This window comes from Rhinatrema bivittatum, chromosome 9 (assembly GCF_901001135.1).
Source record: "Rhinatrema bivittatum chromosome 9, aRhiBiv1.1, whole genome shotgun sequence".
Classification (NCBI taxonomy): Eukaryota; Metazoa; Chordata; class Amphibia; order Gymnophiona; family Rhinatrematidae; genus Rhinatrema; species Rhinatrema bivittatum.
In genome coordinates, this window is record NC_042623.1 from 18,977,433 (window position 1) to 19,554,148 (window position 576,716).

At 44.7% G+C, this 576,716-nt stretch overlaps 2 protein-coding genes across 7 annotated transcripts; one reads left to right on the top strand and one right to left on the bottom strand.

The window, feature by feature from the left end:
- Nucleotides 1-37,520: 37,520 nt before the first annotated feature.
- Nucleotides 37,521-353,364, top strand: MKLN1 (muskelin 1). 6 transcript variants are annotated; one of them, XM_029616983.1, is made up of 18 exons: nucleotides 37,521-37,662; nucleotides 112,509-112,578; nucleotides 138,643-138,785; nucleotides 142,556-142,644; nucleotides 195,630-195,739; nucleotides 200,795-200,987; nucleotides 240,059-240,136; nucleotides 248,870-248,935; nucleotides 267,430-267,542; nucleotides 273,924-274,136; nucleotides 275,802-276,023; nucleotides 285,392-285,521; nucleotides 313,371-313,518; nucleotides 315,273-315,387; nucleotides 328,286-328,425; nucleotides 333,346-333,448; nucleotides 335,685-335,739; nucleotides 351,984-353,364. In XM_029616983.1, the coding sequence occupies exons 1-18, from the start codon at nucleotides 37,577-37,579 to the stop codon at nucleotides 352,103-352,105; spliced, it is 2,196 nt and encodes a 731-aa protein (XP_029472843.1). In that variant the 5' UTR covers nucleotides 37,521-37,576; the 3' UTR covers nucleotides 352,106-353,364. The 6 variants fall into 6 exon arrangements, with proteins under 6 accessions (XP_029472843.1, XP_029472846.1, XP_029472844.1 ...); XM_029616984.1 differs by lacking the exon at nucleotides 37,521-37,662 and adding an exon at nucleotides 69,779-69,858; XM_029616986.1 differs by lacking the exon at nucleotides 112,509-112,578 and having other exon boundaries at nucleotides 37,563-37,662.
- Nucleotides 353,365-393,990: 40,626 nt separating this feature from the next.
- Nucleotides 393,991-492,600, bottom strand: PODXL (podocalyxin like). Its single transcript, XM_029616200.1, has 8 exons — nucleotides 491,341-492,600; nucleotides 440,998-441,574; nucleotides 437,480-437,709; nucleotides 424,230-424,301; nucleotides 406,588-406,744; nucleotides 399,525-399,586; nucleotides 398,550-398,717; nucleotides 393,991-394,246 (listed from the first exon to the last, which is right to left on the bottom strand). Exons 2-8 carry the CDS (start codon nucleotides 441,170-441,172, stop codon nucleotides 394,049-394,051), a joined length of 1,062 nt encoding a protein of 353 aa, XP_029472060.1. The 5' UTR covers nucleotides 441,173-441,574; nucleotides 491,341-492,600; the 3' UTR covers nucleotides 393,991-394,048.
- Between the last annotated feature and the right edge of the window lie 84,116 nt (nucleotides 492,601-576,716).

Here is a 576,716-nt window from a genome sequence, read left to right on the forward strand (position 1 = left end):
CTTCGGGCCGTAATTCAGAGGCCACAAACCAGGTTACTATCGAGTACAGAGTCCCACTACTGGCAACGGGAGGACGTCTCGAAGCAATCCCGTTTTGCTGGCAGAAAGGTTCCCTTAATATTGTGTCAAACATGGCTGGTAAATAGCAATATGTGACACCCATATGGTTCTTGTATATTATGAAAATTTCAATAAAATATTAATTACATATGGTTCTTGGAAGATGTGACGACCTAGAACCTTCCAAGAACATCTGGCCTGTTTTAGTGACCAGGTCTCGATGGGATCTGTGCCAAAGCGGGTTAGCGTGCCCATTGCCCTTCGTGGTGGAGCTCAGAAGGACGAGTCGACGGCGAAGACGTAGGCTGTCGTTGGTAGGTGTTGCAACGAGGCGGTGCCACAATGGTGGGAATGTCGATGGCTTCGGTGTTAGAAGATTCCGGGAGGCATCGAGGACAGCCTGAGGGACATAAACGTCCAGCTCCACCCTGTAAGCTGGTATGGGTAGTGCAGCTACAGGGGAGATAGGCTAGGCATTACTGGCACTTCCACATTAATTTGTGGTTGCTCAGTACCCGGCACAGATGTCGATGGGGAACGCCTCAGTGCAACTCAGTGTGCCAGTGCCAGTGCCAGTCAACCACAGTGTGCCAGTGCCAGTCAAAGTTCCTAGAAACTTTGACAAAAACTCCAATGACGTCACCCATATGTGAGGACTACCATCCTGCTTGTCCTGGGACAAGTGCTCAAACTCACAATTGGATGCATTTTCAAAATAGTGCTGAGCACCCAAATTAGCCAGCTATGTTTTAACCGGCCAAGTTATGCTCATTTTTTGCCGTAACCTAGCTGGCTAGTCTGCAGCTGAAAATTGTTCTAAATCTTGGTGGCCATGTTTTAGCCTCTTAAATTTAAAGCAGCTATAACTGGAATTTTGGTCTTGGCTGGCCAAGGTTTTTCCTCCTGCCCTAACCCCCTCTTCCCAGAACCATTTATTGAACATCCTGATCTAGCCAACTACACTTAACAGCTCAGTGGAGTAAAATTTCACCCAAGGGATCTATCTGCTTAACTCCATAGTTAGTTGGCTAGATCCCTTTAAAAAGTGTGACCCAAAGTGAGTGGTAATGGGAGTAACTGAACAGCTCAATCTCTGGCGTCCACCTTGAAACCTTAAATCGGGGAGACAACAGCTGCATGAAAACTAAACAGAAAGGAAGACAGATACACACACTGGCCCTTAAGTTATTTCTTTACTCTGTTCTGCCTAACCGAATACATTGCAGCAGATTTAAATTATTTCAGCTAAATATTGTTCAGGTTGCCTAGTAACCATCAGATGATAACTTCAAACCACAAAACTGAATAAATAAAGTTTGGCATAAATGTTGGATGCTGTGGAGTGGACAGCAGGAAATGACTTCAGCAGACAACCGATCTATGAGTGAATGAGCACCACTGTTAAAGAGCATCTCAGTTCCCATTTCATGGATGCTTTACTCGTCTCAGGCAGGACCTCTTTCTCCTATCCAGTAAGTCATAGGCATGTACCACCTTCCACAAACACACATATAAGGCTTTGATGATGATGCAGTTGGTGGTGAACCACTACTTATGGTAAGTAGTTTTTCAAAAAGTGCAGGGGTTTTTTTTGTTGTTGCTTTTTTTAGAATCTGGCACTTTCCTCCTGCTACTTCTAGGCTTCCAGCTCAGTCACAACTAGGGCTGGGATCCAGCAACATAAGCCTTGATTCGCAACTACCCTGGAGATTTTTTTTTTCCCCTTTTTTATATCCCCCTCCCAATTCACCTAGTCCAGACCTTATATCAGCACTCCTCAGCTAGGGGCCGTGTACCAGGGCTTCTTCTGGAACCCCCCCAAATCCAGCCATTATGTGAAGATTGGGACTCCCTCCCCAGGGGCTGCGAGAGGCGGGCCCAAGGAGCAGAAAACCTGACAGAGGAGAAGAAAAAAAAGTGCAGCTCTGGTAGCCATATTGGTCCTGGAGAAAAAAACTAGTCTTAGGGGGCTGAGCCTTTAAAATCAGCGATCACTAATAGCACTAGTCACAAGGACAGTAACTTTCAAGGGGGTGTGTGGGCGCATAATGATGCGTGTGTGTGAGCGTGCACCCGGGGGTGTGGCTATTTTATAACATATGTGCACATATGCGCGTACATTATAAAATAAGCTAGGAGCGTATATGCGCGCACCCTATTTTGAAGCTCGGCACGCACAACTGCGCACATCCGGGTATGAGCGTGCGTCCATGCCACGACCAGTTTCACCAGTTTGTCCACCAGCACATCCAGTCTAGAGCTCAGTCCTCAAAAGCCCCCTAGTTCTGTAGCCTGCACTCCCCAGTTACCCGAGCTCACTTAAAACCACTCAGAGATGCCTGGTTTGGGGTTTGTTTTACCTTACACTCCTCCCTAGCAGAAGTAAATTTATGTGGGCACTGGACCTGGGCATTTGCATAGACTTCTCTCGGCCCGCCCCAGAACGTCCATGCCCCGCCCACACCATGTCCCTTTTTTTGTTCCAGGTGAGCTGTTCTCATATTGGGAAATGCGCGCACATGCAGGAGGCTTTTTTTTTTTTTAATTCTTTATTTATACAATTTTCAAACAATACAGACAGCAATATCCGCTTGCCATAGATTGGGTATAAGAATTAACAAATACAAAGTATACATATAATGAATACCTTCCTATATGTAACATTTATCCCCGTTATAAAGCAAAAGAGATCTAGGATGTATTAGTAAATTGAGCAAAAACAAGTAATACAATAAAAGGAAATGTTGTGGTTCTGATTATTATTAACTCGGACTAGGATTCAGTAACAGGTAATCTAGCATCAAGAAACTTACGTAACTCTGAGGGTTCAAAGAACACATACCTTTCCTGCTGGTATTTACCACACAATTACTGGGGTAGTACAACGTATACAGAGCCCCTATTGATTTTAATTTGGAATTCATTTGAAGGAAATTGCTTTCTTCGAATTTGGGTCACCGTAGTTATGTCAGGATAAGTCCAAATTTTTTGACTTAAATATAATTTCTCCCTATTCATCAATGCAAGTTTTAATATTCTATCTCTATCTCCGCTGTTCAAAAATGTTACACATAATGTGCCACGATATTCTATTTGTTCAGACATTGACTGTTCCAAGAAGGCAGTCAAATTACCTGCTTCACTTTGTTGTATATTTGTTGAGTTACTTCATTTTTCTTTTTTCCATCACTACGAAAAATATTTTTTCAATAGGCGGAATTTCTCCCATTTTTTAGTAACAACTTTTCCATTAGGTATCGTTTATACTGCTCATATGGGGAGATTAATTTCACCTTAGGAAAATTTAAAATTCTCAGATTATTATATCTAATATGGTTTTCAATGTTCTCAATTCTTTTTGTATTTATAGACTCTCCCTGGATCAGACCTAGCTGTACTTTCTCAACCTGTTCTATCCTAGTACTCAAACTAGCTATTTTCTCTTCATGTTGTGACACCAAAGGTTCAACTTTAGATACCTGATCTTTTGTACCCATCACAGATGCATTCAAGGACAAAATTATTGTTTCAAATCAGTCAAGGTGGACCAAATAGTCTCCAGCGTTATTGGATGTGATTGTAAGCCCAAAGAGTTAAGACTTACTGATCCTTGAGGGCAGAATTAATTTCTCTTATCAGAGAAATCTGTCCTCCCTTCACTCGCCAAAGATGGTAGATTTGTGGGGATTTCATTCGTATTCCCCCACTTTTAGGCCTTGCTCCCTCTCTCTCCGTTTTCCCTCCAACAGGGGTAGTTTCTCCTGGCCCATTGGGTCAGAAAGCTACCTCCCAAAACAGGAGCTTGTGCAAGGCAAGGCAGTGGAGAAGTCACGGGTTCTCCAGGACTCAGTGAGGTGTTTAAATCCAGTGGTGTTCGTAGTTGCTCTATACTCACACCAAGGCCTGGAATCTCTCCTGGATTTATATAACCACTTCGTGAGAAAAAGTTTCCTATGGTAAGTTGCGAGGGGGTACTGGTCTGGGGATTTGGGGGATCTCTCCTGACTTTTCCCTTTCTCTTTGTATGTGGCATTAAAGTCAAAATTATTTTCCCAGGTAGACTTTTCCCACGTATTACAACTCACACCTTTGATCTCTGGCAGCTAGAAGGCCCCAGGTTCTCTGCTTCCACTCCGTCCACGCCCGGACTAAGCCGGACAAAGCTGCGCACCGCAGCCCCGCCGATTTTATAGGCGGTCTCCTCCTCGGAGCGTCACGGGGTCCAGGGACCAAGGCAAAAGTTCTTTACTCTGATTCCACAGGCAAGCAAAAGTTCTTTTCTCTGGTTTCACAGGAATTCTGGGTCCATACAACTGTTGCAGGAGGCTTTTAAAATCGGGTGGAGACGTGCATGTCCTACATGCGTGCACATATCCTGATTATGGCATGCACTTGGCTTTTAAAATTCACCTTTAAGGGCATAATTCTCAAACTGCTCACATTGCAAAACCCAGAGGTACTTTTTACCCATGTTCTTTTCACCGGTTTTCAAAAGGAAGGTACACAGCACTCTTACTTTGAAAACTGCCCCAGGGAAAAGTACTCGTAGAGATTTGCATCTGCTTTTCCTCTGGATACTTTTTTTTCAACCAAGCTGCGCAGATAGTTTTGAAAATCCCAAACAATGCGCGCCATTTTCTTTCCCAACCTAACCCCACCCCGGAACGCTTCTACTACAATGCGGGTTGTGGAATTGCGGGTGCATTTTTAACGACATACGGGATGGGCCATTCTCTCTGCCAGGCAATTTATGGGGGCCCAAATTCTTTTCTATCCACGGATATCTCTTTAAAAATTACGCTTTAATGACCAGGTCACTGATGCCAATTTTAGTGTGCACTCTGAAAAAACTAAAATAAAATTCTAGCATGGCTCAGCTACAAAGCAGATTGTGATAGCTTAGTGAATGAGTTTTGAGACTACACAAGCCACTTCTTTACGTACTAATCCATTTAGAGAACCAACAAAAGAGATATATCAGCCTACTGAGGCCCTATTGTACCCATAGATTATAGGCCTAATTTTCGGAACTGACTTGTGAACACAATTCTGCCTTTGAAAACCTGCTGGTTGCCCTGGTATGCGCTTCTGAGCAGGTTTAATTTCTGTGTGAATAAGCAAGTTTGCTTACCATAAATGGTGTTTTCTGTCGATAGCAGTTCTCTGAGTGATGCATATTTGTCTGGGCCATGCTGGAGCAACCAGAATCATGTGAGCCTTGCCTCTGATCTGTTTTTGAAGTGTCCTGGTAATCAGTGGAAAAGCGTTCTTGAGATTTGACACCTCCCCCAATTAGAAATGCATCTTGCGCGATTCTCTGTGGGCTCCATTGGATCAATCAAAATCAATCTAGTTTCCAATTTGTTTCCGAAGAGACACGGATATCATCAAGAATCATGAATCGATCATGGAATTGGTTGTGAGATATGGTCAAGTTGTGGATTCATCTCGAGTGGGATAATGGGTCTGGATGGAGCCTTTCATTGCATAAATTTTGGAATTATCTTATGAAATTGAAGAATTTTTCGATCGAGGGGTGAAATCACATGGTCAAAAAGTATTAGGAGTTGGTGTACATTGAAATTTCTTCTCTCTATGCGAAGTAAAAGTCCGTCCCTGAAGAAGCCCTTTAAATAAAAAAAAGGGGGCGAAACAAAGATCTTTGTATGTGTTTATAATTATCATAAATTAATGCATTTATATGTTAATGATAGATATTGTAAAACATTTGGTGAAAATTATATAAATATGCAGCTCTGATTTTAGAGTGATGTGTGAGTGGGATAGTATGTGTGAGTTAGAGAGATTTTAAGTGTTAGTTAGGTTGTTAGCATGTGTGAAGTTAAATAAATATAAAAAGAACAGTAAACGCATTCCTGAGTCCATCAGGGCAGGAGACTGAACCGTAGCCAGTTCACAGATCATGGAGACTGGAAGAGAAGGCGGAGGAGAAAACGCAGTATGGCCCAAGAACAGTCCTCACGCGGGACTTAGGCCCGTCCGTTTCCCGAACGAATGGGGCATGTAGAGACATCATGGCCGGGCTGACCACAGTACATGCACAGGCCACGTTTCTTCCGAATTCTTCTCTCCTTGGAGGTCAAGTGTCCATGATCAAGTTGCATCGGTTCATCTTTATCAGCAGCAGAAGTTACTGGAACCATGCGAGGTGCAGTGGTAGTACAAGCCTGTTTCAACCCAGGTAACATCTTAGGCCGGAGTTCCTTAACCTTGTCTTGGAGCCAGTGATCAATCCGAGTGGCCAAGGCTATTAATTCGTCCAGCGAGTCAGGTGTCTGGTGAGTGGCCAGCTCGTCCTTTAAGTGGGTATCCAGGCCTCTGCAGAAGAGAATCTTGAGACATTTGGGGTCCCAGTGAAGTTCCGCTGCAAGAGTCTTGAATTCTATGGCGAAGGCCTGATGGAGCGCTGGAATACAAGACTTCCAGGAGCAAGTGACTCCAATGCAAGGCAAGGCAGGATTGAAGGTGAAGCCCTCTTATAGGGCTGAGACAGGAAACAGTCATCAAGTGGGGCCGGGGCATATCCGGCTGCGGGCCCTTTAAATCTCGTGAAGAGGCGCGGCCCGTGCCCTAGGAACAGAAAGCAGGAAGTTGTGCAGGACCATGGCCAGCAGCCATGCTGCTGCTAACCCCGAAGAGCAGGGCGGGGCAGAGGGCAGACTGAGGAGCAGCTCCAGCTGCAAGAAAGACCGGGGACTGTGGCCTCCAGGCCGCGGGGCAGGCAGAGAGAAGGTAAGAGGCTGCCCAAGAGGGCAGAATCATAACACAAGCTATTTTTAATTATTTTACTTGACTGTTTTTGTATTCAGTTTTATATTATGTATTTGTTTTTAATGAGTGTATTTTATTTAATTATGTTCTTTGTCTTTTACTGTGTATGTCATTATTGTTCATCGCCTAGACCTTTTTGCGATTAGGCGATTCATAAATTTAAATACATCGAAATCCAAACTATCTATGAGATCATCAGATGGTATCACCCAGAGATCATAGCTAATTCAGATGGGAAAATGTGCATACTTTCGAAAACTGAAAAGATGCATGTCAATGCTCCCCCTACCCCACCTCCACCTCTTCCTAGCATGGATACAAAGAGGCATGGCATGGGGTTTTGCGCATCTTTTTACACACACAACTTCCTAATTGATTTTCAAACCCCTACTTATGCTCATAAAACAGCATTTTATATCCTTAAGCCACTTTGAAAATAATCCAAGATGATTATTTTTGTACTGGATCTTGGAAAGTACTACTGTTTACTTCTATAGGGCTACTAGATGGAAGATACCTTGCTTCTCTGGTACTAGAAACTCAAATAATGAAATGCATTGGTTCTTCTGACCTATAAACTGTTTTATTTCTTTTATATTATTAGTAAAACAGCTTTCACTAAAAGTCATAGGCAGTTGCTACTTTATAGCCTCTTGGTTAACCTTGTTCAAAAGTTCGTTTATGATCCCCTAGCAAATATTTATATTGAACAATATAAATTTAAAAAATGTTGCCATGCCACAGAGTTTATATTTGTAACTTTTGCATACAAGCCTTATCTGTGTAATGTTTGCCAGCTCACTCAACACTGGTCCCCTAAATGCGGCAGGACACCACTACCTCATCAATGCGTGGCAGGACGCTGCCACTCCTGCTGTTTTCCAATGTGATCCTAGGCGCACGTGCGCCAAACCCGGTCAGACTTGAAGGGCCAGCGGCAGGAAAAGGCCCGCAGTGCCCTCAGATGACTTCACACGCTTAGCCCTATAAAGGACCTCCGTTATTCCTCTCTCATTGCCTCAGCAACGGGTCAACTACCCCTAGGTAGTGTGAATTGCTGTTTCAGGAGTCCTTGCCTTCATCCTCGTACAGCCTTCTGGTCTTCAGCTTTGCTTTGCCTTTCTTCCTATTGCCCTCTCATATCAACCATAGCCTGTGACCTGACCATCCTTGTCTGCTACCAGCCTCAACCATAGCCTGTGACCACTATTCATCCTTGCTTGCCGTCAGCCCTGACCACAGCTAGACTTCGGAACCTCTCTTTAGCAATCACCAGAGACTACTAGCTAAGACCTGCTTGCCCTCAGACCCAAAGGCTCAACCCATGGGGAAAGAGGCTGCAGCTCGGTCTCTGCATCATCTTCTGTCAGCTGGCAGTGAGGACCTACTGAGCGTCAACCTCACTCCAGTAGAAGTGTCCACAACTCTAACAGTTTGCTGAGGCCATGGACCTGGTGAACCAGGCTTCACTCCAAGCAATTCTGGGCTTGGATCACACTGTACTGTTCCACTCACCCTCCACACCAGTGTCCTGGGCCTCCTGTGGCTGCAAAGGCACCAACCCATTATCAATTGGTCCACACTCGAACTGGCCTGCTGGGGACCATACTGATAATATTTGGATGTATTCGCCAAAACAACAGTTTGAGATATTGCCTCCTCACCACTCCTACGACTGCAAGATTGAGCTCCTCCCAGGCAAAGACCCTCTGAGAAGCAGAGTGTATCCAGTCTCAGGAACGGAAATCAAGATTATGAGTGACTACATCCAGGAAAATATTGCTAGAGGCTTTATTTATCCATCATCCTCACCTGCTGGAGCAGGTTTCTTCTTTGCAGCAAAAAAGGATGGGATGCTGCGACCCTGCATAGACTACAGAGGCCTGAATGCTATCACTAAAAAGGATTGCTACCCCATGTAATTAATATCTGAGCTGTTTGATCATCTACAGAGAGCTCGAGTCTTCATTAAGTTGGATCTCTGGGGTGCATACAACCTCATCTGAATCAAGTATTGGGATGAATGGAAAACCAATTTTTAATACCAGGGTGTGAGGCAGCGCCTCTAGTGTCCCCTTGTGAGCATGTGCAGGACCAGGAGTCTGGTGCCCTTGGAACACCTGAAGGGGGAGTGTCTATGGGCAGGACCCTGCAGAGTGAGAGGTATTTGGAGGGCATGCCCAGTACAGTAGAGGATGAGTTGCTGAGCCAGCAGGAGAGGATAGGCCCCATGGATCTGGGATCAAGAGCTCCAGGTCCTGTCTGAGAGTGGGAGCTCCAGACCTCACTCTGGGAGAGAATAGGCAGACTTCTGGGAAGTACCTAATGATCTGTGAAGGTAGGCAGAAGATCTGTGAAGGTAGGATCTCTGAAGGTAGGCAGACTTCTGGGAAGTACCTAAGAGATATGGAGGAGACAAGCAGACAGGAAACAGGCAGACATGCAGTCTTCCAAAAAATGGTGAATTAAATTTTCCAGGACCTCTTATACTCTTCTGTTGTGGTATGCCTCGATGACATCCTCATCTTTTCCCGCCCTAGCTAAAACAGGTACTCCAGCGCTTATGCAAAAATCATCTGTTTACCAAATTGGAAAAATGACTTTTTGAAACAAAAGAGCCTGTCCTTCCTGGTGTACAAAGATTTCTCAGATTCACCAATTTCTATCAGCAATTTATCCATGCCGGCTATGCAACTCACAGCCTGAACCCAAAAGGGAGAGAATACTAGAAGCTGGCCACCAGAAGAGGTCGAATTCTTCCAGAAGCTCAAACAAGCCTTCACCCAAGGACCCTGTCTCTGGCATCCGGACACTTCCTGTGTTTTTGTGCTCAAGGTACAGTAAATGCCTCTTCTCTTGGAGTTGGAGCTGTCCTCAGTAAATACAGCCCAGAAGGTAAACTTCTTCCTTGTTCATTTTTCTCTTGAAAATTTTCTCCGGCTGAGAAACTATACTATCGGAGACAGAGAACTTCTAGCTGTCAAACTCGCCCTGGAAGAGTGGTGGCATCTCCTGGAGGGCTCTCAACACAAAATCACCATCTACACAGATCATAGAAACCTAGAATACCTTCCACTGGCTCAACGCCTCAATCCTTGGTAGGCCTGCTGGTCTCTCTTCTTTTCTCGATTTGATTTCGAGCTTCACTACCTTCCGAGAAGAACCACAGAGCAGATGCATTATCCCATTCCTTCTTAACCTAGAATACCACTGAAGCACTATGACATATTATCGAGCCGGCAAGGATCCTCCTGGCCTCCACCACCTCTGTTCAGGCAGGGAAGACAGTTCTCCTCAAGAGATTCTAGGAAAAAGTGTTGAAATGGATGCACGACTCCCATATAGCAGGGCACCCAGGAATGTCCAGAACCCTCAAACTTCTGCAGTGTCACTACTAGTGGCCGAGCATCAAGGAAGATATAAAAGACTACATAAGATCCTGTGCACAGAACAAAACTGATCGTGCTGGACCGTGAGGCTGTTACAGCCTTTGCCAGCCCCCAGGGAATCCTGGACTTCATGGTGGACCTCCCCCTCTCATATGGCTCCATGATAATATGGGTCATAGTGGACAGGTTCTCCAAGATGGCTCACTTTGTGGCTGTGATAGAAAGACATGATTGGTGGCTCCCTCTGGAACAATAATGTACTCTTGAATCATTTACTGTTGAGCACTAATTGGATCTCCCTTCCAGAGTTCACTCTGGGTTTGAGACTGAAACAAGTGTCTCTCAAACAGCAGTGCCCCTGGGCCAGCCCACTGATAGCTTTTTTTTTTTTTTTTTACAACAAATGCTATGACCACTTGCTAAACACACCCTGGAGCAGGCCAGTAAAATCACTCAAGAACATTTTTTTTACCCTACCTTCTGCATGTTGCCTATCCCAGCACCTGGACACATGGGAGTCTTAAAGCAGCCACACCATCAAATTCAATTTTTCAATTATTAAAATCAGTAGATTAAATAGAAATAGTAAGATTCTTTTTCTTTTCCGTCTTTTATTTAAATCCTGCATGGAGCCTGATGTTTTTACCATGCTCCTACCTAGCCAGTCTCACTCTTTCAGAACTAATTAAATGGAGGGGCTGATTTGCCTAATCTTTGTCAGAAACCCCTGCCAGAGCTACCTTGATACACAAAGCATGACAGCACAAGCAGCTGAAGTCAAGGGGAGGAGAAGGGGAGGAGAAGTACGCAAATGGAGGAAAGAGGGATAGTTGCAGTGCAAAGTGCATATGCTGTATTCACAATAAATATAAAAATAGGGGTCCCTGGGTGGCTCAGTGTGAAAGACCCAAGTTTGACTTCTTCTGTTCTCTGAGCTGGACAGGATTATGGGTGCTGAGAGCATTCTCAAACCTAGGGCGGGTGGAGAGGTTGTTCCCGTCAATGCACAACAGTGACAGACGTAGCCAGACGTAGCCAGACGTAGGACCCGTAACTACAGGAGTCTGGAAGGAGCTCGTTGCCTCTGGTTGAGGACGCTTGCCACACTGACTGGACTGAGTTAGAAGTGGGGCTGTAAAACAGAGAGCAACCCATTCCCACCCCCAATACTTGCAAATGAAGGCTCATGGTGCCATAGCCACCCGGAGTCCGGTTCCAATTCAGCCAAAGGCACAAAGGAGCAAAAAGGAAACTGCTGGACAAAAAATAAATAAATTGTATATATGAGGGAAAAAGGTTTGAAAAAATAGAAGGGTAACCACTGAATAAGACCAAGAGAGAGAAAGTGAGCCATATATGACTTGCAAATTGATATTTTGAGACCTGTAGGCAGAGCAGAATTCCCGCTTTCAGATGGTTATGGGAAAACAACATGAGAGTCAAGTAGAAAGCACTGACCACTTGGGCCACCAGCCTCGCCGCTGGGGTCATCATTTGCCTCTCTGAACTCGCACAGTGCGTTTTCCTTCCATTCGATGGCTCACACCATTGTTTTTGCACTTAGGTCCATGGAGATAGTGTGAGAAAGGCTGCAATAGGAAGGCACTATAGAAGACAGGGCACTGGTAAAAAAGGAAGGATGTGAGAAAGTTAATGGGATTTTGAAAAGGGGGAATAAAAAAAACGTGCTCAGGGGTCTTGGGAAAGAGAAAAGCATCAAAGGCTCCCTTGGCCCCCTACCCCACCTTACAGACACACACAATTTCCTTCTATGAATGCAAAGGAAGGGAAAATTGCAACCAGATTTGCATAAATTGCTAAAGGAAAGGGAGGAGCGACATTTTTGAGCGCTCTACCTGATTATGTGCCATTAAGCCTGTTTGTGACACAGTTATTGAAACAGGCTGAGATGTTTACAGCATGACAAAATATTGCAATAAAAGTTAGAAATTGCTGCTGCTCATCACTCAGAATGGCGATCTTAAAAATACCAGCACCGCCGGGAATGATTCATTATTCATTGCAGTAACGTCAGGGTTGCTTCACGTGCGGCAGAAAGAGGTCACGGGTGGTTATGTAAATGTACTTTGTGGATGTCAGAGGACATTTTTTCTCTAGTAAGTCATTTGCATTGCTGGAATGTAATGCGATGCCTTAAATCATCGGTACATTTGCTACATGACCCACACCATTTTTCTTGCTTGTTTTTCTGAGTTTTCCCCCTGATGCATTAGTAGCTGTTTTGTGACCTACCTTCCGCAGGGTAGAAGGATGGAGGGGGTTTCGAAAGCTCACAGACATTTGATAAAGCCAAATTGCTGAGCTGATTCCCTTCTGTGGAAGAAGGCTTCACCGTACTCTGCTGCTCTAGAAAGATAAAAACAATACACCAGTACGGTTTCAGACTCACAGATTATTTGGATAAGCCCTTCCCCAATCCTGCTAGAGGCGTTCCCTGTTATTACCTGGGCTCAAAAAGCAGAAGCCATGTGATTCTGCGCTGTTCTCCTACTGTAATTTGCGGCCTGCCTCAGCCAAAAATGCTGCTGGAAAAAGCTCTCATTCCTGTGTTGGTTTATCAGCTGCAGGCAGCAACAAGGAACTTGTTCAAATAGATCCCACATCAATCCTGTTCCTTTCTCAAATTCCACCTGCAATCGCCCCGTTGGTGGCAAAAGGAGCTGAATGGTGATAAATTTACTTACTATTAAGAAGGTTTGCTGGAGCATACTTTGACTTATACCAGTAATGTACAAGACTAACTGGGAGCGTTGAGGAGGAGGGAAGCAGGGCTGACCTGGGGGAGCGTGGAGAGTGCAGAGTCCGAGGCACATCAGCTGGTGACATTTGTGTCTCTAGTCTTTTTCCTTCACCCTACTGGTGCCTCTTTCTCATCTCCCCCTCTCATGATGCTTTTCTCTCTCTCTCCCCTTCCCCACTGGTGCTTTTTTTTCTCTCTCTCTCTCTCCCTTTCCTCCCCCCTACTGATGCTTTCCGTTTTCGCTTTGTCCCCTCACCATACCTGGAAACTCTCCAGATTTCTTCTGGAGACTCCAAGAGTTTGTATCAATTGCCGGGTCTCCAGGGGAAACAACAGAAAGCTATATATAGGCCTCTCTTTTTTACTGATCCCTTTCAGGAAGCCTGCAGGGAACAGAGGCAGGAGCTGGGAAAGGGAGCAGAGCAATTGTTTTCTCCTCTGCTCCAACTTCACCTCCTCCCCTTCCTTAGGAAAGAGTACAGAAGGTGAGGGGGGTGAAACTGCAGCACATACTGCAGGCAACACAAGGGAAGAAAGTGGCGAGGGGCTGCATTAGACCTGGCTCAGTCTGCAGCTGTGATTCCAGTTCATGGACCCAGCTGAGTGAGAATGCACAAGTCAGGGAGTGCTGGGGTCTGTGAGGAAGGAAATAGAAGCTGCTGGGGCCATCCTTGTAGGGGGAAGTGGTGATGGAGGAGAGTGTGGATTATCAGAGGATGGGAGGTGGACGAGAGAAAGCAGATGCACTTATTCTCCCCCCCCCCTAATAAATAGCAGTCTCCAGGTGACCATATCTTTTCCAATTCACGGTGGGATGGGGGCGGTGTTACATTGGTCTGCCTGGGTTGCTACACACCCTCGCTAAGGCCTAGATTCATCATTCCGCTATAAATATAGCTCATCATTCCGCTATAAATATAGCGGAATGATGAGCCGCAGCCAGAAAAGGGGCAGGTGGGGGGCGGGGGGTGATAGTGTGCAGCCGACCGCATTGCAGCGATGCATTTTCGCCTGCCACAATTGCGGCCACGCTGCACACTATTGCCCCCATAGCACCACTGCAAAAGGTGGTGTTATTTCTGGCGCTGATGTCTAAAACATTATCATCCGCAGCACTACCGAAATAAACATGTTTTCTAACCCTGCCCTAACCCCTCCCCTTTCCCTAATTTACATGTTTAAGTCGTGAAGTGGTCATTATCGCATGCGTTAGGGCGTTATCGCACGCAATAAGGCCACATCGAGAATTGATGAATGACCCCCCCTTAGTGAGAAAAATGTAAAGGCTCTTTGTTTTCTGCACTATTATTTAAATGAAAATACTGGATTGCACTGAAATGCAGAATGATAATATGCAAGAAATATTGTGTTATTTTGACAAATAAATTTGCAGAATTTTGCAGAATTTAGAAAATGTGTGTGCAGAATTTTTAATCTTTTGGTGCAGAATTTTCCATTTTTTTGCACAGAATTCCTCCAGGAGTACCAGCAGAGGAGGCAGCCATGAGTAAGAGCATTACTCTCTTGTGCTTCCTGCCAGCAGGAGATAGGAGAGGGTGGAGGATTGCATCATGGCTGACTTCTGCGGTCACACAGAGTGGGAACTTTGCTGCTGGGGAGTCATTTTGTTTACTAGTGATGTCGTCAATAACATGCATCATGTTTCATTTTAGTCCTAAGTGCAATTGAACTGTAATGTTTTACTTACAATTTGCTACTCTGCTTATCTACTGAAAATTTACATTTCAGGAAAACAAAATGCTGCTGTTATACTGGGCATATATGGATGTAGGTCATCAAAATCAGTAATAAATGGAATGGCTCTTCCCAGGTTAGCTGCAGTATATATTAAAGTGTTACATGAAATGTAGGAAATAGAAAATCAATTTTAATTTGTTGGCTTAGTAGCATTGCAATTTACTTTCCACGGTCTACTAATCTGTTACACTGTATCATGTCATTATAAGGCTTGCCTTAGACATCATGTTGTATGTAAACGGATGTGATATGTCAAATCGAATGTCGGTATAGAAAAATAAATAAATAAATACTTGGTTACAATCCGAATTAAAACAATTTTTTTTTTTTTAAATAAATAAATTTCTAGTCCCAAACCCCTAAATAATTGATAAATATGGATGGAAACAAGAATAAGGCAGCCAATCTAGTCTGTTCAAATTTCTTCCTAGTGCAATGCCAGAAACGTCAGCTGATCTCCGGTCTTCCCCTTCCCAACTAGGGATCCTTTGTGTTTATCCCTGGCTTTCTTGAATCCTGATAACTGGAAAGTACCAAACATTTTCCATGTTGTAACAAGATTTATGCATTAATGAATACAGCCATGGAGCAAAATGGTAATTTAGGAGAGGAAATCATAGGTGGGTCCCATAAAACATGATTTTTGTATCAGTTGGGAGGTTATATACTTGAAACATGCTGTGAAATTAAAAAAAAAATGCCTCTGGAACCAACTTTAAAAAGGTTCATGGTTATGAAACTATCATGTAGGCACGTTATACAGTCTCACTTGAGGCATCAAAGCTGAAAGGTAAATGTTTCTATTGTGTATGAAATAAACATTTGTCATAAGTGTTCTCAATCAATTCTTATTCCCCCTGCCTTTATTTTGAGCTCCACCGGTTCAATGTATTTCTTTTCCTTTGTTATTTCCGTTCCGTGTAAACCGATGTGATGTGAAAACGAATACCGGTATATAAAAACGTGTAGTAATAAAATAAAATAAATAAATCCCTGGAAATCAAAGGTCACAGCTGTAACAGAAAAGAGAAAGGCAATCTAGAAAAAAGTCAAATGACGTCCTAGTCACAGTGACTCTGGACTTGATTTACTAAGGCTTTTCTCTCATTCAATGTCTATGGACCCTGGGATATTTGCTCTCTCTTTTGTTTTCTAAGTCTGCTCCAATACAGATTCTTGCCTATGTGAGGATGTGGCTAGGTCAAGCTCATTTCCACTGATGGTACAATATTTAAGCCAGGACAAGTACAGTAGAAAACCCTAGACCAAACGCATTCTTAACAATATCAATAGACAAAACAAAACCCAGGGCTTGTACCTTGGAGCAGTCTGAGAATGTAGAAAACAGGAAAAGCAAGAAGAGTCATAGTCAAACACTAAGCCCAGTCAAAAAAACAAAGAGACAGTTCAACAAGGGTCCAGCAAAGAGAAGCAGAAAACAGGAAGGAACAAAATGGGTCTGGATAAAGCACAACAGGCATCAAGACACAGGGAAAGAAGACTTGGATGGAAGCAAACAGCAGAACAGGCGCAGCTCAGCTGCTGTTCCAGCAACACACATCCCGTGATATAGTCCCTCCTGATGGGTTTACTGATACCAGTAAACCCATCAGGATCCTGACAGGAGGGGATGTTCAGGATTCAGCAAAACATGACTACCTGATGCAGATATTTTCAAAACAAACTGAAGAGATTACTCCCAGGAGAGAAAACATGCACAAAAGATCAAACTCCTGTCCTCAGTTACCACACAAGGATGGTGACTGAAGCAGCCACATGGGCACACATTGGCCGGCTCGCGTCCAGAGATGCCTCTATTTTATAGCATTACAGGCGTATACGTGTGCATTGTTATAAAATAGCCAGGATGCACATACATGTGCGCACAATTTTAAATGTCTGATAATGCAAAAAAAAAAAAAAAAAGATATGCACTATCAAATTGCCTGAGAAAAACTTTCACAGAAGGTAAGAAAAGTGATTCCACATTATGACCCTCTCGGGGTCACAATGTGAAAATCATCCAGCAGATTACAATCATCAGTAAACCATTTTAAGCAGTTTTTAAATTTTTCAAATTAATTCTGAAACTTGATATCTGTAGGCATAGGGGACCTCACAGATTCACATTTTGTGATAAAATCAGTAGCTTGTGTGTGTCAAATATGTGTGTAAAAATGTTTGTTCAGAATTAGCCCAAAAAAGTATTCATTCTGTAGAAAATCCCCTATTAATGATATTAATAATGCCACATGTTCAGAATATTGGACCCCAAAAAATCCTAATCACCATAAGTGAATGAAGGAAAATAATAAACATGAGGCAAGAAAACAGTTGATTTGGGCTGGCCTAGTGACCCAGCGGCAATACTGTGCCCTGCTATGCTGTGGGCTTGGGTTCAGTTCCCAGGTCAACTCTTCGACTCCTTGGGCTAAGGCTAAGGATGCTCTGAAGGCAACATTTTTCGCCCCTGGAGGGAGGAAGCCCCAGTCATCATGCAATAGCGACACTTACTGACAGGATTTAGGTCCCAGAAGGAGCCCTGGTGCACGGCCCCTGACTGAGAACTGTTGCTTTGATGACTGGGCCATGTGGGTTGGAAGGGGATATAAAATGAGGAAAGGAATCAGGCTCAGACTGTCCTTTAAATATACCCTAGTGCTTTCTGAGGGAGGAAAAAATCCCTGGGTAGTTGCAAATGTAGTCCTTACTTCACAGTAACTGAAAACATAGTCCCTACAGGATTTTCGCTGAAATGTGCTGCCTCTCTTTCTTGCTGTCCGGGTGTACTGAATTGCTGCAATGTTTTGGTGCCAGTAACCACACTGGATACTCAAATGGGATGTTTCATCCCAAACTTTACTGAAACAAATCTCCAGGGGTTAGCATGAGGCACCAGTACGTGTTCTCAATGTTATATCCAACCTCCATCCACAGTCTCACTCCTGGTTCTCTGGGTGAGGGTCCCTCCAGGTGGCTGGCACCAAGTTAACCTCCAGGGTTTGGAAACAAAGCAGGGTAAGGGGGTCATCTATCCACAATGGCTCCCGAAATGAAGAAAAAATACCTAAGGACCCAGGTGCTCTTCCAGACTCTGATGGGGGTCTCCACATGAACTCCTCTTCCACTCCCTCTCTCCTCTCAGATACCGAAAATGGATCTCTCAGTTTGAAAGTCCAAAATGCAGCAAACAGGTGTCAGCCTCAATCCCCTCTTTTGGAGGGGCAGGGTAGCCAAAACTTCCTTCCAACAGAAAGACACAAAAATCTTCTCAGTCACCAGAATACTTCTCTTGTGCTGAGTTCCTCCACGTTATAGGACGTGAACCCCCAGGTCTTCTCTCCTCTGACCTTCTCCGGGTAGGGGAAATAATCCTCCTGAAGCTGGGCACCGAGGTTCATAATTAGAAGCATTCAGCCAGATAACTCAGAAGTTACCCAGCCAAATTAATATTTGGGCACTTATCCAGCTGAATTTTAGCTGCCTAACTTATTATCTGGTTAAAATTTGTCCGGATAAGTTAGGGCTGTTCCAGGGGCATAACTGGGAGGAACTGAGTTAGCTGGATATATTCTACGGCATGTCCATGCCACTGAATATACAGCCTAAGTTAGCCAGATAGTTTTATCCAGCTAACTAGCCAAGCTGTATATGAACTCATGAGATTCTCCACAGTCCAAATGTAACTCTCCAAAATAATTGCTCACACAAGCCAGACAACCCCTTCTAGAGCGGGTGGGCACCTGCATCTAGGTATCAAATTATGGGGCAGAAACCTGAAACATTCCTCCTTCTTCAACATCCAACTCAAAATGCTACATTACTCTTATACACCCTCCTGCTGTTATGCGGATGAGAAACACCACACTCAGCATTCTTGGAGAAGGTGCTGGTTGGGAATAGTCTGTACCTTCCTTATTCCCTCCCAAGACTGAGCTAAGGGCATCTAGTATAGACGTGGAGTCGTGTGTGTGTGTGTGGAGAGGATGTCTCGACACAAATAAAGGCTCCTGGTACCTGATCCCACTAGCCTTCTCTCACTCCTCAACTGAGGCTTTCTTGATTGAGAGAGGTAGTTACAGGGAGAAGGGGAAAAACCTAGCCTTAAACAGCAACCTCTGCACTTTTACCAGGGTTTTTCAAGATGGAATTTTGGCTGCAAATTCCTGCAGTTTTCAACAGGAGAACAAATCCAATATATGTATATCTCCTGTGTGCTTGCTCCACCTGAGAATGCAATGATTAAGACATTCAGTAACAATAAAAATTAAGCACAGTAAAAGAATTGCAACAGATGAGATTTTACTGAGTCAGTTAGATAAGAAAAGAAAATGTCCACATCATTATAAATATGCATGGATTAACCCAACCACTTCTACAAAATATAGGGCCCAGTATTCAAAGATGTCCAGTTATCTACGTTATCTGGTTATAACTTATCCAGCTAACTTAGAAGGGGTATGCAGCTGAATATAACCAGATAAGTTCTAGTTAGCCGGATGTTATTTCTGGATAACTTTAGACTTGCTATTGAACAGGTCTATTTATTTATTTATTTAACACTTTTATATACCGATATTCATGTAGAAGATTACATATCACTTCGGTTTACAGTATAACAATAACTGGCATGTAAGAATGCTTTACATTTAACAGGGATAAAATAACTTGGAGCAATGAAACAAGGGCAAAACAACAATAAATAATAGGCTCTATTAAGGGGCCAGAGAAAAACTGACTAAAGTTGTAAGAGCATAATGAATTTTGACAAAACAATACTGCACTATGCATCACATAGCATCAAACTTGCTACACTGACTCTTTAAAACTAATTTAAGCTTACAGGAAACAATTCACTTCCAATTCGTAAATCAGCTACTGCAGATTAAATGTTTAACAAAACAGTCTGGGGTTTTTTTTGTTTTTTTTAAGCTTTATAACATGGCACCTGCCACAAACATTCTGGCAATAAAGTCCACATAAGAGCACTAGCTATGGAAAGTAGCCTATCTTGGCACTTTCCAGATAACTTGGCACTTTCCAGATAACCAGATAAGCGACCCTGCCTCCATCAGCCGCCCCCAGTATAATCCGGCTATCTGTTTAGCTGGATAAATATTTATCCGGCTAAGCAGCGGCTGCTAAACATAGCCAGATATTAAGCGGTTGCCACTCAGCTAGATCAGTCCCTATTTATCCGGCTAAGTAGCACTAAATATTGGCCTTATAATATAGAATACTCTGCCTACATTGGATTATTTCAACTTGCAATCATGTAATGTTGCTGAGCTCAGTTCCTTGGTTAAGTAGGTGAATACTAAGTATAGTTTGTTTTTGTGTGTGTGTGCACAAGTTTTGCAAATGCAGTTCTACTGTCTCCATGTGGAATTGCTTTCTGCAGGATTGAAATATCAAACGGCAGGAGGAATGGGTAGTTACTTAGTCTTTCAGCTGGCTTCCTTCTTAGCAAATTCCAGGATACCTTTTCCCCCCACACAAATGATAATGTTATGATGCCTTCACAGATTTTTATTCAGAACTTGATTAGCTCAAGAAATGGATTCCACTGTGCCGGGGGATGCTGAGGCGGCGTGCGTATCTTCTAAAGTCGCGCTTGGTGCGCGAACAAAAGTCCGCACGCGCGCTGTGTTTTAAAATGTACCCCATTATGTATTTCAGTCCATATTTTTGTACAGAACAATGCAGGGTAATATAAATAAAGAACTGACATAATGTTTCAAACTAGGAGTTTTACAACAGATTCATGTTACTTCAATGAAAATACAGAAATGGAAAGAAACTCTTTTCCACTGAAACCTATTCACCATATGTGCACTTATATCACCAGTTTAAGCAAGTACCATCAAATTTTAATTTACGGTATAGCATATAGATAAGCTGTTCATCTTTGTTTTTTCAGACAAATAATAATATTAGTGTCCCTCCACAGGCTGTGATTCAGAAACGGCTTCCTCTGCTTGTCTGCTGTAGCAACAAACTCAGGCAGACAAGAGACTCGCTAGTGATAACTGCAATATGTATGGAAGTCTTAAAGGGACCTTGCTTTTATTAGCATGTCAGAGAGGAAATTCACAGTACGGGTTACACCAGCCATGGCGGGAAGCCCAAACGAACAAAATGAAAATGCCGGGCTTCCTTCCCCTTCCAAAAGGAATACAGTTGAATTTTAGGTGGTATTAGTTCCAATGAATTCTTAAACATTGGGACTGTCCAGTATTGTTGTCTACCAGGGCGTTAGAACTCCTGGTGCCCAGCTGCTCTCTCCCAGCTGAGGGACTTACCAGTATCCTGCTCTGTCTTCGCGGCAGAACGCCGCCATTACGTGCACACAGCAGGGACCTGGCAATGGATGTCCTAAGCGCCCGCACGCCGAAGTACACACATAATATATGCGCTAAGGTGGGAAAATGCAGGAGTCGCTCTCGGATGATGTCACTGGCCTCTATCCTACATGCCTTGCTTCAGCAACAGGTCTCCTGAGTGATATGCTCCTCAGTGCATGATGCTTGTCCCTGCGTTGTCTTCCCATGCTCCTGTTCACTTGTGTTCCTGCCTCCTGCTGTAGTTCTGTGTTATGGCCTGTCTTCCCTGCCTGCCCCTGGTCCTCTCTGTTGTGGTTTGTCCCTGTCCTTGCCCTTGTCTTGCCCTATCCCCCTTTGCTTGAGTTCCTGGTTTGACCTCGGCTTGTTCTATGACCTTCCTGATTGCTTCCTGGACCTGACCCTTCACTTTGGACCTGATCTACACTCGTCTGCTGTCTGCTTTGATCTTTGGCCTGCTTACTGGATCTCATGGTCTGCTGCCTGCCCTGATTATTGCCTGGACCTGAACTCTCTCACTCTTGTTATTACCCCAGGGTCCCTTCTAAGACTTGCCAGCTGTCAGAACCCAAGTGCACAACCTGCACGGAAGATGGTTGGTATAGGTAAAGCTCCAGCTAGTCCTACTCGGGATATATCCACCAGCTATTGGTGTGGGCTGTACAGGCTTGCTCATCCAGCTGCACCAACCACACCACAGTCCAAGGGTTCACTTCCCTAACACAGGGGTAGGCAGCTCCAATCCTTAGTGCTGCAAACTGATCAGGTTGTCAGGATATGCACAGTGGCTATGCATGAGATGAATTTGCATGAATATTGAAAATCCGAACGGCTTGTGGTAATTGAGGACTGGAGTTGCCTTTCTCTGGACTACACTGAGCCAGATAAATGACAAAACAATAAAACAATGTGAATGTGACAAAAGTCATGTTGGCCTTTCCGGTTTGCCAGGATTCCTTCTCCCTTAAGTCACTCTGACACCTTTATAAATGTATACTTTTTATCCTCTATTACCTCTTTAAGGGTGTTTCCAGATACGCAAAGCTACTTACATCAAGAATGTAGCTACTCCTCTGCAGCCTGTTAAGCCCAGTACCGGAGTCTGAACTTTTATTACACCTTGTACTTGGAAATAAGTTCCACTAACTCTGGTGGCTTTGCCCTCCCAGTCCTATCAGCCTGCCTCGGGACATGCCTCGCCTCACCAAGGGTATTCCTGACAGGGACCCAGACGCCGCGGACGACAACGGGGATTCGTTGAAGGACAGATAAATCCCTCCAGGCCTGGAGCCATACCGGACCATGCTTCGATTTTCCCACAGAGATGGATTACCGGCCCTAGTCTCCCAGACCCTAAAGATTATGGGATCTCCAGGCACGGACCCTATGTCGGAGCCAAAGAGGAACCCGATCCTGGTGTCTCTACGGAAAGCTTCTTGCTATTTCCCGATGTTGGAAGCCATCCAGGAGTTGATTTCCCTGGAATGGGACACCCCGGAGGAAAGTTTTAAAAGGAGGTCAGGTCTTGGAGGTCTTGTATCCTCTGGACCCAGTGGACAAGGAACGCCTGCGTTTCCCGAAAGTGGTTGCCCTGGTCTGCGCTGTCTTGAAGCAAACAATTATCCTTGTAGAGCGAGAGGTAGCCTTGAAGGATGCTCATGATAGGTAGTTAGAATCCATCCTTAAGCAAGCCTTCGACGCGACAGTAATGACACTGCAGATCGCTTCCTGTTGTGCCCTGGTGGCTCGCTCATGTCTGCTCCTCGAGAGAGAGACAGATAGCTCTGGGGCGCACGCCAGAGATGCGATCGAACCTGCCGCAGCCTTCCTGGCGGACGCAAACACTGAGAAGGCTGTTTTTCTACTCTTCTTAGCAGGGATATTCATGTATTCATTTATTTTTTTGGCAATAATCATTACAGCATCATGTCTCCAATGGGGATGGGTGGCAGGGCATTAAGGTCCCCCTATTGAACAGCTTTTCAATCTCAGCCAAAAAGGAGCCATCCGTACCTCATAGTTCATACCTTGTGTTCATTCTACACTTGATCTAAGTCACCTAGCACTTTAATCCTGAACTCCATCACCTGCCAGCTGATTTCCACTCTTGAGAGCCAGAGCTCCTTCCATCCCCACAATGTCATTGACGGCATGCCAAAAGGCTTGCCCAGCTATAAGAATTTTGTAAAGCTGCTATAGCGCCTAGCACTTTAATTCTGCTCTCCGTTACCTGCCAGCTGATTTCCAGTGCCGAAAGTCAGAGCCAGATAACTTTGCCCATCCCCACATCATCGATGGCAGGCACTTGGGCTACTAAAATGAGTGGCTTGGTGGTAGGCCTGCTGGTGAAGGACCATAGCAAAGGGCCCTGTCCTTTGCATGTCCTTCACTTGGATTCATTTTGTGCCTCATGATAACTTCCTTCCTACAAGATATTTATGTTGCCTGTGGAAGAGCTCACTATAGTTTGCTAACAGTTTTGAGTAAAACTATTCCTCGACCTCAAGTTCTAGTAGTTCCCTCTCATATTTCTAGTTACAGGAATCATGTACCTACTTATTATAAAATACCTTTGTCTCTAGCTTATGGTAATGTTTGTTCCTTAAAAAGCTAAAATTGATGTTCTTTTTCAGTTATTAGATCGAGATTTCTTATTTCTTACCGAAAGTTGGCACACAGATGCTGTTTCATTGTTACAACTGTCCTGTCCAAATAGATATATTTTTTTGCATAAAGTGAGAGAAAATAGAAGAGGTGGAGTAGTTTTAATATATAAGGAATGTATTCCTTTAAAGCATATTTCCTTTGACTTAGCCAGTATTTGTGATAGAATCGTGGTGAAGTTTGAAGATTGGCTCATCTGTTTGCTTTATTGCCCACCAAATACACTGAGCAAGTATCTTTCTTTAATAGCAGATTTTTTTTATGTGCAGTAGAGGCTTGTTCTGCAAAATTACTCATATTGAATTTACACCGTGACAGTCATCCTAAAGATATATTTCAGGATTATTTTTTTTTTAACACTTCTATCTTTTTTTACAGATTTCTCAATATCAATTCCTACCCATAATGATGGACACATCTTGGATTGTGTATTATTGTTTAATGCTATGTGTTGAACAAAGTGTTATTGCCAAACTTGATTACATTTACCCTTCATTTTGAACAGTAACAAAAAGAAAATATAATTCAAAAGATATCCAAAGAGGTTCATGATCCTATAGATATTGAGAAATTTAAGACAAAATGGAATTTATTTAAATTCTTTTATATACCGTCATTAAGCTGGGAGCTGTCACAACGGTTAACAACGAGGCACATAAATTAATGTTGCTAAATGCGTTTATTATACCAACTAGACAGGGGAAACTTAATATCAAACATGACTCAGTGTAGTCTTTAGCTTCTTCTCTTACCAACACCCTAAGATCTGTAATTGAATCTGTTGCCCCTAAAAAGAAAAGAAAATTAGATCTTTTAAAGATGGTAAAATGCTATGGTACACCCAAGATCTTAAAACTAAGGAAAGAAGTGTGCGTAAAGCAGACAGAAAATGGCAGCGATTTTCCTCAGGTGAAAATTTGGCACTATATTGCAGTGCCCTCTGAATATAGAGAGCTCTTTGTGATAACTAGAAGAGCCTATTTCACATCACAATTAAATTACTCTTTGAATTAACCTTATAAGCTCTTTAATGTTGTTAATAGTATTTTAAACCCTTTCTCTCAAAGCTCTGTCTTTAAGGAACCTGCACCTCAAGAATTTGCAGACTTTTTTCAAAGCAAAGTTAACGCTCTTATGGCTAAGAATTCAGTGTTCAATCAATGTATTTTGGACCTAGTTAATACGCCTTTGCCTCTGGAATTCTTTTGAATATGTTTCCACATTTGAAATCAAGCATTTTCCATTGAAGCTGAAAAATTCTTATTATTTGCTTGACACCTGTCCATTCTGGATATTCATTGCTCTAAAAGATGATTTTATTAATCTCCTTACAGAGTTAGTTAATTCATCACTCTCAGAAGGTCTAGTTCCTGATATCTTCAAAAGATCTCTAGTTTGGCCAATTAAAAAGAAAGGAAATTTGTCCAGTGATGAACCCTCAAGTTATAGGCCCATTACAAACTTGTTGACTTTGGTTAAGTTAATTGAGAAGGTGATATTTGTTCAGTTAAAGGAATTGTTGCAGACAGCAAATCCTGCATGTTAATCAGTGTGGCTTCTGTTCCAACCATAGTATGGAGATGTTATTGGTCTCTGTACTATCTCTTATGAGCCCTTGATAAAGGAAAAGTGGTTGTTGCTGTTTATTTGGATATAGCCTCTACTTTTGACTCTCTAACTCATATTATCTTGCTCACTAGATTCAGAGAATTAGGCATTGATGGTAGGGTCCTTCAGTGGTTTCAGTCCTATCACTCTTGCCATCAGCAACAAAAGAGAGTAGGAGCTCGCTTTTCTAGGTAGTATTCTGCAAATACAAGGGTTGCTCTAGGATCTATTTTATCATCTGTACTTTTTAATATTTATGTTCTGTCACTGTGAAATTTACTTGAATCTTTTAATATTTATATTAAGTTTTATACAAATTTCATTGTTATAGTTTCCATTGACATTTCTAATACAAAGCAACTGATTTTGATTTGTTTATTAGCAGTCAATGATTGGATGGCTAGCAATGCTTTAGTTTTAAATTTAGCTAAAACTGAGATCCTTTGAATCTCACAGAAATCAAGACCCACAGAGTCTGCAGATTTATCTAGTTAGGGGGCTAGACATTAAGTTTGCTGATCATATTCATAATTAGGAATTTCAGTTTGATTCAAGTTTGAATTATAATTCTTAAATTAGATCTGTTTTATTAGTTGGTTATTTCAAGCTGAAACAACTTCGAAATTTAAGACCATTTTAGATCAGGAGGATTTTCGTACAATTGACCAAGCATTTATATTAACAGCTATTGATTTTTGTAACTCTTTACATACGAGACTTCCAAAAACTCACCTATGATCATTACAATATCTTCAAACTCTGCGTCCTGGAAGATGCTGAATATAGAACATATTACACCACTATTGCAGAGTTTATATTGCTTGCTGGTAGTTTAGTGGATAAAGCTCACAATCATAATTTTAGTGTTTAAATCTGTTTAAAAAGAGGCACCAGAATATTTACCCAAGTTAATCAGAAAATGTATCGCCTCAGTCTTTACGTTCTGCTACTGAACATTTTTTGGAGATTCCTAATATTAAGGTCATGCATCTTTCAGAGAATTGCAATGTGCCATTTTAATAACTGGCTCTGCGTTTTGGAATAAGTTACCAGAAGAGCTTAGGACAAAGTCTGATCTTAAACTATTTTGGAAAAAGTTAAGGCGATACTATTTCAAGAGGCCTTCTCTGTTGTTCCAGTCTGAACTCTGTACTAACTTTTAAGGATGCTGTCTCTGCTAAAGTAATATGTATATTATTGACTTGTTTTTATGATATAATTTATATTGAAAACTGTACTCTGCTTAGTATGATTTATTACTATAAACAAAATATAGATGTTTTAAACAAATAAATAAGTTAAAAAGCTGAGGACAATCAGGGATCTCTTGTAGCTTTACTCTTCTGCCTACCTGTATGCAGGTAGCTTGGAGTTTGCTCCTAAATTGTTTTGACCCTTCCCTACACTTTGAAATGTGATTACCTGCCCTATGATAGTGAGGAAATGATTAAGGATCAGATTTACTGAGGCTTTTCTGCCATTCTGGGCTATGGGAAAAAAAAGTTTAGTAAATCAGCCCCTAAGGCAAATAGATTTATTTTGTATGCATTGGTGCACAGTCTGAGGGTACCTTTTACTAATTAAAGTGAAAGTTTGCGTAAATTTTCCCTTTGAAAAATATCTTAGAAAAAAACTAGCTGCACACATTTACATCTGCTAATTTGTATGGTAGTTTTTCCAAGAAAAATGACATGCATACTTTTGAAAATTCCAAAGTCTGCATGTAAGTTCAACCCTCTTCTGGGAATGCCTCCCCCTCTACTGCAAGTAAAATCACATGCATAGAGGCCTCACGCTTACCTGCATATAAGGTGGGCAATTTTCTGAAAGCCCATTTCTATGGCTAAAGTGCTGTTTTGTTTGCAGAAATGGCTTTGAGAATAACCCTCTCTATGAATGGAAGTTTGCTTGTCTCTCTTTCTGTGAACTGAACAATAGTTTAGTTCTTTTGTTTAGGATGCTAAGTTATGAACAGTACTTTTTCCTTGGATCTCATCACAGTTCTGATCTTTCAGTGACAAGAGACTTGATTTCCTCTTTACATTTCCTAATTAGAATTACTGCAATGACTGCTGTCATCAAAATTCCTTGATTTTATTTACTGGTCAATGCTGGGCCTCTGCCAATCATGTGGTGAGTGGGTGGGTGACTACAGATTTAACGGGATCTTCTACCAATAAACTGGCATTAGGAGACAACAGGTATTATTTGTTTTTCACACTGATGTAAATGCCCTAGATTGTTCCATGATCATATCAGCTCTTCTGCTTTCCTCAAAGCAACATTTCAACACAGCTGACCATTTCTCATGAATACTTTATGTGCACTGCATTCATGCTGCTAAAAAAAACACCTATTTGCATAAAAGTCCCATTTATATAAAAAATTCTTAAATACTGTATGAAGACAAATACATATAGGGAGGGTAATTTTATAAGAGCCTGTATAGCTAAAGTCTGCGTGTATACCTAAAGTCTGTATGCACCCATATACTTTTCTGAGTATTTTCAAAGCAAACTTACGTGTACTTGTTTGCTTTGAAATCCTCAGGCAATTGGCTGAGTACATATAAAAATTACCTCGCACAGTTACACCTGCTCCAAGTAGGGTGCAACTTGTGTGCAGACATTTTACAATCAAAAAATACTCATGCAAGTCCCAACTCCAATCCAAACTGCCTCCTGGAACCAGGTTGAGCCCTTGGGTGCTGGGACCGGCTGGACTTAGGTGGGCGCCTGAGGCGTGGTGTAGGTACCGGGTCCGGAACTGGAGCGGAGTGAGGTTGGAGATGGATGGCTGGCAGGCTAGACGAGGCAGGCAAGGCTCAGGAGCCAGCAGCAGAGAAGGAGGCGGGTGCCTGCCAGAGTCAGAGGACCGGCAGGTCAGGGATGGCCAAGAGCCCCAATCCCGCCTCAGGGTAAACGAGCAAAGCCGGCGCCATTTTGCGCAAAATGGCGCCGGCCGTATGGCAACACGATTCAACTGCAGGAGGTCGTTCCGGACCCCCGCTGGACTTTTGGCAAGTCTTGTGGGGGTCCGGAGGCCCCCCCAAGCTGGCCAAAAGTCCCTGGGGGTCCAGCGGGGGTCCGGGAGCGATCTCCTATGCTCCTGCCATCGGGGGACAAAAAAACAAAATGGCGCCGGCACTACCTTTGACCTGTCATATGACAGGTCAAAGGTAGCGCCGGCGCCATTTCTACAACGCATGGAGGTCCGAGAGTAAAAGATCACACCGGGACCCTTCCTCTGGACCCCAGGTAATTTAAGACATTTTGGGGGGGTTCGGGAGGGTGGGGGATTTATTTTAAAGGGTCGGGGTGGGTTTTAGGGTTGTTTTAGTGTGCCGGTTTTCCCGCCCTCCCCCTTCCCCTCCCCCCGATTTATGATTTTTTGACGATAAATCGGGGGAATTGTTATTGTATCGCGGCTCTAATGATTTTTGACGATTTAAAATATATTGGACGATATTTTAAATCGTCAAAAAACGATTCACATCCCTACTGGCCAGTTTCTCCAACTTGCTCCCAAACAAGAGCGAGCCTTTGAAGGGCATCTTGATAAGATTAGCTTTGGAGGCTGTGTCAGCTGTCCAATTTCACAACCAGAGTTGATGCCTGGTCGCTATCACCAAAGCCACTTCTCTGGCCAAGGTATGGACCAAATCACAGCTTGTGCTAAAAAGAGGGCAGCAGGCTCCATAACACTATGGAATTCCCTCCAGACTCAACTTCCTGTGAGAGAAGCAGAAAAGATCACGCCACTAAGGCACAACAAGAAGCAATATGTAAAGTCATCGCCACTGCCTCAAAGACTTGCTTAAGAATAGCCTCAATCATTCTATCATGTACAGCCTTCAAGGCCACGCCTCCCTCTATGGGGATAGAGAGACGGCACATGCCAGTGCATCAACTTTGGGAAAACACAAACGTTCTCTCATAGCCGGATGCAGGGGGCACAGTCCAATGTCCGACCCCCTTTAAAATTTGCCTCTGGGGCAGCCCATTCCAGATCAATCAATTCCTGAATGGCATCCATCACAGGGAAAACCAAAATGGGATTCTTCCTCGGCTCCGACATGGCATCCGAACCAGGGACACCCAGCTGTTTCAAGGTCTGGGAAATCAGGGCCAGCAGCTCATCTCTATGAAAGAACCACAACATGGCTCGATATGGTTCCAGTCATGGAAAAATTTCCCCATCTTCCAGGGAATCAGGATCAACCTCATCATCAATGCCATCCGGATTCCTGTCGGGAACTCCTGCAGGGAGCGGGAAGGTCTGGAGACAATTCTCTCAAGAAGCGCACGCAGGCCCCCGAGGAGCGGGTACCCGAGTCAGAGTCCAGGAACCGTGGTAGAGATCCAGGTCAGGAATAAACGTCCGGGCAGACAGGCACAAGCACTAGTAGCAAAGGAACTCGTTGCCAAGTCGATTAGTGCAGGCTCCAGGTGGTGCTTATGAATCCCAGCTAGTGATGTCATCAATAGGAGACGTCCCTGAGGTTTCCACCATAGTGTCCTTAAAGGTAGACTCAATGGTGCACACGCGTGCCTACGAAGGCCCAGAGAAGGCATGGAGGTCGGCGGCGTCCCAGGCGCCATGAGAAGTCTCTGGAGATAGACGGCATGCGTCGGCAGCGGCTAGCCACAGCTGCGAGTTCGCCGGGAGAGGAGAGCAGGGTCGCACATGACGTGAGTTGGGTCGGCTGCGGCCGATGGTCATAAAAGGCTGCGCTCGAAACTGAAAATGGCATCCCAGAACTGCAAACAGCAGAAAGCATTAATGTTTTAGTCCAGAGAGGTCAGAAATTCCCCCAACTGCATGGCCATCATCACCAAGCATAAGGTTTCCATGCAAAAATGCTTCACTCGCGATGATGGTTGACACCTTTGAGATCCAGGATGGGACGAAAGGAGCCCTCTTTCTTGGGCACAATGAAATAAATGGAATATCACCCTGTACTTTCTTGAGATGTGGGCAGTGGAACCACAGGCCTCAAACTGAGGAACCCCACCAATGTACCCTCCACTGCCTGCTTCTTCTGTGGGGAGCGGCAGGGAGACTCCATGAACACATCCTGAAGAACATTGTGAAACTCCAACTCATTTCTTTCTCGTATCACTTCCAGGACCCATTGATCCAATGTGATTTCTTACCCACCTCTGATAAAAGAGAGAGAGGTGTCCCCCTATCTCCTGTTCCCGAGGGTAGGTTGGCAAATCTTCATTGGAAGGCTCAGGAGGCTTTACTACCCAAGCCTGCACCTCTTCTGGGTTGTCTGGGACAAAAGAACAGAGAGTCCTCTGAAAGGTCGCTCCTTTAAAGGGCAATTTGGTGAGGTAAGCCTTGGAGATTGCATCGGCCGACCAATTTCTCAGTCATTACTGATATCTGGCCTCTACTACCAAAGCCACCCCTCTGGCTGAAGTGTGGACAAATCACAGCCCGCAGCTGCCAAAAAAGCAGCAGCTGGTTCCATAACAGCCTTGGAGTTCACCCCAGAGTCATCGACCTCCTGGATGAGAAGCAAACAAGAGTGAGCCACCAAGGAACAACAAGAAGCAATCTGCAAGGTCATTGCCACTGACTCAAATGCTTGCTTAAATATAGTTTTAATCCTTCTATCATGACCATCCTTCAAGGCCGCTCATCCTTCCACAGGAATAGTGATCCGTTTGGAGACTGCACACAGAAGTGCATCCACTTTCGGAAAACGTAAACACTCTCTTATCATTGGATCCAAGGGGAACAGGCCTTCCAAAAACTGACCCTCTTTGAAACTAGCCTTTGGGGCATCCCACTCAAGATCAATGAATTCTTGACTAGCCTCCATCATAGGGAAAAAACAAGAGGCTTTACGCAAGGAAATCAAAATGGGATTTCTCTTTGGCTCGGACACAGAATCTGTCCTAGGAACCCCGAGCATTTTCAAGGTCTGGGACATCAGAGCTGTAGTTCATTTCTATGAAAGAACCATAGCTTATGGTTCTAATCCTGGAGGAATCTCACCATCCTCAAGAGTCAGGATCGGCGTCATCATCTGTGCCATCTGGATCTTTATCGGGAAGTCCCGCTGCAGCTCTAGTACTCCGGCGCTTAACAATAGGTTCAGGTAAGGTTCTCACCTGCAACTCTGCCCCGGAAGCATGGGACAGGGCTGATGACTGCGCCTGCGGAAAAGATTGCAATCCCTGGAAAAATTCTACCAACAAAAATGTAGAAGTATCCAGACCAGGAGGTACCTGAAGGGTACTCACCGAGCTACCTTCCCCTGCTGAAGAACTGGTTAGGGGAGTTCCAAATTCTGGCACCCCACCTGAAACATCTTTACCCAGCTTAGATCTGGCTGGGAAGAATGAGGCTTAGTAAAATCAGAGGAAGATAATTCTCCCTGAACCTCCAAACAGTGCTGGCACAAATCAGCAGGCACTCCTGGCTGAGATGCCTGAATATGACAGGCAGTACAAAGAGAAAAGTGTTTAGGTTTCTTAGATATAGGCGCCATTAGGTTGCTAGCGCACTGATCAGGGACCAAAGGCGTGCGTCTAGCTTTTTTTATTTAAGGCATCCAAAAAATAGGTGTCCAACACTTAGGCGTCTCACACCTAGGTGTCCCAATGCCTAGGCATCCCTAGGATAGCCACCATAAAATCAAGCGCACAGCAATGCTCAACTTGTGAACACAGGTAAGCGGATGGCCACTAAGATGCCACTTAGCTCGGACGCACTGACTACTGGGCCCGCCTAAGCATCCAAAAACTGGACGCAAAATCTGGATGTATAACTAGACACATACACTGAACCGACAATCCTGCAGAGGGCAGCCTAAAGAAAGTACGTGAAATACCATTAAGGCCCACAATGCGGCGTGCAGTGAAAAAGCCTTAGAGCGGGGCCTAGCCTACAGAGGTTGCTTAACCTGCCAGGCTGCCCACTTGCCTCAACCTCCCATGGAGCGGGACGAACGTCGGAACGGCACGCCAAGCACAGAGACCGAGGGAAGGAGGAAGCCATACACCAAAAAACCCTCCTTCTCTGTCTCTGTATTTTAAAACATTTATTTTAAACTTACTCGAGCTCAGCCTTACCTGGTTGAGTACAGAAACCGTCTCCGGCTGCGGGAGAAGAGGGCATATGCAGTCACCGCCGTGCTCGGCTTCCTGCAGCTGTTGCCTTTCAGCTGCTTAACAGCTAAGTCCATGCCTGCTGAAAAAACATCTACCTGACCAAGTCAATCATCTGAGGGACCACGAAAATCACCTCAGGAATTCTTAACTGGGGGAGGGACCTTTTGGGATCACCGCAAGAGAGTGGGGTGAATTTAATTTTCATTTCTCCTTTATTCAAACTGAAGCAATCTCCAGTAGGGAGATGCACATCCACCATCTGCTGGAGACAGAGAATACTGGCAGGCTGATGTCACTGCAGGAGTAAATATACTGTGACATCAATTTGCTCCGACTCCATCTGCTGGTAGAGGTGCATAACCCACTTTTTCTGGATTTATCTGACTGAACGCTAAGAAAATGACAGAATAATTATCTCAGTTTTAATAAATTTAATGTTAACTTATTGTTGTGTAGCCAGCTGTGGATGCTTGAAAGGCATAATGAAACAAATTGTACAGTAAGAGCCCATGTAGAGTAAGTATAGTGGGAAAAAGAATTGTTTGTCATCTGCATATAGTTTGAAATGTACTCCAAGACTATCTAACAAACAGCATAATGGTGTAAGGTATATATTGAACAAGGTGGCTGACAGTGCTGAGCCTTCAGGACATCAGTTTTCATGGAATGCCAAGAGGAAGTACTGTTGTTAATCTCACTGTTCGCCCTGTTGAGGGCGAACAGTGAGGTAAGAATTGAACCATGCTAATACTGTTCCTGAAATTCCCAGCACAGATAGCTGATGTAACAGGATGTTATGATTTGCAGCATCAAACACTGATAAAATGTCTAACAGAATAAGCATGAGATCCTTGCCTGTGTCAAAACCTCGTCTGATTGTGTCAAAACTAGAGAAAAGTAATGATTCTGTGTTGTGAAGTTTATGAAAACCAAATTGGGACTGATTGAGAACATTATTGTCTTCAAAGAATTCAGATAATGCTAATGAAGGTATTAGCTATTAGCCCCCAATGCAGAGAGGTGTACTAGCTTAATTCATGTTTTCTTGGTGCTGGAAACTTTACTCCTGGTCAAAGGTGGAGTAAGGTATCTATCGCTAGTGTTAGGCTATGAGCAGAAACTGGAATTCCAATGCTTTTTGTGCACATAAATCATGTCTGACAGACTCCCCCGCATTTAAAATGTGCCTTCAGCCTGTGCTGAAGGCATATTTTAACTTCAGTTTGTATGCACATTTTCCAGTCTGTGCACTTTTCTAATTCCCGATTTAATTCCCCTGATCAGTGGTTACATTTTTTTAAATGACTTTCAGTGCACAGTTTTAACGCACACCTTATTACATTGGGCTCAATATTAGATGCTTTTGATTTTTTTTTAAATTTATTGTTTATTAACTTTTCAATATTTACATCAAGTAAACATTATACAATGCGTAGATTAACATATTAAATTTTACCACAATTGAAAAAACTTTTCATTTCTTACTCAGTTTAAATATTCATAGTTCTCATCTACTATTCCAAGCAATCCTATAGGGGATTTACATTGACGGTTTACAAGAAATCAGATCACTCTCACTTACAAAATATTGGACCGTCGCATGAATGTAGCAAGACTCTACATAACTGCTACGATTTACTCCAGATTCTGGGGGTTGTTTGGTTCAAGAAACTTCTGCAGCTGAACAGGTTCAAAGAAAATATACTTTGCTTTCAGATGTTTTACAATGCATTTACTAGGATACCTCAGGCTGAAACTGGCATTCCTCGCAACTACGTCAGGCCTGAAAGACAAACATTTCTTGCGTCTTTCCTGAGTAATACGGGAAAGGTCTGGATAAATCCAGATCTTTTTCCCATAATAAACTTCTACCCTATTTCGCATGAATCTCTTCAAAATCAAATCTCTATCCGCTGAGAAAACACATGAAAAAAATAATGTCAATCGGTTTTTAACTTCAGAGTCCAATGATAATTCCAAAATCTGAGTCAAATTTAAAGGGTTCTCTTCATCCTGGACCGTTTTCTTTAACTTTTTCTCCTTTATTCGGAAGATAATATACTCTTGATATCACCGGAAGCCCTTCCACAGGTATTTTCAATATTTTTATCATGTAATCCTTTAACATTTCATAAGCAGAGATCTCTTTTATGAACGGAAAGTTCAATGCACGCAAATTTAGATATTTTATTTGATTTTCAACATTCTCTAACTTTTTCACATTTACATCTTCCACTCTCAAAATGTTTGAATATTCTCCACTTTATCCATACGTTGTTCCAACGCTTGCATCTTGGTAGTCTGCTCATTCATATCTCTTTCAATTTTTATAAACCTATTATTTGAATCCAGTGTGATTTTGGTCAAATTCATAACGGCACTTTCCAGACCCTTCACAGCATGCCACAAGGACTCCATAGTTATTACCTTCGGTATTTCCATAGGTATGTAAGTTTCCAAAATCTGCTTCTGAGCCAATTCTCCCCCACCTGTCGTAATCCCTCTCACAACTTCCTGGATAGCTCTCTTTTCCTCATCTTCACTGCTTCTGGGTAAGTCACTCAAATTTAATTTATCCAAGTCAGTATTTTTCCCAGTTAATATACATAGTTCTTGAGGACTTACCCCAGCTATCGCAGCATCAGATGGAACTGGGGAAGGGGGGTCATCGGAGCGCCGGGACTCAGTGTGATCTCGTCAGTGCAAACGCTGACATCCGCCCTATGTCAGCGTTTGCAGCGGCCTCCTCTACCGGCAATCCTCTTGCTACACCAGTAGCGAAAAACGACTCACTCCTCATTTGGCCACCTTCAGAGATCGGCGATGATGAGGCCAAAACATCTCTGAGCTTGGCTTTTTTCTTTTTGAATGCGGCATGTTTCAGGAGAAAGGTTTTCAAAGAAATCGGGGAGAGAGCGTTTCACCAACTGTTTCACGTGGCGGCCATCTTGAAATCCCCCTAGATGCTTTTGATTTTGAATTTAAAACATTTATAATAGTGTTCAGAAGAGAGTTGCAATCTGTGGCCTAGTCTCTGATCAAAGTACTACTTTTGCAATGATTGGGCATGGTGGAAAGTTAGGGGTGATTAAAAATAAGAGAAAAATAAATAAAATATTAGCTCTTTTATTTTCCCTAATGACTATTGCTTCTAACAACACATAATATAAACATAGATTGTAAAATGTATCCAGGACTTACTATACAGGGATGAAATGCACTTGCCACATGCTCTCACATTCCGCCTTCTCAGTATTTTATTTTGGAGGTGTAATGATGGGAGTACATGGCAACTGCTCAGTCTCCCATCCCATTCTGGTGTATCTCTCTCTCTTTTCCTCCAGCTCCCCCTGCAGCCCTCTCACTCTCCTCCCAAGTGCCAACACCTTCACCTCTTCTGTCACTCCCTGCCCTCCTGACCCCATTCAAGGCTGAGGTCATTCTCGGTCCCCTGGCTGCCTTGCCAGCTGAGAAAATGCACTCCCTCCTGGTGAGCAGGTGAGTACATTTTTGAAACCCTGAATATATATACATCAGTGGACTATATAGCCTGTTAGAAACCACGATCATGGTACTGCATACATCACTAGGTGTCCATGGCCCAAACATATACAAATCATGCTTGCCAATATTTGAAATCTCTTCAGAAACACATATTTGGGGGGGGGAAGAGGAAGAGAAGCAAGCTTTTTTTTTTTTTTTTTAACTAGAGTAAATGTGCTTTTGTGAGATTCAAAGAAAACTAGAATTTGGGGTCAATCATGAGAGAGAGCTGGCAGTTCTAGAGACTGCGGCTCACCTGTATCAGGTAAGCTGGTTGGTTCTGTCAACGCTTGACACAGTTTGCATACCTTTTTTTTACCTGCTTGTGTTCTGTTGGACCTAATTCCCCAACATAATGGGGCCTGACCTCTCAAACATATTCAGCACCGAACATGTCAGCTGGTGGCGTACTTCATGGTCTCGGGAAAAATGGAAGGAACTTCACCCAAGCGAACCTAGAAAACTTCTTCTCTTAAAAGGCCCCGCAGAACCCAAGCATGGCTGACAGAGAGTTATAATATTTATTTGAAGGTGTTGACCAGAAAGGCCAGGTAAAGACAAAAACTTTTGGTTTTCCACGCAATACCCCGCCAAAGGTGGCAAGGAGCATTGGCACAGAGCAAAACAGCGGAACATTTGCAGCATCTCAGTCCCATAAGGGGCTAATCTAAAGGTTTACAGATACGTTCAGCTCTTCATCTGGAACAGGAGGTGGAAACTCAGCCTGACCTGGTATCACCTCATGAGGTGGGGCAAGGAGGAAGGAGAGAAGAGGAGCTCCTGCTCTATAAAGGTCTTTTTTTTCCTTTCAAGAAATTCTGCCCTGTATGTTTTTCCCCCAATGGATTTTGAAATGGGGGGAGGGCAGGTGGTACCGCATCATCCCTCCACCCTCCCTTCTGCTCCTTCCAGCGAGGTTCCTCGCCACCCCTTCCTTCTCACCCCTATCAATTCTCCCCTCCCCCCTTCCACTTTCTTCTCTACCTCTCCATCTCCCAACTCCTTAAAAATCATAATCGGTTTAACTTCCTTTCCAGCTCCAGCTCCCCCTTCCTTCCTTTGTTGAATTAAGGCACGGGGAGGGGAGAGGAGAGGTGTCAGGTTTTTAAACGTGGTCTCCTTTGACCCGGCTTTTACTAGGAGATGGGCTGGGGGGGGGGGGGTGAGCCCGCTATTCTGAGGCTGCGTCCGTCGTGTGACAGGACCAGGATCCAAAGCTCGGGCCGAGGGCAAGAGGCCCGAGGCCAGCGCTCCCCCCACTGACCTTGGCCTGCCCTCTAAGGCGGCGGCCTCGATGTCACTGCCCGCTCTTATCTGCCAACAGTCAGTGAGAGCGCGCGCGCGCCCGGAGGCCTCCCGCCTCGGGGACAACGGAGGAGGGGGGAGGAGAGGCGGTCCTCCCGCCCATTTCCCCGCCCCTTCCATTCTGGCCCCACCTCCTCCGAGCCGCCCCCCCTCTTTTAAGAGGTGGGGCCCCGCCCCCTTCCCCTCCCTCTCCCGCCTCGGCGCGGCGGCGCGCTTCCTGCTGACAAGATGGCGGCGGCAGCGTTGTCAGAGAGCAGGGCCCTGGCCTACACGGTGCATAAGTGGAGCTCCTTCTCCTCCACCTACCTGCCCGAGTGAGTAAGGCAGCCCGGGGCTGCGCGTCCTGCTCGTCTCTCTGCCCGTTCGCGGGCCCGCCGCACGCCCACCTGGTCCTGAAGCGTTTAGCGGTGCATTTCTTCTGGCTGTGCTTGCGTGTGTTTACCTTTGCGGTTCCTTCGGCATTGTCCTCTAGGACGGTGGCTTTACCCCTCTCTTATCCGGATCGGTTCAGCCTAGCCGTGCTTACAGGGCTCCACTTACCTGCAAGTGCCTGCCCTTTATTGCATCTCTACTTTTCCATTGCTCCGGTGTTGGCCCTGGCTGCTCAGACACAGACACATCTGTGCAGACCAGGGTATGAAAATGACCTCACGATGAGAAGGGGGCAGCTGAGGGATTGCAAAAAAATAAAAATGATGTGCAAGTAGTAGTAATCGTGTAGGGGTGCTTCATAGAGGTTTTATGATAAATACACCTGTAAAAGGTACCCATCCCTGAGTGGTGAAGTGACCGAGAGGCAGCTTAAAGGCAAGACACAGTATAAGTCATTATTCTTAAGTATTGTATTACGTTTTTGCTTGGTATGGAATGTATTCTTTAAGACAAATGCAGTATGAGAAAAAGAATGTTCTGGAAAAGACTAGTGCTGTAGAATAAGCACTTAAACAATATAGAAGCATGCATGTACCAAGGGGTTAGTGCCTGCATCCCATTTTAGCTCTATCATCTTACACACTGACAGGCAGATGCAATAAAGTGCTCTCAGCCTAGTGCACAGGTTAACACTGTTGGATGTGCTAGACTAATGCCTGATGCAATGGGATTAGTGAGTCCAAACAAACACATGGCTAATAGCACTCATCACATCTAAATTCCATGTTGTTGAGGCTATTACACCCAGATGCAAAAAATTGCTGGGTGACCAATGCACTCTTTTTAACTTGGCAAATTTAATGCCAGCCACAGAGCTGGTGTTGTCATATTTTGTCAAAAGCACATGAAAAAAAATACTGGGCTCTGTGGTTCCTCTGACTTAGTATCATTGGGATGCTAAGTTCTGTTGCTTGCTGGGCTAAAAATTAAGGGAAAAATGAAAGGGCTAGATAAAAAAAAAATAATTTCTGGGTGCACAATATACATGCTGCAGGCGTGCGTGTATATTGTGCTTGTGAGTTATTTGTGGTGGGATAAAATGGACATTTGTATTGCATGCCAGTTTTCCTAACCTGCGCACAGCCATATCTCCTGGGCACCCAATGCTTCTGAGTGGTAGAGCTGCACAATGTTTACCTAGTGTGTCCTTTTTAAACACCGTAACTCATTAGAATAAAGTATTGCATGCCCAGGAGAGGTGGGCATTTTAACTAATTACTTACGTCTCCACTAATTAAAGATTTGGAAAAGACCCTTGGGCATCTATTCTTTGTTTCCTCACGGCGTTGTTTGATTGCCTACCTTGCTGTTTTCTGAGCCTGTGTGTGCATTAAGAAAATGAGTGCGTGATATTCATTGGCCACTAAGACTATTTGCATATTACACTGATTAGATTTGTAAGAAAAGCTAAGGATGCTGAAATACTTTTTCTCCTTTTATATACATTCTAGTATGTTAAAAGTTGAACACTGAGTTTTGTTTTGCTATCTGGGCTCAATTTACAAGATTGCCATGACTTAAAAGAATCCTTCCTTATTAACATATGAGAAAATCATATTGCAAACCAGTTAGGAAATTGTTATGCAAACAAACTCATTGGTTTGTAAGTTAGAAGCAGTGGTGATTTAACTTAAGTGTAATAATTCAGAAGAACTGAAGGTTTACTCTTCCTTGTTTCTTAAGCACTGCACCTTTTTATAAGATATCTTCTAATAAAAGACTAAAGATTTTTCTCTTACTGGTTGTTGGAATTCAGTGTTTACTAGCATCCAGGGCAGTAAATTATTTTAGAGTTGACAAGCACATGGTAGTTTTTGAGTTGATGTTGACACTCTGACACTGCAGGGCAGAATCCAGTGTTTGATCACCTGTGGCACTTCATATGAGGGTGCAGCACTGATGCTCACTGACCTTGCTCATTTTCCTCCTGATGAGCAGGCTGCCAGAGATCAATATTTAGTTGAGTATATGGATACTTTTGGCTGATTTGTAAATATTTACGGAGGGATTGGGCCAATTAAAAGATTGCGTAACTAACATAGTATTGAGCAGAAAAAGAAAAGCTTGCCCAGCAATTTTCTTATGGAAGAAACTGCCCTTCATGCAGGTAAACCCCAAGCCTTATGTTAAGGGTAATAATATTAATAATCAAAACCAAGTACTGTCAAAACCATATCAAAATTACTCATCAACATTTTTACAGGGTGAGCAGCTGCCTTGATAATTCAGATAGTGCTGTTGAATGTGCTAACCTTTTGGACTTACTCTAAAAGCAATCCTGCACTTTTTCCATAATGTCTGCGTATCAGTACCTTGGCCCTCACATTTTCTCCCCACCGTCAAAGCGGAGAGCAATGTTGCAGTTGCATCAAAATCATGAAAGCTAATTGGTTAAGGGTAGTAATCTCCAGGCCTTCTGTTTGGGGTAGTAGCTCCCGTTCCATGCAGGATCCCCGTATGCATCTTTTTCTTCATTTACACCTTTAGGGATCCACAGTGTTTATCCTTTGCCTTTTTGAATTGGTTTACTGTTTTCGTCTCCACCACATCTTCTAGAAGGGCATTCCAGACATCCACTCCTCTCTCTGTGAAGAAATATTTCCTAACATTGGTTCTGAGTTTCATTTCATGACCCCTTGTTCTACTAATTTATTTCCAATGGAGAAGGTTTGTTGATTGTGCATCAGTAAGATCTTTCAGGTATCTGAAGATCTGTATCATATGCCCCCTACACCTCCTCTCCTCCAGGGTATACATATTTAGGGCCTTCACCCGCTCCTCATAAGTCATTTGATAGAGACCCCCACACCATTTTTGTTGCCCTTTTCTGGACCGCCTCCATCCTGTCTCTGTCCCTTTTGAGATAAGGTCTCCAGAACTGAACACAATACTCCAGGTGAAGCCTCACAAAAGACTTTGTACAAGAGCATTATTACCTACTTTCTCTTACTGGTTATTCCTCTCTCTATGCAGCCCAGCATTCTTCTGGCTTTAGCTATTGCCTTGTCACTTTGCTTCACCATCTTCAGATCACTAGACACTATCACTCCAAGATATCTCTCTTATTCCGTTCACCCCCCATCACATACATCATACATGCATGACTGGACTTCTTGGCATTGAATTCCAGTTGCCATGTCTTCGACCACTGTTCAAGCTTCCTGAAATCACATTTTATTCTCTCCACTCCTTCCGGCATGTCCACTCAGTTGCAGATCTAAGTATCACCTGCAAATAGACAAACTTTATGTTCTATCCCTTCCGCAATGTTGCTCACAAAGATATTGAATAGAACCGGTCCTAATACCGAACCTTGTGGCACTCCGCTTAACACCATTCTCTCTTCAGAGTAGGTTCCATTTACCATCACAAGCTGCCTTCTATCTGTCAACCAGTTTGTAATCCAGCTGAAAGAGGTTATTTTAGCCAAAAGAAATCCTTCAAAAATTGGAAGAAGGATCCATCAGAAGAAAATAGGAAAAAGCATAAGCATTGTCAAGTTAAGTGTAAAACATTGATAAGACAGGCAAAGAGAGAATTTGAAATGAAGTTGGCTATAGAGGCAAAAACTCGTAATAAAAACTTTTAAAAATATGTTTGAAGCAAAAATCTGTAAGGGAGTCAATTGAACCGTTAGGTGACCGAGGGGTTAAAGGGGCTCTTAAGGAAGATAAGGCCATTGCAGAAAGACTAAATGAATTCTTTGCTTCCATGTTTACTAATGAGGATGTTGGAGAGATACCAGTTCCGGAGATGGTTCTTAAGGGTGATGAGTCAGATGAACTGAAACAAATCACTGTGAACATGGAAGATGTAGTAGGCCAGATTGACAAACTAAAGAGTTGTTAATCACCTGGACCAGATGGTATGCATCCTAGGCTACTGAAGGAACTAAAAAATGACATTTCTGATCTATTAGTTACAATTTGTAACCTATTATTAAAATCATCCATTGTACCTGAAGACTGGATGGTGGCCAATGTAACCCCAATATTTAAAAAGGACTCCAGGGGCGATCCGGGAAACTATAGAACAGTGAGCTTGACTTCAGGGCCAGGAAAAATAGTGGAAACTATTCTCAAGAACAAAATCATAGAGCATATAGAAAGACATGGTTTAATGGATCACAGTCAACATGGATTTACCTAAGGGAAGTTTTACCTAACAAATCTGCTTCAATTTTTGAAGGGGTTAATAAACAAGTGGATAAAGGTGAATTGGTAGATGTAGTGAATTTGGATTTTCAGAAGGCATTTGACACAGTCCCTCATGAGAGGCTTCTGCAAAAACTAAAAAGTCATGGGATAGGAGGCAATGTACTTTCGTGGATTACAAACTGGTTAAAAGACAGGAAACAGAGAGTAGGATTAAATGGTCAATTTTCTCAGTGAAAAAGGGTAAACAGTGGAATGCCTCAGGGATCTGTACTTGGACCGGTGCTTTTCAATATATATATAAATGATCTGGAAAGGAATATGACGAGTGAGATTATCAAATTTGTGGATGATACAAAATTATTCAGAGTAGTTTAAATCACAAGCAGATTGTAATACATTGCAGGAGGACCTTGCAAGACTGGCAGATTGGGCATCCAAATGGCAGATGAAATTTAATGTGGACAAGTGCAAGGTGTTGCATATAGGGAAAAATAACCCTTGCTGTAGTTACACGATGTTAGGTTCCATATTAGGAGCTACCACCCAGGAAAAAGATCTAGGCATCAAAGTGGATAATACATTGAAATCGTCTGCTCAGTGTGCTCCAGCAGTCAAAAAAGCAAACAGAATGTTAGGAATTATTAGGAAGGGAATGATTAATAAAATGTCATAATGCCTCTCTATTGCTCCATGGTGAGACCCCACCTTGAATATGGTGTACAATTCTGGTCGCCGCATCTCAAAAAAGATATAGTTGCGATGGAGAAGGTACAGAGAAGGGCAACCAAAATGATAAAGGGGATGGAACAGCTCCCCTTATACTGTAAGGGGTAATAGCGCGTGGAAAACGCACGGCAAACCCCTCTGGAACTAATAGCGCTCATCACATGCAAATGCATGTTGATGAGCCAATTGGTTACCGAAATTACAGAAAGTAAATTGTGCGGTCTCACCATGGAGCAATAGAGGCAGGCATTAATTTCAGATGGCACTGGGCAAGTGTGCAGAAAAAACTGCTTTTCTGTACATTCTCCGACTTAATATCATAACGATATTAAGTCGGAGGCCCCAAAAATTTAAAAAAAATAATCTGCCTGCAGGTTGGAAAACAGGCGCTCAATTTTGCCGGCGTCTGTTTCCGAGCCTGTGGCTGTCAGTGGGTTTGACAACCGACGCTGGTAAAATTGAACGTAGGCTGTCAGACCCGCAGACAGCTGCCACTTCCGCCAATATGGAGGTGCTAGGGATGCGCTAGTGTCCCTAGAGCCTCCTTATTAGCGCGGGCCCTAATTTAAATAAAGAATCGCGCGCCCAGGAGAGGTGCCTGGCGTGTGTCGGGAGAGCGGGCGCTCGCCTTGGAGCGCCGTCTCTCCCACGGACTTTATTGAATCGTCCTCCTGATACCCTCCCATATAATGCACACAGCAAGGAAGTTTGTTTTCACGCACCATTGGCAATACAATCTACTCCCTAAAATCCTGTTCACATAAGTGTTTTAAGTCATAAAAATTTAATTGTGAAGTGATCATAAATGTTATGTCATTTACTGAAATGTTTTCTATCATATGTTGTCTTTTATTGTGTAGAGAGTAGATTGGACAGCAGTTTTTCTTTTCTTTTGATTGTTTTGTGTTAATGAACATTGGTCATTCTAGTGGAAGACATGAGGGCATTCACCCTAGATAGTCTTTGGCTCAAGTTAATTTTTGATTGCTAGTTCAGTGTTTGCTAACCAGTGTGTCTTCAGACCTGATCATATGTGCCACAGAAAAGTTAGTATTGCCTGATGCTCAGATCCAGGCCGCAAGAGATAGCAGTGGTGACTCTTAGATGCGTAGGAGTTTCTAAGAGCGAGTGTAAGCATGCATGTCTCTTCCTAGCTGCAGTATGCACCCTGGAGTGTGGTAATTAATGGGCAGCATGCAGGGCATAAATAGTAGTGGCTGCTCTTTGTTCAGCATACACATTGCACACATTTTCCCTTTCCTGACCTTCCAGTCTCTGTCTGAGTGAGATAAGGGAGAGTGTGCACTGAGCACTGGATGTGCGTGGTTAGGGAGTGTTGGGAGCAGCAGTGGTGGAGGAGTTTTGACAGCCAAGGTAACTACCACAAAAAATATAGTGGATCGGTGTGCAGAAAACACAAGAAATGAAGAAAATGTAAAAAAAAAAAAAAAAAAAAAAAAAATACAAATTGTGTGCTGCATTAACACTCAGTGGTTGCATACAAGCAGACAAATTTCAGCAAACTAAATAAAATGGAAGTATCTCCTAACTCAGTTATATATTCTGATAATAGCTTAATCATACGTTTGTAAAATTTGGACCCCCGACATGGGACTGTGTTTCGGGAGGGACAGACGCACAGATTGAAAGGTGTCCCATCAAGTCAAATATCCAGTAAGTTATATAAATCAGCAATGACAGATCCTTCTGTGGAGTTGCAAATCCCTGATAAAAGGAGGAATGTGAAAATGCCAGGACCATGAGCTTACAGCAGTTGGTCTGCTCAGGCAGGAGAAAGTAATTCGGTGCATAATAGCAAGAATTATTTTGTGTTTTTTATCAGACAAGTTTCAAGTCCTGCCGAATTGGGTGCGTGATGGGACTTTCAGTGCTTCCCTAGCTCTTCTTTTGACATATATATGAGTCCTCTCCATGTCTGCCTTGCCTGTCCTTTGGAGGTTTGGCATGCCACACACTTTTTTGTTAATATTGCTTTGCCTTGGTCTTGAAAAGTTTGGGACAAGCTGCATGCTACAAGAATCTGTTTACATAAGGCGAAAAGTCATACACATTTCTGAGTAGAGCTCTGAATGATTAGTGAGGCTATAGTATCCTCAAACTTGTTAATACAAACAGATTTATATTGGGACCAGAGAACTTTTTGTGTAAATACATTTATTAACCAATAAATGACAATTTCATTTTACTATCTTTTGCTGCAAATAACAGAATCATAGCTACAATAACACCGCCATTGCTATAAAGATATTCACCAGCTACACCACCAATGCATTACGGGTAATAAGAATTACTTTAAAAAAAAAAAGTTAGGCAGTTGCAAAGCAACTAAGAACCATCACAAAAATCACACCAGGCCAATCTTCCTAGCAGTGTTTGCTCTGTTGCCTGATGTAGCTCATATTTTCAAACAATGCTGTATGCCCAGCAACCATGTACTTCCACCACAACACAGTCCAGCTCTTACCCTGCAGGCTTTTCCAGTCCAGTGCTCCTAGCTATGCTTCATTCAGTGACTTGCCTAAAAAAGGCCTCTTTAACTCAATGGGCCGGATTTTAAAAGGCCCGGCAACGCGTGTAAGTCCTGGGGCTTTAGTAAAGGGACAGTCCGGGGGCGGGGCCAGAGGCCTCTGACACAGCGGCCATTGCTGTTCTGTCGAAGGATCGCGTTGGCAGGCGCAAAAGGTAAGATAAAAATTTGGGGGGAGGGGTTATAGTAGGGCTGGGGGGGAAAGGTGTGGGAAGGTTAGGTTAGGGGGAAGGGAACGGGGGAAGGCAGCACGGCTCGGCACGTGCAAGGTCCACAATCGTGCACCCCCCTTGCGCGCACCGACCCCGATTTTACAACTTGCGCGTGCACTCCTTTTAAAATCTACCCGAATAGTTCTAGTTTGTTATGCTATATGATTAAAAAGTATGCTTCACTTTCAAGAGGTTTCTTGTCCAGAAAACTCAGCCCAGCAGTTATGAACACTCTATGAAAACTTAATTATAAACATAAGTTAGCAATGAAACTAGTCATTTTGGTCATGCTTGGTAACACATTAACTTGCTTGGTACTCCGATTTAGAAGACATAAAAGATCATCTTTGGAGAAATTAGTCCAGAGATGTAAAGGTCTATAATGTTATAATTGCTACTTTGTGGATGTACTTTAACAGACATGTAATTGAAAATATTAAAATGTATACATTTTTGTTCAAACTATTTATTTTTGTGTGTGAAACATTTGCGGCCCGATTTTAAAACCTGTGCATGTATAAAATCCGGGGGTTACATGCGTGGCCAGGGCCTTGCACGCACCATACGCATTTTAGATCGGGCCTGGCCATGCACGTAGCCCTCGGTTCGCCCAGAAGTGCCAGGGCCTTTTAAAAGGGTGGGCCGGGGGTGTGGTCTGAGAGGGGCGGGGGCCAGTCGGGACAGCAGCCATTAGGCTCTGTCCCGGGGAAGCGTGCACCAGCAACTGGCTGGCATGTGGAAAATACTTCTGCTTTGGAGGAGCAGTAAGTATTGAAACAAATTTGGGGTAGATAGGGGCCGGAGTGGAGAGAGGAAAGGGGTGGAAGATTAGGTGGGGGGGGAGGGAAATTCCCTCCCAGTCCGCTCCTTAATGATTTATTGTTTGTTATTGTTAAGTTTTGTTTTGACTTTTTGTTCTGTAATCCGCTAGAACGGAACCTGGCAATTAAAACATTTATATTCCACCCCCCCCCCATCAGATATAATGTTCAAGGTGGATAACAACATAAAAAAAACAGTTATGCATACACAATAAAACACAATATTATTAACTATAAAATCAAATAAGCATAATCAATCAAAAACCTCCCTGAACAAATATGCCTTTAATGCCTCCATAAAACCTTTATAATCTGTTTGTAGCCACAAACTCACTGGAAGACCATTCCAAAGGGAGGGGGCCACAGTAGAAAAAGCCCATTGACGTGTACACTGTAATCATGTGCTGGAGATCAGAGGAACGCATGGGAATAAGATGGAATATAAATAAATCTTATGGAATGCCCTCCTGCCTGAGTTTTGTGCTGAACCTGATTTATAAAGTTTTTATATAAAAAAAAAAAAGTAAAGGCTTTACTTTTCAAGTAGGCCTTTGAACTACCAGTGCCATTTACATTACCCTTTTGGTTTATTTTCTGTGCCTAGACTAGTTATATTGGTTTATCCCAGGACAAGCAGGATGCTAGTCCTCACATATGGGTGACGTCATCCACGGAGCCCTTAAGCGGGAAAAACTTCTGGCAAGTTTCTAGAAGCTTTTAACTGGCTGCCTGAGGCTACTGAGCATGCCCGGCATGCCATGATATTCCTTGCCACAGGGGTCTCACTCCAGTCTTCTTTTTTCCGCGCTGCTATCCGCATCGCGGCTTCCAGGAGCCCTGTGAGTTACCTCACAACGACAAACTTAAATTACAAATTTTTACCCCTTTCGGGTCTTACTCGGTTTGTCACCGGCTGGTGACAAACATCACATAATTTTTTGTGAAAAAGGAATCCGGAATCATCGACGGATGTCGACGGAAAAAACTTCCGGATTCAAAAAATGTCCAGCCTGCAACCGGACTATGTCAATCACGGACCCGCACGTCGACTGCGTCCGCTGCCTGGGAGGAGACCATGACATCGCCTCCTGTGCCCAGTGTCAAGAAATGACGGTGAAGGGTAGGAAACTTCGCCAGGAAAAAATGGCCCAGATTTTTCAAATCCGGCCATCGCCGTCGCCCTCGTCATCGACAAAATCTTCACCGGTAGGTTTATCGAAGAAGATACTTCTCAAGACGAGAATTCCAGAGGGTTCAGGAGACGCTTCATCGCCAACACCGTCAGTGGCATCGTCAAAATCTGTTTCTGAGGTGCGTACAAAGCACAAACACCGCAGACATCATTCTATCCCTCCGTTACCACCGCCGGAGGAACCGGTATCTAAGCAGCGGAAATTGTCATCGACCTCCGCAGCACCGACAGAGGAATCGATTCCATCGACTTCCGTGACAGATTTAACGGCGTTAATTAAGAAAATTGTCACCGATGCCCTCAAGGAAAACATGCCGGCGACATCGCCGATGCCGACCCTAGGGCCGATGCCGACCTCCGGGTCGATGCCGGCCATCGGGCCGATGCCGATGACTCAATCGATGCCGACTATCGAGTCGATGCCCTCCTCGATGCCGGTGCCATCGTCGATATCGATGCCACTACCGGTGCCATCATCGATCTCGATGCCGAGGACGACTGCAGCATCTCCGCAAACAGCACTTTCTGTGCCGATGGATGCGGCCAGCTGCTCTTCAGCGATACCTGCTACTCCGATGATCTCTGCAGCTTCATCATCGATACAGCTGTCAGATCCATCGATGGAATCGGTGTCCGCAATGGCCCCTAGGCCTATCTCCTCCTTGATTCCCATTTCTATGTTCTCCTTCCTGACTACAGCACTGCCTACTGCTGCACAGGTAGCACCTCGGTACACCCTAGCCCCGTCCAAACCAGGACAAGGGAAAAAGGCATCAGGGAAATCTAAACATACATCCCTGCAAACTACAGAAGTTTCTTCGGACAGAAGACTGCATGCACTGCTAACAAAAAGATACCAGGATCTATTAGCTTCCTTGCCTGCACAGCCTGAGGGACAGAGTGATACCAGTGAGGATGAGCCGGACACTCAAGATCCTCTACAAGGACCGTCTGGGATGGCACCATCTCCAAAGCTAGCCCATCGTTCACACCAGGTCCCAACAGATTCATGGTCTGATACACAGTCAGAGCACTCTTCGGAGGATTTTTTATCTGAAGGTACTCCGCCTCAGGCCAAGAAGCAATCCCCTCCCGAGGATTTATCCTTTGCTTCCTTCGTGCAGGAAATGTCAGAATCCATTCCCTTTCAACTTCAAGCAGAGAAGGATGAAAGGCAGCAGACACTGGAGATACTACAGTTTGTAGATCCCCCAAAACATAACTTGGCTATCCCAGTGCATGAAGTGCTGCTGCAACTTCAGCAAAGGATTTGGGAGCACCCGTGTACAACACCTGGAGTAAATCGTAGAGTGGACTCTACATATTTAGTCCAAGCAGCCCCAGGGTTCGAGAAACCACAACTGCCACACAACTCATTAGTTGTAGAATCTGCGCAGAAAAAGTCACGCAGATCTAGGACGCACGCCTCTATCCCTCCAGGGAAAGATAACAGATTCCTGGACCTGATGGGGCGAAAAATTTACCAGGGAGCGATGCTAAATGGCAAAATTGCTGCGTACCAACTATATATGACACAGCATCAAAGAAATCTGTGGAAGCAGATAGAGGAATTTCTCCCATCTCTCCCTCAACAACACCAAGAGGCAGCACAACAGATTGTGCAGAAGGGACTGGATGCGGGCAAACATGAGGTGCGAGCGGCGTATGATGCCTTTGAGACTTCCTCCAGAACGGCAGCATCTGGTATCAGTGCCCGTAGATGGGCCTGGTTGAAGGCTTCGGACTTACGTCCAGAAATCCAGGATAAGCTGGTAGACTTGCCTTGCCAAGGTGACAACTTGTTTGGAACAAAGGTACAAGACGCCGTGGCACAGCTTAGAGAGCACTCTGAAACTTTAAAGCAGCTCTCCACTTTGTCCCATGATCCTGCAACTCATCCTGCCCGCAAGCCTCCGCGTAGGGATACAAGACGACCTTTCTACAGGCCGAGGAGATATTACCCTCAGGCTTCTAGACCACGCTCTACAAGGCCTCAACAACGGCCTCAACAAAGACAGCAGAGAGCGGCAAGACCTCAGCCTCCGCCCCAAACTGCTTCCACCTCTGGCTTTTGAAAGCAGTACCAGAGAACGGAGCCAACCAAACCCCTTTCCACAGTTACCAGTAGGGGGAAGGATTTCCCAATTTTACAACGAATGGGAAAACATCACCACAGATCAATGGGTCTTATCCATAGTCCAACAAGGTTACCATCTGGACTTCACAACTTCCCCGCAGGAGTTTCCTCCACAAAACTCCTATCTCGAACACATTCCTCAATTACAAATGGAATTATCTACTCTTCTGAAAGCAAAGGCTGTGGAACACGTGCCCCACTCCCAGAAGGGAAGAGGATTCTATTCCCGATATTTCCTCATTCCAAAGAAAACAGGAGGACTTCGTCCCATTCTAGATCTCAGAAATCTCAACAAATTTCTAAGAAAAGAAAAATTCAGGATGGTATCATTAGGCACCATACTTCCCCTCATACAAAGGGGGGATTGGCTTTGTTCTCTGGATCTTCAAGATGCTTATACTCATATACCTATATTCCCACCTCATCGCAAGTACCTAAGATTCAAGGTGGGACACCAGCATTTTCAATACAGAGTCCTACCATTCGGCCTCGCCTCAGCTCCCAGAGTATTCACAAAATGTCTAGCAGTAATAGCAGGACATTTACACAAGCAAGGTGTTCATGTCTTCCCTTACCTAGACGATTGGCTAATAAAAAGCCAGTCGCATCAAGGAGCACTAACGTCTCTCCGTTACACAATACAGTTGCTTCACAGGTTGGGTTTTCTAATAAACTATCAAAAATCCCACCTTCAGCCGTCTCATCTGCTACAGTACATAGGAGCAGAACTAGACACAAACCTTGCACAAGCTTTTCTTCCAGAAGATCGTGCTCAAACACTGTCCCGGTTGGCGTACTCCATGTCCATACAACCGCAAGCAACAGCGCATCAGTTTCTAATCTTACTAGGCCACATGGCGTCAACGGTTCACGTCACTCCTATGGCAAGACTTGCCATGCGACTAACCCAATGGACTCTTCGATCACAATGGATCCAAGCCATTCAGCCACTTCACTCTCGCATCCAAGTAACCCACCATCTGCGCTCATCGCTACGATGGTGGACACTCAAGGACAATTTGCGCAAGGGCCTGCCCTTCCAAAAACCGATCCCTCAGATAACAGTAACTACAGATGCATCCACCTTGGGATGGGGAGCTCATGTGAACTCTTTCCAAACACAAGGGACTTGGACAAAACTCGAGGCCACTTACCAAATCAATTTTCTGGAACTTCGAGCTATACATTATGCGCTGCATGCGTTCAAGGACTGCCTTTCACACAAGACTGTGCTAATCCAAACAGACAATACTGTAGCCATGTGGTACATCAACAAACAGGGAGGTACGGGCTCGTATCTCCTTTGTCAGGAAGCGGCACAAATTTGGGACTGGGCCTTGAACCACTCAATGTTCCTACAGGCCACTTATCTAGCAGGGATTCACAATGTACTAGCAGACCGACTCAGTCGCCAGTTCCAACCACACAAATGGTCTCTAAATCCCTCTGTTGCGACCGACATATTCCAACGTTGGGGACAACCAACAATAGACCTCTTTGCATCGCATCTGAACCACAAGGTGGACAGCTTCTGTTCTCGACACAACCAGACGCACCAACCAGCCAAGGACGCCTTTGCTCGCCCTTGGAACTCAGGCCTACTGTATGCATATCCTCCAATACCGCTTATCACCAAGACGCTGGTGAAGCTACAACAGGACAAGGGGTCCATGATTCTCATAGCCCCATATTGGCCTCGACAAGTATGGTTTCCCACACTGCTAGACCTGTCAATCAAGGATCCAATACGCCTGGGAGTAGCTCCCACTCTCATCACTCAGGATCAGGGCCGGTTGCGCCATCCCAACCTTCAATCCCTATCCTTGACAGCATGGATGTTGAAAGCTTGATCTTACAATCACTTAACCTCTCAACTAATGTTTCTCAGGTGCTTATAGCTTCCCGCAAACCTTCCACAAGAAAGAATTATTCTTTCAAGTGGAAACGATTTACTTCCTGGTGCAAGCAAAACAATACAGATCCTTTCACTTGCCCCACAGCTACTCTACTAGATTATCTGTACTATCTTTCAGACTCTGGTCTTCAGACATCGTCAATCAGAGTACATTTAAGTGCAATCTCAGCTTATCATAACAAGATAGGAGATGCACCAATTTCAACACAACCTCTCGTCAGTAGATTCATGAGAGGTCTAACTCAACTTAAACCACCAATTCGGCCCCCAGCTACGCAATGGGACCTGAATCTGGTCTTAACAGGATTAATGCGTTCTCCCTTCGAACCCATAGATACCTGTGAACTTAAATTTCTTACATGGAAAACTATTTTCCTCATAGCCATTACATCAGCTAGGAGGGTTAGTGAATTACAAGCACTTGTCACATATGAACCTTATACAAAGTTTCTCCATGACAGAGTGGTTCTCCGAACACATCCAAAATTCCTTCCCAAGGTAGTTACGGAATTCCACTTAAATCAAACTATAGTTCTACCCACATTCTTTCCAAAGCCTCACTCTCATCAAGGCGAAAGAGCTTTACACACTTTGGACTGTAAACGTGCATTGTCCTATTACTTGAATCGCACTACGTCCCTCAGACAATCCAATCAGCTTTTCGTCTCTTATGACCCAAATAAGCCAGGTAAAGCAGTGGGAAAGCATACTCTATCCAATTGGTTAGCAGACTGCATACAATTTTGCTATACAAAAGCAGGCCTTCCTCTCCAAGGGCGAGTAAAGGCACATTCAGTAAGAGCAATGTCAACTTCAGTAGCGCATTTTCGTTCAGTACCAATCATTGACATTTGTAAAGCAGCAACATGGACTTCTCTCCACACCTTTGCAGCTCACTACTGTTTAGACAAGGAAGGACGACAGGATTCAGCCTATGGACAATCTGTCTTAAAGAACTTGTTTCCAGTTTAATCCCAACTCCTTCTACAGCCAACCTGCTGTAAACTCCGGCTGCATCATTTCCTCAACAAAGCATCACTGCTACCTACACGGACAATGACTCAGCCTCTAGCTTGCTAATCACCCATATGTGAGGACTAGCATCCTGCTTGTCCTGGGATAAAGCAAAATTGCTTACCTTGTAATAGATGTTATCCCAGGACAGCAGGATGTAGTCCTCACGGACCCACCCGCCACCCCGCGGAGTTGGGCCTCAGACTTTATTATTTTAATTTTGCTTATGCTTATTGCTACATACAAGACTGGAGTGAGACCCCTGTGGCAAGGAATATCATGGCATGCCGGGCATGCTCAGTAGCCTCAGGCAGCCAGTTAAAAGCTTCTAGAAACTTGCCAGAAGTTTTTCCCGCTTAAGGGCTCCGTGGATGACGTCACCCATATGTGAGGACTACATCCTGCTGTCCTGGGATAACACCTATTACAAGGTAAGCAATTTTGCTTTACTATCTGTCTTTTTTTGGCTTTGTGCTTTTGTTTAATTGTCTATGGTTTCTATAGATGTATGTCCTTGTTTTGTGTTTTAATTTATTCTCCATTGTGTATATTGATGTATTTATATTGTAGGTTTGTTTCGGGTAATCTTACTTTGTACCCTTTCCACAGCAAGCAGTAAGGATGGGTAGGTAATAATTGGACTAAATTAAATAAAAAAAAATGTGATCTGTAGAGTAGTGGCTGAATGTTCCGTTACTATGTTGCTTTAACACAACTGGATGTATTTGTTTTCAAGGTATGCAGACCATCATCTATACTTCCTATTTGCACTCTGAACTTCAAATTGAAGGAACTGTGGGGAATCAAAGTTTCTTCCATTTCAGTCAGAACTGGCTTCTGCTGGGTCATGGCATCCTTGAGCTTTTATTTGCAGCTACTCCAGGGCTTTCCCTCATTTTATAACTCTCATCTAGTCTAGCCATCATAGCCACAGCCCTTGGCTGGAGCCACAGACCTCCGTTCCTTCCAGAGCCTGGTACACGTGCACATTGAGTGACCATGAGGTGTTTGCTTTTGAGGGATGACTGGCTTAATTTGCACTAATCCTCACCAGCTATGAACAGAGCCTCCTCAGCATCCTGGGCCAGGAGCCAAACTGAGGTGTCCCATATGTCTGTTGCCAGCATAGCCCCCGAGCAGCTAGCTTGTCCCATTTTACAGTTAACTAGCTAATAGTCTGATATTGCATGTTATAAATTTTGTAGTCTACTTTTTAACATTTTCTTACTTTTATCAGCTGCACTGGCTTGTCACTTTGGGGAAAATAGGTTTCAGTTCCATGTGTGCATGCTTAGACAAGATGGGGCCGTTTGGACCCTTTTCTGCTGCTGTTTTTCTGTGTAGGTGAGATCTGTTCAGTTTTTCCTAAATAAAATACATTTTGCCACTTAAGTTTCCAGGTATTGAAAGTGGAGTTTTGTACCAAGCTTTGATTTCTCTGACCATGACATCTTTGGACAATAGGCTGGTCATTATCTTATATCAGAGCAATGAGAACATAGCCTGAGCCAAACAAACCATTTTAATAAGTGATAAACTGCATGGGTGGAAAAGTGCTTGATTTTGTATTATATACATGCCTAATTTATTGAAAACTGTCAAAACAAGTATTCTATCAATCATGTACAGAGTATAATAGAGCAAAAATATCTATGTAGTCATTTTTAATCTAGAAACAAAATATTAATGAACTAAATAAAATAAGTGAGAGCTATCCATCGGTGGAAAAGCGGCCTCGGTGACCTGGTTGCAAAAAGGGTCGGTGCCTTTTCTGGACGGGGTTTCTTCGCTGGCGGCTTGGACAATGGCGAGATTGAAGATTTTACTTCCTCGATGGTCTGAGACTTGCGGTGTCGATACCGATGTTTCTCTCTACGATCCCCTCTGTCCTGAGGGGGAGTAAAGGTAGTTGAAGGCTGAGAAGTTGTCGACGCCGGATGGTCACCGACCGGTGACCGATACCGGCGCGAAGTGGATGGTGCTGGTTCAGACAATGTCGATGCAATGGATGGCGTCGGAGTTTGAGAACGGAAGAGAAGTTCCATTTTCTCCATTCTGGCCTTGCGACCTTTTGGTGTCATTAAGGTGCAAGTCAGGACTCATGCTCGCACCCAAGACACATTACACAGACTTTATGCGGGTCTGTAATGGACATGGTACGAGTACAGTCCGGGCACAGACGGAACCCAGATGCCATGGCCTTTGAAAAATTTAGCCGCGGTACAGTCAACGGCCAGTAGGCCGTGAGAGCCAAACTCGACGGGAATCGACCGAAAACCGGTAAAAACTTACCGGAGTACTACGGAGTAAAAAAATTCGAAGGAGGGGACCCCTGTGGGGTATGAAAAGTTTTAGTAATTCCGTGAGGAAAATTCCTGTCAGGAATCTCTGTGTAGCTCCTTAACCTGCGTGGCTAATGCTGCGTGGAAAAAAGAAGAATGAAGGGGGACCCCTGCTGGCTGCAGGTTTAGTACCATGCTGGGCATGCCCAGTAGGTGCCAGTCAAAGTTCTAGAAACTTTGACAAAAGTGTTCCGTGATTGGGCTCCATCCTGTGATGTCACCCATATGTGAGGACTAACATCCTGCTGTCCTGTGAGAACACCTGTTACAGGTAAGCAACATTTACTAATCTGCTAGAGTTGTATACAAGCTATCAAAGTTTGTATAAACCCACAGGAAGTATACCAATATCCAGTGCCTTGTAAAAGTCTTCACACCTTTGCACATTTTTCGCATTCTGCTTTCTAAAAAAAAATGCAAATCAAAATCCATTAAAGAAGGAGTTTGGTTTACTGATCTTCCCAGCATATGTTGTGATTCTGCTCTCTTGGGCAGCCTCTTACCTTCTCTCTGCCTGCCCCATGACCTGGAGGCCGCAGTCCCCAGTCTTCCTTGTGGCTGGAGCCACTCCTCAGTCTGCCCTCTGCGGCTTGAGAGCTGCTGACAACGCTGGGCCTGTTCCTCGGCCCCACCCTGCTCTTCCGGGTTAGCAGCAGCATGGCCGCTGGCCATGGTCCTGCACAACTTCCTGCTTCCATTTCCTAAGGCGCAGGCTACATCTCTTCACAAGATTTAAAGGGCCCACGGCCGGATATGCCCTGGGCCCCACTTGATGACTGTTTCCTGTCTCAGCCCTATAAAAGGGCTTCTCCGACACTTCTGCCTTGCCTTGCATTGGAGTTTCCTGCTCCTGGAAGTCTAGTTTTCCAGTGCTCCGTCAGGTCTTCGTTGGAGCTCCATGTCTCGTCTGCTTCCTGTGTTCGTGGCTCCCTGATGTTCCATGTCTTCATGTTCCGAGGTTCCCAGTCCAGGCTTCCTGATGTTTCATTTCCTGATGTTCCGAGGTTCCGCTCCTCCTTCGCTCGTTCAGAGTCCTCCTGACCCTCCAGCTCCTTTGGTTCTCCAGATGACACCTTGTTGGGGTAAATCCGTCCTGTTGGTTTCTGTTGCCGTCATTGGAGTTTCATCTCAGCTGGATTCCCTTCCTGCGCTTGTCCCGCTCTCCGCGTGGTCCGTGACCAGCCTTTCTAGGTTGTGTAGGGCGCACAGTGGGACAGGGTGGTCCGTGACCAGTCCCGTGGGTGGACTGTGTAGGGTGCCCCGAGAGACAGTGCCAATGTCCGCACCCCCCAGCTTCTCGTCTCGTCCAAGAATCTTCCAATTTCCTTGTCTCGTCGAGAGTCTTCCGAGACCCTCATCCACTTCCAGAGTCTTCTCGTCTCATCTTGAGTCTTCTGTGTCACAAGGCCTCCGTCTGCCTTCATCCTCAGTTTGGCCTACTGCTTCTTGCCGATACCTAGCAGCAGGTCCGAAAGGGCTGGGAATGGTGGGAGGACTGTTCACTAACCAACATAATGTTGTTGGCTTCCAGAAGATGCAGATCTGGCAGAGGGTCAGACTTAGTCTTCGCCCATGCTGGGACACGCCTCGCCAACCCTCTGTGCTGTCTTGGATTCGTCCGGGAGCGTGCCGAGGCTTAAGGGCACACAATCCCCTTAAGTTGGGATTGCTCTCCTAGTGTTCCCATAACATAACAGAATACAAGGCCTCTCAAGGCCTCCCTTAACATAACAGCATATACTATATTTTCATCATGAAAGAAAAATTATAGAAATATTTGAAAAGTGACTAAGAATAAAAGCACAATGTCTAGATTATTTAAATCTTCACATCCTTTGTTATACCAAACCCAGATTTAGGTAAAAAAATTGCCGTAACGGGGCCCATAATAAGTTAAAGAACCTACCTGTGTCCAGTCACAGTAGTTGAACTAATTGAAATTCTCATGGATGAAGGATCAAGCCTTTTCTGTTGTATGAAGTGAATTTGAAGCAAAGTTCAAAAAATTCCAAACAAGTAGCCCCCAAAAGAACTCTAGGATAACATTATTCAAAGGTACAGATTGGGGGGAGACTTTAAGAACATTTCAATGTGTTTGAATATCTCTTGGGGCACTGTCAGGTCCATCAGTTTGACACTACCAGCAATCAGACTTCCCTACAAAGTAGGTGTGGGTTAAGGAAAATGCTACAGAAGGTCATTGAGGCCTAAGAGTTCTTGAAAACATCTAGTACAGAGGTCATTAGCTGAGACTGGGAAAAAATTTTCCCTGTTTTAATATTTTTTTTTCAAGATTACTCCACAAACTTGGCCTCTAGGGTGAGTGGCAAGCAAGGAGCCATTGCTGAAGAAAGGCCGTATGATGGGTCACATAGTATTTGCAAAAACAAAAAACAGGGGACGCTGCATGCATGTGAGAGAAGGTTTTGTGGTCTGATGAGACCAAAGTGGAACTTTTTGGTGTTGATGCTAAGTGATGTGTATGGCCCACAGCTGTGCTAACACCATCCCAACAGTAAAGCATAATTTTGTTAGGATGCTTTGCAGCAGTGGGGAAAGGCAGCCTTGTGAAGATTCGGGGACAGACGGATGGTGCAAAGTACAGTCTGATCCAGGAAAAAACCTCTTCCAGTGTTCCATCCTCCCGGACCTGGGGCGAAGATCCACCTTTCAGCAGTATAATGATCCTCAGCACAAAGTAAGAGCAATACTCCTCACCTGGAGTACTGTGTTCAGTTCTGGAGACCGTATCTACAAAGAGACAAAGACAAGATGGAAGCGGTACAGAGAAGGGCGACCAGGAAGGTGGAGGGTCTTCATCGGATGACATACGAGGAGAGATTGAAGAATCTAAATATGTACTCCCTGGAGGAAAGGAGGAGCAGGGGTGATATGATACAGACTTTCAGATACTTGAAAGGTTTTAATGATCCAAAGACTACGAAAAACCTTTTCCGTCAGAAAAAAATCAGCGGAACCAGAGGTCACGAGCTGAGGCTCCAGGGAGGAAGACTAAGAACCAATGTCAGGAAGTATTTCTTCACGGAAAGGGTGGTGGATGCCTGGAGGAGGAAGTGGTGAAGTCTAAAACTGTGAAGGACTTCAAAGGGGCGTGGGATAAACACTGTGGGTCCATCAAGTCTAGAGGACGTGAATAAGGAGGAGGCAGCAAAACACTGCACGGAGCGGCAGTAGCTACAGAGGCATTCACGGAGCGGGATGCCAGTGGTTGGTGTTCTACCTTCATGGAGCGGAAGGATGGAGGGCTGTTACCTAGAAACACTTTCTTAATACTTACCTAATTATCTTGTTCCTAATTTAGTTTCAAATGCAGCCAGAAGGCCTAGAACTGGACACAGGTATTTGAGACCTTCTTTAGGTTTCGGTGCTGTGGAAACAAATCATACCTGGATTTGTTGCTGGAAAGGTGTTCTTGACCTCCAGCACTTACCTACTGGGGATGAAATGCATTGGCCCTGTATTCCCACCACAGGCACTCCCCAAATAATATGATTTTGAGGGTAATAGGTGGCAGGAATGCAGTGCAAGCTCTAACCTTGAAATTGCATCCTTCCACACCACAATGGTCGCCCTTCTCTGGACCGCCTCCATTCTGTGTCTATCCTTTTTGAGATACGGGATCCAGAACTGAATGCAGCACTCCAGGTGAGACCTCACCAAGGACCTGTATAAAGGGGATTATCACCTCCTTTTTCTTACTGGTTATTCCTCTCTCTATGCAGCCCAGCGTTCTTCTAGCTTTAGCTATCGCCTTGTCATATTTATTTATAAATTGAATGAATCACTTTCCAGTTTTCAAAATAGAATCTTTCAAAGTGATGTATATGTTTATAAACAAAATAAAATTACATAATATTAAAACAGATTTAAATGGTAAACAAATTCAAAAAGGCATGAGGTAAACACTGGATCCCTAAAGGTGGAATTAAAGAAAAAGCAGCATGGTGCTAACCTGCAAGAACTGGCAGTTTGTACCATAAGAAACTTGCTGGGCAGACTGGATTGGACCATTTTGGTCTTTTTGTGCTCGTTAGCATGTAAATCTCTTTTAAAGTAGATTCTTTCAAAAAAAAAATTCACCTGAGAGGATCTTAACTTCTGTTTTTGACAGTACCAGGAAATTCAGTCTTTAAGGGAGGCTGCTCCCATGCCTTGCAAGGCTTTAAAAAATTCAAACCAAGCACTTTGAACTCATTTCTGTAAAATACTGGGAGCTTATGATACTTGGCTATAATATCTGGGAAAGAAGGTTTCCAATTTTAGCCTTCTGTAAGTCAGGCTGTTGAGTTTTGCTCCACCTGTAGGCTATATATATATTTTTTAGAAGCCCATCATCTAGTCTCATTACCAAAGCAACTACAAGTTCATACCTCATAGTCCACCCTGTTGCGAGTTTCTCTGTGTAGAGGATAATATGACTTAAAAATGTACTTCTGTTAAATCACAGAGAACCCAATGGGAAACTTCCCTCCACTGGTCCGTTCCAAGAGCTCGTACGGGAGCCAGGGATGGCTGGAGTTCAGCTGGGAGAGGAAAAGTGTAACCTTTTAAAACTGAGACATGCAGTCATGCAATTCTTTTTAACATTTCTTTCAAAATGTGTAGAGTTTTTTGCATAGTAATTCATTAATGCTGATGGGGCGGTGATCTTGACTTCCTGTTCAAATTCTGATTTAAAATCCAGTCTTTAAATTCATTCATCTCTCCACTCCCACTCCTAACTTCCGTAGATTTCTCTGTCAAGGAGCAGAGAGAGAGCAGGTATTCATCATCTTGTTTTGGGGGCCAGAAGCTGAAATGCCAAAAGTGTAATTGAACTGATGGCAATAAAAATGTGGTTTCAAACGAAATAGAAACTAATAAAAATTAAAAAAAAATAATGCCAGTAGGCATGAGCTTTTCAGAAGGACGAAGTCGGAAGAGTTTTCCCACGAGTTACCCCGCATTGTAAAAAGCAGGCAGAGGGAATTTTTACTTCATGATTGCTTTAATACACTTTGTCTCTAAGGGATTCAGCTAGCACTGCATGACCTCAGAAATGTAGACCAAATGCAATCAGACTAGAAGCATTTTTTGCAATTTTTGTAAAGATCAAAATTAACTTGCCAGTGAGTCTGTTAGAAATTTGTTTTGCGTTTATTAACCACCTGTACAAAAAAGGCCCAAAGACCCCAGTGGCAAATTTTATTTATTTATTTATTTATTTATTTATTTATTTATTTAAGGTTTTTATATACCGGCATTCATGATAAAATCACATCATGCTGGTTTACATTAAAACAGTGGTGCACAGAAAGAAAAAACAAACTGGAACTGTAGTGTGGAAGAAAGCAGTTACAAAAAACAGGGATGCTTAAACTGGGAGAGGAAGGAAAAAGAAAAGGTTAATAGCATTTTAAATATTTACAACGAACAGTTAAATGAGCTGGTTGTGTTATAGAACTTGAAGTTGAAGGACATTAGCTGGAGTCCAGGAAAGCTTGTTTGAAGAGCCAAGTCTTAAGTCTCTTCCTGAAGGTTGGGAGGCAGGGTTCCTGTCTTAGGTCTGGGGGGATGGAATTCCATAAAGGGGGACCGGCGGTAGAGAGGGCCCGATCTCTCAAGGTAATATGTCTAGTGGCTTTGGTTGGAGGAATCTGGAGTGAACCTCTATATGCGTCTCTGGTAGGTCTTGAAGAATTGTGTAAGAGGAGAGGAATTTGCAGGTCGATAGAAGTATGTTGATGAATGATTTTGTAGATAACGGGGATGGATTTGTAGAGAATTCTGAAGTGCACTGGCAGCCAATGAAGGCTTTTTAGGATAGGGGAGATGTGATCTCTTCTTCTGGTGTTTGTTAATATTCGTGCTGCCGCATTTTGTACCATCTGAAGCGGTTTGGTATAGGAGGAAGGGAGACCTAGTAGGATAGAATTGCAATAGTCTAACTTTGAGAAGACTAATGCCTGAAGGATTGTTCTAAAGTCCTGCAAGTGAAAGAGAGGTCTTATCCTTTTCAAGACTTGGAGTTTGTGAAAACAGTCTTTGGTAGTTTTGTTGATAGAAGCTTTCAAATTCATCCGATTGTCAATTAAAACTCCAAGCTCTCTCAGTTGCGTGGATTGTGGGATGCCAGGGTGAGTGGAAGTGATGTTACTGTTCTCGGGAGAGATGAGCAGGAGTTCGGTTTTGGAGGAATTTAATACTAAGTTTAGACTAGTGAGGAGGAGTTTGATTTGTTGGTGGCAGTTTTCCCAGTGATCTAGTGTTTTCAAGTATGTGTCTTTAACAGGGATTATTATCTGAATATCGTCCGCATATAGAAAATGTTTTAGATTGAGGCTGGAGAGGAGCTGGCATAGCGGTAAGAGATAGATGTTAAAGAGCGTAGGGGACAGAGAGGAACCCTGTGGGACTCCTACGGTTGAATTGTAACGTGATGATTCTTTGTTTTGGATTTTAACCTTGTAGCCTCTGTTGTTGAGAAGTTTTGAACCAATTAAGTGCGGCGCCAGTAATTCCTATTGCCGCCAACTGATTTATGAGGATGGAGTGATTAACAGTGTCAAACGCTGCCGAGAGGTCCAGTAGAATCAGTAGAAATGATTGTCCTTTGTCGAGGCCCATGATGAGGTAGTCTGTCAGGGAAATGGGGAGTGATTCTGTGCTAAAGGCTTTGCGGAACCCATGTTGGGAGGGGAACAGGAGATTATTATCTTCTAAGTAGTCTGAAAGTTGAGTGAAAATTGTCCTAGTTCCTGTGGCATGTCTAGGAACTTTTTTCCCCAAACGGCATGTCCTGATGAGTACTTACAAATTAAACTGCACCAACAAACTAGTCCCTTTTATAAAGGTTGTACGTATATGAAAACCAAGAAAAACAAAATGGTATTTCATTAACTATGTGGCACTTTTATGATGATCATAACTCTCCACTGATCTTGATATTCTCAATTCATTGAGACCTTCATAACAATCTGCTATAATTTTTCAGCGAATATATTCACTTTATTTAGCAGTAAATATAATCTTTGGTCTCATAATCACAAAATATAATTTTCCTTGGTTTTTTTTTTTTTACATATTGCAGTTAAAAACTGAGGGGTAGATTTTTAAAAAACTGCACCCGCACGTACTTTTGTTCACGCGACTGGCGCAAACAAAAGTACGCCGGATTTTAATAGATACATGCAAAGCCGCGCGTATCTTTTAAAATCTGGGGTCGGCGCGCGCAAGGCTGCGCAAAATCGGAAGCCTGCGCGCACAGAGCCACGCAGCCCGCCTCCGTTCCCTCCACCCCCCCCCCACCTTTGGAAAAGTTACGCCTGCCGGGCCGGCTGCCGGTGCACCATGTTCTGGTTCCGGGGGCTGGTCCGGAGGCCGCGGCAACGCCCTGGAACACCCCCGGGCAGGCACCACGCCCCCCGAACGTCGGGCCGCCCCCGACACGCCCCTCAAGCAAAGCCCCGGGACTTACGTGCGCCGCCGAGCCTATTCAACATAGGTTCGGCACGCGCAGGGGGAGGTTGGGGCAGGTTTTCGGGGGGGGGGGGGGGGGGGTACGTGCATATCTTACGTGCGTACCCCTTTGAAAATCTGCCCCTGAGGACATAAATCTTGATTTTTCTTAGTATTTAACAATCCATCTCTTCAGTCTTCGTTCAAACATTTATGTAAATACTCTTTAGAAAATAAAAAAATAAAAATCCATGTGTATAAATGTAAAGAGAGAAAATAATATAAGAACATAAGACTTGCCATACTGGGTCAAACCTAAGGTCCATCAAGCTCAGTATCCTGTTTCCAACAGTGGCCAATCCAAGTCACAAGAACCTGGCAGGATCCCAAAGGGAAGATAAATTCGAAGCTGCTTAACCGAAAAATAGGCAGTGGATTTCTGCAGCTCTACCTTTAATAATGGTTAATGGACTTTTCCTCCAGGAACCTGTCCAAACCTTTTTTGAATTCAGCTACACATCCTCTGGCAATGAATTCCAGAGCTTAATTATGTGTTGAGAAGAGAAAATATATATATTTTTAATTAGTTTTAAATGTATTACCTAGTGTCGTCATTGCATGTCCTCTGATCTTTGCTCTTTTAGAAAGAGTAAACCGATTAGCGTTTTATTTGTTCCACTACAGATTATTTTATAGGCCTCTATCCTATCTCCCCTCGGCCGTCTCTTCTCCTGGCTGAAGAGTCCTAACCTCTTTAGCCTTTCCTCATAGGGGAATCGTTCCATTCCCTTTATCATCTTGGTTGCCCTTCTCTGTACCTTTTCTAATTCTGCTATATCTTGTTTTGAGATGTGGTGACCAGAACAGCACACAATAATCAAAATGTAAGGAAGTGTGGTCATTTGTATATAGCGAACAAGTATTGGAAGTGAGACCTGTACAACATCCGGGGACAGAACGCTTGGTACTTGTATCATATCTCAGCCTTAGTGTCTCTGAGGAAGTCACTTGGCATCCTTTTGTGCAACCCTTATTCCTGACAGATTGGAGAAAATTCTTGTTTAATTTATGAAGAGAGCAATAGAATACCTGGCCTTTCATTATCTTTATTCTTTTGAATTCTTAATTCTTTGGGGCATATTGTTAAATGGTGCAGTGCAAGGAGCCTTCTGTCTTGTATCTTTTTTTAAGTATTTTGTTGTAGTAAGTAAAGCAATATTCTAACTTTTTTTAATTCTAGCAAGCAGGGAACTAACTGCTACTGTCACTTTTTTTTTTTTTTTTTAACTTCCATTTCAGTTTGGGCTGTGTTTTAAATTCTGTGGTGTCCTCAAACTATATTGTGCGCCTTGAGCTTGGCTCTAGATTAGTCAAGTTACACTTTTGGATGTAGGTCATATTTGGCTAAGTAGTGATTTCTTACGCGACATTCAGTAGCATTGCTGTGCTGCAGAATGTCCCATGAAAGTTAGTCAGATAAATATTGAATATTGAGGCCATAGTGTTTAATTTAGTCTTGTGTATGTGGGCTGTTTCTCTTTCATATATTCACTGTGACTTCTTGGGTTTTAAAGAGGATTTTCAACTTCAGTGACACAGAAGTAAGCTAAATTGAGATGCACCTTCTCCCTTGTCACTTTCTATTGCTAAATGATAGGCTATCCATTCACACAAGAAAATAAGCTTATCACATATTTTTGTACGTAATTTGGAGCCTTCATTCTTACATGGGACACCTGGCTGTTTCTACCGGTTGAGTGTATCCTATAGTGACAGTAGGAGTATACATTTCAGCAAGTTGCTGCAGCAGTTTATTACTCCTGGGGGAATTCTGCGCACAAAAACTTAAAATTCTGCAAACTTTATATTGGTCAAAATAACACAATTTACATGACAGTCTTTAAGTAATTACATTTTAAATTAATACAGAAAATAGTTATTACTTATAGATGCAGAATTTTAAATATTTTGTGCAGAATTTCCCTAGAAATTCACGGTAAGAGAGTCCCTTCCATTCGCTCTCCCTACTCCCCTGGCCACTTTGCCCTCTGAGGCCCCAACTCCTCCACCTGCCAGTATCTCTCCCCTCCACCTCTAGGCTCAACCCCTTCCACTCTATCGCCAGTCCCAGAGTTTGACCCCGTTCTCAGTACTGCCCCTCACACAGGCTTCCTCTGTCCCTCCCTCTCTCACACACATGCTCCCTCTCTCTAGTGCACATACACACCCCCTCATACAGGCTCCCTCACTCTCTCACACACACATCCCCTCATACAGGGCCCTCTCTCTTGCATACACACCCACACAAGCTCCCTTTCTCTCTCACACATACATCCTCACACAGGCTCCCTCTGTCCCTCCCTCTCTCTAGTGCACATACACACCCCCTCATACAGGCTCCCTCACTCTCTCGCACACACACATCCCCTCATACAGGGCCCTCTCTCTTGCATACACACCCACACAAGCTCCCTTTCTCTCTCACACAGGCTACCTATGTCTCTCTCTCACGCAGCCCTTCACACAGGCTCTGCCTCACGCATACACAATCCCTTCACACAGGCTGGCACCCTCACATACACACGATCTCCCAGTCTCTCACGCACATACACACTCCTTCACAATCTCCTCATATAGGCTCCCTCTCTCTGGCACCCACACTCAAGCATCCCTGCCCCTGCTCTCTCTCACACCCTCCTGCTCACCCCTCTGCTCTCTCTCACTCTTCCCTCTCCTCTTTCACACCCCCTCCTATTTCTCACACCTCTCTCCCTCTCCTCCCTCACACACACATTCACTCTCACCGGGGCCTTCATCTTCGCACGCTCCGTTTGCGGCATGCCGGGGTGGTCTCTGCCATTTTCTTTTGGGGGTATAATACTCTCTCTCTTTAGAATTGTGTACCTATGGGAAGAGGGTAGCAAGAGTCTGCCAAGTTTGCATGACCCTGTGCTAAAATCTTGTACTAATAATAAGTTTGGTTGGAAAAATCCTAGGTGTCTTAAAATTTAGCACAGGATGTTTGCCATTACCCTGGGTCCAAGAAAAGCCAATGCCTGCTACCCCCTGTGCCTATTTCCTCCCCCCCCCCCCCAACTATAAAGCTGAATAGAAGATGAGAAGGATGGGAGGGTCAGAAAAGTCTGTAGGGAAGGAAGGGTAAGCAAAGAAAATTAAAAATCAAACTCTCCCTTCAAAATGAAAAACTAGATGAAGCAAAAAGTTTTACAATTTTTTAAAGTTTTTTCTAAATATTTTTCCCACCCCCTGAGTATGACAGAATGGATGAGAATACAGTACTTTGAATTTATGTTGGGTGTATGAATATCTGAATGAGCAAAAAGGAAAATTGGATCAGTCTCAAACCTGGTTGCCCGTGGCACTCGAAGACCCCATCTTGAATTTGGCTTCTCCTCTCCCCTTCCCTGCCACGGACTTTCCCCTGCGTTCCTCTCCCCGGCCTGTTGCTCTTCCCTCGCCTTTTCGCTCCTTTGGTTTTCGGTTTTGTGTTTGATTGTTATTTGACACACTGTTGTGGTTGCTCTTGTTGTTTCAGTCAATCTTAATGCTATTTTGACGCAGCGGATGCAAACTTTATTTGATTTGGCCTTGCTTGGAGTGGTATTGTGATGTGTAGGGGTCTGGGTTCAGCCCTGCGGGTGTCTGGCTCCTTGCTGGCTGTGGCGGGGGCCTGTGGTCCAGGTGACCTGGGGGTAGCGCCAATTTGCTGGGCTGTGGCGGTTGCCCTCCCAGAGCCGGTTTGATGGAATGGTTTTCAGCAAATTGTACATGATTATGTTGTTCGGCTCCCAAAGTGGTGCTTTGTATAGTTATTTATATGCCTGAGAAGAAGGGGTGTGAAAGTGAGGTGAGTCCAGGCTGTGATCATATTAAAGCTCAAATATTTTATTGCTTAATGTATTTTCTTGAGCATTGGATTGTTGATTGTAACAGAACCTCCTTTCAGCTGGGTCCTGTCCTACTTAGCAGAAAAAGATTGTTCCAGAAATGTTTTCCCTAGTACAGAATCATTAGATTTAATCCAGTGTTCATATAGTTGCAATATCGTGTCTGGCTTACCTGCATTATTCATACCACAGCCCAATCATTTTTACCCATTCCAGCCCAGTACGGTCTCTTTCTATACCTCCAGGGGTAGTAGGTCACCCAGAGCCTCAGCGTAGGCCTTTCTCTTCGTTTAGGCTTCCTATGTATGTATGTAGGTGTCTCAGGGGAATACATTTGCTAGTTCTACAGTACTTTTCAGGATCTTTAGCTGCTTCTAATGCATATATTTTAGCCAGGTGATCTGCCCAATTTGTGTTTGGCACTTTATGGAGTGAGGAAAGATTTATGGCACTTTCTCCAGGCAGATGCCTAGCACTGATTTGTTAGCTTGGGTGAATTTGGCTCGCTAAAGGAAATCTGAACCTTTTATGCTTATGTCTATAAACGCAGGAAAGTTTATATTTCACACTGTTGAATTGTTTTTCCAATACTGCTGAATTCTAATAGCTTCGTATGTCTTGAAAAAATCTGAATACTCTGCAGGTTGTGACAACTTTATTTTGGACAAACGGTTATCCACACAGGAGCTTTTGAAACTCCATTTATAGAAAGAGAAATTCCCAGAGGTGTCACTGGGGAAGCCTGGTGTGTGTGTGTGGGGGTAACCTCTGCAGAGTTGCAGTTATTACCCTTAACAGAAGGCATGGGGTAAATGCAAGGAGCAGCAGTTACAATCATGGGCAGCTTGCTGGGCAGACTGGATGGACCATTTGACCTTTATCTGCCGTCTATTCAATGTTACTATGATTATGTCAAAGGTTTTAAGATGGGAGGTGGGAAGGGGAGTCGTTTTCTTAGGCAGCCCTCTCTCTGGTATGGCAGCATCTAGTCGGACCTGCCACCTTAACCCATTATGTCCCATGTTCTATTTAGACGATAGCGTCTTAAAAACTTTGGGACGTGTTAAAGGCACAGGCAGATCATAGGCTTGTACAAGGACAACAGTACTTCTGGGCCCATGGCTAGCCACACCCCTGGGACTTCTGTATGCCAGATAGTATATGGTGTAAAGAATACAGGTGAATTTTCCAGAGCTATGGGGCACTGTTTTAGGTTTCTGTAAGAGTCCTGAGCTTTGTTGTGATGTTCACTGTGAAGCTAGAGAACTCCAAGGCAGGTTTGTATCTTTTCCAATCCTTATAGCAAGTTTGATGACTGTTGTGTTTGGCATACTTATTGACTATATCTCTAACTTGTGCTTGTCACGTTTAATTGTAATTCCTGAATCTTCCTTGTGATCTTGTGGAGATTCGTACTTTTAGGATTTGGTCTCACAGCATAACTTTTCAGGTTTTGTGTTATCTCACTGCAGTCTTTTAAAATGGAGGCCTATAGCAGAGACTACTACTACTACTACTAATCACTTCTATAGCGCTACTCGATGTGCATAGCTGTGTATACAGACTGTCCCTTCTCAGTAGAACTTAAGAGCATCGGCCAAAATACAGTATTTGTGTCCTAAATGCATCTGTACCAGAGAAGCTAAGCTGATTTTAATCGGGGTTATTGGTGCCTTTTTGTGCTAATTGGTGCAGTGCAGAGCTGTTCAGTAACCCTCCAGCCTCTCATGAATGTTTGTACAGGACCACTTTATTGACCATAGAGCAGTTCAGTTACACTTAAGCTGACTTAGTAATGTTTAGATGTTAACAGCAAAGACCCAATGAACCACAGAAAATGGTGGGGCTACTGTTTCTTAGATTCTGTTAATTCTAAGATTCAGAGACTGCTTTCTTTGCTTATCTTAACTTGGGTCCAGTCAATTCATTTTTCTTTGAGTTATACTGCCGTAAGAGCCCTAACAGACATTGGACCTTTGATTCAGTAGTTCAGAGTACTTAACCCAGTGACAGAAGCAAGGGACTTGCTTCTCTGAGAGCCATTAGCTGTAGCAAACGCACTGATATGACTTTAAGTGAACATGATCAGATGTTCCTCTAAAGCTGCATCAGGGATATTTTATTTATTTTGAATTTTTAGATAGCAATATCTTAAAAAAAAAAACCCCTCAAAGTTCACAAGAGTAAAACAATAAAATCAGAATTAAACAAAACCACAATACATGAAGAATAAAACAAAGCAATCTAACTTATAATAAACAGGAAAGTTGCCCCGTACCAGCATTGCCAGTATGCAAACTGAGCCCTGCCCCCTGCTTCCCTGTACTCTCCAGGCCCTCTCCTCTCTGTTCGGGGGATTGAGCCCCTCTCTCTGGCTGTACTCTCCTGCTTCGTCCCCCTCTTTCTCAGAATTATCCAACCCACTCTCTACCAGGTCTCTCGCTTCTATGCGGTTGCGGCAAGAAGCTGCAAAATTTGACCCTTGCCAAGGAATTGGCCAGGACTGGGCAAACTGCTTCAGGAGACCAGGGACCCTCAGAGACCAAAAGCATTAGAGGTGTAGTGGAAGTGTGCGTTTGCCCTCTCCCACCCACCCCAGAAGAGACATACTGATGGCAGTGGACAGCACAATCCCCTCCCCACCCCCGACCCTCTCGCTCACTGATTCCTATCAGCCAAACAGGAGGAGGAGGATGGTGGCCTTGCATTGCCTCCGGCGTGTCCTCCCTTGCCGGGGGCGTGAATGGCTCCCATGGTTCAAAGCACGGTACTTGGAGCCGGCAGAGGAGGAGGCAGGATGCTGAGGAGGCACTGTGAGACCTCCGTTCTCCTCCTCCTGTTTTGCCAATGATAGCCCATTAGTTTCAGGGTGGGGAGTGGGAGAGAGTAAACTAGGGATTGCGGGGGGGGGGGGGGGGGGGGGGAGGAGGAGGAGAACAAATCAACCAGGGATTGGGGTGGGGGGAGTGAGCGAATTGGGAATGGGTGTGGAGTGAATCAGGGTAAATGAGGGGTTTGTGGGGTGGGGAAGGGAGAGAACCAGAGTCAATGAAGGGTTTGGGGGGGGGGGGGAGAGAGGGAAGTGAATTAGTGTAAATGAGGGGTTTGTAGGTGGGGGATAGTGAACCAGAATGGGTGAAGGGTTTTGGGAGGGGGCACTAAGCTAGGATAACTGAGATGTTTGTGGGGGAACCAGGGTGAGTGAGGGGTTCGTGGGGAGCGGAAGGGGGGTAGGAGGGAGCCAGAGTAGGTCGGGATCAGGTGGGGGAGGAAATGAGAAGGGAGAGTGAAGGGATCAAGGGGGCTTTGGAAGGGGAGATAATGGTAAGAGGGGATGGGGTGTGGCTTTACTGTCCCACATCTAAATTACGCATGCCTACCCTTCACAGTACTTCCCCATCCTTGGATGGGCTTTTACTAATAGTACAATTGTATATTTTTTTGCTCTGATTCATGTTCGGGTTAGAAAGAAATAGCTATCTAATTCAGGAGTGCCTAACCTTTTTTGGGAACGGACTGATGCAAGTGCTTTGTATCTGATTGAAGCCACACTCCTATTCAGGTTTTGCTCAAGGTCAGCGAGGAAAATCATACGTATATGATGGCATCAGAATTTGCCGAGTATGCACCAGGAAACCTTTTGTACAGGTACGTGCCATCCTCAAGATAAGCAGAAGAAAATGGGAGGAGACCCGACTGATCTCACTTACTTGCAGAAAAGGCACGTAGGCATCTATATTTTTATTTTCTGGCGCTGTTATGTACCAGAAACTGCTGAGTAATGCCTGGCTCCGTTGCCTACACTTTTCCCTCCTGCTTCTCTTCCCCCACCACTCAATTCATTTCTCTTTTACACTCTGCATCTTCTCTTAAGGTACGCCAGACTTGTTTGTGCATTTCTCCATCCCTCCCTCCCCTCCCCAGAAATTCTGCCCTGCGCAATCTCAAATCCTTCTCCTTGCAGCAGTGCTGTCTGCCATGCTACACCTCTCCTCCCCCCCCACCAACCCAGACTTTGCATCTCTCTCCTCCTCTCCCTCTTTTTTCCCTCGCTTCCCTTTCTTTTCTCTCCTCTCCCATGGCAGATTCGAAAATCATGCCGTACAGTGTGAATGCCAGAAGTGCTTCTTTTTCTGAGCTTATTGCTTTCACCCTCTCCTGCCACCGATTAGGCTGAGAAGCGCCGCCTGCTGCTAACATGAAAATGCTGGGTTTTGGTACAAAGGGCACATAAGCATCACTGAGGGCAGTTTGGTTCATGGGCTGCATGAGATATCATTGTGGATCTCAGCTTTGACACTTCCGCTTTAAACATTATGCAGATAAAATTACTGTGGTGGTTGCATCATTAAATGCATAATTTGCAAAGCAGTGTTGTCATGAAGTAATGTCTTTGCCTCAGCTCCAAGTTAACAGATTGTTACCTTTGCAATTCCATTTAGCAATAGTTTCAGACTTTTGCTGCATTGTCCTTTCGCACCAAGGATGTGTCTCCAAGGCCTACTGCCCAGGAGGGAAGGGTTAGGTCGGCCGTCATAGTTGGTGATTCGATTATTAGGAATGTAGATAGCTGGGTGGCTGGTGGGCGTGAGGATCGCCTGGTAACTTGCCTACCTGGTGCGAAGGTGGCGGACCTCACGCGTCACCTAGATAAGATTTTAGACAGTGCTGGGGAGGAGCCGGCTGTCATGGTACAGGTGGGCAACAACGACATAGGAAAATGTGGGAGGGAGGTTCTGGAAGCCAAATTTAGGCTCTTAGGTAGAAAGCTTAAATCCAGAACCTCCAGGGTAGCATTCTCTGAAATGCTCCCTGTTCCACGCGCAGGTCACCAGAGGCAGGCAGAGCGCCAGAGTCTCAATCCGTGGATGAGACGATGGTGCAGGGAAGAGGGATTCAGTTTTGTAAGGAACTGGGGAACCTTATGGGGAAGGGGGAGTCTCTTCCGAAGGGATGGGCTCCACCTTAACCAGGGTGGAACCAGACTGCTGGCGCTAACCTTTAAAAAGGAGATGGAGCAGCTTTTAAACTAGAACAAAGGGGAAAGCTGACAGTCGCTCAGCAGCGCATGGTTTGGAGGGAGGTATCTTCAAAGGATACTAATGATGCATTAGAATTAGGGCATCCCGACAGTGAGGTTCCAATAATAATAAAATGTAGTCCAAGTGCCTGTAACTAAAAAAAAAAAAAACTCACCTGAGCTAAAAGAAAATTCTAACTTATCCCTATCAATTAAAAAGCAGAATGAAAATACAAACAAAAAACAAATTTTGAAATGTTTGTATGCTAATGCCAGAAGACTAAGAATAAGAAGGGAGAATTAGAATGTATAGCAGTGAATGATGACGTAGACATAATTGGCATCTCAGAGACATGGTGGAAAGAGAATAACCAATGGGACAGTGCTATACTGGGGTACAAATTATATCGCAATGACAGAGAGGAGCCACCCGGGAGGCGGTGAGGCGCTTTTATGTCCGGGATGGCATAGAGTCCAACAGGATAAACGTCCTGCATGAGACTAAATGCAAAATTGAATCATTATGGGTAGAAATCCCTTGTGTGTTGGGGAAGACTATAGTGATAGGAGTAAACTACCGTCCACCTGGTCAAGATGATGAGATGGACAGTGAAATGCTAAGAGAAATTAGGGAAGCTAACCAAATTGGTAGTGCAGTAATAATGGGAGACTTCAATTACCCCAATATTGACTGGGTAAATGTATCATTGGGACATGCTAGAGAGATAAAGTTACTGGATGGAATAAATGAAAACTTTATGGAGCAATTGGTTCAGGAACCAACAAGAGAGGGAGCAATTTTAGATCTAATTCTCAGTGGAACACAGGATTTGGTGAGAGAGGTAACGGTGGTGGGGCCGCTTGGCAATAGTGATCATAATATGATCAAATTTGAATTAATGACTCGAAGGGGGACAGTATGAAAATCCACGGCTCTCGTGCTAAACTTTCAAAAGGGAAACTTTGATAAAATGAGAAAAATAGAAAAAAAACTGAAAGGAGCAGCTACAAAGGTAAAAAGTGTGCAAGAGGTGTTATTTATTTATTTATTTTAACAATATCATCCTTGAAGCACAGTCCAGATGTATTCCACACATTAAGAAAGGTGGAAAGAAGGCAAAATGATCATGGGCATGGTTAAAAGGGGAGGTGAAAGAAGCTATTTTAGCCAAAAGATCTTCATTCAAAAATTGGAAGAAGGATCCAACAGAAGAAAATAGGATAATTCATAAACGTTGGCAAGTTAAATGTAAGACATTGATAAGACAGGCTAAAAGAGAATTTGAAAGGAAGTTGGCCGTAGAGGTAAAAACCTTTTTAAAATATATCCGAAGCAGAAAGCCTGTGAAGGGAGTCAGTTGGACCGTTAGATGATTGAGGGGTTAAAGGGGCAATTAGAGAAGATAAGGCCATCGCGGAAAGATTAAATTATTTTTTTGCTTCAGTGATTACAGAAGAGGATGATGGAGAGGTACCCGTATCAGAGAAGGCTTTCATGGGTAATGATTCAGATGGACTGAACCAAATCACGGTGAACCTAGAAGATGTGGTAGGCCTGATTGACAAACTGAAGAGTAGTAAATCACCTGGACCCCGGATGGTTCTGGGTTCTGAAGGAACTAAAAAATAAAATTTTAGACCTATTAGTAAAAATTTGTAACCTATCATTAAAATCATCCATTGTACCTGAAGACTGGAGGGTGGCTAATGTAACCCCAATATTTAAAAAGGGTTCCAGGTGCAATCCGGAAAACTACAGACCAGTTAGACTGAGTTCAGTGCCAGGAAAAATAGTGGAAAGTGTTCTAAATATATGTGAGGACATATAGAAAGACATGGTTTAATGGAACAAAGTCAGCATGGCTTTACCCAAGGCAAGTCTTCCCTCACAAATCTGCTTCACTTTTTTGAAGGAGTTAATAAACATGTAGATAAAGGTGATCCGGTAGATATAGTATATATGGATTTTCAGAAGGCATTTGACAAAGTTCCTCATGAGAGGCTTCTAGGAAAAGTAAAAAGTCATGGGATAGATGGTGATGTCCTTTCGTGGATTAAAAACTTGCTAAAAGACAGGAAACAGAAAATAGGATTAAATGGTCAATTTTCTCAGTGGAAAAGGGTAAACAGTGGAGTGCCTCAGGGATCTGTATTGGGACCTTTACTTTTCAATATATTTATAAATGATCTGGAAAGAAATACAACAAGTGAGGTAATCAAATTTGCAGATGATACAAATTGTTCAGAGTAGTTAAATCACAAGCAGTTTGTGATAAATTGCAGGAAGATCTTCTGAGACTGGAAAATTGGGCATCCAAATGGCAGATGAAATTTAATGTGGATAAGTGCAAGGTGATGCATATAGGGAAAAATAACTCTTGCTGTAGTTACACGATGTTAGGTTCCATATTAGGAGCTACCACCCAAGAAAGAGATCTAGGCATCATAGTGGATAACACATTGAAATCGTCGGTTCAGTGTGCTGTGGCAGTCAAAAAAGCAAACAGAATGTTGGGAATTATTAGGAAGGGAATGGTGAATAAAACGGAAAATGTCATAATGCCTCTGTATCGCTCCATGGTGAGACCGCACCTTTAATACTGTGTACAATTCTGGTCGCCACATCTCAAGAAAGATATAGTTGCGATGGAGAAGGTACAGAGAAGGGCGACCAAAATGATAAAGGGAATGGGACAGCTCCCCTATGAGGAAAGACTAAAGAGGTTAGGACTTTTCAGCTTGGAGAAGAGACGACTGAGGGGGGATATGATAGAGATGTTTAAAATCATGAGAGGTCTAGAACGGGTAGATGTGAATCGGTTATTTACTCTTTCAGATAATAGACTAGGGGGCACTCCATGAAGTTAGCATGTGGCACATTTAAAACTAATTGGAGAAAGTTCTTTTTCACTCAACGCACAATTAAACTCTGGAATTTGTTGCCAGTGGATGTGGTTAGTGCAGTTAGTGTAGCTGGGTTCAAAAAAGGATTGGATCACACAGATAAAGCATTGTTTCTCACATAACACTGTTCACACCTTTGATAATGTGCAATCCTTGTACCATATACCTCCTATTGAATACTTCTCTTATATGAGACAAGGACTCCTATCTCGGGAGAGGACTCTTTTTGAAGGATTTTGCTCGGAATCCCGGCCTCATCAGGGATTGATATAAAAAATATATGAACTACTTAACACTCGACTACCCAACAAACCCCCACATATCTGGGCATGGGAGCAGGATTTAGAGTACAGTTTCATGGCTGATGAGTGGTCTCAAATTTATTCGAGGATCTCCGCCGGCTCCGTTTCTACATAGATTGTGGAATCGAACTATAAACCTCTCTTCAGATGACATCTCACTCCCCTCTATCTTCACAAATTTTGTTCCGCTTCCAGCTGTATGTGTTGGCGGCAGTGTCTACAGCAGGGTTCATATATGCATATGTGGTGGGACTGCCCACTCATCAAACCGGTTTGGCAAGCTATTTCGGATATTCTTACAATTATCTTAAAGGCTCCCTGTCAGCTTGCCAACGCCACTGCGCTTCTCAATGTACTGGATGATTCTTTTTCTTCTCCTTTGCAAACTCTTATACACGAGTTCTGTACTGCCACAAAAATGGAAATTGCTTTCGCCTGGAAACGCCTTAGACCACCGACCCTCTTTGAGATATTGATTCGCCTTGACAAAATATGCACGCTTCACAGACTCATGGCGCTCAAATACCACAAGCTGAGGCAGTATGATCTCATTCGGGATCCCTATTTGGCATGGAGACAACTCCCTTTCAACGATGGCCATCGATGATCGGCTGTTCCCCATTACTGTCTTGGACCATTGTTCTCATACATTCTTTTTCCTTTTCTTATTTTTCATACAGATCTCTGATTGACTTCTTTCAATCCTTGGTCTTGCAAGGCTGATATCTACTGCTTCTGTGTAGCATGGCGGGAGGGTGGGAGGGGGGAATTAACTTTGGTTATAGAAAAAAGTATTGCTGTACAGTTCATAATATTTGCTGTGATGATTTGCAAGTACTTGTTATCAGCAATTAAAAAAAAATTATAAATAAAAAAAAAAAAGATTGGATAAGTTCTTAGAGGAGAAGTCCATTACCTGCTATTACTAGCAACTGCAGCATGGAATAGACTTAGTTTTTGGGTACTTGCCAGGTTCTTATGGCCTGGATTGGCCTCTGTTGGAAACAGGATGCTGGGCTTGATGGACCCTTGGTCTGACCCAGTATGGCATGTTCTAATGTTCTTATGAGACTACTTTAGTGCATTACTGTTTTGTACCCACAGTTCTCTGATTATGAAATGACGAGAGAACTTAAGTCTATAGTAAGTATTAAACAATGGAAGCACTTGTCTTTAAACTAGAAAATGGCTGCTTTAAAAAGATGATCTTTGGGAGCTTGACAGCGTGCTAAGGAATGCACCCCCATCATGAAGAGCTATTTCAGTCCTGCTGTGAAATAAGGATATTTGTGTGTTATCGCAGGTCTGTGTGTGGTTATATCACTGCAGTCATTATACACACATTTCAGGGTCACTCCAAATATTGCTACTCAACAAGCATCACCACTGACTTTTCCATTCCTTCAGGAACCTTCAGCACAAAATAACCTCTCTCTGCCTTTTTCCAGGGCCTGAGGCCTTGGTACTGTTGAGATGCAAATTAGAGGTTAAGAAATTAATGGTTATTGGATTTCGTTTTCTGTCTCCTCATAATGTATCTACATGAATATAATTTTAAGAGTCGTCTCAGTTGACTAGTTTGACACACTGCTTTTATGTTGGGCTTAATTAGGAGCAAATGAAGCTCCAGACAGTAAACCAATGAAAAAACTTCCTAGTGACTATATATCCAGTAATTGGATGATATTTCTATCCATTGAGCAGCTGAGAGCATTTGAGTATATAATATCACTTTACACTAGGAAATTTTATTTTAAAACATTGCATAAAAGTGCAACAAATCCTAACGCCTAACCAAGGGCCTTACAACCTGAATAAGTACCTGAGGCAGCAGGAGATAGTGATAAAGGTCACAAAACTATCGGTGGAGGAAACAGGATTTGAACTCTGTTCATCATATATGTTATATTTCTTGTTGCTTATTTGAAATATATAACACTATTTCCTAGCACTTAACCGTACGTAAGACGATCAGTTGATGAGTACAGTTTTAGAACATCCCTTTCTCTGTGCTAATGCAGATCGGCTGAACATTTCATTGTCCCTCCCAAACGATCAGTGATTTCTCCATACTATGCAAGAGTCTGTCCGTCCTCCTTAAGGCTGGCATTCATCACCTCTGCATCACAGCTGTACTCCAACCCACTGTATGGCCGCTGATTTGCCACAAGCCCAGGCCCAATACCCAAGTGTCTAAATTCAGAGAGTAAGATGGCTAACAATCTTAAACAATCTTAAGATGCTGAGTCTTTGTCTTCTGACTTCATTTTCTGAATCCATGGTTCTTAAAGACAGAAGCTCTCTGCCCATCTAGCCAGAAATGAATAGTTACCAACGTTTATATGCTCAAAAATTAGCTGAAGGATTCGTGCTTAGGGAAGAGTGTATGTATGTTGTTTAGCGCTATAGAGGTGTTTAGTTGTAGCAGTAATAGGTGAGCTCTGAACATCTCTAGCTTTCAGCTGCGGTAGATGGATGGTTTTCCTATTTCTGTCTTTTTAGAATGCCACCTAGTGGCGAGTGCGTTCTAAAAGTCTGCATTATTTACTGGGATTATTTCCAGTAGCAGATACTAGCAAACCAAGCCATGAACCATGATGTCTTACAGTCACTCACTTTAGCCCTCTCACCTTTAAAGCACTTTAAGATAATTCTGTTTGCTTTTGGTGCCAGTTGAATTACGATAATCTTACCTTGTTTGGAGTTTAGTTTTATTTCTGAAGAGATACTTGGATTCTAAAGATTTTGAAATTCTTTCTTCACCACTGCTATCATTATGAATATAATTAAGTCCTGGTCAGTCCTTATTCAACATGAACATAGGACAAGCTTCATGAAAACAAGGTCTGTGTCCGTGGCATGCTCATCTTTATTATGAAAAGTGTGAAAATTATGAGAAATTGCATCTGGCCCTTGGGAGAGGGGAGTCTGGCAGATTTTTGCTTGCAGAATTTTTTTTTCTGTGCATTTTGTCCCTTTCAAAAGTTGCAGAACATATAAGCGAAATTGTCCAAGCAAACTGACTTCTGTAGGGCTTCTGGCCGATCCTGAAATCTGGCCTTTATTCTTTAAAACAGAAAGTGATTGTAATTTAATTACCTTTGTGTAAAAAAAAAAAAAAAAAGATTGTATAATATGTCCCTTTCGTGAAGCCTGGAGTTTAGCAAGATTTCTCAGAGCAAGTTTTTTTTTCTGGGGCGGGGAATAGGGGAACCAGTAGTTTCATCCCGCCATGAGCCTGAATTTGTAAAATGTTTTGAAACTTATCTTAATTATTACTGTAATACACTACTATTCTCTGCCTTGATCTTGAACTGGAAATATATACCGGTATATAAAAAAAATCTGTAGACAAATTTACAAGTACCCAGTGAAATTGTCTGCTGTTCTATATCCCTTCCCATCTATAGTCCAGCCATCACAGTGACATCCTGGGCCAGGGACCATGCACCAGGGCTCATTTTAGAACCCGGAAATTGTGATTCCTAAATCTGGCCCCCAGGCATCACTACTGTGTAATGACTGGGGCTTCCTTTCCCCAGGAGCTGTGAATGCTGCCTCCATAGCAAACCCAGCCCTGGCTGACCCGGGGAGTGAGCCCAGGATCTGAGCCTGGAGTCTCACCCAGGTCCACCAAGCAGTTTTCTACGCTGTGGGAGTTGAACCTTTCTAGATTAGACTAGGAACCAGGACCAGTGGTTCTCAAGCAAGGGAAAGGCTAGAGACTCCTCCTGGGAGAAGATATTCTAAAGAAGGGAGGATGGTATTGCTCCAAGAAGGGGCTTCACTATGGTTAATCACTAGCAAGTGACAGGGATTTCATAGTTGGCTAATACTGTCCCCCTCTAGCTTTTCTGGTTCAAAGAGATCACTGTCTGTGGTGCTCCCTGGGTGTTGGGCTCCACAGACCACGCTCTTGTGCTTATTGGTGAAGTTTGCATAATGAGCCATCTTGGATTAACAGAAAATGTGAAATGCTTTGAGCTCTCATTGTAAAACAAAAAAAGCTTATTTAGTTATGACCTTCAGTATTCCTGCTTGCTTGGTTTCATAAAGCAGGTTGGATCTTGTTGCCATCAATGCTACCTATTCAGTCCCAGGATTCTGCAAAATGCAATTTGCTTTATTTAGCTGCAAGGTTTATTGTCATTCTTAACTTTGATTTAACAAATGTTTTTGTTGAGTGGCTACAGAGCATTTGAAAAAAATGGCATATATCTGATTTTTCAGTGAATTGCTACTTTTATTGTATTGAGAGGCTGTGTAATGTAAAGCATTGACAATCCTTTCTTTAAAGACTTTGTGACAGGGTAGATGAATACAATGTGATGGCAAGGAAATCATTTTTTTGTTTCCATGCCTATGGGTGATGTCCCTATTACTTAACCAATAGATTGATATTTTCTTAGAATAGCATAGAATGTTGCTTTTCCAAATAACAAAGGATTCCCCTGTTAAAATATTTGTATGTGGATTTTGATGGTATGTTGTCTTTGATATGTAATTTGAACTCATCTGGTTTTTTTTTTTTGCTTATGATACTTTGAATATGGGTTTAGGTTTGGTTTGTTTATCTTATTGCTATATATCTCTGTAGGTCAATGTCAGTTTTTAAATTAAGTTAATCACAGCATGAGGGCCAAAATGGCAGCAGCATGTGTGGACTGCTTAGAGCAAGGGTGCCCAATTCTGGTTCTTGAGGGCTATAAACAGGCCAGCTTTTCAGGATATCCACAATGAATATGTATGAGATGGCTTTGCATACAGTGGAGGCAGTGCATGCAAGTATCTCTCATGCATATTCAGTGTGGATATCCAGAATACCTGGCCTGTTTGTGGCTCTCAAAGACCGGAGTTGGCCACCCCTGGCTTAGAGAGAGCCCTTGTTTCTCCCGCTACTTTTATTTCTTCTTAGCTGTCTGAGGGGGAAGGAAAGAGAAGGAAAGGTTGAGTATCCCTTCCTTACCTCAGTTGTTTTTCCCCTAGCCAGTTCCATATTGACTCCTTCGTGTTTTGGGCCCCTGGGGTCTCATTGGGTGTAGGCTCCACTTGGGGTGCTGGAAGAGATAGCAACCTGCTCAGTGGTGGAGGAATTGCTAGGGGGAATACAGCCTAGCAGCTTTGTGGAGAAGTGGGGAGATAAGTTGCAGATCTCCTGATCCACAGCTTCCAATGGCAGTTCAGCAGTGCTGAGCAGGAGCAGAGAGAAGTGCAGGGAAGGCTCTGTCGGGCCGATACAGTAAAATCGCGGGAGAGCGGGCGAGCGCTCAGGCCACTCTCCTGTGCGCGCGATGCAGTATTTTAATTTATTTAAATTAGGGCCGGCGGCAGAAAGAGGTGCTAGAGACACTAGTGTGTTCCTAGCATCTCTTTTTTTGACAGGAGCGGCGGCTGTCAGCGGGTTTGACAGCCGACGCTCAATTTTGCTGGCGTCTGTTGTCTAGCCCGCTGACAGCCATGGGCTCGGAAACTGGACGCCGGCAAAATTGAGCATCCAGTTTTCGAGCTGCGGGCCTATTTTCAAATTTTTTTTTCTATTTTTTTCTACTTTTTAAAACTTTTTTTACTGCTTTTCTGTGCACTTTCCCGGTGCCCAGAGAAATTAGCGCCTACCTTTGGGTAGGCGCTAATTTCTGAAAGTAAAATGTGCGGCTTGGCTGCACATTTTACTTTCTGTATCGCGTGGGAATACCTAATAGGGCCATCAACCTGCATTTGCATGTTGCGGGCGCTATTAGGTTCGGGGGGGGGGGGGGGGGGGGGGTTGGATGCGCGTTTTGGACACGCTATTACCCCTTATTGAATAAGGGGTAAAGCTACACATTTTATTTTCAGAAATTAGCGCCTACCCAAAGGTAGGCGCTGATTTCTCCGGGCACCGGGAAAGTGCACAGAAAAGCAGTAAAAAAAAAAAAAAAAAGCTTTACCCCTTACTGAATAAGGGGTAAATCTAGTGCGTCCAACCCCCCCCCCCCCCCCCCCGAACCTAATAGCGCTCGCAACATGCAAATGCAGGTTGATGGCCCTATTAGGTATCCCCGCGTGATACAGAAAGTAAAATGTGCAGCCAAGCCCTTACTTAATAAGGGGTAAAGCTAGCGCGTCCAAAACACGCGTCCAGTCGCGGGTTAACAGTGCGCTCCGCCGGTGCGCACTGTACTGTATCGGCCTGTGTGTGTGTGTACTATGGGAGGGGCAAGCAACCTAATTTTGTCTATCAGTTTGTGGGGGAATTGCTTCCCAAAAGGATCTTGAGGTTGAAGGAGGCCTGTTGTGGCGAGACTGGACTATATTTGGTCGGCTTTGGAGAAGCTGAATATCTCTGTACTCCAACGTTCCCAGGGCATAAATTAATTGTTTAGCGAGGTAGGGAATCTGTTCCAAACACATGAAATAGCCATACAAGAGTTAAGTGGGGAAAGAGGAAGGTTTCAAACAATCGGGCCGATTCAGTAAACTGCGCGGGAGAGCCGGCGCTCCAAGGCGAGCGCCCGCTCTCCCAACACGCGCCCAGGCCACTCTTCTGGGCGCACGATTCGGTATTCAAATGAGCACCCGCGCTAATAAGGAGGCGGCAGCTGTCAGCGGGTTTGACAGTCGATGCTTAATTTTACCGGCGTCAGTTGTCGAACCCGCTGACAGCCACGGGTTTGGAACATAGACACCGGCAAAATTGAACGTTTGTTTTCCAACCCACAGGCCGCGGGCAGATTTTCTATTTTTTTATTTTTGGGGGCCTCTGACTTAATATCGCTATGATATTAAGTCGGAGGGTGTACAGAAAATAGTTTTTTCTGCCTTTCTGTATACTTTCCCGGCAGAAATTAACTCCTGCCTTTGGCTTGGCCGTACATTTTACTTTCTGTATCGCGCGGGAATAACTAATAGGCTCATCAACGTGCATATGCATGTGATGCGCGCTATTAGTTTCGGGGGGGGGGGGGGGTGTTTGGCCGCGCGTTTTCCACACGCTATCACCCCTTACTGTATAAGGGGTAATAATAGCGTGTCAAACGCGGGGATGAACGGTGCGCTCGGCCTGATTGAGCATGGGATTACACAGTCCTTACATACAGCCTTGACATGGGATAATGTTGTGATATATCATAAGTTGGAAAATATGGAGAATAATGGAAGGTGTGTGAATATGAGAATTTTAAACTTTCCTATGGTCACTCTGCAGGCCCCCTTTGCCAATAACCTCAAATTCTTTGAGAGGCTATTCCATCTATCGGCAAAGTTTCTTTTTTGCTATCTAACTCTCAAGCATTGGGATGAGGATGGAGAATAGAAGGATCCTAATATTCTTAGTGATAGCTTAGATCTAATTGCTATATTTGAAGAGTCTGACAATGAGACAACTAGATCAACTCTCTTGCTTGCCTTTTCTTTGAGCAAGATAAAGAGTTGGTTCTTCATTTTATATATCTCTACTAAACATATTCCTTCTCTGGGCCAGAAGCTCTGGATTTGCCTTGGTCTATATAAAGTAACACAGAATAGATGAAATAAAGTTCTTTCTCTGCACAGTGATGCTTCTGTGATTGGTGCAGAAAATTGTGTTCATTTTCCTTGGAATTATCTTGTGAAAGTACAGTATTTATATTTTGTGCCCATCAGTCTTTTCTAACTTCAGAGGTTCTCCTACTTGAAAAATGGGTTGGTTCATAATATCTGGGTGGCACTGTGTAAGTTTCCTTTTGCAGATTTCTTGCCTTACTCTCCCTTATCCAATTTGTGGTTTAAAAATCTGCATAAGAATATTGGATATTTATGCTTATATTTGGTTTGATTTAAATTTCTTTTTTGCACACTCTAATTTTCTGTAATCTGTTATCTTTAATATATATTATGAAAAAAAAAAGATATAGTTGCGATGGAGAAGGTACAGAGAAGAGCGACCAAAATGATAAAGGGAATGGAATGGCTCCCCTATGAGGAAAGGCTGAAGAGGTTGGGGCTGTTCAGCTTGGAGAAGAGATGGCTGAGGAGGGGATATGATAGAGGTGTTTAAAATCACGAGAGGTTTAGAATGGGTAAATGTGAATCGGTTATTTACATTTTCGGATAATAGAAAGACTAGGGGGCACTCCATGAAGTTAGCCTGTAGCACATTTAAAACTAATCAGAGAAAGTTCTTTTTCACTCAACGGACAATTAAACTCTGGAGTTTGTTGCCAGAGGATGTGGTTAGTGCAGTTAGTGTAGCTGTATTTAAAAAAGGTTTGGATAAGTTCTTGGAGAAGTCCATTAACTGCTATTAATTACCGTAAGTTGACTTAGAAAATAGACATTGCTATTACTAGCAATGGTAACATGGGATACACTTAGTGTTTGGGTACTTGCCAGGTACTTGTAGCCTGGATTGGCCACTGTTGGAAACAGGATGCTGGGCTTGATGGACCCTTAGTCTGACCCAGTATGGCATGTTCATAAAAAATTAAGATATTTGGGGAATAGTTTTCATTTGATTCCACCAATACTCATTTTAGGTTGCATTCCATGACTGGTGGTAACAACTATGACTTTTGCATAACTCTCTGTCAGAAGCAAGGGCTGTCTTTAACCTCTGTCTGTTCTCTAATTCTGTTTTAAACAAGAGTGTGGGTCCTTCCTATTTTTTGATAGCTACAGAAGTCGCAGCTGTTTCATTTTGACAAGAGTGGGAAGTCTGTCTTTCTCAGTGCACTTATTTCCTTTGCCTTGTTTTGTTTTTAAATCTGAGCACTCATTTGAGAAATTGTACAAGTATCAGTTCAAACTAGTTGTAGGGAGCTAAATATCAGTTTTTTTAAATGTTATAGCCGGATGGCACTGCCCTTAATTTTGAGACGTCATGGGTTTATAATTGGTTCTGCACAGAATTTGCTTGATCACTGACCATAGAGCCCAGCCTACCATGGCTGAATGTTTTATTGGTGTTTTCATAACTAGAACATAACATAAGCAGGGATCTGACCTTGGGAACTTCAGGCCATGTGTTGGTAAATTGTAGGGTGGGGAGAAGCAAATGTGCTGGGAGCATTCGTTTTAACCTACCAGCTTGCTATGGTTATTCAACGTCCAAACGACAGGTTTCTATTCTGTTATTTCTTTTGAGGATGTAGAAGTATGACTTTCCTCATATTACAAGCTTTGGAATATGGTTGGATACTAACTAGCCTTACCTTTTATTTCTCACATTCAAAACTGTGGTTCAATCGGGATTTTTTTTTTTTTTTTATTATTATTAAATTATGGTTACTGTGTGGTTTAAAACCTTTCCTCAATCACTCCGATTTTCGATCAGTAGCGCAAGCATTGGTCCTTCCTCTCATTAACTATCGTACTGCTGTGTACCTGGGTCTTCCTGAAAGCTTTACAGCTTTTACAAAATTCAGCAGTTTGCCTGATTTAGGAAAATCCAGCAGAGCGCACGTTACGCTAGTTCTCTTTGAGTTACATTGGCTTCCAGCGTATTTTCATGTGCAGTATAAAGTCATGATGCTTGTATATTTACTGTTAAGACTGGACTCATTTCCTTGGGTCAACCAATGTTAAAAATGCAGTATATAATCCCACTCAGTCGCTGCGCTTCTTTGCAGAGAGGTTTGCTGAGTGTTCCATAAATTAATCAACCTGGGTGGGTGGAAACTAGGGACGCAATCATTTTCCCTGTCATTAATTAGTTTTTAGCTACAAAAACTTGTGTTGAGAATAGCAAACCCTTTTTGCTTTGGGCACCCGCTTATTTAAATGAATTGGATTAACCAGACAGCTGAGTGCTGCAGTGTGACCTCTTAGACTCCCCTTTCTGGAACAGAAACGTGGTTGGATTTTCTGCAGGATCCATTTATCTGCCACAATCCGTAGTTGAGCACAAAGAAAGGAGCCATATCATAGCGTCACCCTTTTATTTTCTTATTTCAACGCCTACATTATATCTTTCAGTTTTTGCTATTGCTCTTACCAGCTTGTCTATCTCATGTTCCTGAGTTCCTGAGTGTCTTTTTCTAATTCAGGGCAAGCTTCTGGTATCTCTACTCTTCTTATAACCACCCAACTCCCACCTGTTTCTTATTGAATCTTTTCACCTTTAGGCACTTTTGTGTTCCGGCTTCCTTATTTTTTTATCAAATTTATTTTTTAACCTCCTGCAATGATGGGTCTTTCATTCTGCAAGAGCAGTGAAAGTGCCAAAAAAAAATCACCAGTATGAGAACGATTTGATGGGAAAAGGACAAACGAGAAGCTGTAGGAAGGGCTTCCAGGGTTTTACGGGTCTAACTTCACAGTGGGGCTTTACTATAATTAGGGCTTCTATCCTTGGGTGTTTATAAATTGTTAGTGTAGATGTTTATTTTCCAGTTAATAGGGAGCTCTTTGAATTAAAAAAAAAAAAAAAAAAAAGGGTATTTGCTCTGTTGTGGTTTGTTGGGTCCCTTTTCCAGTTGAGTTAAAGGGAACATACAGCTGGCAAAACATCACAAAATTCCCTGTAAAAAGAATATATAATTAGGACTTCTAGCCTTGGGGGTGCTTAGAAATTCTAAATTTAGGTGCTTGTTTTAATAGTTCTTGGAGTGTACAAAAATTAATCAGTGTTATCTATTTTTTTGCGGTGTAGATATTGTGCTAGGTCCCTTCTTTCCGGTTGAATTAAACACACACGTGTGTGCAGCTGAGGAGTCAGCGCGGAAAGGGCATAAAAACCAGAGTGGAGGATCCAAGGCGCAAGCAAGGGGAGGGGTGAGAGAGTATGTGAGGAAGTGGTGTTTTCCAGTGTTTATCCAATAAACATCAGTTTTATTTATTTTTTTGTATTATCTGTGTCTAATCAGGTAAAACCTAAAATTGGAAGTCCTATCTAATGAAAGGTTTGCCACGTTTACCCTGCATTTGGTGGATGGAGTTATTGCTACCAGTCACTGTGATCTGATAAACCTTGCTGCGGAAAGTTCCTGAATTTGGGACAATGTTTTGGATCTTGATGCAGGCTTTTTTTTTTTTTTACCCATCTCCAGTTGTAATTAGGGCTTCTGAATTTAGGCTTTAACGGATTTAAACATCAATAAAACATTCCAATGCCAAAAACAAATAAAATCCAATGAATACTGGAAAAGCACTCCTTAGTACTTTCTCACTCCTTCCCTTAACTTCCCTTTAAGACTAATCGGAGAAAGTTCTTTTTCACTCAACGCACAATAAAGCTCTGGAATTTGTTGCCAGAGGATGTGGTTAGTGCAGTTAGTGTAGCTGGGTTCAAAAAAGGATTGGATAAGTTCTTGGAGGAGAAGTCCATTAACTGCTGTTAATCAAGTTTACTTAGGGAATAGCCACTGCTATTAATTGCATCAGTGGATTGGGATCTTCTTGGTGTTTGGGTAATTGCCAGGTTCTTGTGGCCTGGTTTTGGCCTCTGTTGGAAACAGGATGCTGGGCTTGATGGACCCTTGGTCTGACCCAGCATGGCAAATTCTTATGTTCTTTGGATCCTGCACTCTGTTTTTGTGACTTTTTTCTATGCTGACTCCTCAGCTGCACAAATGTGTGTACTTAATTCAGCTGTAAAAGGCTCCCAGTAATAGTATCTGTATCACGAAAACAGCGGTAAACACTGAGTTTTTTTGTTTCCACTCAGAGAACTCCTTATTGAAATAAACACCTAAATTTTACAGTTTATTAAACACCCAAGGATAGAAGCCCTAAATATATTCTTTAAAATGGGAACTTTCTGATGTTTTGCCAGCGGTATGTTCACTTTTGAGGCGGAAGGCCTGGGGAACTGGAAATATTTCCTAAAATGTGATGTTTTCATTTAGTAGCACAATACACAACTGTGTTGCTATTACTGAGTCTAGTTGTGTAAATAAAATATTGCGTATTGAGTGGGGACCCAAGCAAGTTTCTGGCCAAGCTTTTTTATTTATTTATTTATTTATTTATTTTTTAAGAGGCCTCCAGGGCAAAAGCATCTGCGTCACAGTTTGTAATATTGCTCTTGAATAGCGGTTACAGGTAACTAATTATTTTTCCTGGAAAGTAATGTAGGAGTGACTGCATTTATATTACTTCAGGGCCTCGCATGGCTAAGCCTTCTTGAATTATAAGCAAAAATACATCATCACATTACATTTCTAGATTCACAGTTAGCTCTGTTTTCAAAGAAATCTTGTCACAGGCCCAGAATGAAGGCGGCCTTTGATAGTCAAACTTGCTGGACTTACCTCTCTCTGCTGGAGAGTAGGGAATGTCAGGTTCCAGCAGGGTGAATTGATTTAAATCACCAAGAGAAAGCCATGATTTAAATAGTTTCCCACTGACTTATTAATTTATTTCTTGAATAATTGTGCAAATTTGATCACGAATACATGTTTGGAATATTTTAAATCAATTACACTGGGAAGGCATGGAGAGAGTCTTGAAGAGTTATGCACTGCAAAATGAACTCTTTAGTTTACTAACCAGTTGATTCACATCTTCATCCACATCATTTTCTCCCAACAAGCAGTTGTCCTGATGTTTCATTCTTGTAGCTAGGCCCTGCATCTCCTTCTTGTACTGCTTACACACACACATTTTCCGTGTTTACTCAGGGAAGGAATTTCTTCACACTATTCCCAGATATTGTCTCTTATACCCAAAAGCCATGACACTTTTCCATGACTGTGTGAAATATAGGAAGTGGTCTGTGTACTTAATCATGTCTTCCCTTTTCCTTTCCAAATCACTGTACTGTTCTTTTTACTTTGCCTCCATCCTTCCTTGGCACAGCACCAACAACAATCTTCAGCCTTATGTCTTTGCACATCTAACTTGTTTGCTGAGAAACAAACTGAAAGCCCACAGCTTTCTTTTTTTTTTTTTTTTTGTCATCACTTCCCTCCAGCTCTTTGGGCTTCCTTTTCAGAGGGAACCAACCTCTGAGCTACATCATGAATCTTCATTTGCAGCTATCCAAAGCTTCCCCCCCCCCCCTATTTTATATTCCTCCCTTAATTCATTCTAGTCATTACTGTGACAGTTCTTGATGGAGCCACAAACAATGGTTTCTTAGCGTCCAATCGGATGAATCCAGAACCAAATGGGTTATGCACTCCTACCAGAAGATGGAGACAGAGCAAGCTGACATCACAGTATATATACCCCTGCAGTGACCTCGGCCCGCCAGTATTCTCTGTCTCCAGTAGATAGTGGACTTGCATCTCCCCACTGGGGATTGCTTCAATTTTAAGGAGAATTTTGGATATAAAATTAATGCCCCGCTCTCTTGCAGTGATACCAAATGGTCCCTCCCCCACTTGAGAATTCCTGGGGTGAATTCCGTGGTCCCTCAGAGGTGTGCCTTGGTCTGGTAGCTGGTTTTACTGGCGTGGACTTAGCTGCTTGAGCAGCTGAAAGGTGGCGGGTGCAGGAAGCTAAGCACAGCGGTGATGCCACATAGTCTCTGGCTACAGGGAGAGGATATCTGTGTGCTCAGCCAGGTAAGGCTGAGCTCCAGTAAGTTTAAAAAAAAAAAATTATACAGAGGCTTAGCGGGAGGTTTTATTGTGCAGGGCTTACTCCCATTTGGTCTCCGAGCTCGGTGTACCTTTTCGACGTAAGTCCCGCTCAGTGGGGGGTTGAACTCCTCTGTTGGCTAGGTCCTGCTCCGAGACTTTTCGCTGTGAGCAGTGTGGTAAGCTGCAACAGCTTTTCATGCATTTTCTGAGGCTGCTCTCTACAGGCTTGTCGGTCCGGCATGTGCTTCTCACTGTGCTTCCAGTTGTGCGCCTAGTTGTTGGGAGCACAGTAAAGCCTTGAATTCTGAGCGTACATGTTCAGTGCTGTCTATTGGCTGCACACTTATGTCCGCACATAAGTAGCCCTATATGCTTAAGTTCTTTGTGCGCTGTCCTTTTGGCCACCTGGGTGAGCGCCTAGGTGTGCGCGCTTACATCCTGGATGCACAATTTTTGAGTGCCTATTTGAGCACATAGTAAAAAAAATAAAAATAAAAGGCAGTTTGCATACCTCCAGCCGCCGCTCAGCGCATTGTCGGCTATAATAGCACCTGTGCCTAAGTATTTATTTATTTATTTAACAGTTTTTTATACCGACCTTCATAGTAAATTACCATATCGGATCGGTTTACAGATTAACAAAAGGGAAAAACAACAAGAGTAACAAATCCACGTAAACGAAAGATAACAATAAGTAGGAATAAGTCAAAAATTACAATCAACAAGGGGAGAGAACTTGGAAGCTTGCAACAAGCTGGAAGGAAGATAGGCTGGTAAAAGAAATTTTACCATAGAAAGTACAAGTTAAAAACTTAGACGGTGTTTTAACCTTAATGACTCAGAGTCCATTTATTCCTTCATTGAAAAATGGAGTGCCAGACCGAGTAGCAATGAAGGCCAACTATTGATTGTCTGGTTCAGGGAAGGCTTGTTGAAAGAGCCAGGTCTTAAGTCCTTTTCTGAAAGTTAAAAGGCATGGCTCCAGTCTGAGGTTTGATGGGATACTGTTCCAGATCGATGGGCCTGCTATTGAAAAGGCTCTGTCTTTGGTCATAGCGAGGCGTGAGGCTTTAGTGGGGGGGAACATTCAGAGTGCCTTTGTACATGTCTCTAGTTGGTCTGATAGAAGAATAGAGTTTAAGAGGTATTTCCAGGTCAAGTTGAAGTTGATGATGGATAGTTTTATGGATTAAGGTGATTGATTTGTAAAGAATTCTGTAATTTACTGGTAACCAATGTAGATTCCTGAGAATGGGTGATATGTGATCGTGGCGGCTGGTACTGGTTAACAATCTTGCTGCCGCATTTTGAATCATCTGCAGCGGTTTAGTAGAGGATTTGGGAAGTCCTAGTAGCAGGGCGCTGCAGTAGTCTATTTTGGAGAACAGTAACGCTTGGAGGACTGTCCTGAAGTCGTGGAAGAATAAGAGAGGTTTAAGTCGTTTTAGGACCTGTAATCTGTAAAAGCAATCTTTCGTTGTTGTGTTGACCATTTTCCTGAGGTTTAGTCGGTTGTCTAGAATCACCCCAAGATCTCTCACCTGTTTACATGTGATGTGAGCGTTGAATGATGTTGGTTGATGGATATTATCATTTGAGGAGATGAGGAGAAGCTCTGTCTTAGAAGCGTTAAGGACCAAGTTTAAGCTATTGAGTAGATTGGTGATGGAAAGTAGGCAGTTATTCCAATGGGTGAGCGCTTTTGCTATTGAATCTGTTATGGGGATTAGAATCTGTACGTCGTCTGCGTACAGATAATGAATTAGATTGAGATCTGTTAACATTTGGCAGAGGGGGAGGAGGTATATGTTGAAGAGGGTTGGGGATAAAGAAGATCCTTGTGGTACGCCAAGATTAGATTTTGTTAGGGGAGACTCTTTATTATTGATTTTGACTTTGTAAGTCCTATTACTGAGGAAGGACTTGAACCAGTTGTATGCAGATCCCGAGATGCCGATATCTGCTAGACGATCCAACAGGATGGTGTGATTGACGGTGTCGAAAGCCGCCGAAATGTCTAACAAGACTAGTAAAAAGGAATGTCCTTTATCTAACCCCATAATAATATGGTCTGTTAGTGAGATGAGGAGGGTTTCCGTGTTGCGTGATTTCCGGAAACCATATTGCGAAGGGTGTAGGATCTTGTGGTCTTCCAGGTAGTCAGAAAGCTGTGTGTTTACCAATTTCTCCGTTAATTTAGCGACGAAAGGGAGGTTAGAGATGGGTCTGAAATTTGCTGGAACATTTGGGTCTAAATTGTGTTTCTTGAGGAGGGGCTTGAGTGAAGCGGTTTTTAGGATGTCTGGGTAGCTTCCTTGGGATAGGAGGCTATTTATTATACTGGTCAGAGGTCCTGAGATCAAGTTAGGGATTAGAAGCAGGAGTCTCGATGGGATGTTGTCAACTGGATGGCTAGCAGGTTTCAGTTTATTTAGAAGGGATTCAATCTCTTTGGTGGAGATTGATTCGAAACAGTCAAATTTGGGTCTATTTAGAGAATTGGAATTCTCACCTGACTTTAGGGGGGTTGTATTTGTAGGAAGGAGGGCGAGGGTATTTAAGATCTTCTGTTGGAAGTAAGAAGCGAGTTCTATAGCTTTTGAGAGAGCTTGTTCATCTGGAATAGGTGGTGAGGTTGATTTAGTGATTTGTGATACGTAGGCGAATAAGGCCTGGGCATCGTATTGAAAATGGTGAATTTTGTTTGCGTAGTATTCCTTCTTTTTCTGTAGAATGGCGATCTTGTATTGATTTAAGAGTCCCTTGTATGATGAGAGGGTTGTTTTATTTGGGGTTTTGCGCCATCTATTTTCTTTCTGGCGTAAATCCTGTTTCATTCGTTTCAGTTCCGAGCAGAACCAAGGTTGGTTTCCCTTTTTTATTGGGTTGAGTGATTTGGAGATTATTGGACACCATTTATTTGCGACTATTTCCGTAATCTTTTGCCAAGAAGATAGTGCTGAGTCCGGATTAGCTAGGTCTAGGTTGGAGAGTTCTTTGGATAGCTGATCGCCGAGTATGTCAGAAGGACATGTTTTCCTGAATTGAATGGTAGAAGTGTATGGAGAAGTGTGTGTCTGTCTGTGTGTGGAAAAGGAAGATTCTATTAGGAAATGATCTGACCAAGGGATTGGTGTACAGGACGGTTCTATTGTGCAAGTGAAATTAGAATTGATGAATATTTGATCCAGGGTGTGTAGCCTCAGCGCCTCTCTTTGCACTGCTTGTCGTATTCTGGCGTCTCAGCCAGGAGTGCCTGCAGAATTGTGCTATGCTGTTTGGAGGCTCAAGGTGAATTATCTTCCTCTGATTTCGCTAAGCCTAGTTCTTCCTAGCTGGATGTGGGTCTAGGTAAAGATGTCTCAGGTGAACTTGGAACTTCCCTAACTGGTTCCTTAGCAGGGGAAGGTAGGTCAGTGAGTATTCCTCAGGTACTTCCCGGTCTGGATGCGTCTACTTTTTCATGGGTAGAATCTTTCCAGGGGTTACAATCTTTTCTACAGGCGCAGTCCTCTGTTCTGTCCCATGCTTCTAAAGCAGAGGCAAAGGTGGGAACCTTGCCTAGACCTTCTGTTCTATGCCGGAGTACTCCCCAAGTGACAGTGGCTTCGCTGCCTGGAGATCCAGATGGTACGGATGATGCTGATCTTGCCTTTCTTGAGGATGGGGAAATCCCCTCCGGATTGGAACCATATAGAACTATATTGTGGTTCTTTCTCAGGAATGAACTGCCATCCTTGATTTCCTAGACCTTGATTATGCTTGGCGTTCCTGGGGCAGATCCCATTTCAGAGCCGAAGAAAACAAATCCTATTTTGGTTTCCTTGCATAAAGCCTTTTGTCTTTTCCCAGTGATGGAAGGTATTCAAGAATTGATTGATCTTGAGTGGGGTGCCCCAGAGGCTAATTTCAAAGGGGTCAGATTTTGGAAGGCCTATAGTCTCTGGACCCAGTGACTAGAGAGTGCTTACATTTTCCCAAGGTAGATGCACTTGTGTGTGCAGTCTCCAAGCAGACCACTATTCCCATGAAAGGAGGAGTGGCCTTGAAGGATGCTATGATAGAAAGATTGAGACTATCCTTAAACAGGCATTTGAAGCTATGGCAATGTCCTTGCAGATCGCTTCTTGTTCCTTGGTGGCTTGCCCTTGTTTGCTTCTCTCCCAGGAGGATGGTGACTCTATAGTAAATCCCAGGTCTGTTATCAAAACAGCTGCCTTTTTGGCTGATGCTAGTTGTGATTTGGTCCGCACTTCGGCCAGAGGGGTGGCTTCGATTGTAGCGGCCAAATGCCAGTTAAAGTTGAGAAATTTGTTGGCCGATTGCCCTTCAAGGCCAATCTCATCAAAATTCCTTTTCATGGATCGCTATTGATTGGCAGCAAGTTGGAGAAAATGACCAGTAAGTGGGGCGACTCTCCGGTTCCTCGTTTTCCGGAAGATAAGAGACAGGCGCAGTGCTCCCTTGTCATGAGAGGTCGTTTTAGAGGGTCCAGGCATTTTTGTTCCTACAGAGGACTGACTTTTCAGAGGATTCAGCCCTTCGATATGATACTGTCCTTTTGTACCTGAAAGCCCAGATGAGGTGCAGGCTTGGATGGTGGTCCCTCCCAACCCTCTCAATAAAGGTTTGCCAACTCACCCCCGGGAAGAGGAGATAGGCGACCCCCTCTCTCTTTTATTAGAGGCGGGTCGAGATCACATCAGATCAGTAAGTCCTAGAGGTGATAAGGTTATGTGATGGAGTTTCACAGTATTCCTCAGGACGTGTTCATGGCGTCTCCCTGCCACTCCCGGCAGAAGAAGCAGGTGATGGAGGTTGCATTGACAAGGCTCCTCAGTCTGAGAGCTGTGGACCCAGTGCCTGCATCTCAAGAAACTACAGGGCAATATTCCACTTGTTTCATTGTGTCAAAGAAGGAAGACTCCTTTTGTCCCATTCTGGACCTCAAAGGCATCAACTGTCACCTGCAAGTGAGGCATTTTCGCATGGAAACATTGTACTCGGTGATGACTGTGCAGTCGGGGGAATTTCTGATCCCTCTGGATCTGTCCGAAGCGTATTTTCACATTCCCTTCAGACTAGAGCATCAATGCTTCCTGCGGTTCGCAGTTCTGGGATGCCACTTTCAATTTTGGGTGCTGCCCTTGGTCTGGCCACCATTCCCAAGACCTTTTCCAAGGTAATGGTGGTGGTAATTGCTGAATCGTTAAGAGAGGATGGAATCTTGATACACCCATATTTGGATGACTGGAAGAGAGCCGCCTTTTAACTCGCAAGGTGATTTCCCTGTTGTGGGAGCTCGACTGGGTGGTGAACCTAGCCAAGAGCAGCCTTCAGCCTACTCAATCGCTGGAATACCTGGAAGTTCAGTTCAAAATGCTGCAAGGCAAGTAGTTCCTGATGGAAGCTCCAATTTGGAAGTTGCTAGCTCAAATCCATCTGTTGAACATTCTGTATCCAACTATATGGTCTTACCTGCAGGTCCTTGGCTTAATGGCAGCCACCTTGGAAGTGGTATCGTGGGCAACGGCACATATGCCTCCTCTTCAGCGCCCCCTACTGTCTCAGAGGAATCCGCAATCTCAGGACTATTCGGTTCGGCTCCACCTGCCAATGGAGATCTCTACCCAACACAGTGGTGGCTGCAGGTGAATCATCTACAGAAGGGAATTTGCCTGTCCCCACTTGTCTGACAAAGGATGCAAGTCTCCTAGGTTGTGTAGGTCACTGTCAGGAGCTGACAGCGCAAGGGTGCTGGAGTGCAGAAGAGACTCTCTAGAACATCAATTGGTGTTATGGTTAATGGTGTTTGGGTGGATCCTTGGACACTGTGGCAGCTGACCACGCCCACAGGGGGCAGTCCCGTGAGGGATCACGGTGTCAGGCTAGACTCCGGACAGACAAACACAGATTTGAATCTTTTATTAAACAGTTTGAGTAGCTACCAAAGGTGGCAGTAGTGAGTAGTGGTTGTAGAGCCCGGCTGGGCGCATCTCATGCAGAATGCTAGAACAGTGGATCCTCGGCAAGGCAGTGCTGTAGTGGAAAGAGACTGAGAGTTATGAGCACACAATAAGATTAGCATTCAGAGTCCCAATGTAAAGATAGGAGAAGCTCGGAGACAGGTAGAGCAGGCCCTCGAGGAGCGAGTACCTGATCCCTTAGAGCAGAGAGACTCGGTAGCGTTGTACTCACTTAGCAGTAACAAAGATTCCATTAGATGAGAGGTCTGGCACTGGAGCAGAAAGCAGGCCCTCGAGGAGCGAGTACCTGATTCCAGTGAAGCAGTACTGTGGAGAGAGATGGTTTCTGTACTCACTAATGGTAACTGTAAGCTAGTTCTTCCAAGCAGAAGGGTAGAGGTTGCAGGCAGCGACACAGGGAACATGGGCCCTCGAGGAGCGAGTACAGGTTTACTGATATCACCTGAAAGAAGCAGAGGCGCCCCGAGGAGCGGGTACCCCGTTAGAAACCCTGAAGGGTAGTAAGAGTTCCAGATAGCGCTGGAGTGGCAGAGTAGCTTAGGAACGGAGAGTGAATCCCATCTGTACAAATCCTGGTGCTAACTCAACGAGCTAGCAAATTACTGTAGGCAGATTTACCCAGAAGTTGTGACGTCCGAACAGGGGGACACCCCTGAGGTTCGTACCAACGTGGAGTTAAAGATGAGGGTGGCGTGTGCGTGCGCGCCCTAGAGGTACCTTGAAGGAGAATGGCGGGAGGCAGCACCAAAGCCGGTCTGGGGATGCCGGAGAGAACGGCAAGCGGATGCCGTGGCAGTCATCAGTTCAAGGTGAGCGGGAGGAGCCGAGAGTAGAGAGGTAGGCGGGGCGAAGCAGTCGAAGACCGATGGATGCAACAATCGGCTAAAAGCCAGGGCTGTCCGGTAACATGTTTGCAGTTTGGCGACAGGCTGCAAGATCGATCAGTCTGAATAATGTCAGACAATGCAATGACCGTGGCTTACATCAGTCGGCAGGAACGTACCAAGAGCCAGCAGGTGTCGCTGGAAATAGATCAGTTTATGGAATGGGCGGAGGTGCATCTCCAGATGATCTCAGCCTTGCACATTCCAGGCAAAGACAATGTCAGAGCAGACTTTCTCAGTAGAGAGGGTCTGGACCCAGGAGAGTGGACATTGTCAGGCTAGGTGCTTCAGCTGATTTGGTATCACTGGGGTCACCTGTTCCTGGACCTGTTGGTGACTCTGTGCAACGCGAAAGTTCTATGGTTCTTCAGCCGCAGAAGAGAACCAAAATCATTGGCGATCAATGCCCTGGTGCAGAGTGGCTGGAAGACAAGTTGCTGTATACCTTTCCTCCATGGCCCATGTTGGGCAGATTGATTTGAAGGATCGAACACCACAGGGGGATGGTGCTCTTGATCGCTCCAGATTGGCCCAGGAGACCGTCATATGCAGATCTACAGAGGTTTCTGGTAGATTCACTTCTTAGATTTTCAGTGCACCTGTTGCAGCAGGGCCCTGTCCTTCACGAAAACCTGACACAATTTTGTCTTATAGTATGGCCCTTGAAAGGGCTTGCTTGCTGAAACATGGATACTTTGCGGCAGTGATTTCTACCTTGCTAAGAGCTAAAACGTTCTCCACTTCCTTGGCCTGTGTGGAAACGGGATGCTGGACTTGATGGATCCTTGATCTGACCCAGAAGGGCATGTTCTTATGTGTCAAAGGCCTTACTGAAATCCAACATGCCCTTCTGGGTCAGATCAAGGATCCATCAATTCCAGCATCCCGTTTCCAACAGTGGCCAATTCAGACTATAAGTACCTGGCAAGTACCCAAAAACTAAGTCTAACTCAGTTCTGCACAGGAAATTTGAGTACCCTTGGTATGGAACCTAGAGTGACTGACTGGATTAGAAACTGGTTGAGTGGGAATCGACAAAGGATAATGATAAATGCAGTTTACTTGGATGAGGTGAATATTATTAGCAATGTGCCTTAGTGATCAGTCCTAAGACTGGTTCTTTATAACATTTTCGTGAGCAACATAGAGGAAGGATTGTCAGGAAAGGTTTCTTTTTTGCCAGTGATACCAAAATCAACAACAGGGTAGGCCAGAAGGTGTGGAAAACATGGGGAGGGATCTAACGAAGCTTGAATTGTCTAGAGACAGGCAGCTTAGATTTAATGCTAAAAAAATGCAGAGTAATGCATTTAGGCTGCAAAACCCCAAGAAAGAGGGATAGTATTGGAGGTGAAATTCTTCTAAGCACAAAAGAAGAGCAGGAACTTGGGGTAATTCTATCTGATGATCTTAAGGTGGTGAAACAGGTGGATAAAGCAACAGTAGAAGCTAGAAAGATGCTTGGCTACATAGGGAGAGGAATGGTCAGCAGAAAAAGGGAGGTGATATTGCTCCCTCCAAATGGTAACACAGTAATGACAGCAGAAAAAGACCAAAATGGTCCATGTAGTCTGCCCAGCAAGCTTCCCAAGGTTGTAACTGCCGCTCCGTGCAGGTTACTCCCATGTTTCTCTTAAGGGTAGTAACTGCTGCTCCGTGCCGGTTAAGCTATTTTATTCATTCCCATCCTCTAGCTTTTTAGGGATCCACAGTGTTTATCCCATGCCCCTTTGAAATCCTTCACAGTTTTAGTCTTCACCACTTCCTCCGGAAGGGCATTCCAGGCATCCACCACCCTCTTAGTGAATAAATATTTCCTGACACTGGTTCTAAGTCTCCCTCCCTGGAGTTTCAAATCGTGACCCCTAATCCTTCTAAATTGTTTCCAATGGAAAAGGTTTGTTGACGACCATGGATCATTAAAACCTTTCAAGTATCTGAAGGTCTGTATCATATCACCCCTGCTCCTCCTCTCCTCCAGGATGTACATATTCAGGTTCTTCAACCTCTCCTCATAAGTCATTCGATGGAGACCACCCACCACTTTGGTCGCCCTTCTCTTGACCGCCTCCATCCTGTCTCTGGTGAGACAAAAGGATATAAATCAGTTGGAGTCTGTCCAGAGGGTGGCTACTATAATGATCAGTGGGCTTCGTTCAGTAGCATATAGGGATAGACTTAAAGATCTAAACATAAATACCCTAGAGGAAAGGCAAGATGGGAGTTATGATATACATTTAAATATCTCAAACGTTTTCCATGCACAGGAGGTAAGTCTTTTTCAACAGAAAGGGGACTCTAGAATGAAGGTTCATGGGATTAGGGTGAAAGAGAGTAGACTCAGGAGTAATCTTAGGAAATATTTCTTTACAAAGAGAGTAGTGAATGCATAGAACAACTCATGGTGGAGGCAAAATGGTATCTGAATTCAAGAAAGCAATGCATAAATTCAGGGGATCTCTGAGGGAATGATGGCTATTGTAAGGGCTGCAATAATTGGACAGATGGACCAACTAGATCGGCCATATGGTCTCTTTCTGTTGTCATGTTTATAGACAGCCCCCACAATTGCCTTTTATTTATTTTTAAATTTCATTTTTATTGATACTGAGAATACATCCATAGAAATAGATTGAGATAAGAAATAACATGTCATGTTTCAAAAAATATAAGAGGGAGAAAAGAAATTACCCTAAGCATGTTTTCCAGCCCACAAGATGAGGGAAATGCAAGAGAAAGATGACAGATCAAGAAAAAGGAAAGCAAACATTTAAATAATGACTGATAACCAGCATCGGATTTTGTTATGCTAACATTAGATCATCAAACCCTGGTAACAAACAAGAGCAGCACCTGGACACAAGGTCAGTTGCTACCAGAAGGTTCATCTTTAAGGAAATGTTCTAAATGAACTGGGAGGGAAAACAAAAGCGGATCCTCTTATATTTAACGATATGTTTAAATATGAATTTGACACGATTATTTGCCCCGGTAGATGATAAATATCTATGCTATGTTATGTTGTTGGTTACCTTCACCTTAGATTCAGCATGATGTTCAAATGTTTTTCATAACAGGGATTTCTTGGTTTTGGGACAGAAGATAAAAGTATTTCCCTACAGTTTGCAGTCTGCTCAATACAAGAGGAGAGTTTTCCTACAATCATGTAACATATTCTTGGGAGGTCGCCAGTATAGCTGAGTTGTCAAAGCTCTAGAGTAGAATCAATGTCTCCTTCATTTGGACTCCCTTGACTTCTGTAATTGGGAAGAAAATATATCCTAGATGTGGTAGGTACCCGGGGTGGTGGTGGTGGTAGAGGAATTCAGTATCTCCATCAAATACTTGAACATTTCTTGGGGATAATCGTAAATTTTGTATGTCATTCTCTGAAAGCTCAGCTTTGCTTTGGCGAATAAGATTCTTTAATAACTGCCACATTTGTTGCTTGTAAAGTAGAACTCTGGTGTCCCATGAAAAGTATCTTAGGGTTATGGTGTCAGAACATCACATCCTAATTTTTTTTGTTTGTTTGTTTGAGCACTGCGTCCTTAAAAAGAAATAAAAAAAAAATCACATAGTTGAGAAATACCTTCAGTATCTGTGACATCTCACCTGTTTTCATACAGTGAGATTTATTTATATATTTGAGAGATATTCTGTTTTTCAGGTATTACATTCAGGTACTGTAGGTATTTCCCTGACCCCAGTGGACTTGCAATCTGTTTGTACCTGAGGCAATGGAAGATCACAGGTGTTGTCTCAGACAATGCTAAGACTAATCTAGGGGCCACAACTGGTGTCAGTGTCTGAAAATGCCAGGGATCAGAGTACATATTTGCCCCACCTGATTCTTCTGTTGAAGTTATTTACCTCAGACCTAGCTGTCTACCTGGCCTCATGTACTCCTCCCATCTTAGCCACTCATCCCAGAAGAGATGCTCAATTCGGCTTCCATCTCTGGCTCCATGCCCTCACCTCAGATAATGCTAAAACCTTAGCCACTTGGGATTGTGGAACATACAGGGTCCTCCAGAGGCCTCAGCTGAAAGCCAGACAGAAGAGCTGGGAGTCTTACCCCTGGAGCTTAGAGAAGCTTCTGAGCTTGGAAGAGCTGCCAGATACTGATATCGATATGGTTCTTCAGTGCTTATGCTGGATTTCTTCAGCTGCATTTGAAAAAAACCTCCTAATTATAAACACATATATACTTATTTCTCAGTGAATGTGGGACGTATGGAACAGATTTACTGTATTAATCCCACAACCATCATACTGCACTAGGTTCCTGGAAATGTACCAGATAACCCTTAAGAGCTGGAAGCTTCTATGTGCAAAAGGGCGTAATCATCGGTTGCTTTGGAGTATATTGTCTCTTATTAAACTAGAAACTTACTTAGCTTATAAGTTAGGATAGTACTTAACTTAATCCTCATTATTGAGTGCCGCTGGACGCCACGTTCTCAGTATGAAATGCTGCTGAATGCCACTTCAATATGAAATGCCGCATTTCATATTGAGAACGCGGCATCCACTCAATATTGAAGATTAAGTACTATCCTAATTTATAAGCTACCGTATTTTTCGCTCCATAAGATGCACCTGACCATAAGACGCACCTAGGATTCAGAGGGGGAAAATTAAAAAAAAATAAAAAAAATCGTGTGCTAAACCTGCTGTCCCCCGGGCGCCTGTGCGTCTTATGGAGCAAATTATGGGAGTGCATAACATTTTTTTTTTTGTCTCCATTTTGTTTTCGGGTCTGGGGAGGGCCATTTCGGTCCACTCCCAGATCAGAAAATTTTTATCTTTCTCTTTCTGTGGGAACCCTCCCTCCCCCCAAAAAAATCCCCATCCCACCCCTTTAAATTAATTAAAAACCCCTCCCCCCCCTGACCCCCCCCCCCCCCCCAAAACCTGCCAAACGTCCCTGGTGGTCCAGCAGGGATCCGGGAGTGATCTCCTGCACTTGGACTGTCGGCTGCCAGTAATCAAAATGGCGCCGGCGGCCCTTTGCCCTTACTATGTCACAGGGGCCGACCAATGCACCAGTAGCCTCTGTGACATAGTAAGGGCAAAGGGCCGCCGGCGCCATTTTGATTACTGGCAGCCGCCGGCCCAAGTGCAGGAGATCGCTCCTGGACCGCTCCTGGACCCCCACTGGACCACCAGGGACTTTTGGCAGGTCTTGGGGGGGGGGGTGGTCAGGAGGGTGGGGGGGTTGTAGTAAATTAACTTGGCAGGTCTGGGTGGGGGGGGGGGTCAGGAGGGTTGGGGGGTTGAAGTTAGATTTTTAGTTTGTTTTTTTTGTTTTTTTTAAATATTCGCTCCATAAGACGCACAGACATTTTCCCCCCTACTTTTGGGGGAAAAAAGTGCGTCTTATGGAGCAATAAATATGGTAAGTAAGTTTCTAGCTTAATAAGAGACAATATACTCCAAAGCAACCGATGATTATGCCCTTTTGCACGTAGAAGCTTTCAGCTCTTAAGGGTTACCTGGTACATTTCCAGGAACCTAGTGCAGTATGATGGTTGCTGGATTAATACAGTAAATCTGTTCCATACGTCCCACATTCAGTGAGAAATAAGTATATATGGGTTTCTTCAGCTGCATCTAAGCTGCCCAGAGGAGGCATCCATGGGACCTTGGGCTGATGTCAAAGGCTCCATAGAGAATGTCCTAACCTTACCCTTTCATTTTACCAAATCAAAGGGAAATCTTCTCAGAACTGAGGAAAGTAAACAGACTGAACCATGTTAGGTCTGGGAGCTCAGGAAGCGGTCATCTGCAGGGTGGCACTCATATCGGTTCTCCCCAATGTCAACTACCATTTCTTGACTAGGCAAAGAGAGTGAACCCTTTTGATCTTCAATTAAATGTAAAAGAATTCAGAAAAATCAAAATATATTTGAGCAAGATAAAAAATTTAAGGAGGTGCGAAATAAAGGTTTTATCATGTGCTCAAGGAAGCAACAGCAAAGTGGGTGTTTCAGTATTTTGTGCATTGTTTTAAATGTTATGGGCACTTGAAAAGCTTTTGGTCACTTGTAGTTTTTTTGGGAGAAGGTTAACTACTTGTGGCTGTGAAAGGAACAGTGATCTGTGGCTCCTCTACTGAGGATTGTCACTGTGATGCCTGGGTTATAAAAGGAGGCGGGAACCCTATGGGTGGAGGGGATGAGGCTGCTGTGCAAACTGAGCGCACCCTAGCTCATTCCTGTGTTCCTGCCAGCTCTAATCAACAGCGTAACATGCATCTCTGCTGGGAGGGGAAGCAGGGAGGAGGAGCATGAGGCCTACAAAATGGGATGGTCTATAATTCTCAAATTTAGCTGAGAAGCTTAGATTGCAAAACAGGTTTTATTAGATGTAGTAATTTAGTGCGTTAACATTGTTTAAAACTAATAAATGTTTGGTCTCAACAGTTTTTGTATATGCACTGCTTAAATTCAGTTATACTCTAATTGTTGAGCTCTGTCTCATATCTTTTTTGATAATTACAATCTGAAGGTGTGTGATTCCCTTATGGCAACTTTTTTTTTTTTTTTAATATTATGTACCCAGTCAAACTTTTATTACATTTGAAATGTTTTGTGGGGGGAAAGAGAGAGTCTTAAGTATGACATTCTGTAAGAGATTGAATGAGAGATCCTAGATATGGAATTGGAGAAATGCACAACCTTTTTATTTATTTAATTTGCTAGTTAGCCTGTGCTTCCAAAACTGCTCGGGACAGATTACAATAAACTGCACACAATCTAATATACATAACAAATTAGGCACTTTTTGTAATGTTATGTTTTAATCATAGTATTAATAGTAATCGAGGATCCAATAAAAAGCAGAAGGATATTCCTAAATTGTTCCCTACTAACCTTCAGTAAATAAAACAATTTTTGGTGAAAGGTGCACCATTTGTGTTGGCTTATTTCACTGTCAGTATCGCACATAATTTGTTTGGTACATTGCCAAACTTGCCACTTTTATAGGTAGAATCACTAAAAAAAAAAGTTTTTCCCTTGAGAGCACAGTAGGTAAAAAGGCACATAACATATTAATTAGTTCATCAGATAGGCAGGTCCCAAGCCATGAAAGTTTTTAAGCCATAATCAAGGATTTAAATGTAATCTGCTGGACAAATCTGTAAACAGTAAAGCATGGTTAGAACTGGTGCAACAAGATCCCCCAATCTTAGCTTGAACCAGCAATTTAGCAATAGCATTTTGCATTAACTGTAAACATCTTGATTGTTTTGAAGGTAACCCAGAGTATAAGACATTGCGGTAACCAATACGTGCCATAATAATCGCATACACAATTTTCACAATGTTTGACTGGGTAAACAGATGAATCCCTTTTAGCTGATTTAAGTAATAAAAGCCTGCCTTCAGTACAGAGGAAATGTGAACCTCTGAAGTCAAAGGGGAATCTATTTTCACGCTGAGGCTGTGCACGAGATCCTTGGCTTGGAATCTTGATGACAGTCTCATTCCTGCATACAAGTAGATGGATTGCTAGACAGTCATGCATGCTGCTTTGTGGGGATTTAAGTTGTAATCTTCCATCCATCTATAAACCTCCCCGACGCATCTAACCGACTCGCCCCAGAAGGGGATATAAAGCTGTAGTATCATCTGCTGGAAATTTAACAGTTTCCCTTGAAAATGGCTCCATAAGGATGCTAAAAAGGAGTAGTGAAAGCAGCGTGCCTCTTGGGGAGAGACACCACAGGTGAACAGATACAACGTTTAGAATGAAGTCTCTAGGCTTGTGAATTGGGTCCTGTCTGCAAGGAATAGGGGAATAAAAGCATACACAACAGCTCTCGGTCCCTTTGCACTTGGCCCTTCCAATACTGAATGATCCACTGTGAACACTGAATCGTGATCTAATAGAACCAATATAGAGAAATTAGTCTCTGTACTAATGGAACCATCTAAATGCAGATTGATAGCAGTTCAGGACAATATTTTCTTACAGAGTCCTGCCTTTGAAGGAGCACTACCTTTTCCTTCAATTTGGACATTAATTTGACACATGCAAACAGTTTCCTAATAAGTGGGTTTCAGTGCCACTACCTTCAAAGCGTGACGGAAAATATGAGGATATTTTCCTCAGTTGTTCTGTGGATAATTCTCACATTAATCTCTTTATATACAATAAACAGATATTTAAATCTGTCATCTTCCTCAATCAACCCTCTCTGTTTGTCAGTGCTGTTTGTGGCTTTTGATACTAAAATGATTGACTCTTCTATTTCATATTTTGACTTATTTTGAAGCATGCATGGTCACCATGAACTAATTAGGCCTCCGCTTTCTAAAACAGTGCATAAACCATTTTTTAATAATTGGCAATTTTCTCCTCTTCCTTTGGGCCTCCAGCTGAATCAGAACTGGTGCTGTGATCTTCGTGCCCATCAGCTTTCATTCACAACTATCTGAGGAGTTTTCTTCTGTTTTAACATCCACCCACTCTAAGGTATCTAGGCTGGTCATTGCAGCGACAGTACGTAGCTGGGGACCAGGCATCATGGCTTCCTCCAAAACGCTGCGATCACGATCCCTGAATACAGTCACTAGGTGTCGCCCTTGAGCAATGACAGTGACTCCCCAAGCCTTTCCCCAGGAGCTGTGAATGTCGCCTCTGCGGCATCCCCAGCTGACCCAGTGAGCGGAAGCCCCTGTACAGGGTCTGAACGGGGAACCTTCCATATGGCACTGAGCTGCCGGGCCGACCCCTAAACTTGGTTTAGAAATCTGTTGTGATTTTACATGGTATGGTTGGGATCCAGCAATCTTCATTTTAGTTATTTTTCCCAGACTCACTGAGCTGGGAATAGCTGGTAATTGTACTGTTCACACAGTAAACTCAGTAAGCAGTGTTTCAGTAATGCCGAAAAGGGGTGTGTGTGTGTGTGGGGGGGGGGGGGGGGGGGGGGGGGTCTGTGCATTTTTGTCTGTCTTGCAGTGTTAGCTTGACCAAAGTGATGTGTTGGATGGGTCGTTAGTTAATTTAAGGGCCTTGCTTGAAACAGCTACATTCCTTCTTCACATTTCCCAACTACAAATATCAATTAAATCTTAATTTGTTGGTGCAGAAAATTGCCACCAGACTCAATGTCAGCAGCAGCTGAATTTGGAGAGAGTAACATTTGGAAGAACCTGTAACTCAAATAACAGCATCCCTTGTCCTCTACATATGCCCTGAGTTTATAGACTTGTAACCTAATGAATCCCAAAGGTAATGTTCTCTTCTCTTATATTTCCTTAGTCCTATGAGTGTAAAGAAACGAATAGAATCTGATTAGGGAAAATGGTTGCTTGAATGTATATTGTAAGTGTAATTTGACTTGCAAAGCTTGTGCTAGAGTCGAGCAGCCAATTCTGTTTGTCTCCTGGGACCAGCCGGCTCACAGCTCGGTAAATTTCCATGCCTGTGAATTAAGCTGAGTAATGCTTCGGAGCCAGTTTGTTTTGTTCTGCTATCAGCTGATGCCTCCTTCCCTCCTCCCTGGCACTTGAAGAATATAATTGCTGCTATGTAGAGAACATTCCACTCCCGTAACAGTGTGAAGCCAAGGCTGTGTGTTTCTTTTCTCTTCCTTGTGCCTAGCTGTTGGCACAGAAGTCATTAGCTTGAAGGCGGCAGTTAAATAGGAATTCTTCTTGCAGGGGTAGGGAGCAGAGACCACAGTGCAGGTCACACTGTGTTTCAGATGCGGGCAGGTTAGTTTATGCTACAGCTAGCATGTTAATGCTCCATTTGAGTTTGGAGAGTTAACTGCGCAGAGCCTAAATGCAAACTGGAATAGGAATGGCAGGCAAATGGTGTATTTCAAACAATGCTCTTAATAGGATGTGTCTTTGGGTGCATGCTGAACACTTTTGCACCCTTAGTTGAAAGAAGATTATCCATCATTTGTCGTCTTATTAAGCTGCTTCCTATATTATCATTGATAGAGTGCAGGAGCAGGCAAATCCAGTCCTTGAATGCTGGAAACAAGTTTTCAGGATATTCATAATAAATATGCATGACATACATTTACATGCACTGCCCCTTCTGTATGTAAATGTACCTCATGCATATTCATTGTGGCTAGCCTGAATACCAGACCTGTTCGCAGCACTCAAGGACTAGAGTTGCCTACCACTGGTATAGTGCACTACAGGATGTATGCAGCGCTGTAGAGCAACATATAAAGGACAGTCCCTGCTCCTAGGAGCTTATAGTCTAGTCAAAATTGACATTTGGACAAATAAGAGACCATGACTGAGAAGGTTAAATGTAGGCGGTGGTAAATGTTTTATCTGATACTAAAGAGAAGCTCCTCTTCAGTTTGAGTCTGAAAACATTTCTAACTCTGGCATTGTAAATTGTTGCTAATTGGCCTTTTCATGCATAATATAAAGTAGGTATAGAATATCGGCCACAGTTCTGTCTGAGAAATGCACTCCCCAGTCTGACTCAATCTGTTACATGAGCAGAAAGAATTGGGGTTCATGTATTAAAAAGCAGCCTTAAAGAGGTGAGTGTTCTGGCTGAATTTGAATGAGGTAAGAAGGAGCCTGGAGCATCCATTCAGGAAGGCTCTTCCAGGCATTTGATGCTGCCAGGTGGAAGGGAGCCAATATAATATCATGCGTGGTAAAACGGGTGCTCATATTGAGCGCCCGTTTTCCTAACGCGCTCACAACCACCTTTCCTGGGCGCCCGATGCTATAATATAATAAGCTACTGCACTAAAAAGGATAGGCAAGGGAGCAATTGTGTATCCCTAGCACCCAAATGCATCTGGGCCCCCTGGAGACTGGCGGGGAGGGGGGACGTGTACATGGTGTCTGGATTTTGTGTAGCTATGGAGTTTGGGGCAAAATTGCCTGGCACAAAGTTAGGCTTGCCATTTGTCTACACATCAGGAAACCATTTTCAATTTATAAACTCAGTTCCGTAAACTTGCACCCAGGTTTATCCAACTGGAGACTAGGACTTTTTCTATGTAGTGATTTTTTAAAATATGGTTTTCATAACCTGGAGGATCAGACTGTTGCTTTCGCATGATGTGTGTATGTCTCATGACTGGGGGGAAGTAGCAGTTAACCAAATATGCCAGAGTGGACCTATAAAACCGAAATGCACGTGCCGGGTCACCGAGATGCCTGCTGAATGCTGTCCCAAGTGGAAACCCCAGGCTCCCCCTTTTGCTGTGTGACAGACTTGACTCACAGCATGGCCTAACGCCAACTCCCGGGCTGGCATTAAATTTGCTGCGTTAAAAAGGGTGCATTGGACAACCGGCGATTTTTCTGCATCTGGGGTAATAGCTAATAATCTCATCTATATGGAATTTACATATGATGAGCACTATTAGCTATGCTTTTGTTTGGGCCCAAGTTTTGGATGTGTTAATCTCCTTATTGCATCGGGAGTTATTTATTTAATAATGCTTATATTCTGCTACTTCTGAGATTCTGTTCAGCGTGGATTATAATAAAACAATCATAAAATCAACATAATACAAAAATATTACATATACAATAGACAACATACAGAACATTACATCTATGTGAATACACCTAAAAATAGCAATTAAATTGCTTGAAATTAAGTCATGCTTCTTCATCCAAATGCCTCCTCAAGGAGCACCGTCTTTAATGCCTTTCTCAACACTTTACCGTCCATTGCTTCAGGTACAAAGCTTAGATAGTAAGCTCCTCTGGGGATAGGGAAATACCTACAGTACCTGAATGTAAACCGGTGTGATATCTCAGATCGAATGTCGGTATATAAATAAATAAATAAATCAATAAATCAGGGTTTAAAATCCTGCTACTGTCTGAGCTCAACAGGCAATTTATTCTACTTGTTAGCTGCTACTGAAGAAAAAATTCACACTCTAGTTTGGGCCCATTTAACTTTCAGAAATTAACTCCTGCCAAAGGCAGGAGTTAATTTCAGACAGCACTAGGCAAGTTTACAGAAAAGCAGAAAAAACTGCTTTTCTGTAACACCCTCCGACTTAATATCAAGAGGGTTTTAAGTCGGAGGCCCCAAAAAAAAAAAAATCTGCCCGCGGGTTGGAAAACGGACGCTCAATTTTGCTGGCGTCCTTGTTCCGAAACCATGGCTGTCAGCGGGTTCGACAACTGACGCCGGTAAAATTAAGCGTTTGCTGTCAAACCCACTGACAGCTGCCACTTCCGCCAATAAGGCAGTGCTAGGGACGCGCTAGTGTCCATAGCGTCTACTTATTAGCACGGGCCCTAATTTAAATACTGAATCGCGCGCCCAGGAGAGGTGCCTCGGAGCGCGCGTTGAGAGAGCGGGCGCTCGCCTCGGAGCGCTGGCTCTCCCACGCGGTTTATTGTATGGGCCTGTTTGGGAGGGAGTGGGGGGAAGGGAGGAAGGGGAAATTCTCTGAAAGGGTTACCATGAATAAGAACATTTGGTTATGTTTATCTTTGTATATTTTGTGATTTGTAATTGGCATATTTAAAATCAGTAAACACATTTATGCAAAAAAAAATAAAATATATATATATATTCTGTTCAGTGACTCCTACGGAAGCTGAATTGATTCGCATCCAAAAATTGCCTATCATACTTAATCTTCCAGCTGTTCCTACACAATTTTTTCCAAAACGTTTTGCAATAGTTGGTAAGTTTGATATTGCTCAGTAATTTGCTAACTCGGTGGATGCCAAAACACACGCTAACCTGTGCGCTGGGCTGGGCACACGTTATTGCATCGGCCTGTAGATTTGGTAATGGAGGAAAAGGATACAGATAGTTAATTTCCTGTTTTGTGCTTTTTCCTTGCCCGCCCAGAGTACTGCAGATATAGTGCAGACACAATAGAATGTATTCAAAGATTTCTTTTGTATTATAGGCTTCTATTGACAGTGGGTTGGTGTTTAGCCACAGGGCTTCAAAGTCCTTGGTGTAATTTTTACCAAGCTTTTGCTCTTTGACTTGTCCATTGTGGGGGTAGTTTTTATCCTGTCCGTGTTTTACCCGTGGGTTTTGCACCAGTTCTCAAAGTGAAGGTATGTGCGTGCTGCTACTTAGAAATTTTTGCAGATAGAGTTTTGTTGAAAAAGCAATCTATGCATGTCCCTTTCCTTCCACTGACCTAAACATGGCCCTGGAAGCACCTCCTTTTGATGCGCCATTGTTGAATAGTGTTTAGATTTTGGCCACATCAAGGGGAGGACAAGTGTATAGTGCAGAGGACAATTTTAAAAGGGTTTACCCATGTTAATTGCCTTCCCCTCAATGTGCTAAATAGTCTAGACCAGTGTTTCTCAACCACTAACATTTATATATATTTTTAGGGGTGGAAAGATTAGAAAACTTGAGCGCCAGCTAAAATGTTTTAGAAGTTGTTGGTAAAATATATTTTGGTCACTTTATTTCAGGTTTTTTGGGGTTTTTTTGCTTAGAATTTGTTTTTTCTTTTTGCATTTTTGGCTTTATTTTATTTAATTTTGTTTTGCTTGTTTTATATTTTAGATTGTTTTGTGTAATATTTGAGATTTGTGTCCATTTATAACCTCCCTTTCAATAACAATGGCCTGTTAAATTTTTCATGCTGGTATGAATGGAGTTTGGAGCATGGTATCTGTTTTCATTTATTGTTTAGGCAAAAAAAGTTCAATGATTTGTGTGCGTTCATCAGAGCATATTCTGATGGCATTAAACTGCCCTCTCCTTGGTTAATGTCTATAAGTTCCTGCTAGCACCATGCCAAGCAAGTCAACATACTCTAAAGAAGAAAAGAGAAGTTGCAATTGGGGAGCGGTTAGTGCTCATTGTGATGATGTTGACCTTTCTTAAGGGTGCACTGCCTTTGGTTGACACTGAGCATTTTGGTTGACACCATTCATTAGTCATATCCATGTGTACCATGAAATGTTCACACATCTCCATGCTTTTCTTAGCAAATAAAAAGTAACCTGAAGAATAGTGTTTAGTGGAATTGAGAACCCAGGTACCTTATAAGGGTGGCCAAGGTACCAGTATAGCTATCCTTGGGTGGCATTATATGCTTTTTGGATAAAACTAACTGGATAATGTCATGCAAGACCAACTGTTGGATTAGTCAATAAGCCCTTCATGTATATTTTTCATGCCATCACAGATTCCATGCCATCACATGCCATCACAGATTTCATGCCATCACAGATTCCATAGCCGACAAGCTATGTCCGCTAGCAACCAAAAAATCACTCCCAAACGCCTCCAAAAGACAACCATGGTTCACGGAAGAACTAAGAAAGCTAAAACAAAATCTAAGACAGAAAGAGAGCGACTGGCGCAAATCCCCAAGCACCAATACATGATCCATCTACAAAGCCACCCTCCATCAATACAAGTCAACTACCTCTAAATCCAAAAGGGACTACTATGCATCCAAGATTCACCACTTAATCTTCGACGCAAAAGCCCTCTTCGCCTATGTCTCCAATCTCACCCAAATCATCCCACAGGAGATTCCCAACGACCTAGCACAACCCAAAGCTGAAGAACTTGCTCTTCATTTTCACAACAAAGTCAACAGCCTTCTAACTCATCTGCCTTCTAATCCCACCGACCCTGCTCTTTACCAGTCTCTTCAACAATCATCCCCCAACAACAATGGTCTGGAAACACTTGAACCCATCTCTATCTTAGAGATACAAACTCTTATAAGAAGAATGAAACCTTCCTCCCATCCTTTGGATACTATCCCCACCAAACTGCTCCTGGCCATCCCTGACTCCATCGCTAAAACATTGTCGGACATCATAAACTGCTCACTCTCCCAAGGACTATATCCTGACGACCTCAAATTGGCCTCCATCAAACCTCTACTCAAGAAACCCAACTTGGATCCTAAAGACCCCAACAACTTCCGTCCTATCGCCAATCTCCCATTCATAGCCAAGATTCTAGAAAAAGTTGTCAATACTCAACTCTCCGAATACATAGAAGAAAACAAAATCATATTCCAATCACAATACGGATTTCGCAAATCACTGAACACAGAATCCCTCCTCATCTCCATGTCTGACTTCATATTAATGGGCCTTGACAAAGGCCAATCCTTCCTCTTAATTCTACTGGACCTATCAGCCGCCTTTGATACGGTCAATCATTCCATTCTCACTTCCATTCTGGCTTCTATAGGTATCTCAGGCACCGCTCTCTCATGGTTTAAATCTTTTCTCTCCAACAGAGGCTTCAAGGTTAAGATACAGAACAAAGAATCTTCACGAATGGACGCATCCATAGGAGTCCCTCAGGGCTCCTCACTGTCACCTACACTCTTTAACATTTATCTTTTACCTATCTGCCAACTCCTCTCCAACCTTAACCTCAAACATTTTCTCTACGCCGACGACATCCAGATCGTGATACCCATTAAAGAATCTTACACAAAAACATTGGTTCACTGGGAAAACTGTCTCTTCGAAATTAAACATCTCCTGGCTAACCTAAACCTAGTTTTAAACTCCTCTAAAACAGAACTGCTTCTCATCTCCCCGGATAACAATGCCATCTCTAATCCTCCAACTATCCCAACTACTACACAGGTGAGAGATCTAGGAGTATTAATTGATAACCGGATGAACCTTAAAGCTTACATCAACAGAACCACCAAGGACTGTTTCCACAAACTCCAAGTTCTGAAAAGAATTAGACCACTCTTCCACACTCAGGACTTCAGAACCATTCTACAAGCTATCATTTTTTCTAAGATCGATTACTGTAACTCTATCCTACTGGGCCTACCTTCCTCCTATACTAGACCCCTCCAGATGTTACAAAACGCTGCGGCAAGATTACTGACAAACTCCAGGAGGAGGGACCATATATCTCCAATCCTAAAAGATCTCCACTGGTTGCCTGTTCACTTTAGAATCCTCTACAAATCTCTTTCCATAATATACAAAACCATCCATCAACACACCCCACTCGACTTACAATTCCCATTCCAAATTTATAACTCCTCCAGACCAACAAGAGACACACTCAGAGGATCTCTTCAAGTGCCCCCAGCCAGAACTACCAAACACATTACCTTGAGAGATCGGGCCTTTTCAACAGCCGGCCCCCTTCTATGGAACTCCATCCCACCGGACCTTAGACAGGAGCCCAGCCTCCCAACCTTCAGGAAGAGACTTAAGACCTGGCTGTTTAAAAAAGCTTTCCCGGACACCGATTAATTCTATTCAGCCAGATTCTACCACTTCCACATGTAAAAATGTTATTACTAATGTAAATATCTATACCTAATGTTATTCTCTCCCTTTTCTTCTCTCCTCCCAGTTCTTTTACCTTGTTATTTGTAACTGCTTCCTTCTACACAAATAGGTTATTGAATTGTTCACTGTACACCCCTGTTATATGTAAACCGGCATGATGTGTTTGCAACATGAATGCCGGTATATAAAAATTTTAAATAAATAAATAAAAATAAATATTTCATACATGAACAGCAAATTTGCAAGAAACAATGCTTTCTAGCTGAGCTTCAGGTGAGGGTGTTTTATTAAAGAATCTGATTATCTGTAATGAGTTTTATTATATCTGAGTTTATGTATGAACTGCCCCTTGTCTTCACTTACAGGGTCATTCTTTATTGTGTGACGTGCCGGTATCGAGTGCGATAGGGCCTTATCGCAGGTGATATAAATATAGCAGAACGATGAATCTAGGGGTTAGCTTGTAAGGACTTCAGCACATGTTCTCAAACTTTGTGCTTATTTATGTTGTGAAGATTGTTTAGTTAACGGTTGTCCTGCACTATTTGCAGATATGTATTGCAGCGCATATTAATGGTGTTTGAGAAATAATGTTGTCATGTGATCTGTGATGATTGAATTCTACTTTTTCCTGGAATTTCATTTCCCTGTTCTGTTGATCTTGATCAATTTTGAAAACCTAGACTACGATGGTAATTTCAAACAACTCCATGCAGCCTCACATACATGAGTATATGGTCACTGAAGATCTACTACAGTCTTTTATAACCTGCGCATGACAGGTATGCACACACCATAAAATATGTGCATGTCTACCCTCTGCATACATGGATATGTTTCCTTGTGTGTGAATATCAGCATTGCATTGAAAGGGCATACTGTTCCTACGTATTTTAAAAACCATAGTGCATCTATTTTTGTGTGAAAAAAATTGACGTGCTCTTGTAAAAACCATGTTTACATGCGGAACGCAGTATATTTTAAAATGTGCGCATAATTTTAATCACCAGTTTGCCAAAACCTCCACCAGTTCACTCTGTCCTTCTCTAGGCTGAGACCCTTCTAATTCTTTACACTGATCTCCCACCAGTTCACCCAGACCTCCCACTCAACAAATAGTAAATAAAAGCTGGGTCTGTTATCAGTTGTGCAAGATAAGTAGCAGATGTAAAGTTATGTGAATAAGTTTTCAAAATGTATGTGCATAAGTCTCTTATAAAGTAACAACTTGCATGCTTACCTCTTGGCCCTGCTCTAGAATGCGCCAAACCACTCCATTTTTTTCATGCATAAATGTAGTATGCATGAGACAGAAAATACATGCATACTTTTGATGATTATAAAATAGTATCTGTGCAAGTACAAGCTACTTGTGCACGTATATGCTAATTGTGTGTGCATAAATGTTTTGAAAAATCACCCTGTGAGTGGCATTCACTTTTTTTTCCCCCCCAAATTTTTGCTTTTCAGAAATATTTTAGTTGACAAGCCTAATGACCAGTCATCACGTTGGTCTTCGGAAAGCAATTACCCTCCCCAGGTAAGTGTCATTCCTTCTGAAGAATTCTTATAGATATGGTGACTTAAGTAATCGAAGTCTGATGTTCAAGACTTGCAGTTAGTCTTGGTTTCATGGGAACCTACCAGAATAGGTATGCTTTTTTTGTGGTATAAATATATGTATTGTGTGTGTGTGTGTGTACATATTATAGGTGTGTGTATAAAATGGAGAGAGGTTTTGTATGTATGTATGTTTGTTGGGTTGCATGTGCCCCTGTTTTTATTATGTGATTCCCAACTTGATGCAGTAAATTCAGAACTGAAACACTTTAAAGATTTAGCAAACATTTTCAATTTTCTGTTGCAAAAGAGCTGAAAGCCAGGAATCGTCCTTTTTGTAAAGGCAATTCAAGAAAGTAAAATTTATGAGGCATAAAATCTGTCCTGTATCATAGCCTCAGGTTAATAATTATGGTCATTGGTTATATGTGAATAGAAATTGCTGTGCTTTCTATGGCATACCTTCCAAACACACTGATTTATAAACCTATAAAATAAGCCTCCCAAATTATATTGTTGGTGTGATTATTGATGAATCAATCTTCAACAAAAGCATTTAGTTTTCTGGCACAAATACATTTTCCAGGGTTAAATATTAGCTGTCTAGACATATTTGTAGGTATAGCTGCTTCTGTTAGCCTTGCTCTGACAAGACTACATGGTAGACTTACAGTAATGTTGCTGGGCAGTCTTCAGTTAAATGTAAAAATTAAAAACAAATATTTGCCTTAAATGGATGAATGTAATTTACTTAAGTGCAGACATATCTTTCATATAACCACAAAAATGTAGAAAGAGATTGTAGATAAAGACGACTCAGTCCATCCATTTTTCCATTTTCCCTGCCAGCGGCAGTACAACAGATCCTGCTTGATCTCTGGCTTTACCCTTACTTTTCCATTGTTAAGGATGTTCTCTGCTTGTCCTGTGTCTGTTTTGAATTATGCTATTTTTATTCTCACCATGTCTACTGAAGAATGATACAATGCATGCACCACCTTTCTTGTTGAAAAAAATACTGCCTTATGTCACCTTGTGGGTCTACCTGTGTTCTACCTCATAACATGATCCTGTGTGCAAGGACTTTTTTTTTTTCCCACTGAAAACTGCTTCCTTATTGTGTGTATTTTATATCTGTGAGATGCTTGAATTTCTTACACCCGTCTGCCTCCAGCATATATGGTCCTTCAACCTCACATCCTAGAGCTCATGGTGCAAACACAGCGCCAGTTCTGTTTTTCTGATTGTTTCTAATCTGTGTTCCTCTGGAGAATTGTCTTCTAGGTCTGGACATAATACTCTACATAAGGACTTTACAATTTTTTGTACATAAAATTCCAGCATCCCCACTGGTTTTCATCACTATTTGGCCACCATGAGATCATTAGATATGAGTCACCATCAGCGTCTTCTCCTGTTTGGTGGCTGTCAGGACCTCAAGCTCCATTATGTATTGCTTCCCTGTGTTTTTTCTCAAATGCATGACGTTGTACTTTTCTTCACTAAATGGTATCTGCCACTCTTGATCACCCTTTGAGCTTTCTTAAACCCGTCCTCACCTTTCTGCTGCCTGGAATATGACACCTGTTTACAGATCTTGGTGTCATTTTTAAAAAGTTATGCCTTCCTTTTGAGCCACTTTGCAATTTCACTTATAAAAAGGTTGGCTAGAACAGTTCTTGAGATTGATCCCTGTATGTTGTGTGCTTCTTTCTATGGAGTGAACTGTTTTTGCCATCTTCCTATATTGCCTATCATTCAGCCACTTTCTAACCTGCTTTATCATGGTAAGTTCTGCCTTCTGGCTGCCCCAACGTGATATACTTTTGAAACAGGGGATAAAGAGAGAGGACAGGAAGTACTTAAACTAGTTTGGTGTGATTCTTTCAGCTTACAGATTGTCTAAAGAAACTACCATTTAAATAAACAAGATCATTTGTAGCTCTTCATTGGATAGATATTTAAACTTTGTCAGAGGACTTCCAAAAATGATGGCCTTAGGCTACCAAACTCTATTAACACCCTTTTAGAGGTCTTTGTAAACATTTCTTGGAAAAGGGAAATGAGTTCTTTATTAAAGAGAGAGGTTAATACATCTTTCTGGAGAGCTGCAACAAGGGATGTTTGTGCTAGACTCGTTGACTGCACGATTTTACATAGAATCTAGGAAAAAATGAACAAAATGGTTCTAATTCAACCAAGTGTTGGAGAGGGTTTAAACAGATGGTATTATTCTAGGAGTTTGCCTGCTAATTCATCTATTATGGTAACTGAATGTATGAAATCTGTAGTCACTTTTTTTTTTTGTTTGACACATCTAGCGTGGGCTGACCCAAGATGTAAATTTGCATGTACTAAGAATTCGTAAAGATAAAAAGCAATGGTTAGATCAGGATATATTAGCTGGTTACAAAATTGTTTTGTATGAGAGAGATGGTGACATCACTGTCTTATGGCTGCCTAGATGGTGATCTCTCTGCGGGTGTAAGGCCTACAACAGAATTAAATAAGGAAAACTAACAATAAACCTTATTGAGAACCAGAGACTCTCTCTGATCTGAACTGCATGCCCCCCCCCCCCCAGGGAAACTGGATTTAAGGTTAAGCAAAACTACAATTAAAGAAAAAAAATGGCAGCCACAGCATGTGAGGAGCATCTTGATGAGGAAGTACGCTAGGGGGGTGCAAGATACATTTGGAGCAGTAATTGAGGACACAGAAAAAGTAGAGGAGCAGGCTCAAAGCTTGGTGGAACTGCAGATGTGCATTCAACAACTGGAAATAAGTAGAGAGGAGCTGCTGGATAAATTTGAAGACTTGGGAAAACTGATCCAGGCAAAACACCCTGCAGGAAAGAGGGTCCCAGAGACACTTGAGTGTAATGACTATATGGAGGAGGTGTTGAAAATATACCAGGTAATCCTTAACATAGAAACATGGAAAAGTGATTGTAGAAAAAGAACATATGGACTAACTAATCTGCTGATCCACTCCAGCAACTCAGCGCTACAATTCCTATTAAAGATCGCCTGAACGTAATCCACACTTTTCTTGAATTCAGATATTGTCCTTGTCTCTACCACTTTCAGTAGAAGGCTGTTGCATACATCCACCACCCTTTCTGTAAAGAAATATTTCCTTAGATTTCTTCTGAGTCTACTTTATTTTATGCTAATCCCATGACCCCCTAATTCTAGAGCCTCCTTTCCCTCTTGTGCATTGATGCTTTAGAGGTATTTAAATGTCTATCATCTTTCTAATCCTGCCTTACCTCTCGAGATAGGGGGAAACAATCATATGTCTATAAAAATGGAGCAGGCCCATAGATGTCTGAGGTCAGAGTAATTTATCTAAATACTAGCCGTTAAGTCCGTAACAATGGGCTACATTAACATTTTTTTTTTCGGTCCATTTCCTTACCCCTCATTCTCCCCTGCCCCCTCATTCTCCCTCACCCTCTAGTCTCCTTCCCTTCACTTCCTCCTCCCCTCTCCCCTCACTCTCCTCTCCCCTCCCCCTCCCCTCAGTCACTCTCTCCTCCCTCCCCTCAGTCACTCCCCCTCTCTCAATCCCCTCCCCCTCCCCTCATTCTCTCCTCCCTCCCCTCAGTCACTCTCTCCTCCCTCCTCCCTCCCCTCAGTCACTCCCCCTCTCTCAATCCCCTCCCCTCCCCTCTCAGCTCATTCATAACCCCTTCGGCTGGCGCAGATGGAAGATCTCCGTGGGAGGTCCCTCCCTCCCTCGTGTGTGCCACCGCTACTGCTCCTGCTCCTCGCCGCCGCCGCTACTGCTCCTGCTCCTGGCCGCGCCATTTTTGTTACAGGCAAGCTCTGACCGACGTGCTGCCCACGCATGCATGGTAGAGTTGCTCTCTACTGCGTATTTGCGGCACGTCGGTCAAGCTTCATTTATCTAGTAGATATTATTATAGTAGATATTATCTAGTAGATATTCCGCACCGTCGTCCAAGCCACCCTTTCCTCAAAGCTGGACTACTGTAATGCCCTCTTCCTCGGCCTACCCTCCTCCACCACCAAGCCCTTACAAATGCTCCAGAATGCCATCGCCAGGGTCATCACCAACGCAAGGAAAGCTGATCACATTACCCCTATACTCAAAGAACTCCACTGGCTCCCCATCGCATCCCGAATTCTCTTCAAAATTCTAACCATAGTGCACAAGTCCATCCACTCGCACAATTCCAATTGGTTGGATGAACCCTTTCGTCCTATACGCACTGAACGACCCACTCGCACTGTCAACAAAGGCACCCTCTCCATTCCCCCTTTGAAAAAAGCCCACCTCTCCTCTACTAGGGACCGTGCACTATCCATTGCAGGCCCTAAACAATGGAACGCCCTCCCTACCACTCTCAGGCTAGAGCCATGTTACGCCAAGTTCAGAAAAAAACTTAAAACATGGCTCTTCCGACAAGCCTACCCTGATTAAGTACACTGACTTCCGCAAGTATCTTGCCTACGCCTTGTATATTCCTGTAAATAGTCCGTTGCAGTTTTATTTATTGCTTTAATTCCTCCACCTCCTGCTCTTTGTATACTCCTCCTTGTTCGCCCTCCCTGTTCATTGTAATTTCTGCCTTTTAAGTTACATTGTAAACCGGTATGATGTATGCATACTAATACCGGTATATAAAAGTTTTTAAATAAATAAATATTATGTGCCTTTATGATTTTCCCATTAAAGAAAACTTAATTAAAGCCAGGGGCCTTTGCAGTATTATGTGGGAAGTCTCTAAGATTGGGATATACAATATTATCTTCCCATCTCTTTGAAGAAGAGCTGGGAACTTAAAGAAGTCACATGATTCATTAGTAAAGAGAACATCAGATATAAATGGCTGTATCCCTTTGCCTCCAACTCTCTATGAGTGGGACATCTTCACATATTAAGCTTTTTGAAGAGATTTGGTGTGCCCTTTGAAAGTTAGGTTTGACTGTCCTGGAAAAGAAGACAATAGTCATAGCTTCAAAACATGATTTTTCCAAGTGGCAGCAGGGGAGGAAAAAGCTGAAAAGGAGTCCATGGGAACAGTGGACCAAGAGGAGTAACCTGGAGAATGTTTATCTTTTGACTTCTCACTTTGAAGGATCTACAAGTCCCATCTCTGAGGAACTTAACGCTTGTCTTTGAAGAACTTCATGAATGCCTTTGAGAAGAAGGAAAACGTTTTTTTTTTTTTTGCTGAAGATGGTTGCTTGCAGTTCATTTATGTTTGTTTATGCCATTTAGGTGGAGAAGTTGTCCCTCCTTTTCTTATTTTCTGCAAGAGTTGGCGATATTCTAGGAGTCTTGTTTGAGGCTGGTGAGGTGAGAAGGTGGAAGTGGGTGTTCTCAAGGGGTGCAGGGTCATGTTACTGGAATTGGGTGAAATTTAAAACTTCAAAATGCTTGGAGAGCAGTTGGGTGAAGGTTTGTATGAGTCGTCTTTGCAAGGGTGGCATTGCTGGACTAAAATTAGCATGGGTAGATAGATGGTAGCATTAAAGATTCCAGTGTCTTTGAGAGCGACATTGCTAAATATACTAATTAAGAGGCAGCTATTGCATAGAGAGGCATATAGACTGGGTACCACAGTTTATTTAGTAAAAAAAAATGCACTTGCGAAGAAATAATGAACATTTGGTAAAGTGGAGTGATGGTGAGGCAATACTCAACTCAGAGGAACTGCAAACTGAGGTGGAGCCAGTGCTAAAAGATAGAGGGGTCTGTTTTTTTTTTAATGCAGTTAAAATTGATAATAGATATTTCATGAGTGCCAATATCTGTGCACCAGTTTCAAATCAAAATATATTTTATGATTTGATCTGCTCTGAACTAGCAGCTTTTCAAGGAGGCCTCCCTTATTTTAGGAGAAGATTTCAATTTGACAACAAAGCTTGGTCTAGATAACTCTACAGGAAGGGAAGGCTATTTGGAAAAACATAGGGCTAGTTTGAGAAGGATGACTGTTGATCTGGGCTTGCTGGATGGTTGGTGGATCATTTTTCCCTAAAATTGTATTTAATTCAGTATTTTAGAATTTCCTTTCAAGAACCACCCAGAAGAGGTTACAACATAATTTCATAATACACATATACCCTTAAAAACCCACATTAAAACAATTGCAAGTTAGAGATTCTTTATACTACTCCAACCCCCATAATTCATATTTGCACATTCTTCTCGTACTTTGACAAAGCAAATCCCTCCATATGATACAGCTTTTATAGCAGGGTAATTTCATGATCAAACCATGCCCCGATTTGGGTTGATTTATGATTATCCAAAAGCCAGACAGGTAGGAAGCTCTGGAGGCTTAATGATAGATTAATAACTATGTTCAATTGAACACAACTGATATTAGCCCACAAATATTCTAGGATTGCATGAAAGCAGTGATTAAAGGCAAAATGATTGTACTTTCTGTAAGGAAGAAGGAGGGGGATAAGGAGATTGATGCATATTGTTAATATATCGAGGGTCTTGAATAACAGTATAAAAGTCCCAAAAATATGTTATTGAAGTTAAAATCAATGAAGCTGAAAACTCATTATATTGATGAAATTGAATTTAAATTACAAAAATCTCAACTATATTATGAGCAGGGAAATAGGATGAGAAAGTTTTTGACCTTGAGATTGAAGTCCAGAGATTCCAATAGTTTAATTATGAAGATAAAAGACCAGAATGAAGGACAGGGAAATACGTAATGGATTCTCTTTATTCAATGAAGAATTGTATGCAGCAGACAAAGACAGGGAATATCTGAATTCTGTGGAACTTCTATCTCCCACTAGAGGGGAAGCAGAGACTTGAGGAAATTACAGAATTGAAGTTGTTAAGGGCTATTAAAGCTTAGAAAAATAAGTTCTCAGGCTTGGATGGTTTTACTGCCTGGTTTTATAAATAATTTAGGCACTTGCTGGTGGGGTGAGTGGTAAATTTGTTTAAATCACTATTAGAAGATGGTACCCCTCTCTCTGTCAACTTGCTTAGTTGGAATCAAAGTAATTTCTAAAGAAAGTTAAGACTAAACCGAGGTGATGTGCATTACGTACCGCGGTATATAAAAAATTGATAAACAAATAAATAAATAATTGCTATGTGGGTTTTACAAGCCTATATACCTTCTTAATACCGATATGAAAATTTTCACAAATGTACTGATTACAAGGCTTTCCAATATTGCTTCTCCATTAGTACACCCAGGACAATCTGTTTTTATTTTCAATAGAAGAGCTTCAGACAACATACAAGGCTTCGTAGCCTGATGTGGACAGCTAAACATGAAGGGATTCAATCTTTTATCTCAGCTATTCAACTTAAAAAGCTTTTGTTAGAGTCCATTGGGACTTCATGTTTCATACTTTACAGAAAATGGGCTCTGGCAGCAAATTTATTCAGTGGATTAGAGAAATGTGTGCAGCTTTAGAGGCCTGTAATAAATGGCAGCCACTTGGAAATATTCCAGTTGGGACAAGGAACAATGCAGGGCTGTCCCTATTGCCCTTATTGTTTGCATTGCTCATGGAGCCACTTGCAGAAGGAACTCAGAGAAATTGAGATATTAAAGGGATAATGGTAGGTTGGGACGATTATAAAACTTCCTTGTTTGTAGCTCCATTCTTCTGTGAAGGTAGCAGATTTTAAAGTGAATATAGACAAATCCAAGTTGTTTGTTTTTTTTGTTGTCAGCCTTCCTGATAATATGGTGGAATCTTTGAAAACATAGTTCCCTTTATAAATGAGCAAAGAATTCCCTTGGGTACTTGGGGATCAATATATCAATAGATCGCTCTAAATCATGTACCTCCAATTCTGCTTATCTCTAATTTAAATAGAGACCTACAAATCTGAAATCGATACAATGTATCCTGACTGGGATGAATAGCCTGTGTAAAGATGGTGTTAACCTAGATTTTATCTCTTCCTTAAGGAGTTATTTAGTAATGTGAAGAACTTAGTAATGCGATAGGAATTAGTGGAACAATGGTAATCACTAATATAGCTAATGTAGTTCTTGACATAAAGGCCTATAAGTTCTTAGAATAATTATGCCATTTTTCTTAGCTTGCTTGTAACAAGAAACAAGTCATGAGATCAGATATATAAATGAGCAGTTACTCATGAGGCTAACACTGCAGATATCAGGGAAAACAGAACATCAGCTACCTAACCATACCTAACTATTGCTGATACGATTATCACAGGCAGTTGAAGCCTCAACAAATAACAAGAACACATGGAAGTAGCCCAGAGAAGAAACTGGGACATAGGTTAAGAAAATTAGCATAAAAGACCAAAATCAAGACAGACTGGATAGATCAGAAGAAAGAACAGCTCAGAAGAAAAGCTTTTTGGTTATTAAAATGACTGATGACTTGTTCCTGATTTCCAACAGTATTTCTAATTTTCCAAAATATGACTCACCCTGCAAACTGTGAGGGGAAGTATCTTTGTATATATTCTTAATGCAAAATCTAATCTTGTATGCTTTCTCATTGCTTATTTTCAGAACTATAAGTAAAACTTCTATACTTAACAAATAAGTGTGTTGTGTATTCTATGACATAACCACCATTCAGCCTATCCACGACAGACCCTGCTTATAGAGATATCCAATAAGATCTTCATATCTTTGCAAAGGAAGGTTTTCAAATATATTCAAAGTATTGAATATATATCAGTTGTGGGTTCAAGGAAGCTTGGGTGTCTATAATTTTAAAAGATGATATTTGACTGTTTAAGAGCATTGGTACAGTGACAAATAGGTCCTCTGGTTAAGCATTGGATGCATATTGAGCAAATTAATATAGGGACTCCCGCACTTAAGCATTATATTTGGTTGTTGGAGTCCTGCAGATCACATAGGTACCGCTCCAACCTTTTCATTTACACAAGTGTTAGAATATGGCATTGACTACAGAATATTCCTATTATCTCACAAGCTGTAATTTGGCTTTGACTCTAGGGTTAAACTCTAGGATATTTAAGGGATGGGAGTCAGTGGGCCTCTAATGTTTAGGCTGATAGTTGTTTATAGGGTGTATAATTATTTGCAAAACTACAGGAAACGTCCAGATTACTACTGAGCATATACAGTGGCTTGCAAAAATATTAGACCTCCCTAAAAAAATCAATTTGTGTGGGTTACAAATTAATCTTACACAGATTGTTCCAGACAGTATGTTTGTTGTAAACCAGTATGCTCTTAAAGTAAAATTTGAAAGTCACAATTCATTATTTCTCTGTATTTTTGTAAAATAAAATTAAAAACTGAATAATGCTGCTTGCATAAGTACTTGCCCCCTTCAGATAAATACTTGGTTGAACCACCTTTTGCTGCAATAACGGCTTTAAGGCTGTTGGAGTAATTTTTTACCAGCTTTGCACAAGATTTGGGAGTTATTTTTGCCTGTTCTTCCTGGAAGATTTGCTCCTGGTTGTTCAGGTTGGTTGGATGACGCTTATGGACTATAATTTTCAAATAATGCCACAGATTCTCAATTGGATTGAGATCTGGACTTTGACTTGGACATTGTAGAACATTCACTTTTGTGTTGTTCAACCACTCCTGTGTTGCTTTGGCCTTGTGATTGGGATTATTGTTCTGCTGAAAGGTGAACTTTCTCTCTAAGTTTTAGATTATTAGCAGACTGTCTTGCACTATCTCCTTGTATGTTGTACAATCCATCCATCCATCCTTCAGTTTTAACAAAATGTCCAGTCTTTGCTGATGAAAAGCATCCCCACAACATGATGCTGCCACCCCTATACTTTACTGTTGGGATGGTGTTTGCTGAGGAATGGGCAGTTAGGTTGGCGCCATACACAGCATTTTGAATTTTGGCCAGACAGCCCAATTTTTTCTCATCTGACCACAAAACCTTCTCACATTTTAGCTGGGTCAGTCTGATGCTTTCTGGCAAACTCCAGATGTGCTTTGATGTGGTTTTTCTTCAATAATGGCTTCTTTTTAGCCACCCTCCCATGCAGGCCTATTGTATGCAGAGCTCTTGATATGGTTGACTGGTGCACCTCCACTGAACTCTGTAGGTCCTTCAAAGTGATTGTTGGCCTCTCTGTGGCTTCCCTCACAAGTCTCCTCCTTGCTCTGATGCTGAGTTTTGAGGGATGGCAGGGTCTGGGTTCCTCACAATTCATCCAATAGTGCTCCCTGGATATTTAAGCACTTGGATATTATTTTGTAGCCTTTTCCTATCTTGTGCATGTCTATAACTTTATCTTTAATGTCTTTAGAATGCTCTTTGGTCTTCATTTCACAGCTTTCCTTCAGATTCACAGTCTGACCAATAGTACTGGAATTAGGGGGGTCATTGATCCAGAAAAGCTGACTTTTTTTTTTTTTTTTTTAATTATTCACAGGTGGAGTCCGATTGCAAGCCAATTATTAGAGCAATATCTTTTATCTGTGTAAACTTGAAGCTCCCACAGCACAGGGATTGAATACTTATGGAAGCAGCATTTTTTGGTTTTTAATTTTATTTTACAAAAAGTGCAGAGAAATAATGAATTGTCGCCTTCTTTGTCATCGGGGTCATGGTTTAGAGTTCCCCCATGGCCAGAAGATTGGGAGGATTCCATCTGATCCCCCCACCAGACTTGCTTCAGCAAGATCTCTGGTACACCAATTTTTTTGACAAGCTATTGAAGGCTGTCCATTGTTAGAAAAGTAAAAGACCCCAGCATGAATGTCTTTGAGCTTCTTCAGTTCCTTCATTCCCTAGCATATTCTGCAGCTATCAAGGACTATTTCAGATCCTTCAGATGAGAATGTAGCAGATGCCTTCATTTGGCCTTTTGGTAGCTTGAAAACTAGACCTCAAATATAGAGTTGGGATAGTTCATGGTGGTAGAATTGGTGTTGATGTGCACTCATATTCATTCTAACACGCCCAGTAGGAGGAACCACGTTTCGGCAGAAGGTCTTTCAGGGTTCCATGCTGAGTGCTTGTATTATGGTTCACCGCAGTCCAGAAGACAAAATCACTGGACCAAGAACAGATGGACTTTTGTTGAGCAGTTGAAGATGTGGAAGAATGTGAGAAGCCTTTTCTCTGTCCCATATATGAAACTGTTGATACAGCGGCCAGGATTTCAGCTGCTTCCATAGGCACGTGAAGGCTTGTGTGGCTGCAGGTGAGTGACCTCAGAGGATATACATGATAGTATTGTGAATGTTGCCTTTTTAGAGGACATTTTGTTTGGAGATAAGGTGAAGGAGATGGTGTAGTTGATTAAGGTATATCAATCTACATTTCAGTCATTATCAGTTGGCTTCTGCCCAGTGCCAGTATTTATCTTACAAGTGACCTGTTCTTCCAAAGATGTCCCATCTACCCTTTTCATTGTCATCAAGTTCCTCCCACTCTTCAGCTATATCAACTGCCTGCTTGAGGTTGACAGAAAGTCATGAGCCCAAGGTTCAGCAGCAGGTGCAGCCTAAGCTGGGCCCTAGTGTTTGACGCTGAGACCTGTTGGGGTTCAGGCTTTCCTTCCAGAATGTCTTTTAGATTAGCATGGACTGCTGATCCCTTCTTAGCCCAGATGCTGCTTTCACATGGCGCACTTTACAGGCTCTGCTGCACTTTACTTTTCCAAAGCTGCTGTTGCCTACTCTGATTTATTGCTGGCTGGAATGATGGAGTGCTAGTCAAGTGCTTGTGAGATTGCTGCCTGACTTCGCCAGAGCTCTTAAAAAAGGGAGCTCGCAATGCAGGCACTCTCCAAAAGACCTGCCAAAAAGCCTGCCCCTTTGTGGACCCCTAGTGGGAACCAGGACCGTGGACCAGTTCTGGTTTATTGTACAGGTGGACTGGTATTATAAATCTAATAACTTCTTGGTATGAAGTTGCTTTCTGTGCTATTACTTATTATGCTATTTGTAATAGTTGGGAGGGGTTATGTGGGTCTTCCCAAGAAAAGAGAGAAGTTTTACCTGTTACCTGTCATATTCTTAACTGAGTAAATTTAAAGCAGAAACTTCTTTGAATCCACCTAGTGAATTACTTCAGGTGGGATATATTAGTGCACGGTCTATAAGAAATAAGGGAGAGTATCTGGTAGATAAAATATCAAATTTATTATTTATATTATGTGTAATGGAGACCTGGCACTATGAAAGTGAAATTGTTTGCTAAATAGTGCGTGCCCAGTTGGATATGTGTACTATCAACAGTTTTTGTGGCTGCAAGCAAGGTGGAGGTGTAACGATTATTTTTAAGAAAGCTCTTCAGTTGAGGAAAATAGCCCTGGAAATAGAACCACCAATAGAAGTGTTATTAGCATACATAAATGGACAACATCTGTATTATATTGTCACTCCAGAACTATGGATAGCTGACTTAAAAATTCTCTGCGAATTTATGTAATTTATCCTTGAGATTTAAAAACGTTATTAGTAGTAGGTGATTTTAAATCTACATTTTGATGATTGCCGTTCACTGGAATGCAGGAATTTTTATGTTAACAGCTGTTTCCTGTGCACAGCTTATGCAGGGGGAAATGCATATGGCAGGACACACTCTAGATTTAATATGGGGCGGGGAGAATATGGCACATCGGATTTTGTGATGTCCATTATCCTAGGTCGCGTGATCTGACTTATCTGTTTTAAAATACAGATCATGTTGAAAGAACTGACAAATAATACATTAGTAAACAAAAAATGAAACAGGCGGCCAGTAGTAGATACTGATCAGTTTAAATCGTGTTGGTCAGCAAGGACTGAATCAGAAAATTGGGACACGCTGTCTCTGAATGAGATGGCAAATAAGTGGCATTTCAGCTGTTTTGCAAAGATGTAATCAGCCCCAGCTTACGAGGTAAAAGTCAGAGAAATATGCTCCATGGTATTCTGCAGCTATTGCATATGCAGAGAATTAAGAAAAGCTGAGAGAAATGGAGAAAATCAAAAGATGACTTTAACAGCTTATAAGAAATCATTACAGGATTATCGTACTTGCTGTGCAAGAGCAAAAAAAGTTGAATGCTTAACATCTTGTTTAGGAGAAGCCATAAATAAGCCTTTAGAATTAACCACTATTGTCGAACAATTGACCTCTAGATCATCTGTATTTGATACTTCTATGCCTGATTGTGAGGTTCTGACTAATTATTTTGATGATAAAATTCATAATCTTAAGAAACAGATAAGTAATATCAGGCCCTCTAGGGCTGCAACTTAGGTATTTTGCAAGAAAACTGGACTCAGTTTGAGTTGCCAACAGTTGAGGTTAGTACGATTGCCTCAGGACTAAAGTCAATTTATTCAGTCCTAGATCCATGTCCATTTGCAATTGTAAAAGATTTGTATGAAATGTCCTATAGAATTGTTAAACTATGATAAACAGATATTTGATTGAGGGCTGCATTCCATTGGAATGGAAGTATGCCACTGAGACCTATCCAAAAGGATATTAATCTTCCTATGTCAGATTTAACAAATTATCGCTCGGTTTTAAATTTATCTACAGTGGCCAAAATACTTGAGAAAGTGGTGCTAACTCAGTTAGATGTTTTCAGGCGTGAAGCTGTGATTCTTGATCTAAACCAGTATGGTTTTCGAAAGAAGAACAATATGGAGCTTTTGTTATTGTCCTTAATGGACACTTTGCTATGTAGTTTGGACCAGGGCCATTCAGGTATTCTGGTACAACTTGATTTGTCCACTATGTTTGACACGATACATCACGATATATTAGACTGTTTACGAAGGTATGATATCTCAGGAACCTTATTGGGTGGTTCTGGTCTGTGTCCAGGTAGGCGACCAATGTTCTATGTGGTATGCCATATGTTGAGTGCCACCAGGATTAGCTTTATCTTCGGTCCTCTTCAACATATTCCTCTCTTCTTTGAGAGTCCTTTTTCAGAGTCTAAAAGTTGCATACTTCATGTATGCTGATGATCTGTTTTTCTTGCCATGTGAAGCTAATGAAAAATTACCTGAAACAAGGGTGTAGAATATAATTGAAAAAGGCTCACCGCCTGTGCATGGATACCTTTGAGATGTTTGAATGTCTGTCTTATCTCCCCTATCTTGCCTTTCCTCTAGGGTAAAGATCTAACCATGTATATATACCCTTGGGCAGTGATGGTGAACACCAATCCTCGAGTGCCACAAACAGGCCAGGTTTTCAGGATATCGACAATGAATATGCATATGAGAGATTTTAATGCATTGCTTCCATTGTATGTAAATTTATCTCATGCATATTCATTGTAGATATCCGGAAAACCTGGCTTGTTTGTGGCACTTGAGGACTGGGGTTCGCCATCACTACCCTAGAGGGAAAGGCGAGATAGGGGGAGATATGATAAAGACATTCAAATATCTCAAAAGTTTCCATGCAGAGGAGGTGAACCTAATTCAATGGAAAGGAGGCACTAGAATGAGGAGTCATGAAATGAGGTTGAAAGGGTGTAGACTCAGGAGTAATCTAAGGAAATATTTCTGTATAGAGAAGGGTGGTGCATATGTGGAACAACCTTCCGGTGTAAATGGTGGAGACAAAACTAGTATCTGAATTCAAGAAATCATGAGGTAAGTACAGGAGATTTCTAAGGAAGTGATGAGAATTATAATGCTAAATTAATTGGATGGATGGGCAGACTAGATGGGCCTTATGGTCTTTTTCTGCTGTCAAGCTTTTATGTAATTTCCTCTGTAAAAGCTTAGCTAACTGACCATCATTTTGTTCTTGAAACAAAAAAAACCTCACAAAGATTGAATGATTGGATAAATACTCAGCTGAAAAATATCAGTCGCTGAAATATATTTGGGTGGATCGATGATTCTCATCCAGTCAGAAATAGTCTGGGGATCTTTTTGGACTCTCAACTAACAGTAAAACAGCAAGTCTGCTATGTAGCCAAAGTAGCTTTTTATAAGCTCAAGTTGGTTAGGCTTTTAAAAGATTTTTTGCCCCAAGATCTGTTTCATACTGTTATAATCATTAGTATTAAGTCATTTGGACTACTGCAGTTCATTGTATGTGGAGTTGCCAGACAAATGAATACATGCTCTGCAGCTTGTACAGCATGTTACGGCCTGTGTTCTAACAGGATTCCCTAGAAGAGAGCATATTACACAAACCTTGAGAGACCTTCGTTGGCTACCTTCGTTGGAGGACAAGATTTAGGTTACTGGCGATTGTTCTTAAACTTTTTTTAATATAATTTTTTATTTATGCATTATCTCAATTACATATCAAGAATAAACTTGATTGAAGAATATGTTCAGAGATTCTAAATAATATTACAAAACCATTACTTATTTTTCAGTGCCAGGAAAAATAGTGGAAAGTGTTGTAAGCATCAAAATCACAGAACATATAGAAAGACATGGTTTAATGGAACAAAGTCAGCATGGCTTTACCCAAGGCAAGTCTTGCCTCACAAATCTGCTTCACTGTTTTGAAGGCGTTAATAAACATGTGGATAAAGGTGAACCGGTAGATGTAGTGTACTTGGATTTTCAGAAGGCATTTGACAAAGTTCCTCATGAGAGGCTTCTAGGAAAAATAAAAAGTCATGGGATAGGTGGCGATGTCCTTTCGTGAATTACAAACTGGCTAAAAGACAGGAAACAGAGAGTAGGATTAAATGGACAATTTTCTCAGTGGAAGGGAGTGGGCAGTGGAATGCCTCAGGGATCTGTATTGGGACCCTTAACTGGAAAGAAATACGACGAGTGAGGTAATCAAATTTGCAGATGATACAAAATTGTTTAGAGTAGTTAAACCAGAAGCAGATTGATAAATTGCAGGAAGACCTTGTGAGACTGGAAAATTGGGCATCGAAATGGCAGATGAAATTTAATGTGGATAAGTGCAAGGTGATGCATATAGGGAAAAATAACCCATGCTATTTTTATTTATTTATTTATTTATTTATTTTTAATTTTTATATACCGATGTTCCTGTAAAGAATACATATCGCACCGGTTTACAAGGAACTGAACAGTCGCCTCCAGGGCGGAAATACATTAAAACAGTCGCCTCAAGGCAGAATACATTAACACAAGTAAACAGGAAAACTATTAAAAGAGAACTTTCATAAACTCAATTAAATGTAACTGTGAACCATAAATCAGGAACCATAAATCAGGAACATATGTACAGAGGTAGGTATATCGTCTGTCGCTTCACCAGATTTTAGCTCTCAGGGAAAGCTTGAGAGAATAGCCAAGTCTTTAGCTTCTTTTTGAATGTCGGAAGGCATGGTTCTTGGCGGAGAATATGTACCCAATATGGAACCTAACACAATGTTAGGTTCCATATTGGGTACTACTACCCAAGAAAGAGATCTAGGCGTCATAGTGGATAACACATTGAAATCGTCGGTTCAGTGTGCTGCGGCAGTCAAAAAAGCAAACAGAATGTTGGGAATTATTAGGAAGGGAATGGTGAATAAAACGGAAAATGTCATGCCTCTGTATCGCTCCATGGGGAGACCCCACCTTGAATACTGTGTACAGTTCTGGTCACCGCATCTCAAAAAAGATATAATTGCAATGGAGAAGGTACAGAGAAGGGCGACCAAAATGATAAGGGGAATGGAATAGCTCCCCTATGAGGAAAGACTAAAGAGGTTAGGACTTTTCAGCTTGGAGAAGAGATGGTTGAGGGGGGATATGATAGAGGTGTTTAAAATCTTGAGAGGTCTAGAATGGGTAGATGTGAATTGGTTTTTTACTCTTTCAGATAATAGAAAGACTAGGGGGCACTCCATGAAGTTAGCATGTGGCACATTTATAACTAATCGGAGAAAGTTCTCCTTCACTCAACACACAATTAAACTCTGGAATTTGTTGCCAGAGGACGTGGTTAGTTCAGTTAGTATAGCTGTGTTTAAAAAAGGATTGGATAAGTTCTTGGAGGAGAAGTAGATTACCTGCTATTAATTAAGTTGACTTAGAAAATAGCCACTGCTATTACTAGCAACTGTAACATGAAATAGTCTTAGTTTTTGGGTACCTGCCAGGTTCTTATGGCCTGGATTGGCCACTATTGGAAAGAGGATGCTGGGCTTGATGGACCCTTGGTCTGACCCAGTATGGCATGTTCTTATGTTCTTATCAAGGTAAATCATACTCCGAATTTTTAAGTCCACAAAATAGGAGGCTCCAATACCACAATTACAATACAAACTAGAAGTTCAATAGGAAATATTATGTCTGCACCTCTTCAGGAGTTTTCCGTAATAATGAGGAGAGATGACTTAACCAGTTACATAATGTTGTTAATTAACCTCTATCTTAGATGGAGACGTTTTCTACTTTATCACTCAAGAATTGTACCAATTGGGATGGCATAAAAAAGAGATAGGAAGCTTGGTCTGACCCAGCATGGCAATTTCTTATGTTCTCTGTACTTTATGTAACACTTGCAGGGAAATTTTTATAAGAAAAAGGCCCCTATTTGCTGGAACTTAGGTCTGAGAAGTAATAATTGCTTCCTCTTCTTCTGTGTCATCTTAGATACGTCAGGAAATATCCTAACCTACAAGTTCAAGAACAATTCTAATCTATGTTTATAGAATAATTTCAATACCCAGTCCATGTCAAGTTCTAATACAAATGTCACTATTAATGTCGCCGGATTAACTTGAGTCGTATCCGATGTCTCAAAAAATTCTGAGACATTTAAAGCTGGTAAAACAGACTCCTCCACATGCACAGGTTGATTTTCCTTAATAGACTCCGTTTTGTTTTGTCCCAAATTATTTTTATAGGATGGTAAATTAAATACTTGCGTCAAAGGTGGGACAGCATTTTCAGGAATTTTAAGTATTTCGATAACATATCCTTTGGTGTTATATATGATATCTTTGGAAGGTTCACAAAGTGGAAATTTTTACCCTTCACTACATTCTCCAAATTTTCAATTTTACTTGATAACAGTGTATTTTCTTTTACTAAAGATTCCTGCAACAACTTTCCAGATAGCAATTTTGTATTAACCTCTGTGATCTGCTGAGTATTTAATTTTACAGTTTTTTCCATATGTTGTATTCGTGTTTCATGATCCTTATTTCTGTCTACCAGAGAGTTTAGTTGACTTGATAGCAGAATCCCCAGGCCTTCTATAGCTTCCCACAAAGAGTCTAACGTTACCAACTGGGGTTTAACCACGGGGAATCGCAATCTTGGCTGTACTGAAGTAGAAAAACTTCCCATATTAACCAGGAGAGAGGATGATAAGATTAAGTTACCGACAATCTCGTCTGGCGTTGCTGCTCAGACGTCCACGCCGTCTCCTCTTGGCACAGGGCTCCCTGACCAGCGATCTCTGACATTTGCGACTTCAGTAGACGTCATCACCAGATTTCCTTCCGAGTTTCGGCAAGTGGCAGGGTTCGCCGGTGCCTCTCTCCAGATCGGGGACAAAGATGTTTGAGTCAGGTAGGGAAACCTGCATCTCCTCAGTGGCTCCCAACCGTTGCAACTCCTCTCCCGACCTCAAGCCCCCTCGAACCAAGTGGCTATCCATCGGGCCAATCACAGACTCCTCCGGGGGAAGCCCAGGGTAAGCTTTCTCCCTTGCTCGTCTTTTTCTGGCTGAATGAGGCATCTAAGGCAATAATTTTGCAGGAAATTCTGAAAAAAGAAGAGCCACGGCGTTCAGCGCGAGTGTGCAGGTGCCATCTTGGGTCCTCAACCTGTTCTTAAACATTTGATGGCCACTCAGCCTTATGTTTTGAGAAATTCTATTAACTGGTTTGTTCCAAATGGAGCATTGCGCTCAGAGGCAGCTCGTTTGCTAGAAACGCCATTAGTTGGTAGGCATAGACTTGTGCGAACTTGATCAAGAACCTTTTTCTTATGCCGCAATAGCAGTATGGAATAAATTGCCAATAAGCCCGAGGGAGCAGCAGGAATTAAAGTTTGTTAGAAAGTGTGCTGTGTCTGAATGAATGTTTGTGTGGTTTTTGTTGGAAAAATATTTTATTAAAAAGAATGTTTCTTCCCTTAATTGATTGAATAAACATTTGAACAGAATCATTTTTTATTATTTCCTTTATTGATATGATTTGTTTAATGATTGTGCTATTCTGTGATGCATAAAATAGTTTAATTTGAAACACCCCCTTAAAAATAAGATGTTTGTCTGATCACTCATATTTTCTTAAAATGCAACACATCTTAAAAATTCTGCTAGGGGTATGTAAACTCATGAGCATAACTGTAGCTCAGTATTAAGTTCTGAAAGGATATTTTAGTTTTATTTATTTATGATATTGCATTTTATGCTATATTTGTACAATTTCTTTTGACTTCTGTAATCTGCACTAGACGGATATGTGGAAGTAGCGGACAATAAAAGATCCCCCCTTCTCTGATCCAAAAGAGTTCAGGCTGGAGTTGTGACTTTTTTCAGTCTACCCAACTACAGCTGGAAGTTGGGTAGACTGATTTGGTTTAGTGAATGTGGAACTGTGTGCATTCAGAATGGCCAGAGAAAGTTATTCAGAAGTATACATCATTTTTGTCTTTCATTCAACTGTTTGCCATGCCACTCTGTATGTCAACTATTGAGGTTATGTGTGAAATTATGGTCTATGTTCATCTATTATCATTCTTGCATTGTTATGCTGTTAGATGATGTGACACATCTTATTTCTGACTGACAATAAAAATGATTAAGAAACAAAAAGAGAGGGAAAAGGATCAACAGTCCAATCCACAAACCTTCAACTAAATAAAAGCAAATGACAATATCATAAACGATCTTTGCTTTGAAATTTCAATCCGCGGCCTCTCGCCTCGCAATGGGCCGCAAGCCTTAATCAGCTTACAAAGCAGAGTGATATATAATCATCTATCGTCATTTGCTCATATTGGTATTAACCTTTATTGCGATCTCTTACTTTTTACCACTATATCTTTACCAAACTACCCTAAAAAAGGTTTAAATGTGAAAACAAAGAATATACTTCCCACCACACTTAAAAATTGAAAAACATTTTTAGAAAAATTTTTTGAGAGGAATACTTAGCCCATGCTTTGTCAAATCTCAATTAATAGAATCCCGACATGAATCATGTTTCGATTGTAGATAATTTCAAAAATGGCGCCATTTTTGAAATTATAGGTGGAGACAGAGTTTGTCCGGTGATTGAAGAATGTTGGCCGTTTGATGCAAAAGAATTATAGAAAAAACATCCCCTGAAGAAGATTGTTTTCTACAATCGAAACATGATTCATGTCGGGATTCTATTAATTGAGATTTGACAAAGCATGGGCTAAGTATTCCTCTCTCAAAAATTTTTTCTAAAAATTTTTTTCAATTTTTAAGTGTGGTGGGAAGTATATTCTTTGTTTTCACATTTAAACCTTTTTTAGGGTAGTTTGGTAAAGATATAGTGGTAAAAAGTAAGAGATCGCAATAAAGGTTAATACCAATATGAGCAAATGACGATAGATGATTATATATCACTCTGCTTTGTAAGCTGATTAAGGCTTGCGGCCCATTGCGAGGCGAGAGGCCGCGGATTGAAATTTCAAAGCAAAGATCGTTTATGATATTGTCATTTGCTTTTATTTAGTTGAAGGTTTGTGGATTGGACTGTTGATCCTTTTCCCTCTCTTTTTGTTTCTGGATTATATTAGAGAGGTGGTCTGCTTCTTTGTTTGTTGATTATTTATTGAATAAAAATGATTAAACATAAAAAAAAAAAAGAAAAAAAAGAATGGCCAGAGAATAGACACAGGCTAGGCTCTGGCTGTATTTTCCTGAACTTTTATTAATACAGAAACTAAAAAGAAACAGCTCTGCACATCTTTGCAGTTTACAAAACAAGTACATTTTCGAAGAGCTGCCCGCGTAAAAAAAAAAGGTTACATGCGAGGCCGGGCCTTGTGCATTCCGAGTGCATTTTAGAATAGGCCCAGCCATGCATTGTAACCCCTGTTACACGCAGAAGGCTGGGCCTTGAAAAAGGGGCGGGCCGCGGGCGTGGTCTGGACGGGATGGAGGCCAGCCGGGACAGCACACTCTGGCAGCTGGCCAGCACATGGGAAGTACTTATGCTCCAGAGGAGCAGTAAATAGTGAAATAAAATAAATTTTGGATAGCTAGGTAGGGGTTAGGGGTCAGGGTGGAGAGGGGAAAGGGAAAGAAGGTTAAGCAGGAGAATAGGCAAGTTTCCTCCTAGTCTGCTATTTAATTGGAGCAGACTGGGAGGGAACTGGAAAAAAGGCTGATCACGTTGCTGCACATAATTTGAAAATTCCCCCCCGTCTGTGTGCGTCGCAGTCTGCCTGCACATGCAGCCGGACATCGGATTTTATAACATGCGCGTGCCGACACACGCATGTTATAAAATTGGTGTGCGGTTTTGAAAATCGACCCCTTAGTCTCTTGATCTGGGCCTTCTCTAAGTTCCTTCATTCCCCAGGGGCTGCCTATTCTTTCCTGGTCCCAGCTAGATGTATCCCTTCCCAGCAGGCTCCACCTGGACCATGATTCCCTGTTGTCTGAGGCTTAAGTTGGACCGAGCCAGTTCTCTAGATTTGTTACTCATTCACAGTGAGATTTAACTCAAGCTTGTGGTGGGTAAGCCACGGTCTTTCAGCAGAAAGGCAAATTGAAACCATGTAGAATGTATCAGTCCAAGATAATGACACAGGGATAAAGAACTGTGTGGTTTGCATATGATCTATATTCCGTACAAAGCCCAGATAGTAACCTGCAAATTGGGGATGCTGGTCATGCTGAGTCCTGAGGGACCTTGGTGGTAACAGCATACCATGCTGGGCTACTTCCACCAGTTCTCACCTGATGAGATCTCTGAGAGATACAACATGAACCAGTTGAGAACTGTACCTGAGATCCCACGCTCTTAAGCGACAGAGTGGAATTTGATGGTCAAGCATCTCAAATGCAACAGCGATATCTATCAATAGTACAAACACATATCTTTAACTATTATCAAACCCTCTTCTAATTGCATCTAAGCTAGAGAGTAAAAGGGTCTCATTGCTGAGAGGATTTCTAAAACCAAATTGAAATTGATCCAAGACCTGATGGTCTTGAAGACCCACCCACCCATCAGATGTTCCTAGGTTTGTGGTGAGGGAAATGTGCTTCCAAGGCAAGGTGCTCCCCTATGACCTCAAAGTGGCCCCGAGGGTATAGTGGCATGGCTGCCTCAGCAGGGAGTCTGAGTATTAGCATACCTTGATGGCAGGTTCTTCTTCATCAGGCATTCTGGCATCCTTCAAAGTTCATACAGCTCATTTAGTTCCTGGGTTTCCTGATCAACTTTGTCAAGTGAAACCTGGAGCTTGGATAGACTTTCTTCAGGAAAAGATGTTTCTTCCTATTTGAGAGGTACTACATTTATGGTGGACCTAGTAAGGGCCTTCCTTCAAGACTGAGCGTCAGACCTGGTTCTTCTCACACACCTACCAGCTGTGGTACATATGTCTGCACATGTGGAGCATTCAGTGGGGTTTCTAAAGCCAGGGGGATCAGCTCTATCAACGATTATCCCACCAAATTTCGATAACCTTCAGAATGAGAGCATTCCTACAGTGGTGGAAGAAGTTCTAAAGGTGGGATCATTATGTATTTCACTGCACCAAGTTACTTTGTGTACTGATGTCCCCATCAAGGAATATGGGGGGCAAGCATTGGTGTGATGTGGCCCTGAGGCTTATGACCCCCAGTGGAGAGTCATCTGCAAATCAACCATCTGGAACTGCAAGCCATTCACTATGCTTGGAGGGCTTTCTTGCCTCTTGTGAAAAAGAATTGTAATCAAGGTGTACAATCAAATGCTCTTGTTCTATATAAACAAGCAGGGAGATGTGGGCTCTTTCACCTTCTGCCAGGAGGCCATCTGAATCTGGTCATGAGTAAGAAATCACAATACCCATCTTCAGGTGACCTACCTTTCAGGAATCCAGAATACGTTGTTAGACTGCCTCAGCAGAGTATTGCGACTGCGTGAGTGGTCCTTGGATCAAGAAGTAGTGGATGATTTGTTCTGTCACTGGGGGAAGATGGTAATCAACCTGTTCACTTCAGAAGTCAACAGAAAAGTTGAAAATCTGTTTCATGCAGCCAAGTAGATACAGATCAGCTTACACTTTTTTTCTGCTAACCTGGAATGTCTGTCTAATCTGTGTAGCCACAGATTCCTCTAATTGCTGGGACTGTCAAGAAGGTCTTTTGGGACAAGGTGAAGATAATCCTCATAGCAGCAGCCAGGCTACAGCAATTGTAGTATCCATATCTTATCCATCTGTCAGTTCAGGTTTTGGTTCCATTGGGAATATCTGACATTCATCACTCAGGAGAACGACAGGTTCCCATCATTGGCCCTCATGATGTGGATGTTGAATGTGCATCAGTGACCTTACGCCTTCTGAAAGAGGTAGAGGATGTTCTGATTTCTGCCAGGAAACCTTCAAACAGAAGATCCTACAGCTTTAAATAGAAGAGATTCTCGACATGGTTTGGGACCAGTCAACTGGATCCCTTCGCCTGTCAAATGAGGGACTTGCTTCCGAATCTATCCTGCCTCTTGTCCTCAGGCTTTAGCACTTCTTCTGTCGAGGTTCATCTCTATGCCATTGTGACATATCACCAGCAGGTGGAAGGGATTCTGATCTCTTTCCACCCATTGCTATCAAAATTTGTGGAAGAACTCTGGCATTCCAAACTTCCAGTACCTTGGGACCTCAATGTAGTCTTAGATGAACTCATGAAAGCTTCTTTCAAATCTCTTGAGTCGGTGAACTTGAAGTTTCTCACCTGGAAAGTGTTTCTCGTGGCAGTTGCTTCAACCTAAAGAGTGAGTGAATTATAGGCTCTGGTTTCATATTCACCCTGTGTGAGTTTTTTTCATAATAAGGTGGTTGTATTAACTTCAAGTTACTTCTGAAAGTGATATCTGCATTTTACGTTAATCAAACTTTTTTTTTTTCCCCAAGACCATATGCCCACAAGAGGAGGATGGGTTCTTCACTATTTGAACTCTTGGCATATGATCTGAAGAGAACATAACCTCACCATCCAGCTTCTCAACTGTTTGTATCCTTTCATCCCAATAAATTGGGAAGGGCAGTTGCTAAACTAATGCTGTCCAGTTGGGTAGTGGACTGTATTGCCAACAGTTATGTGCTGGCTGGTTTATGTAATTACAGACTGTTAAGGCTCATCAAATGAGAGCCAAGGTGACTTCAGTGGCTCATCTCAGGGCGACTTCTGTTGAAGACATTTGCAAAGCTACTTGGTCATTGCTTCACATTTTTAGATTCCATTAGTGTCTAGACAATATGTCCCAAGGAAACAATTTTGAACAGGCAATTCTGTGCAGCCTGTTCATCCAATAGACCGATCTCCACTGGTGAGGGCTGGGTTGTCTGTTTCAGTTTTTACTTTGCAGTACAACCTTTGGAGAGGTGGGTCTGTGTTTGATGCTGTTGGATGATATCACTCGTATTATAGTCCATTCTTTCTACTGTCTATGGAGAAACCTGTTTACAGGTAATCTAAACTTGCTTTTTCTAGTTTTATTTTATTTTTATTTTATATTTATTTATTTTTATTTTATATTTATTTATTTTTATTTTATATATATTTTATTTAATTTATATTTTATGTAAACCCAAAAGTTTTGTTTTGCTGGGATGTAGTTGGTGATGGATGGGGGGAGGAGGGTGGGAACACACCTTATGATTTGAGCATTCTATTTTGTGGATAATGTCACGAATCCTTAGTATACAAAAGAATGCTATCGCATGTATTCAGTGGGGTGTTATTGGAATTGAAAATCTTAAATTTAAAACATTGTTTGGGGATTTCAGAAGTCCAAACAATCTCTGTAATGGATAATATGAACTGTTATCTTAAGTATTAGCTTTTGAAAAGATTCTTGGCATTAGAAAATAGAAACTGATGAATTTGACAAGGTCTGTGGCTTCCATTTGAGAAAAGAAAAATGACCTGGATGTTACTTTATAGTAATCTTATGAAAGAAAATATTGATGTGTATTTCATTGACACCAGAGAAGGAAAAAGGTATATACAACTGACATATTTTATACAACAAAAACTAGGAAGTGGAAGTTTAACGATATGGAAATATTTACTGTTTTCATATCATTACAGTGCTTGGGAACTTGTCCCATAGAACATAGTCTCATTTCTGAAAACTAGAAAATTACCACTTAAGGATTTTTTTGGACCCAGGAATTTCTTCTTGCTGCATTGGACTTCCAGAGTGATTGGCCCTTTGGTGCTATGAGCCTTCCTCCTCTGCAATAGCCCTGCTATTGCAGTGTCAGTCCTGAGCCCCTCCATGCAGCCCTCCTAACTTGGAGCCTGTCTTCTAGGCATCACAGTTGAGCGATGGCTGAAATTCCTTTCTACCCAGGCGATGGGAATGCTGTGGACTTAATGTTCACAGCCAGCCCCAGGGAGGGCGGGTGGCAGGACAGAAGCCTGGCCTAGGAACCGAACTCAGGTCGTCTTCCACATGGCAAAACTGCAGCTGAGCCACTGGGCCAGCCGAAAGATGAACAAAAATCCCACAACTAGAGATTTTGTTGTTTTTAGTTCAGAGGTTTCGTAGCAAAGAAATTTGTATGAAAACAGGACCAAAGGCCCTGACTCGGAAATTGAACTACGGTATGTGCAGCCTACCTTCCAAATGTCCCTACTTTTAAGTAAGGCAGTGCTTGTGGGACAGTCTCATTTCTGTCCATGTCCTTGTATTACACACTTCAGTAAGTATTCCTTATGTACACTGGAAATCTATATATTTTTTTCTTTTGGTCTGAAACCTCCTGATAGATTCAAGGATACAAAGCATTCCTTAAAAGGAGCGCACACAGTTCTTATAGTACGATAACCTCAAACTTAAGTAAGTCTTTGCTTTCCTTGTAAGAGTTATTTTCTGCTCTGCATGTCTAATGTTGTTTTTTAGTGCCACCGATCTGTGGGAAGCATTTCAGCAGCTGAAATGCCACTTTAATGGTTATTTTTGTACATGTATTTTCTTCCTGCAGTATCTGATATTGAAGCTAGAGAGACCTGCCATAGTTCAGAGCATCACATTTGGCAAATATGAGAAGACCCATGTTTGTAACTTGAAGAAATTTAAAGTCTTTGGTGGAATGAATGAAGAGAACATGACAGAGCTGTTATCCAGGTAAACAATGTCTCAGGAGCTATTTGTCAGTCATTATAACCCTTTGGAACCCTGTAGGGTTCAGTCTTCTGGCTTTTATGTGATTCGGAAAGGCTATATTTCTATCTACAGGCACCACAAAGATGATGATGATTCTCTTTTCTGTAGTGCTTTGAATCCATATTGAATCTCTAAATACTGTTCAGACACTGTCCATCCCATGACCCTGTTGTGACTTCTAGCATAGAAGGAATTATTAGGAAGGAAATGGTGAATAAAATGGAAAATGTCATAATGCCTCTGTATCGCTCCATGGTGAGACCCCACCTTGAATACTGTGTACAATTCTGGTCACCGCATCTCAAAAAAGATATAATTGCGATGGAGAAAGTACAGAGAAGGGTGACCAAAATGATAAGGGGAATGGAACAGCTTCCCTATGAGGAAAGACTAAAGAGGTTAGGACTTTTCAGCTTGGAGAAGAGACGACTGAGGGGGGGATATGATAGAGGTGTTTAAAATCATGAGAGGTCTAGAACGGATAGATGTGAATAGGTTATTTACTCTTTTGGATAATAGACTAGGGGGCACTCCATGAAGTTAGCATGGGGCACCTTTAAGACTAATCGGAGAAAGTTCTTTTTTACTCAACGCACAATTAAACTCTGGAATTTGTTGCCAGAGGACATGGTTAGTTCAGTTAGTATAGCTGTGTTTAAAAAAGGATTGGATAAGTTCTTGGAGGAGAAGTCGATTACCTGCTATTAATTAAGTTGACTTAGAAAATAGCCACTGCTATTACTAGCAACGGTAACATGGAATAGACTTAGTTTTTGGGTACTTGCCAGGTTCTTATGGCCTGGATTGGCCACTGTTGGAAACAGGATGCTGGGCTTGATGGACCCTTGGTCTGACCCAGTATGGCACGTTCTTATGTTCATGTTGTAATTGTTGGCCCATGATCTGGCTATTTTTGTGTGTGTGATAACACTTTTTTGATTATCTGAGGTGGGTAGTAACATACCATTTTTATTATTATGGGTGAACCGTAACTCAAGACGGGAAGAGTCGCAGGTGAGTTATGCAGTTCCTTCCCCATCAGGCATGACCCTTTGAGGATAAAATGGTCCTGCGCTGCCCAGCCTTACAAATATTTAGTCTAGAAGAGAGTAATTAAAAAAAAAATAAAAAATAAAGTCAAATCATCTAATCTGGTAGTTCATTGCGGTTTCCTTTAAGCTGTTTGCTTCTCTGCTTTTGTTAGAAAGAAAATCCTCTTTTTGACTTTCAGCTCATTCTTGTCCATGTTGCCAATCTTGTCCATGTTGCCAACCTGCTGACTTTCTCCCTTTTCCTGAGGGGGGGGGGGGGGATACAATGGCCCATATCCCCTGGGCTGCATAAAAAAGGGCGTGCTAGGGGAGAATTATGCATCCGTAGCGCTCAAATGCATCGGGCGTCCACAGTTGCAACAGGCGACTCAATTCAAGCGTCTGTTTTTAATCCCGCGTCTTCAGGCTGATTTTTTTGTTCTGCTGAGGTTGCTGAAGTGTCTTAGATTAAGCACCCCTTGCTACGGGCATCTAAATTGTGTGGCCTTAAGACTTTTTTTTTTTTTTTTTATCGAGCCAATCATTTTTTTCCCCACTGCAGGCAGTAAACTAAAATGTCACAAGGAGGAGAAACTCATCGTAATACAAAGGGCCGTATTTTTAAAAATTTCTCATGAGCCCTTGAGTTGGAAATTGATTGTACGCCACCTCTGGGGGCTGGAGCTAAATTTGCCACGTTAAAAAGAGTGCGTTGGGCGCCCAGCGATTTTTCTCCTTCAGGGAGTAATAGCTAATGGCCTCATCTGCATGGAATTTATATATGACGGATGCTATTGGCTACACATTTGTTTGAGCACGTATTTTGGATGCACCGATCTGCTTACTGCATTGGATGCTAGTCTAGCTGGCCTAAAATGCGAAGACCTACGCACTAGGCTGAGCTCACTTTATTGCATCATCGGCCCCTGTAACTGTATAACTGGTGGTCTGCTTTCACACCGTTCATCATTTGTGAGCCCCCAAGTGGGTGCTTGTGCTTGATCAGGCAAACAAGTGAAGTGAAATCCTCAGGTGGGGGGTAGGTAGAATCTGGATAACAACAGTACAGTTTTATGCACTGACGAAATACAGTTTCAGGAGCAATTTTGGGGTAGCAGGGGAAGGGGGGTTGTAGAGGGGCCAAATAAAAACAGCAGAAGAGAATTGCTTACTTCCGGGGAAGTCTGTGTGTAGCCTGACATCCGCTTTCTAATAGCAATTCTACAGCACTCTGCTTTCAGTTATGTAGCGCCATCTACCTGGAGTTGTCTCCTTTTAGTATTAGTCAGGAAGGAAAAAAATATCTCAAATTGTATAAGTCTTTGAAGATTTGACTGTTTTTTTTATCAAGCTTTAGATGTCTGTTTTTCTTTTTTTAACATTAAGAAATGTATGTATTGATTTTATCAGTTTTTTACATTTATTCTGTTTTTTTATTTCTTTGACTGTATTGCATATTTTATTTTTGTAAACTGCATTGACAGTACTGTATTGATTAGTGGTTAATCAAATAATGTGGTCAGCCTAGCTATTAATGACACAGAGAACATGGGTGAGACTCCGTATATGCAAATTTATTTCATGCATATTCATGGTGGATATCCTGAAAATCCGACTGGCTGTGGGGTCCCCAGGACGGGTTTGGGAAGCCCTGTTCTTAGGCCCTAGAGCTCTGTCCGGGAGCCTTGCGGTCATGGACTCTTGGTTAAGCCACCAGGTGTCACTGTTGCACGATAACGGACTCCCTCCCACCTAGGGCCGTTAATTTACATTTCTAGACTGCCATCTTTATACCTAAATACAACACACTGATTTGAAAGAAAAAAATAGTACAGTCATAAACATGCATCAATACGTCATTAATTTACTATATCGATAAACTAATACATCAGTAAAATAAAGTAATATAAAACCATCCCTGGCCAGCCCAGGGTGTGGAGACTTAACTTGTAAATCAAACCCAGATCCCTCTACGTGGCAGTGACACTAAGCAACGACGCCAGTCCTCCAAGGTACTCTAAACAGATTTATTTGGGTTTTTTCCATAAGATTTTTAGCACCAGAGGTAAAACACTTTTTTTATTGTAACAAAATATGTTTGAGATACTGAGCCTCAGGAAATTTAGTAAAATAGAAGTGGGTGCTTAAGGCATGTTTGTTTTTTTTGGGAGGAAGGAGGACAACAGGACTCTTAACTGTGACTGAAGTCCTCCAAAGCTGTTGGTTTAATTTTTAAAGATTAAACACAGCAGAAACCACTGGTACGTAAACTTCAAAAATTAAGAAAGCCCAAAAGTACTCCAGTCACACTGCACACAATATATGTATGCAGAAGAAATCCGCAGACAGCTCACACTGAGATCCTGTGATTCATCAGTGATAAAAAAAAAAGAAAAACTTAGCGCTTCCACTTGTCATCACAGGAAAAATCCCTTTCCAGATTTTTATAATGAAAAATTTATACCATGAATAATACTCAACATTTGCAGTCTTTAGAAACCCCCAAAATCTGATACAATACTTATCTGGAAAAAAAAAAATGCTGACGTGGACGACACTTGGCTTCACTACAGCTGCGTCAGGGCCAATAGTCACTTTATATACAATGAGGAAAATCTCAACAGTATCCCGTTTCATTAGCAGTGAGAAGAAGCAATTTGAAGAAACAGATTGTTACTTTATTCTTTTTCTCTTCCACAGTGGCTTAAAGAATGATTACAACAAAGAAACATTCACCTTGAAGCATAAAATTGACGAACAGATGTTTCCTTGTCGTTTCATTAAGATAGGTAAAATCTTTTTTTTTTTTTTTGTTTTGTTTCTCTTTAACATGGTAGAGTTTCAGAATTTTTTCTGTTCTGCCTTGGCACTTGGCACCTACTGTACATTGTGTTCAAGATAAGCGCTGCTGTCTCCATTTCATCTGGTGGGAGGAAACCATGTCCGTGGCTTCGTGCTGTGTCCGGTCCTTGTTCTAGACAGACTCTCAAATGAACCTGGTTCTGTAGCCCATTGCTGTCCATCTATTCCTGGAATTCTCTCAAGATCTCTGACAAACTACAGGGCCACTGTAAATACAACAGCATAGCTTCAGAACAGGTTTAATAGCTGTGTTTTGCCCATAGGTGTGTAGGTTTTGACAACTTAAAAGCAGATCCCCATGATGTGCTGAGGATGACACTGTCTCTAGTTGACAGTTCACTTTGAGTAGCAGTACTGGCTGTATTGCTGAAAATATCAACTTGGTCTGTATCTTGGCTTGCTTGCTTGTCCTTTCGTCTCCCTTCTTTATTGTTCTCATGTGTTTTCTGTTTTTTAAAGGACTTCTTAAGAATTGGCATGCAGCTTTTATTAAGGCCACATGGCTAGTTTTTAATCTCCCTTCCTGGATCTGTGCTTAAGCTGTTTATGTGATCTTATGTGCATCAGTTTGATGCCTGCAGGGGGGGTCCTGAGCGTCAGAAGAGTCAGCACGGAAGTGCCGGCTTTACTTGGAGTCGTCATAGTGAAAGTAGTGATGTGGAAACAGCTTTCCAAAGCTTTAAGTGCTGTTATAAGATGGGATGCTTTTGCCAGGAACCAGGTTCACCTGATGTGGTCTGACTGTACAAGGCTGCTGAATTTCATTGCTTGCATATTGGTATAAAAATGTGGTAGTTGCTTCATGTTCTTTTGGGCTTCCCTTTGGAATTGGCTACATTTATGCCTAAGGGCTTCAGGAAAGGTGTAAAGGCATTTTTATTCAGCAAGGTGTTGTGTTTTGTATAATTATTTTTATAATTTTAATTTTTGTTTTAATTAATTATCTACCTTGAACAAATATTTGGTAATAAAGCGAGGTATAAAGATTTGTAAGTAAAAAGTGTCCCTCCTGGGTTTTTTATTATTCTCCCTCTGCCCGCATAGCAACATCTAGAGGACCCTGATATGCCACTGGACTTAGTCTGACCACTAGATGCTATCTTTGTTCAATGGCTAGGGCTCTCTTCCAGCCAGGGACTCTTAGGCTTACTTCCGTGTCTCTTCCTGAGTGGCAGAGGAGCAGATGCCAGACTCGGGAATGCTACCCTTATCTCCTGCATGGCAGCTGACAGAGCTGCCACTTAGCCATCACAATGCTTCTCCTAGGACAAGCAGGATGCTAATCCTCACACATGGGTGACATCAGATGGAGCCCGGCACGGAAAACTTCTGTCAAAGTTTCTAGAAACTTTGGCTTGCACACTGAGCATGCCCAGCATGCCACTGTTCCTGCATCCATGCGGGGTCTCTCTTCAGTCCTTTCTTTTCTGCGGAGCTGTCGTCTCATGGAGGTGGAGCTCATGCTATTTTTGTCGGAAAAAGTGAGTTTTTTTGCTTCACGATTTTTGCACATACTTTCCTGCACTGGGTCTCTCTTCAGTTCCCCTTGGGTTCTTTTCGGTCGGTGAATTTTTCGCTTCTTCCATATCCGCCAGTCGTCATGCCCTTGTAGTCTCTGTGCACCTCATGGCTGCCTCGGGCTTTTGCCGATGCCCCCAGAATATGGCTCTAACTGATCCACGTAAGTGTGTATCCTCTGCCTGGGAGCATTGCATGATGTCCACGGCTGCGACTTGTGTGCTCAGATGATGCCGAGGGGCCATCAGGCCAGGCTGGACAAAATGGATAAAGCATTTGACTCGGGCAATTCCAAGCCCTCTACTCTGGCGTCGGCGCCTAAGGACTGAGGGGAGCCGATTGCTCTCTGTCACCAACCCTCCCCTGAAGGTCTCAGGGCAGGGGGGCTCTGGGGATCAGCCAGTCTCTGCTTCCTCAAAGTCCCGGACTTCAGGATTGTCGTCTTCATCCTCTGTACCTGGGAAAGACCGGGCTGAGCACTGTGGGAGATTCTGCAAACATTGGCACCGGTCCCTGTCTGAACACGGGACTGGGCACATGAGGACCATGGCGCTTGTTGCCCTGCCACCTAAGCGGCCTCGACACGAGGAGGCCCCATCCTCCCTCAATGTCTGTGGTCCAGGGCCGTCTGCACCAATTCCGGTGCCGACATCGACCCTCCTCAGGACTCTGAGGAGGAGTTGGGCCCGATCCTGCCTTTTCAGCCTGCCCTCTCATTGGAGGGCGGAGTTGGAGCATCGGGTGTGGATCGTGCTTTGCATGAATGGGAGCTGGCGCCCCCACCACCGATACCGGTGCCATCATCGATGCCTTCGAAGCTGGAAAACTGATGCCTGCTTTGATGCCGACTGCGGTGACTGGGCTGGAACCGTTGCTGGATCACCTCAATGTCCTCCTCGGTGTCCTCACAACGCAGTTGAGGCCAGCGCCTTGCGATCCCTCTGTGACCCATCAGGTACCAAAACGCAAGACGTCTGAGTTGGTCCTCGTGGGGGATTCCTCGGGAGATGAAGGCCCGTCGGTGCCATCTGCACCTTGAGGTCCTTTGGGGCCTGTGGTTTCCCCGGGCCTCCCGGCGCTTGTGCCTAAGGATATGCCCGGGGTTCCACGACCTTCCTCTCCGGGTGATCTCGAAGAGCCCGAGGGCCCTTACGACCCCTGGGTCAGGATACCTCCTCCCCTTTGTCGGTGGACTCTGATGACCTTCCGTCAGATCCTTTCCCTTCAGAGGAATGCCGGCATTCTCCACCAGAGGACTTGACCCTCGCTGGGTTCATCCGTGCAGTGACAGAGACTATCTCTTTCCAGCTCATGACTGAAGAGGATGCCCGCCATAAAATGCTCGAGATCCTCCAAGTTCATCGATGCCCCGAAGGAGGTCGTGGTGGTGCCAGTGCATGAGATTTTCTGGGAACTGCTTCTCCAGCTGTGGGAACACTCCCTCTCTTTCTTTCGCCTCTGTTCACTGGAAGGCCGATGGGGTGTATATTGTATGACAGGCTGTGGCCTTCGAAAAGCGCCAGCTTCCCCACCAGTCGTGGTTGTTGAGTCTGTGCTCAAGAAGGCAAAGCGATCAAAAACCCATGCGTCAGCCCCTCCGGGTAAGGACAACTGAGCATGGGAAGGAGGGTGTATCAGAGCTCCCTGTTGGTGGCCCGTATTGCCTCCTACATCTTATACATGATCCAGTATACCCACAACCTCTGAAAACAAGTCCAGGAGGTGGCGGATGGCCTGGCGCAGCAGCCCAGGAGGCCCTTATGGTGCTTGTCCAGCAGGGCCTTGAATGTAGTGAGCATGAGGTGTGTGCTACCTACGACGTCTTTGAGACGGCAGGGCGTGAAGCGGTGGCAGGTATTTCTGCCTGTCGTCTGGCCTGGCTTTAGGGCCTCAGACCTTCACCCTGAGGTTCAGGACCAGCTAGCTGACTTGCCTTGCACCGGCAATAATTTTTTTGGTGTTAAGGTCAAGAAAACGTTTGCACAGCTGAAGGACTACCATGAGACTCTCCAGCATTTGTCCACTAGCGCCTTGGCCTCACCTGCCTCCTCCAAAAGGTCATCCCGGGCATGGCTGAGGAGGCCTTTCTATAGACCAAGGAAGGTACTTCTGCCACCCCCCGCTCCAGGCCACAGTAGGTAAGTGCCAGGGGTAGATCCCATCAGCAGCGGTGCCCCCACCCACAGCCAACCCCCCAAGCTAGTCCCGCTATGAGGATTTTATTGGCAGCAAGGGGGCATATGCCAGTTGCCTCTTCTGGTGCCCGGGGTTCCGCTGGTCTGGGGCTGGCTCGGTTTCTTTGTGGACCGGTGGCCGGCCGTGATGTCGGATTGATGGGTCCTGTCCATCAACAGGCATGGCTACGGGCTGAATCTTGTGGAAACTCCACCAGATTTTCTCCCAAGCCCTCAATGGGGTCCCGTCTCGCATTCAGAACTGCTTCAAGAGGAACTCTTAACCCTTCTGCAAGCCAGAGCAATGGAACCTGTTCTTCAGAGGCAGCAGAGTCTAGGGTTTTCTCCTGTTACTTTCTGATTCCAAAGAAAACAGGAGGCCTTCGTCCCAGTCTGGATTTGCGAGCCTTGAACATATTCCTAAAAAAGGAAAAGTTCAAGATGGTATCCTTGGGCACCATAATCCCCCTGTTGAACGAAGGGGACTGGCTTTGCTCCCTCGACCTAAATGATGTGTTCGCCCATATCGCAATCCTCCCAAATCACAGGAGGTACCTTCGCTTTGTGGTGGGGCTCCAGCATTTTCAGTACTGTGTGCTCCCGTTTGGCCTCGCCTCTGTGCCACTGGTCTTCACAAAATGTCTAGCTGTGGTAGGGGCTTGCCTGCGCCAGCTAGGGGTCCAGGTGTTTCCATACCAGGACGACTGGCTGGTTCAGAGCGACACTCAGACCCGCACAACTGCAGGCGCTACGCAGTACCATCCAGGTCCTGGAGCACCTAGTGTTTTTAATCAACACCCAAAGTTAAATCTCCACTCTTCGTCACAGCTGCCATTCATCGGGGCCTTCCTGGATGCGACACAGGCCAGGGCCTTCCTGCCATGTGACAGACTATGTGCCCTGGTTTCCCGGTTGAGGGAAATTTAACTGAGCCGGCTAGTTTCAGTGCAGCATATGCTGCAGCTTCTAGGACACGTGGCCGCGACTGAGCATGTTACTCCTTTTGCCCATCTCCATTTGCGCCAAGCCCAGTGAACCCTACGTTCCCATTGGCAACAGGCCACCCAGGGCCTTCAGGTCCGCATCCAGGTGCTCCCCTCACTCAGGACTTCTCTGACTTGGACATCTCCACTCAGCCTTGAGCCGTATATTCCCTTTCGAGCACCCTTGCCTCAGGTTGTGCTGTCCATGGACACATCCCACTTGGGGTGGGGAGCCTACGTCGATGGCCTTCGTACCCAGGATTTCTGGACCGTGCAAGTGTCACAGTTTCAGATAACCTCTTGGAACTGAGGGAAATCCGGTATGCCCAAGGTCATCCTTGTTCGAACGGACAACCAGGTGGCCATGTGGTATATCAACAAGCAGTGGAGTACTAGGTCCTTCCTCTCTTGTCAGAAAGCAGTGCAAATCTGGAACTGCAGGGGATGTTTCTCCTGGCCGTGTACTTGGTGGGTGCAGAGGACACCCTAGCAGAGTGGCTGAGTCGTACCTTCCAGCCCCATGAGTGGTCCCTGAAACAGGAGGTAGCGGATCGACTCTTGCGCCTCTGGGGGACTCCGGACATGGACCTGTTTGCCTCCCCCAGTAACGCGAAGTTGCCCCGGTACTGCTCTCTGTCCAGGTCAGATGGCGTGCCATTCACGGATGCCGTTGCCATCCATTGGGGGACGGGCCTCTTGTATACCTGTCCACCTCTTCCATTAGTACTGAAGGCTCTCCTGAAGCTTCGCCAGGACTTGGGGGTCCTTGACCCTTGTTACCCCACATTGGCCACATCAGGTATGGTTCCCACTTCTGTGGCAACTGTCCAGACGGAACCCGATCCGTTTGAGGATGCTCTGGACCTCCTTTCCCAGGATCAGGGCAGGCTGCACCATCCCAACCTCCATGCACTGTCTCTCATGGCATGGATGTTGAAAGGTTGATCCTGCAGCCTCTGGATCTTTTGGAGGACGTGGCCTGAGCAGAAGGGTCTTAATCCCTTCTCTTGCCCCATTCTGGACTATCTGCTGCACCTCTCGGAGGAGGGACTTAAGACAACTCCATTTGGGTGAACCTCAGTGCCATAGGTGCGTACCACCAGTATGGTTCGCCAATTCTGTGTAGGGCCGTTCATATGGGGCCTGCTTCAGCTGCAGCCTCCACTGCGGCCCCCTGCTGTTTCATGGAACCTGAATGTGGTGCTGGCCCAGCGGATGAAGCCTCCATTTGAGTGGCTGTGCTCTTGCGCTCTCAAGCATTTGACATGGAAGGTCGTCGTCTTGATAGCGGTCACATCAGCGCACAGGGTCAGTGAGTTGCACGCCTTAGTGACTTATCCATCTTGCATGAGGTTCTACCATGACAGGTTGGTTCTGCGCACGCACCCTACATTCCTACCAAAGATAATTACAGACTTCCATCTTAACCATTCTGTTGTCCTACCTATCTTCTTTCCCTGGCCTCATACAAGCCCAGGAGAGAGGGCGCTGCACATGCTGGATTGTAAGATGACCCTGGCCTTCTACCTGGACCATATGGTAGGCCACAGGCTGTCTGTCCAGCTGTTTATCTCATTTGACCCCAGCCGGCTGGGCAGGGCCATTTCAAAACACTCTTTCCACTGGCTAGCGGACTGCATCTCTTTCTGCTATGACCTGACGGGACTGCACCTGGAGGACCATGCCACAGTGCACTCTGTAAGGGCTGTAGCGGCATCTGTGGCCCATCTGTGTGCAGTTCCGTTGGGAGAGATCCGCAGTGCAATGAAGTGGAGTTGTCTCCACACTTTCGCTGCGCATTATTGTCTGGCCAAGGATGGCCGGCTGATTTGCAGATTCGGCCAATCTGTCCTGCGAAACCTCTTTTCAGCTGTGAACCCAACTCTTCCAGCATAGGCCTCTGGTTTTTAATTCAGGCTGTCCCCGCTGTTATCAACAACACATCTGTTGTTGTGTCTGTTGGTCCCACTGGTTCGGGTCCAGCCTGTAGCTAGGGATTCACCCATGTGTGAGGACTACCATCCTGCTTGTCCTAGGAGAAAGCTCAGTTGCTTAACTGTAACAGGTGTTCTCCTAGGACAGCAGGATATATTAGTCCTCAGGAAACCCACCCGCCACTGCGCAGAGTTGGGTTCTCCTGGTTGGTTTGTTCTTTTATTGCACCTACGTACACAACTAAAGAGAGACCCCGTGTGGACGCAGGGATAGTGGCATGCTGGGCATGCTCAGTGTGCCAGCCAAAGTTTCTAGAAACTGTCCTAGGAGTATACCTGTTACAGGTAAGCAACTGCACTCTCCCTAAACTCCCTTTTCCTAACAGTAACCGTCCATGTGTCAGCAGACTCTAGTATCAGATGTCTGTCCTTGCCCTGATGTTATAGTCTGCTTAGGCAATTTATAGAGCAATGAATCATTAGTTAACTGCAAGTGCACCCATCCTGTGTTTTTTGTTTTGCTGTTTCCTGGATCTTCCTAATGGCACTTTGCCTTTTATCTTTTTCTTTCAAGATTTGCAATGAACTATATCTGATTGTGAAATGTTAGTTACATATAAAAACATTGAACTGGAAAAATAGAACACTTTTTTCAGAAGCATTTTATTATGACAATAATGCAGTCCTGGGCATTAAATAACACCTTGCATTTGTATAATCATACAAACAGGATCTCATGAGGCTGTTCATTTAATATTTTGGAAACTTGAATGCAGCTACTTTTGAGTTGGATGACTTAGAAGTACTTTTTGGCACCAGTGCTGCATGACGGCTTCCTGGGGGAAGAAGGGAAAACTTTGTTTTTGTTGTTGTTATACTGAAGATAAAGCTCCATGGAGCCAGAGCAACTTAGTGGATTAATTCTGTCTTGATGCCAGGCTCCAGAAGAAGAAACTGCAGTTCATGGCCATTCTGTTGACTGCTGCTCACGGGACATAACAAATGCAGATCTGAGAGCCGGAATTGGATTGCTAGCTTTATTCTAAATATTCCTACATTCTATAGAAATCCAAACCTAATATGGTTCAGCTAATATGACCATTTCAAGGGCAAAATTCAGATCTGGACATTGCTCTTAAAGCACAATTGACAGGCCATCCTGAAGGGTTTGATTCCCAAAACCAGTCTTCCATGCCCCAGTTTGGCTGGATCTTGAGATGCTGCAGATGCAGCTTGTACAGTCTTCAAGGTGGGGGAGTTTCAGCCATAGCCTGTTGGTGATAGTGGCCAGACGGAGGATCCACATTAGCTTGCTTTCAAAGAGAGTTGCAGTTTGTGGCCCCTAGTTGAAGATACTCACTGCGGTGGCTGATCTGCATTGGAAGAGGGATATAAAATAGGGGGCACTCTCTACACCTCAAGATAATTGTGACTGAAGACGTATGGTGCTGTAGTCCAATAGAGGCCAGTTTTAGTTGAGCTGGAAGCTCAAAGTCTCAGCCCTAGATTGCTCAGTTTATTTATGGGCCTCCTATGCAAGGCAGTATTAAAGGCTTTGTTGAAATCCAAGCATATCACATCCAGCACATCACCCTTTCTAATTCTTTGGTGACCTTTTATAATTTGAAGTTACAAATGATCTGTTTTCTAAGCTAAATATGCTGTAACCTGCTTCAAGTGAAACTTGTATTCAGATAGGGGGGAAATAAATTAATAAAATAGATTATATTCTAATCTTAATAGATATTTCTGCTGCTTTTGATACTCTAAATCATGACATTTTGCTTTCATGTCTGGCTGAAGTTGGAATATTAGGGTGTGCAGTATTGGAAAGGTTCATGTCCTATATATATGATTGCTCCCAGCAGATTAGAATAAGCTTTTGAGACCTCATCTTGGTGGTCTGTTTTCAACAGGCATCCCCCGGGGTCCTTTCATATCAACAGTTTTATTTAACATCTATTTAACACCTGTATGTATTCTGCTTGATAGGCTAGGAGCAGCTTACAAAATGTATGACGACAATATCCAGTTTTTCTTTCCTCTGAAATTATCTTGGTCTATTACATCTCAGTTTGCAACAGTCTGTTTAGTTGCAGTTAGGAGTTGGTTAGATCATAATAAATTGAACCTCAATGTCGATACTACTGAAATAATTTTGAGCCAATTGAAATCTGCTTATTTGCCATCTGTATTTACATTTGGCAGTCAAAAGCATTTAGATCTCACAAAAGATTTGGAACCTAGAGGTAATTTTAGATCCTATACAATCCTTGTCCTGTATATACTCAGTTGTGCAGGCATTGTTCGCAAAACTACATCCTTTGCAGCATCTTAAACCCTTATTAGATATTAGTGATTTCCGCACAGTCCTTCAATCCCTTGTATTGACAGGGTTGGACTACAGTAACTCCCTATATATAATAGTCTACCATCTAGTACACTAAGATCCCTGCAAATTGTTCAGAAGGTTGTGGCTCACATCCTGACAGATGCCATATTACTCCAGTACTTCAATCATAGAAACATAGAAATGACGGCAGATAAAGACCAATCGGCCCATCTAGTCTGCCCAGCAAGCTCCCACACTTATTTTCCCATACTTATCTGTTTCACCAACCACCGAGTTCAGGGCCCTTGTTGGTAACTGTTTGATTCAAATTTCCTGCCATCCCCTATCATTGATGCAGAGAGTAATGTTGGAGTTGCATCAAAGGTGAGCATAAGGCTTAATGGTTAAGGGTAGTAACTGCTGCATAAAGCAAGTTACCCTGATGCTTATTTACCCAGACTGCACAGATCAATGCCTTGTTGGATGTTGTCTGAATGAAAATCCTGTTTTCCACATTTCCCCCTGCCACTGAAGCAGAGAGCAATGCCGTATATGCATTCAAAGGGATGTATCAGGCTTAATTGGTTTAGGGTAGTAACTGCCGTAATAAGCATGCTACCCCCACGCTTATTTGTTTACCCAGATTGTGAAGTTCAGTCCTTGTTGATTGTTGTCTGAATGCAAATCTTCTTTTCCACATTTTCCCCTGCCATTGAAGCAGAGAGCAATGTTGGAGTTGCATTAACCATGCAAAGGCTTATTGAGTAAGAGTAGTAATCACCAGGTAGTAGCCTCCACTCCAGTAATCCACCCCCAAGGCTCTTCTCTTCATTCCCATCCTCTAGCCTTTATGAATCCACAGTGTTTATCCCATGCCCCTTTGAAATCCTTTACAGTTTTTGTCTTCACCACTTCCTCCGGAAGGGCATTCCAGGCATCCACCACCCTTTCCGTGAAGAAATACTTCCTGACATTGGTTCTGAGTGTTCCTCCCTGGAGCTTCAAATTGTGGCCCCTAGTTCTGATTTTTTTCCAACGTAAAAGGTTTGTTGTTGACCGTGGATCATTAAAACTCACTCCACTGGATTCCTATATACTGGTGTATTTGGTATAAACTGTTGGTCCTTATCCATAATCTATTGAACAGTGCCTCTTCCCCATAGATAAATTCAACTTTAAGACTGTAACCATAGTGAAACTTACCGGTCTGAAATTGCCACTTTAATAAAGGATACATCCATTGTCTCAAGGAATCACTTTCATTTCCAAATATGTAGCAAATGGATCATTTATTTATTAAAATTTCTATATCGGTATTTGGTAGAACAGTCATATCGGTTTACATCACGTCATGTTACAATTAAAACACGAAGAAATTAACATTACAAACAATAAAACAGTATTACTAAAAATGTAACTTCCATTACACTTTATAATAAAAGGTCCGAAACATGCAAACACATAATACGAGACATTCGACAAACTGTCTTACTTGTCATCTCTTCCCATTTGGTTCTTGGGTCATTCAGCGAACCTGCTAAAACCTCTGACCTCCCTTAATATTCTAGATTGTATCCCGGCCGGACTCATGGCTTTGTCCACTTAGTGTCACACAATCACTTTCTCGTAAACAGGATGGCGTTTAACTTTGGGAAACGCTTCATTCTAGTGCTCTGGAAAGGAGCTTAAGTACCTGCGTTTTGGATGTGGAGGAATTCCCTGCACCGTCTGATGCAGTTGGAACATATGGCGTCGGGTACATCTCCGGCGCATCAGCGTCTATTCTTGCTGATCTGGGATATTGTGTCTCATTGTGAACGTCTGACCAGTATCTGTCTGTTTTATTACTGCGGTACCGCACAGTATTATTAGCTGATAGTGTTTATCAGTGAATTAAGTGAGCTTGGGAGGGGGTGAGGGGTGGGTACATGGGGGACGGTTTGTATTATTGTTTTTCTACATATTGTAAACTGTCTTGGTGTAGTAGCTCCTTGCTGGGGGGGAATACCCCATAGCTGGCGATGCTGTTATCTATGCAGTAAAAATCATTGAAACATAACTCACTACTGTATGTACCTTTGCCAACAATTGGAGATTCTTCTCCAATCCCTTCAGTACTGAACAGAAGTGATTTGTTTAGCAGTTCTGCTTTTCCCTTGTCCCTCTCTACAAATTTCTGCTTATCTTTTCTGTCTACGGTTCCACATCTATCCTTCCTCTTTTCATTGACAAATCTGAAAAGCCTCATCACCTAGTTTTATTTCTTGACTGATCTTTCCTTCCACTTGTTCCTTTAGCACTCTGACTACTTTCCCTGCCATGTTGTCATGCCCTTTAAACAGTCTCCCAAATTTCTCCTTACTTCCAGTGTAATATATGCCATCATTTGCCAACAATGTCCCTGTGCTGTCTATATAGGACGAACAGGTCAATTCTTAAGGAAAAGAATAAATGGGCATAAATCTGACATTAGAAATGGCAACATTCAGAAACCAGTAGGAGAACATTTCAACTTTCCAGGATATTCTCTTTCTGACTTTGTTTGCCATACTCCTAAAAAGGAACTTCAGAGGAACATTTCAGCGTAAAACTGCTGCTGCTGAATTGGAACTCATAAAAAAAAAAAATACACCAGCACCTTAGGTCTGAACAAAAACAATGGCTTCTATGAACGTAACTGTTTTCAAATCATTTTGTCTTTTCACACTTAATCAGTTGTCAGTAGTGTGGGCTATAATGCTATCTACACTGTTTCCATATCCTGCCTGCCTAATTGAGGGGTTGATGCAATAAAGTGCACCAAGTTAGTGCACAGGTTTATGGGCGGTTGGGCGCGCATTTTGGACGCACTACACTAGCACCCGAATCAAAAAGGAGATTAGCACATCCAAAATGTGCCCAAATGCCTAGCCGATGGCGCTCATCACATTTAAATTCCATGTACATGAGGCTATTTAGCTGTTACCCCCCAATGCAGAAAATCATTGAGCACCCAACACACACTTTTTAATACCACAAATTTAACTCCAGGCCCGGAGCTGGCATTAAGTCAAACTGCGAGTCAAGGGCTTAGGAGAAATTAAATACTGTCCTCCCTGGTTCCTCCTAATAGTATCATTGTGATACTTAAATGTACTGCTTGCGGTGTTTAAGAATAAAGATATAATGAAATGGCTTGACAAAGAAGAAAAATTCTGGACGCATAATATGCACGCGCAATAGACATGCTCCAGGCCAATTTCGTCCCTTGCTATTATGCGTGTATATTGATCAAAATCGATTTGAAGCGGTATAAAATGGATGCTCATATTGAGCACTCATTGCAATTGTGGGCGCCCATTGAATTTGAGCACTAGGGATGCACAATTCTTCTCTAGCACGTCTTTTTAACACAGCAGCTCATTTAATATTGCATCAGGCGCCCAGGAGACATGACTGTGCGCGTGTTAGGAAAGCAGGTACTCAATATGAGCGCCCGTTTCAGCGCGCGTCTTATTTCATCAGTCTGTCCTGTATCCCCCCTCCTCCTCCCCTGCCCATCTCCATATATTTTACCCACCTTTGTATTATACTTCATGCATCTGATGCAGTGGACTCTGTCCTCAAAAACCCATGTCTCAATAAACTGGTTAGTCTATCAGGTGCCACCCACCTCTTGTCATTTTTGCTAACCAGACTAACATGGCTGTCCCTCTGAAGAGGTTTCAACCAAAACATATCACAGCAGAAAAAGTAATCATAGTTAGGTCCTCAGACATCCAACTAAGTTAGGTAATATCAGAAAAAGCCAGCTGGAACAAAAAAGTCTTCAACAGCTTTTTCAATGATTTTACACAAGTTAATCACAAAGCTACTAGCAATGTATTCCATAGTTAAGGAGCAGCCATGGAAAATGATCTCTCACAGGTCTCCTCAAGATGTGTGCTGTGTGTTCACTGTACCTGCAAGAGTCCTCTTTGTGAGGACCTCTATGCTCTTGATGGATTGTGAATATGGAACGAGAATTCATCAATGGCAGAGAGTCCATACTAGCCATTTTAAAGACCTAAGCAGGCTACCTTATATGAACTGGTAACCAATGTAAATCACATAATGTTGGTGAAATGTGTGTTTTCTTATTAAGTTCTATAATCAGATGGGTGGTGGAATTTTGTAGCAACTGGAGAGCACCCAAAGCATATTCATGTAATCCAGTGTATAATGCAGTGCAATAATGTAGGCTTGGCAGGATCATGGCCTGAACCACAAATCGAAATCAGCCTTCATAAGCTGCTTCTTTATAGACCTTAAAAGACAAAGTTTATAGTAACCAGAATTACTGCAGCAATTTGAGATTAGATGGAAAGCTCCTTATCCAAGATAATCTCAAGCCATTTGACTTGAGCAACTACCAGGATGTTCACATTATAGAAACATAGAAATGACGGCAGAAGACGACCAAATGGCCCATCCAGTCTGCCCAGCAAGCTTTCACACTTATTTTTTTTTCTCATACTTATCTGTTACTCTTGGCCCTTATTAGTAACTTTTTGGTTCTAGTTACCTTCCACCCCCGCCATTGATGTAGAGAGCAGTGCTGGAGCTGCATCTAAGTGAAGTATCTAGCTTAATTGGTTAGGGGTAGTAACTGCAGCAATAAGCAAGCTACTCCCACGCTTATTTGTTTACCCAGCCTGTGCAATTCAGTCCTTGTTAGTTGTTGTCTGAAATATAAATCCTCTTTTCTTTATCCCCCTGCCATTGAAGCAGTGAGCTGCACTGGATATGTATTCCAAGTGAAGTATCAGGCTTAATTGATTCGGGGTAATAACCGCCGTAACAAGCAAGCTACACCCATACTTATTTGTTTACCCAGACTATCAGCTCGATACTGTAAGGCCGCGGTAGAAACAGTGCGGCAGTGTCAGGCGCACCCTTCCTCCCCGCACGCACAGTTCTCTTGACCTAGCGCCTGATACTCTCTTCTAATTGCATGCAAATGCATGCCGCGGCTGTGAAGCGTTAGGGAAGGGTTATGCCCGCGCAACCCATTTTACTGTATAGGCGCTTAATACAGCGCCTATACAGTAACCTGGGTGCGCTGGTACCTGTCATTTCAAATGTCATTTCAAATGACATTTGAAATGACAGGCACCAGGCAGTGTAAAAAAAAAACAAAAAACCAAAAAAATGTAAAAACCTGAGTGTTAAAAATTTTTTTTTTAAATACCTGTCACTTTCGTGCAGTCATCCAGGCAGCGGCGGGAGCCGGAGGTCCGCGTGGGTCCAGGCGGGCGGCAGCGGGAGCCGGGTGTTCGGGCGGGTAGGCGGCGGCGGGATCCGGGGGGCGGGTGGGCGCGTGTTCAAACGAGGCCGCGGGCCGGGTCGCACAGGCGCGCATTAATTCAGGCGGAGGGAGCCGGCGGCCTCCGGCAACCCCCACCGGCAGTGAATGAATGCGCGCCTGTGCGACCCGTGCGATTCGGTGCGTCGTGACGTCACGCCTTGAGCGCCGAATCGCACGGATCGCACAGGCGCGCATTCATTCACTGCAGGTGGGGGCTGCCGGAGGCTGCTTTCGCCACTGGCTCCTCCGCCTGGATGAATGCTCGCCTGTGTGACCCGGCCCGCGGCCTCGTTTGAACACGCGCCCACCCGCCCCCCGGATCCCGCTGCCGCCTACCCGCCCGATCGAACACGCGCCTACCCGCCCAAGGCCCACCCGCCCCCCGGCTCCCGCCGCCGCCCGCCTGGACCCACGCGGCCCTCCGGCTCCCGCCGCTGCCTGGATGACCGCACGAAAGTGACAGGTATTTAAAAATATTTTTTTTCTGACAGGTTTTTATGTGTCCCACAGCATTACATTTTCTCGCTCATCTCTGTATCGCTTTTTTTTTAAATTGTGTTTTATTGTGTTTTAGTGTGTTTGAGTGGTGTCGATGGATTTGTTACTAGACTCACAGTCCTAACACCTACTAGGGGGAGGCGGTAAACTAACACGTTAAGGCCGCGGCAAAACAGCGGGTTACTAAGGAGATAATATCAGCGCCCGTTACAGTATCGGAGGGAAATAGCTAATTCCTTCATTATACAGCTAATTCGTTCATTTACACATCATATACATGCGTGCGGAAAGGGTTATGTGTCTATTTTAAGAAGCGCTAAGGACGCGTGAAACTGGAGACTGTATCGCTGGATCGCCTTACGCGTCTGTATTGTGCGCTCCCAGCACGTTACAGACGGGGAATCTTTAACTGCACGTTGCTGTATCGACCTGTATGTAATTCAGTCCTTGTTGGTTGTTGCCTGAATATAAAGCTTCTTTTCCTCCCCCCCCCCCCCCCCCCCCCCGCCGTTGATGCAGAGAGCTCTCAAAGCTGAAACAAGATGGAATCTCAGAAATTGCAGGGTTGGTTCTTCTGTGTCTTCGCAAAACCATGATCTTCCTTTGTTTTCCATCTCATCCCCTTCCTTCCCCTATTCTTTCATTTCCACATCACTCCTCATCCATATGCCTCCTTTTCCATTCGTACACCTTGCCACTAACAAACCATTCTCTTCCCCAGCATCTACCCTCTTGCCTCCTTCCCCACTTCCATTCCCTCTTACACACAGCCCCTTTCCCCTCCCCAGCATTCTTGAAAACTGAGTTCTGCTCATTCTGAGATTAGCAGGGTTGAGCAGTGAGGCACACTCTTTTCCTGTCCTCACCCCCTCCTCAAAATATTTTCTTCTTAATAATCTCTATCCAGTAATAAAATAGTTTTCAGTCTTTGTCTCTGTCTTGATTTTCTGGCTCAGCATCTTTTTTCTTCTCATTCTCCAACATTGCCTCTATTCTTTTGTAAGTGGTCTACCTCTCTAGTGTCCTCTTTTCTTTCAAGTCTATCTTCTTGTCTCTTTCCTTCAGCAATGGACATTTTAATATTTCTTTTCTGTCCCCTTCTACCTTTTTCCTTCTTTCTTTTCTTCTTTGTTTCTTCCTATTCTTCCTCTATCCTGCAAGTTCTTCTCCAATCCTCATTTCCTTTTTCTTATTATATCCCTTGATTTATTCTTTCGTTCCTTTTTCTCTTGCCATCCCTGGTCCTCTGTTCCTCACCACCCCTTACTTCCACCTTTTCCTTATTAAGCCTTCTTCCTTTTCTATTCCTTTGCCTTCCTATCTTCCATTTGTATTTTCTCCCCACAATCTTGATCACTTCACAATCTTGCTCTTGCTTTCCACTTTCCCACCAACTCGTGTGCTCTCCTCTTGCTGTCCCCCTCACTCCTTCATCCACATTCTTGCTGTTTGCTCTATTGTCTTCCCATCCTTACTCTCCCCCACTGTTCCTCAGGCTGACACATCCTTGCTGTCACCTCCCTTGTCTACTCATTCTTGCTCTTGCCTCTCCCTCTTTGACATCCTTTACCCATGCCAGGTCCATTCAGAAGCTGCAGAAAAAAATACTTCAACTCTGGCTACTGATTTGGTTGTGGCCAAAAGAAAGAGGCAGGAAGCAGGGAAGTAGCATCAGCTGAGAGCTTCCTCCCAGCTCTTGCATTGGCCTCTATCCTCGTGTCCACTGGGTGCTTAGCATACATTGTAGACAGAAGCAGCTAGGTTGGAAATGGAAGGTGAATTTTTTAAAGCCCTGAGATCCTGGATGCTGTACTGTAGGGAGATATCTCATGTTTTACCACTGAATCATTAAATATGAATCATAATAGCCAAGAAATGTACAAGCCAGTGTACTGACATTCCCCAAAGCACTATCTCAACTCAGTGAAAAAAAACAAACAAACAACCTTGCCCTGATTAAAACAGCTGAACTTTAAAACAGAACTGAAGGATATCTTATCAGATCTGCCTGTTTGTCAGTTCCTGTGCAAATATAAAGAAGACAGAAACAATGCAACAACTTAAGCCCATAAGCAGGAGTCATGGATCAGCCAAGGCAAGTCCACAGGTCAGAAAGACCCCCACCCTTGGAAGAAGGGGGGGGGGGCAGTCTGAGGCAGAGAAAACCACTCTGGCACACATCTTGATATACAGATGTGGCAGTTCTTGCCCTGAAGAAATGGGGAAAGGGAAAAAGACCTGCAAGGTGGCAGCCCCCCCCCCTGTAATGGGGAGGGGGGAAAAGACTTGCAGTGCAGCAAAGACCCTCCACCCACCTTGTGATTATGCATGAGTTTATGCATATTTATCAGTTGGAAATATAAGTCGGGCAAAGAAGGAGGGAGGCAAAACCAGGGAGCAAACTGGAAGGGTGAACCCTGAGACCCTGGTGGAAAGGAGTGAGACCTTACAGCGAAGCATCCCTGAAACCAAAAGGGGGGCCAGAAGCAGCCTAACACTCACTGATGTTGAGAAAGGAGAAGATTAGGTGTGGCCGGAGCCTGGAGTAAGAAGATGCCCTTTCAGGTGCGGAGAGTGACAGAGTCTGAGACGGTGAGGGGCAAGAGCAAGCCCAGACAGCCCGGCAAGTACCAGAGTCAGAAGCAAGTCTCCTTCCGGGACAGCCTGCCCCTGTGCCAGTACCAAGCCCAGGAAGCAAGCCTCTCCCCTGCCAAAATTTTCCAGACCTCCAGCTAGCATCTGCTTCAGAGGGGTATCGCCTGAAGCTGGGACCAGGGGTAAGAAAGTTAGCCATAATTGATGGCGGGTGTGAAAGGGAAATAGAACCAAAAAGTTATTTATAAGGGCCAAGAGTAACAGCTAAGTATGAAAAAAATAAGTGCGAAAGCTTGCTGGGCAGACTGGAAGGGCCGTTTGGTCTTCTTCTGCCGTCATTTCTATGTTTCTGTAAGTATTAATATATTAAGCAGGCTAAGGTTTATGGCATGTTTGTTACCACCCATGATGCAGAACTTTCTTTAGGGAAAACTGATGCTTAGTGGCCAGGATGTTAGAGACAGAAATTGTTTTCTATATGTTCTATCCTGCCAAATCTGGTAAGTCCGTTTATGAGGAGAAATTATGTTGTCATTTCCTGACTTAGGACTGTGAAATAATGTGGGAGGGCAATTGGAAGGGTCTTGTAGCAGACAGGTCCCTGCACCCATAAACTTGCTTATAGTCCCCTAAACCCAAAGTTGAGTTTCTAAACCCAGATACTCCGGGTCAAACCTGTAGAATTCTCAGCTATAAATTGCTAGCGTGTGCCTCCTGCCTCTACCTATCTTGGTCTCTGTGTGTGTCTTTGTCTGCCTTCCAACCCTTTTCCATGTGCCTCCTGCCTCTCCCTTTCTGCTCCCCATCCCCTGCATTGGCTTCTGACTCCACTCAGCAACAGAAGTTCATGCTGCTGCTGCACAGCACTTCTTCCCAGCTGTGCTGACACTGCAAGCATGCAGAGAACTCGTGAGCTGGTGCTTTCTGATGTGGATCTCATTGAACATAAAATCACCAGCAGGAAATGGTGGCTTGCAAGTTTTGTGCATGTTTATGCTGCTAGCACAGCTGGAGAGAAGCACACAATAGCAGCAGCCTGGGCTCCCATGGGTCATGTGCAGCCATGCTAGGAAAGGTGCATGGACATGAACGTGCCCACATTAGAGTGAACACTGGTTCACTCCAGCTGAATAAAGCTCCATTTAAACTTCTGAGCTCAAGTACCTGACTTGAAAGGTTGTTTTTTGATGGTAAACTCCAGGCCCTACTGACTTATCCACCTTATACTATATTTCATCATAATAGGATGATGCTGTACAGACAACCAAAATTTCTACTTAAGGTAGTATTGGACTTCTACCTTAGTGTCATCCTACCAACATGTTTTCCTTAAGCCACATGCCCATAAAAGTGAAGGCGCTATCTATATTTTGGATTGGAGAAGAGCAGACTTAAGCCCATAGAAAATCCAATGAGCTTTTTCTTTCTTTAGGCTGTAGCAGACCTGGCTACGGTCATTGAAAAAATTCTTCGTTCCTAGTTACAGGCGTTCTTAAGTGATGATGATCTCTTAGATAGTTCCCAGTTTAGCGTTCTTCGCATCACACACTGAGTCTCTCTTGGTCTCAAGTTTTGATTCCATTTGCCAGGGTTTTGACTCTGGGGTGCAATACCTTCTTGTGCTGCTTGATATATCCTCAGCCTTCAATATGGTTAACTAAAATCTACTACTTGGCCATCTTCAAAGTTTGGGGATTTCCTCTACAATCCATTCCTGGTTTTCTTCTTTTCTCTGACTTCTACTTTCAAGTGAGGATGGATGACTCTTCTTCCACTCTATTCCCTCTGTCAATGGGTGTTCTGCGCTTTCCCCTACTTTTTTGTTTATTTACTAAAAATACTTCTATTCCACCTGTAATAACTTTGTTAAGCTGCTTTGTTTAATATCTACTTGATCCCAATTTGCTCTGTTCTCTCTCGGTTGGGGTGATGTTTAAACTTTACGCAGGTGATCTTCAGTTCTTCTTCCCTGTCACTACTTCTATTGATCAGGCTTTTGGGAAGCTGACTGCTTGCCTTTTAAAGATTAATGAATGGATGAAGGAAAACAGGCTATCAATTAATGTTAAGAAAACTGAGATCCTGATCCTATCCTGCACCTCCTTAGGAGAATTCCTATCAATTTTCAGTTTAATGGGTATTCTGTTCCCATCCAATGAAGCGCACATAACCTGGGGGTGATAGTTGACTCCTCATTATCAATGCGGGCTCATATTTCTTCAGTAATACAATCCGCTTACCTCAAACTCCAGCTTTTGTTCTCTTTGAAGCCGCTTCTCTCTATCTCTGATTTCCGGAATATATTCTTCCCGGGGAATAGGAAAAAAGGACTTGTAACATTGGTTGGGACGCATATATTCAAGATAAATAAAACAAACATATTGTCATTTTTTATATGCAACAAAAAAACTTAAAAAAAAAAATGTTTGAATGTGGCAGTTTTGAGACGTATGATTAGATGAAGCAAGTGAAATGTTAAACGCCTTGCTGTTCTCATTTTATATAAGCCTGGAGCAAAGCTGAGCAATTTATCACTCCACTATATGAAAGTCTCTGTATTATCCTCCTGATGTCATGAAAGTGATTTCCACTTTGTTTTTTGTTTTGTTATATATAAATTTACCAGTGGGAATTAATGGCTGTTGCTATTGGGTGGAGGTTTTGATAGTGGCACAAAATATGCAATGGTTTTATTGGATATTTTGGCAGCGTTCAGTACCCCTAATCACCAGGTCCTGACCCTCAGGTTGAGGGAAGTGAATTACCAGTTCAGCAAGTAAAAAATTAGGAGTGATTCTTGACCAGGCATTGTTTATGCGCCCCCAGATTAAATCTGTGATAGTGACTTCATTTTATAACCTAACTTTGCTGCCTGAAACTTCTCTTGGATCCAGGGATTTTTGTACTATCTTACAAGCTATTATTTTTCCAATTTTGTGTAATTGTAAATCATTATATCTAGGTTTACCTGCCTGCTCTCTAAGAGCTCTTGAGGTTATACAGACCTTTGTGGCCTGGGTATCAATGGGATCCAGTAATAAGGATCATATAACACCAGTTCTTCAAACACTATACTGGCTCCTTTTACAAGGACGGATAAAATGTAAATTTATTTATTTATTTGCAGCAATTTCTTACCTGCCCAATTACCAGACATCTTTCCTGGGCGGCTTACAATTTCACATATACAATATACTTATACGGAAGCTTCTTAATACCATCAGGGCACCCTGAATTACTTCTGTCCTCCAAATCTGTGTTCCCCTTCCAACCCCAGCGCCTTGAGATCTGCTCAGCAGGAGATAGGCTGGAGATGCCATCTTGCACATCTCACTGAGAAACATGACTGGGCATTCTCAGTTTCAGGCCCTCTACTCTGGAACTCTTCCAGAATAACTTTGCTGGATCTCAGATCCGCGAGTGTTTAAGAAAGCTTTGAAAACCAGATTAGGGTTTTTGCAGGTAACATCTTGACTATTTCTGGTCTCTCCAGAAAATGGTCTGTTTCTTTGTAATCTGAGAGAGATAATTTAAATGTGTATTTAATTTAACTCCGCCTCGAATTTTGGAGGGTGTGGGATATACATTTCTTAAAGAAATCGTATAAAGTGGAGGAGTGTAGTCTTATGGATTACAGAGTTATTACTTTTCTTATAGAAAAAGAATTTGTAGTGTACTTTAATGTTAGCATGGATGTGGCGATAGGAGCCTCTCCCCTCCCCCCCCACCAAAAGTAAACCCAAAATACCCCAAAACAGATTATTTCCGATGTAGCAGCATTCTTTGCTTAAATGCTAAATTTCATGTTTTTTCAGCTTCCTATGCCATTTACATTTTGTGCTGCTATTTGTGTTAAAATGCAGAAATTCCTAATACTTTTATTTGCTTGTCTATTTCCGTTTTGCTGTGTCTTCATGCAATAAACTATTGCTGCTGTAAAAATTGACTTACCGTGAGAGATTTCCTTGCGATAATGCTTTTTTGAATGTGGCAATAAATTTATTCCTTGACTACATGGTTTTGCGCGACCGATACTTTTATCTGCATTTAATGACTCGATTTCTTGGAGTCTGTCTGAAAAGGATATTTTTTCATCATCTATTTATTGATTTACAGCAATTTCTTACCCATCTAATTGCCAGACATCTGTTCTGGGCAGCTTACAATGTCACATACAAAAATCAGAAGCATAACATAAAAAAACAAAACAAAACTCTATACTTCCCCAAAGGCAACCCGGAACAGATGAGCGTTCAACTGCTTCCAAAAGATTTTATAATCCTGTAACTGAGGGATTTCCAAATGAAGCCGATTCTACAAAGAAGGGGAAATCCAGAAGAAAGCTCTAGTCCTAGTCTTCTGCAACCTAACTTTGATGCCTCCTTTGACTGCTAATAAAAAAAAAATCCCTCAGAACGCAAGACACTTGTGCCTTTAAATAATCCTGTCCCTCCATGAATTGCCCAGTAAGTCAGGGATAAAATCTTAAATTTAATTCTTTGACTGTTAGGGAGCCAATGCAGGGACCACAGTACTGAAGTAATGTGGTCCCCCAAAGGAATGCCCATCAGCAAATGAGCTGCAGCATTTAATACCAATTGCAGTGCCCTTACCTGACATTTAGGCAAACCTATATATTGGGTATTGCAATAATCCAAGGCCAAAAAAAACAAATACTTGGATCACCACTCTAAAATCGTCCTTATCTAGAATATATTTCAAGTGCTGCAACTTACGAAGCTTAAAAAATCCAGCCCATACAACCGCAAGCAGCTGCTCCCTAAATGAGAAAACCCTGTCCTTCACTACCCCAAGATTCCTGACTGAGGGCAAAATTGGAATCATATCAAAATACAGATGCAATGGGATGTCTTTCACAGGCTCCCTAGAAATATAAAGAATCTGTCTTCGTCACATTCAATAATGATTTGCACACAACCAATCCCTCACCTTTCCCAAAAGATTCTCGACCTGTTTCAGTGTGACTGTAACACCAGCCCCACAGGGAACACGAGTTGAAAATCATCCACATAACACAAAAAAGAAATACCCCAAGACTTTGGAGCAGATGACAAAGGGGAAGCAGATAAGAACATAAGAACATGCCATACTGGGTCAGATTAAGGGTCCATCAAGCCCAGCATCCTGTTTCCAACAATGGCCAATCCAGGCCATAAGAACCTGGCAAGTACCCAAAAACTAAGTCTATTCATTGTTACTGTTTCTAGTAATAGCGGTGGCTATTTTCTAAGTCAACTTAATTAATAGCAGGTAATGGACTTCTCCTCCAAGACCCCAGCTACACTAACTGGACTAACCACATCCTCTGGCAACAAATTCTAGAGTTTAATTGTGCGTTGAGTGAAAAAGAACTTTCTCTGATTAGTTTTAAATGTGCCACATGCTAACTTCATGGAGTGCCCCCTAGTTTTTCTATTATCCGAAAGAGTAAATAACCGATTCACATTTACCTGTTCTAGAACTCTCTTGATTTTAAACATCTCTATCATATCCCCCCTCAGCCGTTCTTCTCCAAGCTGAAAAGTCCAACCTTCTCCATTGCAACTATATCTTTTTTGAGATGCGGCGACCAGAATTGTACACAGTATTCAAGGTGCGGTCTCACCATGGAGCGATATAGAAGCATTATGGCATTTTCCGTTTTCACCATTCCCTTTCTAATAATTCCCAACATTCTGTTTGCTTTTTTGGCTGCCGCAGCACACTGAACCAATTATTTCAATGTGATATCCACTATTTATTTATTTATTTATTTATTTGTAATTTTTATATACCGAAGTTCTTGTGGGAATTACAAATCACTCCGGTTTACATAAAACGATGAACTGCCCAACAGCGGATGGGGGCTTTACATAGAACTGTAGAACATAAGGAACAATAAAACAATAAAAACTATGATGCCTAGATCTCTTTCTTGGGTGGTAGCTCCTAATAGGGAACCTAACATTGTGTAACTATAGCATGGGTTTTTTCCCCCTATATGCATCACCTTGCACTTATCCACATTAAATTTCATCTGCCATTTGGATGCCCGGAGATTAAAGAGAACTGGAGATAGAGATGACCCTTGAGGGGACACCTGTCCTCACTGGAACCCAATCTGAAATAGAATCAGCAATACCTGTTACCACTGGTCCTCCAAAAAAGAACCGAACCACTGATGAACTACACTGCCAGTCCCGACCTCCTCCAATCTCTGCAGTAAACTCTTGTGGAATAGGGAGTCGAACACCATGGATATGTCTAAAAAAGCAATGATGACCTCCCACTTTTGGTCCAATTCCCTCAAAACAAAATCTGCTACAGAAAGCAATAATGATTCTGTTCCTCAACCTTTCCTGAACCTACATTGCCTTTCTTGCAAAATCTGGTTGTCTTCTAAGGCACTCACTAATTGATTCAAAACTATTCTCTCTAGGATTTTTCCCAAGGAGGGTAGAACTGTGATGGGTTGATAGCTAGACAACACCTCTAAAGGTAAACAAGCACTCTTAACAATGGGATGCACTATCCAGTTTTTAAACTGCGTAGGCATCATCCCTCCTCAAATGAATGATTGAATAAAGAAGTGAATGATAATAGCATGTCACCACCCAAATTTCAAAGGATCCACAAAGGACATATATCCACAGGATTAAAAGAGCCTCTTCTACTTCTGTGGAAGCAACAGATTCAAAATTTAGTGCAAGCCATATTTTCTCTCGATCTTTATAATCAAAGGTTCCAGTAAAGAAACAACTACAATCTGTGACTGAATCCTGGATATCTTATCCCAACAAAAAAAAGCATTGCAATCACTGCTAATTGCATTATCTTTGTCTGTTATTGGCCCCATTAAGCGTGAAACAACATTGAACAAAGTCTGTGGACTATTTAAAGAGTCTTGAAGCTGTTTAGTAAAATATTGTCTACAATTCATTTCCAAGTTCTCATCTTTTTTCTTAATTCCAGAAATTCCTGCCTCAGTGTTTGTCTTCCACTTGCGTCAAATCCTTTCCACATGCCGCATAGCTCTAGTCTTATCCACTAAAGCTGCTGAGTATACTTTTGCAATAAAGGCAACGATAAAAACTTTGAGGGGCTATTTTATCTAAAACCATAGATTATCTTCCAATGACTGTACCCCTTTAATGATAGTTACAGTCAACCTTCTTTACATTATCCAACTCAGATCGAAGCAGATCAAAATTTACTGGTCCTCTAGGTATAAATGCTTTACTCTATTACCCTCCAACAGACTGGTATCAGCCTGGCCAAAAAATTCAAATGAGAGAACATCATCAGACACCAGTGCAATTGATTTTAATCCACTTTCTCTCGCCATGCAATGGGCCAGAAATAGCACCAGCCATTTTAGCACTCTACTGTAATCAGTTGACATTGTCTCATATATAACAAACACCTAATAATCCTTTAATCAAAATGGGGCATGCAAAAGGCAAACAAAATTTAATGTGGACAAGTGCAAAGTGATGCACTTAGGGAAGAGAAACTCAAATTATAGCTACACAATGCAAGGTTCCACATTAGGAGTCAGCACTCAGGAAAAGGATCTAGGTGTCCTCATTGAAAATACGATGAAATGTCCTGCTCAGTGTGCAGCAGCAGCCAAGAAAGCAAATAGGATGCTAGGGATTATTAGGAAAGGAATGGAGAATAAAACAGAGAATATCAATGCTTCTATGGTGCTCCATGGTGTGACCTCATTTTGCGTATTGTATGCAGTTCTGGTCACCACATCTCAAAAAAGACACAGCAGAATTCGAAAAGGTACAGAGAAGGGTGACCAAAATGATAAAAGAGGTGGAACAATTTCCCTTTGAAGAAAGGCTAAAGAGGCTAGGACTCTTCAGCTGGAGGAAGAGATGGCTGAGGGGAAATATGATAGAGGTCTATAAAATGAGTGAAGTGGAACAAGTAAATGTTAATCAGTGGTTTACTCTTTTGAAAAGTACAAAGATCAGGGGATACACTATGAAGTTACTAGATAATACATTTAAAACTAATAAGAGAAAATATTTTTTTACTGAACACATAATTAAGCTCTGGAACTCATTGCCAGAGGATGTGGTGAAAGCTGTTAGTGTAGTTGTGTTTAAAAAAAATGGTTTGGACAAGTTCCTGGAGGAAAGTCCATTAACCATTATTAAGGTGGAGCTGCAGAAATTCACTGCTTATTCTTGGGATAAGCATCTTGGAATCTCTCTACCCCTTGAGGTCCTGCCAGGTACAGTGACCTGGATTGGCTACTGTTGGAAACAGGATACTGGGCTTGATGAACCTTTGGTCTTGACCCAGTGTGGCAAGCCTTCTGTTCTTATGTCTTATCCTCTCCTCTGTAAATGAAGTTTATAAAATCCTCCTGCCAGCTATCTCTGGTCCTCCTTTGGCCCCTTTGGTGAAGTGAGCAAAAATATGTGCTTACTATTTTAGTTTTTTTCCTTTCCACCATCCAGTTGTCTTTTCTCATCTATCTTACAACAGTCATTGCTTAAATCAAGCAAGTATTGTACTATGAGCACTTGAAAGCATGACGTAGCAGAACGCATTCTATATAAAAAAACCCTTAAATAAATAAATTCAAGTGTTCATAATGTCATAATTGCCTGATTTAACAATGAGTATTGAGTTGCCAGAATGAATTGCAAAGTTATTCATATGAAATGTTAGAAGTCCTAATGGAAACACAAGCAACCACAAGGCTGGATTTCTTCGGCAGGCTGTGATGGTAGAATTGACTACTAACTAGGTCTGTCTGACAGGCCCAAGTTCTGTAATAATGAAATTCTAGAAGAAACTCTGGTATTCATGTAGTCAGGTCAGTGTGGCAGGCTACACATTGGGGATCTAGGAGGCTGGAGTCCTGACAACAGCCTCGTTAGTATTACCGGCTATTTAGATTAGAGCGTTGGGCTTGGGCATGGAAAAAGAAGATGCCGGAGGAAAATAAGTGGTGATCTTGTATGCTTTTCTACTTAAGATGGTGGAGTGCAAAGGAGGGGAAGACAGACCGTCCTGGATAAGGAAAGATCTTGCAGGTGGTCACTCTGTGGCTGACAATGGGTATGTATCTTTAGTATGGGCAAAATTGGGCAGGAGGGATGTGCCAGATCTTTCTGCTTTCATCTGCAATGTAATCCTACCTCTGAACTTCCTCTTTTCACTAACCTATCTAAAAAGAAAAATCTTGTTTCCACCACTATAACTATTTTTAAGCATTCTTTACCAAAGGAGAACATAAGAATGCCTTACAATAGGTCATGTTTGTCTATCTGTGACCTATATCAGCACAGAAACTGGACTGAATTTGAGATGAGAGAGACCCTAGGAAGAGTTAAAAATATTTTCAGCAGGAGGACTGTATCTGGGGGCTAATGGGAATTCCCATGTCCCAATAGCCCAAGAAGTAAAGAGAGGGAATACATTTAAAACAAATAGGAGAACATATTTTTATTATTCACTGCATAATTAAACTGTGGAATTCATTCCTGGAGGATGTGGTAAAAGCTTGTTAGTGTACCTGAGTTTAAAAAAAGGTTTGGACAAGTTCCTGGAAGAAAAGTCCATAAACCATTATTAAGGTGTGGACTTGGGGAAATCAATCCACTGCTTAACACTGGGATAAGCAGCTTGGAATCTATCTACCCCTTGGGATCCTGCCAGGTACTTGTGACCTGGATTGGCCACTGTTGGTCACAGGATACCCTTTTGGTCTGACCCAGTATGGCAAATCTTATGTTCTTATGAGGAGAGGGAGGATGGGGGTTAGTGTGATGGAGAAAGAAGGCGAATGCAGATGTGCTGAGGGTAAAGAATGCCTTTGGAAATGTGTAGTCTGAGTGCACCTTTCAAATCTTGTTTGCTCTAGTTGTGCCTTTGTTGTTCTGAGTACTTTTCCTGTTTCCCTTTGTTTTTTTCAAATATTTTCCTTTGTCCATCTCTGTCTGAGATCCTGTGTTTCTATTGAATGATGATCATTATAGGTGTGCTTGTTTTTCTGCCCTCTCTTCACTTTGTGCAACTGGTCTTACTCCCTTAGGGGGGAGGGAGTCTTCGTGGCAACCTGCAAACCTCTGCATAGTGTAGGGTCCTTTTATCAGACTGATACATGGATGGTGGAGTTCCCTCACTCCTCCCCTTGGATTCTCCTCCTCTATCTAACCTTTTGTCAGCCGCTTTAGAAAACCATTGCACTGCCATGGTCAGAGCACTCAGAATGAAAAAAGAAACAAATACAAAAAACGTGATTTCACCCTGATATGCGATGCAAATGAATCTGGAAATATTTCTTTAGCTGGACCTCATAAAAAAAAAAAAAGGCACTAAGACCGCACCATGTAAATGGTGTCCTGTGTCTTGTACATTGAACAAGTATCTGCTTTGAATTTAAAATCATTGGCCCAAAAGAGAATCTAACCTGATGTAAGTCCAAATCCCGAATATATTTTATAATGTAATTAAAATACAAAATAGCAAAATAACTTATCTTGAGGCTCCAACCGAAAAAGAGCTTGATGTATACCTGGTAACTTAGTCAAGTGCTGTCTCGAATTTTATGCTTGACCCAACATAAACCCGAAGCTGTGGCATTTTGAATTTACTTCAACACAATTTTTATTGGTAGTAGAAGTCCAAACAAGTACAGTGTGCAGCCTTACATTCCACACAACCCGGCCAAACTTCGCCGAACCATCACAGTAAACTATGCAAGGCATTAAACAGTACGAACATACCATTTACATTCCCTTACAATTGCACCCAACCCCCCCCCTCCCCCACAAGCTCCTCATGGTCCGCCGAATCAAATTATATCCATTGGATTCACAGTCTGAAGTCTCACATCCAAAAGAATTAAGCGTTGAAAATTAAGGCTCTGAAGCCTATGTGGCAAGGACTGAATATAAGACTCCCAAACCTGTAGAAAAGTTTGACGATGACAAGAAGATATACGGGCCAACTGCCATTCCAGTTGCATCAGTCTGTAGAGATGGTTCCACCAGGTCCAAAAAGATGGCGAATCTGAGGACCACCAATAGAGGAGGATGAGCTTCTTTCCGACACAGAAAGCTTTACGAAGCAGCAAACAGGGGCCTTTCCCACGGAGCAGTGTCACAGGGATACAGTTAAACACAATTCTACTGAAGGATTAAGTGACACAGCCAATAAACGAGCCATATAGCCCAAAACTCGACCCCAAAAGGAGCTAACTAGAGAACATTCCCAAAACATATGAAGATAAGAACCTGATACTGTTTTACATTTTTCACACAAGTCGGAAGACAAAGATGTAAAATGGCATGCTATACTGGGGAGGGATATAAGCTCTTCACAAAAATTTAAATTGCATTTCCCGGAAATACATATTTGAAGAGACCCCTGAGAGATTCTGGAAATTCTGTTTAAGCAGGGCAGCCGTTATGGATAGGCGACGGTCTACATTCCATCGCTCTGCCAACAGAGTGTAAATATGGTCCAGAAGGCACCTGCGTGGTCTTTTATAGTAATGAGCAAGACGGGGACTGCGCTGTGTCCCTAAGGCAAAGAAATCTTCCAATGTTAAATTCTGGGGCAGTTTCACCTCCAAGGGTAGGGAATTGATAATAGTGCTGAATTTGTAGATACGGAAGGACCTGGGCTTGGGAGAAGCCCATATTGTAGAGTTAGGGAATGAAATGGCAAGAGTTTACCCGTGCCGTCTAAAACATACCCTAAAGAGTCAATACCTTGATTAACCCATTTCCGAAACCCAGCAGTTTGAGAACCTGTTGGCAAATCCAAATTTCCTCTAATAGGTAAGAGATATGCACAGCGACCAGGAATACGTAAAAATTTAGTGGTCAGCCTCCACGCCTTGCGTATCGGAGTAATCAAAAGCGCGATCAATGGCGGCAACAAGAGCTGAGGCGCCTCAGCCTGCGCCACAAACGGTAGGTCTAATGGAGCCACGAGAGTCCGTTCCGCAGACAAGGCAACATAGGTAGATTCACCCAGCAGCCAGTCGCGGACAATACGCAGATTACCCGCTATGTTGTAAAGTCGCAAGTCGGGCACCCCTAGACCCCACCCTACCCCAGGGAACCTGTAAATGGCGAAACGGGATCCACGTTTTCTTACCATGCCACAAATATTTATTCAGTGCGCTCTCCATTGTTCGCCTGTCCCTATATTTGAGTAAGGGCCAGATTTTGAAATAAATAAAGCCATTTAGGTAGGATGAGCATCTTAAACAAGTTCACCTGCCACAGCAAAAAGAGAGGGAGCGCGCCCCAGGTCCCCAAGCGTTCCACCACATTCCTCAACATCGGAAGAACATTAATGGCGTAGAGATTAGAAAGAAGTAGAGGGAGGTGAATACCCAGGTATTTAAACTTAGTTGGCCCAAAGAAGAGGGAATAGAGACCTCCAGGTATCTCGCAGGGAGGCCAGGAATGCCAGCGCTTCAGATTTCCCCCGATTCAACTTAAACCGGGAAAATGTACCAGACTCCTGCAAGAGTGAAAGGGTGGTGGTAAGGAACTGCCTGGGATTGGTCAAAAAGACCAAAAGGTCATCAGCAAACGCTGAATATTTAAATGTTTTTGTTTGATAACGTACTCCTTTGATCGTACGGGTGGCTTGAAGGGCTAAGAGTAACTGCTCAAGCTGTAAAAGAAACAGTAAAGGAGAGAGCGCGCAGCTTTGTCGCGTACTCCGGCTAACTGGGAATGGGGCTGACTGAGAACAATTGGCAACAATAAGCGCCTGAGGGACCTGATATAAAAGTTGAACCGCCTGTGTAAAAAAACAAAACAAAAAAAAAACCAACCCGAAATTCCCACCGACTGTAAAATAAAGAAAAGATAGTCCCACTCCACCCTGTTGAATGCCTTTTCGGCATCAAAGCTGACCGCCAAATAAGGTTCAGTCATTTGCTGACAGAGAGCCATAGCCGCCAGGACCTTCCGTATATTTGTTAAGGCATAGCAATTGCGGACAAATCCCACCTGACCTGGTTGGATCAAAGAAGGCAAGAGCACCGCCAATCGATCTGCCATTATTTTAGCTAATAATTTTTTATCTACATTTAACAGGGATATAGACCGATAAGATTCAGGAAGTAATGGATCTTTCCCCGGTTTTGGAATTAGAGTGATGTGCGCAGTATTCATTGAATACTGTAATGAGCGCTGATGTTTGAAGACAATCCGCACAAGAGCTGAGCCGACCTGCACCCGAATCCGGGCAGCAGGCCTCAAATCTGCCACAGCAGGTCAGAGATTACAACTCGGGTAGCTCCATCAGTGGTAGCCAAAGCTTTGCTGCGCTCTTGTACGTACTTGTCTGCCTCTGCCGTGTCAGTAAACCACCTAACACCCGTCCCTGAGGTCAATCGAAGCCGCACCAGATAGATAATTACCATCTTCTAACCCATAGGGGCAGATTTTAAAAGCCCTGCGCGCCTCGGGCAGGCATAACTTTCTGAACAAAGGTGGTGGGGGGGGGATTTAGTTAGGGCTAGGGGGTGGGTTAGGTAGGGGAAGGGAGGGGAAGGTGGGGGGGGGGGGGGGCCGGAAAAAAGTTCCCTCCGAGGCCGTTTCGATTTTGGAGCGGACTCAGAGGGGAACGGAGGCAGGCTGCTTGGCGCGCACAGGTTGCACAATTGTGTACCCCCCTTAGCGCGCATGTTATAAAATCTGGCGTAGATTTGTTCGTGCCGTGTTGGGCGAACAAATCTACGCCCGCACATAACTTTAAAAATCTACCCCATAGCGTGCAGCTTATTGCAGAGAGGGACCATAGCATGTCGGTGTTGGGTCACCACGGCTGAAAAATCCTGAAAGACCAGGATCTTTTGGTTATTATGTTGCAGGGCCTTCCCTTTACGAATCGCATTCAAGACTTTATGGGTGTAATTTAACACTTTAGTGATTACTACTCTTGGACGATCTTTGGGGGCTCTTTTGGGGCCAAGACAATGTGCTCTTTCAATGCGGAAAGGGCCGAGGCCCTCGGGCAGTTCAAGCGCATGCAGAATCCACTCTTCTAAGAAATGCAGTAGGTGGTGGTCAGCAATCGACTCCGGCAACCCTACCAAGCGGAGGTTAGATCTACGAGCCCGGTTCTCGAGATCTTCTAAACGCTCTGTGTGTTTACTTACGATGCGCTGCAACGCCGCCATTTCCTGATTCAAAGTTTGGGGGCCATCTTGCAATTCAGAGATGCGGTGCTCCGCTTCAAGAAAGCGGGTCTCAAAAGAAGTGAAAGAAGAGGACAGCTCCGTAAGTTCGGTAGAAATTAGGAGCAATTCTGGGCAAATCGTTACTTGAATCGCGAGTTTAAGTTCCTCGAGCCCGGCATGCGCAGCCAGCGCTTGTGGCTGTTCCTCCCCATCTCCGGGGACATCTGGGCCCCGCTGCTTATCTTTCTCTTTTTCGTCCTCCTTCTGCTGTCGGGATGTCACTGTACAACAATCTGGTCCTGGCTTTATCTCCTTTCCATGGCACTGATTAGAATGAGCAATATAGCGTGTTAATCGTGCTGGATGAAGCTAGATGCGGAGCGGGGGCGCCATGAAGGGAAGCATGCGTCCTAGCCCTTCACTGCATCATGTGATCTCGCGTTTTGAATTTAAATCTTCTTCAGGGGTCAAGGTTAGCACCCGGTGAAAAGGGAAAAGCCAAATGTTCAAGAAATACCTCTTCAAAAATCAGCATAGTTTGAATTGGAGATTGGACAGCACTGCACTCCCATGGCGTTCAAAAATATTTTTGGGACTTACATTAGGTTGGATTCTCTTTTGGGCCAATGATTATAAATACAAAGTAGGCACTTGTTCAATGTATAAGACACAGGACACAGTTTACATGGTGTAGTCTTAGTTCCTTTTTTTTTTTTTTTTTTAATGAGGTCCAGCTAAAAAAAAATTTCTAGATTAATTTGCATTGCATATTAGGGTGAAATCACGTTTTTTTTTTGTATATGATCAGAGGAGAGGCAGCTGCTCCCTGCATGGCACCGCGTAGCATGGGCTCGAGCAAAAATAAATAAAATCTCTCTCTGGCTCCTTGCTAGCTCTGGCTCCTGCATTATTGGCACACCGGGAGTGTACATGTTGCTGGCAGCTCTCTTTCTGTTGTGGATACCAGCTTTTCGGTTCGTACCAGGCTGGGCTCAGCCTGGATTCCCTTCAGCAGCCTTTACTCTGGCTGTGTTGGTGTAGCACACCACTTCAGGTAGTGGCAGATCTGTAGCCCTTTCAGATTGTGCAGAGAGTTGGCTCGTTGGTTCCGCCACAGCTGGGGAAAGGGGCGTGTTCCAGTTCCTGTGGCAGGTTGCTGATGCAGTCCAGGTTGGGTTTTGGTGTTAACTGGTAGGCTAGGGCTTGCAGTATGTGCAGTACTAGGGGTGGGCTGGTGCTGGCAGATGGAGCAGCAGCAGATTCAGGGATTGTGAGGGGCTCCTACAGGCACCTGCCACCTTTGCTGCCTACCGTTCCTCCTTTCCTCCTCCCTACCCTTCCCACTTGTATTCCTTTTATTTTATTTTTATTGCATTTTAACACAGTTTTAACAAGACATTTCTTGCTTAAGCAAAAATGGGGCATACAGCATCTATATACAGGAAAACAAATAATAAGTGCATAGCCAAGGAAACAATTTCCAACCCCCAAATATATAAGAAATTGTGGGAGAGACATGACTATATAGAGCGAAAACTAAGTAACTACTAAGACAAAACACTGAAATCCCCAGTTATTAATTTTTGACGGATGCTCAATTTGTAATACTTAAGTTGTTCCAGATCTGTAAACAGGTAATTTTCATTATTATATTTAATCTGGCATCTGCATGGATATTTTAACAAAAAATATCCCCCCTTAGACACTACCTCTTGTCTAAGGGCAAGAAATATTTTTCTACGTATCTGGGTATTTCTAGCCAAATCTGGGTAAACCCATACTTTTTGCCCATAAAACGTTAGTAATCGTGAACAGAAAAAGAATCTCAAAACATTGTCTCTATCCGAAGTAAAGGCAAAATCAACTAGCAATGTTCCTCTCCGTTTAACTTCAAGGTCTTGAGAATTTTGAAGTAAATCAGAAATATTAATAGAAGTTTATAATGGGGGTCTTTCCTCTTCATGATTTTCTCCACGCTGAATGTATTCTTTCTTTTGCAAAATATAGTATGCTTTAACAATTACCCATACACTCTGTTGGAATTTTCAAAACCTGAGAAATATAATTTTTACAGAGCTCAACAGGGCTCAATTGTTTGATAATTGGAAAATTTAATATTCTCAGGTTCAATACTCTAGTTGCATTTTCGATTTTTCAATTTTTTTGGAGACTTCCCCCTCATTCTGAATTTGGTGATGCTGTATCTTTTCTATTTGCTTAATACGAGTGTCCAGATTCTCAGTTTTTTCTTCCCGAGTCTTCAAAGTGTTAGTATTTAATTTGAGGGCATTATTTGTTTCTATCCCCACTTCAGTCAGAGAGGAAATTGAAGATTCCAGTCTTACAATAATATTCCAAAGTGTGTCCAAGGTAATTATAGGCAGTTTTAAAATTACTTTTTTACTGACCTTAGCTCCAAGGTTTGTCCCCGAGTCTTGCTTGATATCCTGATCAATGTTCTCTGGCAGCGGTGTACTCACCTCTACGGGGGTCAGAGAAGGAGTTCGAGGTCCTGCGAACGGGCGTCTCTGGTAGTGCCTGAAACACAGGCATATTTCTCGATAACAAAACCAACTCTCCCGGTATATTCCGCAAAATTCTCTGAAAGTTTTGCATTTCCTCGGGTTCCCCCTGGTTCCTCTGGCCTCATCCCGCCAGTACCCAGGGGAAGACGGTGTTTTCGGCACTCCCAGACTCAATGAGATCTCCTTGACCTAGGACATGGGACCCCGCTCCGGGTCACCTCCTCCAGCGGTCCTCTCGACAGGAGTAACTGGGGGGCACTCCGAACCACTCAAATATGCTCCTTTGCGATGTTTCCATATTAGAAGAATCTGAAGTAACCTTCAATTTAGCCTTTCTCTTAGTGTGAGGCGCATTTGTTATTGTAGAAAATCTGAAATCAAGAAAAGCGGCTAAGGTAACAGGAGCAGAGCGTTCTTGTGGCGTTCAGTGGGCAGCCATTTTGTCTCTCCCGGACCTTCCTTTTATTTTTAAACTATTTAAAATATATAGGGGAAGGAGGCATACTATTTATTTATTAGCTTTTATATATCGACATTCATGGGTACATCATGCCGGTTTACAATATAACTGAAGGAGGAAAATACAAAAAACCAGGGTGGGTGGAGAGGGAGCAGATAGGAAGAGAGAAGGGGCGAAAGAAGAGAGGGAAAAACAGGGAGGAGAAAAGGAACAGTACCTGATGGAAAACAGAAGAACATAATAAGTAGCATTGCAAATTATACTACCAACGTCTTTTCAATTCTGATTTATTGCTATTGCAATATTTTAGCGATGAAAGTTTGGACATATTTGGGAAGACGTAGGTTAATCGTTTTGGCCTTTCCATTTCAGCTACCTCTTTTGAAAAACATACATACAGGTCTTTTATTCACTTTCCTGATATAAAAATGTATTGCTCTTAAAATGGCTTCTTTAGATTGGCCCACTGATTATCTGCTTCACCTGGATCTTCCTGCTTAGTACCCCTCTAAGGTATTTTCACTCTCTCCATCTCAACTAGGATGGCGCTTTTGAAGTTCAGGACCTACAGTTTTGTATTAACCATTACATGTACATTAAAGCATAATGTTTGATCACTGGATTTTAGCTAAAAAAAAAAAAAAAAAAAAAAAAAGAAATGCAGTGCTGGGTCAGACCAAAAAAAAAAAGCCCAGCATTCTATCTTCAGGTCACAAATACCTGTCAGACCCCCCCCAGTAGGTGATCTATTAAGAGCATAAGTTGCCATATTGGGTGAAACTAGGGGTCCATCATGCCCAGCATCCTGTTTCCTACAATGGACAAGCCAGTATACAAGTACATGACAAATATCTAAACAGTAAAGAAATCTGATGCTTCTAATGCCAGTAATAAGTGGTTTTCCCTAAGTCAATTTGATTAATAGTTTATGGACTTCTCCAAACCTTTTTTTTAAACCCAGCTATGCTAACTGACTTAATCACATCCTCTGGTAATGAATTCCAGAGCTTAATTAAGCATTGAATAAAAATAATTTTCTCTGATTTGTTTTAAATGTGCTTCTTGCTATCTTCATGGAGTGTCCCCTAGTCCTTGTATTATCTGAAAGAGTAAATAACCGATTCACACTTATTCATTCTAGTCTTCTCATGATTTTATGGACCTCTATCAGCTGAGGGTCTCAATGGCACAAGACCATTGAGACCCTCAGCTGTCTTTTCTCCAAGCTGAACATCATAGGACAGCCATTCCATCCCCTTTATCATTTTGGTCACCCTTCACTGAACCTTTTCCAGTGCAACTATATCTTTTTTGCAATGCGGCGACCAGAATTGCACATAGTGCTCAGTGCGATCCCACTATGGAACAATATAGAAATGCTATCGTTTTCTCAGTTGTATTCACCATTCCCTTCCCTATAATTCTATTTGCTTTTTTGACTACTGCAGTGCACTGAGCTGATGATTTCAATCTATTGTCCACTATGACGCCTAGATCTCTTTCTTGGGTGGTAGCTCCTAATATGGAACCTAACATCGTGTAACTATTGCATGGGTTATTTTTCCCTATATGCATTACCTTACACTTATCCACATTAAATTTCATCTGCCATTTGAATGCAGTCTTCCAGTCTTACAAGGTCCGCCTGTAATTTATCACAGTCAGCTTGTGATTTAACAACTCTAAATAATTTTGCATAATCTGCAAATTTGATCACCTCACTTGTCACTTCCCTTTCCAGATCATTTATTTATTTAAGATTTGTGTACTGCAAATCAAAATTTCTAAGTGGTTTCCAAGTAAACATACATAAATAGTCAAAACATAAATATTAAAACAATAAGACAACATAAGACACATCATAAGAACATAAGAAAATGCCATACTGGGTCAGACCAAGGGTCCATCAAGCCCAGCATCCTGTTTCCAACAGTGGCCAATCCAGGCCATAAGAACCTGGCAAGTACCCAAAAACTAAGTCTATTCCATGTAACCATTGCTAATGGCAGTGGCTATTCTCTAAGTGCACTTAATAGCAGGTAATGGACTTCTCCTCCAAGAACTTATCCAATCCTTTTTTAAACACAGCTATACTAACTGCAAGAACCACATTCTCTGGCAACAAATTCCAGAGTTTAATTGTGCGTTGAGTAAAAAAGAACTTTCTCCGATTAGTTTTAAATGTGCCCCATGCTAACTTCATGGAGTGTCCCCTAGTCTTTCTACTATCCGAAAGAGTAAATAACCGATTCACATCTACCCGTTCTAGACCTCTCATGATTTTAAACACCTCTATCATATCCCCCCTCAGTCGTCTCTTCTCCAAGCTGAAAAGTCCTAACCTCTTTAGTCTTTCCTCATAGGGGAGTTGTTCCATTCCCCTTATCATTTTGGTAGCCCTTCTCTGTACCTTCTCCATCGCAATTATATCTTTTTTGAGATGCGGCGACCAGAATTGTACACAGTATTCAAGGTGCGGTCTCACCATGGAGCGATACAGAGGCATTATGACATTTTCCGTTTTATTCATCATTCCTTTTCTAATAATTCCCAACATTCTGTTTGCTTTTTTGACTGCCGCAGCACACTGCACCGACGATTTCAATGTGTTATCCACTATGACACCTAGATCTCTTTCTTGGGTTGTAGCACCTAATATGGAACCCAACATCGTGTAATTATAGCATGGGTTATTTTTCCCTATATGCATCACCTTGCACTTATCCACATTAAATTTCATCTGCCATTTGGATGCCCAATTTTCCAGTCTCACAAGGTCTTCCTGCAATTTATCACAATCTGCTTGTGATTTAACTACTCTGAACAATTTTGTGTCATCTGCAAATTTGATTATCTCACTCGTCGTATTTCTTTCCAGATCATTTATAAATATATTGAACAGTAAGGGTCCCAATACAGATCCCTGAGGCACTCCACTGTCCACTCCCTTCCACTGAGAAAATTGCCCATTTAATCCTACTCTCTGTTTCCTGTCTTTTAGCCAGTTTGCAATCCACGAAAGGACATTGCCACCTATCCCATGACTTTTTACTTTTCCTAGAAGCCTCTCATGAGGAACTTTGTCAAACGCCTTCTGAAAATCCAAGTATACTATATCTACCGGTTCACCTTTATCCACATGTTTATTAACTCCTTCAAAAAAGTGAAGCAGATTTGTGAGGCAAGACTTGCCCTGGGTAAAGCCATGCTGACTTTGTTCCATTAAACCATGTCTTTCTATATGTTCTGTGATTTTGATGTTTAGAACACTTTCCACTATTTTTCCTGGCATTGAAGTCAGGCTAACCGGTCTGTAGTTTCCTGGATCGCCCCTGGAGCCCTTTTTAAATATTGGGGTTACATTTGCTATCCTCCAGTCTTCAGGTACAATGGATGATTTTAATGATAAGTTACAAATTTTTACTAATAGGTCTGAAATTTCATTTTTTAGTTCCTTCAGAACTCTGGGGTGTATACCATCCGGTCCAGGTGATTTACTACTCTTCAGTTTGTCAATCAGGCCTACCACATCTTCTAGGTTCACCGTGATTTGATTCAGTCCATCTGAATCATTACCCATGAAAACCTTCTCCATTACGGGTACCTCCCCAACATCCTCTTCAGTAAACACCGAAGCAAAGAAATCATTTAATCTTTCCGCGATGGCCTTATCTTCTCTAAGTGCCCCTTTAACCCCTCGATCATCTAACGGTCCAACTGACTCCCTCACAGGCTTTCTGCTTCGGATATATTTAAAAAAGTTTTTACTGTGAGTTTTTGCCTCTACAGCCAACTTCTTTTCAAATTCTCTCTTAGCCTGTCTTATCAATGTCTTACATTTAACTTGCCAGTGTTTATGCTTTATCCTATTTTCTTCTGTTGGATCCTTCGTCCAATTTTTGAATGAAGATCTTTTGGCTAAAATAGCTTCTTTCACCTCCCCTTTTAACCATGCCGGTAATCGTTTTGCCTTCTTTCCACCTTTCTTAATGTGTGGAATACATCTGGACTGTGCTTCTAGAATGGTATTTTTTAACAATGACCACGCCTCTTGGACATTTTTTACTTTTGTAGCTGCTCCTTTCAGTTTTTTTCTAACAATTTTTCCACTATGACGCCTAGATCTCTTTCTTGGGTGGTAGCTCCTAATATGGAACCTAACATCGTGTAACTATTACATGGGTTATTTTTCCCTATATGCATTACCTTACACTTATCCACATTAAATTTCATCTGCCATTTGAATGCAGTCTTCCAGTCTTACAAGGTCCGCCTGTAATTTATCACAGTCAGCTTGTGATTTAACAACTCTAAATAATTTTGCATAATCTGCAAATTTGATCACCTCACTTGTCACTTCCCTTTCCAGATCATTTATTTATTTAAGATTTGTGTACTGCAAATCAAAATTTCTAAGTGGTTTCCAAGTAAACATACATAAAATCAGTAAACATAAATAGTCAAAACATAAATATTAAAACAATAAGACAACACAAGACACATCTTGTATAGACTTTTCACCAAGCATTCCTGATATAACAAAAAACTGCTTAGTATTCTTCAGGAATATTTTGGAAAAGAAACCATTTTACCATCGTCTGAAACTTTAGGTAAAAATGTGGTGCCCAAGATTCGTCAAGCCTCACTTGTCTAAAAAGTGGAACATCTAGCAAATATTGTGTGGCCGATCTTAAAGCCTTGCTGGGTGATAAAGGTTTAGGGAAGCATTGAAACTGGCAGGCACAAGACCATTGAGACCCTTGATAACCAACATTACAATTTTAAACTTAATTCACCAGTTCATCAAAATTGGTGATATAAATTGGTAACTATAAATATTTAAAAAAAGCAATGGGCCAAGTACAGATCCCTGAGGCACTTCACTCTTTTTACCTTTCTCCATTAAGAAAACTGACCATTTAATCCTACCCTCTGTTTCCGATCTTTTATTTTTTGTAGCTCACGCTCAGGGATATGCCCTGGCTTTTCCAAGCCTATCTGCCTAATAATTGTTTATGGACTTTCCCTTCAGGAGCTTGTTGAATTCTTTGCACCTCCACTATGGGGCTGATGCAGTAAGACGCACGCTGAAAATGGGAGCCCATGTTGAACACACATTTTCCTAACATGTGCAAAGAACACAAAGCCTGCCAAGTAATTATTCTCTGCCCCCAGAATAGTCCCTCTTCCTTTGATGATGAACCTGGTTGGGACTGGGCTATTTACCATCCCAAGCTGATCAGGAAACTTTGTATTCTTTCAAATTCTCTGCAATAGGTGGACCGAGTTGTGGGAGCCACAGACTCCCTTAAGAGCTCCCAAGTAGTCGAGTTCCAGTCCTCCATAGGTGCTCTGGTACAGGGATTCCCACTTCGTCACCATTTGGAACCTGTTTTTGAAATTGATCCCATTTAGCTCATGGAAGAGAATCAGCTACACCATTATTAATTTCAGTCACGTGCCAAGCTTTCACTGGAGTACTGAGCCATAGGCACAATAGTATGATCTCCCTGCACAGCTCTATCATTCTCAGACGTTTTGGGGACGGTCTGTTGATTACCTCGACCATTGCCTGGTTATCGCACCAAACAAATTACCCTCTTATTCCTAAACATGCCTAGCCATAGCACCAAAGCCACCAGGATAGGGAATAGCTCTAAAAAAAAAAGTAGTAGTATTGGTTAAATACCTGTTTCTCCAAGCCTCCGGCCAAGCTGCAGCGCACGATGACCCTGACAGTGTACTCTGAATCCCCATCTGCACATTTGGATGTCCAGATCGCAACTTGATAGCAGGGGTTCCTGTAACATGAAAATACTTTTGAAATCAGTGAGGAAATTATCCCAGACTGTCAAATCGCCTCTCAAGGACTTCGCAGCCCTAATAGTGGGGGGGCAGCACAGTAAGTTTTCTCACAGGGCAGCAAAAAAACTAGCACCCTCCTTGCATCACTGCCAATACTGAGTGGTCTTGTGATATGGTTTATATAGAATAATCTTGTTTTTTGTCTGACTTTCCTGCCAATACTCAGCCATCAATCGTGCTGTGCACTTTCTTCTTTCCCATGGATTCCAGCCCTAGGGTAGAGGGACCCTGCTAGGTGTTGGCTCAAAAAATGTCAGCAGAATGTGACCTATAAGCTCAGTAATGCAGAGTTCCTGAGATTCTCAGAGACTCACCACTAGCACATAAAATTCAGTGGTTTAATTTTCCAGAAAAGACATAAAGATTAACAGAAGAGAGGAACCAAAAAGCTTAACAAATCTTAAATACATATATTCAAAATGTATACAGCTTAGTCAGTGGTTCAATTTTAATATCTTTAATATCTATTTTATCACTTTTTAATATCTACCTATTACCCCTATGCAAACTCCTGCAAACCTCAGTTTACTTCATCTATGCTTATGATGTCCAAATTCTACTCCCAATCAATGACAATTTGGACAATACAATAAGCATCTGGAATACCCATCTCAAGTCAATTCAGCATCTCTTAACAAAAATAGCTCTCACCCTCAATAACAAAACTGAAATTCTGTATTTATGCAATACAAACTCGCCTTTACTTGATCCCCAATTCATCAGCTACACTACAAACAAAGAATTTATCCTTACTACAAAGGATTTGGGTGTCACAATTGATAATGAAATAAACCTAAAGAAACATATTAATAACATAATAAAAGAAGGTTTTTTTAAACTTCAAATCTTAAAAAGAATTAAACCTCTTCTACACTTTGAAGACTATAGAACAGCTTTACAAGCCCTAATATTCTCAAAACTAGATTACTGCAGTGCAATTCTTCTAGGTCTTCCAATTTAAACTATAAGACCTTTGCAACTTCTACAGAATGCAGCAGCCAGATCACTTTCCAACTGCAAAAGATCTGAACACATCACTCAGATTCTTCAACAACTTCATTGGTTACCAATCTGTCACAGGATAACATATAAAACCCTAACTCTGATCCACAAAGCTCTTTATAATAACAAAACAGAATGGATGAAAGACACGCTTCTTTTTAAAGACTCGCTTAGAAACCTCCGTTCAACAAATACTGGGCTTCTCTTAACTTCTTCGCCAAGAACACACACCATCAGTTTACAAGAGACTGTGTTTTTTCCATCGCTGGACCGGCTTTATGGAACACTCTACCCACGGAAATAAGACTTGAACAAAATACTAAAACTTAAAAAAATAAAAATAAATAAATAAAAACTTGGCTATTCAAAAAAGCATTTATAATGTCTTAAGATCAATGAACCCTCTTTCACTTTCACTTATATCTTCTATCTTCCCATTATCCTATTCCCCTTCCCTTTATTTTAACCTTCACTACGTTCCTTAACCCTTCCCTTTCATGACTCTCCCTCTTTTTAACCCTCCTTCATTCATTGATCACGCTCTAACATATATGGCATTTATATATTGTAATATTTATCCCATTTTGTTCTCCCATTTGTTATATTTTGTTATATTGTATCCTCTTTTTATTTTCATATTGTTATATGTAAACCGACGTGATGGCATTAGCTGAATCTCGGTATATAAAAGCAAATAAAATAAATAATTCTTCGAGGGCCTAACTGGGCCCTGGCCCCATAACACAGAGATTTCTTTACATTTTCAGGCCCTGGCTAATACAGTGCCACTGAGAACTAGATCCATGCTCCATGAAGCATTTATGGCATCTAGAAACTTAATCTCCCTGGCGTGTCTTGAGGAGACATTCAACCAGTCAATACTGGTTTAATTAAAATCTTCTATTGTGTTTCCTGAAATGCTAATCTGTTATACTAATACTATACTAATCTGTTAGCATTTCATGGTCTGTTTCATCATCCTGGTCTGGTGAACAAGTAGTAAACACTCATTGCTATATTCTTTCCTCTTTATCAACAGTTGATAGTTAATTTGGAATCATTCATATTTGTCTGCTCTTATTTCATTCCACCTGAGCTACTTCAGGTTTTTTCTGCATTTTCACTATCAGGATACTTTAATTTGCCTGTTTCAACAGTATCCTTTTCAGGTACCTCAGTCTGAACTGAGTGCTCCTGAAAGTACTAGCTTTAATATTGCTCCCTTCCTTGTGGACTCTTATCAGTTGCCTGAAGAGTACCCCTTGAAGGAGTGTAGTATCTCTTTGCTTCTGACTTTCTTCAGCAAGAATGTGCTAATTTAACATCTGGCAGACTAAAATCTCTCATGAACTGCACCTCCCCCTTTCATTTCAATCTGGTGGGTATCTCTAAGTCCCTGTTCATTTCTGCTTTCTTTAGAAGAATCTAAGGATTTGTGTTTGCAGATATCAAGGTTTCTCCAGCTAGGTCAAAGGCAAGGCTCTTGAGTATAGGGTTAAGTATTTATAAGGTTTAAAAATAGGAAACTGGCTTATTTTTTTTTTGAGAGAGAGATGTTCATTCTTTACACCTTGGTGGTCCTGATGTGATGTAAATCCTCATGGAGATTAGATGGAGGAACCGATGTAATTTCATCGAAAGTTTGGCATTTTTAGATTACAAACTGCTTCAGTGATGAGCATTGGTTCTTTACAAACTGGCAGGTGTCGGTCCATTGGTGGGCCACAGAAAACCTGCAAATGATTCTAAAGATAATCTCCTTTAAGGAGGCTTGAATAGGAACATAGAGTATAAGGGAGAGCCAGCATTAAAACTGTGAAATTAAAGTACTTGTGTTTTGTGGTGGGATTTTTACAGCTGTGTATTGGGTTCCAAGTGGAAAAAATGTTTGAGCTGCTTCTAGAATTTCTTAGAACATAAGAACATGCCATACTGGGTCAGACCAAAGCTCCATCAAGCCCAGTATCCTGTTTTCAACAGTGTCCAAGCCAGGTCACAAGTACTTGACAGGCTCCCAAGGTGAAGATAGATTACATACTGCTTATCCCAGAGATACGTGGATTCTGCAACTCTAGCTTAATAATGGTTTATGAACTTTTCCTCCAGGAACTTCTCCAAACCTTTTTTTAGATACAGCTACACTAATATCTTTCACCACATCCTCTGGCAAAGAATTTCATAGCTTAATTATGCGTTGAGTAAAAAAAATATTTTCTCTTATTAGTTTTAAATGTATTACCCAGTAACTTCATTGTTTATTTTAATTTATTTATTTATTTAAGTTTTTTATATACCAACATTCAAGACGGTAGTCCCATCATGCTGGTTCACAAGAAACAGGGGTGCAATTATAACAAACTTTACAATTTGAACAATAGTGCAGAAAAGCAGTTACATATAACAAGGAAATCAATAACTTGGAGTGAGAAGGAAAATGAAGATCAGATAATTATATATAAGTATAAATAACATTGTAAGAGGTGGCTATTAACGCTATTACTAGCGGAGCGTGATGATTGATGGGAGTTACATAGTGTTGGAGTTAGGAAAGGCCTGCGTGAACAGCCACGTCTTGAGTCTTTTCTTGAATGTTGAGATGCTGGGTTCCATTCTAAGATCCGGGGGAATGGAGTTCCATAAAGTTGGACCGGCTGTGGAGAATGCCCGATCTCTAAGCGTGATGTGTGTGGTAGTTTTGGCTGGAGGTACTTGAAGTGATCCTTTGTAAGCATCTCTTGTCGGTCTTGTTGAGTTGTGTAATCGGAGGGGGATGTGAAGATCAATTGGGGCTAATTGATGGATGTTTTTGAAAATGGTGAGAATGGCCTTGTAGATTATTCTGAAGTGGATGGGCAGCCAGTGGAGGCCCATCAGGATAGGGGTTATGTGTTCTCTTCTCCTGGTGTTAGTGAGTATACGGGCGGAGGCATTTTGGACCATTTGCAGAGGTTTTGTGTGTGATGAGGGGAGACCAAGCAAGATGGTGTTACAATAGTCCAGCTTTGCGAAAATGATTGATTGTAGAATCGTTCTAAAGTCATGTGTGTGGAAGAGAGGTCGTATTCTTTTCAGCACTTGGAGCTTATAAAAGCAGTCTCTGGTGGTTTTGTTGATGTTAGCTTTCAGGTTTAGGTGATTGTCAGTTAGAACTCCTAGGTCTCTCACTTGTGTAGTATTTGGAACGGTAGGATGAGTGTGTGTGAGGGAGCTGTTTTCTGGTGTGATGAGTAGAAGTTCCATTTTTGATGAATTTAGTATCAAGTTGAGACTTGTGAGAAGCTGTTTGATATTTTGGAGGCAGGTTTCCCAGTGAGACAGAGTTTTTGCGAGCGACTCTTCGATGGGGATCAGGACCTGAATATCGTCAGCGTAGAGGAAGTGTTTGAGATTGTATGTCCCCTGGTCTTTTGAAAGAGTAAACAACCGATTAACGTTTACTCGTTCACGCCACTCATTTTATGAACCTCTGTCTTATCTCTCCTCAGCCGTCTCTTCTCCAAGCTGAAGAGTCCTAACCTCTTTAGCCTTTCCTCATAGGGCACTCGTTCCAGCCCCTTTATAATTTTGGTTGCTCTTCTATGTATCTAATTCTGCTATATCTTTTTTGAGATGTGACTAGAACTGTACACAACATTCAAGATGAGGTTGCACCATGGAGCAATACCAGAGACATGATATTATGTTTTATTCTCTGTTACTTTCCTAATAATTCCTAGCATTCTGTTTGCTTTCTTGCTGCTGCTGCAAGCTGAGTAGAAGATTTCAGTGAATTAACGATGATACCTAGATCCTTTTCCTGAATGGTTACTCCTAATGTAGAACCTTGCATTGTGTAGTTGTAATTTGCGTTACTCTTCCCTGTCCACATCAAATTTATTTTGCCATTTGCATGCCCAGTCTCCCAGTTTTGCAAGGTGGTCTTGCAGTTTCTCACAATCCTCATGTGATTTAACAACTTTGAATAATTTGGTGTCATCAGCAAATTTGATCACTTCTTTTGTTGTTATCATTTTGCAGGTTGTTTATAAATATATTAAAAAGCAGTAGTCCCAGAACAGATCCCTGGGGCATGCCACTATTCACCTTTCTTCAGGAAAATTTACATTTAGCCCTATTCTGTTTTCTATCTTTTAACCAGTTGGCAATTCACAATAGAACACTGCCCCTATCCCATGACTTTTTAATTTCCTAAGAAGTCTCTCATGAGGGATTTTGTCAAATGCTTTCTGGAAATCCAGATATACTATATCAGTTGACTCACATTTATCCACATGTTTTATGCCCTCAAAAAAATGTAACAGTTTGGGTGAGGCAAGACTTCCCTTGGCTAAATCCATGTCTGCTTTTCCCATTAAACTATGTCTGTCTATATGTTCAGCAATTTTGTTCTTTATGATAGTTTCTACCATTTTACCTGGTACAGACATCAGACTCACTGATCTGTAGTGTACTGGATCACCTCTGGATCCTTTTTTAAAAATTGGTGTTACAATGGTAACCCTCCAATCTTTAAGTACCATAGACCAGTGGTTCTCAACCGGTGTGTCGCCACACTTCCCGGTCCCCCGCTGACCCAGCTGCTCCCTGGTCCTCCTCTGCCCGAGCTTAAAATGCTGTCAGCCCGGGCAGAACGCGGCAGGACAGCTGGAGTCAGCGGCACCGGCATGGTCTCTTATTCCCGCAGCCCCCCGCGGCCCGGAAGAGGAAGTGGTGAGCATCAGGTGTGTGCGTGGGAAGAAGAGACCATGCTAGTGTGTCAGCGTCGGCCCGAAGAGAGGAGAGGCGCAGCCGGAGGAATGAGCAGCGTGGCTCGGAGAAAAAGGAAGAAGAACGTCAACCCCCGTGGCTGATGGGACTCCTCCTCCGCAAGGGCTGAAAATGAAGCTTAGGATTGGGAGGAGGCTGCTGCTGCCGCTAGTTCCAGGGGGAGGGAGAGAGAGTGAATGAGCAAGCAAACATGTCTGTTTGAGATCCTGTGTGTGTATGTGTGTGTGTGAGTGAGATAGCATGTATGTGTGTGATTGAGAGCCTGTATATGTGAAAGAGAATATGTCTATGATTGAGAGCCTCCCTGTGAGAGAGAGAGCAATGAATGTAAGTTTACAATTGGGAACCTGTATGTGTAAGTTTGAGATTGCAAACCTGTTTGGGTGAAAGTGTGTGTGTGTATGATTGAGATCCTTTGTGTGTAAGAGAGATCATGTGTATGTATGATTAAGAGCCTGTGCGTATAAGTAAGAGAGAGAGCATGTGTGTCTGTGTGTGACTGAGAGCTGGTTTAGGTGAGGGAGCATGTGAGTATGTGATTGAGAGCCTGTGTGTAAATGAGAGAAGGAGAGAGAGAGCATGTTTGTAAGCATGTGAATGAGAGTCTGTGTGTGAGAGAAAAAGACAGCATATATGTGTGTGATTGAAAGCCTGTGTGTGTAAGCGTGAAAAGATAGACAGCATGTGTGTAAATGTGTAATTAAGAGCCTATATAATTGAGAGAAAAAGCATGTGTATATGTGAGTGACTGAGAGCATGTGTGTATAGGTGTGTAATTGAGAGCCAGTGTGAGAGAGAGCGCTGGTATGTGACTGAGAGAGAGGAGAAAGTTCCAAGCAAACCACCCCTCCTCCTGCTAATTCAAAACAATCTCAGGACACCTGGATATCAAACGTTTCCAGGTATGCAGAGCAAAAACATTTTTGTATCCTTATTTTTCATTACTGGTTCTTTGTGTCTGCTATTTTGAAATATTTTATTGGTATTTAGAAATTTTTTATGAGTTTTAAATTATTGGATATTCCACTCATCAGCTGTTTTGAAATAATATGTTCTTTTTGTTAGTACAGTTTTACTGCTACTGATTTTATATTTCTTGATTTGTTTTATAAGGATGGGTGATGTTTCTTTTTTCCTTTATTACACTGCATACAGAGACTGGCTTGTTGCGGTTTCCAGTTTAGTTTTTGTCTGTATGCTTCTAGCTATGCGTTTTGGTCTCTTTATTCTTTGTTAGGTGAGGGTCAGTACATGTGACTCAGGTGAGGTTTTCTGCTGGCGTGTAGTTTCTGTGTAGGGCTCTATAGCAGCCTGACTTGGTCTGTTTTCCTAATAGATGTATTGGTGTTTTAAGGCCTGGTGTAATATTTCAGTGTTGCCTTTTCTTAGGTAAGGTGGTTACTGTTTAAGTGCTGTAAATTGGTGCTGTTTTGGTGTGGGATGTTTACTATTTATGCAATTTCTGTTCAGACAGAATATGTATCTTTTCCTTGTGTCATTTTAAACAAAAATAATTACCGAACCTTTACTTTTTATTTTCACCGTGAATTGTAATGAGCAGTGTGTCACACATGTGAGCTTGGCCTGTCCGGTGTGTCACAATGGGAAAAAGGTTGAGAACCACTGCCATAGACAATTTAAATGTGGTTTACAAATTACTATTAACAGGTTTGCAGTTTCATTTTTCAGTTCTTTCAGGACTCTGGGATGTATACCATCTGATCCAGGTGATTTGCTACTCTTTGTCAGTTTGCCCTATTATATCCTCCAGGTATACTGAGATTTGATTCAGTTGAGATTTTGATTCTGTACTTAAAGGTATAGACATTTTTTTTATCTTCCTGTTCTCTCCTTTGTCTTCCCCCAGTAGGATATTATTGTTTAAAAAATGTGACAGCATTACAGAGCATATTAAATGTTCATAATGTGCAACACTGGACTTGCTGTTAACATTATGGTCGAAGGGATCCAGAGGTGAACCTTACATGTATGTATATTGTGACAAAAATAGTAACATAGTAAATGATGGCAGATAAAGACCAAAGGTCCATCCACTCTGCCTAACAAGTTGCTTTTTGTAGTAACTGCTGCTCTGTGCAGCTTACTCCCTCGCCGTCTGTTACGGGTAGTAGTAACTGCCGATCCATGCAAGCTACCCCCATGCAGAAGTTTTACACCTAAAGTTAATGTAGAGTACATTCAGAAAGTATTCAGATATTTTCACTTTTTCCACATTTTGTTACATTATACCCTTATTCTAAATGTATAAAATATATTTTTCCCTCCCCAATCTATACATAGTACTCTATAATGACAAAGCAAAATCAGGTTTATAGAAATTTGTGCAAACTGAAAAAAACAAAAACTGAAAATCACATTTACATAAGTATTAAGACCCCCTTTACTCAGTATTTTGAGGCACCTTTTGCAGCAATTACAGCCTCAAGTCTTCTTGGGTATGACACTACAATCTTTGCACACCTGGATTTGGGGATTTTCTCCCATTCTTCTCTGTAGATCTGCTCAAGATCTGTCAGGTTGGACGGGAGCGTCTATGCCCAGCTATTTTCAGGTCTCTCCAGAGATGTTTGATCCGGTTCAAGTCTGGGCTCTGCTTGGCCCACTCAAGAACAGTCACAAACCTGTCCCAAAGCCACTCCTGTGTTGTCTTGGTTATGTGCTTAGTGTTGTTGTCCTGTTGGAAGGTGAATCACCCCAGTCTGAGGTCCAGAGCACTCCGGAGCATTTTTTCATCTAGGATCTCGTTACTTTGCTCCGTTTATCTTTCCCTCAATCCTGACTAGTCTCCCAGTTCCTGCAGCTGAAAAACATCCCCACAGCATGATGCTACCACCACCATGCTTCACCGTAGGGATGAGCGGTGCCTGGTTTCCTCCAGAAATGATGCTTGACATTCCAGCCAAAGAGTTCAATCTTGATTTCATCAGACCAGAGAATCTTGTTTCTCATGCTCTGAGTGTCCTTTAAGTGCCTTTTTGCAAACTCCAAATGGGCTGTCATGTGTCTCTTACTGAGGAGTGGTTTCCATCTGGCCACTCTACCATAAAGGCTTGATTGGTGGTGTGCTGCAGAGATGATTTGTCCTTCTGGAAGATTCTCCCATCTCCACAGCGGAACGCTGGAGTTCTGTCAGAGTGATCACATCCAGGACCAAGGCCCCTTCTCTCCCCTGATTGCTCAGTTTGGGTGGTCAGCTTTAGGAAGAGTCCTGGTGGTTCTGAATGATGGAGGCCAGTATGTTCTTGGGGTCCTTCAATACTGCAGAAATGTTTTTGCACCCTTCACCAGTTCTGTGCCTCGACACAATCCTGTCCCGGAGGTCTGCAGACAATTCCTTCAACTTCTTGGCTTTGATTTTACTCTAACAATCACTATCAACTGTAGGACATTATTTAGACAGGTATGTGCTTTTCCAAATCAAGTCCATTCAATTTAATTTACTAGAGGTGGACTCCAGTCAAGTTGGAGAAACATCTCAAGGTCGATTAATGGAAAGAGGATGCACCTGAGCTCATTTTGAGTGTCATAGCAAAGGGTCTGAATTCTTACATAAATGTGATATTTCAGGTTTGGTTTTTTTATTTGCACAAACTTCTACAAACCTGATTTTGCTTTGTCATTATGGGGTATTGTGTGTAGCTTGAGGAGGGGAAAAATGCATATTATCCATTTTAGAATAAGGTGGTAATGTAACAAAATGTGGAAAAAGTGAAAGGGGCTAAATACTTTCTGAATGCACTGTAGTTACCCCATTTTTTTCATTTCCATCCTCTAGCCTGTAGGGATCCACAGTGTTTATCTCATGCCCTTTTGAATTCCATCACTGTTCTCATTTTCACCATCTCCTTTGGGAGGACATTCCAGGCATCTACCACCCTCATTTTGGAGAAATATTTCCCGATGTTGATTCTAAGTTGCCCCTCTTGCATGACCTCTAGTTCTGCAGATTCCTTTCCAGTGGAAGAAGTTTGTTTTGTGCATCATTAATACCTTTCAGGTATTTGAACATCTGTATCATATCTTCCCTGCACCTCCTCTCCTCCAGGGTGTACATATTAAGATCCTTCAGTCTCATCTCAAATGGCTTTTGTTGCAGGTCCGTCAATAGTTTGGTCTCCCTTCTCTGGCCCGCCTCTATCCTGTCTGTCCTTTTTGTGAGAGTCTTCAGAACTGAACACAGTCCACCAAGGACCTGGACAAAGGGCATTATCACTTCCTTTTTCCTGCTGGCTATTCCTCTCTATGCTTTTTCCACCGCCTTGTCACATTGTTTCATTGCCTTCAGATTGCCAGACACAATCACCCGAAGATCCCTCTCCCAGTCTGTACAAGACTAGGAACTGGGCACACTGTGGAGATGGCATGGATGGATATGTTTGGCAGAAATTCCATGGAATAGGCTGCATCTATCTTGACTTCTTGCCTTTGCCTTCCTGCTTTCTTTATCTGTTTTTTTTTTTATTTCTAGCTAAATTGGTGCCTTCATGCACAGCTGAATAAGATTTTTCCCTCATTTTACCCTCTCCCTCCATCTAGCCCAGCTTTCTCAGTGATGGTGCTCTAGATCCTGGCACTAGCGCCCTCCTTAGGTGCCAGTGTTGCGTGTTGTGTGAAGCTTCCGTTTAGGAGCTGTAAACACGACCTTCACAGCATCCTCAGCCGTGGCCAATTTGAAGAGCAGAAGCTCAGGTATCAGCAATGCTACTGAGCCATTAGGCCAGCTCTGCCTATCTGCTGTCTAAACATCTCTGAAACTTCCATTGTAATATTATAGAATTAAAGCTAAGTGGCAAAATATGGGCATATGTGGGGTAGAGCAGTAGATGAAATACAAAGTCTCGATGTAATTTAGCACTTCCTCATCCCATTAGGCGATTCATTAATGTCTTTATTTATTTATTTATTTATTTAACAGTTTTATATACCGAAGTTCTGGTAACAAAGTTACTAATCACTTCGGTTTACATTACAACAATAGATTGACAGTATTTAGAATAATGTCTTACAATGAACAGGATAAATAGAACTTGGAGAAAATAAAAATAATAACTTAAGGGTAATTATATACAAAGTAGTGGACCTTCCTGGAGATCAAAGCTTAGGTATTAAGTTTGAAATTAAGAGAATGCTTGGTTGAACAACCAGGTCTTTAGTCTTTTTTTAAAGGTGGGAGTCGATTGTTCAATTCTAAGGTCTGGTGGGAGTGAATTCCAGAGATTAGGACCGGCAGTGGAAATAGCTCTTTTGCTAAGTGAAGTCTTGAGAGGATGGGCTCTTAGCGTGCCTTTCTGAGCTTGTCTAGTTGGACGAGAGGTGGAGTGAAGCTGTAAAGGGATGGTGAGGTCCATTGGGGTGGAGTTATAGATGGCTTTGTGGATTATTGATAGGGATTTATAGAGGATTCTGTGTTTGATAGGGAGCCAGTGAAGGTTCTTTAAAATGGGAGTAATGTGGTCCCTTTTATTAGATTTAGTCAGGATCCTCGCAGTGGCATTTTGTAACATTTGCAGAGGTTTTAGAGAGTTTGCGGGTAAACCAAGCAGCAAAGAATTACAATAGTCTATCTTCGAGAAAATGATTGCTTGTAATACATATCTGAAGTCTTGGAAGTATAAGAGTGGTCTTAGCCTCTTTAATACTTGAAGTTTAAAGAAGCAATCTTTTATGGTGTTGTTAATGAAGCTTTTGTAGTTCAGCTGGTTATCCATGGTGACCCCAAGGTTTCTGACCTGAGTGGAAAAGGCTGGTGGAGATAAGTTGTGTGAGTAGGGACCAGTGTAGTTACCATTTGGGTTGATGAGTAGGAACTCTGACTTGTTGGAATTGAGAATCAAATCAAGATTTGTTAGGATTTATTGTGAGATTTTTGCTATTAACCCTCCTAAAGTAAATAGAGGACCTTGTTCTTTCAGGTTTCCAATTCCTTGTTTATTATTTAAAACAAGTTTTCATATTGTATGTTTAATGGCATACGTCAGTAGAGAGGGCTGGATGCGAATACTCTGTCAAAGCTCTTTGCTAATTTACGTAAATAAGATCTCATATTCCGGGACGTGCCTAAAGTCAGTCCCGTTGGGCTTGGACAGCCAGTTACGAATCATGCACACTTTTGCATGCTCTATTTTGCTGTAGTGCAAAGAAAAACTTAGAGGCTATTTTATACAGTGAAATTCTTTGAAAACCATGCCTATGCTTCTAGCCTATGACCTCAATGTGTGACGCTGATGCTTTTTGATGCTGGAATTCAGTTTTAGGACAACTTCCAATTCGTATTGATGAACTCTGAGTAAAGAGCTGCTGGATTAAACTTTTTTTCACTGGAAGCTGTTGGCAAAAATATAATAACACATTTGAGTATTTTATTTTCTCTGATTAGCAGCAGCAAAGTAGCCATACAGATGGAGCACATGACTTCTGACTTCTAATGGCTCAGAGGTGACAGAATTTGATGACGAACTCTATCGATCACAACACCATCTGTATGGCTCATTGCTCTGCTGTCATCAGAGAACACCCATAAGAGGTAAGCCATTTTGTTTTATGGACACTTGTGTTTTTTCTTCAGTGCTGCAATATTTTTTTTTTATATTGGTATCTACACTACTATTTTTTTTTTCACTCATGGAATGACTAGTTCTTAAAATACAGCAAGTCTGATCAATAATAATCCTTTTAATATTCTAAAAGGAGTTTATGCAATCTTTCTTTTCTTTTTTTTTCCTTCTCTTTCAAGTTCCACTTCTGTCATGGGGACCGAGCTTTAATTTTAGCATCTGGTATGTGGAAATTAATGGCATCGATGAACCAGATGTGGTGCAGCCGTGCCTTAATTGGTACAGCAAGGTAGGCCTGCATTTCAGACCCACGTGATCCAAGAATTGTTTGTGTCATAGACTGCGGTGTACTTGTATGGTTCATGTTAACAGGCCATGTTTAACATCGGTTAGGAGTGAAAATTATCTCTCCCCCCCCCCCCCCCCCCCCCCCGCACAGCTCCCTCAGGAGGATGCTTTTAGCCTCTCAAAGAATAAAGAAGAAAATATTGGGGAGTAAGGGGTTGTTGTAGTTCCCTTGCACTTTTGCCTATTCTGTGGCATTCATGAAATTTGTAGTGTCATAGTATCGAGTTGTCATGTAGAGGAATCTCAGTTCAATTCCCTAGCTCATGTCTTTTGCTCCTTGGGTTGGCTGAGAATGCTGCAGAGGTAGCACTCACAGCCCTTGCTAGTCAAGGAGCTGTAATCCTCATGGAGTGGTAACACCCAGTGTTTGGATATGGGGTCCATGATTGCAGGATTCTGTGAGTAGCTCTGTTACTTTGCCCCCAGATGAGCACTGTTGTTGCAGTGAGTGGGCTGAAGTGTGTGAGGAGTAGGAATATAAAATAGGGGGGAAGTCCCCTGGTACTTGTGAATGAAGGCTGCTAAATCCCATCCCACTCCAAAGGAGGGGAAGAATAGATCCTCTTCTGCTGTCATTACTATGTAAGAAACTGCTGGGCCAAAGAAAACCCTCCCTGTTACCCAACCTAACTGTACTCTCCCTGGCATTAGCAATATAATAGTACCAGATCTAAAAGAACTTGTGAAGGGAGTAATCCATCAAAGTATGGTAGCAAGCCCCCTCATATTAGAAGCTGACAAGGCTAGATAAAGAGCCCTTCATATATACGGATTAGCTCCCACTAAACTGATACAGACATACCAAACACTGCTTGTTCTTCTTCTTGCTAAAACTTCTATCATACTCTGCTTCTTCTCTAAGTTAGAACCATCCTTGTTTTATTGTAACTGATTTTTCTGCGCACTTTTATAACTTGTTATAATGTTTAAATGTATACTCTCATATTTATGCACGTTTATAATGTTTGATCACCCCTTGTTTTATGTAAACCGACATGATACGAATTCCGTGAATGCCGGTATAGAAAAAACTCAAATAATAATAATAATAATAATATTGAAGAGTGACCATCATGTAAAGTTGTGTATGCTAAAGTTGTTTGCAACAAATTTCATGTACACTTGAAAATTATAATGATCAGTCACCATAAAGTTTTGCTGTCCAATATCCACAATATTTTTTAGGATATTTATGCAAATTTTTTATGCATTTAAAAGAAACTTAGACAGGAAGTGTCTAGGAAGGTCTATTTGTATGCCGCCACTGACTTGGTGTTTTAAATTCATCTGCATCAGGATACATGAAAACCTTCAAAAATCAGCACAATAAGTCCACCGAAACATATAATAAGAAAACTCTAAAACAAGTCATTTCAATGCCAGGTCTCCCACTTACAATACAACTTTTCAAAGACTTTGCTGCACAAACGGCTAGTCTTGGTCTTGGAAAAACACCATCGGGGTCGCCGAGCAAAGGAGCGCTTTAATTCTCCTAGGACAAGCAGGATGGTAGTCCTCACACATGGATGACATCATCAGATGGAGCCCGGCACAGAAAACTTTTGTCAAAGTTTCTAGAACTTTGACTTGCACACTGAGCATGCCCAGCATGCCACTATCCACAGGTCCAATCGGGGTCCCTCTTCAGTCTCTTCTTTTCTGCGGACCTATTGTCTCACGGTTGTGGAGCTCTGCTCTTTTTTTTCAGTATTTTCAAATAATTCCCAGTCTGTTTCAATTTTACCCTCACCGAGGTCCCTCTTCTTCCTACTGGTTAGTCAGTAGGCCAACTCTGTAAGTTTTCTCCCTTCTCTGTGGTCGATTCCCAGTGGTGTCTCGCTCTCAGTGACTGCTGGGCACAGACTGCTCGTTGGGTCTTTTTTGCAATGGCGTCGTCAGGTTTTTGTCGATGCCCTCTGCGTCCGTGGAGCATGTCCCTCACGGACCCACATGAGGTTTGTATCCTCTGCCTGGGGGCATCGCAGACAACGTGAGTATCATTTTTACGACCAGATGACCCCAAAGGCCATCAAGCCCGTTTACATAAGATGGAGAAGCTCTTCAGTTCCAAAAAAATGTGAACCTTCGACTCTGGCATTGGGGGCATCAACTTCGAGAGGCTGCGGGGATCCGGTGGATAACAGAGTCTTTGCTGTCCACTCCCCCACCGGGGCCCCCTTCGGGAGAGAGGGGCCGGAGATCGGCCTTCATCGGTGTCTTCACGCTTCAGGATGGCATCATCTCAATCCTCCTCGGCGCCCAGGAAAGACTGGCCGAACACCGGGAGAATTCCCGGAAGCATCGCCACTGGTCGCCGTCTTCGCATGGTACCAGGCTCGGGTCGGCACCGGCACCAGATCTCATAATGAGTGCCAATCGATTTTTCATTTAATCCATATGGGGTTACTGTGATGAGTATTGTTCACATTATTAAGAAACTGCTGTGTCACCTCCACAGGGAGATGCTGATATAGTTTCTAATTTAGAACACAGGAGCTACACCAATTACACTAAAATTGCTCAGTTAAAATGTATTATATTAGAAACTGTACGACCATCTCCCTGTGGAGTTGACGTCGGCGATTTCTTAATAATGTGAACAATACTCAACACAGTAACCCCATATGGATTAAATGAAGAGATCGATTGGCACAAACTGAGATCTTTACTTGTTCATCTGCACGTTAAAGATGCCAGCATTTGCTTTCCAGCTGATTGTCGTTCTTTTTCTTGCGAGAACACTACTGATGTTGCATCATCCACACTGCTGTTAGTAATCCAGATTTGTGCACTTTCCATTGTATATTTAAAGCACCTCTTGCACAGTGCCCCCAATGACTTTTTTCAAGTTCCAGCCTAGCCAGCTGTGCTGTTTGTAACAAAGCCTTTGAAAAGTCGTAAAGTGAGTGGGCGATCTTGCCTAGAAATGACTCGTTTTAGATGGTTTTTTATTATATGTTTTGGTGGTCTTATTAAGCTGATTTTTGAAGGTTTTCTTGTATCCCTGATACAGATGGATTTGAAACAATGAGCCAGTGGCTGCATACGGGACAGACCTCCCTAGGCACAACCTGTCTGAGATGTTTCTTTTCTATGCATATCAAAAAAAACTCATTAAAAAAATATTGTGATAATTGAAATGCCATATTGGAAAGCGGAACTGTAATGACAGATTATAATCTTCAAATGTACTTGAAACTTGTCGCAAATGACTTTGGCATACACGACTTTCAATTTATGAAGTGCTCTTTATCTAGTCTTGTCAGCTTCTTATATAGGGGGCTTGCTACCATATGTTAGCAATATAACTTAATTTCAAATAGCACTGTGTGCGCTTGTTACCATATAAAGAATACATCCAGTAACTATTGCATAGTGGCCTTCTGTGTCATCACGTACTCTCCTATTGCAGTGGACGAGGCCTTTAAAGGAAAAATCAAATAATTATAATTTCTATTTAATCCTCTCTCCTTGGCATGGTTGTTAACATCTGTGGTTTCATTTTGAGCCCCAGTCTGTTCCCTCCTTGCCACCTTTGCATGTTGACAATAGCTATGAAAAACAATTCTGAGAAATAAGTTATATCGTCAGCACCTATGCAATGGTTCAAGATAACAGGATGGTTCATCTTAGAAAAAGAATAGGAAGTGGGCATAAAATGCTCTACATGACCTTTTCCTTATGTTGGAATAAATGCCCTATAGTGGAACAAGCCACAAATCAAAGCAGTGCCATTCTTCAGATTATCTAACACTGTTATGTTTTTTGTGTTAATACTACGTCTCGGTAGTTTTTTTATCTTAACATTTTTATTTCTTATATTTCAGTCCTTAAGTTGTGATTTTATGGCTAAACCTTGATGTTAAAAAGCTGCTTCCCTAGAATCCTCTCTTCAGCTGTTCATGCTTTGTCCATTTTTCCTATGTATGATATTTAATAAAGATCAGCACCTCCGTTTATTTAGATTTATAATGGTGGGAGTAATTAAGTAGGAGGAGCTGTCAAAAAAATTCTGAAATTAGTATCTCTTTGGATAAGAAAGAACATCAGAACAAGAAGCAGTTTTAATGATTCTTCACTTTTGACTTCTGGCTGAATTACCTACAGAATTGTTTTTGTGATTTCTGCTTTAAGACAATGACATGTATTTAACTTACTCTGCTAAAAGAGGTCTCATAGGGTTTGTTTTTCTTGTTGGTATTTAAAATCTCATTTAATCTGTCATTTCATGCATCTTGCTGCTTTCTTATCTTTTAAATCGTACATGCCTCTTAATGGTCTAGCTTATTGATGATAGTCTCATTCCTTTAGTAACGACCGTATTGACAAGGAATACATAAAAGCCTTCATTCCTGTTACTGGCAGTCAGCTGAGAGGAATGATGTATGGTATGACAGTATTGCTTTCTCTGCAGCTTATGGAGGCCACGCCGAGCTTTCTTTGCCTAAGGAGTCTTCTCCTGCCCATGATAGTTGTGTGTGTATGTATATTTATATTTGGAGGGCTGTTCTTTGCACAGAGTCCCCTTAACAACTTGATCACAGAAAATAATGAAAACTCGAGTTCCAATAACCCTCTAGCTGGAAAGCACAGAGATCTAATGGGAGTAAAAATGAATGTCCTGCTTCATTATTGGTGCACCCTGGTCCAAAGGAGCAGTTAATTTTCTTTAACCAACATGTCTTTGTTTTGCAGTTTACAGTCTTGGAGCGTTCTTGCATCCATTCCTAGAGACGAGTGCAGTGCTTGTAGTTTTCCTATGAGCAGGAAGAAGAATGAGATTATGAACCAAAGGGTTGCATTTATTGACGAGGGCGAGAAGGGATTAGTGTTATCACTCTTAAACTGCCTAATACTCAGAATTATATAGCCAAAATAAGTGATTTTTACAGTATATTATATGCTGCCACTATCAGGTGTCTCCTGTTAAATCCTCACAAAGTCCTTTGCTGCCGGCAAAGCAGATTTACTCATTGGTTTTCTTGTGTTCCAGTAGTACCGTGAACAGGAAGCCATTCGACTTTGTTTAAAGCACTTTCGTCAACACAACTACACTGAAGCTTTTGAATCCCTGCAGAAGAAAACGAAGATCGCCTTAGAGCACCCGATGTTGACGGACTTGCATGACAAGCTGGTGCTTAAGGGAGACTTTGATGCCTGTGAGGAACTGATAGAAAAAGCTGTAAATGGTAAGCAGATCAAGGGTACCACTAATCTGACAAGAGACCATCCTGACCTGTTCTGCCAGGTTCATACTGTTGTGCAATAAGAGTATTTTTCAAAAACATAGTCTCTGGGTAAAAAAGTTCTCCCTCTGAATTCAGAAACCATCAATACGTAAACCCTCCATTATCAACCACTTACACAGTAACACAGCAAATGATGGCAGTTAAAGGTAACTAACTGGTCCTTCCAGATTGCCCAGCAAAGTGTTCAGCATTGTAACTGCTGCTCCATGCACTTGTTGAAATCTATTAGTATTTTGCTTCCTTGTTGTGAGACTCCATTGTTTTTAAAATGCAGTGATCCAGTTGTTTGTATACTAACTGCAGTGGAGTGAAGCCTGCTAACTTTGTATGATGATAAAATTTGAGTGTTCTGTGTGTCGCTGTTTGGGGCAGGGGGGTGGGGAAGGTGGGAGAAGACAGAGTTTGTAAGTAAGCTTGAGCCTTGAGCAGAGAACAAGAGTTTGTCACTTGGCTGATGACCACCATTTTACCCAATTTTACTTCCCTTGCCCTCTCTAAATTTTGTGAGCATTCAAGGTCCCTTGCTGGCAGACAACTGAAAAAGAAGTTTCTACTGAGACTTATTTTTAAATGTAATTAATATTTTACTCAGGCCTTTTCATTGGTAGCTCAAGGCAGGTTACATTCAGGTACTGCAGGTATTTTCCCTGTCTGCAATCTAAGCTTCTCAGAGGACAAGCAGCAAGGTAGTCCTCACACATGGGTGACATAATCGGCTACAGCCTGGCATGGAAAACTTATGGCAGTTTCAAGAACTTTGACTGAGCCTCATTGGGAATGATCAACATGTATTATACCACGCATCCACATGAGTTCCCCTTCAGTCTCTTCTTTTCCATGGAGTCTGTCATTTCACGGTTGGGTGAGGGTCTCACTTTTCTCAACTTTTGGATCTGGTCTGTTTTGGGGAAGATCTTTGCTTTCTTAGCATCCAGTAAAATAATCCTGAACAAGTGGGTTTACACTTCCCTACCAGCAGATGGCGACAGAGCAAACTGATGTCACAGTATATAACCCCCTCTAGTGACATCAGCTTGCTAGTATTCTCCATCTCCAGCAGAAGGTGGACGTTCATCTCTCCACTGGGGATTGCTCGATTTTGGAAAAAGAATTAAGGAGAAAAGAATAATTTGCCTTGCTCCCCTGTGGTGGTACCATAAGGTCCCTTCCCCAGATGAGAATTCCTGAAGTGATTTCCGTGGTCCCTCAGAGGTGTGCTTTGGTCTGGTAGCTGGTTTCTCAGCCGGCGTGGACTTAGCTGCTTGTGCAGCTGAAAGGCAGCAGGTGCAAGAAGCCGACCACGGTGGTGATAGCAAATGCCCTCTGCCCCCGCAGCCAGAGACCATCTCTGTACTCAGCCAGGTAAGGCTGAGCTCCGTTACATTTAAAAAAAAAAAAAGAAGACAGTGAAGGAGAATTATGTTAGGGCTTCCTTTCTCCTGTTTCAGTGCTCGGTGCGTCGTTCCGATATTCTTCCCACTCCGTGGGAGGTCGAGGAACGTGGGCAGCTTGGCAGGTCGAGCAGCCTTGGTTGGCTAGGCCCCGCTCTGAGGCTTCTTAGTGCATGCCGCGAGGTAGGCCTCAACAGCTTTTTGCACGCTTCTTAGACTGCCCTCTACAGGATTGTCTGTTCGGTGTGTGCATCTAGCTGTGCGTCCAGTTTTCTGGATGCCTAGTCAGGCTTTGCTATCCTTTGAGCGGTGCTTATTCTGTGGATTTCTAGGTATTGGGAGCCTAGTGTTGGGACGCCCAAATGTCAGACGCCTAGAATTTTTTGATGTCTTAAAAAGAAAAAACAGCTAGATGCTCGCCTCCAGCTGCTGCTCAGTGCACTGTCGGCCATAATGATGCATATACCTAAAAAGCCTAAGCGCTTTTTCTCTTTGCTCTGCCTGTCATATTAGGGCATCTCAGCCAGGAGTGCCCGCTAATTTGTGCTAGCGCTATTTGGAGGCTATTTGGAGAAAACAGGAGGATTCCATCCCATCCTAGACCTAAGAACCTTGAACAAATTCATCAAAAAAGAAAAGTCCAAGATGGTTTCCCTGGGTATCTTGATCCCCCTTCTTACAAAAAGGGGACTGGTTATTCTCCCTTGATCTGAAGGATGCATATACTCACATCGAGATCTTCCCAAGTCACCGAAGGTATTTCCAATTCATAGTGGGACAACAGCACTTCCAGTATCGCATGCTGCTATTTGGGCTCGCGTCAGCCCTATGTGTCTTTACGAAATGCCTGGCCTTAGTGACCATGCACCTTCACAGACTGGGTGTTCACATTTTCCCATATCTGGGTGATTGTCTGATCAAGAGCACCTCTTGAGCGGGGGCTGACAGGTCCATGCACTCGAACACTAGGGTTAGTCATCAACTACCCCAAGTCCAGTCTCAGCCCGCCATCTCAATTGGACTTGTATTGGATTCCTACTAGACACGGCTCAGGCCAAGGCATCCTGCCTCGACAAAGGGCCATCAACCTGATGGCCATCGCGGCAGAGATTCAACAAAGCCAGCAGGTGTCAGCTTGGCATATGTTAAGGATGTTAGGCGATATAGCTGCTGTAGTTCGACACTCCCTTGGCATGTTTATACATGCAAAAGGCCCAATGGACCCTGAAGTCACAGTGGTGCCAGGATTGTATCCAAGTCAGCTCATCTCTCCAGGACACTTTGTCCTGGTGGCGGATAATTTCAAATCTGGAATGGGGAATCTCCTTTCAAAGCCCTCCTGCCCACTTGTCCTCACCATGGATGCATCCACTGTTGGACAGTTCACGTAGATTGGCTCAGCATTGAAGATCTCTAGTCTGCCCAGGAATGTCTCTGTCAAATTTCCTGAAACTCTAGGGATCAGGTATGCGCTATGGGCTTTCAGAGACTGGCTGTTCAACAAAGTCGTCCTAATCCAAACCGACAACTAAGTAGCAATGTGGTATGTCAACAAGCAGGGAGGTATAGGATCGTACCTCCTGTATCCGGAAGTGGTTCAGATGTGGTCATCGGCCCTGTCCTACAGGATGGTGCTCAGGACTATATACCTGGCAAGAATGGAGAATGAGATAGTGGACAGACTAAATTGTGTTTTCAGAGCCCACGAACAGTCTCTGGACCAAAGGGTCGCAAATTGGATTTTTCACTTCTGGGAAAGCCTGGATGTGGATCTCTTCACAATGCTTTGGAACAGGAAGATTCATCAGTTTTGCTCCAGGTACAAGATATGCAGCCTCAGATGCCCTCACCTGGCATTAGGATGAGTGTCTTCTGTACGTATATCGTCCACCTCCACTGTTACAAAGCTTTTTTTGAAGCTTGCGAGGACAAAGGGTCTATGATCCTCATAGCTCCTTATTGGCTGAGACAGGGCTGCACGCCACTCCTGCGGGAGTTGTCCATCCGGAAACCGATCAGTCTGGAGATGCCCCCAGATCTTATCACAGAGGATAGAGGCAGGTTACAACATCCCAGCCTCCAGGACCTGTCATTCACAGCCTGGATGTTGACGTTAGTATGACAACTGCACATCTCTCAGATGGTGTCTCGGGTCCTGGTGGCTTCTAGAAAGCCTTCCACTAGGAAGTCCTATGGAATGAAGTGGAGGTTTTCCATGTGGTGTGAGCAGAAGGCCCTATATCCTTTCTCCTGATCCACCCACAATCTGCTTGATTACCTTCTACACCTATCGGAAGCTGGTTTGAAGACCAACTCCATTATAATTCATCTGAATACAATTGGCGAATACCACCATAGTGTAGATGGTATGCCCATCTCTGTACAGCCTATAGTTGTAGGTTTCATACAAAGCCTGCTTCAGTTGAAACCTCCCCTAAGGCCTCTCGTTGTGTCTCGAGACCTCAATGTAGTGTTGATTCTGCTGATAAAAGCTCACTTTGAGCCACTGTGCTCCTATGACCTGAAATACCTGATCTGGAATGTCATATTTTTTAGTGGTGGTGGTCCCTTCGGCATGCAAGGTCAGTGAGCTCCAGGCCTTAGTGACTTATCTACCTTACTGAGTTTTTTCATGACACGGTGTCTTCCCATATGCACCCTAAGTTTCTGCCTAAGGTGGTGATGGATTTCCATCTTAACCAGTCCATTGTCCTGTCAACATTTTTTTCTCAGGCCCTGTTTGCACCAATGTGAACAAGTCTTGCACAGTTTAGATCACAAAAGAGCCTTAGCCTTCTATCTGGAGCGGACAGTCTACCCAACTTTTTGTTTATTTTGATAGGAATAAGTCGGGCATCGCCATTGCCAAACAGACCCTTCAAATTGGCTAGCAGACTGCATCTCCTTCTGTTATGCCCAGGCGAGACTGCATCTTGGTGGCCATGTCAAGGCTTACTCTGTTCGGGGTATGGCAGCATCTGCCCACTTGCGAACCGTTTCCATGGAGGAAATCTGCAGAGCTGCAACGTGAAGTTCTCCTAGGACAAGTAGGACGGTAGTCCACACATTTGGGTGACATCATCTGATGGAGCCCGGCACAGAAAACTTTTGTCAGTTTCTAGAAACTTTGGCCAGCAGACTGAGCATGCCCAGCCTGCTACTATCCATGCATCCACGCTAGGTCCCCCTTCAGTCTCTTCTTTTCCTTGCAGTCTCTTCATTGCCTTGCAGTTTGTGGAGCTCCAACTCAATTTTTTTCGGCGACTTTCTCGCTGTTTTTCCCGGATCCTCGTTGATTCCCCCTTCGCGGTCAGTGCCTCCTCAGTGCGGTAAGCCTTTGGTAAAAGTTTTCCACCTTGCGGTCAATTCCCGACTCCCCACCCCACAGTCTCAGTCGGTCATTGACCATATACCGGGTATTTTTCATGGCATCGGCCGGTTTTCGTGCCTGCAGACCATGACCATCACAGATCCACATGAGGTGTTTATCCTCTGCCTGGGGGCTTCTCACGACGTCTGTAGTTGCTGTCTGTGCGACCTGATGACACCCAAAGGGGTGAGGAGCCTCTCCCAGTCCCAAAGAGAGAGAGACAAAAAAAAAAATCAATGATGGCTCCTAATTTAAGAAATCAAGATGTCCCTTCCTTTGTGCTGGCTTTCCTTGGCATGACCATCAGGTCTAAGGAAGCTACAGATGTTTTGCTTGGAACACAGTTCAGGCCAAAATTCTGCTTCTGATTTTGAAGGACAGTTCCCTCTGAAGAGGAAGATGGCTATTCTTTCTCTGCCTTAGGCATAAATAGGAACTTGTCTTTTTAACTGTTCAAATGTTGCAGAAGTGGATTGTTAAAACAAAATTAGCTTCCGTTTCATGTGAGGTCCTATTATGGTCAGTATCTGGGGCCTTCTAAGTCCTTTCCCCTAAATATGGCTATATGGAATCAGTGGATCTTTCTGAAAGCATGGTGTAAGGAAGTGCTCCTTGCCGAAGCTTACCCTTGGTGGCTCAGAAATGGGAGAATCTTAATTATCCTGAGGTGGTCATGCTGGTGTGTTTTGTCACGAAGAGCTTTCAGTTCAGAGGAAGGTGGCGCAGCCTCAGAGGGTTGTGCAAGATGGCCTGATGGAAGAGATCCTGGACCAGGCCTTGTTGCTGCTAGTAGGGCATTTCAGACGGTAGCTAGTAGCTGTATTTTCCTAACTCTGGTTTATTTCTTTTGATGTCTCCAGGGAGAGTCAAACTTGTGAACTGGGAGCAGCTTATTTGGCTTGTCTCCCTGGTTCAGTGTATGGCATATTTATGCAGCAGTCCTAACAGCTACAGATCATGGATGAAGACTAGCTGTAAAGATTTGTAAAGAAGAGCAAAAAAGATCATTTGAATTGTGCACTGCCGGATCTGTTGGCACTTGACATGGCACTTTCCTGGTAATTCTATGAAAACAGAGTTCAAGTTTCAAAGCACTGAGGCTACTAGAACCTGACTTTGGAACCAGACTTTTTTCCTAACAAGTCAGTTAGTATGGCCATACTTTGCCTCTTCCAGTTGGATGAGTTGCATCCTTACTGCCTTGTTCCTGAATACATTAATTTTTGTAGAATGAAAAACTAATAAAATAAATAAAAAGGTCCTTTGGGAGGCAGCATATGTTCTGTTGGTTGAGCTGGGCCTTTCTGTAGCAAGGAGCCATGGAGTGCTATGCAGAGAAAGCTGCCTCTTGATGCATTCAGTTTTGTCGGAGGTGGACCCCATTTATGTCAGGTCTAAAGCTCTTAGGGCACCTACGAGAGGCAGTTAAATCCTAGAATTCTTTTGTCTGATGTTAGACGTTTATGATTTCCCATTCTACTTTGCCATGAAATGGGTAGCTATCAGGGCGCTACTTGAGTGACTCTGCCTAACAAATTCCTAAGCACAAGGTTTTCTTTGAGGCAATTGAGCGCCTTGTTGGCAGAACCCTTTTGAAACATATTAATCTATCCACTAACTAGAAACACTGGATTTCAGCCCTCTTCTGATCTTCCATCAGATGCTTTTCACTCCCGGTGATGCAAGATTTCCCGACTGTCTGCAACGCCTTCTCCCAGCTCCATGCACTCTTTGCCACTTTGATTGTCCTTTCTCTGAGGCAGGATTGAAGGCTTGGCCCATGGCTCCCTCAGGACACAGATAACCCTCTATTTCCGCAGAAACAAAGTTGCTGCCGCTACTACCTTCACTCTTGCTGACTTGCCTTGCACCAAGAAGCTGAGACCAAAGGAGAAAACCCATCTGTATCTTATGTCCTCTCTTCGGATCGCAATTATTCCCTTAAAGTCCTGATGTTTTCAGATGGTAATAGGGGACAAGACCTGGAACCACCACCACTACTTGATCTTTCCAGCCAATTTGTCCCATCTTCTGAGCCTGCTGAGCAATCGTCTCTCTTATGGCAAAGCTGTGAAAATAGGCCACTGTGTCTCTTGAGAGATTTCCCCTCGGTGCACCCAAGACTCTGTGCACTCTCCAGTTTAATAGGAAGTAAGTCCACCAGGCGTTCTTCTGCCCCTAGGATTGCAGTACATATACTGTATACAACCTGAAAGCAGCCCGTGTACTCAGAAGATTCCTGTACAGCTTGGAAGCAAAGGTTGGAGTGGCGGGATGCTGTTCTTGAGATCTTCCAGCCCTCTCATCCACCTTCTGCGTAGTTTTCGCCACTCCTGCCGCCTCCTGCTGCTGCACGCTTAAATCTATGGCCTGCTCCTCCAAACGCGACTTTACTTCCTCGACCCTCCTGCCAAGCTCTTGCGCATCTCCGCGTAACTCAGCCACCAAAGCTCCAAGTTCTTCTTTAATCCCGGCATTATCCTGCCGCACCTCTGTAAACCAGCACCTGAACTCCGCTTTAGTAGGCAAGCTTTTGTCAATCTCTCTGCTCTCTGACCCCCCCCACCGAGTCGCGGCCTACCTCTGGTGTCACACCGTCTAAGCCTGCCTCCGGCTCCAGATCAGCGGCCTGCATCGCATCTGGATTAGTAAAAGAAACCTGCTTCATATCGTGCTGTTCCTTCTTCTGCGCCATTCACCAGCAGGATCAGCTCTCTCCTCTGCACTTCCAACACTCTCTCAAGGGTTTTCTGCCACAAAGATTACTTTAGATTGCAATTAGAGGCTAGAGCTTGGGAGTTATACCGCCATCTAGCAGGATGATGTCACTTCCTCCTGTAAATAGGAATTGTATACTCCATTTAGTAGAGCCAAGAAATGTAGAAGGCATTTGCTTCATGAATCTTGTACAGAAAATTTTGGAATCTTTCTGTGGCCGCAAGCCAGTCATGAAGGGTTGTGCTCTGCAGATACTGAATGACTCAAGATACCAGACCTGAACGGAAAATGCTTTTCTTGGAAATCTTCCCTTTTTTTTTTTTTGGGCTGTTGTCTACTTCATGTTTCAGCTAGTTGCCAAAGCTTAGAATTGTATTTAAAGTATGTGGTTTATAATGGACGTGGATTTTGGCTTTGGTAAAAGAATGCTGAACCCTCTACAAATATTTTCCATTACACTTTTTTTTTTTTTTTTTTTAAATCAGCCAACATTTCTAGATCTTTGCCATCAACAGCAGCTACAAACGTACTCTGCTTTGGAATCTGCTTAAAGCTGCAACTCTGGACCACCCCAAATAGCTCAGTAGATTCGTTCTGAGTACTGCTGAATGAGAGGCCTGGGGTTTGTTCTTTGCTCTTGCTCATTGTACGAAGTTTGAGAATGCTGCAGTACTTCCACCTAGTTAATGCTGTTACAGTGAAAGCCGGTGAGATCTTCAGAGGCAGGTCTGCAAGGAGACTTCTAGCATGCTTGCTCACGGGTAGTCACTTTAGTATGTGGTCCGTATGTGTCTTTATTGCCTACGGTTATTAATCCCTCGAACAAACTCATTGATTAACCATCTCAGCACAACCAATTGCTGTTGTCTTTCCCTGGCATCTCATGCCATCAGTCTGTAGTTCCCAGTTAGGGTTGCTACCTTACCCAGATCAACCTTTAAAATTGCTGTACTATAAATTGCTTGAGAATGTGGAAAGGTGATTTATAAGCTTGAACTGACTGTTCCAGCCCTGATTTTGCTCTGTTGCATGCATGGAGCTGTAGTTCTAATTTCTCTAAGAAAAGTAGGATGACATTTCCATTGTTGGATGTGTTGCCTGTAAAATCGGCTAAGCTCTTGGGGACTAGGACCTGTACCTTTTCAGTTGCTGCTCCTGCATTATGGAATGCATTTCCATAATGTCCAAAAATGCTTTTTAAACTTTTAATAACTGTTTTATTTCAGCAAGCTTTTGGCTGCTCTTAGCCAGTATTATTGTTTCATTTAGTTTTTATTTGATGCCACTGAGGGCATTGGTATAGGTAGCTAACAAATGCAAATAAATAAATGAAGCAAAACCAAAACTGAACATAAGAACATATGCCATACTGGGTCAGACCAAGGGTCCATCAAGCCCAGCATCCTGTTTCCAACAGTGGCCAATCCAGGCCACAAGAACCTGGCAAATACCCAAAAACTAAGTCTATTCCATGTAACCATTGCTAATGGCAGTGGCTATTCTCTAAGTGAACTTAATAGCAGGTAATGGACTTCTCCTCCAAGAACTTATCCAATCCTTTTTTAAACACAGCTATACTAACTGCACGAACCACATCCTCTGGCAACAAATTCCAGAGTTTAATTGTGCGTTGAGTAAAAAAGAACTTTCTCCGATTAGTTTTAAATGTGCTACATCCTAACTTCATGGAGTGCCCCCTAGTCTTTCTATTATCTGAAAGTTTAAATAACTGATTCACATCTACCCGTTCTAGACCTCTCATGATTTTAAACACCTCTATCATATCCCCCCTCAGTCGTCTCTTCTCCAAGCTGAAAAGTCCTAACCTCTTTAGCCTTTCCTCATAGTGGAGCTGTTCCATCCCCTTTATCATTTTGGTAGCCCTTCTCTGTACCTTCTCCATTGCAATTATATCTTTTTTGAGATGCGGTGACCAGAATTGTACACAGTATTCAAAGTGCGGTCTCACCATGGAGCGATACTGGATCACCTATTTGAATTGATCTGGGTGAGGTGAAAACCCAGTGCACACAACCATAATAATGGTAACATAGTAATGATGGCAGAAAGACCAAATGGTCCATCCAGTCTGCCCAGCAAATTCTTTTATAACAGAAACTGCCACTCCTTGCTGGTTACCCCTAAGCCTTATATTAAGAGTAGTAATGTTTACAGTCATAACCTAGCAGCTGTCAAACCGGTGACAAAATTACTGTTAGCAACATTTTTCAGGGTAAACAGCCTTCCTTTTAATTCACCTAATGCTGCTTGAACCTGCTTTGCTTTTGGACTTGACCATAGAAGTGGTTCTATGCTTTTTCCCTAATGTCTATGTATCAGTACCTCAGACCATAAAAGTCAGGGCCTAGCGTTGGCTGTTGTCTGAATCCAGTGACAGCAGCTAAAGCATCCAATCTGCCCAGCTGAGGTTCTTCCTATCTGGTTCTCTATCACCTTGGGAGACCAGCACACAAACACCCACACCCAAATCATCTGCTTCCCCCCATGTCTTCCACCTGGTCCTCCAATCCTGCCCACCCACACACACATACACTATTCATCCCAAGCAATGTTGCTTTTTAGTTGTTTTGTGTTGCATAAGGTTTGTTATGCTTTACTGTGTAAGTTGACTATAATCCACTGAGATTGGTGGATCAGTGGAAATAAAAAAATATAATAAGCATGTGCAAATCCTGCTACAGTACTAGCCTCCAGCACTTCTGTAGGCAGGCCACACCAGGCCTTGTGGTCTTCCTTTTTGATTCCTACAAGAGTAACACCTAGGCTCCTCTGCATGCCCCACCCAGCCACTGAAAACCTAGAAGGCAAGTTGCCCATGCTCATTAATTGAGTTTTAGCCATGGTCACTCTGGGCAGGTTTGCCCCGTAGTCTTGGAAGCCTGGTGCAACTTTACCAGAGCCGTTAAGGTTATAACCATTGCTCCCTGCCTGACGCAGTCGCACCATTCCTGTTGCATCACAGAGGTGCAAGCTAACAAACTTCCTGCATCTTCTCCGGCTTCTTGAGCTAGTGTCGCCCTCATGGCAAAGGCAACTTTTCATCTTTTGTTTCAGTAAAACCAATGCTATCTTTTTTTTTTTATTGTACTGCCCTTATTTCCACATATGTCTGTAAAACCAATATACACAAGCTTGTAAAAGGAATAAACTTCTGATATACCACTAGCATCTGCTAGAAGAATACTCATCTCTTCTGATAAAGTTTTATTTCTGGTCTTTTATTTTTCTTCTTTTTGTTGCCTCGGCAAATGGCTTTTGACAATTGGCCTCATTTAATGTTCAAATTAGAATGGACTAAGTGATGTCACAAACGGTGGAATAGCTGAACTTTGGCAGATCTGCTTATTGAAAACTGAAGCTCCTTCATATAAAAGCAGAACACTGGAATGTACTAATATATATTGTCACATGCTATGGCACTCTGTAAGGTTGCTTTTACATGACCCTTTTTATTATGAGAACAACAAAGCTGAGTGGATCTCTAGAATGCACATGAAATCCATCTTAATTTATCAAATTGATGTAGTGAAAGACCAGTATATAAATCTGGTTTGTTTTTTTTAAGAGTATATTTTTTTATTAACAAGAATATTTTTCACCATTTTAGCAGCAACAACAAAAAATTATACTATATATGTAAATAGTTCAGCCTGTCATCACAGGATTGTAGTAGATATGATTTGAGAGAGATGTTTTGCATTGGAGCAGGTTTTGGAGTAGTGTTTGTTTATTTAACAATATTTATGAATCGCTTTACAGATTAAAAATCGCTCAATGTAATGAACAAAATAAAACAAATACAAAAAAAATTCAAAAATACAACTACAAAATTCAATAAAATCTCTCATAATACAACATCAATAATTCAAATAGTTGCATCACACATTCCCCAAGAGATGTCAAAACATGGGATCAGCATATCACCTACTCACATTTATATAGGCACTTCATTGCCTTCAAGCATAAGCCAAGTTTTTAATTGTTTACAGAATTTCAGTAAATAAATTCAAGAAATTGTCCTCTTTCTTCCCTGCCTCCTATCCTGAATGGCCTGGGCTTGGCCTCTTGCAGGAGGAGGTGGTGAGGGTTTTAGATCTTGCTTGGAGTAGGAAAACGAGCCTGTGTGTGTGCTGGGAGCATAGATTCCCAGTACCTAATCAGGCCTGGGACGGGTTCTTCTCTGTAGTTGAGCTGAAGCATGATTCTGTGCCTAGTCAGGATGCTGTTTGGCTGCTTTCTTCAGAGGGTGGAAGACGGTGCAAAAGGTCCCCATGCCCTGCAGCTGGTTGCATTGAGAGCGCTGAGAAAGGGCCCTTCCTCTCCCTGGCAGACGAGCCCTTTTTGTGTGTTTTGGGGAAGAGTTGACATCTCTGGCATGCATTGCAAGTAACATGATGCCAGCTGCATAATCCATTTTAAATTATTTATTTTACAGCAGAACAGACAACAAAAGATATCAGATATTAGGGGCTGTTTTAGACATCACCCTAATGGCTTTGTGCACGAAAGGCCTAATATTTATAAAACAAAATAACTGGGGGGAAAATCCAGTGGTGCCTAACTTTCTTATTTGTAAGGAAGCTTATCTGTTCAGAGTTTCAGAAGGAATGCTTACAAACCTCCCATAGTACGTAAAACCAAGTACAAATATACAAACACAGATGACATAAGTAACAACATTCATGATTTAGCAAAGCTAAACAAGATGAACAGACTTATGTCTGATCTGGTAATAAGCTGGCCATGGATGAAAGCAGTTCAGCAGGGATATCCTGAAAACATGGCTGGCTAGAGAGCCAAATATTGATCTGCATTCACAGGAGAAGACAGACTTTGCGGTCTTTATCTAGTAACAATGTTTCGGTTTTATTCTCACTAGCCTCTGATATGCTATACAAGAAATGGGCTCTAGTCTAGGCTAAGTATTGCATTGTTGTAATCTAGAAGTCCTTCTCCAACTCCTTCTGTAGTGAGGCTGCTTTCATCTGCAAGGAAGGGAGTGGTCACTAAAAATTGTATTTCATTTTTTTGTGGAGTTGTTTTTGTTTCATTTGATGTTTGTTTTTGTTTGAGGGGAGATTCCCAAAATAGTGACTGTTTTCTGGTACAATCATTTTGGATGTAGGAGGCCCCAGGATTTTCATTGTTCAAAGGGTTCCATAAGAACATAAGAAGAACATAAGAAAATGCCATACTGGGTCAGACCAAGGGTCCATCAAGCCCAGCATCCTGTTTTCCAACAGTGGCCAATCCAGGCCATAAGAACCTGGCAAGTACCCAAAAACTAAGTCTATTCCATGTAACCATTGCTAATGGCAGTGGCTATTCTCTAAGTGAACTTAATAGCAGGTAATGGACTTCTCCTCCAAGAACTTATCCAATCCTTTTTTTAAACACAGCTATACTAACTGCATGAACCACATTCTCTGGCAACAAATTCCAGAGTTTAATTGTGCGTTGAGTAAAAAAGAACTTTCTCCGATTAGTTTTAAATGTGCCCCATGCTAACTTCATGGAGTGCCCCCTAGTCTATTATCCGAAAGAGTAAATAACCGATTCACATCTACCCGTTCTAGACCTCTCATGATTTTTAAACACCTCTATCATATCCCCCCCTCAGTCGTCTCTTCTCCAAGCTGAAAAGTCCTAACCTCTTTAGTCTTTCCTCATAGGGGAGTTGTTCCATTCCCTTATCATTTTGGTAGCCCTTCTCTGTACCTTCTCCATCGCAATTATATCTTTTTTGAGATGCGGCGACCAGAATTGTACACAGTATTCAAGGTCGCCGCATCTCAAAAAAGATATAAAGACTAAAGAGGTTAGGACTTTTCAGCTTGGAGAAGAGACGACTGAGGGGGATATGATAGAGGTGTTTAAAATCATGAGAGATCCAGAGGATGTGGTTAGTGCAGTTAGTGTAGCTGTGTTTAAAAAAGGTTTGGATAAGTTCTTGGAGGAGAAGTCCATTAATGGCTATTAATCAAGTTGACGTAGAAAATAGCCACTGCTATTAATTGCATCAGTAGCATGGGATAGACTTAGTGTTTGGGTAATTGCCAGGTTCTTATGGCCTGGTTTGGCCTCTGTTTGGAAACAGGATGCTGGGCTTGATGGACCCTTGGTCTGACCCAGTACGGCATGTTCTTATGAGGAAGAAAGGAAGGTCCTTGTCCTTTTTAAGAATAAAATGCTCAGTGTTTTTATATCCTTAGTAGATTGTAGGTGATCTGAGACTTGGAGTGTAAGCTAGTGGTGCCTCCTGTTAGAGATGCCTGCATGTTTATGGCAGTCAGCGGTTTTTGGAATAATAGAAACATTTGTCCACACTGCTCATGTCATGCGGTGTCCCCTGTTCCAAATCAAAGCATAAAGAGTTCTAGATTTTGTTTTCTTTGGGCCCTGGTAGTTTTCTCCTGTGCCTTTGGTTTCCAGCTGAATCAGAACTAACCTCTACTGAGCTCGCAGCAACCACGAGCCTTCACAAGAACTGAGAGTCTTTCCTCTTTAACACCTCTTTTCCCTGCTGTCCAGCTCGGCCATCATTGTCCTTGATTAGTGTGCACAGATGAGTTTCTTCTGAAACTAAATACACATGCACCTTGAGCCTGGCCATTAGGAGTTGCCATTGTGCAATGTCTAGGGCTCAGCCTCCGTGAGAGGGTTATGAACGCTGCTTCCACAGCATTCCCAGCCTTGGCTGCCTAAAAAGCAACAACTGGATTTGTGATCTGAACCAGGATCTCCCACGTGGCAGCGTGCAGTCATTGAGTTAAAAGTCCTGTTTGTAGTAAATATTTTTCTTCTGCAACAGGTTGCATGAGTTTAAATGCTTTTGGTATACTGTAGTCCTAAAAACATACTGTGCTGTTTTTCCATTTCTTAAACGAGGAACAAATTAAAAAAAAAATGTGCACTTGATCTGATCCTTTGCGTGGGGCCTCTGCAGTGCATTGTTACCTGTGCAAACATGCTGTTCATTCCATCCATGCTGCTTTGGCAAGAAAAGGAAGCAAGAGCTGTTCTGTAGCAGGGACCTGGGACAAGATCTCTTCCCCCTTGGATTACATCCTCATTGAGATTTAGCTTCCAAGAACAAGCCTGTGCAAGCTTAATTGTGAGTCTGATGAATATGGGAATTGCCCCCAGTTGATGGAAGTATTTTTGTAAGTGAAACTGTTTTGTCTCCAGATCCCAATCTCTCCCCTCCTGCAAGGGAAAAAGAAGCAATATTTTAATAGAGCGGAAGGAACAGTAGGAGAGAAGTTGTTATCATGTTATAGCAGCTGTATCTGAGCACAGTTCTACCACCTTTTCACAAGTCTCGGAGTTAGTAACTCTAGTCTCCTGAACACTGTCAGACTAACTGAAGCAAATGCAACAGAATCGCATTCTCATGTAAATATAATTTGTGTGTTGCTTCATCTTGGGTGACCTTATTTTGCGTAGTGTGACAGCGCAGCTTTCTTGTTTTGTGCTGAAGGGAAAGAGGTGCCTAGCTTGCTCTAGTTCTTTCAGTAAACGTATGGTGTCATGGTGACAAGTTGAACAGTCTGTCTTTACGGGCTATATATTTTGCATGTTTATAACACGAATAAGGTTCCCCCACTTCATTTTTTTTCATTTAATTCTTTCTCCTGCTACAAATATTATAATTTCTATATTTATATATTGCCCTATTACAGGATGCATTACAACAAATTTACATAGATACATTTACATTTTCCTTAGTGTAACATACTATCGTAGCAATTTTCAAAAGACCATTTAGAGAACTGATGCTGCTATTTTCAAAGGCTTTTGAAAATTGCTACGATAGTATGTTACATTTATATTTTCCTTTGAAAATTACCCTTTTAGTGTCGTATGCATAGAAATGACGGCAGAAGAAGACCAAACGGCCCTTCTAGTCTGCCCAGCAAGTTTCGCACTTTTTTTTTTTACTCATACTTATCTGTTTCTCTTGGCTTTTAGTAACCTTTTGGTTCTATTTCCCTTCCACCCCCACCATTAATATAGAGAGCAGTGTTGGTTCTGCATCTAAGTGAAATATCTAGCTTAATTAGTTAGGGGTAGTAACTGCCGCAATATGCAAGCTACCCATGCTTATTTGTTTACCCAGACTATGTAATTCAGTCCTTGTTGGTTGTTGTCTGTATATAGATCCACTTTTCTTCATTCCCCCTGCCGTTGAAGCAGAGAGTTATGCTGGATATGCATTGAAAGTGAAGTATCAGACTTTCTCCCCTGCCGTTGAAGCAGAGAGCTATGCTGAATATGCATGAAGTATCGGTCTTTCTCCCCCTGCCGTTGAAGCAGAGAGCTATGCTGGATATGCATTGAAAGTGAAAGGTATCAGGCTTATTTGGTTTGAGGTAGTAACCGCCGTAACAACCTAGCTACTCCCACTTTTTTTGTGAATGCAAATCCTTTTTTCCACATTTCCTCTTGCCGTTGAAGCTTAGAGCAATGTGGAGTTGCATTAACCGTGTGTATGTTTATTGAATAAGGGTATTATCTCCAGGTAGTAGCCGTCATTCCCGCGAGCCACCCACTCTTCATTCACGACCTCTAGACTTATGGATCCACAGTGTTTATCCCACGCCCCTTTGAAAGTCCTTCACAGTTCTGGTCTTCACCTCTTCCTCCGGAAGGGCATTCCAGGCATCCACCACCCTCTCCGTGAAGAAATTACTTCCTGACATTGGTTCTGAATCTTCCTCCCTGGAGCTTCAAATCATGACCCCCTGGTTCTTTGATTTTTTTTTCCGATGGAAAAGGTTTGTCATTGTCTTTCGATCATTAAAACCTTTCAAGTATCTGAAAGTCTGTATCATATCACCTCTGCTCCTCCTTTCCTCCAGGGTGTACATATTTAGATTCTTCAATCTCTCCTCATAAGTCATTCGATGAAGACCTTCCACCTTTTTGGTCACCCTTCTCTGGACCGCCTCCATCCTGTCTCTGTCTCTTTGGAGATACGGTCTCCAGAACTGAACATATTACTCCAGGTGAGGTCTCACCAAGGACCTGTACAAGGGAATAATCACTTCCCTTTTCTTACTCGATATTCCTCTCTCTATGCATCCCAGCATTCTTCTGGCTTTAACTATCGCCTTGTCACATTGTTTCGCCGACTTCAGATCATTAGACACCATCACCCCAAGGTCTCTCTCCTGCTCCGTGCATATCAGCCCCTCCCCCCCCCCCCCCCCCCACCCCCCATCGAATACAGTTCATTCGGATTTCCACTCCCCATATGCAAGACTCTGCACTTCTTGGCATTGAATCTCAGCTGCCATATCTTCGACCACTCTTCCAGCTTCCTTAAATCCCGTCACATTCTCTCCACTCCTTCTGGCGTGTCCACTCTGTTGCAGATCTTAGTGTCATCTGCAAAAAGACAAACCTTTACCTTCTATCCCTTCTGCAATGTCGCTCACAAAGATATTGAACAGGACCGGTCCCAACACAGTTCCTTGTGGTACACCACTTAAAACTGCTCTCTCTTCAGAGAGAGTTCCATTTACCATCACACATTGTCTTCTGTCCGTCAACCAGTTTGCAATTGTAAGCACACCTCTATGCTTATGGCCAGGGGCACAAAAACACTTAGACTCAGTTAGAAAGTATAATTTCTTTTTATTAATCAGTATAAGTATTCTCGGGAGATGATGGGTACTGGATGCCCCTTTTGTCTGACAGACTGACCAGCCCAGGCACCACCTTGGCACTCACTCCTAAGCTTCTCATTTTATTCACCAGTCTCCTGTGCGGGGACCGTATCAAAAGCTTTGCTGAAATCCAAGTAGATGACATCGAGTGCTCTTCCTTGATCCAATTCCTTGGTTACCCAGTCAAAAAGTCAATCAGATTTGTCTGACAGGATCTTCCCCTGGTGCATCCATGCTGCCTCTGGTCCAGCAATTCTCCCCAACTGTAGATAGTTCACTATTCTCTCTTTCAACAGTGATTCCATTACTTTTCCCACCACCGAGGTGAGGCTGACTGGTCTGTAGTTACCAGCCTCCTCTCTGTTCCCACTCTTGTGAAGCGGGACCACCACTGCTCTTCTCCGGCACCACTCCCGTTTTCTAGGGATCTATTGAACAGGTCACACAGCGGAACCACCAGCACATCTCTGAGCTCCCTCAGTATCCTGGGATGAACCTCATCAGGCCCCATGGCTTTGTCCACTTTCAGTTTCCCCAGCAAGCAATTAAGAAATATCTTTCTGAAATTCCTCCTTCTCTTAATCCTTCATAATGTGTACAGCATTATTGGCAGCTTTCTTATTTTTTTAAAGAATATTTGCAATTTAAAGAAATTAGGTAGTTTGAGACCAATATTGAAAGGTTTTTCAGCCAAATAACTCGCAAGTTATCCAGTTTAAATGTTTAGTAATGGGTGTGGAATGAGTTAGCCAAGAAACTTATCCAGCTAATCCCGATTATTATGCATTGGCTGAATAAGTTTTGTTTTTTTTTAGCTAACTCTAGCTGCCCCAGGAGCACGTCTAAAGTTATTTGGGGAACGTGTTTCTGGATAATGTTAGAATTAATTGGTGTTATTCATAAGAATATAGCTGGTTAAGCAGCACCATATAAAATGTGTGTGTGTATGAATGTGTGTGTATGAATGTGTGTATGTGTTGGCACCTCGAATGGGATTGCAGAATCAGGCCAGCAGACCCATGCCACCCACCTTCCCCTAGCTCCCCTGTAATGAAAACAATGTTGGCCAGTACTACTCCCGTACTCGGCGATTTTAAAAGCTGTTCATTGGCATGGGTTTCCCTCCTCCCAACGCCAACCAGCATTGCGCCATCAAGGGCAGTGGGTTGATGTTGCCAGGAGTGGTTTAATTGTGCCCCTGGCGACCTTAGCAGTTTCGGGGTCGGTTTGGGAGGAAGGGTGAAGGAACAACTTTTGAATTGTGTGTGTGGGGGGGGGGGGGGAGAGGAGGCTGGCCTTTCGTTCGACACTTTTATACTGGGAGCTTGGGGGCCATGTGCCTAACGGCCTGACTTTTGGCATCTTTCATGGGGGCAGTAGACCGCAGGAACAAGCTTGCTTTTTTACTTTGAAAACATGCTGCTTAACCAGCTATATTCTTTTAGCCAGATAACCTTTACACCCTTACTGGTGATATTCAAAAGGTATCAAGTTTAGCTTAAATCTATCTGGCTAAAGATGACGTTTGTCCTGCTGACTAGCCACATAATGCTTCTGGCTAACTTTAGCTGGGAACGTTAGCTGTTTTATGCTTTTTTTGAATATTGACCTTTCTGAAAGCCGTCAATGGCTTCCTACGCCCGCTAAGAAAAACTACTTCCAAGGCTCTAGTGTGCAACCTGCTGGCTTGCTGTTTTACCAAAGCTTACAGTCTAGGGCTGTCTTCTGTTAGTGGACTACAGTCTGCTCTTAAAATGCATTTCATTTCCTCATGTTAAACTAAATCAAAGGAAAAGCATAAAAACAGGGAAATGTCCTAGTAGCCCTAAAAGTTTGGGGGATAAGTGATTTTAGTCCATGGATTTTGCCACTGAGGAATAAAATGCATTCTTACCTGCTGCATAGTATTCTTATACTCCTGTTTACTGTTGATGAAAGGTGTTCCAAGTTTGATCACATTCAAGAATTGGAGCATACAATGGTTTTTCCCCTAAGAGACTGCTGCATTTTTATGGCAGCCATGAGTTCTGGAATTAGTAACATTTATCATGCTGCCCGTGTCCTGTAATGTTTTCTTTGAACTGTGGAACTTGTTTTTCACTACATTGTTTTCCTTGTACTTTTTAATTAAAAAAAAAAAAGCAACACATGCTCCAGTAGGCTGAGGCCCTATAGATCAGTGCTGCATGATCCAGGTGTTGGATTCCTTGTCTGTTGGGGATGATCAGATCTAGGTGCACTGCAGAGATGGTATACTTAGGCCCAGGAAAAGGAAGAGAGGCTTGTAGCTTATGGTTTGCAGTTTCCTCCTAGCTAATGAGTGGTGCTGAGATGGTGTCCTAGACAAAGTGTCCCTTTAGGCCAGTTTGAGCTCCCTAGAACCTCCCAGACAGGCCTTCTCTGCTGCGAGGCACTTATATTTTCTTACTTTAATCACATCGTTCTATTACAAAGCAAAAATCAAAATGATTCTGTTGAACAGTGTGAAGCTAAGAGCTCTGCAGTTAAGTTTAAAATGAAGAGAAGAATAATTGTGATAAGATATGAAAAGTCATTAATCATGTCAAAAAATAAACACCTAAAATAGTTCTAGAAGTACATTAGTGTGTCTGTCATCCAAGTTACATTTCACTCCCATCCCCGACAGTGCATTACTGTTGTCCTTCCTCTTCTACCCAAAAGAGAATAATTACTGGCATCAGTAGCATGGAATCTTCTGGTGTTTGGTAATTGCTAGGTATTTGTAACCTGGATTGGCCACTGTTGGAAACAGGATGCTGGGCTTGATGGACCCTTGGTCTGACCCAGCATGGCAATTTCTTATGTTTTATTTTCTCTGTAATAGGAGCAGACTGCTGTCTAATCTTGGAAGTGTTAGTGTACCAAAAGGGGACACGAATATTGTTTTGGTACATGCCAAGGACCCTGAGTTATGAAAAAAATAATTTTTTATTCATAAGAACATAAAAAGTTGCTATACTGGGTCAGACCAAAGGGTCCATCAAGCCCAGCATCCTGTTTCCAACAGTAGCCAATCCAGGTTACAAGTACCTGGCAAGTACCTAAACATTAAGTAGATCCCATGGTACTAATGCCAGTAATAGCAGTGGCTATTCCTTAAGTCTGCTTGATTAATAGCAGTTAATGGACTTCTCCTCCAAGAATTTATCCAAACCTTTTTTTAAACCCTGCTACACTAACTGCACTAACCACATCCTCTGGCAACAAATTCCAGAGCTTAATTGTGAGATGAATGAAAAATAATTTTTTCTGATTAGTTTTATATGTGCTACTTGGTAACTTCATGGAGTGCCCCCTAATCCTTCTATTATTCGGAAGAGTAAATAACCGATTCACATTCACCCGTTCTAGACCTCTCATGATTTCTGTCGCCGCCGCTCCCGGCCACAGACTCCGCCCTGTGGCCTTCTCTTGCGGCATCGGCGAACACCACCGACTCCAGCTCCTCATGGAATCTTCTCTAGGCGCCGCCGAGTCACAGAATTTTAAACGGCCAGCGGTGGGAAAGTCCCTCGAGGCACATGCTGATGACGTACAGGCTAGGTGGGTATTTAAACCCTGCCTCTCTCTGCTCCCAATTCGCCTCAGCATCTGGTCCTGCTCTCTGAAGAGAGTGTGAGTTGTCTGCGTTCCTGATCCCTGCGTTCCTAACTCAGCCTTGCTTCGTTCCTGATCCCAGGTTCCAGTGTTCATGTTCCCTTGCCTCCGGTCCCTGCTTTGCTCCTTGTCCCTTGGATTGCTTTCTCTTTTCTGACTCCTTGCCTGGTACTTGAACTCTGCTAATCTCCACCTGCCCTGACTACTTGCCCAGTTACTTGACGCTGCTTGATTGCCACCGGCCTCTACGCCTGCACTCCCCCCGACGCTGCCTCTCCTTGCCTATGGTTTCACGCCTGGAAGACCCGCGGCCTAAGTCCTGTCAGCCCCAGTACCCAAGGGCTCAACTTGCGGGGAACACAGGGCTGGTATAGGTGAAAGTCCTGTTGGGTCTTCTCTCCCAGAGCCACCGCATCGATGACGAGGTCCTCCAGGGGCTGCCCCCTGGAGGTGGTAGCAACTACCTCGTCTCGGCTCAAGGGTCCACTTTTCCAACATTTAATTTCTGTTCTTTTTTTTTTTTCCTCCCTCCCTCCCTCCCCATTTTTCTTTATTATAAATGAGATAGAATCCTTCCAGTTTTAATTATTTTCTTTTGTATCATGTAATTTCTCTTTATTTCTCTCCTAATTCCATTACAAAGTTATCTTGTTATATTTGAAAAGTCTAATAAATATAAAGTTTAAAAAAAAAAATCTCATTGCCATTTGGATGCCCAATCTTCAGTCTCGCAAAGTCTCCTGCAAATTTATCACAATCGCTTGAGATTTAATTACTTGAATAATTTTGTATCATCTGAAAATTTGATAACCTCACTTGTCAATTCCTTTCTAGAACATTTATAAATATAATGAAAAGCACCGGGTCCAAGTACAGATCCCTGAGGCACTCCACTGTTTACCCTTTCCACTGAGAAAATTGACCATTTATCTACTCTCTGTTTCCTGTCTTTTAACCAGTTTGTAATCCACAAAAGGACATCGCCTCCTATCCCATGACTTTAGTTTTCTTGGAAGCTCTCATAAGAGACTTTGTCAAACACCTTCTAAAAATTCAAATACACATATCTACCAGTTCACTCTTTCAAAAAAGACGACACAGATTTGTGAGGCAAGACTTCCCCTTGGGAAATCCATGCTGGATGTGTCCCATTAAACAATGTCTATCTAAATGTATTGTGATTTTGTTCTTTCTATAACAGTTTCCACTATTTTTCCCAGTACTGAAGTCAGGCTCACCGGTCTATAGTTTCCCAGATCACCCCTGGAGCCCTTTGTAAATATTGGGGTTACATTGGCCACATCCAGTCTTCAAGAACAATGGATGATTTTAATGATAGGTTACAAATTTAATTAATATATCTGAAATTTCATTTTGAGTTCCTTCAGAACCCTGGGGTGCATAAACATCCCGTCCGGGTTATTTGCTACTCTTTAGTTTGTCAATCTGGCCCTACTAATCTTCCAGGTTCACAGTGATTTTGTTCAGTTCTCTGACTCATCACCCCTGAAAACCATCTCCCCAACTGGTATCTCCCCAACATCCTCATTAGTAAACATGGAAGCAAATATTCATTTAGTCTTTCTGCCATGGCCTTATCTTCCCTACGAGCCTCTTTAACATCTCAGTCATCTAATGGTCCAGCAGACTCCCTCGCAGGTTCCTACTTCGGATATATTAAAAACGTGTTTTCATGAGTTTTGCCTCTATGGCCAATTTAGCCCTGACTTATCACAAGCATTAACTTGACGATGCTTGTGTTTTATCCTATTTTCTTCAAATGGATCCTTCTTCCAATTTCTGAAGGATGGTTTTTTTTGGCTAAAATAGCCTTTCACCTCCTTTTTTAACCATGCGCAGTAATTGTTTTGCCTTTCTTCCACCTTTCTTAATGCATAGAATACATCTGGACTACACTTCTAAGAATGTATTTTTAAACAATATCCACGCCTGTGGTTACTTTACTATTTTCCCTCATGTTTATAAAAGCTTCTCTTTGGAAATTGGTCTTAGAGCTGTAAGATTTACATATTGTTTCCCTTCCAGTCAGTTCAAATTTGATCATGTTATGATCACTATTGCCTAGTGGCCCCACCACCATTACCTCTCTCCACCAAATCCTGCGTTCCACTAAGAATTAAATCTAAAATAGCTCTCTCTCTTGTTGGTTCCTGAACCAATTGCTCATGAAGCAGTCGATTATTCCATCCAGGAACTTTACATCTCTAGCAAGTCCTGAGTTACATTCACCCAGTCAATATTGGGGTAATTGAAATCTACAAAGTCACTGGTGCAAGTGAAAGAATAAGGTTCCATTCAAAAGTATAAGAGTCTTTATTAAACCCAAAAGTTTATAAATCTCTCATTTAGTACGGCAACTCCATACAGGTAGCAGCAAGAAGAATTAAAGTCCCCCGACACGGTCCCGTTGTTTCGCGGAGGCTGCATCGGGAGGGACCAACAAACGTTTATTCACATCTGTAAATATAATATGCAGTAGTAAGGAATGGAACAAAACTGCCATAGGTTTATATAAAAAGATGTACATACCTCTTGAAGTTTCACAGGAGCGCAATCGCCCTCAGTGTTTCAAACATTTAAAGGACAAAAAGGCGCGAAAGGTAACTCTCGCGGGATGCTGTGATTAGTGAGCTGACACCTGGAGGACAGGCATCCGATCAAATTTAATAAAACTGATACCATTTGATATCTTTATTTAGACCAGAAGGGGCGGACTGTGTGAAGGGTATATATCCATCGCTGCTCCTTCCGACCCAGTATGCCGGCAAAGTCGGCGAGATCACCTCCAGTACCGTGAAGGAAAGGGCATCGATGGAATGTGCCATCTCAAGCCAGTGAGACACCAGAGGCTCATCAACTCTAGAAGATCTTATATTAGAACAGTGTTCTATGATACGTGTTTTAACCATCCGGGCGGTCTTGCCCACATATAGCAATGAACAGGGGCACCTAATGACATAGATCACCCCTTTTGTACAGCAATTGGATTGAGAGTTAAGTTTGAAAGCCCGTCCAGTCAAAGGGTGTATGAATGTAGATGCTGGTGTGTATGCTTACACATCGTGCAGTGGCCACAGGGTTGGTGGTGCCCACCCAGCCGGGGTGGCGACTGCCACAGGTGAGGCAGTGTGCACCAGTCGATTCTCTTAGGTTCGTAGCTCGTTTAAAAGTGAACCGTGGGGGACCATGCATTAAGGTGTTCAGAGACAGGGCTGACCAATGACGTTTGATCATAGTGGCTATGGCCCTTCCCACTGTGGAGAATGGAAGAATACAGTTATGCGAGATATCATCCGAATGCGTGGGCGGTGTGAAAAGCCACTCCCTGTGTGTATATAGTGCTCGCTTAAAAGCTTTCTTGATAACCCGCATAGGATAACCCCTTTCAGCAAACCGGTTAATCATACCCTGCGATTGAGACAAAAATTCTTGTCTAGTTGAACACAGGCGTCAGAGTCTTAAAAATTGCCCCGTAGGGATATTATCCCGAAGTGTCCTGGGGTGGAAACTGTTATAAGCAACCGGTTTGCTGAAAGGGGTTTTATCCTATGCGGGTTATCAAGAAAGCTTTTAAGCGAGCACTATATACACACAGGGAGAGTGGCTTTCACACCGCCCACGCATTCGGATGATATCTCGCATAACTGTATTCTTCCATTCTCCACAGTGGGAAGGGCCATAGCCACTATGATCAAACGTCATTGGTCAGCCCTGTCTCTGAACACCTTAATGCATGGTCCCCCACGGTTCACTTTTAAACGAGCTACGAACCTAAGAGAGCTACGAACCTAAGAGATCGACTGGTGCACACTGCCTCACCTGTGCAGTCGCCACCCCGGCTGGGTGGGCACCACCAACCCTGTAGCCACTGCACGATGTGTAAGCATACATCACCAGCATCTACATTCATACACCCTTTGACTGGACGGGCTTTCAAACTTAACTCTCAATCCAATTGCTGTACAAAAAGGGGTGATCTATGTCATTAGGTACCCCTGTTCATTGCTATATGTGGGCAAGACCGCCCGGATGGTTTAAAACACGTATCATAGAACACTGTTCTAATATAAGATCTTCTAGAGTTGATGAGCCTCTGGTGTCTCACTGGCTTGAGATGGCACATTCCATCGATGCCCTTTCCTTCACGGTATTGGAGGTGATCTTGCCCCCCTTGCGGGGAGGGGACTTTGCCGGCATACTGGGTCGGAAGGAGCAGCGATGGATATATACCCTTCACACAGTCGCCCCTTCTGGTCTAAATAAAGATATCAAATGGTATCAGTTTTATTAAATTTTGATCGGATGCCTGTCCTCCAGGTGTCAGCTCACTAATCACAGCATCCCGCGAGAGTTACCTTTCGCGCCTTTTTGTCCTTTAAATGTTTGAAACACTGAGGGCGATTGCGCTCCTGTGAAACTTCAAGAGGTATGTACATCTTTTTATATAAACCTTATGGCAGTTTTGTTCCATTCCTTACTACTGCATATTATATTTACAGATGTGAATAAACGTTTTGTTGGTCCCTCCCGATGCAGCCTCCTCGAAACACGGGACCGTGTCGGGGGACTTTAATTCTTCTTGCTGCTACCTGTATGGAGTTGCCGTACTAAATGAGAGATTTATAAACTTTGGGTTTAATAAAGACTCTTATACTTTTGAATGGAACCTTATTCTTTCACTTGCACCAGTGACTTTGTGGACTTGTTTATGTGCAAGATTGCTTCTGTATATTTCTGGTAATTGAAATCTCCCATTATTGCACTGCCAAATTGGTTAGCTTCCCTGTTTTCTCTCAGTATTTCATTATCCATCTGATCATTTTGGCCAGGTGGATGGTAGTATACTCCTATCACTATACTCTTACCCAACAAACATGGGATTTCTACCCATATAGATTCTACTGAGCTTTTAGTCTCTTATGTGTTCTTTATCCTGTTGGACTCTATAGTATCTTGGATATAAAGTACCACACCCCCACCAAGTTGATCCTCTCTGTCATTGCGATATAATTTGTACCCCGGTATAGCACTGTCCCATTGGTTATCCTCCTTCCACCATGTCTCTGAGATGCCAATTATGTCAATCTCATTCACTGCTATACACTCCAACTCTCCCATCTTACTTCTTAGACTTCAGGCATTGGCATACAGACATTTCAAAGTGTGTTTTTTATTTGTATTAATAACCTGCTTTTCAGTTGATATGGATAATTTGGAATCCTTTAAATCAGGTGATTCTTTACTTATAGGCACATGGATTACTGTTGCTTGTATGGGAACCTCTCTGTTGGGATGCCCTAACTCTCTTGTTTAATTAGTATCCTCCGAACATATCCTCCTCCGAAGCATGAGCTGCTGAGCGACTGTCGGCTTTCCCCTTTGTTCTAATTTAAAAGCTGCTCTATCTCCTTTTTAAACGTTAGCGCCAGCAGCCTTGTTCAAATGTTTTCTTCTTTTTTGGTGGAGAGAACAGGGAGCACATAGCTCTCGAGTCAGCCAAGCTACAGAATGTTTGTAAAAAAAAAAAAAAAAAAAAAGAAACCAATGTGTCTGATATGCAGACAGGAAATATCCTGGAACATAAATCTAACTCCTTTTCTCTCACGGACTGTGAAACAATGGGTTTTCTCTATCAAATGGTAATGGAGAGAAACTACCAGTAATAAGAATAATATCTTCTCTCATCTATGCTCATTACTACGGCTGTTTAACATTCTTATAGCATCACTAGATATTTAGTTAAAATAGACCCTGCTCCCTAGAGCTTACCATCTAGTTGAGAGACAGATGCCTATTGAAAAACTCTTTTATGCAAAGTACAAATATTGTCTACCCTAAGGTGGCTGCATTTTTATTTCTGAAATGTTGAATTTAAAAGTGCATTTGGTTACCGCTTGGTAGAAAGTCACTTAATAAACTTCATATTATTATTTGTATCATTTATTGTACGGTTTTATTTGAAAAAGTCCATCAACTTTTATTATATTGATTATTAATGCTTTATAGTACATTTAATATAGGCAGAAAACTTTTTTCCTGAAACTTTTTTTTTTATTTCTGTGGTTTGAAAATGTCAGATTTTTCTTTTTTATAGAACTGAAAAGAAAATATGAGTGTAATCTGAAAGTGCATTTTTCAACTGAAAAGAACTCAGTGTAACCTTGTTCCTTTTGTAATATGTAGTGTACATGGCTTACTGGAACATTGTTCAATTAAACTGGTCATGACCTCCTGATATTTCCCTCTTCTCTCCACATCGGCACACACACACACAGAAGTGTACTTAGAGAGAGAGACGTGTGCACAGAATGCCTTCTGGTAAAGCCTGTGAAGTTCAGCTTGAACTAACTCTGCTTCTAGTGCTTCTCCCTTTAGCTATTAAGTAATTTTATTTCAACTAGGAATCTCCTCTGAATAAAAATACCAATGTCATTTATGTGAGCACAGTTTCTAAACTGGCTTGGAGGCAATAGCAAATTTTCTTAGCTGAGTCATCTACCGCTGATAGAGAGCTAATCTGCCATGCTTAATCTGATGTCAGAATAATAGTCTAGTATGCTGTATATATTTATTTTATTTATTTATTTTTAGTTTTTATATACCGATCTTCTTGCATTAGATACAAATCAAACCGGTTTACAAAGAACGTAAACTTGCCTATAGGCTATACATAGAACCATGAACATGAACATTTAAGCAAAATTCTGGGAAACATAGTTAGAAAGTTAATTAACCTGGAAAACAATTTGAATTATATAGAAATAAAAGTCACAATAAGTGCATATATCTGCATGCAATGAGACCACTGAAAATGCATAGAAGACGGTTCGCTTCTCTGTACACTGAAGTGAACAGATTGATATAAAATTGCATAAAAAGTGTGGTACTGAAAGGGGGTAGCCTAAATCTAAATTTAAAAGAAATCATCTATTATGGCAAAACTTAAAAGCCACATGTCACCACACTTTAGCAGATAGCAATATAATATAAGTCGTTAATGACTAGTAATTTGTGGGACTACTTCAGAAGTGAGAGCTCTTGAGTGCAGCACCCAGATCTTGTCGTTTGGGACTGGTCAGATTGATATAGGCATCCTGAAAAAGTCTTAATTGATTGATTTTAATGTTACTGCAGTGGTTATAGCTCAGAGCTGCAGACCAGTTGATTTATCAATCACTGTGGGACTTTGAGCAAGTCACTCATCCAATCAGTGCTTAAACTGATTGTACGTTCTTTGGGCCATGGAAAATTCTGAATTACCTACTATGGCATTCTGTGTACTGAAATATATTAGATTACCAGCAAGAAGAACAATGATTTCTGATTTGTACTACCAAGAAAATTACAGAGAAAATAAGAAGGGCTACCAAAATGATAAGGGGAATGGAACAGCTCCCCTATGAGGAAAGACTAAAGAGGTTAGGACTTTTCAGCTTGGAGAAGAGACAGCTGAGGTGGGATATGATAGAGGTGTTTAAAATCATGAGAGGTCTAGAATGGGTAGATGTAAATCGTTTTTTTTACTCTTTCGGATAATAGAAAGACTAGGGGGCACTCCATGAATTTAGCAGGTAGCACATTTTAAAACTAATTGGAGAAAGTTCTTTTTCACTCAACGTACAATTAAACTCTGGAATTTGTTGCCAGAGGATGTGGTTAGTGCAGTTAGTATAGCTGTGTTTAAAAAAGGATTGGATAAGTTCTTGGAGGAGAAGTCCATTACCTGCTATTAATTAAGTTGACTTAGAAATTAGCCACTGCTATTACTAGCAACGGTAATATGGAATAGACTTAGTTTTTGGGTACTTGCCAGGTTCTTATGGCCTGGATTGGCCACTGTTGGAAACAGGATTCTGGGCTTGATGGACCCTTGGTCTGACCCAGTATGGCTTGTTCTTATGTTCTTAAGATCTACTTTTATTATTTATTGACATTTGATATTCCACTTTTACCATGAATGGTCCCAAAGCAGATTGCAATAAATTTAAAGTAGGTTACATTTGTTTTACTTCCTTCCATATAGTTTGTGATGTAATGGATATGTATTTGTCTATTGTACATATACATTATATACCCACAGGAGCATTTTTAACATAGGTAAGATCTTGTGTTGTCTAACTTTAAATGATGTTGTAAAAGCATATGATGACTTGTACAAGCAATATATAGATTACACACAGTGAAGCATGGATGTGCAGTCAGCAGAAGATTTATACCTCTAGATTTATTCCCCTATCCTCGAATTGTGGCTGTCCGTGACAGCTTCACAGGACACTGGTGCTTTCTCTTCCCCCACATCGTTCTGCAGGGGCAGATTTGCATAGACAGAGTAAATAACTCTGCCAGTTGGTAAATCTGTCCATGCAGACAGACAGACAGACAGACACACCCCTTACTGGGAGAGAGTTTAGTCCTATATCTTGGATTTTGTTTTGCCCATTTGGAATTAAAAAAGGTGGGGGTTTGTTATGCCTGTATCTGTAAGCTGTATGATAAACAACAGAGTAAGAGTGGTGTAAATGAGTATACCTCTCAGATCAATGAGTTTGTGAGTTTTTAAACTGCAGGGAAAGTGCTGATAGAGGCAGCAGTGTCCTCTGCTCCTTGACAAGTGTTAAATCAGCTGAGACTTTAAAGAAACTCATTGTTCTTTTTAAAGCTTGGTGTGTGATTCCACATTTTAACTTCAGTGTTGAGGTTTTGTGGATGTTCTAGTGAGTCTGCTTTGGTACAGATGTAACATGGGAAGTGGAGTCAGCATAAGTGTGATCAGTGGGATGGGAGTGAGCCCTTAGTACTGTGGCGTAGTTGACGCCGCCTCATAGGCAAGCTACGAGGCCTACACCAACAGCTGACAAATGTGCGCTGAAGCGAGACAGAATGGAACTTCGCCTATACCAGCTGCCTCCCCAACAGGTTGAACCTCTGGGTTCTGACAACTGGCAGGACTTAGATCGGTCCCTAGGACATTAGCAAAAGTCCAAGGGCACGCCAGGGTCAGGATAGGGAGAAGACTGGAGATATCTGGACAGGAAAAGGGTCAGGTCCAGGCAGCAGACAAGCATGGTCAGATCCAATGCAAGAGGTCACATACAGGAAGCAGGCAAGCATAGTTGGATCCAAAGCAAGAGATCACGTCCAAGCAGCAAGCAAATGTGGTCAGGTCCAATGCAAGAGGTCAAGTCCAGGTGGCAGGCAAACGTGGTCAGGTCCAATGCAAGAGGTCAAGTCCAGGTGGCAGGCAAACATGGTCAGGTCCAAGGTAAGACGTCAGTACCAGGAGAACAAGCCAGGAGTGGATGAAATAACACGAAGAGACACTGGATGAAACTGGGAGGAGGAGACAAGGCTGGATGAGACAGGCTGGGCAAGGCATGCTGGATGAGGAACAGAGGATGCTGAAACACAGAATGCAGGAACTAAATGACTCTGCACTAGTAAGAAACCAGTTGCTGAGGCGTCATGGAATCGAATTGGTAAGCCTTATATAGGAAGAACCAGTGATGTCATCAAAGGACTCTTCTCACCATGGGCCCTTTAAGTCTATATACGTGTGTAAGGAGGCCTCAGGGCAGAGAAGGAAGATGGTGATGTCTAGGTGCGGCACTTGACAATTCTCCCTCATTGGTGGCTTCCATGCTGTGGAAAGATACCAGTGGGGTCTGGCGTGAGTGGGGTGGCCTATGGGGCCGGCCTGTGAGTTGCCAAACATCACAGTATCCCCCCTCCAAAGCCCCTTCCCCAATTTTTCTGGGCTTGGGCTTATTGGGGAATCTCTTGAGGAAATCTCATAATAGCTGTGGGGCTTGGAGGTTAGAGACTGGCTCCCAGGAATTCTTTTTGGGGCCAAAGTTCTTCCAAGAAATTAAGTACTGGATTTGGTTGCTGGAATCCAGGATCATCTCGACTTCGTACTGGGTGTCGTCTTCCACTGCGATTTCTGTGGGCATGAGGGGTGGTCTGGGTTGGTCAAGATAATATTGCTGGTTTCAACAAGGATACATGGACTATGTTCATGAATCCGGAGAGTCAGGGGTAAATTAAGTTTGTTGGCTATTAACACCATCAGTCACACTACAGAGAATGGGCGCACATATCTCAGGTTAAATTTCAGTGAGGGCATTTTAAGGCATAATTTTTTTTTTGTACTGAGCCAAACCAAGTCCCCAGGCTGCAGTTGAGGGGCTGGGTGACGTTTCTTCTCCGCCTGCCTCTCGAAATGCCTCGCTGCTTGTTAAGAACATAAGAAATTGCCATGCTGGGTCAGACCAAGGGTCCATCGAGCCCAGCATCCTGTTTCCAACAGAGGCCAAACCAGGCCACAAGAACCTGGCAATTACCCAAACACTAAGAAGATCCCATGTTACTGATGAAATTAATAGCAATGGCTGTTCCCTAAGTAAACTTGATTAATAGCCATTAATGGACTTCTCCAAGAACTTATCCAAACCTTTTTTGAACCCATCTACACTGACTGCACTAACCACATCCTCTGGCAACAAATTCCAGAGCTTTATTGTGCGTTGAGTGAAAAAGAATTTTCTCAGATTAGTCTTAAATGTGCTACTTGCTAACTTCATGGAATGCCCCCTAGTCCTTCTATTTTTCGAAAGTGTAAATAACCGAGTCACATCTACTCATTCAAGACCTCTCATGATCTTAAAGACCTCTATCCCCCTCAGCCGTCTCTTCTCCAAGCTGAACAGCGCTAACCTCTTCAGCCTTTCCTCAAAGGGAAGCTGTTCCATCCCCTTTATCATTTTGGTTGCCCTTCTCTGTACCTTCTCCATCGTAACTATATCTTTTTGAGATGCAGCGACCAGAATTGTACAGAGTATTCAAGGTGTGGTCTCACCATGGAGCGATATAGAGGCATTATGACATTTTCCGTTTATTAACCATTCCCTTCCTAATAATTCCTAACATTCTGTTTGCTTTTTTGACTGCTGCAGCACACTGAGCAGACGATTTAAAGTATTATCCATTATGATGCCTAGATCTTTTTCCTGGGTGGTAGCTCCTAATACGGAACCGAACATTGTGTAACTACAGCAAGGGTTTATTTTTCCCTATAGGCAACACCTTGCACTTGTCCACATTAAATTTCATCTTGCCATTTGGATGCCCAATCTTCCAGTCTTGCAAGGTCCTCCTGTAATGTATCACAATCCGCTTGTGATTTATCTACTCTGAATAATTTTGTATCATCCGCAAATTTGATAACCTCACTCGTCGTATTCCTTTCCAGATCATTTATATATATATTGAAGAGCACTGGTCCAAGTACAGATCCCTGAAGCACTCCACTGTTTACCCTTTTCCACTGAGAAAATTGACCATTTAATCCTACTCTCTTGTTTCCCTGTCTTTTAACCAGTTTGTAATCCACGAAAGGACATCGCCTCCTATCCCATGACTTTTTAGTTTTCGTAGAAGCCTCTTATGAGGGACTTACGCCTTCTGAAAATCCAAATACATTACATCTACCGGTTCACCTTTATCCACATGTTTATTAACCCCTTCAAAAAAAGTGAAGCAGATTTGTTAGTTAAGACTTCCCTTGGGTAAATCCATGTTGACTGTGTTCCATTAAACCATGTCTTTCTATATGCTCTATGATTTTGATCTTGAGAATAGTTTCCACTATTTTTCCTGGCACTACAGTCAGGCTCACTGGTCTAGAGTTACCTGGTTCAACCCCTGGAGCCTTTTTAAATATTGGGGTTACATTGGCCACCCTTCAGTCTTCAGGTACAATGGATGTCTTTTTTGCCAGAGATCCTGGAGTTCATGTCCCATTAAGTTGGCTGCAGGGCAGGTGACAAAGACCAGGATAGGCTTTGGTGTATGAGGGTGATGGCAAACACAAGATAGAAGGGTGAGGACCCAGTTGAACTGCTCGTGTGATTATTGTGGTAGAACTGTCCACGGGAGAAGGAGTGCCCAGTTGTCCTGTTTTGGTGTACATAGGCTCTTAGGAACACTTTGAGAGTCCAATTTATCCACTCGGTTTGCCCATTTTTCTGGGGGTGATAGGCTGAAGTGAAATCCAAGGTGATTCCAAATTTCTTCCACAGGCTTTTCCAGAAACGGGCCATAAACTGTACTCCCTGGCCAGAGGATGTGGAGAGGAAGCCCATGCAGACGGAAGATGTGTTGTAAGAAAATCGGCCAATTTAGGCGCTGAAGGGAAGGCCAGGGTGAGGCTTGAAATGGGCCATTTTTAAAAACGATCCACCACTACCCATATATAATTTAATGCAACTTCTACACTGCTCTTTTCCTTTCCTCCTCTCTAACCGTTATATGTAAACCAATGTGATGTACAAATGAACTTCGGTATATAAAAGTATTAAATAAATAATAAATATAGTAGTCTGTGGCCAAATGGGTCCAGGGTTCCTTGGGAGCTAGCAGTGGCTTAACATCCCCCAAGGTCGAGCTCAAGAGTTCTTGTTCGTGGGACAGGACTCTACATATCGCTTCATGTCGGGTCTTCATCTGAGATACCAGTAGTGTCTGAAAATTAACTCCAGGGTTCTGGTGATGCCTGGGTGGACTGCCAAACAGGAGTCGGCCATTGAAGAACTTTCTGACATAGATGCTGAGTAACAGCAATTTTTCTGGGTGGAACTGTCACTGCAGCAGTGACCTCAATCCTTGCAAGGTCAATGATATGTCATGGGACTCCAGGGAGCCTTCAGATCAAAGGAGCATGAGAGGGTGTAGCACCATTGTTTTGTTTTTTTTCTCTGTTGGGCAATATTGCAGCTCAAATTTAAATCAGTTTAAAAAAAAAAAACAACCAGCAGGCTTACCACAGGTTCAGTCGCTGTGCTTGTGCCAAGTGTTCCAGATTTTGTGGTCCGTGTACATAGTCACAGGGTGTCTGGTCCCCTTCTAACAGATGTTGCCATTGCTCTAAGGCTAGCTTCGCTGCTAGCAGCTCGTGATCTCCAATGGTGTAATTTCTCTCTGCAGAAGTACGTTTTTAGTGAAATAGGACCAGGTCACAAGTTCCATAGTTGAGTTGTAAGAGGACAAGCCCCTACCTCAAGGGTAGAAAAATCTACCTCCAGTATGGCTTTAGAAGGGTCTGAGTGGTGCAGACACTGATCATGAGTGAATTCTTTCTTGAGGTGCGTATATGCCTGAATAGCTCTATCAGTCCAATTCTTGGTATCTGAACCCTTTTTGGTAAGAGCTGTGAATGGTGCTGCCAACATCAAGTAGCCGAGAATGAATTGCCTTTAATAGTTTGCAAACCCGAAAGAGTACTACAGGGCCTTAAGCGCCACAGGTTGAGACCACTACATGATGTGTAAAACTTGCTGGGAAATGATATAACCAAGGAATGGGAGTTCCTCCTGTTTGAAAGTACATTTTGCTAATTTTGCATAAAGGTGGTACTCTCAGAGCCTCTGAAGAACTTGCTTCACATGATTTCGATGTTCTTTTAATGATCTTGAAAAAACTAGGATATCGTTCAGATATACCACCACATGGAAGTAGATAAGATCCTGAAACATCTTATTGATCTTATGTTGAATGACCATGGGCAATATGAATATCACCGGACATTCATATTGCCCATCTCTGGTATTAAAAGCAGTTTTCCAGTTGTCGCCCTCTCTGATTCTAATCAGGTTTTCTGCCCCCCCCCCCCCCCCCCCCCAGAAGTCAAACTTGGTAAATATTTGCGCCTCTCTGAGGCAGTCGAAGAGCTCTGTGATCACTGGAAGAGAGGGTATTGGTCCTTCTTGGTAATTGCATTGAGCCCACGGTATAGCGAGCCATCTTTCTTCCTCACAAAAAAGAAGCCCGCCCTGGCAGGCAACAAAGAAGGGTGAATGAATCCCCTGTCCAGGTTTTCTTTGATATATTTGGATGTGGCCTCTGTTTTCTTGCTTAGAGAAAGGGTAGACTCTACCCTGCATGGTACCCTTCCTGGAATCAAGTCATTGGAACAGTCGTAGGAGCGATATGATAGCAGGCCAAGTGTCAGAGCAGGTGGCAGGCAAGCATGGTCAGGTCTTAGGCAAGAAGTTAGTATAAGAAGAGTAGGCCAGGAGTGGCCGAAGAGAGACGCGAAACACTGGATGAGACTGGGAGGAGGAGATGAGGCTAGATGAGGCAGGCTGGGCAAGGCAAGGCTGGAGGAAGAAATGAGGCTGGACAAGGCAAGGTTGAATGAGGAACACAGGAATAGAGGACACTGAAGCACAGGAACAGCAGAATGCAGGATCAACACGCATTGCATTAGGCAGAAGATCTATTGCTGAGCCTGTGTTGAATCGTCTTGGGAAGCCTTATATTGGGAGAACCAGTGATGTCATCACAGGGCACTGTGGGTCCATTCCTGCAGCGAGCCTTTTAAGTTTCTGCATGTAACGGGGCCTCGGGACAGAGCAGGAAGATGGCGGCATCCAGGCGTGGCACAGTACACGGCAGACGGTGGTGCTCCTTCGTTGGTGGTTTCTATACCATGGAAAAAGGACAGCAGAGTATGGGGTAAGTATGGCTCACGGGGCAGTCTTGTGAGCTGCCAAATGTAGCACATGAGTTGCCTTAGTTGAAGGCTTTTTGCTGAAACAATAGTCTCTGCCAGGATATGCTCGGGATCGGAATATAATATTTTAAAATACTTTTTTGAATTTATTGTAAGGACTTGTTTTTTAAGGGCTTGCAGAGGTAAATGATTATAAATACAAAATAGCTCAATACAGATTTTACTGTGAAGCAGAGAAGTGCATAAGAAATTTTTAATAAGGAAATGGAAACACGTTTTTTTTCTCAGAATTAATGTTTGTGAAAAAATGTTTAACCACCCTAGATTGGTTACTGTGCTGTGAAGACTTTTTTTGTATATGAGTTAAAACTGATGATTGTTTTCCTCCCCTGTTTGACAATTATGGATTATTCACATCACATCACATCTCTCCTTCCCAATCCCAATCTTTTTTTTTTTTTTAACTTTGGAATAAAAGGAGGATGCCAGGTGTATGTATGTGGGATTCGGTAGGGTATGCCTACAGAAAAAGGAGTGTGTGCAAATCTAGAAACCCAGTTGTAGCTCCTGTTGCTTACCTTGGGAGTGATGTACTGTAGGTAAATCCATATCTCATATACTGCTGTATATTTAAAGGAACATATAAATATTCAGCCTTGACTAACTTTTCTTTTGGTTCATGTACATGATATAGTATGCACTGTGAATCTGAATTATTTGTTGACTTTTACACGCTGAATTGTGGACCCTGTTTCTAGCGACAGAGCTGTTTGACCTTAGACCTGTTAGATGTGGAAATGTTGAGAAAGCAGAGTTCAAGACTCGTGGAAGAAAGGATGAAGTCAAGTTCTATAATTATGGGAACTTAAAGTTGGAGCAGGCTGGAAGTAGATTTCAGTCTGTTTTTTAACCCTTTAAGTTACTGTAGTGTCAGAGCAAAGCATGCAGTAGAGTGCATGGAGATTCAAGGTTACGATTGGGTTACCACCCTACATATCTAACAGGATCATAAAACTCCCACCTGATTGTCTATTTTGGGAATCTCTCACTGTTTTGGGCAAGTCAAAAGAAATGCATGGAGTTTGGATGGAACCAGAGATATGAGAAATGGACTCTTACAGATTTACAGGACAATATTTAAGCAAAAGTTACCCACCTGAGGCTGCAGTTTTGTTAAGGCACTTTTTATGTTGAGCACAAGCCAAGGATGCTCATCTGAGACCCCGGAACTAGATTCTTTGGGTATCACTGTTTTGATACATTCCTCCTAGGCACATGGACTATGTTTGCTTTTATTGAAACCTCTCTGTTGGGATGCCCTATCTCCCCTGTTTCATTAGTATCCTTCAAGGATACATTCCTCCGAACCATGCACTGCTGAGTGACTGTCATTTACTTCCATTTTCTTTCAACTATTTTGTTTTTGACTGTGTATCGTATAAAATTGTGTATTTCTTGTAGGATGCCATGCAAAAACTGTAAAATGGTTTATAGAGGTTTTCGGACTTCATTTTAATTCTGTGCATAGTCACAATAATTGTGACAACTTAGAATACCCTTGCTGTAATTTCATACATACAAGTCCACTAGGGTAATTTTTAAGCTAAAACATACTTCCTTTGTGGACTTTTATTCATTAACAGGCCGAGCGCACCGTTTTAGCCCCCGTTTGGCTGCGTGTTTTTGACACGCTACTATTACCCCTTATACTGTAACATGGAAAATGCGCTGCGAAACACCCCCCCCCCCCCCCCCGAAACTAATAATGCTCATCACATGCAAATGCATGTTGATGAGCCTATTAGTTAGTCACCCGCAAATCAGAAAGTAAAATGTGCGGCCAAGCCACACATTTACACTCAGAAATTAACTCCTGCCAAAGGCAGGAGTTAATTTCAGATGGCACCGGGCAAGTGTACAGAAAAGAAGAAAAAACTTCTTTTTACACCCTCCCTCTGACTTAATATCTTAGCGATATTAAGTCGGAGGCCCCCCCCCCCCCAAAAAAAAGTATTTAAAAAAAAAAATCGGCCTGTGGGTTGTAAAAGGGCGCTCAATTTTGCCGACGTCCATTTTCTGAACCCTTGACTGTCAGCAGGTTCGACAACCGACGCCGGTAAAATTAAGCGTCGGCTGTCAAATCCACTGACAGCCACCGCTTCCGCCATAAGGCGGCGCTAGGGACGCACTAGTGTCCCTAGCGCCTCCCTATTAGCGCGGGCCCTAATTTAAATAAAGAATCGCGCACCCAGGAGAACAGGCGCTCGCCTCGGAGCGCCGGCTCTCCCGCAGACTTTATTGAATGGGCCTGAAAGTAAATACCTGCTGCAAGGAATGTTTTTGTCGCCATTTTAATGTATTTTGTGTCATAAGAATCTTTTTCTGGAGCTGGCTCGGTGGCAAGTTCTTCACACTGCCAAGTGGAGGATCTGGGCTTGATTCCTGGATCAGGTCTTCCACTTCCTGGGCCGGCCAGGACTAGGGATGTCGTGGAGGCAATGTTCATACGCCTGCAAGGAGGGAATCCTAGTCATTGTTAAATGGTGACAGCTAGTGACTGGATTTAAGGCCGATGGCTGCAGAGTACTAGAAGGAGCCCTGGTAATTGGCCCATTGGGCTAAGTAAGTTGGGAGAAGGATAGAAAATGGGAGAGGGGGGGAAGGCCCCTTGGGTCATTGCATTTAAGGCTTATGGCACAGAATTAGATTGAACTAGAAGTCCAAAGGAGCAGAAAAAAACTGCTGAGTCTAGAAAACAGTTTATTTTTCTAATGGTACATTTGCATATTTTAGCTTTTGATCAGATTGGAAATTTTCTTAGTAGAAAATTAATTGCATATGGAAAGAACATGGCAACATAGGAATTTATGAATTAAAGAAATCCACCATGTATATCTGTTCCATCCCACAGGGCTCATCTAGCTTATCTTCTTACTGACACAGCCATCAGTTTCATCCCTTTACTGCCCCAGCTGTCATAGAATTCATGTATACTGTCACTCTACTGTTAAATCATGAAATTCTAGTTTAATCTACTGTCACAATATTCATCGCCACCATGGTATCCGTTTTCTCCCATTGTCTTGCTGTCAAAGCAATGGGAGAGCATCTGTTTGTGTCCTTTGAAAGCAATCATTAGGTCCAGTTTGTTCCTCTAATGTCATATCTGTCAAGTTGTATCTAATTAATCTCCCTAATGTGATGGTTATCAGGGTCTGTCTAGCCTATTCTGTTATCATTGCCGTTATACGGCCCATTCACCTTCTTATTGTTAGTCATTCAGGTCTATTTAGTCTATTCCCACCTTATCTCTAGTGTTAGAACTCATCTAGCCCATCCCTTTCTGCTGCAGAAGGTATAAATTATGTAGGACTCAGAGACTTGAGAAGCCTGAGTTTAATTAAGTGCTTACTCAACCTGTCCTGGGGACACCATGTCCAGTTGGGTTTTCAAGATATCCATAGTGAATGTGCATGAGATATGTTTGCATACATTGGTGACAGTATGTGCATATTTATTTAATGCGTATTCATTGAAGATACACTGAAAAGCTGATTGGCCTTGCCGGTTTCCAAGACATGTTCGGCAACCCTGGTTCCAATTTAACTAGACAGATTTTCTTCTACAAATTCAGGTATTTAACTCAGCCTGGAAACACATGTAATGATGGTTCATTTTCTTTGTGTTTGAAGATGGCTTATTCAATCAGTACATCAGTCAGCAGGAGTACAAGCCTCGATGGAGCCAGATTATCCCCAAAAGCACCAAAGGTAAGAGTCACGCTTTCACTTTGTGTTCTTTCAGTCTTTTATGCTGTAAGTGGACAGCAGTATTCTCAGATATGAACAAAGAGTGGAACTTCAATAAGTGGTAATTTCTTCTTGAAAAGTATATTGGTATTTCCAAGTCTTTCTAAGATTCATGTGAGCTCCTGTGTATGCAGGTGAAAGTACAGCACACGTGGGTTTAGTAGTGTGCTATACTTTCAGTTCATAGTCCTCCCACCCACTACCTGCCCACCTCCATGGAGACCAACTTTTCCGTGGCGGCGACGCCAGAGGACAAAGGCCTCCTCACCACTCACCGGCAGCGGGAACATTGGGGGCTCGGTCAGAAACGAAGTGCAAGCTGCGGGAACCGGCGCCAGGTAGGCAATCCGCACACATCCAGGGCGACCAACTTTACCCGTGGCAGCGTCAAAGGAGGACAAAGGCCTTTGTGGCCTTCTCACCTGCAGTGGGAACATTGGGGGCTCGGTCCAAGGGTGTTCCCTACCTGTACCCCAGCAAGGAAGTGCAAGCTGCTGGAGCCAGTGCCAGGTAGGCAATCCACTCACCTCCAGCGAGACCAACGTTACCGTGGCAGCGATGCTGGGGGACAAAGGCCTCCATGGCCTTCTTACCGACAGCAGGAACGTCGGGGGCTCAGTCTGAAGGCACTCCTTCCCTGCCCCCCAGAAAGGAAATACAAGCTGCGGGAACCGGTGCCAGGGAGGTGATCAGTCTACTGTCCTCCCGCCCACCTCCAGGGAGACCAACTAATCCGTGGTAGTGACACCGGAGGTGCATGCCTTTGGCACACACGAAAGAGCACAACAAAGCATGCCCCTTTGTGCGCACCTAAAGTGAGGCCTGTAGTTGCTTTTCTCTTCCGCTTTTCTGCGCTAAAAGGAAAATGGAGCAGGAGCACCTCATAACTAAGATAAAACAAGGTTCACATATAAACCATAAGAGGTCCCCTAAAATCAAATGGCATATAAACACTAACCTAATCTACCCCACGAGAAACTTCAACCCTTCTACAGCTCATTCCTAATGTTCTTCTGCTGCTTCTAAATGAGCAGTCTGTTGCAAAACAAAATTCCACTAATAAACGATTTACTCGAAGCTTTAAACCCGGCCATCTTCTGCATCACTCAAACCTGGCTAAACAATAACTATAACGTATTCTTAAATTAAATTGAACATTCCAATTATGATATCTTTCACTTCCCTAGGCCTAAGCGTAGAGGCGGGGAACTACTAATAATTAGTTTATAAATAAATAAATGAAAGAGCTTAAACTTATTCCCTACAAGTTAGATGTCAACCCTCCTTATGAAGTGGCAATACTTAAATCACCACAATTAAACATCGCTGTGGTCTACTGTCCCCCTGGAATACTTCAAAAAGACTTCACCTCTTATCGAAGCATTCATCGAAGCATTCCTGTCACCCAAATCTACTCTCATAGAAGGTGACTTTAACATACATGTTGATAGAAAAACAAATCCTCTGCGTGTGAAACCTTAGGAACCATGGAAGCAATGGGATGGTCACAATATGTAACTGAATCTACATATAAAGCTGGACATACTCTAGACCTTATATTCACCGACCACAACATTTGCAGGATAAACACGATTCTGCCTTGGTCTGACCACCAATTACTAAAAGCTGACATATAACCATCCTCAACTCAATACAAAACCCAAACATCAACCAGTCATTCATCTTCAGAAAAAATGTAGAGCCAGAACTACTTGCTGATACTATAAAAGATAAATTACTCAACCTCAGTTTCCCAATGCCTCTATATCATTTGACACATGGGACATCATGGTTAATGAGATAGCAGACGACCTAAACCCAATTCATACAAAATCAATACAACCTGACCAACGTTCCTTTAAACAAAAGAAACCTTGGAACAATGAAGAATTAAGGCATGCAAAACAATTATTGATAAAATATGAGAAACTCTGGCGGAAAAGCCAGTCTTAGGAATCACTTGGAAAATACAGATCACTACTTTCTCAATACAGTGCTTCTATCAACAAAGCGAAGAAAGAATCCCATACTAAACAGATTCATAGAGTGATTTTTAACTCTAAATTACTCTTTGATGTAGTTAAATCATAATCAAGGATCCTTCATCCTCTATCTAGAGCAACAACTGCTTCTCTAAGAATGCATGCAACGACTACACCAATCATTTGTCCATAAAAATAGCCAGACAAAGAAATCAATTTTCAGCATACCCAACGACCAGAGAACAAGAAGAAAACTATGAACCAGTTAAATTGACCTCCTTCGGGATATCTAAATTACAAATCATGCGAATTATTGCTAAGTTAAAACCTGCAAATCACCCTCTTTACCCCATCCCAGCTAGCTCCTTAAAACTGAAAAAAATTTCTAAAATAAATAAATAAATAATACTCAACATGATCACTCCAGCAATCACATCCTTGATCAGTCAATCTCTAGCGGAAAGTCTAGTCCCAGACAGGGCAAAACAAGCAGTGATAAAACCTATCCTAAAAAAAAAAAAACCCAGCAGTATTGACAGTTGGGAAAACTATCAACTTATATCAAACCTGCCCTTTCTATCCAAAATTCTTGAAAAAGCCGTATTATCACAACTAGACTATCTTGATGACCACCACATTTTACATCCAAACCAATTCTGATTCAGAAAAAATCACTATACCGAGACTTTACTCGAATCTTTAACAGACTTCATACTACAAGGATTTAACTATGATGAATCTTATTTCCTGGTGCTAATTGACCTCTCGGCAACCTTCGATACTGTCGACCATTCCCTTCTATGCCATCAACTGAGAAAAATCGGAATTGACTGCGTTGTATTGATGTGATTCACCTCCTTATCAAAAAGGACATTCCAACTCAAACTGGGCAACCACATGTCTGACACCTTTCCGATCAATGCTGGTGTCCCCCAGGGTTCGGCATTAGCTGCAACTCTATTCAACATCTACATGCTTCCACTCTGTAAATTACTCTCTGATCTAGAAATTGCCTTCTACCTCTATGCTGATGACATTCAGTTCTACACACCATGCACCATTTCTATTGAAAATACAGTACAGATGCTGGCATCACACATGAAAGCCATTCAACATGAATTATCCAATATCAAACTATCTTTAAACACACAAAAAAAAAAACCCCACAAAAAAACACCAAAATCATTCTGTTAAGAAGAAATCCTCCAACAATGCCCCCGCAGACACCTGACCCAGGTAACTTCAATACCCTCAGACCAAGTATGAGACTTAGGAATACAGATTGATGAGAACCTAACAATGAAAAAATACATACATTAATCAAATCAGGATATGCTAAACTGTGATTACTACATAGACTGAAACCACTACTATCTCATGTAGACTTCCGCATAGTTCTACAAACCCTCATTTTTTCAAACTTAGACTACTGTAACTCTCTTCTACTCGGAGCTCCTAAAGGTCTTACAATAAAAACTACAACTTCTACAAAATGCTGCAGCGAGACTTCTAACAGGATCCAGGAAATTCAATCACATCTCGCAATCACTGATAGCTCTGCACTGGCTACCGATACAATCCCGAATCAATTTTGATCTTTATGTAAAGCTTCATGTTTCTTCCATATTATGGAGGCTATTCAAGAATTGATTGATTTTGAATGGGACGCCCCAGAAGCTAATTTTAAAGGGGAATGAGCCTAGGAAGGGCTGTTCCACCTGGATCCAGCTGCGAGAGATCAGTCAAGCTTTTCTGAAAGTGGATGCAGTTGTGTGTACCTTCACCAAGTGGAAGACTATCCCTGTAGAAGGGGGGGAGCAGCATTGAAGGATGCACAAGATCAAAGAATTGAGGCCATCCTTAAGCATGCTTTTGAAGCGATGGCAATGAATTTGCAGATAGCTTCTTGTTCCCTGGTGGTTCGCTTTTGTTTGCTTCTCTCTCAGGAAGTCGATGAATCTGTTGTGAATTCCAGGGCAGTGATGGAACCAGCAGATGCGGGCTGCGATTTGGTATGCACTTTTGCCAGAGGAGTGGCTTCGGTAATAGCGGCCAGGTGTCATCTATAGTTCAGAAATTGGTGGGCTGATACAATTTCGAAGTCTAATCATTTGAAATTTCCTTTTAAAGGATCTTATTTATTTATATTTTTATATTCCACTCTTCAGTGCTTCAAAGCGGATTACATTCAGGTACTGTAGGTATTTCCCTATCCCCAGAGGGCTTTACAATCTTAGTTTGTATCTCAGGCAATGGAGGTAAAGTGACTTGCCCAAGATCACAAGAAGCAACAGTGAGTCTTGAACCCTGGCCTCCCTGGTTCATAGCTCGCTGCTCTAACCACTAGGCTACTCCTCCACTCTTTTTAAAGGATCACTCTTGTTTGGGAGTGAGCTGGAAAAAGTGGGGTGAGGCCCAGGTTCCTCGGATACCAGAGGATAAGAAGCAGACGGCATGCTCCTTCGGCACGAAAGTGACTTGAAAGATGACTCAGCCTTTGGGTCGGTCTCAGTCCTTTCATCCCAGGCAACCCAGAAGGGGCACAGGCTTGGGTAGTGATGCCCCCAGAGCCTCTCAGTGAAGGTGTGCTGACCCACCCCTGGGAACAGAAGATAGGGGGTCGTCTCTCTCTTTTTTATCGAAGGTGGGTCGAGATCATGTCAGACCAATGGGTTCAGTAGGTGATAAGAGATGGCCACACTCTGGAATTTCTCAGTGTCCTTGGGATGTTTTCATGGTGTCTCCCTGCAGCTCTCTGCAGAAGAGACAAGAAGTGTACGTTGTCAAGGCTCCTTAGCCTGCAGGCTGTAGTTCCAGTGCCAATGTCACAAGAAAATATGGGCTGATATTCCATTTATTTCATTGTGCCCAAGAAGGACTCCTTTCGTTCCCATCTAGATCTCAAGGGAGTCAACCATCATTGTAGATGACTCATTTTCACATGGAGACTCTATGCTCAGCGATAATAGTAGTATAGTCGGGGGAATTTGACGTCTTTGGATTTGTCGGAGGCATACCTTCATATTCCCATCCATCTGGAGCATCAACAGTTTCTATGTTTTGCTATTTTGGGGTGACCTTATCGGTTTCGAGTGCTCCTTTTGGGTTGGCCACTGCGCCCAGAACCTTTTCCAAGGTTATGGTGGCGACAGTGTTGAGAGAGGATGGCATTCTGGTTCACCCGTACTTAGATAATTGGCTGCTTCGGGCCAAGAGTCTGGAAGAGAGCCTTCGGGTCTCATGCAAGGTGATTTCCTTGCTACAGGAACTAGGTTGGGTGGTGAACTTGGCCAAAAGCAATCTACAGTCATCCCAGACACTGGAGTATCTTGGTGTTCAGTTTGACACGAAGCAAGGCAGTGTGCACCTGCCAGAGGGCTGCATTCAGAAGCTGATGACGCTAGTGCAACTATTAACAGAAACTATATACCCAGCAGTGTGGTCTTATCTACAGGTGTTCGTGTTGATGGCAGCCACCCTAGTGGTGGTTCCATGGGCAACGGTGCATAGGCGCCCTCTTCAGCGCACTCTGCTGGCACATTGGAGTCCACAGTCTCAAGACTGTGTGATACAGCTTTACCTACCGGTGGAGATCAGCATACAACTGCAGTGGTAGTTGCAAATGGACTATCTAAGGAAGAAGGTTTCATTATGATCACCGGGACTGGCTAGTACTCACAACAGATGCTAGCCTCCAGGATTGGGGAGCTCACTGTTGGGAGTTGGCGGCGCAAGGGCACTGGAATACAAAAGAGTCTGTATGGAGCATCAATCTGCTGGAAACCCAGGCCATTCAGTTGGCCTGCTTACGATTCGTCGACCAATTGCAGGGTCGAGTGGTCCAGATAACGTCAGACAATGCAACAGTGGCTTACATCAATCGCTAGGGAGCAATCAAGAGCCAGCAAGTGTTGCAGGAAATAGCCCAACTTATGGAATGGGCAGAAGTGCATCTTCAGGAGATCTTAGCCTCCGACATTGCAGGAAAAGACAATGTAAGAGCCAACTTTCTCAGCAGAGTCTGGACCCAAGAGTGGGAATTGTCAAACAAGGTGTTCCAGCTGATACTGGACCACTGGGGCCTCCCATTTTTAGATCTGCTAGTGACATCTCACAATACGAAGGTTCCTCATTTCTTCAGCCGTAGGAGAGATCAAAAGACCTTGGGCATCGATGCCCTCATGCAGGCGTGGCCAGAGGGCAAGCTCCTATATGCCTTTCCCCTATGGCCCATATTGGGCAGAATGATTTGGAGGATCGAGAGTCACACGGGAATGGTGCTTCTGGTGGCACCAGATTGGCCCAGGAGGCCGTGGTATGCAGATTTGTGAAGGCTGCTAGTGGACTCTCATATTCGATTACCAGCTCACAGGAATCTGCTACGGCAGGGACCTGTTCTTCACGAAGATCCAACTCCGTTTTCTCTTACGGTATGGCCCTTGAGAAGGCTCGTTTGCTGAAGCATGGATATTCCATTGTGGTGATTGCCACCTTCTGTGAGAGAGAAAATTCTGCACTTCCTTAGCCAATGTGCGGGTTTGAGGCTTGGTGTGAGGATTGAGGATTTCATCTTCGGTTAAGATCCCATTCATTTTGAAATTTTTGCAGGATTGTTTGAGAAAAATTGGTCCTTAATTCATTGAAGGTACATGTGGCAGCTCTTGCCTGTTTCTGAGGTCAAGCGAATGGTGGACCTTGTCGGCTCATCCAGATGTGGCTCATTTCTTAAAGGGGGTGCAGCATCTTCGTCGTCCTCTGCGGTTGCAGGTGCCCTTGTGGAGTCTTAATCTGTTTTTGGATTTCTTGGCAGGTCCCACCTTTCGACTGCTACATAGCCTTTCCTAGAGGTTACTGATCTTGAAAACTGTATCTTATGACAATGTTTTCTGTGCATAGGGTCTCCGAACTTCTGGCCTTGTCTTGCCAGAAATCATTTCTGCGAGTGAATCTGGGGGTGATACAGTTGCGTACTGTTCCATCCTTTAGCCAAAGCTAGTCTCGGATTTTTACTTGAATCGATCAATTTCCCTGCCATCTCTAGACAAGGAGAGAGATGTGGATGAATATCACCTGTTACAGTTCTTAGATGATGAGGCATATCATGAGGTATTTAGAGGTTTCTGAACCTCTCAGGAAGATGGACCGGCTGTTTATATTCCATGGGCGGAGTAAACAGGATGAGCCGGCATTGCGGGCTACAGTAACCCGCTGGATTAAAGAGGTAGTTATGGCCACGTTTGTGGAAGCTGAGCAGCAGTTGCCTAGTCAGGTTAGGGCTCATTCCACTAGGGCTCAGCAGTGTCATGGGCAGAGATTAGATTGCTGTCTCCCGTTGATATTTGCCGAACTGCCATGTGGTCCTCTTTACATATCTTTTCCAGACATTACTGCCTGGATGTGCAGGCCTGGGAGGACGCAGTCTTCACACGTACGGTGTTGATCAGACCGCAGGTAACCTCCTGCCCTGTTCGGAAGTAGCTTTGGTAATCCCACTTGTGTGGATCCTCCTATCTGAATGCTAAGAGGAGAAATTACTACTTACTTGATAATTTCTTTTTCTTTAATTAAGATAGGTGGATCCACCTTCCCATCCTTGACTGCCGGATGGTTGTGCTATTGTTTTCCTGTGTGACTGCAAGTTCCAGGGGTTACTGGTAAGTGTCAATCCAGTCCCTAGACTAGTGTTTTTACACTCCTTGTCTGAGCTCAGTGGTTTCCTGTTAGCTGAGTGTTGGAATGCTTGTTTGTTAATAATCAAGTTTTGTTAGTTTGTCCACAGTTGGCTTTTGCAGAGAATACTGGCAGGCTGATGTCAGTGCAGGGGTGTGTGTATATATATATGTATGTGTGTGTGTGTGTATATATATATATATATATATATATATATATATATATATATATATACCATGATGTCAGCTTTGCTCCGTCTCCATCTGCTGGTAGAGGTGCATAACCTGGTGATGGATCCACCTATCTTCATTAAAGTAGTAATTTCTCCTTATGTAAAAAATAAATGTGCACCCGACGTGCACATTTTTACCCTCAAAAATTGTCAGCCCCAGAGGTGGCGTTAACTCTTGAGGAATACTAAAGTTAACAGAAAAACAGAAAATACTGCTTTTTTGTAGTTCTTCTGACTTAATATTGTGGCCATATTAAGTTGGAGGAACTGAAAAAAGGAGTAACTGAAAATACATTTTTTTTTTTTTTTAAGTCTTGGTGGTGGTCAGGTTGGAAAACAGACGCACAATTAACGAGTCTTCATTTTCCTAACCCTCACACAGCTTCTCCTGGGCATCCATTGCCACGGACGCATTAGGATGGCAGAATTTATCCCTAGCGTGTCCTTTTTAGCGTGGCAGCTCATTTGCCTATTGCATCGAGCGCCCAGGAGAGGTGTTTTTGTGTGCATTTAAAAAAGTGCGTCTAGTTTGGATGTATGTTTTTAGCATGAATAGCAGTTAAATGGGCACTTTACAATGGCTGCAAAATATCCATGATGCTTGCCAGCCTCAGATTTTCAAAGGGAATCTCTGCAGACCCGAGGGATATTTGCAGGGTTTCAAACGTGCCCTCTGTGTACATATATGTATTCTTTTAATGGTGCTGTGTTCTTTCTAAGCTTTATTGCTTGACTGTGTGTGGCCTCTAATGTTTAGGAAAATGTTATAAAGTGTGCTATAACAAGCTTTTATTTTTTGTTTGGTATCAGGTGATGGTGAAGACAGTAGACCAGGCATGAGAGGAGGGCATCAGATGGTCATTGATGTTCAGTCAGGTGATTATAGTACTGCTTTGACTTAAGTGTGTTAATTTAATCCTTTACTACTTTAGTTCTGTAGCTGTGAACTTCCCTTGATTTGTAGATTGTGCCAGTTTTTTCTTGTAGCATGAAACGGGTTAACTTTTTTTTCACAGAAACATGTCAAGAATCTGCAAATGTTAAACTTATGGCATAAAGGAGAGTTCCAAAAGAGTTTTAAAAACAAACAAAAGCTTAGATTGCTAGCTTTATTTATTTGTCGTCCTCTTCCTTTTGGACTTCTAGCTTAATTGGTATTGGAGTTGCAGTGCTGTGAGAATTCAGTGGCAGCTACCCAAGGATTTTCCACATTCTTATTTTCTCTTCTCTCTTTCTCTCCCCTCCTTAAATCTAGCCCGGCAGTCCTCAACCAAGGGGCCACATACACTGGCTTTGTATGGAGCCCAGTAAATGTGCACATATTCTGATCATTGTGTTACCACTAAGCAGCTAAGGCTATTCTTTCTCGCCCCAGGACCAAGAACCAAACGTTTTGCATGGGAGTCAGACCCTGAAATCCCGCATGACAGCGCACAGCACATACAAAGTCCATAGGGCCACTCTATTTAGTTTCTCAAGAAATAGGCCAAATGTCTAGGGAGATAATTTGCAGATTGTACTGAGCTAGGGTTTAATTACCTTCATATTTAATCCATAAAAGGGGGTTTCATGGACTAGAAGAGTCACTCTTTTTAGGTGATATTTGTCTAGTTGGGAACAGTGTTTTAGTCTACAAGGAAAGTTTAATTGTGACCTCATGCATGTAAGTTGATCATATCTAAACTTACATTTTGTTAAGGACATTACGTGGTCAGTTTGAAACCCCCTGCAGTCAGCTTGCAAGTTAGGACAAAAGCCATATAAAAAAGGGTGTGAGGCATGCCGGTAGGGTTTTCAAATTTAGATAGCACAATATTCAGCTTTCCCCATGGACAAGCAGGACAATAATCAGACACACCATTGGGTGACATCTGACAGTATCAAGACCTAAAAGCTCGCTCATAGCTCAGAAAATCTGACAAGGTCTTTCTGAGCATGCACTGATGGTTCCTGTGCGAGTCTCCTTAGTCATCTTCCGTTCTTGTAAAAGGACACAATTCTGTTCTCCATGTAGCAGCTTGTCATTTTGTTTCAGGTGGTACAGTTTATTATTTTGTTCTTTAGTTTTTGTGGGGGTTTTTTTCCTTTTTGTGAATCTTCTTAAAAATATATGAATAAATAAATAAAATAAAAAATCTTTTGGTTTTCTTAAATTACAAAAATTGAATTTGAATTAGCATTGGCATTTTTCCCCGTGGCAGACAAAACGGTGCCCTAAATATTCCCACAAGAGGACATTATTGGATCTTCATGACCATTGCCTTCACTGCTTCCGGCCTACCTAGGATGTCCCCAGTTATGCTGCCTGTGCCTGATGACACACACCATATTAAGGATCAGAAGTTTGACACTTAAATAATATTTAAGCTCAGCTCAAACCTTTACAGGCATGAAAAGGAAGCTGAGGGACACAACCTAAAACAAAAAGGTCAGAGTACATGACTCCCAGAAGTCTTGACGCAGTTATTCCTTCTCTGTAAAGAAGAGAAACAGCACATCCCAATGCTGAAACAGATAGATTCCAAGATGTATCTAGTTTGTGCTAATGATTTCTCAGAGCAGAGAATAAAATACCTTTACTCTTCAGTGCTGAAGTCTTCCCAGCAACATTGATCATCAAAGAGTCCTTGTCTGTGCAGACAAATTCTCAGTGCTGAGATTCAGATGTCTGTGTGCAAGATGACCATGTTTAGCGCTGTCTTGATCATTGACAACTTAAAGAGAGCAATGACTTTATTTTAAAAGCTCTTCATTTCAAGATTTGGACTTGGACCTGAGCTCAGCTTCTGCTCTTTGGTCTGACAGGGTCTTAGGGATAGTTTCTTATGAGATGGTGGAGAGGAGCACAAGTCCCATCTATTGTACAAGAGTGACCCCTTTTTGCTATCTCATGGGTTTGTGCCTTTCAGCTAGAAGTCTGCTACTGAAATGGTCTAGAAGAAAAAAGGGGTTGTTTTATTTCAACTTGATATACTGCTTGATCCAAGCAATCACCGAGTGGTTATCAGCATATCCTACTTTTAACAGCCTTCTATTCAGGGCTAAATTTAAGAATAATTAAAAATTAAGGAGATATTTTTTAAGATGCCAACTTAAAGCAGCTAGAGAGATGCCATTAAATGGTACTGTATGGCCTGGATTCAGAATAATCTGTAGACTGAAGTCTTCACCAAGCCATCCAATCTATTTTGCATTTTTAGACCGCTTTTCCAATGTTAGTGTGATTTGCATAACATTGTACATTATTCTACTGCATATTTAAGTACCAATCAATACATTTACAGTGGGTAGTAAAGTAGTATGAATAAGTAGTAAAGGGAAGAAATATTTAGCAAATAACCTCCTTAGTGAAGTAACATTTAGAGAAGGGCAAGAAAAAGAGGACATACTATAGAAGTAATAATTATTGGGAAGTACTCAGTGGTGGCAGTCATTCACCAACTTCATTTTTTTTTTTTTAGTGGAAGAAGGGGGAGGTATGTAAACTGTAGAAAAGAACTGAATAGTGGCTTAGTGGCAGCACTGCCATGATGGAGAGTCCTTGATTTGCTTCTTGGCTCAGGTCTTCTGCACCCAGAAACCAGGAAATGGAAAGGGGCGTCGTGGTCATCAATGAGGGCAACACCAGATGACTTAGATTGATACGGGGCAATGGAAGGAGCACTGTTGCATGGCTCCTGATCTTGGGGCCAATGCTGCGGTTACCAAACCAGCAACAGTGGAAGGGAGGGTCTACTGAAACAGGGGACAAATCCCTGGGTAGTCGTGAATGACTGGTTAAACACAGCAATAAGATTACATGTACCGCAACGCAATTTGAGATCGTCGAATAAAGGCCTTCTCTCGATCCCGAATATTAGATCTGCCCACCTGTGTGAAGTCAGAGAGCGAGCACTATCAATTGCGGGTCCTAAATACTGAAATAAAATGCCAACGGACCTGAGATTACAGCAGGATAAGAAGCAATTTAGGAAAGACCCTAAAAACATGGTTATTCCATCAAGCATTTATAGTCGAGTAAATGGTGGTGCCCCCGTGCAATTTTTGGCAGGTTTTTTAAAAATTTTAAACTTTTAAACTTATAACTTTTAACTTTATCTATTCTTTTACCTTTTTTACCTCTTTTAAAAAAAATGTTTATAGGTAACAGCTTTTTAGTCGGTGAAAACTTTATAATCTATAAATAGATGTGTGACTTTAGAATTTTTTAAGTTTTATTGCTAATAATTATCGCTTGTAGGGAGTTATAATCATGAGAAACTGTATTTTCTTTTTCTGTGTTAATTGATGCTCAAAAATGTGAACCATAGAGATGGACTTTTTGTCTACACAAAGGTATATAAAACTGTTTGTATAAATAAAATAAAATAAAATGAAGGTTAGTTCCAACTGAGTGTGAAGAAATGAGAGGAAACTACCAAGCCAGAAAAAAATGGAGCCGAAATAGCTAAAAGAAAATCAAGGCAAGTGATTATTGTGAAATGAAGTGTGCATGATCCTGAAATGTCAGAGTTCATCTGATCTGTTTCCTCCTGATTTAATAGACAAATTTCTAATAATAAAATCATGAAGGTATGTTTTTGTATTTAAAATAACTAAATGCAAAGCTTTCCATTTCCAAAAGATGTTTTGGTGTTGGCTTGGATTGAAGAAAACTTGTTTCAAAATAAAGCAGATTTCTGCTTACTTGTCTATTTTTTCCTGCCTAGCAGTTTCATCCTCCTCTGAGCTTGTAGCTTAATCGGAGGCAGCCCTGGTTTGGGTTACGGTGCCAGGAGTCTTAATTCTTAACTACCCAGGATTTTTCTCCATTTTATAATGCTCCCCTCCCCCGTTACAGTGACTACCTGTAGCCAGGGGGCCACAGATAACCTTCCAGAACCAGATGCGCATACTTCTTGAGTATGGGCATTAAGTGTCACTGTTGTGCCCAACCCTCAGGCTCTGAACACCACCTCTGCAGGGTCTGCAACCCTGGCTATCCCAGCAAGCAGTAAGCAGGCTCTGCAAAGAATCTCAGGTTTCCTACATGACAGAGAACCAAAGAGTTGGCTTGTGTTTTCTAAAGAGATGAAAAGCTTGAGGCTGCACAAGGCGCTTTAAGAGTGTAGAAACGCTAACGCTTGTCACTTCAGTTATCCCCATTTGGGTTCTGCTCATGTAGACGGCTACCCATGCATGTGAAGACTTCTGTCCCAGTGTGACAATAAAGACTTTGATATTTTTGTGCCCATAGCACTAATCTGCTGAGAAAAGGAACCTCCGCGTACAGCGGCTACCTTTAAAAGTCCTCTAACAAACTGCAATGCAAGTATGATTGTCAGCTAAGCCAGTGAATAATGAGAGGAGAATGTATTGCGCAGTCCAATTAAGATGGCAGTGAAAAGGGAGAGGAACTGGAGCCGTTCGGGCAATGCCTTTCCCTGTGTAACCCTGTAACCACCTAATACAATCAGATGGATGGCACTGTTCTGTATGTTGGGCTTTTTCCATCTTCCTAGTGATTTGTGGGCACTGGAGAGCTTTGATTGCTGTCTGCTTGATGATATTAAATACATTTTTCACTGCTTGCAGATAGTTTTCCTTTTGCCAGATTTTTTCAGGTCCGGTAGATAAAAGGGTATTTCATCTTTCAGCTGATCCATTCATGTTTGCCATTAAACTTCAACCAAGGCAACAAAACCCTTGGCAGGCAGGCCTGAAAATGTTGGCAGGTACCCAATAGGTTGCTCAGTGTGTGCCAAATCTTTCATTTTGCTCGGCTCTGAATGAGGTCGTTGTGGCGATGTGGGTTTTGTGAGCTGTGAGAATTTATGTGCACAAAGCGAGCAGCTTTTCATACAGGAACACTGGGAACCCTGAGCACCCTAGAGGAGGGCTAATTAGAGTTAATGAACTGGGGTAACCTCCTCAATACAAAACAGCATTAACCTCTCTTCTAAATCTTTTTTTTTTCTGCTTATTGAGCTGATTTATTTACTTATAGACTTGCATTTAGTCCGATATATCCTCAAGATTTTTAGGTATCTGCTTTCTTCATCCCCCACCAGTTTAAAGACTATTTCAAGTGTGTTTATTGTATTGTCGTTAATTGTTAAAGTAAGAACAAGATCTTTTTTTTTTTCCTAAGCAGTGATTGGTCACAGCCTTAATTACTGTATAGTTATCATTACTTCTTTATTTATTTTTACACACCATATAACCATGGTGCCCTTTCTTTTACACTACTCGAAATGTCATGTTGCTGAGTAAAGCTAATTTATTAACCCCAGTGCTAGAAGCTGGATTTTTTAATCGTACACTTCTCCATCACTAGCAATGGAACAAGAAATAATTAACAAATAAAACCAAATTCTGTTACATAGAACATAACAGTAGATAAAAGACTGTGTATGGTCCATACAGTTTGCTCCTCCGCATCTCCTGCTCAGCTTTATAGTCCCTTCCTCTCCCTCAGATCCTCTTTCTACTTGTCCCATGTTTTCTTGAATTCTGATACTCTTCTTGACTCCTCCACTCCATAGAGAGACTATGCATGTGTCTACCCCTCATCCTTATATTACTTCCAAGATTCTTTTTTTCACCTTCATCGCATGACTCCTCTTCTAAAGCAGGGCTTCCCACTCTGTGGATCGGGACCCAGATGGGGTCCCAAAACCTTCAGCTGGCATCGAGGGCTTCGAATGGCAGCACTTTTCAAGTACCAGCAGCATTACTAGTGGAAGGCAGAGTGGGGCCTGTGAGCCAGCATGCACTCACAGGCCCTGCAGCAGCCCCAATCTCACATGAGTGTCTGGTAACAGCCCTTCGTGAGGAGGGATTGGGGCTGATGTAGGATCTGCGAACTTGTGCTGGCTCACAGGCCCCACGCTGACTTCCATGACTAATACTACTGCCACTTGCAGACGAACATCGGGTTTAGACCAGCCGCAGGTGTATGGGAGAGGACGGTGTCTGCACAGGCTGATGGAGATTGCTACGGCTCCTCTCTCCTCACCCACCACTGAATTTAGCAAGAGACCAATGTTGCCCCTGTCATTAGCCTGCCTTATCTTCTCACTAGTTATCCACTTTTGGTGTGGGGCCCAAGGAAAAATGCTACTGCCGACCCTGGCCCAGAGGGATGTTTGGTTTAAGGGGCTGTTTGAAGAGAGGGATCAGATTCAGAAGGGGTTTGAGGGTTGATTTAGCTGAAGGATTGACTGTAGAGGGTGAGGTGGAGGAGTGACAGCAGATTGACTGGGGGATCTAAGAAAAGAGTTGGGGGTGAGAAGAGATTAGCTGGGGGGGATCAGAGAAAAAACTAGGAAAGGGAGGCTGAGAGTTGAGAGGAGACGGGAATGGTAGAATAGACTATACGTTGGGGTTGTAAAAAAGGGGGTAGGGTAAGAGGATCAGGGTGGATATGAAAAAGGGAGGAAAGGGTGAGAGGGAATGGGGAGTTGAGAGGAGCTAAGGAATGTAAGGGGATCATCTGGAGGGGAGGAAGTCCAGGAGGAGGTTAGCTGAGAGTGGAGTTTGTGGGATGGGGTGGGTGTTGAGAGAAGATCTTGTGAGAAGAGCATAAGCTGCAGTGGGGGGAGAGACCATACCCTGCTAATTTGCTTTGGTCGTCCTCTGGGGCGATGTGAATTTTCAAGAGCTAAAATTGGGTCACATTGGCTAAACATTTGGGAAGCCCTGTTCTAGAGCCTCTTTTCTGTTGACGGGGGGGGGGGGGGGGGGGGCAGTTGGATTCAGATGTCAACCAACATGGACCCCAACTCTTACAGTTTGGGGTACTGATAAGTAGACATAGTGGAAAAAGCACAGGATTGCTTCTTCAGCCAAGACCGAAAGCAAAGCAAGTCAAACAGCATTGTCTGAATTTTCAAGAAGAGAAGGATTTCCCTGGGAGGAGCCCTTCATTTGGCTTTGTACACTACTGACAGCATAAATTAAAAAGCTTTAAAAGAAAGATTTGTAATAACTAACAGATCAGAATGCAGTAACCAGCTTCCTTTATATTTATTACTTGACTGTGTTTGCTCAGATAAAACAGGTCACCAGCAGTAGCCCAAAATGTGAAAGCTCTGAGTGGCAAAGTAAAAATTCATACCTTATAAATGATCTTAAGATATTGATAACACGCTATAGATAAATCATGGGTCAGTATATCATACTCTACACGAATATTTGACGACATATCAATATTCATTGAATTCCAAGATCTTAAACTTAATTCCTGTAACTAATACCTATGCATAAGCTGCCGTTTTGCCTATGTGATAGGTTAACATTTTGGAGTAAACAACTCTAAATATCTCCATACATGGTAATGCTTGGCTACTAAAGATTATATATTCCCCACCCAGTAAAATGTTGCTAGCAGTAATTTTGTATGGGTTTGAAAGTTGCTTGGTCTTTGGTTGTAAATATTACTACCCTTATCATAAGGCTTGGAGGTGACTGCATGGAATACCCTTAAGAGAAACTTGGGGGTAACCTGCACAGCGTGACAGATATTACCATTAGAAACTTGCTGGGAAGACTGGCTGGACCATTTGGTCCTATTCTGCAGTCATTACTATGTAAGTATATACTACTATGAGAGGCCCCCACCTCCTGTGCATTCCTTGGAGGTATTTAAATCTCTTTTTCATATCTCCCCTTTCCTCCAGGGTATAAATGTTTAGCTCTTTGTGTGTCTCCATATGTCTTGATGAAGACCATTCTGAACAGACTCTTATTAGGTTTATCTCCTTTTGAAGGTGCAGCCTCCAGAATTGTACACAGTACTCCAAATGAAATCTCACCAGAGACTTATACAGAGGCAGTTTCACCTTTTTTGCTGCTGGCTGTTCCTCTCCCTCTGTATCAAACATCCTTTTGGTGTTTGCCTTTACCTTGTGTATCTGTTTGGACATGCTAGGATCATCGAATTTGATCCCTCAAAGATCCCTCTCTTGTTTTGTGCACATTCTGTACTGCTCCCTTTTCTTTTTGCAATCCAGATGCATTACCCTAGATTTTTTAGTTTTAACTCTTATCTGCCAGACTCTAGAACATTCCTCAAGCTTTAGTAGATCTCTCCTCAGGTGGTCAATGTTTCCAGGAAGTCTACCCTATTTCAGATTTTTGTGGTATCCACAAAAATGCAAACCTTTTTGTAATAGCCCTTCTGCAGCATTGCTTACAAAATGTTGAACAGAACTGGACCAAGGACTGATGTCTGCGGCACACCACTGGTGGTATCCCCTTTTCTTGGGTGAACTCGGTTTACCACTGCCCTTTAATCATATCCAACTCAAGCAGTTTCTAACCCATACCTAGGATACTGAATTTGTCATAGTTCCACATAGATGACGTATAAACGAAGGCCTTTCTGAAATCCAAGAACACTGCCTAGTCTCACCCTAATCTCTGGTCACACAGTCAAAGAAATTGATTAGATTTGTTTGACAAGACCTACCTCTGGTAAAATCATGCTGCCTTGGACCCTGTAATCTACTGGATTCCAGAAACTGCACCATCCTTTGTTGTAGCAGCGATTCAGACTAACTGGCCTGTAGCCTCACCCTTACTTACTCTTCCACATCCGTCTGTTTCCGGTCCTTTGACACCACTCCTAACTCTAAAGAAGCATTGAAACGTTCAGACACTGGAGCTTTCACAGCTTCTTTAATACCCTCAGATGTATCCTATCAGTCCCCATTGCTTCACCTACTTTTTTTTCAGCAGGAAACAGGGCGTCAGGCAGGCCACCTGTCAGTTTTTTTCTCACAAGTACCTTTTCTCTGAAAATAGATTTATCTTTTGATTTTTTCATTGACCATGTCTCTCATGTCAGAAGTAGGCCAGCAGCTTCATATTCTCTCTCAAGTGCACATGCAAGGGTGTACAGTGTACCGTAAAAGTGTGCTAAATCTGTCTTAGAAAGAACTATGTCCCTGATAGCTATGAAATCTGATCCAGGATGTCACTCAGAGTGATTTGGTCCTGGAAGGACAGGCTTTCTGCTTTCTTGCCAGTGAACTTAATCCTAGCTTCAAGAAACTGGCCTCAAAGGTCCGCTAAACCGACAGTGGTCACATTGGTTGCCAGGTCTCACCAAAGAGGTCCCAAAAAACAAAACGGAAGTCGGTCGAGCGTAGCCACAGATGTGAAAAAACAAAACAGGACAAGACCGATGCCTTGGAAAGTAAAATTTGCCGAAAAGGCGAAACTCGGCCGGAGTCGGGCACTCTTATTTTTAACTTGGATTAATTATAATCTTGTTCTGTTTTGTTTTTTCAAAAAAGAGGTCTCCACTTTATTGGCACTTGGCTTGACTCTTAGTCTCTAAGCAAAGTCTTGATCTTCCCACCCAAGTAAGAACAAAGGCTCCATAGATTAAGGGTGAATGCTGAAGGCAACAAGTGTGAGCTTCGAGCACAGGCTTCAGTGCATTGGGACAGTACCTGATATATGACTTTGAGATCCTAGATTTGATAAAGGTTCCATGGGCTCCAAAGCAGACAAGACTAGATGTTAGCCTGGTCTCCGCAGAACCTTCCCAAAGTCAAGTTGTATCTTGAAAGGGGCAAATGTATAGTCAGCTACAAATCCCACCCTACGGTTGTCGTCATCATTACTTGATGCGGTTTTGGAGTGGAAAATTTTGCTGGTACTTGCTCAATGCATTGTTGGTGCCAGTGGTCAAGCATCAAGTCCCTCAACCCTTTCTCTTCTCTAAGATTTGTTCTTCCCTTCTGTAAACTTAGTTATATGGAACTGAGTAACTATGTGCTTTAAAGATTGTTTATTTTTACCAGAAAATGTGAGAAATTCATTCTGCTCTGTACCACACAGCCCACTTAAGTAACTAGGGAAATACTGTCTTTAGGGAACATCTGTTACAGGGAAGCAGATTTTTTATTTTTTTCAAACCGTTGCTCAGATTGAAGACTTCTTCAAGTCCAGAAGTGACTAGCTTTCTCTAACCTGGAGGGCAGGTTGAGTGCATTGAGTCTTGGAATGGGTAGTGCTATGGGCAAGTCCACAGCTTCCTCAAGATTAGGATTATGAGGCATAGTCTCCCAAAAGCTTCTTTGGAGTCAGTATTCTTATTTATTGTTATAAGCAAGATTATTTATCACATGCTTTGATTTGATTTCTTGGAAAATCAGGTTATAAATGTTGATAACTTTGGGGAATGCAGGTGTACTGTGACTCACTTAGCTTGGGAAATGCACCAAGCTGACATTTGACTGATCAGCGTAGTGTGATGGCTGCTAGTATTTAAAATAGAATTTGAACCTTTTTAGTAAATTATACATGTATCCATTTTTTTTAATTATTGTGCAACCTGTATTTTAATAGGAGCAATTTATGAATAGACAGAATGGTATTTTCAGTAAACAGAAGAATCCAAATGTGAGCATTTCTGTTTAGAGCTTCCATTTAAGTTATTGCTGTAAGACAATAAAAGCAAAGGAATTAATAGACTTCAACTCATAACTTTCAAAGACAAAATAGGAATAGAATGCATAGTAATTACTGTTTTATTTTTTTTTCCCTTTTTCAAAGAAAATAAATTAAGATATTAATATGTACCTTTTTCAAGTGTAATTGTTCCTAACATTTGCATACTGCAGCATAAAGCAAGCAAGAGAGGTAGACACAGCTTAGATAAATTAGCAGCTGCGTGGAGTGTCTTCTCTCCCCCCCTCCCCCCGCAAGGTCTGAGTCCCATTCCTTAGGGTAGGGCCATTTTTCGTTGGGAACCATCTTTAAATTTATGAGCTATATTTACATATTTTTCTAGAGATATTTGTTGTTCACTTTTCTGCAAGAAATAGATTTAATAATTTCAATGGAAATTCTTACATTCATTAACAGATATCACGCTGCTTAGTAATCTTTCCCCTTTTTCCTAAATTTAAATTAAACAGATTCAAATATAAATCAAATGGTGATCTCATGCATTTAACAGCAGAAAAGAGAAGAAAGGTAGTATATATAATTAGGGAGACAATTTTTTTTTTTTTTTTTTAAAGAACACAGCTGTAACTTAATTTCTAAACCTTTTTAGCAAAATTGGCGCAAGTATTAAACTATAGGCAGAATAGGAAAGGAGATAGAAGAAAATCATTAACATATACTATAAGGAGAAAGATCTGATAGAAAATAAGGACTAGAATCTGGAACAGGATTTCAGATAAATCTAGAAAAATATGTCTAAACTTGTTTAGTATCTGGCAGTATATTTGTACTTTAATTTGTCCTTTCAGTAAATGAGTATCATGTCTTGTTTAAAATGTCACTAGTTGCTCAAAAGGAAAATTTACAAGTATCCTTACAGACAATTCTTAAACTCCTGTTTTATAGGACCATCATACCAAATTAAAAACAGGTTCTATTAGTTTTGTGAAAAACATTTAAAACAGCAAGTGTGTGTGTGTCCACACAGCTGTAATGATCTTCACTTAAACTTAATCAATTATACTTATTAAGCTAAAGCTTGAATTATTGCACATACATTTTATTATATTGAAAACAATTTGAACCCCCAAATTACTTTTGTACCAAGATGCATACCGGACATGGCTGCACATCCCAAAATATTGCATTTCTTCAAAATAACATCTGTATTCCCTATACAACTTTAATGCTTAACAATCCTAAAAAGTTTATTTCATGAGTATCCTTGAAAAGCAAAACAGACTAAAGCTAAATAATTCTGTCTTCAGTGGGAATCATTCTAAGCATATGATTTCATTCTTACCAGATTTTCAGTCTATTTGTTTCTATGACTTTATCTTCTGTACTCTGTGTTAGATCTATCTTTCTCATATGTTTTCTTAAGGGAATATAGTTGTTTAGATGCAGGCTGGCAAGAACTAACCTCAGATAAGTTACATAGTATAGATCTATTTTTCTTCTGCTAATTCTTGTTAAGGATGTAACTGGACATAAGCAAGTAGTAGTTAGCTAGCTTCAAAGATAAGGAAAGGGGAAAAAAAACCAAGAGTGAGGAAAAATGTTGAAGGTCAGAAACCAGCTGGAGAAGGAACTACAGGGAAAACAGTAGGATGACACTATTGGCACGTGCAATTTGCTGCACATGGCCTTACCTTTTACTTCTTTGTGTCTAGGGACCCTCTGTGCTTATCTCAGGTTTTCTTAAACTCAGTTACTATTTATCTCTACCACCTTCCTTAGGAATCCATTTCTGTATCCACCACCCTTCCCATGAAGAAATAATTTCTGATGTCACTCCTGAGTTTTCCCCCTTGAAGTCTTTTACTAGACCCCCCTTCTTCTAGAGCATTCTTTCCTCTGAAAAGGGTTTGCTTCTTGTGTGTTATATATACCTTTGAGATATTTCAATATCTTTAGATCAGTGGTTACCAAACCTGTCCTGGAGGACTCCCAGCCAGTTGGGTTTTAAAGATATCTACAATGAATATGCATTAGATAAATTTGGATGCAGTGAAGGCAGAACATGTAAATCTCATGCATATTCATTATGGATATCCTGAAAATCCAATTGGCTGAGAGTCTTCTAGGACAGGTTTGGGAACCACTAATCTATACCAAATGCCATATGAAACTGATGTGCATGCACTGCCTTTAGGGGTAGATTTTCAGACGAGCGCGAACAGCCTACTTTTGTTTGCGCTCCAGGCGCAAACAAAAGTACGCTGGATTTTAGTAGATACGCGCGTAGTCGCGCGTATCGGCTAAAATCCTGGATCGGCGCGCGCAAGGCTATCGATTTCGTATAGCCTGCGCGCGCCGAGCCGCGCAGCCTACCCCCGTTCCCTCCTAGGCCGCTCCGAAATCGGAGCGGCCTAGAAGGGAACTTTCCTTTGCCCTCCCCTCACCTTCCCCTCCCTTCCCCTACCTAACCCACCCGCCCGGCCCTGTCTAAACCCCCATCCTACCTTTGTCGGGGGATTTACGCCTCCCGGAGGGAGGCGTAAATCCCCGCGCGCGAGCGGGACTCCTGCGCGCCGGGCCGCAACCTGGGGGCGGGTACGGAGGGCGCGGCCACGCCCCCGGGCCGTAGCCACGCCCCCGTACCCGCCCCCAAAACGCTGCCGACACGCCCCCAAAACGCCGCGACGACCGGGCCCGCCCCCCGACACGCCCCCCTCCGAGAACCCCGGGACGTACGCGAGTCCCGGGGCTCTGCGCGCGCCGGGAGGCCTATGTAAAATAGGCTTCCCGGCGCGCAGGGCCCTGCTCGCGTAAATCCGCCCGGTTTTGGGCGGATTTACGCGAGCAGGGCTCTGAAAATCCGCCCCTAAATGCATGCAAATTTATCTAATGCTTGCTTATTGTGGATATCATGAAAACCCGAATGACTAGAGGTCCCCAGAACAGGTTTTGAGATCCACTGGTGTAGACCCTGCACCGTTTTGGTAGCTCTTTCCTGAATGGCATCCAGCCTGTCTTAAATCCTTTCACAGGAATGACCTCCAGAACTGGGTATGATATTCTAGGTGTGGTCTCACCAACGCCCCTGTACAAAAACATTACCTCCTATATTTTGTACTGGTTATATCTCTCCCTGTGCACCCTAATATACCTCTCCCTGTGCACCCTAATATACCTCTGGATAAATACTAAATGACTACTAAAGAGCTGGGACATTTTATCCTTTTTATTTAAAATTTAGTTAAAACTGTTTTTGTTCTTTGAGTAGAATTTAAGGTGTAACCCCCTCCTTTCTCTATTCTGTCAAGGAGAACCTGGAAGATGTAGCAGGCCAGATTGACAAACTGAAGAGTAGCAAATACCTGGACTGGATGGTATACATCCCAATGAAATTTCAAATGTATTACAAGTAATTTGTAACCTATCATTAAAATCCTCTGTTGTACCTGAAGACTAGAAGGTGGCCAATGTAATCACAATATTTAAAAAGGGCTCCAGAGGTGATGAGGGAAACTATAGACCAGTGAGCCTGACTCCAGTTCTGGGAAAAATCATGGAAACTATTATAAAGAATAAACTCACAGAATGTATAGATAGGACATGATTTAATGGGGCACAGTCAGCATGGATTTACCCAAGGGAAGTCTTGCTTCACAAATCTGCTACATTTTTTTTTTTTGAAGGGGTGAATAAGCTTGTGGATAAAGGTGAAACAGTAGATGTGGCTTCTCAGAAAACTAAAAAGCCATGGGATAGGAGGCGATGTCCTTTTGTGCATTGCAGACTGTTTAAAAGACAGGAAACAGAGTAGGATTACCGTAAATGGTTAGTTTTCCCATTGGAAAAAGGTAAACAGTGGAGTGCCTCAGGGATCTGTTCTTGGACTGGTGCTTTTTAATATATTTATAAATGATCTGGAAAGCGGTACAACGAATGAGTGATCAGATTAGCAGATGATACAAAATTATTCAGAGTAGTTAAATCACAAGTGGTAACTCCTAAAATGGAACCTAACATTGTACAGCTGCTATATAGCATGGGTTATATTTCCCTATGGGCGTCCATATAGCAAATGAAATATAATGTGGACAAGTGCAAGGTGATGCATAATCTTTGTCTCGCAAGGTCCTCCTGCAATTTATCACAATCCACTTGAGATTTAACTACTCTGCATAATTTTGTGTCATCTGCAAATTTGATCACTTCACTTGTCTTACCCCTTTCCAGATCATTTATAAATATATTAAAAAGCACTGGTCCAAGTACAGATCCCTGAGGCACTCCACTGTTTACTTTTTTCCACTGTGGAAACTGACCATATAATCCTGCTCTCTGTTTCCTTTTAACCAACTTGCAATCCAGAAAAGGACATCGCCTCTTATCCCATGACTTTTTAGTTTTCTTAGAAGCCTCTCATGCAAGACTCTATCGAATGCCTTCTGGAAATCCAAATACACCATATCTACCAGTTCACAGTTGTCCACATGTTTATTCACCCCTTCAAAAAATGTAGGACATTTGTGAGGCAAGATTCTCCTTGGGTAAATCCATGTTGGCTGTGTCCCATCAAACCATGTCTATCTAAATGTTTTGTGATTTTATTCTTTATAGAAATTTCCACAGTTTTTCCCAGCACTGAAGTCAGGCTCACTGAATCCCTTTTTAAATATAGGGGTTATATTGGCCATCTTCCAGTTTTCAGGTACATCAGAAGATTTTAATGATAGGTTATAAATTTTTACTAATAGTTCTGAAATTTCATTTTTTAGTTCTTTCAGAACACTGGGGTGTATACCATCTGGTCCAGGAGATTTACTACTCTTCAGATGGTTAATCAGGCCTTACCACATCTTCCAGGTTCACCGTGATTTGTTTCAGTTGATCAGAATCATCACCCATGAAAACCTTCTCCGGAATGGGTATCTCTTCAACATCCTCTTCAGAAAACACTGAAGCAAAGAAATCGTTCAATCTTTCCGCAATGGCCTTATCTTCTCTAAATGCCCCTTTAACCCCTTGATCATCCAGCGGTCCAACCAACTCCCTTGCAGGCTTTCTGCTTCAGATATATTTTAAAAAGATTTTATTGTGAGTTTTTGCCTCTTTGGCCAAATTCTTTTCAAATGTTCTCTTAGCCCGTCTTATCAATGTCTTACATTTAACTTGCCAATGCTTATGCTTTATCCTATTTTCTTCTGAAGGATCCTTCTTCCAATTTTTGAATGAAGATCATTTGGCTAAAATAGCCTTGTTGTGTTTGTGGCATTGTGGACCCTTGGTTGCTGTAGAGATGACTCCGCCCACGGGGAGGGGCCCCGTGGGGAACCACAGCAATAGGCTAAACTTAGCAGACATGGAATGAATGGAAGGCTTTATTGTACTGCTGTAGATAGATGGTTTGAAGCAGGAAGGTAAGGCACTGAGGTCCGCGAGGTGCCAATACGTTCAACAGTCTCAGATGTAGAATCTCACCCAGATGTTCAAGAGAGGTGGGGACCCGCAGTGCGGGCAACGCCGAGCCTGGTGGGTGGAGTTGGAGCACCGGACCATAGAGGTACTCACTGGAGTGTAGGCGTCTTCCTGGTAGTGAGATGGTGGGACCGAAGGTCCGTGGTACAGGATACAAAGACTGGTTAGGCCCTTGAGGAGCGAGTACCTGATAGTCCGGAGATCCTGAAAAGAATGAGAGAGAGACCCCCGAGGAGCGGTTGTCTCAGTTAATAGAGGCTCCGAAGGGTGATGGAAGTGAGAGACCCCCGAGGACCGGGTGTCTTGAGCTTCTAAGGAGCGAGGCCCTTGGAGTGTAGAGCGGCATCTAAGCGTGCAGCTTAGAGCAGTCAGAGTGGCTTAAACCGAAGTCCTTGCTAACTCAAAGGTGGTAGCAAAGCAGAGGCTTTAAATACCCGGAGGTATTGACTTCATGTGGTGGGGACGCCCCCGAGGTTCCCACCATGACGTGTATTTGAGTGTAGGAGATGTGCGTACGCGCGCGCACCCTTGGAGGCCACGGGAGTGAGCATGGCGGACTGGAACGCCCATGCTAAGCTGGAGACGCCGAGGCAGCCATCTTGCCCAGGGAAGAGGAAAAGGGAAGAAAAGAGGTAAGGCAGAGCGGTCGCAGCCGTCTGCGATCGGACGCAACAAGCCTCTTTCATCTCACCTTTTAACCATGCCGGTAATCATTTTGTCTTCCTTCCACCTTTCTTAATGCATGGAGTACATCTGGTCTGTGTTTCTAGGATGGTATTTTTAACAATGTCCATACCTGTTGCACACTTTTTACCTTTGTAGCTGCACTTTTCAGTTTTTTTTCTAACTATTTTTCTCATTTTATCAAAGTTTCCCTTTTGAAAGTTTAGCACGAGAGCCATGGATTTACATACTGTCCTCCTTCCGGTCATTAATTCAAATTTGATCATATTATTTATTTATTTAGTTAGTTAGCAGCTTTTCTATACCGGTATTCGTGTGAACATCATATCTGTTTACCTCAAACAAAAGTTAGAAAATACATCGAACAGGTGGGAAGAAACTGGGGCAGGGAGGGAGAATAACTGGAAGGGGTAAGGCAGAAAGAGCTTAACGGTTAACAGAGAATGCAAAACAATGAGGTCAATTAAAATTCAAGCTATTATGATCACTATTGCCAAGCGGTCCCACCACCATTACCTCTCTCACCAAGTCCTGTGCTCCACTGAGAATTAGATCTAAAATTGCTCCCTCTCTCGTCTGTTTCTGAACCAATTGCTCCATAAAACTGTCATTTATTCCTTCCAGGAACTTTATCTCTCTAACATATACTGATGTTACATTTACCCAGTCAATATTGAAGTAATTGAAGTCTCCCATTATTACTGCACTACCAATTTGGTTAGCTTCCCTAATTTCTCTTAGCATTTCACTGCCATCTCACCATCTTGACCAAGTGGACGGTAGTATACTCCTATCACTATTCTCTTCCCCAACACACAAGGGATTTCTACCCATAAAGATTCAATTGTGCATTTAGTCTCATGCAGGATCTTTACCCTGTTGGACTCTATGCCATCCCCGACATAAAGCGCCACACCTCCTCCCGAGTGCTCCTCTCTGTCATTGCGATATAATTTGTACCCCGGTATAGCACTGTCCCATTGGTTATCCTTCTTCTACCATGTCTCTGAGATGCCAATTAAGTCTGTCATCATTCACTGCTATACATTCTAATTCTCCTTTGAAGATACCTCTCTCCGAACCATGTGCTGCTGAGCGACTGTTGGCTTTCCAATAGTCGCTCAGCGACTGTTGGAAAGCCAACAGTCTGTAACAAGCAGGCCACCCCCTGTAACAAGCAGGGGGTGGCCTGCTTGTTACAGCGGTTGCTACCCCTAATTGAGCTGGATGTCACTTGGATGCAGATACAGAGCTGCTCTCTAAATTGGGTGGAGGGGAATTAGGGCTGGAGGGTACTGGAAGCCAATAGTAACAGGTGGGAGAGAGGAAAAGGGAAAAAAAATGGATAAAGTGCGTAGCTTGCTGGGCAGACTTGATGGGCCGTTTGGTCTTCTTCTGCCGTCATTTCTATGTTTCTATGTTTCCCCTTTGTTCTAGTTTAAAAGCTGCTCTATCTCCTTTTAAAGATTATACTGCTTGTAAATTTTGTTGTAACATTGTGAATCATTTGTTGGGAATTTTTTTTTGTTTGTTTGTTGTATGTTGGTATTAGATGTGTGTCTATCCCCTGTCATTCTTTTCAATTATACAATATGGGTTTGGTCTCCCCTTTTTTTATATACTAGTAAATTAGTTTTTGAAATTCGTGTTTATAAAATAAAAATGTGTAACTTTTATAAACTTTCTGTAAATTAAATTGCATTCCATTAATGGTTTGTAATGTAGTGGCAATAAACAATGGTACAGTTCTGTAATACTAAAGAACCCTCATTTACATGGCCTTTAATATTTTACTCTTTTCACTTATTTTCTAGAAACCGTGTATTTGTTTGGTGGCTGGGATGGTACTCAAGACCTGGCGGATTTCTGGGCATATAGCGTGAGAGAAAACCAGTGGAGCTGCATATCTAGAGATACCGAAAAAGAGGCAAGTTGTGAAATCTTTTACAACTCAGAAGAGTATCACAACAATTTTGTGATGTCAGTAGGTAGGGTGAGTAATGAGTGATGTCTTTGACAAGCATGATGGGCTGATGTATTTAAATGGGTTATGTAACCAACTACTTGTTTAGCTGGGAAAACAGTGAAACTAGAGCATTGAAGAATTTCTTTCCCTATAGTGGTTGGTGTATTAAAACAGAATTGTTTCCCAAACCATTCTTCCACCTGTGGCTGGTCCCCTGGACATGAACACACGTCACATAGAATAAGATTCTACAAACTCCTTTTACTGCTTTATAATAAGATCCTCGGCTTTTAATACTGAAAATCAGTTTGTCGAATTGCAGTATGTTTCATTTATTTAATTTGCTGAACATGGCAAATCTTAAATACAATCTTTTTTTTTAATTCAATTTATTACTTTTCCAAAATTAAATACAAAGAGCAAAATTTTGCACAGAAACATCATGAGAGCTTATTCAATAGGAAAATATAGTACAGGTAGAACTAAAAAAAAAAGGAAAGAACAACAAAATCTTCCTCTCATTTAGTCCAACAAATCTGGGGAGGAGTGGGTAAAATGAGTAAAAAAACAAAGAAAAAGAAAATTAGAAAAAAAAGGCTATAACACAAGCACTATCCACCTCCTTTGATTCAAAAGGACTACCGTATTTCCACGACAATAACCCGCCCACGTATATAACCCGCCCACACACATAACCCGCAGGTTTTCCAGATTTATGAAAAAAAGTTTTAATATACCCCGCCTCCTCATATAACCCGCGGGCAGACAGGGCGCTTGTCCGAGGGGCATCGCATCCCTCGGTCATTCATTCGTTCATTTAACCGATTTCTGGTTCCATGCGAACCCCTCTGTCACAATCAGACCGTGAACACGGAGCAGTGAGAGCAGGCTGGCGGGAAGAGCCGCTTAAACCCCGGGGACCTTTGCGCGGTTTGCAGGACTTGCAAGCTTAAAGCCTGGGGAGGGGAAGGCCGTAAAGCGCCGCTCAGGTCTGGGCCAGAACCCGCGCTTCCCTCCAGCCTTACCCCCATTGCTCCTTCCGTGCTAAGCGGCTTTTCCCGGCAGGGCGGACGCTGCCCGCTCTCGGAGCGCACGGCCGGGCTCTCAGTCACCGACCGGAAGCTACAGCTCCGCCATGGTTGTGAGGGCGAGACAGGCGTGAAGCGCCGCTCAGGTCTGGGCCAGAACCCGCGCTTCCCTCCAGCCTTACCCCCATTGCTCCTTCCGTGCTAAGCGGCTTTTCCCGGCAGGGCGGACGCTGCCCGCTCTCGGAGCGCACGGCCGGGCTCTCAGTCACCGACCGGAAGCTACAGCTCCGCCATGGTTGTGAGGGCGAGACAGGCGTGAAGCGCCGCTCAGGTCTGGGCCAGAACCCGCGCTTCCCTCCAGCCTTACCCCCATTGCTCCTTCCGTGCTAAGCGGCTTTTCCCGGCAGGGCGGACGCTGCCCGCTCTCGGAGCGCACGGCCGGGCTCTCAGTCACCGACCGGAAGCTACAGCTCCGCCATGGTTGTGAGGGCGAGACAGGCGTGAAGCGCCGCTCAGGTCTGGGCCAGAACCCGCGCTTCCCTCCAGCCTTACCCCCATTGCTCCTTCCGTGCTAAGCGGCTTTTCCCGGCAGGGCGGACGCTGCCCGCTCTCGGAGCGCACGGCCGGGCTCTCAGTCACCGACCGGAAGCTACAGCTCCGCCATGGTTGTGAGGGCGAGACAGGCGTGAAGCGCCGCTCAGGTCTGGGCCAGAACCCGCGCTTCCCTCCAGCCTTACCCCCATTGCTCCTTCCGTGCTAAGCGGCTTTTCCCGGCAGGGCGGACGCTGCCCGCTCTCGGAGCGCACGGCCGGGCTCTCAGTCACCGACCGGAAGCTACAGCTCCGCCATGGTTGTGAGGGCGAGACAGGCGTGAAGCGCCGCTCAGGTCTGGGCCAGAACCCGCGCTTCCCTCCAGCCTTACCCCCATTGCTCCTTCCGTGCTAAGCGGCTTTTCCCGGCAGGGCGGACGCTGCCCGCTCTCGGAGCGCACGGCCGGGCTCTCAGTCACCGACCGGAAGCTACAGCTCCGCCATGGTTGTGAGGGCGAGACAGGCGTGAAGCGCCGGGGCGGGGGGAGAGAGATGTTAACCACTGCTGTAAAATTTTTTCTGGATAACCCGCCCACGTTTATACCCCGCGGGGGGCATGCGGGGTAGGTAAAAACGCACATTACCCGCGGGTTATATGCGTGGAAATACGGTAATGCACTCACTCTGCCTTAGGTAGATGGAAGCAAATTCCCTGCCCTAGCATCCAAAAAAGCCCTAAGCTGTTTGGGAACAAAAAAACAATCTGTGTTTAGTTTAACTACACATTTACAAAAGTATCTGAAGAGGAAGGAAGCTCCAAGAGCTAAAATTTCTTGATGCATTCCAAGAAACCCTTTCCTCTTTTGAGTGACCTTGGCCAATTCTGGATAAATCCTGACCAGGTCACCTAGGAAATTCACATTCGTATACCTGAAATATTTTTTCACTACGAAAATTAAATCTTGATCATATAAAAAGAAACAATTATTTAGCCCTCTCAATAATCTCACTTGTAGAAATCTCCAAAAATGCAGACAAATCTAAATTCATAGGAAGTTGAGTTAGACCCAGTTGGTCAATTTGCGATTTATAAGGAAGAAAATAAAACTTGCTGAGCCTGGGGATATGATTAAGTGGAATCTGTAAGACTTGCATAAAATATTTCCAAAAAATTAGTTGAGGTAATTCTCCTATAACAGTAGAAAAATTAGTCTGTTTTAAATTTAAATGGCAAAGCTGATTTTCCATGTTCTTCACTCTACTATTTAAGAAGGCTCGCTCGCGAATAATGGGCTTGTTCACATTTTTTACTACTTGTACTTCCTTCTCGATAGTCTGAAGTCTTCCTGAATGTTCCTGAAATATGTTGATGGTCTTGTACCATCGAGTCCAGCTTTTGAGAAATGACCTCTACGTTATAGGAATGCACCATAAAAGACTGAGACAGATTTGCAACCAAATCCCATAGAGCTTTGAACATTGCCACTTCCAGTTTGATGATAGGAAAAGAAATAGACCTCATTGTAGCCTCACCCTCTTCTTGAGCTGCCACCCCCCATGGTCCCAGTCCCAAAGGTCCCATTGAAAAAAATTCAAGGGGATGACTGTTAAGTTCTACCGCAAGCCTCCATTGCAATATACTCGCATGGAAAAGAGAAGCCAGGCTCCGGCCTGGGAACATCACCTGTGGCCCTCTTCATACAGGTAACAACAGCGAGATCATCACTGTGTGCCCGGGCTGACACTGCATCTTTCTATAGGGCAATAGGCGGTGGTGGGCAACTGTCCGGCAGGCTCAGTGATACTTCTCCTCCCCCCCCCCCCCCCCCCGCACAGGCAAGACTCATTGCTTCAACAGGGCTTGAGGCCCTCACTACAGAGGAAGAAGAGGAAGCAAACTCCATGATGGAGGGGGAGAAATCACAGAAGGAAATACTCTCACCCTTCCCTTTCATTTTGATGGCATCTTGTTTAGGAAACAGGTAAACCGAGAATGCTAAGAACAGCATGGAGCCGCTTCAGGCTTGTACTGCCATCTTGACCCCTCCTCTAAAATCCAGTCTTTAATCATCACAAAATTGAATTATCTTCACATCAAAATTAGCAGTCACCTACTTTGCTTTGATTGTTAATCTTTACAAATCTTGCTGCAGGAGGCGAGCAAGTTGGTTCTTAGGTTTGCATCCTCAAAATGTTTTCGAAAGACTTGGTGATTATAGAAATAAAAGTGAACAATCTGTTGGACTACCTTCAAGTTTTTGTAGCTAGGATTTTATAATAAAAAAACAAATTTACCTTATGATCTAAAATCAAAGTAAAAAGTATATCTAATTTGTTTCCAGTTCAACAAATATATACATAGAGAGAGAGATGTTCAGCTACTGAAACAACTGTGCCCTCCAGGCTATTTAGTATGCCATCATGCCAGGAGTAAATGGAGGGGGGTAGGTGTTGTGTTAGTTTACCATGCTACTAACACACACACACTATATACACATACATAAAACCTATAGGGAAACCATTTTTCCCTTGGCTGTGGACTGATTTAATGAAACCAAATTAGCCAAATCTGTATGAGCATGTGGTTTTCTTAAACCATCTCCCCATCAATGAAAGGAAATACTCCCTTAGGTAAAGTGCAATGGCTCCACTCAGAGAGTAGCCGGTTCTTACAGTCACCTCCTCCGTTCTCAGCTGAGCCTTTTTCAAAGGCAGTGCTTCGCTTAATGATGATGCCATCAGGCCTCAGGAGCATGGCCATCTCCCTCCCACATAGTGTACATATAGGCTTCGGGGTGGCCTGCATGGAGCGGCAGTTGCTATTACCCTTAGCAGAAGGCATCATCGCTCTCCTCTTTGACGGCAGGGTGGGGAAAAAGGGGAATTGGATTCAGATGATAGCCAACGCTGGGCCCTGACTTTTACACTCTGGGGTATTAATAGGCAGACATTAGGGAAAAAGCACAGGACTGCTTCTACGACCAAGTCCAAAAGCAAAGCACATTCAAGCAGCATTGGCTGAATTTGTAAGACTCTGCTCAGCCCGTAAAAATGTTGCCAGCAGTAATTTTGTTATGGGTTTGACAGTTACTTGGTTTTGTATGTAAATATTACCACTTTTAACATACATTTTGGGGGTAACCTGCGCAGAGGGTAGTTACTGGAGCGTTTGGTCTTTTTCTGCCGTTATTTCTAGGTAAGTGACTTACAGTAGAAATAAAGACTGCTCATATTTCAGGATACTACCCTAGTCTACCACATCAAACATGCATTTTGATTTTGAAATGGAGACTCAGTTGTGCTGTAGAAATGGAAAACCGGTAAGTTCCAATAATTATCATGAAACACATTCAGAGGGGGCACCTCCAGAGGTTCTTGTAAGTGGGCATATGTATAGCTGAAAAGTACGGTCCCAAGAAATCGGCTATATCAGTACAATATCATCCGTGCTAACTTCTTGGGACCATATTTTCAACTAATACAGATGCTCACTCACAAGAATATTGCTAAGCAAAACAACATCGTTGTTCAGAAGTGACTGGGGGTGCCTGTCCTTGAATTGCCCATCTTAGGCGTTTTTAAATTAATGTGATTTGTTTTATTTAAATTTTTGTGATTTCTGACCTTGATTGATGGTCACTGGTGCAAATTGTTCTTGGGCTACAATTGATTTTAGCAGAGCTGGCTCTGCAAGAAATGGTCACTTTCGAAGCAGTTCTTCTAGTGTTTTTCTTCCTTGTGTGTGTCTGTCTCTTTTAAAAAGGTATTCTGCAGCATTTCCACTTGCTCCTTTGACTTAAGATCCAGGTAGTGCTCAGTCTTATCACTTTCTCAATCCTTTGATTTCATTGGAATAAGTGTGTGGGAAGGAACACCTTAAGTATTAGGAGATCTGATATGTTCCCAGACCACCTGTAGTGAGAGAGAAAATAACTTCAGATGAGGCTAGTATCCCCTTTCCAGTACCTATTTTATTCTGTTTTCCCATTGTCTTCCTCCTAAAAGTTCTCAGACGTGCTATGTTATTTCAAAGGAAGCATAAAACATTTCCTGCTTTCTCCTAACTGAATCTCCGTAAGAGCTTTCATCTGATTTTCATAATAAGCCCAAGTTAATAGTGATTCCTCATTTCTAGAATTAGCAATTTATATCAATAAAGGATGTGAAAGTGCTCTGCAAACTCATAGCACTTTTATCATCCATGGTAAATTCTTCTTAGTTTGGTGTCCAGCTTGCTGTATACATTTGTGCAGCTTTTAAAGGGCTTCACTATGACTTGGTAGTTAGAACTTCCACAGGAAAAAGATACTTTTATGTATTGTGTATTGAACTGTGTAATATGGTGTTCTTCAACCCTCTCCTGGAGGCACTCCTAACCAGTTTAGTTTTCAGGAAATCCATAATGAAAATGCATGAGATAGATTTGCATACATTTGAGACCCAGGGTCTGCACATCTATCTCATGCATATTCATTGTGGAAATTCTGAAACTCTGACTGGCTTGGTGTTCCTCCAGGAGAGAGTTGGGAAACACTGGTGTTTATATATGTGACCATCAAAATTCTGGAATTCACAGAGCTTGATTTTACTTACTTTCATATGCATCAAGTTATATCAGTGGAAAAAATGTTTATTCTTAATAGTATAATAAAATTTTTGATTATTTTTTTCTGAAGTCTAAGACCTTGAGTTCTTCATACACAGGGGATGCTGTCGTTCAATCAGCAGATGTTTGCCATTTGTCAGTATGGTTTTCTAACCTGTTGAACTTTGTTTTCATACAGAATGGTCCTAGTGCCAGATCTTGTCACAAAATGTGCATCGATACCCAGCGAAGACAGATTTACACATTGGGGCGATATTTGGATTCCTCTGTGAGGAACAGCAAGTCTCTTAAAAGTGATTTCTATCGCTATGACATTGACACAAATACGTGGACATTGTTAAGTGAAGATACTTCTGCAGATGGTGGGCCCAAACTGGTGTTTGATCATCAGGTCTGGTGCAGTGAGATATCTTTATTTGTTTATCTCGTACATTCTAGTTGGTCACAGTCCTAAAGTGTATAGAACAATGGAGGTTCTGGTTTCAATAGGCAAAGGGTCGTTCTATGATGCTTGAGGGAGGGTCCAGAAGGAATGCAAGGAAATACTTTTGGTAAGAGTGGTGGGCATCTGAAGCAGATTTCCAGCAGTTGGTTAGAGACACACTTTAGTGGCAGGGCCAGAAAGTGACAAGCTAGAGAATGAAGTGTAACGTCTGTGGCAACACAAAAAAAAGTAAGTTCAGAAGGGTAGAATGAATAGATCAAGTGATGCTTATTGGGCCAGCAGTTTCTATGGTTCTGTATCCATAGAATAAGGCAGGAAAAATTCTAAAAATTGGACTTGAGGTTACATGACTTGCTCGAAATTGCATGTTGTAGTGGTTTTCTACTAATGAATCAGGGTCACAGAAGTGAGCCACAGTAGTAGTAGTCAACTGACAAAAAACTAGAGAGGTTCTGGTCATTGCTGAATCCTGGGTAATAGTTATTAAAATTTTAAAACTATTAATCTTAAAACGATTCAGGGAATTATTATTAATAACAAAGTTCCACTTAGTGCAGTTCTTGTCACAGCTTAGAAATTAGTGTACAGTACTACTATCTTACCCCTAGATTCATCAAAATGCTATAATCATGCATGGATAATGCCAGCGATAAGAAAAAGGGGTGTGTTTATGGTAACTTTAGAATAACCGCACCATGCGTTAACATCGCGCTTCACATAGGTAGTATCGTGGTGTGCCATTTGCAAACTGCCTACACAGATAGCTTATTACTATGGGGGGGGGGGGGGGGGGAGAGACTATTTATAAAGCCTTCATGGTAGGTAACTATTTATATCTCTATAGGAGGGCCTGCTAATAGCTCAAGGTGAGGTGTTGGTGGTGGTTTAGGGTTTAGGGGCCAGTTTTACATGCAGAGAGGTGCAAACAGCACAGTACACCTCAGTGAAGATTTGACGTCATTTGGAGTGAGGAAAGTCTCGCAAAGATCATATTTCTACAATGTTCTCTTGCCCTAGCTTGATGGACTCGATAAAACGGTCCTATCAAGCTAAGGCTAGGTGTACTGTGCTGTTTGTATGTCTCACTATGCATGTAAAACTGGCCCCTAAACTACCACCAACACCTCACGTTGAGCTATTAGCTGGCCCTCCTATAGAGATATAAATAGTTGAATACTGTGAAGGCCTCCCCAGAGTGTATGTCTCTCTCTCTTCTCTCCACTCCTCTCCTCTCCCCCTCCCCCTCCCTCCCCAAACCCAGAAATGGCCAAAATGCAATGTGCAATCTTTAACACAAATTGCATTATGGCCATTTCAGGCATGTTGCACAGCTTAACGCCAGGAAAAAAGATGTAGTTATTTCCAGTGTTAAAAACATACGATATTGGGCATAGTTTTAATTGATCCCACCTGATCCTGCCCAATCCCGCCCCTTCAAAAAAATTTGTATTCGCGTTGTGCAGTAACGATGATCATGTGCTTTATGGTGTTAACGTGTGCATTAATGACATAATGCATTTTGATGAATGACCCTATTAGGTGTTAAAGTTTTTAGGACTCTAAGGAAGCCTCATTTCAGGTTACCACTTTTTTTTGTATTTTTTCTTGCAGATGTGCATGGATTCTGAAAAGCACATGATCTATACATTTGGAGGTAGAATCTTGACTTGTAATGGCAGTGTGGATGACAGTCGCACCATCGAACCCCAATTCAGTGGTTTGTTTGCATTCGACTGCCAGTCACGGACATGGAAGATCCTCAGAGAAGACTCTTGCAATGCTGGACCTGAAGACATTCAGTCCAGGATAGGGCATTGCATGCTGTTCCATTCTGTAAGAATTCCCTCTTATTTTTTGTTAGTCTGAGGATTATAGCAAGGAATTGTGAAAAATATATTTGTGTGATTAAAATGGAATCATGCACTTGATAGGCCCCTTTTTCTTAGCTAAAAGACTAGCTGAGAGTGAGTGTGATTATATTGTGCAAATTCTTTAATGGGTCTTACAAGGATCTCTAATGTTGAGAAAGTTTAAACCCAAATATAATAATGTGGTTTGCATGTTCTTTACATGATGCCCTTGTTTAATTGAAATCAGTCTTTCTCTTATGAGAGAAATGAGTATACATTAAATTTAGGAGACCATAATGTACAAAGGAGTAATAACAATCCAAATCAATGTGTGTAAAATAGAATCAGGTGATTAAATGGATTTCAGCAAAGCTTTTGATATGGTCCCGCATAGGAGGCTTGTGAACAAAATGAGAAGCTTGGGAGTGAGTGCCAAGGTGGTGCTGTGTATTACAAACTGGTTGACTGATAGGAGCCAGAGTATAATGGTAAATGGAAGCTACTCTGTAGAGAAAACCATGTTAAGTGGAGTGCCACAGGATTTGGTTTTGGGACCAGTTCTGTTCAATATCTTTGTGAGCAACATTGTGGAAGGAATAGAAAGTAAAATGTCTATTTGTGGATGATACTAAGATCTGCAATAGAGTGGAGATGCCTGAAGGAGTAGAGAGAATGAAAAGAGATTTAAGAAAGCAGGAAGAGTGGTCGAAGATTTGGCAGCTGGGATTCAATGCTAAGAAGTGCAGAGTCATGCATCTGCGGTGTGGTAATCCAAAAGAGCTGTATGTGATGAGGGGTGAAAGACTGATGTGTACAGACCAATCGAGAGATCCTGAGATGATATTTATAAATGGAAAGGGGTATGACGAGTGAGGTGATCAAATTTGCAGATGACATAAAATTATGTAGCGTAGTTAAATCTCAAGCGGATTGTGATAAATTGCAGGAGGACCTTGCAAGACTGAAAGATTGGGCTTCCAAATGGCAGATGAAATTTAACGTGAACAAATGCAAAATGATGCATATAGGGAAAAATAACCCTTACTGTAGTTACACAATGTTAGGTTCTATCTTAGGAGTTACCACCCAGGAAAGATCTAGGCATCATACTGGGTAATACATTGAAATCGTCAGCTCAGTGTGCTGTGGTGATCAAAAAAGCAAAGAGAATGTTAGGAATTATTAGGAAGGAAATGGCAAATAAAACAGTGGATGCCATAATGCCTTTGTATCGCTCCATGGTGAGACCGCACCTTGAATACTGTGTACAATTCTGGTCACTGCATTTCAAAAAGGATGTAGCTGCACTGGAGAAAGTGCAGAGAAGGGCAACCAAAATGATAAGGGGAATGGAACAGCTGCCCTATGAGGAAAGGCTAAAGAAGTTAGTGCTGTTCAGTTTGGAGAAGAAACCACTGAGGGGGGAAATATGATAGAGATCTACAAAATCATGAAAGGACTTATAAATCAGTTATTTACTCTCACATAATCGAAGGACTAGGGGGCACTCCATGAAGTTAGTAAGTGGCTCATTTAAAACAAATCGAAGAAAATTCTTTTTCACTCAGCGCATAGTTAAGCTCTGGAATTCATTGCCGGAGGATGTGGTTACAGCAGTTAGTGTAACTGGGTTTACAAAAGGTTTGGATAAGTTCCTAGAGGAAAAATCCATAAACTGCTATTAATTAATAAGCAATGGTAGCTTGAGATTTATTTAATGTTTAAGTACTTGCCAGGTACTTGTGACTTGGATTGGCCACTGTTGGAAACAGGATGCTGGGCTTAATGGACCTTTGGCCTGACCCAGTATGGCATGTTCTTATTTTCTTATATAAAGCTGTTTAATGCAATTCACGGTCTTTCCTTGAAAGTCAAATTGTTCAAGTAAATAAAACATATCATTCCAAGATACTTTATCAACCTCTTTTTGTGTGTCAGTACTAAGTCGTTAAGCCTTGTTCTCATTAATCTTAGCAGAATGTATAGTTACGGTAAAAAGTTGAACAATGCGGCCTGCCATATCCATTGTAAACAAATCCTATTTGGTCTTTTCTGATAAGTATAAGGATAACAAGCAATAACTTTAGCTACGATTGTAAGATCTTGATTAATAAGATATATAAGGTGATATGATTCTAGCGGTTGAGTGATTTTTTCCTTATGGGGTTTGCTACTAAATTAGAATATCATGGGAGGATATTTATGTCATGAGAATTATTATATATGTTGCAGGGACTCAATAAATTCTCTGAAAATCTTATCAAATTTTGGTCTTAGGCCGTTTGGGCCAGGAGCTTTCATTAGTTTAATTACTTTGCTCATCTCTTCTAGACTGATAGGATTATTTAGATTTGTATTTCCTGCAGGGAGATTCTTGGTAGGCTGGTATTACTGGAAAAAAATTTTTATCCTTAAGGTTCTTATGGAATTAACTTATGTAACCCTGGGGGGGAAGGGGAGGGGGACATATCCTTTAACGGGCACCCAGGGGCACATAGAATTAGAGATGGATATTTTCTGCTTAAACACCTCAACAGACTCTATATATCTCTCCCCTGCTCCTTGGATAGCTTTAGTCTTTCAGGTCAGTCTCCCAGTTGTGGGGAGGAACAATAGCTCTTATACCCTGCTTCTTTGCAGTCAGGCCCTGTCTCCTTCCTTTACTTCACAGCACTGCCAATTTATACTTTCTTTGTATCCAATAAACACACAGGAGAAGAATGGAGGTTTCCCACTTCTTTACTGATAGTTTGATTGGGTAATTGACTAATATTTACACTTCTCTTATTTGATTAGCAGCAGTAAATAAAGAAAGCAGATGGAATAAATTTGTGACTTCACTGTCTTCCAGCAAAGTCTCTTAATCTCTTTGGAAGCACTCCTTATTTACACTGAAATTTCTTCTCCTACTTACACAATTTCCTCACATTATATAAATTGAAGTTAGTTCAAGCCTCCTTTAGCTCCTAATTTAATTCTTAAATCTTCCCACTGAAAGTGCCTAGCATGTATAACATCTCAATATTCAATCAGAACTTAGTCCCAGTTTTAATCTCTTCCAAGAAATCCTTTTAGACATCATTTAACTCCTCAGACAGCACCAGAAGGGCACTTCCCACCCCTTTATGTAAGACTTCACTCAATAGCAACAAAGTTCTTGTTACCTTTATGTTGTATCTTCTTTGTTTCTCCTAGTAATGCACTTTCTGGGATCTCTTGCTTTTAGATGGAATTCATAACACCTCGGTATCTTTCTGGAAGACTTCCCTCTTCCAAAGGTTTGGCATACTAACTCCCAGGTACCATGGGATATCAGCTCCAAGTGGGAAAAATTGTAAATAAACCCCAAAAAAGGTGAAAAATCAAATGAGAAACAAGAAGGGTGGAATAAAATTTTGTCACTTCAAAGCAGAGGAAATAGTTCAGAAAGACAATGCAAAAATATACTTTCTCTACATTGGTTCACCAGACATTCTTCATCTTTAGGAGGAGAGCCAAAATGTGCCAGAATCTTCCCTAAGACATGAGCTAACTTTACACAGCAGATGCCTCAGTCCATTACGAAGGATTACCAAGGCTCTCACAGGGAATTCTCAAATATTGGCTTAAGAGTCCAAAAACAAGCTTAAAGGCTGGATAGACAAGTCTGCAGAGATTGGCTCCTAATTGGGAAAACTTCCTTACTCCTTTCCCATAAATTAGGAAAAATTAAAGCAGGAAACAGAGAACAGCCTGTTAACTCAAGTTCCAAACTAAAAATCCACGAAGATAGCTGTTCATCGTGCCAATGCACTTGCTAGGAGACACCATCTGCATGTTCCCACATGGGGGAGCAAAATTCAAAACTCTCACCTAGTTCTTCATTGTGAACCTCCCCAGCTTGATGGTTACACTCCTTTTAGTAAGGGGAGCCAAAGGTCCCTCATACACACAATTTTAGTATAAAAGATGCAAAAAAAATCCCTTTTCTCTTTAGTCACATTTACTAATGCCCTTTTCCTTTGTCTCCTATCAGTTACTGACCAATATCTTCCCTTCCCTTTCTGGCCAAGGTAGTTGAAACAGTAGTGCTTGAACAACTTAATGACTTGGAATGATGGTTTACTGTTGGACATACACCAATATGGCTTCCGTAAGAATATGAGTCTGGAAGTCTAACTGCTTTCCATATTTGACACAGTGCAACATGGTTTTGAGGATAGGCCAATCCATTTCCTTGTATGTCGTGACATTTCATCAGCTTTTGAACCCATGCCATCCTGTTAGCTGATTTGAAAGACTTTTGCATAACCAGGACAGTTTATCGCTGGTTTGAATCATTCCTCACTGGTTGTAAACAGCAAGTATGTATTGGACACACTGCTTCCTCATGGCATGATTTAACTACAGGGGTTCCTCAGAGATCAGCCCTTTCTGCTACATTTTTCAATATTTATCTTGTTCCACTTTGCAAATTACTGACTGGTCTGGGAGTTTGCCACAAAATCTTCGTGGATGATATCCAGTTTTATTTCTGGTTCATTTGTCATATGCTCTTAATATGACTATAATCTACTTGTCTGTACAGTCATGATCCCTCCATTCTACTCGAGCCAATAGCTATCTTACCAGTAGACCTCACAAAAACAAGTGACTGGTGACTTCAACTTACATTACAGTACCGATTCTGCACATATACTATCCTGACAGATCATTATGGTCTGTCAATCAAGGCTTTCTAGAGGAGCCCTCTTTATGCCACGCGTGGCGAGGTGAAATGAGCCTTCTCTAAAGCTGGCCCTATCCTCTAGAACAGTTTCCCAGTTTTTTGTGATGACTGTATTTTTTTGACATCATCTGTCCCACTCTTGCTGTCTTGTGTGGTTTATCTTGTTCTGATTTGATTTTGTTACCCACCATGAATGTAGGAGATAGGATATAGATTGTTTAAATACTAGCTATATTATTATTTTATGGTTTTCAAACTGCTTATTAATCTTGCCAAGATCTTGCAAGATTTGATGCAAATCAGTGCAGTTTGTTATTTATTTATTTACTTGATTTATATTCTACATTTCAAGCGCTTCAGAGCAGATTGCATTCAGGTACAATAGGTATTTCCCTATCCACAGAGGCAATGGAGGGCAAAGTGACTTGCCCAAGGTCACAAGGAATGGCAGTGGGATTTGAACCCTGGTTTGCATCCCATGGCTCTAATCATTTTCTTCTGAAGAAAAGAATTTACATATCTCCTAGATTCTAGAGCAGAGATGGCCAACTCCAGTCTTTAAGAGCCCCAAACAAGCTAGGTTTTCAGGATAATCCACATTGAATATACATGAGATGGATTTGCATGCACTGGGGTCCATTGTATGCAAATTGATCTCATGTATATTCATTGTGGATATCCTGAAAATCTGGCTTTTGTGGCTCTCGAGCCAGAGTTGGCCACCCCTGATCTAGAGCTTGCTTATTTTCAGGTATGTCTTTAAAATTATTCATCCAGCAGCACAATAATAGAATATTTTTTTGTTTTCTGTAGGCATACAGTGAAAGATACCCAGTGCATTATCCATGATATTTGTGGTGTAAATCTGTATGTTCTTTTCATAAACTTGTATCACTTCATTAATGGGCTGACTTGGTTTCAAGATCTTTTTGCATAATTTCCCGAAACTTTCAGAAGTGTGCTGGAGATCAGCTCATTCTAAGGGAGACTGAAATACATTGCAGACTCTATCAAATGAGAATGCCGGAGACCAGTGAAATATATACCAGAAGCACTAAAATGTTCTAGACTCCAGGCAGAGTGCAGGCGCAATGCTCTGAGTTGCTCATTTCAGCATTTCTTAGTGTCCAGTCAGATGAATCCAGAACACCCACCAGTAGATGGAGATGGAGCAAGCTGATGTCACAGTATATATACCCCTGTAGTGACCTCAGCCCGCCAATATTCTCCATCTCCAGCAGATGGTGGACGTGCATTTCCCCACAGGGGATTGCTTCAATTTTAAGAAGGAGAATTTAGGAAGAAACGTACTGCCCCGCTCTCCTGCGGTGATACCAAATGGTTCCTCCCCCAGTTGAGATTTTCTGAGGTGATTTCCGTGGTCCCTCAGAGGTTTGCCTTGGCCCAGCAGCTGGTTTCCAGCATTGACTTAACAGCAGCTGAAAGGCAGCGGGTGCTTGAAGCCAGTCACAGTGGTGACTGCACATGTCCTCTCCCCCTTCAGCTGGAGACTGTCTCTGTGCTCAGCCAGGTAAGGCTGAGCTCCAGTAAGTTTAAAAAAATAAAAATAAAAAATTTAAATAAATAAAATAGAGACTTAGCAGGAAGTTTTACTTGTAGGGCTTCCTCCTCCTTCCTGTCTCCCTGCTCGGCGTGCTGTTCCAACGTTCGTCCAGCTCCGAGGGAAGTCGAGGGATGTGGGTAGCCTGGTGGGTTGAGCAGCCTTTCTAGGCTAGGCCCCGCTCCAAGGCTTTTGCCGCATACCACACAGGTAGGCCATAATGGCTTTTCGCACACTTTCTTAGGCACCTTCTGCAGACTTGTCAGTTCAGCGTGTGTGTCTCGCTGTGCGTCCAGTTTTTGAGCGCCCAATAATGCCTTATCCTCTGAGTGCCCACATTAAGTGCCGCCTGGTGGCACTTCGGTGCTCATCTGGTACTGTGTGCTTGCTTTTTGAGCGTTTCCTGTTGGCCCCCGGGTGAGTCGCCTAGGTGTGCGTGAATAAATATTGATCGCATACCTTGTTGAGCGCCTAGGTGGGTGCACATTAACTATCGGATGCATAACTTTTTGGGTGCCTAGTTGAGCATATAATAAAAAAATATATATATCTAATACAGCGGGCCGCACGCCTCTGGCCAGCGCTCAATGCATTGTTTGCCATATTGGCACCTGTGCCTATGAAGTCTAAGCGCCTTTTCACTTTGCACTGCTTTCATATTCGGGTATCTCAGCCAGGAGTACCCACTGCATTGTGCCAGCACTGTTTGGAGGCTAAGTGTGAATTCTGTTCTCGATTTCGCTATGCCTGGTTCTTTCCAGCTAGATGTGGGTCTGGGTAAGGATGTCTTAGGTGGGGCACCTGATTTTGGATCTCCCCTAACTGGTTATTCAGTAGGGGAAGGTCTGGATGCTTCTACTTTTTCATGGGTAGACCTTTTTTTTTAAGGGTTAAAGTCCTTTCTTCAGGCACAGTCCTAGGCATTGCCCCAGGCTCCTAGGGCAGTGGGACAGTTGGAAACTTGCCTTCTGTTACGTGCCAGAGTACACCTCTACCAACAAAAAGGCTCTTTTGCGGATGTTGTGCTTCTCTCCTTAGAGATGAACTGCCAGCCTTGATTTTCCAGACCCTTGACTATGCTTGGTGCTCCTGGTACAGATTCCGCTTCTGAGTGAACAGAAATCCTATTTGGTTTCTTGACACACAGCCTTTTGTTTTTGGGGGTTTTTTTCTTGTGATGGAAGCCATTCAAAAATTGATTGCTCTTGAGTGGGGTGCCCCAGAGGCTAATTTCAAAGTAAGTCTGATTTGGAAGGCCCCTTACCCTCTGGATCCAGTATTAAGAAGGCGCTTTTGTTTCCAAAGTTAGATGCACTTATGCGTGCAGTCTCCATGCAGGCCACTATTCCCGTCGGAGAAGCGTCCTTGAAGGATGCTCTTAATAGAAAGATTGAGACTATCCTTAAGCAGGCATTGAAGCTGTGACACTGGCCTTGCAGATCACTTCTTGTTGTTCCTTGGTGGCTTGGTCTTGTTTGCTTCTCTTCCAGGAGGTTGATGACTCTGGTGTACATTCCAGAGCAGTTATGGAACCTGCTGCTGCCTTTTTTGGCTGATGCAAATTGTGAATTGGTCTGCACTTTGGCCAGAGGGGTGGCTTCAGTTGTGGTGGCCAAGCGTCACTTATATTGAGAAATTGGTCAGCCATTGTGACCTCCAAGATTAATCCCACCAAGTTGCTTTTTTAATGGCTCACTCTTCCTTGGAAGCGAGTTAGGATGGCTAGTAAATGGGGCGCCTCTCAGGATCCTCGTTGGCCGGAGGATAAGAATTGGCACAGTGCTCTCTTGTCATGAGAGTTTATGCTGGAGATTCCAAATGCTTTTGACCTTTTAGTGGTGCGACCTTTTAGAGGACTCGGCCCTTCGGTAGGTCTCAGTCCTTTTGTTCCTGACAGCCCAGAAGAAGCGCAAGCTCGGATGGTGGACCTTTCCGATCCTCCCAGTTGAAGGTTTGACACCCCCCCCCCCCCCCCCCAGAAAAGGAGATAAAGGGTCCTCTCTCTCTTTTCTGAGGTGGTTCAAGATCACTTCAGACCAAGGGGTCCTGGAAGTGATACGAGCAGGATATATGCTGGAGTTCTGCAGTATTCCTCAGGACATATTCATGATGTCTCCCTGCCACTCCCCACAGAAGAAGCAGGTAGTGGAGGATATATTGGCAAAGCTCCTCAAGCTGAGGGCTGTGGTCCCAGTGCCCACATCTCTAGAAAATATGGGGCAATATCCCATCTGGGACCCCAAGGGCGTCAGTCGTCATCTGTGATCATAGCAGTGCAGTCTGCTCTCTGGCCTCTCTGGATCTGTACAAAGCGTATCTCCTCATTCACATCCAACTGGAACATCAACGCTTCCTGCGGTTCACAGTTTTGGAATGCCACTTTTAGTTTTGGGCACTGCCCTTTGGTCTGGCCACCACTCCCAGAACCTTTTCTGGAATAATGGTGGTGGTTGTGGTGGCGTTGAGAGAGGATGGAATATTAGTACCACCCGAATTTGAACAACTGGCTGATTCGTGCCAAGTTGCCGGAAGAGAGCAGCCTGGTGACTCGCAAGTGAATCTCCTGTTGCGAGAGCTCGGCTGGGTGGTGAACCTAACCTTCAACCTATTCAGTCACTGGAGTACCTAGGAGTTAATTTTCAACACTCAGCAGAACAAGGTGGTTACTGTAACCACCTTGTAACACCTTAACCCTGTAACACCTTCCTGTTACAGGGTTAAGTTTTACTCCGGTCCCTAGACTAGTGTTCTGTTCTTGTCTGAGCTCAGTGTTGCCTGTTGGCTGAGTATTGATATGGTTATCTGTTTTTCATCAAGTGTTTTGCTAGTCTGTCCACAGTTGCTTTTGAAGAGAATACTGGTGGACTGAGGTCACTGCAGGGGTATATATACTACCGGTATGACGTCAGTTTGCTCCGTCTCCATCTGCTGGTGGGGATGCATAACCCACTTGTTCTGGATTCATCTGACTGTCCTAAAGAAAAGGAAATTATCAGGTAAGTAGTAACTTCTCAATATTCTGTATCACAGTATAAAAAAACAGAAATGCCCAGGTCACAGCCATTTGTTCTTCCTTCTCCAGAAAAATCGCTGCCTGTATGTATTTGGTGGACAGAGATCAAAGACCTATCTCAATGACTTCTTCAGCTATGATGTGGATATTGATCATGTGGACATTATATCGGATGGCACAAAAAAAGATTCAGGGATGGGTAAGGAGACTTCTGGACTTTTTCCTATATGTGCTGTACCACCCACGTATGTGTGATCAACGTATGTGACTCACGTCAGGAAGCACGTGTTGAGCAGCATAATGCATTTATGTTGTGAAGTGACTCTCTTTGTCTTGGGGGGAAGTGTTGTGTTCTACATTTTCTTAATATTTTAAATCCGTTACAATTTATTTACAAAGATGCGTAGAAGAGTAAATCAAAATAAATCCCTTGGTTAAGCTTACTGCTGCTGATATATAGTGATTGAAGAAAAGATGATTCCTCTTAGTAAAATGGCCAAATTTCTGGGCATAATTTTAGGCTTGTAGATGACATTCAATCACAAATGTCAGTGGTAGTAAAACTTTATTTTCCTCTCTTTGTGTGTGATTCAAAATCTAAGAGGTCGATTTTAAAACGAGCACACATGCGCCCAAACGCTTGCGTCTTGGCATTCGAGCGAGAATATGCTAGAATTTTTAAAATGCTCCAGCCGCGCATAGGTATGCTCCTAATTCTCATAGGTTACTTGAACACAGCTAGCACGCGTGTGTTTTCAGTAGGACCACGTCTGCTTTTACTCTTTTGTATGTCAGTGAATTTTAAAACTCGCTCGCACGAGGCACATTCCCAGTTTTCCAATGAGTCCCCCAGTTTGTGCAGTTAATATCGAGGTCTTTTAGACCCTCTGGTTCCTCATCCTGCACACTTCTGAGTTGATCTGGACCCCTCACTCTGTCCTGTGAGCCCTAAAACCTGAGATCTACAGACTTACTCCTCCTGAGGAGCAGCAGTGAAAGTTTACATGGATATATTGCATACATGTGCTGCGGGTTTTGTTTTTAAAATTCTGAATTTTGCGTGCAAGACTTATTCCACCCCCTTATTCCTCATGTGTGAATGGGTACATACGTGTATGTTGCGGCTTTTTATAATCCGTGTTGCTCGCGCGCAGCCCACATATGCGCATATGTGGGCTCTAAGGCCTTACCCAATGCAGGAAAATGTGGCTAACATCATATAGGGCCTTATAACATCTTAGTCAGATTATTGCAATTCATTATATATTACAACTAGTTCAGAATACAGCCGCCAGTCTTCTCCTTCAGCTTATATGATCGCATTATGCCTGCATTGGAAAGATTACATTGGCTTCCCATCTCAGAGAGGATTATGTTTTAAAATCATCTTGCTAGTTTTTAAAGCTATACATGGTAGGGGTCCACGGTATCTTAGGCCTGCAGTGTTATGGGCCCTGTAAGCTTACTGCATTTATCTCTGATTCTCTTCAAAGCGCCTTTGCTTTCACTGTTCAGGTTGGTAAGAATTTGAAATAGGGCATTTCCTTATACAGGACTCCATCCTTAGGACTCTGTACAGAATGATATTAAAGCTATTAAGTGTTTAACTGTAATATCGTTATCAGTGCAAGGCTCGGTATTTTGTGTCATATGTCACTGGATTCTTGAGTCCGACCTTTTGTGCATTTCTGTAACTCAATTCCTCCATACATTTTAGTCTTGGTGAAAAGGATGGATTTGTATAGTTTGGTTGTGTACGTGTTTTTCAGTTCTCACATCAGCTGTTATATTAGACTTGATCTCAACACTCACTGAGAGGTGGCAGAAAGTTCTAGATTACCTTTTAACCTTTCTCTTACTATATGGAAGTCATAATAGCTCTGCCTGCATGATATTTGTTATGTTCTATGTCTGTTTTGTTTGATATGACATGTTTGCTAGATTCATATTGGAGTTTTATTGTCATTTTTCATGGTTTCATTAGTTGTTTCTGTGAATGTATTGACTGGAACTGTTTTTAGAATGTGCAGTATAAAAGTGGAAGAAAGGTTAAATCTATCTCCCCTCGTGCTCTTCTGTTGGGTGCTGCTTCAGTAGCTCAGTAACTCTGCCTCCGCTGAGAGGAAGTGGAAGGTTGCACAACCCCAGTACCTTCCATTTTCTCAGCGCACGGTACATTGCTTGAAAGTTATTTCTTTCACTCGAAGTAGCATAGTGCTGTCGTGTGCTTTCTATATTACCACCTTAGTAAATCCATCAGTACAAGATGTCTCATTTAAAAGGCACCGATTTACTGCATGTCTTCCCCAGAGACTTGAAATGGAGGGGGGAGAGAGGCCTTGGGTTTTAGTCAGAGGATGGCACGGAGCGCTTCATGCTGTGCCTAGCAGCAACCAAAAGGGTTTAGCTAGCAGAGAGCAACACATCCTTGGAGCGCGCTAACAAATGTCTCCTACAGCTGAGAAATGAAAAGTAAAAGCCAAGCAAGGAAACATTTTGGCAGAAGCACAGAAAGGCAGTGCTAACTTCAGCATATTGTACTCCAGGAGTAAAAGTGTAGGAAAATATTACAGACAAACTTCAAGCCCCAAAGGGTTTGCCATGTGTGCTGTAAAGGCATAGGGCTCAACACCAAGCTGCAGTTTATAGAGGAAGTGACATCTGATCTGCTTATTCATTTGTGGGGAAACAGTGGTGCAAATTGTAGAAAAGCTGCAAGGATTTACGTAAACTAATTTGTTGCAGGAACTCTTTGCAGATGCTTTTGCTCTAGGACTGAAACTGTTCAATTTGTTTTCACACATCTAAAGGTCTCACGCACTGTGTTCAGCCTCACAGCGGACAGACAGCCTGAAGCCTGCTTTTGATAGAGGGCGGGCTGCAGTAAGAAAGCAATACTGGATTTCTAGAAACTAGGAATGTGGAGCAACTGCTGTCCGTCCTCTTCCCTGTGCATAATTAAACATCAAACAAAAATATAAGCTGATGCCGTTTTATTATACCAGCTTAATGCATTTCTTGACCAGCTTTGAGGACCTCCACTCCCTTCTTCATCAGGTCAAAACAGAATGAGCACGTAAAGGCAGAGGATGAAGACTGAATATACATGGGAATCGCAGATTATGTTACAGTGGTGATGGGAAAGAGGCTAATGTGATGGCAGAAAGAGAAGGTGACAGAGCTAGTTGAATTACGTCTGGCACTACGTGAAGAAAGCCATATCCATGTCAATCTTTTTATGTTTGGAAGTTTCAGATTACTTTCATTTAAAATGCTGCATGCTCTTGGATATTTCCTTTTAGCAGCCGGAATATAAGGTCCCAAAAATTGTCTCCCATGGAGGAGGTGGTTTGCTCTCATTGTTAATGTGCTATCTTTTATCTTTGTAGATTTATTCTTGTTTTTAGATTTTTGTCTGTTCAACAATGTAGCATCACATTCTTTCCATTGAATAATAAATATATAGATTTTATTTATTTATTTAAATTCTTTTAATATACCGATGCTCAAGACGAGGTCTTATCGTACCGGTTTACAATGAAACTAGGGGAAAACCAATTAACAATATATAGAAGGTAAAAGTTACAGTGAACAAGGGGAATAAACATGGGCTTTGGAAGAAAGGAAAGATTTCAAAATAATACAACTGGAGAGTACCAAAATGGTAACGATATATATAGATATAGATTATAGATAGATAGATATAGATAGTTATGTGTGTATATATATATATATATATATATAACTATCTGTTTATAACTTCTTTATATATATTTTTTTTTTGTTTACCTTTATGTTCATGTGGAAAAGGAGAAAAATACAAAAATAAGTAAAAAGTGGGCACAATTCAGAATCTACACCTTTCATTAGTGCTTGTGCCATCCATTGGCGCGCTCTCTCCAGTGAGGCACAGTTTATAGACAGTTGGCTTCTGTCAGTTGGCAAAGAGACGAGGGTAACTGGCCCCTCTATCCTTTTACTGTTGAATGATGGGCTTGATGAAAGCTAGCAGCTCGGTGGATTTATGCATTTTGTTCCCCTCCGTCTGAGAGAGTAAATAACAGCCCTGAACGTTTTCCATGTTTACAGCAGGAAGTGTTGAGTTTGTCACTTTTTTTTTTCTTTCAAGAAAACAAGCAGCACTTGTTAGATCTTCACCTCAAGTTTGCCAGAAGTTACTTGTGGCCAGGGAAGACATCTAGTTCAGTCATGCTCTGGAGTCCTGGGCTAGGAAAGTAGCCCACAGAGAGAGGTCACTGACAGTAACCATTGTTTGCACAGTTGTATTTTTTTATGTTTCCCAGCAGCTTGTTGAAGAGTTGTATTCCCAGTGCACCCTTGGTGCATTCTAGTAATCGGATTTTTTGTATTAAAAAAATGCAGCAGGGATTTCTAGACTAAGAGAAATGTTTAAGGGTGGTGGGAGGCTGTCAGTGAAGACTTTGAGGCTTACTCGAAGATGGGTTTTCCCACAGCAGCTTTCTATGAGCTTAGGAGCATCTGCCGGCAAATGTGTGGTCTACTGGCACAGTCTAAGGTACTAATAGGGGGCATTTTTCAGTGGAACTTCTGTGGGTAAATGGAGATTTGTACATGGAAAAAGCTCTCTTGCAAATTTCCCCCACTCTTGTATGCGAGTAAAAGTATATGTGCTGTTAAACAGTGCAAAAGGTTATGGGGTATTAAAGCAGAAAATGTAAACTATGGTTACATAGTCCCTTCTCCAAAGACTGGCCGGCAAGACAAGAAGACAAGAGTCCATGAATTAGCATTTATAATTTTTCTTTGCGCTCCCTTTCCAGGGGAAACTTAACCTCTCTCCCTAACCATGAGGACAAAGCTTGGCAACTCAGGTCCTGTCAGTGGAGTTAGACACAAGCAAGTTAAACCACTTAAAACAAAGCCAAAAGCAGAAAAATGCAGAGAAACATGGTGAAATTGTATATTTATTTAATTGTTCAATCTGTTTGATGTAATTTTCTGATCCTTGTTCTGTGTAAACCGAAGTGGTATGCACTAGTGCATGAACTCCGGTATATAAAGGCCTTTAAATAAAATAAATAAATAAATGCAATATTTGGCGCAGCTGTTTATTTCTACCCACAACCGAAGTGAAGACATCGTGATTAAAAGTTCTGATGCCTTTTTGAATTTGTGTGGCTGTCGAGATTTAATCTTGCTGCTGCTCTTTGGCACCATCCTCTAACAGCCGCCCCCTGTGTACAGAGACAGGGCTTACACAAGGGTCATGTTTGGTACTGACTGCAAGATGAGACTCAAAAAATCAAAATGCGTATACCCTGGAAAACAGAGATACCAGAAAGTATTAGTGATGCACAAGAGGATAAGCCTCTTTAAATGCGAGGAAGCTTCTAGAACCAAGGGCTCATGATATGAAGCTCTAAGGAGTAAACTCTGCAGCAACATCATAAACTATTTTGTCAAGGAAAAGTGGTGGATGTTTTTAACATCCTCCTGGAATGGGTGGGAGGCTCAAACAGAGGCATGAGATAAGCATGGAGGATTCTTTAGTTGCAAAAAGTGAAGAGACGGCAGAAGCATGACTTAGTGGCGTGTGTTTCAGTGCTACACTAGAACGGTCAAACAAAATGAATGGCAAATTAGGTGATATGAAATGTTAGAAGTCCTAGTGGAAACTCAGGCAACCATGCAGTCAGATCTGTCTGGCAGGCTTCAAGTACAGTAATAACCAAAAATACCAGCAGAAAAGAAAGTACTCATTTATCTGTTTTATTTCTCATTTTTAAGCCACATTATCTCATATTCTAAGGGGATCACAATAAAAACATAAAACAAACAGTGGTACTATGTCATCTCATTAACTGGTATCTGCCAAAACAGGGTTCAAATAACAATCTTACCCCACTGAGTGATTACTCAGACAAACTAAATAGAACCTTTAGGAATTAATCATTGGCAGGCAGTACATCTCATGTCTGCTTTCCAAAGCAAGAAATCAAACTGCTTGAAACTTAGGCTCAGGCTGCTTCTGGTATCTGTCGACCACATTATCATGAAAGGAGGGCCTGTCTGGTAGGCTACCCACCAGATCCAGGAGGCCAGATGTTCGGGCAGCGTCCATGTTAGTATTGATAGCTATTTAGATTACTACAAAGCTCTGTGGTTAGACATGAAAAGGAAGAGCTTTGGGCTGTGAACTAACTGTAGGCTCATCTTTTGAAAGATGGTCCAGTGCCAGTGCAGAAGATGGGAGAATTTACAAGCAGTCACGCTGCATGGCCTAGCAACTGAAATATATCTTTGAAGTGTGGATGGAAATAGGTGGGCAGACAGGGGGGGAGGTGTTTGGCCTTTTTTCTGCTGTCCTGTCCTACGTTACTATGCTGCGGTTCCTCATTTCGGTGCAGGGTCTGCGAACCCTGTCATACCCTGTGAAACAGCTCTTATGGCAAAGAGATTGTTTCTGGCTGCCACGCAACTAATTATAATGGTTATGCTTTATAAGAGATTTCAGCTGGCTAATGTCCAAAATGAGATTATTTTTTGATCATTCACCATCCCCTCTCTTTCTCTTATGTACTAACCACAGTCTTGGTGTTTTTAGTTTGACGTGTGTAAGCGTGCCACGGATGTAGATAGGAAATGTTTCACGTCCTCGCTCATTGAGGGTTTCTCTGAAGCTAAGGCCCTGCAGTGCCTCCTCTATGTAGAAGAAAACGTAGATGGGAGGCGTCTCTGTTGATTTAATTTTCTTAGTTTATTTCAGTGTTGAATTTGTTTTCTTGAAGCTACTTTTCAACCTGTAGCCAAAAATTTGGAGGATGACCGTGTTAAAGCTGTGATTAGAAGTTTATAATGCTATGGCTCAGCATCAATATCTTCTATTAAATAGTACAGTGGGGTTGAGAAAAATGCCTAATACAATTAAAAGACCACTCAGAGCAGAACAGTGGCAAAATTTAGGGTACAGCAGGTTCCAGGTGCAGGTTATGAGCAGCTAAGTTTGAGAGGAAAGAAGTAGTCCAGACCAGAAACTGTTTTTAAAAGCCTCATTTCTAAAGTGAGATCAGTTTCTCTCAGCCCAAATGCATGCACTTAGATAACGCCGGTAGTACGTGAGGCTCAGTTCTGTGTATCTGGGGTAAAGAGTGTTTGTATGCATTTATTTTATTTGATGAAAAATGTGGTTGAAGTCTTGAGCCTGTTCAGAATTGTTTGTAACACCTTTCATTGTTTAGAATACATATGAGAGGCTCTGGTTTTCTGTGTTTTTCCAGCTCTCTAATCTTAGGTCTTGTTAACTCTCTCTGGATAAAATGCTTCCTCCTCTTTAAACAAAAGAAAGTGAATCCAAGGCCAAAGAGAATGCATTTGTCTGATTGATGCCAGCGGACATGACCCTGGAAAACCAGAGGATTTCTAGTTACAGTGGTACATGTTCAGATTATGAAGGCTATACGCGATGCTGCTTGGTCAACAAAGGTTGCAGTGATCACTTGATGTCGTGAGATGCTGAACTTTCAGGCTCAGCTTTGGGCTTGGCAGTCATTGCACATTACAATAGTCATTGTATGGCACATGGCTTGGAAACACTGGCATAACGTTTATTTTTCTTTATCCTTAGCATGCTCGTCAGTTTTTTATTTCCATATTTTGAGCACTAGGGTTATAGCTTATAAACGAAGAGCAATTCTTATTTGATATAACTTTTTGTTAATGCTTGCGACATCCTGGCCTTCATTCAGTGAGGAATATAATTTTGATGCAAAGACATGGATAGGGGAAAAATGGCAAACCGTGTTCTCGCAGGACAATCAGGATGGTACTCCTCACATATGGGTGACATCAGGATGGAGCCCAATCACGGAACACTTTTGTCAAAGTTTCTAGAACTTTGACTAGCACCTACTGGGCATGCCCAGCAATGCACCAACCCTGCATCCAGGAGGGGTCCCCCTTCAGTCTTCTTTTTTCTGCACAGCAGTAGCCACGCAGGTTAAGGAGCTCTCTTGAGATTCCTGACAGGAATTTTACTCACGGAATGTCTTTCAAAATTTCAAAAAAAATTCTACCCCATAGGGGTCCCCCTATTGATATCCATACTCCGCGGTCAAAGGGTAAGGTTTTACCCTTGTTGTGGTTGATTCCCATCAAGTTATCCCTTCGGGGCCTACTGGCCATCGACCGCACCTCGGCTAAATTTTTGTCGGAGTCATGGCGTCGGGTTTTCGTAAGTGCCCCGACTGTACTCGAACAATGTCCATCACTGACCCACACATGGTCTGTGTTATGTGTTTGGGGTCCGACCACGATGTCTTAACTTGCACCAAATGTGCCCAAATGACACCGAAGGGCCGTAAGGCTCGTTTAGAGAAAATGGAGTTTCTCTTTCAGTCAAAAACCCCGACTCCATCGATAGCTTTGACTTCATCTGAGCCAGTGCCATCGACTTCTCCCCAGCACAGGGACACCGCAGCTTCCCAACCAGCATCGACGATTCCAAAGGTGTCGATTCTCTCCTTGCCTCCTCAAGAAAAGGATCGAGGAGATCATCGTGAAAAACATCGCCACCATCATCGCAAGGCTCAGTCTGCTGATCCAGGCAAGTCCTCTGCATCGCCGTCAACAGAGCCACCGGCAAAGAAGCCCCATCCAGAAAAGGCCCCATCCTTTTCTGTGACTGGGTCACCGAAGCGTTCCCCTCCTTCAGTAGTGCTGGGTTCCGCGATTCCACCTTCATTGGTGGACCCTCCGGCTAAGCCATTGCTGCCTCCTACTCCGGTGCCAGGGTTCCATGCCCCAGGCTTCCACGAGGAATTGGATCGGATGATCCAAGAGGCCATTAGTAAAGCCCTTCAGGGCTTCCAACCTCCATTGATGCCAGTACCAGCCCCCGAGCCGGTCACCGTCCGATTCCCTTAGCGCTCGCACCGCTACTGGGTAGACTGGATGCATTGATCGGTGCCCTTCCACCGATGGAACCGAGAGCACCGGTTGCTCCGGTGCCTTCCACACCGATTCCCTTATCGTATGATGATGAAACACAGATACCCATTCCACCGTCTGGGATTTTACCACCGACTGGTCCATCGATGTCACCGGTCCCCCTTGGTGCCTCCATCGATGCCGTCGGTGCCACCACCGATGCCGAGGCCTGGTCCTTCAGGATTAGCACCATTTCTCCCCGCTGAAGACCCACTAGGTGCTGGAGACCAGCCTTTTGATCCTTGGACCGATGATTCATCCCAAGATATATGATCTACCATCAGAGCCCTCTCCCCCAGATGAAAGACGATGTTCTCCACCTGAAGATCTCTTTTATTAATTTCATCAAGGAAATGTCTGAAACCATTCCTTTTCAACTTCAGACAGAAGAGGACTCTAGGCACAAGATGCTGGAAGTACTCCAGTTTCTAGATGCTCCTCAGGCAATCATGTCTATACCTATTCATAAAACCCTGCTTGATCTCCTGAAGAGAAACTGGGAACACCCATGTTCGGTTCTGCCTGTCAAAAGCAAGACAGATGCCACCTATCTTGTGCAGTCAGCTCCTGGGTTCCAAAAGTCACAGTTAGATCATCACTCTGTTGTTGAATCAGCCCAGAAGAAGGCACGATGTTCAAAACCTCATTCCTCCATACCTCTAGGAAAGGAACAAAAATCCCTGGATGCTTTTGGCAGGCGAGTCTTCCATGGCTCAATGCTCATATCTCACATTGCCTCTTACCAGTTATACATGACCCAGTATAACAGAGACCTTTTTAAGAGGATCCAGGATTTCTCTGATTCTTTACCAGAGCAACTCCAGGCTCAACTTCATACTCTGGCTCAAAAAAGTCTGGGTGCTGGAAAGCACGAGGTCCGCGCTGCCTATGATATCTTTGACACTGCCTCAAGAGTGTCTGCAGTGGGGATTAGTGCAAGAAGATGGGCCTGGCTCATATCCTCAGACTTAAGACCAGAAGTCCAAGACAGGTTAGCAGATCTACCCTGTGTGGGTGATAACCTCTTCAGGGAAAAGATCAGAGAGACCGTGGCGCAGTTGAAGGACCACCATGAAACGCTTCTCCAGCTTTCTTCTGTGTCGTCTGAATTTCCTTCCGCCCCTAAGAGAACTTTCAGGCGTGACTCTAAGTGGCCAGCCTACAAGCCAAGGAAATTTTATCCTCTGGCTTACCAAAAAGGTCAATCCAGGCAGACTCGGCCTCAAAAGTCTCAGCCAGCTTCTCAGCCTAGACCAGCGTCAGGGTTTTGACTCCTTCCTAGAGAGTGTAAGCCAACCTCCTCTTCCATCCATACCGGTCGGCGGTCAGCTCTGCCACTTCAACAGCATTTGGCATACAGTCACCACAGACCAGTGGGTATGTGCAGTGGTCACTCAGGGGTACCACCTAAATTTCCTGACTGTTCCAATGGACTCTCCACCTCTGCTGACGACCACCCTCCCTTGCTCGAACAGGAGGTCTCATCCCTCCTCAAATCCTGAGCAATAGAACCAGTGCCCCTCTCTCAGGAGGGGCAAGGGTTTTATTCCCAGTATTTTCTAATACCAAAAAGGTCAGGTGGCGTACGCCCGATACTGGACCTCCGCGCCCTAAACAAATTTTTGCAGAGAGAAAAATTCTAAATGGTAACCTTGGGCTCTCTACTTCCTCTTCTACAAAAAGGAAATTGGCTATGCTCTCTAGATCTCCAAGACGCTTACACACGCATCTCAATTACTCTATCTCATCGCAAGTACCTGCGATTCCTGGTTGGCCCTCATTACTTCCAGTACCGTGTACTACAATTCGGCCTAGCATCTGCTCCACGAGTATTCACCGAGTGCATGGTAGTGGTCGCAGCCTTTCTCAGGAATCAGGGTGTCCACGTCTACCCTTATCTCGACGATTGGTTGATAAGGGCTCCGTCTCAGCAGGGCGCTCTAGCCTCCCTACGTCTCACTATCCACACCCTGATCTCCTTAGGGTTTCTAATCAACTATCCCAAATCCAAGATAGTTCCATCCCAAACCCTATCCTTTATAGGGGCCAACCTAAACACTATACAGGCGAAAGCCTTCCTCCCCCAGGATCGCGCTTTCACCATAGCATCTCTGGTGCACCACCTACAGATTCGAGTATCTTCAACTGCTCGTCACTTCCTCATACTGCTGGGTCACATGGCGTCCTCTGTGCATGTCACTCCGATGGCTCGCCTAGCCATGAGAGTGATGCAGTGGACCTTAAAATACCAGAGGATTCAAGCTTGTCAGCCAATGTCCAGCATTATCCAAGTTACCAAACAACTCAGTCTGTCACTAGCCTGGTGGATACACTACTCCAATCTCATTCAAGGCCTTCCATTTCAGGCTCCAGAACCTCAAATTACCTTAACACCAGACGCATCCAACCTTGGGTGGGGTGCACATGTAGGTGACCTGCAGACTCAGGGAACCTGGTCTCCAGAGGAAGCTAAATACCAAATAAATTTCCTGGAGCTATGGGCAATCAGATATGCCCTCAAGGCCTTTCAGGATTGCTTATCAAACAAAGCCATCCTGATTCAAACAGACAATCAGGTTACAATGTGGGACATCAACAAACAAGGGGGAACGGGCTCCTACCTCCTGTGTCAGGAAGCTGTACAGATATGGGCATGGGCTCTTTCCCGCTCGATGTACCTCAAAGCAACCTACTTGCCGGGAACGGACAATCTTTTGGCGGACAGGCTGAGTCGCACTTTCCATCCGCATGAGTGGTCTCTCAATTCCACGATAGCGGACATGATATTCCAACACTGGGGTTACCCTCGCATAGACCTCTTTGTGTCGGTCCACAACCACAAAGTAGACAACTTCTGCTCTCTCATTCGCAGTCATCACTCGCAACCAAGAGATGCCTTCGACCTCTCCTGGGCCAGCGGTCTCCTTTATGTGGACCCTCCACTTCCTCTCATTTCAAAGACTCTCGTGAAACTCCGGCAGGGCAAGGGATCAATGATCCTGATAGCTCCCCCCTGGCCACGCCAGGTGTGGTTTCTGGCACATTCCTCTAGGGAACGATCCCCTTCTAATAACTCAGAACGAAGGGTACCCGTGTCACCCCAACCTCCAAGCTCTATCTCTGACGGCCTGGATGTTGAAAGGTTAATACTCCAACCTCTTAACCTTTCAGAGTCGGTATCCCGAGTCCTGGTGGCTTCACGAAAGCCTTCAACGAGAAGGTCTTATCGCTCTAAATGGAAGAGGTTTACGGTCTGGTGCACGTCCATGTCCATAGACCCCTTCACTTGTTCCACTGCGAGGTTCCTAGACTATCTCTGGCACCTGTCAGAGTTAGGCCTAAAAACGTCCTCTATCAGATTGCATGTTAGTGCAGTGTCTGCGTACCATAAGGGTATAGGAGATGTTTCCATTTCAACACAACCCTTAGTATCACATGTCATGAGAGGCTTGCTCCATTTAAAACCTCCACTGCACCCTCCTGCCCCTGCTTGGAACCTTAATGTGGTTTTGGGACGGTTTTGCCGCACGGAGTTGGGTTCGTTTATGTACCTTATTTTATTTTTCGCACATACTTTTTTCTATAAGACAAGCTGAAGGGGGAACGAGATGAAGCAACCAGAACTGTACACAGTATTCAAGGTTCGTTCTAACCTTGGAGCAATACAGAGACATTATGTCATCCTCCGTTTTATTCACCATTCCCTTCCTAATAATTCCTAACATTGTTTGCTTTTTTGACTGCCACAGCACACTGAGCAGACGATTTCAAAGTATTATCCGCTATGACACCTAGATCTCTTTCCTGGGCCTAATGCTCCAGTATCATTTGTAAGGCACTTTACCTAAATAAAATCAGTACATTTTAGTACATGAGATCACAGGCAATGTAGTTTTCTTTTATTTGGCTCAAATTAGGTAGACCAGTTGTGAATTCTGGCAGCAAACCAGAAACAAGATACCAGTCCTGGCATTTGTCTTCTATTTAGATAAGTTGCACTATTTTACCGAATGGATTCTGCAGAGGTAGAGGTCTTTAAAATCATGAGAGGTGTAGAATGGGTAAATGTGAATTGGTTATTTGCTCTTTCGGATAATAGAATGACTAGGGGGCACTCCATGAAGTTAGCATGTAGCACATTTAAAACTAATCGGAGAAAATTATTTTTTACTCAACGCATAATTAAACTCTGGAATTTGTTGCCGGGGATGTGGTTAGTGCAGTTAGTGTAGCTGTGTTTAAAAAAGGATTGGATAAGTTCTTGGAGGAGAAGTCCATTACCTGCTATTTATCAAGTTAACTTAGAAAATAGCCTCTGCTATTACTAGCATCAGTAGCATGGGATATACTTAGTTTTTGGGTACTTGCCAGGTACTAGTAGCCTGGTTTGGCCGCTGTTGGAAACAGGATGCTGGGCTTGATGGACCCTTGGTCTGACCCGGTATGGCAATTTCTTGTTCATTTTTGACCACATTTCACATTTTCCACAAAATTCTTCTTTTAATCTCTTGTATACACAATGCTAAAACTGTTTTAAAATAGTATATTACTTACACATTCCTTTCATTTACATTTCTAAAACACAATCTTTGTGTTAGTGCAATTTTCCATCTCAAATACCACCAGAATTGGGTAAAAACTGATGTCCACAACCAGAAAGCAGAGTTGCTTACCTGTAACAGGTATTCTCACAGGACAGCAGGATGTTAGTCCTCACATATGGGTTAATCACGGAACACTTTTGTCAAAGTTTCTAGAACTTTGACTGGCACCTACTGGGCATGCCCAGCAATGCACCAACCCTGCATCCAGGATGTGCAATAGTAAGATCGACAACAAAACATTACAATAAGGTAAATCTTTTAGGAATCGAAAACTCTCACGTAAAACTAAGTCTTCAGGTCTTTCCTAAATGTCATTTTCTCTTTCTCCATCCCCCATAAGATAGCGTGGTAAAGAGTTCCATAAACAAGATCCTAAATAAGAGAGAGACATTTCCCTGGTGTGTTCTAGTCAAATTTCTTTAGGAGATAGGAGTCTTAGTAATCCTGCCTGAGAAGAACATAATCACTTAACAGGATGATACGGAACTAATAAACCAGCTAAATAAGGCGGCGAATTCCACGGAAATGCTTTGAAAGTTAAACAGCCTATCTTAAACTGCATGCAGTAAGAGATTGGCAACCAGTGAAGCTCTTTCAAAAGCAGGGAAACATATTCTTTTTTTTTTTTTTTTTTTTGCCAAATATAAGCTTAGCCACAGTGTTCTGGATAATCTGTAATCAAGTGAGCAGAAAGGCTGCGATAGAGACTTGCAATAATCTGAAGGGCTTAATATTAATGAAGATGGGGGTTTAGGGATCATGCATTTCCAAAAATGGTTTGTTTTCCCATCAGTCTCAAATAATTAGAAGACTTTGTTCCTTGACTGGAGTGACATTGCATTTTCTGGGAGATTGAAGGTAGCAGGGAAAACCCACAAGTGTTATGAAGGATTTGGACCTTATAAATGGCTGTGAACAAGGTTGAAGAAAATTCAGTTTTTGTGCTGTCCAGGAGAGCTAGGATTCAAGTAGGCCAAGCAAACCTTAAAAATATTGTTTTTATAAAGAAGGGGAACTACTGTATAGGGGTACATTACATAATCTTTACAGTTTGAGGCAAGTTACAAATTTATGTTCATAAAATCTGAGATGGTTCTGCTCACTAGTACAATTCTAAAGATGCTTAAAGTGGACATGTCCATTAAATTCTTTTCTTTCACCATCCAAGCAGGTATTTTGAGATAAAGTAACCTTTCCATGGTAAGTCGAGATGTTAGATTTCATATAACTGCAGCTAGAGAAATGATGATTCCTATTCTAATGAAATCACTTGATAAACTTATCTTTATCCAAAATGTTTAAAAGCGATTAAACATATTTATTTTGTGTCTAAGCCAAAAACATTCATGTATCCAAATTTGGAAGCAATCACATTTATTTTTAAGAAGCCAGGATAATCATATGATCTCATTTATGGTAAGAGGGAGGAACGGAGTCAATTATTTCCATCTTCCTATTTTTGGAGGGGGTGTGGTTGCACATTTTTTGGAAGTAGAAAAACATTGAAATGAGATTAAATAAAGCCCTGAGAATATGATAGTATTAGTGATTGCACTTTGTTTCCAGTTAGGAAATATAAAAGAAAAGCTGTAAATTGGAAGCTCTTAAAATAACTGCACTTGTTTAGCTTTCACAGGGAATTTCTTGTCCCACCACTACCCTGACATCTCCTGTCTGATCTTTTCAGGCCTCACTGTCTGTATACACTCTACTCTAAGGGGTCAAGGAGCTATTGTGATCCTTATGTTTTGAATATTACTTGTGAATTATTTGCCTGTTTCCACCAGTTTTTTTTATGGCATAGACAATTTTACATCTAGAAAATGGGATTGTGTTGGAGAGGGCATCAAAGAAGAGGGTAAACGATACCCAACAGGCTAAATGTATATATTAAATTATTTTTTTTCACATGCCTGATCAACATAAAGCTCTAAACATGGTACAATGTAAAAATTTCAGGAAAATAACTGTACAGTTAAAAAATTATGTACATACAAATGGAAACACAATATACACACCAACAAAACAGTATACACACAAAACAGTAAACACACAAACAAAACATAAAATATACAGTACAAAGTTGTAGAGCATATAGAAAGACATGGTTTAATGGAACACAGTCAACATAATTACCGTCAACATAATTACCGTTGTTATTATGTTGACCGTCAACACAGTCAACATAATTACCGTCAACATAATCAACATAATTACCAACACATAATAGTCAACACAGTCAACATAATTACCGTCAACATAATTACCGTTGTTATTATGTTGACCGTCAACACAGTCAACATAATTACCGTTTAATGGAACACAGTCAACATAATTACCGTTCCTTGTAAACCGGGGTGATATGTATATTATACAGGAACCTCCGGTATATAAATCCTTTAAATAAATAAATAAATAAACATGGATTTACCCAAGGCAAGTCTTGCCTCACAAATCTGCTTAATTTTTTTAAAGGGGTTAATAAACATGTGGATAAAGATGAACCGGTAAATGTGTAGTGTATTTGGATTTTCAGAGAGGCTTCTAAGAAAACTAAAAAGTCATGGGATAGGAGGTGATGTCCTTTTGTGGATTACCAACTGGTTAAAAGACAGGAAACAAAGTAGGATTAAATGGTCAATTTTCTCAGTGGAAAAGGGTAAACAGTGGAGTGCCTCAGGGATCTGTACTTGGACCAGTGCTTTTCAATATATATATAAATGATCTGGAAAGGAATACGACTAGTGAGGTTATCAAATTTGCGGATGATACAAAATTATTCGGAGTAGTTAAATCACAAGCGGATTGTGATACATTACAGGAGGACCTTGCGAGACTGGAAAATTGGGCATCCAAATGGCAGATGAAATTTAATGTGGACAAGTGCAAGGTGTTGCATATAGGGAAAAATAACCCTTGCTGTGGTTACACAATGTTAGGTTTCATATTAGGAACTACCACCCTGGAAAAAGAACTAGGCATCATAGTGGATAATACTTTAAAATCGTCAGCACAGTGTGCTGCAGCAGTCAAAAAAGCAAACAGAATGTTGGGAATTATTAGGAAGGGAATGGTTAATAAATCGGAAAAATGTCATAATGCCTCTGTATTGCTCCATGGTGAGACCGCACCTGGAGTACTGTGTACAATTCTGGTCACCGTATCTCAAAAAAGATATAGTTGCGATGGAGAAGGTACAGAGAAGGGCAAGCAAAATGATAAAGGGAATGGAACAGCTCCCCTATGAGGAAAGACTAAAGAGGTTAGGACTTTTCAGCTTGGAGAAGAGACAGCTGAGGAGGGATATGATAGAGGTCTTTAAGATCATGAGAGGTCTAGAACGGGTAGATGTGACTCGGTTATTTTCACTTTCGAATAATAGAAGGACTAGGGGGCATTCCATGAAGTTAGCATGTGGCACATTTAAAACTAATCAGAGAAAGTTCTTTTTCACTCAACGCACAATTAAACTCTGGAATTTGTTGCCAGAGGATGTGGTTAGTGCAGTTAGTATAGCTGTGTTTAAAAAAGGATTGGATAAGTTCTTGGAGAAATCCATTACCTGCTATTAAGTTGACTTAGAAAATAGCCACTGCTATTACTAGCAACAGTAACATGGAATAGACTTAGATTTTGGGTACTTGCCAGGTTCTTATGGCCTGGATTGGCCACTGTTGGAGACAGGATGCTGGGCTTGATGGACCCTTGGTCTGACCCAGCATTGCATGTTCTTATGTACAGCTGATGGAGCTCTGCACAAGGGATATCCCTTGAAATACATTGTTCAGGTAGATTTTTGAGGTTTTGAAATCCATGAAGACCTACCCGATTCGCCATGAGTATGAAATCTTTTGGTCATTGACTGAGCAAGGAAGTGATCAGAATTTTTTTTTTTTTAAATATTACTGTCATCGAATGCTTTCTGATCATCCTCTGTGACTGTGATTTATAAAACCACCTCTGTTTGAAGGTCAGGTTCTTGATAGTTTATATTTCTGATGTTGTCTGTAGTCATGGGAGGATGCCTTTCTAATGTTACTGTGGACCATCACTGCAGTTCTGTATGTGGAGCTGCATTACAGCTCCGACATCAGCAGCCCTCTTCCAGGGGTCACAGTCATTTTATAAACCCCCCCCCCCTGTTAAGAAATACAGAAAAGGATGTACTGATGCCATTTCCAAAATCACAGCTACCTACAGTAAATGCTTTAGAGGGACCACTTCCAGTAATAAAAAAAAAAATGCACAGGGTTTGCTTTTAATAGATCAGAAAGTTTGCATCTTTAAACATTCATTAGCCTTTTAAAAGTATATCTGCCTGCTTGCTTGATTAGATTGAAATTAGTTTGCTTTTTGAGTTAGCGGCTGCTGTTATCAATAATGCATTTAAACTGTCCCTGAAAAAGTATTGTGTGTGATACTCTTGGTGCAGTACTGCTAATTCAAAGCAATGAGCAGGATGAGTGATACAGAGCTGAGAGGTACTGGGCACTGAGAAATAGGCAGCAACGTGCTCATTTTAACATAGTGGCATTTGCAGAGAGGAGAATCCCCCAGCAGCAAAGATTTGTACTTTTTTTTTTTTCCTTAATACTATGAGCCCATAATAGCTGCAAATTTCAGTTGTATAGCAAGTATGCTGTACTCTCGCTCCTTTTAGTATCTTTTCCCATAGCTCAGATAATGTGCTGCACCCTGGAAAACAGGCACCGTGTTCCTTTCAGGTCTGGAAGACTTCTAAAGCCCATTAAAGCATCAGAAAATCAATACAGAGCTTGTACTGCTGTGGCAGGCTATAAATCAAAATTGCAAGTCACAGTTTATTTTAAGACTGTATGGCTGCGAAGAGTGAAGCCAGCCAGATCCAAATCTTATGATTGTTGTGTTTTGTCAATCGGACATCATCAGGTCTTAGACATCAAAATGTATTGATTTGCTCTGGAGCGTGAACATCTTGGGAAATGGATTTTACATAATGACCATTGTAAAAGTTGCTATTTGGGAAGTATGCAATATTGACACCCACATAGAAAGCATGGCTCAACATGCAGAGAAGAGCGAGTGACGACAGCCTCTCGCCTGTGTCCAGATAGAGCCGCTTCTTCGGGAATGCCATGGTTGTCTACATGTTTACAATCCTGAGGTGCCAGGGACTAAAAACTCAAACCAAGCTTAATAATTAAGAAATTTGACACCGCTATTGCTAAAGGAAAACGGTATCAGAATATGAGGTGCGGGTGTTTAATCCACTGTCTCTTGCCCGCAATGAGCTTCAAACAGTATCAGAACAATACACCTTATGTTCAAATCATGTACTGAATATCCTCCTACCGCTTATTAAAAAAAAATGTATTTAACAAAAAAAAAATTTTTTTTTTTTAAGATCTTATAATTCTTTCCTAAAGCATTCAAAAAGGGAATCGATACTCAAGACATCTAAATAATTACTTTACATCCAATGGGCACCCCCCCCCCAAAAAAAAAACATAAAAGCTATACTTAGCTGTAAAGCAGTGTCAGTTTAACTCAAATGAATATTCTGCATTAGAAAATGATTCGTTAACGCTACATGGCCATGTTTCAGCATAACACAATGCCTTCCTCAGGAGTTCCTTACAATCACATGGAGGCTTATAGCTCCTATTGGCAAACACGCGTGTTTCCTATACAGCATCCCTCTACAGACCTGAAAAAACAGATGGGGAGCGAGGCTTTCTGTACTGTCAAGTTTGCTTTATCTCACGGTCTTTGATAGATGTTGCTGACGTGCTAGCTTCCTGGGCCCTGCATGCGTGTAGGTGTGGTGGAATAAGAAGAACATAAGAAGAAGAAAATGCCATACTGGGTCAGACCCCAAGGGTCCATCAAGCCCAGCATCCTGTTTCCAACAGTGGCCAATCCAGGCCATAAGAACCTGGCAAGTACCCAAAAGCTAAGTCTATTCCATGTTACCATTGCAGGGTAGGTGTTGCAGAGACTGTAGTTAAGGCTTTGTATGTTCCTAAGCTATCACCTTAATTTTTTTCCTCTAATAAATGAGTTTGCTGCTGCCTTGGGTCCCGTTGCTGGGCCACTGAGCGTTTGCGAGCACATCCTAAATGAGGCAGTGACCGATGTCGTGCTCTGAGCAGGTTCCAGATGAGATGATGCCGGTGGAACGAGGTGGTGTGCGCAGGATGGAATAATGAGTTCTCTGCATTTTGTAATGAAGCTGATAAGACAGCATGAGCCGGAGGACAGGATCAGCCTTAAAACCCTCATGCCTTGGCAGCATTTTCCTTTCCCTTCACTTCTGGTCACTCACGGCAGTGAAATACATCTTTGCTGGAAATATTTCTGACTGCTAAACAGGGATCAAAGAACCCCATGCTATGTGGCATTTGGATCTGGCTGGTTCGTTGCAGCCATTTAGTTTTTAAAAGTAAATAAATAAATGCATCTTGCTTCGTGGATTCGCTGGCCTCTGTCCAGTCACTGAGTGACTAGCTCTGTATTGATTTTCTATTAGGATATCTCGGAGTTATTGTGCGTTAGCTTTCTGGGCCTCGGAGGTCTCTTAAATTGGGATTGGTGTTATATAACGTCTTAAAAAAAAAAAATCTTTGACAGTTCGGCTGGCAGCCAGATTTCAGTAATGTTAACCTCTTGCCGTCAAAAGCTTGCAATGTACAAAGTGGTGTGGGCTGTTACGGCTCTTATGTTTTGCTGCAGGTTTCATGTTGTTGTTCGGATGTTTACATTGCTTTGGGCTCTCTTTTTAGACTGGGGAGGCAGTTATATGCATTTTGTAAGTAAATAAATGTAATTCCGTATTTTTGCATGGGAGGCACTGGCACGTGACAGGATAGAGCTTCTGCAACCTGGTGTTTCTGTCCATTCCAGGAGGAAAGCGGCATTCGTTCAACCACAAACTTTGGAAGAAACATATGTTATTCGAATAGATCTTTAAAAGGCATCACCCCTGTTTGCCATTTCCTAAATAGCCCCTTGTGAGTTGCCTTTTGGGACCGCTTACCTTCTATTCAAGCCCAGTTAAAGCCTCGCTCTACAGTACTTGGGACAGTGTGGTAGGGAATCCGCAGCTGAAGCGCAGTTGCCTTGTAATTTGCATCAGCTGTAGTTTTGCTCCTCGGTGCCCTCCCTCCCTCAAGTCACCCTCATGCTATAGCAACAGCCTTCTGAGCAAGGTCTGGGTCTCCAGGCGTCCTTGAGCTTGTTACGCCTACACCCTTGAGCTGGTAATTGTGTGAGAGGCAGGAGTCCCTCCTGGGGGGGTCTGTACGCGCTACCTCAGCAGCACTTGGTGACATTCGCTAGCGTTGGTCACCAAAGGTCACCAGACTTCTTGACTTGGCTATTGAACAAGATCTGGGGGTCAGAAGTGAGAAGTGTGTGATGCTGCTCTGCTGGGAAGGAACAATGAAGAGCTTTGCTGGGAGAAGATAAACAGGAAAGAAAGCATTAAATAAGCCAGATGTTGTGTTTTTAACATGAAATAATTTCCATTTATTGATCCCACCTTAAATATCAGAAGCCCTGGAGTTTCCCGAGGCTTCTTCTGTTCTACTAAAGAGCTCTATCGAATTAGCAGTTTTGGCAGTGAACCTGTTTGTTGTGTAACTCTTATTTCCTGTCTCCCAGGGCAACTGTGTTTGGAAAATGTGTGCGTGCTAGCCACGTGACCTCTGTTTACGGATTCCCTTTCGGTTTGCTTTTTTTTGGGTCAGTTTATGAAAGTGTACGGGCTCCTCCCTCTGTCGAGCTGCTTCGCAGGAGAATGGAATGGGTTTGAATCTTCTGAACTGCAAAAGCGCCTCCTCTGGATCTGAAAGAGCACTCACGGCCTCCAGTCCGGATTTTAAATGCAATAAGTGGAGTGCGGTTTAAAATAGTAACTTTGGAAGCTCGTCCAGCTGACTGTGGTTTCATATATGCCTGTGCTGCAGTCTGGTTAGAAAGTTCTGCAGTAACGTTTACGAGGAGAAAGGAATAAGGACTTGCAGAATTACACATGCGAGCTTTCATTTAAAATGATTTGGAAAGTGATTGCAGTTACAGGATTGACTTCTGCCTGTAATAAGAAATTGATAGATATTTTACTGTCTTTGGCCTTAAAACTCATCCTTGGCAACTGATGCCTAGAGAGAGATACTTGGTGGAGTTTAGTGTGTTTGCTATTCTAATATGAACCTGATGCAGACAAAAACGATAACAGGCTTAGAAAATGTCAGGAAATCTAGAAACCTGTAAATCGGTGTTTCCCAATCTTTTCAAGCCCAAGGCATACCTACATTAACAAAAATGTTGTATGGCACACCAGCCTCCACAGGGCAGGCAGTGCGGACATGGAGAGGACTCTTTTATGAGCAAGAGCTGAAAACAGTCTTTCAGATTTTGAAAAGGAAGAGCAGGGGTCAGGAGCACACACGAGCTCGTCACAATGCGTCCGTCCCCTCTGTGGACAAGTGCACGAGAAGGCAGAAGTCTGAGTGATGCAGGCAGCTGACTCGGTTACCTCGGCTGCCGCGTGCGACTGCCAGAACTCCTCCACCGCTCCCAGCGCTCAGTGCGCACTCTCCATCCATCTCACGCGGCCTGGAGATAAGACAGATCCTTCCAGGCAGAAGCTCAGGGAGGGGGGACGATGAGAAGGTGGTGTGTGCCTGACTATCCGTGCTCTGCGTTCTGGGGTCATGCTACAGCTAGGAAGAAGAGGCGTGCACGATTACTCAAACTCCCATCGCTGGTGTGTCTTGTTGCTGTGAGACTCTGAGAGCAGAGCCCGGGGGTTGGTTTGGATCTGAGCCTCAGTCAGTGGTGACGTTTCCATGGCACGGCTGCTAAGGTCCGAAGGCCCACCAGTGTGTTATGGCATCGTGGTCAGGAAACACCTCTGTGAGTTATGTGGCACAGATGCCATAATTACAGACTTTTTTGTTGTAGTTTTAGACTTCTCATACCTTCAAGAAAAATGTTGAGGCTTGCTTGTTTAGAATATTTGTAGCCTGCTTATAATGGTAAAATCATGTTAAACGGATAACATATTTAAGCTAAAACAATAAAAACAAATATGACAGCAGCTTATACATCTAATAACACAATTTTAATCAATTAAATGCTTTTGTATGTAAAATGGTTTTGAGCATTTTCCTAAAAATTTCAAATCCTGCTGCATACGCAGTTCCTTGAGCAAGGCATTCCCTAGTTTAGTTCCTATTACCGAAAGTGCCCGATTTCTAGTCTCTTGCAAGCAGGCTTCCTTTACTGTCGGGGTCTCCAAAAGGTGTTGGTTGGAGGAACTTAATGACCAAGATGGATGATAATACTTAAACAAATGTGATAAATAACCCAGGAAAACATTTCTTAAAGATTTTAAAAACCAAAGTCAAAACTTTCTGGGCCATACATTATAGACGCGCTAATAAAGCGTGGCTGTTTTTGGCACCCGCTCTTTCAACATGCACACAGCCCCCTCTCCTGGGCACGCGATACAGCATTCAAATGAGAGGTTGCACTAAAAGAAGGCGATGAGAGACAATTTCCTGCCCCTAGCACTTCTTTGGCTCAGGAGAGGTGGGTGCTTTTCTGTACACTTTTTCGGGCTGCTGAATGTAAAATGTGCAGATTGGTGTCAACAAACAAGATAGATGCCGAATGTCCTTTGTAAATATTTATTGAAGTGGAGACGTAAAAATGCCCGACTCAGGGTGAGTTTCGCCACTATCCAAGTGGCTGCCTCAGGGGCTATGATAAAATACATAGATATTAATACATATATATTTTGATGCACATACAAAAAAAATAAAATCATAAATATGGTACACATCAACAAATAAATAAAATGCTAAATAAAAAAACATCAACAATAATTGCAAATAAAATGGTGGCATCACACAGTGATATAAAAACAGAACATAAAGCAGATAAAAACAAGAAACTTAAGGAGATAAAAATTGTGAATAGACAAACCATCTCAGTGAGCAGGGTACATGACTGAAATGCTGAATAAAATGGAGCAAAGAAAACATTTAAAATGGCTATATACGTGATATTATAATATCTAATATTTATTTTATTTATTTATTTTATTTAAAAAATTTTTGTATACCGACATTCGTTTAGAAAACATCACATGAACTGCACACACAAAAATTAATAAAACCAAAAAAGACCCATATTGCCCAAGTTAAAAATAAAAATAAAAAAGAAGGCTTCTGAATAGTAATGTAATTACCTGACTTGTTCAAGGATCTGAACATACATATATCATTCAGTTTGCAGGTTTAAACAGCATAGGTCAATTCCTATCTGCAATAGATGGTTTAATATTTAGGACTGTGAGTGTGATATATAAATCAATTGTTTGTAACCTCTCCGTGTGTCTTGGTCAAACAGATATAACTTAACAAGGTGGCTTAATTGTCCATAATTCCTTATAGTGAGTCAATACTACATGTGCAAATGTGCCGTGCTACCGGCTCTCAAACCTGCTATGCTGTTATCGGTGAGGCAACACATATAAGCTCAGACAGTGACAAGCTTCTTATTTATTTTAAAACCAAAAAATACTTCCTTTCACAACTGATACTGATATATCTTTATGCAAATAGCACTGATATATCTTTAGAGATTATATCACAAAATATTCACTGGTATTGAAAGTACACTAAAATCGCGAAGCTCAGCGGTTCACACATCAGCTGCATTATTTGCATTGTAATCTTTCTAGGTTGTGATGCTTGAAATCCGATTACAGTATTTTTCGCTCCATAAGACGCACTTTTTTCCCCCCCAAAAGTGGGGGGGAAATGTCTGTGCGTCTTGTGGAGAGAATGTAGCGTCTCTTCCTCTCACGCGCCGTCCCCCTCCTCCTCCCAACTCAGCCCAATCAGTATGGTGGCGCAGGTCAAATGTATCATCTTCTGCCGGCAGAGCTTGAGATCCCTGCCGGTCTGCTGTTCCAGGGGTGCATCTTACTGCGAAGGTCGGCGGCACCCTGGGAACAGCAGACCGGCAGGGAGCTGTTTGAACTGGAGGGGCCTCCGTAGCGCACGCGGTTCAAACAGCTGATGTTTGACCTGCACCACGCCGAGCTTCGCAGTAAGATGCACCACGGGAACAGCAGACCGGCAGGGAGCTGTTTGAACTGGAGGGGCCTCCGTAGCGCACGCGGTTCAAACAGCTGATGTTTGACCTGCGCCACGCCGAGCTTTGCAGTAAGATGCACCCCGGGAACAGCAGCCCGGCAGGGAGCTCAAGCTCTGCCGGCAGAAGATGATACATTTGACCTGCGCCACCATACTGATTGGGCTGAGTTGGGAGGAGGGGGGGGGGGACAGCGCGTGAGAGGAAGAGACGCTACATTCGCTCCATAAGACGCACAGACATTTCCCCCCCCCCCCCCACTTTTGGGGGGGGGGGGGGAAAGTGCATCTTACGGAGCGAAAAATACGGTAATCGGATTTCAAGCATCACAACCTAGAAAGATTACAATGCAAATAAAACCCCTTCCAGTGGCAGTACCATGTGCGATGTAGGGTATGATGTGTGTTTGGATCTTCTCTCCAGGATTGATGGGATTAGAGTTTGTTATGCATGCATCATACACACGCATTGAAGAGAGCTTACGGTTTCATTCTTAATGGGGTAGTTCCCAAATCTGGTCCATGAAATCCCAAGGAGGTCTTTCTTTGAGTAATAATTAGATGGAAATCAACCAGATTGTTTAGAGTCTGCAAATATATTTGACTATATACAGTATGGCTGTTCTGAGGGCCAGATTTGGCAATAAAGACTCTTCTGATTGTTTATAATGGGAGATGAGTTTCCTTGAACATTTACATTTTCTCTAGCAGGGGACCTGCAGTGCTTTTAGAAAGTCATGAAAAGGATGGGGCCTATCAGCACTATCTGCACTCGCTAGTGGACAGAAAAAGTTAATTGTTTTCGCTCTGCAGGTTATTTGCAAAAGCTTCTTGGTCAAATGGATTGAGAATATACCATCAATGTTAGGTTGGCATATTAAAATGACTATGCTTATGCATATGTTAGATATGAGATTAACATATGGGAAATGCAGACTGTGCGTCTTCATGGACCTTGGCGTTTTTTTTGCCCTTTTACCAGCTGAATCACAGAAAAGTGCATTAGACCTAGGATACTTACTAAACTGGATTGTTCCCATATTCTCGTAAATTTTGCAATAGATAGATGGAGTTTCTTCTAATGCAAAATGCATGTGTGTTTAAAAGTGTCACTTCCCTGGACAGTATATATGTGAACTAGCTAGTTAAGTAACCTTGGAGGACTGGGTTGGACGCATGGAGGGGGTGTTGTAATGATTGATGTTGCTGTTGACATGGGGTGGGTTAGGATTTAATTTCAACTCTGCCATTTCAGAAATGTATTTGCAGTTGTTTCTCAGGTTATGTATGCTTTTTTGGTATTTATTGCTCCATTTTATTTGAATCTTTGTTTTTATACATTCCTGTTCAGATTTTGTATTGATTCTCACATGTACCACAGAATAAACATTTTTAAATGAAAAAAAAATACTCTTACAGTTTCATATGGGTCATGTGCCCTCTAACCTGATAACTAAAGTATTTTATCATTTCCTTGCTTGATTTGGAGTCAAAAGAAGGCATAGCACTTCCCCCAGTAGGCTGTGCTTCTGGGAAATGTGAAACAAGGTTCCCAGAAAGGGTGATGAGGGTTAGAAACCTTTTTTTTTAAGGCATCTCTGCCATTCTTCAAGGAAATGCACCGCACAAATTCCCCAGCTAGTTACATATTGACAGTCCTTGGCATAAAATAAAGCCTGGTATGTTTGTTTCTTAAGAAATGAGAACATTTAATTTTAAAAATTAGTAAATCATTTTTTGACCTTGTTAGAACATAAATTGCCGTACTGGGTCAGACCAAGGGTCCATCACGCCCAGTACCCTGTTTCCAACAGTGGCCAGTCCAGGTCACAAGTACCTGGCAGGATCCCAAACAGTAGATAAATCCCATGCCATGCTTTTATCATGCAGTGATTAGTAGTGGATATTCCCTAAGGGGTAGATTTTCAAAGGGTTACGCGCGTGACCCCCGAAAACCTACCACTGCGCGCGCTGAGCCTATTTTGCATAGGCTCGGTGACGAGCGTATGCCCCGGGGCTTTCGAAAATGGGCGGGGCGGGGCCGGGGGCATTCCCAAGTCCTCCAGCACATCGGCCGTGCCGGAGGTTCGCGCGCCGGCAGCCCGCCAGCGCTGTAACTCCATCGAATAAGGTGGGGGGGGATTTAGGTAGGGCCGGGTGTGGGTTAGGTAGGGGAAGGGAGGGAAAGGTGGGGGGGGGGGGATCCAAAAAAAAGTTCCCTCCAAGGCCGCTCCGATTTCGGAGCGGCCTTGGAGGGAACGGGGAAAGCCATCCGGGTTCCCCTTGGGCTCGGCGGGTGCAAGATGCACAAGTGTGCACCCCCTTGCACGTGCCGACCCCGGATTTTATAACATGTGTGCGGCAGTGCGCGCATGTTATATAATCGGGTGTACATTTGTGCGCACCGGGTAGCGCGCACAAATGTACACCCCCCCGCACATAAAATTTAAAATCGACCCCTAAGTCTGCTTGATTGATAACAGTTTATGGACTTCTCCTCCAGGAACTTGTCCAAACATTTTTTAAACCCAGCTATGCTAACTGCCTTATCCTCATCCAGCAATGAATTCCAGAGCTTAATTGTGCATTGACTGAACAAAAGCATTTTCTCCAATTTGTTTTGAATGAGCTACTTTCTAACTTTATGGAGCATTTCCTACTCTTTGTATTTTTTGAAAGAGTAAATTAACAATTCACATTTACCGTTCTAATCCTCTCATGATTGTATAGACCTCTAACATATCCATCCTCAGCTGTCTTTTCATCAAGCTGAACAGCCCTGACCTCTTTAGACTTTCTTGATAGGGGAGCCTTACCATCCGTTTATTATTTTGGTCGCCCTTTTCTGTTCGTTTTCCAATGCAACTATATCTTTGTTTGATATGCGGCAACCAGAACTGGTCCTGTAAAGCAAACTTGGAGTGACTGGAAATGCCCAAGATAGGCTTGTGGAGTGATCCGGTACAGCCTGAATAAGTGAAGCTGCTGTTTCAGACATTATGCAGCACTATTCTGCATTTGTAGATTATTGAAATGTTGGTTTACTGAACTGTTAATTCCATAGCATGCACACTGTTGCTGCGTATGGCTATCAACTCTGTAGAAATGATAGGAAGTGCATTCATGTTCAAGAATGTTGAAATATTCATCCAGACCAAATTGTTAATAGGTACAGCAGTGTAAGAGCAGCATCTGTCTCATTCCTCTCGTCAGGAGCAATGGCTATCCCAAAAGAGCATGAACCTAACCGGGGTTTCTTGTTTGCTAACCTGTGGGTTGCTGGTTGAATTTGTGTGAATGTTATCCTGTGATTTTATTTCTTTCTCTTCAAAGTCCCCATGACTGGCTTCACTCAGCGAGCCACCATCGATCCGGAGTTGAATGAGATCCACGTCTTGTCTGGCCTGAGTAAGGACAAAGAGAAACGCGAGGAAAATGTCAGGAATTCTTTCTGGATTTACGACATTGTGCGAAACAGTTGGTAAGTATCAGGGAGCTTTGCTGACAGCAGGATATAATTATTACCGCTAAGAGATAGCATGTTAGTAGAGTTAATATTAGATTATGCATTAAAGATGAATTTAAGAGTGAATATCCATCTTTGATATTGCAGATTAATCTTTCCTTGCAGAGTCTTATATGAGGACACTCTGAGCTGTCACAAATTCCAATTGTATTGTATGCTTAAACTGCAACTGTCTGCTTCTGCCTCAGTTTCAATTTCACACTTAGATTGCTTTTCATGAAAAAGAAAAAAAAAAGCTCAGTGTTTTTACAACAATATTAAATACAATAAAACATACAACAGCCTAGCCCAGAAGCCAGTCCTAACCCAACACTAAGTGTGGATCATCGGCACAGAAAAAGCTAAAAATATAATAACCCAATAAACTCTAGATCCCAAGCAGAACGTATTATAAACTCACTCAACCTCAGAGGTCAGCCCCAGATGATATCAGCAGGAGAGATGAGGCCTCAGGGATTGGCAACAGGTAGGGCGTCAGTAATAGAGCAGGCCTTAGTGTCTCGGGTGAAGTAGGTACCAGGGCTCCTCTGTAAGCTCCAGTAGAGTCTTTATCCTGGCAGGTGTCCTTGCCTCGCTATCTTCATTCATCGCTAGTTCGGTGCCTAGCAGAGGTGTGCAGGATGTTTATCTCTGGAGTGTTAATTGCCAGCAAACATCTCACTGAGCACAGAAGTGTGATCTCGAGCTTGCTTACAATCCCCGCTGCATTCCCATCACTTCCTCATGCAGGTCTCCTCCTCAAATGGAGGAGTACTTGTTGGATATCCTTTGGAAAGACAGATAATGGGTGAAAAGTTGAGCTATGTGAATCATCATGTCATGCTGGTCATCTGAGATGGGAAAGTGACAAGAACATAAATGCTGCGCTAGGTCAGACCACCAGTCCGTGGAGCCCAGCATTCTGTCTGACAGTGGCCAGTCCAGTTTCTTGTTACTTCCAGGAATAAGTGGTGGGTTTTCTGGAGTCATCCGGTTAATGTTTATGGACTTTTCCCAAACACTTTTTAAACCCAGCCCTTGAAGCACATTCTTTGGCAGCAAATTCCACAGCTTGATTGGGCATTGAGTGTGAAAATGTGTATAAAATCTGCCACCTGTTCATTTTATAGCTTGTCCCCTAGACCTAGTACTTATTTGAAAGGGCAAATCACATTGCCTTTCTTTTCCTATTTATAAAACAGGGATCTCACTCCTTCAGTTATGTTCAACTGCTAGAGAGGTTTGAAGCAATATGATGGCTCCCAGTATGCTCCTTTAAGTAGCATACTCTTGGATGGACTTGATTAGTTGGGTACTCAAGTTTCCAGAGCTAGTTTCTGTAACGCTTGGTTTCTTGATCCTAATGTTTACCATCGTAATATAATATCAGAGTTCAATATACAATCTGTGCACTCTTCTAGGGGTAACTGTTGCACAAGTTCCTTCCATCTCTGTTATGTATTACCTTGTGGAGGGTTGCTGCTGCTTTGTTGCTTCAGGGTTAAAATTATTGTGGGTTGTCTTGACATTTGATCTGGACTGAGCCCTATTTTTGACTCTTGCTCAGGTTCTGGTCACTTATGATAATATTAGATGCAATAATGCTCATATTTGTCACAGTGTAGCTTAAAATGCGGTACTTAAGAGCACTCGTCTTTTCCCCGTTCTCCATTGCATGGTCTATACATTCATGTAACTTAACAGTAAATAACCGTGGTCCTGTGTTGCAGGTCTTGTGTTTACAAGAATGATCAAGCAATGAAAGATAATCCCAGTAAAAGCCTTCAGGAAGAAGAGCCTTGCCCCAGGTTTGCGCATCAGCTGGTTTATGATGAGTTGCACAAGGTATGTCTGAATCCGAAGGAAAACAGAATCTTTTATTATGCTGCACCACTTCAAACAAATGAGCAAATACTTTTTCTCAATTAGACATACTTTATCCTAAATGATGGTTTATGAACTTTTGTAAATAAATAAAGGAAACAAAATGTTATTTTGGGCGAAATATGATCTGATTATATATAATCCCTGAGCAAATAACTATTTTTTATTTTTTTTTAGTTTTGATGCAGTTTACAGCGTTGTGCATGCCAAGTAAATTGCACCCGGATTTTCTTTATTTGATCAACTGGCTGCACACATTGCCAGCAGCTCCCCGATAAGCTCAGCAAGAGCTTAGAAAGGCAGCTGGATGCCCAGCAACCCGGTATCACAAATATAGCCCCGTCCCACTGACAAAGAGTGGTTAGGGGCTCGCTGAGGAGGGCTGGGACCCCATTTGACCAGTGCGCTCAGTTCCCCACCCCTCCAACAAGGAGGGGGAAGGAAAAGTCTTTCAAGGCCCTTAGGGCTTCCTGTAGAGGTTTTCTGCTTCAGTAAAAAGAAAACTCACTCTGCACACAGTCAGCTGCTGTTTAAAAATAAATCCTTTTACTGAGCTCTTGATTGCAGATTAAAATGCATAGAGAGTACGCTTTGAAATAGTGCGGTACAGAAAAGAGAGTTCCAAAAGAAAATTGGTTTCTGGCAAATCTTCCCTCCCTGGCAGAAGATTCTCTTCACAAGGGAACCTTCCTGGGCCTCCTGGTACTCGTCAGATGAGTACCGGCTGATGCTTTTCTTTAGGCCCCAGCTCTGTGGGGCCTTCTTTCTGCAAGGCAGGCTTCCCTCAGACACCCCACAAAGATAATCCTCTTTCTCCAAATCACTGAAGAAATCTCTCTGCTAGATGAGATGCATGGGACTAAATTCTCGTATTAAATGTATTTATTTAATTTAAAAGAACTTCTAGGCCGCACCCTCCACAGATCGTGGCAGCATATGAGGTAAAATACATATTTCGGCGGCTTTCGACACCGTCAATCACACCATCCTGTTGGATCGCCTAGCAGATATCGGCATCTCTGGATCTGCGTACAATTGGTTCAAGTCCTTCCTCAGCAATAGGACTTACAAAGTCAAAATCAATAATAAAGAGTCACCCCTAACAAAATCTAATCTTGGCGTACCACAAGGATCTTCTTTATCCCCAACCCTCTTCAACATATACCTCCTCCCCCTCTGCCAAATGTTAACAGATCTCAACCTAATTCATTATCTGTACGCAGACGACGTACAGATTCTAATCCCCATAACAGAATCAATCTCAAAAGCGCTCACCCATTGGAATAACTGCCTACTTTCCATCACCAATCTACTCAACAGTTTAAACTTGGTCCTTAACGCTTCTAAGACAGAGCTTCTCCTCATCTCCTCAAATGACAACAATATCCACCAACCTACACCACTCGACTCTCACATCACATGTAAGCAGGTTAGAGATCTTGGGGTGATTCTAGATAACCGACTAAACCTAAGGAAAATGGTCAATACTACAACGAAAGACTGCTTTTACAGATTACAGGTTCTAAAACGACTTAAACCTCTCTTATTCTTCCACGACTTCAGGACAGTCCTCCAAGCGCTACTGTTCGCCAAAATATACTACTGCAGCGCACTTCTACTAGGACTTCCCAAATCCGCTACTAAACCTCTGCAGATGATTCAAAATGCGGCAGCAAGATTGTTAACCAGTACCAGCCGCTACGATCACATATCACCAATTCTCAGGAAACTACACTGGTTACCAGTAAATTACAGAGTTCTATACAAATCGATTACCTTAATCCACAAAACCATCCATCATCAACTTCAACTTGACCTGGAAATACCTTTCAAACTCTACTCTTCTATCAGACCAACTAGAGACATTTACAAAGGCACTCTTAATGTTCCCCCTACTAAAGCCACACGCCTCGCTATAACCAAAGACAGAGCCTTTTCGATAGCAGGCCCATCGATCTGGAACAGTATCCCATCAAACCTCAGACTGGAGCCATGCCTTTTATCTTTCAGAAAAAGTCTTAAAACCTGGCTCTTTCAACAAGCCTTCCCTGAACCACCAGACAATCACTAGTTGGCCTTCATTCCTACCCGGTCTGGCACTCCGTTTCTCAAAGAAAAAATAAATGGACTCTGAGACATTCAGGTTAAAGCACCGTCCTTAAGTTTTTAACTTGTACACTCTATGGTAAAAATTTTTACCGGCCTATCTTCTTTCCAGCTTGTTACAAGCATCCAAGTTCTCTCCCCCTGTTGATTGTAACTTTGACTTATTCCTACTTATTGTTATCTTTCGTTTACGTGAATCTGTTACTCTAGTTTTTCCCTTGTTAAATTGTAAACCGATCTGATATGGTAAATTTACTATGAAGGTCGGTATAAAAAAACTGTTAAATAAATAAAAATAAATAAAAGCAAAAGACATTAAAACACATGGCATCAAATTAACCTTCAAGTGGCAGGTATATGTATATATTTTTCTTCAGAAAAACGGTCCCCTTTATTATTATTATATAGTCTTCTTTCGTATGAATAAGTAATAAAGTTTCAGGTGGCTACTCTTCAAGGGCTACTTTAAATAGCCAGGTTTGTAAAGCTATTTTGAATTCTTTAGACTCTGTCATGGTGCGACGTGCAGTAGGCATAGCTTTCCATAACCTTGATCCAGCAACAGCAGCCCTGTCACCTACTAGCCCCAAAAGGTCCTGATTAATTTATTTTATTTATTTATTTGATGAGTTTTATATACCGTTATTCGGTAGAGCCATCATAACGGTTTACAAAGTGAACATTTTTTCTTAACAGTGTTGAAACATTATAGCAGTTTGAGCATATACAGAAATAAACATATCAAGACCAATAAGTATTCTTAGGTTGGATGAGGAGGGTAGACATGTTTGGTTGGAGATTATAGTTGAGAGTAATTAATTAATTAATTAATGGTGCATCAAGAAGTTCCGTATTAGCAGAACGTAATGTACATGGCAAGGTATATAAATGCAGGTTGGTGCTGAGCCCATACCATTTCTGGGTTATATATAATCTTTTGAATTAAAGTATTTATTTTATGTTGTATCCTATACTAGATAGGAAACCAAGGGATCATATTTTGATGTTCTTGTGACAGAGTGCCCTGTAAAACATAAGAACATAAGAAATTGCCATGCTGGGTCAGACCAAGGGTCTATTGAGCCCAGCATCCTGTTTCCAACAGAGGCCAACCCAGGCCACAAGAACCTAGCAATTACCCAAACACCAAGAAGATCCCATGCTACTGATGCAATTAATAGCAGTGGCTATTCCCTAAGTCAACTTGATTGATAGCAATTAATGGACTTCTCCTCCAAGAACTTATCCAAACCTTTTTTGAAACCAGCTTACACTAACTGCACTAACCACATCCTCTGGCAACAAATTCCAGAGCTTTATTGTGCATTGAGTGAAAAAGATTTTTCTCCGATTAGTCTTAAATGTGCTACTTGCTAACTTCATGGAATGCCCCCTAGTCCTTCTATTATTCGAAAGTGTAAATAACAGATTCACATCTACTCGTTCAAGACCTCTCATGATCTTAAAGACCTCTATCATATCCCCCCTCAGCCGTCTCTTCTCCAAGCTGAACAGCCCTAATCTCTTCAGCCTTTCCTCATATGGGAGCTGTTCCATCCCCTTTATCATTTTGGTTGCCCTTCTCTGTATCTTCTCCATCGCAACTATATCTTTTTTGAGATGCGGCGACCAGAATTGTACACAGTATTCAAGGTATGGTCTCACCATGGAGCGATATAGAGGCATTATGACATTTTCCGTTTTATTCACCATTCCCTTCCTTATAATTCCTAACATTCTGTTTGCTTTTTTGACTGCTGCAGCACACTGAGCCGACGATTTTAAAGTATTATCAACTATGTTGCCTAGATCTTTTTCCTGGGTGGTAACTCCTAATATGGAAGCGCGTCAAAGGGGCCTGCCCCTTTGTCTCGCCCCTTCGTTGCAGCCCCGAGGAGCCCCGATCCTCTCCCGAGGAATACCCACAAATAAACAAAGTCTCCATACAGACGACACCACCCACCTGGGGAAAACCACAATTACCGGAAACCCAACTAACCTACTGCCGCCTCACCTAAGCCTAGCCCCAAGGAGGACCTATAGACGGTACAAATAGCAACGAGACTAACAGTGAGTCAATTGCAACCGTTCACCTCTCTCGATTGTCTCCCTGGAACCACTTGACACATGTATATGTTCCACTAGAATTGCTACCCTTCTATCTATGCTACTAGACTGTTTAAGAATAAGTATATCGACCACAATACCTTTGAATCATAATTTCAACTTGCCTCCTACTTCTCTTTCCTCCTACCCCAAAACATCACTCTATTACTTTCCCTATGCTAATGTCTCCATGCTGATATCTCAATTTTAAAATTGAATCATCTATGTTTATGTTTCACTAACATCCCACCCCCTTGCAGTGAACAATCTTACGACTCACACCTATCATCCAGCTACCATACTGTAACCCTTCCTTTACTCAGCATCATGGGTTATCAACACGTCCAACACATTCCTACCATCACACACTTCTACACTTCATACAAAGGACTCCGAGACACCGACCAAACCATACAACACAGATCAATCATACCCATAATGACCTCTCCCCTTACACAAATGATAGGCTTAATGACCTTCTCTATTCTTCTTCTAAATGCTCAATCTATTGTAAAGAAAACCACTCTCCTATTTGACATACTTACTGACGAATCCCCTGACATATGTGCCATCACAGAATCCTGGTTAAAGGATACCGACACTGCTCTAATCAACCAACTCCCCACAGACACATATAGCATCTTCTCCATTCCTAGACCTAAAAAGAAAGGGGGTGGTCTACTCCTTGCCGCCAAAAAGAGACTCAACTTCTCACTCCAATCTACCCTCCCTCCACCCAAATTGGAGATCAGCATCTTTAGATCCAACTCTCTCCAACTCTGCTTAATCTATGCCCCCCCTGGCATCCTAGAAAAGAACCCCTCCCCCCTCATAGAATACATCTCAAAAAACATAAATATTGCCAACCCAGCCATCATTCTTGGAGATCTCAATCTCCATGTCGATTGCAACCCCCTCTCCACTTCATGCGAAACTATATTGTTAGCTATGAATGCCCTGGGATTCAAACAGATCGTGACTAACCCCACGCACAAAGCGGGTCATACCCTTGACCTGATATTTACTAACACCTTAATCCAAGCTGATCACCCCTTTTGTACGCCCATTCCCTGGTCAGATCACTATCGTATTGACACATGCTGCACTATACAAGATTCCCCCCAATCCTCCCAACCTACAAAAACAATTAGTTTTCGCAAACAGGCTAAAACCGAAGATATCATAGAGGCCCTTTCAGAGGAACTACCTAACCTAGACCTTACAGATGCTAACTCCGCTACCTCCTCATGGTTCCAAATCACCACCAACATAGCAGATAGACTCTGCCCCTCTCAAACCAAAAAAATCAACTTAGAAAAGAATAACAAAAAACCATGGTATGTAAATGAGCTTAAAACCATGAAACTGAAACTTCGTAAATTAGAAAAAACCTGGCGAAAGAACCGCCTCCCAACCACCTTATTTCAGTTTCGCACCCATCTACACACCTACAGGAAGGCCACAGAAAAAGCAAAGAAAGATTTCTATGCCACAAGAATCCATCAATTCCAGTTCAACCCACAAGCCCTCTTCCAATACGTAAACAGCCTCATTACATCTCCAGACAGATGCAACCCCGACAATGATGATGAAACCAAATGCGAGAATCTAGCATCTTACTTCCTTTCTAAAGTGGAAACCATTATGGCACGCTTCACAGCTCATTCTGGCTCCCCGAACACATCAGCAACCAAAAACACCCCAATAGACTACACCAATCAAAGCATACAATCACACCCACACACAAAGAACCCAAACTCTTCACTACTGAAATTCGAAAACACATCTGCACTAGAAATTGAAAATACCCTCAAAAAAATCAAACCAGCCTATCACCCCTCAGACAACCTGCCCACCAACATACTACTCACGAGCCCAGCTACCACAGCCAAACACATCGCAAACATCCTGAACAAATCCATTACCCTAGGCCAAGTCCCAAAGCAACTCAAGCATGCCATTATCAAACCTACCCTTAAAAAAACTAATTTGGATTCTAATGAACTAGCTAACTATCGCCCAGTATCAAACCTCCCATTCCTCTCCAAAATACTGGAAAAGATTATCAACAAACAACTCACCGAATACATTGATGAACACAACATACTCTCCACATCCCAATATGGTTTTCGCAAACACCATAGCACTGAAACGCTACTCGTCACACTCTCAGAATCCATACTTAAAGCCATGGACAACGGACAATCCTACATCCTTGCACTGTTAGACATATCTGCAGCATTCGACACAGTCAATCACCTCACACTCATCAAACGACTCATGGAAATTGGCATTGCTGGCACAGCCTTACTATGGTTCCAATCATACCTTAGCGACAGAAGCTACAGTGTAAAAATTGGTTGTAACAAATCCAACCCTGTCAAACTATCTCAAGGAGTACCACAGGGATCATCCCTCTCTTCAACACTCTTTAATATATACCTCCTCCCCCTCTGCCATCTCCTCTCTAAACTGGGTATCCAGCACTTTATATATGCTGACGACGTGCAGATACTCATTCCCATTAGTGATTCCATTACAAATGCAATGAAGATCTGGAACGCTGCACTATCTGAGATAAATAAACTACTCTCCGAAAATTTCCTTGCTCTCAACACCAACAAAACAGAACTACTCATTCTTTCTCCTCCTAACAACCCCTCACGCAATCTCTCCCCCACCCCCCCACCCCCCAGCTGCCCTCCTACCTTACAAGTCCGTAACCTTGGAATTATGATAGATAACCAATTTAACCTCAAAAAATTCATTTCGGCCACCATAAAAAGCGGATTCTTCAAACTCCACACCTTGAAGAGAATCAAACCTCTTCTTCATTCCTCGGACTTCCGCACAGTACTGCAAGCTATGATCCTATCCAAAATTGATTATTGCAACGCTATTCTCCTAGGCTTACCAAAAAGTACTCTACAACCACTACAGTTATTACAAAATGCTGCTGCACGCATCCTTACCAATACTCACCGTCATGAACACATCACTCCCGTCCTCCAATCACTACACTGGCTTCCTGTAACCTCCAGGATAGTATATAAAGTACTCACGCTCATACACAAAGCCATTCATAACCATGACATGCAATGGTTCCCAGAACATCTCCTGCTTCACACTCCGACCAGACCCACAAGAACGCATCACCAGGCCAAACTTCAGACTCCCTCTCCTAAGCTCATGAAACACACCACCTTCAGAGAGCGATCATTCATCATTACAGGCACTACCCACTGGAATAAAATGCCTTCTCAACTACGCCAGGAACCTTGCCACAAAAAATTCAAGCACAATCTTAAAACATGGCTGTTCAAACTAGCGTACCCGGACTAACGAATTGACTCCTTCCAAAGATGCGACATGACCTCCCGACTGACGCTTGCCCTTCCTACTTACTCTCCCCTCCTCCCACCCACTGTGAATATTCTCCCCCTCCCCTCCCTTATTTCTTTCCCCTGCTAATTACCCTGATTACATTGATGAACGCCCTTGTAAAAACTAACATGTATATATGTATATAATTCTCATATCATCTACTCCTGTCCATGTTTACCCCCTCCCTGTTAAAAAACTTTATTATTGTAAAGCCTGTTGCTCAGTTATGTTACATTGTGAACCGAGGTGATGTTTTGCAAACGTGCCTCGGTATATAAAAAACCCGTAAATAATAATAATAAATAAATAACCTAACATCGTGTAACTACAGCAAGGGTTATTTTTCCCTATATGCAACACCTTGTCCACATTAAATTTCATCTGCCATTTGGATGCCCAATCTTCCAGTCTTACAAGGTCCTCCTGTAATATATCACAGTCTGCTTGTGATTTAACTACTCTGAATAATTTTGTATCATCCGCAAATTAGATAACCTCACTCATCGTATTCCTTTCCATATTATTTATATATATATTGAAAAGCATCGGTCCAAGTACAGATCCCTGAGGCACTGCACTGTTTACCCTTCTCCACTGAGAAAATTGATTATTTAATCCTATTCTCTGTTTTGTGTCTTTTAACCAGTTTGTAATCCACGAAAGGACATCGCCTCCTATCCCATGACTTTTTAGTTTTTGTAGAAGCCTCTCATGAGGGACTTTGTCAAATGCCTTCTGAAAATCCAAATACACTACATCTACTGGTTCACATTTATCCACATGTTTATTAACCCCTTCAAAAAAAAATGAAGCAGATTTGTTAGGCAAGACTTCCCTTGGGTAAATCCATGTTGAGTGTGTTCCATTAAAACATGTCTTTCTATATGCTCTACGATTTTGATCGAGAATAGTTTCCACTATTTTTCCCGGCACTGAAGTCAGGCTCACTGGTCTATAGTTATCCGGATCGCCCCTGGAGCCTTTTTTAAATATTGGGGTTACATTGGCCACCCTCAGAACACCTTAACCTAGGTGGGACCGGCCTATTATCACACCAGAAAACCACATTCTTGTCCCGCAGACGTGAGCCCCACAAAAAGACCGCAACCATTATTGGAAACAATTCCAAGAAGACCTTGAGCTGAGAGGGGAGGTTATGTGACAGAATGTGCCCTATAGAAACCCTCAGAACACTTTAATAGACCACTCCCAGCAGTCTGGGCCCAGTCCACCTTAACACAGGGCATTCTGGGTGCAGGGCATCTCCTCTGTGCCGGGAATAAAGTGAAGGCTGAGAAGAGAGAGCAAGCCAGGCCCCGGGGAAAAGGAGAAGGCAGCTCCTATGATGTATTCTGTCCTCCATCCAACCGTAGACCGCTTGTGCTCTGAGACAGTTCCCGTCAATGTTCTAGCTGCAGAGTTCTGTAGTAATTGTCAAGCTCTAGGATGTGCAGCAGGAATTCCCAAAACTATGACGTGGCACCTGAAAATCAGCAGCTTCAAGGTGTGGTTTTATCGTTTTTACCCACTTTTTAACTGATTTTTAATATGTTTAATCAGAGTCCGTCTCTTATCCAGATAAATCCCCAAATCTCTATAATCAATGGAAAACATTCTATATCGAGACCATTCAATTTTAAACCATGGAATATCCTCGCTATTTGATCAGCGTGATAGGTGGAAGATCTCTGTTTTAGATGAATTTGAAGATAACAGGTTATCGTGAAGCCAGTTTTGAATGGCATCTAGATAAATTCCTAATTCTTGCATGGAGGATGAGGGGGAATTTTTAATGGGAAGAATAGCTGAATATCATCAGCATATCTTCTGAAATGTACTCCCTATCCTTCCAGCAGTTTACAAAGAGGGGATAGATATATGTTGAATAAAGTGGCCCAGAGTGTTGCGCCTTGTTGGGAGTCCTCTCTTCCCTTCAGACCAGTTTGAACAAAGGTTATTCCAAACAATCTTATATTTCCTCTCTTTCAAGAAAGATTGAAACCAGTTTAGGGACTGATTAGAAATTTCCAGGTCTATCAGATGAGTTTAATATCTTATGATTGACCATATCAAATGCAGCTGAAATGTCTGCTACTGAGAGGTAACACTGACCATAATCAAAACCTCTTCGTATGGGGTCGATGACAGAAAGTAATAAAGTTTCTGTTGAGTGCTTTTATTTTAAACGCATAGGGCTTTTTTGATTGTCAAAAGCATTTACATGCTTAAAATTAGGCTTTGCACTTTACCCCTGTAAGCAGGCTTTTGAAAATCGCTACCATATATGCCATTGAATTGTCCATAGGATTTAGCCTAGGTTAGAATGTTAAATCTAAGTGCTTAAAACTCCTTTGAAAACTTACCTGATATCGTTTAGGGTTTAGCAGCTCATGTCTGTTTGCGGACATTTGATATTCCACCTTTTTCAATTTAGTCACAAGGCAGATTATAATTAAAGAAAAAAGTAAAGAACACGGAGTTATGTAGGCGATGTGTATACATAGATAAGATCTAAAGGTGTGAAATAGGTTGTAAGTTCACATAATACATATAAAAAGAGTACATTGGTATCTAAAGACCTCTTCTGTGGTTCTTTGGAATATCTCAGAAATCCATTCCTGGACCCCGTCCTGATCCTGAGGGCCCTCAGGACAGGAGTCGAGAAGGAAGGAGCTGCCATGTGGGGCTCAAAACCTTTGTTAAAGCATTCAGTTCAGACACGTGCTCTGATCTCATCTATCAGTGCGTCTGTGGAGACACTGAAATTACAACTCCCGTCCTCGAGAGCCACAAACAGGCCAGGTTTTCAGGATATCCACAATGAATGTGCATGGCAGAAATGTGCATGCACTGCCTTCACTGTATGCAAATCTCTCGTCTGCAATTTAAAAACCTGAGGGTATGTATCATACTGTATTTCATCCCTGGTAGAAGTGGCTAGGTTAGTGTCTTCTTACATGTAATAGCTTTAACCGTAAGCTGTGAATAAAGTGGTTGTGCTGTGGTAAGATGAGAAGCAGCTTCTGTTGAGCAACAAAAGAAGTGAGCTTTTATGTTGGCGAAAGTGATTGTAAGGCGATGAGTCACTAAGAACTAGACCCACAACCTGCATGTATGACTGCCTTCTTGTTTGCACATTATTGGCTAAAATCAACTTAAAAATTTGAAATTAACCATAGTAAGCACTTAATTTTCACAGTGCAGTATTGCATGTGGAGATCAGAAGATGCTGACATTCAGATAACTGGTAACATTGAGAGGAAAGAGGTTATGGCAAACATTCAGATATTTAGAAGGCTGAGTTAAGGGTCATAACATGAAGTTGGAGTGAGAAAGTTTGACAGAAAATACTTTTGAGAGTGTGATGGATCCCTGGAAATACCCTACCAATAGAGGTGTTAGCAGCCAAAACCATGACAACATATAATCATGCTTGGGATAGATGAGGGTTGCAGTGGGTAACACAATGGGGGGGAGGGAGGGAAGTAGCAGGTAGAAGAAGAAATGGAGGGGTTTTTGAAGGCTGGGATACTTTTAGAACCCTGTGAGCTAAATAACATGAAACAGAGTGCCAAAAAGGAGAGAAGATAAAGTCAACATAAATTGGTATCTGAGGCATCATTTGCACTGGATATGTATGATATATCTATGATTTTGTCGTTATATTAGGCCTCTTAGTGATCAAGCTAAATTGTAACTTACTATTCTGATTTTATTATGTTTATCCAATTTACACTTTTTGTGTATGTTACTGAGTGACTTTATAAATGTATTTTTAGGTTTCCCTATTGATTATGTATTTTATTATGTGGATATTATGAGGATTTCTAAAGTGGGTTTTTAGTGAGGTATTCTAGTTTTTATTAGATTGTATTTTTTGTGATTTTTACTTGATTATGTAATTTGATTTTATGTTTAGTGTTTTATAGTGTAAACCACTTTGATACCAAAGGGGAGTGGCAGTAAAACAAGAATATAAATAAACTAAAACTAAAAAGCCACGGTAAGACTGCACCGTGCTTTTAAGAGAAGGTGAGGTCTACCAATATAAAAATGAAATCGGGCTCTGATATATTCTTAGGGAAACCAGGCAGACTGGGTGGACCAAATGGTCTTTATCTGCTGACATCTACTGTGCTGCTATGTCATTTGTCAAGGGCTAATACCATCTGAAGAAGAACCTGCTAAAAGAATGGGATTCTCTTGCACGCTTGCTCTCTTTGGGGGTTCTGCACTTGTTTTCCAAAATTTATAGAGACCCCGAGGAGAAGGATGCTATCCAACACTCAAAGAGCCTATGAGCATCCTTCCTCACTTTTCAGTGAACAAATGCTGCCAAGGCAAGGTCGGTCTGATAGGCATTGGACTTTGTCTCACAGGGGGACAGTAAGATTGATACCAGCGCACACGTACTCACGTATGCCAGCTTGTGCCAAAAAAAGTGGCCATTTTATAACATACGCATGTGTGTGCACACAGGTTATAAAATAGGCTGGGTTCGCGTGCACACAATTTTATATGGATGCGCGCAAATGCCACCTCTACCGCTTAAGTGAGGGAGTTTTACAAGGGACACACACTAACGCAGTTACTAGTTTTACCAGTTCGCCCAGATAAGTGATAGGACTTCCAAACCTCCTTTTCCCCCTGTTAGTCCCAACCCTTAAAACCCCACTGACTAGCCTAGTTTTTTTGTTTGTTTGTTTTATTACTTACATGCCATCCATAGTATGCGTGACAGGGGACTCCGGCGAGTGCTTGTGTGCACAAATACTTAACGCACGCATTTCATGTTAAAGTTCCAGAACGCCCATGGCCCTCCCACATCTCGCCCCTTTTTTTGGGTTTTCTCACTTGTGCCCGTACATTGAGATATGCGCATACCCAGGCACCTTTTAAAATCCCTGCAGCCCATGCAAGCCAGACATAGTGTGCCTCCTGGGTTTGGAGCGTGCCAGACTTTTAAAATTCACCTAATATGGTTCACATATTATTTTTATGATGATCTATCCTAGTATTTGATTCTAATTGACTACTTGTTGAATTTCATATGACATTTACTCCATGTAGTACTGTTCTTTACTATGCGTCGATCACCCAAAAGTAAATGCATTGTAATAAAAGGCAAAGCCCTTGTGCTGACAAAGAGAGTTGTGGTATCCATTCCAGCTTCTGAAGAGATGTGATAGGAAAACTTAATCGAGCTAGAGGAAAGGACGGAGTCAATCTAAATTGGGTATTGCTTTCATCTTTCGTTGTTCAGGTTCATTATTTGTTTGGTGGGAATCCTGGCAAATCGTGCTCTCCAAAGATGAGGTTGGACGATTTCTGGTCATTAAAACTCTGCCGGCCTTCCAAGGAATACTTGCTGAGACATTGCAAATACCTCATTAGGAAACACAGGCATGTATAACACCATGAATCTGAAAGTGATTCTTTACGAAAGGCCTCATTCAGTATTTTCATGTACTTGCAAGATAGCTGTAGACGTCTATTGAGATAGAAGTAAGAGGAAATGAAATGAACTTAGACTAAGTTTGTTCTATATGGTTTTCTTCTCTGCATGGCTTCTGCTAATTATCTACTTTTTAGGGACCTAAATTTAGGTACCTTGTGAAAATAGGTCCCTAAATTTAGGAATTCAGCCCTAGTCTATTTTCAAAGGGGCCGGAGCCAATTTAAATACCTGCATCCCCAATGTTAGGCAGCTAAACCCTTTGAAAATGGACCCTTTGGTCTTGTTGTGCCTGGACTTGCCATGCAGGCAGGAGGATTTGAATACAGCGAATTTCATTCACGATTTTCATGTGCTTCATCGAATTCCGAGAGAGCCTTCTGTACTGAGTGGGCACTCACGTTCTCTTGACATGAGAATTGCTAAACTGACCTTGATAGGAAAGCGATCACAATAGCTTTGAAATTCAAAAGTCTGTCGTAGTAGATGTCATGCAAATTATGCTCTTGTTTTCTATGGTCCTAGAGAACGAGGAAGACCAAGTAGTTTGTCACCTTTGTGAATTCTCATTATGATCTGTCCTTGCGTTCAGTAACTCTAGCAGGGATTGCAAGATCAGTTGAAGTTAAAGAAGTCACATGGATATGATTGTGTCAGAACATCTGGTGGGAATGTGTCTTTCTATTTCATTAAGTGTAATGGGGTAAAAATTGCCCAGCTGACATTCTGGATTGTCAAAGAACTAAATAATAACATAACTAATATAAAGATATGGTGCATAGAAACAGTGCAGTAGTTGCTCTTGATCCAAAGCTTGTGTTGTTGTAGCCCAGCCATCGTGGCTAGTCTCAGTAATTAAAAAGCAAGGCATTGTAATTTGCAAGGTTTCAAGGGTTGTGGAGCTATATTTTCTTTCCAGATACGCTGAGAATGCTGAAATTAAAAGTTGATCTCCGTTGCCCCAGGGGAAGAATGAAAACCCACAGCATGTTGGGCTTTGTACTTTGAACATTATAAAAAGTTGCAGTGGAAGAAAGACATCCAGCATTCTAAATGAAAGCGAGGAGCAACCACTATGTATGCAAAATTCAATTAAGACAAGCGCTATAATTTTATTATGTTAGTGTAATTTTCCACACATTTAAGTTAAGGACACATTTTTAGTTCAAAAAAAAAGTTTTTCAAAATAATTAAGACCTATGATTAAAGAAGTTGTGCCTAGTTAATGCTTAGTGTTCCTTAAAGAAAATAAATTGGAATAGCTGTTAAGCGAATGCATTAAACTCGGTCTCGTCCTTCTGAAAAATCTGAAGCACCCTCGGGTCATCTCCTTCCATCTGTGCGACGAGGAGGGGATCATCCTGGCTAGGAAGGGGGTCATCCTCAGCATGATCCGGGGCTAGGCCCGCCCCTTCTGCCGGTGGGAGGGCGAAACGCACCCTGGAGGTCCCAGGGGTGGCCCCTGATGCCCCCCCCACTGGGTCATGGACCCCCGAGGGCGTATCCGCTGCCCTGGGAACTTTGGGTGAGGGGGGTCCCACTGTGGGATCCGTAGCCTGGCCCAGCCTTGCCAGGTAGGCACTGTGCATGAGTAGAATAAAGTCCGCAGAGAAGGGAGGGGGACCCGTGGGGGGGGGGGGGCAGAGTAGCAGAATCTCCCGACTGTGTCTGGGGTCCCAGGGGTGGAACCAGAGTTAAAATCGGCGGGGGGATATCCAAAAAATCCTCCCTGTCTTCCCCTGATGGCTCCTGCCTGCGATTTTCCGAATCTAAGATGGCCACCGTTCCCGCACGAAGCGGCAACGGGGCCTGCTCCTGCTCCCAGAAATGCGCGAAAAAAGACATCCCGGCGGCTGAGAGGTGCCCTCCCCACCAAGGAGAGGCACCTTGTACACACCCCCTCGCGGAACAACCGCGATCCAGGTTCCCCACACGCCGAGCAATGAGAGGCCCTCTGCATGATGATGCTCGGGGGGGAGTCAGAGTCGCTGTGGAGCCGGGACAACGCCGCGGGGAGCGGGAAAACGCGTCCGCTTCACCTCCGACCCAGTCAGTGGCAGCAGAGGAATGTGACTTCTCTGCTGCAGCAGCCCTGGGGAATACGCGTCTCGGGGGCCGTGAGTCGGGCCGCAGCGAGGGGGGAGAGGAGAGGTTGAAACCTCCAACATCCACCCCCCAAATTCAAGGTACCTAGGAGAGAGACTTTGAAACAAATTTCACAATAAAGTCAACCCCAGAAAACTTACCCCATCAGAGGAAGAACTGCGAGAGGGAGAGAAGTGAAGACAGAACTGTCTGCAAGCCAATAGGTACTCCCTATGCTTTTTTTTTTTTTCTGTTTAACTTGATCCATCCTAAGCACAAGCAACACAAAAGAAGAAGTAAAGAGGATAAAGTGTCCTCAAGACAGGGGAAGCCAAGGTTCCCCTACTCCAATCTGCTGGAGTCAGAAAGATACTGAGGACTCACAGAGGGTGGACTGATCCTGGTACTTACAGGGAAGCTCTATTATATGAAGGAGTCGTTTCAGAGGTGCTTTGATTTTTGGACTTTAATTTAGTCTTGGTTTTTGACTATTGTATGTTGATTTAATGGGACTAGTCTCAGTAATTGCCATTAATAGAGAATTTACTAAACAATAGCTAGGAGAGAGCCCTTTTGCCCCTGGTGGTAAAAAGTCACTGCAGTAAAATAAAAGCTCAGGATGCTTTCAGGCTCTGGCATAAGACAATAGGATGATTACAGTGTGATTTATTTTTCCTCTGAACTGTTAATCTTGAGTGTTCAAAGCTGCTGTGCATGTGCATTAACAATGTTAAAATGATTTTTAGCCAGCTACTTAAGGGAGGTACAGTTTGACCTAGCTGTAACAGCAGGACTATAAAACCAACTGGGAAGCACTTCAGCAAACTTTAATGCAAACATTACATTTTAGTATTCTTAAAGGGAAAAAGACATTAAATGTAAAAGTTTGTGGTGTTAGGATGAAACTTAAGCAACAAGGCTGGCATGATGAAAGCATTTAGCTGCTGGCTTGGGAGTCTTTGAAACCTTCTGCTGCCTTAGCATGCCTTGCCCCTTCACCATTCCTGGGATCTTTGCCTTATCTTTGATATGAATTTGAAGCCGCCGGACCCTTGGCGTGTCATGCACCAGACGCTGGTATTCATGCATGGTTTTACAGTGCTGAGCGGAACTCCTTAATTCGTTTATGCACATCCTGTGATTATTTCTTTATATGCACTGAGAGGAAAAATAAGAAATGCATACTTTAACGCCAAGTCCACCAAAGAAGGGCGAACCCAGTATTCCTAAAGAATGGGTAACCCAACTAGGAGGAATAATTTCTAAATAAACTAATTACACGGCATTCCAGTCTCACTTCTTTAAGGATCTCAAAATCACCACATATTACAGCTGCAATAGGCCCCAGGGGAATCTCCTTAGTGCTCCTTTTAAAATCTACCTTATAACCAATAAGCCTTGATGCTTTTGATGCAACTCCAACATTGCTCTCTGCTTCAATGGCAGGGGAAAAGGGGAATTGGATTTAGACAGCAACCAACGAGGGGCCCTGGCTTTTACGGTCTGGGGAACTAATAAGCATGGGGGTACCCTTCACAGAGCAGCAGCTACTACTCTTAACAGAAGGCGTGGCATTACTACCCTTAACCAATAAGCCTTGATGCTCTTGATGCAGCTGCAACATCGCTCTCTGCTTCGAAGGAGGGGGATGGGAGGTGAAAGTAAAGAGGAATTTGGATTCAGAGAGACCAACACGAGCCAGGACTTTTGTTTTTTACAGTCTGGAGTACTGTTGCACAGACATTAAGGAAAAAATAAAGAGGACTGCTTCTACAGCCAAGTCCATAAGCAAAGCACATGGAGCAGCACGGTAGATACTACCATGGGAAGCTTGCTGGGCAGACTGGATGGACCACTGGTCCTTTTCTGCCGTCATTTCTATGTAAGAAGGCTCATCACCCATTAAAAATGTTGCTAGCAGAATTTTTTAATGGTTTATCATAAGGCTTGGGGATGACTGCACGGAACAGCAGTTACTGTCCGTAAGAGAAACATGAGGGTAAACTGCATGGCAGATGATACTACTGTAAGAAGCTTGCTGGGCAGACTGGGTGGATCATTTGGTCCTTTTCTGCCATCATTACCATGTTACTATGTTAAGGTATCTTTAATTCCCAGAATAATGTAGTATCAAGGAGAAGAGACTTCAGCTTATGAATATTTTGTAGATTTTTACCTGGCATGGTGAAGTTTACTTTGTCAAATGAGAAGTTTTAGGCATAGTAATGAAGTTTGTTTTGATGAACAGTTTTCTTGGAATTGCATTGCAAAAGTGAGGCGACCCTTCAATTTGTGATGCAGTACTGTGGGGGTAGCATATCGGTAGCTGAACGGGGCTTGCAGACTCCTTTCCTAGTGTGTGTGTATTGGTGGAAACATGGGCCTTTCTAATGATCAGCTATTGTTTATTCCCTCACACACCACCATCTTTGCAAAATATTTCTGAGCTGTGACCTCTGATCCAGAGTCGAGCATTTACAGTTCTTATGCTAAAGTAATGTCAGCAGTCTGCAGTAGGAATGGAGCGCCACAGATTGCCGGTGGTAAACTGCCACTGGATTCTTGCATGTAAGATCACTTGGCTCTCTCTTTTAACTAGTATTTTTTTTTTTCTCCAGAATGGTGGAGGCATATCTGGTGCCCATCATTATTAAACACAGTTAATAGAAAATATCTTAGCAGGACAAAACTTTCCCATACGCTGCTTCTCTTATCTGTGCTTCACTGCGTTCCTGCCTGTCAAACCCAGAAAGCATTTCAGCGTGTCTCTTGCTTTTGAACAGGTTTGAAGAAAGGGCCCAGACGGAGCCTCTCACTGCACTAAAATACTTACAGAATGATTTGTATGTCACTGTGGATCATTCAAACCCAGAGGAGACAAAAGAGGTAAGGCTGAAATTCTGTGCCACAGCTGCTAGAGCTTAGGTAATAACCTCCCTGCATTGAGCTTTTTTTATTATTATTTATTTAGTGTTTTTATTATACCGGCATTCATGACAGGTGTCACTTCATGCTGGTTTACATTTAACAGGGTGTGAAAAACAAAGAGAAATACAAAAAATGCAAAAAACTTTAACAAGTGCATGGGTAGAATATTGCAGTTACAATAAAACAGGGAAGTGTACAACTGGGAACAGAAGAGAAAGTAGCAGAAGGAGTTTAATCGAGAGCAAATTATTTACAATGTTGTAGCATTAATGTAGTGAAGGAGATTGTTGACAGAGTGTTGGTGAGGTCTGATAGTAAATGGCCAGTAAGGTACGGATCAATTGAGGTCTTGTTCTTTTAGAAAGAACAAGAAAAAAAAAGGTAGGACCCTTTGCCCTGCAAGACATACCAGTAGCTGGCCAGCCCTGCTTCTCGGCTCCTTAATAAAAGAGAGAGTGTGTTTTGTACTCTACATCCTAAAGGAGCGTCTGCTATCAACCCCTACCTACATCGTTCCTAGTAATATATCCCTGAGGAGTCTGGCTGAATTCAGCAGATTTTTGATTAAAAGACAGAGGAAGTGCAGCCCCCTTGCCAGGCATTATGGGCCAAATTTTGAAAGGCCACGTTCACAAAAACCGGGGGGGAAACGCACGTGGCCGGGCCGTGCACGCATTTTACAAACAGCCCGGCCACGCGCGCATCCTGATACGTGCCGAAGGGCGGGGGTCGACTGGGACAGTGCTCATCAGAGAAACAAAATTAAAATCTAGGTAGGAAGGATAGTTAAGGGGATAGGACCTGAGAAAAAGTGGGATCGTGTCGTGTCCCCCCCCCCCCCCCCCCGCACGCATGCCGATACAAAATCAGCGCATCCATGTGCGCGGGAGTTTAAAAATCGAGCTTTATTTCACTCAGCCGTGCAGAACGAGGGACTCGCTAACCGGGGGGGAAGGGGCGTACGTTTGTAACTTTAGATAATTGCTATAAAGCCACCAAGGCACCAGATTAACGAATTCCTCAAACTGGCACGGAGGATGGTTTGGGCGATGTGGGGTAAACATGAGGGTGGATTACTATTGCCTTTAAAGGATGGAGGATGGAGAAGGGCGAAAAAAGCCAGGTGGCAGGATTTTTAACTTTGGGGGGGGGGGGGACCCCTCACTCCTTTCTTTGCCTTTGTGGACTCTCCACTTAAAGCTTTCCCAGCAGCCCCTTTCCAAGACACGGCTCAGCCCTCGTTTGTTATGTCCGCTGCCCAAACAGACACCACAAGCATCTTTTCCTTTTGCTAAAGACAAATCCAGCCCAAATATGTAAGACGACTTTCACCAAAGTTGTTTTTCCGTATTTGCTGTTCCCCATTTTCCAAAGCAGTTACACTATGGTGACAGACTAAGATCTGAGCATGATTGGGGGAAGGGGGAATGCAGAGAGATGCAAAAGTTGAAATTGGTAGCCAGTTGAAGGTCTTCTGAGTCCCTGTTTGTCTCAGTAAAGTGGTGAGAGAGAAAAAAAAATCATCCACCCCAGAAGAAGGATGTTCAGATGAGTTCTTCACAGGTTAAGTACTAGAAGACTTGAAAACCCGCATTAACCCCGAGGCAGCGTTCGCTGAAAGACTTCATCGAAAAGTAAATAAATAAAAGGCCAAAGATTGACGACAAAGTACATTTTTTTCCTCCAATATTGGATCCATTACCCAAGAAAATGTGAAACGAATGACAATTCGGCTCTGCGATTGCCCAATACGTTAGATAGTTATAGTTTGCTCAGAAATGAATCTCCCGGCCCAGAATTATATGGCAGTTCATGGGAAATTGCTGTTGCTGATTTTTGTATTATATTCATTTTCCATTATGCACTTCGCTGCTGAAACTTGGTAGTAACATACGCACAGGCTTCTTCCCTTCATTAATGGCAGAGAAAATATTTAAGTAACATAGAGGTTATTGCTAGCCTTTTCTCTATAATTTGTCATGTTACTCGTAATGCATCCCTAAGAACCACTCACAGTATTGTATTGATCACTGGGGTTCATTAGGTCATTGGAAAGCAGTTGATGGGCTATTTTTAGCCCTTGCTCAGAGATCCTTCTGGAAGAGTGATCGTGATGAAGCCTCTGCACATTGTGTAATCTCTTTGCTTTCACTGCCGTCATTATTCAGCTAATTCACTTCTTCCTCATTTTCAGTTTCAGCTTCTTGCCTCAGCTCTCTTCAAGTCCAACTCAGACTTTACCCCTTTAGGTAAGTAATCGGACACAGCTGCCTATGCTGATGCTTCCCACGTGAGCCAAATTCATTGCTATATTTATTATTTCTGTGAGCAGCATTTTTTTTTTTTTTTACAAACTATGATAGAGGAAAGCTTTTGCAATTTGCATTGGAAGTATCTGTGGAGCCCTCGTAAGTCTTATTTTCGGTGCAGTAATCTTGAAAATCATCCACATTGTGTACTTGGCACCTGCTTGGATTCGTCAGGGTACCCCTAGTACTATCTGTGTTCAGCAAAGAATCTAAACAGACTTTGTGGCCTTTTGCTTACTTTCGTTTTGGATTTTTTTCCATCATGTTTGATCTTTGCTAAAAATAAGTGTCTTTCATGGTTTGTTCTTGAATAAGAGCAGCTGCTTAGGAGCAAAGCATCAAGGAATGTAACGATGGGCCATCTCAATGCGAAAGATTCCTGGGTCAAGCCTCAGGTTAGATTTTCCATTTATCCAATTGACTAGAGATGCTACAGAGGTAGTTCACAGCCCCTTTGGGGGGGGGCGGAGAGTCATGCATACACCCACAGCTTACAGGGGACATTGCCTGCAAGTAACTCCCACTACCATACACCTTCATAAATATGGTAGTACAGTACTAATCTTCTTCTGATACCTGACATTTGCACAGTCTGGGAACAGTTGAAGGGTAACTTAATGGAGGAGACTTAAAAATGGGAAGAAGAGTTTATAATCAAATTCTTAGCTTTTTGTTGCACAACCGTGCCAAACATGAACTATTTTAACATAAAATTGAAAGATGGCCTTGAAATAGCCTAGGCTATGTTCTGAGTGGTAGAGGTGAAACTACACTAGCATGATGTGCCTGCTTATTGTAGTGATTGCCAAAGAAGAAAATGGTAGATTTAGTTGCTACCAATGTCTTGCACTTTAGAAATATATCATTAATTGTTGAGGAACATACTTTTACAAGTCAGTACACTGTGATCTTGAAATACTTTAATTTCTTACGAATCTCCTCTTGGATGTAATTTTATGGAAGTTTTAGTTTTCAAGTTTGATTATATTTACAGCGGTGCCTGTGCCTTGCTGCTGCTTCCACCATAGACAAGTGCTGTCAAATAAATGAAACTAGTGTTCAAGCAAAGCAGGAGTAGCAAGGCGAGACAGGATATGGCCTGGGAATTTAGAGATACCAGCAGCACCAGTGATTGGAAATGGTTCCCGAGGACTGAAGAAAGACAGAAGTAATTACTCCATAAAAATAGGAACCTGGAGGAGAGAATGGGGCAGTTAATGGATTCAATACTAGATGAAAGGATTATGGAATGTATTGAACTGAGCATATTACAGGATTCACAATGGGAGAGTTATAGTGGCTATAGAGAATCTATGCTGCCTTTCCAAAATATTCACAAACAATGTTTGTTCCATGTATCCACACATCTGTCCCATAACTTAAAGTGCCAAAAAGCGGAATATAAAAATGTAAATAACTGCCAAATGAAAATGTATTCCATAATTCTGTGGAAAAGGGAATAGAAATAAAAATGTGAAATAGCTTGCTTGGTTAAATGCCCATCGTTCTTGTACTTCTGTAGCAATCCCAAATATTTACAGCTCTGTTGTACGCAGTTGCCTTCAAAAGCACAAACCAAGTAAGTTGACCCCACTTTTATTCAATTGTACTGATTCAAATGAAAGGATAAATTAATCAGTTTCTATTGGTTCTCTCTGCTGGTTAGAGTATTTCAAAGCAAAGTCTCAACCACAAGCACCAAGGAGCTATCAAAAAAATCTCTGGGACAAGATTATGGACAGACAGATCTAAGAATGGGTATAAAAGAAATGTGAAGTCTTTGAATATCCCTCAGAGCACAGTCAAGATGATTATTAAGAAACAGAAGGTATATGACCCTATCAAGACCCTAAATTCAAAATAACATCATATTTAATTCCAATAAAGGATGGCTGTTAGCGTGTAGTCTTTTTGTTGCAGAGAAAAACCTCATAAACAAATGGCGGGCTTTACTTCATTAGCCCAAATTGCCAATCATGAATATGCAGTCCAGGTAAGTCTTTGGACCGTCACTGAATTGTTATAATTTATGGACGGTCCAAAGACTTACCTAGACTGCATATTCATGATTGGCAATTTGGGCTAATGAAGTAAAGCCCGCCATTTGTTTATGAGGTTTTTCTCTGCAACAAAAAGACTACACGGTAACAGCCATCCTTTATTGGAATTAAATATGATGTTATTTTGAATTTATGGTATAAGAATACATCATACGGACATACAGTTTGTTTCTACCTATCAAGACCCTGCCTAAATCAGGCTGTCCCTCCAAACTAAATGACTGAACCAGGAGGAGACTGATCAGGGGGGCAACCAAGAGGCCAGTGGTACCTTTGAAAGAGTTACAGGCTTCCAAAGTGTGCATGTGTTGTCAATATTGTAAGCACTCCAGAAATCTGGCCTATCTGATAGGGTGGCAAGGAGAAAACCATTACTCAAAGCCCTCCTTGAATCCAGCACTCAGAGGATACTATAGTCATTGTCATCTGGCAAAACTGAAACAGATCTTTTTGGCCTGAATGCAAAGGGTTAAGTTTGGCGCAATCCCAACACAGCACATCATCCTGATAAACACCATCCCTACAAGCATGATGGTGACAGCAGCATTCTAAGGGGATGTTTCTTATCAGCAAAGGCTGGAATGGACAGTGAATGGCAAAAAGTACAGAAACTGGGGTGGAAGTTCACCTTTCAGCATGACTGTGACTCAAAGCACCCAGCCAAATTTACATTGGAGTGGGTAAGGAACAAAAAGGTAAATCTGACAGGGTAACCCAGTCAGAGCCTTAACGACAATGCAATAAAAAAAGAGTCTGTGGCATGACTTGAAGATTGCTGTCCATCAGTGTACCCAAGGATCTTGACAGAGTGTGAACAGTTTTGTACAGAAGACCAGTCTAATGTTGACAAATCCTAGATGGGCAAAGTTGGTGAAGATCTTTCTCACAGGACAAGCAGGATGGTAGTCCTCACATATGGGTGACATCACAGGATGGAGCCCAATCACGGAACACTTTTGTCAAAGTTTCTAGAACTTTGACTGGCACCTGCTGGGCATGCCCAGCATGGCACTAAACCTGCAGCCAGCAGGGGTCCCCCTTTAGTCTTCTTTTTTCCGCTCAGCAGTAGCCACGTGGGTTAAGGAGCTCCACAGAGATTCCTGACAGGAATTTTCCTCACGGAATTACTAAAAACTTTCATACCCCACAGGGGTCCCTCTTTCACATTTTTGACTCCGCAGTACTCCGGTAAGTTTTTACCCATTTTCGGTCAATTCCTATCTAATTTGGCCCTTGCAGCCTACTGGCCGTCGACCGTACCACGGCTCAATTTTTCAAAGGCCATGGCGTCGGGGTTCCTTCAGTACCCGGACTGTACTCGCACCATGTCCATAACTGACCCTCATAAAGTCTGTGTAATGTGTCTCGGGTGTGAGCATGATGTCCTGACTTGCACCAAATGTGCCTTAATGACACCAAAAGGTTGCAAGGCCAGAATGGAGAAAATGGAACTTCTCTTCCGTTCTCAAACTCTGACACCATCTATTGCATCGACGTCATCCAAACCGGCACCATCCACTTTGTGCCAGTATCGGCCACCGGCCGATGACCGCCGGTGTTGACGACTTCTCGGCCTTCGACTACCTCTACTCCCCCTCAGGACTGAGGAGATTGTAGAGAGAAACATCGGCATCGACACCGGACGTCTCGGACCATCGAGGAAAGAAAATCATCGAGCTCGCCATCTTCTGAGTCGCCATCGAAGAGACCCCCGTCCAGAAAAGGCATCGACCATTTCTGAGACGGGTCACCGAGGCAACCCTCACCTGGACGGAAGCCGTGACACCAACAGTGGTCCCTCCGGCTATGCCTCTGCCTCCTTCTTCCCTTCCGGAGCCGGGGCTGATTGCGACAGGTCTCCGTGAAGAACTGGACCGAATGGTTCAGGAGGCCATCAATAAGACGATGCACAAATTCCAAGTTCCTCCGGCACCGAAATCTGTGCCGGTTCCGGAACCAACTATTGATCCCATTCCGGCAGCGCTGGCACCACTGCTCTTGAAGATGGAAGCACTTATAGCTGCTTTTCCACTGATGGATCCAGGGTCACCGATGGCTCCGGTGCCTTCTCCGCTTACTCTGTCATCGGAAGGAGAAACACCGTTCTGCATTCCTCCATCGAGAGTTCTGCCGATGCCCTCAGCCATCGATGCCGATGCGGCCATCGGCGCCACTGATCCATCCCTCGATGCCTGCACCGATGCCTTCATTGTTGCCTCCACTACTCCCCTCGATGCCTTCGGAGCCTAGACCAGGACCTTCAGGAATACCATCGTCCTGTCCTTCTCAGGTTCCTAAAGGGACAGGTGCTGATCCCTATGACACCTGGACTGACGATTCATCTCAAGACACCGATGATTTGCCGTCGCCCCCTTCTCCTACTGAAAGTAGGAAGCGTTCTCCTCCAGAGTACTTGTCCTTCATAAATTTTGTGAAGGAAATGTCTGAATTGGTTCCCTTCCAATTACAGACTGAACAGGATGATAGGCACCAAATGATGGAATTGTTACAATTCCTGGGTGCTCCCAAGGAAATAACCTCCATCCCTATACACCAGGTTCTTTTGGATCTTCTCAAAAAGAACTGGGAACATCCTGGTTCCGTAGCCCCAGTCAACCAAAAGGCAGATACCACTTACTTGGTACGGTCAGCCCCAGGGTTCCAGAAACCTCAGCTGGATCACCAATCTGTGGTTGTAGAATCTGCCCCAAAAGAGGGCACAACACTCAGAAGCCCATTCTTCTTTCCCCCTAGGTAAAGAGCAGAAATTCCTGGATGTTATTGGCCGGCGTGTCTTCCAGGGATCAATGCTCATCTCTCGGATCGCCTCTTATCAGCTGTATATGACCCAATACAATAGGGTCTTATTCAAGCAGATACAAGACTTTGCAGAGTCCCTGCCTCAGCAATTTCAGGAACAGCTTCAAACCCTGGTACACAAGGGGTTTGAAGCAGGGAAGCATGAAATAAGATCCTCTTATGATATCTTCGACACTGCTTCCAGAGTATCTGCAGCTGCTATTTCGGCAAGAAGATGGGCCTGGCTTAAGTCTTTGGACTTGCGCCCTGAAGTACAAGACAGATTGTCTGATCTGCCTTGCATAGGAGACAATCTGTTTGGCAAACAGATTCAGCGGATGGTGGCGGAACTCAATGAGCATCTTGAGACCCTTCGCCAACTCTCTCTGATGCCTTCTGAGTATTCCTCCAAACAGCCATTCAGGAAGGATACTAAAAAGTCATTCTTCCATCCGAAGAAGTCCTATCCACCTCAGTCTAGAGGTCATTCTACGAGGCCTTTCCAAAAGGCCCAGTCTCATCAACCTCGTAAACAAAAGCCACAAGCAGCTCCTCAGCCGGGCTCTTCTTCCGGCTTTTGACTCCTGCATAGAGAGCAGCAGCCAGCTTCCACTGCCTCAGATACCAGTGGGAGGTCGATTGTGCCATTTCAACAACAGGTGGCACACAATCACCTCAGACCAGTGGGTCCTTGCTATAATCTCTCAAGGTTATCACCTGAACTTTCTCTCCATCCCACCGGACTCCCCACCTCGGCTGACTGGGGAACATCCGACCACTCACCACTCCTGGAACAGGAGGTTTCCCTCCTCCTCCAGTCCAGAGCAATAGAACCAGTGCCCTACTCCCAACAAGGCCTAGGATTCTATTCCCGGTACTTTCTAATCCCCAAAAAATCAGGCGGCGTTCGTCCAATTCTGGACCTACATACCCTCAACAAATACCTCTACCAAGAAAAGTTCAAGATGGTAACCTTGGGTTCCCTCCTTCCTCTTTTCCAAAGAGGAGACTGGCTCTGCTCTCTAGACCTCCAGGACGCGTACACACACATTGCAATAACTCCATCTCATCGCAGATTCCTGAGATTTCTGGTAGGCCCCAAGCACTGTCAGTACCAAGTGCTACCATTCGGCCTGGCATCTGCATCACGAGTCTTCACCAAGTGCCTTGTAGTAGTAGCAGCCTTCCTCAGAACTCAAGGTGTTCACGTCTACCCCTATCTAGACGATTGGTTGATCAGGGCTTCCACTCAGCAAGCTGCTCTGTCGTCCCTACATCTTACCTTACACACTCTAATTTCACTAGGATTTCTCATCAACTAAGAGAAATCCTGCTTAGTCCCATCTCAAACTTTGTCCTTCATAGGGACAGACTTGGACACCTTTCAAACAAAGGCATTTGTGCCTCAACAGTGAGCTCTCACTCTCATTTCTCTCGTACACCAGCTACAGTCTCAGCACCGCTCGACTGCACGCCACTTCCTAATCCTGCTGGGACACATGGCGTCCTCAGTACAGGTTACCCCAATGGCCCGCTTGGCCATGAGAGTCATGCAGTGGACTCTTAAGGTGACCTTAAGATGACCTTAAGGTGATAATGGACTCAGTCCGTCCAACCTCTATCGACCATTGTCCACATCACAGACTCACTTCGTCAGTCTCTAGCCTGGTGGAAAAATCAGATCAATCTCCTCCAAGGCCTACCGTTCCAGGCTCCAGACCCTCAAATAATTCTCACCACCGATGCTTCCAACCTCAGCTGGGGAGCTCATGTCGCCAATTTGCAGACACAAGGAGCTTGGTCTCCAGAGGAAGCCAAACACCAGATCAATTTCCTGGAGCTGCGAGCAATCAGATATGCTCTCAGGGTGTTTCAGGATCGCCTTTCCAACCAGGTCATCCTGATTCAGACGGACAACCAGGTGGCCATGTAGTACATCAACAAACAGGGAGGGATGGGCTCCTACCTACTGTGTCAGGAAGCTGCACAGATATGGGCGGAGGCCCTCTCCCACTCGATGTACCTCAAGGCCACCTACTTGCCGGGAGTGGACAATGTGTTGGCGGGCAAGCTGAGTCGCACCTTTCAGCCGCACATGTGGTCTCTCAACCCCACAGTAGCGGACTCAGTATTCCAACGTTGGGGTTATCCTCACATAGACCTCTTTGCGTCACCTCAAAACCGCAAAGTAGAGAACTTTTGCTATCTCACTCGTAGCCAACACTCACAGCCAAGAAACACATTCTCCCTCTCATGAGCAACCAGTCTCCTATATGCATTCCCTCCACTTCCATTTCTCTCGAAGACTCTCGTGAAGCTACATCAGGACAAGGGAAGCATGATCCTGATAGCACTTCACTGGCCATGCCAAGTGTGGTTCATAGAAACATAGAAACATAGAAATGACGGCAGAAGAAGACCAAATGGCCCATCCAGTCTGCCCAGCAAGCTTCCCTCATTTCTTCTCCCATACTTATCTGTTTCTCTTAGCTCTTGGTTCTAATTCCCTTCCACCCCCGCCATTAATGTAGAGAGCGGTGGAGGAGCTGCATCCAAGTGAAATATCTAGCTTGATTAGTTAGAGGTAGTAGGAGTAGTAACCGCCGCAATAAGCAAGCTACACCCATGCTTATTTGTTTTTACCCAGATTATGTTATACAGCCCTTATTGGTTGTTTATCTTCTCCCCTGCCGTTGAAGCAGGGAGCTATGCTGGATATGCGTGAGGTATCAGTTTTTTTCTTCTCCCCTGCCGTTGAAGCAGAGAGCTATGCTGGATATGCATCGAAAGTGAAGTATCAGGCACATTTGGTTTGGGGTAGTAACCGCCGTGACAAGCCAGCTACTCCCCGCTTTGTGAGTGTGAATCCTTTTTTCTTCTCCCCTGCCGTTGAAGTTATGCTGGATATGCGTGAAGTATCAGTTTTTCTTTTCCCCTGCCGTTGAAGCAGAGAGCTATGCTGGAAATTCGTGATGTATCAGTCTTTCTCCCATGCCGTTGAAGTAGAGAGCCATGCTGGATATGCGTCGAGAGTGAAGTATCAGGTACATTTGGTTTGGGGTAGTAACCGCCGTAACAAGCCAGCTACTCCCCGCTTTGTGAGTGCGAACCCTTTTTTCTTCTCCCCTGCCGTTTAAGCAGAGAGCTCTGCTGGATGTGTGAAGTAACAGTTTTTCTTTTCCCCTGCTGTTGAAGCAGAGAACTATGCTGGATATGCATTGAAAGTGAAGTATAAGAATGGAGTGATCAAGCTAGTTGAAAGGCATCAGGAATAGAGGAAGGTGGAGGTAGTAATTTGGATATTTGGTTTGGGGTAGTAACCGCCGTAACAAGCCAGCTACTCCCGTCTTTGTGAGTGCAAATCCTTTTTTCCACATTTCCTCTTGCTGTTGAATCTTAGAGTGATGTTGGAGTCACAGTAACCATGTGTATGTTTATTGACTAAGGGTATTGTCTCCAGGCAGTAGCCATCATTCTGGCGAGTCACCCACTCTTCATTGGCGGCCTCTTGACTTTATGGATCCACAGTGTTTATCCCACGCCCCTTTGAAGTCCTTCACAGTTCTGGTCTTCACCACTTCCTCCGGAAGGGCATTCCAGGCATCCACCACCCTCTCCGTGAAGAAATACTTCCTGACATTGGTTCTGAATCTTCCTCCCTGGAGCTTCAAATCGTGACCCCTGGTTCTGCTGATTTTTTTCTTATGGTAAAGGTTTGTCGTTGCCTTTGGAACATTAAAACCTTTCAAGTATCTGAAAGTCTGTATCATATCACCTCTGCTCCTCCTTTCCTCCAGGGTGTACATATTTAGATTCTTCAATCTCTCCTCGTACGTCATGCGATGAAGATCCTCCACCTTCCTGGTCGCCCTTCTCTGTACCGCTTCCATCTTGTCTTTGTCTTTTTGTAGATACGGTCTCCAGAACTGAACACAGTACTCCAGGTGAGGCCTCACCAAGGACCTGTACAAGGGAATAATCACTTCCCTTTTCTTACTCGATATTCCTCTCTCTATGCAGCCCAGCATTCTTCTGGCTTTTGCTATCGCCTTGTCGCATTGTTTCGCAGACTTCATATCATTAGACACTATCACCCCAAGGTCCCTCTCCTGCTCCGTGCACGTCAGCCTTTCCCCCCCCATCGAATACAGTTCATTCGGATTTCCGCTCCCCATATGCATGACTTTCCACTTCTTGGCATTGAATCTCAGCTGCCATATCTTCGACCACTCTTCCAGTTTCCTTAGATCCCGTCTCATTCTCTCCACTCCTTCCGGCGTGTCCACTCTGTTGCAGATCTTAGTGTCATCCGCAAAAAGACAAACCTTACCTTCTATCCCGTCCGCAATGTCGCTCACAAAGATATTGAACAGGACCGGTCCCAACACCGATCCTTGCGGTACACCACTTAAAACCGCTCTCTCTTCAGAGAAGGTTCCGTTTACCATCACACATTGTCTTCTGTCCGTCAACCAATTTGCAATCCAGGTCACCACCTTGTCACTCACTCCCAAGCTTCTCGTTTTATTCACCAGTCTCCTGTGCGGAACCGTATCAAAAGCTTTGCTGAAATCCAAGTATATGACATCGAGCGCTCTTCCTTGGTCCAATTCCTTGGTTACCCAGTCAAAAAAGTCAATCAGATTTGTCTGACAGGATCTTCCCCTGGTGAATCCATGTTGCCTCTGGTCCATCAATTCTCCGGACTGTAGATAGTTCACTATTCTCTCTTTCAGCAGAGACTCCATTACTTTTCCCACCACCGAAGTGAGGCTAACCGGCCTGTAGTTGCCAGCCTCCTCCCTGTTCCCACTCTTGTGAAGCGGGACCACCACCGCTCTTCTCCAGTCTCTCGGCACCACTCCCGTTTCTAGGGATCTATTGAACAGGTCACACAGCGGACCTGCCAGAACATCTCTGAGCTCCCTCAATATCCTTGGATGAATCCCATCAGGCCCCATGGCTTTGTCCACTTTCAGGTTCTTTAGCTCTTCCCACACATTTTCTACTGTAAAAGGATTTTCATCTATTCCACTTCCCTCCAGTTTCTTGTTGTGTAGAGATGGTCCTTCTCCAGGGTCTTCTTTAGTGAACACAGAGCTGAAGTATTCGTTTAATATTTCTGCCATTTCTTCGTCTGTCTCCACACATTGATCATTACCACCTTTCAATTTCACTATACCACTTTGGACCTTTCTCTTTTCGCTGATGTATCTGAAAAATGTTTTGTCACCATTTTTTATCTCCTTGGCAATCCTCTCTTCTGCTTGATTTTTTGCCAACTTGATTGTTTTCTTCGTCTCCCTCAGTTGATACAAATATTCTTCTTTGTGCTCCTCCCTTTGGGATCCTTTATATTTCTTGAATGCTGTTCTTTTAGCTTTAATTTTGTCAGCCACCTCCTTTGAGAACCAGATAGGTTTCAATTTTCTTTTGCTTTTCTTTATGTTTCTAACATATAGAGCAGTTGCCTTGGTGATTGCTCCTTTTAGATTGGTCCACTGCTGCTCCACATCTCTCTCGTTCTCCCATCCTTTAAGTTCTTCCTCCAGGTACTTTCCCATTTCCTCAAAGTCTGTGTTTTTGAACTGTAAAACTCGGGTCTTTGTGGTTCTTTTCCCTATTCTATTAGTGATATTAAACCATACCGTTCGATGATCACTGCTGCTGAGGTGGGCGCCCACCTGGACATCTGAGACATTATCTGCATTATTGAGCAATAAGTCGAGTATAGCACCTTCTCTCGTGGGTTCCAACACCATTTGTTTGAACAAAGATACTTGCATGGCATCCATTATTGCTCTACTATTTTTAGTTTCTGCAGAGGGGATTTTCCAGTCTACATCTGGCATATTAAAGTCACCCACGATCACCACTTCTCCCTTCTTACCTATCTTATGGATGTCTTCAATCAGATCTCTGTCCAGCTCTTCCTTTTGGTTTGGAGGCCTGTAAACCACTCCAATATAAATGGACACTCCGTCATCTTTTTTTAGGTCGACCCATAGAGCTTCTTCTTTACCCCAACTTCCTTGTAGCTCAGATGCTTGGATGTTGTTTCTGACATAAAGAGCCACACCTCCCCCTTTTCTATCCTCTCTGTCCTTCCTTAACAAGTTGTAGCCTGGTATTGTTGTATCCCATTCATGAGATTCTGTGAACCATGTTTCTGTGATAGCAACAATGTCCAATTCTGCCTCAGCCATTAGGGCCTGCAGATCTGGGATTTTATTTCCCAAACTATGAGCATTTGTGGTCATAGCCTTCCAGGTACTCTCTTTAAGGTTATTGCTTTTCCTGGACTCCTTATGAGATATTAGTTGAGATTTGTTATTCACTTTACTCTTTCTGTTTGTAGTTGTGCCACTGTTGGAGTTATCCATCTCAATTAGATTTTTCTTTTGGTTATGGATCTTGAAATACTGCATGCATTGTGTTTTTTCTCTCTTTTCTGGTAATACTGCAATGTTTTTTTCAAGAACTTCCTCAGTTTTTAATATAGAGAGGGCTTGTTCTTTTTGCATTTGGTACATTTGGTTCACGATCCTTCAGGACCTCTCCATTCGCAGGCACATTCCCTTGGGAAAGGACCTGCTTCTGATCACTCAGAACGACAGGTGCCTATGTCACCCCAATCTTCAGCCCTTGTCCCTGACAGCCTGGATGTTGAAAGGTTAATTCTTCAGCCACTTAACCTTTCAGAACCAGTTTCCCGTGTCCTGATTGCTTCACGGAAGCCTTCCACAAGAAAATCTTATCTTTACAAATGGAACAGGTTTAAGTCATTGTGTTATGCTCAATCCCTTGATCCCTTTACCTGTTCCACCTCGAAGTTTCTAGACTATCTCTGGCACTTGTCAGAATCAGGTCTAAAAACTTCCTCCATCAGAATGCATGTCAGTGCGATGGCCGCCTTCCATAAAGGTGTTGGGGATGTTCCTATTTCAGTACAACCCTTGGTAACACGATTTCTGAAGGGCTTGCTTCACCTCACGTCTCCACTGCGCCTTCCGGCCCCTTCTTGGGACCTCAATCTGGTTTTGGATCAGCTCATGAAACCACTTTTCGAGCCTCTCCAATCCTGTGATCTTCGCTATCGCACATGGAAAGTGATTTTTATTTTGGCGATAACATCTGCTTGCAGAGTTAGTGAGTTACAGGCCCTAGTTACCTATCCGCCTTACACTAAACTTCTGCACGATCGGGCAGTACTCCGCACTCACCCTAAGTTCTTGCCTAAGGTAGTATCGGAGTTTCATCTTAATCAATCCATTATACTACCTACCTTCTTTCCCAGGCCCCATTCCAATCCAGGAGAACAGGCTCTGCATACACTTGACTGTAAACTGGCTCTAGCGTTCTACCTAGACCGTACAGCTGCCCACAGGAAAAGGACTCAATTATTTGTCTCTTTCCGTTCCATCAAATTGGGGCAGCCTGTGGATAAACATAGAAACATAGAAATGACGGCAGAAGAAGACCAAACGGCCCATCCAGTCTGCCCAGCAAGCTTCACACATTTTTTCTCTCATACTTATCTGTTTCTCTTAGCTCTTGGTTCTATTTCCCTTCCTCCCCCACCATTAATGTAGAGAGCAGTGATGGAGCTGCATCCAAGTGAAATATCTAGCTTGATTAGTTAGGGGTAGTAGGGGTAGTAACCGCCGCAATAAGCAAGCTACACCCATGCTCATTTGTTTTTTCCCAGACTATGTTATACAGCCCTTATTGGTTGGTTTTCTTCTCCCCTGCTGTTGAAGCAGAGATCTATGCTGGATATGCATCGAAAGTGAAGTATCAGGCACATTTGGTTTGGGGTAGTAACCGCCGTAACAAGCCAGCTACTCCCTGCTTTGTGAGTGCAAATCCTTTTTTCTTCTCCCCTGCCGTTGAAGCTATGCTGGATATGCGTGAAGTATCAGTTTTTCTTTTCCCCTGCCGTTGAAGCAGAGAGCTATGCTGGATATGCATCGAAAGTGAAGTATCAGGCACATTTGGTTTGGGGTAGTAACCGCCGTAACAAGCCAGCTACTCCCCGCTTTGTGAGTGCGAACCCTTTTTTTCTTCTCCCCTGCCGTTGAAGCGGAGAGCTCTGCTGGATGTGTGAAGTATCAGTTTTTCTTCTCCCCTGCCGTTGAAGCAGAGAACTATGCTGTATATGCATTGAAAGTGAAGTATCAGGCTTATTTGGTTTGGGGTAGTAACCGCCGTAACAAGCCAGCTACTCCCGTCTTTGTGAGTGCAAATCCTTTTTTCCACATTTCCTCTTGCTGTTGAAGCTTAGAGCGATGTTGGAGTCACAGTAACCATGTGTATGTTTATTGAATAAAGTTATTGTCTCCAGGCAATAGCCATCATTCTGGCGAGTCACCCACTCTTCATTGGCGGCCTCTTGACTTTATGGATCCACAGTGTTTATCCCACGCCCCTTTGAAGTCCTTCACAGTTCTGGTCTTCACCACTTCCTCCGGAAGGGCATTCCAGGCATCCACCACCCTCTCCGTGAAGAAATACTTCCTGACATTTATTTATTTATTTATTTAGCATTTTTCTATACCGAACTTCATGGTTAAATACCATATCAGATCGGTTTACATCGAACGGGGGATAGAGAAAACTTGTAACCGAAATGGAACAGTACAAAATAATCAGAAGAGAGCAGTAAGTTACATTAAACAAGGACTATAAACTTGGAGGCTTTACAGCTTAGAAGTAAGAAGAATAGAAGGCCCAAGAAGGGCAATAACTTAAACACAAAAGTTGTAATGGATTCAGATTAAACAGGAAACAATATTATCTGAGGAGTTAGGATAATCATAATAATAGGCAACAAAATAGTAGCATGGTTCCGTAGCTCGTGAATAGGTTGTTTGTCTATTGTGAGTCTGAAGGATCCGAGAAGGCTTGTTGGAACAGCCAAGTCTTAAGTTTTTTTTTGAATGTTAGTAGGCATGGTTCTAGCCTGAGGTCTGCGGGGAGGCTATTCCAGATTTTTGGACCTGCAAAAGAAAAAGCTCGGACCCTAGTCGAGACGAGGCGAATAGCTTTGGTTGGAGGGGATTGTAGCGTTCCTTTATGGATTTCTCTAATTGGTCTGATGGAAGTATGGAGTTTGAGAGGGAATTCAAGGTCAAGATGAAAATAGTTATGGATGGACTTATGTATCAGGGTGAGAGATTTGTGAAGGATTCTGTGGTAGATTGGTAACCAGTGTAGGTTTCGGAGAGTGGGAGTAATATGTTCTCTTCGGTTGGTGTTGGTTAAACATTGGTTCTGAATCTTCCTCCCTGGAGCTTCAAATCGTGACCCCTGGTTCTGCTGACTCTCTCCTCCTGGTTAGCAGACTGCATATCGTTTTGCTATCAGCAAGCAGGCATTCCACTTCAAGCGCACTCTATCAGGGCCATGGCAACTTCAGTAGCTCACCTACACTCTGTGCCGCTTCCTGATATTTGTAGGGCTGCTACCTGAAGTTCTCTCCATACCTTCACAGCCCACTATTGTTTAGACAAGGCTGAAAGACAAGATTCCATCTTTGGCTAATCTGTCTTGCGCAACCTTTTTGCAACTTGATGTACCAACACCTTTCCACCTGCCCGTTAGGGTTCAGGTTGCCCTCTACCAAATTCCACCCCAGTTGTTGTGCCTGTTGCACGTCTTTGGGTACATTTGGTGCATACTCGGACATCCTCAGCTCGGTACTCACCCATATGTGAGGATACCATCCTGTTTGTCCTGTGAGAAAGCAAATGTTGCTTACCTGTAACAGGTGTTCTCACAGGACAGCAGGATGTTAGTCCTCACGAAACCCGCCCACCATCCCGCGGTGTTGGGTTTGTTACATTTTATTATTTTCATTTTTGGCATTTCCTGTAGCTAAAAGCAAGACTAAAGGGGGACCCCTGCTAGCTGCAGGTTTAGTGCCATGCTGAGCATGCCCAGTAGGTGCCAGTCAAAGTTCTAGAAACTTTGACAAAAGTGTTCTGTGATTAACCCATATGTGAGGACTAACATCCTGCTGTCCTGTAAGAATACCTGTTACAGGTAAGCAACATTTGCTATCCCAATGGACTCACAGCTGTAATTGCTGCAAAGGTGCTTCCAGCAAGTATTGAATTTGTTTTGTTGTTTTTTTGGATAGTGAATGACGGCAGATAAAGACCAAAATGTAAGCTTTAGGTGTAATAGAAAAGTTATCCCATGTTTTCATTTCCTTTCTCCCACGCCCTTTTGAATTCTATTACCATTCTGTCTTTACCACCCCCTCCCGGAGGGCATCAAATGCATCCTCCACCCTTTCCAGGAAGAAATATTTCCCGGCATCATTCCTGAGTCTTTCCTGTTATGTATGCTTTGTCCCCCAATAAAACACATTTGTCATTGAAAAGTGTATGGTGTGTTGACGAGTGGGGAAAAAGCTCCTTATTTAAATGTATGCAAGACTGACACATTGTCTCAACAAAATGTGAATAATGTTCATGGGGATTGTAGACTTTGAATAGCCACTGTATGTCGGACATGATCAGAGGCTGAAGGATGATGCCCTGGGTGTGATGTGCAAAAGTCTTTCTTAACAGAAAGAGCGTACTTCTTGGTCAATGCTAAATTCTGTCCATGGAATTGGAAGCAAAAACTGTACCTTGACTGTTTCTCCAACCATAGACAGGTCACCCAAAGTGGCGTACATCAGTGTGTTACATGACAATAAACCCAATAACATCACATACCAGTAAGGACAAATTTGCATACCTACAGTGCAGCAGAACCAGCCAGTGAATGTATGTAAAACAGCATGGGAAATGGTGGTACAGCTATCAATGAAATAGTTTCTGCATTATTGCAGTAGGAAGGGAACAGGGCAGACAAGATAGACCTGGTGATCTTTTGTTTTGCCATTATTTTGTGTGTGTGTGTTACCTCTAAAGATATCTTCTTGGATCCATGGCCCAGGGTCGGAATGAGTTGAATTTGGTGGCTGAACTTGTCCATTATAAAAAAAAACCCTAAGGAACTTGGCATAAAGCTTTCCAATTGGCATTCCCAGAGAATTTCAAGAGCAGGTTCACAAGGCTGATACAACTTACCTTGCGATATGGTCTCATTAAAAAGAAGATATCTTGCTGTAACATCCTAGGCACCCATTGTGAAGTCAGATCTGTATGAATATTATAATTCCAAATGTTTGTTCCACTTAGACATTTTTAAAATGCTGATCCCAGAAAGTAATAAGATTCCAAAAAATCTTTTTGCGCTCAGTGACGTGGTTCTAGCAAACCCTTTACAAAAATGCGTTCATTTTGTAATTGTTTTTGGGGCTTTCACTAGGTTTCTCCGACGTTGACCATACCTACACTCAGCGAACGCAACTCTTCGACACGCTGGTGAACTTCTTTCCAGACAGCATGACCCCTCCCAAAGGAAATCTGGTTGACCTCATTACCTTGTAACGGAAGGGCCCCCGGATGCACAGAAGAAGAAGAAACTCAATCCCTTTCAGTATTGTGGGTTTTTTTTTTTTTGCTTTGTTTTTAACTGTTGATTGACTGCTGGGCTGGCGTGCTGGAATACAGTTATCCAGTTTCTGAAGGAGTGTTCTAAGATACCTGTGTGGCAAACACCTGTGGGTACCCTACTGGTTGGACTAGGCCAATAAAATTGAATTGGCAGACATCCAAGTAAACACTATTTTTCTGACTTCAACTTTTAACACTGAATGTAAAAAAAAAAAAGCAAACGAGAAATGAAATCATGAGGCCTATTATTTTTTAAAGAGGAGCATATTTCAAAGTAAGCCCCTTGTTAGGACCCCCTGCTTGTTGATATTTAGCTCTGATAACCAGCATTTAACTGCTAGCCGTTTGTTGGCTGCTCTGTAATTCGGTGAGACACTGGAGCATGATGAAGGTGACATGTTTGTTACAAGTATGCAGTTGTGAAACTGAAGACCACTCAGGATTCAGTTTGGTCACGGTTTTCTCTGAGGATCGATGGGCTGGAGTGGCGAGATGGTGGTCTCGCCTCTGGCAGAGTGGCTGTCGCATCTCTAGAAGGAAGATCTCTTTTATTTTTGGATGCTTGAACATTGATGCTCTCTAGCGGCCTTCGAAGCCAGGAAATTGACAACCAAATTCTGAACCTTTTTGCAAAGTTTTCAAAAAGGTGCATAGGATGTGCTGCTAAGCTGGGAATACAAATGTTGAAGCAACTGCGTTATGAGCCTGGATGACACCTGTAAATCCCGATTGCTTCATATTTGATTTCGTGCCATTTTGCCAGTGTACCTCTTGGTGCTTGTTCCTGTGAAGTAGGCTGGCCGTAACGGCTTCTTGTAGAGCAGGACATCTTTGTCCTGTCCAGTCCAGTTTTTATTTGACTGTTTCGGGAGGGGGAGGGGAGGGGGGAGATTTCCCCATGCATTCTTCTCTCAGCCCCGGATTTCTTATTGTGGAAAAATCAACATGAACTTTCTGCAGGACTGAACTGCCTGTACTGCCTTCATAAGCTGGCAAGTTTCCAAAGAAAGACAATAGAAATCTTTTGTAAATTACTATCATGAACAGTGTGGAGAAATCTGCATGTATTAGCCTACCTATCTGGAAAGGGCAGATGACAGAGAGAGAAGCAACATAAGCTAAAACTGTCCCTATACGCATAAAACCTGTAACCTAAATTCCAAAAGCAAATAAAAGCAATCCAGTTTTCTTTCTTTTCCTGTTCAGGTTCAGAGTTAAACTGTAAATTACAGTTGTTTGGTTCATCCTCCTCAGGTAGCTCTTTGATATAAACAGTTCCTTTGGATTCTCGGCTTCGCTAATTTCATCCTTGACTGCTTTGCTCTGGCTCCTCCAGGTCCTCTTCTATGACTTTTAAATCTCTGAGTGCACTTGGGGGAGGGCAGCAGTAAAAGCAATAGAATTGGCTTGTGGCGCCCGCCAGTACCTCTGATAAGACCAAAACAGCCCAGCGGAGTGCAGCGTAGACCAGGATCAAAAGATTAAAAGCTTTCAACAAAGTGCAGTATTTCTTAAGAGCTGCGCAGACAGTCTCGGCACTTATTAAATATCAGTTTGTCACAAGTGTCCCGTGGCAAAACTGCTATAATATGACACAATTTAACATGGCTTCTAGCTTAGTGCGGTGCACTAGGGAACACTGTGACACACATACCGTGTTACCTGTCTTAGCGTGTTATTACTGTTCTTTGTATAGCAGGTATTTATATATGGATCTTTCGCAACGTAAATTTTAATCTAATGTCCAAACCTGTACGTGTGGCCGCCTGGCCAGTCTGTTGTGGCCACTCGTTTTAAAGACTGTCTTCCGTGGCCCCCACGGGGGCCGTAGCACCTTGACCTGGGCGCGCACATTTCACACATCATTGCACACATTTTCACATTTATACGTGTAAGTGTCCTGTCGTGGTGGCGTGTTACAGAGGTCTGCACCTATTCTTTCTGTGCGTTTCAAATCCCCCTTCAAAAGAGCGTGCACCAAAATGATTGCATTACATACAAATGCAGATATTTCAAATTCATATGTATTAAAGGAACTTTGTTTTTCATGATTAAAAAAGAATAATCTTATGTTTATTGCAGGAATTTTAAATTGGTGTTATGCCTGTCAAATGCAGTGTAGGAACAATGAGTTGGGTTTCTACAACTGTTTTACTTTTGGTAATGGAGAACAATCTATATATATTTAGATATATATATATATATATATATATATATATTGATTTAGATATATATTGATATTTGTACTGCTGTTAAAATAGCTATCACCATGCTGAGATGTATTAATGGGACTATGACATTCATGGAAAGCTAACGAATTTTCCAAAGCTACACAACGCTGACAAGGCCTTTGATGTAGCCCTGTGTTCAGTTTTGGGCCACACACTTCAAGCAGGACTTGGAGGAACTGGGGAAAATTCAGAGGAGAGTAATAAAAACTGTCTTCTAGGTAATGAAACTGATTGGATAGCAGCAGCTCACTAAGAAGAGGAGAGGGGGATTGGTTCTCCATCGGCAGTCAGGATAAGACAGAACTGGAAAAAATTTCCTGGGGCGGTGGTAGAACCAGAAGTGGCAGGTTTTTAAGACCACGTTAGATCCACCATCTTGAATAGTTTAGGTATTGTGAATTCTGGCTGGAGGTCAGGAAATGGGCTTGGATGACCTCTTGGTTTTCCTCCCAGCCCCCTTCTTTATATGATTTATACTTTTGACGTACTTTTGATACTAAAAAGTGCTGTGAGGTTTACACATTCACTGCAATGCTCCTTTTCCGCATCCAGGAGATTTGAACTTCCAACTCTGGCTCAGCCCAAAAGCTTTACAACTGTTACTCAAGAAGAAAATTACTTAAAACTTTGCTTTTCTTTGTTGCTGTTATTTAATCCACCCCATCAGAAGCACAATGATAGTGAGTGTTGGACATTTTTTTTAAATGTTTCTTCTGGCGCTGCTCTCCTGGTCATGAAACAGAAACCAAGAGGGGTGGGTTGTTGAGTTTTGGTTTTAGTTTCTGCATGCATTAATGAAACATCAATCTGTAGTACTGTTTTGAAAGAGAGCTGCTCCATTCCCGTCCCGTGAAATGTTTCAAAGTACACATAGCAAGTAGCAAGCCATCTGTCAACTGAGAATCTCATGGACTCCTTCTCAGATAGCCCTTCCAGGAACAGCCTTTGTAGGAAAAGTACAACAAAGCCCATGCTGTCTGACATCAGAAGTGATAACAACTAAATCCTGTTCCAGATGGTAGAGTTTGACCCATTGGTCCAAATAGGGTTGCATAGAGATTGAAGGCCAGTTTTAGGGAATCGGTATAAACAATTCTAAAACCAATAACTTGCTGACATTACTATTTACTCTGTGTACTTTTGACATAGCAGTAGAGAAGGAGCAGCCATTTTTTATGCTTCCCATTTGCAAGTATTCCATGACCTCAAAAAAAATAAATCTTTTTATTGGTTGGTAATTTCTACTTTTTTAACACTTTATTTATACATTTATTCCATATTTACAAGCATAACTTAGTGTAATACAGGAAATAAGTAATCAGCTGAAAAAAAAAACAAGATTTATCCTGACATACTACAGTAAATAAAGGGGTATCCAGAAACAAGGGAAAATAAGAAACTAAAATAAACATAGGACAGTTCTTCCCAGAGGACACTATAGCAATTATACAGTCATTCCCCATTCCTACCCTACTACCTCAGAAACAGAATCTGGGAGGATTCCTCTAATTGGACATCTGGAATCAATAAAGAAATGAAGTTGAAATGGTTCAGCAAAGACAAACCTTTCAGAAGTAAATATGCCCAGGCATTTACAAGGAAATTTTAGCATAAATCGGGCCCTAAGAGCAACAACTTCATTACACGTGGTAAGACATTTTTCTTACGTTCTTGGGTAGCCCTAGAAAAATTGGTGTATATGCTAACTTTGAAACCCATAAGAAGAATGTGTGCGCACAAAAATACTGTCTAAAAACAATACCTCGATCACGTAATGAAGAGCAGAAGTGCCAGATGATCCTCAGCTATCACAGTAGACACCAGAAGTGCAGTAAGATCTAAATCCAATTCTCCTTGGTTTCCTTCCTTCCCTCAAAGGTTCTCTACCCACAGCCCAATCACCACTAGGGAGGTATAGGCCTTCGTGATAGGGGGTATAACCATGTCGGGTACTTTGAGAATGTCTCTCATATAAGATTTAAAAAGTTCTTCTGGAGAGATCATGGACTCTACAGGAAAATTTCAAATCAGAAGATTCAAACTTTAGCCAGATTTCCCAAGCTTTCCAGCCTCCAATTGACTACCGTCCTGTCTTGAACCAAGGAGGCTTGCACAGACACCAACCCCGCGGCTGTCTACTGTACGGATACAGTCTGTGAAGTTTGAGATTGGGAAAGTTCTTTAGGGGATTGGATCCAACTGTAAGCACGTGTGGTAAGAGTGGTAAGGAAAATCAGAGACTGTCCCACCGAGGAAAGAACTTCCCAGATGTTATCAAGACTAGGCCTAACTAATCTACTGAATTCAGCCTTGGCTCCTGCTCTGTCAATCCATTAATTCTGCTAACCAAAGGCCAACCAGCTAAGGGGCTCTCAACAGCAGCCCTGCAATGATCTCCCTTGATGTCATTGGGCCCCCCACACACACACAAACATACACCCACCATCAGCCGGGGCTGTAGCATCAGCTCCTGCGGCGCACTCAGATGTCATCTTTTGCAGCGTCAAAGGGGGAAACAGACTTATGGAGAGCAGGTTCTTCCATAGGCCCTGGCAGCCGCGCCTCTCCCTCAGCACTAACTGCAAGGAGGAAGGCTCCCGACTCAAGTGTTGGCTGGAAGTGTGCAAGAATTGCCGATTGCCGCATAGGTAGGGCATGGGGGGGGGGGGGGGATTCCCACAAGGTCTGCCCCTGCTCCTTACCATACTAGGAAACGAGAAAAAAAAGAACATAAGAAAATGCCATACTGGGTCAGACCAAGGGTCCATCAAGCCCAGCATCCTGTTTCCAACAGAGGCCAATCCAGGCCATAAGAACCTGGCAAGTACCCAAAAGAATGGAAGAGGGGATTGAAAGCTCTTTCAGCATGTCCTCCTCTTCCGCCGTCATTTCTCATTTTACTTCTGCTGCTGACCTTTCGCTACGGTTTCATCACGTTTGAAAATAACAAGTGCTTGTTTTTATTAGCAATAAAATGACCATCTCCTCCCTAGTCCCCAGAAACATGCATGACAGATACTTGAAAGGAAGGTACTGCCACCTTATCAAGTAGAGACAGCAACGTAGAGGAGAAATATCAAAGGGTTTTTTTAACCCCTTATGAAACTGATGCCCAAGTAGATGTAATTATAGTGGAAGGGGTTCGTACAAGGCATCACACAACCAGGAATGTTCCTGCCTAGATAATTGCACTAAATTATCCTGTCACTAGATTTTGGCATGTATATATTTTGGGGGCTGTCAATTTTGATCCAAAAAAATACTGTTGTGATGCAGGAGGCAAACTGCACAGGAAAGCTGAATGATCCTCCAGAGCAATTGCAGCCAGGGTTGGGATCCTGAAACCATTTTGTATCTACGTGGGGGGGGGATATTCCCCCCCCCCTCTCCTCCCCCCATTTTATATCCCTTCTCCCCCTGCCCATTGTACTGAGCCCAGTCACTGCAGCTGCAGATTCTTTATTTAAGACATTTCTATTCCTCCTTCAACAGTGGTTTACAGAAACATAAACATGAAATCTACATAGTATGAATGTAAAATATCAAATTCAAGACAACAAAAATGTGATTTTTTTTTTTTTTTCATATTTTTAAGAGGAAGAATGGAGAGTGTGGTGATTAAGAGTGCAGTAACTGTGACCCAGAAGACCCGCTGGCGATTTAAATCCCAGCTCTGCCACTCACTCTCCATGTGATCTTGGTGCATCAGGTTTACCTTCCTGTAACTGGGTAACAATGACTAGTGCTACATGTTCCTTATCCCCTTGGAAGTCATCATACAGACTGGGCACTAAAATCCTTCGCCAGGCTTCCCATTCCTCTGGCTGCATGCACGGTTCCAAAGCATTAAACCATTAAACTGAAGCATGTTATGAATCAAGTTTCCCTAGAAAGGCACTATATGGTACTTGACAGCTTCTCCACCAATTACCGACTTAATTACTGCTCCTGCCTTACCGCTGCAGACATTTAACAAAATGATTATTTTTGAAAGTTAAACATTTAACTAACAAAAGTTATTTTGTTTCGGTGACATCTGTATTTAAGATCTGCCCTGAGCACTGTATGGTGGCCACATGCTTTATAAAGTGAAATTGGTCCATAGAAGCCTGGGTGATCTTATCTGATATGTTTTATTACACTTTCCAGGAGCCTGGGAAGCGTATGAATCATGCTCAAGCTTTTTAAACCAAACCAAGCCAGTTTTAAGATTTAATTTTTTTTTTTTTTTTTTTTTTTTGGAGAGGATGGTTTGGAGAAGTGATGCTTTTTTGTTAAGTACTAAATTCTCAAATAATGAGCGTTTTTGTCATCACCTTTGCAATACAGATCATGGCTTCATCAAGGGACTGATATAAAAAGCTGAGCATTAAAATTATGCACTGAAATTCAGTGCACACTTAATGTACAAGCTAATTTTTTTAAACTCTCATTGGGAGTTTAAAAAAAAATGCTCACAATCCAGAAAATGAGTACAAAGAAAACATGATTTATGTGCACAAATCATGTTTTGTGAATGTTAAATGATTTATGCGCACAAAAAATGGTTTCTGCATGGAAAGCACTTTTTTGCGCATCAGTCACGTAAAGCAAGAAAAGTATTTGTGCAAATCCTATTTTCTGCACATAAAATATGAGTTGGGCACAAGGTAGATTTTAAAAGCCTTGTGCGCAAAAATGGCCATTTACGCATATAAGTGGCCGAGCGGGAGCTACGCCACTGGGAAGGGCGTGTATACATTGATGTATGTGTGGGCAGGAAAGGGGCAGGGCACGGGCGTTCCAGAGGTGGAGCCAGCACTGACGCATGTGGCCTCTAATTTTCCTCATCCGGTTTATGTAACACATGTGCGCCACTTTGCTACGGCTCCTTGTTAAGCGCACATTGGGTGAGAGAGAGACAGACTCTTTTTATAGGGCTCTTATATATGGACCAGTGTAAGAGGGCACTTTGATTCGGGGTGAGTTTTCGGGATGGGTTGGGGTTAAGGGGGGTGTTACACATTCGGAGGTATCCATTGTAAAATTGACCCCATTAAAGAATTTTAGACCTTATAAGTGTTCATCACCATAAAATCCCCACATATCATTATTTGTTCATGAACTCAATGATTTGAAGTAAATAATCCTAGCAGCTTCTTTTCCAGACTAGGATAAGGAGCAGCACCGCCGTTGGCAAGATATTATGAAGGGAGCTACATCCGGCAGCGGTGGCATCATCATCATCAGAACATCAGCTATGCCAGAGTGAACGTGTTTTCTGGCTATCGGGGAAAGGAAATGAATGTTTGAAGCACTCGGGTCTGAAGAAATGCAAAAGAGAAACCGGAGTAAAACACAAGGTGGCACGACGCAAATTCTTTAAGACTATGCACACGAAACTGTATTAGCAGAAGCCGCACAGCAACAATCGCATCAGCTGTTGCTGCGTGTAATATTTTTAGCCAGAAGGATGGGGAAAAGTAGGTCACTGCTTGTAAAAGCCAGGTCTAAAATTCTGTAATGAGGTCAATTTTACAATGGATACATTTGAATGTGTCTATAACATCCCACCCTAACCCCAAACTGCCGGCCCCCCCCCCCCCCCCCCCCCGAAAACTCACCCCGAATCAGTGCCTCCTTACAATGGTCCATATATAGAGTATCAGACTGAGCCCTATAGAGTCTCTCTCCCCCCCCCCCCCCCAATGTGTGCCTAACTAGGAGCAGTAGCAAAGTAGCACATATGTCTGTGTGCACAGCTCCAGCCTTGTGCATGTGTACAGTATTTTATAACCTATGGGGCCGATTTTAAGTGCGCAGGGTACATTTGTGCGCGCACAAATGTACACCCGATTTTATAACATGCACGCACTGCTGCGCGCATGTTATAAAATCTGGGGTCGGCACGCACAAGGGGGTGCACCTTGTGCATGCCAAGCCCAAGGGGAGCCCCGATGGCTTTCCCCGTTCCCTCCAAGGCCGCTCCGAAATCGGAGTGGCCTTGGAGGGAACTTTTTTTTTTTACTTCCCACCCCCCAGCCCTACCTAAATCCCCCCTCACCTTATCTTGATGAGTTACGCCTGCCGGCAGCTTGTCGGAGCACTTGGCCCCGCCTCCAGACCACCACCACGCCCCCAGACCGCCCCTTTTTTGAAGCCCGGGACATCCGCACTTCCCAGGGCTTGTGCGCACCTAGGCTCTGCGGTAGGATTTCGGGGGTTACGCACGTAACCCTTTGAAAATCTAACCCTATGTGTGTAGGTTATAAAATAGTGTGTATTTTTGTGCGCGGCAAGGTATGCACATGCATGGCACTTTTAAAATCAACTTTAAAATGTTTTCAGCACAGAAAGCATTTTTTGTGCGCATAAATATTTTATTTGTGGAAGCATGCTTTTTTTGTGCACAAAATGGGGTAGATTTTAAAACATATGCATGGGCGTAGATTTGTTCACGCAACCCGGAGGGGGGGGTGCACAATTGTGCACGCTGAGCCGAGCAGCCTGCCTCTGTTCCCTCCGAGGCCGCTCCGAATTCGGAGCGGCCTCGAAGGGAACTTTCCTTCCACCCTCCGCACCTTCCCCTACCTAACCCGCCCCCCCCCCCCCCAGCCCTACCTAGAACCCCCCCCTTACCTTTGTTGAAGAAGTTACGCCTGCCTCCCGGCAGGTGTAACTTAAGCACACCGGCCAACGGCAGGCCCGAGATCCTGGGCAAAGTGGCAAATGGCCACTGTGCCTGGAGACTCAGGCCACGCCCCGGACCGCCCCCGCCCCTTTTTGCAAGCCCCGGGACATCCGCACGTAACTTTTAAAATCCGCCCCTGTGTGTGTGTGTATGGGGGGGGGGGCAAGGGGGTAATAGCTAATTCCATCATTAGCATGGGATTTCCATGCAAGAGTGCAAGCTACCCTACAATACCTGAATCTAATCTGCTTTGATGTGTCCCACAAAAGGCAGAATATTAAAAAAGAACAAAAAATTTAAATGCATGTTGTATGCACATTTTTTCTGCGTAAAACTGCTGTATTGGTAGTAAAGTTTATGCACAAAACAATGTGCGGACAACTGAAGGCTAAACTGTGCACTGGGCCGAGAACACTGCATCAGCCTCCAAGATCTCAGCTAAGTATTTAACCATTAATCAGTGATGTGACCACAGCATTTGCTGTACAAAACTTTACTTTAGGTATGTTAAAAAAAGAAAACCTGCTTCAGGATTTAGATCTGTTTCACCTTGTAGCAAACAATTGGATTGTGTGCTTAGTGTCGGGTTTTTGTAATCACAGTTTTTTTCTAAAACTATTATCATTCCACATAAGTATTATATTTAGGGCTTCTGATTTTATGTTTTAACCGATAAACCCTGATTTAAAAAAAAAAACCCAATGCAAAAAAATACAATAAAATAGGTGTTAATTAGGTAAACACTGAAAAAACCACCACGGTCCCTGATTCTTTCTCACCTTTCCTTTGCCTACCCTGGATCCTCTGCCTTGTCGATGTGCCTTTTCCGCACTAGCAATGCCCCAGCTGCTCAAATGTATGCATTTGATTCAGCTGGGAAAGGTATCCAACAATAGTACCCGTGCCATGCAAACACCAATAAACACCGATTTTTGTACCCCTAAAGAACCCCTAATTAGCTGGAAAATAAGCTCCTAAAATCACAATTTATAAACACTTAAAACCAGAAACCCTAATTATATTGCTGTCTAGCTGAAGAGGAGTCCTTCTCTAGTTTCAGTGCAATGTGGGTCACTTTGTATGGACTACGACTGAGATTGCAAATGTTCGTACTCTTTTTTTTTTTTTATTACCAGTGCCATGCTCTACAATAAATTTCTTTAAAAACTGAAAATATATTGCGGTGTCAGGCTACCATGAGCATATGCCGTCTTTTGCAAGCAGTGACCTACTTTTTCCCCGTCCTTCTGGCTAAAAATATTACACGCAGCAACAGCTGGTGCGATTGTTGCTGTGTGGCTTCTGCTAATACAGTTTCGTGTGCATAGTCTTAAAGAATTTGCGTCGTGCCACCTTGTGTTTTACTCCGGTTTCTCTTCTGCATTTCTTCAGAGCCGAGTGCTTTAAACATTCATTTCCGTTCCCCGATAGCCAGAAAACACGTTCACTCTGGCATAGCTGATGTTCTGATGATGATGATGATGCTGCCACCGCTGCCGGATGTAGCTCCCTTCAGAATACCTTGCCAACGGCGGTGCTGCTCCTTATTCCAAGTCCGGAAAAGAAGCTGCTAGGATTATTTGCTTAATAATCTTTCTAGTACCTGTGTGTGTGTGTGTGAACTCGCGTCGCTGTGTTTTTTATTGTTGGAAACCTGTTTTTACGCTCCATTACTGTACGGTAAATGCAGCATCTAAAGCACAGAATGTTAATTTTTATCTTTTAAAAAAAAAAAATTCGGAATGGCTGAGTGGAGGGTGCTGCATGCTGTCGTGCAGAAGGTTCTCCCCGTTCAGTCCTGGCGTAGTCTTCCTCACCCTGGATTGACTGGGGCTGCTGCAGAAGCAGCGTTGGCGCAGCCCCTGTGATGGAGAGGGAATTGCGGTCATGGTTTGAGTGACATCTGGTGGTCGGATTCAGGATCCATGACTGCAGTGTGCCAGAAAAAGCGCCGGTGAATGCCCCCTGGCCCCGGCACTGTCACTGCAATGACTGCGCTAGGTAGGTTGGGGAACAGGAGGGAATGTAAAATTGAAGGAAAAATCCGGGCGGCCGATTATATAGTGCTACTTAGCCGGATAAATAGGGACTTATCAGGTTAATTGGCAGCTGCTGAATATCCAGCTTGTGTTCAGCAGCCACCACGTAGCCGAATAAGTATGTATCCAGCTAAGCAGATAGGTATCTTAGGGGCGGATTGAGATGGGGGCAACTTATCCGGTTATCTTAACCAGATAAGTGCCTATATTCCGCCTTATCCACATAAGTTAACTTGATTGTTAGACCTGCTCAGTAGCCGGTCTGAAATTATCCAGATATAACTTATCCAGCTAACTAGAACTTATCTGGTTTTATATTCAGCAGTCTAGCATACCCAGTATGGCAACAGTGTTCTCAGATTTGTTTTAAATGTGCTACTTGCTAAACTCATGGAATGTCCACTAGTCCTTCTGTTATCTGAAGAAGTAAATAACTGATTCACATTTGTCCATTCTAGTACTTTCATGATTTATCTTATCTCACCTCAGCCATCTCTTCTCTAAGCTGAACAGCCCTAACCTCTTCAGCCTTTCCTCATAGGGGAGCTGTTTCATCCCCTTTATCATTTTGGTCGCCCTTCTCTGAACCTTTTCTAGGGCAACTATATCTTTTTTTGAGATGCAGTGACCAGGACTGCACATAGCACTCAAGGTGCGGTCTCACCATCGAGTGATACACAGGCGTTATGGCATTCTTTTATCCACCATTCCTTTCCTAATAGTTTCTAATGTTCTGTTTACGTTTTTGACCGCTGTAGCATGCTGAGTCGATGATTTCAATGTATTATCCACTATGATGAGTAGATCTTTTTTCCTGGGTGGTAGCTCCTAAAAAGGAACCTAACATCGTATAGCTACACCATGGGTTTCTTTTCCCTATGTGCATCACTTTGCACTTGTCCACATTAAATTTCATCTGCCATTTGGATGTCCAGTCTTCTATTCTTGCAAGGTCCTCCTGCAATTTATCACAATCCACTTGTGATTTAACAACTCTGAATAATTTTGTGGCATCTGCAAATTTGCTAGCCAGATATCTTTGAATATTGAGCATCGTGTGAATTTCCAAGCGATGGTTCCTGGCACCAGATTCCCATCCTGGTTCCCACCGAGTCTGAAGAAAAAGGAGTAGGAAGAAATTGCTAGGTGAAAAAAATAAATAATTGAGGCTACTTCATGAACGATTGATTCTAAGCATCCTGTCCCTTTTTTATTCTTTCTGGTTGCTGATTGTTTGAAAAAAAAAAAGGAAAAAAAAGCAAAGAATAAAGATGATTAAACTGGAAACTGATAAGATCAGAACACAAAGTCACATACAGGCAAAGCAAAGATTGCATGTTCAAACACTGATTTTTCTAACAAAAAGACCTAAAGTGCACATGCCTTCAATGCAAACCTTTGTCATCCACTTTATTTAAAATTATTATTCCATATCCAGTACATCAGATTAGATGACGCACAGTGTGGTATGAGCTCAGGTTAACCTTTCCGGTGAATGAGTAAGAAAGGCATTGCAATGACTCATGCAGGAGTTTGGCAGCTGCTCAATTAGAGATCTTCAGTTCCTAATTTTTGACAGATTGATGAATCTTATCTAGTTAGTACCGAAATAATATTGTGTGTTACGTTTATGTATCACACAGCAGAGGATGCTCCCCACCCCTTTTAACGTGTGGACTGCTGGACTGGACCTCATCTCACGATTCCTCTGCACCTTTTCATCAAATGGAAGCTTCAGGCGATCAGATGCAGTAGCCTGATTTATTTATTTAACAGGTTTTATATACCGGTATTAGTGGATACATCATATCGGTTTACATGGAACATAGTGAAAATGAAATTACATGGAACAGGGATAAGAGAAACTTGGAGCGGGGTTGTCAACTGAACAGAAATTGCAGCGAAAAAATATGTAATTAGTAACAGATAATTGCAGAGGGAAAGAGTAATACATCAGAAAAATGCAACAGGTATAATATAATACATTGTTATAATGACACAAATATTATAAGGAACAATTATTAGAAATGTAGATAGGGTGGCTGGTGGATGTGAGGACCGCCTGGTAACTTGCCTGCCTGGTGCGAAGGTGGCGGACCTCACGCGACACCTAGATAGGATTATAGACAGTGCTGGGGAGGAGCCGGCTGTCGTGGTACATGTGGGCACCAACGACATAGGAAAATGTGGGAGAGAGGCTCTGGAAGCCAAATTTAGGATTTTAGGTAGGAAGCTGAAATCCAGAACCTCCAGGGTGGCATTCTCTGAAATGCTTCCTGTTCCACGTACAGGTCCCCAGAGGTAGGCAGAGCTCCAGAGTTTCAATGCATGGATGAGACGATGGTGCAGGGAAGAGGGATTCAGCTTTGTAAGGAACTGGGGAAACCTTTGGGAAAAGGGGAGACTTTTCCGAAAGGATGGGCTCCACCTTAATCAGAGTGGAACCAAGCTGCTACTAACTTTCAAAAAGGAGATAAAGCAACTTTTAAACTAGAACAAGGGGGAAAGCAGACAGGCACTCAGCAGGGCATGGTTCGGAGAAATGTATCCTTGTAGGATACTAATGAAACAGGAGAGTTAGGGCATCCCAACAGAGAGGTTCCAATAAAAGCAAACGTAGTCCATGTGCCTATATGTAAAAAATCACCAAAGGTAATGATTTCCGAATTATCCCTAACAACTGAAAAGCAGGTTGTTAATACAAACAAAAAACACACTTTGAAATGTCTGTATGCCAATGCCAGAAGTCTAAGAAGTAAGATGGGAGAGTTAGAGTGTATAGCAGCAAATGATGAGATTGACATAATTGGCATCACAGAGACTTGGTGGAAGGAGGATAACCAATGGGACAGTGCTATATCAGGGCACAAATTATATGGCAATGATAGGGAGGAGCAACTTGGTGGGGGTGTGGCACTTTATGTGGACAAGTGCAAGGTGTTGCATATAGGGAAAAATAACCCTTGCTGTAGTTACACAATGTTAGGTTCCATATTAGGAGCTACCTCCCAGGAAAAAGATCTAGGCATCATAGTGGATAATACATTAAAATGGTCGGCTCAGTGTGCTGCAACAGTCAAAAAAGTATAACAGAATGTTAGGAATTATTAGGAAGGTAATGGTTAATAAAACGGAAAATGTCATAATGCCTCTATATCGCTCCATGGTGAGACCGCACCTTGAATACTGTGTACAATTCTGGTCGCCGCATCTCAAAAAAGATATAGTTGCGATGGAGAAGGTACGGAGAAGGGCAACCAAAATGATAAAGGGGATGGAACAGCTCCCCTATGAGGAAAGGCTGAAGAGGTTGGGGCTGTTCAGCTTGGAGAAGAGACGGCTGAGGGGGGATATGATAGAGGTCTTTAAGATCATGAGAGGTCTTGAACGAGTAGATGTGAATCGGTTATTTACACTTCGAATAATAGGACTAGGGGGCATTCCATGAAGTTAGCAAGTAGCACATTTAAGACTAATCCGAGAAAATTATTTTTCACTCAACACACAATAAATATCTGGAATTTGTTGCTAGAGGATGTGGTTAGTGCAATTAGTGTAGCTGGGTTCAAAAAAGGTTTGGATAAGTTCTTGGAGGAGAAGTCCATTACCTGCTATTAATCAAGTTTACTTAGGGAATAGCCACTGCTATTACTGGCATCAGTAGCATGGGATCTTCTTAGTGTTTGGGTAATTGCCAGGTTCTTGTGGCCTGGTTTGGCCTCAGTTGGAAACAGGATGCTGGGCTCGATGGACCCTTGGTCTGTCCCAGCATGGCAATTTCTTATGTTCTTATGTAAAGAGCGAGTGGAAAGAGAGGAAAGGGTTATTTACAAAGGGAGGAAGTAGGTGAGGAAGGGTTATTGACAGGGGGCATCTGATAAGATTATGAAGTTATTGGCAGAGGGCATTGACAGAGGGCACAGGAAAGGATTATGAAAAATATATTAAGGACAAGGGGAAGAGGAAGCGGGTAAGGTGAAAGGGGGTGGGGGATGGAAGGAGGGGGGAGGAAGAGGGAGGGGCAGTTTGTTTGAAGGGAGGGAAGGTTAAAGGAAGAGGATGTGGAGGGTAGTAACAGAGTGTTATTGTGGAAAGGCCTTTTTGAAGAGCCAGGTATTGAGGGTTTGGTTTTTTTTTTAATTTCTGGGAGCAGGGTTCTTGATGGAGGTCAGGGGGCATTGAGTTCCAGAGGGAGGGTCCAGCGATCGGTAATTCTCGGTCTTTTGTGGATTTGAGATGGGTTATCTTAGGAGGTGGTATAACGAGGGTTCCTTTGTTAGCTGTTCTTGTGGGTCGGTTGGGGGTGAAGAACCGGACGGAGTCTTCTAGCCAGTGTATTTTGGGGTTATGTAGGGCTTTGTATATAAGTGAGAGGTTTCTATAGAGGATGCAGAAAGATATTGGAAGCCAGTGGAGTTCCTTGAGGACCGGTGTAATGTGTTCTGTTTTGTGGGTGGTGTTCAGGATTCTGGCGGAGGCATTCTGCAAAATTTGGAGAGGTTTGATGGTGGAGGTGGGGAGGCCAAGGAGTAGAGCGTTGCAATAGTCAATTTTAGAGAGGATGGTGGCTTGGAGGACTGTACAGAAGTCGTTTAGATGGAGGAGGGGTTTTAGTTTTTTAAGGACATGAAGTTTAAAAAATCCATTTTTTATTGTTCCGTTAATGAATTTTTTTAGATTTAGTTTGTTGTCATGAGAGAGTGAGTAGTTTATTATCTCTGCTAAAGGAGCGGAAATTGTGTCTGGGATAGCTAAAAGGGATTTGGAGGGGGGATAGTGTCAGCAGGATGAGAAGAGGGGTTTGTTTTCTTTAGAATGGTTTCGATTTCAGAGGGGGAGGTGTTGTCAAGTGAGTCTAGGATGGCATTAGGGGGTTTTGAGAGGATGTTTGTAATGGGGGTAGAGGAAGGGAAGCCTAGGAGGATTTTCACAATTTTTTCGTTAAAAAAGTGGACAAGCTCTTTGCATTTGTTTTTGGACTCTTCGTCAGAGATGGGGGGTATTGATTTTGTGAGGCTGGCTATATACAAAAATAGGGCTTTGGGGTTATATTGGTAGTTCGTGGATTTTGGTTGCATAGTAATCGTGTTTTGTATTGAGGATAGTGGATCTGTAAGAGTGTAGGGAGAATTTGTATGAGGCCAAATGGTTGTGTGAGGGGTTTTTACGCCATAGTCTTTCTTTCATTCTAAGGTCGCATTTAAGTTTCTTTAGTTGAGGGGTGTACCAAGGATTTTTGGCGTTGCATGAGTGGTTGATCTCTCTGGTGGTCGGGGGGCAGAGTTTGTTAGCAATATTATTAGTGATGATGTTCTAACTGGAGAGGGTAGAATCAGGGCTTGATAGGTCTAGCATGTCAGTGGAGTTGGTGAGTGAAGTGATGAGATGTTCTTTGTTACAGGGTTTTCTAAAATATATGGTGTTGCTGTGAGAGGGGCGAGGGGTGGGTGTTTGCTTTAAGGATAGATGTGCTTTTATAAGGGTGTGGTCGGACCACGGGTCAAGGGTGGAGGACGGGGGGGTTGGGGGAGTATATGCATGAGTTGATGAAGATTGTAAAGCGCGTGTCCAGCTTTCTGTGTGGGAGAGGAGATGATTTGGTTGAAGCCTAGGGTGCTAAGGGTGTTAAGCAGGGACTCACAGGAGGTGGAGGGGGGAATGGCGTCTACGTGGAGGTTGACGTCTCCCAGTATGATGGCAGGGGTATCTATGTTTAAATTGTCGGTTATAAATTCAATGAGGGGAGATGGATTATGATCGAGTAGACCAGGGGGAGTGTAGACAAGGCATATTTGTAGATTAGGTGATTTAAAAAGGCCAATTTTGAATTTGGAAGGGGTGTTGGTGTTTATGGCTCTTAGTTTCAGGTCCTTTTTGGCCATTAGAAGTAGACCCCCGCCTCTTTTTTTTAGGTCTAGGAAAGGAGAATAACTCATATGACTGAGCAGGGAGCTGGTTCAGGAGAACTGTGTCGGAGTATTTAAGCCAGGTTTCTGTGGTGGCACAGATGCTGGTTTGCAGTCGATAAGGAGGTCGTTTAGAATGGGGTTTTTTGGGTTTTTTTGGGGTTTTTTTTTACTATTTCTGCCCAATAGTGAAGATTGTAACACTTCCTTCTCCTGCCCCCCTCCCAACCAAAACAAAATGTCTAACATCAAGTACACCTAAACCTTTCTACATCATTGAGACAAGTTGTAGGACTTTGCCTAGCTGTGTTGCTAAAGTGGGCTTTATGGATGGGTCTACTAACCTTGTTCAGGCCTGCCACAGGAAGCTTGGCATTCAAAGACTTGTCTATTCTGTTTCTGAAACACTGCAACTTGTAACAGAACTGTCTATTTACAGAATTCACTTAATGCCTGGGATATGAATAAATGTACAGGTTTATTGACAAGTCTGTGGAAAGGCTTATCTGCCTCTGCCGTGTTTTTCTCCGAGCTGTTTCCGTTAAAGGATTCTGTAAAACCTTTATGTATATGTGGCTTGCCATGGTCACCAGTTGTACATTTATTTTTTTCTCTCTCTCTGCTTGCATTCTTTAAATTGGCTACAGAAAGGAATGTTATCCTGTCTAGGAAACCTGCTGCGTTTTTAATTCACTCTCATCCATCATTTGTCCATTATGTTTGTGCTACAGACATTGGAACTAGGAGCATTAAAGCATCACTGCATGATGGGCCACTCAGTAAAATAATTCCTTTAAGTTATGTGCATATACTGGCACTATTGCCCACAGTCTTTATCTGTGCATTTCACTAGTTTAAATTCCTTTCTAATTATTACTCCTCAAAGAAAAGAGATACCAAAAATGTGTATTCCATGCTTATGGCATGATTGGGCATAATTTGGTGCCTATAAGTAAAGAGCAGACTGAACCGGAAGATTCCAAATTACCCCTGTTAACTTATATACAAACAAAAAAATATATACTTTGAAGTACTGTATAGAAATGCTAGAGGTCTAAAAAATAAGATGAGAGTTAGTGTATAGCACTGGATTAAGAAGTTCAGTAGATATAATTAGCATCTCAGAGATCTGGTGGAAGGAGGATAATCAATGGGACACTGTGATACCAGGGTACAAATTATATCGAAATGATAGGATGGATCAAATTGGTGGAGTGGTGGCACTATATGTTAAAGAGTGCATTGACTCAAACAGGATAAAATTTCTGGAGGAAAGAAAATGCAATGTTGAATCTCTGTGAATAGAAATTACAGGTAAAAAGGGATATAAAACAGCAGAGGGGGTGTTTTACCATCCACCTGGACAGAATGAGCTAACAGGCAATGAAATGCTAAAAGAAATTAGGGAAGCTAACAAAATCAACAGCACAATAATAATGGGTGATTTCAGGTACCCCAGTATTGACAGGGTGAATGTCACATCGGGACATTCTAGAGGGGTGAAGTTCCTAGATGAAATAAATGACTGCTTCATGGTACAAGATCCAACAAGAGGGGAAACTATTTTAGACCTGGTCCTTAGTGGGACATAGGATTTGGTGTGCAACATAACAGTATTGGAGCCACTTGGCAATAGTGATCACAACATTATCAAATTTGACTTAATAACTGGAGGGAGGACACTAAAGAAATCTATTACGACAGCATTTAACTTTCAGAAGGGTGGCTATGATAAAATAAGGAAAATGGTTAGGAAAAATCTTAAAGGAACAGCTGCAAAAGCTAAGAGTTTACATCAGGCATGGATATTGTTTAAAAATACCATCTTGGAAGCCCAGAGCAGATGTAGTCCACGCATTAGAAAAGGTGAAAGGAAGGCTAAATGACTACCAGTATGGTTAAAAGGTGAGGTGAGACAGACTATAATTATTAAAAGAACATCTTTCAAGAAATGAGCAAGGGATCCGAATGAAGAAAATGGGAAAATGCATATGCACTGACAAATTAAATGCAAAGTATTGATAAAGAAGGCCAAGTGAAAATTTGAAAAGAAGCTTGTCATAGAGGCAAAAACTCATATAATAACTTCTTCAGGTACATTTGAAGTAAAAGGTCTGCAAGGGAGTCAATTGGACCATTAGATGATTAAGGAGTAAAAGGGACACTTAGGGATGACAAAGCCATAGCAGAGAGACTAAATGAATTATTTGCTTCGGTCTTCACTGAGGAAGATGTAAGAGAGATATCCATGCCAGAAATTATATTCAAAGGTGATGATTCAGCAGAAGTGAAACAAATCTCAGTGTACCTGGAAGGTGTAATAGGGCAAGTTGACCAACTAAAGAATAGCAAATCACTTGGACCAAATGGTATACATCCCAGAGTGCTGAAAGAACTGAAAAATTAAATTGTGGACCTGCTATAGTAATTTATAAACTATCATTAAAATTGTCTATAGTAAGACTGGAGGGTTGCTAATGTAATCCCAGTTTTTAAAAAAGGGATCAAGGGGTGATCCAGGAAACTACAGACCAGTGAGAGACATCTATGCCAGGCAAAATGGTAGAAACTATCCTAAAGAATTAAATTGCTGAACATATAGATAGGCATAGTTTAAAGGGACAAAGCCAACATGGATTTAGCCAAGGGAAGTCTTGCCTCATCAATCTGCAACATTTTTTGAGGGCATAAATAAACATGTAAATAAAGGTGAGCCAGTTGATACAGTGTATCTGGATTTCCAAAAAGTATCAGAAAAAGTCCCTCATGAGAGACTTCTTAGGAAATTAAAAAGTCATGGGATAGGGGCAGTGTTCTAGTGTGAATTGCCAACTGGTTAAAAGATAGAAAACAGAAAGTAGGGCTAAATGGTCAATTTTCCCAACGGAGATAGGTGAAAAGGTACAGAGAAGGGCAACCAAAATGATAAAGAGGTTAGGACTCTTCAGCTAGGAGAAGAAATGGATGAGGGGAGATATGAGAGAGGTCTAGAAAATGACTGGAGTGGAATGAGTAAACGTTAATTGGTTGTTTATTCTTTCAAAGGGTCAAAAACTAGGGGACAAACAAGTTACTAGGTGATACATTTAAAACTGAGAGAAAATGTTTTTTACTCAATGCATAATTACATCTAAAATTCATTGCCAGAGGATGTGGTGAAAGCTATTAATGTAGCTGCATTTAGAAAAGGTTTGGACAAGTTCCTGGAGGAAAAGTCCATTAATTATTAAGGTAGAGTTGCAGAAATCCACTGTTTATTCTTGGGATAAGCAGCTTAGAATCTATCGACCCCTTGGAATCCTGCCAGGAACCTGTACCTTGGATTGGCTACTGTTGGAAACAGGATACTGGGCTTCATGGACCCTTAGTCTGACCCAGTATGGCAAGGCTTATATTCTTATGATTCTGTAATGCCCTTCGTATAAACTAGATCCCAGTAAAAGATGGAATATCGAGGAGGCCAGCATTAGATGACCACAATGATTGAGTCGGAATGTAAAAGTATAACACTTAATTAGTCTACTCTAAGGAGCAATATGATTATTCATTAATTTAAAAACTATTAAAACCTTATACCTAATACAAATTGTTAAAGGTAGCCAATGTAATGTCTGTAATACTAGTGATATATGCTCATGATTGCTAGTCCCAGTCAAGACTCTAGCTGCTGAATTCTGCACTATTTGTAAAGTTTTTAACATATTAGTGTAGCAGACCAAGACACTCAAGTTCATTTTATACTTATATTTAAAGGTCTGATGTATTAAAGGATTTTCTCATTATCTATGCAAAAAAAAAAAAAGCATATTATGCAGGTCTCTAAATACCTATTGTAGAAGTTCTTAAAAATGGTTGCCAATGCAAAGACCATTAAAATGCTTGAAGTGTTAGCTGTAATAAAGTTTTCTCACTTGTGTGTTCAGATTCATCCCAAAGTAACATGTCAACCACTGAATGTACATGTGTGCACACGGGGTTATTTTAATGAGCCATTTCCCTTTCACATTAATAATACAAGTCTTGCTTCTCCTCTTGGTACTTTGAAGTGAGCGTTAAGTTTGAACAAGATCAAAAGGATTGCTTATTGGGTTGCAGTGGTTTTGTCTTGCTCAAACTCAAAATAAATTGAATGGCTTTGAAATACGAGAGATCTTTCATGCGTATGATACTTATGGGTATGTGGGTAGGTATATATATATTATATATATATACACACACACACACACACTCATGCAACGTTCAAGCACAATGCTGTGCTCAAAGAAGGTTCAATATTATTTTCAAAGATCATGAAAGCTTCATGAATAATTCATTTTAAATCTGCTGGTTTGCCTTTTAAAATTCCTCCCACCTATTCTCATGACTTATTTGACAGAATCTTTAATAGGACATCTTATTTCAATGTTTTATTTTTTTTCCTGCATTCCTGGAAAGCTATTACTGCGAACAAATTCAGCGTTTCTCAAGTTCATTTTAAAACTGTTTTTGTATCCGTATTTAATGTTTGGTTTTCTCTCAGGTAGTTTCTGATCAGACGTAAAAATAATTCTTTCAGGACTTATCTTTACTAGTTGACATTTTCTTCTTGTCCGATAATACTTCTTGGAAGAATCATTCTGACATATTGCATTTTGTTGCTTTTTTTCTCATTGAATAGGTGACCATTATCCTATAATGTGTCTTATGGTGATTAATACATTTGTTTAGTTTCAGAGTTTGTGGTGACATTTTATATTTTAAGTTTTATAGTTGTTGACTCTTGACAAAGGATCAGCACCAACACCAATTTGGAGCACCCAAAAGAGATGTTACCTTAGCTGAAAGGTCACCAATAAATACAGCTATTAGTAGCAATTAGAAATACCAACCAGATATTGGGGAGATGAACTGTATACTAGGGATGTGCACAACCAAAAGGTTTTTCTTCATTAATAAGCAGGGCTGAATTAACCATGATGTGTGGGTGATGTCATCCAGCGGCACTGAAAGATCTGATCTGTTTGCTTTTTTGACTGCCGCAGCACACTGAGCCAACGATTTGAATGTGTTATCCACTATGATGCCTAGATCTCTTTCTTGGGTTGTAGCACACTACTGTTTACCTTTCTTTACTGAGAAAACTGATCATTTAATCCTACTCTGTGTTTCCGATCTCTTAGCTAGTTTGCAGTCCACAAAAGGACATCGCCTCTTATCCCATGCTTTTTAATTTTCTTAGGAGTCTCTCATGGGGGACTTTGTCAAATGCTTTCTGAAAATCCAAATACTCTAAATCTGCTGGCTCATCTTTATCCATCGTTATTAACCCCTTCAAAAAAAAAGTAGCAGATTTGTGAGGCAAGACTTCCCTTGGCTAAATCCATGCTGTGTCCCCTTAAACCATGTCTTTCTATATGCTCTGTGATTTTGTTCTTTAGAATGGTTTCTACAGTTTTCTCCCAGCACTGAAATCAGGCTCACAGGTCTATAGTTTCCTGGATCACCCCTGGAGCCCTTTATAAACATCAGGGTTACATTGGCCACCCTCCAGTCTTCAGGTACAATGGATAATTTTAATGATAATACAAAGTATTAGTAATAGATCTGAAATTTCATTTTTTAGTTATTTCAGGACCCTGGAATGTACACCACCTGGGAATGATTTGCTACTGTTCAGTTTGTCAATCTGGCCTACTATATCTTTCAGGTTTACAGTAATTTGGTTCAATTCATCTGAATCATCACTCTTGAAAAACATTTCTGGGACAGGTATCTCTTATTAGAAAACACCAAAGCAAAGAATTTTAGTCTTTCCGCAATATATTGTACAGCTTTCCAACAATTCTCCAATTCATCTGGGAACAGACCCAAACTTGTTAACTCAAAAAGAAGGAAGTCTATTCCATCCAAATCTCCCATCCTTCAACCTGGTGGCTTAGATGTTGAATACTTAGTAATCACAGATTTTTTCTTACCCAGTGAGAGACTGAGGATAATAGTATTTGCCAGGAAGCCATCAACTAGAAAAAGCCTATGGCCTTAAATGGAAAAGGTTCTCCATATGGTGTTAACATAATGCCTTGGACCCATTTTCATGTGAACCCAAAATTTGCTAACCTACTTGCTCTCTCTTTCTGAATCAGGCCTTTCCACATCTTCAGTGAGAGCACATCTCGGCTCCAGAGCAGTTTGCCATATTCAAATGGACAGTAGTCCGATATCAACTCATCCGTTGCTTTCAAGGGTTAGGAAAGGCTTATTGGCAATTTAAACTTCCGGTGCTATGGGATCTGAATATTCTGCCTCAACTGATGAAGCTGCCCTTTGAACCATTAGAATCAGCTTCTCATACGTTTTTGGCATGGAAAGTAATATTCCTTGTAGCAGTATCATCAGCAGAAGAGTCAGCAAACTTCAGGCATTAGTTCACTATCGACCATGTTTGCAATTTTTCCACAATAGGGGGGTGCTCTGCACCCACCCAAACTTTCTACCGAAAGTCATATCAGCTTTCCATATTAATCAGGCCATCGTATTGCCTACTTTCTTTCCCAGGCCCCATGCACTTGGAGTGAAAGCCCTTCATACCTTAGATTGCAGAAGAGCCTTAACCTGCTACAAGAGAAGAACCCAGCTGCATTGCCAGGCCTCACGACGTTTTGTATTGTATGATCCTAACAGACTAACGGGTAGGTTTTAAATGCCCGGTGCCTGCGTGTAAATCCCAGGATTTACACGTGCCAGGCGAATTTTCAAAGAGGCCTGGCCACGTGTGTAAACCCCGGTACGCCCACAACGGCCGGGCCTCTTCAAAGGGGCAGGCTTGTTGAGTGGGGTCAGATCGGGATCTGAAGTAAGTGATGAAACAAAAAAAAGTGATAGGTAGGGTTTAGGGGAGGAGAGGGGAAGAGGGAGGGAGTTTAGGAGGGTAGGGAAGTTCTCTCCCAGTGCGCTCCTTAATTGGAGAGGACTGGGAGGGCACTGGGGAAGGGCCAATTGCATCAATGTGTGGATTTTGCGAGTTCCCCCCCCCCCTTGCATGCACAGCCACCAGATTTTATAACATGCACGCACCAATGTATGCGCGCGCACTTTTTAAAATCTACCGCTAAGTGTAGCAGTCACCAAATGTACATTTTCTAACTGGATAGCGGATTGCATCCAGTACTGCTCTTCGTTGCTTATCTGTGAGCAGTACCTCTCCAAGATGTTTTCACAGCTGCAGTTTGACTGCTAGTACACACCTTTATGACCCATCACTGTCTGGACAACCTCCCAAGGAGTAACAGTAAATTCAGACTAGCAGTCTGTTCATTCAGTAGTCTACTCTCCATGGCGTGATCCAGGTCGCTTAATCAGTTAAGTGCACCACTGCAGGTGTCAGCTTGGGACTCCCCACATGTCATGGCTAATTCAACCCTGCTTATTGATGGAAAATGCAAGCTTTCTTATCGTATACTATATTTTCTGTAGATAGCACGATGAATTAGCCATGCAAAATACTTGGCTGCTTCCCTGGAGAGTTGACAACCTAACTAAATTTAGCTCTAAAATCGACTGAGGAAGCTCATGAAGCAACGCTCACATGGGAATTCCCACACATGATCAGTAGAGCTAGAAGTTCTACTAGCTAGGGGAGAGGAGTCCATTCGGTGGTGCCGGATGACATCACCCACATGTTATCGCCAATTCATCCTACCTACAGAAAATACCATTTAAAGTAAGAAAATTTGATTTTGGGCCATTTTCAGCCCAAATTCTGTTTTGTTTTTTTTATTGGGGGTAATTTAATTTTGTGTTTATTTCAGTAAAATATACACTATTTTCTGAAACAATTTTTGGGAGACATTTTTTTAAATGTTTTTTTATTAAACAAAACGAAAATGGCTAATTTTGGTTTAGATTACCTTTTTTTTTTTTTTTAAACAAATGCACATCCCTAGTAGGGGTGTGCATTCGGATTGACCGCATTAGTAAAACGCAACTCATATTTTTTTTTTACTTAAAAAATTGATTCGACATAAACGATCGGATTTCCCACATATCGAACATAGATATGTTCGATATGTGGGAAATCGCGATTGTTGAGCCAAAATAAAAATATAAACCCCCTCACCCTCCTTAATCCCCCCCCCCGACTTACCACAACTCCCTGGTGATGGAGCGAGGAGTGAGGACGCCATTTCTGCAATCCTTGGCGAGAAGCATGTGACGTCGGCGGCACGTCGAGTGACGCCGGCGTCACGTGATTCCCGGCTCGTTCGCGCCGGACGGCTCGTTCGGCCCAAAAAGAACTTTTGGCCAGCTTGGGGGGGCCTCCTGACCCCCTCAAGCTGGCCAAAAGTTCTTTTTGGGCCGAACGAGCCGTCCGGCGCGAACGAGCCGGGAATCACGTGGCGCCGCGTCACTCAGACGCGACGTCACGTGATTCCCGGCAAGTTCGCGCCGGACGGCTCGTTCGGCCCAAAAAGAACTTTTGGCCAGCTTGAGGGGGTCAGGAGGCCCCCCCAAGCTGGCCAAAAGTTCTTTTTGGGCCGAATGAGCAGTCCGGCGCGAACTTGCCGGGAATCACGTGACGTCGCGTCTGAGTGACGCGGCGCCACGTGATTCCCGGCTCGTTCACGCCGGACGGCTCGTTCGGCCCAAAAAGAACTTTTGGCCAGCTTGGGGGGGTCAGGAGGCCCCCCCAAGCTGGCCAAAAGTTCTTTTTGGGCCGAACGAGCCGTCCGGCGCGAACGAGCCGGGAATCACGTGACGCCGCGTCACTCGACGTGCCACCGACGTCACATGCTTCTCGCCAAGGATTGCAGAAATGACGTCCTCACTCCTCGCTCGATCACCAGGGAGTTGTGGTAAGTCTGGGGGGGGGATTAAGGAGGGTGAGGGGGTTTAATTTTTTTTTTTGCACATATGTACATATACCCAACTCATTGGATTTTTTTTATGTCCATATTGGCCGCAAGTGGGACCCCCTTTCGGACATAAAAAATATGAACATAAAATTTTGCTCTGCACATCCCTAATCCCTAGTGCATACCCGTGGCACATAGATGAGTTTTCATAAGTGAGTTTTATTTACAGTGCAAGTCAATCAAACACAGCAGCTGGCTTATTGTTGCAACGCAACTTCAATGAGCAGCATTCTTGGTACAGAGAGAGTTGGATCAGGAGCTGCCTTCTCCTCATGGAACAAAACCTTGTCCACAGCTGAACCATTATCCTGCAGAAACAGAGATTTCCTTTCTCTTATACTCGCAGAAGTACCGATATTTTACAGGAACTGCCTTCTTCTGGAGTCCTGGGACCTGTTTGCTCCCACCTGAGCTCAAAACCTTATGCTCTCCTCTTAGGGCGTTTCCCTTGAGAGTTGACTCTCTTTCTGAACTCTTGTTAAGCTGGATCAGGCACAGTGCCTGGACCTGCTCTGTTAAGGAGGGTATATTCTGCACTCCTTCACAATACCAATCTGCCATGCCCAACAATACAGGGAAACCATATACCTCACTCTTCCATCCGTGTTTCCTGGTAATGACTGGTCATCATCATAGCCATAGAAAATGGAAACTATTTCCTTTCTGAGCACAGATTTCAGTTCAGAGTGAAAGTTCAGGCTACAGTTTGACACGGAGAGGATCTTTGAATTGAATCATTGCCAAGGAAAGGAATATTGTTAATCCATTTACTTCTAACCTGTCATTGCTGCAATAAAGTGCCAAAGGGAGTTTAAAAATAATCCATCATTAACTCCTGAGTACCACATTTTTATTGCATAAGATGTTTGAAAAAAACAGGACTGAATTATGAAACTAAATACCAGGTCTGGAAGAAGGTAAGATATGCTAGCAGTACAAAACTGCATCAAAATAGAGAAGATAAGGCCATCGTGGAAAGATTAAATGATTTCTTTGCTTCGGTGTTTACTGAAGAGGATGTTGGGGAGGTACCCGTAATGGAGAAGGTTTTCATGGGTAATGATTCAGATGGACTGAACCAAATCACGGTGAACCTAGAAGATGTGGTAGGCCTGATTGACAAACTGAAGAGTAGTAAATCACCTGGACCGGATGGTATACACCCCAGAGTTCTGAAGAAATTAAAAAATGAAATTTCAGACCTATTAGTAAAAATTTGTAACTTATCATTAAAATCATCCATTGTACCTGAAGACTGGAGGATGGCAAATGTAACCCCAATATTTAAAAAGGGCTCCAGGGGTGATCCGGGAAACTACAGACCAGTTAGCCTGACTTCAGTGCCAGGAAAAATAGTGGAAAGTGTTCTAAACATCAAAATCACAGAGACCAGAAAATATGAACAGGAAAACTCAACAAGGCTAGTGAATATTGCTGTTCCAGCAAACCTACTCATAATAATCACTAGCAAACCACTCAGATTCCTACATTGACAATCAAACCTTAAAGCAGAGTCTTTTTTTATATATATATATATTTAATAGTTTTAATCTATTTATGATTAATTTTTGTTAGCATTTCATGTTTACCTTTACTTTTATGCTTATTTTTATTGCATATGTTAACTGCTTTTAATATTTTAGCTGTAACTATTTTAACCTATTTTGTTACTATGCTCTATATATTTTATTGTAAGCTGATGTGACGTTCCAATGAACGTCTGTATAGAAAAGCAAATAAATAAATAAGGCAGACTATGCAGAGCAAGAATGGAAACAGAGAAATGCCATTCCTCAAAACAATAAAATCAAGGAATATAAAACATCAATCTTAATGGTACAAACATACTAATAAAAGGAATATTTCAGAATGGTGGAAGGCCAGGCAATAACTAAAAACTAATACAAATTATAAAATTTCTCAAACAATATTTCAAAATAGCGGACATCAAATAATGTGGAAAACAGGATTTACATTCAGACAACATCCAACAAGGCACTGATCTGTGCAGTCTGGGTAACCAAGCACTGGGGTAACTTGCTTGATGCGGCAGTTACTACCCTTGACCATGAATCCTTATGCTCACCTTTGATGCAACTCCAACATTTCTCTCTGCATCAATGGCAGGGGGTGGCAGGAAATTCAAATCAAACAGTTACCAACAAGGGCCCTGAACTTGGCGGTCGGTGAAACAGATAAGTATGGGAAAATAAGTGTGGGAGCTTGCTGGGCAGACTGGATGGGCCGATTGGTCTTTTTCTGCCGTCATTTCTATGTAAGACTAACATCCTGCACAATGCCCTGCATAAAAATTTACTCTGCATGGCTCAATAGGGATGTGAATCGTTTTAGGACGATTAAAATTATCGTCCGATAATTTTAATATCGTCTTAAACCGTTATGGAACACAATACAATACAGATTCTAACGATTTATCATTATAAATCGTTAGAATCGTGAGCCGGCACACTAAAACCCCCTAAAACCCACCCCCGACCCTTTAAATTAAATCCCCCACCCTCCCGAACCCCCCCCAAATAACTTAAATAACCTGCGGGTCCAGCAGCAGTCCGGAACGGCAGCGGTCCGGAACGGGCTCCTGCTCTGAATCTTGTCGTCTTCAGCCGGCGCCATTTTCCAAAATGGCGCCGAAAATGGCGGCGGCCATAGACGAAAAAGATTGGACGGCAGGAGGTCCTTCCGGACCCCCGCTGGACTTTTGGCAAGTCTCGTGGGGGTCAGGAGGCCCCCCACAAGCTGGCCAAAAGTTCCTGGAGGTCCAGCGGGGGTCAGGGAGCGATTTTCCCGCCGCGAATCGTTTTCGTACGGAAAATGGCGCCGGCAGGAGATCGACTGCAGGAGGTCGTTCAGCGAGGGTTCCGGCGCCTCGCTGAACGACCTCCTGCAGTCGATCTCCTGCCGGCGCCATTTTCCGTACGAAAACGATTCGCGGCGGGAAATCGCTCCCTGACCCCCGCTGGACCTCCAGGAACTTTTGGCCAGCTTGTGGGGGGCCTCCTGACCCCCACGAGACTTGCCAAAAGTCCAGCGGGGGTCCGGAAGGACCTCCTGCCGTCCAATCTTTTTCGTCTATGGCCGCCGCCATTTTTCGGCGCCATTTTGGAAAATGGCGCCGGCTGAAGACGACAAGATTCAGAGCAGGAGCCCGTTCCGGACCGCTGCCGTTCCGGACCGCCGCTGGACCCGCAGGTTATTTAAGTTATTTGGGGGGGGGTTCGGGAGGGTGGGGGGATTTAATTTAAAGGGTCGGGGGTGGGTTTTAGGGGGTTTTAATGTGCCGGTTTTTTCGATTTTTCGATTATTTAACGATTTTTCACGATATTTATACCCCCCCAAACGGCAACAATACGATTCCCTCCCCCTCCCAGCCGAAATCGATCGTTAAGACGATCGAGGACACGATTCACATCCCTATGGCTCAAGGACATGCCCCGTTCCCGTACCTCTAATCGCCCTAGAACTGCCCTCGCAGGCACCCTGCACACCCCACCCCTCAAAACCGCACACCGAACCAATACCAGAGAAAGAGCCTTCACTATCGCCGGCCCCACCCTCCGGGATTCTCTTCCTCCCTATCTACGACTTGAGCCCTCCTTTACATGCCTTCAAAAAAGGCATCAAGACGGGGCTCTTTAGGCAAAGCCTGTCCAGATGTTAATCAAGCATAGCCCTCGTCCCCCTCTACAGCTGCTGCCCTCCTCCATCCTATTCGCTCCTAACTCACCCATTCTCTTTCTCCTCACCCCGTCTGCCTTTCGAGGTGTTACCCTCTCCATCCTGCTCCTCGCACCGCTCCCACCCAGATCCCTATCTACTTAACTCTGTCCGCCATGGAGACGTCCCAAGGAAACAACGTAAATAAGTACTTGGCCTTTTACTTTGCCATTTAAGAAAATAGTTACAGATATGTTGTTTTCTGCACTGTTCATTATTGTTTGTTCCTGTCACTTCTCGCTCGCCTGCCCTTTATCCATCCCGCTGTTCTTGCCCCTTACCCCTTCCGTGTTCATTGTAATTTCTGCCTGCTTCAGTTATTTGTAAACCGGCGTGATGTGTCGTACGAACGTCGGGATAGTAAAAGCTTTAAATAAATAAAATAAAACTAATAGGGATAATAAAATCCTCACTTTCCATACCTGGGAACTTTAGATTTCCAGTCACCCTGAGATTTCCATGGATTATTGTGTGTGTGGGGGGGGGACGGGGACATTCTCCTCTTAAAAAAAAACACACACACACACACACATGCGCACACACATTCATGTTGTCTCTCTAACACACAAATATGCTCTTTCACACACACACATACACATTCCCTCTACCTCACTCACACATGCTCTTTCACACACACACACACACACACACACACACACACACTTTCTCAAACAGGCACACACACACATTCCCTCTGCCTCACTCACACATGCTCTTTTACACACAATACATGCTCTCTCACCCACAGGCACCCACACATTCCTCCTACCTCACTCACACATGCTCTTTCACACACAACACATGCTCTCTCACCCACAGGCACCCACACATGCTCTCTCACCCACAGGCACCCACACATTCCCTCTACCTCACACATGCTTTTTCACACACACACACACACACACACGCTTTCTCAAACAAGCAAACACACACACATTCTCTCTACCTCACTCACACATGCTCTTTTACACACAATACATGCTCTCTCACCCACAAGCACCCACACATTCCCTCTACCTCACTCACACATGCTCTTTCACACACAACACATGCTCTCTCACCCACAGGCACTCACACATGCTCTCTCACCCACAGGCACACACACACACACATTCCCTCTACCTCACTCACACATGCTCTTTCACACACAACACATGCTCTCTCACCCACAGGCACCCACACATGCTCTCTCACCCACAGGCACCCACACATTCCCTCTACCTTACTTACATATGCTCTCTTGATTCCTTTGTTTTTTGTTTTTTTTTTAAATGGCTGCTGGTGGGACCTCCTCTCCAACTTCTGCTGCGAGGAGTGGGCTCTGCCAGCAATGCAAGGCTTGATCTTGTCATCCTCCTCCCATTGGCGGGATGAGCTCCGCTGGCAGCACAAGGCCTGATCATCTCATCCTCCTGCTGACGGCGCAAAGCTTGTTGTCCTGCTGCTGCTGGAAAGGCCTCCTTTTTCGGTTGCTGGAAGGGGTTTGAGAACCCTGCCGACATTTAGCTAACCATGTAATCTGGCAGCAAGGTCAGGCAGCTGCCTGGAGTTTTCAAGGGCACTTTTTGCCACTCTAAAACGTTTGCCACCTGAGGCACCTGCCTCGCCCTGCCTCATTATGGAATTGCCCCTGATTGGTGTGATGCATAGATCAGGCTCTGAGCAGGGGATATGGGGTTTAAAAATTGAGGGGGTGGAACAGTAAGGGGCAGTTATTTGCATTGTCAAAAAGTATTAGGAATTGGGGAGGCAGGCCACAAAACTAACAAATAGATTTAAAACAAAAGTGAGAGGTTTGGGTTTTTTTTCCAGTCGATGTACAAAATTAAGCTGTGGAATTTATTGCCAGAAGATCTGATCAACCTTAACAGAATAGCTGGGTTTTAAACGGGTTTGCACAAGTCTATTAGCATTTATTAGCTAGGCAGGCACAGGGGCTGGGAATGATCTTCTTGTTGCTTCCAAGGGACCCGGACGGGCCACTGTTGGAAGCAGGATGCTGGGCTTGGCATTTCTTGAGACATTATTAGTAAGGTCACTGCAGCAGAATTTTGATTTACTTAAATATATAATGGTAAGGAGCTGCTATGTCGAGGAACTCTCAAAAACTTTCAATAATGATTCTAGCCATTTTATTTGTGGTGATTGCCAACTGCCTTCTCAAAACTCCCCCAAGCCTAAAACGTTTGCTAGTCCCAGGGCTAACTTAATTTTAATTATTGCTGAGAGAGAGAGAGGGCGGTCGGTGTCAAAAGAAAAATGAAGTAGGTTGAAAAGAGAGACAAATGTCAGCCAGCCCAGTTGCATGAAAATGATTTAAGGGCAAAGGATTTGAATTTATCATACTAGACAAAGCCAGGAGATCTTTCAGCAATTTCTTTTTTGGGTGGTGTCATGATTTCGCCTGTCATGCGGCCTCCCTCTGCCATGGTTCAGCCTGCTGCATAGCCTCCCCTCCACCAGGGGTCCTCAGCAAGCCCTGCTCACAGCTGTGCAGGTTAACCCCTCCCTGATCACCTGATGCAGCAGTTCCAGCTCTACTTAACCCAGCCTGTCCAGTCCCTCCTTGTCTTTTTGTGGAATCCCCTCAGCTCCTTGATCTGGCCAGCCTTGCCTTGTGGCCCTCCCAGGCCTCCTGCCTTGCTCTGTAGCCTGTCTTGGCTTCCTGCCGTGCTCTGTGGCTTATTTTAGCATTCTGTCATGCTCTGTAGCCTACCTTGGCTCCCTGTCTTGCTCTGTAGCCTTCTAGGCTTCATTACTATATTCTGCGGCCTTCTAGGCTTCATTACTATATTCTGCGGCCTTCTAGGCTTCCTTGCCATATTATGCGGCCTTCTAGGCTCTCCTGCGTTGCTCAGTAGCCTTCTGGGCCTACCTGTCTTCCCTTGCAGATCTACTAGGTTTGCATGGCCAGCTTTGCACCCTGTTTGGGCCTTCTTGTTTCCTGTTTCTTGTCCAGCCCTGTCCTTGTATCGCTCTGCCCAGTCCAGTCCCTTGTATGCTTTCCCAGGCCTTGCCCTTGCCTGTGATCCAGGCCTGGTCCTCAGCTCCAGCCCAGTCTGTACCTAGTTCTAGCCTCAGCCTGTGCCCATATACCTACCCTCCCAGCCTTTATCCAGCTTCCAGCCTGTGCTTGAATGCAGCGCCAGCCATGATGTTCGCTAGAAGGGAAAGTCCTACCAGCCCCCAGAACCCAAGGGCTCAGCCTGCAGGAGAGGGGAGACCACCATCTCCAGTCCTGAGTCAATTCTGCAAGGGTGCTCCATGACTGCAGCCTGCCAGACCGTGACAGGTGCTCACGGGGCCGCTCCCAGTTCTTCCTGTGGGCTGCATTGACTAATTTTTCCTTTCAGTACTCAGTTCACTTTATAGCCTATTTCTTCCTCCATGGAGGCAGGAGAAAAGCTTGGTGGCAGCTTATGAGAAATGTTGGACTAGGCTGTTATCCAGTCTGCCCTCTTTTTTTTTTTTTTTCCATTCAAGAAAACAGTAATTAGTGCCTTCACTGAAAGTTAGGGGTTTTCAGGTGCAGTTTTCTATTCCTTTTTTCCCCTAAATATTAGAATGAAATTTTACAGCTGCATGGTGGCTTAAGTAGACAAAGTGAAACTAAAAAGGACCCAGCCATGATCATTCCACACCAAATGCTGTTCTGTCAGTTTGTCTGGGGCAGAAATAAGGCTGGCGCATCTGTCCGAACACGGGGAAAGAGGCGAGCGAGCGGAAGACCCTGTAAAGTGTCGGGCAGCGGTGAATCGGAGGGCATCTATTTATTTCACGAGCACTTAATGCAGGCCTAGCTGGGGATGATCAATTCATTATTCCCATCTGAGGTTTTGTTTTTTTTTTTTTTACTGACGTTTGCTGGCAAATTATGCGCATGATGTCAGTATTCATCACTCTGCCGGTCTCTGCAGTCATTAAAAAAAAAAAAAAAAAAATACAATTTCTAAGTGCCAAGAGCTATCCTGGTTAAAGATATTAGTGACATGATTAGCATTGCCGAGAAGTGTATTGAGCTTGCAGGGGATGCTGATGAGTGTGACTCAGGCATGTATCACATGCGCCGCTTCTCGTACAGACTCCTAAGGGGGTCTCCTCATTCCTTACCCCTTACTCAGTTAAGCTCCCCTAAAACTCGCTTGCTTTAGTTTCCCACTCCTGGCTACCTTTTTTTTTTTTGTCTTGTCTCTCGTCTGTCTATCTTGACAAGCTTCAAGGAGCAGGGATTGTCTCTTGTTATATACAATAAAGCAACGTACATCTGGCGGCAGCATACAACTATCACTGGTGCCTGAATGTACGTTTTTTTGTTTTTTTTTTTAACATGGATTGGTTCGGTTCATGAAATGCCGTCGGGTAACACCAGTGGATGCTTTCTTTAGACTTTGTGGCCAAACGATAAGAGAATAAATACTGTGAAAGGTATCCTGTTGGTAGTGGGCTATAACTGTACCCAGATAAGCTTTTTTGAACTTTGGCCTCCAGATGTGCTGAACGGTTACAGCCTTCAGCGCGTGAAGCTTTTCCTTTTTTTTTAATGATGAATGCCTTTAAACTCTTGCCAGTTTTATTAGAGAAATCCAGGGTTTTGTTTTGCACGCTTGTTGGTTCTGCCTCACCATATGAAATATTAGTTTTATGATTTCCCTGTCATTAGTTTGATTAAATACACAAGTATTCCTCTGTGAATATATGGAAGGGTAACACGAGCAAGTACTGTATACGTGTAAAGTTATGTTGTATGTAATTTAATGTACACAGGGAAGTCAAATGCCCATTTGTTTTTCTTACTACGGCTATGGACATGCCAGGAGTGCAATCTGTGAGATCGGTGTCACTGAAACGAATGTGTCGTGGGTAGTTTTCTCCTCCTGGATTACAGAACGTTTCATGACCACAAAGGATGCGGTGCTGTGTGCCTGTGTCCGAGGGGTTTGGCGGCAGAGCTGGAGCTCGTGCCTCCTCAAGTCGATTCAAAATTCTGCTCCTTTGTCTCGATGCAGGATCCAGGTAATTATTGCAGTATGTGCTGCCAGTCCAGGTCATTGGGCATTCGCAGTTTTGCCCTGTGACCTGCAAGGAATCCATGCAGGTCAACGCATCGTCCCCTTTGAAGTAACATTTTCAAGTTATTCATCCTAATTGGTCGAGGGCTACTTCTTGAAATTTATGGAAATGTATTGCTTATGTGGCTTCGTGTATCAGAAATGTGCTTTTCCATTTTTATCCTCATCCTTATGGCTTGATTCATAAGCTTCCATCTGGTTCTCATTGGCGATCTATCATAGGCGGCTGCTCTCCTTCCATAGTTTCTGCTCTCTCCCTGGCAGCTCCGACGGGCCACCAGCTATCACCATCGCTATCACAGCAGGTATCTGACGGTCCCTGCCACCCAGAAAGCGTGAATGCTCCTGCAGGAGCAGGGTCAGCCTAGGGCAGGGCTTCTCAAGCCTAGCGTGGTGGTGGTGGTGTCCCTCCCGCAGCCTGTCGGATTTTTGGGGTATCCTGACTCTGCGTGACATTAATCTGCATGCATTGAAGGCTCAGCAAAATGGATTATTTATACGTGTCCAGGGCAGGTTTGGGAAGCCTGATACATGTACTGCCTCCAGTACATGTATCAGAAACAGCTGCTGTCCAGTTGCTAGAATGCTCTGCTCTGCTACACTAGGAGCATCTGTTTGTTTTTATCTCTGAATGTTTCTCTGTTATCTAAATAAAATGCATCACACTATATCCTACCCTGCTGCAACGTGCTTCTACTTATGATGTGGCTCTTGTGTGTCAGGGCAACCTGAAGGTGTGACGGAATTAATAACTCTTCCCCTGGGACTGTCAGCTCTGTACCAGAACCAAAAGCCGGGCCTTCTACTTTTCTGTAATGCAAATTTACTGTTTTGTCATTTTTTTCCCCCTTTTTATTTTGATCATTCTGCGTAATAGTTTGGCAGCAGGTGTCAAATGGTCGTGCCAACAAATGAATCTGAATCTTTATTAATACAGAGACAATTCCAAGCCCTGCCTGACTGAAAAACTGGGGAGCATGATGATGATAGAGCTGACCAGGTTTTTCCTCAGCCCTGAAATATTCTGCACATTCTCTGTCAAAAGGAAGGGCGCCGGATACACAAAACGAAAAGTTTATTGACAGCATACAATGTTTTCAAAATATAATCTGTAGGAAAGTTTAAGAGCTCACATTACAGTATCGCTATAATCCAGTTTCTCATTGGATTCCAGTGTGTCAGACTCCTGTCCCTGTAACATAAAACCATTAAGGAATTAGACCCCTCTCTCGCAAAAGGAAACCGCCCGAGAGCTGCCTCTTGCCAGACCTATCAAAGGCTCTCTCTGTAAGGTTGCTTGCAACAGGTCCAGTTTTGAGGATAACCACGCTGTGCAAATTAGCCCTGTTCTTCGAGCCTATGTATGCGACTTATACCTACCGAATGTTCACTGTGGATATCTAGAAAACCAGGCCTGATTGTGGCCCTCGCTGGGAGCTCTGCTTGGAAGACCCGGAGAGAGCCGGTCAAGTGTCCTAGTGCACAGCTAGGGTCATTATACTGTACATTTACCTTCCGCTCTAGTTATGCAGTATTACAATCATGCATGATGCCAACTGGCTCTCTTCTTCATGGACAGCTGGGTGTAATCCTGGCTGGTTTTTACCACGTGCTGCATGTACAGACGTGCAGGTCTGGCTTCCTTCATATAAAGCGAGCTACGTCTCCATGCAAGCAATGGAGAAAAAAAACCAGGGCGGGATCTGTGTGGCAGTAAAAATAGAGCCAACGGCCAATCCTCCCCTAACTAGCCTTGTCATAACCTGTTGCTGGTCCTGCAGAGTGGTCCACAGGCAGCACCTAAAGGAGCGAGCTCGCATCCACCTAGGGACTGCTTATGTGGGAAAGAGAAAATGAAGAGGTCATTTTTAATCTATACAGAATCAAAACGCTTAAGGAAGGGTTTTTTTTATTGAATTGGTGAAATTGAGCCGTCTCTGGAAAGCAGCAGGTCATTGATGATGGGAAAACATGGGCAAGTGAACGTGTCTTGGGCTGGTGGTTAGGATGCAGCTTCCTTGTGCTATGCTTGCTAATGAAAGATTAAAACAAGTTGGAATCAGTAAACCGAAAACTCTGCAGGGCTCTTTCTAGCTTGGCCCACTCCGAAGGGCAGCACAAAGTCGCCTTCTGGAGTTCGGCAGCAAGGAATGGGCCCTGCAAAATTTCAGCGGTTTAGCAAATGTTTTAAAATAAAAAATAGCATCTTTGCTAATGGGTAGAGTTAGTTAATAGGATGCCTCGCCTAGCAGACTTTTACTAGGCCCAATGTAGGTTTTTGTGTTCTTTTTTTTAAACAAAGATAAATCATGACTGTAAAGATTAACATTAATCCACGAAATGTGGGTTTTGCTAAGAAATTTATAAGCAAAAGTGCTTGAATGCAACCTCTAGAAGCAGTGCATATCCCCAGCACTGTAAAAAAAAAAAAGCAGCATCTGCTTGGCAAATTCAGACTTTCCTGCCTTGTGAATTCTCCGAAGTCCAGCGCCTGCTGATTAACATCAAATCCTCTGCAGGCTTTTAGTGACGTAGCCTGGACACGGATTATTAAGTTTATTGGATTAGCAATGTAACAGAGGCTAATTATTTCTGGGTTATTTTTATCCTAACAAACTTTTTTTTTTTTTTTTGGTCCTGACAATTGAAAAATGATTTGTGACATAACAGTCTCTACAGGGCTTCGGTGGAGACGGGAGGATGATCTGCAAGAGCCCTTGGATAAAGCAGACGGATCTCTTATGGAGCTTTACACGGAGCGGCTGGAAAAGAAACGCAAGCCAACGCTCAACGCTTTCGTCGGGCATTTGAAAACTTGTGTGAGGGGCGAGAGAACTGTAAAATTCTGTGGTGGCTTGAGACCAGCTCTTGAAGGCTACCTATAATGGCACATGAACAGACTCCAAATGTTAAACACAGCATTTTTATACAAATGTTTTAAACAGTGTTCCCTATCACTATCCCCACCCCAAAAAAAAAGGTTCCATTAAGCGATGGCATTGCTTTTCCAGACAACAATTAAATCCTATATCCATACAGGGGGGACGGGTCATTTCTTATTGCCACGGTGTAGCCAGGGCACAGCACACACCCCCGATGCTGTGGTGCAACAGCGCATCCAATCTGAAGAGGAAAAGAATGCAGCCGTTCCTGCGTTCCTAATTAGATAACCGCGCAGAGAGAACACCGGGCAAAAGCCGGCGACAATGTTTGACGTTATTGCAGGTTAAACAGTACCAACTTCTGCTCGTTTCTTTTGCAGCATTATCCAACTCTTAAAAGCACTCCCCCCCCCCCTACCTCCAGGTAAGGGTGCTGGGAGATGGGTGCGTATGGATTCCCAAAAATCCAGCCACGTGCCACCCAACTGTCCCTTCCCGTCCTCCCATGGGGGGGGGGGGAGAGAAGCTCCTGGGGGGGGGGGCGTTTTCACCCTGTTAGCAGGTTGGGCAGTGGCTGCCGAGGCGTCCGTATCCCTCCGCCTCTCGCGCGTCCAGGTTCCTGACAGGGAAGTGGCGCCTGGGGCCGGAGGCAGGCTGGTTCTGCAAGCCGGGGCAACAGGGGTGGCAGTGGTGCGACCCGCCACCGTGCACCGTGCAGCGATTCCTTCAGCATTTTACAAGTCTGTAAACAAATCTGTTATGGCTACATGAAATATATGTATAGAGAGAGAGAGAGAGAGAACGCCCTGCTGCACAATTTAGGCAACTACGGCAGTAAAGTTTCAGGCGGTTCTAGCAGGGAAGTGAACTCGAGGCAAACTGCCCCCCTCCCCCACTGTGGACAGGAGCCCCCCCCCCCCATGTGCCAAACGAACGCGGCGCCCACTGGAGGAATACACAGGTTACAGGCTGACCCCCCATCCCCCAGCACAGATCCGAATCTGGGAAAACGAGGCCCGCTGAACGGCACCACTGCATTCCTACAACACTTAAAATATATATAAGCTTTCTTGCTTTTGTTCTCATTGACAAACCAGGAAAAGTCTTCTACCAGGTCGGCAGGTTATAATGTCGGGGGAGGGGTGTTTACAGCAACTCTCTACACACGCACTTCCTGACGATTAGGGGACAAAAAAAAAATCCAAACATACATTATATTCAGTGCACAAGTACATAAAGTGGACTTAAGATATTTCCACATGGACAGCAGTAATTATTTCCATTTAAAAATATATATATATATATTGGTTTGGCTATTTTTCAAACTCTTTCCTTCAGCAAACAGCGAGGGAAGGGGAAGCACGTGGAGTATGAAGCAGTGCTCTTCATTTTTTTTTCTGACAGCAGAAAATATTTAAAAATATCTACATTAAGGAAAAAAAAAAAAAAACCCCCCAAACAAAGCAGAGCTGGAATCCTATTAACTCCTGAGCTGTTTTTTGTTTTTTTTGGAAGTGCAGCAACTGCGTTCCCTATCCCAGACTTAAAGAGTTACCCTGGTCCGTGGCTGAGACGGAAAGCCAGCATCCAGCCGGGACGTGTCCAGCGTCTGGACAGCCAAAAGGACATGTAACTGGCCTCTTACTGGATAAAACCGTCTCTGGTCCTCCTCCCGCTGCTCAAAGTTATCCTAAGATAGTTTGAGTTTCAGGCCCATCCCCGGCCTGTGACCTCTGTTTGCGTGCTCCCACTATCTCCACACTCACCTGCACGCCGTGTCCCGAGCTGGGAGAGCACAGCTGGCCCCTGGACAGATCCATTTCTGCTGAACGCTAATGGATAGAAATACGGTTCTACGTATGCAACCGAACAGGCCGAACCTGTTAGGTCGCTGAGCGAGGCCCTAGATGGATGGGAACCCTTGCTGGTTTCACAAAATAATTGAGTTCTTCGTAAGGTGGAGATGGTAAAATAAAAAATCCAGAAACCAAATTGAGAATGCAATTGATAAGGTCTATTATGACCAGAGACTGGTGCAGGCTGTTGCCAACTGGTTTCTAATTATCAGGGCGGGCCGATCCAGTTCTGCTCTATCCCACTGCATACCATAAGTGTGTCTATATATATATATATATATATACATACATAGAGAGAGAGAGAGAGAGAGAGAGAGAGAGAGAGGAAATTGCTGCACAATTCTCAGCAGATTCCTGGGCAGTCTGTGAGTGGCCACGAGCAATCTGCAGCAAAATCCCTATAAAGCGATGGAGTCTCTTTCTACCCGCTCCTATTGGCCCGCACTCAACCTGGATTTTTGCTTGGGGCAACCAAGCCCACGTGGAGAAGGCACAGACTGAGGAGGGGCCCATTCATGCCCACAGGAGAGAAGCCCCTTCCATTTCTGGCAGCGGTCACACCTGCGAGACCACGTGTTCCTGTTCAACAGCTCAGCAGATGACGCGAGGCTGTGCAGGACTCCAACAAGGCCCCTTCTCGTCCGCTGAAGGATACAATCTAAGAAATATTTACGGTAACTTTCTTAATTCTGCTCTTGAGCTTCCTACAGTCTCTCACAGCTAAGATGACAGGGAATGCCATGTTACTCGACCTCTTCCAGATTGCACTTAGACGCTGGAACACACCAAAGATACCTGAACTGAAGGGAGCCGGCAGACAGCCATGATCTTCGATTACCAATCACTGATACTGGTCTATCGTATCCCCCCCCTCAGCCGTCTCTTCTCCAAGCTGAACAGCCCTAACCTCTTCAGCTTTTCCTCATAGGGGAGCTGTTCCATCCCCTTTATCATTTTGGTTGCCCTTCTCTGTACCTTCTCCATCGCAATTATATCTTTTATGAGATGCGGAGACCAGAATTGTACACAGTATTCAAGGTGCGGTCTCACCATGGAGCGATATAGAGGCATTATGACATTTTCTGTTTTATTAACCATTCCCTTCCTAATAATTCCTATCATTCTGTTTGCTTTTTTGACTGCTGCAGCACACTGAGCCGACGATTTTAAAGTATTATCCACTATGATGCCTAGATCTTTTTCCTGGGAGGTAGCTCCTAATATGGAACCTAACATCGTGTAACTACAGCAAGGGTTATTTTTCCCTATATGCAACACCTTGCACTTGTCCACATTAAATTTCATCTGCCATTTGGATGCCCAATCTTCCAGTCTTGCAAGGTCCTCCTGTAATGTATCACAGTCTGCTTGTGATTTAACTACTCTGAACAATTTTGTGTCATCTGCAAATTTGATAACCTCACTCGCCGTATTCCTTTCCAGATCATTTATAAATATATTAAAAGCACCGGTCCAAGTACAGATCCCTGAGGCACTCCACTGTTTACCCTTTCCCACTGAGAAACTTGCCCATTTAATCCTACTCTCTGTTTCCTGTCTTTTAACCAGTTTGTAATCCACAAAAGGACATCGCCTCCTATCACATGACTTAAACCACGGCTATGGACATGTTCTGTGATTTAGATCTTTAGCTTCAGATCTATTATGTTATAGGATCATAATGAGACTCGCCCACCCCATCCCACCCACCTTTAACTTTTTTTCTGTTTTCGACCCTGGGTAATTGCACCACCTTTGTCCCTCCATTTATCATTCTGATGATCCTGCCCTCCAAAAAGCTTAGCGAGGACAGGAAGGGGCAATTCAAGAGAGAGAGGGTGGATGAAGACGGGAGCTTGCCCTTTCATTACCTCCCATGATGTGGTTTTCATTCCTAGTCACACCCAGAGGCTGCTAATAACTGACATCAATTACAGTGACCCCCACCTATTAATAGATTGTGAAGATATATATATATATATACACACACACTGTATTGCACAGTTACGACAGACAGCGAAATCTCATTTACAGCTGCAGGTAGAGGCAGAACAGCGCCGCAGATACTCAGAGATATATCTAAGCTCTTGGATCCTCTCCATTTCAGCAGCCGCACCAGGGCAAAACAAACCCCCCCCCCGTTCAGAACTGCCAGACCCCCCTCCCCTCCGACACCGCAAGGGCTCTCACCTCTTCCACGCTGTGCCAGGCCCCTGCCTCTTTAAAACTCGGAAGAAACCTTTTGGGAACCTGAGGGTCTCAGCACACTGCCCACCCACCCCACCCCACCACCACCACCCCCCCCCCCCCCCCCCCCTCCGGTCTCACCTTTATCTGAACCCAAAACGAAGGCACTAACGACAGCTTTTGAAGAAAAGTAATATAAAACCTCCAGCACGGGCAGGGAGAAAATGCGGAGAATCTTAGTCAGATGGGGTTTTGCGGGCCGCAGATAAAAACGCAGGGGGTCGTGCTGGATGCCCTTCCGACCGCCGCGCAGTGGTTTTTTTTTCCAGGAGAAGAGGCGGCCCGTGGTGGCGTTTCCGAGGGCGCTCGGTCTGCTTTCCTCTTCCGTTCTCGCCTAAGGTTTTTTTTTTTTTATAAGTGTGTATCTTCCTCTTCCTCCAGGTCCTCTTTGCCGAGATGGTCCATGGGCACGATCCAGCTGTCCCCCAGCTCCCCGTTCAGGCCCACCGCCTTCTTCTCCTGCATCTCCGGGGAGGTCTCCATCACGTCGAGCGTGGGGTTGTCGTGGTAGCCGTTCTCCACCGTCTGCAGCTCCTCCGTGAGACGTTGCTGCAAGGGGGGATTTAAAAGGGGAAACCTGTGAGATAAACCCATTATCAAGGCTGTAGGCGCTTTACATCGGGACGTCAAGGTGATCGTGGCAGCTATGGGTGGGTGCAAGGTTTGGGCCGGAAAGAAAGCTGCCTCCCATCAGGGGGCCACAGGGTTGCACGTGGAAGTCTCACTAATGGTCCCTCAGGGATCCTTGTACCACCAGCTTAGGAGAAACCCACAACTCCTGGGCACTGCACCCAGCCAACAGTATCACCCTGAAACGTGTCATATGTTGTTAGGTTATTATTTGCTGTACTCTTCAAGGCCGTTCCCTTGCAAACTCAAGGAAGTGGCCAAGTTAGCAAGAGAGTCAGGAATTACCTCATACACCCGCCAGTCCTGATTGGTCCATGCTGGCTATGATGTCAGAAAGAACATGAAAACCGTATCCTCTGCCGCGCGAGGTAATTTGTAAAGTTGTTCTGATCATTTTTTTGCTGTACTTTTCTACCTTCTGTTGTTTTGTTTTTTTTAAGTCTCAGGCTGCAGGATTTTGCACCTCCACCATCTGCTGGAGTCAGAGAAATACTGGCAGACTGCGGGTGGCACCTCGGGTTAAGGGGCAGAGTCAGTCAAAATTTCTCTGTCTCCCTCTGCAGGATGGGAGGCAAAACCCAGCTGCCTGGATTGATCTGGGTACGTGCAGGGAAACAGGCCGATCCAATAAAGTCGAGCGGAAAACGGGCGCCCGGTGTTGAGCGTCTGCTTTCCTAACGCGCGCCCGGCCACCTCTCCCGGGCGCGCGATCAGATATTTAAATTGAGGGGTCGCGCTGAAAAGGAGGCGCTCAAATGTGCGCCCCCTAGCGCCTCCTCGGCAGCGGGCGCCCGGGAGAGGTCGGCTGTCAGCGGGTTAGGAAAACGGACACTCGTTAATCGAGCCTCCCTGTTCCTCACCTGACTGCCGGCACACTTTTTTTTTTTTTTTTTTTAAAGCGCGCTGTATCAGATCGGCCTGTAAGCGTTTTAAAATGCACCGCCCTCCAGTTGGCCATAGCATTCCTACTGGATACAGTAAACGAGCTATAGGTGAGACCTGTTCCCTTCGTCAAGTCACTGAAGCGCAGCCTTCAAAGCCCAGTCACAGATGTACCGAGTTGGTCCAGTTAAAAGGTCCCGTCTGCAGCTCGTTTGCTGACCTTTATTACCACACGCTGAAGTCTAATAGCACAGCAAAGGCAATCCTTAACTGACGGGGTGAATACCAGCGCCCGCTGGTGCAGGTCTGGGCCACTGCGTGGTGCACTCAGACGGCAGCTTCCCAGCCGGTGAGGACTGTTCTGCCCACCCCACTCTGGCATTTTAGTTTTGTGTTGGACCCTCCCGAAAATCTTTTGGGATTATGGCAGTTTAGAGCTGAGAAAGCCAGCGAGGCCTACAAATCCCAGTTTCACCCTGTTGCAGAGCTGCAGCTGCCCCCAGCGGACCCCGCCGGCGCCTGCGTCACTGTGGGCAGTGCCAGCTCTGGCCTGCCCCACAGATGTCAGTGGTTTGCCGGTGGCCTCTGTGGCGCGAAACAAATCGAGCACCAGGACAGCCCCGCCCGCACCTACGTTTCACCCCCCGGGGAGTGCCCGGGAATTACCAGCGCAGTGCACGAGGAGCCTCCGCCGCAGTCTTTCGTCCGTGAAAAGCACTGGGCGGCTTCAGCCAAGTTCTCTTGGGCCGCTCGCACGAGCGGTCATTTCATTGCAACGCAGTAATGGCCACGGCTAATTTCACGGGGCCTGGACGACAGAGGTTTATCCTTGTGTCTGGGGAGGCCAATTTCCAAAAGCAATTTACCTGGGCTTTTAAAAAAAACATTGCCCAAGCTGTAAGTGCCTAAAAGGACCACGTGTAGTTCAAAGAGCTGCTCCCGCCGCTTGCATTTTGCATGGAAAAACTCCCCCCCCCCCCCCCCCCCCCCCCACCGGCAAAGCAGCTGCATATTTCGGGTAGAATTTTCGGCGTGAAAGTGGGCCTCGCACGTTCGCTCTGAAAAGTGCTCGCAGATTTTGCACAAAAAAATGCATGACGTTGAAAATTGGTCCCCTAAAGTGAGGAGAAAAAAAAAAAAAACAAGGGAAGGGGGGAAGGGAATACAGGATGACCCTTTTGCTTTCTGCGGAGCGACCTCCGGCACAACCCAATCCGGGGGAAACACCAGGGCCCGGAAACAGTCTGCCAGCAACATGGCACCGTGGCCAGAGCGAGCCCCCCGAGCGATGAAGCCCGGCCCGGCCCGCTCCCCTGGGTGACCCCCCCCCCGGCAGATCGCCACCACCCCTCGAGCCCAAAGGGGCGAGCGGAAGCTCTCGATGCCACCAACGTGCCTACGGATGCACCTCCCTATGCGCCAGCTGCGTCACGCGGCGCGCTGCGAGCGACAGCTCTGGCGGTCCCGGGTTTCCCAGAACGCTGGCTCCTCTTTGCTTTCCTTCATCTGCTGCCTGCGTTTCTCTTTCAACAGGGGGGACTCGGCCTCTCTCGGCCCAGCCATGTGCTCAGTGCGCCCCCGTGTGGTGCTCTGGCGCACTGCAATGAAACCAGGCACGGCGCCTGGTTAACCCCCAATCTGGGCCGGTTTCACAAATCCTTTGGGGGTTTCAGAACTAAAGTTTCGGTCCGGCCCAAAGAAATGGCTGTGCTTCCTTTATTTAGCAGGGACCAAGCCAGCCCATCCCTCTGCCGTTCCCCTCGCTGCCTGTCTGAAGCTGGGCAACACTCTGTGACCGCACCAGATACCGGCAAACTTTCATCTCTTCCTCACTGACTACACTTGTCTTTTGCCCCTGCTCGGTCTCCATGTAATATGTGACCCACTGGAGAGCTTTAAACTTAAAGGGATCTGTATTTTAGTTTTCAAAGAGGACACCACCCAGTCCAGTGAGCAGCTGGCTCTAGAGCCCCGACGTCCAGTCTTGCTTTCACCCTTTTGCACGCAGAGATGGCAGCCGATTCGCTAACCATGGGATTCCGCCGGGGAGTGGCACGTGCCGATTCGCTAACCCTGGGATTCTGCCGGGGAGTGGCACGTGCCGATTCGCTAACCCTGGGATTCCGCCGGGGAGTGGCACGTGCCGATTCGCTAACCCTGGGATTCTGCCGGGGAGTGGCACGTGCCGATTCGCTAACCCTGGGATTCCGCCGGGGAGTGGTACGTGCCGATTCGCTTACCCTGGGATTCCGCCGGGGAGTGGCACGGGCCGACTCGCTAACCCTGGGATTCTGCCGGGGAGTGGCACGTGCCGATTCGCTAACCCTGGGATTCCGCCGGGGAGTGGCACGTGCCGATTCGCTAACCCTGGGATTCTGCCGGGGAGTGGCACGTGCCGATTCGCTAACCCTGGGATTCCGCCGGGGAGTGGCACGTGCCGATTCGCTAACCCTGGGATTCTGCCGGGGAGTGGCACGTGCCGATTCGCTAACCCTGGGATTCCGCCGGGGAGTGGCACGTGCCGATTCGCTTACCCTGGGATTCCGCCGGGGAGTGGCACGTGCCGATTCGCTAACCCTGGGATTCCGCCGGGGAGTGGCACGTGCCGATTCGCTAACCTTGGGATTCCGCCGGGGAGTGGCACGTGCCGATTCGCTTACCCTGGGATTCCGCCGGGAAGTGGCACGGGCCGACTCGCTAACCCTGGGATTCCGCCGGGGAGTGGCACGTGCCGATTCGCTAACCCTGGGATTCCGCCGGGGAGTGGCACGTGCCGATTCGCTAACCCTGGGATTCCGCCGGGGAGTGGCACGGGCCGATTCACTAACCCTGGGATTCCGCCGGGGAGTGGCACGTGCCGATTCGCTAACCTTGGGATTCCGCCGGGGAGTGGCACGTGCCGATTCGCTTACCCTGGGATTCCGCCGGGGAGTGGCACGTGCCGATTCGCTAACCTTGGGATTCCGCCGGGGAGTGGCACGTGCCGATTCGCTTACCCTGGGATTCCGCCGGGGAGTGGCACGTGCTGATTCGCTTAACCTGGGATTCCGCCGGGGAGTGGCATGGGCCGACTCGCTAACCCTGGGATTCCGCCGGGGAGTGGCACGGGCCGATTCACTAACCCTGGGATTCCGCCGGGGAGTGGCACGGGCCGATTCGCTTACCCTGGGATTCCGCCGGGGAGTGGCACGTGCCGATTCGCTAACCCTGGGATTCCGTCGGGGGCAGCAAAAACCAATTTGCTTTCTCAGATTCCATCGGGTGGGGGAGGGGGGAGGCACGTAGTGATTCTTTTACCCCTGGGATTCCATCAGGGGGCGGCGCTCACAGAGTCCCTTACCTGATCTTTTCTGGTCGAATGCCGCTGATGCCACCAGCCATAAATAGCAGCAATGAGCAGCAGGGAGACCGCCATGCAGACGATGGTGATTATCAGCGGCATGCTGAGCCAGTCCTCGTTACCGCTTCGCTCTTTGTGGCTGGGATAGTTAACGGCAGAAAATCCAAACTAGAGATGAAGCAGAATGAGAGAGTTTCACGGACACAGTAAAATCAGACCTGTGATGCAGGGCAGTGGTTTCACTTTCAGACGAATGCTATGTAGGTATGCCCTATATTTCTGACACCTCTTAGTGCTGTATTCCTGTATACCAGTGTTAGACACAGAATGCAAAGGACTCTGCTACGTGCTGGCATGCAGCCAGCCAACACCCCAGACCCATTAGCTGATTGGTCTAATACATTCTCAAATGAAATGGACTGCACTTATCTAGAATCAACACTCTGAGTAGGTTCTGATTGGTCAGTATGAAAGATATAAAAGCTTGTACACAGTACTGGAACTTTGGGGTGGATGGGTGATTGTACAGTTGTATGGACCTGTTGCCCCCCAGAACAAAACTATGACCTTGTGCTTTGTTCTGTTCCCTCTCCCTATTCCCTTTGTCTCTGTCTTTCCCTAATAAAGTCTCAAAGTTAACTATTGCAGCTGTGTTTTCCGTTAGAATAAACAGCCGCCATGTCAGGGCAGCTGATGCGACCACCTCGGTTTTTCTCACCCTGACATCTGTATGTCCCAGATAACCCACCGGACCTCTCTACTACAGTACCTGAATGCAATCCGCTTTCAAGTGCCGAAAAGCGGAATATAAATAAGGAAATAGATGCATCTCAGCCCCTGGTACCTGTGTGAGCCTTACATGCAAATGGAGTGGTCTGGGGCCATCGCCTCAGCTGTGCCGCTGCTTGGATCTCGCCTTCCTTTCGCAGTGCGCACATTAGCGCAGCCCCAGCTGGAGAGAAAGCAAACGCTCACCTCTTTTAATTTCTCCGTTTTGCCTGCCAGCATTTCGTATATTTCATTGGCCGCTGAATGAGCTGAGGGAAAGAGAAGAGAAAGAGGTGGGGACTCAGCCTCGGTTGGGTGACCCCCCCAGCCCATCGCGGCTCCTACACTCTTAACGCAAGATCCACGTGGCATGGCCACCGGTAATCGGAGCCGGGAAATCCAGCAGCGCAGCTTTCCCGAGGGCAGGCGGCGGCTCCGCAAATTTTCAGACGGAGCTGCCCTGGCTTCGCGCGAATGCCCGAATGGCCCTAACGCCGCGGCCCATCCCCCGTGTCCCTCTGCTCCCCACGCTTAGAATAATAATAATGACCGTGGGAGCTTTCCGTCTGGCAGGAAAGGTGGCGCCACTCACGGGCAGGGTACATGGACCTTTTTTTTTTTGAGAGGGAATGCAGGGCAAATCTAGCAGGTGGGGGAAAAAAACTACCCCCTGTAAAAAAACAAACAAAAAACAAAAACCCCTGATCATAATAATAATTTTATGAATGTTTAACTTTGACTGAAACCCGCACCGAACTCGGTGTTGCTGGGAGCTGCAGAATATGAACTTTTTAAAAGGAATACATAAATAAATTAATGAATCAGAAATAGGGAGAATACACACACAAAACAGGATAAGCCGCCACACCTTCAGCTGAGAGAGGACATCTAAACGACCACTAAGCAGCTGCTCCGAAAGCTGCAGCACCAAGGGGTGTGGAGTGGTTCCCAGCCGGGGATGGTGGTCCTCAGCCTGCCTCCAGGAACGCCCCCCCACACCCCCCCCCCAGATAAACTTTCTGCTCGACTTTGTTCCCTGGGTCATTAAAACGGGAATCAGTACAAACCAGAAGAGCAGGTGGAAAACAAATCAGCAGCGCCCACAGTTTTAAAAAGGGCCACGTCCAGGGGGCACAGCGTGGCTCCTTTTACATGGAATATCTGCAAGGATGATACTGGGTTTTTAATTTTCCAGTTGCACTTCTGGCCTTTTATCTGCATTGTGCTTCGTTTGGGGGGGAGTCATAAACGAAGGTTCGCCTAGGGAGTCAAATACTCTTGCACCGGCCCTGGGTTTCTTTCTTAGCAAACACATTGGATCCCGCTCAGGCCCAGATCAGAGCATTTACTCTCTAGAAAGATCTGAATGAGCGGACCTTGTGACCGACCAGTGGGAGTGGAAGGGATTGAGCCTAGAAGAGGAGGGGAGAGATACTGGCAGGTTGGAGGAGTTGGGGCCTGAGAGGGCAAAGTGAAAGGAGACGGGCCCAGGGTAGTAAGGGGAGAGGGTGGCAGGGACCCTCTTACAGTGAACTTCTAGGGAAATTCTGCTCAAAATATTTAAAACTCTGCAGCTTTAAGTAATAACTTTTTTCTGCATTACATTTTAAATTAATGAGTTAAAGACTGTCATGTATATTGTGATGCTCTGACCCAGGGGTCGGGAACCCATGGCTCGCGAGCCAGATATGGCTCTTTTGAGGGCTGCATCTGGCTCGCAGACACGTGTCGCCATACTTCGCGGTTCCCCGCTGACCCAGCTGCTCCCCGGTCCTCCGCCGCCCGGGCTTAAAATGCTGTCAGCCCGGGCGGAACGCGGCAGGACAGCTGGAGTCAGCGGCACCGGCGTGCTCTCTTCTCCTCCCCCCCCCCCCCCGCGGCCCGGAAGAGGAAGTGGAGAGCATCGGGTGCCTGCGAGGGAAGAAGAGACCACACTAGCGTGGTCTCTTCTTCCGCGCAGGCACCCGATGCTCACCACTTCCTCTTCCGGGCCGCGGGGGGGAGGAGAAGAGAGCACGCCGACTGGAATCATCCGGGTGCCTGCGCGGGAGTCATCGGGTGTCAGCCGGGTGCCAGCGCTGGAGTCATCGGGTGCCTGCGCGGGTCTTCCCGCGCAGGCACCCGATGCTCTCCACTTCCTCTTCCGGGCCCGCGGGAAGAAGAGAGCACGCCGGTGCTCTCTTCTTCCCGCGGCCCGGAAGAGGAAGTGGAGAGCATCGGGTGCCTGCGCGGGAAGAAGACTGCAGCGCGGCTCGGAGGAAAATGAAAATCTTCAACCGCGGCCGATGGGACTCCGCCTTCGCCTCCGCGAGGGCTGAAAATGAAGGAGGTTAGCGTTGGGAGGTGGCTGCTGCTGCCGCGAGTTCCCGGGGGGGGGGGGGGGGGAGAGAGAGTGAATGAGCGAGCAAGCATGTGTGTTTGAGATCCTGTGTGTGTGAGTGAGAGATTGCATGTATGTGAATGATTGAGAGCCTGTATATGTGAAAGAGAGTATGTCTGTGATTGAGATCCTGCCTGTGAGAGAGAGAGAGAGCATGAATGTAAGTTTACCATTGGGAACCTGTATGTGTAAGTTTGTAATTGAAAACCTGTTTGTTTGAAAGAGTATGTGTGTATGATTGAGATCCTTTGTGTGTGAGAGAGATCATGTGTATGTATGATTAAGAGCCTGTGTGTATAAGTAAGAGAGAGATCATGTGTGTCTGTGTCTGATTGACAGCTGGTTTAGGTGATGGAGCATGTGAGTATGTGATTGAGAGCCTGTGTTTAAATGAGAGAGAGAGACCATGTGTGTCTGTGTGTGATTGAGAGCTGATTTAGGTGAGGGAGCATGTGAGTATGTGATTGAGAGCCTGTGTGTAAATGAGAGAAAGAGAGGACATGTTTGTAAGCATGTGAATGAGAGTCTGTGTGTGAGAGAAAAAGACAGCATGTATTTATGTGATTGAAAGCCTGTGTGTGTGTAAGCGTGAAAAGATAGACAGCATGTGTGTAAATGTGTAATTAAGAGCCTATATAAGTGAGAGAGAAAAAACATTTGTATATGTGAGTGACTGAGAGCATGTGTGTATAGGTGTGTCATTGAGAGCCAGTGTGAGAGAGAGCGCTGGTATGTGACAGAGAGGAGAAAGTTCCAAGCAAACCACCCCACCTCCTGCTAATTCAGAACAATCTCAGGACACCTGGATATCAAACGTTCCCAGGTATGCAGAGCAAAAAAATTTTTGTATCCTTATTATTTTTCATTACTGGATCTTTGTGTCTGCTATTTTGAAATATTTTGTTGGTATCTGGAAATGTTTTATATGAGTTTTTAATTATTGGATATTCCACTCATCAGCTGTTTCGAAATATGTTCTTTTTGTTAGTACAGTTTTACTGCTGATGATTTTATATTTCTTGATTTGTTTTATAAGGATGTGTGATGTTTCTTTTTTCCTTTGTTACACTGCATACAGAGACTCTGGCTTGTTGCAGTTTCCAATTCAGTTTTTGTCTGCATGCTTCTTGTTATGCGTTTTGGTCTCTTTATTCTATGTTAGGTGAGGGACAGCACGTGATTCAGGTGAGGTTTTCTGCTGGCGTGTAGTTTCTGTGTAGGACTCTATAGCAGCCTGACTTGGTCCGTTTTCCTAATAGGAGATGTATTGGTGTCTTAAGGCCTGGTGTAATATTTTCAGAGACTTATTGTACTTTAAAAGTGTGATCTTACATAAAATGCACACATTTACTTGTATTTAGTTTTAAACATATTGTATGGCTCTCATGGAATTACATTTTAAAATATGTGGCGTTTATGGCTCTCTCAGCCAAAAAGGTTCCTGACCCCTGCCCAATATAAAGTGTGTGAAATTTTGCAGAATTTTAAGTTCTTGTGCACAGAATCCCCCCCAGGAGTGAGTTAATACAAAGGCTGATGCGATCCGAACTGACCGCTCTGCTTTATGCAGTTAAATTCTTCCAAGGACCCTTGTCTCAGCTTTGGGCTTTACCTCTGAATTCTGAGAGGTTTAACCACTTAAGAGTCTCCCACTTTTACATATTAACACACTTAAGGGCGGCTGCAAAGTGCCATTTACTAACGGCATCAGCGTTTCCACATACCCTGGGCGAGGAGGCAGTGCAGCAGGAGGGCGGAGTTTATAAGATGCTCTCCGGGGGAAGTATCTTTCATGGACTGTGTTTCCACAGGGAGGGTGATTTTAGACGGACCGCAGAGGGCTACAGTCGGCTGGTACTTTTTACTCGCAGCCTTTAGCCCAAATTTTCACACACATCCGCTTTAAAGATTTTGCTGGTGTACGCATAACCTGGCGCGGCACACAAAGTTGCACACGTGCTCTTGAGCAAGCGTAACTTTGCACAGTGTGGATTTGCACGCACGCTTTCAAAAATCGAAAGCGGGAGTGCCCACTTACCATGCACGTAGAAATGCACAGAAAATTGTTTTCCACGCATACTCTCTGCACACAGGCGCAGAGCCGGTTTTCAAAAAGGGATTTACGTGGAGGAGCCGGGGCTGAAGACGGCGCGGCGTTGGAAGCGCGGGCTTAAAGCACCAGTAAACGGTTGGTTTCCATTCGTGTGGAAGGTGTTCGCTACGCAACTAATTACTTTTTACATGTAAGAGCTGCCCCTGCGGATCACATCCAGGTTAGGGAACGGGATAGCAAGCTCGACTGTAGGCCGCGCGGCTCTGTTCGGTGTAACCGCGCAGTCACGCGGTGTTCAGCCCAGCGATTCGAACATGGACCTTTCAGCCTGAGAAGCCTCTCCCCACCTGGGGCAGCTTGCCAGGAACGAGCGCATCGTGGAACGTGGCGGCAGGAAAGAACCAGCTGGCCCCCCTCCAAGCCTGCCCAGTTGAAATTCTTCCTCTCGGGTTCTCTATCACTTTGGGCGGATGAGCAGATCATTTCCCAGACATTTACCAACCTCAGCTTCCCCCGCAATTTTTTTTTTTTACTTGACTTCTCAACCCGGTTCCTACCAGCGCCCTGGGAGAGGGGAACTGAAAGAGAGGGGGGGGGGATCTTAATTATTTTGTTAGCACTGTGTGCAGTGACTCCGCGAAGGCGCCTCGCCGAGAAGATGAAGACGGTGCGGAGTATTCGAACAAGGGGGAATTCTGCCATCAAGCTTCAAGATCGACAGGTCTGTTGCCAAATAACTGGTTATCAATTTAACCCCCCTGGGGGGGGTGAAACGAGGGTCCCTTGCTGGGGGGTCTCTGGAGAGACCTGAGAGGGTGCAGGATATTAATACACATTATATCATTTGGGGGGATTAAAAAAAAATAAAAACACAAAACTCCCCACAAGATACATTATCGGTAGGACACCTGACATTTCTAGTTGATCTAAACCACAAAGGTTTATATTGAAGTCGCACATAAAAAGAAAAAGGACACAGGAAGATATTTTGGGAATGTTTTTGGAGCGTGCGCTGGGTACGCCTTTCCTCGGTCAGTGAGACTGAATTGTGTTTCTGTCAGCTGGGAGCTGATCAGCACTGAGGTATGAACGCACCTGCTTTTCGTTCAACATTTTGGAATACGGAAAATAAAAAGGATGGAGTTTACAAATGTACGATTGATTTACTGGTCACTTTATTCGTATTCAGGTCTGTCTACAAAGCCCCAGCGCCTCGCTTGGTGATACTTTTAATAGTGCAATTTTCTACACAGGTAAGTAAAACGCATTGGGCCGGATTTTCAAAGGGTTACTCGCGCCGGGCCTGTCTTCAAAAGGACCAGCGACGCGTGTAAAGCCCCGGGACGCGGGTAAGTCCCGGGGCTTTATTATAGGGATGGGACGGGGGCGGGGTCAGAGGCTCCCGGCACAGCGACCATTTGCCGCTGTGCGGGGGATCGCGCGCCGGCAGTCGGCTCGGTGCGCGCAACTTACTTCAGCCCCAGGGCTGAGGGTAAGTTGCTGAGGGTTCGGCCTGAGGAAGATGGGGTGTAACCTGAGGAAGGTAACGTGCTAAGGTCAGTCCTGGGAGGGGGGAGTGGGGAGAATGCTGGGGGTCTTCCCCCATCCACACGAGGAGTCTCAGGGTGACCAGAACTCAAAAGCTCCCAGCTGTGCTACTCGGGGGTTTCGGTTCAGTTTTTGTCTGCACCTTCCTGTTCTGTATTTGGTGAGGATTTGTCTGTGATCTGTGCGTTAGGGGTGAAGGATTTTGCTAGGGCTTAGTTTCTGTGTCGAGGTCTGTAGTTCACCTTCTCCCTCTATTAGAATAAGAAGTGCATTGGTGTTCTAGGACCCCCTTATTATATTTCCAGATATAAGGGTTACACCTTTGGCACCAGGATCACACTTGCCCACTACAGATTATAAATACAAATACTGTTGTGTGTGTAAACCAAGAAAAAGAAAAAGACTCATGGTGTTGAGTACAGGGTGAGGGTGCAGTTTTTCACGTGGCCATAGCTGCCGATTTGCTTGGCTACGGCTCTGATTAAAGGCCTGAGTCACCGAGGCTCTTTCCCCCATTCTGAGTGCGTCTATGGGAAAAATGCTTAGGGGTAGATTTTTTTTAAAAAGCGCGATCGCGTACTTTTGTTTGCGCAGCAGGCACAAACAAAAGTACGCTGGATTTTATAAGATACGCACGTATCTTATAAAATCCTGGATCGGCGCGCGCAAGGCTGCCGATTTTGGGCAGCCGGCGCGCGCCGAGCCGCGCAGCCTGCCTCCGTTCCCTCCGAGGCCGCTCCGAAATCGGAGCGGCCTCGGAGGGAACTTTCTTTCTCCCTCCCCTCACCTTCCCCTCCCTTCCCCTACCTAACCCACCCCCCCCGGCCCTATCTAAACCCCCCCCCCCTACCTTTATCCATGGATTTACGCCTCCCAGAGGGAGACGTAAATCCACGCGCGCCAGCAGGCTGCTGGCGCGCCGAGACCTGACCCGGGGGCGGTTCCGGAGGGCGCGGCCACGCCCCCGGAACGCCCCAGGCCGAAACCATGCCCCCGGGCCTGCCCCCGAAACGCCGTGTCCCGCCCCCAAAACGCTGCGTCGTTCGGCCCCGCCCCCGACATGCCCACTTCTAAAAACCCCGGGACTTACGCGCGTCCCAGGGCTCTGCGCGCGCCGACGGCCTATGCAAAATAGGTGCACCGGCGTGCCAGGGCCCTGCTCGCGTAAATCCGCCCGGATTTACGCGAGCAGGGCTTTGAAAATCCGCCCGTTAGTGAACGAGACCCTGCATTTTCCTGCCCAGCAGATCCCGCAGAAGGGGGTGAGGGGCCATGCGGATGATGCTTACATTCCACCGAGACTCCCAGGATAGCCAGTTTCTTGGCAGGGTCCTCGCTGTAGCCCAGACGCACGGTGCATTGATCTGTGCTTGGCGTGAACGTAGACTTCACTTTCAGGCACAGCATCTCCGGCAAACCCTTCTCCACCACCTGAAGCGAATGGTCCTGAAATAACACCAAGACACATATTTAAAAAAAAATCCCAAAACAAATAAAACTGTAGCATGTACCCATCGACTGGATGCAGCCACACGGTGTGTGCTCTTTGCTGTTCTCGTGGCCTCTCCATTTTACTAAGAGTATAGTCACGAATCCGAGGGCTACCTTTGAAACGAATGGGATGGGAGCCAACCCCAATGTGTTTGTTAGAAGAGGCTTTTGTTTGTAACAGAATAAGACTTCTGAAACAAATACCGTAGAAGGAATTACTGTGGGCGGGTAAGAGAGCCCGTTGTTATCACTAAACGTTCTTGTAGATAGGAAGCAGTGTAACAATGCTCCTGTTCTTATAGAGCACTTCTGTCTTTAAAGGGAGGCTGAACAGTTATTGTTACCTGATCAGAACTGGGCCTTCGTTTCTCTGTCGTGAAAGGATGAAAAGCTGAGCGCGCTGGGATCCGACCTTCAGCTTTTGCCCAGAGTTTAATAGGTAGATGCACCAGACACGTCATCCCCTTTAGCCACCCACCCCCCTCCGATGATGACAGGCAGCTGGGGATAAAGACTGGGACACCCATCCAGAGGGACCGCTTTCTGGCTGCCGGACCCCTGCACGTCCCGCCCTGGCGGCGCCCTTACCGAACGCGAGGAGAAGGAGAGACTGGAGCGCAACAGCTCCTCGCCCAAAACTGCTCCCTTCCACGTGCCCCTAGGGAGGCAAGGGGCTGAGGCCTCCTCCAAAGATGGGCCGTGGCGATAGGGGTGCCGCCTCCTCCATCCCCTCAGCCCTCTCGCCCAGGCCGCACGCGGCACGAGCGGGGGGCACCCGATCAAACCTGTCCCCTTACACAGGAGCAGGGGGCGGCTCCGGAGGGGCTCCAAAGGCTGGCTTTCAGGGGGAGGGACGAGCGATTCCTGGGATAGAGGGCCACGGGGGCGGAAGGGGCAGCACCGCTTTCACCACACTACCCTTCGGCAGGTGCCTACCCCCACCTGATTAGAAATCCAGCCGCCAGGTGCTCGTGTTCTCCCCGGCCCATCCTCCCAACCAGCGAGAAACGGAGGGGCCCAGTCCCAAGCCAGAGCCTCTACCTCTTCTTGGCTTAGCAATACCCAATAGCCCCACGGCCGCTCCACTTCTTGGTGATGCAGGGGCTGTGTGTCCCCTTCGGGAAGGCCGGCCGTCATATCGGTTTGTCGTGTGGGCTATCGCCGCTCCCCAGAGCGGTGGAAAAAAAGCAGGAGTCGGCCACCTCTCCCTGCCCCTCTCCTCCTGGCACCCGCAGGGCAGTCTGGGTTTCCCCCAGCCTTATCCCTACGCCGGGGAGACGGCGATGAGGTTCAGAGTAAACCCCACCCCACCCCCTCCCTCCCTCATCACCACCACCACCACCAAATGATATTTCCAGCTCATCCCCTTCCCCTGCTTATCTGACAGTGCCAGCGGCTTTCAGCTTACAGGAATAGAAAAGGTCTCCGGGGACCTGGTGATCTCAGATATAAACGATCGCTTTCAAAAATAAAACCCTCCCAGGACGGTAAGGTTACGCAAACACGGTCAGGTTTTTAAAACAATAAACATTACCATCTTTTTTTTTTTTTTTTTTTAATGTTTGTTTTGTTTTTACTTTCATTTTCCAGGCTGCAAGAAGATAAACATTTTCTCACGACAGTATCCTGGCACGCACCTCTGTTTCCCGAGAAACAGGGCTGAACCCTACAGTGTTAAGACCGTGTTGGGAAAAAAAAAAAAAGAACGGTGGAGAAAGATCAAGTATTGTGATTTTTTTTTTTGGACAGCCTCAGGTGGCCACGGGACACAATGGATCGAGCTGCCCACCTCAACTCAAAGAGGCTGAACCAGGCCGGGCTTTGCCCCTCCCGTCGCATGCACGGAGTTGTAGTTCCGATCTCCTGGAGAACAGTAAGACTACATCTCCATGCATGCAACGGGGCGAAATCAGGACCGGCTCGGCCTTTTCAGCTTGACCTGGGGGAGGTGGCCAATAAGCAGGCGCTTTCGATTTTGAAACAACACCAAAGCATCGGTGGCATTTGTTGCTTTGATTCGTGCTGTTTTCAAAACGAAATGACAGAAAAACCCTCAAACTTATGTTTCATTATATTTTTTTTTTTTTTTCGTTTTTAGCACCTGCTAAAACCTTTTAGGGAGCATTAAATGGTAATGAAGCGCAGGCTAAATGATTTAGCACACTAAAACCATTTAACGAGCGCCAAAGCGCAAACAAAACAAAACTAATAGCGAATCAAAACGTTTCTCCCTGCATATCCTTAGATGGGACACCACTGATGCTTGGAAAACACATCAGGCGGTGGCTCATAACTATTGGCAAGGTATCCAGGGGCATCAGGTAACCCAGGCCCCCGGGTACACATAGCGGCTGGATTTCAGGCCCCTCACCTGGGGCCATCGCTGTAATGAGTACGTAAGGTGGCAGGGGATACAAAATAGGGGGAAGAAAGCCAAGATGGTAGCAAATTAAAGCTCTTATTGTGAGATCCCAGCTGGTTCGAGCTGGAGGCCCGAAGGGGCAAGAGATTTCCAAATCAAACACCCACACCAAAAGAAAATAAAGCAGTGCCCTTTGTGTACAGGGATCATTTCAGACACACACACACACACACACACACACACACACACACACCAGTCGAGAAGCAATATAAACCATGTATCAATCACATTCTCTTTATTCGTTTTTCCCTTAAATTCTTTAGCAGTTTCCTTGCAGATTTCCCTGAATTTCTTTTCTTTTGATCTGGCAGAAATCATTTTATAAGTGCACTTCTGGCCTCCTGCCACTGGGGGCGCCATTGTGACGAGGCAGTAGAGTGTGCGCAAACAATAGAGCAGAAATCAATAAAGACGCCGTGCTGCTGGCATTTTTACACTGATAATTTCCCTCTGAATAAAAACACTGACAAATCTGGTATTTTAGCCAATTCTAGTTTCACTGGAAGCAAAGCAGGCCTTAGGTGGGGTGGAGCTTGAGCTCTTTTGGAAACTCACGGAGTCAACAATTGCTTGTATAAATATTACTGATTGTTTTTTTTTCCTTAAAGATCTAAACTCTGGCAGGATGCACACGCTCAGCAGGAGAAGAAAAAAAAACTTCTTTGAGGCTTTATCAACATTGTTAATCAACTTCCTATGATTCAGAGTTGAAGATGTCAAGGCCTGAAATGGATGACCAGTGGAGGTGATGGAGGCTTGCATTTTTAACAGATTCTGCTTGGGACAGATATGGAGGGCAGAGGTGGGTAAAGAGGTTGAGAGGTCATGGAAAGACAGGAGGGTGGCGGCTGGGGACACTTGAGCTGGGCCGAGTAATGGAATTTATATGCGCACCCATCCAAAGCGGAAATATCTCAACTGAGCCGACGGGATGAGCCAGTTTGGTCTTTTATCTTCTGCGTTACTACGTAATCACCGATAACTTTAGTGGTAAGTCTGGCTCGGCACGTTATTCTGGACAGCAGAAGATTCTCGCCTGGAACCGAAACATTTAAGAATAAAAAAAAACACAGTGCCTGGTATCCTCTTTCGAGCATGCAGTCCGACACGAGCGGTGACACTGTAGAAGGGCTGAGAGGAAGGGGGAAATGACATGCCACTCTACAACACGGCGACAGAATCCGAGCAGGCATGGGAGAGACACAATGGGCGCTTACGTGGCATGGCAAAGGTGGGAGGGGAGATCAGGCAAGGCCCGTGGCAACGCTGAAGACAGGTAGAAATGGGCCAGACCGGGTAGATTAGGCGGGCCTTATGTGTCGACGTCCTCTATATTTCTACAGGGGCCACTTGCTATCAGAGGAGGGCCCTGCTGCAGGCGACACGGCTCCGAGGCGTTGCAAAGGCTGCCCCTCTCGGTACCGTGACCCCCAGGTATCCTTCTTTTCCAAAATGCTTTCTTTTTTTTTCTCGTTTCTAACTTTATTGGCAGTTAAACCTGCTTGGTAATGTTATTGTTTTGTATTATTAACCAACCAAGCGGGGATTAAAGGGAGATGTGTGCCGAGTTTTCCAGTTCTCTGCAGAGCACCGTGCGCCCCGTTCTTTGGCCGTTTTGGGAATTATGAAACCCATGGCAGGACACCGGAATCCCTGTAGGTTGTGAGCATTCTTATTATTGGACCATCAGAAAAGGTGGCAGAGGGACCTGACAGGTCTGGTGGTTGGAATAATGGACCGGGAGCCAGCAGGCCTGTGATCTTAGTCCCAAGCCCCTTTTATCTCCCATTGCCTCAGGGAAACTCAGTAAAGTCACATCCCTGAGTCAGGCGGACACTCTGGCTGGCGGTCCCGCTCTCGGCCATCGCTCCCTTAAACTTAGGCCAGTCACTGTCGTGTTTTAGGAGCAGAGAACGTGCTTTGTGCACGCATCATGTTTGGTGAACCTAAATCTCCTGTACAGGATCCCTCAACCTTTGCATGCAACCACGCATCGGCCACGAGAGATCAATACTGAAAGGGTTCTATCTGGCCAAGTAAGGACTTAGCTGGCTAGATCAAAGCCTTCGAAAACCGAACAGGCTAAGCAGCAAAATGTAATCACCTGACCTTCACCGGGCAGCTAAGATCATCTGCTCTGGTTCTGAGTGGGCCTGGAGGTGAGGTTCAGTCGGGGGTGAGGGTAGAAAGTTAGGTGGATAGCGCTGGGGGAGGGAGGGGGTGCTTGTATTTTTTTCATGTTGAGGGCCAGCAGAGGGGGAAGAGGGTTGGACTTAGGGGACACGGTTTGTGATCTGTTGTTTTTTGGTTTTTTTTTTTTAAATATATTTGGTGTTAGGAGGGAGAAGGATCAGAAGATATTTGAAAGGATTTAGCTCAGCAGTGCTGGTTCTCAGGTATAAGTAGCTCAGGGGCTCGTGTACCAAGCATTTTTCCCGGAGACATAGAGAGGTCAATATTGAAAACTAAACATTTAAATGGATAACTTATGAGTTCGATGGATAATTCGGAGTTAGAGGGACAAGCTGTGAGTTACTCATCTAAACGGCTTTGAATATTGACCTCACAGTGGGAGACGAGCCTTAGTAAATCAGGCCCTAGCCGACCAAATTCTAGATTTATCCGAAATTTCAACCCAAAAGCGAGCTGCTTAGGTTCGGCTGAAAATTCACCCAAAGCGATCCGGCTATGTCACCCGCTCGGTGCATCTCTGAATGCAGATCCCTCCTGTGCCTGTGGGAGAAAGCTTTAGTGAGTCCGCCTGCTAATGAGGGACTGTGTGTGTGAGAGGGAGGGTGAGCTTCAGCCACAGTGACAGCGCGGCACGGCCTTGTACTAACTCTGCCCTCCACCACGGCCACGATGCCACCAAGGAGGATGTAGCAGGGTGGGGGCTGGACCTTTTAAGATTTGAGCTGCCCCCACCTCTCCCTCGCCCCCCCAAGTCGTGAAGACCAGGAAAGTGATGGAACGGCAGCGGCAGAACCAAACCGGCCATGGGCCTTCCGTGCTCTTCCCCCGCGCCTGGGAGAAAGAAAAGGCAAGAAAACAAACGGCTTTGCTTTCCAGGGCAGCGAGCCTCGGCGTGCAGATTCTGGCCCTGCAGGAGGATCCGATCCGATCTCCTTCCCCGCACTGGCGCAAACCTGAAAGCAACAGGCGCCCACACGAAGTAAGAGCCCTCCAGTCGACAAAGAGAGCCGGGGACGAGAGCTGGGATAGGTTCACAAGCTCTGCTCTCTCTGCGGTGGGCTGACGGCACGGAGCCCCCCCCCCCCCCATCCCTGCCGTGGCCAGAAACGGAGGCCGGCGGCAGGTCCTAGGGGAGGACTTCCCTTACGCCGGGCGTCCTACACCTGTGCCGAGCTTTTCACAGCCTCTGCAGCTTTCACTGGTTCAAGGCACCCGAGTTCAAGAATGCACCCCCTCCCCTGTCCCGCCCTGCCCCCCCATCGCGGCCGTGGATAAAACTGAGGGGAATTCCGTGAAGATTCAGAACCAATGTCAGGAAGTATTTCTTCACGGAGAGGGTGGTGGATGCCTGGAATGCCCTTCCGGAGGAAGTGGTGAAGACCAGAACTGTGAAGGACTTCAAAGGGGCGTGGAATAAACACTGTGGATCCATAAAGTCAAGAGGCCGTCAATGAAGAGTAGGTGGCTCACCAGAATGATGGCTACTGCCTGGAGACAATACCCTTATTCAATAAACGTACACACGGTTACTGTGACTCCAACATCGCTCTAAGCTTCAACAGCAAGAGGAAATGTGGAAAAAAGGATTTGCACTCACAAAGCGGGGAGTAGCTGGCTTGTTACGGCGGTTACTACCCCAAACCAAATAAGCCTGATACTTCACTTTCGATGCATATCCAGCATAGCTCTCTGCTTCAACGGCAGGGGAGAAGAAAAACTGATACTTCGCGCATATCCAGCATAGCTCTCTGCTTCAACGGCAGGGGAGAAGAAAAACTGATACTACACGCATATCCAGCATAGCTCTCTGCTTCAACGGCAGGGGAGGAGAAAAACTGATACTTCATGCATATCCAGCATAGCTCTCTGCTTCAACGGCAGGGGAGAAGAAAAACTGATACTTCACGCATAACCAGCATAGCTCTCTGCTTCAACGGCAGGGGAGAAGAAAAACTAATACTTCACGCATAACCAGCATAGCTCTCTGCTTCAACGGCAGGGGAGAAGAAAAACTGATACTTCACGCATATCCAGCATAGTTCTCTGCTTCAACGGCAGGGGAGAAGAAAAACTAATACTTCACGCATAACCAGCATAGCTCTCTGCTTCAACGGCAGGGGAGAAGAAAAACTAATACTTCACGCATATCCAGCATAGCTCTCTGCTTCAACGGCAGGGGAGAAGAAAAACTGATACTTCACGCATATCCAGCATAGCTCTCTGCTTCAACGGCGGGGGAGAAGAAAAACTAATACTTCACGCATATCCAGCATAGCTCCCTGCTTCAACGGCGGGGGAGAATAAAAACTGATACTACAGGCATATCCAGCATAGCTCTCTGCTTCAACGGCGGGGGAGAAGAAAAAGTGATACTACACGCATATCCAGCATAGCTCTCTGCTTCAACGGCGGGGGAGAAGAAAAACTGATACTACACGCATATCCAGCATAGCTCTCTGCTTCAACGGCAGGGGAGAAGAAAAACTGATACTACACGCATATCCAGCATAGCTCTCTGCTTCAACGGCGGGGGAGAAGAAAAACTGATACTACACGCATATCCAGCATAGCTCTCTGCTTCAACGGCGGGGGAGAAGAAAAAGTGATACTACAGGCATATCCAGCATAGCTCTCTGCTTCAACGGCGGGGGAGAAGAAAAACTGATACTACACGCATATCCAGCATAGCTCTCTGCTTCAACGGGAGGGGAGAAGAAAAACTGATACTTCACGCATATCCAGCATAGCTCTATGCTTCAATGGCAGGGGAGAAGAAAAACTGATACTTCATGCATATCCAGCATAGCTCTCTGCTTCAACGGCAGGGGAGAAGAAAAACTAATACTTCATGCATATCCAGCATAGCTCTCTGCTTCAACGGCAGGGGAGAAGAAAAACAACCAATAAGGGCTGAATAACATAGTCTGGGTAAAACAAATAAGCATGGGTGTAGCTTGCTTATTGCGGCGGTTACTACCCCTACTACCCCTAACTAATCAAGCTAGATATTTCACTTGGATGCAGCTCCATCACTGCTCTCTACATTAATGGTGGGGGTGGAAGGGAAATAGAACCAAAGAGCTAAGAGAAACAGAGAAGTATGAGAAAAAAAATGTGTGAAGCTTGCTGGGCAGACTGGATGGGCCGTTTGGTCTTCTTCTGCCGACATTTCTATGTTTCTATGTTTTCCGCCGGAAGAATGCCATGTCCTGGGGATACCGACCACAGATCAATAAGTGCCCTCCCTGCGGTTCTCTCTCTCGTCCTCACAGCGCTCTTTGCCGTGCGCATAAAAAAAAATGACGAAGAACCATGAAATTTAATTTTTTTAGTCTGAAAAAAAAAATAAAAATCACAGCCTCCCCATTAATATCGGCTCTACAGTCCGATGGAGCTTTATAAATATCAGCTGAAATTTTCTCTAAAACAAATAGAAATCCCAGTCAAAATAATCTCAGAAAGCCTGGAGTCCTCCGTAACCGGGGCGTCAGTAACCAGGCCTAACAACATTTTAAAAGGAATTGCAGAGTGGCCTGTGGCCTGGATGGCAGGCACTGGGCGCCAGCACGCCTGAGGTGCCCGGTCTGGGGGTCCTCACCCCGGGTCAGCCCCTGGAAAGGCGTGAGAGTTTAAGAGTCGGGGGTCCAGCTAGTGGCTGGGGTTAGAGCTTGCATGCCGGGTTCTGGAGGACGCACCGCCGCGTGGCTCCCACCCTCGGGACTGTTTCTGCAAGGACCAGGACTAGGATCAGCGGGGAAGGGGGGGGGGTGGGTGTTTAAACTGCGGGCAATATTCCCTGGCACCTGAGAATGAAAGCTCAAGGTGCCAGAATCCCGGTACTGGTTCTGATTGAACTGGGCCAAAAAAAAAAAACCAAAACAGAATGGCAAAATTCTCCTTAAATGTTTTACATTGCCACGGAGTTTTAACGTGACGCCATTATTTATTTAACATTTTTATAAGTCGTCTATACAGAGCTCTGGGCGGTGCACAAAGGAAACATACATAATCCTATAAAAAACAATGACAAAATATATTTAAAAAACAGACAAAAAAAAGAAAACTAATTACTGACACGACATCACAAAAATAGCAAAAGAACCAGTGCTTCCTTCCCAGGACCAGCCTAAAGAACTGAACAGAGTCGGAAAAGTGTCTAAGACTTATAGGCTGGCCCGAACAGGTGAGTTTATCAACTCCTGGATCTCTCTGCTGGAAATACAGAACTGATGCGTGCAGTAATGTAACCCGTACCACAGATCACAAACTTTAGAATTATTCTGCAGTCCTCTCTGGCCTTTGGAAGCAAAAAACAGCTGGAAGAGTTTGAGGCAAACTCCTTAAATAAGATTCCAGCTTCCCTTGTCTCTGCCTGTGCTCTGTGCTAATATTCGGCTGTCTTGGCCAGTGCTGGCCTAACCCTCTCCTTCTTTGATGATGCTTCCCGCTTGCCTCTCTTCCTAAGGCAGGCGCCGCGATGTTTCTGAATGGCAGGCGGCTACAGATCTGGAGCTGACAGTGATGCCATTCCCCAGTCCTCTCCCTGGCTTTTCCTTGCATGCTCAGCTGTGCTGGCTCTCTATGAGATTGTCGGGGTGGGGGTAGAGAGACTGAACTCATTTTGGTAGCAAGGCCTTTGCTTGACAAAATGTTTCAGGTAGATGGAATCTGCCTCGAGATAAGAGGAAAGACCAGATGACTCCTGGAGGTGCCTTCCAGTCCTGTTGTGTAGTTCGAGGGACCTCAATCTTGTGAGCCATGAATCAGTGAGATTGGCTTTTTGACTTGAGGTGTGGTAAAATAGTCGGAAGGTTGAGCTATGAGTTGGGAGCCCTCATGGGACACAGTCATCCATCCGTGATTCACTTTATCCAGTGGATGCCACAGTCTTTGAAAGCTTTCATGCAACGAAATGTCAGACACTTGCTGCCGGGGCATCCATCCTAGAGGTGGCTTGCACATATATTTTAGAAGAATTAAACCGTAAATCATGCTGGGATACTGGACGGGCAAAGGGGGCTCTAAAAAAAATCCAAATTAATATTTATATAATTAAAATAAAAATTATTTTAATTTTTTATTGTATTTTTGACCCAACAGTTTCCTCCTGCTTCATGGGGTTTCTGGCTTGGTCAGAACCGTAGTCTATTGGGTTATGGGGCCAGAAGCCTTCATTTGCAACCATCTGGGTTTTCCCCCTAAATTTTCTAACTTCCCACCTAATCCTTGGCTAGGGGCTACAGACCACAGCTCCTGCCAGAACCCAATGCATGCGCACCCTAAGTCTGGCCAGTGGGTGTCACTGTTGAGCAATGGCTGGGGCTTCCCTCCCTCCCGGGGTTGTGAACACTACTTCTGCAGTAACCCCAGGCCTGACTGGTTCAGGGGAATTGAAGACCTGACCTGGAAAATGTACCCCAAGTCCCCTCTGCATGGCAGTGTACAACACCGCTACTGGCCCAGCCCAGTAATTTACTTTCTAATTGATGAATTCTGGCACTAATGAAGGGCATGCATTTGTTTTGAAACAGCATGAAAAGCCCAATGAAACAGCCTGTTTCGTAATCTGTCGTTTCAAAACAAAACGAAAATAAAACTCCAACGAAAATTCATGGATTTTTTTCGTTTCATTTACAAAATAGCAGCACCCTTCCTGTCCTGGATGCCCGTGGCTGCTGCTACAAAAAACCTACGTGCCACTGAAATTAACAAATTTAAGCCCCCTCCCCCCCAGGCCTCACTCTCTGCCTCCCTACCCACCCTCCTCAATTCTTCTTACCCCTTCCCAGAGGCCATCGAAATCCGAATGTGGTAGGCGTGATCCCCCACCGTGTCCCGATTTGAAAATGGTGGCAGCCTCAACGCCAGCTGATGGCAGAAGTGACGGGGTGATCGCTCCTGCACCATTTGTAATTCAATGTCCGCAGGGAACAGGTAAGGCCATCCGGGGAGAGGACACAGGAAAAGGTCTGGAAGATTCAATTTTAAACTTTCTCCCACCGAATTTTGCTTCGGTGGGAGAAAGGGAACCTGGTCCCTTGCGTTTCCTTTTATTTTCCTATTTGTTTTCATGATTATTTAAATTTCAAAGAAACAAAATAAACTGAAGTAAACAAATGAAACATAAAAAGCACAAAAGATATAAATTAAAAATCAAAACAAAATATCTGTCAATGCACACCCATAATACTGATGATATCTGTAGCAATGAAGAACGTGATCAAGATATGGCTGACTGCGTTCCTATTAGAAGAGTTTTGGCAAATCACAGGCATATTTTGGCCATTTCTTGTTGAAATGCCACTGTCAGGCATTCACTATGGGCATCACCCCTGATAAACATTAAAACAGGTCCCTTCTAATAACAGGAGTCCAGCAATGGCAAAATCGTATAATTTGAAGCCACCATGCTTGGTTGGAATTGGGTTACCATCCATGAACTAGCCCTTTCCTATCTGAATACTGGCACCCAGGAATAGATGGGCTCTCAAAATATTCAGTAAAACACTGGGTATGTAATTATGGCGAACACTGCCTTCCTGTGTTGGAGAACTTGCTTAAGAGGAGGTTTCAGTTACCACAGCAACGGGGCTTGTGCTATGTAGGATATAACAAAGCTAACAGATTGTTCTCCATGATTATCAATGAGGCCTCATTATTTTTGTCACGTTAACGCCTTAGTGCTACTCGTAATACCCACTCAGAGTTAACCCTGTCAATACTTGCCCACCAAAATCTATTCCTATGACAAAATACTGGCAGATACCCCTATAGGCAAGTACCTTGCCCTGTGAGGTATTTGCCCAGCTGTCCCTGGTGGTTTCTAGGGACACTAAAATCCCACACAACCGAGGAGTCACAAAGTTCCTAGAAATGTACCTACAGACCAAATACAAAAAATGCTGGGATCATCAATCAGTTACAGGACAGGCCTAACAACCTAAAAAGTTTATGAATAAATAGCAAGAACAGTGAACAGAAAAAGATGTAATCTGAAAACAGCAACAGGTAAAAAAAATCAAGGATTCCTACAGTTAATGCTAATTAGACGATTTTCACTGCACTTTTTCAGTGCCTGGGGAGGTTCGGGAGAAGCTGCCTTCACAAGGATGTGTCAAATTGGGCCAGGGTCTCTGCATTGATCTGCTTCCTCTGCACTCCCAACCAAGACTGAGATTTCTGGAAAACTGTGGGCTATGTCATTCTGGGGCAGGTACTAAACAACCAACGAAAGCGCAAAGCATCAGGCAGAACGTTGCATTACACCATCTTGTGGAGAATGGAGGAAGTATGCATTCTGTAACTCACTTTTGGGGTACACGGCAAGTTAACCTGTTCAGTCCCAGCCTCCAGAAACTGCAGATCACAGCAGCAGTTAGGCTGCCACCTACCTGTCAGTTCAAGAATTGCAAGGGAAAGGAGATCTTACCGGGGAAACGAAAAGTTCTGAGGGCTAAAATAAGAAATCTCGCCCAACACCCATCCCCATTTTGCCATAATTTCCAAGACAAAATTCTGTCAACCTGCAAGAGAAACTAAAAAAAATCCATGGCCGCCATCATTGGTAGCGAAGTCATCCTTTGGAAAAAAAACAAACTGTAGTGCTGGAAGAGATTAACAAACTGTAATAGACTGGTCCCAATAATTGAACGTATACGTGTTGGGTACCAAGCTTCAAAGGTGCGTTTGCAACACAATCGGGCCGATTCAGTAAAATGCACGGGAGAGCCCAGGCCACTCTCCTGGGCGCGCGATTCAGTATGCAAATGAGGGCCCGCGCTAATAAGGAGGCGCTAGGGACACTAGCGCGCCCCTAGCGCCTCCTTATTGGCGGCCGACGCTTAATTTAACAGGCGTCGGTTGTCGAACCCGCTGACAGCCAAGGGTTCAGAAAACGGACGCCGGCAAAATTGAACGTCCGTTTTCAACCTGCAGGCCGCGGGCAGATTTTTTATTTTTTTTTAATTTTCGGGGCCTCCGACACCCGCTGACAGCCAAAGGTTCAGAAAACGGACGCCGGCAAAATTGAACGTCTGTTTTCAACCTGCAGGCCGCGGGCAGATTTTTAATTTTTTTTTAATTTTCGGGGCCTCCGACTTAATATCGCTATGATATTAAGTCGGAGGGTGCACAGAAAAGCAGTTTTTTCTGCTTTTCTGTACACTTTCCCGGTGCCGAGAGAAATTAACACCAGCCTTTGGCAGGAGTTAATTTCTGAGAGTAAAATGGGCAGCTTGGCTGCACATTTTACTTTCTGTATCACACAGGAATAACTAATAGGCCCATCAACATGCATTTGCATGTTGCAGGTGCTATTAGTTTCGGGGGATGTTGGCCGCGCGTTTTCCACGCGCTATTACGCCTTACTGTATAATAATAATAGCGCATCGAAAATGCGCGGCCAAACAGGGGTTAATAGTGCGCTCGGCCTGAGCGCACCGTACTGAATTGGCCTGAATATGGGCTAACATTGAGATTCAACATATTCTCCTCAGTGGGAATCAGAATGTTGAAGGCAGAAGATTGTTGCTGTTGAAGCTCGATCCGTGTCTTACTGCGCCATTTTTTCAGGCCTGCATTTTGCAGGCATCTCTATCTTCCTCGGGGTCCCCTGAAGTCCTGGCGTTGCCCACGGGGGATCTGCCAGACCACAGAATGGACTGCATGAGCTGTCCCGCTGCAAGGATGCCCCTGCACCAGGAAACCCCGTGGGGGTGAATAAATTACCTCACCAACATCTGCTGAATGGATACCCCCTGAGCTCATACATGACCTCCCGCCAGCACAGGGCACCTGCCAGAATTGTGCATTAGTCAAATTGTCACCCGGCCCCCTGGCAATCTATGAGGTTGAAGGGGGACATGAGAGTTACAAACTCCGGGCTTTTCAGATGCAAAAAAAAACAAACCTGCTGCAACATTTCAAAAATAAATAAAGTAATCTTCTCTCCAGGGTAGGAGCTGGTTCTTGTCCTCGGGGAGGCTGGGAAACCCCAGATGAAACACGGCAATATCTTGGGAGTGAAGATGCTGTGTTATATGAAAGGTACTTTGTGCTTCTGGGAGTAAGGGAAGCAGAAACAACCCAGTAATCGTTTCAGGATCACAACGTTCATACAGCAGCCTCTGGGATGGGAAGTCTGGCTGATCTGTGCAGCGTCTTGGATTCTGGATTTGAGCCTTCGCTTTTCCAAATCCAAGCTCAAGGCAAGTTACAAATTCAAGTGCAGTCGGAAGGTCCCTGCCTACGTTCGAAGGGACCGATGCAGTAACATGTGGGTTAAAACTGCGATGAAGTTCAGCGCCTACTTCCGTAACACAGGGGTTAAAATTGTTTTTAACTCCCGATGCCGTAAGCTAGTGTTCTGCTAATGCGTCAGGGACTGACTGGAACATATGCGCAGAAACCCGAGTTAAATGGGTACTTGGCCCAGGCTGAATGCACATTTTAAACTCAGGGGAGTCTCTCAGCTGTGATTTATGCGCATAAAACTCATGTTTTGAGCGACCTTCACGCGCACAAAACATGATTTGTGCACATAAAATATGATTTGTGTGCACAAAAATGCGTTCAGCGCAGAAAACATGTTTTGTTCACATAAATCCCGATTACAGGTCCCGGTGTTGGTATTTCAGCTTCTGCCCATGGACTGACACAAGCCCTCCACCTCTGTCCATGAGTAAACTTTCCAGCACAGGGGGGGTAATGGTTAATGCCTTCATTTGCATGGGATTTCCATGTGAGGGTGTGAAGCAGGATGCACAGCTTTGCATGTATATATTTTGTTTGTGCAAGGAACTCCTTGCTGCATCAATAACGTTTGTGCACAAAAAAAGGTGCATACAACTGCGGGTAAAACTGTGCGCTCTGCGGAAGGCCATCTTATTGCATCGCCCCCCCCCCAGGTTTGTACCTGAGAAAATAACATCACGTGCCCAAGATCAGAAGGAGAATCATTGGAAAGAGCAGACATTATTGCCCAGTTGCAGCTGGGTTTCCTGAGATAAAATCAGCTGGACAACTCCAAAAGTCAGGGGCAAACAAGATCTGAATGCACACGTCTGTAGCCACGCCCCCGTGCGATCTAAAAAAAATATTAAATGCCTATCACTCAGATGGTGCATTCCAAAAACCAAAAGGATCGACACCCCCCTCTGTGATTCTGCACTTACAGAAGAGCAGATCGGTGTCAGCTCAAGCAATGTCTGCCTGTAGGGACTGAGGTTTGCCAGCAGATGGCAGCAGTGTGTCATTTCTTTCTCCCATTAGTTGCTTTCTGCTCTCTGTCAGGCATAAATACCTTTTAGACTTTGGAAAGTCACATTAACACTTTTGTGAATCAGCTGCTAAAGCTTATTTTTATGTCCATGCATGATTCCCATGTAAAACAAATAAAAAAAGGCATGTGGCTTTATGGAATCGAGCCTAGAATGGACTTGCTCATGGTCACACTGAGTGGGCAGTGGCAGAAGCAGAATCTGAACCCGGGTCCCCCGCTGCCAAATCCATTCTGCTGAACAGTAAGCCACATGCTCTTTTTGACTGGGTCCTAAAGGCTTCCTTTGCAAACCCAAAAATCAAGACTTGAGAAACAGGACGGTCCATGAGCCTGGCCTATGGCCTAGTAATACGGGGGAGGCAACCCTGGTGGTCTGGTGGTTAGGATTTGCTTTTGTCTCTGTCGCAACCCGAGTCTGATTCCTAGATAAGGTGGCATTTCTTACTTTTCAGAAATCAGGAAAGCAAAGGAGAAGCACAGGGGATCCGGTTTCTTTTTTTGCAGGGAAGTGATCAAGTAGGGTGGTGCAGTAGGAAGGAAATGGATAGGCTGGATGGATCTTCTTTTCTGCTTTTTACCTGCTGTCCTGTTCTGAGTTTCATATTGTACCTCTTATTGTATAAAAGTGTTAAACTACCTGGGGCTCCTTATGCCTCGAGAGGAATTGCCCTCTCATTACCAATTGCACCTTGTAGACTTTCCACTTTATGCAAAACTCTACCACATTATTAAAAGGGGGCTTAGGAAAGGCATAATCCGACTGACAGGTACTCTCTTTGAAAATTATTGCGTGCGCGCAAATCAAATCAGTGGGCTTGTATCTAAAATCTACCAGCTACTTGGTGGCCGCGTGGTACAACCATTCCGACAACAAACAGTATGGACTGAGCACTTTGCGCAAGGTTTATCACCCACAGACCGGGATCTCATATTCACATCTGCACATAAGTGCTCCATATCTGCCAGACTACAGGAGAACTGCGACAAGTTGCTGTACCGCTGGCACTACTCACCCAATAGACTCCGTAAGGTGACCCCCCCTACCGTATCCGAGTATCGCTGGCGGAACCGTGGTGCCGTGGGAACGTTATTACCCTAATCTGGTGGCAATGCCCAGCGGTCACTAGGTACTGGCGGCTAACTATTTCCTGGGCCTCCGCTATCCTGAACACTCCTCTGCCGGTCCAGCCCTTGGCAGGCCCTCTTAAATCTCCTGCTGGAAACAGTTCACAGAGATGCGCAGCGCTTCCTTCAGCAAAAGGCTTTCGTTGCAGCTCGCCTGGCGCTGGCACGCCGTTGGAATGATAGCTTGGTGCCCAGTCTACCTGAGGTCCAACATAAAACTTCACTGTATTCACCAACTCGCCCGCCTTACAGCGATTCACCATGATCTCTGAAGTCTGAGACGCGGGTCTTGCGCCCTTCTCTTCAGGTGCCTTCACAGACCCCATGCAGGCACTTACCCACTGCCTGCAACTCTTGGAACTGAGTATATTTAGCCTTTTCCATACCTTTACCACTCTATTCTGTTTTATCCGCTTGTGGATTTCACCCATGTTGCTATGGGGGGGGAGGAGGGAAGGGAGGGTGGGAATACCCTGTTCTAAACATTTTCTCTATTGAAGCATTGGTGTAAATATGCCTTTTACATTATAATTAACAGTGAAGGTGCTAATGTTTGTAACTTGAATGGCTCGTACTGTTGTATCATTATTTTTCCTCTGCTTTAATAATAAAACGATAAAAAAAAAAAAAATGTAGAAGGGTAAAGGATCCTCAATGAGACAAATGACGCACGTGCCGTGTGCAAAGGCGCTAGCCAGGAAGCTCCTGGTGACCTGCAGGTGACCCATGGACAGGTTGGCATTAGGCCTGGATTTCCCATTAGGGGAAGCTTCCTTCTCTGCAAGCGCTGCCCGAGCCGATCAGCAACGAGCTGCCTTCCCCGCCCCCACCCCTCAAAGGCACAGAACGGGCCCGACGGCATTTGGAGCACCGAGGAATCGCCGGCAGGCCGTCCCCTTAGAGAGTGTAGGGGCGAGCCATTGGCGACTCCTCAGTGATCCAAATGCCGCCGGGCGCTTCCACACCTTCAAGGGGGTTCTTACAGTAAAACGCTGCTGGGACAGTTAGCGAGGATCCCCGTGGCACATCCTAGAGGCGACGCCCTCTCCCCCTAGGACTGTTAGGGCGACCCAGTGTGGCTCCTTTGTGGCGAGAGGGAGCTTACGCAGGGGGTTGACACTGGCTAGGTCGATACTGGTGGGTTGCTGGTGGCCAATTTGCGAAGACATTGACTAATCCTGGACTTTCTCCCTGCATCACAATAGCTAAGGTACGAAATAACATGGCAATTAGGTCAACGAAGAGGAAAAATATGAGGTGATGATGCCATTTTATTGGACTAATATTGTGTACATCTCTTGACTCACGTCCCTTCCAGTAGGGCAGAGTCCAAGATGACATCGGCCAGAAAATCCGTGATATTTTATGAAGGAAGAACATTTTCTCAAGCAATACATTTGAATTCTTTAAGAGGTACTTACGCAAGGCCTGGGGTGCACCTGATTGAGAATTATCACCGAGGCGCTGGACAGGTTGTGGCGTTCACAGACTATCTGCAAGGGGAAGAGAGGAAACACGGGTGAGGCCTCCGGTCCCTGGAATCGCTGCAGTTATCATTTTTCTCCCAGAATTTGGAGCACAGGGCAGAAAAATGGGGGTGCACAAGACGATAGCAGAGTTGCTTACCTGTAACAGGTGTTCTCATAGGACAGCAGGATGTCAGTCCTCACAGACTGGTGGCATCATGAGATGGAGCCCGGCACGGGAAAACGTTTGCCTTAAGCTCCAGCTTGCTCGAGGTCACCAGCAGTGACAGCGGGGCAGGTGCTCTCCCTGGTCTCGGCTCATTACTCTAACCCCTAGGCCACTCCATTCCCTTGCCAGGAGGAATAGTAATGCTGTGATATTTTGCACTGGTGCCTTTTCATAGGTAGGGGTTGTTGCTGCTTGAGTGCTGGGAGTTAGAGCTGTTTCAGTATGGGAGGTTTGCAGGGTTTCATGTTACTTCACAATATGCTCGGTAATGGAGAGAGTCTGTGTCATAGGGATGTGAATCGGGCTTCGGACAATTGAAAATATCGTCGATATTTTCAAAATCGTCAGAAATCGGGGGCTCCCCCGAAACGATAGGAAAACCCCACAATATTGATCGTGGGGGTTCTCTTATCGTTTTGGGGGAGGGCGGGAAAAATGGCACACAAAAATAACCCCTAAACCTACCCCGCCCCTTTAAAACTAAACCCTTTGCTTCCCCCACCCTCCCGACCCCCCAAAAAACCTTTTACAGGTACCTGCTGGTCCAGTGGGGGTCCCGGGAGCGATCTCCCGCTCCCGGGCCGTCGGCTGCCATTAATCAAAATGGCGCCGATGGCCCTTTGCCCTTACCATGTGACAGGGTATCCGTGCCATTGGCCGGCCCCTGTCACATGGTAAGCACTGGATGGCCGGCGCCATCTTTAAAAATGAGTAGCAAGGGGAAACATCCCAGTTCAGCCCAGCCAGAGAGACCAGCCAGTCACTTCAGCGACTACTGTCAGCCAACGTGGTGTGTTTGACTTTCTTTCCATTTAATACATTTTATAGATTTTTTTTTTTTTTTTTTTTTTGCAGTCTTCTGGCCACGAGCAAGAGTTTTGAAATTATGCCAGGCTATAAATCGTTGTAAGTAAGTAAATAAAACTCACAGCTGACACGTTCGTCAGATGCTGTGACCTGATTTCTGAAAATACCTTATCTGCATTAAGTAAAATAAATAACTGCACACAAGCTCACATTTTTCAAAGCTGTCCGTTTCGGTGCAATGCTGTTACCTGCCGGCTTTGCAGCGGTTCTCAGAGGGAGCGTCTGGGCATTACTTTCCGACTGAACCGCCTGTACTTTTAGAAGCTTTTAAGGGAGACTCAGAGGAGGAGCGCGGTCTATGGGCCTGAAAGTTAATGAGGGGAGGGCCAGAAGACACAAGACGCACCTGGGGTGCCTTGTGATGTGTATTAGTACATAGGTTATCCCTCAGCTGCTTAACGCTGCATTAATGGGAACGTGTGGGGTGTGGAATGCAATGTGCAGAGGCTCGGCATGATGTGTAATGGTGCAGCCGGGGGAAGCCGTGTTAATGAAGTTATCAGCAAAGGTTACAGGGTGCCAAGAGGGCACCCCTGGGAGACCGTCTGCAAGATTGACAGGGTGTCAGAGGTTTGACCCTCGGGGCGAGTCTGACAGCCTCAGAGACAGTTCCCGGACCATGGTGAGCCCTTCAGTGCATCAAGAGGACAGAACTAGAACCTCCTGCAGGGCTCAGCTTTGCTGATCTGGCATCCTGGCCTTACTGGCGGCAGCCGTTTGCCAGGCGCAGGATGGCGACGAGGCAGTGCGAGGGTGCACACTCATTTACACTGCGGGAACCGAAGCTGAAGCTAGGGGTTGCCAACTGAATCCAGATTTTCAGGACGGATTGATCCAGTCCTGGTTTTTACTGCAGCTCATGCACAGACTTGTAGCTCTGGGGCTCCTATTAATTTGCCTAAGAAAAGCCCATGGCATTGGGGGTAAAATCAGGACGGGATCAGTCTGCCCTGAAAATCTGGAGCTCGCTGGCAGCCCTAAGTTAACACATCTTCGAGTCATTTGGTCTTCCAGGGTGAGGGAGGCAGGAACAGGCATGAGGCAAAGCACGAGGAGAACTTTATCCCCGACCACAAGATTCCACCAGCGATCTCAGCCCTCGGTGGAAGCTTTCCTTAGGAGCTGTGTGACCTGGCTGAGCGCTGTGACTTTGGAGCCACTGAAGAGGAGCAGATCCGGGACAGGCTGGCGACTGGAATTCAGGACAAAGTTAAGCCACTGAAGCTGCAAATACTGTCCACGGCCATAGAGATGATGAGGCTCTCTGAACCGGTCAAAGCACAGGACAAGATGGAAGCGGTTCAGAGAAGGGCGACCAGGAAGGTGGAGGGTCTTCACAGGATGACATACGAGGAGAGATTGAAGAATCTAAATATGTACTCCCTGGAGGAAAGGAGGAGCAGGGGTGATATGATTCAGACTTTCAGATACTTGAAGAACTTTAATGATCCAAAGACATCAACAAACCTTTTCCATCAGAAAAAAATCAGCAGAACCAGAGGTCACGAGCTGAGGCTCCAGGGAGGAAGACTAAGAACCAATGTCAGGAAGTATTTCTTCACGGAAAGGGTGGTGGATGCCTGGAATGCCCTTCTGGAGGAAGTGGTGAAGTCTAAAACTGTGAACGACTTCAAAGGGGCATGGGATAAACACTGTGGATCCATCAAGTCTAGAGGGCGTGAATAAAGAGGAGGCATTCAAACACTGCACGGAGTGGCAGTAGCCACAGAGGCATTCAAACACTGCACGGAGCGGCAGTAGCCACAGAGGCATTCACGGAGCGGGATGCCAGTGGCCAGTAGTTGGTGCTCCACCTTCACGGAGCGGAAGGATGGAGGGCTGCTATTTCCAAAAAATAAAATAAAATAAAATAAAAACAGGGGTGGGTAAGAGTATGGGGTAAGGGTGTGGCCTGCTTGTTACAGCGGTTGCTACCCCTAATTGAGCTGGATGTCACTTGGATGCAGATTCAAAGCTGCTCTCTAAATTGGGTGGAGGGGAATTAGGGCTGGAGGGTACTGGAAGCCAATAGTAACAGGTGGGAGAGAGGAAAAGGGAAAAAAAATGGATAAAGTGCGTAGCTTGCTGGGCAGACTTGATGGGCCATTTGGTCTTCTTCTGCCGTCATTTCTATGTTTCTATGTTGTGTGGCAAAAATAAGGCTTCAGAGTAAGAAGCAAAGCCACAGCAAGCACCCAGAGACCTCTCCTTCCCACAGGAAAACGAGAAAATGTGGAAGGAGTGGTGGAGACCGTGCCCAGCCTTGGGCATAAAATGCAGTTAAGTAGTAGTGCGTGACAGCAAGGGACCTCAGTATCTGTGACGCAGGAAATAGCCAACAAGGAACTGGCTGTGAAGATAGCATCAGCTCAGGAGCCAGCACGGTACAAGACTCTGCAAAGAGCAGGTACTCTGGTGAAATTTAAATTGGATTCTGGAGCAGACATCTCTATCATAACCGCATCTGCTTATGGCCATCTACATAAGAAGCCTTCCCCAAAGCCGATGAACTCTGATGAGCGCAGGGGATAGGGTACCCTCAAGAGATCGGTTCGTAGCACGTACTCACCTCAATATCTGCGACGCACCCAGGATCATTCCTTCTAACCGGTGGTGGTGGTGGTGGATTTAGCAGGTGAAACGTTACTGAGTAGAGGAGGAGCGGGAGCAATGGAACGGATTCACCAAATCAAGGCAACGTTGTCTTCAGTGAGATGGGACACAAAGGGTGAGCAAGTCCCATCATATTCCAGTATCACCAGTACCAAATGTCAAGGCGGAGCGGAAATGCATGGAAACAGGCGATGCGACCGACCCAACGGAGGAGAGGTGCTCAGCAGCCAAATGAAATGGGAGCATCCGCCAGTGTGTGGAGCTCACAAAACTCAAGAAAGATGTCAAAAGGGGAGAAATTCATCCCTCGCACGGTACGTTGCAGGCGTGGACTATGGGCTCCGAGGTGGAGTTGGCGCAGCCTGCAGGGAGGAGCCCTGTAGGGTCCCACCGTCGGCAAGCGGCGCTGGCTGAAACAGAGGCCCAAGCTGGAGCTTCACCAATACCAGCCCTCGTGCCCCTTAGCTTCAGCCCTCGGGTGCCGGGGCCGGCTGGACTTAGGCACAGGCCTCTCTGGAGGTGAAGATCCGTCGAGCCGACGAGGGTGCAGCGCCAGAAGCGAAATCTGAGCCTAACAGCGGTCAGGGCAGATGGCAGGTGATCAAGGTCAAGTTCAGACTGCGGTCAGAGGCGGGCAGAGTTCAGTCAAACAAGCAGTGGTCAGAGGCAGGAGGAGGTCGAGCAGCGACAATATCCAATCCAAAGCCAGAAGAGAAACGAGGAACGAAGAGGAGGTTGGAGGATGGGGAACCACACAAGCGGGGAGAAGTTGCTGAAGACAGACGAGGAGGATGACTGACCACCAGGAAGACGAGAACTCAAACACAGACCAGGAACAGGACACAGGACTCGGGGACCCGAAATCAGGAACAGAGCACAGCAGGAACCAGGAACAGGACAGGGGCAAAGCCCTGCTCCAAGGAGTCGACCTATTGCCGAGGCCTCAGTCCTTTATAGGGCTGAGATGATGATGTCATCAGGGGGGGGCGCGTCCGAGGTCTTCCCACCACTGGCCCTTTAAGGCTGGTGCAGCCGGGAGGCAGGGGCCCACGGTCTTGGCCACGTCCTGCCACACAGGATGAGAGCAGCCACCAGGAGCGGCCTCCTGCTGTGTCCAGGGGAGATGGCCCGATGTCGGGGAAGCCCAGTGCTAGTCCGGGGAACAGGCATGGCGGAAGGGCGCGTCTCACTGGGGGGGGCTGGCCACACCTCGAGAGGCAGCTTGGATGAAGTCCGGGCTGGAGGTAAGAGCGGTGGTCGGCTGGGCCCACCGAGCGCAACACAAGAGGCGCTGGCAGGAGGACCCACGCTCTTCAAATTTATTAAAGTAGTAGGAGGCATCTCTGCATTAGAGTATGGATTTAAATATAGAGTTAGTAAGAGCCTACAGAGACCTTTCATTAGTTCAAAACTGAAACTGTCCTTGCTTATCTACAGTGAGGTAGGAACAGCTTCACGGGATATTGAAAACCGGATTGTGTCTGGATGTCCCAGCAGCAAACAAAGCTTAACTTAATAACATCTGCTCTGACAGGAACAGAGCTCTCTGTAATTATCATCAGATAAGGAGCTCCGGGGGGCCCAGCCAATCTGCCCGGATGCCCCCATCTACTGCCACACATACCCTACTTGACCCCTGGTCTCCGTTAATTCTTGCTATTGCCACTGCTCACTGTATCTGACCCCAGCATCGAATTCTGTCACCAGGTGGTTCCTTCCGGGGAAGATTTACCTACTCTACACGTCTCCTTTTTCACAGTAGATCATAAAGTGACCAAGGGATTCAAATGGAAAGGTGCTGGCCTTACCGCTCCGGTGGTGGCTGCATCCTGTTAAAGATTCAGATCCTCGGGTCAACCTCAGCATAAAAGTGACCCCCGATATTTACAGCCGCTCACCTCCTGTTGCGTTCGTGCCTCTTCTCGCCCCTCGCTCTACCCTCCCTACCTGGGATGTGACTCCCTTCGGCTCTGACGGACAGTGCAGCCGAGGCTCCATGTTGTTGTAAGTGATATTTTTGCATCAGGAAACTGCACTTTGAATGTCTTTTTTTCATATAAAATCTGTTAATATAAATGCCTAACCTTTAACTGTGTGCATGGGGAGAGCTGGGGGAGGGGATGGGCAGAAGGCTCGTAAGGTTCGCCAAGCACCTGATTCCCGTGCACCAGCCCTGACAGAGTGCGCTGTGCACAGCCCCCCTTGCCATTCACTTATCTCCCACATTCCCAGGATGCAAATGCTGGTTAAGGTTGGGAAGCAGATGATAAGGGCTCCCAGCTTCCTAGACGTATTATCACTGGCATTCTTATCTGGGAACTCTGACCTCTGCCGGCATTTCAGACTCCAAGGGGACACTCCTCCCCCCCTCCCTTCCCGGGGCCGTCCTGGTGATTTAACCTGCACCGTGCTTTGGGAGGGGGAGGGGAGGGGGGGCGCCATCTCATCCTCAGGCAGCAGATTGCCTTGAGCGGCCCCCCCTGCAATGACTCCATCGGGGGCTGACGCTGGAGATCTCAGACAGGTGCCCAACTGCAAAACTCCCTCGGAAATTGTGCTTTGGCCAGCTTCAGAAGGTCCGGGGACTTTCAAACAGAGCTCCAGGGCAACGACATAGCAGGAACCATTTTTTTTTTTTTGGGTTAATGCTTAGGGAAAATACTGTTTCACAGAGATTCTCCTATTGTCTTACTTTAAAGGGAGCTCGCACAGAACGTAGTTACCATTTCGCATACGTTGGGAAGGATCTAAAAATCGATGATGACTGTGTTGGCCAACCATGCGCGTCACCACAGTGTTTTAATTGCTTCCTAAATCATTTTAGAGACCCGTTTTATTTCATCCTCAGGGACACCAAAGATACTTTATGTCACTGTGAATGAGGAGTGGGTATTCTTTTACCGCACTGTATCGAAGCAGGCAGAAGCAGTCATTCCTGCCACTGTGAGCAGCAAACTGTATGTCTCAGCTTCTTCCAGATGTCCTTCTCAGCAGTCAGGTACAATCGGTCCAACATTTTAAACTGCAGCACATTGCGGAAACGTGAAACACGGAAAGATGATGGCAGAAAAAAGACCATTATGGCCTATGTGGTCTGCCCGTCCACACCAAGAGTTCAGCCTTTCAATCCCTACCAGGCCCTTAGAAAGCCTCTGCGTTTATCCCATGCTTTCTGTCCTTCTCTCCACCATCTCCACTGGAAGGCTGTTCCATGCCTCCGTCACCCCCTCGGCAAACCGCCTTGTGACCTTGAGCAAGTCACTTTACCCTCTGTAACCCCAGGTACAAGCTTAAGGTAGCCTTCTGGGGCTAGGGAGATGCCTCCCGTACCCAAATGTCATCCACTTTTGATGTGGCTGAAAGGCAGAATATATATCAAAATTAAAAAGAAAAACATATTATTCCTGAGCCGATCCTCTTTTCACCCTCATCCCCTCGTTCTAGAGCCTCCTTTCCTCTGAAAGTGGCCCCCCTCCTGTGCATGGAAACCTTTGTGATATCTGCATGTCTCTATCATATCTTCCCTGTCTTCTAAGGTTTACATGTTTAGATCTTTAAGTCTGTCCCCAAGTGCTTTAGAAGGAAGACCACTGGCCATTTTAGTAGCCTCCCTCTGGAGCGACTCCATCCTGTTTATATCCTTTTGAAGGCGCGGTCTCCAGCCTTGTACTGAGTATTCCCAGGGAGGTCTCACCAGGGACCTATACAGGGGCAATATCACCTCCCTTTTTCTGCTGACCATTCCTCTCCCTGTGCAGCCACGCATCGTTCTGCCTTTTATTATCGCTTTACCCCTGTTCTTTGGTGCTTAGAAGAATTCTACCCCCTAGACTATAATGCTCCCTTGGGTTTTTGCAGACCAAATGCATTAAATCTTAGCCGCCAGATCCTGGACCATTCCTCAAGCTTTGCTACTTCCCTCCTCCTGTTTTCCAGCCCCTTTCCGGGTGATTACTCTGCTGCAGATTTTAATGCCATTGACAAAAAGACACCCTTTCCCCAACAATCCTTCCACAATATCACTCACGAAGATGTTGAAAAGAGCCACTCCGAGGAGCGACCCCCCGAGGCCCACCGCTGCTCATGTCCTTCTCCTCGGAGTGAGCGCCAAATTCCCATAACCCCTTTGTCACCGCCCATTCTGAGTTAGACACTTTCCGGCCCACACCAAGGACGCGCCGTTTATTTATAAGTTGTCTGCATGTCAAAGGCCTTACTGAATCCAGGGTCACTACATCTATCTCCCCTGATCCAACCCTGGTTCTGGGAAGCTGTTCCCCTCTTTCACTCCTGCTCAGAGATTTCTGTTATAGAAAGCACCAGAAAATGAGTAAAATACCTAGGGATCCTAACATTAAAAGGTAAAGGCTTTTATTTGTATGCTTTGCGGCTTGCAACACTCAACAGAGCTACCTTTTCAAACTTCTTAGAAAAATATATATGCATGCATGTCTTCTTGGAAGGCATCCTCGCCTGTTGTAAAACTGAAACATTGCTGTTATGGTGCGATGCCACACCAGTAATAGTAATTAGCTATCACTGGGCCTCATCCAAAAAGTCCTTTTTCCCATTCCGTGCCTATGGAAAAAAAATCCTTACTGAATAAGGCCTATTGTCAGCTGATCTCTAAGGAATGTCTTTGATGTCCCAAACGGTCTGTGAATGGCAGTTTAATTAGTGTTTTTGCATCACTTTTCTCCAGTATGCCCTAAGAAAGAGCAAAGGAATTAGGCACCAGTAACAAACGTTACTAGTGATCAAATCCGAGATAATCACTGGAAGGAAAATAATAAATAAAACTACTGCAATATCACAGAACTTGAAAAAGAGAAGACGATGATCAGATAAGGCAACTGATGAGACGGAAACTTAAAGGAGCAATTTGTAAGGGTTAAGAGCCTGAGTATGGCAGGGAGACTCATGGAAGCCCAGAAAAAATATATTCCACAAATTAGAAAAGATCAAAAGAAGAAGCATCCACCAGCATGGCTAAATGCTGCTGTGAAAGAGAATAACAAAGCCCAAAAGGCATCTTTTAAAATAAAATGGAAAATAGGAAGGCACATAAGTACTGCCAAATTAGATATAAACATTAATAAAGCAGGCCAAGAGAAAACTGAAGAGAGACCTGGGGAAAGAAGCAAAGCTAATCATTTTTCATGAAACCTGCAAGGGAGTCATTTGCACGCTTCGATGACCCCCTGAGAGAGGACAGGGCTGTAGCAGAAATAGTAAATGAATTCTTTATTTTGGTCTTTACTGAGGAGGAAGCTGGGGAGATACCCTGACCCATTCTTCGTAGGTGATGATTGAGAAGAACTGAGTCAAATCAGTGCGAATCCCGAAAGAGGTGCTAGAGCAAACTGACAAACTCAATAGTAGCAAATCACCAGAATCTGATGGTATTCACCCCCAGAGTGCTAAAGGAACTCAAATATGAAATTGCAGGCCTGCTACTGGTAATCCGCAACCCATCACTCAAGTCCGCCTCTAGTCCTGAGGACTGGAGAGTAGCAAATGTAACACCAATTTTCAAAAAGGGCTCCGACTGGTGAGCCTGATGTCAGTGCTGGGTAAAATGGTGGAAGCTATTGTTAAGAACAAAGTGGATAAACATGACTTAATGGGGAAAAGCCAGCATGGATTTGGCAAAGGGAGGTCATGCCTTACTAACCTCTAAGATAGCCTTCATTTATGTGCTAACCTATAAGAATTATTTGCAGGTGTGAATAAAAGTGGGCTGATCAACATAATGTACTTGGATTTTCAGAGGGCGTCTGTGATAAAGGCCCTCATGAGAGAATGGTGGTCATGGAATAGGTGGAGACTTCCTGCAGTGAGCTGGTAACTGGATAAAAAGACAGTAAACAAACAGTAGGACTAAATGGGCAGCTTTTCCATGGATAAAGGTAAATCTGTCCTGGGACCAGTGTTGTTTAACTTACTCATTAATCATCTGGAAATGGGAGCAATGAGTAAACTGATCAAATCTGCAGATAAATAACCCTTGCTGTAATTACACGATGTTAGGTTCCATATTAGGAGCTACCACCCAGGAAAAAGATCTAGGCATCATAGTGGATAATACTTTAAAATCGTCGGCTCAGTGTGCTGCAGCAGTCAAAAAAGCAAACAGAATGTTAGGAATTATTAGGAAGGGAATGGTTAATAAAACGGAAAATGTCATAATGCCTCTGTATCGCTCCATGGTGAGACTGCATCTTGACTACTGTGTTAAATTCTGGTGACCGCATCTCAAAAAAGATATAGTTGTGATGGAGAAGGTACAGAGAAGGGCAACCAAAATGATAAAGGGGATGGAACAGCTCCCCTATGAGGAAAGGCTGAAGAGGTTAGGGCTGTTCAGCTTGGAGAAGAGATGGCGGAGGGGGGATATGATAGAGGTCTTTAAGATCATGAGAGGTCTTGAACGAGTAGATGTGAATCGGTTATTTACACTTTCAGATAATAGAAGGACTAGGGGGCATTCCATGAAGTTAGCAAGTAGCACATTTAAGACTAATTGGAGAAAATTCTTTTTCACTCAATGCACAATAAAGCTCTGGAATTTGTTGCCAGAGGAGGTGGTTAGTGCAGTTAGTGTAGCTGGGTTCAAAAAAGGGTTGGATAAGTTCTTGGAGGAGAAGTCCATTATCTGCTATTAATCACGTTCACTTAGGGAATAGCCATTGCTATTAATTGCATCAGTAGCATGGGATCTTCTTAGTGTTTGGGTAATTGCCAGGTTCTTGTGGCCTGGTTTGGCCTCTGTTGGAAACAGGATGTTGGACTCTTGGTCTGACCCAGCATGGCAATTTCTTATGTTCTTATGACACTAAAATATTCAGGCAGACTGTAAGGAACTGCAGAAGGATATCGCGAAACTGGGAAAAAGGGCACCTGAATGGCAGATGAAATGTAATGTGGACAAGTGCAAGGTGAGGCACCCAGGGAAGAATAATCCTAACTATAGGTACACAATGCTGGGTTAGGAGTCACCAGCCAGGAAAAGGATCTTGGAGTCAGCTCAGTGTGAGGCGGCAGTGAAAAACAGCAAGTAGAAAGTTAGGAACGATTCAGAAACGAATGGAGAATAAAAACGGAGAATATCATAATGCCTCTGTAAAGATCCATGCTGCAGCTAGACCTTGAGGATTGCGTGCAGATCTGGTCGCCGGCATCTCGAAAATGATAAATCAAAAATAGAAAAGATACGAGGAGGGCAATAAAAATGATAAAGGGGATAGAACGGCTAAACCGGTTAGGGCGCTTCAACTTGGAGGAGAGACAGCTGAGAGGGGACAAGATAGAGATTCATAAAATGATGAGTGGGGTGGAGCCAGTAAGTAGGGAACGGTTATTTACTCTCTCAGACAGTACTAGGAATAGGGGGGGGGAGATACTTCATGAAAGTAACAGGGGGCGGATTTAAAACGAATGGGAGAAAGTAGTTTTTCACTCAGTGCAGAATTAAGCTGTGGAATTTGTTGCCGGAGGATGTGGTCAAGGTTGAGTTTCCACGCCAAAACGAATTTAAGCATTATATGTGCTATAATAAACCTTACACGAAAACCACATGGGAAGCAGGCAGCCATCGTAGATTAGGTTTTATGTTTATGGCTTTTAGTTTATTGGATTGGTTCATTGTGTTGTTTGTCTCTTTTGATGCCGTTTTTAAGCTACGGGCTGAGCACACTGTAATCCATTTAGGATGAAATGGTCCACCATAAGCAGAACACAAGGATTTGAAAGAAAATAAATCAACCAGGCATAGCTTGGTTTAAAGTCCAAAGACCATGACCTCATACATACTTGGGAGATTTGGGAAAATCACTGCTTACCCTTGGGAGTGAACGCCGTGGAACTGGATCTACCCTTTGCAATCTTCCTAATGACCCGGATCGGCCGTTGTCAGAGACGGGATGCTGGGTTTGGTGGACCCTTGATCTGGCCCAGCCTGGCACCGTGAAGTAAAAAATGTGACTCCACCTAATTATTCAATGTAAAGGTTCTCTGCAGGCTCTGATGCCTTTTTTTTATCGGACCAAGAAAGCAATCTCAAGATGCTAGGGGTTCCTGAGCTTCTGAAGTCACGCAGGTCCCTTCCTCAGGAAGCTCTTTTACATCAGCTGGGGAGGCAGCACTCACACCTCCTAAGATGGTATCCCAGCCATCGCACAACAGTGGCGCCTGCCGGCTGGCGCAATAATATATTTCTGCTGGGTTTTTAGAGCGAGCCACACAATCTGTGCCTCTCGGCAGAAGAATCTCGTTACAGTGGATGGGCTGGATGGGAGGGGGTTAAAAATGAAGGGACACGGCAGGGTCGATCCCGGTAGGGGCCAGGTTCAGGTCCCGGCCCTGGCCTTCCCTGGCTTCTCGGGCGGGCTGGGGGGGGGAGTTCTGCAGAGGCAGCGCTCATAGTCCCGGCGGAGAAGACCCCCCCCCAAGAGCCCATGGCTGTGAATGAAGGCTTCCAACCTCTCAGCCTGGCAGGGCCTGATTGTGATTTGAGCGGGAGGAAGCAAACAAGACAGATCCCGTTACTTAGTGTAAATAGTTAAGCCTGTGACTCAGAGCCTTTCTGATGAGCGAGAGACTCTGGTCAGGCTGTTGGGGGGGGCGGCTAGCCGTATTTTCAGCACCGTAGCCTTGAAGTGCAGCTACCATGATGTATAATGCTGCTTTGTTACAATAAATTAGCAACTTCGCAGGTTCAGGGACAGAACATCCCGCACCCAATGCAAAGGTCATTCGGCAGAGCTGCCTCTCGTCGGCTCCACACAACCCTACAAAAAAACAAAAAAAAACCCTCCATTCATTCCTGATCATGAGCAATTATTATTAATTACCGTCATCGGAGCATCTTTTGCAGCCCCTGATTACGGACTAAACGAGCTCCGCTGCCCGAACTTACGGGCCGGCCGGGGGTCCAGGACCTAAAATTCAAACAGGCTCTTCTTCAGGCCTCTGGCAACAGAGCGGTCAAGATCTTCCCGCCGGAGCGTCTCCATGGGAACCGCGCCTGCATTTCCTGGATCCCGCACCAGCAGGGCCGCAAGCTAATAAGAGGTGCGCACGCGCTTCCCAGTGGGCGGTGTGGAGCTCCCCCGCGGTCAGGCTGCTGATATTCCTGATTCTGCAGCTGGATGGCCTGCGGCTCGAGGATCGCGCTTTGCCCCATAACTCTGTGGCCACTGAGCTCGGCTGCCAGTGCCTTGCAGGGCAATGTAAAGATACCGCTGCTGAGCCAGCTGTGTTACTGGGTGGCGCCAGGCCATTAGGGGGTGGAAAAGCTATCTCATGCGTATTCATTGTGGCTATCCTGAAAACCTGGCCCGTTTGTGGAACCTCCAGGGACCGGAGTTTGCCACCCCTGGCATTAAGAGGGAGTCTGCACCGGCCCTGAATTTGCCCCGTTGCATGCATGGACTTGTAGTCCCTCTAGGGGTTCTCACAGGCTTTGAAAAACTTCCTTCCTTGCTGCTGAGCTTACCTTGATTGCGAACGGCGGTTTGCCGGTGTCGGGCTTGCTCGGCCCGGTCCCTGGCACCGTGACGAGCAGTCTCTGGGAGGTGGAGCCGCTGCCGGCCGCAGTGGGTGTCAGAACCGGGCTGAAATCTCCCGGTGTCAGGGAGGTTGCGTGCCCTCTGCTTGTTGGAGTCTCTTGGGTTTGCGTGGCCGTCGTGCTGCCTTCCAGTGATGTAGTTGTTAGCGTGTCCCCACCTGACAGAGGAATTGCAGAAAGAGACACGTAATCATTTCCACTCACACAGCGGGGAGAATGTCTGATCGATTTCTAGTGATGTCAGAAACAAGAAAGAACGAAAACAGGGTTTCCTGCGAGCCATTTTCACTGCACAATAACCAGGAATCTGAATAATGCTCACCACAACTGTGAGCGAGGTAATGCAGCCGGCGTGCATCCCACAGCTCTAATTCTTACACGACTTTAGGCATTATGGCAGGGCTTCCCAAACCTGTCCCAGTGATTTATCTCATGAATATGCATAAAATGGAGATTAGTCTCATGCATACTCATTGTGGCTATCCTGAAAACCCAGCTGGCTTTGTGGTCATGAGGATGGGCTTAGGAAGCTTTCTACTGTGGAACAGCAAAATGATTATATCTTGGATCAAGTGAATATTCCAACCCAGAGGCTTCTTTGGCACCCCTCCCCAATATATACATTTAAAATTTCCTAAACATTGATAAAATATTTCAAAACAGCAGACACATCAAATCTCCCGCTCTCCATATCTGTCATCCTAAAACTGTTGCATGCATGCACACACACACACACACACAAACAAAATATGCTCCCTCTCTCTCATACACACACATACATGCTTGGTGAGAGACAGAGGGAGCATGTGTGTGTGTGAGAGACACACACACACACGCACACACACACACACACACAAACAAAATATGCTCCCTCTCTCTCATACACACACATACATGCTTGGTGAGAGACAGAGGGAGCATGTGTGTGTGTGAGACACACACACACACACTCTTTCTCTGTACCTCTCTCACACACACTTCCTCTGTGTTTCTCTCACACACATACATGCATCCTCTGTATCTCTCTCTCACACACACATGAAGACAAAAACTGAACTAGAAACAATGGAAAAGCAGAAAATCACTATTCCTCAAAACAATACAATCAAGAAATATAAATCAATCAGAACAGTAAAACCATACTAAAAAATATACAAGGGATGCTTCAAGCTTTCCCTTTCGCCCGGCGGGCATGAAAATGTAGAAAACCCTGAAATTCAGCTTTGCTCATGCGGGGATGGGATTGGTGCCTCTTCTGTCCAGCAAGGTCCGGAAAGGAAACCGATTCCGTGAAAATGCAGGACCCGGGCCTGGTTCTCAGGTTTACCACCTGCAGGGCGGCGCGCTTTTAGGAGAGAGTGCAGTGCTTTTCTGCAAAATCCTTTTCCCTCCCTGAAACTGTTCGGGAGGCGGGGTCCTGGGCCACAACGTAGGCTGTTGCAGAACTGGGCCAGGTGGCATTTTGCACTTTTTGGCCCAAAGCTTAAATCTAACCCCCCCCGTCTCTTACACCGTTCGGGGTACTGCCTGCATATATTTACATCCATGTATTTACTGTTATTGTTGTTCCATATATTTACCGTAACTCAACTGTTCCTCTCTCCTTCCTCTCTTCCAGCCTCCACGTTCCTGTAACCCTCGTTCTTTGTAACTTACCACTTCCCTTAACTCTTATCAGTAGCTCTCTAGCTATGATTATCGTTAAGTTAAACTCCCCAATGTTCGATGTGCACCGATGTGATAGGACGTGTGTCACGAAGGGCGGCACAGAAGAGAATTAAATAAATAAATAAATAAATGCCGGAGATCGTTCGGCGAGCGATGAGCAACTTTCCAAGAACCTCAGGTTCCGCCCTCCTGTGCCAGGGGGGTTCGGACGCCTCACAGGGGTTCGACGTTGGGCCACTGGGTGAGAGGGGCGGCCGTTACCACTGCCGGCAGGCCTGCCGCGGCGAGGGGGTTCGGTCTCAGGGCAAGGCCAGTGAGGGAACCTAAATAGCCCAGGTCCATGTCCCTGGGAGGCAGGATACACAAATATTGAGTAACATTTTGGGACTTGTATGGTGAGAAAGAGGCCTCTCTTGTTTTTGGTCTGCTAATCTCTTCCTACTCCTTTGGGGTTTGGCTGAACTGGACTCGGTCTCTACTGGGGGGTCACAGTGCCATCAGCCTTCATTCAACAGCCACCAAGGGGGGGATGTTCTCCCCCGCCACACCTGTTTTTCATCCCTCAGCCAGGAGCCACCAACCGCAACCTGATCAGGAGCCCAGTAGCCGGGGCGTCCTAAGGCCGACCCCCAGTAGGCGGTGCTCTCGCCCGACAGCTGGGACTCCCTCCCGCCTGGGGCTGTGAGGTTCGTCACCCCCAGAGCCGGCCGGCTCGAAGAGCAGAAGCCAAGCCCTGCACAGCAGTGCCACTGAGTTACCCCCAGAAAAATGGGGGGGAGGCCATAACAAGAACAGGATTCAGGAGACCTGGGATAAGCAGCTTAGACCAGGAATGGGCAGACTGCACGGGTCTTCAAGCTCCTTACTGCTGTCGTTTTCTGTGTTTCTACATCTTACGGCCCCGGTGACCTTCTGCGAATTGGACTTCTTTTTTTTTCTTTTCTTTGCAGGACAGTGAAAAAAAGACCCTTTTTTCAAACCAAAATATGGGCTGGTCTCTCTGAAGGCAGGGCAAGTAACCACTCTGGGGGTCCATATTCAGAGGCACTTAGCTGGGTGCTTTCCAAACTAAATAGCAAACTTTTGAATATTATAGGCACTTATACAGCTACATTTTTGCCGGATAGTGTAGGGGCGTTCTGGAAGGAGCTAAGTTAAGTAGATAATTCATCCAGCTAACTCTAGATGTACCGATGAGCTGGATAAAGTTACCCAGTTATCCTTAAGATAGCCGGCTACATTCAATAGTGTGGCAGGATTACTGAATATCCCCTCCCAGTGGCTGACTTTGCAATCCAGCCAGCGTCTGAATACTGCCCCCCTCTAATGTTAGTACTTTTGATGCAGCTCAGCATTGCTCTCTGCTATCAACGGCAAGGAGTAATGGAGAATTGGATTCAGACAGCACCCAACAAGGGTCCCACCTTTTACAGACCGGGAATCTGTTAAGCATGAGGGGAAACCTGCACGGAGCGGCAGGTGCTGGGCAGATTTGGTCCTTTTCTGCCGTCATTTCTAAGGTAAGCAGGGAAGAAACATTTTGCTGCTCCAGTACAAAGGAAAAGCCAATTTCAGGAGCTCAAGGCTTGAAATTTCAGGATTTCTCCGGCAACATAAATTCTGGATCTAACCAGGAATCACATAGACAAAAAAAACAAAAAACAACAAAAGTACACAGTAAGTTACATAAAGCAAAAATCAAACTAGTAGCTGAAGACAAATGAAACGAATTAAATTGCCAATCACAATTCTGACAAAAATGATCATTGCTTGCTTACCAGGAGCTGGAGACAACACAGTAGGTACGGCCAATGACGAGAGAGTGGTCACGGTTTTGCCGGTCGAGGCGCTGGGGGTGGGTGCCGACATCTCGCCCAGTTGAAGTTCCTGACGCTGTTGTGGGTTTATCAGTGGGCGCTGTAATCGCCCTACCAGCCGCTGTTGGTGCGACATCACTGGGAGACGTCTTGGCACCCTGAGAGGCCGTGGAGGAACCAGGAGCGCTGGAGGTCTCCGAGCTGCTTGCTGTGTTGGTCAGGTGGGTGGCCCCTGGTGTAGGCGAAGAGGCTTGGCTGCTTGCCTTGCTGCCTCTTGTGCTCGTCGCTGGTTCTGCAGGCACGGGCGTGGCTTGGGTCGTGCCCACCGTCTGTTGAAAGGAGGTTGAAATGGTTGGTACTGAAGAAGTTGCTTTTTCATTTTTCGCTGATGTCGCCGTAGACTGTGGGGCTGTTGCTGGGCTGCCCTGTGTCTGGGTTGTCAATGTATCCGGACTTGTCACGGTGCCAACTGTAGGTCCCTTATTTGTACTCGTTACTGTACTAGACTCAGCTTCTGACATCGGCCAAAGGATAAATCCTGAAAGGACAAGTTTAATTATACTCATTAGAGTGTTGGCCTTCCATCTTTACTCTCTGTCCCCAATGACCTTTAGCATGTACACACCTGAGTTCAGGTCACCCAGAGACTGCAGTAGATTAGCATGGGGGAAGGGGAGGTCCACTTTCTCTCTACTGATGCCCTCGACTCCTCTCTCTTTCTCACTCCCTCTTTCCCTTCCTCCCCTCCAGGGATGACCCCAGCACTTTCCATCCTCCTGGCACCCTGACCCTTGTCTTCCCCTCTCAAACAATAACCCCAGCACTCTCCCCTTCCCCTCTGGACTACAACACTTTCTGCCCCCCTCTCCAAGCCTCACCTTCTCTCCTCCCCAGACCTGACCCCAGCATTTTCCTTCACCCCCCCAGCATGCACCTCCCTCCTCACCTCCCCACCATTTACCCCTTTTCATTCCATCTCACCAAGTACTCATAGCCTCCTCAGTTCCCCAACATTTACTCCCTCACATGGCACTATTTACTCCATCCTAGCCTCTCCCAAAATTCACTCCTCATCGCACTGTCCCCAGGCGTTCACCTCTCCTCTTGCTCCCCTTTCAGCATTCACCTCCTTTCCCGCCCTACAAATCACTCATAGCAGTCACAGCCCTCATCCTCCTCCTCCTGTCCCTGCTGACAGCAGAGAGCCCCCTGGGGAAAAGACTAGGAGTGGCTGGAGTTAAGAACGTAAGCCTTTCCATACTGAATCAGACCAAGGGTCCATCAAGCCCAGTATCCTGTTTCCAACAGTGGCCAAGCCAGGTCCCAAATACTTGGCAGAATCCCAAGGGGTAGATAGAGTCCAAGCTGCTTATCCCAAGAATAAGCAGTGGATTTCTGCAACTCTACCTTGACAATGGTTAATGGACTTTTCCTCCAGGAATATGTCCAAACCTTTTTTAAACACAGCTACACTAACAGCTTTCACCACATCCTCTGGCAATGAATTCCAAAGCTTAATTATGCGTTGATTAAAAAATATTTTCTCTTATTAGTTTTAAATGTATCACCCAGTAATTTAATTGTGTGTCCCCTGGTCTTTGTACTTTTTGAAAGAGTAAACAACCAATTAAAGTTTACTCATTCCATTCCACTCATTATTTTATAGACCTCTTTCATATCTCCCCTTAGCCATCTCTTCTCCAAGCTGAAGAGTCCTAACTTCTTTAACTTTGCGTCATAGGGGGAACACCCTTTTTGTAGATCTGGAGTACTTCAGAATGTGTGGTAGCCCTTTACTTGCCATCCGTGCATACTATGGTGTTCCAACAACTAAAACACCCTTTTTCAACATATGGAGAACTTCAAAATGTGTAGAAGCCCTTTATTTTAAATCCAACAGTCATCCCTACATTCTTTGGTGGTTTAACAACAACAACAACCCCCTTTTTCTACATAAGGAGGACTTCAGAATATGTGGCAGCCCTTTACAATGAATCCTACAGTCATCCCTACATTCTTTGGTGTTTTAACAACAACATCCCACTTTTTCCACATATGGAGAACTTCAGAATGTGTGGTGGCCCTTTACCTTAAATCCTGCAGCCATCCGTAGAAAGGAAGCTGTTCTAACAATAAAAACACCCTTTTTCTACATATGGAGGACTTCAAAATGTGTGGTAGCCCTTTACCTTAAATCCTGCAGCCATCCGTAGAAAGTAAGCTGTTCTAACAATAAAAATACCCTTTTTCTACATAAGGAGGACTTCAGAATATGTGGCAGCCCTTTACAATGAATCCTACAGTCATCCCTACATTCTTTGGTGTTTTAACAACAACATCCCACTTTTTCCACATATGGAGAACTTCAGAATGTGTGGTGGCCCTTTACCTTAAATCCTGCAGCCATCCGTAGAAAGGAAGCTGTTCTAACAATAAAAACACCCTTTTTCTACATATGGAGGATTTCAGAATATGTGGCTGCTCTTTACAATGAATCCTACAGTCATCCCTACATTCTTTGGTGTTTTAACAACAACAACCCACTTTTTCTACATATGGAGGACTGCAGAATGTGTGGTAGCCCTTTACCTTAAATCCTGCAGCCATCCGTAGAAAGGAAGCTGTTCTAACAATAAAAATACCCTTTTTCTACATATGGAGGACTGCAGAATGTGTGGTAGACCTTTACGATATGTCCTACAGCCATCCCTACATTCTTGGGTGTTTTAACAACAACAACAACCCCTTTTCCTACATATGAAGTTCTTCAGAATCCCCTTTATCATTTTGGTCGCCCTTCTCTGTACCTTTTCTAATTCTGCTGTACCTTTCCTGAGATTGGTGACTAGAACTGCACACAGTGCTCAAGATGAGGTTGCACCATGGAGTGATACAGAGGCATTAGGATATTCTCTGTTTTATTCTCCATTCCTTTCCTGATAATCCCTAGCATTCTATTTGCTTTCTTGGCTGCTGCTGCTGCTCACTGAGCAGAAGATTTGAACTTATTATCAACAATGACACCTAGATCCTTTTCCTGAGTGGTGACTCTAATGTAAAACCTTGCATTTTGTAGCTATAATTTGGGTTTCTCTTCCCTAACTGCATCACTTTGCAGTTGTCTACATTAAATTTCATTTGCAGGCCCCATTTCCCAGTTTTGCAATGTCCTCTTGCAATTTCTCACAATCGTCTTGCGATTTAACAACTTTGAATAATTTTGTGTCATCGGCAAATTTGATCACCTCACTCGTTCCCATTTCCATGATGTTTATAAATATATTAAAAACAGTGGTCCCAGAACAGATCCCACCAGATTCCACCATTCACCTTTTTTCCATTGGGAAAATTTACCATTTGGCCCTACTCTGGCAATCCACAATAGGGCACTGCCCCCATCCCATGCTGTCTGCTCCAGTCCCTCCCATCCTGTAATCTCCCCCTCCCCCCCCCCCCTTTCAGTCCTCACAGGTTGCTTTTTACAGAGTGGACTTCTAGCACAGTTTCTGCTTGAACCTCACCCCCTCCCCTCCTGTCTCTTAATGAGGAGGGAGGCCAATACAGAACTGTGCACTCGGTCGAGCGCACCGTTAGCCCCCATCTGGACGCGTGTTTTCAACGCGCTATTAATACCCCTTATACAGTAAGGGGTAATAGCGCGAGGAAAACGCGTGTCCAACCCCCCAAAAACTAATAGCGCCTGCAACATGCAAATGCACGTTGATGGCCCTATTAGGTATTCCCGCGCCATACAGAGAGTAAAATGTGCAGCCAAGCCGCACATTTTACTCTCAGAAATTATCGCCTGCCCAAAGGCTGGCGTTAATTTCGGCCGGCACCAGGAAAGTGTACAGAAAAGAAGAAAAAACTGCTTTTCTGTACACCCTCCGACTTAATATCATGGCAATATTAAGTCGGAGGCCCCAAAAATAGAAAAAAATAAAAAATCGTTAAAAAAAAAAAAAATCAGCCCGCGGCTCGCGGGTTGGAAGACGGACGCTCAATTTTGCTGGCCTCCGTTTTCCGAACCCGTGGCTGTCAGCGGGTTCGACAACCGATGCCGGTAAAGTTAAGCGTTGGCTGTCAAACCCGCTGACAGTCGCCGCTTCTGCCAATAAGGAGGCGCTAGGGAAGCGCTAGTGTCCCTAGCGCCTCCTCATTACCGCGGCTCCTCATTTGAATACAAAATCGCGCGCCCAGGAGACAGGCCTGGGCGCGCGTCGGGAGAGCGGGCGCTCGCCTCGGAGCGCCGGCTCTCCCGCGCATTTTACTGTATCGGCCCGACTGTTGTGTGTGATGGCGTGTGCTGAGGGGGGGGGGGGTGTGCTGGTTGTTGCTGGTACGGGTGAGAAGTAAGTGTTGTTTGTGTGTGGATGATTTGGGAGAACAGGGTCTCTCAAGCTGACCCCCCTCTTCACTTTGGGTTGCTTGAAAACAGATTTCGACAGGCAGCCAGCATGCACGTTTCACTTCTTTGGGTTCATCTGCATGCTACTATCCTGTGGGAGATGCACGCTAATTCTGCCTCATTTTTAGAGCTTGCAGGCTAAAATGTAGTGCACGGCCTGATAAGTGGCAATCCGGCGCGCACTAAATTTTGCATGCATTTTAGTGCATAGGCCCCTTAACTTAGCACATCTCCCAGCATCCTTTATTTACGACACAGACCGAATAGAAACACTTGATGGTAACAGAAAAGCACTGCCCTTCCGGGAAAGCTCCGGAGGGACGCACTTTTTCATCACACATAGGACTGTTTGTGTGTCTCTGTGTGTGGTGGGGGGAGGGGAGAGGGGATAAGATTTTTCCAAAGGAGCTCTCACTGTACAGTCCTCGTGCCATTTTCTTTTAGGGTCGAGACTGAAATACATTCTGTTTGAGTCAGGAAAGAGGGACCCGTGTGGCCTTGGAGCCTCCTGTACTTCTCTGTGTCTTGACTGTGAGCTCCAAGGAGCAGGGGCTGTCTCTTAGGTGTCTGCAGGAGTGACCTAATGGCTAGGGCAGTGGGCCGGGAAGGAGGGCAACCGGGCATCAAATCCCGCTGCCGCTGCTTGTGACCTGGGGGCGAGTCCCTGCACCCTCCCCTTGCCTTGGGTACAAAACTTAGGCCCTGATTCTTCCATTCTGTGTCTCTTGGGAAAAATGCTTAGTAAATGAGGACCCGAGGCTGGAAACCCTGTGGGGAGAGAGAAATACCTGCAGTACCTGAAGGTTATTTACTCTGAAGCAGCTGAACGGCAGAACAGAAATAAATGAAGAAGCAAGGATGCTCATGTACCTGCTCCAGCCTCACCCCTTCCCCTCCCGTCCCAGACTGACAGGAGGGCAGTGGCTGTATTAGGGAGCACAGTGGCTTTCCTTTGCAGTGACTGCCCCATCCTCACCCCTTCCCCTCCCGTCCCAGACTGACAGGAGGGCAGTGGCTGTATTAGGGAGAACAGTGGCTTTCCTTTGAAGTAACCGCCCCATCCTCACCCCTTCCTCTCCTGTCCCAGACTGACAGGAGGGGAGGGGATGGCCTGGGGGGTAGTTGAACGGCAGAATATAAATAAATGAAGAAGCAACGATGCTCATGTATCTACCCCACCCTCACCCCTTCCCCTCCTGTCCCTGACTGACAGGAGGGCAGTGGCTGTATTAGGGAGCACAGTGGCTTTCCTTTGCAGTGACCGCCCCATCCTCACCCCTTCCTCTCCTGTCCCAGACTGACAGGAGGGCAGTGGCTGTATTAGGGAGCACAGTGGCTTTCCTTTGAAGTAACCGCCCCATCCTCACCCCTTCCTCTCCTGTCCCAGACTGACAGGAGGGGAGGGGATGGCCTGGGGGGTAGTTGAACGGCAGAATATAAATAAATGAAGAAGTAACGATGCTCATGTATCTACCCCACCCTCACCCCTTCCCCTCCTGTCCCTGACTGACAGGAGGGCAGTGGCTGTATTAGGGAGCACAGTGGCTTTCCTTTGCAGTGACCGCCCCATCCTCACCCCTTCCCCTCCTGTCCCTGACTGACAGGAGGGCAGTGGCTGTATTAGGGAGCACAGTGGCTTTCCTTTGCAGTGACCGCCCCATCCTCACCCCGTCCCAGACTGACAGGAGGGCAGTGGCTGTATTAGGGAGCACAGTGGCTTTCCTTTGCAGTGACCGCCCCATCCTCACCCCTTCCTCTCCTGTCCCAGACTGACAGGAGGGCAGTGGCTGTATTAGGGAGCACAGTGGCTTTCCTTTGCAGTGACCGCCCCATCCTCACCCCTTCCCCTCCCGTCCCAGACTGACAGGAGGGCAGTGGCTGTATTAGGGAGCACAGTGGCTTTCCTTTGCAGTGACCGCCCCATCCTCACCCCTTCCCCTCCCGTCCCAGACTGACAGGAGGGCAGTGGCTGTATTAGGGAGCACAGTGGCTTTCCTTTGCAGTGACCGCCCCATCCTCACCCCTTCCCCTCCCGTCCCAGACTGACAGGAGGGGAGGGGATGGCCTGGGGGGCAGAGTGGCTTTCCTTTGCTCTGCGCTGTCTATTCCAGGCTTATCCCTCCCCTCCTGTTCCCTGCAGGCTGCCTGAGATTGGCACTGCCCAGCAGAATCAGGGCACAGGTGATGAACCCATGCTTTAAGTCGCCCCTTCCTGCAGTCTCCGGGTAAAACCCATTCCCACGTATGATTCATGATCTTAGGATTTACCACTGATTTCTCTCAAAACAAGTTGTGATTTCACATAGGAATTGTCAGATGAATTCTCTGTTCTATACCTTTCAGGCAGGGGGAGGGCGTGTGTCTCCCCCTTTCTTTAATTTGGGCTTCCCAAGCCTTTAGCCAGTGTGACCCCCATTTTGGTGCTTGAAAACGCACATGGCCCCCAGAGAACGGCCAAAATAAATCAGCAGGTGCACGGCCCCCCCCTCCAACAATCACTCCTTCCCACCCCTCCCCGCACTTCAACCTTCACCCCCTCCACAGGGCCTGCTGTCTTAACCCTCCTCTCCTCCAGCAGATCCCCTCTCTCAATCTCTGCTCCTCTCAACTCCCCAGCCCATCCCCTCCAACCCTTTTCCTATCACCAAGTTGACCCTCTCACCCCAAGCCCTTCTCGTAACCCCAACTGATCCTCTGTCTTCCCTCCCTCCCTCTCACTCCATCTCCCATTCTTTCCTCATTCTCATCCCCTATCCCCCTCTCACCTTCCAACTTCCCCTCCTCCCCTACTCCCACATTCCCCCATCTCATTCCCTCTCACCCCCACCCCCCCCCCCCCAGCTCCACTTACATCCCCCGGTCAATCTTCTATCATTCTCCCCTTTCCCTCCGCAGCCAATCCCTCTCCACTTCATCCAACCCACAGAAACTCCTCCTCCTCCTCCACCTCCTCAACCCTCCCTTTAAATAACTCCTCTTCCAAACAGCCCGCTGGCCAGGGTCAGAGGCAACATTTTCCTTTCAGCCTTGGCTCAAAGGTGAGTGAAAACTGGTGAGAAGAGAGGGCAGGCTGATGACAGGGACAACATTTGCCTCTTGGGTAGGTTCAGTGGCTGGTGAGGAGCAGTGGCCATCTTCACTGCCCCCCCCCCCCTTGCATACTCAGCCCTCCCCTCCCTTACGGCAGATACCAAGCCTGACGGTGACCTCCAAGCAGAGGCAGTGGCAGCAGGCATGTCTTATAATTCAATTAAACAGCTTCTCACTCACATGTCCTTAGCACTCAATAATTCCAAAACGGAAATACTGTTTATTTGCGACAAGGTCACAGAGAAAATAGAGACAGATATCCTAATGCATTCCCCGTCATAAAAGATCCAACGCGAAGCTAGAGATTTGGGATACATCCTTGATTCTGAATTAAGCATGAAAGCAACAATAAAAGGCGATTATAAAGGATGGCTTCTATAAATTAAGAGTACTAAGGAAATTGAAGCCACTGCTGCATCTTAAATGACTTTAGACTCGTTCTGCAGGCCTTGATCGTACCCAAATTAGGTTATTGCAATGCGTTATTATTAGGGGTCCCAACATCAACTATTCGTCCGCTGCAATTATTGCAGAATGCCGCGGCGCGACTTCTGTCCAATACAAATAGGTTCGACCATGTTTCTCCGGTACTGATGAAGCTACATTGGTTACCAGCCCAGTTTCGCATTCAGTATAAGTGTCTTACCCTAATCCATACAGCAATATACGGGAGTAATTCCGAATGGCTGAATGCTTCATTGTGCATTCACGTCCCAGCCCGGAACTTGAGATCAATTGGGCAAGCTCTACTATCAGTACCATCACCTAAATTAGCTCATTTGGGCTCTGTGAGGGAGAGGTCACTGTCCTGGGCAGGACCAAAGTTGTGGAATTCCCTACCGCTTGAAATTCGCTTAGAGGAAAATATTAACAGCTTTAAGAAGCAGATAAAAACCTGGTGATTCGAGCAGGCGTTTAAGTAAGCCTATTGGCACTCTTACCTCAGTTTCATATACTGGATGAATGATCATAAGGAGATAAAGGAATAACATCAAAAGGGGTTGATGGGAAAGAGGGCACAAGAAGGGCAGGAGGAAGGCAGGGATGGGAAAGGGAAAAAGAGGATGAAGGTAGATGGGTGGATTTTAATGTTTTAGAACTGTTTTTATTAGTTTGATTGTATTTTAAACTGATTTTAATTTTACGTAGAAGTAAGATGTAATTAATCTAATATTTTAGTAATAACAATGTAAGGTGTATAATGATAAGTTGGCTATATCTGTTTTTTGAATTTTGCTACTGCAAATTCTATTATTGTGAACCGCCTTGAAATTAAGTTGAAAGTCGGTATATAAAGATAAATAAATAAATAAATAAATAAATAAATAAATAAGGACGTCAGAGCGAGGCCTGCGAGCTCCTTGCCTAGGTCCTCTTCTTACGACGTTAAACTCGTGGCAGGGCAATGCCACTGCAAGGCCCGAGAGTGCGCGCTGGCTCCCAGGCCCCACGCGGACTCCCACTGCTGGCGCCGGAAGAGCACTCGTGACCCCCATTTGGGGTGTGGGAAGCCCTGGTTTAAAATGTTTAAATTTCTTTCCCCTTTCTCCTGCTCATGAATATTGCCAGCAAGGCCTGAAGTGGAGGGTATTCTTCTTCTCTTCTTACACTGTATAGTTTTGGGGTTTTTTTTACCCCATCCTCTTCCATTTTCTCCCTTCTCAACTTGACCTGTCCCGATCCTCTCTTACTAACTCTTTTCCTACCCTCTGAACATGGTCCTCCCATTGCTGCAACCAAGGGACATTTTTTCAGATATAAGTGACCCCTACTGCTCGTTCATCTGCAAAGATTAAAATATGATAGTTAAGTTGTACACTGACAGATGATTATAACCACAGGCCAACGAATGCATAGAAGTCTCAATTTGCAGCTTTAGGTGTTTATAAGTTGGTGTCGCAGGAAAACGCAGCTACAGTCTGATTCAGTGGTTTATTGTGTGGGATCCCTTTGGTTTTTGCCATTCTGCTTTCCTTCACTTGAGGTTCTTCTTTATTGTGCTGTCGTAAATAGCATCTTATAGCGTAGACAATGCCGTTCATTAATTCACGTTGAAGTGCGCACAGCTGAATGTACACGGCACCCAGAAAACACAAGACAGCAAAACATTCCTATTGTCCCTTCCTGGAAGCGAGGATGCACAGGGGCCTGATAACGACGTCACAGAAACAAGGACCCTACAGCCCATCTAGTCTGTCCTGTCTTATTTCCTGTTGCAATACCACAGGCCCCTCTTCATCTGCTATCTTCCCTTCACTTCTCCGCAGCCTCATGCTTTCCCGGGCTTTTTAAAATGTCAGTACTATTTTTGCCTGCACCTCTTCCACTGGGAGGCAGTTGCATGCATTTACAAGTTCTAGAAAGTTTGAGTTTGGGCAAAATGATCGTTCAAGGAACACTGCCAGATGAGGGGTGTGTGTGTGACAAATCAGTTCTAATTTATATGGAATAATAACAATAGAATAAGAAGAGGCACCAACCCAGGCTGCACCCTGTAAAGCAAGGGAGAATTTTATAGTCAAGGCCCTTTATAATTTGTTGGCGTTTTTTTTATTGGAAATAGCTTTAGCCAAGTCAAAAGATAACCCAAACAGATGGTAGAAGTACTATCCGTGCTAGTAACATAAAATGTAGTAACACTCAGCTTCAAAAAGTTCTGTCGTAAAGTCCTGGTGATGGGTTCGCCAACAGAATAAATATGGCGCCTCTAACGGCATCCTTCCTATTCCGTGCGCGGGCAATGGTGAACGTCTAAGGTCACGCGATCCTCTGAGGCCAGAGATGGCCCTCGAATCACGGTAATGTTTTGGGCTTTGAGGAATGGTGACCATGCTAAACTCTACAAGTGAACTTCTTGAAGATGAGGGTTACTACATAGATTGTGATAACCGCGCGTCTTATGTGACCCTATCATTATACCGAAAGACGTTACAGGTCACCTATCAAGCACTCAGCCGTTTCACCCATATGATGATTGTTCACCAGCTTTCACTACAATCTGACTGACCTTTGATTACATATACAGTTGGATTTATTATATATTGCAAAGGTTTTCCCCTGGCACCTACTGGGACAGTCTGACTCTGTCCCACTGTAGCAGGAACCCTAAGTTTAGCAGTGGCGGGATGCAGTCAGATTATCTGATAGAGGCGATGTCCGCTGTTGTGACTCATTTACAAACTGGGGATGCTTCTATTGATTTTTAAATCAGTCTTGTCGTCCTCTTTGCACTGCCTCAGGGCCCAAGCACCACCCACTAACTTGACAATAAAAGTCTTCCTACTGTGCTGTCACCAGGAAAGGAAAAACTTGTTAACCTCATCCATCACCACCCGCCCCCAGCCTCTTCCACCCCCCACAATGAGAATTTAAAAAATGTGCAAACGCGGAGAGGGAGGGAGAGGGTGGGGGTCTTCTGACTTGCAAAATAGCCAGGCCATTGCTCCTGCTCCTGTGCCTTTCTTAGGACCTCTTACAGAAAGAGAGCTCGCAGGGAGCGTGGGAGCTGCCGAGCGCCGGTAGGAGCCTTGCTGGCTTTCTTTGGCCGGGGTATCGGTGAGTGAAAGCAGACCCCCCTCCCGGCTCTTCTTTGCTTTCAGCGCTCTAAGGACAATAAGGCCTTGTCAGGTGTGATGAATCTGATGGGGGGAGGCGGCTGCAGAGCTGAGATAAGGACCTGAATGAAAGGTCAAAACGTGCTTTCTTTTATTTCATCTGTAGCACTGTACAGGGACTATTTTATTTTACGAAGCCAAGACATTTACAATACCTTTTTGGGCTTAAGAGTTACCTATCGGCAGAAGGGCTAAAGGATAACTCTTGAGCACGAAAGTTGGCCCACCCACCATCCAACTCCAAGGGTCAAGGTACACCCTGACCTCCCGATCCCCACTCGGACTTTTATCCAGGAAGAGGCTTCCCAATTTTTAGTCTCTTCACCTGGAATTGTCGTCCTTCCCCCCACCTTTGGATGTTTAGGAAAGAGAAAGTAGAAATGTAGTCGACATTTTCTGGTAATTAAAAGAGAGAACATCCTTTCTAGACCAGGAGGGCTAAACGGGGGTCACCTGTCAACATGACCTAAATGTATCAACACAATTCTGTAACAATTTCAGGGATGTTTCAGCATTTTTATATACAGTTGACCCTCCTTCCTGCCCTGGGCTTGAAGCAGGGTTGCCTTCTCTCCCCCTCTAATTCACAGGGTGGGCAAATCTTTTCTTTGAGGGCCATAAATGGATCTACAACCCATACTCATGAGATGTTATGCGCTTGCATTTGCTTGGAGAAACAGATCGGTTTGCATATTCTAGGACTGGAGCTCTTGGTCCTGGCAGTTTCCTCCTGCTCCTTTGAGTTTCCAGCTCAATGGGAACGCTCCTCCATTTTATCTTGGCATCATGAGCCTCCATTTGCAGCTCCCTGGGGATCTTTCTCCATGACGCCCTATCCTCCCACCCCCCTCCCCACTCTCACGACGCAGGAGCCATGCACCGGGGATCCCTCTGAAATCCTGCAGCCACGGGCCCCTATTCCCAGCCACAAGGTGTCGACACCGAGCAACGGCCGGGACTCCCCAGGAGTCGTGAACCCTGGGTCTCCCCAGCCCCCCCCCCCCCCCCCCCCCAGCTGGCTCAGGGAACAGAAGTCCTGAGCCGGGAATTGAGCCCAGGGTACCCCGAGGACCGCAGCTGCACACCCCACCCCCCCTGCCCCATTGTATAATACGTCGGCAAAGTTACCATGAGCGACACCCAGAGGCACATCTGGCTTTCTGAATCCCTGAAAGGCAGCTGTGTTATGTAAATAGGGGAGAGCCCCGAGCGAGCGCCTGGGGAAAGGAGAGAGAACAGAATACAGGAATGAGTCCGGGTGTCGCTTGTGACGTGGCCTTAGTCAGCGGCTGTGTGCCAGGAGGGGGAAAAAAAAAAATCCGAGTTTAACCGCGTGGGCTCCCTTCCTTTTCCCAGTGCGACAGCTGTGCTGTTTTAAAGATAATTAGAGCCTTTTCCGGCCCCCGATGTGACTAGCAGGGCACTGAAGAAATGTACACATTCTGACTAATCAAGGAAAAATGCCGGGACACTTAGCGTGCCAAAGAGCCCATCTCTTCCCCTTCTCCCCGGGAAGCTCCGCTACAATCGCTTCTGCCACTTATTAATCCCCTTCCCCCCACATTGGGCGCATGCCACTTCCTCGCACCTTTCCACCATCTCTCCCCGAGACAAAGCGGAGCGGCTTCGAGCTATAAATAGCGCCGGGAGGAAGCCGAGAATAATAAAGCTCGGAAACTTGTGTGAGCACGCCCTGACCCCCCCGGCCTGGCCGGCGGAGAAACTGGCGTTCAGAAACCTGGCAGGAGAACCCACAACCCGATTCCGAAGGAGAAGCCCGGGGAAACGGCCACAGCGGGATTCCGGGGCGCGCACGAGAAAGCCGGGCACGTTTCGGGGGGACACAGGGGGCGTTTCCTCCCGAACAGTCCCAGCTGCTCAATTCCTGACGCTCGTGGCGCCTCCGACACCCCCGACACCTCCAAGGTCGGGCAAAGCCAAGACCGAAACTCAGCAGCGGCGTGCGAGCAGGGGGATTCGCCGAATCCCCGAGAAGACACCCCCCCCCCCGCGTGCTGAAATCAGAGACGAGCGTGGGGAAGGAGGAGCAGGGTAGCCCTCCTCGGGAACCCCCGTCCTGCCAGCCCCCTCCCCAAAGACCGGAGGAGCGCAACCCGACTGGCAGACGGCATCCATCCTACCACCAAAAACCGGCGCTGCCCTGGCGGGATTGACAGAGGGGGTGAGAAGGCTTCCGGGGGGGGGGGCAGTTTTGGGGGGAGGGCCACTAAAAGAGAAGAGGGGCGAGCCTGAGATGAAGAGGTAAGAGTCCGACATAAGCCCGTCAGCAGGGAGCAGAGAGCGGCAGCTTTCCATCCACCACCGGCCCAAAACTCAAAAGAGACAGAGGGGACGAGCAAGAGGAGGCCGCCCACGGACTCTCCCCCCAGCACCCCTGTGGCCCAAGCTCTCCCGTCACTAGCCAAGGAAGTCCGGGCAGGAAAGGCCAAAGGAAAGACGTGGAGGGGAGCACAAAGGGATGAATGGACAGCGAGGAGGGGGTAAGATGGCAAAAGTGGTGCGTGAAACTGCAATCACATTCGGTGCGTCTACTAAATCCCCCCCTACTGTGAAAATCACTGCGTGCCGCTGTCACTGCGCCCTGATTGTATCCTCTTTATGCTTCCCCACCCCTCACGCCTGCCGATGCACTCGCTTCTCACTGCTCTGCATCCCTAGCGCCTGCCTTTATTTCTATCTATTTGCAGCTCAAGGAAGCATCGGGGTAAGCAATGGAGATCCTGAGTAACAAGAAGGTGAAGGAAAAGGCCGAGCTCGTGGGACAGTCTGTGGCACTGCAGAAGGTCGCAGATTGGGCAGGCAAGATGGGCCCTAGGGTCCTTATCCGCCATCGTGTCCTGTTTCTGCTGCCCTCACGGGGCAGGGGCATTTCACCTGCTGGGGCCGCGGCTGGGCTGATTCTTCGATGCCTGGCTCACTGCGCCGTGCCTTATGTGGATCTCTGTAGATAATAAGAGAATCCCGATTCATTAAAGCAATGAGGCAGATTAAGCCTACCCCATTCTAATCTGTGCATCTTTTGTTCCTCTGAGTGTACCGAGCATTGGATAAAGAAAAAAAAAGTACTACAGGGTGAAATGATAAGAATACGGGCGAATAATCATTTACAGGAAAAAAAAAAAAGCCGTGTCACTTCTTGTTTTTTATTTTCAGCCTCCTGCTGTGGTGCTGGCCGCACAGGTTCTCCGCCTCAGCCTATACACCAAGAACAGACCATCCCTCGGCTCCAGGCTCACACGCTGCCCACAACATCTACCTCTTTAAGAATTTCTTCTACGATGGGGGAAGGGTTGGAGCCAAGCTCCCGGCTTACTCCTGTATCTTTCAAAGGAACATCACGGACATAAACGATAAAAGCTTGTCTTGGAAAACAATGAGTGTCTCTTCTCTCTCAAGGGGTGTCAGACTAGCCGGCTACTCTCCGACAGAGTGGCAAAACTAACCGCGTTTTATTAGGCCTAAGAGCCCAGCAACAAATCTGCACCCAACGGCTGCACAGGGAGGGCAATTTTCAGGGTCGTTCCTGTGGCTGAAACGGTGCTTCGTCCGCACGCGTGCTCCGTTACAAAATGGCCCAGCCAGTTTGCACACCTAGGCCCTACCATGCCACCAAAGTTACCCAACCTGAGCTGAGGTGGCGCTGGGAATGGGGTTGGGGAGGGCTTAGCACTCGCTCGCAGGCTTGTCCCATTTCGAAAAGTAACATTGGCGGGTAAAATCTGGCAAAATCCTTCCATGCAGAGGTTAGCCGGGGTAGGCCTGTGCAGGTGCTTTCGGCAGGATTAATTTTCAAAAGTGAGCTTTGAGCATGTTAAAGTTTGCTTTGAAAAAATGGGTGTAATTTATGTGTGAATTTGCCGGCTTACTCGTGTGGCCTGTGACAGAATTATTCTCCTAGAGGACAAGTCGTAAAGTGGTTTATTACACGGGTCATAAAAGCATTTTAGTTACTCGTGTCGATCGAGTGACTGAAAGCCGCCTTCCCTCGACGTGGCTAAGGCAATGACCATGGCGAGCGAGCTTTCAGCCGCATGGAGGGGGGAAGACGTTCCTGGAGGCAGGCTTTAGGTCAGGGGAGGAAAAGTCCGCGCTCAGATGGCATTTGCAAATCTACGGCGAACTTTTCTCTACCTGCAGAGGAAGCGGGCGCAGGAGCAGGTGTCCACATGTGCTTTGTACCCGTGGAAAGATTCAAACGTGAAAGCACACGAGGACTTTTTTGCGTTGAGAATTGGTGCCAAACCCCTGTGGGTGAAAAGCAGATGTGGTCTATGTCTCAGTGAAGACTGCTTCAAAATTATCCAGGTAAGAATGCAAACAGTCGTAGGTTCACAAACCTATTGTTTCTTTCAGTGTAGGAAGAGTAAACGTTAGCTATGCAACAAGGTATTCCACGGTGACAGATCGGAGGCCATAGTGCACCTTTGCGACCGTCAACTGCAAACTCAACTTACTGTAACAGAGAAAGTGACAGCAGATCATGACATCCAGACCTATCTACTGTGGCCATTTTTCTGTAAGCACGGCGGCGCCGCAAGCTGTTCACGATCTCAGGCTTTACTCTCGCCTTCCCGCCGCTAAGGATCCCGTGCCTTTTTCAAACTTCGGTCATTTCCCCCTCCACCACCTGGAGATCGTTTCCATGGGTCCAACGCCACGTCTGTGATGAAATCCGTCTTGTCACATTCCAGCTTCATGATATGATTCTTGGTTCTTGAAGTCTGTATTTCCAACGGAGACGCCTGCCTCTAGAAATGTTACAAGGAAACGCAGGTGTGCACGGTGGTGGTGGTGGTGGTGCTGTTGTTATTCACCCTCCAAGATAACACTGTAAATACAAGATAACGCGTGCTGTGTCATGCATGTCCTCATATTTAATCAAAAAGAGCTGCAACAATTCATGTCGCGTGTACAGGAGAATTTTATGGTGTCTTGTGTGAGGTTAAACAAAACACTGTGGTACTTGGCCATTCACCTTGTAATCAAACCTAACGAGCGGTCTTTTTTTTTTTTTTCCTAGGGCCCTGAGAGAGATAAAGTTGATCTTGTGGAGGGGGAAAAAAAAACCCAACATCCCATATCTTGACTTTGATTTGCCATTCGTTACAAGGAAAGAAATCAACTCGGTAAAACATGTCATCCTGAACTCTACAGTCAAACATGAACGAAAGGCGTGGACTTATTGTTTCCCACTCAGTCTCACTCAGGCATCCAGACGGACTCCGATAAGGCTGGACTGTTTGCAAAAGACCACAGATAACACCGCGCATTCTTTAGATCCTGGATTGTTTAGCCCTTATCACCCAGGTTCACATGGACCAGGCGGACACTGGCTCTATGGGTTGGGGTGTTGTTAGACACCAGCTGCCATGGCATTATTCATTCTCCTCCTCAAAAACAGTTTGATGGATGCCGCACGGGCCGGCAAAACAGGCGTGGAAATGCACAGGCACTTTGGAAGCGAGCATTTGTCCCTGCTGTAGGAAGGAAGGAAGGGAGGTAAAGATGAGATCCAGAGATGGATGATTACGGTAGGTCCCGATTCAGGCTCACTGCTTCTTATTCGACTTTATCCAACCGAAGTAGAATACCTTGCCAAAACCTTCCACTCACCCATTATTTTTACTGAGAATAAAACAAAATTCCTCAGTTGCTACAAATGAAAGCTACACATCCTTTTGCAGTTGAGGGTCTCGTGCCCACAATCTAAGCAGATTGGCCAAAGAGCACAGATTTCCAGCCGGGATGGTTTTGCCTCGGGAAAACGTTTGGGTTTGGGAATAATAGACATGATAGGAATTCTTATGGACCTTGCTCCCTGGGTGTTAGAGAAAGACTTTTTAAGGTGGCAGGAACACCGAATCCAGTATCACAGGGTCCATTATTAGGATGGACTGCACCCTACAATGAATCAACTGTACCAGGTGATACCAAAAGGGCACTTCTAAAGAGAGAGTATCCCACGAGCGAAACCAATTTATACAGCATCAAACCAGACCGCTCCAGGAAATGCCCCCTGGGTTCACGCCACTGACTCCTTCGCTGCAAAGCTTATCCGCACCAAGCAGTTCTCCAAATCGCCGTCACCTTTGCCTTTAAGAGAACGAGAAGCGGTGAGGGTGCATCCAGCAAGAAACAGCTTTCTGGGGTTTTGTTAGGGGGAGCAGGACGGAGGCAGGGTGGAAACGGCGGTCATTTTCTGTCAGGCCGCCCAGCTGCAACCTTTCTGAACAGGTGGAGGGCCACTGCTGACCCCCACCTGTTAGCTTATTTTTTTTCAGAAAGCTGCGTGAGGCGGCAGGGTCCCTCTGCTTCAGTTTTCACTGAGAAGGGGAAGAGGTGTGGCGAGATAGCGAGGGCGGAGGTAACCTGGGGCCCCCGAAAGTGCTCTTCGGTTTTATAAGTCGCTAACAGTCCCTTTGCCCCCTCTGCGTACCACGTGATCTGCTGTTTCGATCCACTGCACTGGTTCAGTCCCTTTTTTTTTTTTGCTTTTTCAAACGCGCGTGTACCGTACACTCAAAACAGAATGTCTTCTTCTCTAAGGCGACGCCATCAGCGGACTGACGGACATCGCCCGTCGCTCTTCCCGTGCCCGCTGGCAGTTCGCTTGCATTTTGTTGCAAAAGCTGCCACGCCATCCTGGCCACGAGACTGTGAATGCCGGAAGGTTCTCCCAGGAAAGAAGGGATACCTTGCCCTTGTCTTTCATTTAGGGAAGGTAAATCTCATCCCGTTACCTCGGGACGCTGCCACAAGGACTTGCACGCTCCCAGATGCTAATTGGCAAACAGCTCTGTCTGGCACGGTGACATCTGCCTTGGGAAGCAGGACGGGAAAACAATAGCGAGGGCTGTTTATGTTGACTCTCTGCCAGGACGGATAAGATCTGCCATCCATTCCACACCCACAAACACAGAAACGTCGGGGTTGGTATCGGTTAATTTTCTGTTCACTCAAGACAATTGTGGCAGTTTTCAGCAAGGTTCCCATTGTGCAGGAAAACCTCCTTCAACCTCTTGGCTTTCTGTCTGTTGCGCACCAGATGCATAACATTTCAATAGCCCTATTCTTTTCTGTGCTGTGCAGTAACACGCTTTACTCTTTTGATTGTGTTGCATCTGGGAAACAGTGGTCTGCAACGCACGCCAGATAATAGGCTACAGTACCCTACAGCTGGAAAGATCAATCGCACTCCATGAACCATCTTCCACTTCCGAGTCAGGGTGTATTGTCGTGACGTTATCTCAAAACTGAAGGTAGAATCGTGATGTTGAGGAACGCAATCTAAATGCAGGCAGCTTCTGATGTTTGCATGTGATCAGAGGTTGGTCCCGTGACTCACAATAAGGGCCCGACCTACAAAGCGATTTTTTCCCTCTGTAGAATGGAATTTCCAAAACCTTCTGCGGGTAAAAATGAGCATCTATGCACGTAAGAAGCCTCTACTCGCGTACTCCGGAGTTTATAAAAGTCGAAAATGCGTTGTGTATTTTCACTTTCGTGCACACACACACGCATGTAAAATGAGGGCAGCATTCCAGAGAGGCGCCAACATTTAACACCAGTAAGTTGCTATTTTCAAAAGACAAGTACGTACATTTGTGAACCCTTTTGCATATCCTTACGCCTGCTAATTATATGGCAAGAGTGACAGTAAACGTGTTTTTTTTTTTGTGTGGTACTGACTGAGCGGGAGGTCTGGAGGAACTGGGGCGAGTTTAGGCTGGAGAGCCAGGAAGGTCTCGATGACCTAGGGAAGGACAGGGTGAACCGGTGGACTAATTGGTAGGTTGGTTAATTTCATTCATGTGCACATGTTTTAAAATTGGCCGAGTTTTTGCAAGTAAGTCCTACTTTACTTTCACGCTTGAAATATACGCACGTGCATTTTGAAAATAAGTAGGAAGAATGTGCACATTCAGTGGATGGATATCTTTAGTTTCAATGCACTGCATGTATTCACGCGAAAGCCTACGTACACACGTGTGCTGCATGGCAGAGGTCCGCGTATTTAATAAAACGGACGTACATCGTAGGCGCAGGTTATATCATACTAGGGTAGATCTGCTTGCGGCCATACACACACACGTACGTGCTGCCGCACGCATTGGTTTGAAAGTTCTCCTCCCTGTGAATTGGGTCCTGAGGTTTAATTTGAAAAAAACCCGAGTCGTTGGTGATTTACTGTATCCTGAACAAAACGTGCACGCAAGAAGAATTCAATTGCCTTGGGTTGGAAAAATCGCAAGGCAGCTGATCATCTATTACTACAGCCCTGGCAAACGAAGAAATAAAAATACATTAATATGCAGCTGAAACGTTTGTATTAAAAGATGTATTTTGGTTCTAATATAAATCCTGGGGGGTGGCGGGGGGAGGATTTCTCGAGATTATGCACACCTACTGGTTTTCTGTTATTTCCTCCAAATTTAAAGATGTTATTTATTTATTTGTCTATTTACAGACATTTGACATTTTGCCAAGAATGGCCTCCAGGAGGATTACAATCAAATTTAGGAACGGACAAACTGCAATTGAGAAAATGGGTAGTGGTGTTCCACTTACAGCTGGGATAGCGTTGGAAGTGCGGGGTATATAACCTGCAGTCCTGCAATCAGAGCAAGGATTTAGAGGAAGGGTGCCTGGGGTCTCTGCAGGGAAGGCCTGGGCTGAAGAGTCATGCCTCGGCGTTTTGTTTTTTCCCCTGAACGTGAGGTAGGGGTGGTGGCACCCTGTTCCAAATTTTTTGGTGCCCAGCAGCTGAAAGCACCAAGTCTAGTGCAGGGCGATCTGGCAGAGGCCAGGAGGAGGAGAAGAGTGGCTTGGGGTGAGGGAGGAGAGGAGATGGGAGAACATAAGAAAATGCCATACTGGGTCAGACCAAGGGTCCATCAAGCCCAGCATCCTGTTTCCAACAGTGGCCAATCCAGGCCATAAGAACCTGGCAAGTACCCAAAAACTAAGTCTATTCCATGTAACCATTGCTAATGGCAGTGGCTATTCTCTAAGTGAACTTAATAGCAGGTAATGGACTTCTCCTCCAAGAACTTATCCAATCCTTTTTTAAACACAGCTATACTAACTGCACGAACCACATTCTCTGGCAACAAATTCCAGAGTTTAATTGTGCGTTGAGTAAAAAAGAACTTTCTCCGATTAGTTTTAAATGTGCCCCATGCTAACTTCATGGAGTGCCCCCTAGTCTTTCTATTATCCAAAAGAGTAAATAACTGATTCACATCTACCCGTTCTAGACCTCTCATGATTTTAAACACCTCTATCATATCCCCCCTCAGCCGTCTCTTCTCCAAGCTCGGGTGCTTGCTGATTCACACACTTAACCGTGCAGACGAAGCAGAGCATTTTCAATGTAGAAGCAAAAAGCCGGGAGAACATTGGTGGACAAGCTCCAGTCCTCATGGGCCAGCAGTTTGCTCAGGTTTTCAGGGTATCTCTAATGAATATATGTGTGAGATAGATTTCCATGCGCACTGCTTCAACGGTACCCAGATCTCTCCCAGGATATTCCTTCTGGACATCCTGAAAACCTGAGCAGATTGGGGTCCATGAGGACGGAATGTTATCTACCCCCGTAGGAGATGTTTCATTAATGGTCGGGCACAATCATTTCTTGGATCAAACCTGACACATCAAACAAAGAAAACTCAGCCTGTTAGCATCCAGTAAGTGGCTGCAGTGCACCTAGAGCTGATTTTCATTGAAAAGCGTGCAGGCAGCACAGACTTGGAGGATAAGCATCTATTTTATTTATTTATATTAAACAACAGGATCTCTGTGCCTTTAAATGTGTGGCCCACAGAGGGAAAATCAAAGAAAACTCCTCAGTGCTCTTAGAAGAGAAGCAGGAGCAAAGCACAAGGCAGAGGTTATCAGAATTAGTACAATCATTTGCTAGCTTTGAACATATAAAGAAAACAATGAGGGCTTAATCTAAGCCCCATGAAAGCGGATGCTAGCTAAAACGAAGTTCTCTGTTTCGCTGGTATCCGCTTTCATGGGGCTTAGATTAAGCAACTATTGTTTTTTTGGGTTGTTTTTTTTTAAATGACTGTGGCCATGGGGATTTGCTGCCTTTATAAATATACCGAATAAAAACATCCCTGTGCCATGCCGGGTCAGACCAATGGTCCATCGAGCCCAGCATTCCGACGCTGACAGTGGCCAGACTGGGAAGTACCCAGCATATCTTAACGGGGAGAGCCTGTTGCAATCTTCCAGTCTACCTGGTTAATAATTGTTAGTAGACAGGGGCGGATTGGCCTATCGGGGGAGGGAGGTCTTGGCAGGACCGCGAAGGAGTCCAACCCGTTGCGGCCCGAGGGAAGGGTCGGCACGGCCCGAGGGAGGTCTCCATGTGGCCCGAGGGAAGTCTTGGCCTAAAGAAAGGCCTGCAGGCTTGGAAAAATGAAGCATCTGGCAGTTGCTGGACCACCTTCTCCCACTTCCCCCTCCTTCAGTAAATGAGCAGTGCGGGCTCAGCTAAGACTCAGAAGAAAGGAGGATGCCTGAGAATTGTGTGTGTGTGTGAATGTGACAGAAAGCGACAGCATGGGTGTATGACAGAGAGCGAGCCTGAATATGTGCATGTGAGTGAGCCTGCATGTGTGTATGAAAGAGAGAGAGAGCGAGCCTGAATATGTGCATGAGAGTGAGCCTGTATGTGTGTATGAGAGAGCTTGCAAGTGTGCATGAGAGTATCTGCATGTGTGCATGAAAGAGAGAGCACCTGCATGTTGTATGAAAGACAGCCTGAATATGTGCATGAGAATGAGTTTGCAAGTGTGCAAGAAAGCAAAAGAGCCTGCAAGTGTGTATGAGAGAGAGCCTTAATATGTGTATGAGAGTGAGCCTGTATGTGTGTATGAGAGAGCTTGCAAGTGTGCATGAGAGAGTATCTGCATATATGTATGAAAGAGAGGGCACCTGCATGTGTGTATGAAAGACAGCCTGAATATGTGCATGAGAGTGAGCCTGCATGTGTGCAAGAAAACGAGAGAGCCTGCAAGTATGAGAGAGAGCCTTAATATGTGTATGAGAGTGAGTGCCTGCATGTGTATGTGAGACAGCGCACCTACATGTTTGTATGAGAGTACCTGCATGTGTGCATGAGAGAGAGCCTGTATGTGTCCATGAGAGACAGCCTGCATGTGTGTATGAGAGAGAGAATCTGCATGTGTGTGTGAGAGCCTGCATGTGTATGAGAGAGAGAGAGAGAGAGTGCCTATGTGTGTGAAGGAGAGAGAGAGGATAAAGATTGTGTGGCCTTCTTCACCCAAATCCATAACAATGTCTGGGAAATCAAAAGATGCCAGGTATTTATTTATTTAATGGTATGGAGAGCTGGAGATTTTTTAATTATTTATTATTTTAAATTTGGGTGTGTTATTTCATGTGTCTGCTGTTTTGAAATATTTTATTGGCATTTGGGAAATATTAGAACAAATTTATGTGACTTTTTAAATCATTAGGGGCCCAATATTGAAAGATGGCTGTTTAAGTAACTTGGCCGGATATAACTTATCCGGCTAAATTACACGGTATATTCAGTAGCACAGCTATGTCGCTGAATGTACGCATATATATTTGTACTTAGCCGTATCAGTTATTACCGTCTAACGTAGCTGGTAAACGTATGTGGCTAAGACCGAATATTGCTACTTAGTTGCATAAGTTATGTGGCTAAGTCGCTCCACCCACTTCCCGCCCACAACTTATGCAGCTAACATTTTAGCCATATAAGGGACTTTTGTGGCTAAGCAGCAGCCACTAAATGTAAGCGCATATTCAGCGGCAGCTATTTAACCACATAAGTCCGTCTTATCTGGCTAAGTAGTGCTGAATGTGCTTTGAATATTGGGCCTCCTATGTTTGTCGGCTGCTTTGATATATTCATTCTTTTCATGGTTTTAATGTTATGAATGAAGTCTTATATCTCTTGATTTTATTGCTTGATGCTTTGTGAGTTGTGATTATGTTTCTGTTTTTCCATTGTTGCACTACATAATACAGTCAGGCTTGTTGTGGTTACCAGAGCATGTTTGTGAGCGAGAGAGAACGAGCGAGCCAATGAGCATATGTTTCAGCAAGAGGACTATTTAAGCCAGGGGGTCAATGTGTGAGTATAAAAGAGAGCGATTGAGCCAGTGAGCATGTGTGTGAACAAGAGCATGAGTGTGTGACACAGTGAGCATGCCTGTGAGCATGTGTGAGAGACAGTGTGTGGTGTATTGAGCATGTATGTGAGAGAGCATGTAAGAGAGTTTGTGTGAGAATGAGCATGTGTGTGAGAGAGAGAAGAAAGTTGTGCATATTTCCCACCCTTTACTAATCCATGACAATCTCAGGGTGACTGGAATCTAAAGTTCCCAGATACGGAGAGCAGGGGATTTATTTTAGCTTTAATTTTAATTATTGGGGAGGGTGTTTGCTGTATCTGCTATTTTGAAATATGTTATCGATGTTTGGGAAATGAAAAAAATAATGATATATGTTTGTAATCATTGGATGATCTTTTCATCAGCTGTTTTGAAGCCTAGCTATCAGGGCCACTAGGGAGGGGGGGAGAGAGAGAGAGAGAGCCTAGCCGTAATGCCCTTACACTAGATAAGTATTTATATCTCTATGGGAGGCCGGCTTTCACAGTTGACTTGGCATGTTGATACATGTGCTGCAGATCCCCCAGGCTGATATTTTCCTGCAATCTGCCCCATTAGTAGATGTGTATCATTTTATTTCCCTTTCCTATTTGATATCTAAAATGTTTCCCCCTAGACATTACTGGTTAGCTTTACAATCCTTTTTACAATGATGAGGGTGGGCATTAAAGGGTTTTCATGAATTTCCTGCCTGCAGAAGGCAGGTGCAGTCCTCGGCCTTCTGTATCACGGCACAGTTGAGATAAAATCTGTTTCATTTTTGGTTCCATTCCTTGATATTCTTAATAAAAAAAAAAAAAAAAAAGCAGGAGACACAAAAATTGCAAACAGTTAAGCTTGTGAAGTAGGGCAAAGTTTTGTGGGGGTTAAGTGTCCCGCTGGCCAACCAATCAGATTTGTTGGAATCAAGGTGAACACAAGTCGCCTCCAAGTCAAATGGTGAGCAAACCCCTTGTAATTCCAGCAGAGTTTATTCTAATGATCTGGGGACTTACAATCCAGGTAAGAACTGCAGTTGGGTTTAAAAAAGGTTTGGACAGGTTCCTGGAGGAAAAGTCCATCAACCGTTGTCAAGGGAGAGTTGCAGAAATCCACTGCGTATCCTTGGGAGAAGCGGCTTGGATTCTCTCTAACCCTGGGGATCCTGCCAGGTACTTGCGGCCTGGATTGGCCACTGTTGGACACGGGATGCTGGGCTTGATGGACCTTTGGTCTGACCCAGCATGGCAAGTCTCGTGTTCTTAGACCACTAAAAAGTCTCCACTGAAAACTGCATTGTTTTCTGTGGCTCGTGTACAGCCGCCTGTGGATGGATCAACGTCCCTCTGGCCTGTGTGGCACTTTGCATTTTTCTGGCGTACAGAGGCCATTTTTTTTCTCAGTCCTACTCATATAAGCCAAGCTCAACTGCTGTCCGAGGCAGTTGTAAGAACAGTTTGACTTTCCTACAATAGCACAGTTTTAACTTGCCTAAGGGGGTGGGAAAACACCTCATTGGCCCGGAAAATGCTCTCTTTAGCATCATCTTCTTCACGCTGGCATCGTGCTATGCATCTCCGAGTCCAGATAATCAGTTTACCTCTCCTATGCATAATCCAAACCCGTGGCTTTAGCAAAACTAGACACGTGGCTTAATTGCAATTATTTGGCCTTTCTCCATCAGTAACATAAAAGATCTGCATATTTTAACACTGTCAATTTTCCTGTATGTGCCAGGATTGAAAAATTTGAATTTTCTGAGAAATGTCCCTCTGAAGCTACAGGAGGAGACGTCTGTAGGCTCGCGCTGTAACCTACAGGAACAGGCAGCTAAGAAACTAACTCTGCCTGGCGACTGTGCCTTAAGCCATTGTCCCCTATGCCGGTGTCCCTCGGACAGGGTGTACATTGCATTGTGACGCTCAGTCGCACGGTTTGAGAAGCGGTCAGGATATGCTGCTGCGGCGTGTCAGCAAGGAGCAGGTTTCCTGTTGCTGTATGCAGAAGGGCCGGTCATTTCCTGCTCCGCTGTGGTTTTGTGCTACACTGGCTCCCTCGCCTCCCGTCATCCGTATTCCAGCTCTTTATTTACGCATTGATTTGTTTATTTATTTGGATTTGTTAGCCACCTATACCGATGCCCACAGTGGCTTACCGAGAAACATGCACAACAAAATGCTACAGCATGGCTCGCAATCAATCATCTCATCCAACATACAACATCCAACATCCAACATACTACAATAAATAAGCAAATAAAAACTACATAATAATAAAAAAATGACACCAAATAAAATCAGCCGAAAACTTGCCGAAATAAAAGTTTTAAAAGCATTTTAAATTTTTCGGGATATTTGAGTGAGCAGCAACAAAAAAAAAAAAACAATCCCTGGTCACAGAAAGCTTAGCCAGTTTCGCAGAAGGCACGTGCAAAAGTGACCCTTGTGAGGAACGCAGAGTTCTGGAAGGATCCGTAGCTTGTATTGCGCCACGGTGACGCGCTGGACTGAAAGTGCCCTCTGGTGCGTTAGAGCTGCAGCATTGCATTTAATTCTGGCCTGCACTGGTAGCCGATGCAAGTCAGCCGGCACTGCTGAGATTATGGCCGCTCTCTCTGCGGCCAGCAAGTAGTTTTGCCCGCTCCATTCTGCAGCAGCTGCAATGCTTGGATCAAAGACATGGGAACCCCCCCCCCCCCCCCCCAAGTATAAACCATTACAATAGTCCAGCCTTGCAGATAAAAACATCGCCTTCACTAGAGGGGAGTCACCAGGCGGGAAAAACGACCTGAAATCTCTTAGCAGGTGTAGCTTCTGCAAAGCAGCTTGCACAAACTGGGGTTGCCAACTGTCCGGATTTTTTTCCGGATTGTCAGGATTTATGCTTTTGTGCCCGGAAGCCAGAGACCCCAGCTTGTCTCCCTGCCTTGCTCAGTCCTGTCCCTGCTCATGCTTGGCCTCCGCTGCTGCTGCCCACCAGTGTTGCTGGATCGCATTTGGTGAGGATCAGGAATGGACACAAGTAATTCTCTAAAAAGGGAAAATAAATACTGTGGGTTTATTGGTGGGTTTGCTCCTCCTGACTGCCGAGTGTTGAGGTTCTTGGCCTTGGTTTGGGGGTATTAGGGTGGGGAGATGGGGGGGAGGGGCATGGGAGCATTGGGGAGAAGTGCGTGCATTGCAATTCTGCTGGGCTCGGGCCTAGGGAAGAGGGGGCCTTGGGGAGAAGAAACGGGGGGGGGGCAAGGTCGGGAATAAGAGACAGGTGTGGAAGCGGAAGGACATCCTCGGTGAAAAGTTTACTCGGCCCGCCCAAGCGTTCGGTATCTTCATAGTAGTGTTGCGACCGTCCCTTTCCGACGGCTTCACTCCTCCTACCTCTCTTTGTTTGCTCCTCCTCATGCTGCAGATGGACGCCTGGCTACCGCGGCGTCTGCTTGCCGTCCTCTCCGGCATCCCTGGACCGGCTTGGGCGCTGCCTCCCGCCATGCTCCGCTTGTATCATAGGGCGCGCTCGCCGCGCAGCCCTTCTCCTTATTTCCTACTTGGCGCGAACCTCCGGGGCCTCCCCCCGTGATGACGTCATGATGCCCGGATATTTAAAGCCTACAATGTTTGCTAGCCTTTGAGTTAGCAAGGGTAATCCTACGGGAATCCTACAGATGGGATTCGCTCTCCGTACCCAGCTACTCTGCCTCTCCAATCTCTACTGGACTCTATAATGCTAATGGGGTACCCGCTCCTCGTGGGCCTCTCTGCTTCTTTCAGGTGCTATCAGGAAACCAGTACTCCCTCCTCGAGGGCCCATGTTCCCTGACTCGCTGCCTACTCCTACCTTCTCTTCTGCCTGGAAGCATTCGCTAATCTTCAACACCAGTGAGTACTATCATCTTCACCTCAGAGCTGTTCCCTGGAACCAGGCACTCGCTCCTCGAGGGCCTGCCTCCGTTCCAGCCCTGGTGCCATCTCCTACGTGGAACCACAGTGTGAGTACATTACCTTCAAGCCTCTCAGCTCTCAGGGATCAGGTACTCGCTCCTCGAGGGCCTGCCTCCGTTCCAGCCCCAGTGCCATCTCCATGGAACCGCTGCGTGAGTACATCATCTGCAAGCCTCCCAGCTCTCAGGGTTCAGATACTCGCTCCTCGAGGGTCTGCTCTCCCTACCCTGGGGATCTCCATACTGGGGTCTTGTATATTCTCCACTGTACTCATTCTCTCAGTTCTTTCCACTGCAGCACTGCTACCGGAGGAGTCGCTGTTCCAGCGCCTGAGGAATACCAGCCCTGCCGGGCTATTCCAGCTGCTCACTACTGTTACCTCTGGTGGCTCCTTACACAGTCTAATAAAAGATCAAACTCTGTGTTTGTGTGTCCTGAGCTAAGCCTGACCTGTGGCCCCTCACGGGACTTCACCCCATGGGCGTGGTCAGCTGCCACAGTGTCCAAGGATCCACCCAAACCCCACAGTTTGCAACAAGTAGAAAGCTGGCATCTCTATGCACAACCTATCTGATGTGGGGAAGGCAGGACAGACGCGAATCAACGACTACAACCTGAGGCTGCGAGCCTGTCAGGAGATCTGGATTGTTTCAGTATCAATCTGAATCGACTGGGGGAAATCCATCAAGGTGTTGCGCTGGATTACCACAATCTCGGTGTTTGCTATATTTAAGGCAGGTTTGTTGTGACTAAGCCACTGCTTAATGGAGTTCATACATGAAGCAATCTGCCCAGAGGTTTCTGACCACAGTTTTGCCAGGGAAATATAAAATTGCACATCATCAGCAAATATCCTATAACCAGTGCAAAGTGGCACGCGTAATCAGCACCTTGGTGCTTGACAGATGTCAACCAAAAGGGCTGACAGCACAAAACCTTGAGGGACTCCCAAATGCATTGAAAACCAACCCGATGGTATCCCGCATATGGTTTCTTCTTGTTTCCTGTTTGTTAAATAGGATTTAACCCAATTCCAGAGAGGACCGGCTATACCAGCCTCTTTCAGCCTATACAATAACATCCCATGGCTTACAGTGTCGAATGCTGAAGATATGTCAAGCATCAGTAAGATATATCCTGGACCAGAATCTAAACGTCTCCATATAGAATCAAACGAGGAGAGAAGCAAACTTTCCATGCTCAGTGCTATGGAGAAAGCCATACTGATACTGATTGAGAATATTGTGGTCTTTAACACATTCAGAAAATTGTTTCAAAACAGTGCACTCAATGAGTTTTGCGATAAATCCAGCAGACGAATTAGGCCTGTAATTTACAGGCTCAGCAGCATCTAATTTTGCTTGCTTTAGAAGCAGGCGCAGAGATGCCTCTTGCAGAAGATAACCTTTTGCGAACGACAGAGATACCAAAAACGGAGTAATCATGTCACTTATTGCTTTGGGAAGAGCAACACTACAGGCATTTAGAAGACAAAATGAAGCATTTGTTTTCGAAATTATTGTGTTTACATCTAGCACACCGATTTCCTGGAACGAATCCCATTTAATCGGGCGTCGGGGCAAACCACTGAGGACTCTTGTCCAACTTCTTGAGAATGTTCATCGTTTTGGATTCCAAGAAATGCATGGAGTTGTCACTATTGAATGAATGAATGAAGTGGATCGCTCCTGATTAAGCACTGCAGTCCTCCCAGAGCTCAGTTCACACCCATTTGCCCGACGTGCACGTCCCGGAATGGGTTAGGAGAGAAAGCCTTAGTGCGAACTCCCACCTAGACCAAAGCCACTGAAGGACTGAACAGGAACAAACTTAAGTCCCTCCTCGATCTGGAAAATAGTTAAATCGGCCTGGCAGCGACAAATTGTGCTGGTTTTATGTAATTTATATTATTTTGTTGGCTTTTGTTTTTTGTTATCCTATCTTGTTGTTCTCTGCCTTCAGCAATCCCTGGGAAAGATAAAATTATAAACCAAATAAGTAAAATAAAATTCAGAAAATTATACAGAGAAGCAGAATGAATTTTGCGCTGGGGATGTGCAGCCCCCAAAATTTTTGATTCGGATTGAATTTGGTTTGTTTAATATTTTTTTTCCAGTTTGGTTTGTTTGCCAAACAACAAAAAAACAAAAATCGCCCAACCCGATAAAAAAAATAAATAGAATGGACCTCTAGTGGCCCTGGCTGGGTCTTCATGGTACCTAGGGCCAGCACCAAGATTTAGGCCTCGGCTGGGCCTGATGCTGGGACCTAGGCCCGATGCCAAGATCTAGGCCCTGACTAGCCCCGGTGCCAAGGCCCAAGCCTAGCGATGAGACCCTTCCCCTCTGTAAAATTGCCAGAGCTAGGGAACTCCCACCCCCAACGCCCACTTACCCCCCTTCCCAGATCTGCTGAAAATGGGCAGGAGAGAGGCCTAGTCATTCCTGGTTCTTTAAAATTGGCACCATCTGCCTGGAAGGTGGCACCAAACTGATGTCACTTCAATACCTTCCACCAGTGTGGCCAGTGCCATTTAAATATATGGCCATATATCAAATGATGCCAGCCACACTGGAGAAAGGTGCCAAAGAGATTTCAATTAAGTGCCAACTTCCAGGCAGACAGCCCCATTTTTAAAGTGCCAGGAGCTGGGCAGGAGTGACTAGGTCTTGCTCCTGCTAATTTTCAATTATCCAAGAAGGAGTGGGGTGGGGTGGGATGGGAGCTTCCTAACCCCGGCAATTTTACAGAGGAGGAGGACCCTGGCCTTGTCACTAGGCCCAGCCCTGGACCCACCCTTAGTACTGGGCCCAGACCCAGGGCTAGGCCACAGCAACAGGCCCAGGCCTTGGCACTAAGCTCAGCCTGGACATAGGCCCTGGTGCTGGGTCATAGTCCAGAACTAGTCCTCGGTTGGTAAGGCCCAGCCAGGACCACCAGAGGCCTGGTTTGTTTTTTATAAATTAAACAAATAAACAAATACCCCAACATTTTTAGAAGGCTATTTTCAGTTCATTCCATTTGAAACGAAGCAAAAATGGTTCATTCATTGCATATTTGGCATTCGTTAAAAAACAAAAGCACATCCCTACTTTGCACTCAATGTAAGGATGTTGAATAAAGTAGCAAAGTGAAAATATCTCCTAACTCAATATCACTATTTTTCAATGCACTTGTTTATTGATCATTTTATTATAACCCAACCGAGCATCAAACTTCATCGTTAACACCAAACTACTGAATCTTGATACAGCACAATACTAATAATAATCCCTCCTTAATCCCAACCCGACTCAACAGGAAGACTGTCTCCAGAATGCCCGACAACACAGCTGTGTTCACAACAATGAAAAAATATACACAGTATATGTATATACGTATGCACCCATATTTTATCCCATACATAGGATTTTAGGGTCCTATATATTAAGAAAGCTGAGTTCTTTAGTCCAAGTCAACTATATTATGCTTATGAGTTAAACAGTTGTGGCAAATATCCAACGTAAACTCGTAGTTCTTAGCTGTAGAGACTTTTACATTTAGGAATTCAAAGCTCAATAGCTGATGCAGTCTTATTTTCCACTGAGTGAATGTTGGCCGGTCTCAGTATCACTATGTTTAAATAAAGGGTTGTATCTTCGAGATAGAATTTGACATTTGGCTTATTTTTAAGAGGCTGAAGAGTTTATCGTCTTCTAAGCCACAGAGGTGAAGAATGGGCTGCCAAGGTGGAAATCCTTTGTCCCTCAGCGACCTATTCCCAGCAGATGGCCAGAAAGCCAGGATATGACAGAAAAGCCTAATACATAAATTATCCGCTGCATGTTTATACGAATGCTTCACTGTTTATGTGTAAATCCGGACACAGGAAAATGCTCATTTTATTAAGGAGAATAGTGGGTTTTAACGAAGTCTTCTAGGCCGACTCTTGGAAATAGGCCTGTGGGGGCCGCACTGGCTCTTACGATGTTCCTATCCTACCCAACGCTCAGCCGGCTGCCTCTACACATCTTCTGCTCAGCCTCAAAATATGCTCGGAAATAAAATCAGCTTATTGCGGTTTGTGTTTGCTGGGCTCTTGGTGACATCCCCTAAGCGCATTTTCATTGATCTTCGCTGACTCGCTCTCAAAAGGAGAAAAACAAATTATTTACTGAGGTCAGAGAACAGCAACTGGTGTAGCTGAATTTCCTTTTATTATTTTGTCCCTGTAGTTTGCTCCTGCATCTTTCCGGCTTTCAGCTCAAGTGGAACTGGCCTCCGTTGGGCAAAGACACCATGAGCTTTCATTTGCAACTACCTCAGGGATTTCCCCCCTCTTTCCTAGCCCCTCCCAACTTTCTTTACTCCAGCCACCACAGGGCCCATCCTTGGCTGGGGGGCCAGGCCACAGAGATCTTGCTGGGACCCCGCAATCTAGCCACCAGGTACTGGCGTTACCCAATAGCCATGACTCCCCCTCTCTGGGGAGTGGAAGACCTGAGCTGGCAGTCCGACCCGGGCGCCTCTGCATGGCGTGGCCGCCGAGCCAGCCCACTTAAATGGATTCTAACTGGTCATGACGATGAAGAGAAAGCAGTCCTGACATGTAAGGCCCAGAAGTTCGTTTCAGGCAGACGTGGGACAAAGAGAATGCAACAACGAAAACCTGCAGAAGACGACATTCTTAGGCAAAAGATGCGCTCTTTGGGAACTTTGCCAGCAAATTGGCTCCCGAAAGATTTACACTTTATTTCGCCTTGCATTTGCCAAAACTTTAAACGTGTCCCCATGAAGTGCATCGGTTAGCATAGTTAACATTTAGTTCATTAAAATTTCTGAATTGCTCTAACAAGCTTGCTCAAAGTGGTTTACAAGAATATAAAACAAAGTTACATTGAACCATAATAAATAGATTATAATACAACACTTGAGCTGTCATTTAACGGTTGCACTATACTACAATGCAAGACCACAGAGAGTCGAGACAGACGGACACCCAATTAACAAAGAAAATTTACCATTAGGCAAAGGATGAGCGATCTAAGAAAAGCATCCAATGTACAGTTTTACAAAGCACAAACTGCTTCTGAAAGAATAAATTACCCTGTTCTCGGAGCGCGTGTCATAACAAACCCTGCAATCTTCCGCTCATACCCCAAAGCCCATCAACGGAGGGAACTCATCTGTACACAGCCTCTAGGCTGTCAGGGAAGAGATGCTCCGTAATTACTCCCAAATTAAAAGAACCAAGCCTCTGCAGCCCCTCTGAATTCCTTTATCTCGTCTGTCAGCCTAATATCTCGAGGGAGCTGAGTCCAAAGGTTTGCATTTTGTTACTGAGTTCATTGAATTACTCTTACAGGGGGGGGGGGACTCGTGTAGTCTCTCACCGTTTTCGGTAATGTAGGGAAAAGCTCAGAATATATTTTATCAGTTTATCCTTCCAGTAAGTTGGGCCCTATATAATGCAAGGACTTGAATGAAAGGGTTAAAACCTTGCATTTTATTCGGGCTTCCACTAGGAGTCAAAGAGGTTCTGGCCAAAACGAGAGATGCGTGCTCTCGGAGCCTAGCTCCTTTCAATAAACCTGTGGTTGTATTCTGAATGAGCTCCGATCACTCTCTGGCAATCTCAGCACCGGCACCTTGAAATGATCCACCAACCCCAGCACTAAATGCACTGCACTGACAATGGTTTCAATATTCTCCTCATCGATTAAGACATGGGACTGTCGCATCTATCTTAGTCGCTAAAACCAATTTTGCAGCGCTCTGAGGACGAGCTTGAGATGACGAGTTTGAGTCATTAATAACTCCCACATTTCGAACTTGATCTCTTCCGGATAATGTGACCCCCCCTCAACTCCCCTCCGCGGTCAACACTGTTTTTCCGATCTCTTTTCCCCTTAGCTCTCACCCACATTATCTCTGTTTTCCGAGGCATTAACTCTAAATGTATTAACTCTCATCCAGTTTGATGCAGTCTCTCCAAAGGCTTTCCCAGGGCTTTTTTTCAGGGGTCCCTCAGTACTGAGCACTGGCACATTTTTCTTCCACCTGTTTGATTTGCGTTGTGGGTCCCTAAAAAAAAAAAAAATGCATTCTGCGCCCTTTTTTCCAAAAAGAAAGCACTGGGCATTCAATTTATAAACCGCTTGATCTCCGAATGCAGAACAGAATATCATCTGCAAAATTTTGAAGACTTAACTCCGAGACTGCGCATTCGTTTTCACAAAAAAGCTGAACGTGAATATTAAAATAGGAGGGTGAAAGTAGCTACCCCTCTGGCACCCCACGTGAAAAAGGGTGGGTTAAAGAGAGGTGGGATAAACACCCATCCACTAATCCCATTTGAGATCTACCTGCTAGGAATGACTTAAACCAGTTCAGGCCCAAGTCCCTCAGATGGTCCATCCTAATATTAATATGATCATAGAAACATAGAAACATAGAAATGACGGCAGAAGAAGACCAACCGGTCCATCCAGTCTGCCCAGCAAGCTTCACACATTTGTTCTCATACTTAACTGTTTCTCTTGGCTCTTAGTAACCTTATGTTCTAATTCCCTTTTCACCCCCACCATTAATGTAGAGAGCAGTGCTGGAGCTGCTTCCAAGTGAAATATTAAGTTTGATTAGTTGGGTAAGCGGCAGCATAGCTCTCTGCCATGAAGCAGAGGGCAATGCTGGAAATGTGTGAAGTATCAGTTTTTCTTTTCCCCTGTCATTGAAGCAAGGAGTCATGCCGGACATGCACCGAAAGTGAAGAATGCCTTGAAAGTCACATTAACTATCATCAAATATTGAAAAGCCTAATAATTGGTAATACCTATAAGCCCATGAACCCATCCCTGTTTTTTTTTCTTTTTTTCTTTTCTTTTTTTAATTGGGAGATGGATGCCCTTCATCCTTCTACTCTGTGAAGGTGGACACCTACCACCGGCCACTGGCATCCCGCTCCGTTAATGCCTCTGTGGCTACTGCCGCTCCATGCAGTGTTTTACTACCTGCTCTTTATATGCGTCCTCTAGAACTGATGGATCCCATCCCTGGGTTTTTTTATTATTTATTTAATTGGGAGATGACAGCCCTCCATCCTTCCGCTCCGTGAAGGTGGACACCTACCACTGGCCACTGGCATCCCGCTCCGTGAATGCCTCTGTGGCTACTGCCGCTCTGTGCAGTATTTTACTACCTGCTCTTTATATGGACACCTACCACTGGCCACTGGCATCCCGCTCCGTGAATGCCTCTGTGGCTACTGCCACAGAGGCATTTCTATCATTTGATCCTTTCTATCAAAGGCCACACTCCAAAGCTAAATCGATCCCCTATTGTGGAGATATTCAAAGTCATTACATTCTTGTCACCAAATCTGTCTCGGTACTGCGGAAGCGTCTGGAGCCCGACAGGCAGGACTCAGAGTCCAGGGCATCAGCTTCCATGACTTAACGGTCACTCTTATCACTGCCAACACAAGGCCCATAAAAAAGCAGTGCTAGCCTAGACGTATTAATCCAAATAGGATTTAATTAAAAGACACTTAAAAAAAAAAAACAAAAAAAAACGGGAGAACAGACCACAGCCTCAAAACGTGCTAGGGAATTCGACAGCAGAGGCCAAGCGTGCCTCCTGCTCCTAGACCGGGGCAGCTCCATGTCGCCAGGGATGCGCCGAGTGAGTCCTGGTTTTGCCCCATCGCATTGCCAGGGTTTGCAGGTCCGGTTGCTCAGCCCATCGCATGGAGCTATCCGGTCACCTGATTTAGAAAGGTGGGGGTGAGCCACAGGACATGCTGGACACTACAGGAAGGGGCACGGCGGTTTCCTAGAGGAGCACGTGCGGTAAGGCGAAATCATCTCTCTTCTGTGCTTGGCCTTTACCCTTAATACAGGATTTGCTTCATCTGTTTATTTACAAGCATGCGCTATTCCGCCTTTTTCCAAGATAGCCTCAAAGCGGATGGCAATCAAATGTCACATAAATGGTGACATTTGATCAAGGGTCGTGTGGGAGCCAACGCAGTTTTATATAATACAGGTCCATTGATTTTGTCCCACCTGACATCCCTGCCCCAGAGAGCTTGCAATCTCATTTTTACAAGGGAGATTAAGTGACTTTCTCAAGGTCACACGATGAATGGCAGGCGCGACCTTGGACACCCAGCTTTGCAGCTGGCCTTCTCTAATCTTTCCGCTTCGGTTACAAGGATCAAATAAACTCAGGAAGAAAAAAAAAAGAGAGAGAGAGAGCCCCAATCAGATTCTTTATAGATTTTGTCTCCATCAGTTTTCTTCCCCTGCACTTTTGGGCTTCCAGCTCTGTTGCAACTTAGGCTCTAGTACTGGGATCTCCCCCTATTTATGTTCAATATGTTTTATTAAGTGATACATATAATAAACCATACACGGGGCACGGTCATGGAAATACGACCCGTAAACTGTTATAAAAAAAACAAAACAGTGTGTACAATGAGGTCGGAGTTATGCCGGTACGTAATCCCAGTATATTCCAAGGGAATAAGCACCGTCCCCCCGTCCCCTCCAGAGCGCAACAGCCAATGTCCTAAAAACAAAACAAGCCAGTAAGCAGCATTATTCCACTGCTCCTCCAGGCGCGATACTAAGGCTGCAGTGCTCCGTCCAACCCGACTCAGCTCCCACAGTAAGACACCCCCACCCCCAGTGATCTAATTCATAATATTCCTTCCCCTAACTCGCACACTGCCGGTCCACACACACAGCTCCCTCCGCATCCTAAGTCCACCCCAGCAGGTATCGTTTCCAAACAATGGCTGAGACTGCCTCTCCCCCCCCCCCCCAGGGATGGTGTGCACTGCCTCCGCAGCATCCCCCAGCTGCGGAGGCTCTGTTTCCCCTTAACACCCAGGCTCTGTTTCCCCTTAACACCCAGGCTCTGTTTCCCCTTCTCAGCTGGGAGCTGAGAAGGGGAAACAGAGCCTGGGTGTTAAGAACATAAAGAATTGCCATACGAGGGTCCATCAAGCCCAGCATCCTGTTTCCAACAGTGGCCAATCCAGGTCACAAGTGCCTGGCAATTACCCAAACACTAAATATATCCCACGCTACTGATGCCAGTAATAGCAGTGGCTATTCTCTAAGACAACTTGATTAATAGCCATTAATGAACTTCTCCTCCAAGAACTTATCCAAACCTTTTTTGAACCCAGCTACACTAACTACCTTCTCTGGCAACAAATTCCAGAGCTTTATTGTGCGTTGAGTGAAAAAGAATTTTCTCCGATTAGTCTTAAATGTGTTACTTGCTAACTTCATGGAGTGCCCCCTAGTTCTTCTATTATCCGAAAGAGTAAATAACCGATTCACATCTACCTCTCATGATCTTAAAGACCTCTATCATATCCCCCCTCAGCTGTCTCTTCTCCAAGCTGAACAGCCCTAACCTCTTCAGCCTTTCCTCATAGGGGAGCTGTTCCATTCCATTTATCATTTTGGTCGCCCTTCTCTGTACCTTCTTCAGTGCAACTATATCTTTTCTGAGATGCGGCGACCAGAATTGTACACAGTATTCAAGGTGCGGTCTCACCATGGAGCGATACAGAGGCATTATGACATTTTCCGTTTTATTCACTATTTTCTTCCTAATAACTCCTAACATTCTATTTGCTTTTGTGACTGCTGCATGACAGCGCGTAGCACTAGCCGCTGAGCCACTGGGCCTGGTCCTTAGTTTATTTTTTTCTAATATCTGACCGCACTGTCAAAAGCCGCTGTCTATATTTCGGAGGGAGGTGAGGGTGGTGATAAGCACTGCCAGCCTAAGCAAGCGCTCTGGCTTCAGGCTCAGGCCTTCTGACAGCAGCCAGCTGGACACAGATGATCCCCAAAATAAAGGGTGGCGGGACAGATCGGCTCTCAGGAGCATGGCGGGAGGCCAAATTGGGGTCAATTGTCGTGCTTTCAGGAAGAAAGAGGAGGAGATGGCCCCCTACAGCCTGGCTGGTCTCTGAAGCCCACCGCTGCCCGGGCAGGCCTGTCCACCAGGAGGGTTAAAGCCATGCCCTCTCACCCGGGGACAAGGCTCGCTTTATTCACGGCGGGCGGCCACTGACCCTAGTTTGTACGTGGCCGCCTCTAGGCACAATCGCAGGGGCTGCGCCAAAAGGCAGTCGCTGGATTCATTTCCTGGATGTGTTGTAAAAATAATCTTTTTGACAAGATCGGTGGTCGGGGGGGTGGGGAGAAGTAGGGGGGAGGAGTACTGGGTGGAGAGGGAATGCGTGCTGGGGGCGATGGGCTGGCTGGACAACCACTGTAAGGCACAAGTGTTTAAAAAAAACAAACCATGATGGAATAAGGAAAAAAGTTCTTAAAATAAAGGAACAATGCTAGAATGGCAGGAAGTCAGAGCTGGTTCCCTGCCCTCGAGGGCTCTGCTGTTTCCAAGTTTTGCGTTCGGTGACACAGCGCAGCGCGATGCGATAAGCGCTCAGGCGCCAGGTGCCCTGCGCTCACTTTTCACAGGAGATGTGCTGCAGAGTGTGATGAACGTGCAGTGAAATCTGTCTCCGAGCACAGAGGGTTCCCTTTAAAAAGTCTAACGTAACTCGTGGCCATCTTAGCACTCCAGACCGGGATACTGCTTCATTCATGGTCATAGGTTATTATGGGGTAATTGCTCGTATTATTTTATCCTTACTTAATTCTTGATTCATGTATTCTGTTTGGCTGTGAGCCGCTTTTAACTCAGCATTTCTTTTGCGATTGGTTTGTATTCATGTTAATATTATTAAGACTTTGCATTTTTTTTTCTGTATCGCGTTGTCTGCAACTGTTCTGTACTGACCCTGCTCTCCAGATTGGTATTTTGTGCAAGTGTACCTGTTATTATATACTTGCACCAGGTTTAGAGATTATTTTACAGCGTGCATATAAATAATCTGATAACCTGCTAAAAATGAATCCAGAAAACAGCGTCTGTTTCAAAACAACATTGCTTTTTTAAATATTTTAAAAGTAGCATTACAAAATGGCAACTTGTCTTACAGTTTTACTGAAGACGTGAAATTCTTGCAGTGACATCACTGCAGTTCCACGTGTGGAGCTGAATTCTCGCAGTGACATCGCTGCAGTTCCACGTGTGGAGCTGAATTCTCGCAGTGATATCACTGCAGTTCCACATGTGGAGCTGAATTCTCACAGTGACATCACTGCAGTTCCACGTGTAGAGCTGAATTCTCGCAGTGAATCACTGCAGTTCCACGTGTGGAGCTGAATTCTCGCAGTGACATCACTGCAGTTCCACGTGTGGAGCTGAATTCTCGCAGAGACATCACTGCAGGTCCATATATGGAGCTGAATTCTCATAGTGACATTGCTGCAGTTCCAAATATGGAGCTGAATTCTCGCAGTGACATCACTGCAGTTCCACATGTGGAGCTGAATTCTCGCAGTGACATCACTGCAGTTCCATATATGGAGCTGAATTCTCATAGTGACATTGCTGCAGTTCCACATGTGGAGCTGAATTCTCGCAGTGACATCGCTGCAGTTCCACGTGTGGAGCTGAATTCTCGCAGTGACATCACTGCAGTTCCATATATGGAGCTGAATTCTCGCAGTGACATCACTGCAGTTCCACATGTGGAACTGAATTCTTGCAGTGACATCACTGCAGTTCCACGTGTGGAGCTGAATTCTCGCAGTGACATTGCTGCAGTTCCACATGTGGAGCTGAATTCTATCAACAGCCCAGTTCCCAGGCTCATACAGAATCCAAGTTAAGAAACACCAAAAGGGGGAGGACTGATTTTCTGAAACAGACTGGTTTCCAAAGTAACAGCCTCCTAGGGTAAGTGATTACAGGGTTCACTTACAACAACATTCTTAGCACAAAATGCACGGTGCTCCCCCCGGGCAGGGGAACCGTCAGGGTCGGTATAACGGGGGAGAAAACAGCTGGAAAACAACGCTCTCCAGATTGGTATTTTGTGCAAGAGTAGTGCAAAACAAAAAACTCTGCGAGTCCATTTGCTATTCGGAAATAGCTCATCTTCCATGCAACCTCTGCCAGGAATAAAAACTCCACAGAACTAAAGCAGCGGGACTGAATAAGCCAGGGCCAGCAAGCTCTTGGTTACTGTAGCTTACACTGAAGAGAGCTTCAACTTTGTGCTGAGCCAGCAGAACAGTTGTGTCAGCAGACTCCTGATTTCCCACGGCATGGATGCTCCCAGCGACAACAAAGGGTCTAACTTCAAGGCGAGCTGGCCTATGATAGCCTTCTAATTAATTTTGCCAACTGGCTCCAGATTTTCAGGACAGGTGGATCCAGTGCTGGTTTTACCTCACTGCATGCAGGGATTTGTAGCCTCGCTTTTCTAATAAACTGCAACAGGGAAATCAGAACCACAATTCCCTGCATTCAATGGGGTAAAACCAGGACTGGATCCACCTGTCCTGAAAATCCGGAGCCAGTTGGCAACCCTACTTCTGATGTTCTCCAGAGGATGTGCATATCCGTCTGGACTCTGTCATCCTTAGCAGCAGATAAAGACATCGTTGCCTACCCTATCTGCCCAGCTTCCCTCTGCCTACTGAGATGCCATCATCTCCCTCCCTTGCCCTTGCCACGGCCCTCTGAACCTGTCCCTGACCTGCTGGCATTGTCACTGCTTTGGTTCTTATTACATCCAGCGGCTAAGGAAACAGCTGGAAGATCTGTGTGCAGTCCTGGAGCCGCTCCCTAACTTCTACATCCCTCCTCGTTACTGGATTTACAATCTATCTGCAAATACAGAAAGACTGGCCACATATGAACCCACAGAATGACAGTAAGCCAATACTCCACCTGTTCTATCTCTTCAAGCAGAATATTCTTCAGTTACGTACAACACTTAATACATTTTCACACTGTTAGCAGAATTTCGCATGGAGTTTTTTTTTTTGCGTCCCTAAACTTTTTCTAAGAACAGAACTGACTGGTTTGGAAACATCCTGGCATAAGAACATGCCATACTGGGTCAGACCAAGGGTGCATCAAGCCCAGCATCCTGTTTCCAACAGTGAGTAATCCAGGCTACAAGTACCCACACACTAAGAAGACCCCATGCTACTGAGGCCAGTAATAGCAGAGGCCATTCCCTAAGTCAACTTGATTAATAGCAGTTAATGGACTTCTCCTCCAAGAACTTATCCATAAGAACATAAGAACATAAGAAATTGCCATGCTGGGTCAGAACAAGGGTCCATCAAGCCCAGTATCCTGTTTCCAACAGAGGCCAAAAACCAGGCCACAAGAACCTGGCAATTACCCAAACACTAAGAAGAACCCATGCTACTGATGCAATTAATAGCAGTGGCTATTCCCTAAGTATAATTGATAAATAGCCATTAGTGGACTTCTTCTCCAAGAACTTATCCAAACCTTTTTTGAACCCAGCTACACTAACTGCACTAACCACATCCTCTGGCAACAAATTCCAGAGCTTTATTGTGCGCTGAGTGAAAAAGAATTTTCTCTGATTAGTCTTAAATGTGCTACTTGCTAACTTCATGGAATGCCCCCATGTCCTTCTATTATTCGAAAGTGTAAATAACCTATTCACATCTACTCGTTCAAGACCTCTCATGATCTTAAAGACCTCTATCATATCCCCCCTCAGCCGTCTCTTCTCCAAGCTGAACAGCCCTAACCTCTTCAGCCTTTCCTCATAGGGGAGCTGTTCCATCCCCTTTATCATTTTGGTCGCCCTTCTCTGTACCTTCTCCATCGCAACTATATTTTTTTGAGATGCGGGGACCAGAATTGTACACAGTATTCAAGGTGCGGTCTCACCATGGAGCGATACAGAGGCATTATGACATTTTCCATTCTATTAACCATTCCCTTCCTAATAATTCCTAACATTTTATTTGCTTTTTTGACTGCTGCAGCTCACTGAGCCGACGATTTTAAAGTGTTATCCACTATGATGCCTAGATCTTATTCCTGGGTGGTAGCACCTAATATGGAACCTAACATCGTGTAACTATAGCATGGGTTATTTTTCCCTATATGCATCACCTTGCACTTGTCCACATTAAATTTCATCTGCCATTTGGATGCCCAATCTTAAAGTTTTGCAAGGTCCTCCTGTAATGTATCACAGTCTGCTTGTGATTTAACTACTCTGAATAATTTTGTGTCATCTCCAAATTTGATAACCTCACTCGTCGTATTCCTTTCTAAGCATAGGACCGTGCTTGCCAGTGTCTCTCCTCCAAAGCCTTCCTGAGTTTTCTTCTGAAGGAGCTGAGATTGGCTCCCGGGGGGACATGGTCTGCAATTTCACCCCTGGAGTGAGATCAGAAGGAAGACGCGGTGGGGGCTGGAACCGGGCACAGGCTACATATCTGCTCTTTATTCTTTTCAATTCAATACAAGGAAACAGAGGCCAATAAACCAAAAAAAAATAAAAGAATAAGGCGGTGCCTTTTTATTGGACCAACTTCATACATTTCTTGACTAAGCTTTCGGGAGCCGGCACCGCCTTCGTCGGGGGTCAAAAACAAGCGATGACGCTGCCGGCCTCCTCGTGATGCTGCGGCAGGGCCCGCGAGTTTCCGCCCGTCCTGGCCAAACTGACGCAAGCGAGCAGGGACCCTTTCAAAATGAAAGCGCCGGTGGCAGCGGCGGGCATAGTCTAACCGCCCCCCCCCCCCCCCCAGTATCCCCCCCTCACTCGCCGTCTCCTATCATTTGGAAACAGGAGGAGGAGGAGGAGGTCACCGGCCTTGCAGCTCCCTCCGGCGCATCCTCCCCTGCCAGGACCCGAATGGCGCGCTGTGAATCGGGGGGGGGGGGGGGTCCCAAAGCAAGATGCTCGGGTCCCGGCAGGGGAGGAGGGAGGGGGGGGCGCGCTGGAGGAGCTGCAAGGCTGCTCTCCTCCTCCTGTTCCCAAATGATAGGAGACAGTGAGTGAGGGGGCAGGGAGGGGGCAAATCAGGTACTGCTGTGGGTGGGGGGTGGGGAGTGAACGAAAAGAACGGGGATGACAGGGGTGGGAGGGGAGCGAGTGAACTGGGGAAAGTGAGGGGTCTGTGTGTTGGGAGGAGGGTGTGAGCCAGGGTGAGTGAGGGGTTTGGGGGGGGGGGGAGGAAGAGAAAGAGGGAGTGTGAGATCAAAGGGGCTTTGGAAGGGGGAATAAGGCAAAGAGGGGATGGGGTGTGATGGGGGGGGGGGGGGCTGTGGCTTCCTTCCCTTAGTCATCCCAATTCCTCCCTCCTCCCTCCCGATATCCCCTCCTTCTGTTCCACTCCCTTTCTTCCCAGCTCCCCAACCCCAATCCTCCCTCCTCCTCCCCACTCCTGAACCCTCTCCTCCCTAAATCCCTGTATCTTCTCCTCCCTCTCTCCTCCTCCATCTTTTACCTCTCTATCCCCCCCTCCTGATTCCTTCGTCTCTCTCCTCAGCGATCTCCTCTCCTTCCGTTCCCAAATTCCTTCCCAGCCTCAGTCACTAAAGCTCCCTTTTCCTCTCGTGAAGAACCAAATAAATGAACTGGACACAGGAAATGTCAGAAAACGACCTTATTTGAATAAAGTGAGAAAAAAAAAGTACATTTTTTTTTTTAAATTGCTAATACAGGCAGAGCTTTGCAAATCTGCCACAGAACGGGGGGGAGGGCTCTGATTGCAAGGGTGGTGTGAATGGGAAGAGGGGGAGGTGGAGGGAGGCAGGGGGTGCGGCAGACCGCAGTGGTCAATCCCCAAGCGGCAATTTAGAGGGCACAGGTCGGCGCGTTTCTGTGCAGGCGGCGGACGAACGTGGGCGGGGGAAAAGGCCCGGCCGGGTTACCTGGACATTTGCCCTCCGGTCCGTAAAGCCCCCCTTACCAGAACCAAGTGACTTTCCGGACAGCTTGCGGGTACCGACATCTCTGATCCACGCACCGGCGGACCCCCCCCCCCCGGCCACTCCAAGGCCCAAGGCCTGGGCCTTGCCTGAAGCTCACCTGGAAAGTGTTATTCTCACAGTCCAGACTGGGACCGGGCACCGGAGCATGTGCGTCAGTGACAGTTTAAGACGCTGGGCATCTAGGGCACTGTGAAAATACGTCCTGGGGCCAGGCCTAGCGATGGCGTGCAGGACCGCGGAGCGGGGAACGCTTCCTTGGCCAGCGCACTTTTCTCTCTCTCTCTCTACCCACGACTGAACATTTATTTCGAGTGGAACACCGAGAACGTCAGCAAATGCAGAGGGGCAAATCCGACTTCAAGGAACCAAAAGGTTCAACGCAACGCAGTACAACCTTTCACCGCAGAGTTCCCCAGAATGCTTCACAGCTGCTCCTAGGGGTTGCGTACAGGAAAGAGTGAGAGGCACTGCCAGCGCTTGCATGAGCTGGGGGGATCATGTGGACACACGCTGGACGGTCACTGCTGGACGGTCACTTGCAGAGAAATCTGCCATCTAGTGCGGTCTGGTTGTGCGTCGGGACAGACAGAAGGCAAGAGATTAGAGCATCAATGGGAGCAAGAGAAGGATGAATGGGAATAACAAGGTCAGATACGCTGGTCGGATAACAGAAGGACTAGGGGGCACTCCATGAAGTTAGCAAGTAGCACATTTAAGACTAATCGGAGAAAATTCTTTTTCACTCAACGCACAATTAAGCTCTGGAATTTGTTGCCAGGGGATGTGCTTAGTGCAGTTAGTGTAGCTGGGTTTAAAAAAGGTTTGGATAAGTTCTTGGAGGAGAAGTCCATTACCTGCTATTAATCAAGTTGACTTAGAAAATAGCCACTGCTATTACTGGCATCAGTAGCATGGGATATTCTTAGTTTTTGGGTAATTGCCAGGTTCTTATGGCCTGGATTGGCCTCTGCTGGAAACAGGATGCTGGGCTTGATGGACCCTTGTAATGACCCAGTATGGCATGTTCTTATGTTCTTATGCTGCAAGGAGCCAGAGTATAAAGGATTAGGAATACACGCAGGGCAACCTGGAACTGGACTGTGACGGTGGAGAGGGCACCAGCAGAGCTCGTCTGAGGACTGGCGTGACACGCTCCCACTTTTTGGAGTGGGTGACACAGAGAGCAGCGGCATCGTTCCGCGCAGATTGACATCGGGAGGCCATAGAGAAGCGAGCTGCAGTAATAAAAGTAGGATGAGCTATCGCATTCAACCACAAAACATGCACGGAGAAGGTGTCTCCGAGAAGGCATGGGGGTGAGCTGCACAGAGCGGCAGCGAGAGCACCACACGGCAGTGGAGCACAACAGCATCAGATTCCCAGGACCGGATTTAAAATGTCAACACCCATAGGCACTGCGGGAAGATTTCCCCGGGGAGGCTGGAGAGCACAGTTTACTTAGGGAATAGCCACTGCTATTAATTGCATCAGTAGCATGGGATCTTCTTAGTGTTTGGGTAATTGCCAGGTTCTTATGGCCTGGATTGGCCACTGTTGGAAACAGGATGCTGGGCTTGATGGACCCTTGGTCTGACCCAGCACGGCAAATTCTTATGTTCTTATGTTCTTATTCTAACAAAAAAAAAAAAACTTTTACACTCCAGTGTGAGTCGCAAAACGTATCTGCAGTGCACGGACGGCTCTACATTTTGGGGGATCAGGGAATGAGGGGCGATCGGGAGATGGGGAGGAGGGGGAGGAGGGGGGCTCATCATTTACTTAATTTTTGCTTTATTTATCAAATCTATAATCCGCTTTTCCAGCTAAAATCTTCCTAATGGGGAAAACCAAACGAAATAACAAGATACAAACGATAGAACGTTTCAGCACGGCCTGCATAAAATTTAACAAAAGACAAACCAAGTTTCAGTAACTATATTAATAAGACAGGCAGCAATCAAATGTCACACCACCGAAAAGCACTAAATCAACTGCCACTAAGAACTGGCCTGCAACGCCGGGTCTTGACCTCCGGCCTACAGGTCATGCAGGTCAATACCTGCTGCATTTCAAGTGAGAGTGAGGGCCGAAGCCAAGAGCCTCCATTTCGAGTTCGCACTAATCTCATCCCCGACAGCAGAGGGGCCGATAAAAATGCTTTTCCGACAGAGCGAGGTGGCCGTGATGGACGCAGGGCTGGTTATTCTGCAGACAGGATGCTCCCTGATTATTTACAGGCCTAAAACTCTAGGTAGTATAGCCAGTGAAGATGCCTTAAACTAGGAATAACCCTGTTTAGTTTGGCTAGGCCGCCTTTCCATAAAATCAAAGTGGTTTACAGTTCAAATAACATATAAAGTTGCTGTATAAAATTATAAAATGAAATAACACACACAATAAACAAAAGAACAACCACAAATGCAATAATACTCTAATAATAAAAGAGAGATAAAACACAGATTCTTTTCTTCCTTGCTACATGCGTACAGGCTGATACAGTAAAGTCCGCGGGAGAGTGGGCGAACGTCCGCGGGAGAGTGGGAGAATGCCCGCTCTCCCAGCGCCCGCACCGGCCACTCGCCGGTGTGCGCAATTCAGTATTTAAATTAGGCATGGCGGTAAGAACTGGCAAAAGGAGGCGCTAGGGACACTAGCGCGTCCCTAGCGCCTCCTTTTTGACAGGAGCGGCGGCTGTCAGCGGCGGCTGAACCAGCTGCAATGCGTGAACCCGTCCGGCTGGCGTCCCTGCGTGCAGTGCTCTGCAGGAGTCTGATCCGGAGATCGGCAGAGCGTGAGCCGCACTTTTCGAGTCGCAGGAACCCAGCTCTGGCCGTTAAATTGATGGGCCGAATAAAGTATCTTAAGAGCCTGTGTGAGGGAAGGATCTAGCACCGTGCGTAGATGTCAGACCTCACAGTGCAGCGTGAGGGTGGATCAGGGTGGGAGGGCGCGCGCTATTTTTTTTTGGAGGTCAGGTGGGAAGGGAATCTTTTGGGGGGGGGGGGGAGAGCTGGGATGGAGAACTGGGCTCACCAATTTTCGATATCTGGCCGAAAGGGGGTATTGGTGGGTAGGGAGAAAGCAGGATCATTAGTTTTTGGAGACTGGGCTGGAAGGGAGGGCTCACTATTTTGTCAGCGGGTTTGACAGCCGATGCTCAATTTTGCTGGCGTCACTTCTCAAACCCGCTGACAGTCACGGGTTCGGAAACCGGACGCCGGCAAAATTGAGCGTCCGGTTTTCGGCCCGACAGCCGCAGGCCGAATTCAAATTTTATTTTATTTTTTTAACTTTTTTTACTCTTCGGGACCTCCGACTTAGTATTGCCATGATAGTAAGTCGGAGGGTGCACAGAAAAGCAGTTTTTACTGCTTTTCTGTGCACTTTCCCGGTGCCCGAAGAAATTAGCGCCTATCTTTGGGTAGGCGCTAATTTCTGAAAGCAAAATGTGCGGCTTGGCAGAACATTTTGCTTTCTGAATCGCACGCAAATACCTAATAGGGCCCTCAACATGCATTTGCATGTTGAGGGCGCTATTAGGTTTGGCGGGTTGGACGCGCGTTTTCCGCGGGGTAATGGAAAACCAGCATCCAACGACAGGCTAACAGTGTGTTCCGTCGGAGCGCAGTGTACTGTATCGGCCTGATAGTTATTAGTTAGTATATAATGCCTGCCTCCTTACATTTTTACTTACTGAATTCCTGCTGAAAAAGCCAAGCTTTTAACTTTTTTTCCCTACATTTTATAAAATTGTCCTCCTGTGGAACATCTAATGGCAGAGCATTCCATGGAAATGGTGCTTCATAAGAAAAGGCCGGCGCACCTCGTCTCTTCCAGTCTAGCATCCGATGGAAGGCCTTCTGGGAGCCGAAGGCAATGATTTTGGAGGTCGATAATAAGATAATAAATTAGGAAGATATTGTGGCTGGCCCCTGTAAAGCACTGTAAAGGTAAGAGAAACCAAGCTGAAGTTGAACCTGCAGTACAAGAAAGACGCCGTCTCCACGGCCGCCCCCAGACCCGGAAACAGCGCCGGCCGCGGTATTCTGAACCAGCTGCAATGCGTGAACCCGTCCGGCTGGCGTCCCTGCGTGCAGTGCTCTGCAGGAGTCTGATCCGGAGATCGGCAGAGCGTGAGCCGCACTTTTCGAGTCGCAGGAACCCAGCTCTGGCCGTTAAATTGATGGGCCGAATAAAGTATCTTAAGAGCCTGTGTGAGGGAAGGATCTAGCACCGTGCGTAGATGTCAGACCTCACAGTGCAGCGTGAGGGTGGATCAGGGTGGGAGGGCGCGCGCTATTTTTTTTTGGAGGTCAGGTGGGAAGGGAATCTTTTGGGGGGGGGGGGGGAGGGCTGGGATGGAGAACTGGGCTCACCAATTTTCGATATCTGGCCGAAAGGGGGTATTGGTGGGTAGGGAGAAAGCAGGATCATTAGTTTTTGGAGACTGGGCTGGAAGGGAGGGCTCACTATTTTACTGAGCTCTGAGTGGAAGGGATGGATGAGAGGTGGGAGGCTCACTCCTTTTGGAGACTGAGGTGGAAGGGGGAAAGCGGAGGTAGGGGGCAGTTTTGAAAGGAAAGGGGAGGGCAGAAGACTGCTAACCACTAAAGTGGTGCACTGACAGTTTACTTCAGCCCCCGACAGGTGTTAAATGTAAAGCACTAAAAATCTGCTTTAAATTTATTTTATGCTTAATAGCTACGTACCAGTTTAATATATGTTGGTGCATTGATAGTGCTTTTTTTTTTTTTAATCTCTGGGGTCTTGTGCATAGCGTGTAAAAAGTTAGGTTTGGTATATACCAAACCTAACTTTTTTTTTACGATAAAAAAAAATGTTTTTTTGTATGTTTTTTACGATACTTATACCTTACACCATTTGCGTTTAACTATGACATGTTATTCTGTTCATTGTATTTTCCTCCTTTCAGTTCAATGTAAGCCGGTGTGATGTGCCTTGCGAATGTTGGCAAAGAAAAGTCTATAAATAAATAAATAAATAAATATACGTGAACTTTAACACATGTTCACAGTAAATATACAGTGCCAACTTCTAAGAAGCTGTGAATTTCTATGGTCAGCCACCCGCAATCCTCCATCCCAATACCTGCGGCTAGTTGTTCATGGGATACTACGGCTTTAAGCAGTCGTCGGTGTAGAGATCACCAGTAACATCTCTACCTGTGAGCAAACCCAGACCCAGGAGCAACGCGTCACAGCTTATCTGGGCTGCCTAAATTTTGAGGGGGGGGAAAAGAAGGCTCGCGGCTATTAAAAAACATCTGTAGGGAATCTGGTTGCACTGGAGAGAGCGACAGCCCTGACACATCCAGGGGATCGGTTATATCATGGGTGCGGCCGGGTCCTGAGCTGCATCAGGACCCAGCCCTCATGCCTGGGGCAGGCTTCAAAGAAGTCCTGGAGAACTGCGACCACAGTAACTCTACTTTCAGCGTCTGCCTCTCAGAAAAATATAGAATACATAAGCACACAGGCTTCTCTCCTGAACTCCAGAAAGGCTCCAGTATTTCAACACACTGGGTGTGAGACAATTTTTTTTGCCTCTTGTCCTGCTCAGAGCGTGCTCTTCCATGGTCCGAAGGAGATGCGTTCCTCTGCATAATATTTTTTTTTTTGCATTTATCTGACTTTTGCAGAATTGGAGCCGCTGCAGAGGAAACTGCCATTCACTTGGTAAAACACACCTCATCTTTTAGGTTGGATTACTGCCTATCCTAAAGGGTTTAGTTTTTTTTTTTATTTTAAAGAATGCACATATGAGGGAGAGACAATAAATAATATAAATATAAATGGATCTGGGTGAAAATTCACCTTATTTATTGACTCCCACTCCTATAATTATTCGCACCCGGCCACCGATGTACGCACTTCTGTTTAGTAAAGGTGAATAAACGAGATGGTTCTGTGTCGTCCCCCCCCCCAGGCCCTGATTTCTCTCTGCCTCCGGCAGTCCCGGTAATAGGACTGCAAGTTTCTAAATCCCCTCCAGCGCACTCACCTTGCCCGTGGCTCGGGAAAGACTTAGGGGCGAGGGCCACTCAAACTGCGAATATACACAAAAACAAACAGCTGGCCGCATCTGTACAATGCCGTGCGACGTCTTCCCTAAGCACCGTTCTGCAGCATCCCCTCCCCTCCTGTAATGAAAAACGAAGGTTCAAGCAAAGCCCCCAGGGGTCTGCGAGCTGCGCCATGGGCACCTGCAGGGTCTCGGAGGGGGCTGCAATATAAACCCTGTTTTCTTCACAATGCCCAGCATGAATATTCATCAGGCACATTTTGTATCCGTCCATTCGGTCTAAGAATCAGGTTGATTTGCATGACTTGGTAGTCTACAAAACGAGGGCCGTGCACCTCTGATGCAGAGGGACTGGTTTGTATTGATTCAGGGCACATTATTCTTAAGTTTGCTCTCCAGGGATGTGCCAGCCTCTTTGTAGCCTAGCGAGCGTCTTCAGCAGCTGCCCAAAAAAAAAACCCGGCAGACGTTTTACACATCAGAGACTGCGAAAAGGCTTTCTGAACGTGCGCAGCGCTATAAAAGTTAGTGCTATCTATCCGGGAGAAGGGGGGGGTCCCATATCTGATCCTCAGGCACCCTCCACCCTCTCAAGGCCACAATCGCCGCGCGTGAATGTAAAGCCGGTTTCACGCGCACTGGGGGTGGGGCAGAGTCGGGACTTAACTGCAAACTTCTGTATTTTATAAAAGTGGGCGCAGACATTCGCACGGGTTCGGGGATGAACACCTGCGCGCAAAGGGTCCGCGCCGACCTCGCTCCAGCCTGCGCAGTGGTAAACCGAGGCGATAACGTCGATCGGGGGAGGTTCGGCTGGCATTCATAATCATTATTTCACGTTTCCCCCCACCGCAGCCCTCCTGCTGTCTCGGGCCCCTCAGCCGCGTTAGGGTGCAGTCGTTTTTATGCCATGTTACATACTGCGCTAGGGTTAAGGTCTGGGGACCGGCTGCATATTGCCCCCATGAGAAAAGCACAAAACCCAGGGCTGCCCCTCCCCCCGGACCCAGCGGTCCTCAATCGCTGGGCTCTGCTGCGCCCGCACGTGCCCTGCCACCAGGGATAGGGCTTTGGGGCACTTTTTTTTTTTTATCTTAGACGTCTTCGTTTTAGTACATTTTCTTACAAATGAAGGCGGAAAGTGCTGAGAGTAAGAAGAGTTTGTAACTTACCCAGAGTACAGTAGAGGCAGAAGGAGAGGGAGAGGTGCATCTTGCGGTGCCTGGGGCCGGAGGGATCTCAGAGACTGGGAGCAGAGAGTGGCACCGACTCCGGGAGTCTGCGATCGCGCCCCCTCCCCCCCCCCCCCCCCCCCCTCCCTCCCCTATCTCCGGCTCCTGCGGCTGCCCCTGTCCCGTTATTGCCTGAGCCTCGTCTCCTGCTACGCCCCTGCACTTCTGCTGCTTCCTGGCTTTGTTCAGTGCTGCCTCCTGCTCTCCTGCTGCGGGGGGGATGGTGATGGTGCCCCCACTGCCTGCTCCCCTGCTGTGGATGATTGCACTGCCTGCCTCGGCGCTGCTCCCCTACGCGGGCTGGTGATGGTAAGGCTCGGTGCCGTGCACTGGGTGACTGCGCTGCCTGCTCCCCTGCACGGGCCGATGAAGGTAAGGCTTGGTGCCGTGCACTGGGTGACTGCGCTGCTTGCTCTCCTGCTGTGGGTGATTGCGCTGCTCCCCTGCACGGGCTGATGAAGGTAAGGCTTGGTGCCGTGCACTGGGTGACTGCGCTGCCTGCTCCCCTGCACGGGGCGATGAAGGTAAGGCTTGGTGTCGTGCACTGGGTGACTGCGCTGCTTGCTCTCCTGCTGTGGGTGATCGCGCTGCTCCCCTGCACGAGCTGATGAGGGTAAGGCTTGGTGTCGTGCACTGGGTGACTGCGCTGCCTGCTCCCTTGCGCGGGCTGATGAAGGTAAAGGCTTGGTGCCGTGCACTGGGTGAGTGCGCTGCTTGCTTCCCTGCTGAGGGTGATTGCGCTGCTCCCTTGCGCGGGCTGATGAAGGTAAAGGCTTGGTGCCGTGCACTGGGTGAGTGCGCTGCTTGCTTCCCTGCTGAGGGTGATTGCGCTGCTCCCCTGCGCGGGCTGATGAAGGTAAGGCTTGGTGCCGTGCACTGGGTGAGACTGCGCTGCCTGCTCCTTTGCGCCGGCTGAGGATGGTATTGTTGCGTCCCGTGCACTGGGTGACGCTGCTGCTGCTGCTGTTTCCCTCGGCTCTCCAGCCCCGGGAGGAAAGATCCGGACAATAAGAGTCCCCGCCGCCTGCCGCCGAGTCTCACCCAATCGGCTCGGAGCCCTGCGGGAGGAAACGCCTCCCCCTGCAGTGCCAGGGCCCGGGAGGGGGTGTGGAGAGCGCCGGCTCCGAGCACGTGCGAGCTCCGGAGTGACTCCGATTCACTCGCGCTGCCTCGGCTTCACTCTCTCGTAAGACTATTCGCAGCCGGCTCCCCTCCCCCCCCCCTTCCTGGGAGTAGGCGGCCGCAGAGCAGAGGGCTCCGGGGCTGGCCGAAAGGAAGTGACTGCAGGCTCCAGCTCCTGCCGGGGATGTGGGAAGGAGGCAAACCCTGATCTCGGCGAGAAATCCACACAGGACCTTCCTCCCACCCCGCAGCACACATCCAGGGCGGCGGCTATCGGTGCCCACTTTGTGGTACAGTTAAGTTGCGAGGACAAAACACGCCCGTGACCTACACCGAGAGCTTAAGGCTCCCCGGGTTGATGTCTAGTGCTCTGCTTCTAAGAAACGCCACTAGGGTGGAAAAACGCTGACAAACGCCCCCAAAAGACTGAAACCCTTCCCACTTAGCGCTACATGTGGGGCCTGGTAAGTTGTGCCACCCTGTGTCCGCTCAGACGAGGCTCTGCTTGCTTGTATTATTATTAATCATCCCAGGGTTATAGTGCTGCATGTCAGCATTTGGTGGGGGAGGGGAGGCAGTCGTAAACTATTGCCCCGCTACATTTCAAACCCTTAGAATCTGGCACTGAGCAGGTCACCGGCAGCTGTGGCAACATCTGCATTTCACAGAGCCCAGCTGATATGAAAGGATAGGGCTGATTCTGCAAAGTTGCCAGTGTGCTGTGCAAGCCAGGAGACTATTGCAGCCACAGTCTGTCAGTTGTAGTGAGGAAGGTGAGAGGGAAAAATCCCAAGCCGTTCTCCACACCATGTTTTCCACCTTTTAGCCTGGAGATCGTTTCCTTACCAGCCTGTCCTTGAGAAGTCCTCTAACCTGCTGCCCATGTCCAATAGTGCTATAGATAGGAGGAGCATAAGAACATAAGAACATGCCATGCTGGGTCAGACCAAGGGTCCATCAAGCCCAGCATCCTGTTTTCAACAGAGGCCAATCCAGGCCATAAGAACCTGGCAATTACCCAAACACTAAGAAGATCCTATGCCACTGACGCAATTAATAGCAGTGGCTATTTCCTAAGGGGCGGATTTTAAAAGGCGCGCGAATAGCCTACTTTTGTTTGCGCTCCAGGCGCAAACAAAAGTACGCTGGATTTTAGTAGATACGCGCGGAGCCGCGCGTATCTGCTAAAAACCTGGATCGGCGCGCGCAAGGCTATGGATTTTGTATAGCCGGTGCGCGCCGAGCCGCGCAGCCTACCCCCGTTCCCTCCAAGGCCGCTCCGAAATCGGAGCGGCCTCGGAGGGAACTTTCCTTTGCCCTCCCCTCACCTTCCCCTCCCTTCCCCTACCTAACCCACCCGCCCGGCCCTGTCTAAACCCCCCCTTACCTTTGTCGGGGGATTTACGCCTCCCTCTGGGAGGCGTAAATCCCCGCGCGTCAGCGGGCCTCCTGCACGCCGGGACGCGACCTGGGGGCGGGTCCGGAGGGCGCGGCCACGCCCCTGGGCCGCCCCGGGCCGTAGCCACGCCCCCGGGCCCACCCCCGGAACGCTCCCGACACGCCCCGAAAACGCCGCGCGTTCGGGCCCGCCCCCGACACGCCCCCTGACAAGCCCCCTCCGAAAACCCCGGGACTTACGCGAGTCCCGGGGCTCTGCGCGCGCCGGTAAGCCTATGTAAAATAGGCTTACCGGCGCGCGCAGAGCCCTGCTCGCCTAAATCCGCCCGGTTTTGGGCGGATTTACGCGAGCAGGGCTCTGAAAATCCGCCCCTAAGTAAATTTGATTAATAGCCGTTAATGGATTTCTCCTCCAAGAACTTATCTAAACCTTTTTTGAAACAGCTACACTAATTGCACTAACCACATCCTCTGGCAACAAATTCCAGAGCTTTATTGTGCGTTGAGTGAAAAATAATTTTATCCGATTAGTCTTAAATGTGCTACTTGCTAACTTCATGGAGTGCCCCCTAGACCTTCTATTATTCGAAAGTGTAAATAACCGATTCACATCTACCCGTTCTAGACCTCTCATGATTTTAAACACCTCTATCATATCCCCCCTCAGCCGTGTCTTCTCCAAGCTGAACAGCCCTAACCTCTTCAGCCTTTCCTCATAGGGGAACTGTTCCATCCCCTTTATCATTTTGGTTGCCCTTCTCTGTACCTTCTCCATTGCAATTATATCTTTTTTGAGATGCGGCGACCAGAATTGTACACAGTCTTCCAGGTGCGGTCTCACCATGGAGCAATATAGAGGCATTATGACATTTTCCGTTTTATTAACCATTCCCTTCCTAATAATTCCTAACATTCTGTTTGCTTTTTTGACTGCTGCAGTACACTGAGCAGAAGATTTTAAAGTATTATCCACTATGATGCCTAGTTCTTTTTCCTGGGAGGTAGCTCCTAATATGGAACCTAATCGTGTAACTACAGCAAGGGTTATTTTTCCCTATATGCAACACCTTGCACTTGTCCACATTAAATTTCATCTGCCATTTGGATGCCCAATCTTCCAGTCTTGCAAGGTCCTCCTGTAATGTATCACAGTCTGCTTGTGATTTAACTACTCTGAATAATTTTGTATCATCCGCAAATTTGATAAACTCACTCATCGTATTCCTTTCCAGATCATTTATATATATATTGAAAAGCACCGGTCCAATTACAGATCCCTGAGGCACTCCACTGTTTACCCTTTTCCACTGAGAAAATTGACCATTTAATCCTACTCTCTGTTTCCTGTCTTTTAACCAGTTTGTAATCCACAAAAGGACATCGCCTCTTATTCCATGACTTTTTACTTTTCGTAGAAGCCTCTCATGAGGGACTTTGTCAAACGCCTTCTGAAAATCCAAATACACTACATCTACCGGTTCACCTTTATCCACATGTTTATTAACCCCTTCAAAAAAATGAAGCAGATTTGTTAGGCAAAACTTCCCTTGGGTAAATCCATGTTGACTGTGTCCCATTAAATCATGTCTTTCTATATGCTGTACGATTTTGATCTTGAGAATAGTTTCCACTATTTTTCCCGGCACTGAAGTCAGGCTCACTGGTCTATAGTTACCCAGATCGCCCCTGGAGCCTTTTTTAAATATTGGGGTTACATTGGCCACCCTCCAGTCTTCAGGTACAATGGATGATTTTAATGATAGGTTGCAAATTTTAACTAATAGATCAGAAATTTCATTTTTGAGTTCCTTCAGTACCCTAGGATGCATACCATCTGGTCCAGGTGATTTGCTACTCTTTAATTTGTCAATCTGGCCTACTACATCTTCCAGGTTCACAGTGATTTCGTTCAGTTTGTCTGACTCATCACCCCTAAAAAACATCTCCGGAACTGGTATCTCCCCAACATCCTCATTAGTAAACACGGAAGCAAAGAATCCATTTAGTCTTTCTGCAATGGCCTTATCTTCCCTAAGAGCCCCTTTAACCCCTCTGTCATCTAATGGTCCAACCGACTCTCTCACAGGTTTCTTGCTTCGGATAAATTTTAAAAAGTTTTTATTATGAGTTTTTGCCTCTATGGCCAACTTCAATTCAAATTCTCTCTTCGCCTGTAGAGCAGTAGAAGATGTCAAGCACAATAGAGTTAGGAACTCTGTAATGCACCTTGTACAGTGCTCTGTACACAGACAGCACCTCATTTCATTTTGTCTCTATTTTCAGCAGTATTTGGACACACATTGTCTAGATGTATTTATAAAAGCAGCAGAACTGACAGACAGCCTTCCCCGGGCATACGTATACAACTCTGTGAGCAAACCGTTTGAAGCTAATTTTAATCCGTTCACTGTCCCACCCATCAATACATCCAGGAAAGGAAGACTTCCTTTGGTCGAAAAGGTTTTCAGCCAAAGCTACCAAAACACTCCATCACAGACAAATAGCGCTGCATGCCTGCCTTTTTAAATTATTTATAACACTTGCTATTCCTCCTTTTTCCAAGACTGCACTCAAGGCAGAGGCAGATTACAATTACATCTAAATCAAACCCACAAGAAGTCACCCTTAACAATAGTTTTGCAAGATCATTTTTTAAATATATGAGATCCCTTTGCTAGTTTCACCACTTTCAGCTCTCTTTTTGGCAGCAGGACTCTAGGATCCTGCTACCTTAGGGGTATCTTCCTTTAAATTATAATAACCCCTAATCTCAGGCAAGGAGTGAGGCGGCGTCACTGGGGACAAAAAGCAGAGACCCGCGGTCGCAGCAGATCACGAGGGGGAGAAGGCCACGGCGGAGTCGCAGGGCTGCTGCTCTGAAAGACGCAGATCCAAGCCGCATTATCTTCGTCGAGGAGATGGGCCAGGTTACGGCTGAGAGATCTCCTGCCCTCGTTAGGGGGAGAGGGTGGGGAAAAGTGGGGGACAGAATTGCTTTATCGCGTGTGCCGGAATTGGGGGCCAGGCTGGAACAGCTGGGGTGCACGTGTTCCGCTTTCCTCTCGCACTGTGCTTTCCCTCGCCTGCGCTCCTTCTATAAAAAAGCAATAACGTGGGCAGTTGTACCAATGAGCGCAGACGTGGAACTCATTGACCTGCAAGATAACTTCAGTGCGTCCAGTGCAGCTTGCCTGGGAGGTGATAGTGTTGGGTTGACTTTGGCTCACTTCCGTCAAAACGACGATCTGAGGTTAATCTGGGAGAATCGACCATATTCTGAAAATGAATATTGTATCTAGACCTAATTCCTTGCATGCTCATTACTGATACTGAAACAGGAAGCTGCTTTTCTCAGTCTATCGATTCTGTGCGTGCGCTAGCTGGCTGTAATGCTCCCGTATTCCCAGTTTCATTGGAATTAATTTGAAGCCTAGAAAATGGCCTGTGATGTCTCTTTCAGCCTTTTCCTCCATCCATCCATCCATGTAAGCGGGGATTTTAAGGCTGCACTTTCCCTGCTCTGCCTTCTGACTGGGGCTCTGCTGGAGGGGGGGGGGGGGGGTGTCACAGGACGGAGCCTTGAAAGGGAGCCTCTGTAATGTTCTCCCTCGGAAGGACTGCGGCCGAGGAGAGAAGGGGAGCTCATGGCTCATGCACCTGAGTAATTTCATAAACTTCAGCAGCACGCAGGCTGTGTTTCTAACACTCACACCCTTGCTCCTGGTAAAATGCCATTTCTTTGCCCACAGTCTGTAACTTAAGTGGCTGCATCTCATGGAATAGTGCGCACACACAACCACAAGCTTATCCATCTCTGCATTGCTAATGCATGTTACTTATGAAATTAAAAAAGAATTGGTTAATAGGCTGAAATCTTTTTTTTTTTTCTCTAATTTCTGGAATGGTTCTATGGGTGCAGATTTACAAACTGAATTAAAAAGGAAAGGCGAGGAGCGAACATTTCATGATGCTCACTTTCCTAGGTCGAACACAGGCAGCCTTCACAGTGCTTGATGACGTCGCAGTGCGCTTCCATCTCCCTGAGATTCCAATGATCTGAACCGGACTGGCCTGTTTCCCTGTTGGGAATGAGAAGGGGCAACGAGGAAGCCATAAATGGTGTGACCCTGGGAGTGGGGTAGCTAGTGGGTGAAATGGCAGAAATCTGAATTAAATTGGATGAACGCTTCAAAAGCTATGATGGGGGGACGGAGACAGACATAATCATTCTGTAATGTCACTTTCTCTGTAGGAAAGGGCTAAACCTTTTTTTTTTTTTTTGCACAATCCACATAAAGTTGCGAGCATCCCACAGGCGCAATTTTGCATTTGCATCACACCACGCGCGCCCAGCCACCTCTCCTGGCCGCGCTAAAAGGAGGCGCTAGGGACAATAGCGCATCCCTGGTGCCTCCTTATTAGCGGAAACCCGGGAGAGGCGGCAGAAGCGGGCTCAGGAAACCGACGCTCAATTTTACGAATGTTGGTTTCCGGAACAATTCAGCATCCGTTTCCCTAACCTGACCGGCCGGCACATTTTTTTAAAATGTATTTATTTTTTTTAATTTTTGGTTCCTCCATCTTAACATCGCTAGGATATTAAGTTGGAGGGTGTACAGAAAAGCAGTATTTTTAGGGATGTGCATTCGTTTGCGACAAAATAGGAAGTAAAGGCGATATTTCCTATTTCGTCGCGGTTTGGGGGAGTCGACAAAACGATAGGAAAACCCACGAAATTTTGTGTGATTTTCTTATCGCTCTTGGGGGGGGGGAGAAAGGGCACATAACCCCCCCTCACAAAAAACCCCCAAACCAACCTCAACCCTTCAAATTTAATTAATTGCAACTGCCACCCTCCTGACCCCCCATGACTTGCCTGACCCCCCCCCCCAAGACTTACCTAAAGTCCCTGGTGGTCCAGCGGGGGCCAATGAGTGATCTCCCCCTCTCGGGCTGTTGGCTGCCACTAATCAAAATGGTGCTGATGGCCCTTTGCCCTTACTGTGTGACAGGGGCTATCGATGCCATTGGTTGGCCCCTGTCACATGGTAGGAGCAATGGATGGCCTGCGCCATTTTGGGGGGGGGGGGGTTGTAATTAATTAAATCTGAAGGCTTGGGGTGTTTTGGGTTTTTTTCGGTTCGGAACAGCCGAAAAAAATTAGCCCGAACCGCGGGAAATAAAGGCGATAATTCCCGCGGCAGGCTTAGTATTTTCTGTTTTTCTGTACACTTTTTCGGGCTGCTCAGAAATTAACACCTCAGTTTGGCCGCACATTTTTTTTTTTGCTATCTTGGGTGCATAACTAATAGCCTCATCTACATGCATTTGCATGTGATGAGCGCTGTTAAGTTTCGGGGGGTGGGGTTGGACACTCGTTTTCGATGCGCTAAACCCTTTAACAAAGGGGCTGTGGATGTGCGTCGAAAATGCGCATCCAACCGCTGTTAAACAGTGCGCTCGGCCGAGCGCACTTTACTGTATCGGCTCAAAGGTTTGTGCAAAAAAATTGCCCGGTTTTTCTCCATCAAGAAGTTTTAAAAGCATGCAAAACACATAATCTTACCCATATGCTGCAAATGCTGCAAATCACGTTTGATACACGATTACCAAACTCCTTGGTAAGACAAAGGAAGGGTCCTAGCTGTTGGATTATGTCTGGGACTTGTAAGGAGCAGAGAGGGAAAATGAGAAGGCCTAGAATAACCTTACCAGCAGGAGCACTGGCGGCCAGCACAGCGGCGGACTTTAAAATGGGGAGCGGTGGGAGAGGTCAGGCGGGAATTCGAGCAAGAGAGCAGAGGCTTGGTTTAAGTCTGCTCGGCTATCCAAAGAGGTAGAGAACCAGGGAGGACGACGACGGGGGGGGGGCAGGTGTGATAGGCCAGGTGGTCTTCGTCTGCCGACATCTGCTTTCTAGCTGTGTTACCTAGCTCAAGCAAGTTTGGCCCAAGGTCTAAATCCTCATGATCACTCTTTATGTCTTTCATGCCTTTCCAGCTAGATAAGGCTAAAAATCTTGTAGAGAATGAATGGTGCTTGCTAAAAAAAAAAAAATGCACAGAGAGGGCTGTGGGACTCCAGCCCAGTCTTTCGGTGGGACCCACAAGATAATAAATACTGCAATGCATACCTTAAGTTTTAATACTGCACAGGTCAGCGGGGCTAGGCAGAGCCGTTTAACTCCCCTTCCCTGCTGCACAGCCTGGGTGACTTGCGATAATATTATCCTTGGGTGTTTTCAACCTGCAGGTTTGATTTAGGCCGCCCCCCCTCAGCCATCTGGTGACCCTAAACAGGGCAGCAGGACAGGCCTGCCACAGGAAATGAAGACTTTTCCTGTTATAAAGAAATGGCATGGAAACCATAAACCTTAGACAGCTCCGCCCCCCCCCCCCCCCCCGAGTCACTGCTTCTTTAAACCGTACCGCGCAATCGTCCCCCTTCTCATGGGCTTAAAAATATCTTTTGGCACAATATAGCCCAGCCCCCCCCCGCCGTGCCAAGGCTGCTCCTGCCGGCAAGGCCGAGGGTGGAGGAGTGACAGCACCCGATCGGTCCAACCGGGTCTGCCTGGCCGTCCAGAGAGGTTGGATGGACGCGGCTTCTCTCGTGGAGGGAGGGCAGAGGGGGGGGGGGCATGCGGGGAAGAGCTCCGAGAGCTGTTGCCCCCTTTCAGCTGTCACTGGCTGGGCAGGACTCAGTTGCTGGGTGCGGAGTCGGAGTAACCCTCTCTCACCCCCGAGAGGTGTGTCCCCCCCCCCCCCTCCAGAGGTGGGGGGTGGGGGTGGGGGGGCTGAGGCGGGGTAAGGAGAGCTCGGTCTCCCGTGAGGGCGAACAAGGCAAAGCTTTGGTTTCCAGTGCTGCCCACACGGTGGCGACTGCTTTGACCACGGAGGCTTCTTTATAACTGATCTGTGGTTTCCCCCCCCCTGTGGCGGCCACGTGAGACCAATCTGACTCAGGAAAACAAAAACAAAAAAAAACAACGGAGACCCGCACAGGGCTTTAACAGAAAAAGATATTGCGCCGTCACCGGTAACGGTGCTTAGGTCCTGCCGCCGAATGCATGGGGCTGGCACCGCTCACGGAAAGGCTGGTGCGGTGCCAGGGGATTGGGGGGCTGGGGGATGCTGCAGCTCAGGACCGAAGGGTAGGGGGATGAGTAACTTTGGCAGAGCAATGTGGGAGCTGAGGGGGGGGGGGAGGGGAAGGAGATGCTGTAGGATCAGGACCGAGGGGTAGGGGGATGAGTAACTTTGGCAGAGCAATGTGGGAGCTGAGGATTGGTGGAGGGGGAGGGGAAGGAGATGCTGCAGCACAGCACCGGGAGGGGGGGGGGGGGGCAGGTGATGCTGTAGGATCAGGACCGAGGGGTAGGGGGATGAGTAACTTTGGCAGAGCAATGTGGGAGCTGAGGGGGGGGGGGGGGAAGGAGATGCTACAGCACTGGGGGAGGGGGGGGAAAGGATCAGGACCGAGGTGCTTTGGCAGATCTGTGTGAGTGTCCGGGATCGGTGGGGGGCAGATCGGTGCTGCAGGTCAGGGCTGAGATGGATGGTCAGGACCAGTGTTGCAGAGGGTGCAGATGGAGATTTTGAGCTGCAGTGACTGAACAGTGTTGAAATACAGGCAGGAACAGCCCGGGGGGGGGGGGGGAGCCTTAGGCCAAAACCGAGCTGCATGGGTGGAAGTGTAAAACTGCAGGGTGGGAGGAGGGCACTTAATAAATTCGGTTTGTTTCGTGCGCCAGCTTCCATAGGAACACAGAGGATGGCAGCAGATAAGGATCGCTTGCTCTCTCTCCAGTCTGCCCATTTGAATCATCTCTGTTTTGGGGGTTTTTTTTCTGATAGGAGGGCCCCCGTCAGCCGTGCCAGACGTCTCTTACACTAACGGGCTGCACACAGCAAGGGTTTGGGCAGAAGTTGCAGACGGGGAAGGCTCTGCAGTAATTGCAGCAAGAGGAGGCAGAGCAGATGCTCCCGCTCTGGGCCCTCGCTAAGAGCGCGCGCGGAGGAGCTCCTCCGCTGGCAGGCGGGAAACGCGAGGCTCACGCCATGCAGCCCTTTCCTCCAAAGAGTTGCAAAGGCCTTCACTTCTTCGAGTCTTTGAGCCCCTTCCCCCCCCCCCCCGAGAATGAATGAAAACCAAACAAAGCAACACAACTCCCCCCCCCCCTCCTCCTGCTGGAGCTGCCCCCCCTCCCCTTCGGTGAGGGCTTGAAGTTGCCTCGGCAACAAGTGAACTCCTCGGCCGGCCGGGCCATTGTTCAGCTGCAGCGGGCCCAGCCCGGAAGGATCTGCTGCTCGTTTCAGGCTGCAAACTTTTTTTGCACGCATTCTTCTGCGATTTCCCCCCCCCCCTCCGTTGGCCGGGGCTCGCTGCTGCTGCCGCACGGCACGTTCAGCCGTTGCACGGGGCTGGGCGTTTTGGAATCTGCGCCTGGGCAAGGTTTCGGGGGCGGCGTCCATGAAATCCGGGGTGGGGAGTCCCCCCCAATCGCTGCCAGAGCAGGAGGGCCTTCGCTTATTGCTCCCAGTGCGAGAAGACCTGGATGAGTCTCCGTCCCCTCCGGGGGCTGTGAACGCTCCCTCCGCAGCCCCCCCCCCCCCCCAACCCTGGCTGGCCCATGAGGCAAACTCCTCCGAATAGTGAGCGCGCATCAGTAGTGCCGCTGAGCCAGGTGCGGCGTAGAAGGGCAACGAAAATACGCAGGACAAATCTCCCGATTGGAACCAAGGCATGGAATCAATATCATCCTAAAAAAAAAAAACCCAAAGAGGCCTTCTGGAGATTCTCAAGCACCGGATTTGGGTAGCCCTGACCTCCGCAGGCAGCGCGGGGAAATCACTGGGTGAACCAATCTCTGCGACCAAGCTGCCTGAGTTTCTGCAGCAAATGTTTGGCTATGTCCTATGGTACTTTGCACAAATTTAAAAATAGCTTTAGGTTACGTAACACGTGCAAAAGAAAAAAAAAAGTCAAGTTTTCTTGAGAATTTTAAAATATTTTTCCTTTAGAAATAAAATAGATTCACAGCCTTTGTCGTGGGTATTCAGATAGTGTCTTTGGTTCGTTTTTCCTATCCTACATTTTTCCCCTTCTTCCCTGTCTCACCTTCCTTTTACAAAACAATTTTGATAGCCCTGCCTAGCTGTGAGAGGAAGTGCCTCTGGCAGGAGCTGCAGCCTGCTTTGCTTCCGATCATAAGATTTTGCTGTACAGGTTGCACAATCAACCAGACCTAGGATAGGAAGCAAACCACGGGCTGCTTTCCCCCTCAGAGAGTTATCTCCGCCGAGATCCTGCAGACAAGCACTTTAATTTCTGAGAACTGGGGGCCTAAATCTGATTTTGGATTCCAGAAACCAAAATAAAATTAACTGCTTGCTGACATCCGCTCTGAAATGCAGTCTTTGCAGGCGATGAGGTGGTTTCTCTCTGCTGCCTACACTCCTCTGTAATGAAGCAATGTCGTCCAGGGTGCCAGTGTTTACAGGGGGGGGTTAGCTTCCGGCACTGAAGGAAAACCAGCCCATAGTCCCAGATCAGGATTCAACCAGTGGGGGGGGATGACGTAGCTTAAGGTATAAGGCCCAAGGGGAGTCACAGACCAGGAAAGTTTGTTTCAACGCAGAAAAAAAAAATGTATTAAAAGTCCAAAAGATCAGAAAACTCAGCAAACAAACCACAGAACAAGTCCCCACTAAGACCCTTTCTTTCCTTCAGGCCCCAGGACGCTTCTTCTTGTTCACATCTCAGGCTGTGGGTTTCCCCGGGCAGAACGGTGTCCTCTTGCTCTGGATGGCTCTCCAGCCTGAACTCGAAGGGAGCTCTCTTTGCTCCTCCGGCAAATCAAACACTCTTCCACATTTTAGCCCTGGTCTCTCCAGAACTCCTTACACCCCCAAACTGAACTCACACACACTCCTTCCCGGTGCTCGTGGGAGCACCTTTTATCCCACCTCTAAACCCATCCCGTTTAGGGGAGAGAGAGCCTCCTCTCCCTCGCCACCTAAACTCATTCCTGCCTGAACCACAATCGCTAGAAAGGTCCCCCACTTTAGTGACCGAACAGGATGGGGTGAGTTTTTGAGCTTGCCCTCCCCCATCCTACCCCTCACCTGTCCATCCCATTTCCTACTTTTCTTACATAGATTGTTTATGTGGCAATTGATTGTTACTACTTTACCCCAACTAGATAAAATGGTCCCTGTCTTCTATTAAATTGCACCTATTAATCCACTTTGAAACTTTAATTATATTATCCCTTATTCTCCCCATAGGATTATGTCTTGTCTGTGAGTCTGTCCGTCTGCCTTGACTAGCCTGTAACCTCCACAGAGCAGGGACAATACTTTATGTGTATCTGTACAGCGCTGTGTACACCTTTTAGCATTATAAATAAATATTTAGTAATTGTAATAACTTCTAGATAGTGAATATGACATTAAGAATAAATGGAAGACCCTAATGGGGAAGCATTGAAAAAGAATCAATAGGCAAAGACAACATATCCTTAGCTGCAAAGATGCAGAAAATTAACACTGGGAAGTCATCATTTGACCCTAAGGCCTGTTGTGGAGTTTGAAAGGTGACTCCGATTTTTAAAATGTTGTTAAGAGCTGGTTGCAGAGAGAACCCCCGAGTCAGAAGCACGAATAGCAGCAGCTGCTACCTCCTTCACTCACCACTAAACAAAAACGTGGACATCTGGAAGTGCAAAATGACTGCCCCGGAGCGTGAGCCCTTGAGCTGCCATCGACAGGAGGTGGACTTGCTCGGACTGGGACAAGTTCTTCTGCCTCAGCTGTAGCACTAGCAGCCTCTTCCCCCGCAAAGGCTGAGCCCTTGGGTTCTGAGGCCAGCAGGGCCGTGGGCGAGGGTCCAGAGAAGGACGAGCAGTCAGAGTGAGTAACCAGACCAAGATCAGGGCAGGTGGCAGACGAGAGAGACGTGGTCCAGGCAGTGGGGTCAGGGCAGGCAGAGATCAGGAGGTGTTGGTGTCCAGGCAACGGTCAGGGCAGGCGGGGATCAAGCACAGGAGAAGGATCCGAAGGGGAGGCAGGAACGGGTGGGGGCTGGAGCAGCAGGTACTGCAGGCAAAGGCACAGCAGGTGGACCTGTCGCTGAGGCACCGGCTGAGAGCGCGGCGGGGTTTCAAATTCCCCGCTGCGCCGACTTCATCGGCAGGCGCGGCTCCTCTCGTTTCCTGCCAGGGGGCCTACTCGGGGCAGTGTGCAGTGCTCGCGCATGCCTAGGAGCAGGACCGTGAGTGGCAGTGTTGGCATCCTGGAGTGATTGCGCCTGGTCGAGGGACCGTCCTGTGGCCGGTCAAACATTACAGTGCCTTCCCTTCTAAGCCCCCCGCCATGCCCTTAGGTTTAGGCTTATGGGGAAAGAGGCAATAGAATTCTGCAGTAATATGGGGGGGTTTGGACATTGGAAGCAGGCTCCCAGATATTTCCTTCAGGGCCGAACCCCTTCCATGACGCGAGATAATAAAGTCTTCCTCTGATGCACCTGCAGTTCAAGATAGACTGGACCTCCTATTCAGTGCCCGGTTCTGAAACCAGAGTGCTGCAGTACACTGAACCGACGATTTTAAAGTACTATCCACTATGATGCCTAGATCTTTTTCCTGGGTGGTAGCTCCTAATATGGAACCTAACATCATGTAACTACAGCAACGGTTATTTTTCCCTATATGCAACACCTTGCACTTGTCCACATTAAATTTCATCTGCCATTTGGATGCCCAATCTTCAAGTCTTGCAAGGTCCTCCTGCAATGTATCACAGTCTGCTTGTGATTTAACTACTCTGAATAATTTTGTATCATCTGCAAATTTGATAACCTCACTTGTCGTATTCCTTTCCAGATCATTTATATATATATTGAAAAGCACCGGTCCAAGTACAGATCCCTGAGGCACTCCACTGTTTACCCTTTTCCACTGAGAAAATTGACCATTTAATCCTACTCTCTGTTTCCTGTCTTTTAACCAGCTTGTAATCCACGAAAGGACATCGCCTCCTATCCCATGAATATGCATGAGAGAGATTTGCATACAACTGAGGCAGAGTGCATGCAAATCTCTCTCATGCATATTCATTAGGGATATCCTGAAAAGCCAACTGGTTTGCAGCCCTTGAGGACTGGAATTGCCCAATCCTGGTCTAAGTAACCCATCCTTCTTTCCAACGAAGAATAAACCGGCTCCTGCAGGCAAGGTTGATGGCCAAAAGAAGGCATGCTCCAGATTTACCTTAATGTATGCCGTCATGGCCTTGGTCTCTGGAACAGATAATGGGTAGACAGAGCCTCGGGGGAGGGGGGGAGAAGAGGAAATTTTCCCTGGCAAAAGGTCAATGGTGCAGTCATACAATCTGTGAGGAGGCAATATCTCAGCAAGTTTCTTACTAAACACATCGGAGAAGGTAGCATACTGTGAAGGAAGTTGAGGAAGAGTAAACATCTCAGTATGCTTCTTACTAAACACATCGGAGAAGGTAGCATACTGTGAAGGAAGTCCAGGAAGAGTCAACATCTCAGCATGCTTCTTACTAAACACATCGGAGAAGGTAGCATACTGTGAAGGAAGTCCAGGAAGAGTCAACATCTCAGCATGCTTCTTACTAAACACATCGGAGAAGGTAGCATACTGTGAAGGAAGTCGAGGAAGAGTCAACATCTCAGCATGCTTCTTACTAAACACATCGGAGAAGGTAGCATACTGTGAAGGAAGTCGAGGAAGAGTCAACATCTCAGCATGCTTCTTACTAAACACATCGGAGAAGGTAGCATACTGTGAAGGAAGTCGAGGAAGAGTCAACATCTCAGCATGCTTCTTACTAAACACATCGGAGAAGGTAGCATACTGTGAAGGAAGTCCAGGAAGAGTCAACATCTCAGCATGCTTCTTACTAAACACATCGGAGAAGGTAGCATACTGTGAAGGAAGTCCAGGAAGAGTCAACATCTCAGCATGCTTCTTACTAAACACATCGGAGAAGGTAGCATACTGTGAAGGAAGTCGAGGAAGAGTCAACATCTCAGCATGCTTCTTACTAAACACATCGGAGAAGGTAGCATACTGTGAAGGAAGTCGAGGAAGAGTCAACATCTCAGCATGCTTCTTACTAAACACATCGGAGAAGGTAGCATACTGTGAAGGAAGTCCAGGAAGAGTCAACATCTCAGCATGCTTCTTACTAAACACATCGGAGAAGGTAGCATACTGTGAAGGAAGTCCAGGAAGGGTTCGGGCAGAAGAGACCGGTCAAGATACTGAGAGAAGACAGTCCTGTTGGCATCGGAGTTCCCAGAAAGAGATTTCAAGGCCCTGCTAGTCAATGATGGGATTGTGTTTAATCAGAAAGCCAAACTAATATGGGTGAAATTACACATGACTCTCAAACAATGAACAAATCATCAACGAAATGAATGAAAGCCTACATTCACTTACAGAAAAAACAATGCAAAATACTTTTATTTGTACAAAACAAATATATTCAAAACACCTCTCAATCACACCACATTCACTCCTTAAAAGAGTCCTATACAAAACTGGACTAAAACAGCCTTCTTCTTTATCAATATCACTGAAGTCATACTAAAAATAATTAAATCATTGAAAATATCAATGTGAAGCTTACAATTTTACAGCAAGCGCTTACATCAATAATAGAATATAGAAACCCTCTTTCATATGTCGTAATACTAGCAGATACCTAATAGAAACAAGCACCCAAAGAAATTTTTGGGGGAGTTACAATATATTATCCAATTCACATTCAAAAACCCCCTTTCTGGATTATTTTCAATAAAATCTTTAACCACTCAATAGGTCACAAACTGTGAATCTTGTCATTCAAAATTCCAATACTATTCATGCAGGAGGCTGCCGGATCTGTGTGTTGACCCAGACTAGCCTCACTGTTTAAATTGGACAAAAATTTTTGAAAGATGGAGGGCAGGTTTCATATATATGAGTTTAGAACCCCAACCAGGGTGAACTCAAATTTGTACATATAATCATAAACCGGACCTCCTCCATCCAATTTTTTAAGAAATGTGCAACCAGTTCAAACACCTCTATCCATTTTCTTAGTGTAATTTGTTCATTTTTTTTCTTTTTAAATATCATAAACAGCTGACTTCATAAAATGATTTTAAAAGTCCAGACTTATCTGGTAATAGTTGACAACCCGACGTGGCCACGTTTCAGGTCCGCGAACAGACCTTTCTTCAGGGGATGTTATCCTGTTTAATGTTCAGTCGGTGAAAAAAGAATGTAATACTAACAGAGGACTTTTGGTACACCGACTGAACATTAAACAGGATAACATCCCCTGTTTAATTAAATTACAAATCAGTCCGGTTTACATGAAACGAAAAGATTGCCCTGGTCTGGGAGGTCAGACCGGGGTTTTTTTACAAAGAACATAGAACAATAAAATATAATACAATCCTTGAACATTGAACAATAACAATAAATACTTAAATATTTATTTATTTAATAAATAAATAAATAAATATTTATTTAATAAATAACTTATTTATTTAATAAATAAATACTTAAATATTTATTTATTTATTTATCAGTGCTCATTACAAGAACAAAAATGGGAGAATTGACTGGAAGGGATTTTTCCAGGTAAATTTATTATTATTTTTTTTTAATTCTTTATTTATGAATTTTTAGTTACGATATAACTCCATTCACAATTGTATTCAATTTACATTTGAATTCTTAGGGATTCAGGAACATTAACAACTTTCAATAGCCAAACATATCTCAAACATAAAATAAAATAAATCACTAACATCTCTCCTGATTCCATGTTACTAAACAGTAGTGGGAGCTTGTGAGCATATCTTATAATAACTAAATTAACATATCTTTATACAATATAGACAGAAGTATACAGATTAATCATTACTTACATTACCAACTGAGTTATTATCTGGAGTCTCTGCTCCCCCACTCTGGTTTCTGCGTTCTTCCAAGAATCTCTCCAAATCAATTGGATCATAGTAAATATATTTCAGACCGTCTACATACATTATGCATTTGCTGGGAAACCTTATATGTATTTGGATACCAAATGTTCTGGCAATATTAGCTAAACTTATAAATTTTTTTCTTCTAATTTGAGTTTCTTTCGCGACATCAGGAAAAACCCATATCTTCTGACCCAGATAAGAAGAGGTTCTATTTTGCATAAACATTTTAAAACTTTTGTCCCTATCCAAGGATTGGGCAAATTTAACCATTAAAGTCCCTCTCTTCTCAATCTGGGCAGTACATGAGGTTTCTAACAATTCTGTAACGTTTAAAGTATCATTTTGTGGAGGCAGATCTATATTCAAATTCTGGTTTCTCTCATTCAAGAAGTACACATTTATAATTACAGGAAAATTTTCAGACGATAATGACAAAACTTCTCTAAAATAATTCTTAAGTTGTTCCCTAGGGGAAATCATTCTGCATTTAGGAAAGTTAACAAACCTTAAATTGCAGTAACGAACAGTATTTTCCAAGTTTTCCATTTTTCTAGATAAAATATTTTCTCCCTTTATTATCGATGTTTGTACTTCTTTAACTATATTTAATTCTTCTTTTACCTTCACTAGAGAAACTTCATTACTTATTACCATAAGTTTCATGTTTAACAATGTGGTCTGCATATCTTTTATATTAGTATTTAAAGACACAATATTTTTCTGTAATAGCACTATCGCTGATCATAACATTTCCAATGATACATTTTTTGGACCTCCAGCATTAGCATTAGAAATAGAAGGGCCTTCTATTTGACTAAGGAGATCTTGTCCAGAAGCTTCCCCAGTAAGGGGGAAAGCAGCACTTCCTCCAGCTACCAAATGTTGACCCTCGGTATTTACACTCTTTTGCATCTCCAATTGAGACGGAAGGAGACCTCCTTCCATATCCTTCGGCCTTGCCATCACCCTACCCCCGTCTTCCTCAAACGGGTTCAACCCCATGGACGCAGTCCGTACTATGGGTGAACCAAGAACGTTGGTAGTTGCAAGACACATTGGTGGTGCAGGTGTTGTTGGGACCCCAGGAATTAGACTCACTTTTCCCGACAATTGGGATATATGCTCTATATCCACCATTGTAATGGGATTTTCTGGGGTGTTTCTCGCTGTTAGTGAGTAAAGACCTGCTAAAGTTGTTTGAACTAGGCTTGGTTTGGCTGGGGTCGAGGCATCCTGCCTTGCTTTGCCTTTTCTTTTTGTATGGGGCATTTTTATTACATAGACTATAAAAACAAAATTAGGGTCCAGGTAAATTTAATATTTATTCTTGTTAATGAGGGGGAGGGGGGAGACTAAAAGTACTACAGACAAGAAAAGTAAGTTTGAAGGGGTGGGGGGGGTGTTATACCTAGGATCTCACCCAAAGCTTTCGGTATTTTGCATCAATTACTGGGCCTCTGAAGACACACAGGGGATTCCCAGCCTCTGGCTGAACAGGCAAGAGGGAGGCGTCATCGGTCCAAGTGGGCTGGATGGGTGAAGTGACGTCGGGCTGCTTGGACTGAAAGACGGAGGAGGAGGAGGAGGCAGCAGCGATGGCAGCTGAAACGGGTGGGATAGGCATCGGTGGAGTCGGGGGGGGGTGGGGGAAGAGACAGAGTGAGTGTGTGAGAGAGTCTGCAGGGGAGGGCTGAGAGAGAGAGAGAAGACATGTGGACATCTCAAGACCCAGCTGATCCAGGGAGCGAAAGACCCAGCTCAAGAGATCAAAAGCGGGATCTTCTGCACGGCAGCGCGCAGCAATCCTTTCATCTTTTGTCGCAATGAGCTCACACCGCAACCAAGGGCTGCTGATCCACCGCAGCAAGATCCCTCTCCTGCGCCATTAGCGTAATGGGGTCTCCTCGTTTTTCCCTTACCGGTTGCATCGGTGTCTTCCCAACCTCTGGAGTAAGGAGGCTAGAGAGCAGGAGTGCTGTGGCTGTCAGGCCCTCCCCAGTGGAAGGGGTCCCCCAAGCAGTGTTTCTATAAGTTTCATGAGCCCCCCCCCCCCCTGTTGGCTCTTGTCCTTTCTTTCAGTCTTACCCCCTAGGAAGGTGACGGGGGCTCAGGGGTGGAGTCCTTGGGCCTTGAGGATTTGGGAGTCTTCCTGGGGTCTTCCAAGAGAATTCCGAGAGTCAGAGGACCAGAAGGGCGATCGTGTGCAAGAGGGGACGTTAACCCCACACCCCTCATCTGCCTTAGGAGATTTCGCCTGCTGGTGTCAGAGGAAGGACGGCCTGGCTGGTGAACCCACTACGGACTCGCCGCTTAAAGAAGAATCTGCAGGAAACCATCTTTAGGTTGCTCAGGACACTGTGAGGGAGTTCGGGAGGGAAAAGGAGTCCCCAGTGCAGCAGCTTTTTGGGAGTCAATGGCTTTCTTTTCATTTCTGCGGGGCTTGTACCAGTGGCACGTGTACGGTCTGCCAAATTATTCATCTGCATCAAACACCTCAATGAAGGGATTCGTTATGGAACACAACCCTGGGGGTTTATTTTTAACGAGGTGTTAGAAGGCGGTGAAATTCTCTCCCCTCCCGTGTGGGGAGTGGATCTAGGGAGCACGGGATGTTTAGCTGCCTGACCGCTCCCAATGGTGCCACTAAGTTCTACTAGCCGGGGGAACAGGGTTTCTCTTAGCTATTGACCTGGGGCAGAAAGCACTCCCACGGGGTTGGCCAGGTTTTCATGAAAGAACAAGCACTATTTACAAAAAACAAGCCCAAAACTCATGAGATTAAAACTATTTTATTAGAAGGTATTTGTGAATGTAATGGAGGAAACATAGCTGCTTGTAATAGTATTTAACGCCCTAAAATGTCCATCAGATTTTTGTGGATTACATTACACAGATTGTTCCAGACAGTAAGCATTAAAAGTAAATTTCTAAACTCACAATTCATGATTCTGTAATGGCTTCTATCCAGCCACCCTCCCATGCAGGCCAGTTGTATGCACCACCACTCCAGTCTCAGCCACTGAACTCCGTAGCTCCTTCAAAGTGGGGAAAAAAACCCCCCCAAAATCCAAAAAACAATGGCCTCACACACATCCCCTCCCCCCAGCACGACTGGCCCCCCCCACTCATCCCCCCCCCAAGCGCATGACTAGCCCCCACACACTCATTCCCATCACCTCCAAGCACATGGCTGACCCCCCACATTCAAGCCCCCAGCACGTCTGCCCCGCTCCCCCCCCCCATCACATTTCTGGCACCCTCAAACTCATTCCCTTTCCCCCTCCAGGTACCTCTTCCCTTTGATTTTTGTCAATTAAGTGCTTCACTCCCTTAAGCATTGAAGCCAACCCTGCTGCATAAAATCTTCCTCGGTCACCAAGTCCTGTTGCTGGCAGTCGGCGCCTGTCTGCCCACCACCTGCTCCTCTATCAGTGGACAGGCCCTCGTCGGCAGCAACAGCCAATCACAGGGACAGCTGGGCTCAAGTCCCACCTACCAAGCCCCCCCCAAAAAAACAACCCAACCCCACGATTAAAAAAAAAAAGCCCAAACTGGCGGGAAATGAGCGAGGTTGGCAGCACTGCGATTGGCTGATGCCCAGGATTACTTGCCAGGTTCTTATGGCCTGGATTGGCCTCTGTTGGAAACAGGATGCTGGGCTTGATGGACCCTTGGTCTGACCCAGTATGGCATTTTCTTAGGATTGGGTTCCCCGCGCAGGCCCTCATCAGGGCAGGGTTAAAAGGACTTTCCATGTCGCGGCCCCTCTAGCTCCAGCCAGCGGGCGGCCCTGGAGCGGGGAGCAGGTGGCTGGGCCTCCCCTCCCCCTCACTCTCTCTGCCTGAGCCACACGTGCAGGCCCGGAGGAGCCCCTGCAATAAGCCCGGGCTGTCCTACCGCCTGCCTCTCCTCACTTGCTGGGCGGGGGCAACACGGCGCTTCTAAATTAAAACAAAGATTTTGTTTAGCTTTAATTAAAACATTTCCCGTGGGAGGCTCTTGGTGGTCACCATGATGAGTCAGGCATTCCCTGCTGAATCCAGCTCCTCCCCTGACGGCCAAGCCGTGTTAGATAACATTATTCCTCCCCCAGTGGAGTTTGTCACATTGCTGAGCCACCAAAATAAACAGCCAGGCCAAGCAGCTCCGGTGCAAAGCTGGGGAAGGGATGGCCCTCCTGCATTATCAAATAATCGCGGACACAGAGAGACCCTAGTTTCGTTCACCCTCCGCCAGGCACCGAATGGTTTGCCCCAAGCTCTGTTGCTCCCATGCGTTATAGTCAAGGCGCCTTGGAGTGAGCTGCTCCCCCCCCCCCCCCCCCCCCCCCCTACAAAGAAATAGTGGCAGGGCTACAAGTGGAAGCAATCCGGAGCCGCAGTTTTCCTTCTTATATCCTACTGCAAAAAAAAAATAAAAATCTCCTAAAGAAGGAAAAAGATTCTTCTAAAGGCTTTTCAAAACATAAGTAAATAAAATACAACCAAAAGTGAGCTCCTCCCCAGCCCAGGACTCCTCCTGGCTCCTGTGCTCCCCCCGCTGCATTCTCATTAATGTCTCGATTCTGTAACTTTGTATTTATTTCTTTTCACATTCGTGAGTAAAGTGCAGGAGAGAAAGCGGCATTATCTGCCGTGTCTAGAGTGCGTCCCAGATTCTGTTCTTCTGTTCCCATCGTAAATGTTTCCTGTGAGAAAAAGCATTTCCCGTTTGGGAGCTGCGGCCGTATTAGCATCTGAGTGCCTTTTTTTTTCCTCTCATGGAAAAACATGCATCACATTTATTTATTTTTGTAGGGTTGCGCCGTGAGAATTACTCTTTGCCTTTCAGGAGTTTGATTTTTTAAATTTTATTTTAAAGAAATGGCGTCTTGAAATCGGTTTCAGGTTGGGGTTCAATTCCTGGTCCTGGCTTATTGCTCCCGCGGGCCGGCTGGGGCTGGAGACTGCTGCGGAGGCAACTTTCATAGCCCCTGAGGGGAGGGAATCTCAGTCCACACTCAGAGGCGACACCTAGGGGCCAGACTCAGGATGCACGGGTACCGGGTATCACGTTCCCAAGACGAAGGTGCAGGGCCTGTGCTAACATTTTTGCTGCCCTGTGCGAACAATGACTGTGCTACCCCCCCCCCCCTTCCATTCATTCATTGTCTGTCCCGGACCCACCAAAAAACATTCCAGCTCCCTCCAGTGATACCAACTTTAAAAACTGACATCACAACCCCCTCCCCCGGTGAACCTTATAGCCATGCACAACACCCCACCCCCAACCTCCCCACGCCGCCCGCTCTATACACAGGTAAGAGTTATTCTGAGGTAAAAATATCACTTACATTATATTTACATGCACTGCTGTGATGCCAACCAGAAATCCCTGCAAAAAAGACACCTGGAACCCCTAAACCCATCTGGTATTAGGACTATTGTGATGTGTGTTGGGTGTGGACTTGACCCTCCGAAAACCCTAAAACACTAATACACTTCCTATTAGGAGAATACCTCACCTCAGTCACACATGCAGAAGATAAACAGACCCTCACCAAATACAGAAGAGAGCAACCCTAAAGTAGAAATACAAATGCGCAGACAAAAACTGAACTGGAAACCGCAAGAAGCCAGACTCTCTGTGCAGTGCAACAATGAAAAAACAAAACATCACCATTCCTCAAAATCAAACAACAAAATCAAGACATAAAATAAATGCATAATCATAATACTAAAAACATACTAATAATAACATTCCATAAACCGATGACAAAAGATCAAATAATTAAAAACAAAATTTTTTAAATGTCCCAAACACCAATAAAATATTTCAAAACAGCAGACAGATCAAATAACACCTGAAAAATAAAACTAAAAAGAATTTAAAAAATTCATGCTCTCCATGCCTGGGAACTTTTGATTTCCGATATACAAACTTTCTCCTCTCTTTCTGATCCACCTGCAGCCCATTCGCTCGCTCTCTCACAAACACATCCCAGGCAAGGTCCCATTCACACTCACACACCCCAGGCAGTCTCCTAAACACATCCATCCAAATACCAGGCAGACTCCCATTCACACACATACAGACACTGCCCATCCCAGGCAGGCTCCCATTTATACACCCATCCATCCCAGGCAGGTTCCCATTTATACACCCATCCATCCCAGACAGGCTTCCATTCACACATTTGCATACATCCATCCCAGGCAGGCTTCCATTCATATACATAGATATGACAGCAGAAAAAGACCAAACGGCCCATCCAGTCTGCCCAGCAAGCTCCCACACTTATTTTCCCATACTTATCTGTTTCACCGACCGCCAAGTTCAGGGCCCTTGTTGGTAACTGTTCGATTTGAATTTCCTGCCATCCCCAGCCGTTGATGCAGAGAGTAATGTTGGAGTTGCATCAAAGGTGAATCAAGTAGCAAGTTACCCCGATGCTTGATTACCCAGACTGCACAGATCAATACCTTGTTGGATGTTGTCTGAATGTAAATCCCCTTTTCCACATTTCCCCCTGCCGTTGAAGCAGAGAGCAACGCTGTATATGCATTCAAAGTGAAATATCAGGCTTAATTGTATTAGGGTAGTAACCGCCGCAATAAGCAAGCTACCCCCACGCTTATTTGTTTACCCAGATTGTGAAGTTCAGTCCTTCTTGGTTGTTGTCTGAATGCAAATCCTCTTTTCCACATTTCCCCTTGCCGTTGAAGCAGAGAGCAATGTAGGAGTTGCATTAACCGTGTGAAGGCTTATTGAGTAAGAGTAGTAATCACCAGGTAGTAGCCTCCGTTCCAGTAATCCATCCCACATGGCTCTTCTTTTCATTCCCATCCTCTAGCCTTTATGGATCCACAGTGTTTATCCCATGCCCCTTTGAAATCCTTCACAGTTTTAGTCTTCACCACTTCCTCCGGAAGGGCATTCCAGGCATCCACCACCATCTCCGTGAAGAAATACTTCCTGACATTGGTTCTGAGTCTTCCTCCCTGGAGTTTCAAATCATGACCCCTTGTTCTACTGATTTTTTTTCCACGGAAAAGTTTTGTTGACCATGGATCATTAAAACCTTTCAAGTATCTGAAAGTCTGTATCCTATCACTCCTGTTCCTCCTCTCCTCCAGGATATACATATTTAGGTTCTTCAATTTCTCCTCATAAGTCATTTTATGAAGGCCATCCACCTTTTAGGTCGTCCTTCTCTGGACCGCCTCCATTCTGTCTCTGTCCCTTTGGAAATATGATATCCAGACCTGAACACACGCACCCATCCCACGCAGCCACTCATTCACACACACACACACACACCCATCTCAGGCAGCCTCTCGTTCACACACACACACACACGCACCTATCCCAGGCAGCCTCTCGTTCACACACACACACGCATGCACCCACCCATCCCAGGCAGCCTCTCGTTAACACACACATACGCACCCACCCATCCCAGGCAGCCTCTCGTTCACACACACACGCACGCACGCACCCATCCCAGGCAGCCTCTCGTTCACACACACACACACGTACACACCCATCCCAGGCAGCTTCTCGTTAACACACACACACACACACGCACCTATCCCAGGCAGCCTCTCGTTCACACACACACGCACCCACCCACCCATCCCAGGCAGCCTCTCGTTAACACACACACACGCACGCACCCACCCATCCCAGGCAGCCTCTCGTTCACACATACACACGTACACACCCATCCCAGGCAGCCTCTCGTTCACACATACACACGTACACACCCATCCCAGGCAGCCTCTTGTTCACACACACACATGCACGCACCCATCCCAGGCAGCCTCTCGTTCACACACACACACACACACCTATCCACCATCCCAGGCAGCATCTCTTTCACACACACACACACACCCATCCACCAGCCCAGGCAGCCTCACATTCTCACACACACACACACACCCATCCCAGGCAGCCTCCCATTCACGCACACACATATAAACACATACACCAGCCCAGGCAGCCTCACATTCTCACACACACACACCCATCCCAGGCAGCCTCACATTCATGCATACGCCCATCCCAGGCAGCCTCCCATTCATGCACAGACGCACACGCCCATCCCAGGCATCTCCCATTCATGCGCACACGCTCATCCCAGGCAGCCTGTCATACACACACCCATCCATCCATTCTAGGCAGCCTCCCATTCACTCACACACACACACCACAGGCAGCCTCCCATTCATGCACACACACACTCATCCCAGGCAGCCTCCCATTCATGCACACACGCACACGCTCATCCCAGGCAGCCCTGTCGTACACACACCCATCCGTCCATCCCAGACAGCCTCCCATTCACTCACACACATGCAGGCCAGGCAATCAAGGTCCATGGGTCATTCCTTTTCTGCTGCTACTGCTGCCAGCCTGTACCATCTTCTCTGGAGAAAGCAGCCATTTCGCAGTTCTTCCTGCCTACTGGCCCCGCAGTAATTCAACATTCGCAGTGCTGGCACTTCCTGTAGTCTCATCTCTCGCGAGCTGAGAATTACCGTGGGGCCAGAACCAAGGAGGAGCCGCAGGATGGGATTCTTCCGCCAGCAGCAGGATGGAGCCTGCTGGTGGCCGAATGGGCCTTCTATTTCTTGGTGGGATGGGGTCCACCGGCGGCCCCCACAGGCTTCCTGCTTCTTTTGGCACCGGTGGGATGGAGTCCTCTGGCGGCCACACAGGCCTCCTGCTTCGTCCACCAGTGGCCACACGGGGCCTCTACCTGCTCTCTATGCTGCCCCCCCTTCCCCCCCCCCCCCCCCCCCCCCGATGTGCCGCCCTGCGCAGTTGCACGGTTTGCACACCCGGTGGTGCTGGGCCTGTGGGGGGTGCACAAAATGGAATGGCAGGGCATAATGAGACCCAGGGCAGAAACCTTGGATGGGGCCCCTGGATCTCAGGAGCTCTCCCTCCATGTCCGATTCCCGGGCTACCCCTCCTCCCAACCGTGGCCCTTCCCAAGTGCTCTCCCTCCTGTCTGCCCTCCCTCCTGTAACCTTCCTGCACGCTCTTCCTCAGAGGGGACCGTTTGACACCGTTCAGAGGCCTTAGTATTTGCAGGCAGGTGAACTAAACAGTTCTCTTAGTGTCTCACGCACTGTGTCCAATATGTGGCTTCCCAGAACCGGGCTGCTCTGGGCCTAGCAGAGTTGTCTGTCGTTCACCACTAAAATCTTCAGGATTGTCTGTGAATTTCAGTTCCAGTTAGGGGCGTGCATGGGGAAAAGCTTTTGTCACTCCGCATTCTCCTTTCTTGTCGTGCATCAGGAGTCCCGGGGTCAGGGTAGTAAGGAAACAGAAAGCTTAAACAGCACCAGTGCGGGGCCCTGATTTGTCTTCATGATAAAAGGAAAAGAAAGATTTGCTGAGCCACCGAATATCTCACTGGTTTTCTGAAAAGTGAAAAATCTCCATCAGTAACTCAAGCGTAAAGGCTCTGAAGCGACCTGCCCTTCATTCAGTAAAGATTGCTGGAGTTCCCGAGGTGATGGAGGGCACAGAGAAAAGCAGAACGATTCACCTGAATGGGTTGCGCCGTTATTTCTGGCGCCTCTGCTCCAGCCTGGTACCCGCTCCTGCATTCCAGGAGCAGATTAATTGTAAATGTCCGCCATTTCCACATACATAAATTTGGTAATGACCCCATGATGGAGCCGGGGTTTGGGAGGGTGTTAATACCTGCGGTAATCTGACCGCTCAAGGGGGAAAAAAAACCCAACGTATTTTTCAAGTCAATTCTGCACTGGAGAAGCAAACTAAAAAATAATGCAACATCCAAAGTGAAGTGAATTCCCCCCAGTCTGGTATTTTCCTGTTCAAGGGTCCGCTCGGATGGCGGTCGGTCTAGAACCCCCCTCGGAGAAGGAGAACGGCCAGAACGGGGACACCAGCAAGGTTGGACAGCATCGCTTCGGCGATGGCCGGGGGGGGGGGGGGCCCGAAGCTTTTCACGCCAGGGCCCGGATTTCTTTCACTTTCCACAAGTTGGGCCTAGAAGGGGTCGCGTCTGCTGGGGCTCAGCCGAATGCATCTTTAGCCTATGTAACACAACGCAAGGATGCACCTTAGGAGGGGAGGAAGAGCGAGGGTAAAGGGGAGCGGGACCTGCGGTCCTGCGCAAACGCAGGAGGGTGACATGAAATAGGGGGAGGAGGGGGGGGGGCCAGAAAAAGAAAATCGGCTAGGATGCCCCCTGCCTCCTGGATTATGAGCTGGGACTAATTTGTAGGGTTGCCCAAGGAGTCCATTGACCGAATTGGGGGGGGGGGGGGGCTGGAAATCCAATCACGCACGGACCGGCTGGGCCTGCGCTCTCGGACATGCAACTGCGCGGTCGCTCATGCAAAACCCTCATCTTTGCGTGTTTCAGGTTGCGCACACCCCTTCCCCCCCCCCCCCCCCGCCGAATTCAGCATCTTCTCAGTCTTTACAGTGACTCCATTCCGCTCTTGTACTCATCTTCTCTCACCCTCCCCTTTCCCATGACACTTCCTTGCCCCATTTTGCTCCTGCCATGGCTTTCCGCACCCTGAGCCGGGCTTGGCCAGATGCTTCATGACCACGCGGGTTTCAGCCCTTCTAATAGTCCGCCCTGTAGTCAAAAGCGTTTCCTGCCTGAGAATCACATCAAATACGAAGCCAACGGCGCAGTTTATAATTTCGGGGCCTGTTCTCTTTTTTTTGTTTGTTTTGTTACGGGTCGCACAACGGAATAGTGAGGTTGGGTCTGTTTTACGAGCTTCGGAAGCCGAAGCCTCTTGCGTGAACTCTTGAGATCTGTTTTCCGTAAGGAATGCAGCGGTCCCGGAGGAGGGGAAGCTACCTGCATACCAGCCGGCTAATTGAGTCCAACTTAATCAAGGGAACTGGTACACGGTGGAACGATGTTTAGACGTGAAATCCCTTCCATGTCGGTGAATCAGAGGGGCATAAATTACGGGAGCCTGACAGCCCTGTAAAACACAAGAGTGAAAAACAAGCAGCGGGTCATCCCCGGCCATTCTGGGGCCGCTGCATGGCCGGTTCCTGTAGCTGCTCTGGGCAGCCTGACCGAGGTCCAGCAAAATCCCCCTGACCGGACTCCTCTGTCGTGGTGGCAGGTGCCTCTCGCTTTCTCCCGGGCAAACAGAACCAGTTCTGGTTGTTTAATTTTCACGTTGCATCTGTGGACTTGCCTCCCTGTAGCTTTTTTTTTTTTTCTTTCCAGCAAGCTTGGAATAAGTCCATAGAAGCAGTGGGATAAAGCCAGGAATTGCTCAGTTTGTTCACATCAGATGGATTCAGCTGATAAACCTTACCTACCATAGCTGGTTGGTTTTATCTAGATTTGAATAGCTACAGCTCAGCCATAACCAATAATGGGCCTCATGTCTGTCTGATCCTCTAGCGAGCCACCGTGAACTTACCAGGACCCAAAGCTGCGGCCCTGGGTATCCAGCAAACTGAGGCCAGCATTAGTGCTTTCAACTGCGTATGGTTTTACTAGTTAGGTCTGGGACTAGTTGCTAATGAACCGGATTTATATTTGGAATGTTACGGGAAAATTGCTGAAGTCTGCGATAGACTTATTTGACCAGAAGTTTTGTTTTGATTGATATGATTACCACTTCACTATATCTCTGTATTGTTTTCCTTCCTCTGTAGTGGGTAAAACTTAACCCCCACCCCCCAAAAAAAAACCAAAAACAAAAAACAGGCAATTCAAAAAAGAAATGGAAGAATTCCAGAGAGTTGCCTGTTTGGCTGCCTTTTTGCTACAGCATTATAAGCATTATTCCCTGTCTGGGCTTGGAAAATAAAGAGCATGATCTCCTTTCTCATACTCTGCTGATCCGATGGACTCTTCTCCAAGCTCACACACTCTTTTTTTTTTCTGATGGACCAGTTTGCCCCAGAGATCCCAGTTCCCACCAGTGCTGGGAATGGTGCTTTCTAAGGGATGCTAAAGGTAGGAGGAAGATGCATTAATGTGCCGCACCTTACTGGAGTTCCCATAAACTGGTACTAACTTTATGAAACATAGAATATTTTGCTGTTGTCCTAAGGTCTGCATTGACAGGAGAAAAGCTTACATGGTCAAGGTGAAAAACCAAGCAGACACCCTGGAGGGGGAAATGTGCTCGCCGTTTCCCTAAGGCGCCTTCCCCTTGCGCTTTGTTTCTTGATGACTTCTTTAAAAGGGGACGCGCAAAGGTGTTGCGTTAGCACACGTTTGAAACTTGCCAGCAGAGGTGCCGGTAATGAAGGCTTCTGCCCTGGGTGCTGAACGTTCGCACAACCTTCATATAGATTCATAAATAAATCACGCGGAGACAAAATCTATCTCAAGTGGAGAATATAATCTCCCGTTTACTTACGTCGTATTTCAGTTTGGATGGAAATGGCTGGGCATTCGGGTTGCAAACTCTTTTTAAGGCGCTTCCTTGGGAAACGTAAAACTCCGTAGGGGAGCGGGTTTTAGATGGTTGTGATTGTCCGGGGAGGGCAGGGGGGGGCTGGGAGAGAAGCACCCTTTAAAAGAAAGGAGATAGCCGGATTGCAGACTCTTCTGTCTCTGCTGGGGTGCCCTCAGCCCCGATCAGTTATTTGGGAAAAAAAAAAAAAATTTTTGCTTTTCTCCCTGGACAATCACGTCCGCCTCCTAACCTGCTCCCCTACTGATATTTCTATTTCCCAAGGAAAGTGCTGAAGAGTTGGGATCCCGAATGCCGCCCCGGTATTTCTGATCCGAGCACGCGGTGAGTAAATGCAGGAGATCCTCCTCACCTGAGATATGAAAGATGCATGTGGCTCCTCTTCTAGGTATGACTAGGAAGGAAGGTGGTCACACTCAGTACCGAGGCTTAGTCTGGCAAGAATCTCTCTTAAGCTCTGCCATGGATTCTCTGAATGGGGGGGGGGGGGCCCAGGTGTTTTGCAAAGATCTTGCTGGAGAATGAAAGCTCAGTCCTTATCCTGTGCCGAATTAAGCAGATTAGACACTTGAATCGGGTGTTCCAAAAATCAAAGTTTACCATTGATCGAGTTGGACACTAATCAGTTGGCACCAAACCCGTTTTCTTTTATTTACGTCCAGGATCATCCCAAACTTAATCTGTGATATGTGGTCCCTTGATATTATCCCAGGGCTCCCTGTCTTCCGAGGGGTAGAAAATAGGCTTCCCAGACTCTGCCATCTCACAGCCACCTGCCCTGTCCTGGGAGGGGCCTCGGCTCTCTACTCCTTTCTCCAAATGAAATCCCAAATCTCTTCTCAGATGTTACTCAGACTTTGAGGGATTCCAAAGCTGCACCAACAGAGAAAGCAGAGTCCTCCTCTTTTCCCCACTCCTCTCGTGGACAGGAAGGGCAGGTGACAAAGCCCCCTCCCAGACGCACAAAAAAACCGTCCCAAATACTCATAAATACTTAAAACACTGAGATCCACATCTGACCTCTGGGTGTGCGAGTCAGGAAATGTGGGTTTATTACTTCTCAACCTGGGCGGTAGTCATCGCGGGGTAAGGGCGAGGGGAACCTAACAGAAGTCCACCTTCTCCTCAAAACTGCAACACAGAAGCGCCAGGCGGGCTCTCCTCTTCCTTCCACCGACGGCTCCTGACACCAAGGCCACCTTCCGGTTCAGATCCCCACGGGGTCTCCGCGTGCACAAATGGACAGTGGCTGCGGCAGAAGCGTTGAAGATCGGCGCTGATGCTCAGAATGCTTAATTCCTCGCCTCGGTTACCGTGCGCCCAAGATAGACAAAGTCCGTGCTGGTTTTCTTGCCAGGTCATGCCAGGTAAGAAACATAACCCGTGCTGCACGCAGATTTCTTTAAAAGGAGCAAAATAGGTAAAAAAAAAGAAAGTCGTACCTTTTTATTGGACTGGCTTAATCCATTTACTGATGAGTTTTCGGGAGTTACACCCTAGTCAAAAAATGAGTTAATTTAGTCCATTTAATAAGGAGTGACCTCCTATGTTTTCGTTGACCTTCATTCCTGCACATTCAAGTGGATTAAACAGGGCAGCAGCAGACCCTGCAGATGCCCGGGAGAGCAGTGTGGGAGACCCCCCCCCTTCCATGCACTCTCAGGTGTGCGGGGGCTGCAGCCTGCTCTCTCTCTCTCTGGAATGCGGTAAACAAATCGCCCAGGAAGAGCTGGGACGTCCTGTAACGAGCACCCCCCGGGACTCAGCACGAGGAGGCCTGCGGAAGAGAACCGGCCACTGCGGTAGGGATACGGATTCGGGAAGGCCCCTGTAAAACTATTCAACTCCAAGCTATGAACACGGGGAAATCCGCAAAGCGAAATAATTACGGAAGGATGCCAGCAAATTGTTCTGTAAGTGAATATTACGGTAAATTAGTTTTACAATTCCTAATGAACAGCGATAGTTGGCATAGAAGTCAGATTGGATTCCTTCTGAAGCATCGGATCACTGACCGTATTTTCACCCTGTGGAGACTGATTAACAAACGTGTAACTAAAACATCCCTTGGGGAGAATATCTGCAGGTTTTATTGACTTTACAAAAGCTTTTGGTTCTATCTGGCACCCTGACCTCAATCTTAAACTACTGCAAACTGGGATTTGGGGAAAATCCTATAAAAGTCCATTTTAAAGCCTGCGCGTGGTTCCCGGCGCACACGGACAGGCCGATTTTATAACATGCGCGCACCGATGTGTACATGTTATAAAATCAGCTACTTGTGCACGCGTGCGCCTGATTTTATATAAAAGGAGGGAACTTCCTGAACCCCCAAGCTAACTTCCTCTCCGCCCCGACCCCTAAAACCCCTCTATCTTTGTTTGTTTGTTTTTATTCTCACCCGCTCTGCTGGGCAGCAGCAGGTTGCGCGTGCCAGTCCGATTACCGGCGCACGCTTCAGCGGGACGGGGCGCTGCCCCGACCTGCCCACTCCCCGCCCCCGATCCGCCCCTTTTTTTCTGAAGCTGATCTTCGGCGAGTGCTGGGAGAATCGCGTGTATCTCCCGGTTTTTACAGGCGCCGGCCTTTTAAAATTAGGCCGATTTAATATACGGTAATTAAATCCATGTATTTATCCAATAGCTGTAAGGTCAAATTAAACCGCATGCAGACAGACTGATTCAGACAGGGGCAAATAGTGAGACAGGGATATAACCTGTGCTCCATTCTCTTCAATACGTACATCAGGGATGTACCCGCAGTACTAGAGATCACATCAGCCTCAGGACCAAAACTAAATGACCCGGAATCAAATGCCTGCTTCGTGCAGATGATCTGGTCATTTTACTCCCTACAGGGGATAAGGCAATGACAAAAGCTAGAAGGATGCTTGGCTGTATAGGAAGGGTCAGCAGAAAAAGGGAGGTGATATTGCCCCTGTGATGAGACCTCACTTGGATACTGTGCACAGTTCTGGAGACTGCGCCTTCAAAAGGATATAAACAGGATGGAGTCGCTCCAGAGGGAGGCTACTAACATGGCCAGTGATCTTCCTTCTAAAGCATCTGGGGACAGACTTAAAGATCTAAACATGTACTCCCTAAAGCAATGGTTCCCAAACCTGTCCTGGAGGGCCCCAGCCAGTCACGTCTTCAGGATATCCACAATGAATATGCATGAGATAACATTTGCATACCATAGAGGCGTTGCATGCAAATGTTATCTCTTGCATATTCATTGCGGGTATCCTGAAGACGTGACTGTTTGGGAAGCTCTGCCCTAAAGGATAGGTAAAATAGGGGAGATATGAGGGAGACATTAAAATACCTCCAAGGTTTACCTGCTACGGAAAGGAGGCTCTCGAACCCTCGAGGGACCATGGGAAGAAAAGGGGGTAGACCCGAGTAATCTTAGGAAATATTTCTTTACAGGGAGGGTGGTGGATGCATGGAACGGCCTCCCTGTGGAGGTGGTAGAAACAAGGACAGCATCTGAATTTAAAAAAAAAGCATTTTTCTGCCATCGTGTTTCTAGGGTCCTATTTTTCTACTGCAGAAAGTCTACAAGATAATCTAAATCTGCTAGAAATTTATGGCAAATTATGGCTCCGACAAGTAAACCTGGAAAAGACACAGATGATGATTTTCCAGAAAAGGTAAAAAAAAAAAAATCTCCAACAGAAATTGAACTTTTTTGTAAGTGAACAGGAAGTCGCGCATATCCTAGCCTGTACATGCCTTGCCTTGAGACTAAGTGCATCTGGGGAGTTTTAAACTGGTTATAAAAGCACCACAAGAAAAAGCCCTTATATGCAACAAATAAACCTCTAGGTAAAAATAACTCCACAGCAAAACTACTACTAATGTGATTTGATAGCAACATTCAAGCAGCCCTTCTATGGGAGTTTGTCATTAATAGAATCATGAGACGGGCTCCCAGTAGGATTCCTGCACCTCCGGTTCTGCAAACAGACACTCCGTGCCCACCGAAACTCCGCCAATAAAAGATGCAGGGCAGAATTAGGATGCTTCCCTTACTACACACCATATACAAAAATATTCAAATTCTGGCGTCATCTCGATAACAGTAACGCAACTCCCTCCAGTACCAGGCGCTCTGCGAAGAAACACAAACAACTCATCTCTAGTAAACCTGCCATACCGAACCAGCGCTAATACACACAAGGCCGGATTTTAAAAGGCCTGCGTGTGTAAAACCCGGGGTTTGCGGGCATGGCCGGGCTTTCCGGTGACGCTTGCAAACCCCGGTACGCACACAAATGCCGAGCCTCTTCAAAGGGACGGGCTGGGTGTGGGGTCCGAGCGGGGAGCGGGCCGGGACAGCGCGATTGTACGCTATCCCAATGACTCGCGCACCAGCAGCCAGCCAGCGCGTGCAACTTACTTCAGCTCCGGCCCTGAAGTAAGTTGTAAAACAAACAAAAAAAACCCCCAAAAGATAGGTAGGGTTTAGGGGGTGGGGAGGAGAGGGGAAGAGTGAGGGAGTTTAGGTAGGGGGGTAGGGAACTGGAGAAGACCTGATTGCGTGGCTGCACGGAAATTGCAAAAGTTGACACACACACCCCCGGTGCGTGCACTGCCCACACAGATTGTAAAATCTGGCACACATGTGCGTGCAGCCCCCCCAATTTTATAACGTGTGTGCTTTTGAAAATCTACCCCACAATTCAAACATATAGAGCCCGGGCTATGAAAAGGAAGCAATGCAAACATTACAATGTACCCTAGAACAACAATACACCTCCTATTGGGAACTGCAGATTGGAAAACAAAAGAAGCTGGACTCATATAGATCTGTGCACAGAAATTACATGCTAGCAGAATACTTTACCTCAGTCACACATGCAGAATACATACAGACCCTCACCAAATACAGAATAAAGAAAACATAAACTGTAAATCGAAACGTGCAGACAAGACTGAACTGGAAACCCCAAGAAGCCAGACGCAGTATGCTATGCACCACTGAAGAAACAGAAACAGGAGTGCTGTGAAAAATACAGAGACAGAGATCCGAGTTGCACAGTTCCCAAAAGTGCAGGACAAAATCCAAGACTTCCCACAAAAAGAATGAGCAGGACAAACTCCGCATAATCCTGGGAGAAACAGCGAGAGAATCTGTGGTCTCCTGCCATCGGACCAGCACCAAAGCCTGCGACTCATCCTTGTATCCTGTAATTTAATTTTGTCTATTATTTTGTAATTCTTTTTATTTTATTTTAATTACTTTAGGGGTAGGTTTTTTAAAGCAGTCTCTGCTCATAAACACAGGTTTATGCGAGGGAATGTTTTGTCATAAAATTATATGGTGGAGTGGAGTTGGGATTTACGGGCCTACTTTTTAGAAAGCGCTTGTAAATTAACACAGATTACTTTCTGCCAAGACCAGGTGCAACCTTGTATGTTTTCTTAGGGATAATTTTCAAAACAAACTCAGGTGAATTAATTCACTTTGGAAACTGGCATAACCTATGCGTTTTGCAATGCATATGTTTCATGAGTTGCTATTTTACCCTTTGTTTGCATTACTTTGACAGTGCGCATAAAAATTGTCATGCCAATAAAGTTATCCAAATCCACGGGAGTGGAGAGAGAGGGAGAAACCTCAAAGGATCATAGAGACAAAACGAGCAGTGAGCAGACCTGCTGCTTCCTATTGCCCTAAATATTCCCCCCGCAAGCAGCGTGAATTTGGGGGAATTGACTTCATCCATAGTAACATAGTATTGACGGCAGAAAAAGACCAAATGGTCCATCCAGTCTGCCCAGCGAGTTTCTTATGGAAGTAACTGCCACTCCTTGTGTTATGAATCCTGCTGCCCGTGGGTCCCCCCGCGAGCAGGCTCACTTACTGCTGCTTCTTCCCCCGCGGTGTGATGCCGCCAGAGTTGGGCCTCCCACGCTGCCAGAGCCACGGTCTCGCCTTGCCACGCGGCCCGGAGGCCGCCCGGACTCATCCTCTTCACCGCAGCCAGAGCCACAGACTTTCTGCCTCTCCATCGTGGCCGGGACCGCCGCCAACGTCAGCTGATCTTCGCGGCGTGAAGGCCGCATCCCCGGGCTCGAGTAGCGGCTGGAGCCGCCCCCGGGGCCTCCTGCAGCGGCTGGAGCCGCTGCCGTCTTCGGGCCTGCTCCTCAGGCCCAGCCCTGCGTCTCTATGCACAAAAGCTGTGCAGGCCGCTGTCCACGGTCCTGCACAATCCTGCTTCCTGCTTCCTTAGGCGCCGGCGCGCGCCTCTCTGCTAGATTTAAAGGGCCAGGCACAGGAAGTGTGCTGGCCCCACCTAGGGAGTGGACTTCCTGCTCAGCCCTATAAAAGGGCTGCTCCGTCATTCAGTCTTCGCCTTGCATTGGAGTTGCTTCACCCTGGAGGCTCCTGCCTGCCAGAGCTCCGTCAGGTCATCTATGTCTTCTCCATGGAGTTCTTGTTGCTTCGTCTCGTCATGCCAAGTCATGTTCGTGCCTGAGGTCCCCGTCCAGGTATCCTGGTGTCTCGTCTTGGTCTTCTGTTCCTGATGTTCCAGATTCCCTGATGTTCTGATCCCGTGTCTTCGTCTTCAGCGCTCTTGAGCCTTCTGGTACCTGTTAGGCCGGGAGTCCCTCGGATGATGTGTGCCCGAGCGTCGACTAGCCTACAGGTGGACTGGTGTCCTGTGCTCTTGAGCCGTCATGTCCTGCCAGCCGTTGGTGGAGCTTCAGACTACATCGGCTCCGTCGTTGGAGTTGCTTCGACTGGATCCTTCCCTGCGCTTGTCCCGCTCCCAGCATGGTCCGTGACCAGCCTCCTCAGGCTGTGTAGGGCGCACTGTGGGACAGGGTGGTCCACGACTCAGTCCCACGGGTGGGCTGAGTAGGGCGCCCTGAGAGACAGTGCCAATGTACTTCTGCCCAGCTTCTTGTCTCGTCTGGACTTTGTCAAGTTCCTTGTCTCGTCTTGGATGCCGTTGCATCATCTTGGTATTATGTCATGTTCCTGATGCCGTTGCATCGACCCTGGTCCGGGATGCCGTCGCATCGACCATTGGTCCGGGATGTCTTCGCATCAGCTTTGGTGTCAAGTCTTCGTCCGCGATGCCGTTGCATCGATCCTGCTGTCATATCTTCGTCCGCGATGCCGTTACATCGATCCTGCTGTCATGTCTACGTGTCAAGGCCTGTCTGCCCTTGACCTCAGGCCAGGCCTGCTGCTCCATGCTGTTCCATGCAGTAGGTCCAAAAGGGCTCGGAATGGTCGGAGGACCATTCACATTCCAACATCATCTGTTGTTGGCCATGGGAGCTTGCAGGCCTGGCAGAGGGTAAGACTGTCAGCCATGGTGGAACACGCTGTCAACCCTTGGTTCGGTCCTGGATTCGTCTGGGGTCGGGCTGAGGCCCATGGGCACACTAAAAACACCCCTTACGTAACACCTTGCAAGTTACCCCCTGATTCCGTTAAGGGTAGTAGCTCCCGCTCCATGCAGGTTACCCCCAAGCCTTATATATTAACAAAGCAACATTTTTTTTTTTACTGGGGTGAGGAGCCTTCCTGAAATTTCAGGCAGTTCTGCTTGACGTGCTTTGCTTTTGGACTTGGCCGTAGAAGCAATCCTGTGCTTTTTCCCTTATGTCTGTATATCAGTACCCCAGACCGTAAAAGTCGGGCCAGAGTTATTTGTCCTTTGAATCCAATTTCCCTTTTCCCTCTACACTGTCAAAGCGAAGAACGTTGTCAAAGCGGACAGCAGTTGCGTCAAAAGCATCAAGGCTTAAGGGTAGTAATCCCCATGCATATGTTATTTATTTATTTATTTTTATTTAGCCATTTTATATACTGTCGTTCCAAGTGAAGATCACAACAGTTTACATCATGACACAAATATTATAAGTAGCCAATTACAGTAAATTGAAGTGTTCATATATCATACATTGAGCGATAGACACGTACATTTTATTGTTAAGGGTAGCAAACACCACCGAGCAGGTTACCCCATGCACCCTTTTCTTAATTTCCATCCTTCAGTCTTTAGGGACCCAAAGTGTTTTTCCCATGCCCCTTTGAATTCTTTGACTGTTTTTGTGTTCACCATCTCAGACCTCTGGATGCAGTCCAGTTGTAGTGTACAATGCACACGTCGGTCAAAATTGAAAAAGAAAAGTGAGCCGCACTGGCTTTAGTTAGCTTGTTAACTAGCCAGCTGTGCCAACTTGCATGTGAATATGCAACAGTGAACAAACACATTAACTGTGATGGACTCCAATGGCCGTTGGTGCCTTTGTTCTCTCCACATCTTTACCAGCTCAGGTGCAAGTGTGATTTATTCAAGCTTTGATTTTTTTGGGGGGATGGAAGGGGGGGGGGTCTGGCACTTCTCTTTTTTCTGGGCTTCCAATTCAATTGGAACGAAGCCTGGGATCTGATGCCATGAGCTTTAATTCGCAACTACCCGGGTATCTCTTTCCTCCTATTTTATATCCCCTCTTAGCTGAGTCATTCAAATTCAGTTTTTATTTCACATCTGGTCTTCTGGTCTTCCAAAGCAGCTGATAACATCAATCATCAAACTCCAGTAAATTATCAATAAAATCAGCCCCTAGGTACAGAGAAGGGCGACCAAAATGATAAGGGGAATGGAACAGCTCCCCTATGAGGAAAGACTAAAGAGGTTAGGACTTTTCAGCTTGGAGAAGAGACGACTGAGCGGGGATATGATAGAGGTGTTTAAAATCATGAGAGGTCTAGAACGGGTAGATGTGAATCGGTTATTTACTCTTTCAGATAATAGAAAGACTAGGGGGCACTCCATGAAGTTAGCATGGGGCACATTTAAAACTAATCGGAGAAAGTTCTTTTTTACTCAACGCACAATTAAACTCTGGAATTTGTTGCCAGAGGATGTGGTTAGTGCAGTTAGTATAGCTGTGTTTAAAAAAGGATTGGGTAAGTTCTTGGAGGAGAAGTCCATTACCTGCTATTAATTAAGTTGACTTAGAAAATAGCCACTGCTATTACTAGCAACAGTAACATGAAATAGACTTAGTTTTTGGGTACTTGCCAGGTTCTTGTGGCCTGGTTTGGCCTCTATTGGAAACAGGATGCTGGGCTTGATGGACCCTTGGTTTGACCCAGTATGGCATTTCTTATGTCTTATGCACAACAAAAGTACAGTACGATAAATTATTATAAAAATGATGTACAAAACAAAACAGTATAGATACCTATAGAAAAATAATTTTAATTTCTATCACATAACCTGAATGCAACAGAAAATCCTTCCTATAAACTGAGCCAAGGATAATACTGCCAAACCACAGAAAGCAGTTATTAAAAGAACAGCCATTAAAAGCTTGCTCAAACAATCTTCATAATCGTAAACAAACTATTCCACAAATATGGAACTACACTAAAAAAAAACCCCGATGACCATGTTTCATGGTCTGGGGACATGGCCGACAGCCCATCCTCTGGCACCTTCTGTGCACCACCGGAGCACAGGGTGTAGTCTGGGAATCCAGGGAGCCAGCTGCCTCGCCTTTCAGGGCTCTGCGGGTCAACACACGGATCTTCGTTATTTTTTATTCTGTATTCGACAAGTAACCAGTACACACAGGACAGAGAACTGGTGAAATACTTTCACTACTATCAGTATCCGTTAATAGCTTAGCAGCAGCATTTGGAATTTGCTGTCTGCGCCTGACAGATTTATTTGGAAGTCCCATCCGCAAAGAATTACAAGAATTCGGGTGCAGTAAAAGCCTGGATTAATGCAATTAAAACTGCTCAAGCCAAATATGGACTGAGGAAGCGTGATGCTATGTGGTGAGAGAGGTAATGGTAGTGGGGCCACTGGGCAACAGTGATCATAACATGATCAAATTTAAACTAATAACTGCAAGGGGGACAATAAGTAAATCTGCAACTCTAACACTAAACTTTCAAAAGGGAAACTTTGATAAAATGAGAAAAATAGTTAGAAAAAAACTGAAAGGTGCAGCTGCAAAGGTTAAAAGTGTTCAACAGGCATGGACATTGTTTAAAAATACAATCCTAGAGGCGCAGTCCATATGTATTCCACACATTAAGAAAGGTGGAAGGAAGGCAAAGCGATTTGTCATGGTTAAAAAGTGAGGTGAAAGAGGCTATTTTAGCCAAAAAAACATCCTTCAAAAATTGGAAGAAGGATCCATCTGAAGAAAATAGGATAAAACATAAGCATTGTCAAGTTAAGTGTAAAACATTGATAAGACAGAAGAAGAGAGAATTTGAAATGAAGTTGGCCATAGAGGCAACAACTCATAATAAAAACTTTAAAAAATATATCTTAAGCAAGAAACCTGTGAGGGAGTCGGTTGGACAATTAGATGACCAAGGGGTTAAAGAGGCTCTTAGGGAAGATAAGGCCATTGCAGAAAGACTAAATGAATTCTTTGTTTCCGTGTTTACTAATGAGGATGTTGGGGAGATACTAGTTCCGGAGATGGTTTTTAGGGGTGATGAGTCAGACGAACTGAACAAAATCACTGTGAACCTGGAAGATGTAGTAGGCCAGATTGACAAACTAAAAAATAGCAAATCACCTGGATCGGATGGTATGCATCCTAGGGTACTGAAGGAACTAAAAAATGAAATTTCTGATCTATTAGTTAAAATGTGTAACCTATCATTAAAATCATCCATTGTACCTGAAGACTGAAGGGTGGCCAATGTAACTCCAATATTTAAAAAAGGCTCCAGGGGCAATCCGGGTAACTATAGACCAATGAGCCTGACTTCATTGCCAGGAAAAATAGTGGAAAGTATTCTCAAGATCAAAATCGTAGAGCATATAGAAAGACATGGTTTAATGGAACACAGTCAACATTGATTTACCCAAGGGAAGTCTTGCCTAACAAATCTGATTCATTTTTTGAAGGGGTTAATAAACATGTGGATAGAGGTGAACCGGTAGATGTGGTGTATTTGGATTTTCAGAAGGTGTTTGACAAGGTCCCTCATGAGAGGCTTCTGAGAAAACTAAAAAGTCATGAGATAGGAGGCAATGTCCTTTCATTGATTACAGACTGGTTAAAGGACAGGAAACAGAGAGTAGGATTAAATGGTCAATTTTCTCAGTGGGAAAGGGTAAACAGTGGAGTGCCTCAGGGATCTGTACTTCGACCGGTGCTTTTCAATATGTATATAAATGATCTGGAAAGGAATACGACAAGTGAAGTCATCAAATTTGCGGATGATACAAAATTATTCAGAGTAGTTAAATCACAAGCAGACTGTGATACATTACAGGAGGACCTTGCAAGACTGGAAGATTGGACATCCAAATGGCAGATTAAATTTAATGTGGACAAGTGTAAAGAGATGCATATAGGGAAAAATAACCCTTGTTGTAGTTACACGATGTTAGGTTCCATGTTAGGAGCTACCTCCCAGGAAAAAGATCTAGGCATCATAGTGGATAATACTTTAAAATCGTCGGCTCAGTGTGCTGCAGCAGTCAGAAAAGCAAACAGAATGTTAGGAATTATTAGGCAGGGAATGGTTAATAAAATGGAAAATATCATAATGCCTCTGTATCGCTCCATGGTGAGACCGCACCTTGAATACTGTGTACAATTCTGGTCGCTGCATCTCAAAAAAGATATAGATGTGATGGAGAAGGTACAGAGAAAGGCGACCAAAATGATAAAGGGGATGGAACAGCTCCCCTATGAGGAAAGGCTGAAGAGGTTAGAGCTGTTCAGCTTGGAGAAGAGACGACTGAGGGGGGATATGACAGAGGTGTTTAAGATCATGAGAGATCTAGAGTAAATAACTGATTCACATTAACCCTAGACCTAGTTTGGCCTGGTTTGGCCTCTGTTGGAAACAGGATGCTGGGCTTGATGGACCCTTGGTCTGACCCAGCATGGCAATTTCTTATGTTCTTATGATGGAGGAAAGGGAGCTTTGCAACAGAGGCAGTCTGGGGTCCTCTATTCGGGCCCAGGTTACACTGCCAAGACTGTGAGCCTGTTTACATCGTGGTACTTTTCTTTCACCCATGATTGGACTGGTCCTTGACTAGCAGCTCCTTCCAGAGCCCTGCAACCCTGACCTCTAAATACGAACGCCAGGTGTTGCCTTTGCATGGTGACTGTGACTCCCTTCCCTCCGGCCCTGACGGGCCTGGGGAGCGAGAGACCTGTGCCGGCACATGACCCCAGGCCCCTCCACTTTCTGGTGCACAGCGCAGCCTCTGGGCCGGCCCCAAGCTTAGATTTTTTTGTAAGAGGAACTACGGAAAACGATAAACAGTTCTCATTAGGGTTTCCATTTCTTGGTGCGTGGCACCCCCCTTCCTGCTCCCGGGCGGAGGGGCTGTCAGTGCAATGTCTGAGTTGGGCGTGGGGCATATATAATATAGGGTGCAAAATCCCAGTTTCATGGCGCCGTATGCCAGCAGAGGTTGGTTCTGATTGAACTGGACTAGGAGGTAACTGCTGGGCGGAAAAAAAAAAAAAGAGAAAGAAAGTTTCGCAAATATCCACTTCCTTTTGCTGGGCTCAAGAATCTTTATTCCAAAAGGATGGCTCTTCTGTGCACAAGAAGAATGTAACCTGGACGATCTGGTTCCTGGTACAAGCTTGGCTTTGCATTTCATCATGTCTGGCATTCTTCTCCTCCTGATAAGAGCTCTGTCAGAAGCTTTGCCTAAAAGCAATCTTTTTTTTTTTTCTCCCCTCCAAGATAGATACACACACACTCACCAGTGGCTGGCGGCATTAAAACAAAAAAATAGCAAGAGGTTACTATTCCAAGGCTTTTTCCAGCTTACTTTTGGAGTTTAGCCGGACAAAAGCCATCGTTTGAATATCTCTCCCTGCCGAGTGGTTAAACGTTCGTGCGCACACAGCTCGGCGAGGTGTCGCTGTTCCGTATCGATGTACGTGCTTGAATGTAGAACAGGTCACACCTAGAGAAACATTGGCATAGCATGAGAAGGCTGGAGACATGGCTTGATTACAGAATGTGATTATTATATTTGTATTTGGGCCTTTACATGGCACCTTAAACGAGGGGGCAGAAGCAGGATTTGATTCCAGGCCCCAGTCCATTACTCTAAACAGTAGGGTCACCTGCTCCCAATAATTATTAGGACATGACGCTTCATACTCTTAATATTTCTGTACATTTTAAACTGGGTGTCTTGACCTTAGTGAAAAGCCTCGGATATTGCTGAGACCTGTAGTACAGTCATGTATTCCAATTTGTTGGTTTCATAGCGTTCAATTCTTTTCTCAGTTGAAGTATATTGGGGTACCTTTATTTCACTACAATATGGTAACCCCCTTCCCCTTTTGTTGCTGATATATAGTTTTACAATTAACCAGAAATGTCACAAGCATGAGATGAATTTTTCATAATTTGAATGGGATGATGGAGGACTAGATTAGGAGGGAAAGCTGGTAATTGAGTAAGGTGCAATAGAACTTAGAGCTTGGTGGTCAATGGTTTCCATTCAGATGAAGGTAGAGTGACCAGTGGGCTACCTCAGGGCTCAGTTCTAGGACAGTTTTTTTGTTTATTAGCGACATTGCAGGGAGATGAGGGGGAAACTATTCTTCCTTTTCATCCTGCAGACCAGTCTGAACTTTGGGATCCCTCTTTTCACCAGAAGTTCAGACTGGTCTGCTAGGACTCAAGGAAAGGAAATTAACGGGTAAGATTAAAATTCACCTTCTTTGCTGATGATGCAAAAATCTGCAACAGGGTTAGACTCATGGAGGGAGGTGGAAACAGTTGAAAATTGGTCAAGGGTTTGGATGCCGCAAAAAAAGTATAAACTCGTGTATCTGGGGTGCAAACCTCCATTAGAAGGAGAAGAGTTGACAATGATTAAATAGGAAAAAGACCTATTTGCCAGCTACTATAGCAAAGGTAAGACTGTGCTCGAATGTATAAGCAGCAGCTTTATCACCAGGAAAAAGGGGGTCCTATTGCCTTAAGTACAGGTTCCTAGTGAGACCCCCGCCTTGAGTGCTCTGTTCATCTCTGGAGGCTGCACCTTGGTAAGGACAACGAGAGGATGGAAGCAGCTCAGAGAAAGACTTCTAAAATGTCACCGAGACGGCAACAGAAACCATACAGAGAAGACACTCAAAATGTAGCTGCTGGAGGAAAGAAGGGAGAAGGAGGAATATTTTTCGGGCTTCAGGAAGTACAAGAAGGTGGAATTCTCCATGGGGAAAAAAAACCCCATTAAGGACAAGGGGTCACGATATGAAGCTAGGAGGAGGAAGATGACTGCAGTGATCTTGCTTGGGACAGTGGTAATAGTGGAGAGCTTGTGCGGAGTTGGGTCAATGTTCCCTCTAGTGTTTTGTGAAGGGTGTGCGAGTGTGCACTAGTGCTGTGCATACAAACTTTGCAGGAGTGCTGGGGGAGGAGCAGCCCGCCATCATGCGCTGTTTCTATGGTAGCGCAACCATCAGGGATCCCAGCTCCATCTTTCTTTTTTCAGCTTCCAGGGCTCTTCCCTTCATTGCTATCTCTTCTCTTCTCATCATACTTAACTTTTTTTTTTTTTCAAATCTTGAAATAATCCCATCTACCCCTCCGTTCCATCTTCCTCTCTGCAATTCTTCCATTTCTTTTCTGCCTCCCCTCCTTCTTCTTTTCCTCAGGCTCCACGTCCTTCCTCTTCCGCTCCTTCACACTCTTTACACCTTGCCTCCATCTACCCTCCATCTCTACCTACCTTCTTTCTTTCCCCAGCATCCATTCCCCTCCCCCACCTATTTCTCCCCTCCCTGTATCTTGCCCTCTTACCTCCCTGCTTCCCTCAGATAACTGAGCATCCTGCTGCTGCCTGCTGTTCTGCACCGCCTGTGCCAGCGTCACGCAGGCCATCTCGCGCTCGGAACTTGCAGGCCAGCGCTGATCTTGCGCGCCGCGAGATCAGCAGCCGGGAATTTTGAACGTGCCCATGCCGCCGGCACAGTCGGTGCAGAGAGCTCGGGCCTGGTGTACGGCACGTGCAGCCACTGGAGGCAGGCGGCCCGGCCGTGCACTCGTGCACGCTAGAGGGAAGGTTAGGCTGGGTGCTAGATTAAGTGTGGGATCTCGTGTGCTCAACTCTCCAAAGAGAGAGGGCAGCAAAACTGCCTTGCATTAGGAGCGATATCCTGCAGGCGGCCAAGCTCGTGCGGCTGAAAGCTGGGAGACATCCTTAAGCTGGGGCTGTGTAGACAGGGGGGGGCGGGTGTTGCCCTGCTCAGGTAGGGGAAAGGGGAGTTTAATCTTTCCCGCAACATTCAGCCCTTGCCTGACTGAAATGCAGAGTCAGCAGTCCGGCAGCAGGGCAGAATTAAATGTCTGACATAAATCAGAAGAAACCGCTGCCTGCCTTCCCTCCAAAAAAAACCCAGGCCCCCCGCCCCAAACTTCAACACACCTCGGAGGGGGAAGAGCGCATGGGCTGACCTTGTGGATGTGTTTTTAAAAGCCCGTCGGCGCTTACGCAGTTCTATGCACACCTAAGCTTAAAGTTATCCGGGTAAAGGTGGGCAGATAACTCTATTCAGGGATATTCAGCGGGGACATCTAATTACATAGATGTGAATGCAACTTTAATTTGGCTTTCTTATCATTCAGATCAACTTATGAATCATAAAAACGTAAGTAAGATTTTAACACGGCTAATCAGAAGGTCAGCTAAGTTGAAATACTCCGCGCTGCTCTGGCCTCAGTGTCACCATCTCTGGCAACTCGGCCGTTATTTCTGGCTTTACCGTGGACGCCTGTGGCTGTGTCTTCACCACCTCTGACCTCATGCGTTCTGCCTCTGCTTTTAGCACCATCACCTGTGGTGCCTCCATCACTGCCTTTGGCTATCCCCCGCTGTCAGCTCTGGATTCGCCACGGTTTCCTCTACCGTCGCCGCTGCGCCTTCGGACATCAGCGCTATCGCTTCTCCAACACGATCCCCAGCGTCTTTAACCCTTCCCCCATCTGTGGCATTGCTCCGGAGCACCGTGGTCACCCCCCTCTCCGTTCTTGGAAGAGCCGCGTCACATCGGGACTTCATCACCGCCATCTCTGGTATTGCTGTTGTCGCCCTTTGCCACCTGTCCTGCCCCAGCACAGCTACCTCGGCCACTGTCAAGTCTGCCACTGCTGCGCGTGGCGCTATTTTCCTGTTTTATGGACTGCCTTGGGCTGGACTGTGTCCGAGGAAGGCAGCACACAAATGTAACGTGACCTGGCAACATAAGGGTTTCCTCTGCTAGCGCCTCAGCGTCTGCCGTCACCTGTGTCCCCAGTGCCACCATCGTGAATTCTGCTACTGGTACCTCGCTCACATCATTACCTCCGCCTGCGGCATTGCCACGACCGCATCTGACTGTACTGCGGCGTCACCTGTGGTATTTACCAGGTGTGGTACCCGGGGTACGAGAAATGGAAACGAAGTCTTCCACGGCGAAGCTGTAACCGATTGGCTCTGGAAGACTGAGCTCTCCCACCTGACCCACTATATCCGCCCTTCTGCCTTCCACTACCAAAAAAAAAGCAATCAAGGACGCAGACGAGAACTGGGAGAAAAAGTAGGAATGTGTGAAAATCCACAGAAACACTCTTAGGCTCCTCTTCTCTGCCCTCCCACCTCCCTCCCACTGGTCAACATTCCTCATTAATTAGTCCTAAAACTCAGTAATACTCTTAAAAACTCCAGCAGAAATCTCTCCACCTAATTTATCCTCAGTGTCTGAGCCCAACAAAGAAGAAAGGAGAGGTGGCTGCTTAGATCTCACCTTATTTTACATTTTATGAGAGCCCCTCCCTCCCGTCCTCCATGTTCAAGTCCCAAACCTCTGCCTGTCTTTCAGACATTCATAGCCCCTGACAAATGAGAGGAGGCAAAGAAGGGTAAATGGGATGCAATGCGGCAGATCTGAGTCCATGTGAGATTGGGTTCGGCTGCTCAGTCTGAATTAAGGGTTTACCCCACCCGGTGCCAAAAGTCAGCCCTGGCTTCTGAGGCTCCTGCTCCTAAACCCGTCCCCAGGATTTTCTCACGTAATAACAGCTTTGAAGCAGAGGGGTCGAACAACCCAGGACTGCCTCATCTGTCGCTTATGAACTGATACCAGGAGGAGGCGGCCAGTCGCCTTGTTAAGAGTGATCCACCTTGTTATGCCAGGAGTTCATCTGGCCCTCGTTTAAATACCACCAGGTAATTGTAAATAAAACAACAACGCCTCCACTCCTTCTATCCTAATATCCCTATTTCATTTTCTTCCGTTTCCTTGTAGGCATCTGAAAGCACAGCTCGGCTGCCCGATGGGTTCTCTTTTGTTGGGCTTGTTCACCACCAGCCCAGAGGTCATGGGGAGTCTGCTGGAAACTCCCCTGCCGGACCTCCGCACATCGACATCCTGGCACATGCACCCACTCACTGGTGACTGAGGTTTTAATTAGTGTGCGGCTTCACACAGCTGTTGCTTTCGTAAATTCTTCGCCGTCAGTAGTTATTAATTCGGTATTGATTGATGGTCCCTAAAATACTCAAGCAGCCAGTTTAGAGGACTTCCACTTCACTCTCAGCTTTAATTAAGAAAGACTCCCCTCGAGTGTTGTTTTACACACACATCTTCCTCCTGTTTTCTGTGGATAAACGCCAGTATAATGTCAAGCGCAGAACTACTAAGCTAGGCCTTAGCGTATTCCAAGGTCAGGCCAAAATGGACTCGCCCTCCTGCTCTGTCCCAGTGGCACTTTGTAAGTGATGGCCATCGGGCTCAATCCCTTAAAGGCCAGGGATCGTAAAACGGAATCGCCACCGGCCCGCCACTGTGCTTTCAAGGGGGTGGTTGCCATGGGAGGCTGCTGCTCGGGGAGGTGCCTCCGGGAAGGAAGAGACGGTGCATCTTTCATCACGGCGCATTTTCAGAGGGGGGGGGGGGATAACTGCATCCTCGGAGGGAGACCCACACCCCCCACCAGCCTGTTTCCTTCACTTAGGGGCGTCTTCAGCTAAACCCAGCCTTAGCTTGATGAGGAAGCATTGGGAACAGAAGATTTTTCTGGTGGCTGACTTAACTGTACTAACCATGTGAGAGAGAGTGTATGAGTGTGATTGTGCATATGTGAGAGAGCGAATAAGCGTGTGTGTATATATGATTCAGCATGTGAGAGAGAATGAACAAGCATGTGTGTGCCTGAGCATATGATAGAGAGCGCAGCTGAAAGTTTGGGTGTGTGTATATAATGTACGTGAGAGAGAGTGAACAAGTGTATATGTGTGTGTATAGTTGACCCTGACCGCAATAAAGTTTTAGTAAATTAAGGTTATTGAAACGTCTAAAACCGATGCTTTCTCCAAATAAATTTTAGGTATGTTTTACAGACATTAATGTTTTCAGGGCTTGACTATTGTAATTCTACAATGTTGGGACTTCCTAAATCAACTCTACGGCCTCTCCAGGTGATACAAAATGTAGCAGCAAGGTTTCTGACAAATACAAAGAGAAGAGATCATATTACACCAGTCTTGAAATCCTTACACTGGCTACCACTCGAATATAGAATTAAGCACAAAACCCTATGTATGATCCATAAGATCATACACGGAGAAAAAACTGATTGGCTGAATACTACCATTAAATTACACGTGCCCCAACGTGAGCTCGGGTCATCCAATAAAGGACTATTATCGATACCTAACGTTAAATCGGCACATTTGAGTGAGGTGAGAGAGAGGGCTATTTCGGTTGCAGGACCGAAGCTTTGGAACGATTTACCATTAGAACTGAGAGTGCAGGATGACCTGAAGCGATTCAAGAAAGAATTGAAAACGTGGTGCTTTCAACAAGCATATGGAACCAGTGCTCAGGACAATATATGTCTGCAATCCATTTCGAAGAGCTTATCTTTTATATTCCTAACTAAAAACTAACTGTTTTTAGTTTTTACTGTGAATAGTTTTAACTATTTTATTATTTTTATTGATATTTTATTGTATTTATTCCGTTTCCTATTATTTTTACTTGTATTATGTAAACCGTAAAGATAGAACCTTGTGTTCTGAACAACGGTATATAAGAGTTGTATAAATAAATAAATAAATAACCCCCTCCCTCTCCCTGCTAATCCATGACCATCTCAGGTCATCTGGAAATCAAGATTTCTAAGGTATGAACAGAAGATTTCTAAGGTATGAACAGAAAACTAAAACAAAGTTTAAGAAAAAAAGAAGCGACCTGGCGCAAAACCCCTTGTGACATCACCATTTTTTCATACAAATCCACACTTTACCAGTACAAATCTCTCACCTCAAAATCAAAAAAAGACTATTATGCATCTAAGATTCACAACCTGGTTTTTGACGCCAAAGCCCTCTTCGCTTATGTCTCCAGCCTCACTCAAACCATTCCGCGAGAAATCCCAGGCAACACGGCACAACCCAAAGCAGAAGAACTCGCTCAGTTTTTCCAAAATAAAATCACCAATCTCTTAACACAACTGCCTTCCAATACAGCCGACCTCCAGACATATCAACAACCTGCCCTCAAAAACGTCAGCTTAAACACCTTTGAACCCGTCTCTTCCACGGAGATACAAACCATCCTGAGAAGAATGAAACCTTCGTCTCATCCTGCAGACCACATCCCCTCCAAACTTCTTCTAGCTATTCCAGACACAATAGCCACTTCATTGAAAAATATCATCAACTGCTCTCTAGCCCAAGGAACCTTCCCAGATGATCTTAAAATGGCCTCAATCTCACCGCTCCTAAAGAAACCCAACCTAGACCCGAAGGACCCTAACAACTTCCGCCCCATAGCTAACCTCCCATTCATCGCAAAGATCATGGAAAAACTAGTGAACTCTCAACTCTCAGATTTCATCGAAGACAACAATCTTCTCTTCATCCCACAACACGGCTTCCGTAAAAATCGAGGCACAGAATCCCTCCTCACTTCGTTGACAGACCATATCTTACTGGGCCTCGACAAAGGAAACTCTTTTCTATTGATCTTGTTAGACCTATCAGCAGCATTCGACACGGTCAACCACACCATCCTCTTAAACCAGTTATCGTCCATAGGAATCTGCGGCACCGTCCTATCTTGGTTCAAAACCTTTCTCAACAACAGAGGTTACAAAGTTAAACTCCAAAACAAGGAATCCTCAAGATTTGACTCTGCCATAGGAGTCCCACAAGGTTCTTCATTATCTCCGACTCTATTCAATATTTACCTGCTTCCTCTTTGCCAACTTCTCACTGACCTCAATCTAAAGTACTTCCTATACGCAGATGATATTCAAATCATCATCCCCATCAAAGACACATACTCTAAAACTCTTGACTACTGGGAATCATGCCACCAAAAAATCAAACAACTTCTCAACAGCCTTCACCTCATCTTAAATTCCTCCAAGACAGAAATCCTACTCATCTCTCCCGAGAACAATACACCTAACATTACTCTTCCCACCAACCTACCTACTGCACAAGTTAGAGACTTAGGAGTGTTATTGGACAACCGGCTAAACTTCAAGGCACACATCAACAAAACAACCAAAGACTGCTTCTATAAACTCCAGGTCTTGAAAAGGATAAGACCTCTCTTCCATGCTCAAGACTTCAGAACGATCATCCAGGCAGTCATTTTTTCAAAATTAGACTATTGCAACTCCCTATTGCTAGGTCTGCCTTCTTCCTATTCCAAACCATTACAGATGGTGCAAAATTCAGCAGCCCGACTACTAACAGGCACAAGAAAAAGAGACCACATATCTCCCATCCTGAAAGAGCTACATTGGCTACCCGTATACTTCCGTATCATGTACAAAACCATATGTATCATTTTCAAAACTATACATCAATGCACTTCCCTCGATCTTCAATTTCCTCTCCAAGTATACAACTCGACAAGACCTACCAGAGATGTTTATAGAGGCACACTCCAAGTTCCCCCTGCAAAAACGACTAGACACATTACCCTAAGAGATCGCGCCACCTCCACAGCTGGCCCCCTTCTGTGGAATTCATTGCCCACAGATCTCAGACTGGAACCTTGCCTCCCAACTTTTAGGAAAAGACTTAAGACTTGGTTATTCAAGCAAGCTTTCCAAGACACAATTTAATGACACAATCCAAGGACACAACCCAAGGACTCCTCAAAACATTCAGCCATTAATCATGCCATTTGTACATAACTTGTAATGTGACTTGTATATCGTTTAACCATTTATTCTTTCCTTTTTCTTCCTCTTCACCAAGTTCTGCCACCCTGTTAATTGTAACTGTACTTTCGGTCACCTGAGTTCTAGTTTGATGTATTTAATGCACTCCCGTTTCATGTAAACCAGCAAGATATGTTCTCATGATTGCCGGTATATAAAAACCTTAAATAAAATAAAAAATAAAATAAAGATTTATTTTATCCTTATTTTAAATTATTGGTTATTTGATGTCATCAGCTGTTTTCAAACATTTTATTGGCATTTGGAAAAGTTTAATGTGAATTTTTAATTACTGGATGTTCTATTAATTTATTTGAAATATAATTTTTATTGGTATGTTTTACTATTATGATTTATATTTCTTGATTTTATTGTTGGATGTTTTATGAAGAATGTTGGCTTCTGGTTTTCCATAGCTTTACTGCATACAGAGTCTGTCTTGTTACAGTTTCCAGTTCAGTTTTTGTCTGCAAGTTTCTATTTACACTATATGGTCTCTTTTCTTCTATTTGGTGAGAGTCTGTCTGTGTTCTGCATGTGTGAACAAGGGAAGGTGTTCTGCTAGCATGTAATTTCTGTGTTAGTGTAGCTGGGTTTTAATAAGGTTTGGATAAATCCCTAGAGGAGAAGCAAATAAACTGCTATTAATCAAGTTGACTTAGGGAATAGCCACTGCTATTACTGGCATTAGCAGCATGGGATCTATTTAATAAGAACATAAAAACATGCCATACTGGTCAGACCAAGGGTCCATCAAGCCCAGCATCCTGTTTCCAACAGAGGCCAAACCAGGCCACAAGAACCTGGCAATTACCCAAACACTAAGAAGATCCCATGCTACTGATGCAATTAATAGCAGAGGCTATTCCCTAAGTAAACTTGATTAATAGCAGTTAATGGATTTCTCCTTCAAGAATTTATCCAAACCTTTTTTGAACCCAGCTACACTAACTGCACTAACCACATCCTCTGGCAACAAATTCCAGAGCTTTATTGTGCGTTGAGTAAAAAAGAATTTTCTCCGATTAGTCTTAAATGTGCTACTTGCTAACTTCATGGAACGCCCCCTAGTCCTTCTATTATTCGAAAGTGTAAATAAGCGAGTCACATCTACCCATTCAAGACCTCTCATGATCTTAAAGACCTCTATCATATCCCCCCTCATGCATATTCATTGTGGATATCCTGAAAACCAGACCTGTTTGTGGCTCTCGAGGACCATAGTTGGCCACCCCTGCCATATGGTGTTAGGCCCTTGGTAACGTGTGTTGGATGTAGGCTTAGACCTCAGAAAATCGTGAATAAACTGAATTACAATATAATAAACCCGCCATACCAAAACACTGCAAACTGCCAGCACTCAAACAGTAACAACCTACCTATGATAAGACAACATCAGGCCCTAAAACACAAAGACATCTCCTATTGGGAAAAACAGAATAAAACAGGCAGCTACGGATCATAAGAACATAAGAAGTTGCCATACTGGGTCAGACCGAGGGTCCATCAAGCCAAGTACTTGTAGCCTGGATTGGCCACTGTTGGAAACAGGATGCTGGGCTTGATGGACCCTCGGTCTGACCCAGCACAGCAATTTCTTATGTTCTTATGAGATAGATTTGCATACAGTGGGGTTCAAATGCCTTTTTTTTTTTTTTTTTACCTTTTTTGCAGGATTTTCTGGTTGCTACCACAGCAGTGCATGCTGTTGGAAATGATATTTTTACCTCTGAATGTCCTTGTTTATGTAAAATCTGGTATCCATGACTGCAGGGTTCTGAAGGGAACCCTGCAGTCATGGCCCCCCCAGCCCAGGACTGACCCTGCCCTGACTAGAGTAAAACTTTAATTGTGTATGGGGAGGGCATGACCGGGAGGGGGGGTGACATCTAGTGGTTGGTTTGGGGGCCCATGAGTGCAGGGGTTCCGAAGGGAACCTTAGTGCATGGCCCCCAGCCTAGGACTGACCCTGCAATGATTGGGGTAAATAAAGCTGAGGGGAAAAAAAAAGATCCCCTGGAGTTGTGAATGAAGGCTGATGGCTCCAGGAACTCTGCACTTCAGATGGAGCTGGAAATCCAAAGGAGCAGGATGAAACTGCAGGATCAAAATAAAAATCAAAACCCTCTCCATGTAACAGAGTCTCCCATCCTCTTGCCCCTGTTAAAGGTGAGGGCGCACTTGTTCATTTGGCCATATGTGCCAAATGGCTTGGCTACACCTCTGTCAGAGAGAGTCCTCTTATCTTTCCCTTGTATCATTCTTAACAAGAAAAATAATACTTATGCTGTTTTAAAATTTCCACTGTGGATTGTAATGAGCAGCGTGTCACATGTGAGCGTTGTCCATCAAGTGCGTCACAATCGTCACCACTGCGTTAGATGATTGAAGAGTTAAAGGGGCACTTAGGGAAGACAAGGCCATAACAGAAAGACTAAATTAATTCTTTGTTTCTGTTTACTGAAGAGGATGTTGGGGTGATATCCATGTTGGAAACAGTATTTAATGGTGATGATTTGGAAGAGCGGAAACAAATCACAGTGAACCTGGATAATGTAATAGGGCAGATTGACAAACTAAAGAGTAGCAAATTACCTGGACCAGATGGTTCATACTCCAGAGTTCTGAAAGAATTCAAAAATAAAATGTCATGATCTATTATTGGTAATTTATAACCTATCATTAAAATAATATATTGTACCTGAAGATTAAAAAGTGGCCAATGTAACCCTGGTCTTTAAAAAAAAAAAAAAAAAAGGGGGCTCCAGGGATGATCCAGGAAACTATAGACTGGTGAGCCTGACTTTAGTGCCAGCAAAAATTGTAGAAACTATTCAAAGAATAAAATCAGAAAACATGTAGAAAGGCATAATTTAATGGGATATAGCCAGCATTGATTTACACAAACAAGTTCTTACCTCACCAACCTGTTATATTTTTTGAAGGGGTTAATAAACTTGTGGATAATGGTGAGCTAGTGGATACAGTATATTTGGATTTTCAGAAGGTGTTTGACAAAGTCTCCCATGAGAGACTCCTGAGAAAAATAAAAAATCATGGGACAGAAGAAAATGTCCTATTGTGGATTGCAAAGACAGGAAACAGAGTAGGAATAAATGGTCAGTTTTCTCAGTGGAAAGGGGTAAACAGTGGAGTGCCTCAGGGATTTGTTCTGGGACTGATGCTTTTTAATATATTTATAAATGAGCTGGAACAAAAAAATTATGCGTGCAGTGATCAAATATGCCAAATGACACAAAATTGTTCCGAGCAGTGAAATCATAAGTGGTTTGTGAGAAACTGCAGGAAGGGCTTCCAAGGCTGGGAGACTGGGCAAGCAAATGGCAGATGAAATTTAATGTGGACAAGTTTAAAGTGACGCACCTAGGGAAAAGTAACCTACATTGTAGTTACGTGATGTTAGGTTCCATATTAGGAGTTACCAACTAAGAAGAGGATCTGGATGTTATCACAAAATTCATGGCTCTGTGTCAAGTGGCAGTCAAAAAAGCAAACAGAATGATATGAATTCTCCACTCCTTTTCTAATAATTCCTAATACCTCTGTATCACTTCATGGTGAGACCACACCTAGAGTAGTGTGTGCAATTCTTGTTGTCACATGTTAAAAAAAAAAAAAAAAAGATGGAGTTGAACTAGAAAAGGTACAGGTAATGGCAACCAAAATAATAAAGGGGATGGAATGATTCCTCTATGAGGAAAGGCTAAAGAGATTATGGCTGATCCTCTTGGAGAAGAGGTAGCTGAGGGGGAATATGATAAGATCTATAAAATCATGAGTGGAATAGAATGGTTAAGTATAAATCATTTTTTTATGCTTTAAAAAATATAGAAACTAGGGGACACTCCATGAAGTTAGTAAGTAACACATTTAAAACAAATAATTTTTTTTTCACTCAATACACAATTAAGCTCTGGAATTCATTGCCAGAGGATGTGGTTAAGGTAGTCAGCATAGTTGGATTTAAAAAAGGTTTGGACAAGTTCCTGGAGAAGTCTATAAACTGTTATTAATCAAGTAGACTTAGGTAATAGCCACTACTTATCACTGCATTATAGCAGCATAGGATCTATTTACTATTTGTGATTTTGCCAGGTATTTGTGATCTGGATTGGCCACTGTTGGAAACAGGCTACTGGCCTTGATGATCCCTCAGTTTGACCCAGTATGACAAATTCTTATGTGCTCGAGACATAAAATTCCATTATGCCAGGAAAGCATAAAATATGACAGCAAATAGAGGGTAATTTCCAAACAGCCCGCACGGGGATAAAGTCTGCAGATACTCTGTACATTGTGCGTGCATCTTTTACGTGCGTAACTTCACTGTGAAAATCCTCGGCAATTTCCGAATGCGCTCACAGATTACCTTCCACAAAGCTGCACCTGTTCCAAGCAGGGAGTAACTCGTGCATGGGTAACATTCACGCAGATGTTTTACAGCCACAAAGTCTATGCATAAGTCTCAAATCTGCACGCAAAAGAACACGGAAAACCAGTTTGCCTGCGTGCTTTTATATCACTGAGACCAGGACCAAGTCTTGTGCACATAAATGGCTTTCAGAATAACCCCCCTAACGGTCTTACTGTTCTGCCCATTTTCTGTTCCTGCTTCCATATCACAGATTCTTCTTGCCTCTCTCTGGCTTTCTCCCAGCTCCCCTCTGTGCCTCTGCCAGCCTTTCTTGAATTCCGTTTACTACCTCCGCCTCTGCTGGGAGTATTTTTCATCAATCTCCCGCTCTAATCTTCCCCATTTCGGCCTCATGCCGTGACCTCTTGCTCCAGTGAAGGCAGGAACCCTTGTAACAGGAAAGTAAATTCCCAAATCTACACCTGGATCTGTGCATTAGCCCGACATCAAACCCTCTCTGTGTTATTCTCCCATCCCAAGTAGGATCATGGTTTTAATTAAAGCTAGCATTGGATTACTGGATCAGGTTAGACTGAACAGTGAGGTCAGGCCCTAGAGAAAAGCCATCTGCTGACTGGAAGGTCTGAAAGCTGTGCGGCTGACCATTTCTGCAAACGGTAAGACGCCATAGTCACAGGCAGCGCATTTCTTAGCCAGGCCTGTATCCTTCGGCCTTCATCGGGTGACACATGCTGCATATTTGACCTCCACCACTCTTACATTGCTTTGAAGTGAACTGATTCGCACAAAGTCTAATCTCCGGATAAGCAAAATTTATGACCACGGGGAAGCGGTGCTGAGCACCGTCGGGGGAAACATGGGCAGCGTCAGGCTGCAGGAATTCACCCAGGAGATAAGAAACGAAATCCCGGGAAGACACTCCGTGCATCAGTGCCGTGGGCAGCATGGCAAGGATTTAGGAGTTGGATGCTTTGAGAACCGCCAAATGGAATTCTTGATATTCTGAATGCTGAGAGATTTATTATATCTAATAACTTTACTTAGATATGTATTGATTTTAACAAAAAAACCCACCTCTCTTAAAAATAGCAAAAGGGGCCTGAATCTGATGAAATAGAAACATCTGAATGTTTAAATCTGACAAGTTTTCTGGAACAGACTGCAGATACTATAAATGATCGTGCTATCTTTTTGGAGACCTTTTCAGCCAAAAAGGAAATATGGTATTGCGGTTGTTGGGTTTTTTTCCAAACAGGCAGTTCTTAGTTATGGAAACGAGGTCTGGGTTTTTCCAGACGTCTGTAAGCGTACTCTGGTGCAGCGGAAGGCATTCCTTCAGCTTAGAGATGCTGTGAGTGGGCTTGCGGGTACACAGTACCCTGCTAAGTGTATAATTCAGTATTCTGGTAATATCTATGGAGTTGGGGTTTTTTTTTTTTGAGCCAGAGCAGTTGAAAGAAAGCTTTTGTAGAGAACAGGCCTTCTCAGATTATTACTTCAACCCTGGTCAGCCAAGGGGAGATGTGATATGGATGGTTTCTCACCGCACAGGGTCCGATAGTGCTTTCGGTTTCTTTTTTTATTTTGTCTCTTTCTCCTCTCTTACCACTGATGTCTGTATTTTTCTGGGGCTGTTTTCTTGGTATTTTATATTCATTACTTTTTTGGTTCTACCTTATGGGATAATGGGCCATAATATTCTGTAAAGCATTTTTTGTGCTTGTATTAATCTGCTGAAAATTATAAATAAAAAGAGTTAAAAAAAATAGCAAACATAGTGGGAGCGATTTTCACATAGACTTTTGACCCCATTCTCCTAAACTGATGCTACTAATTATATTATAGAAAACAGAGTAGGGCTAAATGGTAAATTTTCCCAATGAAAAAAGGTGAATAGTGGAGTGCCCCAGGGATCTATTCTGGGACCCCTGGAAATGGGATCGAGTGAGGTGACCAAATTTGCCGATGACACAAAATTATTCAACGTTGTCAAATCACAAGAGGATTGTGAGAAATTGCAAGAGGACATTGCAAAACTAGGAGACTGGGCATGCAAATGGAAAATGAAATTTAATGACGACAAGTGCAAAGGAACGCACTTAGGGAAGAGTAACCCAAACTATAGCTACAAAATGCAAGGTTCTACATTAGTTGTCACCATTCAGGAAAAGGATCTAGGTGTCATTGTTGAAAATACATTGAAATCTTCTGCTCAGTGTGCAGCAGCAGCCAAGACAGCAAATTGAATGCTAGGGATTATTAGGAAAGGAATGGAGAATAAACAGAGAATATCATAATGCCTCTGTATCACTCCATGGACAAAATTGCGAACAGATTAGCCAACGGAACTGACATTATCAAGTAGTGAAGGTCCAAAGGCTTATAGATGAAGCTGCTACCAGTGCCGATATTGAAGAAGGCAAGGGCATCCACAAGAATGTCCCCCAAGAGAGAGACGTACTGGTACTAGGCATTTTGGAGAGATGCAGGGATGACCTAAGGTGGTCTCTCCCATCAGGCCTAGGTCCTTGAGTTCATGGCTTATTCGGGCAGCGATTTGCAATGTGCCCAGATGCAGCACAATACAAGTACAGGTTGAGATTGTGGACCTTTGCTTCTCCTTCTCAGACAGTTTAAAGTGGTCAACCTGCATTGCCTCTGTTGGTATTGGTCCTGGCTCAGGAGGTGAGCAGGAAGTCACTGGCTGCTGGAAATACAGGGGGAGATGAACGGGACGGTGGGCCGAGCCCATTCTTAGAACCTTAGCTCTAGCTGAATGGCTAGACTGATTAGGCCCTGCTGCTGCTGAAGTGGCTGTGTTAGCCTGGTAATAGCAGAGGTCTGAGGCGAGTCTGCCAAGCTCATGGCCTTAGCAAACTGTGATGGGTTGCATGGATGTGAGCCTTTTGGGCTGCAGCATAGTCGACACAGCCTCATAGACGAACCTATGAGGCCTATGCCAGCAGCTGGCAAACGTGCCCTGTAGTAAGACAGCCTAGAGCGTCATCTATACCAGCCGCCTTCCTCACAGGTTGAGTCCTTGGGTTCTGGTGGCTGGCAGGATTTAGACGGGCCCCTAAAGTGGTGACTAAAACAAGAGTCCAATGAGTCCAATGGCTTGCCGGGGTGCTGGCAGGCAACAGACTAATGGAGTTGAAGACAGGTCAAGGTTGGGGCTGACGGAAGACAAGGGTAGTCAGGTCTAGGCAGCAGGCAATTGTGGTCAGGTTGAGGCAGCAGGCAATCGTGGTCAGGTCCAGGCAGCAGGCAATCGTGGTCAGATCAAAACAAGAAGTCATAATTCGGAAATCAGGCCAAAGTTGGACAAAGCACACAAAAGACACTGGATGAGACAGGCAATAGAAGGGAAGGCTGGAAGAGGCAAGGTTGGAGAGGCAAGGCTGGATGAGAAATCAGAAATGCAAAACACAGAAACCAGGAACTCGGAAGCAACAAACATTGCTAAAACTGGAGACCTGTTGCTGTGGTGAGATAATACTGGGAGACCCTTGCTTAAGTAGGCCGGTCAGCCTGATGTCATTGGAGGGTGCTGCTCAGTATTTCTTGCTTTGGAGCCCGTATAATGCATGCGCGCCTAAGGAGAGTCAGCGGGAGCAGCAGCTGGCTGCATCTTGGGTTGCACTGTACGATGTTCGGAGCAGGAGGCTGTGTGCTGACTGCGGGATGGGTCTGGATATGTCAGGGGTGAGTGAGGCAACTCGCAGGGCCCTCCCGTGAGCCACCAAATATAACAGAAGGTACTTCACATCACACTTGAGGATGACTGCCCTTCTGCTTTGGCCTCATCAGATTCTGCAAAGACCCTTGGCTGGGAAGAATTGCTCTTCTTATGGGAGGTCTTGAAGAGTTATGGGTTTGGAAAATGGAACAAAAGTCATGCACGTCCAGCTGAACTGTTAAATCTTGGGTAATGGGGTATCAACAAGTCTATTCCAACTAGGAAGAGGCACTTGGCCGAGGTTCCCACTGTCACCCGTTGATCGCGCTCTTAATTGAACCTCTAGCCTCCCATATTAGAAAGTTACGAGAAATTCAAAGCAGTAGAATTGGGAATGAGGAACACAGAATAGCGCACCATGCTGACGTTAACCTTCTGTAGGTTTCCGATCCTCAAATGTCCATTCTCTATTTCATTCGGAAATATAGAAGAATATAGAAAGCTCTCTGGAAATACTGTAATTATGCAACTTGTAGGAATACGCCTTAATTAAGATCCCAGAACATTGATTTTGAGTTTACCACCTGCTTCTTTAGAGAGGGACAAGAGGATCCCTCTGGCGCTGAAAGCACTTCTATAGATTGATGGAAGGACCCCTTGCCCCCTATTTAATTATTTATTTTATCAAATCTGGCAGGCGCCACTTTGTCTGAAGAGACTCTGGGCGAGGTACAATTTGACTGCCGCCCCTTCCCCAGCAGCGAGTCTGATGCAGGAGGATCACTTGGGATTGCGAGAGGCCAAGTTGTGAATCCCAACTCCTGGTTTCTTTTCCTGACACAGGAGAAAGGTAAAAGACTTTCAAGGCCCTTAGGCTTTTGGGAGGTTTTCTGAAACCCTCCAAAAAAAAAAAAATTATATATATATACGCCATTACAGTCTGGTGGTTTTTCAAAATAAATCCTTTACTGGAGTAACTGAGCAGACTGAATAAAGTTAGTGAAGGGCAGCGTGGAGAACAGTGCAAGCCACACAGGAAAACACAAAAACAAGACAGTGCACAGGCCAGAAAGTTACAATCGCTGCAAATCTTCACCCCAGTAGGCTCTCTTTGGCGAATGGGACCCTCCCTGAACTTTCCCCATGGCCGATGAAAGAGTACTTGTGCCCAAGGCAAACTTCTGGTCATGCGCACCCCTTCCCCAGCAAAGCTCCAGCACTGTGCTCCCTCCCACTAGTGGCAGTGGCTTCAGCACATCTCTTCCTTCTTTGATGGCGTTGGTTCTGCCACAACAGCTCCCCCCCCCCTAAATTTTGGCACTCTGGGCAACCACCTAGTTTGCCTAATGGAAGCACCAGTGCTGGGGAACTCAATGCAGGTGTGGGATTTCCTGGCCAGCTTCCTCCTGACTGGCAAAAGAAGCATTCTCGCTTGTAGAAAGAATACTTCCACATGTTAGCCATCAGGTCCATGGGCAATGAACGAGATGCTCTGTCTGCTCCTCGTCCCTATGAATTTTCCTCTTGTTTAAAACATGTAGGCCCTTTTTATCGATTGCGCAGTGGGAAGACCTGACAGGTCTGTACGGGGATAGTGAAATGACCTCTCTCTCCCATTAGCCCATGAGTCTCAGAGTTGCATCTTGGGCAAGTGAGAGCAACGTAGGCCTGCCTTGCCAGGGATATGACCTCTGCCCCTTACCTTGTGTTCCCATCCTCACTTTCCCTTCCCTTTCTGCTACTTAGGTTTATGTGGGTCCTTTCCCTTGCTGAGGGTCCCCATGGTTTCCTGAAGGAGCTTCTTCCATGCTGGGCCTTTCATAGTCAGGTCAGGCATGCATAGTGCCCAACCTTGGTTAAGTCTGAAAACCTGTGGCATCTGAAGAAGGTGGGCAGTGAGTTATTTTAGTGGCAAGTCCACAGAAGGGTCACTGGGATCTTTTTCCTTTGCCACTATGGGTGTTGGCTTAAACAGAACCTTTGTAGGTCTGCTCTCTTTTGCAGAAATATTTGGGACACAATTGACCCAATCTTTGACCACATCTTAGAGAGTTCCTCTGTCCTTCAACTCCCTGGTTTTTTGTCCTAGGCAGAGGAGGCAGCACTGGATGGCTTACCTGCAGCTCATCTTTCGACTGTCCTCCTCCGCACTCAATCTCCACAGCCTGGTTGAGGTCCTGCTTCCTCCGATAATCCAGCGCACTGCTTCCACTGCAAAAGGCCCCTGGTATTCTGCTTCCTTCATGCTAGGGCTCTTCAGACGGTTGAGGCTGGTCTCCCCTTCCTCCTTCCCACATATCCTTGCTCTGTTCCTTCTCGAGTGCACTCGAAGTAGATATCTCGCGCGCTTCTCTGCTGAATGTGCACGCGTGGATTTCCTGCCCACCTTCCAGGCTCCCAGTGATGATGGAGTTTGCTGCGTGCACACGGCGGGATGGGGGTTGAGCCAAAAGGAGAGAGGTGTTTGAGCTGCGGTGGGCCGAGGTGTTGATACTCTTACAGTTGCTGCGGCCGCCTCTCCTCATCTCAGGCGCACCAGTCCCATCTTGCTGCTGCCCTCTGGGCCGTTGGTGCTCTAGGTGTCTGCCTAGTGCTTCCACTGGTCCTGACTTTTCCCTTTTTGATACCCGCTTTCTAGTTTGCAAATCTCTGTAATCCACTAGCTGAACTGGATCCTCTCCCGAACACATTCAGGGAGCCCTTGCTGACTCTCTGTTGAGCAACAAGTCAGAAGTAGATATTCCCAGTCGGGTGGTCCTTATTTGGACTAACCAGAAATCCTTGTGCAAACACTCGAGGCAAATCTTCAGTGAGATGCAAGGGGCATGGGACTAATTCCCCTTTCACTGTTCTTCACCTCTTTTGGTTCTCTCAATCTCAGAAACTTCCTTAGACCCCCAAGATATCTCCCTTCTCCTGGAAAGGCCTGAGGGCACTGACCTTCAGCCTCAGCCACCTTCCTAGGATGGAAGAATGGACGAAACGGCATAAGCCAAAGAAGGCTGCTGAGTTTTGTGAAAGCACAGGCTGATCCAGACACCCCCCTCGCACACCCCAGGGAGTGTCAGGATCCTCTCTCTGATCTCGTACATCCGATGTCTGTGAAGATCCTAACGGTGGGATTGCGGTACACTCATCGCGGGATCCTGGCAGCTTTCACGGTTGTTGTCAGAACAGCATCATTGGTAGCTTACACTTCCAGTGTTGCTGTCGCAGCAGCGCTGAAAGCCGCCGGGATCACACGAGGAGTGTAACCGTGATTCCAGCAGAAGAAATACGTTTCTGAAGGTACCGGGTGGGTAGGAAGGCTAGGGATGGGGTGGAGAGTGCAGAGAAAGGGAGGGAGGGAAGGAGGCAGAGGAAAGGCAGAGGGTGACAATGGGGGTCGTGGAATCGAGGTGCTGGATCACAAATTCATTTTTTTCCCCATTGTCACCACTTACCTGGCTATATTATTTTGAACATAGCCTGTTAAATTTAAAGAAGAGCTAGATAACTTTAAACCATCGGTGATATTCAAATGATGGCTAGTGAGATTTAAAGTTATTTGGCTAATGGTAGCCAGATAACTTTATTCAGGGATGTTTAGCGAGTTGCTTATCCTAACTCATCCAGATAACTTTAGCCAGATAAAATAGCTGTTCTAGCCTTTTTTTTTTTTTTAAATATTGGCCTCCTCATGTTTTGTTGCTGTTCTATATTTTCAGTGCTCTGTATGTTCAGATTTATACAAAGTGAAATGCTGTCACCCAGTGGTTGTACACAAAAGCTGCCTTTAGTATTTGCCTGCATTTCTGAAATGTGTAATAACATCTTCTCTGATTGGTCAAAAGCAATGTGAACTGAGAGATTTGCTTCAATGTGTAAGGACCCTCCACATTCTGTCAGCAGTTTTCAAAAAGGCCTGCAGGCCCAATCACATCTCTCTCTCTCTTTCCTTCTCTCACAACCTACAGAATACATTGCTTTTTAGACCAAAATACTTAAAGAAGGCTCCATCTCAGCTGTAACAGTTCAGAGACTTTATGATAATTATTATTTCCATTTTATCATCTAGTAAGTCTAACAGTTAAAAAAGTATAATAATGTATTTCCCTGAGCCACTGAAAAATGGTTCTGGGAGAGGGAGAAGCAGAGCTGCATTACCTCTTACTGAGAGATCCTGTGGTGGTGGTGTTGTTTTTGGGTTTTTTTAAATTCATTGCTTGCCTACCTTTTACAGGAAGGAAAGGTAAACAGAAAGAGCCTTTTACAGGAAGGAAAGGTAAACAGAAAGAGAGTTTGAGTCAGGAAAGAAAAATAAACAAGCAGTTGAGCTGAGCAGTGCTCGTGGTTATTGCTTCTGCATGGGGAAAAGGAACAATTTGGAGCCAGATTGCAGAGAGACTTGGAGAGGACCAGAAGCATTCTTGTGCAATCGCAGCTAGCGAGAAAGAAAGTAGTTTTCTTTTTGGTCAGAGTGCAAAAGAAATTGTTTGGCGAAGGAAAGTCCTCCACCCTGGCAGACGTGGGTTGCATTTTAACCCAGTGGTACAGCTCTGATAGAAAAAGAGAACCTTTGAAGAGAGGGTAAGCAAAAAAAGGAGAAATTTGTATGAAAGGTATTTTATGTTAAAGTTTGGCAGCAGAGCTGCATGGAAATAGTAATCTGATGTAGTTAAACCTTTGGGGGAAGAAAAGCTGCTTGGGAATCTGTTTAATTGTGAATTTGGACACCAAATCCAATTTGTTCGGACAGAGGCCGGTATTAAAACCAGAAGCTGTAACCACTGACCGAAACACAAATACCCTGGCAGAGTGAACTGCTGCTTGTAAAGATTAGAACTAAATCTCCAAGTTAATAAGTGGGGAGAAAATCTAAGGAAAACTGACACATATAATCAGAGAAAGAAAGGTAAAATGAAATAGACAGAAATTAGATAAGGACACACATGGTTATGTTTTGTTTTTATTAGAGGGCTCTAGGGCAGTGGTTCTGTTTTGTTTTGGATGTTTCGTGTTGTAAGCTGCTGAGAGCTGAGGGTTTGCTTGATTATAAGTATCTAAATAAATAGTAAACGAGGCTTATGCATACCTAGGTTCTGCTGGAAGTTAACTCAAGTAGACAGACTCTCTTTTTTTTATTTGGTAAAGCTCATGGTGTGGCCAGCCATGCACCGGTGGACCCCCCCAAGGACCAGATGAGCAAAGATTACAAAAAGAAGGCAACGCTCTTACGCACCCCAGCAAGGACTGCACAGCCGGGAGCTATTTCTTGCACAGGCAGCACATTCCTGGCCAGAAACACAGGGAGGCCCAGACAGAAATACTCAAGAGAGACGCACAGCAAACGATGTGAGGGGAGAGGCACAAGGGAAGGCCAAGGGAAATGTGGTGTTCTCATCTCTGGAGTGCCGGAGATAATCTCTATTTACCTGGTGATTTTCTGAGTAAGAACCGAAGCCCGCAAGAAACAAAGAGCGAAAACATTTCGAGAAAAGAATTATATTCTTGCTTTAAGTAATTTGTACTACAAGTTTATGTTGATCATTTGAATCGGAACTTATCTGATTTTTTTTGTTGTTGCTGAATCCTTCTTACCTGCAAGGGTAAAAGGAAAAAAAAAAATCAAATTTGAAGTTCTTTGAAAAACCTGAAAAAGAAAGTAGTTAACAGTGAAAGGCAAACAGTTAAAGGAAATATACTTTACCTACTGAATATTTCACAGGAAGTTGTCTGTTCCCTGAGAGTATTTAAAGAAATTTTATTTGTTAGCAAAATAAGTTTTCTGCACTGTGGCTTCTCTTAAAACACAAACTCTATTGAATTTGAGTCAAGGTATTTATTGCTGTGAATTAACACTTATTGTATTTCAGGTTTTACTATTGATTAGTTCTCTGCAACTAAATCTTATGGCACTTAATTCTCTCCCCTAGCTCCGGGGAAACCAACTGTATCATTAATAATCACAATGCAGAGGAGAAATGATCTTTCATGCATGACCTCCACTGGAGGGAAAGTGAGAGGTTTTTTCCCTTCCCTTTGGCCCCGTGACTCTCTAAAGCTCTCCCTTTCCTTTTCCGCCCTCGGGGGTTATGAAATTTCTGCGTTTGCAGTTTGTTTTCCTTAATAAATGTTTGGAATTCGTGACGTGAGTCTGCCTTCCTACGTGAAGATGAATCAGAGTTTAGCTATCCGGATAATCACACAGAGTGGCACGGGGCAAGCACAGAATAAGCTCCTCTTTCCGCACGGGGCAGCCTCTGGTCTTCCGCTTTAGGGTATTTTCAAGCTGAGAGAGTGGGCAGCTTCCTTTCTGCAAAGCAGTGAGGCATCCTGCAGTTTTTCTCTCTTTTGCATACCTCTAGCTACAGCACAGACCAAGCTCCAGCTGAATCCTACAGGTTCGACAATTTGCCTCTCTAGGGATTGCAGTGGACAGATCCCACACCCACGGAGCCAGATTAAAATTTCAGGCAACCGTAGGACATAAAACAGTGCAAAACGCCCAATTTATGTGCACGGTTTTTGAAACCGCATATCTTTTGCGCAAGGATTTAATCTTCTAGTAACGCTAGCGATCCACAGAAGACAATCACGTCCACGAAACCTATTGCAGGAAGCACTGTACCAACTTTTGCTCAGTTCTTCAACTATATCCTCTGGGAACAAATGCCGCACGTGGGTATTTTTTGTCGTCCCTCCTGGATGGGAATTAAACCTTCGGGCAGCAGGTGTGCTATTTGGGGGAGCCGCTGCGCCCAAGTTAACCCGCACAGGGTCCATTGGGGCCTGCTGTTGCCCCCGTTGCATGAATACCAGCAATACTGTACATACTATGGTTGCATAGTTAGGTGAAGGCGGATTGTGATGTCCTGTGGGGAACTTGGTGTTCTTTAGTCACTGCAATACTGTTCAGCCGAGGATCTGAATCCCTTGTGCCCTCGTGTCCTGCTGGAAGTGGCCTCGTAAGAACGTGAAAGGCTGAGGGCTCCGCGCATGACTGCAGCTGGATGAACTATCAGGTCGATACTGTAACGTGCGGTTGAAGATTTCCCGTCTGTAACGTGCTGGGAGCGCACAATTCGGACGCGTAAGGCGATCCAGCGATACAGTCTCCAGTTTCACGCGTCCTGAGCGCTTCTTAAAACAGACGCATAACCCTTTCCGCACGCAGCATGTATATGATATGTAAATGAACGAATTAGCTGTATAATGAAGGAATTAGCTGTTCCCCTCCGATACTGTGACGCGCGCTCAGATTATCTCCTTTGTAACCCGCTATTTTGCTGCGTCCTTAACCTGTTAGTTTACCGCCTACCCTCTACTTGGTGTTAGTGTGGTGTTCGAAAATTAAAACGGGAATAAAGTGTAAAAAATGGGGGTAAAACCGTAAAGTGTAAAAAACATTGCAGCGTAAGTTGTTTATATATATGTATAAATACCTGTCACCTTCCGAATCCCCCAGGCGTGCGGTCATCGAGGCGGCGGCGGGAGCTGGCGGGCGGATGGGCGCGCGTTGGATCCAGGCGGCGGTGGGAGCTGGCGGGCGGGTGGGCGCGTGTTCGATCCAGGCCGCGGCCGGGTGGGCGTGCATTCATCCAGGCAGAGGGAGCCGGTGGCGAAAGCGGCCTCCGGCTCCCTCTGCCTGGATGAATGCACGCCCACCCGGCCGCCTTGAGCGCCGAAATCGGGAGGAGAGGAGAAGGGAGAAGGGACTACCGTAGCAGGCCCGAGCCTTGCTACTTTTTCGTTTTTTTTTTTTTTTTTGCTTCAGGAGGAGGGGACAGGACTGGGGCTGCACCGGAGACCGGACGGGGCCAGGGCAGGTGAGCGGGGGCTGGGGGAAAGTTTGCCGAGCATCGGAGAACATAACTGTCCACTTCCTGGTACCTGTCATTTCAAATGACATTTGAAATGACAGGTACCCCAGGCTTCTCAAACCGAGAGTGTCGGATGCGGTGGCCCTCGGGTCCGGGGGTGGGGCACGGGCCTGCTGGGCGAGTAGTGCGTCCAGGGCAAGCTCCTCTCCTGGCAATCCTGCGGAGGATCAGCTCACAGGGGGGGGATAGAGAACGACAGTTTTCCCCCTTTTCCAGCGTTCGCTGGGGAGCAGCGCTTCTCCTTGGTTGCAAATGTCACGGCCTCGCTGCAGGCCTGCAGCTCCGCTCCCAGTCCTGGGCCCCGGTTTAGCAGGGTGCAAGGAAGAAACAAAAACGCACGAACAAAAAAACTGGAGCTACGGTGCACGGGGAGTCCGAAGGGAACCAGAGACTCTGAGCCCAAGCGCCTTAGGAGGGCCTCTCGGGCCACAGCACAGCTCTCCCCACTGTTGTGCTTTGAGGCAACAGCCTTCCCTGTCCTCTTTCAAACGAAATCCAACCCCCCCAACCCAATTACAGGTTGTCTTCCCCTATCTGTAGGTAGCCAGCAAACTCTGGGGGGCAGCTGAATTGAAGCAAAAGTGCCACACCCGGGACTTCCACGTCCCTGGGGCTGGTTGCCAGTTTAATCTCTCCGGCGCCCGGGTGTGGCTCCTCCTTTGGGTACTCGAGGTGTGCGTCCAATCCCTCAGGGTCCCTCTCTCCCCGTTCCCACTGGCCCTTCAGTGAGTCTGGGAAGTGTCTCTCCTGGCCCTTCGTCGTCTGGGTCTGTCTCTGCCTCTACCTGAGGCAATCCAGTCCAGGTTTCCCCTGCTGGGCAAGCAGCGTGCCTCGTGGCCCTGTCCATCATAGAAACATGGGGGGTAACCCGCACGGAGCGGCAGCAGTTCCTACCATAAGAAACTTGCTAGGCTGCCTTGATGGACCATTTGGCCTTTTTCTGTAGTTAAGAACATAAGAACATAAGAAATTGCCATGCTGGGTCAGACCGAGGTTCCATCAAGCCCAGCATCCTGTTTCCAACAGAGGCCAAACCAGGCCACAAGAACCTGGCAATTACCCAAACACCTAGAAGATCCCATGCAACTGATGCACTGATGCAATTAATAGCAGTGGCTATTAACATAACATACGTTATATGTAACATAAAGAAATGTTTCCATAGAAAACTGGTTTTCTCAATGTCATGTGTATGATGCTTTATTATAGTAACTCCTGATGCTTGTAAGTACCTCAGCAGAACATCAAGGATTGGCAAATGTCAAACACTGGCAGTGTAGAGGTAGAAGAGGGTATGAATTATGGAAGATGTAAGATGATAAAGTACAAACTCAAACCAGTAAAGAATGTTTTTTTCGTGTTGGAGTCTTTGTAGGTTGTGAATCCTTTTAAAGAGCCACGCCTCATGTTCATTTTCCAATGGTCCCATCCCTGACTCTGGAATAAGGTAAAGGAAGGTGGTTAGATTTATTTGGACTTAGCTTACCCTGAATAATGAGTTTTTGGTTTTAGGGTCTGGCACTAGATACAAACATTCGGGCACTTATTTTTCCCTGAACCACAGTCAGGGAGAAGCCTGCCCTCCTGTGTCGATAAGAAGAACTGCATCGTTCTGCTCAGATCAGAGGGGGAAGGGTGGGATTGATGTTGGGTCTTTCATTCTCAGTTTAAACCGATTTTTGTCCCGAATTTTAGGCGACTGGAAGAGCTGCAGCTTTTCCCCAGTGCACGGAGATGAGGCCGCACGGCTCCTCTCGGCTCTCCCCGCAGGAGAGTGCGGCTGCCGTCGGGGGAAGGGCTGGGCTGCCGGTTTCCTGCTGGAGCCGAAGCGCCGGCCCGGACGCAGACGAGCACGGCGCCTTCTCACCAGGAGAATTTCCCCGCTGGCTCTCCCCGCCTCCGGGCAGCCTCGGCAATGCACCGCGGAGCGTGGGCCCATGAGGAAGCTGCCGAGAAGGGACGGGAGAGGAGCCTGGAGTCAGCGCAGCGCACGAGGAGGGGGGTGGAGAGAGGGAGGATTGAATGGAGGGGGGTTCCGGCGGGAGAGAGGTTTTTTTTGCGGAGGATTCTTCTGGGGAGGGGGGGATGGACACGAAAGAGCAGAAGGAGAGTGGGAGAAAAAGGGGAAATGCTGAAGTGGGGGGGTAAAGGGATCAGGATCACCTGAAGGACCTTTTGAGGGGAGGTTGTATAGGCGAGTTGGGAGGGAACGGGAGGATTCTGTCCACCAAAATAAATTCTGATATTCTCCTGGAAAAATGATGAATGAGGTTTTCACTGATTTCTCCCATTTTTGTTCTTTGCCTAATAAACCCTGATAAATTCCTGGGGAAAATAAAATAGAAACTGAAAATGAATGTCTCTAGATAACATTCTCGCCTGTATGAAGCTGGTATGAAATTTGGTCCTTTCATTTACTTGGAAAAACAAATAATATCTTCATACATTCTAGAAAAAGAAAGACATAAAACCCTTCCTATCATCCTGCATAAAACTGCAAGGAACACAGGCAACCTTGCTTTGTGGCTTCATGCAGGGGCTCCAGTACCCGTCTGAATAATTTATTTAACTTTCCCTCTTACCATTTACAGGAAAGATCCTATGTCCTCACGGTAACATAGAAATGACGGCAGAAAAGGACCAAATGGTCCATCCAGTCTGCCCAGCAAGCTTCTTATGGTAGTAACTACTGCACCGCGCAGGTTACCCCCAGGTTTCTCTTAAAGCTTGTCCGTGCAGTTACCCCCAAGCCTTATGATAAGGGTAGAAATATTTACAATCAAAAAGCAAGCGTCAAACCCATAAAAAGTTACTGCTAGCAACATTTTTCTTGGGTGAGGAGCCTTTTGAGAATTCAGACATTGCTGCTTGACTTGCTTTGTTTATGGACTTGGCCGTAGGTGCAGTCCTGTGATTTTTCCCTAATGTCTGTAATTATCAGTACCCAGGACCATAAAAACTGAGGCCTGCGTTGGTTGCCGTCTGAATCCAATTCCCCTTTTTATCCCCCTGCCGTCAAAGAAGAGAGCGATGTTGCACTTGCATCCAAAGTATCAAGGCTGATTGGTTGAGGGTAGTAATCCCCATGGTGCTGCTAAGAGTAGTGACTGTTGCAGCGAGCGGGTCACCCCCAGGGCGCTCTTGTCTTCATTCCCATCCTCTAGCCTTTAGGGATCCACAGTGTTGAATCCGTTGATTGTTTTCGTCTTCACCACCTCCTCCGGAAGGGCATTCCAGGCATCCACCACCTTCTCCGTGAAGAAATATTTCCCGATGTTGGTTCTGAGTCTTCCTCCCTGGAGTTTCATTTCATGACCCCTAATTCTACTGATTTCTTTCTAATGGAAAAGGTTTGAAGTTCGTGCATCATTAAAACCTTTCAGGTATCTGAAGGTCTGTATCATATCTCCCCTGTACCTCCTCTCTTCCAGGGTAGACGTATATTTAGATCTTTCATCCTCTCCTCATAAGTCTTCCGAAACAGATGCTACACCATTTTGGTCACGCTTCTCTGGACCGCCTCCATCCTATCTCTATCCTTTTTGAGATATGGGTATGGGCTGCAGAACTGAACACAGTACTTGAGGTGCGGCCTCACCAAGGACCTGTACAAGGGCATCATCACTTCTTTGTTCTTACTCGATATTCCTCTTTCTACGCAGCCCAGCATTCTTGTGCTTTATTGCCTTGTCATATTGCTTCACGATCTTCAGATTGCTAAACACTATCACCCAATATCCCCCTCTTGGTTCATGCACATCAGTCTTTCACCCTCCATTACATACAGCTCTTTTGGATTACAGCTCCCCAGATGCAGGACTCTGCACGTCTTGGCATTGAATCCCAGCTGCCAAAACTTAGACCACTCTTCAAGCTTTCTTAAATCACTTTTCATTCTCTCTTATGCCTTCCAGCCCGTCCCTCTGTGGCAGATCTTAGTATCATCCGCAAATAGAAAAACTTTACCTTCTATCCCTTCCGCAATGTCGCTCACAAAGATATTGAAGAGAACCGGTCCCAACACCGATCCTTGTGGCCCTCCATTTAACACCGCTCTCTCTTCAGAGTAAGCTCCATTTACCATTACACTCTGTCTTCTGTCCGTTAACCAGTTTGTAATCCAGGCCACCACCTTGGCGCTCACTCCCAAGCTTCTCATTTTATTCACAAGCCCCCTGTTAGATAGTAAGATAAACCCACAAAGATCACACCTGATCACTTTCAGGCACCCTCCTGTCCGCTCGACTCATCCTCATACCTGGGGAATTTTCGGATTTCTCTGGACTATAGACTTGTTTTCCCCCCCCAGATCATCAGGACTTTACCTGATAATTAATCCTCCGAATAAATATTACAACCGCCTAGTACTGTAACATGGTATTTTGGCTGTAGACTTGTATTTTTACCTAGTCCTGCATTCCTTGGATTATATCTGCTCCTTGATCATCTGTAAACCTCTCTCTCCACCACGTGCTAGTCAATGCTTCATTCCTTCCCTCTCCCTGATCATTAGATCCCCTCACCCCCCAGTATCTGCCATCATCACACAGTACAGCTATTTTCTGTACGTGGCCATGTAAGATACACCTCCCTGTGTGCACCCTCAGGTCCGGTGCAAGAATATTCCGTGCCCTAGGCAAACCTTTGGTTACTCACTCTCCCCGCAACTTTACTATTAGCGGCCGCCACCACGCAGTGCTCCCTCCTGCTCGTGGCAGTGGCTCCAGTACAGTGCTACCTTCTTTTGTGGTACTGGCTCTGGTACAGAACCACTCCGGACCTCATGCTGGCGGCATTTCGCCGCCCCCCCCCCCAAAAAAAACAAAAAACTTGGCGCCTTAGGCAACCGCCTACTTTATCTAATGGAAGCACCGGCACCTGGGCAACCCTTCTTACCCTGAATGAAACTCTCCTAGCCCTCGCCATGCCCTCACCACAAGCTACATAAATTTTTCCCAGAACCGTGCACAACCTGTGGCGGCAGCCTTGCCGCGTCACGTGCAGACCCACGGACGGGGAAAGGAGGCCTCCTCTCCTTTAACAGATCATTATTGATTCTGTCTCCAAGGCCATGTTAGCCTGAGCCACGTTGCTGACCATGGCAAGAATTCACTTATCCATTTACGTTTTGCGCAGGGGTGGCTGAGTAATTGAGGGAGTGCTCTCCAATTCCTGGTGTGAAAATAATTGTTAACTACTAGCCTCCAAGGGTGCTCTTCCAAGGGGGAAAGCGACCTATCGTAATTTAAAATAACGCCTGCAGTTCTGACAATTTATAATCGCCCACTAGTGAGCTGGTGAGTTTATTGTACTGAACTGTTTTTTGCCAAATTGCCATTAGGGTAAATGCAGTGGTCTTAATCACTGTTCCTGGAGACAATGTCATACCGAGAGTCGTTGTATATTGAATAGGGTTAACAAGAAACTACAGCCTATCGCAGCAATTAGTAATGAAGTGCTCCAGTGGCAGGTAATCTGCTGTTATTTACTTCCCTGGAAGGTGGCCCTGTAATGAAACAGGACAATGAAATGCTGGCTGTCACTAGAGGGTAACGGCAGATTAATATAAATGTGGAGGAGAGGGTCTGCTTGACGCTCGCTCGGGTTTAGGCTGCATTGAGAGCTACCGCTCCTAGAAGCTCAGTCCACAAGACATCAAAGAAACAAGACTTCTTGACCGGTCCTGGAGATCCGCCGACAGTTAAAACGGGGATTTCTCGGACAAAATGGACGCAGGCATCCGAGATGGAATAATTCACCGAAAATATGCTGTAAGATTCGGGGCGCATTTCAAAGGCTGACCCTTTGCAGAGACTGGTTTTTTTTTTTTTTTGAGAGAGCAGCAGGACGATGAAAGGTTCCCGTGAAACGGTCTGAATTTACCAGTGCAGTAAAGCGAAGAGGTCGGCAGCAGTTCTGGGAATCTCATGAAGGTAAAAAAACAAAAACAAAACCCATATTTGGCTTATTCTTACGTTGGTACAATGAAGGATGCCCAAGCTGCAAAGAATCTGGTTTTCTCCCGCATGGGACCCGATTCCTAGAATGCTGCGCTTTTTTTGAAATAGGTCTAAGGGGACCCCCCTCTCCCCCAAATCTGCCCCTTACTAGTGACAGTCGCCCCTCGCTAATGGTCTGAAGAAGACCCTGCACCTGTGAGTGATGTCGGAGCAGTGTTTTTGACCTCCCATGGGGAGGTGTCTTAACGCAGAGGCAGGCCCGAGGGTCCGTCTGCAGCCTGGAGGTTAAGTGCGCAGTCTCTCCCTCCACAGGGAAAGGACCCAGGGATTACTTTCCGGACGCACAGGTGCTTCTGCGGAAGACGCGTCCCTGAGGCACTGGGGCCCAAGCTCGGATGGCCCAGCGTCCGGGGGGAAGGGGGGGTCTTGCAGAGATTCCCGAGATGTTGCGGGAAGTTAGGAAGTGGTCGCGAGGAGAAGAGTGGGTTTTTTTTTAAAATCCATATTCCTCTTCTGTCCAGAGAGAGGGGGGGTGGGGAGGAGGATTGGTTCAGAGAGAAAACCGCCCAGCTGAGAAGTTGCTGGCTGAAAAGAGGAATCGGCCAGAGACTCATCTGCTGCGGGACTTGGACAGGAGACAGGGAGAGAGAAGAAGGAGAGCTGCATCCAGAAGAGGTGCCAGGGGAGATGGCAGAGAGGAAGGTTCCTGCCCCGGAGAGCTTACCTGCCCAGGGTGTGCAGCATTTTGCTATTATAAGAGACTGGGTTTATTTTTCCTGAACTGTCAGATGCACTAACCCTCGCCGTACACACTGCATTTTGTTTCCCTGCCATCAGAGACCGGTAAAGGCTTTCTAGTTTTTTGGGGTTTGTTTTTTTTAACAGCTTTGGTGCTGGTGGGGCATTTCTGCTGGCTGTGACTGGACTGGGGGCAGAAGAGCCTTGAAAACCTGTTACCCTGCCCCCTTCCTCCCCCCCCCCCCCCCAGGGGGCATGGGACTAGCCATGGTCCATGATCTTCCCTGCGTCCGGACGGGGACGGGGGCTGCATATCACTTTCTAATATTGCCTCCCTGGGTCTCTGGTCAGACCCCCTCCCCCCACCCTGAGTATTGTGTTCAGTTCTGGAGACATCGAGCAGGTGGAGGCAGCTCAAAGGAGGCCGGGGCTGAAGGAGGTAAATACGTTTTCTCTAGAAGACAGAAACGAAAGGAGGGATCCACGATACAAGCATTGAAATATCTCGCAGGCTGCAATAAAATGCCAGAAGGTCGCATCCTGTGAAGCCGAAGGGAGGGAACCCCAACGTTAATGCGAGAAACGGGTCTTTTTTACCAAGAAAGGGTGGTGAGCACCTTGAAGGGGCTTCCATCGGAGGTTACGGAAGCCAAAACCGCAGTGGGACTGAAGCACGCGTGGGACCAGCCACAAAGAGCTGGTGGGAGGGAGGTGGCCCACAGAAGACCCCTGACAGCACAGCAGGGCTGACCTGGATGGAGCAAGCGGCATCTTCCCTGTTCCTGTGCCGTCTTTGGCTTCTCCCAGGCTGCACAAAGTCCCCTGTCTGCCTCCCCTGGAGGATAAGCAGTCTCTGCATACGCAGGGATATGTAGGAAGTGTGTGTGTGTGTGTGTGTGTGTGTGTGAGGGATTAAATAAGGATTTCTGGCCATAATAAAAAGGCACACACCTTCTCATGTATAAAAAATACCCTTCATAAGAAAGAATAATCATATGCTGTAGAGCAAGAAGAACTAGGAAGAGGAGCACGTGAGAAAGCTATAGAGTTCAGAATCTGCCAGGTAAATATTTTGCAACATTCGATAACATCTCAGAAACATAGAAATGACGGCAGAAGAAGACCAAACGGCCCATCCAGTCTGCCCAGCAAGCTATGTACTTTTTTTTTTCCACATACTTGTTACTCTTGTCTTTTAGTACCTTTTAGTTCTATTTCCCTTCCATCCCACCATTAATGCAGAGAGCACTGCTGGAACTGCATCCAAGTGAATATCTAGCTCAATTAGGGGTAGCAACCGCCGCAATAAGCAAGCTACACCCATGCCTCTGTCCACCCAGACCATGCAATTCGGACCTTGTTGGTTGTTGTCCATATACAGATCCTCTTTTCCACATTCCCCCTGCAGTTGAAGCAGAGAGCTAAGCTGGATATGTATTGAAAGCAAGTATCAGCTTATTTGGTTTTGGGGAAGTAACCGCCGTAACAAGCAAGCTACACCTCGCTTTTTTGTGAATGCAAAACCTTTTTTTCTTTTTTTTTCTTCCACATTTCCTCTTGCTGTTGAAGCCCAGAGCAACGCTGGAGTCTCACCAATCGTGGGCATGTACATCGAACAAGGGCATTATCTCCAGGTAGTAGCCCTCATTCTCGCGAGCCACATTAACAATCAACAAATATTGAACAAGCCTAATAATTGGCAATACCTATAGCCTATATCCTCACCGGTAAATTTACATACTCTTACCCACCCCTCTGTTTTGTTTTTTTTTTTTGAGACGGCAGCCCTCCATCCTTCTGCTCCGTGAAGGTGGTATACCATTGGCATCCCGCTCCGTGAATGCCTCTGTGGCTACTGCCGCTCCGTGCAGTGTTCTGCCGCCTCCTCCCACCCCTGGCCTTGCTGTTGTGATTGACCAATCCGGAAGTGGATCCTTGGGCCGACCGCCGGAGGGAGACGGACGGGAGGCAGACTAGATGAAACGATGAATCTTCACCTGGGAACCCGTGACCCCTCCAGAGGAGCTGTGGAGGCCCGGGTCACTAGGGCTTAGGAGTCTTCGCCCTGGAAGCCCGAGATCCCCCCAGGAGGAGCCTGTAGGGACCCGGACCGCTGGGTCTTAGGTGATAACAGAAGAATCCAAGGAAGCGATACGAACCGGGGTACAAGCAGGCAGAGAGCGGAGTCAGGCAGGCAGAGATCAGGAAGCAGGCTGGCAAACGATACCGGAGTCAGGCAGGCAGAAGTCAGGAACCAGGCAGGCAGATAACCGATACCAGAGTCAGGCAGGCAGAAGTCAGGAACCAGGCAGGCAGATAAACGATACCAGAGTCAGGCAGGCAGAAGTCAGGAACCAGGCAGGCAGATAAACGATACCAGAGTCAGGCAGGCAGAAGTCAGGAACCAGGCAGGCAGATAAACGATACCAGAGTCAGGCAGGCAGAAGTCAGGAACCAGGCAGGCAGATAAACGATACCAGAGTCAGGCAGGCAGAAGTCAGGAACCAGGCAGGCAGATAAATGATGGCAACTAGCACTCCGAAGAGAAACCTCGTTGCAAGGCGAATTGCAACTTCAAAAGTCCCGGCTTAAATCCCCTGCTCAATCAGCTGACGTCAAAAGAGGCGTGTCTGCACATCCGGGTGCAGACGCCTTAAAACACGGCTCTTCGCGCGCGCGCGTACCAGGGCTGGGGGGAGGAGTTTCTGACGACGTCTCCACGAGGAGACGCCGCTGCCATGCGGCCCTGGAGGCCAGAAACCCGGCGGTTCGCGGCGCCACGGAGGAAGGTAAGAGCCCGGTCACTAGGCTAGTGACCGGGATCGTAACAGTACCCCCCACTTTACGCCCCCTCTTTGAAGGACCGGGCCTTCCAGGGTTGTCCAAGTGAAATTGGGACAGCAGAGTCTTATCCAGGATATTCCGCGCAGGTTCCCAGGAATCCTCCTCAGGACCACAGCCTTCCCAGGCTAGCAAATATTCCCACCGACGATTGTGAAATCGTACGTCCCGTACCTCGTGTACTTGATAGACCGGATCCCCAGGAGATGATGCTGAGACATCATCCGGAGTGAGGTGATGATAACGGCAGTGGACCACAGGTTTTAACAGGGACACATGAAATACATTGTGAATGCGCAATGATGATGGCAGTCGAAGTCTGTAGGATACCAATCCAATACGTTCTGCCACTGGAAATGGACCACAGAATTTAGGAGCCAACTTGCGAGAGTAGCCTGAAAGGTGCAAATTTTTGGTACTTAACCATACTTTAGTACCAGGTAGTAGTGTCGGAGCAGCCCGTCTATGACGATTCGCTGTTGTCTGTGCTTTCCGTGCTGCAGAAGAAAGACGATGCTGAAGAGATTGCCATAGGTGACGAAATTGAGTCGTTGCTGACTGAGCCGCAGGAGATGCCACCTCCACTGGAACTGGGACAGGAGGTTTGAGATGACGACCAAAAACCGTTTGAAAAGGTGATTGGCCCGTGACAGAGTGTTCATGGTTATTATATGCAAATTCTGCCCAAGGCAACAACGCCACCCAATTATCTCTTTTCTCAGAAATGAAACTGCGGAGAAAGGACTTGAGAGACCGATTCATTCTTTCCGTCTGTCCATTACTTTGGGGGTGAAAAGCGGTGGAGAAATTTAACTGAACCCCGAACTGTTTGCAAAGGGCTCGCCAATAGCGAGCTGTAAACTGAGGTCCACGGTCAGAGACTATACTTTGTGGAAGACCATGGACTCGAAAGATGTGTTGTACGAACAGCTGTGCTAACTCAGGTGCAGAAGGCAGTTTGTCCAGTGGTACGAGATGTACCATTTTAGAAAAACGGTCCACAATAACCCAAATTACAGTCTTACCCTCTGAAGGAGGGAGATCTACCACAAAGTCTGTGGCAATATGTGTCCATGGTTCTGTGGCAATGGGTAACGGTTGTAGCAGACCCCAAGGTCGACCCGAAAGTGGCTTTTGCCTGGCACATACTGGGCAAGATGCCACGTATTCCTGAACGTCCTGACGTACCCGAGGCCACCAGTAGAATCGATTCAAGAGAGTGAGAGTTCTTACTCGGCCGGCATGACCTCCTGTAAGGGAGTCGTGAGCCCACTCCAGAACCTTCCTTCGGTCTCGTCGAGGTACTACTACTCGTCCTTGCTGAGATACACTAGTGCAGTCAAGAGAAATCCTGGCTGGGTCAATGATATACTGTGGAGAGTCACTCCTTTCCTCAAGGATGGTGTTACGGGACAGAGCATCGGCTCGGATGTTCTTAGCGGCGGGTCGGTACTTGAGGATAAAATCGAACCGACTAAAGAACAATGACCATCTCGCCTGCCTGGGATTGAGGCGTTGGGCTTGGGAAAGAAACTCCAGGTTCTTATGGTCAGTGTACACCGTGATTTGGTGCTGAGCTCCTTCTAGCCACTGCCTCCATGCCTCAAACGCCAACTTGATGGCGAGAAGTTCTTTATCGCCGATACCGTAATTGTTTTCGGCAGGAGTGAATCTCTTCGAGAAATACGAGCATGGGAGTAAAGTTCCTGCACTAGAGTGCTGAGAAAGTACTGCACCTACCGCCACACTGGACGCATCTACCTCCACTATGAAGGGACGTGACGGATCAGGGTGTCGTAGGCAAGTATCCAACAGAAACGCGTCCTTTAAGTCTTGAAACGCTTTACAAGCCTCTGCAGACCAGTGGCGAACATCCGCTCCTTTCCTTGTTAAGGCTGTCAAAGGTGCCACCAGCCGGGAGTATCCTGGAATAAAGTGTCTGTAAAAGTTGGCGAAGCCCAGAAAGCGTTGCAACGCCTTTAATCCTGTAGGCTGAGGCCACTTCTTGATGGCCGAAACCTTCTCTGGGTCCATGCGAAATCCTGTGGCAGACACGATATACCCTAAGAAAGGCAAAGAGTCCTGCTCAAAGAGACATTTTTCCAGTTTGGCGTAAAGGTGCTGGTCTCGGAGAATTTGAAGAACTTGCCGGACCTGTCGGCGATGAGAATCCAAATCTTGCGAAAATATGAGAACATCATCCAGGTAGACAATGACACAAGTGTTCAGCAGTTCCCTAAGAATCTCATTCATGAGATGCTGGAATACGGCAGGAGCATTGCACAAGCCGAATGGCATAACCAGATATTCGTAGTGCCCGTCCCGGGTGTTGAAAGCAGTCTTCCACTCATCCCCGGGACGGATGCGCACAAGATTGTAGGCTCCTCTTAGGTCCAGTTTGGTAAAAACTCGAGCCCCCTGGAGTCTGTCCAAAAGTTCTGGGATCAAGGGTAACGGGTAGCGGTTCTTTTTAGTAATCCTATTTAAACCACGGTAGTCGATGCAAGGACGTAAAGATCCGTCCTTTTTGGCTACAAAAAAGAATCCTGCCCCTGCAGAAGACGTAGACTGACGTATAAACCCCTTAGCGAGGTTCTCCTTAATATAATCGGACATGGCTTTAGTCTCTGGTTGGGATAACGGATACACCCTACCCCGGGGTGGTGTAGTACCGGGAAGAAGCTCGATGGCACAGTCGAAGGGACGGTGTTGTGGCAGCAACTCCGCCTTTTCCTTAGAAAATACATCGGAGAACTCACTGTACACCGCCGGAAGAATTGGCCCCGCATGTGCCAGAGTGATGGGAGAACTCCCAGTAGTAGTAATGCAGGACTGGAAGCACTGTGGACTCCATTGAGCAATCTGTAAATTGTCCCAGTGAATTATGGGAGAGTGTTGCTGTAACCACGGTAGGCCAAGAACTATAGGATGTACCGACTTTTCCAAGACCAGGAAAGAGATCACCTCGCTGTGGAATAGGCCGGTCTGGAGAGAAATCGGAGCTGTAACCAAGGAGATACTCCCGGCCAATGGAGTCCCTTGAATGGAGGTGACTCGCAAGGAGGGCTCCCGAGGTTGAGTAGTTATTTGCAGGCGCTCAACCAGAGACTGAGCAATGAAGTTCCCTCCAGCCCCTGAGTCAATCAGAGCCCGAGTTTCAAAAGACTCCTCGGGAAATTTTAAAGTTACCGGTACCGTACATTGAGGAGCAGCGTTCAAACAGCCCAGGGGACACTCCTCCCTTACTCCTAGGCGTGGGCGTTCCTTGCAATTAGACAGGAAATGTCCTTTCCCGCCGCAATACAAACACAGACCTTGTGTCCTGCGGCGGCGCTTCTCCTCCTCAGTCAGGGTAGTTCTTCCCAGCTGCATTGGCTCATCAGAAGATGGTGTTGCGGTAGCCCCCGTAGACCGGGGAACAGAGGCAAGAGGTCTAGACGAGACCGGCGCTAGTGGCGACATGCGCCGTAGTGGGCGTAGCTCTCTAGCCCGCTGTTGCAACCGCTGATCAATGCGTCCAGCAAGCTCTATGAGAGCATTGAGATCTTCAGGGAGCTCTCTGGCAGCAAGAATGTCTTTAATCCGGCCTGCTAGACCTTCAAGAAAAATCCCCCGAAGGGCATCATCTCGCCACCCCACCTCAAGCGCCAGAGTGCGGAACTCCAGAGCGTACTCTGCCAGTGTACGTGGTCCTTGGCGAATTTGCAAGAGCTCCGAAGTCGCTGAAGTTTGGCGAGCAGGCTCATCGAACGCGGCTCTGAACTCAGCCACAAAGAGGTCCAGACTCGAGAGAGCGGCATCATTCTTCTCCCACATAGGAGATGCCCAATTCAGCGCCTTGTCATCCAGCAGGGAGAAAATGTACGCCACCTTGACTGCATCAGTAGGAAACTGATTGGGAAGTAGAGCGAACCGCACATAGCACTGATTGAGAAAACCACGACAAGCTTTGGCATCCCCAGCATAACGAGAAGGAGCAGGCAGCTGGGTCTGAGTCTGGAATGTGACTACTGGAGCCGGAACCGGAGGCGGAGCCTGTCCAGGAGGTTCATTGTCCATTCGAGTAGCCATGCGCTCAACCGTGGCTACTAACGAATCCAACACCTGTTGCTGCTGCACCAGGCGTTGTGCCAACCCAGGAATGGCCTGAAGCCCAGCGAGATCTGCCGGATCCATGGCCTTGCAAACTGTTGTGATTGACCAATCCGGAAGTGGATCCTTGGGCCGACCGCCGGAGGGAGACGGACGGGAGGCAGACTAGATGAAACGATGAATCTTCACCTGGGAACCCGTGACCCCTCCAGAGGAGCTGTGGAGGCCCGGGTCACTAGGGCTTAGGAGTCTTCGCCCTGGAAGCCCGAGATCCCCCCAGGAGGAGCCTGTAGGGACCCGGACCGCTGGGTCTTAGGTGATAACAGAAGAATCCAAGGAAGCGATACGAACCGGGGTACAAGCAGGCAGAGAGCGGAGTCAGGCAGGCAGAGATCAGGAAGCAGGCTGGCAAACGATACCGGAGTCAGGCAGGCAGAAGTCAGGAACCAGGCAGGCAGATAACCGATACCAGAGTCAGGCAGGCAGAAGTCAGGAACCAGGCAGGCAGATAAACGATACCGGAGTCAGGCAGGCAGAAGTCAGGAACCAGGCAGGCAGATAACCGATACCAGAGTCAGGCAGGCAGAAGTCAGGAACCAGGCAGGCAGATAAACGATACCAGAGTCAGGCAGGCAGAAGTCAGGAACCAGGCAGGCAGATAAACGATACCAGAGTCAGGCAGGCAGAAGTCAGGAACCAGGCAGGCAGATAAACGATACCAGAGTCAGGCAGGCTGAAGTCAGGAACCAGGCAGGCAGATAAATGATGGCAACTAGCACTCCGAAGAGAAACCTCGTTGCAAGGCGAATTGCAACTTCAAAAGTCCCGGCTTAAATCCCCTGCTCAATCAGCTGACGTCAAAAGAGGCGTGTCTGCACATCCGGGTGCAGACGCCTTAAAACACGGCTCTTCGCGCGCGCGCGTACCAGGGCTGGGGGGAGGAGTTTCTGACGACGTCTCCACGAGGAGACGCCGCTGCCATGCGGCCCTGGAGGCCAGAAACCCGGCGGTTCGTGGCGCCACGGAGGAAGGTAAGAGCCCGGTCACTAGGCTAGTGACCGGGATCGTAACACTTGCTGGCCAGGTTATTGCTAATGCCAGGCCTTCATTGGGCCACCCCCCCATGCTTAGCATATATCCATCCCCACGCTTTCCCCCCATGCAAAGTCCTTGGTGCTCCGCTCCTCCCCTTCCCCCGACACCAAAACTTCCCTCCTATGCAGCGACAAATCTCCTTATGCACCGGTGAGGACCCTGCGTCTGCTACTTTTCGTGGCTATGACAACTCCCCCCCAACAAGTCCTATAATTTAGGCTTCAAGGGCTGCTGCTTCTCCCTTTTGCTGCAACAGGTCTAAGGCGATCTCTAGCTCAGCCTTTCTGCGCACTTTGGCGGCGGCGGCTGTGGCAGCAGCGGCTTCCTCTTGTTCTTCTATTCTGAGCCTTTCTATCTTGAGGGCTGCTGCTTGTTCAGCATAAGTGTATGTGAGCCACCCCCCCCTCTTCTGGGTTATGAGCTTTTATCTGGCTTCTTCCATGAAAGTTCCTTCATCTCCTAACTCTCAGCCAGTGGTTCTCAACCCAGTCCTTGGGACACACCCAACCAGTCAAGTTTTCAGGAAACTCACAATGAAAATGCACGAGGTAGATTTGCATGCCCCGCCTTCCTTGTATGCAAATCCATCTCATGCATCTTCATTGCGGATATCCTGAGAACCTGACTGGCGAGAGCTGAGTTGAGAACCACTGTTCTGTTTCAAGGACAAACAGACGGCCAGCTAGGAACATCTCTTCGTGCAGAAGGCATGCATTTGGCATTCGTTTACGCAGTCACTCAGTGCATGCTCGCTCACTCACTGTGCTCGCCACACTACCACCGCCACGCAATCATTTCAGTGTCATTTCTGCTCGCCCTTCTGATTCAAATACAGAAGCTGGGTTCTGTGGTTGACGCTGGGAGATCTCTGGGGGTCGCACCCACCACGGGTTTGGATCTGGTGTGGTAGGAAAGGTGTTCAGGAAATGCCAGGCCCTTCTGGAAGTGATCTCTTGGACTCTGAAGGGGCACAACTTTGCTTTTGACCCCACAAAACTGAACTATAGTATCTGTTGTAGGCATCACAGCACCATTGGCCCTTTTAACTGCATAAAGGTGCTAATCTTGGTGTCGTAGCTAAGTTTGGGTCGTGCAATCTGTACTCTGTTTAAATATCCACTCATCTGAAATTGTTAATTTATCTTTTTATGGTTCTATATATAACCTAATTGGTTCAGGGGACACACACTCAGTCCCGGGGCTGAGTCCCAGTTTCTCTAGCACTAGGACATTCTCTCGATGGTGGGCAGGGCCCATTGCGTGCAGGGGGACGGGGGACCCACTTTCAGTCTCTGGCTCACAGGGATGGTTCCTCCTCTCAGGGTGAAAAACAGGCAGGACCCGAGCGGGTGTTTAAATAAAATTTACTGTAATGAAAATAACTGCACAGGCCATTCAAAAGGTGACGTTTAGGACTCTTCACAAAAACACAAAAGTTCACAGAGCCTGTTCTCACTTTGTTGTCTTCTGAGCCGGTAATCTCTATGGGGTAGGGACAAACTTAACACCCGCACTCCTGGGTGACTGAAAGTGGGCTTCTGGGAAAAAAGTCTCTCTAACGGTGATCAAAACTCCTGGGACCAGGGATGGCAAAGTCCAAAAGCTCCCAAAACCGATTCTCTCAAAACGTCTCCTCTCTGGGAAGGTGCAAAGGCCGCCCCGGTTCAGATGTGCGCAGGGGCAAGCCACGCACCCAGAACTCGCTTTCCCTCAGGCGGGGGAGGGGGGGTGGTTTCCTCCCGAAACTGGGATCAAGTCCAAAATCAGCCTCAAGAAAAATATTTCTTCCAAAAGGTTAATCTCCTTTCCCTTTCCTTCTCTGGGCCAGGGGGAGCTTAGCAAGGGAACCAGAGTCGAAACGCTCCTAACTCCTGCTCAGCTCCAGCACCCGCTGCTTTCTGCAGGTGCTCAGCCCCAGTAAAGAGGGCCAAGCTGGCCAGTCCCAGCCTTGGGAGAAGGAAACGTTTAGGGATGGTCTAAAAAAAACCTCCCAGTCTCTTAGTATTAGTCAAAAAGGGAACATTTGTTAGCAAGGAATCAGTGTATTTCTTACATATATGTTATTGAGTGTTATAAAAAGGAACAAAAAGAGCTACCTCTGATTGAAGAGAAACTTTGTTTTGTTCATGATGGTTTGCTGGAAATCTTACAAATGTACTTTTGTATGTATGTTGCTTTCCTTGGCCAAGGCTTGCAAACGTTTCTATAGTGGTGGTTCACCTATGTATTTATGTAGGAGTTGTTGATAATTTCTATTTCAAAGTTATGGGCTTTTTTTCCCGCCTTGAAGGATCTCCTTCAAATTTGCCTAATCATTTCAAAATGAAATCTGTATGACTCGGAGGTCTGATCTTACCCATGTCATGGAGAGAAAAGTCAATATCCCTCCAATTATCCTTGCAATCAGCAGGGACAACATGAAACAGGTCCAAGGAGAATAATCATAAGTGGAACAGGTGGTAACGTTACCAGCTACCAATCAACAACAGCAAAGAGGTACAAATTGTGAATTATCTGGGTTAGGTAATGAGCCCAAAAAAACCAAAACAAAAACCAGGATCAAAATTGAGACCTTTTCATGTGGCTAGGACTCTTCATTGAGGTCCATTGGTGATCAAACAGAAGGGCACGGTGATCATTCTAGTAGGGTCAACATTCTGAAGAAGATACTGCTCAACAACTGCAGCCCTGAAAGAGGGAGAACTGCTGGAGAAAGAGAACGTCTTCGCCAAAGGTGAAATGGCTACGGCAGGAGAAAACATGAATCACTTCTGCCAACTATAGACCGGTGAGCCTGATCTGTACTTGGACCGGTGCTTTTCAATATATTTATAAATGATCTGGAAAGGAATATGACGAGTGAGGTTATCAAATTTGCGGATGATACAAAATTATTCAGAGTAGTTAAATCACAAGCAGATTGTGATAAATTGCAGGAGGACCTTGCGAAACTGGAAGATTGGACTTCCAAATGGCAGATGAAATTTAATGTGGACAAGTGCAAGGTGATGCATATAGGGAAAAATAACCCATGCTGTAGTTACATGATCCTAGGTTTCATATTAAGTGTTACTTATCAATGAAAAATATCTAGGTGTCATAGTGGATTATACATTGAAATCATCAGCTCAGTGTGCTGCAGCAGTCAAAAAAGCAAACAGAATATTAAGAATTATTAGAAAGGAAATGGCAAATAAAACAGTGGATGTCATAATGCCTTTGTATCACTCCATGGTAAGGCCGTAACTTGTATATTGTGTACAATTCTGGTTGTCAGATCTCAAGAAAAATATAGTCACAGTGGAGAAAGTTCAGAGATGGGCGACCAAAATAAGGGGCATGGAACGGCTGCCCTATGAGGAAAGATTAAAGAGGTTAGGGCTGTTCAATTTAGAGAAGAGACTGAGGGGGGATATGATAGAGGTCTACAAAATCATGAAAGGACTTGAACAAGTTAATGTA

Excerpts from the sequence above, each read along its gene's own strand:
- MKLN1 (XM_029616983.1), top strand. The coding sequence starts at position 37,577 with ATGGCGGCGGCAGCGTTGTCAGAGAGCAGGGCCCTGGCCTACACGGTG. Across the intron at positions 328,426-333,345 it reads TACCTCATTAGGAAACACAG|GTTTGAAGAAAGGGCCCAGA; the intron begins GCATGTATAACA and ends GCTTTTGAACAG. Across the intron at positions 333,449-335,684 it reads ACCCAGAGGAGACAAAAGAG|TTTCAGCTTCTTGCCTCAGC; the intron begins GTAAGGCTGAAA and ends CCTCATTTTCAG.
- PODXL (XM_029616200.1), bottom strand. The coding sequence starts at position 441,172 with ATGTCGCACCAACAGCGGCTGGTAGGGCGATTACAGCGCCCACTGATA. Across the intron at positions 437,710-440,997 it reads TGTGTTGTCTCCAGCTCCTG|GTGGGGACACGCTAACAACT; the intron begins GTAAGCAAGCAA and ends TTCCTCTGTCAG. Across the intron at positions 406,745-424,229 it reads AGGTGCACCCCAGGCCTTGC|GACCATTCGCTTCAGGTGGT; the intron begins GTAAGTACCTCT and ends GTGTTATTTCAG.